At 42.1% G+C, this 576,716-nt stretch overlaps 14 protein-coding genes, 1 long non-coding RNA gene and 1 pseudogene across 23 annotated transcripts; 6 read left to right on the forward strand and 10 right to left on the reverse strand.

The window, feature by feature from the left end:
* Nucleotides 1-74,935: 74,935 nt before the first annotated feature.
* Nucleotides 74,936-88,954, reverse strand: LOC139472311 (mucin-22-like). Its single transcript, XM_071254757.1, has 7 exons — nt 88,822-88,954; nt 80,513-83,206; nt 79,454-79,493; nt 78,748-78,869; nt 77,507-77,641; nt 75,627-75,673; nt 74,936-75,268 (listed from the first exon to the last, which is right to left on the reverse strand). The coding sequence occupies exons 2-7, from the start codon at nt 83,193-83,195 to the stop codon at nt 75,224-75,226; spliced, it is 3,072 nt and encodes a 1,023-aa protein (XP_071110858.1). The 5' UTR covers nt 83,196-83,206; nt 88,822-88,954; the 3' UTR covers nt 74,936-75,223.
* Nucleotides 88,955-90,043: 1,089 nt separating this feature from the next.
* LOC139472205 (uncharacterized) lies at nt 90,044-93,255 on the reverse strand (annotated as a pseudogene).
* Nucleotides 93,256-97,974: 4,719 nt separating this feature from the next.
* LOC139472498 (NACHT and WD repeat domain-containing protein 2-like) lies at nt 97,975-129,609 on the reverse strand. The gene is made up of 23 exons (XM_071254977.1): nt 129,504-129,609; nt 128,277-128,488; nt 126,514-126,653; nt 124,940-125,045; nt 122,589-122,801; nt 121,389-121,719; nt 120,245-120,397; nt 119,481-119,630; nt 118,125-118,341; nt 116,450-116,606; nt 115,700-115,868; nt 114,920-115,282; nt 113,317-113,577; nt 112,920-113,054; nt 112,273-112,399; nt 111,609-111,729; nt 110,793-110,961; nt 110,264-110,376; nt 108,438-108,675; nt 107,720-107,884; nt 102,319-102,482; nt 100,554-100,713; nt 97,975-98,111 (listed from the first exon to the last, which is right to left on the reverse strand). Exons 1-23 carry the CDS (start codon nt 129,607-129,609, stop codon nt 97,975-97,977), a joined length of 4,107 nt encoding a protein of 1,368 aa, XP_071111078.1.
* A 26,086-nt stretch (nt 129,610-155,695) lies between these two features.
* LOC139472357 (RUS family member 1-like) lies at nt 155,696-172,679 on the reverse strand. Its single transcript, XM_071254820.1, has 14 exons — nt 172,448-172,679; nt 171,871-171,948; nt 170,475-170,589; nt 169,393-169,438; nt 167,835-167,867; nt 166,329-166,437; nt 166,127-166,228; nt 163,500-163,570; nt 162,407-162,591; nt 161,799-161,856; nt 160,368-160,441; nt 158,644-158,753; nt 157,611-157,656; nt 155,696-156,335 (listed from the first exon to the last, which is right to left on the reverse strand). The coding sequence occupies exons 1-14, from the start codon at nt 172,604-172,606 to the stop codon at nt 156,163-156,165; spliced, it is 1,359 nt and encodes a 452-aa protein (XP_071110921.1). The 5' UTR covers nt 172,607-172,679; the 3' UTR covers nt 155,696-156,162.
* Nucleotides 172,680-172,771: 92 nt separating this feature from the next.
* LOC139472383 (uncharacterized) lies at nt 172,772-177,157 on the forward strand. 2 transcript variants are annotated; one of them, XM_071254855.1, is made up of 3 exons: nt 172,789-172,850; nt 173,158-173,195; nt 174,466-177,157. In XM_071254855.1, the coding sequence occupies exon 3, from the start codon at nt 174,473-174,475 to the stop codon at nt 177,155-177,157; it is 2,685 nt and encodes an 894-aa protein (XP_071110956.1). In that variant the 5' UTR covers nt 172,789-172,850; nt 173,158-173,195; nt 174,466-174,472. The 2 variants fall into 2 exon arrangements, with proteins under 2 accessions (XP_071110955.1, XP_071110956.1); XM_071254854.1 differs by lacking the exon at nt 173,158-173,195 and having other exon boundaries at nt 172,772-172,850.
* A 2,861-nt stretch (nt 177,158-180,018) lies between these two features.
* On the reverse strand, nt 180,019-183,822 carry LOC139472388 (DNA oxidative demethylase ALKBH2-like). The gene is made up of 3 exons (XM_071254860.1): nt 183,298-183,822; nt 181,777-181,919; nt 180,019-181,157 (listed from the first exon to the last, which is right to left on the reverse strand). The coding sequence occupies exons 1-3, from the start codon at nt 183,820-183,822 to the stop codon at nt 180,836-180,838; spliced, it is 990 nt and encodes a 329-aa protein (XP_071110961.1). The 3' UTR covers nt 180,019-180,835.
* Nucleotides 183,823-199,488: 15,666 nt separating this feature from the next.
* LOC139472436 (cytochrome P450 1A1-like) lies at nt 199,489-200,973 on the forward strand. Its single transcript, XM_071254914.1, has one exon. It carries the CDS (start codon nt 199,489-199,491, stop codon nt 200,971-200,973), a length of 1,485 nt encoding a protein of 494 aa, XP_071111015.1.
* Nucleotides 200,974-204,357: 3,384 nt separating this feature from the next.
* LOC139472277 (tectonic-like complex member MKS1) lies at nt 204,358-229,110 on the reverse strand. Its single transcript, XM_071254690.1, has 20 exons — nt 229,034-229,110; nt 226,002-226,161; nt 225,417-225,499; nt 224,496-224,565; nt 222,498-222,604; nt 221,780-221,911; nt 220,196-220,326; nt 219,523-219,568; nt 218,358-218,394; nt 217,581-217,637; nt 217,156-217,198; nt 215,278-215,340; nt 213,869-213,939; nt 213,456-213,534; nt 212,484-212,591; nt 210,595-210,728; nt 209,471-209,553; nt 208,665-208,724; nt 207,963-208,000; nt 204,358-206,514 (listed from the first exon to the last, which is right to left on the reverse strand). The coding sequence occupies exons 1-20, from the start codon at nt 229,108-229,110 to the stop codon at nt 206,429-206,431; spliced, it is 1,665 nt and encodes a 554-aa protein (XP_071110791.1). The 3' UTR covers nt 204,358-206,428.
* Nucleotides 229,111-229,289: 179 nt separating this feature from the next.
* On the forward strand, nt 229,290-353,340 carry LOC139472335 (nuclear receptor corepressor 1-like). 6 transcript variants are annotated; one of them, XM_071254790.1, is made up of 28 exons: nt 229,290-229,343; nt 264,021-264,228; nt 301,266-301,387; nt 311,739-311,940; nt 313,084-313,245; nt 314,005-314,121; nt 316,085-316,141; nt 316,344-316,396; nt 322,131-322,197; nt 322,623-322,708; nt 324,036-324,122; nt 326,806-326,890; nt 328,470-328,703; nt 328,923-329,033; nt 330,109-330,191; nt 330,782-330,861; nt 331,572-331,743; nt 332,383-332,498; nt 332,988-333,107; nt 333,387-333,458; nt 333,978-334,117; nt 335,028-335,184; nt 336,265-336,564; nt 337,117-337,569; nt 338,830-341,760; nt 342,417-342,625; nt 344,160-344,403; nt 350,051-353,340. In XM_071254790.1, exons 1-28 carry the CDS (start codon nt 229,318-229,320, stop codon nt 351,706-351,708), a joined length of 8,352 nt encoding a protein of 2,783 aa, XP_071110891.1. In that variant the 5' UTR covers nt 229,290-229,317; the 3' UTR covers nt 351,709-353,340. The 6 variants fall into 6 exon arrangements, with proteins under 6 accessions (XP_071110891.1, XP_071110893.1, XP_071110892.1 ...); XM_071254792.1 differs by having other exon boundaries at nt 338,830-341,724; XM_071254791.1 differs by having other exon boundaries at nt 333,405-333,458.
* Nucleotides 353,341-354,895: 1,555 nt separating this feature from the next.
* Nucleotides 354,896-359,905, reverse strand: LOC139472419 (mitotic-spindle organizing protein 2B-like). 2 transcript variants are annotated; one of them, XM_071254895.1, is made up of 3 exons: nt 359,857-359,905; nt 358,023-358,196; nt 354,896-355,542 (listed from the first exon to the last, which is right to left on the reverse strand). In XM_071254895.1, exons 2-3 carry the CDS (start codon nt 358,145-358,147, stop codon nt 355,341-355,343), a joined length of 327 nt encoding a protein of 108 aa, XP_071110996.1. In that variant the 5' UTR covers nt 358,148-358,196; nt 359,857-359,905; the 3' UTR covers nt 354,896-355,340. The 2 variants fall into 2 exon arrangements, with proteins under 2 accessions (XP_071110996.1, XP_071110995.1); XM_071254894.1 differs by having other exon boundaries at nt 359,775-359,889.
* Nucleotides 359,906-362,235: 2,330 nt separating this feature from the next.
* LOC139472246 (oxysterol-binding protein 1-like) lies at nt 362,236-417,495 on the forward strand. 2 transcript variants are annotated; one of them, XM_071254635.1, is made up of 13 exons: nt 362,236-362,458; nt 384,077-384,282; nt 385,132-385,376; nt 386,154-386,334; nt 393,721-393,820; nt 401,752-401,872; nt 404,412-404,657; nt 407,073-407,318; nt 408,068-408,185; nt 408,823-409,022; nt 409,976-410,145; nt 411,533-411,753; nt 412,385-417,495. In XM_071254635.1, exons 1-13 carry the CDS (start codon nt 362,337-362,339, stop codon nt 412,528-412,530), a joined length of 2,322 nt encoding a protein of 773 aa, XP_071110736.1. In that variant the 5' UTR covers nt 362,236-362,336; the 3' UTR covers nt 412,531-417,495. The 2 variants fall into 2 exon arrangements, with proteins under 2 accessions (XP_071110736.1, XP_071110737.1); XM_071254636.1 differs by having other exon boundaries at nt 404,508-404,657.
* Nucleotides 417,496-422,255: 4,760 nt separating this feature from the next.
* Nucleotides 422,256-435,997, reverse strand: LOC139472382 (probable tRNA (uracil-O(2)-)-methyltransferase). The gene is made up of 11 exons (XM_071254853.1): nt 435,478-435,997; nt 434,416-434,536; nt 433,835-434,039; nt 432,883-432,951; nt 430,861-430,968; nt 429,920-429,991; nt 428,226-428,332; nt 427,241-427,424; nt 426,459-426,792; nt 423,632-423,748; nt 422,256-422,770 (listed from the first exon to the last, which is right to left on the reverse strand). The coding sequence occupies exons 1-11, from the start codon at nt 435,914-435,916 to the stop codon at nt 422,550-422,552; spliced, it is 1,977 nt and encodes a 658-aa protein (XP_071110954.1). The 5' UTR covers nt 435,917-435,997; the 3' UTR covers nt 422,256-422,549.
* Nucleotides 435,998-438,438: 2,441 nt separating this feature from the next.
* Nucleotides 438,439-448,868, forward strand: LOC139472320 (uncharacterized). Its single transcript, XM_071254764.1, has 8 exons — nt 438,439-438,635; nt 440,086-440,316; nt 441,215-441,306; nt 441,757-441,821; nt 442,342-442,456; nt 442,975-443,030; nt 444,598-444,728; nt 446,724-448,868. Exons 1-8 carry the CDS (start codon nt 438,474-438,476, stop codon nt 447,027-447,029), a joined length of 1,158 nt encoding a protein of 385 aa, XP_071110865.1. The 5' UTR covers nt 438,439-438,473; the 3' UTR covers nt 447,030-448,868.
* Nucleotides 448,869-459,177: 10,309 nt separating this feature from the next.
* On the reverse strand, nt 459,178-464,025 carry LOC139472206 (fibroin heavy chain-like). Its single transcript, XM_071254581.1, has 2 exons — nt 463,944-464,025; nt 459,178-460,772 (listed from the first exon to the last, which is right to left on the reverse strand). The coding sequence occupies exons 1-2, from the start codon at nt 464,023-464,025 to the stop codon at nt 459,178-459,180; spliced, it is 1,677 nt and encodes a 558-aa protein (XP_071110682.1).
* Nucleotides 464,026-476,558: 12,533 nt separating this feature from the next.
* On the forward strand, nt 476,559-478,190 carry LOC139472354 (nuclear apoptosis-inducing factor 1-like). The gene is made up of 3 exons (XM_071254817.1): nt 476,559-476,934; nt 477,642-477,834; nt 478,041-478,190. Exons 1-3 carry the CDS (start codon nt 476,559-476,561, stop codon nt 478,102-478,104), a joined length of 633 nt encoding a protein of 210 aa, XP_071110918.1. The 3' UTR covers nt 478,105-478,190.
* Nucleotides 476,681-479,760, reverse strand: LOC139472355 (uncharacterized). The gene is made up of 4 exons (XR_011653881.1): nt 479,513-479,760; nt 478,889-479,212; nt 478,474-478,725; nt 476,681-477,336 (listed from the first exon to the last, which is right to left on the reverse strand). It is a non-coding gene; the product is annotated as an uncharacterized lncRNA (long non-coding RNA).
* Nucleotides 479,761-576,716: the final 96,956 nt, after the last annotated feature.

Below are 576,716 nucleotides of genomic sequence, written 5' to 3' on the forward strand. Positions count from 1 at the left end.
AAGCTAAGGTGGGGTTTGGATCCAGGGTATGTGTATCATAATGGAATGGAGATATAACATTACGTGGGATATTCGGGGCTGAGGCTGTAAGTACCCACCCATTGAGCGCCATGTCCACAAGCCGGGTAATACCGGAGTGCTCAAACAAGTCCTCCTGTGAGGCATCGGGCTCGAATACAGCATTGAAGTAGAAGCTGCGCACAGTGCCGGAATTGTCAATCTGGAAAAAACATTTCATACGTGCAGAGTCTGCTTGTGATCTGATACGTATCACGATACCTTGTTCATGATCTGATATACAGGGTTCACTCTAGGAATTTTCTGACATGGGGCCTTTATGTGAAAATTTAAAATATTCCACACTTGCCCAGACTGCACAATGTTAAAATGCCTCATTGTCTTTGAAAATGTGGGCCTTTTTTCAAGGCCCCACCCTAGAATTATCCTTGGATATGTATCATGATACTTGCATGGACAGGATGGCTAAATACTTGGCACACTAACGATTTACATTTGGCAGTTCAAGTATGGACCGATGGATGAAAATATTTACGTTTTCACTGTAATTTGTGTTTAGTGTAACATTTATTGGGAAATACATTTAAGGTAAGAATCAATACTTCTTTCTTTGTGTGACTGTGATCGATACTTGTATCAAGAAGTAAAAAATCGTGATCTACCAATGCATCAGTGTATCATCCCACTACTAATGAATACAAACTGAATCCAGATGATGTCAGTTTAATAATGTCTATGAAATTAATAATGGCTTGACAATGCTTGTCCATATCAGGGAAAATAAATGTGTGCTATCAGTTGTACAATGGAAATACACCCCTTTCCATGACAATTTGCTGATCAGCAATAATGCCCCTTTCCAGGAAAACCTGCCCATCAGCAGTAATGCCCCCTTCCAGAAAAACCTGCCCATCAGCAGTAATGCCACTTTCCAGGAAAACCTGCCCATCAGCAGTAATGCCCCTTTCCAGGAAAAACCTGCCCATCAGCACTAATGCCCCTTTCCAGGAAAACTTGCTGCAAGCCCAGCATGCGTCTTACCGCAACACGCCCCTCTCCTGGAAAACTGGCCACAAACTCATCATGTCTGATCACTTCCTGGGGGTTGAGGGGTCTCACTCTGAAACAAACATTCAGAATTCAGTATGTCCATTGCTGAATGGTCCTTGCACTGAAGAATGGAGAGAATATTGATGAACTTCCTTACCTCGACTCTAGGGTCCTTGCACTGAGGAACTGGGGACAGGATGGACAAACCTTGCTCATCTGGGCCCTAGGGTCATGTTCTTAGAAATTGGGGACAAGATGGACAGACCTTGCTCATCTGTGACCTAGGGGTCTTGTTCTTAGGAACTGGGGACAGGATGGGCAGCTCATCTGAGACCTAGCGTTCTTGTTCTGAGGAATTGGGGACAGGATGGGCAGCTCATCTGAGACCTAGCATTCTTGTTCTGAGGAATTGGGGACAGGATGGACAGCTCATCTGAGACCTAGCGTTCTTGTTCTAGGAACTGGGGACAGGATGGGCAGCTCATCTGAGACCTAGCGTACTTGTTCAGAGGAATTGGGGACAGGATGGACAGCTCATCTGAGACCTAGCATTCTTGTTCTGAGGAACTGGGGACAGGATGGACAGCTCATCTGAGACCTAGCGTTCTTGTTCTGAGGAATTATGGACAGGATGGACAGCTCATCTGAGACCTCACGTTCTTGTTCAGAGGAACTGGGGACAGGATGGACAGCTCATCTGAACCCTGAGGGTCTTGTTCAGAGGAATTGAGGACAGGATGGACAGCTCATCTGAGCCCTGAGGGTCTTGTTCAGAGAAATTGGGGGAAGGATGGGGACAGGATGGACAGGTAGGACCTATAGTATTGGGTACTACTCCAGTGCTAGACAGAAGTACTAAAGCACGTGATCATATACCACAGCCTGCACAACATGATAAGAACACTATTTTGTGTGACCAACTGTGCTGAGATCTGTCCCACACTCCCACAAATCTCGCTGTCAAGATGCAGTCCGATGTGATTATAAGACCCACTTCTAGATCTCCAGATACAATCACAGGTTTGCAGCATTCTCAGGGTGTTTGTATCTGGGGCCTTTGTATGAGCAATCAGCAGATCAGGCGTGTGTTACGATGGTACATTCTTATAGTTACACTAAGGCTTAAACAAGTTCTTCTCAATGGTTATATCAGCCTGCATATATCATTACATTCCTTCATGACAATCATAACAAATGCTCGTGTTACCAATCTTCTTCCTTATCAATGTTTGCTAATACCATGGCTTTTATGCAGCACTGGAAACAATTAGCGACCCGCCATTTAACATTCTGAGGTGGACCTGAGATTTTTGTCAGAGACAGAATACTATTTCAATCACTGCTTCAATACATATCTCTCAGTGATAGAAATTAACAGTTTTAGTCCACTGGTCCTTCATCTTCCAGAGGGAAGAGAGTAAACTGACTATAAAAGTCCAGTTTCCTTCCTTCCCGAACTAGGCTGGTATTATGGAGTTACGGTTTGGCTGGACTAATGAGTCCAATCAAAATCGCGCCATGAAATTGAAATACCGTTCGTAAACTGTCATGTAGATTTCGGTCAATTGCAGGATTTCCAAAGCATGTGCACCGACAACTCGTTGTCAACAGATATTTTCCAGATGATTTCATGTTTTTAATCAAGGTGCTCGCCTGATTTGATGGACTTCGCAATGCAAGACCCTTTTATCGCAATATAGATCCTGATTATCAATCAGATTGTCTTGACTGGGTACCGCCATTTTGTATGAAACAAATGCAAGTGATACGAGAGGTGGTATCTGATTGGTCCATAGGAGAGGCTTAGAAGGGATATAACTCATAATAGCCACTGGTGGCGCTACGTTCAAGCCCAGGTATTCCAGCCTAGTTCAGCAAGGGTGGAAACTGGACTTTTAAAGTCAGTTAATTCTCTTGCCTTGGGAAGATGCTTGTCCTTATAATGATAACACATAGTAAAACTCTTTAAACAGGTAAATTTCTACTAGTCTTTAGGATACCTTAACTATTGGGCAGTTTGACAAGGACTACAGGACTGGTGCCAATTTATAATGCTGTCTCTGTAAAAGAAGCCAAACAATCTTCTTTTCACAATATGTTTCCTTAAGCCAGCAATTTTTTTAAAAACAAATCAAAATTATTTTGTCCTGTATTTGTTTTAACCAAATATATTTATTTAAAATCTCAATCCCATCCAAGAGCATCATGATGGCCAGTCCCTAAGCTCAAAGACAATCTGACAGTAGCCACTAGTCCGAGGACTGTGTCTAGTTATACTTTCTTTGTCTAGTAAGCTCAGGTATATATTGCCCTTATATTCACACTAAAATGTTGTCTTGTTTCATAGGCATTACTTAGAAGTTGACGGAGGACAAAGTAGAGCTCATTTAAGGCTAACAACTTCTTTATTTACTGTAAAGGTGACATTTCAGTATAGGTTCATACTGTTGTCAAGCAAGGATAACGGTATAAGGATCTATACCGAAACATCACCTTAACACTAAATAAAGAAGTTGTTATCCATACCCTCTACTTTGTACAATGTTATCAATAGACACATTTAGACTCTTAAAATGATTTTTATTTTTTTTACCACATACTTGATTCAATTTAATATTTTATCATTCAGGCAAGCGTTCAGTAGCTTCCCGTGATGTGGAACAGAAAGAGTGGGCCTATAACAAACAACGTAACATAGCAACTAGTTCATGACAACCATTGTCCAATACAACATTACTGTACCCTGTAGCCATGACAGGTAATGTCTACAATCTACGTTATGCTTCATTCACTGGTAGTAATTACAGCCAGATGTTGTTCCATATATATATATGTTCTAGACACGGTATTCCGTATGTCGTTCTTTGTCCTAAGGATTGTCAAAACATATTATCTAACTTTGGTTAGTGGTTTTTCTAATAATAAGCTTTGGTCCATATACCGGTATATATGGTTGGAGACGAGATCAAAGACACCGACATTCATCTAACAAACACACATATACAGTCCGTTTGGCTCCAAATTAAAACTGTCTAATTTATCAGCCCAAATTGGTTTTGACATGTTCCCCACCTACTTCGCCTGATTGCTGGAGTCCTGTCAATGGACAACATTTTTCAGCTGATTAAGATACATACCAAGAGCTTTAGAAGCTCATTTCAAGTATTTATCAATGGCATAAAATGGGTTTCCTCTTTCTGCTTCACATTGAAAGAAATAATACACGCTTAAAATCAACTGTTTCACATCAGCTGAGTAGCGCATCTGATCAGTGAACAACGAGGTATACTATAAGTCTGGAAGGTAATTTAAGGTACCGACGTTTACTACAATATCTGAAAAACTATCGGACCTACCAAAGTTGGTATGAGATTATTTAACAGTCATACATAACTGGATTTTAAATTTAAAGACAATCGGTGCATGAATAAAAAATCTGTCTATTTAGCTATCACTATATTTCATCAACAACCAGACCTGTTCATCACGGGTGGAACGAGCATTCATTGAAACAGCCATCTGCATAATGCTACCCCTGCGTCACAGGGCCATATAACACAGTTGAACCAATCAACTCAACTCGAAAGGGTGCATGGGAATCACGCACGCACGAATACGGTGTTAGCGTTGGGCATCTCAACGTGAGTGATTCCCGTGCACCCTTTCACCTGACTATATGTAGCACGTGCAGTACATGTCTGGGCTGTTCCTACTACCGTTGTGCCCCCTTCCATTCAAGATGTCAACTTGTACACATAACAACATGATAGTTTCTAAAACAACTTTTTCCAGTGATGGGAATAAAAATAACAAACAGCAGATATTGTTGGGTACAGGGTATTCACTGACATTTAATAGACTATTCCCGATTTTGAGTTATATTGCAATTCATCGTTCTCATTTGGAGCCACACGGACTGTACTGCTGTACGTTGTCGTGTGAACCACTGCCTGAGTTTGTGTGCACACTCAAACACAAAGTTATCGCATCAGTCCACAAATCACTGTATCCATTAGCTACCGTGGGGTCCAAGGGCGGATCCAAAATTTTTAAAAGAGAGGGGTCCAAAATATCAAAATCCTCTCTCAGAATTTACTGCCTACAACATACCACATTTGGTTTTTAAAAGGGTTGGGGTGTGTGTGTGTGTGTGTGTGTGTGTGTGTGTGTGTGTGTGTGTCCAAAGCACCTGGACCCCTCCTTTGGATCCGCTTATGGGGTCTGATGCATGATCAGCATCAATACTATGAATAACTTCCATCACTGGCCACAGACATCCTCATTGCACTCATTGTCACATATCTGGCTATAAATATTATGATATTTCAGCAATAAATATATCATGAATATAGGAATTACTACTGAAGACCCAAACAGCATGTGTGTAATATATTTATAGGATATGAAACTTGCTTCCCATTTCAGATCAAGTTTATGTCCCGAATAGGATAATTTGTAAAATTAATTCATTGCATATCACATTTATGCCCCTCATGAAATACTTGTACAAATTATCCCACTCCGGACATAAACTTGATATGAAATCAGAACATGTTTGTATATTGTTTATTAACAACAATGATTTTCAATAAATTATCATAAGATTGAATGCCAAATACCATATTTGACGTAATGAGCGCCCCGCTCTAATAAGCACCAATGGCGATATTTGCTAATATATTGGCTACTGAACTATCCCAATTAGCATCCCTTCCGATTGATCAATGTACACAAGACTTATTTATTCGCGTATAATACGCACTTGTGTCTTATATGCACCCTTAATTATGGGCAATTAAATTTTGGAAAAATATATCTGTCGTATATAAACATTTCAGGCTGTCAGCATAAACCACGAAATTTATCTCTTTTCACCAAAATAATATTCTAATAAGAGCCCCCTATTGCTTATTTTGAGAGCACCCTGGGCGCTTATTACGTCAAATATGGTATATAGAAATTACTCCACAAAGGTAACGCTGCTACTGACCTGAGGACAACGTTGAACTGGACATCGGAGTCATCAGACGTTTCAGTCGTGGAGGAGAGGGTAGTCGAGCTCCTGAAATTTCAAATATGATAGTAAGCATCATTATAACACATGATACAAAACGGTTAATACTGAACATTATGATTTCATATATTAGTGAGTGTCATTATGTCATCTTGATATAGGTCACTAGTTTGCCTGACCTTGAACTCTGTCAGAGACATATCGCTGACTGGAGACTACAAACATTGAGAAAGGCGACTGGTCATCACGTCATCTACAATCATTACTAATTATGTAATTCATGAACAGAACCATCTTCCAGAGGCAAGTGAGTTAACAGAAGGGCTGCAACGATTACACTATAAGGCGAATACAATTCGTATAATGAATATAGGGTAACGAATACAAATATTTATTCACGAATAATAACAAGTCAGCAGTTGATGTATCATTCATGATATTCAGTGAAACAATAACAAAATAAATTATTTGACATGGTTTGTTAATTATTAATTCATTATACATTAATATACTTCACTTATCCAGGTACTAGTGTCCGCTCAAATGCGACAATGACCAGTGACTAAAATACTGTCACTGAAGAAATCTATGCATATAATATGTTTTTATGGATATTTTAAGGGTCAGGGTATGTAAATGCACATGACTGCATATTCATGAATATTTGATTCTAGTGACAACGAATAACGAATTCAATTCATGAATGGATACGGTTCGATTCACCGAATACGCGAGTGAATCGTAACAGCCCTAGCTAGTTAACAGACTATAAAAGTCTAGTTTCCACCCTTGCCGAACTAGGCTGGAATTCCGTAGTTACATCTTGGCTGCACTAATGAGTCTATACGTATTCCAATCAAAATCGTGTAACGAACTAGACATCCAGTTCATAAACAACATGGATTCCAATGTGCAGATTTCAGTCAACTGCAGGATTTGCAAAACATGTGTTCCGTCAACTGGGCATCGACAGATATTTTCTAAATTTGTTCATGTTTTTAATCATAGTGCTCAAATGATTTGAAAGGCCCGTTTTATTACAATATAGATCTTGATTATCGAACAGATTGTCTTGACTGGCGCCGCGTTTTTGTTTGAAGCAAATGCAAGTGATATGAGACATAGAATAAGATTGGTCATTAGGAGGGACATAGAAGGGATATAACTCATAATAGCCACTGGTGCCGCTCCTATCGAGCCAAGGAATACCAACGTGGTTCGGCAGGGGTGGAAACTGGACTTTTATAGTTAACTCCCTTGCCTTGGGAAGATGGCACATAACTGATCATGATGTTATACTCAATGGTGTCATGGTGTCATACAGTGGTGTCATGGTATCATACACAGTGGTTTCATGGTATCATACACAGGGGTGTCATGGTATCATATACAGGGGTGTCATGATGTCATACACAGTGGTGTCATACTCAGTGGTGTGATGGTGTCATACAGTTGTGTCATGGTATCATACACGGTGGTGTCATGGTATCATACATAGTGGTATCATGATGTCATACACAGTGGTATCATACTCAGTGGTGTCATACTCAGTGGTGTCATGTCATACTCAGTGGTGTCATGGTGTCATACACAGTGGTGTCATGTCATACTCAGTGGTGTCATGGTGTCATACACAGTGGTGTCATGGTGTCAAACACAATGGTGTCATTCCCAGTGGTGTCATACTCAGTGGTGTCATGGGGTCATACTCAGTGGTGTCATACTCAGTGGTGTCATGGTATCATACACAGTGGTGTCATGTCATACACAGTGGGGTCATACTCAGTGGTGTCATGGTGTCATACTCAGTGGTGTCATGGTGTCATACTCAGTGGTGTCACGTCATACACAGTGGTGTCATGGTGTCATACTCAGTGGTGTCATGGTGTCATACTCAGTGGTGTCATGGTGTCATACACAGTGGTGTCATGTCATACTCAGTGGTGTCATGGTGTCATACACAGTGGTGTCATGTCATACTCAGTGGTGTCATGGGGTCATACTCAGTGGTGTCATACTCAGTGGTGTCATGGTATCATACACAGTGGTGTCATGTCATACTCAGTGGGGTCATACTCAGTGGTGTCATACTCAGTGGTGTCATGGGGTCATACTCAGTGGGGCCATGGGGTCATACTCAGTGGTGTCATGTCATACTCAGTGGTGTCATGTCATACTCAGTGGTGTCATGGTGTCATACTCAGTGGTGTCATGGTGTCATACTCAGTGGTGTCATGTCATACTCAGTGGTGTCATGGTGTCATACTCAGTGGTGACAGGTGAAAATGGTGTCATGGTGTCATACACAGTGGTGAGTGATAATTCAGTTGTAGCAGCCATAACATTTCCAAGTTCAATGATCATATATTCCATCCACGAGACCCGTGAAGATCTGTGGTAGAATAGATCTTCAGCAACCCATGCTTGTCATAAAAGGCGACTATGCTTGTCGTAAATGGTGACTAACAGGATCGGGTGATCAGGCTCACTGACTTGGTTGATACATGTCATCGATCCCAATTGCGTGGATCGATGATCATGATATCATTCACTGGATTGTCTGGTCGATTATTTACAGACCGCCGTCATATAGCTGGAACAACAAACCAACAAACAAACCAAATCCAACCATGAACCTTCTGATCCAAGGTCAGACACCTTGTCAACATGACCAAAGAAGTTAACACCATCAACAAGCTGAAAAGGTAAGGATGTCATCTGTAGGATGACTCCACTGTCATACACAATGATGACTGTCATGATGTGAGTGTTATTTCGTTATACATGATTACAGATTAAATAGGTCCCCAGTAACCTACGTTTATTGTAAGAGGTGACTTTCAATGGTTGACTTGTTTGACTGAATATCATTGTACCCAAACTGCATGGAGTGATGCTCATATTATCAATCACTGGTTTGCCTGGTCCAGACTCTGCCTGATTTATAGGCCGCTGTCATTTAGCTGGAATAATTCTGAGGGTGGTAATTAACCAACAAACAAAACAAACAAACAAAATACCTGTTGACTGATTAGTCCGGTTTAGTCAGTGCTAGTGAACTACAGAGTTAGTCAATGGGGAGTACCTGATCACGCTATAAGTTTAAGTATGTGTTAATTTGAAAATGGCTCTTTTAGTAAGCCAATACCACAAAGAGGTTGAAAGGTGACAAATAATATGGTTTATACTGTATCAATTACAACTAATCTACCCTCGGCATTCCTGACCATGTAATAGATTAGATCAGAGTGGGTGTGTCCAAGATAACAGCAGGCTATAAGGTGCAATTTGATGAAATGTAAATCCATCAATTGACTTAGATCTACCAGGAATATGTACTCCATAATACCGGTGGGCCTAATTTGCTAACATAAAACACAGGGCAGTGTTCCCGTTTACCGGTAATTGCCAGTTTTTTGGCAATAACATTCGGCTTGGACAAGTAATTCATGTGACTGCCAGTCCCTGTGGACCAGCAAATAAAGTACTTTATAGATCTGTCTTGATGAACAGACCATCTGCAATATTCATATAAGTATATTTTTCAAACGAAGTCATCTTGTCTGTTACCATCAGCGATTCCCCTTGTCTATTTTAAGTGCTTTGCTTTGATGTTAAATATATATTTTTAGCAACTTTGAGTCTTGAAATATTAAAAAAAAAAGAAGAAAAAATTGTGACTGAACTTTGTGTGAATGTGTAGATCTAACTAAGTTAGTTCAGAGATGACGTCATAGCATTGAACAAGATGTTGAAACAATTAAACCAGCTAATTTACATATGATTTTTTATTTGTTGAAAGTTGGGACTGACAAAAATTGGGGGAGGGGGGCTCATCATTTTTAGAATTTCAAAAGCCAGCGGGAACACTGACAGGGGCAAGGATATCAGTGTTATTATTGTCAGAATTTCTCACGAAGTGTTACTATTCCTGCCTCCTTTCAAATGTTCATGCTAATCGCTCCATTGATTTCATTGTTTGTGAAGTGGAACAGAGCAACATGATGTCATATCAATGCAGTGTTGCAAATAAAAAAAAAGAGGATGTCATCAAACTGTTTTATATGACAGACAGACTGAGCTGATGTCTCACTTGAGATTGGGAAAATCACTTTTTTTTCATTTTCCCCCAAAACAAATTATAGGTTATGTATATTAACCAACTCACAACGTGGAATTACAGATTTTCTACATTTTCAACGTACATTACTCTTGAAGTTTTGTTTTACATAACGGACAGAAGCATTATTAATGGTTGCTGTATGATATTCTCATGGAAATAAAAAAGGGAACACATGGCAATATATTTTGGTGTGGTCATTCCTATGTCGACCAAACCCTGGTTATCTTCACTGACTCGATAAATGTTTGTTCGTTTGTTTGTTGTTTAACGCCGCACTCAGCAATATTCCAGCTATATGACGGCGGTCTGTAAATAATCAAGTCTGGACCAGACAATCCAGTGATTGATATCATGAGCATCCATCCACGCAATTGGGATCGATGACATGCATCAACCAAGTCAGCAAGTCTGACCACCCGATCCTGTTAGTCGCCTCTTAGGACAAGCATAGACACCTTTTACGGCAAGCATGGGTTGCTGAAGACTCATTTTATGTATAGATTCTATGCCAAAGAGAAAATACCCAATATAACCATCCCTAGTGGGGGATATCGATCACATATAATCGTTACTTGACCGATGATCTGGACATTTGAAACGATTATTGATTGCCTGCCTGTCTAATCTCTAAAGCAGTTCTTAAAATTACATTTGCAGTTTGGAGCCCATCCCATAATTGTGATCAGTGAGCCAGCACACATAGCAGTCAAGTCGGCTAATCAAGCACCACACCAGTTGCCATCAATATGTCAAGTAGCATCTCATTAGAATGTTATTCTTTATTATTGCATGTAACCATGTACCATAATTGTCATAATAATTATGCTTAAAAATATATAAATGGGGGTGCTTATCAAAACTATACACAAGTTTAATTTGTAATGATAGGGTATTAGTGAACATATTTAGTTCAAATGTTGAAAATAAAACGTTTTTTGACAATAGTTATTAGGCAATTATATTTTTTACACTGCTGTTTTCTGTAAGAAATCTGTACTATTTTGTTTGCTGTTTAACACCACACTCGGCAATATGGTGGTGGTCTGTAAATAATCAAGTCTGGACCAGACCAGACAATCCAGTGATTGACATCATGAGGATCAATATATGCAATTTGGATGCGATGACAGGCATCAACAAAGTCACCGAGCCTGAACACCCGATCCAGTTTGTCGCCTCTTACGACAAGCATAATCACCTTAATCGGCAAGTATGGGTTGCTGAAGACCTACTCTACCCCGGATCTTCCTGTGTCCAAATTGTATACTTACAAGGACTATACTTACACATGGATCTAGACCCGTGAAGATTCCGGGGTAGAAAAGGTATCCGCAACCCATACATGCCCTAAAAGTCAACTATGCTTGTCGTAAAAGGCGACTAACGGGATCGGGTGGTCAGGCTCGCTGACTTGGTTGAAGCGTGTCATAGATCCCAACTGCGTGGATCAATCCTCAGGATATCAATCACTGGATTGTCTGGCCTAGACTTGATTATTTACAGACCGCCGTCATATAGCTGGAATATTGCTCAGTGTGGCATAAAACAACAAACAAACATTAAAGCTGTTGGGGTGATTGTTGGCACAGGTTTGTCATAAATATGCACAATGTACACATCGAACGTAACCTGGCCAAATGTTTGGCACAGGGGTTGGAAGTCTTTTTTCGTAATGCATGAAACCGTTTTTCATTTTGTTACGTAAACTCTGCCATGTCAGAGTTTCAGATGCCCATCACTGGTCATAGACCGTCAAAATTTCAATTTGACAGATGGTTGTTTAAGTTTAACTTTTGACCGATAGAAATGCTCAGCACGATGCCTCACATTTCATTACTTCATGATTATAAAGAAAATACCGTATTCGACTTAATAAGTGCCCAGGTCACTCTCGAAATTAGAAATAGGGGGCTCTTAATAGAATGTAATTTGTGTGAAAGAGTCGAAAGATCGTAAATTTTATGGTTTCTGCTGACAGCCTGAAATGATACAAAAGAAAAGTCTGTGCATATTATACACGACAGATATATTTTTCAAGAATTTAATTTCCCGTAATTAAGGGTGCATAAAACACACGAGTGCGTATTATACACGAATAAATGCACACGAATTGTGTGCATTGATCCGTCGGAAGGGTGCTAATTGGGATTGTTCACTAGGCAATATATTGGAAAATATCGCCGTTATTAGAGCGGGGCGCTTATTACGTCGAATATGGTAGTAAGGATTAGTCCAACGTACAGTATCAATTTAAAAAAACCAATGCACAGCCATCAAAAATTGTAATGAGTTCTGAGCTGCGCATGTCTCTGCATCATACTTTCTGTATCATAGGGAAATACCGTCAGGAGCTATAGTGACTTAGTCAAGTGCTTTTCTGATTGCGATGTTCATTGGCCAGATCGTATATTTTCATCCTATCATGAACAGTATTGGATTGATTTGTTATGGTTCAGCCACCATCTTTGTTTATTTGACTTATTGACTTTTGCCATTGACTTATTACATTTCTTCGGTCCCAGCCATTGACCTCTATACAGCTTTTTGTGTCAAAATCACTGCAACATACATCAAGTATGCATACTGGAAGTCTAGATCACACAAGTCTGCAAAGGAATCAATTTGGTGCATTGCGAAAGTAGACCAATCCTGACTTTAGCGCCATTAATATTGTCATACTAGGGTACATTTCTGTGTACCGATTGCTCTTTGGGTTCATTTGTGTTTACAGAAGGGTACATTTCTGTAGTACCTGTGCCATTACAATACCAACAAGAGTTTGCCACTAACGTGGCTATATCCCCCGCCCCTGTTGCAGAATTTATGACATAATTAAATCTAAACAAACCCTAACTTTTTTTAACCGAGGTGGAACTTGTCATGGAAATTGTAAAAAAAAGAAGTGTTTGGAACCTAAGTCCATCTTGTTGCCATGGAAACGTAAAAAATGTAAATTTCTAAAATTTCTAAATAGCAAAAGGCACCAGTTCAGCATGTACCTGACAGACATGCAAACTTTCATGAAAAAATATTTAATGTTTTCTGAGTTATGCTCCGGAAACGAACCCTACCCTCACAGAACCTAAGTCCATCTTGTTGCCATGGAAACGTAAAAAATGTAAATTTCTAAAATTTCTAAATAGCAAAAGGCACCAGTTCAGCATGTACCTGACAGACATGCAAAGCTTCATGAATAAATATTTAATGGTTTCTGAGTTATGCTCCGGAGACGAAACGTGACGGACGGGCAGACGGAGCCCGTTTCTATATCCCATGCCAACTTCGTTGGGCGGGGGATAATAATCTGTCTCCCAGACTCTAGAGAATATATTAAAAAAGCATCAAACTCAAGTCTATATGATCTGGCAAGTCTACATTGCCTCAGCTCTGAAATTAAGCATTGTTCTGGGCTCCATTTGAATTTTACGTTTTATTCTTAAGATATATTTCTTTTAAATGACATGTTTATTCCTGGCATTAAATATTAGTCTACGATGGGTAGAAACTAACATATTTAGTCCACTAGTCCTTATGATGATAACATATAGCAAACCCCTTAAAAATGGCAAATTTCTACTAGTCCTTATGATACCTTAACTATTGGCCAGTTTGGCAAGGACTACAGGACTAGTGCCAATTTCTAACGCTGCGATCCCAACAACAACATTACCAATACACAGTCAAGCATGAACAGTGTTGCTAAATGCTCCCGGAGTCCTCCCTGCTGAATGTTAAGCTGTGTGTTATCTATGAAGGGTTACATACATTAATCAACGCAAGCAATCAATCAAGGGCTTCCGTCCATGCCATGTTGTCACCTCCCTCACCAGGGGGCGCTCTAATCACGACTGATCAATGAGCACAAGCTACAAAAGATAGAGACTTATCAGTTGACAATGTAAACTTGTTTACTTCACAAGGATATCAAGACAAATTCTTGATTACCAACGGCTGAACATAATCTTCCTGAAACTGTTAATTTGTCGATGAACATTTTGTTTTGAGATTTGAGGGTGTTATTCAGTATTTGACACCCTGACTTTTAATTTTGAAATGACAATATATGACGCATATTTAATGTGGCATCCATTTCAAGAAGCAGAACAGCACTTTTCTTTCAAATGTGGCATATCAAGAAAAAAATACATATACAGTGAAAAGTCAGATTGCCAAACATTAGTTTTACCATGAATTCCTGTATACAAAAACTCCCAAGTACAAGACTTACATGAAGATCCGGGGTAGAATAGATCTTCATCAACCCATGCTTGCCATAAAGGCGACTATACTTGTCGTAAGAGGCAACTAACAGGATCTGCTTGTCAGACTTGCTGACTTGGTTGTTGCATGTCATTGTATCCCAATTGCGTGGATCGATGCTCATGATGTCAATCACTTGATTGTCTGGGCCAGACTCATTATTTCCAGACCGCCGTCATATAGCTGGAATATTGCTGAGTAAGGCGTTAAACAACAAACAAACAAACTTACAACTCCAAATTCTTTAATTTCATTTTGTTTTTCTTAGTTAACCCTACTGACCACATTTTTATGAGATTACTTAGGTAAAACCATTTGATATTTTGGGAGGCGGCGGTGGGGCTCTGTTCCCCCCAAAAGCTGAATGTTTTTTATTTGTCATTTTTACACACACCAAAATTGTTATCTAGACATGCAGTTTATTCTGATACATTCCGATGTGAATCGGTCCAAAAACTCCACCTTTACTAGAAAACAATTAAGTTTTGAAGAAGTGACTGAAAAAATATTGTCTCAAACAAAACTCCTAGGTCCTCCACAATATTAAAATGGTTGGTCACTAATAAAAACACACAAAAAATTCTTCAAATTTTAATGTAATTTTAATCTGACCACCTACACTAGGTTTTGAAACTTTATTTAAAAACCAAGCAATACTGAAAAAGTTTACCTTACAATTTTTTTTTTAAATTGAACAAATAATCCAACAGTGCTTGAGGAACAAAATATGGGTACAGTACTGATGCTACCTGATTTCCTCTATTAGACACCGGCCCTCTAATAGATGCCGGCCTCAAATAGAAGCCGGGTCAATTGTTCAGTGCAAAAAATAGAAGCGGGGCCTCTAATAGACGCCGGGTCGATCAATTGACGATTCGGGACATTCGTGGTCAAAGTGAAATGGGGGTATTAATAGAAGCCGGGCCTCGAATAGACGCCGGACCTCTTATTGACGCCGGGTCAAAGGCTTGTCCGAAATAAATAGAAGCCCGGGGGTCTTATAGAGGAAATACGGTATGTTCCTAAACACCCCTTGACATTCTGACAATTAACACTGTAATCAGTTGAAGGCAAACAGTACCTACATAAACACTAGTTGGTTGCCGTAATGGAAAAAAGCAATCACCATCAGATTATCGGACATCATACAACACTAATAGGACCACAGGCAAAGCCATGTTAAACCAGGAGAACCAGCGACCGCTGCCGTCCATCACATCTAGAAGCTAAATACACCAGACAAAGGAGTAATCAATGTTAACAGAGGTGTGTCCACAACACAAGCTGGCAATTAACAGAAACAGTCACTGCCACCAAAGTAGGGTGCATGACTTTTAGGATACATATCATCCTATAGAATGAGGTGAAGTGGGGTTTATGTCACGTTCAAGAATATTGCACTTATCTAGCGATGAGCTATGTAGGTGTGCGGGTGCCGGTTTTGTAGTGCTAGCACCTTGAGATACCAAGCTGCAGTTTAACATGGAAACTAGGGCTGGCCAAAAAGATTGATAATCGGAATTATTGTCGATGGGAAGAAATATTAACGATTATCGATATGAAAATTGTATCATCGATAATATCTAACATTAACTATTTTGACCAAATAAAGTTTAGATTTACCAAAACAGACTTGTCATTGTCAATAATATCAATTGCTGAAGAAGGAAAGTAACTGTTTTTGTTACATCTTAAAAGTCCTCAAAGTAATCCCTGCATAAATGTGCCACCACTCACCAGTGGAGTGAAATATGTTGATTTCCTCCACACAGGTCGAGATAAATTCCTGTATATATCACGATAATCATTATCATTGCAGAGTTGATGAATACTGTCCTCTACACAGGTCCAGATAAATTCCTGTATATATCACGATAATCCAGAGCTCCAGATAAGCTTTTGGTGTTGTTGGTATTTTACCCATGCATTTTAAAATCACTGGGTATCAGTTATTCTATCTGGGTATTCAAATTTCTGTTACCCACTAGTTTTTAAACATGTGGGTATTTAAGTTAAATATTTAAAAACACTTCATCTAGTCCCTGCAAACTGGTGTTGTGTGGGTTCAAGAGCTTTATAGGACTCAAAAATACCACGATACTTCCACAAGAAAGTGTGATGGCAAATGATCATAATGTAACTGTCATCGTGGAGTTTGGCAAGGTTGACGGAATGCCCGTTTATAATTTCAAAATAAGTTGCTGATTTGCCAATCGAATACGCAGGGTTACTTCACAATATTTTAAATATACGCACAAGTTTTATTTTTGTAGCGTATCTGTAATGTTCGTTGCGTATTTGATACGCTTGGATATTATTTTACTGCGTATTTCTGCATTTCTAATGCGTATTGTACGGAGATACGCAGCTTATCTGGAGCTCTGTAATCATTATCATAGCAGAGTTGATGAATACTGTCCTCTACACAGGTCCAGATAAGTTCCTGTATATATCACGATAATCATTATCATAGCAGAGTTGATGAATACTGTCCTCTACACAGGTCGAGATAAGTTCCTGTATATATCACGATAATAATGATCAAAGTCCTAATGAATACTGGCCTCTGTGATATAAGCTCCAGATAAATCTGTTGTGTATATCGCAATAATCACATCATCACAGTCCTAATGGTATCCATTATCAGCGCTAATACTCTGCTGCCTGCTGATTGGCTCAGATTGTAATTCCCTCCCGTGAGCCAACTCCTGATTGCTTAAATTCGACCCACTGTCATTAATGGCCGAGGTATGTTAGAAACGTGATATACATTGTTATACACCAAGTGACACTGACATACACAACAAAGCTTTAGGATACCATTTGATGTGTTTATTTATGGATACTGTAAACTGTAATAGCAGCTACACAATCAATAGAATACATTGGCTATGTAAATACTACCTCCAGTCTCAGATGTATAGCATTTGTGATGTTTACACTCAACATATGCTCTAGGGCTGGGAGGAGTTAAAAACTACTACCCGGGTACCCAACCCCCTATTACCCTACCTACCCAGGTACAAAATGTCTGATCTGGAATAGTTTGACCATAGCCTTGGTAAAATGTATTTAGATACATGCATAAAACGCTCTGGTCATGCATACACTTAAGTTGACTGAAGTTTACTGAAGCTTTATCTTTATTCAAACATATGAAAGTCAGAAAAAAATATGAACATTAGTGACTTGTAGTGTAACCATGGAGTTCTAGATCATTTTTGTTACTAAACATTATATCATGTGACTAACCATGGGTCCAGGCAGTCATGTGGGTACCAGGTTCCTACTCAGTACCAACCCGACCAAAATACCAGAGTTACCCGCCCCTGCTGTAACACAGTGACAGCAGCTATAGCCTTGGTGATAGCAATCATCTTCCCGAGGCAAGAGAGTTAACTGACTTTAAATCTGCAGTTTCCACCCTTGCGGAACAAGGCTGGAATTCCTTGGCTCGATAGTAGCACCACCAGTGGCTATTACGAGTTATGTCCTTTCTATGCCTCTACTATTGACCAATCATATTCAACCTCACTTGCATTTGCTTCAAACAAAACGCTGGCGCCCAGTCAAGACGATCTGATTGATAATCAAGATCTATATTGTGATAAAACGAGTCTTACATTGCGAAGTGCATCAAATCACGTGAGCACCTTGATTAAAAGCATGAAAAGATTTAGAAAATATCTGTTGATAACAAGTAAGCGGTGCACATGCTTTGCAAATCCTGTAGTCGACCGAAATCTGCATGACACTTTACGAACCGGATTTCGATTTTGGTGCGTGATTTTGATTGGACTATGCATAGACTCGTTAGTCCAGCCAAAAAGTAACTCCATAATACCAGCCTAGTTCGGCAAGGGTGGAAACTGGACTTTTATAGTCAGTTAACTCCTTTGCCTCGGGAAGATGGCATACACTTAAGTTGACTGAAGTTTACTGAAGCTTTATCTTTATTCAAACATATGAAAGTCAGAAAGAAATGCGAACATTAGTGACTTGTAGTGTAACCATGGAGTTCTAGATCATTTTTCTTACTAAACATTATATCATGTGACTAACTACGGGTCCGGGCAGTCATGTGGGTACCAGGGTCCTACTCAGTACCAACCCGACCAAAATACCGGAGTTACCCGCCCCTGCTGTAACAGTGACAGCAGCTATATCCTTGGTGATAGCAATTATATACTGCACAGGGTGTTGCAAAATTTTAAAATTCTCATGATCATCATAGATCAATGGAAATATTGTCTGATAATAAATTTAATAGAATAAGTGAATCCTCATAATGATTATTATGAATATTGTTGATATCAAAAGAATTTTAATATTTATATATGATAGAATATATATTGTGTCATCATTATAATCATTATTAATATTTTGTTGATATTTATAGAATATTAGTGTTGGGAATTTATAGAATATAAAAATGATCACTCTGCACCTTTAGCCACTAATTCAAAGCCAGATTCTAGTATTTAATCATTCTATTCGGTCTAATAAGGCCTGCTAATAATAGTCCCTATAAACACACTAAACTCCTCTACTGAAAATTTTGCTTGGTGCCATGTTCGGGCTGGTTGACTCAATAAAGTTTGACGCAGCATTAGAAATAAGAACTAGTTCTATAATCCTTGCCAAACTGCCCAATGGTTAAAGTAGCATAAGGACTACTGTATTCGACGTAATAAGCACCCCGCTCTAATAAGCGCCCACGGCGATATTTGCTGATATTTTGGCTAGTGAACAATCCCAATTAGCACCCCTTCCGATTGATCAATGAACACAAGACTTATTTATTCCTGTATAATATGCATTTGTGTCTTATATGCACCTTTAATGGGCAATTAAATTCTGGAAAATATGTCTGTCGTATATGATACGCACATCATTTTCTTTTGTATCATTTCAGGCTGTCAGCATAAACTACAAAATTTACGATCTTTCAACTCTTTGGTTTTTTCTCAGCAAAATTATATTCTAATAAGAGTCCCCTATTTATAATTTTGAGAGTGCCCCGGGCGCCTCTTACGTCAAATACGGTAGTAGAAATGTACCATTCTTAAGGATTTTGCTGAATGTCACCATTATAAGGAGTAGGGAACTAAAACTGTTAGTTTCTGACATAGACTCAGTGATTGTCGTCCTGATGACATTTTATACAATGTTTCCTTGGTATTAGAAATCATTTATACTCCTCAAAACAAATTAAAGAATACCAACATTTGGACGGCTGTGTGTTGCAACACCAGCTAAAAAAAGCCTTATGAAAAGATTGGGCGTTCTTTAACTTCTTTTGAGTAATATATATAAATTGATTTGAATTCTATTCTTGATATTAACAGAATTGTTAGGATTAGTATTTTAAGAATATATAATTAATGAATTACATGTAATCACAAATGGAATATCTGTGTTAACTCCATATTAAAGTAACCCTATATTCAAGAGCCTTGTAAATATCTATAAGTAGAGTTGTATGTTTATCAAGACGGTAACAATGTAATCCCGCTGTTAAATGCTCGATAGTGGCAAGTAGGTAAAGCTCTGTGACAATGCCAGCAAAAGAATGGTGTGAGGAGCTCGGATTGTGCGGGCAACATGTCCACAACCCTTGACCATTGTTCCTCTAGCTATGTGATCACAATGGCTCACTTGTAACCATTGACATGTTTCACAGTGTACTAAACTCTTGTGTTGCCCCTAGTAACGCCCACAACAGTTCATATTGAGGGTTAATTACTGTGTATAGGGTAACTAGAAGCTCAATGAAGCGTGACAGAGGTAATAGTTTGGAATGTCAGTCTCAGCACTGGGCAGCCTAAGAGTGAGTGAGTGAGTGAGTGAGTTGTGTTTTAGAAATATTCCAGCAATATCACAGCATGGGACATCAGTAATGGACTTCGCACATTGTATCCATTTTTGTTTGTTTGTTGTTTTACACACTGAGAGGCAGGGTTATCACATCGGTACATAAATCACTGTATCCATTAGATACCTTGAGGTCCAAGGTTTTGTTTTGTTTGTGTGTTGTTTAACGCAGCACTCAGCAATATTCCAGCTGTATGAAGGCGGTCTGTAAATAATCGAGTCTGGACCAGGCAATCCATTGACTGACATGATGAGCATTGATCTACGTGATTGGGATTCAATGATATGCATCAACCATTAGTCAGTGAGTCTGACCACCCGATCCATTTAGTCACATATTCTGACAAGAATAGCCGCCTCTTGCAGCAAGAATGGGTTGCTGAAGACCTATTCTCACCCCAGATCTTCATGGGGATTGTACCCATGTTGGCAATCGAACCCAGACTTTCGGTGTGACGGGAGAACGCTCTAACCACAAGGCAACCCCACCACCCTAACAGCTTAAGAATAAGAAAACAAACATACATACATGTGCACAGATATATGAACACACATGTGCATGGTGACAGTGGGTGTCTGAGTCAGTGTTCAAAATAAGCGCCTGCCCGTAGGCCCATGCCAGGTAGATCTTGTGTCAGGCCATAGTTTAAATTTGTATGGGTCCTTATAGCCTGCAGTAAATTTACTTGTCCATTTACATGTCATAATAAGCTTTTTAAATGAGGGCCTGAAGAATTTAATCAGGTCCTGCGGGTTCTAAAGTCTGTGGGTCCTGATGGAGCCTGGCAATTGTTACCTATTTCGAAGACTGGTGTGAGTGTATGCATGAATATGAAGATTTACATATAGATGCACTTATTATCAAGAATTCCAGACAAGGACACTGATGGGTCTAAGTGTGAGCCACATTATGTACAATGTCTAGAAAAGCTGGCAACATTTATTGGCCATCTGAAGAATCAGCCATTACCAAAAACCGAAGGGTTCTAATCGGTATAACTTCCCATGACGTTCGCCTCATCCTGAATTAATTGTGTTAGGTGTAATTATCAGGCAAATTGCCTATGTCCCCTTTACCAATTCTCCCAGGTTATTGACCGTGTGTTAAATCAGTCCCAGGTGATAACAATAATTGCATGCAGATAACAAGATATATCACACTCACTGAGGCCAATACAATACCAGTCTGCCCCTTAAGACACTAGTCCGAAGCCTGAGTCCTGTAAATATCTTGTCTGTGCCCAAAATGTATAAGACTACTACTCCAAACTTGGTTTATTATTTTCAGAAGAATTACCGTATTCAATGTAAAAAGCGCCCAGGCGCTCTCAAAATTAGAAACAGGGGGCTCTTATTAGAATATTATTTTGGTGAAAAAAACAGAGTTAAAGGATAAATTTTGTGTTTATGCTTACAGCCAGAAATGTTTATATACGACAGATATATTTGTCCAGAATTTAATTGCCCATAATTTAGGGTGCATATAACACACGAGTGCGTATTATACGCGAATAAATAAATTTTGTGTACATTGATCAATCGGAAGGGGTGCTAATTGGGATTGTCCACTAGCCAATATATTAGCAAATATCGCAGTGGGCGCTTATTAGAGCGGGGCGCTTATTACATCGAATACAGTAATTATTATTAATTGGACTATTATTAGCTGAGCTGACCAGACCAATCAGATCTTTACTAGACTGAGGCTTCGATCAGACTACTGGCCAAAGTCAGGGACTGAAAGTCTGTTTGGTCTGGTAAGCTTTAAGCTGATGATAGTGCAAATATGCTAACACTAAAATCTATTGAAAATGATGTTAAGGTCAAATAAGTTTGGGTCAGTAGACTAAAAATATTTTGGAGCACCCGATCAACCACCACAAACAACTATAGTCCCTGAACATGATCTGGCATATGATCCCACAGCCATCTGGAGTGTATTTTGTAAACAAATAAAAACAAACATCATTACCATTCTACAACCTAAACAACATTGGCATATAACCCAGAAATGATTTATCATGTTTGCAATCTCATTAAAATCAAGGGTCATATCAGAACGACCTTTCATCCAACCAATCAGAGCGTTGCTTACCAGATCATGAAAGTGACAGTCGGAATGTGTTTTCTAATCATGCAAAATATTTAACACGGGGTATTCCGAACAACAGTTACGGGTTTTATGATTTTATCCATACAGTCTAGGCCATCTATAAGCCATTCCAGAGTGTTCTTCTTATCAGTTTTAATTTTTTTAATCGAGAATACATCAAAATATGTTTCGAAAGCATAGTCGCCATTTGGAAACTAGTGTTGTAAGCTGCCTTCTGATTGGCTAATGTCGATTTCCTGTCAGTCATTTCATTGGACGGTCAAAATTCACGAAATCTCGTTCTGACGTGACCTATAATGGGATGTCCTCAGATCTTTGTTTAGCAGTAGCGGATCTGAATGAGATGTTTGATGTTTGTTATGTTCATTTGTTTGTTTGTTCTTTAATTTCAGCTATATGATGGAGACCTAATCAAATATGAATCAGACAATCCTGTGATTGATATTGTGAGCAGGGAACCATGTCGGCGAGCTACGATGACACCCTATCCACCAAGTCGCCAAACCTGACCACCCAATGCTTTTGGTCACCTCGTACAAATTACAACCAGCGTAACAGGCTTGCTGACTTGGTTGATACATGTCATCGATCCCAATTGCTGTGGATTGATGCTCATGATATCAATCACTGAATAGTCTGGTCCAGAGTCGATTATTTACAGACCGTCGTCATATAGCTGGAATATTGTTGCATGCTGCGTTAAACAACAAACCATCCAACCAACCAACAACCGGCATAGGTCTCTGGGGACCTATTCTAACCTGGACTCCCCATGTGGGATAATGCTTATATTTTTTTTCCCTCTAAGGCCAAAAAACTAGAAATGTGTGTTTGTCAACCAAGTAACCCATCATGTATCCCTGATTTTTATTTCAAATAAGTTGCTACAGTTATCAAGAAAACCCTTTTACTATTTTTATTTAAAATATGTATACATGTATAATTTGTACTTAGCTGCTATCTACCAACCTCTCTTCAGCATTAGAAACTGGCACTAGTCCTGTAGTCCTTGCCAAACTGCCCAATAGTTAAGGTATCATGAGGACTAGTAGAAATGTGCCATTTTTAGGGGTTCTGCTATATGTTAGCATTATAAGGACTAATGGACTAAAAATGTTAGTTTCCACGACTGCTCTCTGTTATAGACATTTTGTTTGAAACACAATCATTTTAAGGGACAAAGATCTCTTCCTGCTTTAAGTGCCTGTGAGTGAAGCAAGCAGGTATTTCACACTCGAGGTCAGCAGGACAAGAGGCAGTAAATTGTTTCAGTGTAATCCGACAGTTGCATAAACTGTCAAGCCCACCACACCGTGTTGATAACAGCGCCACAATCTCCGAGCCCACTAAGTCACAGGTAAACACTCTCTCTACCTGGAATGTGGATCGGGAAACCAAGCCATTTTCTTATCTTTCAACAATCAAACACAAATCATCACAGGACTGACATATCAATTTGATCAATCGTGTAGTCAATCCTTCCATCTGCTCTTTCATAAGTGTAACAGGTTTGACTTCTGTATCAGGTCAACAGTACACATGCATCAAGAAGGACATGCAACGCTGTCATGCCATACCTTCCCATTTTTATGAAGTTTACTTTAGGGCTGTAACAATTCACCGATACCTACGATATCATCGATACTGAGATCGCGATACTCTATTGATAGAACAAAAACAATAGAGTTACCTCCCATAATAGCAGAAGTAGCATAGTACCACCAGTAAGCATGGCAGATTACGAGAATGTTGTGGTTGAGGACACGACGACTAACTGTTACATTTAATGAGCATCCCTTCATTTAAACATGTTTTGTTCTTGTGGTTTTCTTTGTTATAGGTTTCCAGATAACAATAAATAAATATACAAAGAAAGAAATTTCACCATTTCTCACTATTTGATGTGGTGTATCGTCAGTCCGTATCGTGATATGAATCGTATCGCAAGATACCAGGCGATACTCTGCTCTAGTGTACAAAACATGTAATACTTACATTCAGAAATTGATCAGGACTAAAAGTTAAAGTATCAAACAATCTTACTCATTTGGTGATATATTTTCAGTTTTTGATGTAACCCGTACGGATTCCAGGTAAGAATATTTGTATCCAGCAATAATGCATGTCGAGAGAGACTGAATAGACGGAGTCGACAGGCTCAGTGATTTGGTTGAGTGAGTGAGTGAGTGAGTGAGTATGGTTTTACGCCGCTTTCAGCAATATTCCAGCAATATCACGGCGGGGGATACCAGAAATGGGCTTCACACATTGTACGCATGTCGGAAATCGAACAAGGGTCTTCGTCGTGACGAGCGAACGCTTTAACCACTAGGCTACCCGCCCGCCCGATTTGGTTGATTGCATGTCATCATATCCCAATTGCAAGGATCAATGCTCATATCAAATGGATTGTCTGGTCCAGACTTAATTATTTACAGAAAGCCGTCATATAGGTGGAATAAGAAACAAAAACAATTTTATCTGAAATTTTTCATTGAAATTGTGAAATTGGCATCATGGGGTCACAATGGCAGGTCAATATGGGTGACCACGAGCTGTGTCAGACTATTTGATTGTGTAATATCAGTACCCCAGTACTTGGCTCGTTGCTCACCCTATCGACCAGTGGTTTCAACATCTTGATCTGGTCACCGAGGAGTGAAACATACTGTGTTTTCAATGTATAGCTAGGTTACCAACAACTGAAGTAAACTATATTTTAACCTAAACATGAAGTGGTTATTGTGATTTGAAACCTCTGATTTACAAGTCAAATCAATTATTTCCAAATTCATGGTAGGATCTTTAACTGATGACTAATCCGTCCTGTCAACATTTAACAACTGGGCCCACTTGCACAAAGCGATCTTAGCGCTAAGTTGATCTTAACTCCCATACTTTAACATAGGCTTACGTGCTAAGATCGCTTTGTGCAAGTGGGCCCTGATCTGCTCATGACCCTCTAACCTTAATCACTTGATCATGCAAACACCGACATCTAAGACGCATGCAACATTGATTGTGAGTGCCAGGAAGTGGATCATTGACGCTCATAAAAAACAATTGATCCTCCCTCCATTTCTCAAAACACGACACCCTGGCCTCTATGTAACCAGATCCATTTCAAAGCATATGCGTCTCCTACCAGAGCTCCAGATTAGCTGCACATTGGCGTAAAATATGCAAAATAAATCACCATTAACCAAATAAGTTTGGGTTGCTTGTGTACAAACAAAATGTAAACCCCCACTAGTGTAACAACATTCTGAGAAGCAAATGTATCTTCTTCATGTTACGTCCATGTATTTTTTTTACAGATCTTTAATTACTGATACAATGCAGGCATCACACACACATGAAGTCTCCTGCAGTGGATATTACATAAAAGAGGCACGACATTTCACTACATGTAATAAGGCATGTCATTTTTGTGAGTTTATAACATGTTACACACATGGCAGCACAATAACAGATACAAATTAGAAGTTAGGGGTCGATTAAACTGTTAGCCTGTTGGCTCATTGCCAGTTAAAATTACAAAGGGCTTGCTGAAACGTAAAATAGATGGCCGTCTGGCTAGTCAAAATTTCACCCCTCTGTGAGTATGTTTAATTTTTTTAATTGGACACTGCTGGTGAATCATGTAATTTCGATGAGAAAATATTTTAGGGGTGATGAGGTTGTGTCAATGGTTAACTCAAAGAATGATATGTCGATCATCTCGGTAGAATGACAACCGGATGTCATTTTGTAATGTTGGGTACAACAACATCTATATTTGCTCATAAATCACCACAAAATGAGGCAAATGGACACCAAGATTTAATCTCTGAGTGCAGGAAAAGGGATTTTAGAGGTGAGGAGACCTAAACTTTTCAGAGCCCCACCAGGTGGCTACGTGACCTCAGGTTCAGCCAATTGTTAAATCTACCCCTGGAGTCACTTGAAACAGCATTTCAAGCAGAATTATTAAAAAAAAAGTTTACTCATTGGAGTAAAATAACCAACAGACTGGACTCAAAAGAGAATATTGAATACCCAAAGAAACCATCAATACCCAATGTCAATGATAACATGTGAGTAAAGATCTTAAGCTCTGACCTTCCACATAAGAATTAAAGTAAGTCTTAAGCCCCTATATCAAAAGCTAATAATTATTCTAGCACTCATCTATATACGGTAGGTCTCAAAGAAAAAAACGTCATACATGTACAACATATTCACTCACAAACAAATTAAAAAAAACCAAGTTCTACACCAGTTCACCACCATGTAAACTAACATATACACAATGAAATCTGCTATCTTTACACCATAAATTTCTCCCATCTATTTTTTAAAATGCTGATTTCATAATTAAGTTGGCTAAACTTGCCTATTTTAATAATCTAGGCTGGTTTTGATTAAATTAAATGTTGATATTCTGCATTCATAGAGCAGGTGTAACCACCATATTGAATAGCAGTGTAATCTGAGTCAGGTTTGCAGCAGTAGACAACAAACATCAGTAATTGAGGTCCACATAAACTGTGTCCACATCCTGCAGTTCTCCGACATCACCTACCCAATACGAGGTGGTTTGTTGTTAGGTAAATCCTTCCAGTCCAGCACCGAGTCGGAGTCCATCCCATTGGACATGCGGGACTCCGGAGACGTCAACGACATTCGCGACTCGTGTGTTGACAAGTTAGAGAGTTCACGCATGTCTGTGTCCGCCAACATTATCAAGGGTCTTTAACTCCAAATCATCCCCCCTCTAGATCCACATCATACCCTGCACCACTGAATGTCCTCGTTAGGAAAACATGCAGCTCATATTCCAACTGTTGGTAGCACGTCACCCCCACTAGCCAGCTAATTGCCGTAGCTCTACACTCTACTCCACTCAATTGCTTTCAACTGCAAAGATTTATTGGAAAACGGTATTGTTCAGGTCAATTTGCAATAACAAAGCTGATTCTTTGTTCCTGGTTCTGTTAGCAAAAGAAAACAAAGTTCCACCAAGTCCATATCAGAAAGCATCTATCAGAAGGTTATTAGCTGACGTCCTGACTTCAAGTTATCTGATTTGAGGCGGTTCGGTTGACTTGAGATCAAGCAACGTGAGATATGCATCATGGTGCCGGCAGCTGATCAGTGAAGGACATGAAAGAAGCTAAGGTGATGTTTTTTTTCTATTTTCACTTTTCATAACCCCTGCCGATATCAGATCTACCTTCTTTGTGTTACCTAGTTGCCTTGTTCAGTCTAAGTGGTGGAAGTGGTTCTCCCCTCCCTCCCCCTTGGCTGCAATTAGTCAGTGAGATCAATGTGGGAAAAGCTCGGTGATCAAGCTACAGCTGGATACACATCTACACTACATTGCTGTGGTTCCCTTCACATCCCACATTGAGTATGGTTTTAAGCCGCTTTTAGCAATATTGCAGCAATATCACGGCGGGGGACACCAGAAATGGGCTTCACACATTGTACCCATGTCGGACCCGGGTCTTCCGCGTGACGATCGAACGCTTTAACCACTAGGCTACCCTACCGCCCCCCATCCCACATTGGAATACATATACACCTGGTAAAACTGCATGTGTATAGGTGGGTACCAGGTAGGAGTGAACATGTGTAGGGAGGTTGGAATACATAAGCACCAGGTACATATGCATGTGTATAGGTGGGTACAGACCAAAATAGGAATAGGAGTGTATAGGTGGGTACCAGGCAGGAATATAATGCATAGGTGGGTACCTGGTAGGAATACAAAATGAAGGGGGATACCAGGTATGAACACATACCAGTTGGTTGGCACCAAATAGAATGACATGTGTACCAGGTAGGAATACACTTACGGCAGTCATATGCCTAAGATTATTTTGTACAACAGCACCCAGATGGGTACCAACTGTACAGTCAATGTGTCACCCATCATGTACGACATGTGTATGCCCTGAATTCTCAGACTACCGAGACAGTCATTGATTTCTACTTAGCAGCTTTCATAATCACAACACAATCACTTCACTCTCAGATGCCACACAGGCACATTCCGTAACACTTGCAGCTCACCAGGGAGTTTATCATCAACAGCATTGACAACAGCACTAAGATCAACAGTTAATGGCAAAGAATCAATAAAAGATATCAAGAGCCTGTGAAACAGTCATCAACATCACGTCACTTCATGACATCACAGTAACTGGGGCGGTTGGGTAGCCTAGTGGTTAAAGCGTTCGCTCGTCACGCCGAAGACCCGGGTTCGAATTCCGACATGGGTACAATGTGTGAAGCCCATTTTTGGTATCCCCCGCCGTGATATTGCTGGAATATTGCTAAAAGCGGCGTAAAACCAAACTCACTAACTCACTCACTCATAGTAACAGTGCTCCAGATAAAGGCTGTATCAGTGTATGTACGGATGAAAATATGCCCGATACGTAGGGGGATAACGTTTAATTTAGAAAACGTATCAGATACACATCACAGCATAGATGTACATCTAACATTCACATATAGACATATTTCCTCCAAATTATATTGTGATTTCAAGCAGCGTATTTTCAAGGCGCTTTTTATTAAAAAAGACATAGCTGTTGAAAGGGCGGTGTCAATTATTCATGCCATTATGAGTTTTGATGGGTTTTTTCCCCAACGTAAAGACATTACCGTGAGCACATAACACCGGAAATATCATGTCAACAAATCCATACTGAAGTACTTATCAAGTAGACCACATTTGTTATCATCTGATCATTTACCTGACTTTGCTGAAGGGATAAAATGTAAAAAACATTCTGCTCATAAAACTCAAATGTTTTCCCCAACAAACAATGAATACCCTAGAGGGGTGTGCACATTATGCAGTAGACATACATGTACAACAAAATCTAAAATGAAACACAAGATTAATCCATTAAATACCATTCAGTACTCTAAATGTGGTCAGACTCGCTGACTTTGTTGATGCATGTCATCGTATCCTAATTGCATGGATCGATGCTCCTGATGTCAATCAATGGATTGTCTGGTCCAGTATTATTAACAGATCACCGTCATAGAGCTGGAATATTGCTGTGTACGGCGTTATACAACAAACAAACACTGTCAGTATCAATAGGTATCACTGACAGTATCAACAGGTATCACTATCAGTATCAATACGTATCGATATCAGGATTTCACGTTTGGTCATATTCTAGGACACTGTCTGATTGTCACACATTATTAAATCACAAGGAAAAGTGACCAGCACATCAAACTTACTGGATGACATTTAACACTGACATAAACACTGCACATTTAAGTGGGCATTTAAGAGATGGCACACACTTCAAGCCCCACCTGAAGCAAGAGACAGGCTGACTATAGTGTCCTCCGGACTTTCCACTCTGCACATACAGCACTGATTTATGCAGTTTTAAGATATTCAGAAACCCATGTCACAGTGACTTTGTCAGAGATGACTGACACAAGATATATTCATGACTTGATCAACTTTTAAAACAACATTTTTGGTTTTCATTACTATTTCAAAAAAATAATATTTGGACATTTTGGAAAAGAGTCAGTCAATGTCCTTGAAAATAAAACAACTGAGAGTCTTTTTTCAGACACTATTCACCAAAAAGGAACATTTTACTATTCAAAATGCTTATTTATCCAAATGGTAATTTTTCACATTCTGAATATTTTACCTTAAGTTTCAGGATTTGCCAATATTTACGACTATTTCAGTAAAACAAGGAATTTTTTCAATTTTTACATTAGGGCCTACAAGAATGTAATGTTCAAAAGGAGGGTGGGGTGGGGTGTGTGTTGGGGTTGGAACTCAATGTAAAGTGATCCTGAAGTGGTAACTCACCCAAACTTTGCCAGGTATTCATCCCAATCAAGATCAGAATCAGAATCAGAATCAACCACCTTTTTCTTCTTGGTCTTTTTCTTCTTATCCTTCATGTTGGCCAGCTTAAATGTCTTTTTTCAAAATTACTAAGCCAAACAAAATATTATATCTTCCCAGCGTTAAATGTCCCTCAACTGTTAGGTTCGTCCTCAGAAGTGAAAGTCTCAGAATGAATGTCAGGTATACCTTGAATCAAGCATCTGCTGATCAATCAGGCACAAGGCATCATCCCTGTGGAGCTTCTAGTTACCAATACAACACCCATCTATATTGTGCCACAGCTCATGCAGACAAGGTGTCTAGCCCTGAGATAATTTATCCAATGAAACAAAGTTTGTTACCAAACACCCGCTTCTGAGTTTGACAAATAAAAGAAGTCGTTCTTGGCTCTGCCACGTGTTTGAATAAGTCACTCCACAAGACCAGATTTCTGTTACTAGTCGTGCCACAAAACCAGAGTTGTTATTAGTCACTTCATAAGACCTCAGTTCAATTACTAGACACTAGCTAGAGTTCTGTTACTTGTTACTTCACAAAACAACTTGTTACTAGTTATTCCATTTGTTTACTAGCCACTCCGCAAGATTAGAGTTCTGTTACTAGTCCATCCACAAGACAGGAATTCTGTTACCAGTCCATCCACAAGACCAGAGCTCTGTTACTAGTCCATCCACAAGACCAGACCTCTGTTACTAGTCATTCAAAAGACCAGATATCTAATACTAGTCAATCGACAAGACCAGAGTTCTGTTACTAGTCATTCAAAAGACCAGAGTTCTGTTACAGATGACTAGAGTTGTCACTATTCACTCCATAGTTACTAGTCGCTCCACAAAATCCGAGTCCTGTTGCTAGTCTCTCCACAAGACCAGAGTTCTCTCATCAGTACCTCTACGTGTAATCACTGTTCAAACTATACAGCTGTACTGTCCGTCCCAATATAAACTCCACACAGTGGACCTCAATGGACAATATCTAGGAAGTATGTGTTACGAAGATTAAACACCTCCAGCACAGGGCACCTCACACCGTGGTCTACTACTGGACAGTTTATCTTGGTTTACAGCCAGGTATAAAACGTGTTAAGTACGAAGAACAAACTTCAATAAAGCACCATAAAATCATAATCCTTATGTTGTGTAGTAAAGCTAAGGTTTATCATATTTAATACCTGTATATCAAACCATATCAACCGGAATTTATAGCTCAAGATTTAACTGAACAAACACATTTATGACAGATTAATTCATATACAAGTATTTTTTGGAATATCCAATGAACAAAGTAAGTGATAATCACAAAAATTCACCTGTCAAACTTAATACAAAGCAAAGCAGTAAAAAGATATCATCTTCCCTGGTAATGACAAATTGGAATGGTCAGTAAGTGAGTTGGCTTGAAGCCACTTTTAGCAATGTTCCAGCAATATTATTGTGGGGTAGGTTTGGAAATTATTCCGGTACATGTTCACAAAAATTCATCCGATGAGGATGGAAAAGAGATGAATCCATTCACTTAATCCGTTGATGTTCCTCTGTATTACATATCACCAATGATCAGGCAACAAAACGATTCTCCAAGATTCTGGCAAAAGACAATCGGAACACTACATCCAGTTGTCATGACATTACAACATTGTCTACAGTACAACCGCATGGCTTGAACCATCAGGAACAGTACTTGCTGTAGCATCAAGAGAACATCCATGTGGCTTGCACACAAAAACACTGTCAATAGTATTTCCAAATGGTTGCAAAACCATCAACAGTACTTCTAGTACAATGCAGTGACACTTATTAATGACAACATCCATTGACAAGGAACCAATCCTATGGCCTGAGCTTGAAATATGTCAGCAGGGGTCACTACATCCTTGATGGTAGTTCTTGAGGATCACCAGCGAGATTCCTCATCTAGAAGAACTAATCCAGGACATTTCGTCATGGCCATGTTGGGTACAACTGTGATACAAAATGTTTTCCCTGTGAGAGGTGGCAGGGGTGGAAATAGCCTATATACACACGGTTAAGATAAGCTGCCCATACCAGCAACATTACTGGGTTAGCAGAGTCAGATAACGACAGAATAAATGACAACCTCATTAGACCCCCACTAAAATACTGCGGCCTGTTAGGTACAGTAAATATTGTATCTACAGACCTGCCACAGGATATGAAAGTGAGGTAGTTTATTCTGTGGACAGGTTTTGTTGTGTCAACTCTGTTAGATTGTGGAGAGAGTGGTGGTTAGACAATCCAAGTCTACACAATGTCCTGTACATCACTTCTGTAAGTCACTGTCAAATGTCAGATTGTATGTTCTAAGATAGAGGAGAGAGAGGTGGCCAGCTAGTCCAAGTCAACACAATGTCCTGTACATCACTTCTGTAGGTCACTGTCAACTGTCAGATTGTATGTTCTAAGATAGAGGAGAGAGAGGTGGCTAGCTAGTCCAAGTCTACACAATGTCCTCTACATCACTTCTGTGGGTCACTGTCAACTGTCAGATTGTATGTTCTAAGATAGAGGAGAGAGAGGTGGCCAGCTAGTCCAAGTCTACACAATGTCCTCTACATCACTTCTGTAGGTCACTGTCAACTGTCAGATTGTATGTTCTAAGATAGAGGAGAGAGAGGTGGCCAGCTAGTCCGAGTCTACACAATGTCCTCTACATCACTTCTGTGGGTCACTGTCAACTGTCAGATTGTATGTTCTAAGATAGAGGAGAGAGAGGTGGCCAGCCAATCCAAGTCTACACAATGTCCTCTACATCACTTCTGTGGGTCACTGTCAACTCTGTCAGATTGTATGTTCTAAGATAGAGGAGAGAGAGGTGGCCAGCTAGTCCGAGTCTACACAATGTCCTCTACATCACTTCTGTTGGTCACTGTCAACTGTCAGATTGTATGTTCTAAGATAGAGGAGAGAGAGGTGGCCAGTTAGTCCAAGTCTACACAATGTCCTCTACATCACTTGTGGGTCACTGTCAACTCTGTCAGATTGTATGTTCTAAGATAGAGGAGAAAGAGGTGGCAATTTAGTCCAAGTCTACACAATGTCCTCTACATCACTTCTATAGGTCACTGTCAACTGTCAGATTGTATGTTCTAAGATAGAGGAGAGACAGATGGCTAGTTAATCCGAGTCTACACAATGTCCTGTACATCACTTCTATAGGTCACTGTCAACTGTCAGAGTGTATGTTCTAAGATAGAGGAGAGAGAGCTGCCAAGTTAGACTGAGTCTACACAACATCCAGAACATCACTTCTGAGGGTCACTGTCAACTGTCAGAGTGTATGTTTTTCTAAGATTGTATTTTAATAATACACAGGTTCGTAGGGTCCATATATTTTTCTTTGAAGAGAGGGAGGTACCAATTTAATTACTCCAACTCTCCATGTCATTTATTTTCAAGAAGATTGATCAAACTATTCAAACCGCATCCTCTCTACCGGTACAGATAAAAAGACTTCAACACAATATCATGTCAAGAGACTGGCCCCTAAAGATGACATGTACCAAGTTTCATCCAGCTGCAGTATTTAAATTACTGTGAAATGACCTTGACCTCTTTTGGAGGCCATGACCTTGACCCAGGATGAAAGAAATTGGAAATTACGAAAATTGTACATCATTATAACAGATTTTCCAAATATAAATGATCAAAGTGCCATCAAGATCTCCATCACATCTGTACTCAAATATTAACATTCAAGTGGTTAAATTAGGTTATGTAAATTCACAGTATGAGAAACAAGTAATGAGTGTGTGAGGGTTAAGGATTACGGTGGGTTACCGTATTCGATGTAATAAGCACCCAGGGTGCTTTCAAAATTAGAAATAGGGGCTCTTATTAGAATATAATTTTGGTGAAAAAAGATAAATTGGTTGAAAGGTTGAAAGATAAATTTTGTGGTTTATGCTGACAATCTGAAATGTTTATATATGACAGATATATTTTTCCAGAATTTAATTGCCCATAATTAAGGGTGCACATAACACACAAGTCCGTATCATATGCGAGTAAATAAGTCTTACCTACATTGATCAATCGGAAGGGGTGCTAATTGGGATTGTTCACTAGCCAATACATTAGCAAATATCGCCGTGGGTGCTTATTAGAGCGGGGCGCTACGAAACGTCAAATACCGTAGTATTAAGAATTAAGGGTGAGGCCTAAGGCCAGGATTAGGGCTAGAATACCAAGAATGATTGTACATACAGTAGAACATGGATATAACAAACACAGATGGAGCGAGCAAATGGATACATGGAACTGTTACAAAATCCCCGATTTATCTCGTCTATATTATCATATAAAATGTGCGTATATAACGAACTCTCTACAGGGAACTAACCCTGATCCCCAACAAGCCAAAATACCACTAATTAGTGACGGGTATAGTAAACTGGGAAATCTCACTCAGTGTCAAGTGTGACTGACAAAAGGCTGTACGCAATGAGCGGCTAATCAGCACAATCAGCTGTGACGATTCAAACTTTATGCTTATCTTACCTGTAACTGGACTAATCTTGTCTGTAAGACAAACATAAATTTCACAAGATTACCGTAAATGACCGCGTATAAGCCAAATTTTGAGGACCAGAAAAAAGATTCTGTAGAAAGGGGTCAGCTTATCCACGGGATACAAGTTTCACTTCACTTGCACATGGTATCATGGTGGGCAATGCTGCAACTACGTAGATCGTGTTAGGTAGGCAGAGCATGTATACTGTTTTGTTGGTCATTAACCACCTACAAGTTGACCTTCGCTAAACCGCTGATCATCTATAATACTCATCAATTATTTGGACCCCGAAGGTAGCGTTGTAGCAAGGGATCACTGTATTGCGTTTGTTTTATCCAAGATGGCGGATGTTTCCGAGCAAAAATGTATATAACGAACAATGTATATAACGAACTAATTTCTCCGGTCCCTTGTAATTTGTTATATCCATGTTCTACTGTACATTAATTGTACCCAGATGGCGAATGAAAACAAGGACTCTTTGTGACACGTAAACACCTTAACAACTAGCCACCCGAACCCCGTGAAGATTCCGGGGTAGAATAGGTCTCCAGCAACCCATGCTTGCCGTTAGAGGTGACTATGCTTATCGTAAAAGGCGACTAACGGGATCGGGTGGTCAGGCTCGCTGACTTGGTTGATGCATGTCATCGATCCAAATTGCATCCAACCGCCGTCATATAGCTGGAATATTGCTGACAAACAACAAACCAACCAACCAACCAACCAACTAGCCACCCGAGCAGACACTCCACATGATGTTCTAAGACTCTATTCCTTGTTCCTCACATTCCACTTAAAGGCAAACATTTTCTACTTTTTCTTGGTTTACGCATTTCTTACCACAAATCACCTTATCATCTTATTATAGACAAAAGAAATGACTCAAAAGTCGATTGTCAATCTCCTTGTACACACGCTTTCTTGCTGGTGGAGCTGCACCTAGGTCTAACTGAGATAACTTGGTCTTCTCAGATTTCTCAATCTTCTTGATGATCTCGATGAACCTGTAGAGATTAGGATGACGATGATTCAGTGATGCATTGAGGCGACTGTGGAAACCGTCCAGGTTGTTGTTTGTCCTTGGGCCGAAAGTCTAGTGATAGTTCCACAGCAAAAGAGGGAATCTGGCTTCATAATCCACCCAGTTTGTGACTATGTAGTCGTTGAATTCGTCAGCATTCGGTACATCGGGAGACTGGTTCATGGAGTCAATCCATGCATCCTGAACCTGTTGAAGAGGCAGCAGAGGCAAGGCAGCAGCTCGTCGGATCCACTGGAAGAAACACCCCGAAACAACGCCGACTGAGCTGAAGGAGGGAAATATAGCTGGTGGGTGGTTGTGTACAGTGAAATTTCTAACAAAATTTCCAACTGTTGTACATTTGCCAATGCAGGTCTTAACGGTACATCGCCAATGAGTACCAGTTTGTCTTACTTTGTTCTTGTAGTGGAGATATCCCTGAAAGAGGACCTGGAGAGTACCTCTTTGACTGCTAATGAACTCAACTTGCGGCAAACCTGCCATGATTGTGCATGAATTGTTCACAGACTAGGGGGAATTTATATGGGTAATAAGTAAGTTTTAACAAAACATGCATCTCAACTTTTTGAGTAAGCTCCTACAAGCTCCTTACTCATATATTTCCTGAGAATATTCAAAAACAGAATTAATTGCCTACTCTTATTAATTAATCCGCTAATCATGGGCTGTGACCATTGTTAAGTGGGTGGACTGGCTGTGTTTGTTTAATTAATCCCACCTACTCCACTGTCTTACAATGGGTGTCTCACTAATGGGATGTCTTACTAATGGGATGTAACCCCCAATACACCTTGTATGAAACAATTCCTTAATACATTTAAGCTATAGCCTGTCATAACATCATCTTTATCTGCACACCATCGCAACTTACAGACTTGTGGGGATTCCATATAAGAATATAGGTCCCCAGAAACCTATGCTTGTCATAGGAAGTGACTATGTACAGATTGGTACAGCATAAAACAAACAACACACAAACAACACACTATAAAGAGCAAGGGAAAGTGTAAGAAGTGGGTGTAAAATCTCCACTTTCTCTGTCAGCTTGTCCTTCCTTGCACAGTGCCCAACTTCTCTCAGACAGGTGGGATTTTACCTGCACTTGCTGCACCCAGCGCCAAGTAGTGCAGCTGCACTTGATGGTTGGCGCTCCATGTTGTAACTAACAAATATATGCTACTCACTGCTCTTGTCTCAAGCAGTGTATGATACCAATTCAGATAAGAAAACTGCTTGTTTGTGAAAGAGACGTATCACATCAATATTCTGAAAACTGGAATCTAAGTCTAAAAATTTTAATATTAGTATTGTCAATTGTCATGTCTTGTTAAAATTGCATTAAATCTCTTGCATCCTCCTTTTTTGGTCAAATCTATCTACATTAAAACCTGTCTATCCACAATACAACCAATCTACCCACAATACATACAGTCTACCCACAATACAACCAATCTACCCACAATACATACAGTCTACCCACAATACAACCAGTCTATCCACAATACAACCAATCTACCCACAATATAACCAATCTACCCACAATACAAACAATCTCCCCGTAATACATACAGTCTACCAATAACACAACCAATCTACCCACAATACAACCAATCTACCAAAAATTCAACCAGTCTACCCACAATACAACCAGTCTACCCATAACACAACCAATCTACCCACAATACAACAAATCTACCCACAATATAACCAATTTACCCACAATACAACCAGTCTACCCACAATACAACCAGTCTACCCATAACACAACCAATCTACCCACAATACAACCAGCCTACCCACAACACAACCAATCTACCCACAATACAACCAATCTACCCACAATACAACTAATCTACCCAGAATACAACCAGTCTACCCACAGTACAACCAGTCTACCCACAACACAACCAGTCTACCCACAATACATCCAGTCTACCCACAATACAACCAGTCTACCCACAACACAACCAATCTACCCACAATACAACCAGTCTACCCACAACACAACCAATCTACCCACAATACAACCAATCTCCCCACAATACATACAGTCTACCCACAATACAACCAGTCTATCCACAATACAACCAGTCTACCCACAACACAACCAATCTACCCACAATACATACAGTCTACCCACAACACAACCAATCTACCCACAATACAACCAATCTACCCACAATACATACAGTCTATCCACAATACAACCAATCTACCCACAATACAACCAATCTACCCACAATACAACCAGCCTACCCACAACACAACCAATCTACCCACAATACAACCAATCTACCCACAATACAACCAATCTACCCACAATACAACCAGTCTACCCACAATACAACCAATCTCCCACCAATACATACAGTCTACCCACAATACAACCAATCTCCCAACAATACATAGTCTACCCACAATACAACCAATCTACCCACAATACAACCAATATACCCATAACACAACCAATCTACCCACAATACAACCAATCTACCCACAATACAACCAATCTACCCACAATACAACCAATCTACCCACAATACAACCAGTCTACCCACAATACAACCAATCTCCCAACAATACATAGTCTACCCACAATACAACCAATCTCCCAACAATACATACAGTCTACCCACAATACAATCAATCTACCCACAATACAACCAACCTACTAACAATACAACCAGCCTACCCACAATACAACCAATCTACCCACAATACAACCAGTCTACCCACAATACAACCAATCTCCCAACAATACATAGTCTACCCACAATACAACCAGTCTATCCACAATACAACCAGTCTATCCACAATACATCCAGTCTACCCACAATACAACCAGTCTACCCACAACACAACCAATCTACCCACAATACAACCAGTCTACCCACAATTCAACCAATCTACTCATAATACAACCAATCTCCCAAAAATACATACAGTCTACCCACAATACAACCAGTCTACCCACAATACAACCAATCTACCCACAATGACATCCTGTCAACACTAATGGGTGTGGCAAGGCATCCCAGTCGGAATCCTGATTGCGGCACTGTCAACATGTCCACCGACCAGTTACCAGTAGATTAATACCATAATATACGCTGTTTGTTCTGCTCTCTAAAGCTATAGAATGTTCCCCTCACAGTAGAAAGATATGGACATTGTAGTCAATGTTTACTCCAATAATGAGGCATTATGTGCAAGACTGACCACCAAATCAATACTTCATGGTATCAGTAAACTCAAAGTGAATTTATCTAAATACTCCATTTCCTCCAAATATCACATTTCAAACACTTTGTGATCAGCAAATATTTTGTCGGTAGTCATTAATGATATGTTGGTTTTTACAATAATTGGATGCAGTATATCTACCTATACTACTCAAAAATGTTAAGGACCAACTGATTCTTTCATATAACTATAGTTATTCTGTCACGCTTGTGGTTCTTAACATTTTTGAGCGGTATATTGAAATGAATGAACTAGTATAAGAAAATTTAAGAGAGCTCCTTGATGAGAAAGTGAGTTAGTTTGTCATTAACATCTGAACCACTTTCGGCCACTTTTATTTAGGTACAGTGATGGTTTGGGGGTGGGGGATGAGGAGGAAGCAGGAGGAAGCAGGAGGGTGTGGGAGGTTTGGTCCCATCCTAAAATCTACCCAAAAATTCACAAACACTGTAAAACCATTATTAATAATCCGGGTTAGAAACTAACAGTTTTTGTCCACTAGTCCTTATAATGATAACATATAGCAAAACCCTTAAAATGGGCCAATTTCTACTAGTCCTTAGGATACCTTTAGTATTGGGCAGTTTGGTAAGGACTACAGGACTAGTGCCAATTTCTAAAGCTGATAATAATAAATGAACAAGCAAATTAACATGTTATCATGGTAGGACGTATGCATACACATTGTCATCAGATGGAAAAAAGGGGGTAAAGACATATCACAAGTAATATATGATTCCACTTTTAGTAATGACTTGGGTTTCATGCTTCTTTGAACAGTCTTCCAGTTATATCACAGCGGGTCAGGTTAATGTGGGAGGAAAGCCCGAAGTAATGCTGGTCTCACTTAGGTGAAACCCATGAGCACAGGTATGGTGCTGACAAACCTAGAAATATAACCGAGGCAAACCGGAAATCGAGCCCACAATCACAGGCTTCTGGATTGCCAAGGGAGGCGACTCTGCACAGAGAATTCCGGCACCGTAGAAAGGGCATGCACATGACCAACATTTGAACAGTCTGATCACAACCTTTTGAACATAACTCGCCCAGACATTTGTAATTTCCCTATTTTGTTGATGATAATCTTTTCTCAGGGTGGTCCTCCAACCCACCATCTTGTATTCGGGGACATATATTACCCCTTTGCAGCGAGGCTGAAAAAGTTTGCTATGTAAAACATATCTCGGGGCTAGTACAATTGGACTCTTTTTAGGGGTACCCCTATATAATTACTTTTCTGGCAAATAGATTTTCAAGGATAATTTCTATCCCTTGATAGACACTTAGTATCAATGATAGAAGTTGCTGTAGACAGGAAAGGCTGATTGTGAAATATCCTCTATGGACTAATAAAAGTCATCAATTTAAAGTCATCTTTATTGACAAGTAAAAATCCCATCATTTGAGGTCATTTTTGTGAACTAATAGTCACATCATTTTAGGTCATTTTCATGAACTAATAGTAACATCATTTCATGTCGTTTTTATGAACTAATAAAAGTCACATCACTTTAAATAATTTTTATAGACCAATAAAAGTCCCATTATTATAGGTCATATCTATTGAATAATAAAAGATCCCTAATTAAGGTCATATCTACTGACCAATAAAAGTAGAGTCCAGAATCCCCCTAAATCTTCAACTTTCAACACCAGGGTTATGACAAGGACCCTTGATCTTCATGCTTAGTTTCGAACACTATGGACCAATAAAAGTCCCATCAATTTAGGTCACATTCAGAACATTTCTTGCCTCAGCAGACAGCTGTCAGACTGCATCGTCATGTACGCTACGCCTAGGGCTGGGACGGGTAACTCGTGTACTCGGGTTGGGTGGGTACTGAGTAGGACCCGGGTACCCACAGGACTACCCAGACCTGTGGTTAGTCCCGTGATATATTGTTTCATGACAAAACTCTACGGTTACACTATAAGTGACTAATGTTTGCATTTCTTTTTGACTATGCACACATTCCTTCTGACTTTATATGTATGAATAAAGATAAAACTTCAGTCAACTTCAGTTTATGCATGACCTGTATCTAAATACACTAACCAGGGCTACGGTCAAACTATTCCCAGACATTTGGACCTATCTCTTGAGACCTACAGTAGGTACCCGGGTAGGGTCGGGCAATAGGGGGTGGGTACCCGGGTAATAAATTTGGACTCGTCCCAGTCCCAGCCCCAGCTACCCCATGACACCACGATTGCTACAATGATAAAAGTCAGGGGAAGCTCTGTAAAGTCTCCTAGTTACAACAGTGAACTGTCTGGTCCCCTGTATATATTACCCAGTCATGTCCTACCCTCAGACCCGTCTGCCCCCCACACACCTGCGTAGACAGGTTCCCGACAGTCTTGGTAAGACTCCCTGATCCCGGTGTTAGTGTGTGATCCTCTACTTCAGCTAGACACTACACCGCTCGGCGACCATCTGGTCACAACCCTATCTCCTTGTTTTCATATCTACCCTCAGATAAAGACCAGACCCCTTTTTTTGTCTTGACTGTTAGCTTTTGAAACATTGTGAATTGAGTAATGCGAGTTTATCTCCTTGAGTTGACACAAACAGTGAGGTATAGATCTGATTAGGACTGATGCATGCCGATGTTGTGTTCATGTAGTAGAGGAGGGTGTTGTCACAGTAGAGGCAGTACTGTCTACCTTGCACACACAGGGTAGACACGTCACAGTTTTTACTGTTTCGTAGACTAACACTTAGTCTCTGAAAACATATAATCTTGATAGAAACAAACAACTTCATTTAAATTGAAAAAGAGCCCCAAGGGGGATTCAGAATGTGGGGAAAATCTAGACTTGCTTCATTTAGGGCTTTGGACCGTTTTGTAATAGCCTGATATCGTCCTGGCCACTTGTGCTGTTAGGCTTACATTTCCTATCACAATCCTGGTCCCATCAACTCAGGCCCTGCAAGGATCTAGTGCTGATATATACGGGTCCCATAATAACCATGTGCTGCTATCTAGGGATGCTAAAATAACCAGGTGCTGCTATCTAGGAATGCTATAATAACCATGTGCTGCTATCTAGGAATGCTATAATAACCATGTACTGCTATCTAGGGATGCTATAATAACCATGTGTTGCTATCTAGGGATGCTATAATAACCATGTGCTGCTATCTAGGGATGCTATAATAACCATGTGCTGCTATCTAGGGATGCTATAATAACCAGGTGCTGCTATCTAGGAAGGCTATAATAACCATGTACTGCTATCTAGGAATGCTATAATAACCATGTACTGCTATCTAGGGATGCTATAATAACCATGTGCTGCTATCTAGGGATGCTATAATAACCATGTGCTGCTATCTAGGGATGCTATAATAACCATGTGCTGCTATCTAGGAAGGCTATAATAACCATTTGCTGCTATCTAGGGATGCCATAATAACCATGTGCTGCCATCTAGGGAGGCTATAATAACCATGTGCTGCTATCTAGGGATGCTATAATAACCATGTGCTGCTATCTAGGGAGGCTATAATAACCATGTACTGCTATCTAGGGATGCTATAATAACCATGTGCTGCTATCTAGGGAGGTTATAATAACCATTTGCTGCTATCTAGGGATGCTATAATAACCATGTGCTGCTATCTAGGGAGGCTATAATAACCATGTTCTGCTATCTAGGGATGCTATAATAACCATGTACTGCTATCTAGGGATGCTATAATAACCATGTGCTGCTATCTAGGGATGCTATAATAACCATGTACTGCTATCTAGGGATGCTATAATAACCATGTACTGCTATCTAGGGATGCTATAATAACCATGTGCTGCTATCTAGGGAGGCTATAATAACCATGTACTGCTATCTAGGGATGCTATAATAACCATGTACTGCTATCTAGGGATGCTATAATAACCAGGTGCTGCTATCTAGGGATGCTATAATAACCATGTACTGCTATCTGGGAATGCTATAATAACCATGTGCTGCTATCTAGGGATGCTATAATAACCATGTACTGCTATCTAGGAATGCTATAATAACCATGTGCTGCTATCTAGGGATCCTATAATAATCCTGTGCTGCTATCAAGAGATCACATATTAATCCCATTCTGCTATCAAGAGATCACATATTAATCCTGTGCTCCTATCAAGAGATCACATATTAATCCTGTGCTGCTATCAAGAGATCACATATTAATCCTTTTCTGCTATCTAGGGATTGGGTGATCAGACTCACTGAGTTGGGTTGATGCATGTCATTATATCCCAATTGCGTAGAACAATGCTCATGATGTCAATCACAGGATTGTCAGGTTCAGACTTGATTATTTACAGACAGCCATCCCATAGTTGGAATATTGCTGGATGCAGCATTAACAGCAAACCAAACAGTTGCAGGTGAATCTAACAGAGGAAGTAATTTTGCTTTACTTGGGGGACATGCTTTTACCCTTTCATGCCAACAAAACTGTTTCCATGGTGAGGTTTTCATCATGTGACTTTACAGAATTGTAGGTCCACATCTCGTAGAAGAAAAGCAGGACTTGTTTGTTTGTTGTTTAACGCTGCACTCAGTAATATTTTATCAGTATGTTAAAATAGTCCTGACCAGACAATCCAGTGATTGATATCATAAGCATCTAACTGGCATTCTAGAAATGTGAGTAAATAAGAAAACATACAACTTCATGGAAAACAACTTATGGTTCAGGAAGAGGTGAGGTAAGGTGAGGTGAAATGGGGTTTCACGTCGCGTCCAAGATTATTGCACTTATATAGCGACGTGCATGTACATGTGTGTGTTTGTGTGGCTGCTTGTACTAGTCCTGACTGATGCCGATTTATAGTGCTAGCTCACTGAGATACCATGCCGCAGTTTAACATGAATACCCCACTCAGATACAGTATACTGACTCCGAGCTGACCAGTCCTTGTTTTAGCCCCTTAATGCCGAGCGCCAGACAGGGTAACAACAAGTACCATCTTTTAACGTCTTTTGGTATGCCGCGGCCGGGATCGAACCCCGGACCTTCCGCTCTCTGGGCGGGCGCTCTACCACTAGACCACGAAGGCGGTCTGGTTCAGGAAGAGATTATATGAATGTCAACTTCCACAATATCAGGTGTTGAAAGAGTAAGAAGCATATACTACGAAACGTTGTGTTCCTCATAATAAAGAAGTAGACATCCATATATTCTCTTCCTTATGGGTATCAGTTCTAAATGCCTTCTAAACTTATGGTTCATTGTATAGACAATGTTTCGATGTAGATTCTGACACCATTCATAAAAATCAACAGTGAAACTTCGCTAATGCAATATACCAGAAGTTGTTATCCATAAAGTATGTTTTACGTTTTCTTATCAACAGCACTGATCTACACAATTACAACCACGACACGCACTCAACCAAGTCACCGAACCTGACCACCCAATCCATTTAGTCACCTCTTACAACAAGAATAGGTTGCTGGGGACCTGTAATCTTACCCAGAATTCCCTCTGGTATGTGGACAAGTTGAATATCTGTCAACCACAGTCTGGCACGCAATTCAAAACGTTTGGTCAGTTTATTTAGTCTACAAATTAGTTATTCCAGTGAGGATCAAGTACGGTTAAGCATTGTTGTATTACCTACACTATTTGCCTGCAGTGTTATGACAAGCGACCAGTATTACCTCCCTTGATCTCCTCTTCTCACGGGAAGGAGGGATTAACCCCACCACTGCTGCTTAAATACTTCTGTTTGTTTACACACTGCCCAAATCAGATTACCAGAAACCCAAGGCAAACTAATCTCCAAAAACATTCTAATCATAAACAAAGATGTTGTCCCTGAACACTATGAAGTTGAATTGAATACTTCTAACTCAGACACAGATCAGGAGAGGTCCAAGTACCCAGAAGCCAGGAGTGAGAGAAATCCTTTGCCAAATTGGTGATAAGACTAAGAGAATTGTGATGGTGACATCAATCCAAAACGTAGTCCCACACAGGAAGGAGGGATTAACCCCACCACTGTTTACACATTGGCCTAATCAGATTACCATATACCCGAGGTAGACTAATCTGTAAAAACATTCCATCAATACGTAGAGATGTTGTCCCTCGGAACTGTATGGAATTTACCTGTGTGAGACTGTGGAGCCCTCAGGTCTATCTCTGGCCTGGGTCCCGTTCCTCAAAGCGATCTTAGCGATACGACTGCCGTACGTCTATGTTACAGTATGGGAGTTAAGATCGACTTAGCACTATGATCGCTTTGAGGAACGGGGCCCTGGTCAGCATAGTGGTCTGAAGTCACAATCTTCCATCAGACACGGATCAGATGAGGTTCCAAGGACACATGACCACTGGGTCAAGAGAAATCCTGTGCTAAATTGGTGACAAGAGAGATGGAGATGGTGACGTCATTCCAAAATGTAGCTTTTGTGGTGAATAGGTCTTGGTATTTATCATTATTGAATGTAATAGATGATGCTAGTGATGCAATCGCTGGATTGTCAGGTTCAGACTCCATTATTTACAAACCACCTACACTGCTGAGTGCGGCATTAAACAACAAACACCAAAATGATATTTATATCATCTTAAGGCGTTTGTTATTTTATTACATGGTTTACTTATAAACCAACCCTTAATTTCACAAATAAGGAATTTTAAAAACAACATTGAGAACAGACGGGTGAGTCTGTCACTATATTTCACACAAACAAATAATTAATAGTGTCACAGGCAGGAGCCCATCTTTCAGGCCTGTATGTGTGTGATAATTGTCACCATTGCTTAACATGGCAGATATCTTGACTCCAGCATTTCAGCACTGTTTCACTGCCAAGCCAAAGAAAGTATACAACCATGTTTGATAATGGCTAAAAATTAAACAAACAAGAAATTCTTACTCAATGGTGATGTATTTAATGCAGTAATTATAGTAGTGTTATGGACCCTAAATTTGCAGTGTTTCGGCAAATGTTTTCAGCCTAGTAATGTTTTGATAATGTTTGTGTAGCAGGGCTTGGAGTCATCCCACAGATGACATCCTTACCTTGTCAGCTTGCTAACGGGGTTAACCTCTTTGGTCATGTGGACAAGGCGTCTGACCTCGGATCAGAAGGTCCGTGGTTCGAAATCACATCACGGGACTCGAAAATTTTATGGCCGCGACATTGGCGCCCAGCGTGGGGCTGAGCACGTTCATATTAAATTTGAGCAAAATAAGCCTCAGTACCCTACTATGCGGCCCCGGGACGTGCCTTCTGTTGACGGGGGAGTATGTAACAGGGCGTGGAGTCATCCCACAGATGACATCCTTACCTTGTCAGCTTGCTGACGGGGTTAACCTCTTTGGTCATGTGGACAAGGCGTCCGACCTCGGATCAGAAGATCCGTGGTTCGAATCCCATCACGGGAGTCGGAAATTTAATGGCCGCTACATTTGTAATTTTTGGGTCAAATCCGATATCAAATCAATTCACAGTACATATTAAAGAAGTTGTTACCCATAAAATTGTGTCTATCTTATTCAAGCATATACTTTCTTGTGCCTGTCAGTTTAGTTATAAAACTGGTCATTTATTTCTTACCCTACTTAGTATACTATTCAGAGTTGCCATGGATTTTATCGTCTATCTTCTCTTATTGTGATGTTCGGTCCAGCAGTTACGACCTCATCTGACTGTAAAAGTCCAGTTCCCACCCTTGCCGAACTAGGCTGGAATTTCAAGGCTTCATTGTAGCGCCACCAGTGGCTATGACAAGTCATGTTCCTTCTCTGCCCCTCCTATTGATTCCATCTCTCATATCACTTGCATTTGCCTCAAACAAAATGGTAGCGCTTAGTCAAGACGATCTGATCGATAATCAAGATCTATGAAGTGTATCAAATCCCTTGAACACCTTGATTAAAAACGTAAAAATTTGTAAAATATCTGTCAACACCTTGTTGACGGTACACAAGCTTTGCAGATTCTGCGGTCGACCGAAATCTACACGTTGAAATCGATGTTGTTTACAAACCCGATGTTAATTTCGTTATGCGATTTTGATTGGACTATGCATATGCTCGTGAGTCCAGCCAAAGTGTGACTCCAGAATTCCAGCCTAGTGCAGCAAGGGTGGAAACTGGACTTTTATAGTCACTTAACTCTCTTGCCTCGGGAAGATGCTAGTACCTCTATCAAGCAAGTGATCAACTATTCTGTGACCTCTTACAAACAATACTACTTCAACATATTATTATTATTTTTATTTTGACACCCTACCTACGTTTGTTTATTTCAAATATGTTAACCAAGAAATAAATATCAAAAGGCCTAAATAACATTCTATTGAAGTAATAAAATCTGTTGAAATGACACGAGAGCTACATCCGAATCTAGGCCATGGCAGCAAGTATACCTCTACAGTGTACTTTGGATATGTAAACCAAGAAATAAACATCAAAAGGCCTAAAAACATTCTATTGAAGTAACACAACCTGTCAAAATGACACCAGAACTACATCCGAATCTAGGCCATGGCAGCAAGTATACCTCCACTGTGTACTTTGGATATGTAAACCAAGAAATAAACATCAAAAGGCCTAAAAAAACCATTCTATTGAAGTAACACAACCTGTCAAAATGACACCAGAGCTTCATCCAAATTTACGCCATGGCAGCAAGTATACCTCCACAGTGTACTTTGGATATGTAAACCAAGAAATAAACATCAAAAGGCCTAAAAAAAACATTCTATTGAAGTAACACAACCTGTCAAAATGACACCAGAACTACATCCGAATCTAGGCCATGGCAGCAAGTATACCTCTACAGTGTACTTTGGATATGTAAACCAAGAAATACAGATCAAAAGGCCTAAAAAAACATTCTATTGAAGGAACACAACCTGTCAATATGACACCAGAGCTACATCAGAATCTAGACCATGGCAGCAAGTATACCTCGTCAGCTCTCCGCATCCCCATCCCCCAATTCCAATTACACCAGCTCTCCTCCTCCTCCCCCCCTCCCCCCCCCGATTCTGACAGTCTCCCTGGGTGCTGGTGATGATTATTTGATGAAGCAATCACCTCACAATAGACTGTCCAACTGCGCTGATGGGAAGGATGCAGCATTATCAGCTTGGGTGTACTCAGTTAGGAAATGGCAGTGATAGCTTTGTTTGATAAAATCATAGAATTGTATTTACTGGATGCTAATGGGTGCACACAGTCCTATTAACACGGTGGTATGATGACCACTAATCAGAGTCATGTGATGGAGTTTCAAGCGTCACATCCCCTGGTTTAACATTTTCAACCAATATGAGGAGGCATGTTTTATCCAACTTATGATCTGTCTAAATGCAAGAAATACCAGATAAAATAACACTGACATACGTTATAGCATCTTCCCGAGGCAAGGGAGTTAACTGACTGTGAAAGTCCAGTTTCCACCCTTGCCGAACTAGGCTGGTCTTATGGAGTTACAGTTTGGCTGGACTAACGAGTCTATGCATAGTCCAATCACAATCGTAAACTGTCATGCAGATTTTGGTCGATTGCAGGATTTGCAAAGCATGTGCACCGCCAACTCGTTGTCCACAGATATGTTCCAAATCTTTTCATGTTTTTAATCAAGGTGCTCACGTGATTTGATGCACCTTGCGATGTGAGGCCTGTTTTATTACAATATAAATGTTGATTATCGATCAGATAGTTTTGACTCGGCGCCACCATTTTGTTTGAAGTAAATACAAGTGACACGAGAGGTGGAATCTGATTGGTCCATAGGAGAGGTTTAGAAGGGACATAACTCGTAATAGCCTCTGGTGGCGCTATGATCGAGCCCAGGAATTCCAGCATAGTTCGGCAAGGGTGGAAACTGGACTTTTATAGTCAGTTATCTCCCTTGCCTCGGGAAGATGACCTTATAGTGAAACAATAAAGTGTATTGTGGTATAAATGGAATTTGCTCACTGCTTGAGAGAAAAACCATGTGCAGCATGGACAAGCTGGAGTCATGATATGATAAACTGTACAACTTCTCATCACCTGCCCCAGTAGCTCAGTGTGAAAACACAATATTTGAGGTTGCAGGTTCAATTCACGTCATGGAATTTTCATGTTAAAACTTTTTGGTGACTTTTAACAAATCATCAAACATAATTGTGTTAACATCAAGAGGCAAATTAATAAAACGTTAATTGTAAAACCTAGGTAGATGTATTACACTTGAAATGTATTCATCAGGTTTACCCACATTTTGAAGAACCTTCTGTTACTGTAATGTGACGTCATCAGAGGTTTATAAGATGATATTTGGTCATTACTGAGTGCATGGCAAGTGGGTGTTGGGGAGGGACTGGAGAAACATTGACTCATCCTTATTCAGTCTGCAACTTTATCTACTACTCTGAAGCCCCTGGCTAGTACAATTTCTTATGCTCTAGTAAAATCAGCTTGTCCTACACGCCTGTAGGAACAGAGGGGCTAGGAGGCTAACTTTTTCTGCAGTATCTCATATGATCTGTATTATTATGTATATTAATTTACAAATAAAAGAAATGGGTGTGCTACAGACACAACACCTCACCAGACACATCCCCTGAATTTCTACAGACAAAACCACATCAGACATATCTACTTAATTTCTAGACACAACACCTCACCGGATACATTTGATGAATGTCTACAGACACAACACCTCACCAGACACATTTGCTGAATGTCTACAGGCAAAACACCTCACCAGACACATTTGATGAATGTCTACAGGCAAAACACCTCACCAGACACATTAGCTGAATGTCTACAGACACAACACCTCACCAGACAAAGTACTTCAAGTACAAGACAACACATCTGCTGAGTTTCCACTGACACAACACCTCACCAGAAACATTTGCTGAATGTCTACAGACACAACACCTCACCAGACACATTTGCTGAATGTCTACAGACACAACACCTCACCAGACACATTTGCTGAATGTCTACAGGCACAACACCTCACCAGACACTTTTGCTGAATGTTTACAGACACAATGCCTTACCAGACACATTGATGAATGTCTACAGACACAACACTTCACCAGACACATTTGCTGAATGTCTACAGGCACAACACCTCACCAGAAACATTTGCTGAATGTCTACAGACACAACACCTCACCAGACACATTTGCTGAATGTCTACAGACACAACACCTCACCAGACACATTTGCTGAATGTCTACAGGCACAACACCTCACCAGACACTTTTGCTGAATGTTTACAGACAAAACACCTCACCAGACACATTTGATGAATGTCTACAGGCACAACACCTCACCGGATACATTTGATGAATGTCTACAGACACAACACCTCACCAGACACATTTGCTGAATGTCTACAGGCAAAACACCTCACCAGACACATTTGATGAATGTCCACAGGCACAACGCCTCACCAGACACATTAGCTGAATGTCTACAGACACAACACCTCACCAGACAAAGTACTTCAAGTACAAGACAACACATCTGCTGAGTTTCCACTGACACAACACCTCACCAGAAACATTTGCTGAATGTCTACAGACACAACACCTCACCAGACACATTTGCTGAATGTCTACAGACACAACACCTCACCAGACACATTTGCTGAATGTCTACAGGCACAACACCTCACCAGACACTTTTGCTGAATGTTTACAGACACAACGCCTTACCAGACACATTGATGAATGTCTACAGACACAACACTTCACCAGACACATTTGCTGAATGTCTACAGGCACAACACCTCACCAGACACATTTGCTGAATGTTTACAGACACAACACCTCACCAGACACATTGATGAATGTCTACAGAACACAACACCTCACCAGACACATTTGCTGAATGTCTACAGAACACAACACATCACCAGACACATTTGCTGAATGTCTACAGATACAACACCTCACCAGACACATTTGCTGAATGTCTACAGATACAACACCTCACCAGACAAAGTACTTCAAGTACAAGACAACACATCTGCTGAGTTTCCACTGACACAACACCTCACCAGAAACATTTGCTGAATGTCTACAGACAGAACACCTCACCAGACACATTTGCTGAATGTCTACAGACACAACACCTCACCAGACACATTTGCTGAATGTCTACAGGCACAACACCTCACCAGACACTTTTGCTGAATGTTTACAGACACAATGCCTTACCAGACACATTGATGAATGTCTACAGACACAACACTTCACCAGACACATTTGCTGAATGTCTACAGGCACAACACCTCACCAGAAACATTTGCTGAATGTCTACAGACACAACACCTCACCAGACACATTTGCTGAATGTCTACAGACACAACACCTCACCAGACACAGTTGCTGAATGTCTACAGGCACAACACCTCACCAGACACTTTTGCTGAATGTTTACAGACACAACGCCTTACCAGACACATTGATGAATGTCTACAGACACAACACTTCACCAGACACATTTGCTGAATGTCTACAGACACAACACCTCACCAGACACATTTGCTGAATGTCTACAGGCACAACACCTCACCAGACACTTTTGCTGAATGTTTACAGACACAACGCCTTACCAGACACATTGATGAATGTCTACAGACACAACACTTCACCAGACACATTTGCTGAATGTCTACAGGCACAACACCTCACCAGACACATTTGCTGAATGTTTACAGACACAACACCTCACCAGACACATTGATGAATGTCTACAGAACACAACACCTCACCAGACACATTTGCTGAATGTCTACAGACACAACACCTCACCAGACATATTGATGAATGTCTACAGGCACAACACCTCACCAGACACATTTGATGAATGTCTACAGACACAACACCTCACCAGACACATTGATGAATGTCTACAGGCACAACACCTCACCAGACACATTGATGAATGTCTACAGAACACAACACCTCACCAGACACATTTGCTGAATGTCTACAGAACACAACACCTCACCAGACACATTTGCCGAATTTCCACTGACACAACACCTCACCAGACACATTAGCTGAATTTCCACTGACACAACACCTCACCAGACACATTTGCTGAATGTCTACAGACACAACACCTCATCAGACAAAGTACTTCAAGTACAAGGCAACACATCTGCTGAATTTCTGCAGGTAACACCTCATCAGACACATTTGCTGAATTTCCAAAAGACACAACACCTGATCAGACACATCTGTTGAATTTCCAAAGACACAAAAGCTAATCAGACACATCTGATGAAGTTCATAAGACACAACCACAGGACATACATATACATATACATATGCAGAATTACTACAGACACATCTGCATAATCACTTCATACGCAGCAGGTACTCAGATATATCTACTGAATGGCTAGACACAACACCAATTCAGACATGTCTGCTGACTGTCTACAGACACACAGTTCACCCAGGAGGAGAGATCTCAAGAGTCACCCAGCTGGCACTAGCAGCATGCAGGCAGGACAGGTGTGACAAATGACAGGAAGTTCAAAGCAAAGTTGAATTATTCTTTTTTTAAAAAAACAGTTGTAGGATGGCAGTCTTCCAGGACTTGGACATAATGTTAAAATAAACTCACGTGCTTAAAAATATTGGTCACCTCCTTTAAGCAAGACCTCCGCCATTTAATATTTGGAGGGGAGGGCAGGGAAGATTTTTGTTGAAAACATGGTATATTTCTGGTCATTATTACAAAAGCACATTTTTCTCTCATTTTTTGTCACAAAATTTGTATATATTATATTTTTTGTGAGGACATGCAAACAGGACAACAAAAATCTGCAATAAGCACACACACACACACACACACACACACACACACACATTAATGTCGTATAATTTATAAACTACGAAATGATATCCTTGTATCTTTATTTTCCCCTATGTTGTTACCAGCACATAACTAATGGCTTCATTACTGGAAATAAATCTCTGACTGCCACTAACAACAGGCACCAGTTGAATCCAAATTGTATCTAAAAATAAGATTATTTAACAACTTGTTACTGACTTAAGCCTTGATATATCCCCCTTCTATTACTAAGCTAAGTGGTTCTAGCCGGGTCGCTACCCACCACTGCAAAGGCAGTGGGTAATTACCAATTGCACCAAGCTGTCATGAAATCCGAGACTGAAAACGATTCTTTCACGTTACAATTTAACGCGGCTGACCGTTTAAGACAGGCTGACCCTTTACGACAGCGCAGACACCTGCGTGTGACCTTCACCTACCCAAAAGTCACAGCGTCCGTTTCCCTGGTTCCAAAACATTGCAAAATAGCCGAGGTGTGATGTACTACAAAATGCAGGGCTGGGACGAGCCCAAATTTACTACGATTGGGAACATTTTTATGGCAATAGCCCTGGCAAAACGTATTTAGATACATGTGTTAAACAATCTGGTCATTCATACACTGAAGTTGAATTAAGTTATATCTTTATTCAACCATATGAAAAATCCGAAGGAATTAGTGACTTGTAGTAAAACGAGTTCCAGATAATTTTTATCATTATACAATATAACCACGGGTCCGGGTAGTCCTGTGGGTATCCGGGTCCTACTCAGTACCCACCCGACCCGGGTACCCGTCCCAGCCCCAACAAAGTGTAATCCGAATGCAACATATTAAATTTACTTTCAAGTCACGTACACGATCTAAATATTCGTACATGCTGTCAGTTCAACAGTTCACAAGTGTTATAGCTGGGCTCGCCTGTGATAAAACATTCTAAGACATGTATCTAAATTTGCCATGACCGTATCCATGTTGTTTTGTTAAATAGGTTACAGAGAGTGTTATGACTGCGTGTTATATTCCTCCTTGGGTTACTGAATGATTAATTTAAGGGTAGTTGGAGGGAAGTATTATCACCATATCGCATATAAAGAACGCTATGATAAGACATGGGTCCGTGGGCTACCCTTCATAATTCAGAATTTACGACCTTGGTATGCAGCGTTACCAGAAGGGGGACTCGCTACAGACGATGTCGAGTGTGCGATGTGCCGTGGACGCAAGAATCCCCCATGGCGGGACAAGCACTCCAAGACATGACACATAGTTAACAATGGCTCACTGGCACTTCAACTCCCAACCTACCTACCAAGTACGCACAATATATTGGTTCCCCTACTTGTATATACGTGAATATACTTGTCTGTGTGAGACCATCTAGATCAAAGAAGGCAGATTTTGAACGGATCACGGAGAGCTTAGTTCGTCATTCTGTCGATGTGAAGTTAAAACTTTGCTAAAGACTTTGTCGCTCTTCCCACCACTGTCTGATCTCCTTGCATCAAAGAAGACCCCTAAAATACCCTTTCATGTCAATTAAGATTGAAAATAAATCCAACCCAATTATATATGAATGTATAATGGTGAGTTTGCACCAATGCCATTCGTTTGTCGAGGGGAAATATATTTTTTGTTGTCAATTTGTTTCGTCCTTATCGGTACCATGGTTGTGAATAGTTTACTGACTAGCAGGATATTTTTTTAATTGACAGTGTAAATTTTCTCACATTGATAGAAAAATACGTTTCAGCTTAACGGGCAGCAAAACCGAAGCGGATCCGGGGTAGAATAGGTCTTCAGCAACCCACGCTTGCTATAAAAGGCGACTATGCATGTCGTAGCGAAGCGACTAACGGGATCGGGTGGTATATAGATGGAAAATTGCTGAGTGCGGCGTTAAACAAGAAAAAACAAAACAAAAACAGGAGCAAAGCTGGTTGAACCAGATGGAGGAGGCTTGGTCTATATAAACATACACTTTGAGTTTTTTTCCACTGGCAAGATTTCCTAACCTAAACGAACATTTTAATCTTCATGCGTCTTGGACAGTATCTCTACCATTTCACATATCGGACAAAACACAGCCGTGACGCCCTTCATCAAACACAGATACAGACACTCTGCATCAGGCACCCTCAATCAGACACTCATGAAGGATACCTTGCTTCAGACAAGCACGGCACCACTTGCCGTAAATATAGCACTGAATAATTATATAGGACACCTTTCATCTGTACACCATGTCTGTCTTGGTCACCCATGTCCTCCTTTGTAGAATACCCAAGGGCAACCATGACACCCTATGTCCAACTCCCACGACACCCGCATCGGACAGTTATAAAGATTAACTTAGATCAGACAACTATGACACCCTGTGTCGGACACCAAGACATCCCGCATCAGACAACCATGACACGTGTCGGACACCAAGACACCGTGTCACTCGCATGACGTCTGTCACATATCAGCTATACACCATGCTTATATTTTGTTAAATGGCTGTTAAATTTTTTTCACGAATAACATAACCTACCCTAAAAGTAAAACGGTAGGCGTTTTCAGATTTCACATGACTGTCTCAAAGACGTTTCCAACTTACCCAAAAGCATTCTTTGCAGGCCGGTGCGAGTATCTCCCCTTCACATGCTCGCTGGGGGGTGGGGTGTCTGGCTCACTCGGAACCGTTGAGCCATCATCGGTCTTCGGGCGACTTTCTGTCATCCCTGGCACTTGTTCTGCCCCTGGTTTGGTAGGGGACACGAGTTTGTAGTCTCCAGTGTTCATGTCGCGAGACACACCCTCTTTCCCGGCCCCCACCTTATCACGACTCTTGGTCCTGCCTGGCTCCATGCCGATACCAGCTTACTGTGGACTTGATAGCTCTTCCCTAATCCATCCCGGATAAATATTGCAGTAAAACCTGCCGCTTACGACCACAAACCGAGTCTACCCCCCTCCAATCAAGATACTCACGGCCTGAAAAATGATCAACATTTGATCTGAGAATGTTCCACACAGTTTCCAAGGGAATATAAGTATATTTCACAGCCCGAGGGCTGCACTCCAATCACTCACGGACGGTTATCGGGTAAGTTTGACAATTTCTGTCCACGCTGTAGCAAATTAATCCCGGAAGGTCTGTCCCTATTTACACGGATCGTATCTCCTTGGAGAGAAAAGCCTATTCGCAGTGGTGCTTCTCTCAACGCGTACCAAAATGATCCTAACTAAATCTTGCAGCTTGTCGTTAAACCTGGTCCCTCAATAGAGCTAAGTCAACCGTCATACACCTCTAGAATAAGGTGGGCGATAGACTTTCGTGGTTTCTGAAGGGCTCGGCGTAGCCTGACCGTTCTCCCGAGCTTCCATCAGTCTAGAGTCTATCCCAGTCAATTAATCAGGCCCGCAGTCGACAGGTGGTATCCTCGTCTCGCCGGCCCTGGACTCAGCCACAGATTACTCTACCTGTTAGTTACCTGTGTTTATTACTAATTATCCCTGGTGTCCGATAAAGGTTTACCTGGCTTTCAAAGTTCGTCAACGGTGAAGCGTAGTGCACAACACATCGTCTTCCTGTCATCGGCTCATCAAATTGATACACTGAAAACACGGCGCGATAACGACACTTAATCTTCTTACCACAACACACATGCAGTGGGGAAATCCGATAGTATTGAGATGCGTACCGCCAATGATTGCGTCCAGTTTGACAAGCGACTATCTCAGTGGCCAAATGTAACTGTATCACTCGCTACACACACGGGCCGTGCACGGACACTCAAAAGCATGTGTATCTAAGACTTGGTATACAGCACGTTCTGAACTCCAACGCGCCGAGCCGAGCCAAGACTCGTGGAAAGAAATCAGGGCTTGACACGCACCACCTTGAAACTAGAGTGCCTCCTTTTATCTAATAATAAGTATAATTTGTATGGAACGAAGTGCGGGACTGAAGGCTAGAACTAGCGCCACTGACAGAACGGAAATCTCTCACTGAAATACACGTAGAGCCATTATCAATCACGTTTTCGCACCCTAAAACAACGAAGCGGATAGAACGTTGACGCCCAAGACGACAAGAACCGTCGCTTCTCTGTGTTAGTTACAATAATCGACGATGTAGTTACACTGAGCGTCGAGTTGCTGTCATTGTTCGCACCCAGTGTTGCAGACTGTAGATCCCACTGTTTGACCGACACCTAACACCGCCCTCCTAACCCGCTGGGCTATCGTAGGATCCACGGGAACATTACTGTTCATTAATCAAATCTCCGACTTAATTACAACAACTGTATTCTTGTGCCCAGCAGTGCACGAAACACGGTCTTCTTTATGTTGTTCAAATATGCCAATTACAGTTCCGAATACATTACAGAATGAATGCCATTGCTTGTTCGGATATGGCTTGTCTCTCGGCCGTACTAAAACCTCTATATAACAGCAGGACCCCAGCACTTCGTTGTAACTAATCGTCAATTCTTCCGCTGGGGAAGACCGACCATAGCACCCAGAGAGAAGATTGATCGTTAATAATTCACAACCTGTTGATCTTATTTTAATTCGAATAGGGTTGCACCCTTAGCAGTTATGTGTCGGTGCCATAGATACAGCAGCGGAATTATTGTTAATATCAATATTCTAATATATTCTTAATATCAATATCCTAATATATTTTTAACATCAATATTCTAATATATTGTTATTATCAATATCCTAATATATTCTTAATATCAATATCCTAATATATTGTTATTATCAATAACCTAATATATTCTTAATATCAATAACCTATTATATTGTTATTATCCATATCCTAATATATTATTAATATCAATATCCTAATATATTGTTATTATCAATAACCTAATATATTCTTAATATCAATAACCTATTATATTGTTAATATCAATATCCTAATATATTGTTATTATCAATATCCTAACATGGATAAATTAAAACATTAAATTAAATAATTAACATGGAAGCCACGTATCATGTGCCAGACACACAATGATAAACGTGTATCGGTAATTATGAAGACTTGAAGTACGACTAGATAAATTAACACATAAAAGGATAGAGTTTTTTGTTTCACGGTTCATTAAGACAGTCTTGGGTCTATTTCGTTCACAATATCAGGATTAGGTCTCACACAATAACATACAAAGATATCAGTTTTTGTCCTGTCATATTTTTTCGGAAATTGATATTTCAGGTCTTGTGGAACTTACGTAATAGAGCTAACAAAAGTGGCAGTAATGTTTTGTAAGTTTTGTGACAAAGAGAATGAGTCGCTGGCCCATGTATACTTGAATGTCATTATGTCTTTCTTGCTGCTCTGAACTTAAGAATGTTTCCTAAAACACTTTTGGGTTATATTCATAGATTAATTTTAAACCAGTTAATCACACTGTAATAACCTGTATGAAAGGTAAACATCTCTATTTCCAGCTTCATAAAGAAATCTAAAAGAAATATATACAGTAGAAAAGTGTACTACCAGGAAGAATGACCGAAATGGATCTTTTTTCAATGAAAGGGCATTTCTGAGTGTTGACTTACTGTGAATGGATAGAATATAGTTCAAAGTACTTCATATGGATCTAATATGAGACAATGTGTGAGTCTTTTTATAAATTTGTATCTGATTTTTATCTGCACCAGCTGATGTGGCAGAGGCAGTTGTATTGTTTTTTCTGAAAATTTACTCTTTGTTCCAAAATATTCTGTTTGATCACTGGCTGCCTTCCGGAGAGGATGCGAACAATTGAGGGGTTAGTTATGGTTAGATCGTTTAATATAGGGACTCAATTACAAATATTGTTGATCAATATTGATATTAAGAATTCTGAAGACCACTGTTGTCGACACACGAACGTTTCGCCAACCTATACTGGCAACCAGTTATTACCGAAGACCAATTATAGCCATCACTCTGTTATAGCTCGTGACATGTTTTACTTTTCCTTGTTTTCATTGGAAAAGAGAAACATTTATCCGAAAATGATCAACAAAATTGCCTCTAGTTCGGAATTACCTAAAATAGACCAAGTAAGCACCTTTCTCAGCTAATCATTTATAAAAGACAAGCGTGGTGTCGCACGATAAGTTTACGTAAACAAAAAACCAACAAGATGACGCATATATTGCTTACTGCCAGCCATTGCTCAAATAAGTACGTTTTCATAAACAAATTTAACACTTATTTCAAACATGCATAACCTGACCATATCGCTAAATCCATAGCATATAATAATACTAATTAGTGTTATTAATAATATGTAGATCGAACGTGGGTAACATTGATTTACGTTCGTTGGCAGACGACACATTGACAAAAACATTTCAAAGTATTCTAAAGTGGTAGATCTACAAAGTTTAATTTCTGAATTTTTCAGATAGGCCTATCACAGAAAAATGGTCGTGAGGCCTTGTTTCCCAGCGTACGAGACTAGGCTAGTGTGACATATGTTCAGTCGCACAATTCTAAATTAATTAATTTTAAACAGCATGATATAAATATTGAACATCTAGCTTAATCAATGAGATGGATGGCAATCATGGCATGTGCAGCTGCTCATGGTAAATATCCAAACAACCGCCATGACGTTCGACCATCACTATCCTAGCGTCTGCCGTCACCGACTTTAGCCGTCGTGTTTACCGGCAACGATCAATTGTTTTTGGCCGCTCACCTAAGAAAAGGAAACCTAAGAGATCCTCCGACTTAATCAACACCGACTGTGAGACCTCATGAATTATAACCTCGATGAGAACACGAAACACAATCGCGCAATCTTCGATAAATTGATCATTGCGTGTCACGTAGATCCACTTCCGGTTAAAGGTGAAGGCTATGCCAATGTCAAAGGTCAAGGTGACTTAGTGTACTTTTCTCGTGCATGTGCACCAAATACAGGTTAACACGGCAAGCAAATGTTTGGAAGTGAAATCAACCTGGAACGTAAGGTTATTTGTTTCGAATGCACTCGACTATATAGCACATAATTTCACCGGCTTTGTGTACATAACAGCCTTATCCACTCCACTGTCACCATTTGCAAACCCCAATCTATTCAAGTGTATACATTCTACCTACCATATATATATATATATACTTCTCATCCATACTCAAGGCACGGGTGGCCCAGTCGACTAAGGCGCGGCGATTCGCTGTGCAGAGTTGTGTCCCTTGGGCAAGCCAGAAACCTATGACCGTGGGTTCGAATCCCGGTTCGCCCCGATTATGTTTCTAGGTTTGTCAGCGCCATACCCGTGCTCGTGGGTTTCACCGAAGTGGTAAACGTCAGAGACCTGCATCACTTCAGGCTTTCCTCTCACATTAAGCTGACACGCCGCGATATAACTGGAATACTGTTAAAAGCGGCGTTAGACCCAACTCACTCACTCATCCATACTCTACTTCACTTGCTTGATAACGGTGCGAGAGACCACACCGAATGTCGCTCCTAAAGGTAATAAAGAAGCTGCTCGTCCATATATCTCATCCTTACTTAATCACATATGTTATGATATTGAATTGGGGGTTTCAGTCATTTCAAAATAATATTATTATACAATCATGGTTTAACTCATATATATTTACATGATATTGATAGATGATATGTTGCCATACCGGAGTTATTATTGATCATTATTCATTTCGTTGTGGCAATGATATTACTTCTAAATTCAAGATTTACTAATTTATTATCTTATAATAGATCAAGCGGTCTGATATTCTGTAGAGCTATGTGTCTTAATCGCGCCGGGGCGGTCGGGTAGCCTAGTTGTTAAAGCGTTCACTCGTCACGCCGAAGACCCGGGTTCGATTCCCGACATGGGTACACTGTGTGAAGCCCATTTCTGGTGTCCCCCGCCGTGATATTGCTGGAATATTGCTAAAAGCGGTGTAAAACCATACTCACTCACTAACTCACTCACTCTGACAGTTGACAGTGACCTACAGAAGACCATACTAACTCACTCTTAATCGCGCCAGGATCCGCTGATCGTGGGCACTAATCTTAAATTTACCCAGGTTATGATCCAGCAAAATAAACGTTGATGGTTGGTTCCACAAGAATAAGTCAGTTTAGGCAGTGATCCAGTGACTGACATCATGAACATCGATCTAGGAATGAATCAACCAAGTCACCGAGTCTGTTGTTAAGCAAGGGTTGCTGAAGAATGATCAATTCTAACCCGGATCTTCACAGGTAACCAGAAGTAGTAATAATTGAGGTGAAATGGGGTTTAACGACGTGTGTACGTACGTGTGTGTGTGTGTGTGTGTGTGTGTGTGTGTGTGTGTGTGTGTGTGTGTGTGTGTGTGTGTGTGTGTGTGTGTGTGTGTGTGTGCGCGCGCGCGCGTGTGTGTGTTTACTTGTACTAGTCCTTACTATTGCCGGCTTTATATAGTGTTAGCCAACTAAGATACCACGCCGCAGTTAAACACGAATACCCCACTCAGACACAGTATACTGACTCCAAGCTGACCAGTCGTTCTTTTAGCCCCTTAATGCCGAGCGCCAGGCAAGGTAACAACAACCAACCAACAAACATCTTTTAGCATCTTTTGGTATGACGCGACCGGGGATCGAATCACCGAGTATAGTTGAAGTAGTAGTGATATGAGTAGTCGTAAAACTAGTAGTCGTAGAAGAGGACGACGAGGTAGTAGTAGTAGTAGTAGTAGTAGTAGTAGTAGTAGTAGTAGTAGTAGTAGTGGCGATGTTAATGCTACTCCCATACCTATTTCTATTATTAAATATTATTCGTTAATAACGTAACAATGCCACTCAACTTGAAGTGTATTGTAGTAGTAGTAGTAGTAGTAGTAGTAGTAGTAGTAGTAGTAGTAGTAGTAGTAGTGGCGATGTTAATGCTACTCCCATACCTATTTCTATTATTAAATCTTATTCGTTAATAACGTAACAATGCCACTCAACTTGAAGTGTATTGCCCACTTGGCACATGTCCATCTGCCTCAAGGACCAATCGCTGACCGTAGGACCGGACTACGAATAATGGCACCGGACAATGGCTCGGTGCTTAGTCGGTATATATCAGAAGTCCCTTTACGTCAACGTTAACGTAGTCTATTGTGTTCAGCATATGTGGACGACATCGACAACAGCGGCAGCAATTAGTAGGACACTAAAGTTCTCGCTATCCCACAACACAACAGATGATCCGCTAAAGCCTGCACGTAAACGTCATTATTCTGACGGATATGCACCGAGGGAGATATTAAACGTTTTCCCGCTGGAGAATATCAGCTATTATATCCTCGTTGTTGTGATTTGTATCACTATATCGTGTTAATGGTTGCATGTTTCTACACAACGACGATGCGTATTGCTTGGGGAACACCCTCAGCGACAACAAACATACTGGATGAACTATAGCCTCGACTCAGTCACGTGACGACAACGATGCCAACGTTAATGGAAACAGGCAACAAAATATAAACCTTAATATACGCCGTTATTTAGTCTGCATTACCATATTCACAATGAGTGTGACATCCTCTGGCGCCGTTCAATCACATCATCATCGATTGAAGATCCAATTCCACACACTGTGACGTTATTTGTGTGTGTAACTGTTATTAAACCGTTATACTACGACCGTTGTTTTGAAACTACAAGCTCTTGTATACCTGTTCATGTCGGAGTTGTAAATCTGGCATTTCATTTGCTTTTACAAAGATTATCAGATGTAAGATTCACAAACAGCAGAAGACACCAACGCGAACTGATGAACATACTAATTTAATCTGTAAATAATAATAATAATCATCATCATCACCCATGCTGTATTTTCATTTTAATCTGTAAATAATTATAATAATAATCATCATCACCCATGCTGTATTTTTACTTTAATCTGTAAATCATCATCATCATCGTCATCATCATCATCACCCATGCTGTATTTTTACTTTAATCTGTAAATCATCATCATCATCGTCATCATCATCATCATCATCATCACCCATGCTGTATTTTTATTTTAATCTGTAAATAATAATGATAATAATTATAAGTCACTTGCCTTAGGAGATTCTGCATAAAACCTGTGTTTTAGTGTGGGAGAGAAACTTAGCCCAGGAAACTCTCTCATCCACCTACTCTCCGACACTGCAACCACTACAACTGCCTAACCAAATCCACCTTGTGGCATGGTTTATCTAGCAGTCACAGTCTTCACTCACCACGCGTCTTTCTTTTCACCACAAAGGAGCCGTTTATCTAGTGTGATGCAATATTGCTAAAAGCAGCTCACTAACTCACTCACTCACTCATTCACTCTGCCAAAATGGAAACCTACAACACATCCAGGACTCAACCTATACAGATTGATGACCCAGTGCTGACGTCATCACCTGCCACCTCAGCATACACACACTAGAAAGATGCTTGTGCTAATTTCAGTGATATAAGATAACTAATTATACCTACCCGTGTCACGTGTTTTGTAAGGGGTATTATAAAAAACAATTAAAAATAAATAAATAAAATATACCAACAGGAACATACGATGGGGGGAGGGGACTAAGAAGTTCGGAGCCTAATTACGAAGGATGTACAGCACACCATTCGTGACTAACTCGTGTTATTCCGGGACAAGCCGAATAGCGACTCGTGCCCCTCTCATGGCAATTTTTGCGACCGGGTTCCGTCTTAGCGCAAACGGGCATACCTAAAACAATTGTCAACTCGTTGCGAAATGGTTCACGTATATCTCCCCATATATTATATATTTCAGATGCAATGTAAAGCACTTCTGGGCATGCGGAATTATACAGAATAATTGAACACATTTGACTGTTTCTTGTGTATATTTTTAGATGCAAGACATATGTAAAATAAAAAAATATTTCTGAGGGATTCTTTGATGAACAACGCATACGCGCATTCTGATTGGTTTGTCGTATTTTCGCGCATGCATCGTTAGGAGGACGGGTCTTCTTGTAGGTTACGGAAAGGGGCGAGTGGTGACGAATGACAGCACACAGTACTGAAGAGCTTGCGTGTATTAAGTACACTACTCTCCATGCTTACAGGCTGCATCTGACACAAATACACAACCAGGCAGTATATTTCTACAGGCATCAAAGTGAAGGGATATTCTCTGTTGAAATAAATGGACAATTTACGTTTTGAAGCAGACCCAGCTCATTATTTTAACGATTTGTAACCATGGATAAGTCTTGGGTTGGCCTCCACCAGCAAAAGACTAAACAACAGTCAAATCAGTGGACACATATGACGACTCCTTCTTTGAAGTAAGTAAAGGTTGTTCCATCAACTGGCAAGGAGATGGCTTCGGTTTTCTTGAAGTCCAAAGGAATCCTACTGGTAGACTACCTCCCCAATGGGAGATCATTAATGTCAACATTAAGCTAATCTGCTTTGGCAGCTGCGTGAGAATAACAATGCTATACTGCAGGTGTGTTGTTCCACCAGGACTGTCTTTTGTTGCCATGTCTGCAATGCATGACTGTGACTTATAAACTCATTGAACTTCGTCCGTATGCAACAGATTTGGCAACGTCAGATCTCACTCCACCCCACCAGCACCCCCACCAGGAGAAAACTTTATACACCAGTGGAATCCAAGCATCGTGGGCAGAAGTGGTTGTCACCCGTCATGCCAAATGAAGTCTGATTTGTCGGGTTCCGTCACTTGCAATAAATGTATTGCCGCTGTCTGATATCAGAGATCCACACACACGCCTCCTCAATTCAAACTCATAGTTCCACCCTTGTGCCAGTCAACTTTGTTTGTTGTTTAAGGCTGCACTCGGCAATATTCCAACTATATGACGGCGGAATGTAAATAATCGAGTCTGGACCAGACAGTCCAGTGATTGATATTATGAGCATTGATCCACACAATTGGGATACGATGTCATGCATCAACCAAGTCAGCGAGCCTGACGACCCGATTTCGTAAGTCGCCTCTTACGATAAGCATAGTCGCCTTTTACGGCAAGCATGGGTTGCTGAAGACCTATTCTACCCCGGATCTTCTCGGGTCTATTAGACAACTGGCTATGATACTAACGCTTCAGATCACATACAAGTGTCCTGTTGGGATTCATACACCCATGTCTCAGATCATACATGTGTGTTCCTATGTAACGGGGGCGGCCGGGTAGCCTAGTGGTTAAAGCGTTCGCTCATCACGCCGAAGACCCGGGTTCGAAGCCCATTTCTGGTGTCCCCCGCCATGATATTGCTGGAATATTGCTAAAAGCAGCGTAAAACCATACTCACTCACTCACTCCTATGTAACGACTAACATCACACAGGTGTTCTTGCTGTGCACAGACCTTAGATCACACAGGTGGTCGTTCTGTTGCGCCGCCTACAAACATTCCCAACATGAAATAGGTGTGTTTCTCCGATAGACATGCGTGCAAAGGAGGTGACAATTTTATGACTTTGATTTAATTCAATACAATTACGAAACAAGACAAAGACCAAGCCAGTAGACAGTGTCGTGTTCATGTCTTGATTACTTCTTCTCTTTGGGTTAGAGGTTAGCGCGTGCTTAATTGGCGATGTCATGTCAACGTTCACACCTTTGATGCCGTAGTGTTCTCCTAACAACTTCTTGTCACGCAGGGCGAATGAATAGGTAGGCTTGGTTGCCTCCCGACACGGAACATGGATTTAAAGAGGTAGCGTTAATTAGACATTCCGTCCTTGGAATCGGCAACACTGGAGGTACGTGTAGAATTCACGTCGACCCCACGGTAAACACAACAAACTTATAAATATGAAATGTTTCTATACATCCTTTATATTAATTTAATTCACTTGCTTCCTAAAAAAAGTTCTTATCTTATCCGGGTGGTGTGGGGGCCACTATGGTTTAAGCTCTTTAACCTTTTATAAGGATACTAATATAATTCGTACTATTTACAAATGCGTATTAAAAAAAAATATATATATATATATATATATATATATATATATATATATATATATATATATATATATATATATATATATATATCAGTTCGGTGTCCGGTGTCCTCATATACCGATGCTAGTTGTGAGGGGCGACTTAGTAGATCGGGGGGGTTGGGGGAGGGGTGGGGGGGGGGGGGGGTGTCGGTTGCTTGTGTATCTTCGTACCCAAACTGCGTGTATCGGTGCTCATAATATCAATCACTGGATTGTCTTTGTGGAATGGAGCATAATAGGTGTGGAAACAAACCCTCCATCTTTCTCCGTACAGCCATGTTATTACAGGGGACCAATAACTCACAAAATATACGTTGAGAGAGCCGTGACGGTTTCTTTGACAACGGTTATTTCACGAGGCGCCAATGCCGAGGTTGATATTGATGACCGAAATCGTTAGCCGAACCTTTGAATACTTTACTGCAGTGTATAATCGTATTGTTCAAATTAAAACAGAATCTGTACAATAAAACAATATATGGTTGAGAATTTGAGTAAGTAATGCGACGAATATTACTCTATACTACCCCAAAGAGGTTAAAGAACACCCATCTATCACATGACTATAGCGTATCTGTTTTATAGTTACTCTGTCATGGTTCGACATATTAACTATAGTCTTATGAAAAAGTCAGGTGTTCTTGAACTTCTTCAAAGTGGTATGTCTCGTATTTTTGTGCATAATTGTCATGTGGATACTCTGAAAAAAACAATGATTTAATCAGCACAGACTACAAACGTCCCCACTGGAGAATTGTTCAACCCGGTGATGTTGAAAAATCATGGCACTCCTAGATCAACGATCACATCTATCAAATCACGTGTCCCGCACACAGCGTCCCTGTACAGCAACACGCAGGGGGAAGAATACAGTAGACATCAGCACTGCGAGGGAGGAGATATTTTACGACACTTCCTTTACTTTGTTTTTAATGCTGCAGGGGGTAAAACATGAATAACGATTTTCCGTAAATTCCGAAGAAGTCCTTGTTTTTCCTTATATTTTAAGCAGAACCTATACGACGAGGCTACATGTTAATCTTTTCATCTTCATATTGTTTGGGATATATTCTTTAAATGATGATGTTGGAGACTTAACGAGCGGTTCGGTAGACCCGATTTCGCTCACCTTTTAAGCACATACGGACAGTTTTGTAATGATTTCATAACAAGGAGGCACTTTGTAACTTTGTGCATTATCAATGGTGTTTCATGGCGTATTTACATGATGTTACTTTGTGTTATTAAAAACCCACACTGTGTTGTGCCGCTCTCGATAATATTCCCGCTATAAGGACGTCGGTCTGCAAATAATAATCCTCTGAACCACCAGACAATCCAGTGATGGACATCATGAGCATCGATCCACGCAATAGGGATACGATGACATGCTACAACCAAGTCAACGATCCTGACCACCCGATCCATTTAGTCGCCTCTAACGAAAAGCAGGGGTTGCCGAAGATCTATGACGACTGATGATGGAGTGCGTCGATGGAGCTAATCATTTTCCACATTATCGCTTCCGAGGTCCATGCGCTTCTACCAACGATGCTGGAGTGCCTGGAACCCACTGGTGTGAAAGGCTTCCGCCTTGTGGTATAAAACATCCTTCACAGCAAAAACGGGTGACCCAGTCGTCAAAGGCGCCGCGATTCGCTGTGCAGAGTTGCGTCCCTTAGGTACGCCAAAAACCTATGATTGTGGGTTCGAATCCCTGTTCGCCCCGATTATGTTTCAAGGTTTGTCAGCACCATACCCGTGCTCGTGGGTTTCACCGAAGTGGTAAACGTCTGAGACCTGCATCACTTCGGGCTTTTCTCCCACATTAAGCTGGCACGCGGTGATATAAGCGCCAGGTACTGAGATCGTATCCCGCTTGTGAACGGGTTGTTATTCAGCCTTTGGACCAAAAATGTTTACAGGTCCTTACAGTGTTGTCACTACCCCTAGTGTACAGTACATTCACCCTGTGCATTCAAAAGAACCCACTCGTCCGATGATAGATGACCAGATGGTGGAAACACGAATACGAACAAACACCCGAAACACAAGTGTCAAAACGTGTGGCGTCACTGGACAAATGACTTAGTTCAAATGTGCCTCTGTTCACCCAGCAGGGAATGGGTACCCGATATGTGAAGTGGATGTGAAAAACCCTTCTATCGCCTCTGGGCAGCTTGGGTTGTATACTCCCCAGGGAGCTGAGAATGATAACTGGAATGCAAACGGATCCACTGGCCAAGGAACAAATAAAACCGCATTTGAGCAGATACTAGTACCTGGATACCTGCGGTATATAAATGTGTAGTTTAATAATTGATAACTGGGATACTGTTAAAAGCGGCGTTAAACCCAACTCACTCACTCACTCAACCTGTGATTGTCGTAAGAGACCGCTTAGTAAGGCTACTCGCTGTATCTTTGCTCACAATATCAATAACTGGGTTAATCCATACACTGAACCAGGGGAAGGATGCAGGGATGCTCAGCCCACTTTTTGAACCATGAGGTAATTATGTCAGTATCAGCAGGCGTGAGTGAGTGAGTATGAATTACGTCGCTTTTAGCAATATTCCAGCCATATCACGGTAGGGGGACATCGAAAATGGGCTGCACACGATGTACCCATGCAGGAATGGAACCCGGGTCTTCGGCGTGACGAACGAACGCTTTAACCACTAGGCTACCCGACCGCCCCATCAGGAAAAGTAACAAATAACTGACTATTTGGGGGCTAAAAACGCAATTGTTTTTGCTGAATTATGTGTTTGCACTTTGGTAATTTAAGAGCGACCCTTTTTCTAAACAACTGTGCATCCCCACCTTTTCCCCAAAAAAGCTGTTTGTCTGGTTCAGACTCGATTATTTACAGTCATTTGACGAATATTTCTGAGTGCAGGGTAATACAACAAGCAAACATAGTGCATTGTGATAATAATGCATCTGCTTACTCACGTGATATCCGGTATTGGCGACAACAGGGAGAAGTTGCTGATGCGCATGCGTGGTGTGGTGAAGGAAGGGAGCTCACTCAGTGAGGAGTCCTCGGACCGGATGGACGATATGGAACTCCGTCGACTGAGGGGAGCAAGGGTGAACCGCTCACCGGAACACTTTCCCATCATGGCGTTCATTCCTCTCTTGCTCACCAAAGAATTGAACAATCACGGTCTGTGATCACGACGCAATTTGGACGACTGTAAAGCACATTAAAGGTCACTGTCTGTTTCCTGTCACAATGTGTCGATGCCCCCAGTAGCCATAAGAGTAGACTGACCTTGACCTTAAATTGAGTCCTAGGCGGCTTTCCAGTGTTATAATTCCAGTCGATAACCACCCTGCGCCCTCGGTTATAATCCTCCAGGTGGACATAAGAATGCTAATCTGGCGTCAATCCTTCCACGCTGACTACCATCAGGTCAAGGTCCAGGATGTAAGCAAGTACAAGTACACCTTTAGGTATATTCAAACCAATATGTGTACGACGTTGTATATCATGTTTGGTGTGAAGACGTCACACAAAATCGCCAGACTCTTCATCCAAAGTGCCACAGCATGTGTCAGAACAGTTGGTACTCCAAAATAATCATACTCAGGACACAATTAATAATCATGGCGCCGAAATTGTTTTCCTTAGTTGGCAGGATCCGCTAATATTGGGCCCGGATACGGGATTCGCCCTGATTACGATCCTTGCTCTATCAATCTCAAACCAGAGCTCATGGGTTTCCCTCTAATGTAAATACCTATGGCTACGCCACCATTTCTCCCACACTAAGCTGTCAAGTCGATATTTACAATGACTGTAGCCGAAATACCCGAAATAATGTTCAATGCGATAAATCCAACATCAATGTACAAACAGCGTCAAAGCGATGACACAGACTCTCTGTTCCTGGTCCTGCCCGCATTGACTGCTATCACAGTGGGCAGGGTTTGGAGAGTATATCGTGGTTCCCAATCTGCCATGGAGGTAACTTCACTTCGTCCCTAGGAATGTGTTTTACAATCCCATGACGTCACACGTGTCACTGAGAAGACAACAGGTAACTCAACACCACTGTTTGCGACACGGGTCGCGCTATGTCACGTGATCGCATTCACGCGCAGAACAAGGGCACGTTGTTCAATCACTTCCGTCAACAAAAAAGGCTCTTCCCACAGTGCTCCATAACGTGGAGCGTGGTGATGTGTCGGTGTCGCTTGCACCGGCTACAGGTACGTCGTGGTAGAGACAGGTACACTCTCCTGTATCGCGTCCATTACGAAGCCCCCCCTGCATTGTCTCAATCATTTCTCTAGTGCCCTCCGTGGAATAGTGGTAGTGGTCCGCCCGGATAGCGAAAGGGCCGGGTTTCGATCCCCGGCCGCGTCATACCAAAAGACGTTAAAAGATATTGTTGTTACCCTCTCTGGTGCTCGGCATTAAGGGACCTGCACCATCTCGATCAGCTTCTGAGTGTCGTCATGTTTGGTCCCTTCCTTCATCTGGGATTCATCTGCAGCACACGAGCTTTTCTCCCACATCGGGCTGTCAAGCGTGCCAAAAACCTATGATCGTGGATTCGCCTTGATTATGGTTCTAGGTTTGTCAGCACCATACCCGTGCTAGTGGTTTCACCAAAGAGGTTAATGTCCGAGACCTGCTCACTTCGGGCTTTCCTCCCACATTATACTGATATGCATACTGTTCAGAGCGGCTTTAAATCTAATTCACCCACTGTCATTCCTCCCGCAATAATTGCTGTGATGTGTGTTCTTCAAAATTCACTCACACACTCGTCCAGTATTCTTAATACTTTCTTCATCCTGTGTCCAACACACTCATTCACAACAATGAAATCGTCAAAGATATAATTATACGTGTTAAGGGCTGGTGATGTAAATTACCTCAGCCCGCAACCTGGTGATCGTTGATCCCTTTAAGCAGATAACCTGTACAGCTATTTGGTCGGATTGTTCTAGTTGATTACACATTGTTACCTGAGGCAGAAACTCCTCCAAATCTACACCTATCTACCCTGGCCTCACAAGTTTGTGTGCGCAAATTATCGTATGCTATCTCAGTGAGAATTGGGGAGATTGAGTTGGTGACGCCACATCGGGTACGAAACGTTTAGTAGCGAGTGGGCCCGGAGTATGTGTCATAAGAGAATGGGAACATAATACCCTGGAACATCGAGGATGGGTATTTTGAATGATAATACTTTACACTACAAGTAAATCATTCTTTGATGTTGCTGAATGTTGAATGTTTAGGAAATATCGACTCTGCTCTCTATACACCATATCACCTAAACATATAAACTGCAGTCCAAAGGAAAGTATAAATATGTTTAAAGGCATTATTTAGACATTGACGGATGACCAAGTAGACGCAATTTTTGGATAACAACTTCCGTACTTGCGGTATAAATCCTAATACCGTTGTCAAGCTAAGGTGGGGTGAGGTGAAATTGGGTTTAACGTCGCGTTCAAGATTATTGCGCTTATGTAGCGAAGTGCATGCACGTGTGTGTGTGTGTGTGTGTGTGTGTGTGTGTGTGTGTGTGTGTGTGTGGCTGCTTGTAGTAGTCCGGACTGATGCCGATTTATAGTGCTAGCTCACTGAGATACCATGCCACAGTTTAACATGAATACCCCACTCAGACACAGTATACTGACTCCGAGCCGACCAGTCCTTGTTTTAGCCCCTTAATGCCGAGCGCCAGACAGGGTAACAACAAGTCCAATCTTTTTGTATGACGCGGCTTGGGGATCGAACCCCGGACCTTCCGCTCTCCGGGCGGACGCTCTACCACGGAGGCGGTCGTCAAGCAAAGGAAAGTACACACTTGAAAACTATATTTGACCGAAAGCTTACAGACGTTATCAAAACGTTACTAGGCTGAAAAATGTCGCCGAAAAAACACTGAAAACTCCAAAACACAACACCAAAACACAACTTTGATGCCCGTATCAAGTACATCACCACCAAACAGCCATTTCTTGCTTGTTTCGACCGCATACGTGGTCAAGTGGTAGAGCGTCTGCCAGACAATCCAGTGATTGACATCATGAGCATCGATCTATACGCAATTGGGATACGACGACATGCATCAACCAAGCCAGCGAGCCATCCCTTTAGTCGCCTCTTACAAGCAGAGTCGCCTTTTACACTGGCATATGCATAACAATTACTTATATTTAAGGCGGTGAATTCGAGATGTTATATATATATAGAAATAAGGGAACAATTAAATTGAGGGAAACATATATATATATATATATATATATATATATATATATATATATATATATATATATATATATATATATATATATTTCCCTCAATTTAACTGTTCCCTTATTTCTGTCCGCCAGTATATAGAGGCACTACAAATATGAAACTGATGACTTACCACGTCACCTTAAACTCAGTCCTCTCCATGTAGATCACGTTCACCCAGCGACTGCCATCGAGGACGAAATGAATGAGATGTATGTTTCAATCTCCACTCAACGCTCCAACAATCACTGTGTGATCAGCGCTCCGAGTCAACATAGGGAGTGACGTAACCGTTTACCCGGGCCTTCTCAGGTTCTTTATCTATTTAATAGCAATATACGTTATGGCGTGAGGAAAACTGTTTATTTGTACCGGTCATATTTACCAAGTGTTTGCAAGACGTGAGACTGAGCAATACTTGTTTCACTTCGCTACAACAGAGGAAACTATGTTGAGAGTGATTTGTGTAGTTATCACACTGGTGGGGCATGTTTGGTAAGTCTGATTCAGAAGACAGTCTCCGTGGTCTAGTGGAAAGAGCGTCTGCCCGGAGAGCGAAAGGTCGGTGGTTCGATCTCCGGCCGCGTTCTCCCAAAAGACTGCTAGTTCTAATACTACTCATATTACTACTACTACTACTACTACTTATACTACTACTACTACTACTACTACTACTACTACTATAGTCGGACAATTACCCGTTTTAAAGAGCTAGACCACTGAGATACCATGCGGCAGTTCAACATGAATACCTCACTCAGACACAGTATACTGACCCCGAGCTGACCAGTCCTTGTTACTGGGATCGGATGGTCAAACTCGCTGACTTTACACACAACAAAATGTTCAAACACCCACTCATTGTGTATAACGCGTTTTCGCAGTGTCCGGCAACGTTCTATAAGAGTGGGCCTGGGTAGAGTACAGTAAACTACGTTTATAACGAACACGCTTATAACGAACTGACGGATATAGCGAACTTATTTTGAGTCCCGACCATTTGAGGTATATATACTGTATGTATGCTTATAACGAACTACGGTTATTACGAACTAAAATTAGTGGTCCCCTCGAGTTCGTTATAACCGTAGTTAACTGTATTACAATTTTCTTTTCTTGACTTAATGAGAAATAATAAAATGGCAAGAGAATCATGTAAAGGTGTTTATATAAGCGAGCTGTACACGGAGTTGAGATATCACAGTTCATCAGTACATCATTTTGAAGAGACCAGTGTTCCTTTGGGCATGACAGGTGAATAAACAGAAGAGCATGGATTAAACAACACTTACATTATCTGAAACAACTGAAACTATGTGCATCCAAATGAAGACCTGACAGACATTCTGACTAACTGCAACGCACAGATAACCCAAGAAGACTGCCAATGGACCGTAACTAACTGCGTAAGCAGGCCATGTGTTAACGTGAGTGAACGCGTATCCATCTCGCTGCGGTTACCGTATATCTGTGCTGCTCCCTATAAACAATTTGATATTGACTTGCCGCTACACAGAGCTACGGGCTGTTTCATGGTGTTTTCCTAAAAGGTTTGTTTGTTTGTTTGTTGTTGACCACCGCACTCAGCAATATTCCATCTATATAAGGGCGGTCTGTAAATAATCGAGTCTGGATCAGACAATCCAGTGATTGACATGATGAGCATTGATCCACGCACTTGGTATGCGATGACATGCATCAACCAAGTCAGCGAGCCGGACCACCCGATCCCGTTAGTCGCCTCTTCGATTAGCATAGTCACCTCCTGAAAGGTCCCCGATCCAAATCTTCACCGCATTATGGCATCTTCAGCAAAGTGTATGCTTCGTGGTCCAGCGACAAATGCAACACGATTCATGTCCTAAGACACCTGCCTTCGAATGCGAGTACTTATATTTGAGATCGTACAAAAATGTATTTGTTTATTGAGTTCGAAACCGGTTAAAAAAAAATTAGCTGCCATTGGGCCCGAAAGTATAAGTGCACAAATTTGAAGCCAAGTGTCTTAGGAAGGGAAGTGTGTTGCAGACATCCTGGAATTAGGAGTTATGTCAATTATGGCCAGGTTGATAGTGCAGTGTGGGAATTGATAATAGGAAAACAACCGTAAAGATCCGGGGTAGAATAGGTCCTCCGCAACCCCTGTTTGCCGTAAAAGGCGACTATGCTTATCGTAAGAGGCGACTAGAGAAATCGGTGGTCAGGCTCGCTGACTTGGTTGATGCATGTCATCGCATCCCAATTGCGTAGATCGATGCCCATGATGTCAATCACTGTATTATGTGGTCCAAACTCGATCATTTACAGACCGCCGTCATAGCTGGAATATGTGCGGCGTTAAACAAACAAACAAACAAACAAACAACGGGGAAAACACTATGGAAGTCAATATCAAAATCGTTTATAGACATCCATCTTACGTATTTTCCAACAAAACACTGTACATAGTTATAGATCGGAGGGGTTTCAATTGACAGAGAGTACGCAACTTCACCAAACTCATAAATAAGTATTTCTCCAGCCTGGTTCCCTGGGTATGCTGCGCTGGCGCACTGTAATCGATAAAATAAAATATATACATTATATCACTGTAATGGCTCATAGGGAGCATCGTTATGCTATTCAAAAGATGTTAAAGAACAACCGATTTTTTTCCCTATGATTAAAGGTTATCTTTCATCGCTGGTGGGTATTGCAACACACAACCTTTAGATTGGGTGTTCTTTAATTTGTTTTGAGTAGTATATAATAAAATACAGCATAAGGGGAGATAACTTAGAGACAGGCATCCGACATGATGGTGAACGAAAGCACATTGCGAAATGTCAGGAGGGGATCGGTAGACGGAGGGAGAACTAGTATAGTGGATAGAACAGAAGCAAGTAGGAAACAGATGTTGACGTACAGACAAAGAATTAAAAAACAACATGTCGTAGCATCATGGCGGAAGTAACCGGAAGTGACTGAAGTGACCTCTAGCGGCGGTAAGTGTTGTGTTTGTCCATGTTCTGGTTCCGCACCTAGAGAAGAAAAGTGATTGAGTATTGTTTTACGCCGTTTTAGCAATATTTCATTATTATCATGGTGAAAAACGGCAGAAATGGGCTTCATTGTACCCATTTGGGGAATCGAAACCCGGCCTTCGGTCTGACGAGCGAACGCTTTAAACAATAGGCTATACCGCCGGTCCCTTGAGGAGACAAACTGGCAATACATGTGTAAACACAGTGCATGGGAAACATACTAAAAAAATGAATGATGTGTTGTTTTTGCGATAGAATAATCTCCTATGACCTATACAATTTTACATAATCAATGATACAGTCGTTTTCGACATTTGCCGCTCCAGACCTGATTATCGGTCATTCATTAACTTACCAACGCATTCATGACGATAAACTCATTTAGCTCCACCTTCCCGTTTCCTGAAACACATCAACGAAGAAATATGTTCATTTACTTCTACTACGAAGTGACAGACCACACAAAATAGGAAGTTACAGCGAGTGACGTGTGTCCGAGTGATGACTGTTCCAGTGTAGAGACAGATAATGCCCCGCAGTGTGAATGAGGAAAAATTAAGAATAATCCCCTCTCAATTTCGAAAGCATCTCTCTTCCATATGTCTTTTGAAATAAGTTTTTTGATTGCATTGTAGTTTCCAGAACAACAACAACATTCTAAACAAGACGTCGAGAAAGGAAGACAGGGTTCAAGATACACATTTTAGTTATAAAACCATGAGAAAGAAGGAAAACGAGTAAAGCGACGTCGTAGACGTTTACCATTAAGTTAAATCTCACGAGCAGTTCATGGTGCTGACAAGGACAATAACCAGGGCGAAACTGGGATTAGAACCCAACATCACTGGATCCTGATACGCCCAAGGGACTTAACTCTACACTTAGGTTGCACTAAACATACATTAACAGTAGAGGAGAACAGTCAAAGTTATTGTGAATTGATCAATATAACGAAACCACGATTATCCGGACGGTACATTTTCCTGTGAATTCGTTCAGATTAACAGATGTCCGGATGAACGAACATTGGTACAAAGTAGTTTCCTTGTGTGTATTAATACATGTATTGGCGTCCTAAACATTGCCCGTCGCTTCCGGATTAACGAGGTTACACTGTAGGGATGATGCAGAGGGATTAGTTTTTCGTAATGTTCAACATTCTTCTGAGTTCAAACCACAAGACGAAATATTGTCATACGGATCAAAGTACGGTTTACAGCAAAGACCAACAGGACCATAATCATCTAGCTAAATTGCATGCTTTAAATAAAAGTTAAAACCCATGCACTGTTAGCCCAACTCATATGGGGAACCCTTACAATACTGGCATGGCAAATAGGCTATTAACAACGGCACATCCATAGGGGCAGTGTGGTATCTTTCTGGGGCTTCGGTGTTAATTGGGAAACGTCAATAACATCTAAACATGTGCCCGCCGTAACTGATCGTCAACGGTGTCCGCGAATTGATATAGTATTTTATCAAGAACATGTGGACCAATCAGATCACAACTACTCATGATGTCATTTACCAGATTGTCTGATCCAGACTTGATTATTTACCGACCGCCGTCATATAGCTGGAATATTGCTGAGTGTGGCGTCAAACAACAAGTAAACAAACAAACAAACATTCTGAAATGGAGGTATGATAACAAGCATTATGTTCATTTCACATATCATACACAAACTTAGGATATTACCCCAGCTTCAATTATATATAAATTTACGATTATGCTTCGGAAAAAATATATTTATGTTTGTTCGAAGATTTTCGTATATTTCAGGTTTTGCTAAGAAAGATGACGAAGAACTGGAAATATACAAATGTGATGTCTACCAATCAGTACGGGAAGAAAGCCAAAGTTATGCTGGTCTTAGACTTTTACCACTCCGTTAAAGCCCACGAGCACGGGTATGGTGCTAACAAACCAATGGATGTAATCAGAGTGAGGGAGTTGGGTGTAACGCCGCTTTTAAAATTATTCCAGTTATATAGCGGCGTGTCAGCTTAATGTGGGAGGAAAGCCCCAAGTGATTCAGGCCTCGGACGTTTACCACTTCGGTGAAACCCACGAGCACGGGTATGGTGCTGACAAACCTAGAAACATAATTGGGGTGATCCGGGATTCGAACCCACGGTCATAGGTTTATATTATAATGGCCGATAGTTCCTATGCATCTAATGACTATATTGCACTGTTATCTTCCGTTACCACGTGGGATTGATGCCTACCATCCAGATCCAGTGACTTGGTGGCCTTCTCAAACTCGATGTTGGTGGCGATACCGTCCCCGTCGACGTCCATGGCGTAAAGCTCGAACCACGTCATCTTCCCGTGGATTTCATCTTGGCTCAGGACACCGTCACCTACAATGAGTGAGTATTATTTTACGGGCTTTTAGTACCATCCAGCAAAATCACAGATGATATTCACACATTGTACCCCTGTGGGGAATACGAACCCGGACTTGAGGCGTGACGAGCTAATCCTTTAACCTAACCACTCCTACCCTGCAATGGCATCTTGTTGATATTGGTTTTAATTCATGGGATAGTTGTTATTTTAGATAAGTATAATGTACATACCATCACACGGAATACATATACAATTAGGGAATGCAACTATTAACACACTAACGAATAACCATTATATTACACATCTCCTTTCTCTTCTGATTTATAACCAATGTCGATTATGTCTCTATTCTAGGATAGACCGCCTCCGTGGTCTAATGGTAGAGCGTACGCCCGGAGAGAGGAAGGTCCGGGGTTTGATCCCCGGCCGCGTCATACCAAAAGACGTTAAAAGATGGTACTTGTTGTTACCCTGTCTGGCGCTCGGCATTAAGGGGCTAAAACAAGGATTGGTCGGCTCGGAGTCAGTATACTGTGTCTGAGCGGGGTATTCATGTTAAACTGCGGCATGGTTTCTCAGTGAGCTAGCACTATAAATCGGCATCAGTCCGGACCAGTACAACCAGCCACACACACACACACACACACACACACACACACACACGTGCATGCACGTCGCTATGTAAGTGCAATAATCTTGGACGCGACGTTAAACCCCATTTCACCTCACCTCACCTCATTTATTCAGAGATAAATACTCTGGACCAGTTCAACAATAAGCCCGATTCAAATTGCATGATGCTAAAATAACCGTCCAATCAAAGTTCTCTAGCGAGCTAGAGGAATTCTGCGCTAAGTGAAAAGAGAAATGGTGACATCACTTCTGGAACGAAGGATGGATCAGACGTGCTTGCCGTAAAAGGCGACTTATGGGATAGGGTGGTCAGACTCGCTGACTTGGTTGACTTGGTTGATGCATGTCATCGTATCCCAATTGAGTGAATCGATGCTCATGATGTCAATCACTGGATTGTGTGGTCGAGACTAGATTATTTACAAACCGCCGTCGTATAGCTGGAATATTCCCGCGTGAGGCGTTAAACAACAAACACACTTACTGTCGCCATCCAGCTGTTCCCATTGGTCCGTCATCTCAGAGCTATCGATGACGTCATCTTCATTCGCGTCTACTGTGTTGAAGAAGTTGACGATAACGTCGAGGATGTCATGGCTGACGGTGCTGCGGACAGAAAAGGTGTGAAGGTTACATAAAACACCTGACCGTGGGTATAATAATGTTTTGGTGGAATATACCCTTTGTATTAACTATGAACACATAAGGGATCGCATGATTTGATTGAAAGTGGCCGTAATGTCCCCATGTAACCCCTCATGCAATCACTGCTGTTATTTCGGTGAGATTATATTCCATATCTACTCATCCTCTGTATCTCTATCCCTCGCATTTCGGTACACCGACACAATCACCAACATCAATTCCCGGGCTTCTTGCGATCTTAAATTACCCGCCCTTGAATTTCATCAGCCAATTTGATTGGTTACGCTACTCAGTCTCACGGACCAATCAGAATGTGAGTTACAAACCAGCCTCAGTCTAACGGACCAATCAGAATGTGAGTTACAAACCAGCCTCAATGTTGGGTTGGCGATATCAGTTCCATTGAATACGATAGAGTTTGCCAGAAAGTTCATTTTAGCATCACCGGATCAGGTAATATACTATACATTATGCCGTTTCTGAAACCCTATACACTGCAAGCCAGCAAACTTATCAACAGCTGAATGGTCATGAGTTTGACTCACACTGTGTAGTGACCGGCCTTGATGGTGACCTCTGTAGAATCTGCAACAGACACCGACGTCATTAGCACTTGAAAAGTTGAAGATGAAAAAAACGTATGAAATAGAAATTAATTTTGGCAAATATAAAATTATTTAAAAATAAATATATGCGAAATTATTTTTAACAAGTAGTGATGTTGTCACAGGTATTTTTTGTATATTACTATACTTAACCGACAATGGAACCAGAAAGGGAGGCAACTCTCTGTTTCACTGAAACAAACATGTCGGAAGAAGCTAAATACACACAATTCCTGAAGGAAAATGAACAGGAAGCTGTCTGGGGAAGTGCCTCGTTTCTACGGACTGAATCGCGGGGATGTTTGGTAATTAACGGCGAAATAGCCTGTGACACAGACAGAGTTGCTTCCCTTTGTCTGCCTCCGGACATAGAGAAGTAATTGTACCTGGCTGATGTTGATCTCCCTGTCTCGACCTGAATCCGCCCTTACCTTGTCACTGTCCGAAAGTGAGTCCCGACAGCCGAGGCACAATTATCTCCATGTCCCGTCGAGGCAACACTAAACCAGGACCCTTAAATGCTAATATATACTTCTACATTAAGGCTAAGATTAATTACCTGGTTATGTTAAACACAATTATTAGATGCTAATGTGTAACAACCACACAACGAAAGATTTGACATTAAAACCTTATTCATGTATTCTCCGGCATAATGTCTATTCAAAACAGTGACCTACATTTACGATATTCACAATATTCTGCTACAGGATTGATAGAGATGGTGTCCTGGTCTAAACTGGTTCCACTGTTGGTTTGCGTGCAAGCAGCGGCCAAAACATGTGGCACAAATATGACGCATATCCGGTAACATTTGCGTATGCGTAGCGTCCTTAATTACAGATTTGAATAAACATGACTTTCGACGCCAGGATTATAATTTTAACAAAGTGCTCAGCTGATGTTAATATTAAGTGTCGTCATCTTTAGTGTCGTCCAATGGAAGCCTACGAGACATCGGCCACCGCCTAGTGAAGTCCTGATCGTCCAGGTAATCACCTAGATCGGGCTTCTGTCCAGGGCTTAGTGATGTATCCTCGCTAACCGGTCCTTCGTTGGTATAAAACAAGTCTGACTTTGTCTCTGTTTTCTTCTCGTCGATAGTTTCAGTGCCGCCATGTCTTTCAGATGACCTTGAGGGGGCTTGTGTGACATCGACTTTCTCGTTCCCAGCTCTGTTGCTCCAGTATTCGCCCACGTCACCGGAAGTACGTGCACTGCTACTCTCGAGCGAAGGACGTTCTGAAGAAGGTTCCCAGTTGCTTTGTCCCGGCATGTGAGAAGATGTGGCATGTTTCTGTCTCCCTGAACGATGTGTGTGGGACTTTGGACGACCCTTTTTAACCCCTTGACCATAAACAACAGTGGAGGACGTTGTATTGGAGGGACCAGTTGTTGTATCAGGTTCCAGGGTTGTTCTACGATGTTTGGGACCTGTCCACGTTTTAGGTATGTCTTCACTGGAGGAGCCTTGAGTCACTGCTTTGGTCACGTCACTTGACGATGGAGTTGTTGAAGGTACTGCTGTCGTCCCTTTAGGTTTAGCTTTCCACTTCTTAGGCCCTCCATCATTGATGTTATGTTTGCCTTTGCCGTGTGCCTTCCACTGAGCTGTAGTCACGTCACTTCCAGTCAAAGTTGTGTTCTCGTTTTGCGGCGATCCCGATGTTGCTGTTGACGATGAAGTTGTTGAAGGTACCGCTGTCGTCCCTTTAGGTTTAGCTTTCCACTTCTTAGGTCCCCCATCTTTGATGTTCTGTTTGCCTTTGCCGTGTGCCGTCCACTTAGCTGTAGTCACGTCACTTCCAGTCAAAGTGGTGTTCTCGTTTTGTGACGATTCCGATGTTGCTGTTGACGATAAAGTTGTTGAAGGTACTGCTGTCGTCCCTTTACGAGTAGCTTTCCACTTCTTAGGCCCTCCACCTTTGATGTTCTGTTTGCCTTTGCCGTGTGCCTTCGACTGAGCTGTAGTCACGTCACTTCCAGTCAAAGTTGTGTCCTCGTTTTGTGACGATTCCGATGTTGCTGTTGACGATGAAGTTGTTGAAGGTACTGCTGTCGTCCCTTTACGAGTAGCTTTCCACTTCTTAGGCCCTCCACCTTTGATGTTCTGTTTGCCTTTGCCGTGTGCCTTCCACTGAGCTGTCGTCACGTCACTTCCAGTCAAAGTTGTGTTCTCGTTTTGTGACGATTCCGATGTTGCTGTTGACGATGGAGTTGTTGAAGGTACTGCTGTAGTCCCTTTAGGTTTATTTTTCCACTTCTTAGGCCCTCCACCTTTATTGTTCTGTTTACCTTTGCCTGCTTTCCAATGAGATTTGCCTTTCGGTTCCCCCTTTGATTTAGGTGTGGGGGTTGGTTTTCCTTTTTTCTTTTTTACCTTTGGAGGGGGAGTTCCTGACGGGGCTATAGACGATTGCGCTTTGTGAGTTGTATTGCCTATTGTCGTATCAGACTCAGTCGTTTCTGCTGTTGTTGATATTGGTTCTCCTGCCGATGTTGAGGATGCTTTGGACGTTGAAGGTTCTGATGGAGAAGTTAATGATGATGACAATGTTTGCGACTTTGGAGAAGTTGAGGATTTAGGAGATGTCGAGGACGTTGAAGATGCTTGAGTTATTGAGGATTTGGATTTGGAATCTGAAGTAGTAGACAATGTTTGTGCACTCCTGGTTATGGCTTGAGTGGATGCTACGGTTTTTTCTTTTGACGGTGCGAAAGTTGGTTTGGAGGGAGCTTCTGTTGGTGGGGCTTCAGTCTGTTTGTGAATGGATGAAGGCCCGCCTACGGGGGCAATATTGACATTTACTTGGTATGTGGCAACAAGATGGCTGCCTGCTGTTGGCGCTAACTTGACATTGTCGTTGTCGCTCGATGGAAGTGTCTGGGCACTGATAGAAACAGGAGATGGTGTTGTGTCAGGAATCGTTGCAGTTGTGTGCCCTGAAACTGTAGTTCCAACAGCGGTTGTCTCCCCTTCCACAGTTGTTCCGACAGTAGTTGTCTCCCCTTCAACTGCTGTTCCAACAGTTGTTGTCGCCCCTTCTTCTGTTGTTCCAACAGCGGTTGTCCCCCCTTCTGCTATTGTTCCAACAATGGTTGTCTCCCCTTCTACTGTTATTCCAACAGTGGTTTCCCTCCCTGCTGCTGTTGTTCCAACAGCGGTTGTCTCCCCTTCCACTGTTGTTCCGACAGTAGTTGTCTCCTCTTCTACTGTTGTTCCAACAGTAGTTGTCTCCTCTTCTACTGTTGTTCCAACAGCGGTTGTCTCCCCTTCCACTGTTGTTCCGACAGTAGTTGTCTCCCCTTCAACTGTTGTTCCAACAGTAGTTGTCTCCCCTTCAACTGTTGTACCAACGGTAGTTATCCCCTCGTCTACGGTAGTCTCAACGGTGGTTGTCTCCCCTTCTACAGTTTCAGCAGTAGTTGTCTCTCCTGAAACAGTGGTTGTTGCTTCAACAGTACTTTCTTCATCTCGTTTATGTAATGACATCATACCTTTCGTGTCAGCCTGGGACCCTTCTCCCGCGTGTTTGGGGGCGTGGGTGGTTGGTGTCGGTTCGGTTGTCTCCGACGGGGTCTGTGACTTGGTCTGTAACTGACGGGAGGGCTGTGACGGGAGAGGGGTGGAGGTCACGGCGCTCACCAGCAGAAGCAGACTGGTAGACAGGGACATCAGCATCTTGTGTGGATCTGAAGATACAGAGATATGTCTCCAATGGTCGTGTGCATCATTGTGGTATAAATGCATATCAACCGTCATCCACTTACCTGTTTTGTTTGTTGTTCAACGCCGCACTCCGCAATATTCCAACTATATGACGGCGGTCTGTAAATTATCGAGTCTTGTACAGACAACCCAGTGATTGACATCATGAGCATCGATCCACGCAATTGGGATACGATGACATGCATCAACCAAGTCAGCGAGCCTGACCACCCGATCCCGTTAGTCGCCTTTTACGACAGGCACAGTCACCTTTTACGGCAAGTATGGGTTGCTTAAGACCTATTCTACCCGGATCTTCACGGGGACCATTTACCTGTAAGTGGGTGGTGGGGTTTAAACTTGCTCTTCAGGTCAAACACCGGGTTCTTTTCCCCATTCTAGGTGTCCCTGTCGTGATACGATTAGGATATTGCTGAAAGCTAGCTACTTTCTCACTTCTTAGTATAATAGTAAACTGAGGAACAAAAGAAACCATTCCTCTCAGTTGATTTTATCATGTGTTTTATTTTGAATCGAAAATAACTGGTTGGTTCTTAGTCAGTACACAAAGAATGCGTCTACATGTTTTAAGTTTTAAAATATAAATTGATTTAAAACATATTTCGGCACTGATTGACACCATTTGGGGTCATGTGTCTACAAATTATGCCCCAGTTTCCATTGAACTATTTTATGTTTGTACACAATAACCCAGCCACAGATAACGTTTTACTAACTGTTGCGGGAATGAATGACGGTTCAAAAGACATAATCAAATTTAACAACAGCGTTAAATTTTTTTTGATTTCATAAAAAAACCTCGGTATAGTTTCTTTTGCCCCTCAGTGTCTATATAGAAAATACCGATCTGAGCCGGGCCGCCTACGTGGTCTAGTGGTAGAGTGTCCGCCAGGAGAGCGGAAGGTCCGGGGTTCGATCCCCAGCCGCGTCATACCAAAAGACGTTAAAAAACGGTACTTGTTGTTACCCTGTCTGGCACTCGGCATTAAGGGGCTAAAACAAGGACTGGTCGGCTCGGAGTCAGTATACTGTGTCTGAGTGGGGTATTCATGTTAAACTGTGGCATGGCACACTATAACACTAGCTAGCACTATAAATCGGCATCAGTCCGGACTAATACAAGCAGACACACACACACATACACGTGCATGCACGTCGCTATATAAGTGTAATAATCTTAGACGCGACGTTTAACCCCATTTCACCTCAACCTCACCACCGATCTGAGCCTCACCCATGAACGATGCATGATGATGCACATGCATTAAACACCTTCATCTCTGCGTGTCATTTGACAACGAGTCTTCAGACAATATCCGCTGTTAACAATGGCTTTTTCAACTGGCACCTCCTTTCGACTAAAGGTATATCAACCTTCAAATTAATGGTGCGAAATACGGCATATTTGGGGTGCTTCTGCGCTAAAAGTTCTTCAACGGACACATTAAAGGTGCTTTAACAAACAGACTAAATGAGCTTTTGGGGGAGAAATAATGACAGAATAACGGTGATTCATCCAAAAACTAAATGTGCTTCATCTGCAAGGTGCTCTCGGAGAGGTTTATGACACGCCACGGGGAACAGTGACCAACAGACTATAAACGATACTTCAAATGATAGATTAAATGAGCAGCACGTTTACTGGTACTGCACAAGAAAGATTTATGGTTGTTTAACAAAAGGACTACCGGTGTTCCAACTGTCAGAGTGACGGTGCTCCTGCTAGTGGTGTTTTAAAGGTTCTTGAACCGACAAATTAATGATGCTTCTACCTCAGATGATAGACTAAAGGTGATTCAAGCTACATACTAAGGTGCTTCAAGCGACAGGCTAAAGGTGCTTCAATCAAAAGACTAAAAGTGATTCAAGCGACAGACTAAAGGTGATTCAATCAACAGACTGAAGGTGCGTCAACCGACATACTAAAATTGCTTCAAACAACAGAGTAAAGGTGCATCAACCGACTGACTAAAAGTCCTTCAAACAACAGACTAATGGTGCTTCAAACAACAGACCGAAGTGCTTCAATCAACAGACTGTAAGTTCTTTAATAGACAGACGAAATGTGTTTCAACTGACAGAATAAGGTTACTTCAGCAAACATACTAAAGGTGCTTCAATCAACACACTGGAGATGCTTCAGGTGACAGAATAAGCTGGCTTCAACCAACATACTAAAGTTGCTTCAGTCGAAACACGAAGGTGCTTCAATCAACACACTGGAGATGCTTCAGGTGACAGAATAAGCTGGCTTCAACCAACATACTAAAGTTGCTTCAGTCGAAACACGAAGGTGCTTCAATCAACACACTGGAGATGCTTCAGGTAACAGAATAAGCTGGCTTCAACCAACATACTAAAGGTGCTTCAATCGACACACGTGCTTGAATTACCAACTAAAGCTGCTTCATTGACAGAATAATGTGACATCAACCAAGAAAAAGTTCCTTCAAACGACAGACTTAATTGTCTTCAATCAACATACTAAAGGTGCTTCAATCGACACACGTGCTGCTTCATTGACAGAATAATGTGACATCAACCAAGAAACTAAAGTTCCTTCAAACGACAGACTTAATTGTCTTCAATCGACACACTAAAGGTGATTCCACCAGCAGACTAAAGGTGTTTCAACTGACAGACAAACTAATGTAACTGTGTGTAATGTGTTCCCCCCCTACTCTTGTAATGCTGCCTTGACCCTTCCTTGGTGCCAAAGTAATGCACGTGAAGTCAGGCAAATCTCGTTCAATGCAACAGTCTTGACTTCACATCTCCTGACAGGAACAGTAAGCTGTTTTACACTATTTCTAAGTTCACAGTGAGTGAGTTGGGTTTAACGCCGCTTTTAACATTATTCCAGTTATATCACCGCGTGTCAGCTTAATGTGGGAAGAAAGCCTGAAGTGATGTAGGTCTCAGACGTTTATCACTTCGGTGAAACCCACGAGTACGGGTATGGTGCTGACAAACCAAGAAACATAATCGGGGCGAACCGGGATTCGAACCCACAATCATAGGTTTCTGGCGTGCCCAAGGGACGCAACTCTGCACAGCGAACCGCGGCGCCTTAGACGACTGGGCCATCCGTGCCCCCTTTTTCTAAGTAAGGAGCACAGTTCCTAATTAATAACAGAAATGCTATTGAGATGTACAGGTACCAGTATTTACCCTGATCTGTTTATTTGTTTGTCCTTGGCCTCTCCGGAAATATCTTAGTGACTGAGTGAAGAAAATCGAAAATGAATTCGATACCCCAGAATGTAAATGAAATGTTTGAGACCAGTTGGCCCCGTAGTGCATGTTATTTGTTGCATAATGAACATGTATAACCCTTTTCTTGTTTGGAGACCCTCGCCATAAACCAACCATGTCTGATACATTCAGCTTCACTGCTGGCTCCCCGTACATGACCTCAAGCTAAGTGATTACATCGTGCGTGGGTTAATTACGTGTAATGGTAATTTGTCAGATTAATAATTAATGCCACAAATTAGTCAAACAGAGATCGACATGAATGCAATACTGCAAATTGGACAAAACTACGTTCACTGTTGACAAATGGGAATATCAATGGTCAAATTGTGCATGTTCCGTGACGATTGTTGTTTATGCTATCAACCCCTGGTTTGTGTGGGATCTATTCCCGGACATCTGGATAAAGTCAGAATAGTGCAGATTCTGCTGTGAATAAAAGAGACAAACCCTTTTTGTATTCATAAGAAATCTCGAAAGTCGATTGTAAGATTCTGACTATATCATGAGCATGTGTTTATGAATTACTATCAAGTAGTGATGATACCAGGTGCGAAACCGTGAGCGTGGTGCCCGTCCAAAACACATGCAAAGGCAAGTCAACTATTCACCTGGAAAAAAACACACGGAAATATGGTACAAGTGGAAATGGGGAATTGTATCGGACATTTTACCCCCGTCACACTTACTCGGAATCATCAAGAATCAAGCAGAAACAGTCGGAATGAAGAATTTTCAAAATTCGTGCCACATTCGGGATGGAATTTAAAATTGACCAAGCTTTGTAAGAATGCCGAATTCACCTCGAATGCAATCAGAATGCTCTCGGAATGGCCACCGAATGTGATTCGGACGTCAAAGAATTCAGACTCAATGCAGCTCGAATACTTAGAATGTACTTAGAATGTTACACGAATTTTCCCGGGTGTTTCAAGAATGCCACCGAAATAAGATTCCGGCAGCAATCTAGATGCATTCGAGGTGCATCCCGACTCATTCGAGGCGCATTTGGGACATTCTGGCAGGATTTGAAGTGGCTTTGCGTTTCGATTCTCCCTCGAATGCGATCAGAATGTTTCGAATGCTGTTGAAATGCCTTAAGAATATTTAGAACGCAGTCAGAGTGCAGTTAGAATACACTTCGGATGCCGTTCGATATTTCTCCACTTCGAATTCACATTTTGAGCATGAGCAAAACATTCGGGCCGGCCACAAGAATGGGCCCAAATATTTGGAATGCAGTCAGAAGTCTTAGAATGCACTTCGAATATCCAGGAATAAACGAAAAAAATCGTTCCCACGACATTCCGCCTCTAGTGTGACTAGGGTTTTCCTTTTGTGACTGATGCGTCAAATTTGGAAATGTCATCCACATGTCTACCACGTATTGAACCAACAGGTACCATGATTAGATATTTCTTCACCTACAGCTACAAAACAGATATTTTTGTATTTAATAAATCTATAAGCCTGATCTTTTTTTAAAAAAAACACGCACCTTGGAACGATGTAATTTGTGCGGCAGGCAATTTCTGTTTTCAACAGTCTGAAGCATAATTATCTTTTTCAGCCCGTGGTTCAAGTCTGAGGTACTGGAGACCTATTGTCCTTCTAGTTCTTACATAGAGAAAAGCCTGAAGTAGTCATTCCGTAATCTCCCGTGGTATCTAAGCTGCTCCGTGGTATAGCCTGGTGTTTATCAACCCCTAGCATCATCTGCGACAACCCAGGCTTATCGTAAGAGGCGACAAACGGGACTTGGTTGATGCATGTCATCGTATCTCAATTGCGTAGATCGATCCTTATGATGTCAATCACTGGATTGACTGGTCTAGTGTCTATTATTTACAGACCACCGTTCAAGGTTCTCTTATCGAGTCGGTTGGCAGGGAGAAATAAATGACCAATCGAGACATGTCATATATACATAGTCCTATCAAACAATACCACAAATAGTTCTGAAATTTTTTTTTTATCTGCGCACATCCATAAGGCTACTGAAACGTCCACAGAGGTCATTACCGAACAGTAAACTTTAAGATTCACCAACAATACACCTCGAAGTACACACAATAGAGAGCGATATACTTTGGTCGACAATACAGTAACAGAGATGCAAGAAATACACCTCAGAAGCTCTTTACAACTCACATCCTTATCACTTCCATAAGCTGATAATACACGTCTTTTGGGGGTTAATCTTTGTCTATGTGAAATGTAAAACTGTTAATTGTAAAATTTCCAAGGCGGGATATATAAATTAGAAAGGTCAAACAAGGTATTGTTTAAATGCTTTAAAAATTAAATGAAAAATCATACTTACATTTTGAGAGCGGAGAAGGGAATACCCAACAGGTTTATAGCGTATATTACAGTAAGTATATTTCAATAATTTCCGTCACAGCTGTGTTGACGGCAAACGGAGCAACCATAGCCGTCGTCATCGACAAGTGCCAGCTACCGCTGTGACTGATTACTGTGTAATAATTAATAATAGCACATAATACTAATTACCACATCTTGCTGCTGATGCTGCCAGGCTTAAAGAGGCATACCGATCATACCACCCTAATTCTCTCTATTACAATAATACGTTTTGCCTGCGGGAGGGGCAATATGCAGCCTCGTTACGACAATGGTACAGGCAATAAATCATACATACAGTATATTGACGTAGAATACAGTCGGGGGTTGTGGTCATGTAACTGAAAGATTGATAAAAGCGCTGTTTTAGATGAATTTGAAAAATAATTCTGGAACATAACATTAATTGTTGTTTTGGTTAAATGAAACAAAAGTTAATTTGAGATTGAAATCTTGTTTCCGAGGTGTGTGTTGGCGGTAGGAACATCCAGACAATCCAGTGATTGATATTATGAGCAGCGTCGGGGGACCATAACACCTTGATATCATGCAGTAAGTTGTTGTGTGTTTGATGGCGATATTTGAATAGAGACTGAAAGATCAGAGAAAAGGTAATTAATGTAAACGATAAAGTTTAATTCTTTATGCAGTTTAGAAAGAACCCGTCTTTTTAGTCACCATCTGTTTTATTTTGCTTCACTTCATATTTTAATTATGAATACAAATACATGTAAAACATTAAAGCAACATCACCATAGGTCATTTGAAAACACACGTGATTCCAGTACTTCATGTTGTTGCTGTCTAACGGCGGCTCATAAATAATCGTGTCTGGGCAAGACATTCCAGTGATTGACATAATGAGCATCGATCCTCTCAAATGGGATACAGAGACATGAATCAACCAAGTAAGCGAGCCCGACGACCCGATCCTGTTGGTCGCCTCTTACGACAAGCATAGGAGCTGAATTCTTACCCCGATCTTGTATCTTCACGGGTACGATCTTGTATGACATAGGGGAACTGAGTAGTAACGTGGTTTTTTTTTCGGTTTTTTTATCATCTGATGCACAGAACCAAAGACTTCAATCAAGATCTGAATTTCTGTTTAATCTATATACGTTTTCAAGGTGAGCTAGTTATTGGTGCCGAAATCTAGTACAGCTTACATCAAAACACTGTCAGGACGGAGCATTAGGTGTGAATGAAACAATCAAATATTTACAATGAGATTCAAACCCCAGACTTGTCATCAATGCTTGCGACGCGGGATTGTCGTCTGCCGCTTTCGCAGCTGCTAAAGGTGACATCATCAATATGCGAATGACTAACAGCCAATCGACCTAAGCCGCGTCGCCGGAAGTAGTCTGATGTGCGCACGCATACACTCGGTAAACTGGTTTCGACCAGTCTCTGCACGAAGGAAGTAACCCCAGGATCATTGTAACCCCAGGTAGAGGATACGGATGTGACGTCATCACATTTCACGCGACGCACGACCATGTCGTCCGGGACAGACCTTCAAAGGGTACAGAGAGGAATATTATCTGATTTCCCTTTAAAGAACAACAAGACATGGCCTCTTTTACAGGTCCTCGAGCATGTGTTTTTTTAATGAAACAATCACCTCATTCCGTTCACATCCCCTTCTCAACTCAGCCCAGTCTCTTTCCCTTTTCAGCTCTAGCCTTAAGACACTTGGGGGCTCCTTAATACTGGAGGGCACCTTTATAGAATTATATTTATTAAAACTTGTACATAACTACACTTCGGGGACAAACCCCGAACTCACTTTCATTTTTCTGTGATGTATCCAGAGATATATACTTATATATATGATTTTATGCGATTTTTTCAAATATTCAGTAAATTCGGAGGAGAAGAGTTATTAAGAACAATGCAAATGGACGGACTTGGCACAAATATTTTGTCCAGAAAACTGCGCAGTGCAAAATAGATGCCATAATTTATTGGATAAAGAAGAATTGTTTGGATAATTCCACAATGAAAGGAATGTTTGAAATATCTAGGGAAACACATTGACCCGCCAAGGTGACTAACCGAAGGTCATCGCCCGTTCCCTGTCCACGACGCCCGGATGCTGGAGAAGCTTCGTAACAACTTCCGCTTCCTGTCCGTGAATGAGATGAAACCTCCCGCTGAAGGAATCCTGCGAGAAGTAATTACATCATTTGAGCTTTCTGCACATCAGTTTGTAACAAGCAACGCGTGAGTTGAAAAACATAATGCACACAACTCCATCGGGACGTTTATGAAATCTATAGTGCACCGTCGTGTATGTTTAATTAAAAAACAACTATATTTTATCATTAAACAAATATTTCCCTTGCAGTTGACTGACTATTTAATTTAGAATTGACATTAGAAAAGTTTATTGGTTGTTGAATATTGTGTGACATTGTGTCCCGTTCGTTTATCATTGAGTGAGTGAGTTGGGTTTAACGCCGCTTTTAACAGTATTCCAGTTATATCACGGCTTGTCAGCTTAATGTGGGAGGAAAGTCCGAAGTGATGCAGGTCTCAGACGTTTACCACTTCGGTGAAACCCACGAGCACGGGTATGGTGCTGACAAACCTAGAAACATAATCGGGGCGAACCGGGATTCGAACCCACAATCATAGGTTTCTGTCGTGGCCAAGGGACGCAACTCTGCACAGCGAATCGCGGCGCCTTAGACGACTGGGCCACCCGTGCCCCCCGTTTATCATTGAGTCATCCGAAGCATCCACTCGATATAGTACCTTTCAGTAACTTTATCACACGAAAAGATACGGATTAGAAATTGTCTCTAGCACCCTATGGTTGTCGTAAAAGGCGAGTAAGAGGATTGGATGATGCAAGTCCTCTTATACCAGTTGCGTAGATCGAGGCTCAAGATGTCAATCATTGGATTGTCCGGTCAAGACCGCCTTCATATAGCCGGATTATTGCGGCGGTTAAACAACAAACTAACAACGTGACCTGACCACTTCAAATATAAGTACATACAACACTAACCATCACGTTGTGTAAGGGCGTGGCTTGGTAGCTGTAACGTTCGGCCATTGGTCAACCCAGAAGGAGTAGTATGACCAATCACCGCTCAGAGAAGTCTTTAACAAGCCATATACCTACAGAAAATAAATTAGTTATAAATATTAACAGCCCAGTGCTGACAACGGATAAACATTGCACAGGCTTGGATTTTATTGGTAAAAGATAATGTATTTCAGAAAATGCTGGTAAAAATAATTTGGCCGCTTTCGCAAAGGTTTTCCAGGCGTTAAATGTTGCGTCACATGTGTGGACATTAAGAATGGACGCAAAATATTATCGCTCAAACGTGCGACGGGTTTTCATTTGTTCCGTTCTGTCGAACAATACTATCACCTGTCTAACCTTCCATGAACGTAAACGTAAGGAAAGAAATCGGTATACGTCTGATCGTCAGATTATGTTGAGATGGGCAGAGTGTGTTTAATGGCGACTATTTCACATTTGTTATAATTATTCTACCGAAATTAGCGTATATTCTATGGGATTTTTATAAGGAGAACATTTTCCGTAAGGGAATACTTTTGTTTCTAAAATATGCCGGTATGTAAGAATTCCTTGTGTTAAAAATACGATTACATAATGTACGGAACCCTTTACTTCCACTTTCCTTTTTCAAAAGTGTCGTCGATGGCACGAAGGTCTAAATTTTAACCAGTTCACGTAATGTTACATGGGCAGTTTTAAAAGATAACATTCAAAGTTACATGAGAATTTGCATACTTTATACAATCTTGCTTCCCCGGAAATCGAAAGTATATAGATCAAGGTAGATCCCTGTCTGAAACAATAATTGTTTCTTGCCGGCTTACCGAAAATACTACCCGTAGTAGATATCACAGAAACGGACGGCCATCATATAATTGATGTCCTGTCATGCAGCATTAAATCCAAATCGGCGACTTAAATCGCCCACCAAAACTATTAGTATCGCCGATGCGTAGGTCACGAGAGGATTTAACAAATAGATGTCAGTAATATATTTCTACCCCCTGCAGTGCCCCGTTTAACTCCTATGCGTTAATATGGACTTACGGTAATCGTAGCGCTAAGATAGCTTTGTGAAACGGGGCCCAGCATTCCATAGGGTCACCCTGTGACCCACTTCAAGAGATAGGGGAGGTGTAGGTGTCTGCGTTCATAACTAACTGCTACCTGCACCCGACTATTTAGACAACTAGGTACGAGGGTGGCAGTAACACCGTCTCCTCACACTGACAACCACCTCCTACATGTCACCATGTAGAACTGTATACTCACGCCGGCACTGTCTGGGAGCTGGGATTCCATGGTTGACAGCAACTCCCGCCATTTGTCACACGCCACACGAACTGCCATCTTAGAAGGGCATTATGGGAGTTTTTTATTATACCCGTGGAGCTCACGGTGCATGGGTAGGCTTGAATATTGTTTGTCAGTTAAAGGGGCATCTGCGGTAGGGACTACCGCACTCTAGTGGGCGGAGCTTATAAGAGTAAACGGGTGACGTCATGTAAACACCCACCCACGTGGGCCGTTTGACAAAAAGGACGTAAGTGTTAATGGTATTAAATATCCATCAAACGATTCCAAGACTTTTCAACAAACACGTAGGTCTTTGGTTTCAAAACTTACCTGACATGTCGTCTTCACATCTTCATAAAATGATACCGTGGAATGTCCACGATTTATCCAACAGTCCAACAGACAAGTTATAGTTCTGAGCTATTCTGGGCGAGAACGAAATACGTTTGTCGTGATGCATAAGAGCAGTGTAATTGAACAAAAAAACATAATATGTGTCCCGCACCAATCGTTATCCTGTGATGTACGGTATATCTGCAGTTTATGAATAGCATTTCTCACAGAATATACGGCAATAGGTCATTTCAACAGTGTTTTTCTTCCTTGTGTTCGTCTTGCCTTTATGTGGAATCTGGATGACAACGATCGTGTAAAAAGCCCTGGTAATGGTCAAAAAAAAATTCAAGTGATGAAAGTGGTTTTTTTTGTCTTTTCCGTGACATGTTTTCATTGCCCAGTAGAAATGTTGATCTAACTCAGTTTTTTGTGTGAAAATTCCGTGAAAGGAAAGGAAATTCATAATTAAAGTTGTCTTGGAATATGTGTAGATCTATTGGAGTTTTCGTTTATCGTAAGTACAATATTATCCAGATAGGCCTAATGTAGGTCAAAACATCAAGTATATTTCGTTACTAACGTATTACTGTATTCGACATAAGAAGCTCTATGACTGCGGTCTGAAAATAATCAAGTGTTGACCAGTGATTGCCATGAACATCGATCCACGCAATTGGAATACGATGACATGCACCAACCAAGTCAGCGAGCCTGACCACCCGATCCCGTTAGTAGCCTCTTACGACAAGCATAGTCGCCTTTTACGGCAAAAACGGGTTGCTGAAGGCCTATTCGACCCCGGATCTTCACGTATGTATGGTTTGCATTTAGTGTAGTTTAGTCGACATGACGTGGAGATACAATGTTGGATGCATGAGGTGGACGTGTGGAAATATATAGATCAATCTCAATATAATCATATCTTTTACTCCGATACCATAACTATCTGTGTGAAAATCCATCGTCACCTCCATAGGTCACGAACTTTGACCGCCCATCTAAATGATGAATGCATGGGTTATTGAGCCAATCAAATAGCAGCTTTCAAAAACATCGGCTCTATCGTTTTAACACCTAGATTAGGACATTTTGATTTTTTTAAATTAACCAAATCAAAATAAGACTATTTCTTCAGTGTTATTCCCGGATGAATGCAGATACCGTGGCGTCAGAAACGACAAAGTGTATATGATCATATCCGCAACGATTTAATGGCGCGGCCTTAATTATCTACATTCGGAACTGGTCGTTTTCAAAATACAGAAATGAGTCAGGATTCGCTCATTCGTACCTGCATTTTAGAAACATCGATGCGGATTGATTGATTAGAAGATTCACCTGAAGCTACCTCCCATGGTGAGTTATCCTGTAGGAGTAAATGGTCTGATTTTAACGAGATTGAACAACGATAGTCTTTGAGTTCATGTATGATTTCGTTTCGAAATAGTTTGTTACCTCAAATGGGGATCTAAAATAAAGTACGTATTTAAACTCTTTACTACCTAATACAATGGCAGAGAGTGAATGAGTTGAATTTAACGCCACCCTTTAACAGTGTTCCACTTATATAACGAGGTGTCAGCTTAATGTTGGAGGAAATCCCGAAGACTCAGACGTTTGCCACTTTGGTGAAACCCACGAGCACGGCACCGGTATGATGCTGACAAACCTAGAAACATAATTGGGGTGAATAAACACAGTACACATGCACCAGAGTATGCACCATGCTCATTGCCTGAATGTAAGACTGTTGTCTGGTGGTATTCCTCTACGTCACCCAAGCTCGATATTTACAATGTGAAAAGGAAAAGAAAAAACATATAGATATAAAAAAATACATTTATTAACTTAAGAAACATGAGTTGAGCTGCGAGTTTATGTTACACCTGTTGTCATGGCAACGGCTGTATCCACTGCTTGACTTCTCATTCACTGACATAAGAATACACGTAAAACAACATTCACTCACTCTAGTACACGTTGTTGCATTGTTTTCTGCTGAAATGCCGATGATACCAATGTCCCCATTGTTTTTACTACATTCGTCGAAACAGAAAGTACCAAACGTTGCTGGATGTTTGACGCACAACGTCTTAACAACGTCATGCCAGAACGATATAACGTTACAATGTGATGTCACTAAGTTGACATGGGAAGAGGCATTTACCATACCTTATTTTGGAAACTTACGAGATGAAAATATAATGTAGAATGGAGTCCTTGTAAATTGGGGCTGTATTGCTGCATAAGTGAAGTTGCTATTTGTACACAAGACGTTCAAGTATTTCTAAAACGCTGCAAGAAACATGTCGATGGATGATTGGTGCACAACATTTAAACAACGTAATTAAACAACATAATTACAGTTTCCATTAAACGGTACGTAGCTTACGTAATAAAGTTACGTATACTTATACTAGTAGACACAATCGTACAACCTCGTGACAACGTTACATCATGACGTTACCAGTCCGTTATCTTACAACATCGTTGTAACATCGCGGTGTGTTGCCGTTTGGGAAGTATTTCGATTATATCCCATCTACGCCACAGATCAGACCTGTTACACAGTTTTCATATATCCAAGCTGATGTTACAAATACTGTACATTATCACATATTATAGCAATGATGGATAGAATTATCATTAAACCACCCGCGTGTTATCAGAAATGAGCGGGCCACTGTTAGCTGGTTGGTTGGTTTGTTATTTAACGCCGCACACGCAGCAATATTCCAGCTATATGACGGCGGTCTGTAAATAATCGAGTCTGGACCAGACAATCCAGTGATTAATATCATGAGTATCGATCCCCGCAATTGGGATCGATGACATGGATCAACCAAGTCAGCGAACCTGACCACCCGATCCCGTTAGTCGCCTTTTACGACAAGCATAGTCGCCTTCTACGGCAAGCATGGGCGGACCACTGTAACTTGATAATGCCCTTATATTGCTTGACGACGGGCCATTATCACGCCCGTTGTTAGGTGACGTCATATTAGGAATAAACACTTCTTATTTAGCTCGCTAAATACAATGTTTATTCCCAATTCAGGATATTTACCATCCCCAAACACACTCGCGTGATAACCTCTATTTATTTTTATTATATAACAAATTCTATCCATTTTAGGTGTAATAACGGTAACGCTATTTTTCAGGGCATTATCATTTGCAGAAGCCCTCGGTCTTTTCACGTCCTTTGTTGGGCAGTTATGGAAGACCTCGGGCGTTACCCTTATATTGTTGTAACAACTTCGTACATGGGCCGATGGCCTACAAAACAGAAATAAACTTACTAATTTATAACAATATCTCATATTGCCCACGCCTCCGCTACAGGTACTGTACATCATTACATATTGGCAAGTAACAAGTACGAACTATGCACATATCACACATAGCAAAGTAACAAATACCCTATTGTCATGCAACGAATACCAACAATGCACATATCACACATATTGTCAAGTAACGAGTACGAGTACAACGAATAACAACTATGCCTACATAAAACATATATGCAATATCACAGATCTCAAATAAATGCATATATCACAAATATTAAAGTAACAAATGACATATAAAATGTTCTCGTCCAAAGTTCTATACAATGTCACTTATCATTCACGCATATACAAATAACAAGTATTATGCATATCTCGTATCATAACAGCAGTTTATATATTAGATATTACACAGGAACTAATAGTACTTCATGTACATATCTCAAATACTGTACAGTATCAACTATGTGATATGTACACTTTTACAGCACCAAGGGAGTAATATTTAAAACACTGCCGGCCAGGTTTGATAGTGGCTAAAATCAAAGACAAAATGGTTATTCGATTGATGTGTACTTAATACCTGTGTCATACTTGTGTTTTGGACTTTACTTAAGCAGTGTTTAGGGGCTGTTTTCAGCCTAGTAACGTTTTGATAACGTTTGCAACTTTTGGGTAAAATCCAATTTTCAAGTATTTTGCTTTCTTTTGCCCAGCAATTTACTTAACGTCGCCGATATCGGCAGTATCTCTGTCAGACATAGACGTATTAGAACAAAGATGGCGTCCGATATTTAGAGCAAGCAGTTAGTGAGATGTAGTGAGGTGAGATGAGATTTAACGTCCCGTCCAAGATTATTGCACTTTTATAGGGACGTGCATGCACGTGTGAGTGTGGGTGTGGCTGCTTGTAGTGCCATGAACATGCCACAGCGTAACATGAATACCCTACTCAGGCACAGTATTCTGACTACGACCCGACCAGTTCGTGTATTGACCCCTACGCCAGACAGGGTAACAACGAATAACAACAAATAACAACAAGTACCATCCTTTAACGTCTCTCGGTATGACGCAGCCGGGGATCGAACCCCTGGCCTTCCGCTCTACCACTAATCCATGGAGGCGTCCCCAAGCGGTTAGTGGATCAAAACCAGTCTTCATAAAAATCCGCGTCGTCCTCGTCGATCACGTCGTCCTCTGTTTCGTCCACGTCGGTGTCGGGGTCGGCTGGGTCGTCCCCATTGTCCTTGGCAGTTTCCAGGTGCGCCACAATGACAGATGCTGAAACACAGGCACAGATACGCGTCATAAGTGTAACCATATACGGCGCTGTCTTGCCCAGGACACAATGAATTACCACTCAGTTTGATTACGTAATGGAGCAATCATGAGAATCTGTTGACTAAAATGAGTAAAATCAACAAAACCCTAAGGCCAGGTTCACACAGAGCCGATTATGGCTCCGTTTGAGATCAGACAGCGCTACGACAGGAAAAGTGAAAAAGTCGGATTACTATCCTCAATGATCTGGAATTTCCTATCATTGTCTGAACGCAGTCGTATACGTTCGTAACAGAGTTTTGCGGATCGAGAAAGCTCCTGACAGCTCGGCCAAGCACTCCCGACAGTATGGTGCGTCCCGTAACATTCGGGAAACTCAGCCGATTTTGTGTAGTCGGATTACAATCGTGATTATGTCGTTACAGATTCTGCTGTATCGGATCAAAATCGTAAGAATGTCCTGTGTTGTCTGGACCGTGTCTTGTGGATCGGGACGCTGTAGTGATGAACGGGCATGAATTGTTCACTGTCGTTTCTTGTCGATTGAGTCCAGATTGCGTCCAGATCTTGCCGAATGCGAACCGTCTTTGTCGGTTCACTGTCCGGTCACTGTCGGTCGCATTGGGGAGAATCGGGACGCTGTCGGGACAGATTCGGTCGTTTTTTACCATTCAGAAGATGCAAATCAGGTCAGGAGAATCGGGACGAATTCGGCTGGAAACGGCTGAATCGGGACGCTTCCTGAACAATATCTGATTTGTGAATTTCACGCCACGAATGACAGGACCGTGATCAGACTTTTTTTTAAAATTAATCGGAAATAGTCCTATCACGGACGGCAGTAAAAATCTGTACTGAGCCCTATGGGACGAGTTAATTCTACTTCCGGAACTAACAGATTCGAGCGATTTCCCCGACCTAAACCATGTTATAGACTCACTGTTATAGACTCACTCTATAAGGTTGCATGATGACCCGTAGTTGCGTCAGCATCACTTGTTAAAAATGCACCTTCAGAAAGGTCAGTGAATTCCTGGCTCAAAATCAGCTGGTTCTGCTTGTACTAGTCTTACTTACTTACTTATATTGGAGATTTAACGTGCGCTTTCCGACTGCAAGCGTATGTCGCACACGGGCCCGGCCAGGACATTTAATGTGTTTCCGAAAAGGGGGAAAGTGAGTTTGTGCAAGTGTACTAGTCCGGACTAATGCCGGTTTTATAGTGCTAGCCCACTTAGATACCATGCCGCAGTTAAACATGGATACAGCACCCAGACACAGTATACTGACTCCGCGCCGACCAGTACTTGTATGAGACCCTAAATGCCGAGCGCCAGACAGGATAACAACAAGTACCATCCTTTAACGTTTTGGGTAGGCCAGTGAATTCCTGGCTCAGCTGACCTGACCGTAATGCTTTAATCGCTATAAAAACGTCAGCTCGAATCACAGGTTTCCAAACGAATTTGGCTGTATGTATTGTCTTACTTCAAAAGGGGACACAGATGGCCCAGTCGTCTAAGATGCTGCAATTTGGTAAGCAGAGTTGCGTCCCTTAGGCTTGTCAGAAAACTAGAATCGTGGGTTCGAATCTAAGATTCGCCCTGATTATGTTATAATAATAATTTATCATATTCGACCTTTTAGAGGGAATCGTATTCTCGAGAGGCTGCTCATGTAGATGGTTACACATCTACCAGAGACCACTCAAGATGTTATGGTCGTCGTCGTGATAGATAGCGCTGAACAAATGGGAGACACCACTTTATGTTTGTTTGTTTGTTTGTTGTTTATTGCCGCACTCAGCAATATGCCACCTATATGACAGTGGTCTGTAAATAATCGAGTCTGGACCAGACAATCCTGGGACTGGCATCATGAGCATCGATCTACGCAATTGGGATATGATGACATGCATCAACCAAATCAGCAAGCCTTGCAAGCCGATTTGTTAGTCGCCTTTTACGGCAAACATTGGTTGCTGAAGACCCATTCTGACCCGGATCTTCAAGGGCCGAGAGACGCAACTTGTTATGCCCTTACCTTCGTCGTCATAGATGAACGTGGAGAGACACAACTATATGCCCCATCTCCTTTATCACCATAGATACCGTTGAACGAGGAGAGACAACGAACTATGACCTTACTTTGTTTCCATAGATACTGCGCCCAGATACTGATGAAGAAGGCGAGAAACAAAAGAACATGCCCCTATTTTTCTCGCCATGGGTTCTGATGAACGCGGAGAGACACAACTTAAGATGCACTTACCTTTGTTGCCACAGATACCAGTGAATGCGGAGAAACATAAAGATGCCCTTAAAGGTTAAAGATGAGAGATATCTTAACCTTTGTTGCCATAGATACTGATGAATGCGGAGCAACGCGGCTAAAGATACCCTTAAAGGGTAAAGATGAGAGAAACTTTCAATATGACCTTACCTTTGTCGCCATAGATACTGACGAATGCGGAGAGAGGCTTGTATCCCTTTTGTTGTTTCTGGGCGTTAGTGTCCCGTAGCGTCCACAGCACGGGGTCGGGGTAGTTGGGGAAGTAGCCGACGCAGTGGTGTCCGTCACTGGTGAGAAACAGCTCAGCCAACTGTGGAGCATCACGTGAGAAGGGGGTCAGGGTGATTGTGTTAGAGTAACCTAGTGGGCGACAAGCAATTCGCGTGCAGAGTTTGCAAGACATCTACGATTGTGAGTTCGAATTCCCAATTTGACCTTCATTATGTTTGTTTATTTGTCACGCCAGTCGTGTTTCTACAAGTGTAAACACCTGTGACCTGCATCACTTCGGTCTTTCCACCACATTTAGCTCACATGCCGTGATATTACTGAAATACTGTTCACGGGGGCGTTTAACCAAATAACTCACCCATAACTCATTTGTCTGACAACTCATTTATCTGACAACTCATTTCTCTGACAACTCATTTGTCTGACAACTCATTTGTCTGACAACTCATTTATCTGACAACTCATTTGTCTGACAACTCATTTATCAACACCCTCAACCCAGTACCTAAACTGTCCGTGTAATTCATGTCGGTATAATGTGGGAGAGAGACGAACGTGGTTATAGACGTTGGTACAAAGCACCAACATGGAAATGGTTCTGTAAAACCAGAAATCTTAATCTGGGAAAAGTGGCATGGCACAGTTTTCACACATAATCTGGGGTTGGGTTTTGTTTTCACAACACACATTTTTTTTCAGGTTAGACTGCATGTGTGTGTGTGTCTAAAATCTGAGGACAATGGTATTTCTTCTGGAACAAGTTTCTTTATTATAAATCTTCATCTCCCATCTAAAATCGGTCCCTAAGATGGAACCAAGTTAAAATACATATTGGAATGGACCATTGACGTCCCTACACAATCAAACAAGACGTCAGCACTTTGACCATTTCAAAATAGTTTCAGCGTAACTACTTAAATACCCACAGTAAAGGTAGGGTTAGGGCCTAATATTGTGCCTTGGTTACGACCTTCAGTGAATGGGACTGCTTGTAGTGAGTGAGTGAGTTTGATTTAACGCCGCTTTTAACAGTATTCCAGTTATATCACGGCGTGTCAGCTTCATGTGGGAGGAAAGCCCGAAGTGAGACGTTTACCACTTCAGTGAAACCCACGACCACGGGTTTGGTGCTGAAAAAAACCAAGAAACATAATCGTGGCGAACCGGGATTCGTACCCACAATCATAGGTTTCTGGCGTGCCCAAGGGACGCAACTCTGCACAGCGAATCGCGGCGCCTTAGACGACTGGGCCACCCGTGCCCCCTCAGATGCAAGTAAGTGAGTTGGTATGGTTTGACAACGCGTTTGGCAATTCCAGCAATATCACAGCAGGGGCCACCAGAAATGGGCTTCTTACATTATACCCATGTTCTTAATCGAACATGGGCCTTCGGCATTATGAGTAAACGCTTTTTCTTCTCGGTCTTCCCCTCTATCAGGCTATCAGGCTATCAGGCTACCCTGCACCCTATAAACCACCCCGAGGTCAGACTCTACAGATGACAGTCGTGGCATAGAGATCTGACCCCACGGTAACAGGACGCGTATTTGGTGCGCAAGTCGTAGATGTTTACCAGTTTGCTAAAAACACAGTGCAAACATACCAATGATCACAACTGAGACTTATTCGAGATTAGAACCCACGACCAGAACACCTACCAGCTAAGTGGCGCAAAGACTCACATTGAAATCCGGCGTGAAAGTTGCCACGCTCTGGAAAGTCTTCCGGTCAAGCAGTCTGAACGTCCGGTCTTCAACCAACGTGCCGCGTGTCAACACATACGGGCCAACTTCCGGTACACACATCCGGGCACTTGCATGGCCAGGCAAGGTCATGGTCATATTACCTGAAGCGGCGACATGTTACAAGACATTATACAAAACAGCCGCAAGATAACATAAAAGGGCGTTTTGCTTACAATGTTGATTGAAAGAATTAGGATCACACCACAGGAACTCGATGATAGCGTGTAGAAACGTTTGCTGAGTTCAAGCCCGTGTAGCGCCGTAATTTCCGGCCACCTTTTTCTTGTTTACCTCAGCGCCGCAGCATAGAGCTGACATTTGATGCTTGTTTTAAAATAAATACGAGGTAAGATGGCCAAAGATGAACACGATTGTGTAGCCTATGGTTTATTTAGCAAGTTCCAATAGTTTGAGATAAGTGACATTCATATTTCATGCGATATCGAGCTGTGATTCAGAACCGAGCGCGAAATTTTGAAGAAGAACCAAGATGGCGGGTGTCACTCCTTGTCTATATAACACGTCCCATTTTAATTCTTGAAACCCAAAAGTCCAGAAACTCTACGGTCTTTGTCCAGTCTCGGTTAAAGGTATTTACAAAATTAAACATGCCGTTTTCATGGGAACATACCAAGGAAGAAAAAATGAAAAAAAAATTGTTTAAAAACTCAATATTTAGACTATGTCGCCCATAGGCCTGCCCATGTGCGAAGTCTGGCCCATGGGTAGGCCCATGGGCGAGAATATGTTCCTTTACTTAAAACTCATGTTTTTGTTTCGCAAATACATTTAATGTATTCATTCAAGTATCATGACACAAAATTTAACTCATTTTAACTTAATTCAACGATTTTATAGCGATATTGAAATATTTCGCCCATGGGCGAGAAAAAGGTTTCAAAAACTCAATATTTAGACTATGTCGCCCATGGGCCTGCCCATGGGTAGGCCCATGGGCGAGAATATGTTCCTGTACCTTAAACTCATGATTTTGTTTCGCAAATACATTAAATGTATTTATTGAAGTATCATGACACAAAATTTAACTCATTTCCACTTAATTCAACGATTTTATAGCGATATTGAAATATTTCGCCCATGGGCGAGAAAAAGGTTTGGCCCATGGGCGAGAACATGTTCCTTTACTTAAAACTCATGATTTTGTTTCGCAAATACATTAAATGTATTCATTGAAGTATCATGACACAAAATTTAATGAAAAAATGAAGAAAAAAAATGTTCAAAAACTCAATATTTAGACTATGTCGCCCATGGGCCTGCCCATGGGTAGGCCCATGGGCGAGAATATGTTCCTGTACCTTAAACTCATGATTTTGTTTCGCAAATACATTAAATGTATTTATTGAAGTATCATGACACAAAATTTAACTCATTTCCACTTAATTCAACGATTTTATAGCGATATTGAAATATTTCGCCCATGGGCGAGAAAAAGGTTTGGCCCATGGGCGAGAACATGTTCCTTTACTTAAAACTCATGATTTTGTTTCGCAAATACATTAAATGTATTCATTGAAGTATCATGACACAAAATTTAATGAAAAAATGAAAAAAACAATGTTCAAAAACTCAATATTTAGACTATGTCGCCCATGGGCGAGAATATGTTCCTTTACTCAAAACTCATGTTTTTCTTTCGCAAATACATTAAATGTATTTATTTAAGTATCATGACACAAAAGTTAACTCATTTTAACTTAATTCAACGATTTTATAGCGATATCGAAATATTTCGCCCATGGGCGAGAAAAAGGTTTGGCCCATGGGCGAGAATATTTTCCTTTACTTAAAACTTATGTTTTTGTTTCGCAAATACTTGCAGGTGTTCTTACTATTTTCATGGCACATATTGTAACTCAATTTTACTCAATTCAGCTATTTTACAGATTTATTGAAATATTTCGCCCATGGGCGAGAAAAGGTTTTGCCTTCGAAATCCTTGATTATTATATCATGCCAGAGTTCTGAAATGCAGTGACAATGTTGCTGAATAGTAGAATCTGATGGACGTTTTGTGCAGAACCTGTTTGACACTATGGGTTCCAGGACCACTAACACTCTGAGCTGAAAAAGTTTGGTCCTAACCGCACCCAACATCTACAAGTTTGTAAGCTTGTAGACATCATTAAGAAGTAATTAACAGTCCCATGCTGAGACCTTTCTCAAAATTCAGACCGGTGGCAGGCTGCCAACAAAGAGAAGAAAATATCGCAACCCCGACACGAGTGTGCTCAGTCAAACAATGAACTTACGACCGGCAGAAAACAACTCCAGTGTTGGCCTGAAAATGTAAACATGCTATTTAAATCCAAAATCGTATTATTATTTTTAATAGAAACCGTATCTTAATTTGTTCTTGCACTGCATCATATCGTGTATTTCATCTGTATATGTGTAATGTGTATATGTATCAATGACTACACTTATACCGCATATTCTGCAACAGACTATAATTAATCACCTTATTATTGTCTCTCCATTTACCATGGCTGACTGCACTAATACCCTTTTAACAGTGGACACCGATATCAGTATACATGTAGGCTTTTTGTTCAAAAAGGAATATGCAGGAAATTATATGTAACAATTAACTGTGTACTAATTACATGTTTGAATGTTATCAGTTTTACGTTCTGAGATACAGTGATGTAAGCATCTTCTAAAATCTTCTAAAAATATAATAAAATACAAAACTCTCTGCCGTAATTTTTTGTGGAAATCATTCGATCAAGTAAAAATGACTGCGTGACAAGACGAATCAACTATTTATACCCGATAAAAGAAACTGCCGTATTTTAGGAACAGTGCTATAACAAGACATTTGAAATTTCTAACAAGCAGATACATTAGATACAGTGACTTGACTACAGGTACGTAATCCGTATCAATCAAAGGTGTAAAAAATCTGAAAATCATATCTGTCGGAGACCTACCAAATTACCAAGTTTTATCATTACTATATTTATTACAATGCAAATACTTTAGTGATACATTTTTTAGAGGAGAGGGCATACACACAAGTATATTGCTTCCGTGTGTGAATGCAGGTTGTACTTGGTATCTCAGTTCTCAGTTTCATACCGGTTGTATAACTGAATTTGTATATGGAACCATGCGTACAGCATGACAATTACTTGCTATTCGTCAGTTTACAACACACATAACACGGTCAAACAATTTTAGGCACCGCTTTTGCGAGTTATTAAGTACTATAATGTTTTATTAAAATCTATTTCAATTTGTTTTCACCATTTTCCCTATTCACAGTCGTTGTTACGTGCGTCACTAGCTAATTAGTACGGATTGACCTTGTTTATTGTTTCTATACTTTGAGGATTTCTGTGGCAAGTGGCGGACGTAATTCAAACTCCTTCCGCACTGACACCGCATCAAATATATTTGTGTACCGATTACATAACTCTGATGAACAGGGTGGGGTGGTAGTTCACCGGACGACACTGTGTATATTGGGCGGCTCCTTTGATATCTCCTCCAAACATACGTTTATTGAATGACCCCATTAAACGATGATACACATCTCGATGAATATATCAAGCCACTAATTCATCTTTCATAAACATTTTTTTGTCTTTGTGCTTAATAAATCCACATATCAACGAGCATTTGTAAAACATGTATCCTAAAAAAAATAAACATTTTCAGGCTAGGTATTTGCCCACAGCAACACCTGCATAACTGTTTATTCACGCGTGGTGTGGTAGATCGTAATTGACCGAGAGCAGGTATTGTAGAATCACCTGTAAATAAGGCCGACACTGTAATTAGATACAACGTACTAATGAGAATTATCATAAGAAGGCTGTTGTTTTTTCTGAACTGTTACCATTTTCATACCAAAAGTGACAATGCAGTTAAAAGTTGCTTTAGTGTCACAATATTCACTCACGTTTTCCTCAATCGCATTGAAACATAATTCCCACTGGTCAGTTCGAAACCGCATGTAATTAAATAATTATTTCGAGATTTCGTTAGAATGTAAGAATATTCAGCCAAACGTTATGCAATAAAAGACGAATAGTTTTTTTCATTAAAATACGCGCACGCGTACCTGTATATTGCATACCTAGTGTCACGTAATTGCCCAGTGTGATGTATCAACGGGACATAAAATGGGAAATGAAATAGAAACTAACTAAAATTTAATGTTGTGGAAAATAACTCCAATGAATTGGAGTACACGCACATGAATTCGTATGATAAACTGTCAAAACGTTTTGAGAGGTAAGGCCGGGTTCATTAAAGATCGCTACAATATGTAAAACAGGTGAAATTTGTAGAACTAAAGGAAACATCCAACCAAATGCCCTTTTTAAATAGTAATGTAATGATATAATATAAAGTATATTTCACATGATACAATATACTTTGCAAACAGTTAGTTGATGCCTGAAAGGGACTGACGAAAACATGGGCGAAATATTTTAATAACGCCGTAAAATAGTTGAATTAAGTAAAAATTAGTTAAATTTTGTGTCATGATACTTGAATAAACACATTTAATGTATTTGCGACACAAAAAAATGAGTTTTGAGTAAAGGAACATGTTCTCGCCCATGGGCCTGCCCATGGGCCAAACCTTTTTCTCGCCCATGGGCGAAATATTTCAATATCACTATAAAATCCTTGAATTAAGTGGAAATGAGTTTAATTTTGTGTCATGATACTTCAATAAATACATTTAATGTATTTGCGAAACAAAATCATGAGTTTTAAGTACAGGAACATATTCTCGCCCATGGGCCAAACCTTTTTCTCGCCCATGGGCGAAATATTTCAATATCGCTATAAAATCGTTGAATTAAGTTAAAATGAGTTAAATTTTGTGTCATGATACTTGAATGAATACATTAAATGTATTTGCGAAACAAAAATATGAGTTTTAAGTAAAGGAACATATTCTCGCCCATGGGCCAGACTTCGCCCATGGGCAGGCCCATGGGCCACACTTCGCCCATGGGCAGGCCTATGGGCGACATAGTCTAAATATTGAGTTTTTAAACAATTTTTTTTTCATTTTTTCTTCCTTGGTATGTTCCCGTGAAAACGGCATGTTTAATTTTGTAAATACCTTTAACCGAGACTGGGCAAAGACCGTAGAGTTTCTGGACTTTTGGGTTTCCAGAATTAAAATGGGACGTGTTATATGTATATAGAGGGGTGTGATTTTTTTCTATACGAATATATTATCCTATACATGCTATCATCGAGTTCCTGTGGATAACACATCATTGCTGTTGTTAGAGTGTTTACTATGAGCTTGAAAACAGGACGTGACGTTCATGAGATAGAGACACACCTGATATTGTGTCAAAAAGCCGCATGCGGCCGTCGTTGAGGTTGGCGAGGATGGATGAAGGCGGCAGGAATTCGAAGCTGTCCACGCTAGTGTTGTAGTAGATGTCGCCAGTTTCCAGGAACATCTCGTATGCTCCCGCATCAGTCAGTTCGTGCTCCACCACACCTAGGGAAGAAGGTCGTGCAGGTACATCAGGACCAGGTAGGGTCAGAGAGATAGTTGGAGTGTGTTTGTTTGTTGTTTAACGCCGCACTCAACAATATTCCAGCTATATGACGAAAGTCTGTAAATAATCGAGTCTGGACCAGACAATCCAGTGTTTGACATCATGAACATCGATCCACGCAATTGGGATCGATGACATGCATCAACCAAGTCAGCGAGCCTGACCACCCGATCCCGTTAGTCGCCTTTTACGACAAGCATTGTCACCTTTTACGGCAAGCATGGGTTGCTGAAGACCTATTCTACCCCGATCTATGAACAGACGAGTAGCGATGTCTCCTGCCGGGTCTTCACGCGTATGCCGCAGAAGGGAAGCTATTTTGTAAGGACATTATTTGAAATTAGAGTTTTATGTCAACAACTAACAGACTAGAGTGAATTTTTATAAAAGACAACTTATTTTGCCAGTCAGCGCTTATAGACAAATTATGTTTCCTAGCAATTTCAGGAACAGAATATTTTGTCCAAGCTACCCCCATCCCCGATTACTCACGTTTGTTGATGTTCCAGATGTAGATTCTGCTCGGCGCCGAGTCGTCTTCGGTCATCATTTCTGCGTTAAAGATGAAGAAACGGCCATCTTCTGTGACGCACGCACCATCAGTGTACGTCTCTTTGAAGTTCAAGGTCACGGGGTCGAACTTGTACCGGAATCTCTGGGTGTTGAGGTCAAACACAAGGTAGGTCCCCTCCTCTGTTTCCGCCAATAGAGTTGTGCCGGACTTGTTCGCCTTCATGGGTAAAACAAATACTTACAATAAAGATGTCAGTTGTTAATAAGTGGAGAATATCTAGATAAACAAAGATAGGTTAAGATCAAAAGTGATAGCAAGGTGCAAGAAACAGTGCAATAGCTCCATAACAATGTTCAAAGCAACACATGCAAACATATCGCATAAAATCATCGTTGGTTACCTTTATACGGCAAGCATATGTTGCTGGAGACCTATTCTAACCGGGATCTTCACCAGTATATTTTGCAATAAGCAAGTTCAATATGTGTGCCGTCAAACAAGAGGCAAAGATTAGGTACTGCTTTCATCCTAGATTATCCAGTGTATCATATCTCTATTTTATCATGATATATACCCTGGACCCATTCGCCAGCTTAGCCTCGTCTTGAGTCCGGTTTGATTAACACGACTCTAAAAATTGATTCCAATCAAATCGCACTGTTCTTCATTATTGAAAAAGGTAGCGATGACTCTGCGTGCCGTCTGAAATACATACACAACCAGAACGTCTTTAAGCATTAGGAGTTCCAATATTCTGTCTTAGCACTTAGGAATATACCTGTATACACTGTATACAATAGACACATTCTCTGGAACACATATCAGTGTCTCTCTACGGTGCGGATACACTGTATACAAGAGACACAGGGAGACACACTCACTCGAACACATATCAGTGTCTCTCTACGGTGCGGAAACACTGTATACAAGAGACACAGGGAGACACACTCACTAGAACACATATCAGTGTCTCTCTACGGTGCGGATACACTGTATACAAGAGACACAGGGAGACACACTCACTCGAACACATATCAGTGTCTCTCTCCGGTGAGGATACACTGTATACAAGAGACACAGGGAGACACACTCACTAGAACACATATCAGTGTCTCTCTACGGTGCGGATACACTGTATACAAGAGACACAGGGAGACACACTCACTCGAACACATATCAGTGTCTCTCTACGGTGCGGATACACTGTATACAAGAGACACAGGGAGACACACTCACTAGAACACATATCAGTGTCTCTCTACGGTGCGGATACACTGTATACAAGAGACACAGGGAGACACACTCACTCGAACACATATCAGTGTCTCTCTCCGGTGAGGATACACTGTATACAAGAGACACAGGGAGACACACTCACTAGAACACATATCAGTGTCTCTCTACGGTGCGGATACACTGTATACAAGAGACACAGGGAGACACACTCACTCGAACACATATCAGTGTCTCTCTACGGTGCGGATACACTGTATACAAGAGAAACAGGGAGACACACTCACTAGAACACATATCAGTGTCTCTCTACGGTGCGGATACACTGTATACAAGAGACACAGGGAGACACACTCACTAGAACACATATCAGTGTCTCTGTACGGTGCGGATACACTGTATACAAGAGACACAGGGAGACACACTCACTCGAACACATATCAGTGTCTCTCTCCGGTGAGGATACACTGTATACAAGAGACACAGGGAGACACACTCACTCGAACACATATCAGTGTCTCTCTACGGTGCGGATACACTGTATACAAGAGACACAGGGAGACACACTCACCAGAACACATATCAGCCGATGTCCATCCTCGGACTTGATCACGTGAGACACTTTTCCCGTGGCTGTTTTATAAACTTTGATGTGACTGCGCCCCCTGGTGACTGATACGACCTCTACAAGAGAAGTACATGCGACTTTTTGAAAGGATGCAATGAAAGGAAGTAGGGAACATTCAACGTGTCTTTGATTAAACTGGTTGCATCTAATGGTGCCGTTGTACACACCCTCCCGTTCTCCTTTCCAACAATCGCCCTGCATCTGCCCAACATCCGCCCCACACCCGCCCTAGATTTCTACACCCATGCCCATCCGCACTATATTTCTACACCCGTGCACATCCGCACTATATTTCTACACCCGTGCACATCCGCACAATATTTCTATACCCATGCACATCTGCACTATATTTATACACCCATGCACACTTGCTCTATATTTATACATCCACCACACCCTTCTACATACACACCCTCCCGCTCTCCTTTCCAACAATCGCCTTGCATCTGCCCAACATCCGCCCCACACCTACCCTTCCGTTGCTTCACCACACAGAAGTCTTTGTACGACCCCAGCGGCAGCTGCCCTTGAAACGTCACAGTGACAGCCATCTTGGAAAAATCGACAATTTTCAACTTCCGGCCGACCCTCACCATTACTCTGTGGTTGTCAAGGACAACCAAGTCTTTGATATCCGCATTCTGGAAGACGAAATCAAACATGAAACTGTACATAGGCTACTTGCCGCATGCAGATTGATGTTGGTTGGTTGGTTGGTTGGTTGGTTGGTTGTTTAACGTCGCACTCAGCAATATTCCAGCTATATGACGGCGGTCTGTAAATAATCGAGTCTGGACCAGACAATCCAGTGATTGATATCATGAGCATCGATCCACGCAGTTGGGATCTATGACCTGCATCAACCAAGTCAGCGAGCCTGACCACCCGATCCCGTTAGTCGCCTTTTACGACAAGCACAGATTGATGTAATACCATGGTGCCTTACATCTGGAAGAGTGTTCTCATTGGGAGAATCGAACCCATGTCTTCGATGTGACGAGATAATGAAGCATGGCCCACTGAGCTACCAAACCTCATTACACAAGATGAAGAACACGGTCGTTTTTCGAAATGAAGTTACAGAAATCGTACAACATTGTCTGATTTTGATCATTGGTCAGGGTGCCGTTGTACAAAACAACCTTAGCGCTACGACTGTCGTTAGCCTATGTTAGGGGGAGGTATGGAGTTACGATCACCTTTGCGCTAAACTTGCTTTGTATAACGGCACCCTGATTATTAGAAATACAGCATTATGACATGACCGACCGGACGTTTCTCTACTCACCACCTGCATCTGTCGAACATATGAGCACGTCACCAGGTCGTACACGTTGAGGAAGCGGCGGGAGACGTCGTATGCCCCGAATAGAACGACGTAACGGGGGTTGTCCAGGACGGCGAAACGGCTGAAGTCAGGAAGGTTGAAAATGTAGCAGGCACACTCTATCTAAATTATGTTTTACGTGTAGGAGAAACCATGTCTCTCACATGAGGGAACGTCCCGAGGGGGCCGTAGACATGGTTTGTCCAACTTATAAACCGACTCATCGCTTAGACAACGTTTTTAATTAAATAACTGTAATAAATAAAATTCAAATGTTTAACCTGTATCGGAGATGAAATAGCGCCTGCAGTTGTGAACTCGGTTCAATGAAACCGGTGACCTCAGCACGTGGGTTTCGCAACGGTGCGAAATCTGCACGTGCGTCTCGCAATGGCACGAAATCTGCACGTGCGCCTCGTAGGCTCGAACGAGGACTGGTCGGCTCGGAGTCTGTGTGTCGGCCCAGTGGGCTAGCACTATAAAAAACAGCATTAGTCCTGACTAGTACAAGCAGCCACACACACACAAGCATGCAGGTCGCTATATAAGTGCAATAATCTTTCACGCAACGTCAAACCCCATTTCACCTGTACGTGATCGTATAAGCTCCGTTGCACAGACCTACCTGATGGTAAATCCGTCATCCCGGGCTTCTGAGGTCGCCTCCCGGCTGATATCCCACACTTTGACCACGTGGTCCTCCCCCGTCGTCACCACCAACTCCATGTCCGCCGTCGCCACGTCGTGGTAACCTGCGACACACATAGGCATCAATACCGATGTCGCGGGCTACGAACCAAACGTCTTGTTGATGTGGCTGTACTGTCCACAAACAAACCGATCGTCGTGCTATGACAGTCTCAGTGTTATGTTCAAGCTAATCTGTTTAGACAGTCGTAGCGCTCAATCGGTTAGTGCAACGGCCTCGTCACTATTGAATGGATGATGAGGTTACGTTCTTTTACGGTTAAGTCACAAACCATCATTGACCATTTATATTCGTGGGAGGGGGCGGAACATTTTTTTCAGTTCCCCAAACTTGTGTTTCTCCGGTTTTACAGATAAAAAATCACTTTCACTGCGCATGCTAGGAGTTATGAGAGACAATGTATTATGTGGGTCCAAAACAAAATCTCCAAAAATAACATTAAAGCTGATCACTGAATATGCCATCTTTGTTATTTCAAAGAGATTTATGTACAAACAAATCCTCTTAATGAAGCATGTACTCTTTGTACGAGAGTTGTCTCAGACAAAACCCTGACTTCGTACGTGTATGATGTTCCAGGATGGCGTGTCTCTCCTCGGATCGCACGTCCCAGGCCACGACGTTGTTGAAGCTGGCGAAGTAGACGTAGCGGCAATCCGGAGTCACGTGGAACTTCTCCAGGATGTCACGCTGAGATCCTGAAAAGTCACAGATGATCAGTAAATAAGAACCGTGACACGTGCTTAGTTGGAGCTGCCACAGCACATGTTGGTTCCTGTGGGGAATCCGGGGTAGGATTTTGTTTGTGAATCAGGATTCGAACCCACGATCATAGGTGAGTTGTGCGCCTAAAGGAAGTAACTCTGCCAGCTGCGACCTCTAAAAGCACCCAACATCTGAGAATCGGACCTTTAAGCGTCCATTTCTTAATGGTTTCCTTTGACCTTGACCGTGACCTACCCTTCAGGACGCGTTTTTGTTTCAAGGTGGCGCTGTCAAGCAAATGAAGGTCGTTGCTGAACATGTTGGATACAACGATGGTGCGGCCGTCGTCGATGAGTGCAAGAGCATCAACAGTCGTCATCTCTTCTCGTACCTCTCCACCGTCGTTTTCGGAAGCGGAAAACACGTCTTTGATCATGGTGAAGGTCGCAGTGTGGACGTTGAATACAAACAGGTGACGTTGTTCTGTGTCCACCGTAACCAGGTAGTTACCGCTGCCTGAATAAACAGGTAATATTATCTGAATCAAATGTTCACAGCGAATCTTGCCGTTTTCTGATACTAGTATTCTTAATAGTGCTTTTGAAATTAACATGAAAACAGTTGATATAGTTAAGTTCGTTATCATGAAAGACCAACTGTCTGTCTGACCAAGAGTGAGTGAGTGAGTCACATCGGCAATATTTCAGCCATATCGTGACGAACTGCAGAAAGAAATAGTGTATTAGTGACAACAGACCCATTAGGTTTTAATTCACACAGTTTTCTTCACATAAAGTAAAATGGATTTGGAACAAGATATAACGACCCAAATGACCTCTCCTAAAGATATTTACAATTATTCATTAAAAACAATATGTCTGACGAGTGAGTGAGGGAGTTGGGTTTAACGCCGCTTTTAACAGTATTCCAGTTACATCGCGGCGTGTCAGCTTAATGTGGGAGGAAAGCCCGAAGTGATGCAGGTCTCAGACGTTTACCATTTCGGTGAAACCCACGGGTATGGTGCTGACAAACCTAGAAACATAATCGGGGCGAACCGGGATTCGAACCCACAATCATAGGTTTCTGGCGTGCCCAAGGGAAGCAACTCTGCACAGCGAATCGCGGCGCCTTAGACGACTGGGCCACCCATGCCCCTATATGTCTGACGAGAAAGGATGGACAAGAGATTGAGACAAGAACATGACATAAGAAGATTACAATCCTATGTCCAGGGTACATAGAATGGAGATTGTAACCCTGGATCGTATCGTATCTTCTCAAAGCAAGGGAGTTAACTGACTCTAAAAGTCTAGTTTCAACCTTTGCCGAACCAGGCTGGAATTTCTGGGCTAGAACGTAGCGCCACCAGTGGATATTAAGAGTTATGTCCCTTCTATATATGCCCCTCCTATTGACCAATCAGATTCCATTTCTCATATCACTTGCATTTGCTTCAAACAAAATGGCGGCGCCCAGTGAAGAAGATCTTATCGATGATCACGATCTATATTGAAATAAAACGGGTCTTACCTCGCCAAGTGCATGAAATCACGTGAGACCATTGATTAAAAACATTAAAAAAAATTGGAAAATATCTGTCGACACACAGTTGATAACACACATCTTTTGCAAATCCAGCAGTCGACCGAAGTCTGCATGTTGAAATCCATGTTTACAAACCGAATGTCGATTTCGTAACGTGATTTTGATAGGACTTTGCATAGTCCCTTTAGTCCAGCCAATATATATCTCCAAAATTGCAGCCTAGTTCGGCAAGGGTTGACTTTTACAGTCAGTTAACTCCCTTGCCTCGGGAGGATGGGACTATCGCAGATGCAACAAGCCTGGTACCTACCTGCGCTTGGCCCCACATCACCCAAAGTGATATCATCTCCCACATACGGGCACTGGACTTCCTTGATCAGTTGACCATCATTGGCGCGGTACAGCTGCACCGTGCTTAGAGTAAATACAGCCACAGTTGTCTCCCCTGGTCCTGCGCAGCAGAACTGCACCTTCATGTCCTCAACCTTTATGACGTACTTCCTGTTTCCGGTACTGATTTCATACGCCTGTATCTCTCCATCTGGGTTGACGAGCGCCAGATGGTCGTTTAAGCAGAACCTGATGGTGTCGGGGTCCTCACCGACATTGTCGATAGAACGATACAACTTTCCACCATAAACATCCCAGATCTTCAATGTCTTGTCCCTTGAACCTGATTTGAACAGGAAACGCCAGTGTTATTTTTAATATGTTTGACATAATAAGGGGTGAAACTGGGTTTAACGTTGCGTCCATGGCGCTCAGAAACGACAGAATGTATATTTTCTCCACGATATAATACGGCAGACTTAATTATTTTGCATTCGGAACTTTATTCATCTTCGAGATACAGATGAGGTGTTATAGGGTTTAACGTCGTGTTCAAGATCATTGCATTTATATAGCGACCTGTTAGAGATATGAACTACACCTACAAACAAAACGTATTTAGATGGGGTCAATTATTTGACCAAAGTATTTAAAATCATACGTGTATTCTGACTGGTCTGCAGTACAGTACTTAACATTGCTGCGGGGCGAGCTTCCTTGCAGGTTACGGAACGGGGCGAGTGGTGACGAATCGACTTACATGTGAGAGCATATTCCCCGTTACACGTGACTGCAAGGCCAGTTATGTCTCCTTTGTGACCCGCCAGGCAATGCACGAGCTGACCTCCAGGTCGGGTAAGGATTGGCTTGTTCGCTACCAGGTACCCAGTTGGAGAATCGTCGCACTGTTGTAGGAAGGGACGCAGCTCCTGCGAAGAGAATAATAAAAAATGCAGATGAGAACATTTAAATTACATTTGTAAATCATGTTCCTGTATAAGACACACGAACTATCGTTCCTGAAGTAATATATGTTATTGGAACTGCTACATGCGAGCATTATAAAATATCGCGAATGACTCACAACTCGTCAACCCGTGAAGATCCGGGGTAGGGTGGGTCTTCAGCAACGTAAACGTTGTTTAACGCCGCACTCAGCAATATTCCAGCTATATGACGGCGGTCTGTAAATAATCGAGTCTGGACCAGACAATCCAGTGATTGACATCATGAACATCGATCCACGCAATTGGGATCGATAACATGCATCAACCAAGTCAGCGAGCCTGACCACCCGATCCCGTTTGTTGCCTCTTACGACAAGCATGGGTTGCTGAAGACCTATTGTAACCCGGATCTTCACGGGTTGCATCCATCCTATGTCTTATTGGTATTTCTATTTTGTTTTTTTATACATGGTGTTTTTTTTTTATTATGACAGATTAGAAAAAAATATTTCTGTCCCCAATAACCAATCAAAAGAATTCAATGTGACAGTTTTGCAATCCACCTTGTCCTCTTTGATCCTGCCCCGTAGCTGCGATGGAAGTTCATACGGGTACTTGATAAGCGCCCCCTGGGAGAGCTGAAGTGCATCGCCTATTGTTGAAATGGCGTTGTCCTCATCGAACAAGTTCCTGGCGTCCTGGAAATCCTCGAGAACTTGTCTGGTGGGGAGGAAATAGTTCCACAGTTGAAATAAAAACTGACAGACATTCAGTGTATATTTCCGAATGTACAATATGTTGCGACAGAGCCACGACATATGCTAAAATAGATACAATTCAACGCTCTCAAGCAAGAGTGCATCGAGGCCAACATATTTAAGCAGGGACATTGCTTGAGTGAGTTTGTTTTTACGGTTTCTTTAACCAATATTTTAGCAGTATTAAAGGGAATAAGAGAGAAATGGGCTTCACATATTGTGCCCATGTGGGAAATAGAACCTGGGTCTTCAAAGTGCAGCCACGAGTATCTAGCCCCGACCTGTTTCCCGATGTCACGAGTATCTAGCCCAACCTGAGTCCCAATGTCACTAGTATCTAGCCCCGACCTGTTTCCCGATGTCACGAGTATCTAGCCTACCTGAGTCCCAATGTCACTAGTATCTAGCCTACCTGAGTCGCGATGTCACTAGTATCTAGCCTGCCTGAGTCCCGATGTCACTAGTATCTAGCCTGCCTGAGTCGCGATGCCACTAGTATCTAGCCCCGACCTGTTTCCCGATGTCACTAGTATCTAGCCTACCTGAGCCCCAATGTCACTAGTATCTAGCCTACCTGAGTTGCGATGCCACTGGTATCTAGCCCAAACTGAGTTCGGATGTCAGTTGTATCTAGTCTACCCTAGTCCCGATGTCACTAGTATCTAGCCTGCCTGAGTCGCGATGCCACTAGTATCTAGCCTACCTGAGTCCCGATGTCACTAGTATCTAGCCTGCCTGAGTCGCGATGCCACTAGTATCTAGCCTACCTGAGTCCCGATGTCACTAGTATCTAGCCTGCCTGAGTCGCGATGCCACTAGTATCTAGCCTACCTGAGTCCCGATGTCACTAGTATCTAGCCTACCTGAGTCCCAATGTCACTAGTATCTAGCCCCGACCTGTTTCCCGATGTCACTAGTATCTAGCCTACCTGAGTCCCAATGTCACTAGTATCTAGCCTACCTGAGTTGCGATGCCACTGGTATCTAGCCCAAACTGAGTTCGGATGTCAGTTGTATCTAGTCTACCCTAGTCCCGATGTCACTAGTATCTAGCCTGCCTGAGTCGCGATGCCACTAGTATCTAGCCTACCTGAGTCCCGATGTCACTAGTATCTAGCCTGCCTGAGTCGCGATGCCACTAGTATCTAGCCTACCTGAGTCCCGATGTCACTAGTATCTAGCCTACCTGAGTCCCAATGTCACTAGTATCTAGCCCCGACCTGTTTCCCGATGTCACTAGTATCTAGCCTACCTGAGTCCCAATGTCACTAGTATCTAGCCTACCTGAGTTGCGATGCCACTGGTATCTAGCCCAAACTGAGTTCGGATGTCAGTTGTATCTAGTCTACCCTAGTCCCGATGTCACTAGTATCTAGCCTACCTGAGTCCCGATGTCACTAGTATCTAGCCTGCCTGAGTCGTGATGCCACTAGTATCTAGCCCCGACCTGTTTCCCGATGTCACTAGTATCTAGCCATACCTGAGTCCCGAGGCCACTAGTTTGGCCTGCAGGAAGCTGAAGTTACACAGACACTGCTGTTTGAGCAGCGCCACCTGTCCGGCCCGGAGTCGGTGGAAGGCCAGGTTGTTCAGGAGACGCAAGTTGTAAGATTCGCCGAATCGGAGCTGCTGCGCAGTCACGTGACGATCTGCCTTCCGGTCAGTGCCATGTTTGTCTGTGTACGGCTTCTGCGTACCTGCACGCAACATATACAAGATGTTTTGTTTGTTACCGTTGCGCTCAAATATAGCATGTCTAAATACTGAAGATCGTCATCAATTAGGCTAGACGCAACAAATTATTCATCATAATTATTAATCAGGCATAAAAGTGAATATCACTACGTAAATACTACGTCAAGTGAACGAGTGGCCTAGGTTTTGAAACAGTTCCCAGCAATTTATTCAGGGGGAAGCAAGAATTGGTTTCATTTTATCGTGAGGAGAACCCGGGTCATTGAAGTGACGAGCGAACGCTCCCACCGATTGTCAAGACACATCTTCCCGAGGCAAGAGAGTTAACTGACTTTAAAAGTCAAGTTTCCACCCTTGCCGAACTAGGCTGGAATTCCTGGGCTCGATCGTAGCGCCACCAGTGGCTATTACGAGTTATGTCCTTTCTATGCCTCTCATATTGACCAATCAGATTCAACCTCTTGTATCACTTGCATTTGCTTCAAACAAAACGGTGGGGCCCAGTCAAGACGATCTGATTGATAATCAAGATCTATATTGTGATAAAAAGAGTCTTACATCGCGAAGTGCATCAAATCACGTGAGCACCTTGATCAAAAGAATGAAAAGATATGTTGACAACGAGTTAGCGGTGCACGTGATTAACAAATCCTGCAGTCGACCGAAATCTGCATGACACTTTACGTACCGGATTTCTATTTCGGTGCGCGATTTTGATTGGACTATGCATAGACTCGTTAGTCCAGCCAAAATGTAACTCCATAATACCAGCCTAGTTCGGCAAGGGTGGAAACTGGACTTTTATAGTCAGTTAACTCTCTTGCCTCGGGAAGATGGTCAAGGTATGGCTGTGGTTCTTCCCGTACATACATCAAAACAAAAATAATTCTTCCTGAAACATGGATAAAATGTAAAAGGTCTCAAAACAGACAAAAACAAATTCATACATTATGCTTTGGTATTCAGTGTATCTTTCCGTGATGGATTAGAGGCTTAGCCTGGTGGTGAATGCGTTCGCTTGAAGGTTTGGTTCCACACATGGGTACAATGTGTGAACGTTTCTTCTCGTGTTCTCCCGCCGTGATATTGGTGTAATATTGCTGATAGCATCGTAACATTATATTCACTCACTAACACTTACCATGAGCCCAAACGCCGGAGAAGAAGTCGCCTAGAGCGCCGTGCATCTTCTTTTGGTCACTGTCGTCGCTGCAGTAGCGTTCATAGGCAGCCTCGATAAACTGCCGGTGATACCAGAAGAACACCCTCACTCCATCGGCTCCTTTGTCCACTGTACAACACACGACGAAGTTAGTAAACTCCACAACATACGACTGATGTTAGTAAACCGTACAACACACGACTGATGTTAGTAAACTGTACAACACACGACTGATGTCAGTAAACTGTACAACACATGGCTAATGTTAGTAAATTGTACAACACAGGGATGATTTTTTGTTTTGTTTGTTGTTTAACGCCGCACTCAGCAACATTTTAGCTATATGACGGCGGTCTGTAAATAATCGAGTCTGGACAATCCAGTGATTGACATCATGAGCATCGATCAACGCAATTGGGATACGATAGCATGCATCAAGCAAGTCACCGAGCCTGACCACCCGATCCCCTTTACATGATTGTTAGTAAACTTCACAACGCAAGTTAGTAAACTCCAAAACCCGTGACGAATGTTCGTAAACTGCATTATGCGTTACTCATGATAATAAACTGACATTATAATGGGATTTGCAACACACTAAACGTGACGGTAAATTAAGATGATGATTGGACGTCCAGGACGAAAGATAGAGCACATCAGTCAAACACGCAGCACATCAGTCAAACACGCAGTTTTAGATTTAAATCAAAATTGTTTCCAACGTCCCACTAGAACACTCTCACCAAGGTACTGGTTGAATTCTGTCTTGAGTCTGACCAGCAGCAGTGGTGGTAGTCGTCGTATGGGGGGCGTCCAGTACATGTATACGTCGTTCAGGACGTCGTCGTCACAAGAGAGGATGTCCTCAAGCTCACTCTCAGTCAGGCCGCGTCTACCTGGTGACAAAGGTGGTGGTATGGGTGCGTGAGTTGGAGTTCTAACAGCTCCAGAAAAGAAACAAGAAAAAGCAACTTTGCCTCTGATTTTACACACACACACACATTTTCGTTGCGCATGCATTTTTGTGAAAATAATTATCTGTTCTTCCTTTCAGAGAAATAAAAATTGAAGCTGTAAACAATATTTTAAATTCTTAGAAGGGCACGAGTCTAAGGCACCGCTATTCGCTACGCAGAGTTGCGTCCCTTGGGCACGCCAGAATCCTATGAACGTTGGTTTGAATCCCGGTTCGCCCCGATTATGTTTCTAGGTTTTTCAGCACCATACCCGCGCCTTCCTCCCACATTAGGGTGACACGCCGTGGTGTAACTGGAATACTGTTAAAAGCGGCGTTAAACTGAACTCACTCACTCACAACTATCAGTGAATCTGGAAATTTGTGGATCCAGACGATGTCCCAGGGAACGGTATTGTTCAGGGGCCAATTCCATGTAGTAAGGTGTTGGGGTTAAGAGCGCTAAGACTGCTTTGTGGGACGGGCCCCTTGTCAATAGAATTTCACTGAACTGTTTTTGCCCTTGAAGGAACCCACCAGCTCTTATAGTGAAGCCAGGGGAATCTCCCTGTTGCTGAGACCGTCTCTGTGGTCTAGTGGGGGCGGTCGGGTAGCCTAGTGGTTAAAGCGTTCGCTCAACACGCCGAAGACCCCGGTTCGATTCCCGACATGGGCACAATGTGTGAAGCCCATTTCTCGTGTCCCCCGCCGTGATATTGCTGGAATATTGCTAAAAGCGGCGTAAAACCATACTCACTCACTGTGGTCAAGCGGATAGAGCGTCTCTCCCCGGAGAACAAAAGGTCGGTTATTCGATCCCCGGTCGCGTCATTCCAAAATACGTTAAAAGATAGTACTTATTGTTAATCTGCCTTGTGCTCTTCATTAAACAGTCTTCCTGTAAGGCAGTCCAAGGTGTGACAACCACTTACTAATGGTTAGGTATCCCAATGCTCTGGACACGAACATCCTGCCATGAGCTCTCTCCAGCTTGAGGAAGAGCGTCTTGATGCATCCTCTGACCGTTGACTCCAACACGGTCTCGCACACGGGGGTGAAGGAGCGCCATCTATGTGCCTCGTCGAACGCAAGCTTCAGGAAGAGGGGCAACGGACACTGGTGGAACGCTGCGTTGATGACCCCTCTCTGACCCGTGGTCAGTTTCCTCTGGGCGGTCTCCAGCCACTTGTCCAGGATTCCTGTCGCATCGCCGTCAGGCAATTTGGGCACCTGGACGAAGAAGCCTTTGGAGGACACCTTGGCCTGCGGTGAGTGAACAAAGCTGTTGATTTAGGCAAATGAGGAAGGCCTATTTGTCACTCTAGAAGTGTCAAATTTTACACTAAATCTCTTTCATATGATCACATCTGGTAGTTTTCTTAACGGTTTCTTAACGTTTTGCTCTTTTTTAATTATGCATATCGCGTGGGCCAAAAAGGATGGTTTAGTTAAATGATACCATGCTGAGTTGAATTTGAAGAAAGTGTAAGCTTTATCATCAGATCTCCAGATAAGCTGCGTATCTTCGTGAAATACGCATCAGAAATACAGAAATACGCAGTAAAATAAAATCCAAGCGTATCAAATACGCAACGAACATTACAGATACAAAAATAAAACTTGTGCGTATCATCAAAATATTGTGAAGTAACCCTGCGTATTCGATTAGCAAATCAGCAACTTATTTTGAAATTATAAACGGGCATTCCGTCAACCATGCCAAACTCCACGATGGCAGTTACATCATGATCATTTGCCATCACACTTTCTCGTGGAAGTATCGTGGTATTTTTGAGTCCTATAAAGCTCTCGAAACCACACGATACCAGTTTGCAGGGACTAGATGCATAGAGTTTTTTAAATATTTCACTTAAATACCCACATGTATAAAAACTAGTGTGTAAAAGAAATTTGAATACCCAGATAGAATTACTGATACCCAATGATTTTAAAATGCATGGGTAAAATACCCACAACACCAAAAGCTTATCTTGAGCTCTGTTATCATGGCGTGCTTGGAAGAGATATCACTTGAACACTAACTTTAATTCCGAAGGTTGGGAACTCACAAGAGTTATCGAGCATACAACAAAGAGCTGGAATCCTTAAACCCAATCCAGACATATAGGTACCTGCATCCTCTGTAGACATTCGTGCTGACACTCCGGCAGAGTGGACACCACTAGCCTCACGTGCGGCGGCAGGTGCGTGGGCAGCCAGGTCAGCTGCCGGCCATTGTCCGAGTTGTCCAGTTGGTCCAGGGAGTCCAGCAGCACCACCAGGGGTTTACTGTCATGTGCCAGCTGCAGAGCCTGGTGGAACATCCCGCTCAGCTCTTTCACGTCCTGCATCAGAGAGTGAGTGAGGAGGATGGTTTTACGAAGCTTTTAGCATTTTATACGGCAAATCTCATTAAAATCAGATCTTAGTTCTCGCTACCGCTAAACAAAGATCTGAGGACATCCCATTACGGGTCACGTCAGACCGACCTTGCGCGAACTTTGACCGACCAATGAAATGAGCAATCAGAAGGCAGCTTTCTCGTGCTTTACGGCACTTATTTCAAATTGGCGACTACGCTTCGAAACATATTTTGACAAGTTCTCGATTACAAATTTGAAACCTGAACAAAAGAACATTCTGGAATGGCTAACAGATGGTCTAGATTGTATGGTTTCAGTCGTTAAATCCGTAACTATCGTTCGGAATACCCTTGTGTTAAAGTTTTCGAGGTTGGATGATTAGAAATCACATTCCGACTGTCACTTTCATAATCTGGTAAGCGACGCTCTGATTGGTCGGATGAAAGGTCGTTCTGATGTGACCCCTAATGGGATGTCCTCAGATCTTTGTTTAGTGGTGGCGAGAACTAAGATCTGATTTTAATCAGATTGATACTTACGGCTTACAGCTGTTACACCCAGGCCGCCATCAGCAGCAGGTACGTGGATGGCAAAGTTTGTTTGTTTGTTGTTTAACGTCGCACTCAACACTATTCTAGCTCTACGAATCTAATCTGGACCAGAAAATCCAGTGATTGACATCATGAGCATCCTATTCTACCCCGGATCTTTACGGGGCTTGATAAATATTATTAAATACCTTTATTCATTAAAATATAGCATATTACTAACCGAAAGAGAACATTAAAACTGATTGGAATAATTCTTTGTATGTAAAATGCACTTGAGGTGAGATTTAGAAATATTGATCGTATTCGACCAGACAATCCAGTGATTGATATGAAGAGCATCGATCGACGCAATTGGGATACAATGACATGCATCAACCAAGTCTGCAAGCCTGACCACCCGATCCCGTTAGTCGCCTTTTACGACAAGCATAGGCGCCTATTACGGCAAGAATGGGTTGCTGAAGACCTATTCTACCCCGGATCTTCACCGGTCAGAAGACAAAGTAATCTCGGTCGTCTCCCACCCCAAAGCTGGATTCTCTGATTCCACTATGGCCACCCATATCTGCATCTAATAAAGGCCTTTTCGGACTGCGGGCAGTAGTAGCGATAGTTGTGTCATTCATGTCATCATTCTGTGATGGACAGCTTGGCTTACAGATGGCTCTTGAAAATATGTCGTAATATGATTCAATGGTTTGAACACGTCACAATCGTGGAAGAAAACTGAGAAATGTGCCAATGACCAGAAACATTTGCAGCATTACAGACAATAGTGAGTGAGTGAGTTGTTTAGCGCCGCTTTTGACAGTATTTCAGTTATATCGCGGCGTGTCAGCTTCATGTGGGAGGAAAGCCCGAAGTGATGCAGGTCTCAGACGTTTACCACTTCGGTGAAACCGACGAGCACGAGTATGGTGCTGACAAACATAATCGGGGCGAACCAGGATTCGAACCCACAATCATAGGTTTCTGGCGTGCCCAAGGGACGCAACTCTGTACAGCGAATCGCGGCGCCTTAGACGACTGGGCCACCCGTGCCCCATACAGACAATAGCATCAGAAGCAAGATAGACTGTAAGTAATTACACTACACCCTAAACAAGGAAGTCGTGATGCCGATATAGACAAGCTATGCTGTTTGTCAGTTTCTTTCACATGGGTGCAATGTGTAAAACCCATTTCTCGTGTTCCCTGCCGTGATATTGCTGTAATATTGCTAAAAGCGGCCAAAACAATGCTCACTCACTGAATATGTAAAACATTTTTGTCGCCAAGCTACTTTTATTAATGGAAGCCAACTGGCAACCAAGCAATACATACAGGTCGCAAAATGGTAATTTAGGTAGCCAATGCGACCAAACTCGTCCCAACTTGGAGGACTGATATTGGGTAAAATGTCTGAAGCCCATTTCTGGTGACGCCCCTGGGATGACGCGGGAGTATTGATAAAAGTGGCGTAAAACCTCTCTCACTTTATTCCGCATACAATACGCATTGAATGGAACGTATATCTTATATTATTCACGTTACAATCATTAATAAGGCGCTCTTCGTTGTAACACTTACTGTCGGCAAGTCGTGCACTTCATGCCCATATATGGTCCACACTTGAGATGTAACACTCTTTAAAAGGCTGCAAACGGAGGAACTATCTGGCGTGGTGCCAATGAATCTGCAATGAAGATGTAATGTAATCTGAGGGGCAAAAGAAAGTATGCCGAGTTTGTTTGTTAAAAGTATGGAAACTGTTCCCTAAATTTGAAAAGAATCCATGAAGTAGTTTTCTAGTTATAGTTATAGTAAGTAAAAATATAAAAAAATAGGTCCATATTTTCAGAAATTCCAAATATTGAAAACAAACTTCGCACTGCACCTCTCCTATAGGTATAGAAACTGTACCCCCAATTGGAAAAGAATCCATGAAGTAGTATATTCCAAGTTCACAACATGAAAAACATCATATTTTTCAGGAAATACACATATATAAATCAAACTTTGCGCTGCACCTCTTCTCTTAGTATTAAACTGTTCCCCAAATGTGAAAGGAATCCATTCAGCAGTATTCAAGTTGTAGGTCGCACAAATGTTTAAGTTAAAACAATTCAAGTCAAAAAATGAAAAAAAGCCCGTATTTTTTTTCCAGATAATCTAAATATTGAAATCAAACTTCGCACTGCACCTCTCCGATAGATATAACAGTGTTTGAAAACCAAGTTTGAAAAGAATCTATGCTGCAATTTTCAAGTTATTGGTCATACAAAAAAAGATGATATGTGTATAATGTTGAACATTGAACGCCCAAAGTGACACCCGCGACAACGGATGTGGTGATGATGAGCCAATGGTCTTAATTAGGGCCCGTTCCACAAACCTATCTCAGCGCTACGTCTATGTGAAAGTATGGGACTAACTACTTAGCGCTCCGACTGTCGTACGTCTTTGTGAAAGTATGGGACTTACTACTTAGCGCTGCGACTGTCGTACGTCTATGTGAAAGTATGGGACTTAATACTTAGTGCTGCGACTGTCGTACGTATATGTAAAAGTATGGGATTTACTACTTAACACTGCGACTGCCGTACGTCTATGTGAAAGTATGGGACGTACTACTTAAAGCTGCGACTGTCGTACGTCTATGTGAAAGTATGGGATTTACTACTTGGCGCTACGACTGTCGTACGTCTATGTGAAAGTATGGGAGTTGCTTCTTAGCGCTACGGCTGTCGAACGTCTAAGTGAAAGTATGGGACTTACCACTTAGCGCTACGACTGTCGTACGTCTATATGAAAGAATGGGACTTACTAATTAGCGCTACGACTGTCGTACGTCTATGTGAAAGTATGGGACTTACTACTTAGCGGTACGGCTGCCGTACGTCTATGTGAAAGTATGAGACTTACTACTTAGCGGTACGACTGTCGTACGTCTATGTGAAAGCATGGGACTTTCTACTTGGCGCTACGACTGTCGTAGTATGAAAGTATGGGCGTTGCTATTTAGCGCTACGGCCGCTGTTTGGATCGGGTCCCAGTGTGGAAATTTTACCATATCACTAAAGGTTTCTTGACACATCTGAGGGAAGTACGTAGTAATTGCGAATTACGGAGGACAGTGTATCCGCACTGTTTCGGACCGTTACCTTACAACCAGGGCCCCTTCGTCTAGTGTCTCTGACGCCTGCTTTGCTGCCATGGCAACCACCGACGTCTTCCCACTTCCTGACACACCAAAGACTGTTAATGGGCTGACGGAATCACCCGTCACGTACTTGTGTATCGTCTGAAATATACAGGCGTGACGCAATGAATAACGGACATCGCAGAGAAGAAGAGCCAGCGTCTTATGGTTTCGACATTTAAAACCCTAAAGATACTTAAGAATGGCGTCTGACAGACACCCTTCAACCTACCTTCAGAATGGCGTCTACCATCATGTAAACTACCTTCAGAATGGCGTCTACTATCCTGTAAACTACCTTCAAAATGGCGTCTACCATCATGTAACCTATCTTCAGAATGGCGTCTACTATCCTGTAAGCTACCTTCAGAATGGCGTCTGACATCCTGTAACCTACCTTCAGAATGGCGTCTGACATCCTGTAACCTTAATTCAGAGTGGCGTCTGACATCCTGTAATCTACCTTCAGAATGACGTCTGACATCCTGTAACCTTAATTCAGAGTGGCGTCTGACATCCTGTAATCTACCTTCAGAATGGCGTCTGACATCCTGTAACCTTAATTCAGAGTGGCGTCTCACATCCTGTAACCTTAATTCAGAGTGGCGTCTGACATCCTGTAACCTTAATTCAGAGTGGCGTCTGACATCCTGTAACCTTAATTCAGAATGGCGTCTACTATCCTGTAACCTGCCTTCAGAATGGCGTCTGACATCCTGCAACCTACCTTCAGAATGGCGTCTGACATCCTGTAATCTACCTTCAGAATGACGTCTGACATCCTAGCTGTAACCGGCCTTCAGAATGACGTCTGACATCCTGCAACCTACCTTCAGAATGGCGTCTGACATCCTGTAATCTACCTTCAGAATGGCGTCTGACATCCTGTAACCTTGATTCAGAATGGCGTCTGACATCCTGCAACCTACCTTCAGAATGGCGTCTGACATCCTAGCTGTAACCTGCCTTCAGAATGACGTCTGACATCCTGCAACCTACCTTCAGATTGGCATCTGACATCCTGTAACCTACCTTCAGAATGGCATCTGACATCATGCAACCTACCTTCAGAATGGCATCTGACATCATGCAACCTACCTTCAGAATGACGTCTGACATCCTGCAACCTACCTTCATATTGGCATCTGACATCCTATAATCTACCTTCAGAATGACGTCTGACATCCTGCAACCTACCATCAGAATGGCGTCTGACATACTGTAACCTACCTTCAGAATGGCATCTGACATCCTGCAACCTACCTTCAGAATGACGTCTGACATCCTGTAACCTACCTTCAGAATGGCATCTGACATCCTGTAACCTACCTTCAGAATGGCGTCTGACATCCTGTAACCTACCATCAGAATGGCGTCTGACATACTGTAACCTACCTTCAGAATGGCATCTGACATCCTGCAACCTACCTTCAGAATGGCATCTGACATCCTGCAACCTACCTTCAGAATGGCGTCTGACATACTGTAACCTACCTTCAGAATGACGTCTGACATACTGTAACCTACCTTCAGAATGGCGTCTGACATCCTGTAACCTACCTTCAGAATGGCGTCTGACATCCTGTAACCTACCATCAGAATGGCGTCTGACATCCTGTAACCTACCTTCAGAATGGCGTCTGACATCCTGTAACCTACCTTCAGAATGGCGTCTGACGTCCTGTAACCTACCTTCAGAATGGCGTCTGACGTCCTGTAACCTACCTTCAGAATGGCTTCTCTACCGTGGAAGGCGCTACACTTCTGCTGACAGAAGGACACATGCTGCACCACCTCCTGAAACAGCTCTGTGTCGGTGTCTGAAGACGCCCTCGTCTTGATGCCGTGGGTGATCATCCCTGTCAGTGTCTTCTCGAAGTCTTCACACATTTGGTCAATGTATTTCTTGTGTTCCCTCACCGAGGCAGGATCAACACCTAACGTAGGGACGGAGCAAGGTCAGGAGTCAGTGTCAGACACACATACACGACAATAGGTTAAACTGTCAGCCCGATTGAAACGAAATGTTTCTCAGATTTTACACAGGGTTGTATTTATAGGTTCTTTATTTTTGCTACCAATTTACTAATGTATTTACCCTTTTGTTGAGACTACGGATAGGAAACCCCCTAAAGACTTGACATGTTAAAATGATAAACACAATAGCTATCCCTTGCCACCCATGGAATTGCCCCTTACACTCCTCACATCAAACATTTGAAATTCCATGTTAATGTTTCTAATCCAAAGGAACTTACGATAATAAATGTACATGGTCGAAAATGTCATATATTTCTTTAAAACGTTCTAAGTATAATAGGAAAGACGGTAAAATCTGTTGCAATGGATAAAACAATAATTTCTTTTCCAGTGATTTGTCAATTCGTTTATGCATACTATATTCGTAGAAAAGAAATCCTATCCAGGTATTCCTACCTTAAGGGGAATTCCCTTTAATACGCATATGGTCACAGATATGGGGAAAGAAATTTTCTTTGTCAGTCAAACTGAGAAATATAGCTTTTACTTCAAAAGCTGTCCTTGTCAATGTGAGCTGACAACTGTAATTATTATGGAAAATAAATTAAAATGCCGATTTCCATTGTCCACGACGTCTAAGGCTGTTTGTCTTGACGTCGCATGGACGTTATTCAAAGTTTGTTTGTCTGAGGTTTAACGCCGCACTCAGCAATATTACAGCTATAATAGGGCGGTCTGTAAATAATCGAGTCTTGACCAGACAATCCAGTGGTTGACATGAGCAGCAATCTCCGCAAGTTGGATACAATGACATGCATCAACCAAGTCAGCGAGCCTGACCACCCGATCCCGTTAGTCGCCTCTTGCGACAAGCATAGTCGCCTTTTACAGCAAGGATTGGTTGCTGAAGACCTTTTTTACCCCGGATCTTCACTGGTTGTTATTCAAAGACAAAACATCCCTTCAGCTCACCTTTATCCGACCATTGTATTGAGTAGGTCTTGTGACACTTTTCAGGAATAAACATGGGGAGGTTTTTGTCTCTCAGTTCCTGCAGCAGGTCACGTGCCTCCTTCATCTGTTTCTCGGGCCCGCGGACATCTTTTTTAAAGAAGTAATTAAAACAACAGTAGGTCAAAGGACATGTTAGATGTCCCGAAACATGAGTTTTAAAGAAAATAATATTGTTCGGTTACTCCTTTCAGAGTAAATGTTGTATCTTTTGATGCAGTGATCGAGTAAATATCCTGCATCCCCTCCCCCATTTTCCCGAGGCAATGGAGTTAACTGACGATTCAAGTCCAGTTTCCACCTTTGCCGAACGAGGCTGGAATTTCTTGGCTAGATCCTAGCGCCACTAGTGGCCATTACGAGTTATGTCCCTTCTATGTCCCTCCTATTGACCAATCAGATTCCACCTCTCATATCACTTGCATTTGCTTCACACAAAATGGCGGCACCCAGTCAAGACGATCTGATCGATAATCAAGATCTATATTGTGACAGAACGGGTGTTACCTCGCGAAGTGCGTCAGATCAGGTGCGCACCTCGATTAGAAACATGAAAAGATTTTGGAAATATCTGTTGACGCCGAGTTGGCGGTACACTTGCTTTACAAATCCTGCAATCGATCGATATCTGCAGGGCAGTTTACGAACCGGATGTCGATTTCGTTACGCGATTTTGATTAGAGAATGTATAGATTCGTTAGTCAAGCCAAAATATAACTCCATAATTCCAGCCTAGTTCAGCAAAAGTGGAAACTCGACTTTTTTTTTGCCAGAGTGGAAGGTCCGTTGTTAGACCCCCGGCCGCGTCAAATCAAAAGATGTTTAAACATGGTGCCCGGCATTAAGGCGATAATGTATTTGAGTCGGTATACTTTTGGGCATTGAAGTTAAATTGGAGCATGGTATCTTAGTTAGCTAGAACTAAACGACCGACATTAGTCCGGACTAGTACAAGTAGACACACACACACACACACACACACACACACACACACAAACACACACACACAAACATACACACACGTGCATGCTCGTCGCTATTTAAGTGCAATAATCTTGCATGAACACGATGTCAGCCCCAATTTCACCACACCTCACTTTTATAATGAAGGGGCGGTCGGGTAGCCTAGTGGTTAAAGCGTTCGCTCGTCACGCCGAAGACCCGGGTTCGATTCCCGACATGGGCACAATGTGTGAAGCCCATTTCTGATGTCCCCCGCCGTGATAATGCTGGAATATTGCTAAAAGCGGCGTAAAACCATACTCACTCATTCACTATAATGAAGGCCTTAACCACGTATTCCTTATTCAGTATATTTGTTAAAATGGGCAATTTCAATGAAAATGTATCATCCCGAATAACGTGTTTTTTTCTTTGTGCCATATGTTTCTATGGTTAAATACTCTTGCATATAACTCCCATGTACGATGTCATAGTGGTGACCTCACCTTTATACTTGTACAACGCTGAAGACGGACTATCCGTCGATTTGTCGATATCTCGGAGACGGCGATCAAACCACGCGCTTCTTCCCGCCACATTGTCAGATGTGAACAGCGCATGCGCGATCTCTTGTTCTGTGACTGAAAGGAAAGAGAAAAGGTTACCCCAAGAATTGTTAATTTGGAAAATGAAAGGGGAAGATGTCTTGCTCTGATAGTCACTTGATACCATCTGCTCTTACCAATGGTATGCCAACATTCCCATGAGGAGATACCGGTGCTTAATAATCGTGTTAGCTCGGACGGGGACCAGCGAGACCCCGGTAGGAGAGAAATGTTTGCTCTACGCCAATCTCATTAAAATCAGACCTTAGTTTTCGCTACCGCTAAAAGAAATCTGAGGACATCCCATTACGAGTCACGTCAGAACGACCTTTCGCAAACTTTGACCGACCAATGAAATGACTGACAAGAAATCGACATAAGCAAATCAGAAGGCAGCATTCTCGAGCTTTACCACACTCGTTACAAACTCGCGACTCCGCTTCGAAACATATTTTGACGTATTCTCGATTAAAAAATTAAAACTGATAAAAAGAACATTATGGAATGGCTTATAGATGGTCTAGATCATATGGATATAATTATAAGACCCGTAACTGTCGTTCGGAATACCCTCTTTTATATATTTCGAGGTTGCATGATTAGAAAACACATTCCGACTGTCACTTTCATGATTTAAATGAGATTGGCTCAACGCTAGCAACTAAATGACAACTGCATCCTTGTATAACCTTGAGCGTCGTGACTGCAGTAACGACATCAACGTCAACATGTTTACCAGGGTGCCGTTGTACCAAGCAACCTAAGCTACGACTGTCGTAAGTCTATGTTAAGGTATGGGAGTTACGATCACCTCAGCGCTAAGATCACTTTGTACAAAGGCCGTAATACCAGTATCAACGTCAACATGCACACCTGACCATGAGCGTCATGGCTGTATGCTGAGTACAACGTCGTCAAAATGACGTACCCGACATGACGTAACGGTGAGCAGCGCGAGGCTCCAGCGTCTCTCGAGCTGCCTCTTCCAGCGCCATCTTCATCTGGTCCGACACCTCGTACCAAGTATCCTTGGCAAGCTGATGCTCACCATCTTCAGACAGAAAGTCTGGCAAGAGGGAGCTGATTGGCTGGAGCACGTAGGTCGGGGGATCGGCGTTTTCATCTTCTAGGTACCACCTGTTGAGAACAAGTATTGCCTATTAAACGTCAGCATATTTTATATTATAGCATCATGCGTTAGTCTGTCTTACAACCCTGATACAAATATATATCAAATACAGCCCATGCAAGTCTATAATGTTTGGCAAGTCTAGATCACTGCAGTATCATCTGAAAATGAAGAGAGTCACTGGGCTCCTTTTATTATTTTTTTATTAAGATAACTGAACAACTGGGTTTTTTTTTACGATGTGTTCATTTCAGAGACTAGATGTTAGTCTACGTCATGCGTCAGTGTTGCTCAATCCCGTTAAGCACAACGTATTCACGACGCGACATTCATGCAAGAATAAATTCATTGCGAACAAGTCCGTGGCATTTGATTGGCTAGCCAAGCATTTTTCCGTTTGTTTCAATAAACCGAAAACAATTTAGGCCACGCCCACTAATAAACTACAGTTTCCTGATTGGCTGATGATAGAATCAGTATGGCTTGTGTTGTCTACAGTTTCTTGTATGCTAAACTTTAAATAAGCAGTGTCTGAGGTTATTATTGTTGACGAATTTATTTATGATATATTTCAATATGCATTTGCGTTTATGGAAGTATAAACGAAAAACCCGGTGTGAACACTTTGCGTAAATCTGCTACGCTACGCAGTTTTTATATCGCTTTTATAGGTTTATATCTCCATAAACACAAATAAATTTAAGTCCATTCTTAAATATTTGGGGAAATTCCAGGCATTTAGTCACTCGAATCACAACATGGTGGTCCTCATACAGATTCGTGCTTTATGAACCAATCTAACAAGGCTCGTGTGAAAGATTTTCAGTGGTCGTCAAGGTTAGTTTTTATGTTTGTTTGTCTGTTGTTTAACGCTGCACTCAGCAATATTCCTGCGCTATATGACGGTGTTCTGTAAAAAATCGAGTCTGGATCAGACAATCCAGTGATTGACATCATGAGCATCAATCCACGCAATTGGGATCAATGACATGCATCAACCAAGTGAGCGAGCCTGTCGTTTTTATGTATTGGTCCTAGGTCGTATATCCTGAATTTTCTCAATGGGCTATCATTCCAGCGTCTGGTGTAGTCGAGATGGTGCATGTGGATATATAACATGGTCCTTTGTGATCCATAGAAGCCGTGGCTTCAGTTTTGCCGACATGGCGACTGTCTTGACGGCTTCCTCGTTTTACCCCGGTCATGAGTCAGTGATTATAATATTATATGCTTTTAGAAATATTCTAGCAATATCACAGCGGGGAACACCAGAAATAGGCTTCAGACATATTGTATCTGTGGGGAATCGAATACACAGCGTATTGTGTGTGTTTGTTTGTTTGCTTGTTGCTTAACGCCGTGCTCATCTATATTCCAGCTATATGACGGCGTTCTGTAAATAATCGTGTCAGGACCAGATAATCCAGTGATTGACATCGAACAACATCGCAATTGGGATCCGATGACATCAACCCAGTCGGCGAGTCTGACCACCCGATCCCGTTAGTCGCCTCTCACGGCAAGCATGGTTTGCCGAAGACCTATTCTCTACACGGATCTCATGGGTGTATTGGGGTGTGAGCAGTATGCGAATATCGCTGCTAAACAAATGAAAGGTCAATGACTAAACTTTACTAACGCGCAGTGATCAAGTACTTTAACAACAACAAAAGATCACTTCAACACAAATGTCATGCTACAAAGCCATTGTCAGTAGGCGTAATAGTAATTTGTCGGGTCAATGTTTCTTAAGTAAATTCCTTTGACAGAGGTATGATCCTGAACCTGTTCCCCAGATACATTTACACTGATTGACCTTGTCCTGCCTTTTTCCACGCACACACCCAGGACCCTGTTCCACAAAGCGATCTTAGCGCTGCGATTGTCGTAAGCCCATGTTAAAGGGTGGAGTCACGATCGTCTAAGCGCAAAGATGGAACGGGACCCAGGTCTATTATGTGGTAAAGAATTCAAAAAGACAGTCAACCGCAGTGACACTAAATACACCAACGTAATTCTACACATAGATGAGCGCCAGGCATGCGACTGGCGGCGGTCCAATGTGACGATAACGCAGCGAGACGGTTCCTAGTTCTGCACTGTATATATCTATGTTCTGAAGTCATGGCATGCCTTTATCTCCGACAACAAAGAACGCAATAATCTCGATAGACTTCGGTGACCCTGAGACGGGGTTAACGGTGTGGGTCAAGCCAGTAGTTGCTGGTAAATGCAATGCCAGAAAAAAAAGAGTGGGAACAAAATGCGTTGGTATAATCCAATGTTCAACTACAGCAATTCGTAGTGGGGAATCTCCGAGTAATTCCTTAAAAATAATGGAGCAGAGGCCAAGGCCCATTTTTTTCAAGGGATGGAGAGTTACGAGGATATTCCCCTACTTAAAACACATCCTTACTTTTACACTTTGACAAAACATTCTTTAGTGGACAATATTTGAAACACAAAAACTCTTTGTTGACTGTATTCAAACTGTGCATGTGAGTCGCCCGTGCGTGATGCACGAGGAACACGTTCTCTGCCGCTGTTGCACGTGCACCAAGCGCCGTCGCGAGCTGATATTTACAATGCACGGTACACGGCTCTTCAAAATTTCGTCGGGTCCTAAATACATGCAAATATCGGGCCCTGAACAAGGGTACATTATGTTTACCTGATTTTTCTCTCTTGTCAAAGGTTTATCTGATACTATAAATAGGAACACTATTATAGGTAATCATCTGTAATAACATTACATACATATCATTTTACGGATGATTACCTACATACATATTATTTTAGACCCGTGAAGATCCGAGGTAGAATAGATCTTCAGCAACCCATGCTTGCCATAAAACGCGACTATGCTTGTCGTAAAAGGCGACTAACGGGATCGGGTGGTCAGGCTCACTGACTTGGTTGATGCATGTCATCGATCCCACATTGCGAGGACCGATGCTCATGATATTAATCACTGGATGGTCTGGTCCAGACCCGATTATTTACAGACCGCCGTCATATAGCTGGAATATTGCTGAGTGCGGCGTTAAACAGCAAACCAACCAACCGAACCTATTATTTTAAAGCTTATAGGGATTGTGCCAATATACGAAGATATTTAACAGTTAATTTCACACAATATCGTCAGGTGTCGCCGTTGCTGAGGTCGATAATTAGACGTCCTCAAATCAAACGATGCGGGTTCGACCCCCGAGATGTTTTCCGACAAAATAGGAAATTATTCACTTGTCAAAATATTTAAATATAGTTCCGTCTATTCCAAGTAAATATTAATTGAAATGATGGTTCAAGATAATGTATAATTGACAAAGACTTCTTCTTTTCTGAAAGATAATGGAGCAATGGAATGACGTCACGGATGTGTTTTATGTAGTTTTTGTTCTGCATCACATAAGGAGAGCAACCATTTGGTTTTTAAGTGTTGGTTTGAGATCAGCATTAACAGCTAAAATGTATTAAAAGCTTTGTTTGATAACCGTGTTTAAAAACTGATCCAAGAACTCTATAATCAACTGTGAGAACACTGTGAGAGTCGCTCCTGCGTGATGCACGTGAAATTTGTTCTTTGGCGACTCGAGTTATGAAATACACGTCCGGGGCAAGTATACAATTCATATTGGACCAACTCGAGCACATTTATCAATCACATAAAAAGTATTTGCCCATGTTGATGGGCCTATTATGAGTAAACACAGCCCTGATCAAGGAATGAGTAACTGACTGAATAAATCATAAATATCCCGTTCATGAAAAGTATCAACAATTCGTCTTGGTGTTAGTAAATATGACATTGTTAAAAGCACACCAATTCTCCCATGTCGCCGTGGCAGAAGACTATGTTAAAGGGGGAAGAAAAGTTCGGCCATTTCAAGTGGTATTTAAGTACTCAGTTTGTGAATGCAAGGACAAAGGAGCATGTTTGTTTGTTTGTTTGTTTGTTTGTTGTTTAATGCCACAATCAGCAATATTCCAGCTATATGTCGGCGGTCTGTAAATAATCGAGTCTGGACCAGACAATCCAGTGATTGACATCATGAGCATCGATCCACGCAGTTGGGATACGATGACATGCATCAACCAAGTTAGCGAGCCTGACCACCTGATCCCGTTATTCGCCTCTTACGCCATGCATAGTCGCCTTTTACGGCAATTATGGGTTGGTGAAGACCTATTCTACCCCGGATCTTCACGGGTCGGATGTTAAAGTGGATCAAGTACACACGATTATGTGTTTATGTAAGGATGGTAGGTTTTCATTGAGGCATACAGATCTTTACACATTCGTGCACTTTTCGTGGTTGTGGGTGTTACTTTGTTGATGACCATTTGAAATACTGAATGCATCCTTGTATTGCCCAAGGTACCATAGGATGGGAAGGGCAATGTATCATAACATGGTTCAGCTATCGTGAAGACGTATCGCACGGGGTCAGGTGTCGCTAGACGAAACGTGAAGGCGTATCGTTCGGGGTCAGATGTCGCTAGACGTATCGTGAAGGCGTATCGTACGGGGTCAGATGTCGCTAGACGTATCGTGAAGGCGTATCGTACGGGGTCAGATGTCGCTGGACGTATCGTGAAGACGTATCGTACGGGGTCAGATGTCGCTAGACCTATCGTGAACAGGTATCGTACGGGGTCAGGTGTCACTAGACGAATCGTGAAGACGTATCGTACGGGGTCAGATGTCGTGAAGACGTATCGCGAAGACTTGTCGTACGGGGTCAGGTGTCGCTAGACATATCGTGAACAATTCTCGTGATCCGTACGTCACTGAGCATTCATCGTACAGTTGGTACAATCATAGTGAGCATACACATCACACTTCATTGTGCAACTCTGAGCTCAGCACAAATCTCTGACTGCCACCGCTATGAAACTGGTTACTGCCAGGTGTTACCGGATTGTTTATCCACTGATTACATTTGTAATGCATCTGTGCGTTTTGTGTTTGTTTAACGTCGTGCTTGGCAATATTCCAATACTATGCCTGCGGTCTGTATTATAATAATCGAATGAGGACCAACCGAACCATGATTGATATGGTCAGCAACGATACATGCCGACGTATGACCGTCCCTGACCATCCGACCCTTTGGGTCGCCTCTTAAGAGCAGCATTTGCTGCCTGACATTTAGTGTAACCCCTTGTCCCCACGGGGTGGAGTATCGTTGCAATCCTACCTGTATAAGAGATCTTTGTCCTCTGTCTTCTTCACCGCCGACATGACCCGCAGGAACTCCTCGGAGCTTATCTGGGAGGGCAGCGGTCGATACCCATACTTGTGGGACAGGAATGTCTGCGGAAGGTGTCCACATGTCAGTCAGTCATAAGATGGCTTCATGATAATACTTTCTCATTATAAACATGATCATACTTTCCCATGTAGTTCAAGGACAATACGGGGGCACGGGTGGCCCAGTCGTCTAAGGCGCCGCGATTCGCTGTGCAGAGTTGCGTCCCTTGGTCACGCCAGAAACCTATGATTGTGGGTTCGAATCCCGGTTCGCCCCGATTATGTTTCTAGGTTTGTCAGCACCATACCCGTGCTCGTGGGTTTCACCGAAGTGGTAAACGTCTGAGACCTGCATCACTTCGGGCTTTCCTCCCACATTAAGCTGACACGCCGCGATATAACTGGAATACTGTTAAAAACGGCGTTAAACCCAACTCACTCACTCACTCAAGGACAATACAGGGGCACGGGTGGCCCAGTCGTCTAAGGCGCCGCGATTCGCTGTGCAGAGTTGCGTCCCTTGGGCACGCCAGAAACCTATGATTGTGGGTTCGAATCCCGGTTCGCCCCGATTATGTTTCTAGGTTTGTCAGCACCATACCCGTGCTCGTGGATTTCACCGAAGTGGTAAACGTCCGAGACCTGCATCACTTCGGGCTTTCCTCCCACAATAAGCTGACACGCCGCGATATAACTGTAATACTGTTAAAAACGGCGTTAAATCCAACTCACTCCCTCACTCAAGGACAATACAGACACAATTTACGCCAAGCACACTTATATACGCCAGACGGGTTAGAGACAATACAATCTAGGCGAAGGACACATGGGTCTGGACCAACACAATACAGGTCAAGGACACATTTTATATCCCAGGTTGGTCTGAAAAAATACACTATAGGTCAAGTACACACATATATCCCAGGTGGGTTTGGGATAATGCAATATAGGTCAAGGAAACCTGGGTCTGGGACAAAACAATATAGGTCAAGGACGCATATATATCCCAGTGGGTTTTGGACAATGCAATATCGGTCAAGGACACTTATATACACCAGCTGGATATGGGGGAATATAAACACAATCTAAGCAACGTGCAATTCAAGGAAACTAAAAAGAAACAAATATTGAAAAGGACACAAACTGTAAGGTCGTGTAGGCCGAGGATGTAAAATATACATTGTAACGTATAAGTAACATTAGCGGCTGTAAAAACTGTTGTAAACATGTTTCTGGTAACTGTCAATGGCAGCAAATGTAAATTAAGAGCTGTCGTGTCTAGATTTAATCAGCCGGAGGCGGCAACGAGAGGAAGTTTGAGTTGTCTGCCCCTGGTTGGATACATGAACATGTCAGGATGTGTCGTTGGAGACGTTTCGTGATGGGAAGGATCTAGACATCTTCCCGAGGCAAGTGAGTTAACTGACTATAAAAGTCCATTTGGCACCCTTGCCGAACTCGGCTGGTATTATGGAGTTACATTTTGGCTGGACTAACGAGTCTATGTATAGTCCAATCAAAATCGCGCACCGAAATCGAAATCCGGTTCGAAAACTGTCGTGCTGATTTCGGTCGATTGCAGAATTTGCAAAACATGTGCACCACCAACTCGTTGTCAGCAGATATTTTCCAAATCTTTTCATGTTTTTAATCAAGGTGCGCACGTGATTTGATGCATTTCGCGATGTAAGACCCGTTTTATCACAGTATAGATCTTGATTATCGATCAGATCGTCCTGACTCGGCGCCACCATTTTGTGTGAAGAAAACGCAAGTGATGCGAGAGGTGGAATCTGATTGGTCTATAGGAGAGGCTTAGAAGGGACATAACTCGTAATAGCCACTGGTGGCGCTACGATCGAGCCCAGTTATTCCAGCCTAGTTCGGCAAGGGTGGAAACTGGACTTTTAGATGGGATCTAGAAGACGGACTGTAACCATAAAGGGTGGACAAGAGGACAACATGAGGCTTTTTGTCGACCTGACGTATGCCGCATCTAGTTGCCAAATGCGATTGGATGCCTATTTGTAAACACTGAATTCCTACCAACTTCCAATACTAGTCTGAATTCAGGGACCGCCTCCGTGGTCTAGTGGTAGAGCTTCCGCCCGGAGAGCGGAAGGTCCGGGGTTCGATCCCCGGCCGCGTCATTCCAAAAGACGTTAAAAGATGGTACTTGTTGTTACCCTGTCTGGCGCTCGGCATTAAGGGACTGGTCGGCTCGGAGTCAGTATACTGTGTCTGAGTGGGGTATTCATGTTAAACTGCGGCATGGCATCTCAGTGTTCTGGCACTATAAATTGGCAACAGTCCGGACTAGTACAAGCAGCCACACACGTCGCTATATAAGTGCAATAATCTTGGACGCGACGTTAAACCTCATTTTACCTCACCTCACCTGACTTCAGGCTGTTTTAAGACATCCGACAGTGATGGAGTTCTGGATACTCATTTACATTAACTATAGGGCCTGTTACTTATTACTCCTCCAACTTTCTTGACGAATTGTATTTCTGTTTTGATTATAAATTTAAAGCTGTGTGTTTTAATGGTTTTAATATAATTTAATGATTGAATACATGACACTTTTTTATGGATAGCAACTTCGTTTATTCTTTGTAACGACGTTTCAGAACTACTTCTCTGACATCGTGACAAAGAATAAGAGTTGCTATCCTTAAACAGTGGCCTGTATTCCTGTTCTCCTAACTTCTAATTGCCTATCAAAGACTTAAATTAATGGTTATTCATTTATCTTGTGTGGTCATTTACTGATTTCATAATTAAGTTCTCAGCGAACGATATCTTGGTTAGCCACTGCGTTACATTTTTATATCACCACGAACAAGAAATACATAACATGTAGGTCAAGGTCACATAATATACATACATCTTATCGGTCAAGGACGGGGAATATAATATTCATTTATATCTTCGACCAACAGTTATTTCCAATCAGTATGTTCACTACATATGATAATATTTAGCTTACCACAAAGAATGGTCCAGTTGACAGCTTCATACAGAGGTCAATTTCCAGAAGACAGAGGTCAGAGGTCATGTGGTCATCCGTTGCTTCATCCCTGACCCCCCACCTCATGTCCACCACTTGAAACTCATACCCCAGCTGCCGGCAGCGTTCCTTCAGTCGGGGATACACGCGCTCCATCAGTGCGTTCCGCTCGTGCTCCGTGTCTGCAACGGGGAGGAGAGGTGAAATGGGGTTTAAAGTCGTGTTCATAATTGCACTTATATAGCGAAGTGCGTGCGTGCGTGCGTGCGTGCGTGCGTGCGTGTCTGCCTGCTTGTACTTTTCCGGACTAATGCCGGTTTTATACTACTAGCCAACTGAGATACCATGTTTGTTTGTTTGTTTGTTGCCGTACCGCTGAACAAATGAGAGACACGACTTTATGTGTGTTTGTTTGTTGCTTATTGCCGCATTCAGCAATATGCCGGCTTTATGACAGTGGCCTGTAAATAATCGAGTCAGGACCAGACACTCCAGTGATTGACATCATGAGCATCGACCCACGCAGTTGGGATACGATGACATGCATCAACCAAGTCAGCGAGCCTGACCACCCGATCCCGTTAGTCACCTCTTACGACAAGCATAGTCGCCTTTACGGCAAGCATGTGTCTATTCTACCCAGGATCTTGACGGGTCCTGAAATACCATGCTGCAATACCATGACACATATAGCGACTCAGAGGCGACCAGTTCTTGTTTTATCCTCTTAATGCAAAGCGTTAGGCAGGGTTACAAGTACCATCTTTTAAGTTATGAATCACCGACCTTCCGCTCTCCGGGAAGACCCACTACCTACAAGACCATGGAGATGGTCTCAGCAACAGGGAGATTCCGCTTGCTGCACTATAAGAGCTGGTGGGTTCATTCAAGGGGGAAAACAGTGAAAGAAATTCTTTTTACCAGGGACCCGTTCCACATAGCAGACATAGCGCTCATAACCCCAATACTTTACGACAGGTTTTAAACCCATAGTCGTATGGAATTGGGCCCTGAACAGATCCACAAATTTCCCGATTAACGAATCACCGATAGCAGTGAGTGAGTGAGTGTGTTTGGTTTAATGCCGCTTTTAACAATATTTCAGTTACATCACGGCGTGTCAGCTTATTGTGGGTGGAAAGCCCGAGTGATGCAGGTCACAGACGTAAATTCCACGAGCACGGGTAGGTGCTGACAAACCTAGAATCATAATCGTTGCAAACCGGGATTCGAACCCGCAATCAAGGGGTGCAGCTCTTCACAACTTGCCCAGACGAGAGGATCAATGTAAATACAACGAATGCAGTAATTCGGAAAACACTGCGTTGTAGATTCGGAACGTGTGCTTAAACCTGATCCATCCTCGATTATCCAGGGTAATATATCTCCATTGTTTTAGGATAAATACCCTGGACCCCAGTCGCCACCACAGCTTCGTTATAAATAGCCGTCCAATCACGAGCGAGGTAACACTCAAAGTGCAAAGTTAGAAGCAATGGAGGTGGTGACGTCACCTCCGAAACGAAGCTGGGGGCGAAAGGAACTATAGTATTTATCAAAATGAATGGAGATATAATACACAGGATACTCAGGGATTTAATGAAGCATGGGGCTTACCTGTGAATGTACTGCTTGTGAAGATCCTGACTATTTTGGCGGCGAACGGGCACTCTACCGACATATCGCCGTGTAGAATCCTAGAAAACAGGTCCACCTTCTGTAGTTGTCTGGTGGAGATTTGTCTGCCCCTGACTGTTGGCCTCTGGCTGTTGGATCGAGACGATTTTGGCCTGGAGGGCGCTGTGCGAGGTCTGTGTGGTCGAGTAGGAGGGTACCGGAAGTCACCACTAGTGACGGAAGGGCGTCTGGGTCCCTTGGGGGGGAGGAGGGTATGTTTAGCAGGCTTAAGAGAGTTGTTCGCTGACGTCTGTCGACAGTCCTCTCCCGGATGTAAATTTGAGCGGCCATTTTGTTTCTGTTGGTCTCCAGTCTGGGAGATTGTGGTATTTTGGCTGTTGATGTTGAGCCCAGCGTTGTCATGGCCGACAACGTTTGGACCCTCAGCTTGTTTAGTGTCTTTTTGGGGATGGCTGTTGAAGTGAGGTCAGATGAAAATGAGTTATGACATTTTGTTTGTTTATTGTTTGCTGTTTTAACGCTAAACCACTATTTAAAGCAGCGTGCTATTTGCATCGGGCTGAAAACGAAGCAATGTTTGTTTGTTTGTGTGTTTGTTGTTTAACGCCGCACTCAGCAATATACCAGCTACATGACGGCGATCTGTAAATAATCGAGTCTGGAACAGACAATCCGGTGATCGACATCCTGAGCATCGATCTGCGCAATTGGGATACCATCACATGCGTCAACCAAGTCACCTGACCAACCGATCCCGTTAGTCGCCTCTTGCGACAAGCAGGCGTTGCTGAAGACCCGGATCTTCACGGATCTATTATGACGTGATGGTTGCAAGCGATCACACGTTCGGCCAGACACAGAAAAAAAGATTAAAACAAGGCTTCCATTACGTGGTGATTAGATATCTGTGGTCATATTGGAGGTGACACAATCGTTTAAAGGGCACATAACTCATATTTCACAGTCAAAAAGGACATGTGATGGCGTTTTGTCTGTCATCAATTCTCCGGTTCTGACTTTGAAAATCTTCCCTCTCTTCTCACTATATCATTTTGTTTGTTTTGTTTTGCTTGTTGTCGCGGTCAGTAAATGATATAAGCATAGTCCCTGTAGAGGTCAGGGTGCGATGACACCGACTCTAAGCATTATTTTTGAGTCGCCTTTAACGGAAGGCCAAAAGAGTAAGTATGAGTAAGATTTTACGCCGCTTTTAGCAATATTCTAGCAATATCATAGCGGGTTTACCAGAAAAGGGCTACACGTTGTACCCATGTGGGGAATCGAACCCGGGTCTTCGACGTGACGAGCAAGAGCTTTAACCACTGGGGCCCATAGACAAACATGTTCCTTATTTTTCATGCACATGACCCCTACTCATGATTGTTAAGTGTCTGTCTGCATAAACAGATAAACATTAATTTCAACGATAAGTGCCAATTAGGAATTTAGAAATCTTTATTAACGCTTTATACGCGCACGTCATGCTTTCTTCTGAAATGGCCCAAAGAACGTGTATCAACAACGCATATGTATAAACTACCGGACAAAAGAAAGTACACACTTTAAAACTGGATTTGACCAAAACATTACAAACGTTTTCAAAAGGTTACTAGGCTGAAAACAAGCGCCGAAACACTGCAAAGGTAAGGTCCAAAACACAACTTAGTGAGTGAGTGAGTGAATATGGTTTTACGCCGCTTTAAGCAATATTCCAGCAATATCACAGCGGGGGACACCAGAAATGGGCTTCACACATTGTACCCATGTCGGGAATCGAACCCGGGTCTTCGGCGTGACGAGCGAACGCTTTAACCACTAGGCTACCCGACCGCCCCAAAAACACAACTAAGATACCCGTATCAAATATATCGCCATGGAATCACCATTTGGGGTTTGTTTCATTTTTAACCACCATCAAACATGGGTGTATACTTTCTTTTGCTCGGCAGTTTACATGACGCATAACCTGTCTATAACGGTAAACACATAGATCACCTAATCGAAGTCTACCCAGTAACCTCGTGACTTCCCATGCTTGTCAACACCGCCCTATCCGGCTTGAGTCTACCTACTTATATCACTCAACTCTTGACTTCAAGTATTTGGGGGGGGGGGGGGGGGATGTACTTCGTTATCTCGCGGACACGCGGCAGGGGTGGAGATACATCACACGCTTTGACGGACGATGACAATTCTCTGTGCGTATATACACAGTATACCTACCAGATATATTCCCACAAGACAGGTCAGAACGCTACAGTCGGAATCTTGAATTGAGTCTTATACAAGTGCGACGATAAACGTTTATGCATGATTTATTCTATCTATAACATAACATTTCAATTATTTGTTTGTTTGTTGTTTGACACCGTACGATATTCCAGCTATATGACGGCAGTCTGTAAATAATCGAGTCACGGGCAGTGATTGATATCACGAGCATCTAGCCTGAAAACCCGATCCCTTTAGTCGCCTCTTACGGTATGTATAGTCGCCTTTTACGGGAATTCGAAGCATGGGTTGCTGAAAACCTATTCTACCCGGATCTTCACGGGTCTTGATAAATATTATTAAATACCTTTATTCATTAAAATATAGCATATTGATAACCGAAAGAGAACATTAGAACTGATTGGAATAATTCTTTGTACGTAAAATGCACTTGAGGTGAGATTTAGAAATATTGATCGTATTCGACCAGACAATCCAGTGATTGATATGAAGAGCATCGATGACGCAAATGGGATACGATGACATGCATCAACCAAATCAACGAGCCTGACCACCCGATCCCGCTAGTCGCCTCTTACGACAAGCAAAGTCGCCTTTTACGGCAAGTATGAGTTGCTGAAGACCTATTCTATCCTGGATCTTCACGGGTACATTTCAACCAAAGTGGTTACAAGAAGTTACAAGAAGTTACAAGAAGTTACAAGAAGCGGAGAAAATCCGAAATATCAAATGATGATCACGAACAAAACGAAAACTCTAAAAATGTCTCGAAAAACTATTTTAACCAGAATATAGTTCGTTTTTCTGTCAATTTTCACGTTTCATTATATTGTCTGTGTTTCTCATTTGAGTTTTAAACCTTTCAGTGAACACTTTGTTGCGTTACAACTTTGGTTTTCAAGAGACTGTATCAGTATTCAGAGTTTTCCTGATTTTCCGCGATATATAACGTCCAATACCTATTGTAACACCTTCAATTCTATTTCAAGCTATTTTCGGGACTGCAGTTCTGATCCGCTTTCTGACAGTGGTGAGCCGCGCAGTACTGCTTTAGTGCGTGCGTTGGAGGCGCACACTGTTTGGCGAGTCATTCGTCAGTCGGGTAGCTTGACGTGGCCTTTCTGGTCCTATTACTTTACCATGTCGCGGATAGAGACAAGACAATGCTTTTTTTATGAGGACAATCTCACCACACTGGGGTTCGCACCGACATTTCTTCAACCATGGTGACCTGTGCCTATTGTCACAGCTCTGCCATGCGTGGACGTTACAGTGGGGGGTAAGCATTCTTCCACTAACGGAGGTGTTTGTTTTTGACGCCCCACTGAGCAATATTCCAGCCATATGACGGTTCCCCAACTATAATGAGGTGAAAGTATTCACTATAAAACATACAAGTGCGGGCGTGTCAGGACTAATGCTGGTTTTTATAGTGCTTAACCCATTGTCGCAGTTTAACATGGATACCCCACTCAGACAATGTATATTGACTCCGAGCCGACCAGACCTTGCTTTTCTCCCCTTATGCCGAACGTCAGGCAGGGTATCAACAAGTACCATTTTTAACGTCTGTGTGTATGACGCGACCAAGGATGGAAGCACCGACCTTCCGCTCTCCGGGCAGAGACTCTATCATGTTTTATCACCGCCATCATGGCGTTTACCGCTTTGGCGAAACCAACGAGAACGGGTACGGTGCTGACAAACCATAAATCATAATCAGAGTGAAAGCGGGATTCGAACCAAAGATCAGGATCACGGTACGTCCAAAGGGACGCAACTCTGCATGGCGAGTTGCAGCGCCTGTGCTGACGAGGACACCCATCACCTGTCGATCTGTACTTGACCGGAGTCGTCGGAGATGGGGCACTGTGTGGTTAACCCACCGGCACATACAGGCGTACGGATAGCCAATGGGCTTCAGTATCATATGTAGAGTTGCGCCCCTTATCTATACCTGGATACGCTGGACATGATAGATTTTACCGGTAATGATACCTGGTTCGTCAGCACCGTACCCGTGCTCGTGGGTTTCGCGCACCATTTCGCAGTTGCCTATCTATAAGCTATATTAAACACACAGATATAGTACAAACAATGTTGAAAGCAGCGTTAAGTGCCTCATTTGGTGACTCACATGTACGGTAAACATAGTTAGATAAACCGGTTAAGGATAATATGAACTGCGCGACCATTTCATTTTCAACTGGTGCCTTGATCTTTAATCAGACCACGATGTCATGTTTCTTAAAGTGGTCGGAATACAAAGACTATCTCATCTCCTGGGCAGACAAACGACAACCGTAGTCCCTTTCTGACACAGGGGATTTGAGCGACAGTAAATAGTTTGGTATCTATCAAGAATCAACTGGCCATTTGTTTACACGCTGTGGAGTAATATTCCGTTATGCCAGGACGGGATGAATTTAAATATAATTTAAACTGCCAGGACAAATAGGTATACACTCATCTTTGACGGTGGCTTATCTATAAGTGAAACACACAAAAAAATGGTTATTCGATGGTGATGTATTTGATACGCTTTCCACAGCTGGGTTTTTAACCTTATGTTTGCAGTGTTTTGGCGACTGTGTTCAGCCTAGTTGGGTTTTGATAACGTTTGTAATGTTTTGGTGAAATCCAATTTTCAAGTGTATACTTTCTTTTGCCCTTTCCTTTGGGTACGCCAGAAACCTATGATTGTGGGTTCGAATCCCGGTTCGCCCCGATTATGTTTCTAGGTTTGTCAGCACCATACCGTGCTCGTTGGTTTCACCGAAGTGGTAAACGTCTGAGACCTGCATCACTTCGGGCTTTCCTCCCACATTAAGCTGACACGCCGCGATATAACTGGAATACTGTTTAAAGCGGCGTTAAATCCAACTCACCCACTCACTCACTCTTTAGCCCTTCAGTTCATTAACATGTTGTGGATAGTCTGTATGTGGGTGATAAGGGGTCGTATTGGTGTCGTACCTGACCCCCCGGGTTGACGATGTCTGGTCCCGGGGGTGGGGCTTTGAAGTGCTGCCACTGGAGCCCATGTGGAAGATGAACTTGAGGTCCTTGGTAGGGTATTTCGGAAAAAGGTATCCCTGGGTAGGAGATTCCGGGTAGAGTATTCCTGGGGAGAATATTCCGGACAGGTATTCCTATGTAGAATATTCTGGGTAGGTGTTTTTGAGTATTCCTGGTTAGGATATCCGGGTATGTATTCCTGGGTAGGGTATTCTCAAGTCGAGTATTCCGGGTTGATATTCTTGGGTAGGTATTCCTGGGATAGTATTCCGGATAGGGATCTCTCAAAAGAATATTCTGGGTACGTATTCTTGGGTAGTGTATCCGAGTAAGTGTTCCTGGGTAGGTATTCTTGGGTAGGGTATCCGAGTAAGTGTTCCTGGGTAGGTATTCTTGGGTAGGGTATCCGAGTACGTGTTCCAGGGTAGGTATTCTTGGGTAGGGTATCCGAGTACGTGTTCCTGGGTAGGGTATTCTGGGTAGGTACTCCTTGATAAATATGTCAATTTGTCAATCAATCAAACTGCGCATGTCCCGGGCGCGTATCACAGATAAACCAACATTCCAGGACAAATGTCCTTAATATTCGAGAATAATCACAGCAATACCACTCAACATACCATAAATCCTTGCGTCCATTCGAACGATCTCAGACTCCTTGCGTAAGGTTGTGATCCTAAGTTCGTGGCAACTATGTCCGGATATATACTTGCGTTGTTCTATTTTCATGTCTGTAAATCACAGACGAGGAAAACACTTCCATGCTGACGTCCACGAGGAATGATGACTATAGGACAAACACACATACGCTATCACGCGAACCCCTGTCTGCCCACAGCACCGTATCAAGCAAACTTTAGCTTACCGTTCTGTCACTGAACACGAACACACCACTCAACTCCCTACCTGCTGCAGGCGATTTGGAACGCCCCGACCAGATCGACCATATCATTGGGGAAAGGACTATAACATGGTGTTGTGGTGATATAACTGTACCGCATAAGCTGGATAATGGTGCGTTGATTGTAATAGAATTTTTGTAAGTCCATTCTCCGCAATAATCAGATTTGAATCGCCTGAATGGAGTCTACATATGTCCAGACTTGACGAGACGGTGCGGTGTTCGGTGATGCCTGCAAGGTTACCAGTTCGAGACGTTTGATATATGACAGGCTACGCGTTCATTGCCCCACGCGAGAGCTGATTGAACACTTGCTATTACTACTAAATTGTTCTCGAGATGTATGCCACAATATCAGTCAAGCGAAGGAGATTGATAGGTCAATAAGCAATAGATTTGTCGGAAGTGGTGGGGAATACCGCTGTGATTGCTCTGTTATTAAGATAGTCGTCTGTTAGTTGGTCGGGCGAGTAGGGAGTCTTCATAAAGCCCTCCACTATTGAGAATATTGAAGTGGGTCTCACATAGCTGTCTGTATTATTACATCTTTAAGCTGAGTCTCATGTAGAGTGAATGCTGTTCTACGCCGCTTGTAGCAATATCATGTCGGGGGACACCAGAAATGGGCTGAACACATTGTACCCATGTGGGAAAGTGAACCCGGGACTTCGGTGTGTCGAGCGAAAGCTTTAACCACAAGGCTACCCCCACCACCCCTCTCTTGTAAAAGGTTGGGTGGCTCTGCATTCTGGTTTCACATGGCAGTATCAAATCTGTTTTCACGACGGTTGGACTACGTTCGCTCGGCAACATGTCAGCTGTTTTCATGACAGTTGGACTGCGTTCACTCGGCAACATGTCAGCTGTTTTCATGACGGTTGGACTACGTTCGCTCGGCAACATGTCAGCTGTTTTCATGACAGTTGGACTGCGTTCACTCGGCAACATGTCAGCTGTTTTCATGACGGCTAGACTGCGTTCACTCGGCAACATGTCAGCTGTTTTCATGATGGCTGGACTGCGTTCACTCGGCAACATGTCAGCTGTTTTTATGACGGCTAAACTGCGTTCACTCGGCAACATGTCAGCTGTTTTCATGACGGCTAAACTGCGTTCACTCGGCAACATGTCAGCTGTTTTCATGATGGATGGACTGCGTTCACTCGGCAACATATCAGCTGTTTTCATGACGGTTGGACTGCGTTCACTCGGCAACATATCAGCTGTTTTCACGACGACTGGACTGTCTTCAATCGGCAACAAGTCAGCTGTTGTTACTGCGGTTTGATCGAATAAACCAGTGGTCAATCTAGTGTAAGTATCGACTCACCCATTCAAGGAACGATGACGGGCACGCGGTAAAAGATGATGGCTTCACAGGTTGTGTCTTTGTTAATAGTTCAACGTTTTCAGTCTTCTCCAACCTGCTTTTAAATGAATATGTGATATACTTCTGGTTGTTTTACTGTCCTTTGTTGACAGGATTCTATTTCGATATAAAGTTTCCAAATGCTGAAATACTGACTTACAGTTTTAACTCCCTCCGTCTGACGACTCAGTAGCCATTGTGAATATCTGATCCCCAATTCAGTTGACTGATACCGTTATTTACTTCTTCCATGAAGAACCCCATGGGGATTCGGGTTAGAATTGCTCCGTGGCAACCTATGCTGGATGGATCAAACGGATCGATTGGTCGGACTCGGTGACTTGGTTGATTGCGTGTCATCGTACCCCGACGGCGTGGGTCGTTGCTCACAATATCAATCACTGGGTTACCTGGTTCAGAATCAAATATTTACAGGCTGCGGTCATACAACTGGAATATATCGCTGTGTAAAAACAAAACAAACAAAAAAGTTTAGGAAATATTCTGATTACAACTTGATATTAACGAGATGTGTCCTAGTAAATGTGTTAATCTCCGCACATAGGTACACATAAATGTCTTTGTTTGTTTGTTTGTTTGTTTGTTTGTTGCACCCAGCAATATGTCGACAGTCAATAAATAATCAAGTCGGGACCAGACAGTTCAGTGATTGACACCCGATCTCATTAGTCGCCTCTTACGACAATCATGGATTGTCGGGACCTATTCTAAACCCGGATCTTCGGGAGGATTGTGTCAATAGAGACAAACCGACGCCAGAGGTCATGATCGAGTCAATACCCACCGGTAGCGACACTACATGCGTAAATTGGTACCTGAATGTCCTCTATCTGTGTTATTCAGATGAGACAAACGTGTTAAGCCAACACATGGACAGATTGATCTGGATGATTGTGACAATAGCATATGACGTCACAGATGACGTAGCGATAATTGCGCTTGAACATATCAACCAAGTGACACATCTCGTGGCCAGTGGTAATGACGGCAACTGTCGTGTATCCAAGACTGGTCAATAAATACGATATCATTCTACACTAGAATTCTTGCACCAATCAAACTGAAAAGCAAATTGTCAATACTTCACAGGTTCGTACACATGGAGGAGCGTAGTGCATACATGCTCGTGAAGAATGACACCCAGTCCGGGCGGAAGAAGGGCGTGAACTGACTGTTGATCTGTTTTATTTACAGAATAAACTGCCAAGCAAAACAAGCATACATCAATGTTTGATAGTGGCTAAAAATAAAACCAACAAGAAATGGTTACTTGATGGTGATGTATTTGATACGGGTATTATAGTTTTAGACCTTACGTTTGCAATGTATCGGCGACTGGTTTCAGCCTTGTAACGGTTTGTTTGTTAGATGGTGTGTTTGTCGTTTAACGCCGCACTCAGCAATATTCCTGCTATATGACGGCGGTCTGTAAGTAATCGAGTCTGGACCAGACAATCCAGTGATTGACAACACGAGCGTCGATCCACACAGTTGGGATCGATGACATGCATCAACCAATTCTAGTGAGTAAGTGCGAGAGTATGGTTTTACGTCGCTTTTGGCAATATTCTCGCTATATCACGGCGGGGTGCACCACCAGAAATGGGCTGCACACATTGTACCCATGTGGGCAATCGAACCCGGGTCTTCGGCATGGCGAACGAACGCTTTAACCACTAGGCTACCCCATCGCTCCTGGTTTTGAGAAGAAGGTGCACATGCATGTTCTAAGGATCTTTTTAAGGCCGCGGGAAGCAATATCACAGCCACATGACGGCGGTTCGTACAAATCTGGACCAGACACACAAACCAGTGATGCATTTAGTCGCCACTTGCGACTAACATAGGGTGTTGGGGGCCAATATTAACCCAGACCCCGGAGTGCATGTTCTAAACATGTATATAGGGCCAGAATACACCACCTTAGGCTGCAAATCATACTTAAGGCTGTACAAGAAACAGATTATCGCGGACCAAGTCAACGTTATAACAATATCCGGGTCTTGACTGTTCAACGCTGCATCAAACCGAACTCACTCACTCACTCACTCACTCACTCACTCACTCACTCGACTTTCCTTTATCCCTCAGAAATATACTGAACAAAAGAGTTAGGGATCACGAATACTTTTTTGCAGTGAAGACGCAGCAAACAATTTCATATATCCCCTAAAATAATCAAGATCCCGAACATTTTTAGTCCAGTATATGCTAGCCTTCTGTGGTAAGGTAATTCTCAATTTGCACACGCCAATTCTTAACGGGTTTTTCTTTGTACTTAACTTTTGTATTCATGGATTGTGTCAATTATATTCTACAGCTGGTCTTTAAGGCGATCAGGGAGCTATCGTTTGGGTGGGGTTTAGGCTTAAACTTCGAGAGCCGAGATAAGCCAAAGCCAACTGTTTCTATTCCGTTGGAGTCATGTAGTTGTAAGACGAGAAAGAAATGGCACCAAAGACGCAAAGCACAAATGAAGAGAGTGAGTAGGGTTTTACGCCGTTTTTACCAATATTCACGCAATATCACGGCGGTAGTCACCGGAAATGGACTACATTGTACCCATGGGGATCTTTGGCCTCGGGCGTTCGGTGTGACAAGCAAACACTTTAATTGGTCACCACATCAGCCATATTTATATCCTTACTCAGACCTTTTCGTTTAAAATGTTATGAGAATTTATATGTTTTAAGTTTTAACCTTGATTCGACCTTTGCTTATGGCCTCTCTCAACCCTTTTGTTCAAAATGTAATATTTTTTTAATTTGAAGTTTACACGATATTCGGCTTTTCCATTGGACGAGAGGTCTGTCACATGACCGCGAAATTGGCGTTCATTTAAGAATTGAACGTCAGTTTGGATGGGTTCATTGAAGTGTGAACCATTTAAAAGCGCTGGTTAAACTGTGTGAACCTCCGAGCTTGCGACGTTCATAGTTTGACCCTCACTCTATGAAGGTTTATACTCCAATGAACACACACAAAGTGAAGGTCAATTCTTAAATGTATTTTTGTATGATTATGTTATATTCGACCTTTGCTTTTGTACGATACTCATTCACTTCTCAAAATGCAACTCATTGCACTGTAAAGAATCTCAACCAAGCTGAAACTAACCATCCTTGTTCCCAACATTGAAGCCAGCAAAACCTCCACACAGTGTTGAAATCCTATTTTCAATATGGCCGCCACAGCTGCCATGTTGAACAAACAATTTACGGCCATTTCTCAGCCTTTTTTGTTCAATGTGTATGATTAGTAGAGGGATTAGACCTGTGTGTTCCGTTTCTCGCAATTTCATAAATATGGACATTAGGGCTGGGACGAGTCCAAATTTACTACCGGGTACCCACCCCTCTATTACCCGACCCTACCCGGGTACCCGCTGTAGGTCTCAAGAGATAGGTACAAATGTTCGGTTGGGAAAAGTTTGACCGTAGCTCTGGCAAAATGTGTTTAGATACATGTATAAAGCGATCTTGTGTATACACTGAAGTTGACTGAAGTTTTATTTTTATTCAAACATTTAAAAGTCAGAAGGAATGGGCGTAGTAGTCAGGAAGAACTGCGAACATTAGTGACTTGTATTTTATACATAGTTTTAGATACTTTTTGTCATTGAACAATATATCACGTGGCTAACCATGGACCGGGTAGTCCTGTGGGTACCCGGGTCCAACTCAGTACCCACCCGATCCGAGTACCCGAGTTACCCGTACCAGCCCTAGTGGCCATTGCCTTTCGAGAATGCTCTTATATTCTCAAAAGGCATGTATGGTAAACTTGATGGAGCAGGACACTGACGTGAACTTTTCTTCTTGTGATTTTTGTGGCAGACAATATCCATTGTTTTCAACAGTCTGAAGCATAATCATATTTTTAAAGAATGTCCGAGAAAAATTATTTTTGTCGATATGTCTCCCGGCAGACAAGACCATGCAGTAGTGGCCAGTTACATGTGTCATCAGCGGATACGATCGGCTTGTGCGCACACCGGAGACAAGAGGTGTGTACATGAGGTGAGGTGAGGTGGGGTTTAACGTCGCGTCCAAAATTATTGCACTTATATAGCGACGTGTATGTGTGTGTGTGTGTGTGTGTGTGTGTGTTTGTGTGGCTGCTTGTACTAGTCCGGAATGATGCCGATTTATAGTGCTAGCATACTGAGATACCATGCCGCAATTTAACATGAATACCCCTCAGACACAGTATACGGACTCCGAGCAGACCAGCCCTTGTTTTATATATAGCCCCTTAATGCCGAGCGCCAGACAGGGTAACAACAAGTACCATCTTTTAACGTCTTTCGGTATGACACGGTCGGGGATCGAACCCCGGACCTTCCGCTCTCCGGGCGGACGCTCTATCACTAGACCACGGAGGCGGGTACATGAATGCCCAGCATGTAAATCCCATACATCGTGCTCCTTATCATTGCGTGTTCAACATACAAAGAATTATTGTGGGTGAAATATTTGTGTATGACCATTAAATCAAATCTATCTTGTGACCGTTTCAAAACAATTAGTGCAGTAATTCAAAGTGGGAACAGGGCAATTTTCACGTGACAACCAAATGACCCACAGCAACCATTATGACGTCATCACATCCTTACCATCAGACGGCAACTGACCAATGAAATATCTATGTTTACATATACTGCTCTTGGCCATGAAACGTTGTTTGTAACCGGAAGTACTGTAATAAAACAGCGTAATGCCTCGCGTAGTCCTGTGACGTACTTCCGGGACCTATACTAACCGAAATCCCCACCATGCTGTCACTCATCGTCACCACCTGACCTGTCCTCTGCCAGCTTCCAAATCCTCATCTAGTATGGGTTCCTTATGATTTAGGCCTGGAATCCCGACTGAGTTATGCTGTGCTAAGTAAAAGTTATTTGCACCGTGCATGTCCTGTTAAAATAACCCTTACCTTAATATAATTAGCCTGTCTCCATCTGTCTGTCAGACAACATGACTGACCAATCAGAAGTCAGAAGGCACACACAATCGGCCATTTTGTCAGACATTTCAAACCTGTCAGACCTTTAACAGGTCAACTTTCAGGCAAATACTAGCTTTTTCAAAATATAGATTTTGTACATGTAATCGCAAACCACATGTAATTAAACAAGTTTGAGCAAATAAAAAACATGACTGATGAATGTATACACAGTGCTTGGGTGGCTCATCAGATCAGATCACCGAATTTTCGATCCCAGGAGGGACTCAACCCCCCAAAAGTACTAGAATTTCTACATTTCAAAGAAAGTGTTATCCCAAATATAACATTTGTTACATGACTGATGAAATAGACAAATGCATATATTTGTTTAAAGTGTTTCTACAATTATTGGACCCGTGCAGATCCAGGTAGACAGTAGGTCTTCAGCAAACCATGCCTGCCGTAAAAGGCGACTACGCTTGTCGTGAGGAGTGACTAATGGGATCGGGTGGTCAGACTTGCAGTTGGTTGATGCATGTCATCATATCTCAATTACGTTGATCGATGCTCATGATGTCAATCACTGAATTGTCTGATCCAGACTCGATTACTTACTGACCGCCGCCATATACTAAAATATTGCTGAGTGCGGCGTTAAACCACAAACAAACAAACAAACAACAATTATTAAATTATTGATACAAATACTTCAATCATGGCCGGTCCATCATGATGTGGAAAACTTCAGCATGTCCGGAAATCATGTTTTCAGAAGTATTCAGTTAAAACAAACGTCCATGTCTATGTGGACAGGTTAAATCAGCATTAGAAATTGGCACTGGTCCTGTAGTCCTTGCCAAACTGCTCAATAGTTAAGGTATCATTAGGACCTGTAGAAATTTTCCATTTTTAAGGGTTTTGCTATATGTTATCATTTTAAGGACTAGTGGACTAAAACTGTTAGCTTCTACCAGTGGTTAATTCATAGACTCAAGAAGCCATTGTATCAGAAATCAATAAAATACACAAATGAATGACTTTATGACATTTAATATACAGACATAAAAATAAAACAGCAGCCCCATTTGACAAACACACCAGACTTAATAAAGATTGAATGTTTACATGAAAAAGTCTTTCCGATGCAATTCCCTATTTTGACCTGTATGAATGTTTCAGTGTTTTTCCAGGTGAACATTTGACCTGCCCTGTGTTTGTGATGTTTGCCACCGGTGGGGCAGGATATATTCACCTTTTCGTGAAAACGTTGTAAAATCACTATTTGATAGTGATTCAAAAAGACAGGATTAAGATTTAGTCAAAATCGTAAATTGACTCCGCTTTTAGAAGATTTCTGATGATAATGGAAATATTTTTTGTCGCTTCATATTTGAAATAATTTAAACCCAATTTTAAGTTCTAAGCCCAAACAACCTTGAGGATCATTTGGTGATGACATCCATCCCAGTTTTTCTCCATGTGAGTTAAAAAGTCACATACTGGATTCATCTCTTTAAAATCCAATCAATCGTTATAACAATGGTGTCTTGCTCAGAAGTCCTTCTTCCCTCCCAGGCCATGTGTGAAGTCCCAGTGGGCCCGCCACTCGTCTGCCCCAAGCAGCGCCCTCTGTGTGTCCCAGCCCTGTAGCTCCACCTGGTGGAGGAGTGCAGGAGCCATGGCCGCCAACTTGTAGGAGACCTGGAGGATCTTGTGTATGTTGTCTGGGGAGAAGAGTGAGTGAGTGAGTGAGTGAGTGAGTGAGTGAGTGAGTGTGGTATTATGCCGCTTTTAGCAATATTCCAGCAATATCACGGCGGGGGACACCAGAAATGGGCTTCACACATTGTACCGATGTCGGGAATCGAACCCCGGTCTTTGGTGTGACAAGCGAACGCTTTAACCACTAGGCTACCCGACCGCCCCTGGGGATAAGAGACTGAGAGTCATACTTCTGCAGCTCACAAAGTATTCAGGACTCTCGTGGGCAGTATGAAAGTTACACCATTGCAGCTCATAAAGTATTCAGGACTCTAGTGGGTATTATGACTGTTACACCATTGCAGCTCATAAAGTATTCAGGACTCTAGTGGGTATTATGACAGATACACCATTGCAGCTCATAAAGTATTCAGGACTCTAGTGGGTATTATGACAGATACACCACTGCAGCTCACAAAGTATTCAGGGCTTTAGTGGGTATTATGACAGATACACCATTGCAGCTCATAAAGTATTCAGGACTCTAGTGGGTATTATGACAGTTACACCATAGCAGCTCATAAAGTATTCAGGATTCTCGTGGGCAGTATGACTGTTACACCATTGCAGCTCATAAAGTATTCAGGACTCTAGTGGGTATTATGACTGTTACACCACTGCAGCTCATTAAGTATTCAGGACTCTAGTGGGTATTATGACAGTTACATCACTGCAGCTCATAAAGTATTCAGGACTCTAGTGGGTATTATGCCAGTTACACCATTGCAGCTCATAAAGTATTCAGGGCTCTAGTGGGTATTATGCCAGTTACACCACTGCAGCTCATAAAGTATTCAGGGCTCTAGTGGGTATTATGCCAGTTACACCATTGCAGCTCATAAAGTATTCAGGGCTCTAGTGGGTATTATGACAGTTACATCATAGCAGCTCACACAGTTTTCAGGTCTGTAGTAGGCAAACCAATGGTTGAAAGAGTGGTGTGTGTGTGTGTGTGTGTTTGTTGTTTAACGCCGCACTCAGCAGTATTCCAGCTATATAACGGCGGTCTGTAAATAATGGAGCCTGGACCACACAATCCAGTGATTTACATCATGAGCATCGATCCATGCAATTGGGATCGATGACATGCATCAACCAAGTCAGCGAGCCTGGATTGACTGGTCTAGACTCGATTATTTACGGACCGCCATCATATAGCTGGAATATTGCTGAGTGCGCTGTTAAACAACAAACCCTCCAACCATCCAAGCCTACATCTTGGCAAGTGTTACGCTCACCTTCCATCATGCCAGCAGCAATTTCCTGCATTTCTATACTGAGATTCTGAAACAAAAATGAGTATGGACAACAGCCATTAAAAACTATTGTTATCATGGTTATGGGTAAGTGTATGCAATTACCAACATTCCATTTATCAAGTATATATGAAGTTCATCATGGTCATATTCCAGTAACACCTCACATATGAGCCTTAATATCTCAAACATCGTAGGTGTGATAACATGTCTAGCAGCTTGTACATTTCGTCACCACTCGCCCCTTCACAAGAAGACTCGTCCCCCTATCGATGAATGTTATGTGCGAAAATATGACAAACCAATCAGAATGTGCATATGATTCCAAATACTCCGTCAAAGAATCCCTTAGTAATAGTTTTTGATTTTACATATGTCTAAAAATATACCCAAGACACAGTTAAATGTTTTTAATCATTCTGTATAATTCCGCACTTTCCATTGTGCTTTATATTGCATCTGAAATACCGTGTTCGACGTAATAAGCGCCCACGGCGATATTTGCTAATATATTGGCTGTTGAACAATCCCAATTAACACCCTTCGTGTGTTATATGCACCCTTAATTACGGGAAATTAAATTCTGGAAAAATATATCTGGCGTGTCTTATATGCACAAACTTTTCTTTAGTATCATTTCAGGCTGTCAGCCTAAACCACAAATTTACGATCTTTCAACTCTTTCACCAAAATTATATTCTAATAAGAGCCCCCTCTTTCTAATTTTGAGAGCGCTCTGGGCGCTTATTACGTCGAATACAGTATATATAGTATATGGGGAAATATATGTGAACCATTAACGAGTTGAAAATTGTTTTAGGTATTCCCGTTGCGCTAAGACAGAACCTGGTCACAAAAATGGTCATGAGAGGTGCATGAGTCGCTATTCAGCTTGTCCTGGAATAACACGAGTTGGTCACGAATGATAGCTTGTAGAAACCCTATTGAACATAATAGTTTAAAATAATCTTTCGCTAACATCATATTGACAAAGTGAAGTGAGATGCTACTGCACCTGTCTGTCATGGAGGTTATTAGCGACATACTCCAGAACCTCAGCCTGTACCAAACTCTGGATCTGGTCTGTGACAGTGCTGTCATCATGGAGGACGATGTACACACAATCTGGAACACATGACAAGCCTGATAGTGCAGCTGTTACATGAAACATTCTGCACTTTGTGATAAAAGCATGAAACTTGGCACAGTTATAGGTAATGATATACCAAAGATTTTCAGATACAAAGCCACCTAAAACAATCCAAAATTGCCATCAAATCCAATATGGCCACCAAAGAAGAATGAAATTCTAGTATATTGCATGTGAACATGACCCACAACCGAAATATATTATCAAAAATGAACATTTTGGAATGTACTTAGCCAACACTACATCTGTTAAGTTAATAAGTTTATCATAATAGACTATTTATGTTGATTTAGGTAATTATTATGTCAGGTTCTGAACACAGCCAGGACAGTCTGCAGCTCACCTTGCCACATACACAAAGTTTCATCTTAACAAAAACGTTATGGTTTTGGACGACAGTTGATATGGTGCTTCACCATTTTCCACCCACTCAGCAATTTTCCAACTAGCCAAACACGTTGTGTTGAACTTTAAACTTACAGTTGTCTCGAAGTAAAAGCTTGGTCTTTCTTCTTTATTAAAATTCCTTCAAATATGATTAATTCTGATTTCGTTAAATCTCACGTTAAGTCTTATATGAGCTTGTGATGCAGAAATGTAAAACATGAGCTGTTTTGTTTTATTAAGTGTATGTATTTGTACTTTTAATCATACATAAGTGGACACATACTTTGTATGTTAATTGATTCAATTAACTACTGTCACTGTTGCCAATAATGATCAATAATAAAAGTAACGTTGGACATTTATTTCATTTTCTCGTTGTTTGTTTCTCGCATATGGCCCAGTCGTCTAAGGCGCTGCGATTCGCTGTGCAGAGTTGCGTCCCTCGGGCACGCCAGAAATCTATGATTGTGGGTTCGAATCCCGGTTCGCCCCGATTATGTTTCTAGGTTTGTCAGCACCATACCTGTGCTCGCGGGTTTCACCGAAGTGGTAAACGTCTGAGACCTGTATCACTTCGGGCTTTCCTCCCACATCAAGCTGACACGCCGTGATATAACTGTGATACTGTTAAAAGCGGTGTTAAACCCAACTCACTCACTCAGTCACCTAAACAAATAACAGCATTGCATACATTGTTGAATGTGTGAAACAACCCTTGATCTTGACACTGAGAATAGTTAACATAACAATTAAAGATCAGTAATTAGAGTTAATTAACCAGCTGCCCTCTGCCCTTTTCCACACAATAAATGCCTGTCAGGGATTAATTCCCTGAGTAACCAACTGAAGGCATCTTCAGTGTTGTTAAGGTGACATAACTTGTGGATATGGTAATCAAATGGATGAGCAGACAGAAAAGAGACGTTGTGTATAAAAAAACCTGAGGCAGAAGCAGTCAGACTGGTCGTCGGCCCAATCGTCATTAGCTTTGAAATTTCACAGGGGGTCAAACACTGGATACCGTCTTAACCTCGAGGAATTTTTCATTTGGGTGTGATTTCGCCTGTTGTTTTTTTATGCTGATTTATGCTTTTTCCGTTTTTCAAATTTGGTCAAGCATTTCTGATTAAGTATGCCCTAAAGTATAAAAACTTGCAAAGTTGCTATGTTGACATTGTAGTAATGATGTATATGGTACTCACTTTTATATGTGTTGAGTGCTAACATATAGCGTCCATGTCTGTATATACTTTCTAACACATCCAGATCATGCATTCTGAAACCAACAACAATGAATATAACCTGGGCTCTTCACTGGTGCGTACCTGGGTCCTTGAATAGGAATGTACTCAGTCATACCACAGGGGCCTGTAGTCAGCAATATTACAGTTATACCACAGCGGCCTGTAGTCAGCAATATTACAGTTATTCCACAGGGGCCTGTAGTCAGCAATATTACAGTTATACCACAGGGGCCTGTAGTCAGCAATATTACAGTCATACCACAGCGGCCTGTAGTCAGTAATATTACAGTCATACCACAGCGGCCTGTAGTCAGCAATATTACAGTTATACCACAGCGGCCTGTAGTCAGCAATATTACAGTTATACCACAGGGGCCTGTAGTCAGCAATATTACAGTTATACAACAGGGGCCTGTAGTCAGCAATATTACAGTTATACCACAGGGGCCTGTAGTCAGCAATATTACAGTCATACCACAGGGGCCTGTAGTCAGCAATATTACAGTTATACCACAGGGGCCTGTAGTCACCAATATTACAGTTATACCACGGGGGCTTGTAGTGAGCAATATTACAGTTATACAACAGGGGCCTGTAGTCAGCAATATTACAGTTATACAACAGGGGCCTGTAGTCAGCAATATTACAGTTATACCACAGGGGCCTGTAGTCAGCAATATTACAGTTATACCACAGGGGCCTGTAGTCAGCAATATTACAGTCATACCACAGGGGCCTGTAGTCAGCAATATTACAGTTATACCACAGGGGCCTGTAGTCAGCAATATTACAGTTATACCACAGGGGCCTATAGTTAGCAATATTACAGTTATACCACAGGGGCCTGTAGTCAGCAATATTACAGTTATACCACAGGGGCCTGTAGTCAGCAATATTACAGTTATACCACAGCGGCCTGTAGTCAGCAATATTACAGTTATACCACAGCGGCCTGTAGTCAGCAATATTACAGTTATACCACAGGGGCCTGTAGTCAGCAATATTACAGTTATACCACAGGCACCTGTAGTCAGCAATATTACAGTTATACCACAGGGGCCTGTAGTCAGCAATATTACAGTTATACCAAAGGCGCCTGTAGTCAGTAATATTACAGTTATACCACAGGGGCCTGTAGTCAGCAATATTACAGTTATACCACGGGGGCCTGTAGTCAGCAATATTACAGTTCTTCCACAGGGGCCTGTAGTCAGCAATATTACAGTTATACCACAGGGGCCTGTAGTCAGCAATATTACAGTTATACCACAGGGGCCTGTTTATAAGAATATATATGAATAGTAGCCTTTAGCAATTTGGGCTAAATCATCAGGCCATTAAGGCCACCAAACTATTACACTATCTTGGTGTTTTTAATAACATACTTACTTTTTACAAACATCACTTAAAGATGACCCCAGTCTGATAGCAATCTTTCTTTTTATTGCTAAAAACAAAGAAAGACAGATGATGAAATAAACTATTTTAGTATGCATTTAGTGATAAAATACTGTATTTATATAAACAAAATGAAATGGACGAGTCTTTTAGGGCTTGTACAAGTCCAGACTTCTGCCTGTGTTGCTGGGCTAGCTCAGACATTATACCGACCCAAGGCAACCAGTCCTTGTTATATCTCCCAAATGCCAAGCACCAGGCAAAGTAACAACATTTACCATCTATTAACGTCTTTTGGTATGACACGGACAAGGAATCAAACTACCGACCTTTGGCTCACCAAGCATAGGCTCTATGAACTAAACCATGGAGGTAGTTTTGAAATATTTACTATGGCAACATATTAGGTCCATCTTGTGACTGCCAGCTGTCTCAGTACCTCCTGGTGTTTTGCATCTGTACAAGCGAACCAGCCGACTTGTATAGGTTTTACGAAATGGTTACTAGCCAATCAGATTGCAGGCTGTTATGACAAGTTATGACAATACGCCTATGACTCTTGTTTCCACATGGACTTTGGCTTGATGTCCGCCACTCACCAAATATGACAGGTTCCTGTTTGTTTACTCTCCGGATGGATGGAATCTCAGCTGACTTGAAATATGACTGTAGTAGAATATGGAGACGGGCTTGATTTAACGTTTCCATGACAACTGATGTAACAGCTGAGTAGTTGGCATACAGATGAACGGCAGTAAATACCAGATATAACATCCATATCACGCTGAAACACAGTATGTAACATCCATATCACGCTGAAACACAGTATATAACATCCATATCACGCTGAAACACAGTATGTAACATCTATATCACGCTGAAACATAGTATGTAACATCCATATCACGCTGAAACAAAATATATAACATCCATATCATGCTGAAACACAGAATATAACATCCATATCACGCTGAAACACAGTATGTAACATCCATATCATGCTGAAACACAGTATATAACATCCATATCACGCTGAAACACATTATATAACATCCATATCACACTGCAACACAGTTATAACATCCATATCACACTGCAACACCATATAAAACATCCACATTATGTTGCAACACAGAATATAACCAGCTGATAACGTCATATTTCACCACAAAACCATATATTAAACAGTAATACACACTGCAACAAGATATGACTCCTCTACATAACAGGACCGCCCCCGTGGTCTAGTGGTAGAGCGTCCGCCCGGAGAGCGGAAGGTCTGGGGTTTGATCCCCGACCGTGTCATACCAAAAGACGTTAAAAGATGGTACTTGTTGTTACCCTGTCTGGCGCTCGGCATTAAGGGGCTAAAACAAGGACTGGTCGGCTCGGAGTCAGTATACTGTGTCTGAGTGGGGTATTCATGTTAAAACTGCGGCATGGTATCTCAGTGAGCTAGCACTATAAATCGGCATCAGTCCGGACTAGTACAAGCAGCCACACAAACACACACACACACGTACATGCATGTCGCTATATAAGTGCAATAATCTTGGACACAACGTTAAACCCCTCCTCACCTCTACATAACAATGGAGCCCAGAAAGTACAGAGAGAATACATGATATTAATAATAACGTTTTTTTTATTTACAAACACACAACACAAGAATTTACCAAGACAAATACTTACAACTGATGACCAGTTACCATGGGAACCAGCACAAGATTACATATAAGGGCTGCTAGATTTACAAGTGTTTCCTGCAAAAATACAAAAAGACTATCTCATTACCAACAGTAATCACTGTGAGAAACAGCTTACTGTTACTGTCACACTTTGATATAAACACTGAAAACACACACACAATATTCTCCTTATCAACCAGTACCACCTTCATCTCACATCACAAGGTGTAGGATGTAGAAACCATTTTTCACAAGTGCTTCTCAATGTATGCAGATGAAACGTTGTGGCAGGCTTGTGGTCAGTGGGGTCTAAAATATGCCATACAATTTTGCAACTACTCAGACAATTATTACCCATTACAGCATTTTCACTTTGGAAATATTCTGGAATCATGTAGTAAAGGTTGAACGGTTGAATCAAGTTAAAAATTTATGATATTGCAGAAAACAAAATATGTTACACCTCACTTCCAACTAGATAAGGGGGCACGGGTGGCCCAGTCGTCTAAGGCGCCGCGATTGGAAGTGCAGAGTTGCATCCCTTTGGCAAGCCAGAAACCTATGATTGTGGGTTCGAATCCTGGTTCGCCCAGTTTGTCAGCACCATACCCATGCTTGTGGGTTTCACCGAAGTCATAAACATCTGAGACCTGCATCACTTCGGGCTTTCCTCCCACATTAAGCTGACACGCCGCGATATAACTGGAATACTGTTAAAAGCGGTGTTAAGCCAAACTCACTCACTCACTCACTCCAACTAGATAAATGCCAAATTTCAAAATATATGGCAATTAATGGGTTTTTTTTTTCATTTGGCTGCCACAGTGGCCATGTTCAAAATCAGATTGGAACATTGTGAGCAGTGTTTTAGAGACACCACAGCTAGGATCATTCACCCAGGATTTCAGTTGCACACACCTCGAGTTGCTGTTTCAGGGGAGATGGACAAGCAGTAGCACTAGAACAGGGAACACAGAAATATGTGAAGTAAGATATTTGAGCATGACTCAGCCATTTCTTCATTTATCATTATGAAATTGACCGCCTCCGTCGTCTAGTGGTACAGCGTCCGCCCGGAGAGCGGAAGGTCCGGGGTTCGATCCCCGACCGCGTCATACCAAAAGACGTTAAAAGATGGTACTTGTTGTTACCCTGTCTGGCGCTCGGCATTAAGGGGCTAAAACAAGGACTGGTCGGCTCGGAGTCAGTATACTGTGTCTGAGTGGGGTATTCATGTTAAACTGCGGCCTGGTATCTCAGTGTGCTAGCACTATAAATCGGCATCAGTCCGGACTAGTACAAGCAGCCACACAAACACACACACGTACATGCACGTCGCTATATAAGTGCAATAATCTTGGACGCGACGTTAAACCCCATTTCACCTCACCTCATTATGAAATTTGACATGAAGCAAGCATGTGGTATGCAGAATAACATGAAAGACATTTTGGGGTATATTTTGTGATCAAGCTACAACCTGTGTTTTCAATATGGCCACATCTGTGCATGGCCATGTTTCAGATCGAATCAGTATTCTGCGAGGTCAGCATAACTGGCTCCACAAGCCTTGTAGTTTCATCAGAGATGTGGAAAATGCAAAAGTGTACGACAACCGGATGACAGACCATGTGCCTCAACATGAGCTCACTTGACTTTCAGAGTTGACCTCCCTTGTTACGGCAGTTCCCAACAAAAATAAAAGACGTCCCTTCTGCCTGAGGAACACTTTATTATCTATGCAATCTTAGCCATGACAGTGATATACTTTAGATAAGGATATTTCTATCTTTCCATGAAACTTGATATTTATAATACATCAAGTGTATACATATTTAAATAAAAGGACAGTGACGTGGCGATTCACTGGTACATCAGTGCATCGTCTGCAAACTTTGCGCGATACAATACCTGATACACTTAATTGGGGATTGGCTCAAATTTAACCTCATATCAATTGTACATGTTGATCTCGCATGGATATGAATAAGCAAGTACAAACTATTTTTTTAATTCCTCATAACTTTCTTGGTCGTCTTTCGGATACCAAACCAGCTCAACAACAAGAATAACCAGCTTTTCTTTGCTACCTGTCATTGTACAGCATGTAAACTTTATTTCTTATTATTTTCTCATACTTGATGATGACTTGCCTCACGTGTCATGTTGATGGGTATTTAACTTCATAAGTGAGTCTATGGACTCTATTCTCAGTCTATTGACTGGGTTTTCTTCTTTTATCAAATATGCCGACGACCAGGGTTCAATTCCCGACATGGGTACAATGTGTGAAGCCCATTTCTGGTGTCCCCCGCCGTGATATTGCTGGAATATTGCTAAAGGAGCGTAAAACCAAACTCACTCACTCACTCACTCACTCTTTTATCACATCATGGCTCCTGATATGCATCGTACCATGTGACACCTGTACCGTGACATCCCTAATATCCCTATCAGCATCAGCAGCAGTTCCTCATCTGTTTCACGTCCTTGAAGCAAGAGCTTATTGTATACATTCTGGTCCATATCAATGACTACACAAATATCAAAACAGAACAATTCATTTCAAAAGATCTATTCATACAAAATATTTCCGAATCTGACACTATTTGATCAACAAGGTAACAATACCTGGCTGCCATCTTTAGCTGACACATCGGCCATGTTGTTTCTGCGAGCCTGATGCTGCGTGAGAGCGGCTCTGGTGGCGCCCCCTGCCACACCAACCACCGACTGCAAGCAAAGCCACCCTGGTGTTAGACACAATTACACAATAACGTGTTTCATTCATCTTCAAGTGACAGAATCTCGACATGTGTGACCTTCCACTGACCTTGCACACGCCTGCTACACACACAATGGGTGTGAAGTACTGCCGGGGGAAGTTCGGCGCCAGTATTTCCAGGAATATTGCAAAGTCATTCAGGATATCCGCAAACAACCTGTCAACACAGTATACATGGTATTACATGGTATATCCCTCTCATTTACAGCCTTCACAAAAGTCCTTAGGGAGAATCCATTTGATTTCCATGGGGGCTAGGTGGATTTTTATATGAACAGTTTCTTGGCAGTGGTGAAAAAAAATTAATACACCCCAAAAACCCAAACATCAAAATTTGTGTGTTAATAATTAAAATAAATCAATTGTTTGATGGATAAATAGTTTGGAAAAATTGATAGTTCTAAAAAAAATCCCCCCACCCCCAATAAACATTATAAAAGCATAAAAGTCAAATGAATGCTCCTTAAAAGAAATACAGGTTTACTGCCAGAACGACTGACCAATATACATCTGTTGCGCAAGAAAAATGGGCATCTTTGAGTGTTGACTTTGAACCATAATTTGAAAATTTTGAATATATTTCAATGTAATTCAAATAGATCCACTGTGACACAATGTGTGAGTCTCTGTATAAATATAAATCTGATTTGTATCTATACACTTGCTAATGTGAATAAGAAGATTTGAAAAAATAGAATATACATGGTATCCATGATAGTACAATTTATATCACAACTTTTGTATGAGTGCACACTCTTTATAGTTACACAGCATAACTAAAGGAGAAAAGTAGTGACTGTGAGTGGGTCTGAATAGTATTTCAGATATATAACAGCATGTAAGCTTGAAGTCAAGGAAAACCTGAAGTTGGAGTGAGTGAGTATGGTTTTACGCCTCCTCTAGCACAATTCCAGCAATATCACGGCGGGGGACACCAGAAATGGGCTTCACACATTGTACCCATGTCTGGAATAAAACCCAGGTCTTCGCGTGTCAAGCAAACGCTTTTACCACAAGGCTACCCCACTGTCCAGAAAAACCTAAAGTGACATTTACCACTTTGGTGAAACCCATGAAGACATGTATGGTGATGAAAAACCATAAATCAAAATGAACTCAAATCTGGGATTCAAACCCAGGATCCTGGCATGCCTAAAGGACGTAATTTCAAGCTGATGTAACAATTGGGCCACCCTTTCCTCCACCTACAGAAGTAAATGTAATACAACTATGATTTCACTATTATATCAGCACTTAACATCTAATACAGGCTCTAATAAATTGATTATTTACATTTCAGATATTCTTACCAATTGTGGAGAATGTCAACAGTTATTCCAACATGTTCTAAGATAATTCAGTATTTTCAATTTCTCATGGAATATCAACAAATGGACATTGCTGTCTTCATGGTTTTTACTTATTGTTATGGCTATCCACATTTTTTGCAAGACAATGTTAGGCAAGGTAGTTACTAAATTGAACAACCTTTTCCAAGAAAAGTATCATGAGATACCCATACAAAAAAACAAATCATAAAGTCTTAGATCATACCTCCATCTTTTTGCATCACAGTCAAGATTTGTGCTGGAAACAAACAATAACATGAAATAGACAAATCACCCAAATCCGAGCTTACATGTTGCATTTCATAAACTTATAAAGACATTTATAAAGAGATTGTCTGACAGGTGAGCATGAGTATGGTTTTATGCCACTTTTAGCAATATTCTAGACTAACATTTAGTCTCTGAATATTACACAAGATCCTTCTTGACTCTAAAAAAAAAAAATTCCCTATGCTGATTTCAGAATAGAGCTAGCTTGAGCTGGCTAGACTTGCTTTTGTATGCATTTCTAGATTTGGTTTTTTTCATAAAATAAATATATTCCATGGTGCAGGATATTCCAGCAATCAGGGATGTGAGCAGGTTTTCCCGAAAAAAGAGGAAAAGTCTAGGGGGGTCTGGGATGTGCCACACACACCCCCCCCCCCCCCCCCCAATATTTTCAAACATCTGATTACATTTTAAGCTATTTCGTGCAGTTTGGACAATATTCACACCATGAAATATAAAAAGTCAATGACAAAAGTCAATAAGTCAAATAAACAAAGATGGCGGATGTGCAGTAAAATTTCGAAGTTAAATCAGTACTTTTAAAAAGCTTCCGCACACCCGGCTACCCGCCAGGTCTGGTAGCAATACTGCCATAAACTTCACCCCCCCATCCCCCAGACACAAGGACAACTGTCACAAGCGTGCAATGTCTGACCCTTTCCCCACGTTGAAGCATATTGAAAAAAAACTAACCTTGTACTCACTTACCTTTTGTTGAAAAAAGCAAAACTCCATTGCAAACATAAGACATTAGTACAACATATATCCCCCTGTTATGGGTTTCCGGATGTTGAAGAAACATTCATAGTTTTCTCACTAATCACATGAACAACTGTAAATTCACTTATAGGCTAAAAGACAACTTTATCTTAAAAACAAGTCATCATTTGAGTATTTACAATTTGTGTGTGACGCCACACCCCACATTATAGTGCAAGTATTCGTGATAGTAGACGTATGATGTCCAAAAACCTATGATGCTGAAAGTTCTGATCGAAAACAGGACAATTCGTGACGGTTGTATGGTTTTCAATAACATTTTTCAGAGTGTTTTTTTTTTATCTTCGATTATATTTTAACGTGAAAGATGATTTTTTTCAAGGACTACTGTTTTAAAAAACTCAATTTTCCACCTTTCCGCGGATATTTCTACTTCCAGGATTGACCCCTTGACTACACCAAGACTGACCTCTTGGCTACCCCCGGTGACCCCTTGGCTATCCCAGGATTGACCACTTGGCTACCTCCAGGTTTGACCCCTTGGCTACCCCCGGATTGACCACTTGGCTACCTCCAGGATTGACCACTTGGCTACCACCAGGATTGACCACTTATCTACCTCCAGGATTGACCACTTATCAACCTCCAGGATTGACCACTTGGCTAACACCAGGATTGACCACTTATCTACCTCCAGAATTGACCACATGGCTACCCCAGGAATGACCCCTTGGCTACCCCAGGATGATAACAGAAGAATAAAGCAGCCTCACCCCTGTATCCAGGCGAACACGATGCGTCCCAGCATCCCGGTCCCATCTGCAGTAACAACAGTACCATTCACAAGGTTATAACAACAAAAGCCTTTGTTTTGGAACACCTACCCAACCCTGCTAAAGAGCTGACACTGAAATTATTTCATTGACAGCTTTAACATTATTGCCCCCACCCCCCACCCACCCCAAAAAGGACCAAAAAGTCCTTCCCAAAACCTAACCAACTTGATATAACTGGGTTATGTTTATTAAAATAAATATTCTTCATGATGGCCAAAATAACTACTGTAAATCGTGAAATTAATGCGTCTCCAAAAGAATGCGACCACTGACCCCTAGCCAAAAATGAATGCGACACCTCCCCCCCCCCCCCCCTCCCTTTTCAAGAATCAGTGGATCTATATGTAAGGAAAATGCCTTCTGTCAGGTATACAGGAGAATCCTCACCTTAATCCATTCACACACCAAATAGCACCGCTTATTAGCGCTGAGTAGAGTACTGCCACTAAAACAATACATAGTGTTTTCCTAAGAACAACATATACTTTTTGTGTATATTCTGTATTCACATACGTGAGTAGAACTCTTGTCTTAGCCCCAGCACTGACAATTCACAGGATGTAAGTAGTGCTTGAATGGCATTGTTTATATACTTGTTAAAAGTGCTGCTCAATAAACAGTGATATGGAATACATAGTTGTTTGTTTTTAGCGTATGTCTAATTTGTTTTTTTTGCTAACCAAAATGTCTTATTGTTGATATAAATGCGATGTTTATTAATGCAAGCAAAGACCACTCGCATTTTTCACATTTAATTCAGGCTCGCGTTAATTTCACGATTTACAGTATTTACTTCATATTTTAACCTTACATCTTCTGGCCAGTTGGTTCTGACATACATAACATCTGCTTATAACATAAATAACAACTGCAAAACATCAATAGCACTTCTTTCTAACAAAAGTGGGGGCTATTCTTTCGATTAGAAGTAATTGCAATTGTTTATTGAAGAGCATTTCCTTCAGGATATCCTTGCTACTTTGTGTGACACTGAATGTCAGTTGTTGTTTCTTCAATACCTTTTAGCAGCCAGGTCATTGTAGCAGCCAGCACCGTGGCAGTTTGGTCTCCTACACCAACTCCCTTCAACATCGCCTGTGCAGCCATGGTACCTGTGATACTGCTTGCGAAAGCCTGGACAGAAACAAGTCGTGGAGTCATAATTTACACAATTATTACAAGTTACTTGTGTCGAAAGTGGGGTGTACAGAGATTTGCAGGCTGAAATGGATTGTACACCAAAAGATCAAAGACTACATAGAATACATAGAATGCCCTGTACTAATTAATATTTGAAAGTAACCAGTTACTTTAACATTGTTTAATTTGGAAAGTTACCAGTAACTTTAATGAATCCCTGTGGAGAATCTGGGTAAGAATAGGTACCAAGCAACCTATGCTAAGAGGTGGCCCAATGGATCAGGTTGGTTGGTTGTTTAACGCCGCACTCAGCAATATTTCAGCTAAATGACAGTGGTCTGTAAATAATCGAGTCTGGACATGAGAATCCAGTGATAAATATCACGAGCATCGATCCGCGCAATTGGGATCAATGACATGCATCAACCAAATCAGCGAACCTGACCACCCGACCCCGTTAGTCAGCAGTACATTGGAGAAATCCTCAGACCCCTCAACACCAGATGCAAAGAACATCACACCTCTGTCAACAAACTCAACCTGAAATCCACCATTTCCGAACACATACTGAAGAACCAAAACCATAACATCAACTGGGAAGCCACCAAAGTCCTGTCTACCAACAACAACAACTGGCGACAAAGAAAACTACAAGAAGCCATTTACATCAGGTTGGTGGGTTGGTTAGTTTGTTGTTTAATGCCACACTCAGCAACTTTCCAGCTATATGATGGATGACATCAAGAGACACCAGCCAGGGCCAGGGCACCTATCTGCCTAGTGCTTGGGACTTATTGCTTTGATCTTTGTCAGTGTTAATTATCTAGCTGGCTTCCTTTCGTCCTCATTGCTATTTCCATTATTTTACCTATCAGTGTTAATTACCACTGGACTCCCGTTTTCCCATTGTCCATTACTAATCAATGATAATTTAAGGGCTTGCTTCCAGTTATCCATATGTAACCATCAGTGCTAATTACTGTAAACTGTTGGCTTCCATTGTCTTATGCTAATCACCTATCAGAGGCAATTGTTTGTTGGCCTCTCATGTTAGTTTCAACCTTTTGTTATCTTATTACTCTTTTAATATGCCCTCTGACTCATAGTATGAATTCACTTGATGAAGGAGTAAGCATATACTCCATAACGTTGTGTTTCCTCACAATAAAGAACTTGACATCCATAAATTCTATTCCTCATGTGTATCACTTCTAAATGTCATTCAAAGACTTGTCTGAGTTTGTATAACAAAACAATAGAGAGAAAAGAACTGACCTGCACTGTGTCCCAGATTTGGTAGGTGACATAATCCTCACTCACACTCTCAGGGTAGCCTTGAGGTAGAAACACGGACTGAAATCACAACAACATTGTCAGCATGGATGGTGCAGATTGTGACAGTCAGACTGATTCACATCCAGCTTCACTGTGGGCTTCAGTGCAGTTAAAGGGTTTAAGCTGGTCCACCTGTCATCTCTCTGACTCATGGTTCATGCATGGTTATTGTCTCCACACTTACTATCTGACCCATTGATACTTTTTCTATCACATCTATCATGCTGTAGGTTCTACTAAAGTTTGTTTGTTGTTTAACAACGCACTCGGCCATATTCCATCTATATGACGGCGGTCTGTAAATAATAGAGTCTGGAGCAGGCAATCCAATGATTGACATCATGATCTTTGACGAATCATGGGCGAATGAATTTCGTATTTAGTATTTGGGACAATAGTTGTGTAATAGTCCTATGACATGAATACATAATTATGTCGATTATAAAATGGCTGAACATGTTTTATTGGTATTCAACAATCAAAATGCTGCGTGATTCTAAAGAGTTCAACTACCCACTCGAAAGAACTGTGACACAGAAGTGTATTTTGGTGATCTGTCAACAACAGACAGCTGACCGTCTGACTTCCTAAAATAGTCTTTCTTCAGAGGTGTTGATCCATAAATTTCCTGAAAAACAATCGTATTCTGCTTATCCTCGTTCATTTCGACAATCATACAACTCTAAATCCAAACTGCATCAACTTCCAAACATAAACAAAAACATTAACGTAAACACTGCCGCGTGTGCAAGGGCGCAGCCATATTGTTTACCAGCGCATGCGTACCAAGTTACTGAATTTGATTGGTTCTGTTGCGAACCGGAAGCGGTTTTGCACCAAATTCAAAGTGCAGTTGCTGTGTGTTTTCTGGTGGATGTGATGTTTGGCCCAAAATGGTGTTTAATTAGCTCTTATACATGGTTTGTATTATCACCATTTTGATTTTATTAAACGCTTGATATGCACAAGTTGGAGGGCGAGTTCTATGAATTCCATATTTCCCCAACTAGGTGTACAAGACGATGATAAATCGATCAAAGTGACGTCTGCCCAAAGCTTTGTCATAATTTGTAAAAGCAGTAGTTATATCTATACGACCCAGAAGAGAGAAGAAATCGTAGATCATACTGAATGTAGAATGCACTTTGCCAGTCCTGTTTTGTTTATGTACTGTAGAGTTATATATCACAGTTTGCAACTGATGAATTATTTGTCTGATGCTTGCAGACTGGTGTAGGGGTCTAAACACATGGGCGTGGATGCAGGTCAGGTATCTTTTCTCCTTTCAATCGCCAGTTTCAGCCTCTCAGCACCCTAATCGGCTTCCAAGTTTGTTCCAAATATTACATTCCTCTGCCACATATGATTATAGATAAGGGGTATGACAATAAAGTATCCCTATTAGATAATCGCTTGTGTTTTGTGAACATAAAGAGTGTATATTGGCCCTACCAGGGCAGATTTGTGACCCTTGCAGTGTCTCAAATTGACAGGCCTTCCATTCCTTCCTGGTGAAAGAAGTGGCATTTTAAGTTCTTAAGTTACATGTCTTAGGATTGTTCGTGTAGAAATACTAGAAACTGACTTGCCAGGGATCAATGTTTATATCTGCAGTGTGATAGAAATCTCTTGTTACTGAATGTTTATATTTGTCTACATGGTCTAAGGAAAGAGAGGGCCTAAGGCACATTTACCACCTTCATGTTCACATGATCATTAGGGTTATAGCTTGCCTCAATATGTTGCATCCCTTACCCATAAGGACATTGATATTGTGATTCAAATTGTATGCAAAAGAATAGGGTTTATTGGATTAATTCAAAACTCTAAATTGAACCATGTATGATACATGTAATCAGCATGATCAGATTTGTTCAGTCAAATGTTCGGACAGTCCATGACAGACTCTTTACTCAATCACCTACAAAAAAACAAGGACACGTTTTCTATTTTATATTGGTACAGTAGTTACACAGAGAGCCCTGTTCTAATGCCTCGGATGCTTAAGGGATTCCAATTTAGAACTAGTCCACAGCAACCTATGCTGGTCGTAAGGGCCAACCAAATGGATAAGGTTGTCAGGCTTAGCGGCTTGGTTGATTGCATGTCTTCGTAACACAGGTTGTGAATGGTTGCACATGATCATGATGATATAATCCATTTGATTGTCTGGTCCAGACTAGGATTATTTACAGGCCGTCGTCATATAGCTGGAATATTACAGTGTGAGACGTTAAAAATGTTAAAAACAGAATAAAACAAACTAATGCCTTGGACTCCCAGTTTATATTGCTGAGCATGCTGAGAGTCCCATGTTTGTGTAGCCAGCCTCACACTATTTTAAATGGTGTGGATCATTGCTCTTTATATCAACCATTGGTTAAGTGTGCGGTTTGTGTTGGTCCAGCCTCAATCATTATCAATAATTTACATGTGGCTATCATAATTGATATATTATTAATTGCTGAGGGTGGTCTTAAACAACAAATGAGGTAGGTTATCATGGTAATTTATATTGTCTGTTTTTTGTTTCAGAATACTAATGATGAGTGAAAGAGAAGGAAAGCGTGCACGTCGACGGAGGTCAATCCGGCTCCATCGTCAGTCCTCTGTTCCCCTTCTCCCTCTACCTCCCACCAACTACGAGGACACAGAGTGTCCAGAGGGGGGGGGCCCAGACAGCATTGACATCACCTGTATGAATGTGTCTGTCTTCAGTGCATCACAAATAGCACATGAAGATGATGGGGGAAGCTTCTGGATAGAGGTTAATGAAGATACAAGGCGGACCAGAAAATCGAGAAGATCCAACATTGGGTTTCACGTGAACAAGGATGTGCGTGACTCTTATGATACTGCTGAATCTACTGATGCTGCAAGTGCACCAGTTTTGTTTGACAGCTCAGAAAGTAGGGCAAACATGGTGGGTCAAAGTCAGTGTGACAGCCCAGATATAGAGATACCCAGACTGCCGTGTGCTGAGGAGTCACCTAACTTCATAACACCAACCATGTATCACACGTTAACTGAAGATAGGATTCTGGGGAGATCAGAAACTAAAACTCCTGTATTGAGTTCTCATGGTTACAAGGCTTTACCATGTGTCCGGACTCCATCTCAAGAAATATTTGACGGATTTGACGACGCCTTTATGCTGGGCACACCAGTCAGTAGCCAGGAAGTTGACCAGGGTTGTCCCCCTTCCTGTGAAGATGATAGCGAGGACAGTTTGCTCATTGGTACGCCTGATCTTGCAAAGTTTAAGAAAAATATTCGCTTCAGGTGCTCTCTGGACCTCTCAGAGCTTGACCGTACACCAGTGAAAGGGGAAGATGTTTCTGCAGACGTCTCCCAAGATTCAGTTCATGAGTCGCCCCTTGTGGGTTTTGTGTATGACAAACTATCAGCCTCAGATTTAGTGAGGAGAAAAAGAGCCAAGTCACATCGCTGTAGCAACGAGAACACCAAAAGTGACTACCCTCAGGACCGAAGAGTGTCACTGAAAAATGGTACTCCAAGGCGTATTGTTGACGACATCAGCAATAACACAGATGATCAAGATGATCGAGAAGTCATCTTTAGCAGTCCTGCAGTTGACCCAGGGACTACTAAGAGAACTTTAATGTCCGTGGGACATGTAAATGTTTCGATGCGGAGCAACAGGTCGACCTCCACCACCTCCTCCTACACCAGCTGTGTTGAGGACAATCTCAGTGAGCCAAGCACTCACTCCTTTCTCCTAGACTCACCAGCGTATGCTTCCCCTTCAGACAAAGGTGTGGTAGATTCACCCAACACTCCTGCTCCTTTGTTGGAAGAGTCAAGTGAAGACACTAAGTCAACACCCAAAACGTACAGAACCCTAGAGACACAAGTTACAACACCTGTGACACACAGAGATCCAGAGACACAAGTTGCTGTTATCCCTGAATGTTCTGATACAAGAGATCCATTTTCAGCAAGCCCCATTCCAGCCAGAACTGACTGTGTGGAGAGTGAACCCATTGAAAGGGTATCGGAGACTGGGGGAGATTCAAACAGCAATTCCAACACGGCAGCTGAGGAGGCGGAAATGGAACAAATGTCGTCCTCTCACCCTGAACCTAAAGGCAAGGAGCGTAGCATTACTTCTGAAGTGTGTGACTTGTTCCGTAATCTGGCAAAGAAATTTTCAAGCACTGGAAAGAAGGGGAGGAAATCAACTAGCTTGAAGAAGCCCAAGAACCGAGGAAGGTGGAGGAAGAGAGAAGATGCTGGCTCATCAGGTTCTTCCGCTGATGTCGTGTCTGGTTCTGCTGAAGAGTCTGTATGGTTCAGTTTCAGGAAGGGGCTCTCAGAGCAGCCTACTCCGAATGTGGAAAAACACCCAGCTGAAGATGTATCAAAACAGTCTCTAGACTTCAGTCCATTCCTTGCCTCTGGCCAGAACAGCGCCAGTTCTGATGAACGAGCTGAGCCACAATCGCCAGTCTGGAAAGTCCAGAGTAGTATCTCTAGTAGGGATGTAGTTGTTTGTGAAAATTCAGCCTGTGTGAATTCACCGCTCCTTAAAGAAACAGTCCTTCTGGAAAAATGTGTTAATGTTGTGGGTTGTGAAGCAGTGGTTGATGAACCAGCTCAAAAAAGGCGGGGAAGGTCAAAGCGGAGATCAATAGAAACGACTGTTCTTCAAGAATGTGAAAACTTAAGTGTAAGCGAGCCAGAACCAAATAAAGAGGAAGTTGAAGAAACGTCTTCACTTCGAAGGAGCAGGCGATCCCGTAGGAGTTCCCTGGAGATTTTCCGCTACCAGTCACACACTCCTGATGATATTGTCGTAGAAGATCCTCCATGCACAAGCAGTCCAGAAGAAGCTGCTCCTGAAGTACAGCCCAAGAAGACAAGGAGTCGCAGAAAAGCAGCTGCAGCTTTGGAGGAAAACCTAGAAGATCTGTACAGAAACAAGAACTATAAAGCCCCAGGGGAACGCATGTGGGAGACATTGTTTGAGTCTCCAGATAAGTCCAAGAAGCCAGAGCTTATCATGAGCAGGCGCAAGTATCGGAGGTCCCTTGCTTTCGAAGTTGTCCCCCCTTCCAAGATAAAACGCCGCCTTCAGAGGGCCATGTCTCAGGGCTGGGACGTTACGGGGAGGAAAAGGAAGATCGTTCAGCTGGAGGAAGTGAAGATGAAGATTGCTGCACTTAGTGCAGAGATAGAAACAGATCACGAAATGATCACCATGTAAACAAGTAAATAACATTTTATTTTTTCATGCATTGTCAGTAATTTAGTCTTTTAATAGAGAATATGCATAAAAATACTTTGTTGGTTATTTTTTCTCATCAACTGAAGGTCATGGTGAGCTCTGGGGTTCGGAATTGCCATACTTGGCACTCAGTCCTGTCAGACAGAGCCACAACTGCAAGCACTAATAATTTTCTCCAGAACTGTAGTTACATTACCATGGTTACATAGATTTGTCTTGGACCGTAAACCAATTGCACATGGCCCCAAGATAATTCAGATTTGGAGAAAAGTGTTACTTTCTGAAAGTAAAATTTATTTCAATATTGCATATGTTTATTGAAGCTTTGAAAAAAATACTTGGCTCATACATTGGTTCAGTTATCACTGAAGTACAAGTCACCTTTGCACAGCTCAAATGTTTGCTATTATAACCTGTGTTAAGAAAAAATATATGGTAAATCCTTGGGAATTGGGGATACATGTTTGTATTAAATGTTTGTGTTGGTTATATATTCATATACAAATATGTACCTCGGGTATATTTTTGTAGCAATCTTGCCAACATCAGCCACAGTGGTAATGGTTGTCCTGAATGTCCCCACTGTAATAGGTCATCATTTTACCAAATCAGGTCCTGTTCCTATGGTTACCTATGGGGCACCTTGCCTGGTGACAATTCACCAATTTATTTCCAGGGTATAATTCTGGCCACAAGTGTGCACATTATGAACTCCTGAGATATTGCTAAAACGTTCAATTACTGAACCTGCTCAAAGACACAGAATGTGTTATTGACAATTACCTCTATCAAATATATTTTTAGGATCTTTCACAAACATCCCCCCTCAACGTAAAATTCTCAATTGTTTCACTTCACCTCCCTTTTACATGACAACTACTTCGATGACCTTTAAGGTGGTTGGAACGCAGCACTACTCCAGATTTCATATACTCCAAAACCATGGATTTTTCTGATTTCTGAAAGTGAGGATCAACCAAAAGCATGCATCAAGATTCACCCTTGGACTTCACGTGGCTGGAATATTGCCTAAATAACCTGATTTATTATACCCCTGACCTGAAGAGGCCAGGGGTATATAAGTTATACCAAGCAATTCCGTCAGTCCATCCTAAGGACATTTTTGTGTGTGACCTATAACTTGAAAACTACTGCATAGATTCTTTTCAAACTTTGTATACCAATAGGCGAGGTGCAATGCAAAGATTGATTTCAATATTTGGATTTTCTGAAACAATACCGTATACAGCTTTTTTTCATGTTTTTAATTAAATCCTTTTTTTAAAAAACATTTGTGCGATCTGTAGCTTCACAACTACTGCATGGAGTCTTCAAATTTAGGGAACAGTTTCCATTCAAATAGAAGATGTGCAATGCATTGTTTGAATTTGATATGTGTATTTTCTGAAAAAAATATTATTTTCATGTTTTGAACTTACAAATATGTTCGAGTCAAGGTCAGGGAATTAGTGATCCCTGCTCACTTTTTGCCATGTTAAAGTTAAGTTAAATATGTACTGGGAAGTCAAAAGCTCTTATTAGACTATTAACATATAGTTGATACAGGCGTTTAAGGTTCCTCTTGTAAAGCCTTGATTTTTAATATCAACCTTGAAAAGCCTTGAAAATCACCAAAATAGCTTGAAAAGCTTTAAATTTGTACAAACTGATATATCCTGATGTTCATACGAGTAAAAACGAGTTACAAGTTAAAAAAAAACTGTTGACAGCCCAAAAACAACTAAAAAGCCTTGAAAATGTTCCAGATTTGTATGAACCTCTAATAGTTCTTGTTACATACCAGGAACTGGGCCTTGCAAGAAACTTAACGGGTCATTCCAGATGTTCACCCGTCTCAGACTAGTGGCCATGTGTAACACTGGTGCGCTCATCAACACCACCATGTTCAAACATTGCTGAAATATTTTTTTTACAGATTCTCACACAACTTCAGCAGTAGGCACTACTGGCTATTCATCTTGTACAGCACAAAGCAAACCTTCAGACTGTTGTATAGGCACGACTGAATTTACCAAATTGCACGACGACCTATGTCGGTGGTGTGGTCAGTTGTTGGATCCCCAGCTACGTCATACCAACAGATGGTACTTGTTCCATTGTTGTCAACTCCCCGAGCTAGCACTGTAAAACTGCAATTGTCAGGACCAAACGTACGCACACACAAGTACAGTAATCACAGTGTTAAATGCTGTTTCACCTCACCAATAAACCCCCAAAATGTTATGGTATTTTTATTAAAAAGTATTCAAATCTACAGTTGATTTTCATGAACATATCAGATACTAATAAAAAAAATAATGTTTCAGAAAATTGACACATTCCCTCACGCCCCAAAATTTACCTGGGGGCAATTTTGAAAATGGCCTCATGGGTTATAGAGAAAATAACCATGTTGCACAAAGACCAGTGAAGAGCAGCTTCTTAACAATAGATTAACTCTTATCAAGAGAGACCGCCTCCATGGTCTAGGGGTAGAGCGTCCGCCCAGAGAGCGGAAAGTCCAGGGTTCGATCCCCGTCCGCATCATACCAATAGACGTTAAAAGATGGTACTTGTTGTTACCCTGTCTGGCCGGCTCGGAGTCAGTATACTGTGTCTGAGTGGGGTATTCATGTTAAACTGCGGCATGGTATCTCAGTGAGCTAGCACTATAAATTGGCATCAGTCCGGACTAGTACAAGCAGCCACACAAACACACACACGTACATGCACGTCGCTATATAAGTGCAATAATCTTGGATGCGACGTTAAACCCCATTTCACCTCACCTTATCAAGAAAAGACAAACAACCGTGTTGGGGAACAGGTCAATATTTTGTTGACAATAAATTCTTTATGTTAAAACAATGTAAAAGTACCTCCCTTACTAAAATGTACAACATGAAATGATAATAAAAAAAATTAACAAGCTTTGGGGCGGAGGGTGGGAGTCTTACTTTCTCGCCTGCGGGGAGAAGACTGAGCGTCATGGGTGAGGCGCAGCGCCCTCGCGGTAAAAGAAGCATGTGGGGATCGTGAGCTGAGCAGAGGATCGGCTGCGTTGTGCTTAACGAGTTAAACCTAAGTCAAACTTTACTCATTATTAACCACTTAAATCGTATGGTTTTCAGGGTTTTGTTTTTCTTAATTTCTAATTGGCTGGTGTCTTGTCATGGCATTTGTGCATTGCAACATCTATCTTTAAATAGACCGTGGAAATTCCAAGTTTCCATTTTATGAAAGTTTTTTCAGTGTCACTTTATTCTCATTTTATCTTAAACAACTAGTGGAGAAGCAGTCAGTATTTTTTAAGAAAATATATTGTAAATACTCAGTCTGAATATAGATTTCCTTAGCAAATTTATTGCGTAAGTTATGACACTTTTGCGAGTATTTCAGGAAATTATGTGTGATATAAAACCCTCAGTTTTTTGGTTATTTTTGTTTGTCTAAAATATGGGGCCAATTTCTCCAAATTGTCTGGGCCATGTTTGCAAGGGGCTATTTCCATCGAACATGAAACTTTTGAACTGCTCAATCTGAACCAGAACGAAATAAATCAGCCCTTTATCACTGATATCCTGCTTCAGGGGCCTGTGTTTTTATGTTACTCTGACAACCCTCTCTTAACACAAAGTTCTGAAACATGGCGCAGGATCACTTCTTGGACTTTGATCTGTCCTGAACCACCATCTTCCTGAAGGTCATGTTGATCCTGACCCCTGTAAGTTTTTTCCTCTGGGGAAGGGAGTGGTACCAGAAGCTGTTTGTGGGGTGGTTCATCATCAGAAGACAGCCATGCTGCAGCTCAATCTGGACTGGTTTGATCTTCCGTGATGCATTCTTGCCTCGAGCATCCTGGTGCTTGAACACAAAGTCCCGAGGTTGCCCCAGAGACAGCGATGCAATCGGGTGGCCCCTGACCAGATCCTTCTCATCATCCTTGTGTTCACCAATGTGGTCGCATCCATCCTTATATCTGGGGAGGAAAAGGGTGGCTTGTCATAGATGGTGTGAGTGGGATTTAACATGTGTTGGACAGTGTTATAGGTTCTATAAACGTTTGTCAGATTAATGTGGGAGGAAAGCCCCAAGTGAGAAAGTCATTGACATTAACCATGTGTCAGTGACCTTGTTTTGTTTGTTTGTTGTTGAAAACCGCACTCAGCAATATTCCAGCTATATGACAGCGGTCTGTAAATAATCAAGTCTAGACAAGACAATCCAGTGATTGACATGATCATCGATCCACGCAATTGAGATACGATGACTTGCAGTGACCTTGACTATGGCCTTGACGTTATATCCTGCAACAATTTTAAATCTCAGGATGGCACAAAAGCAAACAAATGATGACGACCGTGTCCTCTGACTGACATGCCACCGACACTTGCGGAAAAAGGACTTCTTGAGATGTATTCAAATTTGTTACTGCTTGCAAAATGAAGTTTTTAAAACCTTATATCTATTTTGACATTTCATAAATACCAACTCCACTGACTATAATTCTGAGTCATAGAGTATGTCATCTTGACCATCCAACCCAGAAAACACCACAACATTTGTTTAGGGTGGACAAGTGTCAACCAAATATGAACCTGTTAATGAGAACAAAGTTGAACTCCTTTCCGGTGACGCTTGAAATCTTGTCTCTGATGGAGGCAAGGAGGGGTAGCCATGGCCGGGCGTGGACAGTGTTTCCAGAGAAGGAGTATGACAGACCAGAGTCACCATGGGCAACCTAAAAACAAATCTTTCTTTTTTCCATTGCCCTATTGAGATTTCTTAAATCTATTAATGTGATAAACTTTATTTATTATCATGTTCAGTAAAATTCTAATTTCTAATATTTAGTCGTCTTTACATTTGTGCTATGTATCAATCAAGTTAGGAGTCAACTAGCCTATGACACAGTTCACCAGGAGCTGGGAGAAACACTGACATACCCATATACATTAAATATTATGCATATTTTCAGAAAAAGTGCCCAAGCTGTTTGTGAAATGTAGTTTCAAAAAAATTATAAAACAGTCCAATGGTGAGAATAAACACAAGCGGGCTACATGGAAAATAATTGCCTACTCCTTAACCAATCAGAATAGTATTTTAATGTAAGGGGAGATAATGACATGGAAGCAGCCAGCGGCCAGATCCACAAAGCCTTTGTAGCACAACGACATTCTCAAGTCTATGATCAACTATAGAGTTATGATAGGTCGTAAGATTGCGAATACTTTGCGGTCCAGGACCCAGGTCACCAAGCCATTCAGTACCCTTTATAATGGTAAATGGTGGCCTATTCTAAAACAGTATATTTTGTAATGTTGTTTGACGATATACTAATAAATGTTACCGGTCGATAGTTAAACTTGACTATGTTAATTCACTTCTTTGAGAGGCATTTAGAAGTTGGAGTACAAGGTAAGGATAAGATATATGGACCCCAATCAGACATAATCCTTTTGTTTATACAACTGGCTTCACCGGCTAAGATGTTTACCCTTTTGTGAACATAACAGTTAGGCATCTCCACTCCAGTATAACTACATCCCAATCTACTCAAGTGTATAAACACTGCCTCTAGGGCAGGGACGGGTAACTCGTGTTGGGTGGGTATTGAGTAGGACCTGGGTACCCACAGGACTACCCAAACCCGTGGTTAGTCAAATGATATATTGTTTAATGACAAAAGTTATCTAAAACTCTATGGTTACACTACAAGTCACTAATGTTCCCTTTTCTTTCTGACTATGCAACCATTCCTTCTGACTTGTATATGTTTGAATGAAGATAAAACTTGATCATTTTATATGTGCATCTAAATTCATTTTGCGAGGGCAAACTTTTCCCAATCTGACAGTTTGTACCTATCTCTTGAGGCCTACTGCAGGTACCTGGTTAGGGTCGGGTAATAGAGGGTGGGTACCCGGGTAGAAAATTTGGACTCATCCCAGCACTAACTGCCTCACACCTGTTCATATACTTGTCAATCATACACTTGCATGATAACAGTGTTAGAACCTACACCGGAACTTCGCTCCCAATTGTAACAAGAAGTTGTTCATCCATATATCTTATCCTTACATATTAATTCACACACTGTTATTTCTCTGGAATACCTGTTTTCTGGGAATGTCATGCCACTTGCCAAAGATCTGCACCCTGGCGAGATGTCCTGAGTTATATTCAATCACCCTCTCACATTCCAACATTAACTCGTCCGCCTCACGGCGAGAATACAGTCGCAGGTAGTCACAATCTAACTTTTCACCCGAGATTTTTCGCCATTTCAGATCCAATTTCGTAGTCACTGTCGTCAACAACTTCGACTGTGCATCGACGTCGTCTTGACTGTCTTCATCCACACGTGGAGTTACATCAATGCTGTGAATGGATACAGGTGTCTGTTCTAAGTCATTTGCTTTGCCATCAGATATTATAGAATCCTCAGACTCAACAGTGACATTGGACGGAGATATTTTAGAATCTTCAGACTCAACATTTTCATTGAACGGATCGTGTTTTGTTTTCTTGTTTTTACTGACTTCGACACATTCATCATCTAATGGTATTTTTCTCTTCGTCTTTTTGACGAAACTGTCAAGTGACATTTCAGAATTGTCCATGTTGTGATTGCACAACATGGTAAATTTGCTGCCAGCACTAAATACATATGCTTTTTGATCACAGTTGGTTAGAGTGACTTCCCTTGGATACCACCAGGTAATAGATGCGTTACTAAAATATTGATTCCTCCCCACACTTGATGTGAGTTGTTTAACAAAAACTAAATTTGATTGTAAATCTTTCATCTTAACATCGTGTAACTCATACTTTATACAATGCTACGGATTGCGAAATAGGGCGAGATTAGTAAAGTGTCTACCGCTCTTCTCGACCTTTTTCTGCACTGTTTGAACACCAAGCGAATGACGGCGAATTTACTGTACTGTACACATCTAGAATGTACATAGCCAACACCCATACAGCTGTTTTCAACACACGCAGATTCGGATTCAAATGCATGAAGAAACAGATCAACAATTGGTTCTGCCAACTCCTTGCCTGAATGTCATACACCGAAATTGTACATAGATGTTATCAATGAGGAAGTCCGGTATTTCATATATTGTTGAGGATAGATATGTAACTATATTAAAATGTCAATTTTAACTCTGATAATGGTGAGGACTACAAAGACAAAGAAACATTTTCACTACATGAATTGCATACTACCCATGACAGTGCCGCAGGAACCGACAACATACATTATCAGCCCCTGAAACACTTGCCCATTGTTGTTTGGGTGAGGTGAGGTGAAATTGGGTTTAACGTCGCGTCCAAGATTATTGCACTTGTATAGCGACGTGCATGTATGTGTTTGTGTGGCTGCTTGTACTAGTCCGGACTGATGCCGATTTAAAGTGCAAGCTCACTGAGATACCATGCCGCAGTTTAGCATGAATACCCCACTCAGACACAGTATACTGACTCCGAGCCGACCAGTCCTTGTTTTAGCCCTTTAATGCCGAACGCCAGACAGGGTAACAACAAGTACCATTTTTTAACGTCTTTTGGCATGACGCGGCCGGGAATCGAACCCCGTACCTTCTGCTCTCCGGGCGGACGCTCTACCACTTGACCACGGAGGCGGTCCATTAATGTTTTGAAATGCTACGTAATTTAATCGATGAAATATGGACAACCAGACATTTTCCTCCTTCGTGACATAACGTCATTATAATAATATTATAATTGTCATTACGTCATTTCAAAGCCTGGTCCGAATCATACTGATCCATCCAATTACCGTCCCCTATAAGTAACAAACTGTGTTTGTAAAATCATGGAGATCTACCGATTCATCTTGTAGTTGGAGACCAATAACACTCTGAATAACATCCAGTGTGGTTTCCGAAAAGACAGAAATACCATTGATCATTTTGTGCGTTAAGAATAATTTATTTAAAATCCCATTGTCAACAAAGAACATGCTGTATAAATCTTCGACTAAGAGAATGAGTGAGTTGGGTTTATCGCCGCTTGTAACAGTATTCCAGTTATATCATGGCGTGTCAGCTTAATGTGGGAGGAAATCTCGAAGTGATGCAGGTCTCAGACGTTAAACACTTCGGTGAAACCCACGAGCACGGGTATGGTGCTGACAAACCTAGAAACATAATCGGGTGAACCGGGATTCGAACCCACAATCATAGGTTTCAGGTGTGCCCAAGGGACGCAACTCTGCACAGCGAATTGCGGCGCCTTAGACGACTGGGACACCCGTGCCCCCTCGACTAAGAGAAGGCATATGGCTCAACGTGTAGACTTGGTATTTTAAAATATTTGTATGAATTTGGCTTGAGGGGCAGATTACTTCATGTCACATCTCAGTATTTAGACCATTCTAGACCATGACTAACTCGTGTTATTCCGGGACAAACCGAATAGCGACTCGTGCCCTTCTCATGGCCATTTTTGCGACCGGGTTCCGTCTTAGCGCAAACGGGCACACCTAAAACAATTGTCAACTCGTTGTGTAATGGTTCACATATATTTCCCCATATATTATATATATTTCAGATATAATTTAAAGCACATCAGGACATGCAGAATTATACAATATGATTGAAAACATCTAACTGTATCTTGGGTTTATTTTTAGATGCAAGACACATGTAAAACCAAAAATATTTCTGAGGGATTCTTTGACGAAGAACTTGAAATCATAAGCGCATTCTGATTGGTTTGTCGTATTTTCGCACATAACATTCATCGATAGCGGGACGAGTCTTGCAGGTTACGGAAAGGGGTGAGTGGTGACGAATGTATTTAGACAACAGACAATTCCAGTAACCTTGTTATGTCCAGACTTTGGGTGAGAGCGCTTCTGTTTTAGGCTACATGGTCCACAGCACCCTATCCTGGTCGTATGAAGGAACCAAAAGGTTCGGGTGGTCAGGCTTGGTGACTGGGCGTTAATATACCCCGACAGCATGGAGCGTTGCACATATCAATCACGAGATTGTCTGGTCCTGATTCTTTTATGTATAGACCGCCGACACACACACATGCACACGCACACACCAACGTCATTTAAACCCACCCAATCTTGACAATGTCAGAAATAGAATTCGGCGAACTCTTTGTTTGGAAAATAATTTGGTTGACTGTCATTTTAGCAGTTTTTTGTATTCGAGTCCCAGGTGTTTAGCTTGTCTTTTATTAATGAGGGTGTTACGCATTTTGACCTGGCAAAAACTGTGCCTGTTTTATGATTCAATGTGAGTTATTTGCGTTCATCCTCTTCGGTAAGATTAGGTCGCAACTGGGATAACATTAACTCTAGTATTCATGTATTAGGTAGACTTTGTCACGACGCCGAAGATCAGGGATCGATTCCGCACATGGGTACAATATGTGACAACAAACAAATAAATAAATACAATGTGTGAAGTTTATTTCTGGTGTCCCCTATTGCTGAATATTGCTAAAAGCGGCGTAAAAGCATACTCACTCACTCCCTTGCACAAACAAATCCAAAGTGAGTTTTCCCTGTAGGGGTTCCGAGGCATGAGAGGTCCCAAGATTCCCAATTTTTCAAGTTGTAGAGTTTCCTAATTACCCGAAGCAACTGGGCCTAAATGTTGTTTGCACTCATCAGTATTCCAGCTATATGATGGCGGTCTGTAAACAATCCAGCGATTGACATCATGAGCATCGATTCACGCAATTGGGATACGATGACAAGTAACGTTTGATAGCTTTGCTGACTATGCTTTCCCTGTGCCAGAAAATTCTAAAGTTTTAGCTCACCTGGATGCTTAGTGGGGTGATGTCACAAATTTGTTTGGGACAGCTTTTGAGAAAATTCTCATGCATTCTCCTGTTCTCTTAGCACCTAACTTTGGAAACTCTTTCGAATTGGCAGTAGATGCCAGTGACATTGGTGGTGGAGTTATCCTGTTGCAGGTTTTGGTCATCGTGTTTGTTATTATTCACGAAAAATCAGAAAAATTATTTCATCCCTGAAAAAGAAACTTGCTGTATTGTTAGTTTTGCAACAGACCGCCTCCGTGGTCTAGTGGTAGAGCGTCCGCCCGGAGAGCGGAAGGTACGGGGTTCGATCCCCGGCCGCGTCATACCAAAAGACGTTAGAAGATGGTACTTGTCGGACTGGTCGGCTCGGAGTCAGTATGCTGAGTCTGAGTGGGGTATTTATGTTAAACTGCGGCATGGTATCTCAGTAGGTCAGCACTATAAATCGGCATCAGTCCGGACTAGTACAAGCAGCCACACAAACACACACACGTACATGCACGTCGCTATATAAGTGCAATAATCTTGGTCGCGCGACGTTTAACCCAATCTCACCTCACCTCACCTAGTTTTGCAACAAATTGAAGTGTACTTGGGTACTGCGTTGTTTTCTCTGTACACTGATCACAATCCACTGACTATTCTTCATCAAATGAAGAACGAAAACCAACACTTGATGCACAGGAGCCTGTCTTGCAAGAATTTGATTTAGATATCAAGCATATCAAAGGCAAGACAATGTTATTGATCATGCATTGTCGTGAATGTGATCAGGTCTGACTGCAAACAGGATTTGTCATTTTTGTAATAATTTCTCATAATTATCATGTATGATGTTTACTATTATTTAGTGTAGTTTTACTGTAGTTTTTATACTTTTACCAGCAAAGAAAGTTCTCACAAAGAGGAGAGTGTTATATGGCTGTGTAATGTATTGTTAAACCATGATTGGAGCTGTATTACACGGTTTCTGCTGAGATTCAGTAGAAGTTCGTTGCATTGTATTTGGGAAAGTATTAGTTGTCAAGAATGTAGTACTATGTAATGTAATTGAGTGAGTGAGTGAGTTGGTTTAACGCCGCTTTTAACAGTATTCCAGTTATATCACGGCGTGTCAGCTTCATGTGGGAGGAAAGCCCGAAGTGATGCAGGTCTCAGACGTTTACCACTTCGGTGAAACCCACGAGCACGGGTATGGTGCTGACAAACCTAGAAACATAATCGGGGCGAACCGGGATTCGAACCCACAATCATAGGTTTCTGGCGTGTTCAAGGGACGCAACTCTGCACAGCGAATCGCGGCGCCTTAGACGACTGGGCCACCCGTGCCCCCCTATGTAATGTAAGCAGTGGTGAGGAAGTTATTATATTCAGATCCTCGAATAATCTGTAAACTTCCGAAATAGCATGGATAGATGTCAAGCATTACAGAAACGTGGAATAGTATGTGATGTTCTAGTGACAATTGACTGGTCCGGCACTGTGTGGAAAATTGGACAATTTTATGTATATAAGTGTATGTCGTAGGTCCAAAGACGGTGATATTGTGAACTCTATTCGTACAAAGTATTTTCACTCTATATGTAAGAAAGGGTTTTCAATGTATATGTAAGAAAAGGTTTTTACTGTATATGTAAGAAAGGGTTTTCACTGTATATGTAAGAAAGGGTTTTCACTGTATATGTAAGAAAGGGTTTTTACTGTATATGTAAGAAAGGGTTTTCAATGTATATGTAAGAAAGGTTTTTTACTGTATATGTAAGAAAGGGTTTTCACTTTATATGTAAGAAAGGGTTTTCACTGTATATGTAAGAAAGGGTTTTCACTGTATATGCAAGAAAGGGTTTTTACTGCATATGTAAGAAAGGATTTTTACTGTATATGTAAGAAAGGGTTTTTACTGTATATGTAAGAAAGGGTTTTTACTGTATATGTAAGAAAGGGTTTTTACTGTATATGTAAGAAAGGGTTTTCACTGTAAAAACATCCCAGTCTGTCAGCACCAAGAACGAGGGGATTACCGTGGTACAGGTGAGGAGGTAACGACTGTTACACTCCGGGTAATTAACACCAATTAACACCTATAATTTAAGGGGCTAAATTGTACCTTGGATATATGTAAGAAAGGGTTTGACTGAATATGTAAGAAAGGGTTTTTACTGTATATGTAAGAAAAGGTTTTTACTGTATATGTAAGAAAGGGTTTTTACTGTATATGTAAGAAAGGGTTTGACTGTATATGTAAGAAAGGGTTTTTACTGTATATGTAAGAAAGGGTTTTTACTGTATATGTAAGAAAGGGTTTTTACTGTATATGTTAGAAAGGTTTTTTACTGTATATGTAATAAAGGGTTTTTACTGTATATGTAAGAAAGGGTTTTTACTGTATATGTAATAAAGGGTTTTTACTGTATATGTAAGAAAGGGTTTTTACTGTATATGTAAGAAAGGGTTTTTACTGTATATGTTAGAAAAGTTTTTTACTGTATATGTAATAAAGGGTTTTTACTGTATATGTAATAAAGGGTTTTTACTGTATATGTAATAAAGGGTTTTTACTGTATATGTAAGCAAGGGTTTGACTGTAAATGTAAGAAAGGGTTTTGACTGTATATTAAAGAAATGGGTTTCACCGTATAATTAGGAACATTTGGCTATTAAAATAACAGCCCTACAGTAACTAGAATGTGGTCTTGTCTGAGGATGCCGATGGAAGGAGAACCAGAGCCATCATTATGAAATATTGATATATTTATTGATATCAAGTCCTGTATTGTGGATTTATTGAGGATAATTGCTAATGAATTGACAATTGTGTGTATGTAGGCAACTTAAAACACGGAAATAAATGTGCGTTTTCCTCCAGACATCTGTCAGAAGTTGAGATATGTGTACCACGGAACCTGGGCTCTGTAAATCAACGGTGTCAGGTTAGAGGATGGGCCTACATTTTGAACTGACCACGCGGGTATTTTATTACAGAGAAAATATATATTTGCATTATTATTTGTCCTACTTCTTTAAAACGTTAAACACAACAAATATTAAGTAAGGATAAGAATTTATGGATGAATTGCTTGATAACGGTGTTAGAACCTACACCGAAACGTCGCTCTTAATTGTAATAAAGAAGTTGTTCATCCATAAATTCTTATCCTTACTTAGTACTCCAACTTCTAAATGCCCATCAAAGAAGTTACAACAATTATTTCAGTTTTGAAGTTTTGTTCACCCAAAAAACATTTATTCAATATTCGTATTCTTTGCAAAGTATTTTTTAGACGTTTTTGAAAAAAATATTTCCTTGGTGTCGAGGATGTATGAGAACAACAAATACTCAAGAACCTGTGTACCTTCTATTTTGAACAAAGAAAGTCCCATAAAGTGCACGCTGCTATTATACGATGCGTGTTATGTAAGGCCCAATGGCATCTACCCGAAGCAATGGTGTTAACTGACACCAAAAATTCAAGTTTCTGCCCTTGCCGAACTAGACTAGATTTTCTGGGCTCGATCGTAGCGCCAGTGGCTAATACGAGTAATGTCCCTTCTACGCCCCTCCTATTGACCAATCAGATTCCACCTCTCATATCATTTGCATTTGCATCAAACAAAATGGCGGCGCCCAGTTAAGACGATCTAATCGATGATCAACATGTATATTGTAATAAAACTGGTCTTACCTCGCGAATTGCATCAAATGACGTTAGCACCTTCGTTAAAAATATAAAAAGATTTGAAAAATATCTGTCGACGCCCTGCAGACGGTATACATCTTTTGCAAATCCAGCAGTCGACAGAAATCTGTACGCCTAAATCCATATTGTTTACGAACCGGATCTCGATTTCATTACACGATTTTGATTGGACTATGCATAGACTCGTTATTCCAGCCAAACTATAGCTTGATAATTGCAGCCGAATTCGGTAAGGATGGAAAGTGGATTTTTGCAGTCAGTTAATTCACTTACCCCGGGAAGATGGGCACAATGGTTGAAAAGTAAAGTTTATTATTCACCCGTCCAAGATACCACTGTTACATAAGTATACATTTATATCATATAATGGGTAGGTTCATCGGCAGGACATATAGGATAAATAGGTTAACAGTCCATTCAGTTTAGCCAAGCATAGACCCATAAATAATTGAAATAATTTCAACTGATTTACACTCAGAATCTATCTCCATATAACGTATGAAAGTATATCAAATAAGAGTGGTAAACCACTATCAAATGTGACGCCATAGGTCAGATGGTCATGGCATCTCTGAAGCACTTCGTTTTGTTTTAATTGTGCCAAATAAAAGCTCTCTTCGTAAGCTTTTCCCGAATTAAAACAGCTGAATTTTGTTGGAACATGCCCGAATTTGTACCCAGTTTCAGTCTGTCGCTGTGTGGGATATCTGTTTGCATATCGTAGTCCCATTAGGAAACTTTACATCAGGTGTAAAACGTGTTTCTTTATTTTTTTGTTCTGTAAATAGTCGAGTCTGGACCAGACAACCTGGTGACTGACATCATAAGAATCCATCTACGCAATTGGTATACGGTGCCATGCTTCAATCATGTGAGTCTGACCACCCGATCCCGTTAGTCGCCTCATTCGACAAGCATAGTCGCCTTTTACAGCAAGCATGGGTTGCTGAAGACTGGGGCTAGTGTGTTATGTAGGGCAGGGTTTCCTGGGCAGAATAAGTCTCCGGCGTACTCCATGTGAGAACAGCAGGCTGATGAGAGAAGAAACTACATATTTAGGTGACAGAATTTAAGGCTTACACTGTAGTCTAACAATTGTGCATCATACAAAGTGGTGTAAATGTTATTGAAAATAACAACATGATATTTGGCTATTCGTCTGATCAATGCTCTATCATAACAAATTCATTGACAAAACCCATACCTGGTAACAGGAGACACCCCACCCATCTTTTAATGCGTGTCGCTCTTACAACTCACTTAACAAAGTAAACAATCTCATTAAAATCAGATCTTAGTTCTCGCTACCGCTAAACAAAGATCTGAGGACATCGCATTACGGACCCGTGAAGATTCCGGCGTAGAATAGGTCTTCAGCAACCCATGCTTGCCGTAAAAGGTGACTATGCTTGTCGTAAAAGGCGACTAACGGGATCGGGTGGTCAGGCTCGCTGACTTGGTTGATGCATGTCATCGATCCCAATTGCATGGGTCGATGCTCATGACATTAATAACTGGATTGACCGGTCCAGACTCGATTATTTACAGACCGCCGTCATATAGCTGGAATATTTCTGTGTGCGGCGTTAAACCACAAACCGACCAACCAACCAACATGGCATTACGGGTCACGTCAGACCGACCTTGCGCGAACTTTGACTGACCAAGGGAATGACCAATCAGAAGGCAGCTTTCTCGTGCTTTACGGCACTTATTTCAAATTGGCGACTACGCTTCGAAACATATTTTGAAAATTCTCGATTACAAATTTGAAACCTGAACAAAAGAACATTCTGGAATGGCTAATAGATGGTCTGGATTGTATGGATTCAGTCGTTAAACCCGTAACTATCGTTCAGAATACCCCATGTTAAAGTTTTCGAGGTTGTATGATTAGAAATCACATTCCGACTGTCACTTTCATAATCTGGTAAGCGACGCTCTGATTGGTCGGATGAAAGGTCGCTCTGACGTGAGGCCTAATGGGATGTCGTCAGATCTTTGTGTAGCTGTAGCGAGAACTAAGGTGTGATTTTAATGAGATTGCAAAGTAAATATCGGGTGTGATCATCATCTGCGCTGACACATGCGAGGCAGCGGCGCATTGAAGACATCTGATGATTGTAAACAGCTTGTAGGATTTTGTTCTGAATGTCAATCAAAGATTGGCCCAACTGAGCAAGTGTTACTGGCTGGTTCTGATCTTGTCGTTGGCGTCGCTTCATTTCACCTGAGATATGTTCCTTGGGGAAGGGGTCTGGAGAAACAGCCGACCATGGTAGTACAGCAATGTTATGCCGCTAGCACGTGGGCAGGCATTATTCTGCTGTAGCATGGCGTTACGTCCCTGCATTTGCACAAAGGGCAGAACACGATCTCGCCCCAGAAGCGTACGCCATTCAAATTACCATTAACGAGGATGAGTCGTGTTCTCCCATGAGTCGTGATGTCACCCTATACCATTGCACTCCCGCCCAAAACTGACGACGTTGAGTAACGCAAGCGTCGCTAAAACGTTCTCCGTGACGCCTAGAGTGAGTGAGTGAATTGGGTTTAACGCTGCTTTTATCAGTACTCCAGTTATATCACGGCGTGTCAGCTTAATGTGGGAGGAAAACCTAAAGTGATGCAGGTCTCAGACGTTTACCTTTTCGGTGAAACCCACGCGCACGGGTATGGTGGACAAACCTAGAAATATAATCAGGGTGAACCAGGATTCGAAGCCACAATCAAAGGTTTCTGGCGTGTCCAAGGGACGCAACTCAGCACAACGAATTGCGGCACCTTAGACGACTGGGCCACCCGTGCCCCCGACGCCTGAAGACCCTTGCACGACCATCAAAATTGTCAAGATGAAACCTGGACTCGTCTGAGAACTGTATATTGTCCGGGTCTTGTCTTCTGAACCTCCGATGCTGCCTAAACCAAGCAAGGCTTGTCTGACGATGACGTGGAAGCAAAATTGGGCGTATCGTTGGAGTCGGGACCGGATGTTGTTCTCCCTGAATCGGTTGTGTACGGTTCAAGTCATGAGTGTTAACGTCTCCAAAGAGATGACAATGTGTTTCAATGAATATTAAAATGTCTGGCAACTTCGTTTGGTGCCTTTCCTGTTTGCAGCATACCCACGGCGCGTTAACGTTGATTTATTAGCAAGCCATGGCATTGCAAGCGTTATCAACGTTTTAACAAAAGTGAGCACCTGATAGCTAAACAATCACTGTATGTTGTTCACCTTAAAAAAACACGTACCCGGGGAAAACTGGGGTAGGAAAGGTCTTCAGCAACCCATGTTTGCAGTAAAAGGCAACTATGCTTGTCGTAAGGGGCGACTTACTTGGTTGATGCATGTCATCGAACCCAACTGCATGGATGGATGCTCATGATGTCAATTACTGGATTGTCTGGTCCAGACTCGATTATTTACAGACCGTCGCCATATAGCTGGAATATTGGTGAGTTCGGCGTTAAACAACAAACAAACAATCAAAAACAACGGGTGCGTGTATCATTCTCCCAACAAACACGCAAACATCCACATGGCGCGCCGTGTATTAACATGTACGAAGAAATGTCTTCATGAAAATGTATGAAAGATGTATCTAATTTCAGAATAAATTTATTTTTATTGAAGTTTATGTAAGTCCCCTTTTCCCGTTAGTATTTGATGGTGACTATCACTGATATTTACTACCCCAAAACAGATTCTCACGAGACTATTTTAGTAAGTTGAAGAAGGCATCGGCAGCTCTGAGCATTTCGCTCGAGGGATACATTTTGACCTTACCCTTTGTGGGCTATGAGTTTTGTAAGAGATTTTTTTTATACAACAATAAACCAGAACAATACACATGTATGTTGGTGTCATACATTTGTCTTCATTTTCCTTTGTAAAATGTCCACGGGGGCTCACTAACCCACAAACTGTACCGCTCTTGGATAATAATCCGTTATTCCTGGCTATTCATTATATCTCAAGTATATTACGAGCTTAAATGACATCGACTGAACAAGGGAGATAATTCTATGGATCCACCACTTCTTTATGAAAATGAATGCGACGTTTCGGTGTAGATACTAACACCGTTATCGAGTTATGGTAACGTCCCATCTTTTACAATGAACGTGTCGATAAGGGAGTGAGGGATTGAATGAGTTGGGTTTAACGCCGTTTTTATCAGTATTCCAGTTATATCACAGCGTGTCAGATTTATGTGGGAGGAAAGCCCGAAGTGATGCGGGTCTAAGAGAGAGGGGTGTGAGAATATGTAAGGGGGTGAGTTGGGTTGGTTTGCTGTTTTCAGTTATACCACAGCTTATCAGCATGATGTGTTAGGAAACCCCGAAATGTTGCATGTTTCTGGGCGTTTTCTACTTTGGTGAAACCAAGGAGCACAGCTAAGAAGAAAAAAAGTCATTATCACGGCGTGTATGGAATTAGAACTGACAGTTCTGGTACAAGTAATGTACGCAACTCTGCAGAGCGACTTGCGGCGCTTAGGCAACATTACTGGACCCAACCTCTTAAAAAAGTTGACTTTGGGCGGTTATATTTTTGCTTTATTGTTTAACGCCGCACGGAGCAATGTTCCATCCACATGACGTACGGCGGTTTTTCAATAATTGAGACTGGACCAAACAATCCAGTGATTGGTATCATGAGCATCGATCAACGCAATTGGGATAGCAAGCATCAACCAAGTCACCCGATCCCGTTAGACGCCTTTTTAGACAAGCATGGTTCTTCACGGTGGCTATTGCCCTCTCTCAAAACGCGATTTATCTGTCTTTGGCGGCCGCTACTTCTTACCAGTGACAAATTGGCCATGATCGCGAAGATACGCCTTCAGCTCGGTAACTTTCATGACCTTTATCTCTCGGTCGCCAAGTAACGCATAATCAGACGCCATTGTTGCCAAGTACGTCCCGGAAATGGGCTGACTTTCGCGCCGGAGTAAATGGAAAGGGAGATAACTCACTTTATGAGCTAGGCAATATGTGTGGAAGAGCGAAGGGTTTCCTGGGCAGAATACGTCTCTGGTATTCTTCAAGTCCGAATAGCCGGCTTATTGGTGTTAACAGTGTGTGGCTGTGTGACATCGTACTTTGACGGGGTTGCTCAACCACTGTTTGCGTGGCCCAGACTCGATTATATACCGGCCGTCTTGATATATACGGTCAACGGTAGCGGTCAACGGACAACGGTAGCGAGTTAACACAGAAAGCACAGACGTTGCAATCGAGAAATAATACCACTAATTTGTGCCACCTTTGAGCGATCAAAAACTGGCCAGGACTCTAAATGGTCGCCTAAACCCAGAAAATTATGTTTCTATGTAACTGTTCCAGCAGTTGTTCAGTTGTAACTGCTCGAGTTGTTCAGCATCTGCAACAACAATGGAACACTGCAGGTACAAGCCCTCTATATATAGGTAGGCTGAGGAGGCACTACAGGTAGCTCAAAGGAGGCAGGAAAGAGGCAGAAGAATTGCCATGGTGTCTCTCGGGTTGCCGTGGTCGCGGTCGCCACAGCCATCGTTCAATGCACGCTGTTGGTCGCCCAAAGGAGGCACAAGGGAGGCAGAAGCATCGTCCAGATGGACGGGAAAAACTTGCAACAGAACGCACATTTTACGACCATTCGACGACCACTGTGCCTTCATTCTGCAACAACGGCAATTGCCTCCCTTCTGCCTCATTTGAGCCACCTTTGAGCAACCAGCCTCCTCGGCGACCTTTGTGCGACTGTTTTGACATGTTCAAAAATTCACGGCGACCATGGCGATGTCAGAACGTCCCGTGTACCACCTTGGAACGACCTAGGCAACCTCCTTTGATCCTCCAACGACGACCTGGCAAATTTTATGGTCGCACACTGGACGCACAAAGGTCGCCATGTTGGGCGGTTTTCCTCGCCGCCAGTCGGTTATTAGCTGTTTGACCACATGAGGTAACGGTCTGTGCCCGTGTAAGTGGTATATTTCTGATTTTTTTACTCAACACTTTTACTGAAACCTTAATGTTCATAACACACTGTATCAACTGGGCGTCCCTCGTCCTCTACACCGGTCCATGATCGTCTGAACGGGACGTCCTTGGTCCTCTACATCGGTTTAGGGTCGTCTGATCAGTAAGGGGGGCACGGGTGGCCCAGTCGTCTAAGGCGCCGCGATTCGCTGTGCAGAGTTGCGTCCCTTGGGCACGCCAGAAACCTATGATTGTGGGTTCGAATCCCGGTTCGCCCCGATTATGTTTCTAGGTTTGTCATCACCATACCCGTGCTCGTGGGTTTCACCGAAGTGGTAAACGTCTGAGACCAGCATCACTTCGGGCTTGCCTCCCACATTAAGCTGACACGCCGCGATATAACTGGAATATTGTTAAAAGCGGCGTTAAACCAAACTCACTCACTCACTGATCAGTAAGTCCCTCATCCTCTACACCGGTCCTCCTCGATTTTTTGTATGAAAAATACATGTAGATATATAACTAGGCTGGGATTTTGAACAGAGATTTTGTATAGAGATTAGATATTATTTCATCTACAGCTACAACACCACATATTTTTTTAATATTTAAAACCATGAGCCTTATTTTTTTAAGGAAATAACACCTTGCAATAATGTAAATTTTTGTGGGAGGTAAACCCCCACCCCAGCAGAATATCAAATGGTTGGCCCCTAAAGGTGCATGAGGTGTCATGGCGTTCAAGATTATTAACAAATTATGGCGATACGTCTTTTGGTATTACAGTCAGGGAATCGATCCACCGACCTTCCACTCCTCGGGCCGACAATCTATCCGCTGAGCAAAGGAGTTTTAACAATACATGACTGACGACGACTTACAAATTACACACTCATTCATAACCATAAAAAGGGAATTTGACAATTCCGCATGTTATAAATACCAAAGAGGTCCTCCAACGTTGCATACAAGCCTCAGTGTGTTTTTGGTTCAGTCCAGTAGGACAAAGAAGACGCCACTAAAGACCGTTAAACCATCAAAGTGCCACGCTGTCATCGTGCTGTCACAGATACTAACACCTATGTGAATATAATGTCAGAGAACTTTTTACGTATGTGTTCATTCTGATTTTATAGGCTGAACCTTTCACGACATGCCAAAATGTCCAAAGAGACAACACTATATTATATTATCATCTTAAGCGTATTATTTTTAATCATTTGAATGAAACGTAACAATATGACGTCACCCAGCTATATTAATAAGGTGCCGTGACGCAGGGATCCAGCCCATCAACAGCAGTCGGTCAGAGTTGGTTGCCTTAGAGCAGTAAACATCTACCTCCAGAATTTTGGTTTGAGATGCAACGTTTCAAGGTGTCTCTGGGCTGTTGATGATTTTATCAGTGCTCACTTAACTGAAGACGTGTTGGGCGGTTTACCTCGCCTGCAGTCGGCTATTAGCTGTTTGACCACGGCTTCCTGAGAAGCCTACAGGAAGAAGAAGCCGGACGAACTTACATCCTAAGAGCGAGTTTTCAGGAGGAACACTGGGCAAATATCCGCTGAGCTGGCTTCTTACAGTAAGTACTACAGTAGTCGGCCCAGAAATTGAAAAGACAAGGAGGGTGCACGTGGGTGGCTGGTGGGGTTCGGGTGGTGGTGAACAAATTCCCATGATAAGTTGGCTTGTTAAATGTGTGGCAAAAGGGGGCGCGGTATCCACTTGTGATTCATTCCATGAGTTTACAGCAAGATCCAAAAGCACTTGCCGTTATCAGCGACTATACTTGTCGTAAGAGGCGACTAACGGGATTGGGTGGTCAGGCTCGCTGACTTGGTTGATGCATGTCATCGTATCCCAGTTTCGTAGATCGATGCTCATGATGTCAATCACTGGATTGTCTGGTCCAGACTCGATTTTTTACAGGTCGCCGTCATATAGCTGGAATATTGCCAAGTGCGGCGTTAAACAACAAACAAACAAAATCATATAAATTGCATGTACTATTTGTTAACGCTGTCCATGAAAGGACAGATTTAGTCATGAAATAAATGAGTTTCAAAAATGTCGTTTCAAGCATTGAAAAGACAATGTCAAATTTGCCAAGTCTGAGAAATGCATTGTTGAACTTGAAACCACATTCCTTTTGTCAGATTTCTTCAACTGATTTTGATATCTTACTTAAAAAATAATAATTTGCAAAATAAATGAACATCTGAGAATGAATGAGTTGAAAGGCTTGCCGAATATACTGTTGTACAAAGGAATATACTGGTATTTATATCAAAGAGGTTCAATACTTTTACAACAGGAATAAGCGAGCGCTCCTGTAATGCCTACATCAACTTTACTATAAGACGCGGGTAGAGTTTTATCGTTCTTTTTTAAAGTAGTTCCCATGTTCATAGGCCAATATGGAGTCTACATCCTCCTGTCCCTGAATGGGACGAGTTAGTCACGAATGTAGTGAGTGAGTTGTATCTAACGCCGCTTTCAACAGCATTCCAGTTATATCACGGCGTGTCAACTTAATGTGGGAGGAGAGCCCAAAGTGATGCAGGTTTCAGACGTTGACCACTTCGGTGCAACCCACGAGCACGGGTATGGTGTTGACAAACCTAGAAACATAATCGGGGCGAACCGGGATTCGACCCACAATCATAGGTTTCTGTCAAGGCGCAAGGGACGCAACTCTGCACAGCGAATTGCGGCGCCTTAGACGACTGGGCCACCCGTGCCCCCGTCACGAATGTAACGTAACGTTAATAAAACCAATTAGAGTGCGCCATGTTGATTCCTAACTGTTCTCCTAGTTTTAGAGACATGGACATCTCTACCAACAATGGGTTTATTTCCACGGAAGCGCAGGTCTTCGTGGTGACGTTCCTCGTATCAGCGGCCCTCATAAAAGTCGTGAAGTCCCTCACGCCGTCTCACACACCTCCTGGGCCATGGGGCGTTCCGGTCCTTGGAACCCTTCCATTCTTTGGCAAGGAGCCAAACGTGACATTTACCAAGATGTGGCACAAATACGGGAACGTCTTCAGCATCAAGCTGGGCAGCTGGCCCGCCATTGTGGTCAATGGACGCGAGGCCATCCGAGAAGCTCTGGTCGAGAAGGGCGACATCTTTTCAAGCAGACCCAAGTTCTTCACTACCAGTTTCAGCAATGGCACTAGCGTCAGCTTCTCCGAGTTCACAGACAACTACAAGTCTCATAGACGCAACGCCCTGGGGGCGCTGAGCATGTTCGCGAATGCTAAGAAGAACCCAATCGAGAGGATTGTCAATGATGAGGTTGATTTCGTGGACAACTCCTTTAAAAAACACAACGAGCAGCCTTTCAACCCACACGACTACATATTCATAGCGGCAGGCAGCGTCATATACCAGATTTGTTATGGAGTACAAGAAGATGTACGCGAGAACAAGGACTTTGTTGAATTCATTCTCAATGTGAAGAAATTTACAAACTTCGTTTCAACGGGTAACCCATTCGACGCTCTTCCGTGGCTTAGACATATCATGCGGGACAAGTACCGTCAGTTTAAAGACCTTCTGTCTTTGTCAAAGTCTCAGAGAATGAAGAAGATCAAGGAACACGAAGAAACCTTCCAAGAAACGGACATCCGCGATGTAACAGATCGTCTGCTGCAGCTCAGCAATCAAGGCCATCTCGACAAGGAGACTCTTCAGACGACACTCGCCGACTTCTTTGGTGCTGGTTTTGTGACAATAGCTACAACGACAGAATGGACGTTACTGCTGATGGCGGCACATCCTGAAATCCAGGACAAGGTTCTGGCTGAGATTGACGAAGTGGTGGGTTCGGAACGGAAGCCAACTCTAGCAGACCGCGGGAAGATGACATACACAGAGGCCGTAATCCACGAGTCGATGAGACTGACATCCATTTCCCCGCTTGCCATCCCTCACTTGGCGATGGAGGACACCTGGCTACAAGGTTACCACATTAAGAAGGGCACAGTTGCCTTCATTAACCTGTACTCCATGAGCCAGGACAAGAATGTGTGGGGCGACCCGGAGGTGTTCAGACCAGAGAGGTTCCTGGACGAGTCTGGCCAAATCAGGCGATCGCTGTTGGAGGAGTTCCTGCCGTTCTCAATAGGGCGTCGGAGGTGTTTGGGGGAGTTCCTGGCGAGAATGGAGGTATTCCTGCTAATAACTGGAACGCTGCAAAAATATCGTCTGCAAAAGCCAGCAGATGTGGACAGATACTCTCTGCAGGCCAGTTTTGGTCTGGTCAGAATGCCCAAACCTTTTCAAATTGTTGCAATTCCTAGATAGTAAAAATATGTTGGTACCGGGGAAGGTCGAACTCAAAGTGGCATACATCACTGTCACATAAAACCATACCCAAAGGCTAATATGTATTGGTGACATTGATGTGCCCCACTCTGACACAGATATGAGACGGTGACAACTCGGGTCCTTGGAGGTATTCACACATCGAGTAAAGTGAAAAGATATTCCACATTATTGCCGATACAAATTTGCAAGGACAAAATAAACACATCGTAATAATGAAGTCGCAGGTTTCACCGACGACTAAACTGGTCCCATGTCTTCATCGTCAGTTTCAGTGTGTGAACAGTGTTAATAAATTGAATCTGAATTGTCACACTATTCCATCCTTAATGAAAGTGGCAGGGAACGTGTCCTCAGAGATGTGCCGCACTAGGGTTCGAGAGACATGCAAGACAGGGGTCAGATGTGGTACACCGGGTCTGATAGATGTACTACAGTGGGTCTGAGAGATGTGCTACACTAGGTTCAGATGTGCTAGACTGGGGTCAGAGAGATGTGCTACACTGGGGTCAGTGGGATGTGCTACACTGGGGTCAGATAGATGTGCTACACTGGGGTCAGATAGATGTGCTACACTGGGGTCAGAGAGATGTGCTACACTGGGGTCAGAGGGATGTGCTACACTGGGGTCAGATAGATGTCCTACACTGGGGTCAGATAGATGTGCTACACTGGGGTCAGAGAGATGTGCTACACTGGGGTGAGAGGGATGTTCTACACTGGGGTCAGAGGGATGTGCTACACTGGGGTCAGAGGGATGTGCTACACTGGGGTCAGAGAGATGTTCTACACTGGGGTCCGATAGATGTGCTACACTGGGGTCAGATAGATGTGCTACACTGGGGTCAGATAGATGTGCTACACTGGGGTGAGAGAGATGTGCTACACATGGGTCAGAGGGATGTGCTACACTGGGGTCAGATAGATGTTCTACATTGGGGTCAGAGAGATGTGCTACACTGGTGTCAGAGAGATGTTCTACACTGGGGTCAGAAATATGTGCTACACTGGGGTCAGACAGATGTGCTACATTGGGGTCAGATAGATGTTCTACACTGGGGTCAGATAAATGTGCTACACTGGGGTCAGAGAGATGTGCTACACATGGGTCAGAGGGATGTGCTACACTGGGGTCAGATAGATGTGCTACACTGGGGTGAGAGAGATGTTCTACATTGGGATCAGAGAGATGTGCTACACTGGGGTCAGAGGGATGTGCTACACTGGGGTCAGAGGGATGTGCTACACTGGGGTCAGATAGATGTGCTACACAGGGGTGAGAGATATATGTTTCACTGGGGTCAGATAGATGTGCTACACTGGGGTCAGAGAGATGTGCTACACTGGGGTCAGAGGGATGTGCTACACTGGGGTCAGATAGATGTGCTACACTGGGGTCAGATAGATGTGATACACTGGGGTCAGATAGATGTGCTACACTGGGGTCAGATAGATGTGCTACACTGGGGTCAGAGAGATGTGCTACACTGGGGTCAGAGAGATATTCTACACTGGGGTCAGAGGGATGTGCTACACTGGGGTCAGATAGATGTGCTAAACGGGGATGAGAGAGATGTGCTACACATGGGTCAGAGGGATGTGCTACACTGGGGTCAGATAGATGTGCTACACGGGGTCAGAGAGATGTTCTACACTGGGGTCAGAGAGATGTTCTACAATGGGGTCAGAGAGATGTGCTACTTTGGGGTCAGATAGATATGCTACACTGGGGTCAGAGAGATGTGCTACACTGGGGTCAGAGAGATGTGCTGCACTGGGGTCAGAGGATGTGCTACACTGGGGTCAGAGGGATGTGCTACACTGGGGTCAGAGAGATATATTTTTCACTGGGGTCAGATAGATGTGCTACACTGGGGTCAGATAGATATGCTTCACTGGGGTCAGAGGGATGTGCTACACTGGGGTCAGATAGATGTGCTACATTGAGGTCAGAAAGATTTTCTCCACAGGAGTTACAAGTTATATGTCATATGTTTATATTTGCCAGTGAAGAAGAATTCTCGGGTCATTACACAACCAAGGCATTTAAAAAAAATACATTTTATTCAATAGCAACAATACACATCTGTACATAATAGTTATATACAAAACATAGTAGATGGACGGACTTCTACATAGAGGAAGGTACAGGATTCTACATTCACAGATGATGCATTCAGTTTCTCACCATCAAACAAACACAGAGAGCTCGTCTGTCACGCTACAATCACTGGAAACCTCAGCCAGCGAAAAAAGTGGATCTGCTAAGTTTTATGAAAACTCATCACCAGGCCTTATTTCTATATTATAGTTTGTTTACAAGACCGACAAACCAAACAAATGTGAAATTAGAAGAAAAAATAGAAGACTTCTGAGAAAACAAAACTGTCCAACTTACAACTAGGTGAAAGGGAATGAATGAATGAATATTGTTTTACGCCGTAGGTGAAAGGGAAAAACCACCAGATTGTATCACCACTGAAATGGTGAATAATGCATATACAAATCTATATTCTAACAAAAAAGGCAATCAGTTATCTTAAAGTACCATTTTGCAATCATTTATGTGACGGTGTGACCCACAGGTTTGTTTTTCATTCATTAGCAGAAGTACTAACCTGGAAGTTGAAAATTATGTTTATTATTTTTTAGACCGCCTACTAGGGCTTGGGACGAGTCCAAATTTACTACCTGGGTACCCATCACCCGACCCTACCCGGGTACCCGCTGTAGATATATAGAGATAGGTACAAACTGTCCCATTTGGAAAAGTTTGACCGTAGCCCTTGCAAAATGTATTTAGATACACGTGTGAAGCGATCTGGTAATGCATACACTGAAGTTTACTGCATGAAGTTATCTTTATTCAAATATATAAAAGTCAGAAGGAATGGGTGCATAGTCAGAAAGAAAGGGAACATTAGTGACTTGTAGTGTAACCATAGAGTTTTAGATAATTTTTCATTAAACAATATATCACGTGACTAACTACTCGACTCGAGTACCCAAGTTGCCATTTTTTTTGTAAACCAAAAAGTGAAAGGCTCAATCATGCCTGCTTGTTTCTCACAATTTATTTTATATAAGTAACAATCTACTACATGCAGACATGAACACATCTGACACTACATGCATATGGCTGGAAAGAGTTAAGCACCATACTTTTACTTTAATGTGTTCCAATCTTTTGGAAATATCTACATGACATTGACCTTCTATTGAAAACTGTCTCAGATACCATTGATGAGTGAGTGAGTGAGTGAGTGAGTGAGTGAGTGAGTGAGTGAGTGAGTGAGTGAGTGAGTGAGTGAGTGAGTGAGTGAGTGAGTGAGTGAGTGAGTGAGTGAGTGAGTGAGTGAGTGAGTGAGTTGGGTTTAGGCCGCTTTTAACAGTATTCCAGTTATATCATGGTGCGTCAGCTTAATGTGGGAGGAAAGCCCGAATAGATGCAAGTCTCCGACGTTCACTGATACCTGATGAAAAGTTGGTACAAGAATGCTGTATGTTCCTTCAGATCAGCGTTAGAAATTGGCACTAGTCCTACAGTCCCTGCTAAACTGCCAAATAGTTAAGGAAGAGCATTTATGGATGTCAACTTCTATATTATGAGGAGCATGTTTCGGAGTATATACTTACTCAGGTGAATGAATATATATATATATGTTCTCTGCTTCATAAAATTTATTCACCTGAGTAAGTATATACTCCGAAACATGTCCGTCTGTCTGTCTGTCTGTCTGTCTGTCTGTCTTACTTTGGAGATTTAACGTGCGCTTTCCGACTGATGCGTATTTCGCACACGGGCCCGGCCAGGCCATTTAATGTGTTTCCGAAAGGGGCGAGGGTGGTCTGTGCAACCCAAGAGGGGGCTTTAGGGGTTGTCTGTCTGTCTGTCTGTCTGTCTGTCTGTCTGTCTGTTTGTACCTGTAAGAACAACAAAAGTAATAAGATAACAAAGGTGGAAACTTAACTTAACAAGGGAAGCCAACAGATGATTAGCGCTGATAGGTGATTAGCAATGGACAATGGAAGCCCACACTTTACAGTGATTAGCGCTGATAGGTGATAGTGATGGACAACTGGAAGCCAGGACTTACATCATCACTGATTGGTAATAGACAATAGACAATGGGCAAATGGGAGGCAGGCATAATTAGCACTGATAGGTAATAGCAATGGAAATGGCCATGGACAAATGGAAGCCAGCTGGATAATTAGTACAGAAAATTATCAGAGCATGCTATTCACCTGATGAAGGAGTAATTATATACTCCTAAATGTCATAATAAAAAGTTGACATCCATTAATTCGCTTCCTTGTTTGTTTCACTTCTAAATGCCATACAAACACATTTTAACATAGTTCTGTAGTAGAATGCTGCTCATTGTAAGACTGACAAAGCCTATTGTTTCTTAACTGTTTCTTGATTGTTTCTTAATTGTTTCCTCTGCATCATCTTCACATCCAACTCAAAAAGTAATAACCATTTCATTGTATCATTGTCTCCTTATAAATATACATACACATAAAACATGAAAATATTCATGGAGGCTCTTCAAAGTGACACTGCTGAATAATGCAATATTTTCGACCTTAAACCAAATCTTCAAGACAATAAATGGCCATTAATCTGTAAACGTTATGAATTTGAGTCAATTACAGCAGATGTCACACTGAACCAGGGTTCTACCTTGCCCTACAAAAGTAGGATATATTCTGCATGGTGTAAATGCCTGCTCTACCTTATCTTTATACTTGTATGGCTTGCATTGAGAACAACGTCACTTGCAGGACTGTCTTTACAATTTGAGAGAACACACGTCACTAATGTCCAAATGGTCTACTGTTCTGATCGATCTTTATACTTATATGGCTTGCATTGAGAACAAGGTCACTTGCAGGACTGTCTTTACAATTTGAGAGAACACACGTCACTAATGTCCAAATGGTCTACTGTTCTGATCGATCTTTATACTTATATGGCTTGCATTGAGAACAAGGTCACTTGCAGGACTGTCTTTACAATTTGAGAGAACACACGTCACTAATGTCCAAATGGTCTACTGTTCTGATCGATCTTTATACTTATATGGCTTGCATTGAGAACAAGGTCACTTGCAGGACTGTCTTTACAATTTGAGAGAACACACGTCACTAATGTCAAAATGGTCTACTGTTCTGATCGATGTTTATACTTATATGGCTTGCATTGAGAACAAGGTCACTTGCAGGACTGTCTTTACAATTTGAGAGAACACACGTCACTAATGTCAAAATGGTCTACTGTTCTGATCGATCTTTATACTTAAATGGCTTGTGTTGAGAACAAAGTCACTTGCAGGACTGTCTTTACGATGTGACAGAATGTTGAAATGGTCCACTGTTCTGATGAGGCTGCAGAATGTAGTCTGGATGCTGTTTTCCTGACACCTCATCACAACTCCTTGGTATCTCGCAGCAGTTCCCTCTCGGCATTGTGTCGTGCATTCATCATCTTCATGCGGGCTTCCTTGAAGGCCTCTGATGGAGACAAGGAAGGTATCAGTAATGGTCGAAACTTACAAAACACAAAATCATGTTCTAACAGCAATACTTTGACAGCCTGGAATACAACTGGTCCATCGCAAGTGCCAGGTATTACAGCCACATAATAACTGATGCTGGTACCTGTCAAGCTCCAGGGTCAAATAGGTCTTAAGGAACCCATGCTTGCCGTAACAGGCGTATGTTTGTCGTAAGAGGTGACTAATGGGATCAGGTGGTCAGACTTGCTGACTTGGTTGATGCATGTCATCGTATTCCAATAGTGTAGATCAATGCTCATGATGTCAGTTACTGGATTGTCTGGCATAGACTTGATTATTTACAGACCGCAATCATATAGCTGAAATACTGTTGAGTGTGGCGTTAAACAAACAAACAAACAAACAAACTGATTCTGGCAAACTACTTGTCATGGGAACCTATATTGTTTCCTCTACACGCTGAGCTCAATGGAAACCGTTCAAAACAATGGCCCCTGGGAAACTGTTCCCAACAGAAGACCAATAACAATGACCCCTGGGAAACTGTTCCCAACAGAAGACCAATAACAATGACCCCTGGGAAACTGTTCCAAACAGAAGACCAATAACAATGACCCCTGGGAAACTGTTCCCAACAGAAGACCAATAACAATGACCCTAGGGAAACTGTTCCCAACAGAAGACCTATAACAATGACACCTGGGAAACTGTTCCCAATAGTAGACCTATGACAATGACCCCTGGGAAACTGTTCCCAACAGAAGACCAATAACAATGACCCTAGGGAAACTGTTCCCAACAGAAGACCTATAACAATGACCCTAGGGAAACTGTTCCCAACAGAAGACCTACAACAATGACACTAGGGAAACTGTTCCCAACAGAAGACCAATAACAATGACCCTAGGGAAACTGTTCCCAACAGAAGACCTATAACAATGACCCTAGGGAAACTGTTCCCAACAGAAGACCAATAACAATGACCCCTGGGAAACTGTTCCCAACAGAAGACCTGTAACAATGACCCCTGGGAAACTGTTCCCAACAGAAGACCTATGACAATGACCCCTGGGAAACTGTTCCCAACAGAAGACCTATAACAATGACCCCTGGGAAACTGTTAGATAGGGTAGATATCGAATGAGAACTTGTGAAACTGTTCCCAAAGGGGAGATATAGAATGATAACTTGTGAAACTGTTCCCAAAGGGTAGATATAGAATGAGAACTTGTGAAACTGTTCCCAAAGGGGAGATAGACCATGATAACACGTAAAACTGTTTCCAATGGGGACCTATAGCATGAGCTCCTGGGAAACATTTCAGCTCCACTTGTTCACAGGGGACTTTGAGAACCTAATTCTGCCTCATCACCATTCACCATCACATACAGCCTTGTCGGTATCCCAGTTTACTGTTTTGCTTGAAATTACAGTGAAACTCACCAATGACGTTTGAAATGTTGGCTTGCATGGCGGTGATTCTGCAAAATGAAACACAACAGTTAACTCGTTGTACATGTAAGGTGTACATCAGCAGCCAATTTGATATGGACAAATGTCAAGCTACTGCAGGTTCTACTACACCAAATCAGTACCAGTTTGGAGAGTGCGGTTTTCGTAGGGAGCCTTCAGTGCAGATCGAGAGATATCTGCAGGCTGTGATTGGAGGATATTCTGTAAGATTTTTATGTCTTTCAAATGTACATCCATCCAGTTATTAAAACTGACCATGTTTTTCTATATTTAGTACTGTCTTTTTCAACATGATGACTTATGCTGAATGTGACCACAGCTATTTTCAAGTAGGTGACATTTGGTGCGAAACTGGGGGTGGTGTGTTTAGCTTCCGGTACTCGGAAAAGGAGCTGGCTAAGCTAGTCATTTTTATTTTTTTTATTGCTGCTCTAAGGCCAAACTGTGCACACACGTACAGGTAATAGCTGTTGAATGCTTAGTTATTTTTAAAAAAATCATAACGTTACTATAGAAGTCTATGGGAAAACATTTGGTTGTGTGTAACCTGCACCTCCAAGGATGAGATATTAATTGTAAATAAAGGACAGTTTGTGTGAAGCCAGTGCTTGATGCATCCAATATGGAATTATGGCCGATTTGTGGCGGCTGGGAGGACGCAGTGACACCTACCCCAGGTTGTCCAGGAGGGAGCCCACAGATCTCTTGTTGGCCTTCTTCTCCATAAATGCTCTGAAACATATCACAAATACACTTGTCTGAGGAAATATTATCTCATGGAGTGAGTGAGTGGGTGGGTGGGTGGGTGGGTGAGTGAGTGAGTGAGTGAGTGAGTGAGTGAGTGAGTGAGTGAGTGAGTGAGTGAGTGAGTGAGTGAGTGAGTGAGTGAGAGTGAGTGAGTGAGTGAGTGAGTGAGTGAGTGAGTGAGTGAGTGAGTGAGTGAGTGAGTGAGTGAGTGAGTGAGTGAGTGAGTGAGTGAGTGAGTGAGTGAGTGAGTGAGTGAGTGAGTGAGTGAGTGAGCTGGACCACCAATCCTTATTCTAGTTTGTCCTAATGCCCGATTCTGACCTAAAGTGCGCGTTAAGTGTATTCTACACCAAATGAACCGTCTGCGACAAGCTTCCTTTAATACATACCACTCAACTTGTGATACAGATATGTCACTTCATTTAATTACACACTTGACATATTATGACAATCCCTTTTGTGTATCATGGAAAGATAAAAATATCCCTACCAAAAGAAGAGTAAATATATGATATATTCAAGCCATCTTAAGTGCATGTTGTACCCAATGAACCATCTGCTTTCTGCTTTTTAATAGTGGATGATTTGTGCAGCACATGTTTAATGTGGGAAATATTCACAAGAGACTGACATGCAGGTGAAGACTGACATGCAGGCGGACAAGCTGCAGGAGATGTGACGCCTACTACATATGACAGACAAGGGGTCCCAGTGAGTACAGGGGCTCCTACCTGGACTGCATGAGGACATTCAAGCGGTATGTCAGACTGCCTGATGTCTCCGTGTGAAATCCAAACTTGCTTAGGTGGCTGCCCTGGAACACGCAACAGGTGGAGGGTTAATATAACCAACAGGTGGAGGGTTAATGATGTAACCAACAAATGGGGTGATTTTACAAACATTTCAACTGATTCAACACAGAGTGAGTGACTTGGATTGAACATTGCATTGATCAGTCCTTCAGGTATATTGCAGCGTGTCATCTTGATGTGGAATGAAGTAGGCCCGAAACCCACGAACACATGTATGGTGCTGACAAGCCTTGAAACGCGATCTTGGGAACAGGTTTGTTTGTTTGTTTGGTTGTTGTTTAAAACCACACTCAGAAATATTTCAGCTATTTGATGGTGGTTTGTAAATAATCCAGTATGGACTAGACAATCCAGTGATTGACAACATGAGCATTGATCCACGTGATTGTGATATGATGACATGCATCAACCAAGTCAGCTTAAGACCCGATCCCATTAGTCGCCTCTTACAACAAGCAAACTCCCATTTTACAACAAGCATAGTCACCTTTTACGACAATCATAGTTGCCTTTTACGACAAGCATAGTCACCTTTTACGACAATCATAGTCGCCTTTTACAACAAGCATAGTCACCTTTTTACGACAATCATAGTCGCCTTTTACGACAAACATAGTAACCTTTTACGACAATCATAGTCGCCTTTTACAACAAGCATAGTCACCTTTTACGACAATCATAGTCGCCTTTTACGACAAGCAGTCACCTTTTACGACAAGCATAGTCACCTTTTACGACAAGCATAGTCACCTTTTACGACAATCATAGTCGCCTTTTCCGACAAGCATAGTCGCCTTTTACGACAAGCATAGTCGCCTTTTACGACAAGCATCGGTTGCTGAAGACCAACTCTGACCTGGATTTTCACAGATCAGGTTTACTGCTATTATCAGATAAATGTTCTACAAGGACAAAACTGACCTCAACATTTCATACCTGTATTATTCACTATTCAGACTGCATTACATGAAGATCTAAATCGTGCACAACACAGGAAATAATACAACATGACACCTATGTTCATGCTGCCTGCATCAACTCACATCAAACGTGCTGGGAACCGCCGCATAGGTAGGATCCTCCAGTTCAGGAGACCCCCCAATGAAGAACCTGCGTAGCTGGGATGAGATGGACTGTCCGACCGGCCGCCAGCAGTGACTGGTTTCATGGTACACACCTATAACAAGGAGGGGACAGTGGTACTGACCCAGTCACGTGAGATCAGATTTGGAGCACACAGACCAATGGGTGACGTTGTGAGCATCAACCCTATCAGTCAGGCCATTGCTGAGAGACAGGTACATGCATATAGTATATGGAATAATGTGAGAAAAAACATAATTTTGGGTAGAATCTTGACAACAAGGTTTAAAACACATCACTGGTTAACAAAATGATGTTGCCAGGTTTGTGGTGGCCATCTTGGATTTAAAAATGGCCACCAGTGCTCATCCGCTGTCCGTCACATTTCAAAATGTAATTATCTTTGATACTGTCACTGATAGCCATGGTACACAAGGGTGGATCTGCCATTTTTAAAAGAGAGGGGTCCAAAATTACAAAATCCTCTCTCAGTGGGGGTGGGGGGAGAGAGTTTCAAGGGTTGGGGATGGGGAGGGGGTTGGTCAGGACCCCCTGGACCACCCTCTGCATCTGCCTGTGGTAGAACAGATGAAAACTCCTGTACTGCCCTTTCTAGTGTTGTACAATATTATAGCTAAAATGGATAGAATAATCATAAAAACGCCCGCATGTTATCAGAAATGAGCGGGCCACTGTAACTTGATAATGCCCTCATATTACTTGACGACGGGCCATTATCACGCCCGTTGTTAGGTGACGTCAAAGGATAGGGATACGTAACGTCACGTTCAATAGTGACGTCATCTGGTTTGTTCTATGACGTTTCCATATTTGTAAAAGTGGGTCAGTGACATTCGTGTTGATTGCAGTAAATGTTTCAAAATCGACATTGTTGTTTCTTTTTATTTGATAACAAATTCCATCCATTTTAGCTATGATAATGGTAACGCTATATTTCAGGGCATTATCATTTGCAGAAGACGACGGGGATCTGCAAATGATAATGCCCTGAAAAATAGGGTTACCCTTATAGTACTGAATTGCACATATCATAAAAATTACATCAGCTGACAATGATGATTAAATTATCACATTACATCAGATTGTTGCATTCAGTGAACGCCATAGAGTGCCTAGTGTGGACTTGTATGCTGTTACTAAGATTTGTGTAGAACATGTGAGACAAGCGTGGAGAACCTGGAACATGCTCAACTCCCAGACCCCCAATCCAAGACAAGTTTGGGGTAACAAAGACCTTATGAGTCCCAAAATAGCCATGGATATATAATTTATAAATGAGACTTATTCAGGCTCAGAATTATGTAAGCCTAATGATGCCACTTTGGTACCATAATTTTATTTATTACAGATCGAAATGTCTCATTATTTCAATTATTTTCTCGTTACTTTGAGGTTTTTTTTGTTATTTCGAAAACTCGAAATTTCGATTATTTACTTGTTACTTTGATTATTTTCTCGTTATTTCAATTATTTTCTCGTTATTTAAAGTTTTTTTCAAAAACTCAAAATTTTGATTACTTTCTTGTTACTTCAATTTGAGAAAATAATTTAGATAATGAGAAATTTCAATTAAAAAAAATTAAAAATTATGGTATAAAAGTGGCACCATAAGGCTTTCGTACAGAATAGCGATGGATGTACAATGGAGACCTATTCAGCTCTAGAATAGCCATTTTTGTACAATAGGGACCTATTCAGCTCCAGAATAGCCATGGATGTACAATGGATGTACAATGGAACCTATGCCTACTGAGAGACAATATGGGGACCTATTTAGCCAACATATCCTTGGGTATAGATCCCGAGGGATTAAACATGAGGTACATACCTGGTTTGGAGGGTACCTGTAGATAGGTGTAGCCCTCAGTGCGGAACCGGTGCCAGGAATCCAAGGACAGGACCTCCACCAGCACGATGGGGAAGCTGGGCAGCTCATCTGTAAAAGCATCAGTGAGTCAGTGACTTAGAACACTATTTTGATAGTATCTGGGCCCTAAACCACTTAGTGTGTTCATGCTAAGACCATAATTAATGCAGGGTTAGAAATTAACGCTAGACTGGGACTAGTACAAATTTCTGTGGGCTAGTACAAATGTCCCCATTGTTTTAACATTACAGAAGCATTTCATCTTTACCCGGGCGACCAAAGAATTTGAGTTTAGTTCTAACACTGATACTACCGATGGTTAATAGTACAGCAGCCATGTCTAATAAACAACATGATTTGAAGTGAATGTGGTCATAACTCACAGTCTGCAATATTCCAGCTTCAGCGGCCTGTATGTAATCAAGAGTGGGATGAGTATGTCATAAGACTGGGTAAAATAAAACATGGGCAACGATCCATGATACCAGAGTCTGATGCCATGAGATCAACCAAGTCACTGCCACCCAATCCCCCGTCTTGCTAGTTCCCATGACAACCACAAGGTACTGGGGACCTATTCTGACCACGTCCCTGTTCCAAAAAGCAATTTTATGCGGGTAAATTTTCTTTGTTTGGTTGGTTGTTGTACTCACCAATATTCCAGCTATATGATGGCAGTCTGTAAATAATCAAGTCTAGACCAGACAATCCAGTGATTGAACATCGACCCACGCAATTGGTATACGATGACATGCATCAACCAAGTCAGCGAGCCAGATCACCTGATCATGTTAGTCGCCTCTTCCAACAAGCACAGTCGCCTCCTAAGGCAAGCATGGATTAATGAAGACCTATCCTACCCCGGTTCTTCACGGGTCCATCGAAGTAAAAAAATCTGACTTAAATGTGATTGACATGCTCCCCCCTCCTCACCTTTCTCCTCCTGTTTGATGGAATCGTTCTTGTAGAACAACTCAAAGCTGAAGGGGAAGCTGAAATGTGCCACATTGTCCTGAAATAAAATAATCGAAGTTGTCACCCACACAAACAACAGACTGTCAAGGCAGCCATGGCCTCGTTAGTGGCATCATACCTGTGCTACCCAATGGGAATTCCAGGTGAGAATTGGTCCCCAGCATCCTATGCTGGTGACTTAATAGATCAGTCAGGGACCAGTTCTAACCCAGAATCCCCACATGGTAGGCTAGTATTCAACTGTGAGACTATCGGGTAAAGAAGAATGGTGAAACGTTTCGTCAGACACTGGCGTTAACTGAAACTGTTATGGAATGCTAACAATTAGTGGAAGTACTTTCATTGCCACAGAGTATAGGAAATATACGTACGATGCCTTCCACCTTTGAACTGCAGGTTTGTGTGACCCAAGACAGAGGCTGGAACCTGTCAGCAGTCCAGTCTGTCAACACACAACCCATGATGGCTAGAGGTGTTCTCATGTGTGCATGCTTTGTCAAATAGGCTCAGGTGTGGCCAAATGTGTTCATGGATGGTTTTATATATTCAGGTGTGTCTAAATATCTTTATGTATGGTCAGATATGTTCAGGTGTGTCTAAATGTGTTCAGGTGTGTTCATGTTTAGTCAAATAGGCTCAGGTGTGTCTAAATGTGTTCATGTATGATCAAATATGTTCAGGTGTGTCCAAGCATGTTCAGGTGTGTCTAAATGTGTTCATGTATGGACAAATATGTTCACATGTGTCCAAATATGTTCAGGCGTGTCTAAATGTGTTCAGGTGTGTCTAAATGTGTTCATTTGTGTCTAAATGTGTTCATGTATGGACAAATATGTTCACATGTGTCCAAATGTGTTCAGGTGTGTCTAAATGTGTTCATGTGTGTCTAAATGTGTTCATGTATGGACAAATATGTTCACATGTGTCCAAATGTGTTCAGGTGTGTCTAAATGTGTTCAGGTGTGTCTAAATATGTTCATGTGTGTCTAAATATGTTCATGTATGGACAAATATGTTCACATGTGTCCAAATGTGTTCAGGTGTGTCTAAATGTGTTCGGGTGTGTCTAAATGTGTTCGGGTGTGTCTAAATGTGTTCAGGTGTGTCTAAATGTGTTCAGATGTGTCTAAATGTGTTCAGGTGTGTCTAAATGTGTTCATGTATGAACAAATATGTTCACATGTGTCCAAATATGTTCAGGTGTGTCTAAATGTGTTCAGGTGTGTTCAAACATGTTCAGATGTATCTGAAATACTGACTATCTCATGTTATGTTACACAGTGTGAAATACTTTTCACAAAAGGAGAATTCTTCTTAATCACTGATACTGAAGTTGAAGATCTCAATGTCACTTCACTGTACTTTCCTTAACATTTGAAGTATACCGTATTTGACGTAATAAGCCCCCTGCTCTAATAAGCGCCCACAGCGATATTTGTTAATATATTGGCTAGTGAACAATCTCAATTAGCACCCCTTCCAATTGATTAATGCACACAAGACTTATTTATTTGTGTATAATACGTACTCGTATGTTATATGCACCCTTAATTATGGGCAATTAAATTCTGGAAAAATATATCTGTCGTATATAAACATTTCAGGCTGTCAGCATAAACCACGAAATTTACGATCTTTCAACTCAAAATAATATTCTAATAAGAGCCCCCTATTTCTAATTTTGAGAGCGCCCTTGGTGCTTATTACGTCGAATACAGTAGTCTATTTTTGAATAAAACGATATACTGCCTGATGGGAATAAGAGATGATAGCAACTCACATTTTGGCAAGTCCACAAAGAAATGCAAGTAGATATCGTCAAAGTTGAAGTCCCTGGCTGACTCTGAAAAACAGAATCTCACTTCCAGATATTGGGGAGGGACTCAGCAAATCCAGGTTAGAATGGATCTTCAGCAAACCATGCTTGCTGTAACAGGCGACTAACGGGACTGGGTGGTCAGGCTCACTAACTTGGTTTATGCATGTCATCGTATCCCAATTGGGTAGATTGACGCTCACGAAGTCAATCACTGGATTGGCTGGTCCAGACTCAATTATTTACAGACCGCTGTCATATAGGTGGAAAATTGCTGAGTGCGGCGTTAAACAACAAACAAACAAAACAAAAATCGTAAGACAATCATCGGTTGCGGGGACCTATTCTAACCCAGAAAGGGGCACAATACACACTAGGTATGGTAATAGGTACACTCTGTTTGACTCCAAATGAGAATGATGAAACATCAACTGCTGAGTAGCGCATCTTGTCATTGAATGAACACAGTCACTGTGTAGCACGTGCAGACCGTGCTTGCGCTGTTCCTTCCACGGGTTGTCCCCCTACGTGTCATGTACACATTTCTATACAAAATTACATGATAGTTTCTTGAAGAACTTCATCCGTCATGGGTCTTAAATTAAACAAAATTCAGATTTTGTTGGGCACAGGGTATTCATGGTCAAGTACCGTATTGATGTTTCATACACTTTTCTGTATTTCGCGTTATTTTGCAATTCATCGTTCTCATTTGGAGTCAAACAGACTGTAATTACAACAAAACTGACAGCAAGAGAGGAGGATACAGTTTCATGCTGCTTTTTAATGTGTTCCAGAAGGATCACAACAGATACCATATATCGCTGTGTATAAGGCGAGTTTTTCGTACCTAAAATGAGGGGGCTAAGAAGGGGGGTCGTCTTATACACGGAGTCGAAGATCTCACATTTTTTCCACTGGCGATGTCAACCGGCGTCCGATAGCCAGCCCAGCATTTGACAATAAAACTTCGCATTTCGTCCTAAATAACTGTTCCAATAACTATTTCCATACATAAACATGATTTGTATCTCTTTTCCTTGAATAAAGTTTAATCATTTCTGCAAATAAAGTTGAAATGACCCTCGCCTCGATGCAGATTGTCAAACCACCTGACACGGTAAAACAATCAACATCCATGAGCAGAGAGCCGGAAGTACCGGTAATTTGGTGTCGTACCGTGTAAACACAAAATGGCGACGAGTTACACACGCGACCTATCATTGTAGAAAAAAAACAACGCAAGATAAACATATTTTTATTGCATATATAAGGTTTGTGTGCGCACTTGTGATGTGTGCAAAATACGCATTGGTCGGAAAGCGCACGTTAAATCTCTAAAGTACCGGTAACTAACTAACTTGTGATGTCCGTGTGCGAAATACGCTACAGTCGGAAAGCGCACATTAAATCTTCTATATCAGTCTGACTTGTGATGTGTTTCATTCCCGGTCGCCTTATACACGGAGTATAGGATTTTGGGTTGATTTTTAAGGCGTGTACAGGGGGGGTCATCTTATACGTGGGGTCGCCTTATACACAGCGATATACGGTAGCACCAAGATGAGGGCAAATTAAATATTGTTGATTAAAACCAGTATTCTGAATACCGTTATAGGATTATTTCATTTCTAATTTCGAGAATATATATTTTTCATGAAATCTATCTCTCTCACTGCCCAAATATGGTAATCTGGAAAAATTAACAAAAATGTTAATATATTTAATAATAATCCTTCTACAAATATCAATCTTTGTACAGTTATAACATGATGCTACAGAGAAATGTACAAAATGCCAACACATTATATTTAACAGACAGATTAAAGTGGGACATCTTACCAATCTCTCCAAACACTGCAAGTCTCAGAGCATCCTTGGGAGGCTGCAAAACACACAAACATCAAGCTGCTCACATCATAAACGATAACGTACAAAACAAAAATATTTGTGTGCAATGACAAGCTAAAATTGCTTGAATTCCCATACTTTTGATCATCAGTATATGATAAAAGCATGAAAACCCTTTCCATATTCTTGAGAAATTTCGGCCAAAAGCGGAGTTGATTGTACATTTCTGACTATATCATGAATATTTGTTTATGAATAACTATTAAGTCGTATGATATGGTCAAGTCAAAATAGGGAATTGCATCGGACATTCGGGCTTTCCTCCCACATAAAGCTGACACGCCGTGATATAACTGGAATACTGTTAAAAGCGGCTTAAAACCCAACTCACTCACTCACTCTACCCGGTTACCTACCGCCTCAAATTCCAGACCCACACAGGCCTCTAAGAAATCCTTGTGACGACTGTAAACCTGTAACACACAAACATGAGATTTATCTTACCTGCATGCCAGAACGTTGAGATTTGATTGGTTCACGTGATCTTGCATAACCCGCCTCAGACGGAAATAAGTTTCGGAATGGGACAATAAAACCTCATATCCCGCCATGAAGAAAACAGGCTGGACGTGGATTTATTAGTGGGAGAATACATCTCTTACACCCCTCTCCGAAGCAAAGAGCTGCTTATTGTTTACGAATCAACGAAAGTCACATGAAATAGCACAAGTAAACATAAGCTCAATCTGGTTTCTATCTGTTTTCAATTTTTTTTTTTAAATAGATAAAATAATTAATTTTAATCTTGCCAATTGAAAGTTGTCGGCAAGATAAATTTGTTTGTATCAGGACCACGAGGGTACATTTGGTTTTATGTGACCCTCTGGCTCATGGCATGAAACCTAACACAGGACGCATAAAACCACATCTACCTCTCATGATACGACTACAACTCATACTAGAGTCTCAATGACATGTAAACTTGTGAGGCTAAAAAACATAACACTCTTGGTTCTCAGGCACCGCCCAATCATCATAAAGTTTGCCGAACATTTCGTTTTAATTTCTATGTTAAAAGACAAAAACTAAAAATCCTTGGTAAAAGTCCAATGGTACTCAAAATCCTGTATTCCAGTATTTTACTCATCAAGGAATACATTTATTTATTTCTGATCTTTTAGAGAACCACTCACCTCCCTGTACATCTTTCTCTCCCTTTCCTGCTCCTGTCTGAAAAGATATATGTCTCAATGATATAGAGTTCTCGGTGACATGTCTCAATGATATACTGTGTCTCAGTGACATGTCTCAATGATATACTCTATCTCGGTGATATGTCTCAATCATATACTGTGTCTCGGTGACATGTCTTCATCATATACTGTGTCTCGGTGACATGTCTCGATGATATACTGTGTCTCGGTGACATGTCTCGATGATATACTGTGTCTCGGTGACATGTCTCAGTGATATACTGTGTCTCAGTGACATGTCTCAATGATATACTGTGTCTTGGTGACATGTCTCAATGATATACTGTGTCTCGGTAACATGTCTCAATGATATACTGCGTCTTGGTGACATGTCTCAATGATATACTGTCTCGGTGACATGTCTCAATGATATATAGTGTCTCAATGATATACTGTGTCTTGGTGACATGTCTCAATCATATATAGTGTCTCAATGACACATCTCAATGATATTTAATGTCTCAATGACATGTCTCAATGATATACTGTGTCTCGGTGACATGTCTCAATGATATTTAGTGTCTCAATTACATGTCTCAAGGATATTTAGTGTCTCAATGACATGTCTCAATGATATTTAGTGTCCCAGGGACATATAGTGTCTCAGTGACATGTCTCAAAAGCTATATGGTATTTCAGTGATGTTTCAATTATACATAGTGTCTCAGTGACAGCTATCAAAGAAAAATAGTGTCTCAATGATATAGAGTGTCTCAATGATATAGAGTGACTCAATGATACAGAGTTCTCAATGATATAGTGTCTCAATGATATAGAGTGACTCAATGCTACAGAGTTCTCACTGATATAGTGTGACTCAATGATACAGAGTTCTCAATGATATAGAGTGACTCAATGATACAGAGTTCTCAATGATATAGTGTGACTCAATGATACAGAGTTCTCAATGATATAGAGTGACTCAATGATACAGAATTCTCAATGATATAGAGTGACTCAATGATACAGAGTTCTCAATGATATAGAGTGACTCAATGATATAGAGTTCTCAATGACATAGAGTACCAAGATGATAGATAGCGACTCCATGATACCAAGTGTCTCCATGATGTATAGTGTATATTGTTACATGTATTCAACTTACCTATTCATGGGTTTGGAGGAGTGTTCTATTGTATACTCAAACACCTCTGGAAAGACAGAACGTCAATATTTCAGGAATATTTCCAAACAAAACATGTACTGATGCCGTCTGCAGTCAAACTACATCTGGAGCATCATGTAAGGCTAATCAAATAAATTCAGTTTGAGTTATTGAGTGTCAGCTTCATGAGGGAGGAAAGCCTGAAGTGATGCAGGTCTCAGACATTTGCCACTTTGGTGAAACCCACAAGCATGGGTATGGTGCTGACAAACCAAGAAACATAATCGGCATGAATCAGGATCTGAACCCACAATCATAGGTGTCTGGCTTTCCCAAGGGAAGCAAATCTGCACAGTGAATTGCAGTGCCTTAGACGACTAGGCCACCCGTGCCCCATATTTTAGAGTGATTGAGTGAGTTGGGTTGGACACCATTTTCAAAAGTATTCCAGTTTTATCACGGTGTGTCATCTTAGTGTGGGAGGAAAGCCCGAAGTGATGCAGGTTTCAGACGTTTACCACTTTGGTGAAACCCACGAGCATGGGTATGGTGAATATGAATCGAAACACACAATCACAGGTTTCTGGCCGATTATCGACGCTTTGGAAGCCGGGCTACTCGTGACCCTGAATCTAAGAGCGAGAGTATAGAAGAAGCAGTAGTAGACTCATACCTCTACCGACGGAGGTTGTTTCTATTAGATACGGTTTGCGTCCTCTGTTGAAGTCAGGTCGGATGCTCAGAACACCATTAGCATCAATTTGTAGCATGCACATGATATACTCGTCAGACTCATGGGCGGCCCTGAAACAAAGCATGTTTGGTTGTTGTTTAACGCTGCACTCGGCAATATTCCACCTATATGAGCGAGTGAGTGAGTGATTGGGTTTAACGCTGCTTTTAACAGTATTCCAGTCATATCACGGCGTGTCAGCTTAATCTGGGAGGAAAGCCCGAGGTGATGCAGGTCTCAGACGTTTACCACTTCGGTGAAACCCACAAACACGGGTATGGTGCTGACAAACCTAGAAACATAATCGGGGCAAACTGGGATTCGAACCCACAATCATAGGTTTCTGGCGTGACCAAAGGACACAACTCTGCACAGCGAATCACGGCGCCTTAGACCACTGGGCCACCCGTGACCCCCAGAAGGCAGTCTGTAAATTTAAGCAATGAGGATACGATGGCATGTATCAACCAAATGAGCAAGTTTGACCACCCAATTCCGTTAGTTGACTGAAATGACAAGCATGGGTTGCAGAAGACAAATTCTAATCTGGATCTTCCCCCAAGAAAACAAGGTACAGTAACCTACGGTTATAATGAACTCAAAGGGACCACTAATTTATAAGCATGAATGTAGTTTACTGTATGGGTCAAACAGATCAGGTAACAAAAAGGAACTGCATATTAAACATACACAATGTCGTACTGCCCTGGGTGACAAGAGTTACTAACGTAATGAACTAGAAACTGACCAAGAGCATCCTTGCACCTGAGTGCTCTGTTGTGAGCTCTTTTGAAGGGGATGGGCTTGGGGATAGATTTTTGTTTGTTTGTTCATTGTTTAACGCTGCACTCAGCAATATTCCAGCTATGTGACGGCGGCCTGTAAATAATCGGACTGGACAATCCATTAATTGACGATCCACACAATTGGGATACAATGACATACTTCAACCAAGTCAGCGAGCCTGACCACCTGATCCCCTTCGTCGCCTCGTACGACAAGCATAGTTGCCTTTTTTGGCAAGCATGGGTTGCTGAAGACCTGTTCTACCCCGGATCTTCACGGAGCATGAGGATAGACAAGTGAGAGTGGGACATGGGCAAGCAAGACTGGATAAACCCAGACATCGTTACTTACATAACTAAACTGTCAAATCGGTGAATGACTACACAAGATCAAGGAATAATCAACAAATTATATTGAAACACACAGTTTTAACTGTAGTCATAAATGTCCAGAATTTTTAAAGCTGTCAGGGATTTGGTGTTTTATGACAGGTATCAAGTCCACACAAGTCAGATCACTCTTGACAGAACATCCTTCTAGAAACTGTCACGTACTCGAACAATCAATCTTGCCATGTTTGTCAACAACAAAGGGAGGTAACTCTAATAACATTTCCTGTTACAATTTGGCCACCTCAGGAGCCAAGATTTTACCAGTGTTTCAATCATTTCCTGCCACTGACCATCACTACGAAAACTTACAGCAATCTCTGCTGCCACACAACAGTATCCTACCCACCTCTCCCTGGGACTGAGGTCTCCCATGACGTACATCACCTCCATCGGGGGAGCCTCGATGTGGTTCTTCCTCCTCAAATCCTGTGATGGTGATGCTTCTACCACGTTGATTTTCGGGACCAAGCCGACCCCTCTGCAAACAAAATCAGTCAATGAATGACATTGAACAAAGCTCATGGATTTTCATGAAATCCAGCATTATCCAAGTACTTAAATGAAAGGAAAAGAAAAAGATTCAGCATTACCAGTGGTAGAAACTAACAGTTTCAGTCCACTGGTCCTTATAATGATAACATATAGCAAAACCTTTAAAAATGACAAATTTTTACTAGTCCCTAGGATACCTTTACTATTGGGAAGTTTGGCAAGGACTATAGGTTTGTTGGTTTGTTGTTCAACGTCGCACTCAGCAATATTCCAGCTATATGACGGCGGTCTGTAAATAATCGAGTCTGGACCAGACAATCCAGTGATTAATATCATGAGCATCGATCCACGCAATTGGGATCGATGACATGCATCAACCAAGTCAGCGAGCCTGACCACTCGATCCCGTTAGTCGCCTTTTACGACAAGCATAGTCACCTTTTACGGCAAGCATGGGTTGCTGAAGACCTCTTCTACCCCGGAATCTTCACGGGTCAGGACTATAGGACTAGTGCCAATTTCTAACCCTGATTACCAGGGTAATCAACATTTTATACTGTAATCATGATCACCTCTCTTTGAGTTGTCGACCCCCGACCCTGCGCTGGCGGACATGGGACATCTTTTCAGCAAGAATCGTGGATCTCTCCGACTTGGATGTGGTCATGAACTGCACGGCCTAAAGACAAGGGAAGTTATGCAGAAATTTTGCAAAAACTGTAAAAAGCAGGTGTTTTTCAAAATTTCTGGCAGAAAAATGTCTATTGAATTGTCAGGTCGTACGTTCTCAGATAATATCTTACTGATTACAAAGTCATCAAATATTGTTCGTTTGTTGTTTAAAGCCACACTCAGCAATATTCCAGCTTCATGACAATTACTTGTAAATAACTGAATCTGGACCAAACAACCCAGTGATTGATATTATGAGTAACGAACCACATACTCATATACTCACCACTAACTTTCATATGCTTTTGTTTGTTTGTTTGTTTGTTTGTTCTTAAACGCCACATTAAGCAATATTCCAGCAATATGATGGCAGTCTGTAAATAATTGAGTATGGACCACACAATCCAGTGATTAATATAATGAACATCGATCCATGCAATTAGGATACGATGACATTCATCAACCAAGTCAGCGAGCCTGACTACCCGATACCATTAGTTGCCTCTTACGGCAAGCATGGGTTGCGGAAGACCTATACACAATAGGACAATATTTATATCCCTGACACAATTGGACAATATCTATATCCTGGACACAATAGGACAATATCAATATCCCAGACACAATAGGACAGTATCTATATCCTGGACACAATAGGACAATATCTATATCCTGGACACAATAGGACAATATCCATATCCTGGACACAATAGGACAATATCCATATCCTGGACACAATAGGACAATATCTATATCCTGGACACAATAGGACAATATCTATATCCTGGACACAATAGGACGATATCAATATCCTGGACACAATTGGACAATATCTATATCCTGGACACAATAGGACAATATCTGTATTCTGGGCACAATAGAACAATATCCATATCCTGGACACAATAGGAAAATATCTATATCCTGGACACAATAGGACGATATCAATATCCTGGACACAATTGGACAATATCTATATCCTGGACACAATAGGACAATATCAATATCCCAGACACAATAGGACAATATCAATATCCCAGACACAATAGGACAATATCTATATCCTGGACACAATAGGACAATATCCATATCCTGGACACAATAGGACAATATCTATATCCCAGACACAATAGGACAATATCTATATCCTGGACACAATAGGACAATATCCATATCCTGGACACAATAGGACAATATCTGTATTCTGGGCACAATAGAACAATATCTATATCCCAGACACAATAGGACAAGATCCATATCCTGGACACAATAGGACAATATCTGTATTCTGGGCACAATAGGACAATATCTATATCCTGGACACAATAGGACAATATCCATATCCTGGACACAATAGGACAATATCCATATCCTGGACACAATGGGACAATATCTGTATTCTGGGCACAATAGGACAATATCTATATCCTGGACACAATAGGACAATATCCATATCCTGGACACAATAGGACAATATCTGTATTCTGGGCACAATAGGACAATATCTATATCCAAGATACAATAGGACAATATCTATATCCCAGACACAATAGGACAATATCTATATCCAAGATACAATAGGACAATTTCTGTATTCTGGGCACAATAGGACAATATCTAAATCCAAGACACAATCAGACAATAGGACAATATCCATATCCAATACACAATAGGGCAATATCTATATCCCAGACACAATAGGACAATATCTATATCCAAGACACAATAGGGCAATATCTATATCCCCAACACAATAGGGCAATATCTATATCCAAGACACAATAGGACAATATCTATTTCCAAGACACAATAGGACAATATCTATATCCCAGACACAATAGGACACAATAGGACAAAATCCATATCCTGGAAAGTAAGTTTACAAAATGACCATCTACCTCCTCTTCGTGTGAGAACTTGTCATCATCAGTGTAGGTGAATATCCGGTTGGTGGGCTTCCCTCTCTCTCTGCAACACAAACAGTGCAGTTCTCAAACACCTCGAGAATAATCCACAAGCAAGGAATGAGTGAGGTTTCATGCCATTTTTGGCAACATCACGGTAGTTGACGCCAGAATTGAGCAAATGGGCGTCTGATATTTTGTACCCTTATTGGGATCTGAACTCGGGCCTTCAGCATGATGAGCAAACGCTGTAACCAGCAGGCTTACCTAATTCCCCTTGTAACTAAATTTTTAAATTTTAAAAAATTATAAAGGTATTAATTCAAAGTAGAGTGTGAAAAAAAAATCTAAAATGGAGACATGATACAGGGCTACGTATTTATTCAAGCTCACATGACCCTTTGAATTCAGCACAAATATTCACAAAAATACATCCAAGTACAGTATCATCGGATTACAGGTTTTTGGACATCATACATTTTCGGACGGCCATGTTTTTCACAATTACAGCTGCTTTAACAAGGGGTGTGACATCACACAGACATTGTAAATTCTGAGATGATGGCTTGTTTTGAAGATAATATTGTCTTTTACAAGTGAGTGAGATGTTTTACAGTTCTTGTAATTAGCAAGAAAACTATGAACGTTTCTTTAGCGTCCAAAAACGCGTAACACAGGGATACTAATATATCTCACTATAGAGCTGAAAAATCAACACAAGACACTTTCTGGCGATGAGTTTTCCCTTTGTGTTTTCTGGATGGTTTGATACATATAAACAAGTAAAATGACAATGAATCATTTTCTTGATGGTCTTTGGACATACATGAAATGATGTCAAACAAAGACATTTTACTGGCAAAGCTTCAGAACCGTCGGATAGTTTCTTCATCTAGAAAGGGGAGAGTGACTTACATGATTTTAACAACTTGGTCGTGATAGGTCTTTTCTCGTATGTTGAAGCAGTTGGCCTCTTGGTTGTACAACTCAACCTCCCTCTGAAATATAAAACTCCTACTGAAAACAAATACACACAAAGTCAAATGAAAATTCAGTGAAATTGGTGTTTACAGCTCTGACCAATCCACACCACTGTCAAAACCAGATCAGGAAACTGCCACTTGAATAACTTGTCATTAATCTTGTGTGCAAATATCATGACAGAAGGGAAGCAACTCCAGCTAAAATATCAATAATCCAGACCACTGTCTAAAAATGACCAAATTTTCAGCACCACACAAGTTCAGTTAAGACAAATTCCACAGCATACAACAAATATATGGTGTTAATTCACGTTCCCAGGTGGCCCAGTCGTCAAAGGCGCCAAAATTTCATAATGCCCAAAAGGGACCCGATTCTCCTTGTCCTTTCTGTTTGTGAAATGTACCGTATATGACCATAGATAAACTGAGGTATTAACTTGGTCCTTATATCTGTATCAAATTTGGCTTATCTACGTTCATATACGGTACAACTCACCAGTGCATAATTAACATTCACCTGACTGAAAATCTTTTCCTGCCACTTTATGATAATTTCTTCCTCGTCCACCAGCTTGGGCTGTTTCCCCATCTCTCCCATCTCCACATTGCCCTCCTTCTGTTCTTTGGCTGCTGCGGATGGGACGATACTTGAGGACGTCACTCGCTTCAGCCGAACTCTGCAACATCAACATCTAGTTTCATTTGTCCTCAAATAATAATAAGTCAACAAGACAGTAACCAAACATGTGCAACACTTATTGGTTAATTGAAGGTAAATCATCTCCTGGGCTCAATAAAAGGAACTTGATTTAACTGGCTGCAGGCGCAAGTTGACAGTAGATCTTGTTGCACCAGGTGCAATTGACATGAAGATCTAGTTGCACCTGGTGCAAATTGACATGAGGATCTAGTTGCACCAGGAGCAAGATGACATGAGGATCTAGTTGCACCAGGAGCAAGATGACATGAGGATCTATTTGCAACAGGTGCAAGTTGACATGAAGATCTAGTTGCAACAGGTGCAAGTTGAAATGAAGATGCAGTTGCGACAGGTGCAAGTTGAAATGAAGATGCAGTTGCGACAGGTGCAAGATGACATGAGGATCTAGTTGCAACAGGTGCAAGTTGACATGAAGATCTAGTTGCATCAGGAGCAAGATGACATGAGGATCTAGTTGCACCAGGAGCAAGATGACATGAGGATCTAGTTGCAACAGGTGCAAGTTGACATGAAGATCTAGTTGCAACAGGTGCAAGTTGACATGTGGATCTAGTTGCACCAGATGCAATTTGACATGAAAAGCTAGTTTCACTAGGTGCAAGTTGAAATGAAGATCCAGTTGCAACAGGTGCAAGTTGAAATGAAGATGCAGTTGCGACAGGTGCAAGATGACATGAGGATCTAGTTGCAACAGGTGCAAGTTGACATGAAGATCTAGTTGCACCAGGTGCAAATTGACATGAGGATCTAGTTGCACCAGGAGCAAGATGACATGAGGATCTATCTGCACCAGGTGCAAGTTGACATGAGGATCTAGTTGCACCAGGAGCAAGATGACATGAGGATCTATCTGCACCAGGTGCAAGTTGACATGAGGATCTAGTTGCACCTGGTGCAAGTTGACATGTGGATCTAGTTGCACCAGATGCAATTTGACATGAAAAGCTAGTTTCACTAGGTGCAAGTTGAAATGAAGATCCAGTTGCAACAGGTGCAAGTTGAAATGAAGATGCAGTTGCGACAGGTGCAAGATGACATGAGGATCTAGTTGCAACAGGTGCAAGTTGACATGAAGATCTAGTTGCACCAGGAGCAAGATGACATGAGGATCTAGTTGCACCAGGTGCAAATTGACATGGGGATCTAGTTGCACCAGGCGCAATTTGACATGAAAAGCTAATTGCACCAGTTGCAAGCTGAAATGGAGATCTAGTTGCGACAGATGCAAGATGACATGAAAAGCTAGTTGCACCAGGTGCAAGTTGACATGAGGATCTAGTTGCAACAGGGGCAAGTTGATATGGGGATCTAGTTGCACCAGATGCAAGCTGACATGAGGATATAGTTGCACCAGATGCAAGTTGACATGAGGATCTAGTTGCACCAGGTGCAAGTTGACATGAGGATCTCTTGCACCAGGTGCAAATTGACATGAAGATCTAGTTGTGACAGGCGCGAGTTGATATGAAGATCTAGTTGCACCAGGTGCAAGTTGACATGAGGATCTAGTTGCACCAGATGCAAGTTGACATGGGGATCTAGTTGCATCAGGTGCAAGTTGACATGAGGATCTAGTTGCACCAGGTGCATGTTGACATGAAGATCTATTTGCACCAGGTGCAAGTTGACATGAGGATCTAGTTGCACCAGGTGCAAGTTGACATGAAGATCTAGTTGCACCTGGTGCAAGTTGGCATGAGGATCTATTTGCACCAGGTGCAAGTTAACATGAGGATCTAGTTGCACAAGGTGCATGTTGACATGAAGATCTCTTGCACCAGGTTGCTCCCTGGTCCAATATAGTAATAAAATTTGAAACATACACATGATACATGCATAAACTAATCTAGCCAAGTAATATCTCAGATCTCTGATCATCTGATGACTGTGTCATGAGTCATGAAATACACATAACCATAGGAATTAGTGATACTGTATGATTAATAAAGTTTAGAGATACTGAGTGTGTTCAAAGATTGAAGTTATGTTGAGAAGTAAGGATTAGTCTGACACAAATGGATTTTTTTTACATAAACTTGGTGCATGTGGACCTCGGGAAGTTCATGTTTTGATGTACTTCACAGGTTCGAGTGATAGTTAACTTGAAGACAGATTTAAATTCAATTAGAAATTGACTCATGGTGAAAATGTGTGTACTCCTGAACAACTGGACATTACAACTGGAAAAAATATTCTGATGCCAGGGAATAATTCAGCAAAGCAATCTTAGTGCTACAATTGTAGTATGTATGTGGTAGAGTATGGGAGTTGCTGTAATGAGTTGCTGTCATAAAACAGAGCATTGTAAAACAACTGTATCCTTCCTATAACATTTAGTGTTGTGAAACCTGGTTTGACTCAAATATCAAGCATGGATATACACAAAATCTGAGAATACTCTCTATTATACAAGCTACAAGCAATAACAGATTACATGTCCTGCATGAATTAATTTTGTTAGTTCCTTATATAGATCAGACAGAGAGGCATATATTCAGCCATCAATGATATATTTTAAATTAAAATCTAATATAAACACTGAAAGAAACAAGCAGCATCAACAACTGACATGACATATGGAAGGTATGGGCAGACTCCATTGATAGGGTTGTGACTTGGGTTATGGTCTGGCGCAACCTAAAGACAAGAGATGGTTATGGTAAATGATTGATTATTGATCTCTAGGCCCTAGACCTTGTTGATGATCAAGTTTCGACAAGTTTGATTTGTCTTAATTTTATTATCGAAACTACGCCATTGACATTTCATGACAGAAACACAGTACATAGTTCCTATGGTCGTATACTAAGAGAGCAAAATCGACGCACTTGATTTGTAGGTTTTTGATGGAGTCATTCGATCTGTAATAGGCAGTTCCCACATCGGGCTCATAAATATCCGCCATTTTCTCGGAATGTAAACATAACAGTACCGCAGATACGTTGGACCAGATGACACGATAAAATGATATCACTATTGCAGATTTATCCTATTTACATGAAGTGTGGAATCAATCAAATGTGTGTCTCATTAGGCAGTGTTTAAATTTATCGTATTCATTTCTGCACTGCAAAATGACGTCATAAATAATGGCGGACAGGGCAACTTGAAAATGTCAGGGCGACAACCAAATGATAGGTAAGGGTTTATCAAAGTTGTGTTTGACTTATAAAGTCCTGTGTTTGATGCAACGTTGTAAGGAGACTCAATGGGCCCAATATCAGCTCCAGATGACATTTGCAGTGCTTATTATAAGTGTTGTTATTGCTACAAAATTATTGACCCAGATTATAGCCATCTATATTTAGAAACAAGTGCCCCCTACGTTTGTTTGGGAAAAGTGATATTTCGCATTAGTATGGGCATTTCTGCTTGTGTGCACCACTACGTTTCGTGCTAAGGGAATTAAAGGACATATGAATGAAACGTTCTGTCGTCTATCTTTGCTCATGCTCCAAATGCAACATTGATTTGGTTGAACACATTCATGTCAGTTGGAGAGTCCCAGGAATGTGTTTTCTGTTTACATTTGTTCTGGAATACGGTTTTTCACAAATTATTTTCACAAGAGATACTTCCTCTGGTTGACAATTCAGATTTGTGTTTTTATATCTCCTCTGAATCATTGTTGAGTACTGAAAGATTCAGAAGTCTCATTTACTACTTCATTTGTGATGATGATATTTGACCTAATGTATGCAAGCAGAGAACTGAAAGTCACATGATGGGTAAAGGTAAATTGATGCATCTTGAAAGTACAGAGAACAAAAAGTACACATTCCCCCCCTTTTTCTGTAACTGCATCATCATCAGGATTTTCACACATGATCATGTTCATTGTATATAGATTCTCACTTAGATAATTCTCTGAGGGTAACTCAATAACGGATCAGGTTTACTCAGACTTGAGTCCGTTTTCAAGAACTTGTGTACCTGAAAAAAGGGGATACACTAGTATCATGAGTGTCCTGATGGGTGGTAATGACTTGCTTAAAATCACATTATAGTGAACATAAAATAACCCCTGTATTTACCATAATGATATAACATAAGATAACCTTTGTCTATTTTATGCTGTATTATTGCATATCAAATGTGAAAATTAGGGATTACACTCATTACAGTGAGCGTAAATTGACCAAATAATTAACTGACGAGTCTCTCCCTCAACCCACCCTCTCATCATTCTCATCAGGACCCTTAGGCATGGACGACAAATGGTCTAGTATTGGCAAATGCCAGGCTCTTGAGTCTGAATTGCTATTGGTGATGACTACTCGTGGCACGTTTTTTTGTATGTACGGAGTCCTTCACTTAGACGAAAAGCACACAAGGCAATAATCCTTCTTGATCTAATGATTGATTAAAATAACAGGAAGTTTTCTGAGTAAAGTCTGGGACTTATTTAGGCTTTCTCAGACGTTGATATTTGGCATCAAATATTGGTAAAATTCCCTAATTGGAATAAAAGAGGTCACAAATCCGGCTATGATTTGTTTCATGATATGTTGTTGCTTTGCAGAATTAACCGAGTTTGACTTTATTGCATGGAATGCAATGTTCATGACGTTAGCATCGTATGAATACCTCTATATATATGAACAGAGGAACATTACAAAAATAAAAATCAATTTGGGACATGAACAAATGTTTTTGTTCTGCCATCATGGCCATGGGTATTCCATTAAACTTTTAAATTCAAGATTGATCTCTGGGAGTTTTGTCTGCTGCTGGCACTATGCCAGGTTTAAGAAAAGAAATGTCTTTGGGACAGGGAAAGTCTTCATAAGAACAGAACCTCCCAAAATTCACATGCCAAGCCTATCCCCTATTTTTTGTTCTCAGGTATTGGTGCATATTTGCAATATTATCAAGATTGCGTGTCCCCAGAGAGGTAAAAAAGATGATAATTGATAAGGAAACTCCTTATTGCTGTATGTCTGTTTATATTTCCATTCAATATTGTCCTGCTTTTACCATAAATGTACAAAGGACCTCCTCCCATTTATTGTTACTTTTTGATGTTGTGATCTAGAAATGAGAACCACATCCAGTTTTTGGAAATCCTTGCAAATTGTCCAGCAAACATAGTTGGTGCAAAAATGTTTGCCTCAAATGATACAAAAAAACCACAGTATTTGCATATACATTTAAAGATAGCAAAACCAAACAAGGCCTGTGTTTAAAAAAATGTACCATATTCAACGTAATAAGCACCAGGGCGCTCTCAAAATTAGAAAAAGGGGGCTCTTATTAGCATATTATTTTGGTGAAAGATTGTAAATGTTGTGGTTTATGCTGACAGCCTGAAATGTTAACATACGACAGATATATTTTTCCAGAATTTAATTGCCCATAATTAAGGGTACATATAACACATGAGTGCGTTTTATATTGGAATAAATATGTCTTGTGTACATTGATCAATCGGTAGGGGTACTAATTGGGATTGTTGACTAGCTAATATATTAGCAAATATTGCCGTGGGCGCTTATTAGAGCGGAGCGCTTATTACGTCGAATACGGTAATCATCGCCATAGACAGCAATTTGAAAAATATGTTGCTGGTTTTAACATGCTTAGAAATAGTTTAGACTTGACCCTTGGGAAGGAAGGGAGTACAATTTCATTGAATGTGTTGAATACACTAAGAAAAACTGAAAAGCTCTACGAGAATGATTGCGTGAGTGTAAAATACTCAATGACTTAAACACGTATCTGCAGCACTGGTAGCACTTTTCATGGGCTGAACTACCATCTATCAGAACAGTTTGACTTTCCTTGGAGGGGGTGTTGATGAGCTACAATTTGTTTTTTGTGTCTTATTTTTTTACACAAGTTTGACTTTAGTTTTAGAATTAGTTATTTTTCTGTTCATATCAATTCTGAACATTGATACTGTGATACAATACAAACATGTCTTTATTTTGAGAAAATACCAATGTTAAAAAAAATTAAATTCAGATCTTTCTGATACAGGTAATCTCAGATCGTTGCTCACACTATCAACCACTGTATTATCTAGTCCAGACTCCATTATTGACAGGCTGCCCAACACATGAGATTGGAATATTGCTGAGTACGTCATATTGTCTGAATCATAATCATACATGATTTAACTAATATACACAGGCAGGCGAAAGCAAAACTGTGTTTGATCATATGATGAAGATCAAATTCCAAATAAACTGTTTTTCGTGTCTTTAGTGCTGTTTGTTTATTTGTTAAATGATAGACAATGTATCAACAAGATACAGCTACGTTCGACTTAACTAGAAGTTAAAATGATTTTGGAATTTATCTCGACCTGCTCCGAGGCAAATGTCATTAAAAATTTCCAACTTGAAATTTAGATTTTCCCAGGGCTCTAGTTTTAAAGGGAGGTTATTATATTTATTATTTTTGTTGTAAGTTACTCGTTAATGACGCTCAAATAACAAAGCAAAAATTAATGATTTTATGAGGGAAATGGCTGATATGGAGAAAGTTTTTATTTAGGGATGGTAGGATTGATGAGAAAAAACAAACATGATTTGATTACCAAATAGACCGAAAATAGGAACTTTTGTCAAAAACAATGTGAATGTAAAAAACGAACAAAGTCTGCAAGAGGCATGGTTGAGCAACTTTGAGTGGGTGAAGATGAACGTTCATGGCAGTGATTGTCTGTCATAAATATCACCATCTCAATTGTTAATTACAGAAAATGGTAATCACTGAAAACATAAAAGTTTAGAAAAAATTAGAGGGCATGTGAAAATGTTGCAGGACAAGTACAAAATAATAGTTGCTTCCCCTGCAGGACAAGTTGGTTTGCACTTTAAGACTTTTTCCAGCCTTGTTTTCCCTATTCATGTTAATATAGTTATGTCTATTATTTTTACTTTGTAGATTACAGCGGTAGAAACTAACAGTTTCAGTCCACTGGTCCTTATAATGATAGCATATAGCAAAACCTTTAAAAATGTCAAAATTCTACTAGTCCTTATGATACCTTTACTATTGGGCAGTTTGGCAAGGACTATAGGCATGATAGGACTAGTGCCAATTTCTAACCCTGTAGAAGTGACTTGTATTATATCTCTGAATTAAAGAAATAAGGACTTTTAAAAATTCCCAATTTTGTACAATATAAATATTTTTTCCCTATTTGCATGCCAAGGGCATATAGAGTCCCTGTTTTGAAATTTGCCATGTTTGTCATTAAGTAACCCAGGGGCTGTACCTGTTGACCACAGGATCAGCTCTGGGTCCTTGTGCAAATCCTGCTCTGTACAAGATGTGTATATACAGTTAGGAGTTTCTGTACTCGGTAGGGCTGCAACGAATACACTATGAGACGAATACGATTCATATCACCAATGTAGGGTAACGAATACGAATATAAAATCAAGAATACAATTACATGCCAGCAGTTGATTTATTATTTGTTATATTCAGTGAATAAATAACATAAATTATTTTACATGGTTTGTTAATTATTAAAATATTATACATTTATATACTGCACTTATCCAGGTACTTGTATCAGCTCAAATGCGACAATGACCAGTGACCACATTACTGTCAAATTAAATATTAAAAGAGTGTTGTCTTTATTAAATTATTAAAATATTATACATTTATATACTGCATTTATCCAGGTACTTGTACCTGCTCAAATGAGACAATGACCAGTGACCACATTACTGTCAAATTAAATATCATAAGAGTGTTGTCTTTGAAGAAATCTATATATTATGTTGTTATGGATATTTTTAGGTATGTATTGTAAATGCACATGATTGCATATTATTGAATATTCGATTCTAGTGGCCACGAATAACAAATTCAATTCATGAATGGATACAGTACGATTCCCCATATATGCGAGTGAATCATAACAGCCCTGGTAGTAGTACTGAGCACAAGGCACCAGGATACTTTTTTTGCACTAGTCTCAAGGACTAGTGATCACTCATAATTAACTAGTCCTTAAGACAATTCACTGTCTTAAAAAGTTCATATTTAAAGGTTTTTAATGTAAAATATTTTCAATTGAATGGTCAAGACTGTTGCTCACAAGTAAAGGCTAAGAATTTATGAAAACCCCATTCTGAATTCCCAGTGTTAACTGTTTATGATTGTAGTCACAGAAACGTGAAAGTTCAATCAAGATTTTAATGCACAATTATCATGTTCAGTGACAGCTTCAAGCACTGTGTGTTATATACAATTTATCCTACCAGGGTTAGAAACTGGCACTGGTCCTGTAGTCCTTGTCAAACTGCCCAATAGTTAAGGTATCATAAGGGCAAGTAGAAATTTGCTCTTTTTAATGCTTTTGCTATATGTTGTTATAAGGACTAGTGGACGAAAACTATTAGTTTCTACCGCTGCCTACATGTTCCAAAAACCCTTTATATCTATTTTGTTGTGTCACTCAATCCTATATATAGCATGGCAAAATACACCAGCTGGGCTACCATTTCAGTTGCCTTTACTGATCCTTACATAAGTCTTCCCGCCTCAGGCTGAGGGGATAGTGTATCTTTCAGACCAATGTACTTATGAATATTTAACCAGTCTGTCTCTGTATGTCCCTGTGTCAATGGTAATGTGTTTTTGATCTGGTTAACTGGAGTTTAATTCAGTCAAATCCCCCAGTTCCACCGACTCAAGACCAGGTGGAAGCAATGATTAAGATAAAGCAACCCAGTGAAGGTCACACGGAGAGACAGTAGTAAACCATTGCCTATCCACTAAGATTTGAAGTAGCAGACAAGTGTTTAGACTAAAATCTAGTCTCTGAAATGAACATATCGTACATAAAAAAACAGTTGTTCAGTTATCTTAATAAAAATATAATAAAAAGGAGCCCAGTGACTCTGCAGTGATCTAGACTTGCCAAACATTATAGACTTACATGGGCTGTATTTGATATATATTTGTATCAGGGTCTTTAAGACAGACTAACAAGTGTTGAAAGATGAAATGTTTGTGTTTGTGGGTGTGTGGGCATGGTGGGTGGGTGTGTGGGCATGGTGGGTGGGTGGGCATGCTGGGTGAGTGGGTGTGTGGGCATGTTGGGTGTGTGTGTGGGTGTGTGGGCATGTTGGGTGTGTGGGCATGTTGGGTCTATGTGTGGGCATGGTGTGGGCATGGTGGGTGTGTGGGCATGTTGGGTCTATGTGTGGGCATGGTGTGGGCATGTTGGGTGTATGTGTGGGCATGGTGGGTGTGGGTGGGTGGAGGGGATGGGGTTTCGTAATTCAATGCACATGGTATTATGGTAAAATGATAGACATTTCCTGGGTTTGACATGTTTTCAGTCTCTGCCAAAGACTTTTGAAACTACTAGCTCAAACATGGCTCAGTGCATCGTTTTAAGTAGAATTTAGTGTTATTATGTGGATTATTATTAACTGAGCTTACTAGACTGAACAGAATGTTACCAGACTTTTTCGGACGCATGGCTCAAGTCGCAGACTGTGTTTAAGCTTGTAAGAGGAAGCATTAAGAGGCACACGCTAGGGGTGTAGAAGCAAGCTTACCTGAGTCCAAATACATCTGATCATCATTCTCAATTTGTTTGTGTTTCAGTTTAACTTGCATGATGGGTTTGTCCTGACAGTACATGTTTTATGTAGTCAGATTTAGCCTTTTGTTTCATGATACATAGTAAAGTAGCACTAGCCCAAGCAGTCATTGGACCAAGTTGTTAGAAGTCAGAAATAACACATGAATTGTTTGATGACAACCCTAGCATTGACACTGTTATAAATTTGACCTCTACTTTGACCTTAAAATTGAAGCAAGCAGTGTAAGTTCAGAAACAGTTACTATGGTAAGTCCAACATTTATTTTCCGAAGGGCAGTTCCATTTGCCGACCTGGGCAGAAACATGACAAAACTAGTAATGAATCCGAAACAGCTCTTTGGTATTCATAGTCAAGATTAGTCTGTCATGGATAATTTAGAATGGTCCAGGAAAAGAAAGGCTGTGGGCATGTGTCATACTGGATGTGAAGTGAATAAAACTTTGAATAAAAGGTGCTTGCCCTGGTTATGTGTTTGTGTAAGCTGAATCTGAGGCATTTGTCCCAAGGCTGACAAATGTAGGAAGTGCTCATTTTGAAATTTTGAGAAAATATTACATGGTAAGGATTCTATAGTCTTCACCACTTCACAGTAGAATCACGATTAATTAATTAATGAAAATATCTCAATAAAGTAAAAACAAACGGCTAAAATTTCAAAGTACTCTTTTCAAGAAATATCCATTTTTCTTGCGATAAACATGATATTTGATTTTTGATCACATGGTCACAATCAGGGTAACGATTGGCAGTCAGGTGACTGCGAGCGGTTATTTTTAGCAGTGTTCAATATTAGTAGGATTTGTTCATGTATTCTACATTGTTTCTTATGGTTGACATCATGTTAATTATTTATATTATGCAGAGTGGGCCAATTGTTCTGACATATATGATTGTCATGATTATGATGGTAAAGCCCTAATTAATAAATGAGGCTTGGGTCTGTATATTAGGTTTTGAAAAACAAAGGCCTATGCATTTCTGTCTGAAACTATCACAATTAACACAACATTGAAACAGTAGATGTTTCATTGCTTGGTCTTCATGAAGTTCATGTTGACAAGGGAAGTAACTAATGCAGGGTTGGTACATTGTGTTGATGCAGAATACAAATTGGTCTGATCATGGGCAGTTACCATGGTTACAATATGGCATATGTATGTGGTATACACGTTAAGCCTATGAATTCATCAGCCAGCCCAAAGCTTAATTGAGTAAAGTTAATTCAGTCAAGGGGGTGGTCGGGTAGCCTAGTGGTTAAAGCGGTCGCTCGTCACGCTGAAGACCCGGGTTGGATTACTGACATGGGTACAATGTGTGAAGCCCATTTCTGGTGTCCCCTGTCGTGATATTGCTGGAATATTGCTAAAAGCGGCGTAAAACCATACTCACTCACTAATTCAGTCAAGTAAGATGAACTTATGTAGATAGATGCAAGATCGAAAACTGGTGGCTAGCTGAAAATGAACAGAAATTGTGTTGGCTAATTGACGCAATGTTGCTGCCAAAACAGAGGTTTTGCCGTTTTGGACTAAACACAGTAGATGCAGAAGTGATGTGAATATTTTCAAATTTTAGAAGTGTACAACGTAGTCCAGGGGTGGTCAGGTAGCCTTGTGGTTATAGCATTTGCTCGTCATGCCGAAGACATGGGTCGATTCCCGACATGGGTACAATGTGTGTAGCTAATTTCTGAGGGTCCCCTGCTGTGATATTGCTGGAATATTGCTAAAAGCGGCATAACATCAAACTCACTCAGTCACTCACATAGTAGTCCACGTGGGTTATACAAGACATGAACAGGTGATGAAAATATGGTAAAACAAAAGCCAAAACCTTTCTAAGATCTTGAAATTTATACTATGGATTCATTGAATACTACTTCGGGAGCATCCATTTTATTTCTATGGGGTGGTTAGGAAGATTTTTTAAATGAATAGTTTGAAATGAAATGTTTTGTGGAAAATACCCAAACATAATTTTTGTGTGTTAGTAGTGAAAATGAATAGATTGTTTGATGGTGCTCAGTAAATAAATAGTTTGTTGGATGCATGTGGGACAAAATGATTTCCTTCCCACCACCTCTCACCCCCTTCCAAATCAAATGGTTGTGTCAGGGTTAGACCTGATGAGTTAACAACCGACTTGTCCTCAGTTCCCATCAGATTAATCTATCCCGGTAGGAAATGCACAATCAAGGTTCAGAATGTCAGAGGTCGATTTTCTTCAATCTGACATTGAAATCCTCATCTATAGTAGGGGCGGTCGGGTAGCCTAGTGGTTAAAGTGTTCGCTCGTCACGCCGAAGACCCGGGTTGGATTCCCGACATGGGTACAATGTGTGAAGCCCATTTCTGGTGTTCCCCGCCGTGATATTGCTGGAATATTGCTAAAAAAGCGGCGTAAAACCATACTCACTCACTCACTCATCTATGGTAAATGTTTGAGACCTGCATCATTGTCCACCGACACACTGATATGACTGAAATACTGTTCAAAGTTGTGTAAACAATACTCACTCACTCACTTATCTATAGTAAATGTCTGAGACCTGCATAATTGTCCACCGACACACTGTGATATGACTGAAATACTGTTCAAAGTGGTGTAAAACATACTTATTCACTCACTCACTACCCATCTGTGACAGGCTTAAGACATCTGAGCATATGTAATTATGATGGGCTGTAGGTTGGGTTGGGTATGGATGTTGGGGGTAGGGCACTAGCTCTATGTATGAGTGAGTCACTGTTAGTATGTGCCGTGAGAAATACTGGTCTTTGTGCGTATTGTTTTTGGGCTATGCCCTATTAAATAACCTGAGGCAGTGGGGTAGCCTAGTGGTTAAAGCGGTCACTCAGCACACCGAAGCCCCGAGTTCGATTCCCCACATGCGTACAATGTGTGGAGCTCATTTCTGGTGTCCCCTATTGTGATATTGCTAAAAGCGGCGTAATACCATACTCACTATGAAATAAGTACCTTGTCAAATGTCTTGTCTTGTCTGTGACCTCAATAAAATTGTTGGAAGTCAAGTTGTGTGCCACATGTTGAAAGCCTTGAATCCCATGTACATGCCTTAGACCCTAACATTTTTATGAAATGAGTGTCTCCCTGACTCAAAATAGGTAGACCCAGTTAAATCCTGCTACTGACTGTCTAACACTGTAGTCTACAACTTGCTATGAAGTGTTGATTGCTGTGAAGGCACACAGGTGATGCTGCTGCCCAGATTTGTGAAGCTCCTATAAAATCTCCCTGGAGACCAGGAGTAGGACCAGAGACTGGGAGAAACACTGGGACTCATTGTGAGATATTTCGTCTAGCATTCAGATTTAGGTCTTAACCGTTTGATATTCTGGGGATCCAAGGGTAAAACGATACTTTTGTGTCAGATGACTTATCACTTGTGAAAATTTTATGCAGGGATTTATAACGGATTCCAAACTTGGAAGGCACTTTTTTTTAAAATTGGAACTTTTGAACATGTTCAAGTTTTTATTTTCTTAAATTTTGTTCAAAAGTTTTTATTTTCTTTCATTCGACATTGCATTCAATGCATTAATGCAAAACTAATCATTAAACATGTTGAAGCAGCTGCATGCGTACACATGTTATTGGTCCTGCTGTCAATGAAGTAAGACTCTCCTCTTTAAGAAATGACATTAGTTTTAACTATAACATTAATAATGACTTGAATTGGGAAATGTTTTTCGAATTTTGGAAATTTTAGGGACTGTTACCATGGTTACTGCAGGCTTGGGGCCCAATGTCGTTCTTTTTGCAGTTTTATATAGGTTCCTGGCAAGGTGACAGAATTGTGGCCCTTCCTTTATCATGTCTGTCTCTGAGAAAGTAAAGTGCTTTGTGTTTTTCTGATAAGTCAGAAATGATTTACAATACACAAAGCCTTTGTGTCAGGAATGTCTTTGCATGTCATGATGAAATCATAGCGCCTTGTCTTAACCCTAATGTTGAATGTAGACATAAGCACTACAAGAACATGGACCCCAGTATCTGCTTTCAATAATGTTCAAAAAGAATAATGAAAGGTTCACCGACTTCCCCCAAAAGTCCAGTGATGACCACTTCAACAAATTACCCTCTCTCTCCCCTCCCTCTCCTGCATCTTGGCATAAAAAAATTCCCATAAAAACAAGTAATTAATTTGGTCTAGCATTGTGAGTAAATGCCAAATTGCCATGAAGTAAAGAATCATTTGAGCAGGTTTCTGAAGAACCGTAGCACGTTTCCTGCGGTCCTGACCTTGATAACCTTAAAGGGGTTTTAATAGTCCCCAATTCAGAGTCTACAGTGCAGCAAGTGTGTAGACATCGTGTTAAAGATGCAGGATGGTCCCCGATGACAGCCTCATCAGTCTCAGCTGCGGTGTCATGTCCAAATGGATTCTGGGAGTCCATGGTTACTCATCTGTCTGTGCAAGTAAATACCACGTTTCCATGTGCGAGTTAAGCTGCAGAGCTACAGACATGACATTTAACAGGAAGACTCAACTCACAATGACAGAATTAGCTTAGATCTCTGATTGTTCAAAATAAAAGACTGTGAGACAACTTGACTTTTGTTTCTGTTGGTTATATACGGGCAGGTTTAATGTGTAGGAATTTGGTACTAAACCCTGGAAATTTTTAATTTATAATATGTCTGCATTTATATATAAACTATGGAACATGTTATATGGACAATTAATACCAAGGACCTGTTATTTCAAGGAACTATATGGTACCAGATCTTATGACATAATGTATCTATAATCTAGACCTGCCCAGAGGCTTAAATTCAGACCAGAATGACTAAAAATATTCCGATTTGAATTGAAATTTACCCAATTCATCACTATTTATAAAATTAAGAGCATTGCAAAAATTTGAACAGTTTTGACTTTTTCCAAATTTGCCTGCTAGCACTCGGTTTGGAATCTGAGATAAATCCCCGACATTTGTCACAGACTGCCATGTTTACCCCCTCTGAAGCACCATTGACACTGGAGATGTTGCAAGCTCTCTATCATAGAGTATTATGGCTCCATGTGGTGTTGTAACTCATAACATCCACTGATTGAAGGGCAGGGACATAGTCCTCCACCAGCTTCCTGGATGAATGTGTAGGAGGAAGATCTTGGTTTGCTGGAAAACAGATCAACTTTGTTTCCTGGAGCTGTGTGGCTCCAGCGTGCTACTTGAAAATGTTCGGGAGCCATTGGGGATATTTCGGGAACTATTGAAATGCCTGAGTATTCTTAAGCATATATCTTGTCTATACTAACAGAAAATGCTTCTTTGTTTTGATAATGGGTGCTGTCAGGTAGCCCAGTGGTTAAAGCATTTGCTGGTCACGCTGAAGACCCGGGTTCAATTCCCGACATAGGTACAATATGTGAAGCCCATTTCTGGTGTTCCCCACCGTGATATTGCTGGAATATTGCTAAAAGCGGAGTAAAACCATACTCACTCACTCACCTTGTGTCGATAATGAACAATTCACTAGACTGACAGGACAATGGGGTAGCCTAGTGGTTTAAGCGTTCGCTCATCACATCGAAAACCCGGGTTCAATTCCCCACATGGGTGCAATGTGTGAAGCCCATTTCTGGTATCCCCGCCAAGATATTGCTGGAATATTGCTAAAAGTGGTGTAAAACCATATTCACTCACTCACTCCAACTTGTCCAAAACTTGAAACAAGCCATTAGTTCGTCAGCCAAACAATAGAAAAGTGTCAGATTATAACTATTAATCCTTATTATTTATGTCATTTGGTATCATATACAATATATTTTAATCGGAACATGAGGAGTATTTTTGGCCAAGCCCCATTAAGCGAATATACATTGTTCTTGGGCTTACGACTAGTGGCTTAATGACAGATTGGGTGTGTGGGATGTTAAATTTAAATGCAAAACAGAAGGAAGCAAATTGTATGTGTGGAAATAGCTGACCGATATTGTGGATAGGATCAATGGTTATTCAACATGAGCACAATTACGGATAACAAGAGATTGTCCCTGTTGCTTGCCTCTTGCAACATGTGCTGAGAAAAGAAAGCTCTCCTTGATTGGAGTCGGCAAAAATACCCACATATTGATTTTGTAGCGGATCAGGAGACTTGCCGCAAGAGATGTAATCACAAGGTCACCAAGAGGTGAGCCCTGCCAGACAAAACGCAGTTCGGAACGTTGAAATTAACTGTATGTTTCTGGCTTGTATTCACATTTCATAAGCAGCTGTGCTTATTGACCACGTGTGTAATACGCTGAGCGGTGTCCGATTTGGGAAGATGAATAGCGTAGGATAAATAACATGGGGGCAAACAGGCCTGAGACAATAAACTAATGTCAATGTTGTGTATCCTGATGCTTTGTATGCGATACAGAACATGTTACTCTTTATCAGAGTAAAAGTCTCCAGTTTATTACCCAGATGCAGGATTAACCGAGTTAATAAAAAGTCGTATGTGCACTTGGGCAAATATCATTTCACGCGCACATGTCTATTGTTTACGTCATCTGGACAGCATTCTTGACGTTAGTTGATTCTTATTCTGACAGGTCGGAATGACGTCACACTTGAAACGACGTCATAGCAGCAGATTGTTGACGTCATTCGACAATTCTGGTTTTCTAAGACAGCGGTGGTGATCGGTGCATTTTTCAATAGGGGAGCTCCAGAGGATAAAGAAATAGTGGTTAAAGAAATTATTACACTTGTGTTGGTCATACTGATTTCATGAAACGTGTAAGAATCATGCATTGGTAATACTATTCACCTTGTTCTCGTTCGGGAAGGGGACACGGGTGGCCCAGTCGTCTAAGGGGCCGCAGTTCGCTGTACAGAGTTGTGTCCCTTGGGCACGCCAGAAACTTATGATTGTGGGTTCGAATCCCGGAGTTATGTCTCTAGGTTTGTCAGCACCATACCCGTGCTCGTGGGTTTCACCGAAGTGGAAAACGTCTAAGACCTACATCACTTCGGGCTTTTCTCCCACATTAAGCTGACACACCGCGATATAACTGGAATACTGTAAAAAGCGGCGTTAACCCCAACTCACTCACTCATTCGGGAAATGCAACAATTGTGATACTGCTTTCTTAAGATCAGTAGGACACACATGAGAGGTTGATAATCTATGTTGTTTATTTGTTTGTTGTTTAACGCCGTGCTCAGCAATATTCCAGCTATATGATGGCGGTCTGTAAATAATCGAGTCTGGACCAGACACTCCAGTGATTGACATCATAAGCATCGATACGCAATTGGGATACAATGATATGCATCAACCAAGTCAGCAAGCCTGACCACCCGATCCTGTTAGTCGCCTCTTACGCCAAGCACAGTAGCCTTTTGCGACAACTATGGGTTGCAAAAGACCTATTCTACCCCAGATCTTTTCGGTCGATATTCTATGTACTGTATGATGTATAGCAGTTGTGAAAAACTTATTTTAAGCTGACCTGCACCTACTGTGGCAAATATTCCAGACAAAAATCAGATAAGCTGTAGTCAGGTGACTCAGTATTCTCCTATTATTATTTATTTGATTATGTATTGCCATGATTAAGACGCCCTAAAATAAATGATCGGAGAGATTAATGCACTTTGTGTGATAGTGCTGAAATAATATGAGTGCTAATTAGTATGTTATCTGATAATCAGGTAATTATGACATTAATAAACATAGCAATAATGAAAGGGCTGTTGGCCGCTTAGATTCAGACAGCCGTAAGGGCTAGTTGTCCCTTTGACACAACCAGCCATAAGGGACATTGACACTTTAGAACATCAAGCCGCTTGTCGTAAGAGGCGACTAACGGGATCAGGTGGTCAGGCTCGCTGACTTGGTTGATGCATGTCATCGATCCCAATTGCGTGGATCGATGCTCATGATAATAATCACTGGATTGGCTAGTCCAGACTGGATTATTTACAGACCGCCGTCATATAGCTGCAATATTGCTGAATTCGGTGTTAAACAACAAACAAACAAACCAAGCTGTTAAAGCTTCTAACCAGTGACCTGATCAAAAATCGTCTTAAGGGATTGTAGCTACTTAGAACTAGCTAGCAGGAAATGACACAAGATTCTATAACATAAGACTGCATTCTACAAATAGTGTATCACTAGGATATGTATCAATTGCAGTTGTTTTTTTGTGTGTGTGCAGGTAAGATATTCGAAGACTGAACTCTCACATGGTGATTCCGTAGTGAATAGACTTGACAGGTATCCAAGGAAAAGATTATTAGTTTAAATCATTATTCTAGATCATATGAATAAGAACAAGGTCTCCTTATTATATTACAGACTGGCGTACTGTCGACTTATCTAGACTTGCCTATTGTAAGGATAGAATTACTATACTTCCATGGACTTAATTCAGTACAGACTTGGAGCAAGGCTACGTTATGTGCAAGCAATGTTAGTGGCTGCGAAACTGGAGGATTTGACACTCATGTCCAGCAACATTTTTACATTACGAGCCCTAAAGAATTTTCAGGGGCAAAGAGCCATCAATAAAACACCAGTAAAACACACCAATTTTCTTATATCCAGTTTTGCATCAAAAGACCAGCTATGCCACTATGATTTAAGTCTTGTATAAAAAATTCAGAGATGTGTGCATTGTTTAACAACAATGTCAATATGTTTGTAAGGCAAGTTTCAAGTAGGTACCGTAATTTTATATCAATAGAAATACCATAAAAGATCTCAGAAATAACATTTTTAATAATATTGATCTCTGATTATATCTAAAAATTAATTGTATCACCTTTTATTATGTAAGTGTATTCTTTACCATTGATGTCAGTATCTGTGTAGTGTGTACCGTATATATTTGTCTGCAAACAATGGCTCATTCAAGAATATTTATGCAGCACTTCCGCTGTCTGCCCTTATCGTTTGACGGTTTGTATATATGAGACATTCAGATATGACAATCATGTAGACATAATCTGAGACTGCTGCACTAGACTCCATCAGACAGGCAAATCTCAAATTATTTTTGACTGTCAAGCTGCTAGATCTTTATTAGAGGTCGTAAGATGAGTTTTTATGGCACCGACTGAGGAAGTATGTCAAGCCAGCGGTGAATGTATTGATTTAACTCAGAATCATTCATATCCATGGTAACCATTAAAAGCAATCTTCCAGTTTTTCCTTCAAATTCTGCTTCTTGTCGCACATGACGTCAAGGCACAGATCGTGGTAAATTTGGATAACGCGTGACAATAACATTTGTCATTAGCCTAGGGAAGGCATATTTGGGGCGTCGTATGCGTGAGAAGGGTAATAATAGATTGTTATTTAACATAGTTAGAAAGGAGGACAGGAAAATGTTCCTTGAAAATGATAGATTAGAAGATAGTGTTACAAGCACGTTGCAATTCCTGTGAGGTTAGAGCCCTGTGAAAAGCGAGCTTTATACAAACAAGCCGAGGCAGTAGTCGTCTCATCGTATTACCTGACACAAATCAAAGTGACAGATCTCTAGTTATTTGTTGGAACTTTTATTTAAACACAGTGGTCATTTATTGTTTTCGCAAACAGCTGTACAAATAAAGATGATGTGATATGTTAAGTGTTAAACGTTGACGGTCGTCTTTTGTTTAGATTTTTTATGCCGTTAATCATGTTTAATGGTGCCATTTCTTTTCATTGAAGTTAATTTCAGCAGGATCATTTTATCGTGGGGCAGCCTTCTGATTAAGGCAATCGCTTGTCGTTTGTTCGATTCCCCACATGGGTATGATGGGTGTGGCCTGTTTCTGGTTTATCCTGCCCTGATATTTCTGGAATATTGCTAAGAGCGGGGAAAACACTCTCACTCATTTTTCAATTGTAAGTGTATTTTAGTTGTGTTCATATTTTGTGGAGACAGGACATTAATAAGGTCACTGGTTAAAACTTCTTTTTTTCTGTGAAAGGAAGAGCCAAGCACTTATTTTTTTATATTCCTTTTTTTTTCACAGGACACCCTGCATGTCTAGCGAAGAAGATATTTGTTATTTTTTTTGGGGGGGGGGGGTAAACATGAGGACAAATTATTTTTCCGGGTTTCGTTTCTGGTGTGTCCTTTGTGAGGATCCATATAGTATACTACTCAAAGAACATCCAATGTTTTTATTTGACTATTAATAATCTGTCATGGCTTTATTGTTTAGTTTAACTTGTTTAATTCTAAAGTTAATAAAACAAGATTATCTGTGTTTCCATTCTAATAGTGAAGTACTTGGTTAATTTACCATGTTTACTGTTTTGACAAAGTAAGTAGAGATAGTAGAGTAGAGTAGAGTAAGTCATTCAAGGAGATTTGAATAATAATCTGGATCATAGCGAAGGTGACCATGATTACTTGGGCCCGTGAAGATCCAGGGTAGAATAGGTCTTCACCAACCCATGCTTGCCATTAAAGGCGACTATGCTTGTCGTAGGAGGCGACTAACAAGATCGGGTGGTCAGGCTCGCTGACTTGGTTGATGCATGTCATCATATCCCAATTGTGTGGATCGATGCTCATCATTTTAATCACTGGATTGTCTGGTCCAGACTCGATTATTTACAGACCGCTGTCATATAGCTGGAATATTGCTGAGTGCGGCGTTAAACAACAAACCAACCATGATGACTTGACTGTTTTACATTCTAACGGACTCCCAGTATCCTTTGTTTGACGGTCCAGGGACTTGTAGTACTGTATTCAAAAGGGTTTGGAACAGTGTATGAAATTCCCCAAAATTTCAGACAGCCGGATTGGCAACATTACAAAGTTACCAGACCAGATAAAATTTGCCAGTCCAGTATTTTCTAGACTTACGAACAAAAGTAACGAAAGGAAAACATAAAACTCATACTGCTTAATGTGAGTTCTCAGAAAACAGCAGTAAACTGGTGGATTGTCAACTTGGTAACTTTAACCCCTCACTATTTGGCATGCAGCTGTTCAAAACTGACCGTCCTTCAGCAAAATATACCGTCTCCGACTGTCGGGCAGGCGAGTATTTTAAACGCTGGTTTGGAACACAGGCTGCATTCAGTGTTTTATCGAGATATTCGTCCCTGAATCAGCAGCAAATGACAGTAATAATTCCCTATTTCTCAGAATATATAAAGATAAGAACATCAAAACAAATCACATTTTCAACAGTATTATGATTATTTGCCCCTACTTGCCTGCTAAAGGTGCTTGGTGTGGAATACCAGATCGAACACTTTGTGGCCTCAACACAATTCAAATATGGAAAATATTTATTCATTTTTGAAATGATATGCGATATGTCAGCAATATAAAGTGAGCTTTACATTTAAACCAATAAAAATAGTTTTATTACCCTTATGATGAGATGTCTTTTTATGGACTTCAGAACACATTAATGATGTCAATATTGATTTTGGACCCGTTAATGAATACAATGTTTCTGAATTATTCTAAATCAATTTTAAACAACCATTGATAAAGATCTCTATGCTTTTGACTGACTTCAGCTCTTTAACAATTAATGGGGTGATATGTTGAAGGAGTGTCGATATTTTAATGCTACTGAATGTTTGATGGGAAGGATCTTTTGTTTCCATGTTGACCTCCCACCGTGGTCTAGTGGATAGGACCGCCTCCGTGGTCTTTTGGTTGAGCGTCCGCCCAGAGAGCGGAAGGTCCGGGGTTCGATCCCCGGCCGCGTCATACCAAAAGCCGTTAAAAGATGGTACTTGTTGTTACCCTGTCTGGCGCTCGGCATTAAGGGGCTAAAACAAGGACTGGTCAGCTCGGAGTCAGTATACTGTGTCTGAGTGGGGTATTCATGTTAAACTGCGGCATGGTATCTCAGTGAGCTAGCACTATAAATCGGCATCAGTCCGGACTAGTAACAAGCAGCCACACACACACGTACATGCACGTCGCTATATAAGTGCAATAATCTTGGACGCGACGTTAAACCCAATTTCACCTCACCTCTAGTGGATAGAGCATCTGTCTGTCCAGAGAGCAGAAGGTCAGGGGTTTCAATCCAAAACATTAAAAGATGGTACTTGTTGTTACCTTGCCCGGTGTAAGTGGATAAAACAAGGACTGGTCGTCTCAGTCAGTATACTGTGTCTGAATGGGGTTGTCATGTTAAAAAGTATGGTATCTCAGTGGGCTAGCACTAAAAAACCATCATTAGTCCACACTAGTAAAAGCAGATGCGCCTGCATGCATGCACATTGCAATAATCTTAAACGCGACATTGAATCCCACTTCACCTTGTTTCTATGAGAATACCAAGTGATATTATTTATCGGTTTTGGAAAATGAAAAAATTGTTTCCTGTTAGTAATGCCATCTGTGAACAAAATAGAGTATAGCCTGGGTTTGTGCCGTAGGGTAGGTTGGTTGGATTTTCAGAGCTACAGATAAGCAGCGTATTTGCTTAAAATACCACACACACCCAAAATATATTCAAAACCTAATTACTTTCAATTAACTTGCTACAGAAACATGCCTTAAATAAAAAACTCAAATGTATTAAAACAGCATGCGTAAATACCCAATGAAGCTTTTTCAGCATTCGTACAAAGGAGCTAATTTCCGAAACACAATTACAAGCTAATTTTCTTCAGCCCAGCTTATGACTGCACTACAATGGGATGTGACCTGTGAAGATCTGGGTACAGAATAGGTCTTCAGCAACCCTTAAGAGCCGACTATGCTTGTCAAAAGAAGTGTCTAACAGGATCGGGTGGTCAGGATCGCTGACTTTGTTGATGCATGTCATTGTATCCCAATTGCCTGGATCGATGCTCATGATGTTAATCACTGGATTGTCTGGTCCAGACTTGATTATTTACAGACCGTCGTCATATAGCTTGAATATTGCTGAGTGCAGCGTTAAACAACAAATAAACAAACGTATTGCTGGAATATTGCTGAGTGCAGTGGTAAGCAACAAACAAACAAACTATGGAATGTACAGGTAAATTACTCTGTCTCGATACCAGTGCTCAGTATTGCTCACATATTTCACTGAATGGTCAAGTGGTCATTATGTCCGTGGAAATACCCACAAAAAATCTACATACCATATATACCAGGTGGGGCTAGATGGGATTGCCTGGTATTCCACGCCTCTGTACAGAGCTGAATTCCTTAGGCAGCTAGAATCCCATGATTGTGGGTTCCTCATTCACCCTGATTATGTTTGTGGGCATGGCAGCACCATAGCCCTGCTCGTGGGACATCAAAGACCAGCATCACTTTGGCAAAGTGCGGCATTAAACAACAAAAAACTACATACCAACACAATTATTCATATGGCTGTTGTTAATCTGTCATAACATGCCAGCTAAGCTGCAGTCATATGAAAAATATTCAATGTTCTTTAACTTCTTTTGAGTAGTATATATATCAACAGATTAATTAGTCATATAAAAAAATCAAGTGTTCTCTAACTTATTTTGAGTAGTATATATCCCACTAATTTCAGCACTAGTATCTACAGTTTTTGTCCATATTTATGATAAAATCCTCGTTTGCCATAGATATTGTCTTCCGCATGTGTTGGTATATTAAGCGTGGTATAAATAAACTTGTTCCTTGTATGGTCAATACGAGCTCAAACTTAATGTCTTGGAGTCAGTCCTCGCTCCTGGGCTTGTAAACAACCGTCTGCGATGTACTGATCTATTATTTTGATGGTATAGATCCTTCATAGAGCCTGAGTCATAGAAACTGCCTGATATTCGATCTTGATTCTCACTCACATCTATGATCAGGAACATGTCTGTGACAGCTGAGGCTCTCTTTCCCCACCTTATTTCACCCCCCCCCCCCCCCTTATTCCTCCCCTCCCCCTTATTCCTCCCCTCCCTCATGAGTAGGTGGTTATCAAGGCTTGACTCTCATCACATAGCCAATCTGTTGACCATATAAGTGCAGGTGCATTTCAGTGGCTATTTTCAGTGAGAAATGTCCGAGCTGATTGATTTTGTAAACTAACAAAGCTATCACAAAATGTGAGACGAGGATATATTTCTGCCCCTGCTTGAATTATGTGAGAAGGGTATTTGTGGAATCAGTACAGCAATAATGAGAGAAGGGTATTTGTGGAGTCAGCACAGCAATAATGGGAGAAGGGTATTTGAGGAATCAGCACAGCAATAATGAGAGGAGGGTATTTGAGGGAGTCAGTACAGCAATAATGAGAGGAGGGTATTTGAGGGGGTCAGTACAGCAATAATGAGAGAAGGGTATTTGAGGGAGTCAGTACAGCAATAATGAGAGAAGGGTATTTGAGGAATCAGTACAGCAATAATGAGAGAAGAGTATTTGAGGGAGTCAGCACAGCAATAATGAGAGAAGGGTATTTGAGGGAGTCAGTACAGGAATAATGAGAGAAGAGTATTTGAGGGAGTCAGTACAGGAATAATGAGAGAAGAGTATTTGAGGGAGTCAGTACAGGAATAATGAGCGAAGGGTATTTGAGGGAGTCGTTACAGCAATAATGAGAGAAGGGTATTTGAGGGAGTCAGTACAGGTATAATGAGAGAAGGGTATTTGTGGAGTCGTTACAGCAATAATGAGAGAAGGGTATTTGAGGGAGTCGTTACAGCAATAATGAGAGAAGGGTATTTGAGGGAGTCAGCACAGCAATAATGAGAGAATGGTATTTGAGGGAGTCAGTACAGGAATAATGAGCGAAGGGTATTTGAGGGAGTTGTTACAGCAATAATGAGAGAAGGGTATTTGAGGGAGTCAGCACAGCAATAATGAGAGAATGGTATTTGAGGGAGTCGTTACAGCAATAATGAGAGGAGGGTATTTGAGGGAGTCAGCACAGCAATAATGAGAGGAGGGTATTTGAGGGAGTCGTTACAGCAATAATGAGCGAAGGGTATTTGAGGGAGTCAGCACAGCAATAATGAGAGAATGGTATTTGAGGGAGTCGTTACAGCAATAATGAGCGAATGGTATTTGAGGGAGTCGTTACAGCAATAATGAGCGAAGGGTATTTGAGGGAGTCGTTACAGCAATAATGAGAGGAGGGTATTTGAGGGAGTCGTTACAGCAGTAATGAGAGGAGGGTATTTGAGGGAGTCGTTACAGCAATAATGAGAGGAGGGTATTTGAGGGAGTCGTTACAGCAATAATGAGAGAAGGGTATTTGAGGGAGTCAGCACAGCAATAATGAGAGGAGGGTATTTGAGGAATCAGTACAGCAATAATGAGAGAAGAGTATTTGAGGGAGTCAGCACAGCAATAATGAGAGAAGGGTATTTGAGGAATCAGTACAGCAATAATGAGAGAAGGGTATTTGAGGGAGTCAGCACAGCAATAATGAGAGAAGGGTATTTGAGGGAGTCGTTACAGCAATTTTGGGAGAAGGTATCTGTAAGAGCAATATGGCAGTTATACCATGTGTATATGCATGTTATTGCAGTGAAGTGCAATATATGATGTACATACATGGGTATTGTAAGATCTAATTGTTTCTTAGAAAGTAACATCTGCAGGAAAATGAGTGGGTTTGACATGTATTTCCTTACAACTGTCTGTGGCATTAGTGTTTCTGTTTTGTCTTGAACCAGCCTGTGTAAGAAGTGTGTTCTTATAATAATAATTTACCATCCTTACCATCAGAAACAGTAATTTGTGTAGTTTTGCCTGGAACAAACCTTTGCCATTCTTTTGAAGATGTTTATTTATCTCTCTCAGTGGCTGAATTTCTGCAGGTAGGAATTGTACCAGTAACCATGGAAACCATTCTAAAATAAATCATTTTTATATTTTAGTAAATATTTCCATTAAAGGAATACACAAGGTCAAGCCAGTGTTGAATTTGAAAGTCAGTTTTATATTTTTATCAGATTAAAATTTAGGATGTCCCCTTACCATGCTTAGAACTGGGACAACAAATGCAGAGCTGTTATCTGCGTGAAAACACATCATGAAAGAAAATAAGTGAAAATATATTTCTTGCTCAATAATAACTGTCTCTTTGGAAAAAAATATTCTCATATACACCTTTGAGAAATAAAGGTATAAATCATGTTAATAAGTTATCTTAAAAACCCGATTCTACAGCTTGATCACTTTTTGATAACATGTTTATGCTGCTGTTTATCATGTGCAGGAGAGACTGTGTGAGAGCTAGTGTTACTAGGGAGTGGAGTGTTCACCAGTTATTTGTGAGATATTCCAGAATTGTCACCTTGATGGTTACCATGGCAATTGCAGGAGATGCTCTCGAGTTCATTGCTGGTGATTTTTAATTTCCATTCAGATGATAAAAGGGCTTGTGGCAATAAGTTTTTTATGACCTTACCCCTTTTTTTCATTCTGTCATTTTGTAAAAAAAGAGTCTTGTGTGCATCTGTGAAAGTGGACCTGGTTTGAAGGCCCTCACAGTTCTTTGCATTTAATTTGAGTCTGTGTGGAGAATATTCTGTAAGTGAAACACAACCAGTTGAATGTGAAGTATCGGGTGATGTATTCGCCGCCAATATGATGACTTAGTTGTGTGAGGCAGCCAGGTTTAATGAGTTCCCAGGTGACAGCGATGTTATGGATATTCCCGAGTCTAATTGAGGTGCAATTTGCCGTGTGTGACACAGGGTCTCACTGTTGGTGTTAACCAGCCATCACGTCGGCTGACAACAGTCCTACGATCAATTCCTCACCACTCGTCGCCACGACTTTCTTGGCTGCCTTGCCTTTGTCATTGCTGCAGCCTTAGGAATCGGGTTCGTCATCTGCGTGTTGGTAGAAACTAGATCTGTGATGCGCTCCACGGATCAAAGCGAGCTGGGTGTGACGGCAGTGGTAGCACAGATGGAGGAGCAGCATTAATGGTGTTGGCAGCGACGACGGCATCAGCGGGCAAGTCTGGCCTCCTCTACCCCCTCCCCCATCCCTCGCGCCCCTAGGATGTACCCCACAGGGCTGTGTTTCGGGCAGCAGGGATGGGACGCTAGGATGGTATACGCTTCACACCAGTTCTGGAAGAGGTACATGTCAAGTGTTGTCAAATCGGTTCCTCTGACGATTGTCAGTTACATGCTTATAATGTTCAGCTGTCAGGGATTTATCTAGACCTGCTCAAAGGTTGATATTCGTCTCTATGTCTGCGACAAATGTCAGTGATAATTCCCAAAGTGAAATGAAAAATGTCCCGATTCGTGTTAATATGGTTATAATTAGTGGGATGGCTTCATCGGGTGACTTCATCGGGTGACTTCATCAGGTGTTTCACTGATAACAAGACCAATAAGGAGGAAGAAGCTGTCACTATAATTTTACATTATTGATTACAGTAGTAAAACTAAAAGACAATTTTAAAATATCTCTGAAATTAAGAAAGTAACTTGAAACACAAAAGCGCCAATTTTGAATAAGATCATGTTTTTTTCCCAATTTGCCTTTTTATCACAATTTTCCTGACAAGGGCACTTAGTTTTATATTCTAGTTATGTCCTGGGGGTAGTCACTGACATTGTCTAATGTTCTAGGTACATTGTATGTAAATTAAATTAATGATCAATTTAATAACGTGTTTGTAGTTCCATCCAAGTTTAATGTGCAGGGTTCGAAATTCCTTATATTTTAGTGCTGATGGTGCGGTTAACTTGATAATGGCACAGTATGTTCCTGGTATACAGGGTATACTTATAGACATATTTCAAATTGAAAATGATGAAATTAAAAACTCGCTTTATGCACACTTTGAATAGTAAAATAGATTTGGGTATTCACAAATAAAAAAGAGTTATCAATCTCAATGAAAAGGGGACAAAGTTAACTTCAACAAAATTACAACTGCTAATTTTGATTATTTTCATTTTGAATATATATTTTGTAAAAGCATTAACTGTATTAACAACATGATAGAAAATACTGTTCTTGGCTCAATAATTGTTTCAGATCGAGTTTCTGTCCGATCATTGCTTTACACTTGAGTTTCTATAGGGGTTGTTTTGACTGCATAGCCATGATATTTGGTTGATTATGGGATAAAATGTGTGTACAGCTGATAAATAATTCCGGCTTATTTTATGAGACAATTACACATGATAATCTTAATCCCTGATTATATACAAATAATGGCTAGTGTAACTGGATGTAATTGAAATTATAAATCATAATGTCTAGTCATGTTTTATCAAAGGTAGATACAGAAGTGTGATTGTAGTCAGTCAGTCAGTCCTAATGACCCATGTATTGTACAGTCAGTGATCATTAGAAATAATCATCGGCCAATGGCCTATGAAGGTGGTGATCTGAATCCTTGAAAGGCCTTATCTAGGCTTCTGTCTCTAGCCTCTGGATGCTGGTATGTCATTTATTGGATGCTGAATCTAGCATTGTTGAAACATCAGGATACACCAATCTATTCATGATAAACAAGGTGTAACCATGGGATGTGATTAGAAGACTTGAGATGAAGTTTTCCCCGATAGTTTTCCTTTGACCCAGCTGGAGTTCCTAACGGTGCCATTAATCAAGGTTCAGTGGGGACATTATCAGATGCTGTCTGTGCTTCATGTTCCACCTTGTTTATCAGCTGTTTTCCATGTGTTAACTCTTGACGTGGAGACACTATGAAGCAGGTCCATAGATTGATGTCAGTATACATCTATAATTCTTAACCCCTAAGATTCAGGATAACGTGTAACATATGTCAACTTTTCAAGTTTTTATTTATTTATTTTTATGAGAATTATGCAGTGGATATATTATTCAGCGGTTTTGATTCAAAAATATATTTTTACTTCAACATGTTCAAAATGAAACTTGAAATCCATTTCTCACCTAGGTTTATTGTGGTGTGGCCATTCTGGGTGTTCTGGCTGTGATCAGGGTGGTGTAGTTTTAACGTGAAACCACACACACTCACTCACTCACTCACTCACTCACTCACTCACTCACTCACTCACTCACTCACTCACTCACTCACTCACTCACTCACTCACTCTCACTCACTCACTCACTCACTCACTCACTCACTCGCTGATTCACTTGTGTTTCGACTTGTTGTAGATCATGTGTACAAATTGAGATGTCTTTGTATTATGATTGATGCTAAGGCTGTGGTATTCATACACCAAATAGACCTGTGAAGATCCGGGTTAGAATAGGTCTTCAGCAACCCATGCTTGCCGTAAAAGGCGACTATGCTTGTCGTAGGAGGTGACTAACGGGATCGGGTGGTCAGGCTCGCTGACTTGGTTGATGCATGTCATTGTATCCCAATTGCGTGTATCGATGCTTATGATGTCAATCACTGGATTGTCTGGTCCAGACTCGATTATTTACAGCCGCCGTCATATAGCTGGAATATTGCTGAGTGCAGAGTTAAACAACAAACAAACAGAAACATACACCAAATATGCATGATACCTGCCAAATTCCTACATCAGGAAAATCACCACGTAGTTTCATATTGGTTCATTTTCTTGGACACTGACTAATTGTTATCCGAAATGTCCAAAAAATGTTTCGAAGTTTGGTAACGATTGTGAAAGAATGTGTTATCCAAAGCTGATTAAATTATAAAGATGTCCTACTACCATTTGTGTCCAGCAAAATCATGTCTTCATCTTGAATGTCTAGTACTACGGTCAATCTGACGTCTAGATGGGCACAGTTTTCCAGACCAGTTGACATGAAACAATCGACCTTTCACCTGAGAAATTCTGAAGGTGATTGTTAAACATGAGTATCCACAAACATGAAATGTTAAACTTGACTCATGAATGAGGCAAATGACATGGAATATTATGTGCTGGTTATTCTGTGGCCAACTTTTGAAGAGAAGTATACTCCAACACTGCAGTTTCGTTTCCATCCTATTGGGCAACTGTGACAACAGGCATGTGATGTCACAGTGTCAGTGGTCATATATATACTATTATACAACTCAGGGGTAATTTATACTTGTCGTATCATCATGATCAAGGAGGGTAATGATACCATCTGATGTTACAACGTGTATCATAATACACATTTTGTGTTTCGAAATATGCTTTTTTCTTTCCAGATCACTCAATTTACAGTTTAATTCAAAAATGGATGGTTACCCAAAAATTGTTTTTTGTCAACCTTGGACAGAGGTCATTTACCATGTTTAAAACAGTAAAGTACTTATTCCGTTATTGGAATACAGAAATATTTTACAGTATTTAACATGTTATACATATATTGTTGGTTTATATTGCAATGATTATTAATATCCCCATCAAACTTATTTAATATGAGGTTATGTTTAACAGAATCATGTAACTGAAACTCTTCTATTTTCTTGTCGGGGGGGTCGGGTTGCCTAGTGGTTAAAGAGAAGACCCGGGTTCGATTCGCGACATGGGAACAATGTGTGAAACCCATTTCTGGTGTCCCCCGCTGTGATATTGTCGGAATATTGCTAAAAGCGGTGTACAACCATACTCACTCACTGTTTTTTTATCATTTGTATTGCATCAACTTCCTCATACATCTAGACTGCGTGATCATGGGATTAAGGCAGTATCATTCTTGCAAAATTTTACATTTCAGATGGGATTGTTCGCACACAAATATGATTTGTCGCACATTTTTAGTTATGTTATGCAAGTCAAATGGTCATTGAATGCGATACTTTTGACGTGTTAACTTGAACCATTAGAATAAATGACAAGAAAGTTCAAAGCAGTAAGGAGAGAAGTTCTTTAGATCATATTTATAATGATAATGTCATCGACCAATCACTATTCTTGTTTCATAGTGGAATATTCTATGGTCAGTCCAACTTCTCTTTATTCATATCCTTGAATGGCGATAAGTAATTTGAGCAATTGGTTGTCCGTAAAAATCTATAAATACCTGATGATTTCAGGTTGCAATTGGTCTTCAGCAACCCATGTTTGTCGTAAGAGGCGACTAACAGGACACTGACTTGGTTGATGGATGTCAGCGTATCCCATTTGTATAAGTCGATACTCATGATGTCAATCTCTGGATTGTCTGGTTCAGACTTGAATATTTCCAGACTTCAATCGAGGCTGTGTGGTAGCCGAGTGGTTAAAGTGTTCGCTCGTCACACTGAAGACCAGGGTTCGATTCCATTCCTGGGTACAATGCGTGAAGCCCATTTCTGGGGCCCCCCGCTGTGATATTGCTGGAATATTGCTAAAAGTGGCGTAAAACCAAACTCACTCACTCACCCAGACTGCCATCACACTGGAATACTGCCGAGTGCTGTGTTACGCAACAAAAACCAACAAATCTTTTGATGCCCACATGTTCCAGTGTAACAGTCTCTTCTTTGTTATCACCCCAGATTGATCTCAGCATGACCCAACAACTCTTGATTCACACTGACTGGATTAATAGGAGTTCTATGACTTCTAATTTCGGAAACTACTTGTGGCACAATATTAGTTCTATAACTTCTAATTTCGCCAACTGGTTGAAAGCATTACTTTGTGTGTGCATCCTACAAGAAGGCAATAAGCCAAGATGCATGTGTCCCTTGTGGCCTTATTACAGACCTTATTTCAGTCTCGTCAGCCTGAAGAGGACAATTGAAATGGGAAACAAAGTGGAGATTTACACAACTCTTTTTTAACTTTTTGTTCTGTTTCAAAATGTCTTCCAAAATTGTTGGGGTTGTTATGTTGTGTTCAGTAAGATTGGCGAGGGGCATGGGTTGTTGCTAAACATTGTTATTACATATCAACCTGGCTGTGATATAACATATATAACTCACTGCAGCAGCATGCCTTTGGGATGTAGCTGTGATTCACTGTATAGCTTACTGCAGCATCGTGCCTTTAGGATGTAGGTGTGATTCACTGTATAGCTTACTGCAGCAGCGTGCCTTTGGGATGTAGGTGTGATTCACTTTATAGCTTACTGCAGCAGCGTGCCTTTTGGATGTAGCTGTGATTCACTGTATAGCTTACTGCAGCATCATACCTTTGGGATGTAGCTGTGATTCACTGTATAGCTTACTGCAGCATCATGCCTTTTGGATGTAGCTGTGATTCACTTTATAGCTTACTGCAGCAGCGTGCCTTTGGGATGTAGCTGTGATTCACTGTATAGCTTACTGCAGCAGCGTGCCTTTGGGATGTAGCTGTGATTCACTGTATAGCTTACTGCAGCATCATGCCTTTTGGATGTAGCTGTGATTCACTTTATAGCTTACTGCAGCAGCGTGCCTTTGGGATGTAGCTGTGATTCACTGTATAGCTTACTGCAGCAGCGTGCCTTTGGGATGTAGCTGTGATTCACTGTATAGCTTACTGCAGCATCGTGCCTTTAGGATGTAGCTGTGATTCACTGTATAGCTTACTGCAGCATCATACCTTTGGGATGTAGCTGTGATTCACTTTATAGCTTACTGCAGCATCGTGCCTTTGGGATGTAGCTGTGATTCACTGTATAGCTTACTGCAGCATCATACCTTTGGGATGTAGCTGTGATTCACTGTATAGCTTACTGCAGCATCGTGCCTTTGTGTTCACTGTGAAGTGGTTTGTTTTTTCCGTGTGTATATTTAGCTGTGTATTTAGGATAATGTTTTGCCAAGTCCAACTGTTTCTATTTCTATCCTATCTACTGGTTCCAATCAATACCTACAGTCTGATGCTCCTCAGCAGGGGACCAGGCATGATAGTTCAGAACACCACATTGATCAGTGCTTATGTAGATTCATCATGTTAATATTGGAGGACAATACCACAGGCATAAAAACCAGTAACTTGATTAACATGTACATAATGAAATAAAGCAAGGATGTGAGAAATGTTGCAAGTCCTGATCATGTCTCTGGTTTTTGATTGTAAGAGGAACGCTTCGTTACAGGGAAACACACTTCAACAAGACTTGCACTTGCAGTTATTGTTATTGTAGGTGAATGTTTTAATGGAATATTATAACTATATTACAAGGGGCGGTCATGTAGCCTTGTGGTTAAAGCGTTTGCTCGTCACGCCGAAGACCTGGGTTTGATTCCCGACATGGGTACTATGTGTGAACTGTGATATTGCTGGAATAATGCTAAAAGCAGCGTAAAACCACACTCACTCACTCACTCACTCACTCACTCACTCACTCACTCACTCACTCACTCACTGTAACTATATTACAACTCCATTACAAGAAATCTGTGGTCAAGGTTGGGGTACAATGAATGCAAAATCTTTGTGAATGATTTCCCATCTGCATACTCATATCATGTTGCATAAATGAATGCCTTTTCTGTTGAATAATGAAGTCTAACTTAAAATTCATTTTTTGAATTTATGCATGAAGTCGAAGTGTCTTTTATTAGCCCTAGTGTTAAAGTGAAAAATTCTGGGGCACTACATTCAAATAACATAGAAGAAAACTAAAGGATCTGAGGACCTCTTCTCCCCCACCTACCCCATTCCCCACCTACCCATCCCCTTCCCACCCATACCATCCCATCCTCTACCTGATCCCCACCATCTATTATTTCAAACACTGATGATTCCAATATTACCATGTGATTAAATGAAACATACAATTTGTCTCAACAGAATTAGCTCATGATGTAGCAGAACATTACATTAGAAAAGTACCCAATTAGAAGTCATATAATGATTGTGCTCCGTCAGCAGATAATTAGTAATATGAAGCTTACAAGATTAACATGTTTGTCAGTTTACAACTGGAAATGACTTCTATACATAGGATGCAAATCAATAGATTAGGTTTGTATGTATCTGAAGGCTGTGCAGCCTTGTATAGATTTCCCATGTAATTGGTCAGTGTAAATTTGCTTGTCGCAAGTCATTGACTGCTTGGTGACAGTGTAGCAACTCATGGACTGCTTGGTGACAGTGTAGCAACTCATGGACTGCTTGCTGACAGTGTAGCAACTCATGGACTGCTTGGTGACACTGTAGCAACTCATGGACTGCTTGGTGACAGTGTAGCAACTCATGGACTGCTTGGTGACAGTGTAGCAACTCATGGATTGCTTGGTGACAGTGTACCACTCATAGACTGCTAGGTGACTGTGTAGCGACTCACGGACGGCTTGGTGACAGCATAGGCACTCATAGACTGCTTGGTGACAGTGTACCACTCATAGACTGCTTGGTGACAGTGTGGCAACTCATAGACTGCTTGGTGACAGTGTAGCCACTCATAGACTGCTTGGTGACAGTGTAGCCACTCATAGACTGCTTGGTGACAGTGTAGCAACTCATGGACTGCTTGGTGACAGCGTACCACTCATAGACTGCTTGGTGACAGTGTAGCAACTCATAGACTGCTTGGTGACAGTGTAGCAACTCATGGACTGCTTGGTGACAGTGTAGCAACTCATGGACTGCTTGGTGACAGCGTACCACTCATGGACTGCTTGGTGACAGTGTAGCAACTCATGGATTGCTTGGTGACAGTGTAGCAACTCATGGACTGCTTGGTGACAGTGTAGCAACTCATAGACTGCTTGGTGACAGCGTACCACTCATGGACTGCTTGGTGACAGTGTAGCAACTCATGGACTGCTTGGTGACAGTGTAGCAACTCATGGACTGCTTGGTGACAGTGTAGCAACTCATGGATTGCTTGGTGACAGTGTAGCAACTCATGGACTGCTTGGTGACAGTGTACCACTCATAGACTGCTTGGTGACAGTGTACCACTCATAGACTGCTTGGTGACAGTGTAGCAACTCATGGACTGCTTGGTGACAGTGTAGCAACTCATGGATTGCTTGATGACAGTGTAGCAACTCATGGACGGCTTGGTGACAGTGTAGCAACTCACTCAAATATTTACATGCCGGTATATCATATCATTTACAATATATATAATAGATATCCTTGTTTTTATTTACCAACATCTTTTTTCTTTTGCCAACATTTTCAGCATTCACAGCTATCAATGTTTACATTAACCTATAATCTGTGTAACCACACAATTTATATGCTAATTTGGAACCCCGGGAACCAAGTTTGAGACCAGACGCCAGCTGTTCATGTGTCTATAGGTCTGAATAATGCAGAAGTTGTGACTCCCATCCATGTTGTGGAGTTTAAGATTGGGCTGACCCGGCCACTGGTGAAAGTCAGCTAAGACCACAAAGACAGATCTCTGTGGCGGCAGAGGAGGCATGTTTAGATTGATGCTATTATACTGCCATTGATCCGTCCCCACTGAGGAGGGGAGACGAGGTCCTGCGGTCACTCTAACCTCTGTGGACATCCTCACAGAAATATGAAGCCATGTCTCCTTGGGGGTTGACCCCATGTGGATTCCGGGTTAGAATAGGTCCCCAGCAGCTGTATGCTTGTTTGTTTGTTTGTTTTTTAACGCCACACTCAGCAATATTCCAGCTATATGATGGTGATCTGTAAATAATCAAATCTGGACCAGACAAACCAGTGATTAACATCATCCGCATCGATCCACAAAATTGGGATACGATGACATGCATCAACCAAGTCAGCGAGCCTGACCATCTGATCCCGTTAGTTGTCTCTTATGACAAACATAGTTGCCTTTTTTCTGGCAAGAATGGGTTGCGGATGACCTATTCTGTCCTGAAATCACGGGTCTGTGCTTGTTGTATGAAGTGACGTCACTTCATGGATCAGGTGGTCAGGCTAGGTGACTCTGACCTGACGGTGTCAGTTGTTGCTAATACCGTATTCAACGTAATAAGCGCCCCTCTCTAATAAGTGCCCACGGCGATATTTGCTAATATATTGGCTAGTGAACAATCCCAATTATCACCCCTTCCGATTGATCAATGTACAAAAGACTTATTTATTCACGTATAATACACACTCGTGTGTTATTTGCACCCTTAATTATGGGCAATTAAATTCTGGAAAAATATATCAGTCGTATATGAACATTTCAGGCTGTCAGCATAAACCACGAAACTTATCTTTCAAATCTGTTATTTTTTCACTAAAATAATATTCTAATAAGAGCCCCATATTTCTAATTTTGAGAGCGCCCTAGGCGCTTATTATGTCGAATACGGTACTTTCAGTCACTGGTTTTTCCGGTGACTTGAATATTTACAGTGGGTTTCTGGCTAAAATGGTTCTCCAGCAAATTATGCCTGTTGTATGAGCAAACTGAATGGATACGGTGGTCAGGCTTGAGAATAGATCTTAAGAAACCCATACTTGCCATCAAAGGTGACTGTGCTTGTTGCAAGAGGCAACTTTCAGGATTGGGTGGTAAGGCTCACTGACTTGATACATGCGTGTCATCATATCCCTATTGCGTGGATCGATGCTCATGATGTCAATCACTGGATTGTCTGATCCAGACTCAATGATTTACAGACTCCTGTCATATAGCTTGAATATTGCTGAGTGTGGCTTAAAACAACAAACAAACAAATCCCTTGTTTATTGCAATAAAGTCTGAGCTGTATTATTGATGAATCAGTGTTGTATGAGTCTTTGATATACCTAGGTTTTGCACCCAGATTATTTAACCACTGTGTCTCTGTTCCAACTTCTTATCTCTTCTGCATCTTGAGTGAAAAAGATCGGAGTGTTGTTGTAAAAGGTATTGATTAGATTAAGTCTAGCTGCGGATGTTGACAATATAAGGAGACAAGCAGTTTTAAATGATTATGAAAGAGCAAAGGCAGCCTATTTTCCTTTTTTATCATTTATTTGCTCCAACCCAACATGGATGGTTAGGACAAAAACATCACTGAAGGTTCTATAAATGGAACAATGAAAAGTCATTTTGGAATTTCGATCCTAATTTTTATTTCATTTTTAAAGTGAGCTTGGGGGCATTTCTTTAAGAAATTGCATGACATTGATTTATCTGAGCTTGGTACATGTTGAGAACTAGACAACATTGCCCTTGTTTATGCTGTCTACAGCTAGAAGCCTCAAGGACACATAGGAAGCACTTGCAGTGAAGACTCTAATTTAAGACATTTACAAGGTGCTCTCCGAGTCCCATATTTAGCCCATGTCTTCAGCATTGTTGGTTAAACTCCACAGATGGAATAACCAATCACAATCCAGGGTTATTATTGTACCCTAAGATGTTAAGAACCACCCAACTCCTTCATTTGGCTATAGTGAATCTGTCCTGGCATGATTACCTAAGGTAATGTGAAAGAATCAAGAAGTCCTTAACTTCTTTCGAGTGGTATCTTATTATGACTAATGTTTTAGCTTTGCTTGGCTTACCTGTGTTTTATTTATTCATTGATAACAGGAGAAAGAGGCATTCATTTTGATTCTGATGTCATTGTGTTGAATGCAATTTCTGTAAAAAGATTAAAATATAAAGTCTTACACTTTTCCCAATTTTGTACAAATTCTTTTTCTCCAAATTTTCTTGCCACAGGCTTTTAATTAAAATCCCAGATAATGCCATAATAGATCTGAAAACTGTACTTTTCATACTTAAGTTTATTATAAAAGCGGGAATTTTTCTTTTATAAAAACTTTTCCTCAGCCACGGAAATAGGCTGTTGTAAGACCTTGATTTGGATAATGTTACCATGACAAGGGTGTTACCATGGTTACAGATGTAATACAAAAATGACTTTCCATGTCTGAGTGATATTGAGGTCTCAGTTGGATTGACTGCTTCTTAACAATGGTTGCTGTCAAACATGATGAATTTCACTGTAATAAATGTTATATATATCGAGACCTGCTCAGAGGCCGATATTTAGCTCCAAGTCTGCAACAAATGATATATATTCTAAACTTGGAATAAAACATTTCTCAACCCGTGGTATTCAACTAATGTTATCACTTTTCACCAAGTTCACTGCTAACAGGACCAGTTATGGTATAGGGTTAGAATAGGTCTTCAGCAACCCATGCTTGCCGTAAAAGGCGACTATGCTTGTCGTAAGATGTGACTAACGGGTTCAGGTGGTCAGGCTCACTGACTTGGATGATGCATGCTATCGATCCCAATAGCGTGGACATATGCTCATGATGTCAGTCACTGGATTGCCTGGTCCAGACTCGATTATTTACAGACCGCCGTCATATAGCTTGAATAGTGCTGAATGCGGCGTTAAACAACATACAAACAAACAAAACTTAGTTTTGAGTCATTGCATTGAATGCAGTCTTACGACCCTCTTAGTTTCAGATACAAAGAATTTTTTAAAAACCAAGACTAATGACTTGTTTTCCCACTTTGCCTTCCAAAGGCATTAAATTCAAATCCTAGATTAATCCCTGGTTAATAAGTTCCTACTAGACACAATATTTGTTTTCGTTGCAGGGGGTTAAGTGGGCCTCCTCCCCACGATGCCTCGTCCCCGTACAAGCGTGTCCGCCCCTCGTCCCCCCACCACATACAGCGTGGGGGGCCCAGCAGCACCCAGGGAGCATATGCCTATCCCCAGGAACAGTCAGCACCCCGATACGCTGGGATGGGATCAGGTACACACCCTTACCCAGGGATCTACAGAACAGACCCTTATGCCCAGGTATGTAATGTTTCGTATAATAATGGGGGGCACGGATGGCCCAGTTGTCTAAGGCGCCAAAAAATTCGCTGTGCAGAGTTGGGTGTCTTGGGCACGCCAGAAACCTATGATTGTGGGTTTGAATCCCAGTTCTCCCAAATTATGTTTCTAGGTTTGTCAGCACCATACCCATGCTCGTGAGTTTCACCGAAGTGGTAAACGTCTGAGACCTGCATCACTTCGGGCTTTCCTCCAACATTAAGCTGACACGCCGGGATATAACTGGAATACTGTTAAATGCGGCGTTAAACCCAACTCCCTTGCGTATAATAATTTTTTATATTACACAAACAGGCAAGGATATTGGTGCAATTAAGTTCCGTAATTTTCACTATTACAAGTTCTTCTACATGCTGGGGGCACAGGTGGCCTAGTCGTCTGAGGCACCTCAATTAGTTGTGCAGAGTTGCCTCCCATGGGTTTGACCGAGACTTATGATTATGGGTTCGGCCTAGTTCGCTCTGATTATGTTTCTTAGGTTTATCCTGGGTTTCATCAAAGTGGTAAACGTCGGAGACCTGCATCACTTTGGGCTTTCCTCCCACATAAAGCTGACATGCAGTGATATAACTGAATACTTTTAAAAGTGGCATTAAAACCCAACTCAATCACTCAATCATCTCACTCTTCTTCATGCGGATTGCAGTGTTCCCATTTACCGGTATTTACCAGTTTTCTACCCATAAAATTAGGCTAATACCGGTAATTCATGTGACTGCCAGTCCCTGTGGAGGCAAATAAATTTTTAGAGTTATCAGTCCAACAGGACTGGCAGTTTCAAGAGCCAGTGGGAACACTGGCGGATTGGCTAATTCACACACTTTCATGCAATTGTTCATGCTGTTCCGTTGTTTACATTGTTTGCAAAGCGGACAGTAGCGACATGAAATAATTAAAGACAATGACATCCACTGCTCATACATTCCAACAATTGATTAAACATAAACAACTAGGCATAAACAACACTGGAGAACTAGCCATAAACAACACTGTATAACTAGCCATAAACAACCATGGAGAACTAGCCATAAACAACACTGTATAACTAGCCATAAACAACACTGGAGAACTAGCCATAAACAACACTGGAGAACTAGCCATAAACAACACTGGAGAACTAGACATAAACAACACTGGAGAACTAGACATAAACAACACTGTAGAACTAGACATAAACAACACTGGAGAACAAGCCATAAACAACACTGGAGAACTAGCAATAAACAACACGGAGAACTAGCCATAAACAACACTGGAGAACTAGACATAAACAACACTGGAGAACTAGACATAAACAACACTGTAGAACTAGCCATAAACAACACTGGAGAACTAGGCATAAACAACACTGGAGAACTAGCCATAAACAACACTGGAGAACTAGCCATAAACAACACAGAGAACTAGCCATAAACAACACGGAGAACTAGCCACAAACAACACGGAGAACTAGCAATACACAACACTGGAGAACTAGACATAAACAACACTGGAGAACTAGCCATAAACAACGCTGGAGAACTAGACATAAACAACACTGGAGAACTAGTCAGATACAACACTGGAGAACAAGCCATAAACAACTCTGGAGAACTAGCCATAAATAACACTGGACAACTATACATAAACAACACTGGAGAACTAGCCATAAACAACACTGGAGAACTAGCCATAAACAACACTGGAGAACTAGCCATAAACAACACAGAGAACTAGCCATTAACAACACGGAGAACTAGCCATAAACAACACAGAGAACTAGTCATAAACAACACTGGAGAACTAGCCATAAACAACACTGGAGAACTAGTCATAAACAACACGGAGAACTAGCAATACACAACACAGAGAACTAGCCATAAACAACACGGAGAACTAGCCACAAACAACACGGAGAACTAGCAATACACAACACTGGAGAACTAGTCATAAACAACACTGGAGAACTAGACATAAACAACACTGGAGAACTAGACATAAACAACACTGGAGAACTAGACATAAACAACACTGGAGAACTAGTCAGATACAACACTGGAGAACAAGCCATAAACAACTCTGGAGAACTAGCCATAAACAACACTGGACAACTATACATAAACAACACTGGAGAACTAGCCATAAACAACACTGGAGAACTAGACATAAACAACACTGGAAAACTAGCCATAAACAACACTGGAGAACTAGCAATAAACAACACTGGAGAACTAGCCAAAAAACAACACTGGAGAACTAGCCATAAACAACACTAGAGAACTAGCCATAAACAACACTGGAGAACTAGCCATAAACAACACTGGAGAACTAGCCATAAACAACACTGGAGAACTAGTCATATACAACATTGGAGAACTTATAAGCTATAAACAACACTGGAGAATTAGTCAGATACAACACTGGAGAAATGTTCATAAACAGCGATGGCAAACTAGTCATTAACAACAGTGGATGGAGCTGATTGAGATCCTTATGGCTGAGTTGTGGCAACATGGTCAGCACCAGCTCGGTTTTATTCATGTGGAAGGAGCCTAACTCAATTATGCTTCCTCCACAGACTTGCAGAAACATAACGGAATAGTTATTTGATTATGGTTTAAAATTGTATCACTAGGTTTTAACTGGAATCCTATTTGTAGCCATGTGGTAAAACGTTATCTCCTGCAACGTGAGTGATATGACATTTAACATGCCAGTGCTGCGTGTGTTGTGCCCTATTAATTTGGAGCTGTGATGCCATGTCACCTGACCAGACAAATCTCTCATCACACCCCATGTCACTGAAATAAAATAGCCTGCCTCAATATGTAGATGTATTTAAGGTAAATGAGAGGAGTGTTGAGTTGCAGGTATAGCTTTAAAGGTCAGAGGTGTACAAGCCAGCTTTAAGTCAATATATATCCATGTATGGCGCCATGTATGATGCTATTTTGCCCATTTCCATGTATGGCTTTATATCATACCTGTTTCCTTGTATTGCATTGTATCACACCTGTTTCAATAAATAGCATTATATTGCCTATTTCCATGTATGGTGTTATATCACCTATTTCCATGTATGGTGCTACATCTCCCCTTTCCATGTATTTTGTTATATCGCCCGTTTCAATGTATGTGTTATATCGCCCGTTTCCATGTATGGTGTTACATCTTCCCTTTCCATGTATTTTGTTATATCGCCCGTTTCCATGTATGTGTTATATCGCCCGTTTCCATGTATGGTGTTACATCTCCCCTTTCCATGTATTTTGTTATATCGCCCGTTTCCATGTATGTGTTATATCGCCCGTTTCCATGTATGGTGTTACATCTCTCCTTTCCATGTATTTTGTTATATCGCCCGTTTCCATGTATGGTGTTACATCTCCCCTTTCCATGTATATGTTATATCGTCCCTGTTTTCATCTATGGTATTATATCGCTTTTGTTTCCATGAAGCAGAATCTGGACAAGACAATCCAGTAATTAATATCAGCAATAGAAACTTACAGATAGTCCACTAGTCCTTGTAATGATAACATGTAGCAAAACCTTAAAAATGGTGACCTGTGAAGATGCGGGGTAGAATGGGTCTTCACCAATCCATGCGTGCCTAAAAAGGCGACTATGCTTGTCGTAAGCGGCAACTATCAGGATTGGGTGGTCAGGCTTGCTGACTTGTTTTATGCATGTCATTGAATTCCAAATGCATAGATCGATGCTCATGATGTCAATCACTGGATTGTCTGGTGCAGACGATATTATTTACAGACCGCCGTCATATAGCTGGAATATTGCCGAGGGCGGCGTTAAACAACAGAAAAGGAAACTTTAAAATGTCTAATTTCTACTCCTTCTATGATAACTTAAATATTGGGCACTTTTGCAAGATCTATAGGACTAGTGCCAATTTCTAATGCTGAATATAGTAAGCAACGATCCACACCATCGGGGTATGAGGACACCCACTCAACCAAATCACCAAGACTTACCACCCTATCCATTTGGTCAAATCTTATGACCAGAGTGGGTTGCTGGGGACCAATTCTTACCCAGAATCTCCACCGATTTAAGCCATATACAGGTTTCTATGAACCCAGCCTATCCCAGATCCCAGCAGGGGCATTGGTCAGATGATCAAGTCAAGGGAGTGAAAATTTTGTAGCCCGAGTCTAATGACATAAATTTTGGTCAAGTTAGCTAAGCTTGTGACAGCCAATATTTTAGGAGTAAATATGTTCACATAGCTGGAATATTGCTGAGTGTGGCGTTAAACAACAAACAAACTCCATACTACACCCCATCAGTTGTCAAGAAAATACATTGTACCAAAAAACAGTTTCTGGCAATATTAATGCCTCAAGAACGTCTTCCTGTGTCATGTGAGATCAAGACCACCTCCGTGGTCTAGTGGTAGAGCGTCCGCCTAGAGAGCGGAAGGTCCGGGGTTCAATCCCCGGCCGCGTCATACCAAAGACGTTAAAAGATAGTACTTGTTGTTACCCTGTCTGGCGCTCGGCATTAAGGGGCTAAAACAAGGACTGGTCGGCTCGGAGTCAGTATACTGTGTCTGAGTGGGGTATTCATGTTAAACTGCGGCATGGTATCTCAGTGAGCTAGCACTATAAATCGGCATCAGTCCGGACTAGTACAAGCAGCCACACACACACGTACATGCACGTCGCTATATAAGTGCAATAATCTTGGACGCGACGTTAAACCCCATTTCACCTCACCTCATGTGAGATCAAGTGATGTTTGAAAGACATACTTCCCTGAAAGAGATTAAGCCATAGGAAGTAGTTTACCATTCTCATTACTTGACTCTGTCGAGTCTAAAGTGACCAGGGCCGTGTCATTACCATATGACCGACGGCTCTTATTATTGGACAACCTCATGGACAGATGCCGATTAATTTCTTGACAAGCGGCTGAAAGGCCAAGGTCACTACTTGCGTCATTGCATCGACAGCACGCTTTCTCAATTATTGTACGAGAATTTGTATGTCTTCTTTAGATTACTCAGACCAATTTTTTGTTCCCAAGGGAGGGGCTATGTCTTGTTGGGGGTAACAAATGCACAAGAAGTGATACTGTCCCTTCCGTGATTGTTAAAAGGTTATCCTGATGTACTGATTAGGTGTATGTCTAATGCGTGTGTCTACTTTAAACGTTTCCCACTCCCCATCTCTACCATGGATGAGTTTTCTGCTCTGGAGATGGCAATTTCCAGTGAGAAACTCGCCAATATTTTTACGAGACACATTTAGTTTACGATAAGCTGATTAGCACTGTCTGAGCAGTGGACCGGGGACCTCCAAAGTAAATTATTTTCGTAAAATGTCAAAGCCATCCTGTGCAATGCTTTGATGAACTTAGTTTGTTCTGGAGAAATGACTTTTTTAGGAAAAAGTCCTTCGGTTTTGGTTGGGTATTGTCTACTGAGTTTGGTCAGATGGATTTAACAAATGCAGTTTTCTCCTGTCTGACAGGCCTCTCAAGTGCGTCTCCCTAGATAAATCAAAATTATTGGATATTTCACAACAGTAATTGCTGTTTGTTCGCTAAGTCCTAAAAGTGCTGTGCTCTCAAACTGTTATCATGTGATTTCAAAGAGAGCCTCATTTGCAGGGACTTCAAGGCCCAGGTACATGAGTTCCGAGTTGTTAGGTGCTGCTGTCCGCAACTAGAAAGTGGGAAAGAGAATTTATGGATGTCAATTTCCTTTTTATGAGGAACGTTTCGGTGAATGAAGGAGTAAGTATATACTCCGAAACGTATTCCTCTTAATAAAGAAGTTGACATCCATAATTTCTCTTCCTTATTTGTATCACTTCTAAATGCCTTTCAAAGACTAGAACTATTTTTTTTAAAAATGCAGCAATATTGACCTTGAATCATTCAATTTAGACAATGTTAAATAGGAACTTAAGAAAGAAAAAAAATGCTTTTCTGTATTTTAAGAGGAAATAATGGTTTATCTTACAGTCCCCAGAGCATAAATCTATGAAACAGCTTCCATGATCATATTCAATCCCTCATCCCCTACTTAGACATTACAGCCTACACTCATCTCATTCAGAATCAGGTGTAACAAGGAGTGTGGATAACCTTGTGGTGAAAGCTGTGCTTGTCACGCCAAATTCCCAGGTTCGAATCCCCAGAAGTTAAAATGTGAGGCCGATTTTTGGTGTCCTTGCTCTGATATTCTTTTATCTCCTCTTTGTTTTGTCAAATAAGGTCGTGGATTTTGTTTCCAGAGGACAACTAAGAAAACGTTCAATATTTTTCACCAAAAATTGGCAGATATATCAAACAAGCTGATGTATTAAGTGGTACTTTTTGCTATTTGCAGATGTTTTTTGTTTGTTGTTGTTTTGTCTTGGTATCCTTGGAATCAATTTGGACTTAAAAGGTGTGGATTTGTTTCCGGAGCAAAACTTCAAAACCGTTTAATATTTCTTTTTGAAACTTGTAATATAGATCAGTCTAGTGGTGAACTGGTGTCCTTTGATGATAAGGGATATTTAATTTTTTTAAATATTTTTTGGGTCATGACAACTGGACTTACATTGAAAATATGTTTCCAGATGTTTTCTCTGAAAAATATCACATATTTCATGATGTAACTTGCTATACAGATCACTCTAGTGGTAAACTGGTGCCTTTTGATGATTTGTGATTTATTTTTTATATTTTATTTATGTTTTAATGATGACAAGTTTGGAGTGGGGTGGGTGGTTCAGTTGACTCTTGTTTTGAGGGGGCAGTCCAGTAGCCTAGTGGTTAAAGCATTGGCTCGTTACGCCAAAGACCTGGGTTTGATGCCCAACATGGGTACAATGTGTAAAGCCCAATTCTGGTGTCCCCAGAAGTGATATTGCTGGAATATTGCTAAAAGCAGAGTAAAACCATACTCACTCACTCTTGTTTTGAGGTGAGACAATCCTTGTGATGCTACCTTGGAGCAAGGACCTACTGTCATGTGACATCTCGAGAGATGCTGAAGGTGTGTTGTAATCATGGGAATCTCTTCACTCATCTAGACATATGAAAAAGAATCAATTTGTACTACATCTTAGCTGACATTTGCCATTTCCTGCTGTGTCCCTGCAAGACATCCCTAGCCATCACTGTTGCTGGGCTGGGAACTTGTCTCTGCTGTGTGGAGCTCAAGATAACCTGCATATCTGGTAAAATACGCAAATCAAATCACAGTTACTCAAATCTTTTTGAGTTGCTTGCATACAAAAATGCAGGAAACTGGTTGTTAAATATAATAACTGCACTGTGCAGTAATACCCAATGTAACCATTTCAGCTTGCATTTAAGTATTTCTTCACAGATGTTTATTTGCTGACCGATTTGAGGCATCACGTATACATGGACTCTGCTGTAGTGAGTAATACACAAATTGTCACAGGAAAGAGCATTTCAAGCATAGTTCAAGCTGTATTCCCAGCATGCTCACTGGCTCCAGAATGTACCTGGAACTTGCCTTTAGGGTGATTCTTGCAGGTCCACAAGCTCCAACATTTTTCAACACGTGAAGATCCGGGGTAGAATAGGGCTTCAGCAACCCATGCTTGTTGTAAGAGGCGACTAACGGGATCGGGTGGTCGGGCTTGCTGACTTGGTTGATGCATGTCATCGATCCCAATTTCGTGGATCGAGGCTCATGATATCAATCACTGGATTGTCGGGTCCAGACTTGATTATTTACAGGCAGCCATCATATAGCTGGAATATTGCTGTGTGCGGCATTAAACAAGAAAACAAAACAAAAAACAAATAAATCCAACATTATTCTTCCCCTTTTTTTGTATTCAATAGTAAATTAGTGAAACAGCACAGTCATCAATATTCAAACAATATTGATGATTTTTTACCCTGGACATTATCTTTTTTCACTGTTCATTTGTCAGTAACAAGCTCCTGCTTCATCAGTGATGTCCCCATAAGATTACATGAAACTCCATCGTCTTCACTCTTCATGTAACACAGTGATAGAAACTAACATGTTGAGTCCACTAGTCCTTAAAATGATAACATTATTCAATATATTCAATAAAGCTGACTAGTGCTGATTTCTCTCGCTTGTGACAGTAACAAGCATCTACTTCATCAAAGATAAGATGACCCACCCTTTGTATGATGACCCACCCTTTGTATGATGACCCAGAATCCCATCTTTCTTCACTATTCATGCGACAGTAACAAGCACCTGCTTCATCAAAGATGACCCACCCTTTGTATGATGACCCAAAATCCCATCTTTCTTCACTATTCATGTGACAGTAACAAGCACCTGCTTCATCAAAGATGACCCACCCTTTGCATGATGACCCAAAATCCCATCTTTCTTCACTATTCATGTGACAGTAACAAGCACCTGCTTGATCAAAGATGACCCACCCTTTGTATGATGACCCAAAATCCCATCTTTCTTCACTATTCATGTGACAGTAACAAGCACCTGCTTGATCAAAGATGACCCACCCTTTGTATGATGACCCAAAATCCCATCTTTCTTCACTATTCATGTGACAGTAACAAGCACCTTCTTCATCAAAGATGACCCACCCTTTGTATGATGACCCAAAATCACATCTTTCTTCACTATTCATGTTACAGTAACAAGCACCTTCTTCATCAAAGATGACCCACCCTTTGTATGATGACCCAAGATGCCCGCTTTCTTTACGGTACATGTGACAATTATATGAACAAGCCCCTACTTCATCAATGGTATTCCCACTTTCTATGATAACCCTTACATTACAAGGTCAGTGACATGCAATCAACCTAACAACTGTTTACATCTCACGATGTATTTCCACTGGATTAATTGGCTTTGCTACAGGTTCATGAAATCAATACAGCAAGAGAAAGGCTCTATCATTTCTGTATCAAAGCTTGTCTGGCTTGGTAATACTGCATCTTGCCGATTAACTCCATCTGCTCTGACCTACCAGGAACATGTTTTGTAAAAAATACCATCTTGTGATCAGTCGTTGGGTGATTACAATTATGAGACTGGCATGAAGGCAGTCGAGGGAACTATCCAGCAGAGGGCTCCTTAGGCTTACCCTGTGACAATAGACAGCAGGTTACCCAAGGATCGGAGAAGCCTTTTGCCTTCACATGTCTGTGGCTGAAGTAATAAAGTGTTGTACTCTGATTGTATCTTGAAATAACACAGGCTTCCCGGATAAAAACGAGAGTAACACTTGATAAGACTTGAAAGAAATTAACAGGCACTGAAAGGGCAGTGCAACTGCAGTGTTACTGGGGTTTTTATTCATCAGGCCACACCGTTTTAATTTTATGTTTCACGGATTTATTCCAGCTTTTCCACACAACGTAGGTCGAAATAACAATTAAAATAAAAAATGAATAGCTGTATCAATTATTTATATATTTATTTGAAAGTCATTCTGCCATGGAGTTCAACTGCAGCTGTCTTCTTGAAATACTGATAGTGATACTGATTGATATCATGAGCATCGATCCACGCAGGACACATAATAAAAATAAATATATTTATGTTTCAATTATTTCTTTTCCTGCTGCTTTTTGGTATGGGCAGCAGGCCCGTGAAACGAAAAATAAAAATGTGGACTTACGTTGCTGCAGCCTTGAAACTGAATGAGTTTTGAAGTGGAATAAAAATGTGTAACAAATGATATTTAGTTGCCCTAGATGATCTGGAATTGAAATTTGATACTTGTCTTGGTTGGTGTGTAAGAAAACGATTGCAGCAGCGATGTCTGTGTTGTGATCTGCCGAAGCTAAATGCTAATTATAAATAATCTTCTTCAACATTCCATTTTTATTGAAAATATCAATGAAACTATATTAATGCTGATAATAATCCGCTTGTAAAGTTGGTTGGTTGGTTTGTTGTTTAACGCCGCACTCAGCAATATTCCAGCTATATGACGCCGGTCTGTAAATAATCGAGTCTGGACCAGACAATCCAGTGATTGATATCATGAGCATCGATCCACGCAATTGGGATCGATGACATGCATCAACCAAGTCAGCAAGCCAGACCACCTGATCCCGTTAGTCGCCTTTTACGACAAGCATAGTCGCCTTTTACGGCAAGCATGGGTTGCTGAAGACCTATTCTACCCCTAAATCTTCACGGGTCCGCTTGTGAAGTGCACAACATCCTACACAATGTATGCTCAAGGCGCTGCATTATTACCCCGGTCAGTGGATCAGTTGGCAGTCCATGATCAATTCTCAGCTTCCTAGGGAGTATACAACCCAATCTGCCTGTCAGCTAGAACCATTCACATAACATCTCATCCTACTGGGTACCCATTCACGGCTGGGTGAATAGAAGCATATTTTTTAAAAAGTCACTTGCCTAAGGGACACCAGATGTACAACATGCTGCTTCAGTATCGGTCAGGACCAAGGCCCTTGAAACTCTCAGGAGCCAAGTTGCCAAACACGGTCACCCATCCTAGGACTCCAGGTTTTGTTTTGTGAGAATCAGATTATGCTTCAGCTTTGGACAAAAGCCTAAGCAGGCCCCTGGATATAAATTTTGAAACTTTCCATATTCCATCAGTGTTTTACCTTGACTTTCGTGTCATATGACCTCAATGCCATGAATTGTTGCTCACAATATCATTTACTGGACTGAGTGATTCAGATAATTTCATTTACAGGCTGACGTCTGCAGCTTGAATGTTGCGGATTACTGAGTTAACAACAAACTTCTTTGAGATTTCAGAGATGATATAAAGACCGACAATAATATTTGTCAAATGTACATTGTGAAAAAGCTGCTACACTGAATGGTATTTTCAGTGGTAGAAATTGGCACTTGTTCTACCATGTCTACAGTCCTTGTCAAACTGCCCAATAGTTAAGGTGTCACAAGTACCAGTAGAAATTTGCCATTTATACGGGTTTTTCTATATGTTATCATTATAAGGACTAGTGGACCAAACATGATAGTTTCTATCTCTAGGACAAAAGCCTAAGCAGGCCTCTGGATATAAATTTTGAAACTTTCCATATTCCATCAGTGTTTTACCTAGACTTCTTAGTCTTAGTCATTATAAGGACTGGTGGACCAAACATGATAGTTTCTATCTCTGCTTTTGAGATCACTGATAATGGTGTGCTGGTCCAGTAGGTCTGTGTCTGCCCGGGCCACACATCGGCCAACTGACAACCCATTGTCTCCTCAAGGACTTATGTGTATCAGAGATATTTATGAATTAATTGCTTCCTCCATTTGCTGTTCAGCCTGGAGTTATTTGGTATCTGTGTCCACGAGGCCTGAAAATGGTATATTTCCAGCGACCTGTCATCGTTAGTGACGCTATGTAGAAGAAAGTAGCGCTAATTGACACCCAACCACATTACACAAAGTTCAAGGGTGCTGTTTGTCTCCATTACCAATTACAGAGGACATGGGAATAGATGACTTGGCAAGCAAGGGCTGATCTGAGCACCTTGCCACTGGCGGCCACAGAGAACCTGGGCCTGGGGGAAACGGTCATACTCAATCCTGGATGATCTGTGTTATTGTGAATGGAGAAAACACAAAAACAAATTGGGGTTGTGTTTTATGGAGGGGCAGCTGTTTTCCTCAGCGTCTGTGTTGTGATTCATCCTTGTTATTGATAGATAGAAGCATTTTGGTTTACTGGTGCTGCACATGATGGATATCAAGAGTGATGGGTATTGGCCTGTGTTCCGTACTGCAATTTATTTCCATAATGATTTTTGTATTGCGATACTAACCGCAACATATTGCATGCGTTTTTCATCAGTAATAGACCCATACATCAGACATTCCCCCCACATTTTTTTACAACTTCGGAGTCGTCCACTATTTTCTTGTTGGTTTTACGCCCCTTTTCGCAATATCCCAGCAATATCACGAGGGGTGACACCAGAAATGAGCATCACACATTGTACCCATGTCGGGAATAGAACCTGGGTTTTCAGCTTGACGAACGAAGGCTTAAGCCACGAGGCTACCTGACCGCCCCTTTGTTGGAGGTTTCTATGGTCACAATGAATGTGTAATACACACATTATATACAGGAAGCTGGTTGCGAATAGTTTCGCTTTTTCGATCACAGGAATCGGGTGCTAATTTCTGAATGTCAAAATTTCAGATCGATGTGGTGTGTGTGTTAATACAAGTCCAGGGAACTGGTGTAAACCTTATTTCACTTGTCCTCAGAGTTTGTAGCTGGTCCTCCTTGACTGAGACAAACATGTTTACTATGTTTACATTTGACAGTTTTATTCAGTTCCTATTTGTAGTAGAATGAGAACTGGTTCAGAATTATAGCCCTCAAATGCTACAACTCGATGAAGACTACCATCATTAGGTTTTCACTTGTTTTAATCCATGGTGTGGTGAGAATAGGCATGATAAATTGGGATTTATTTATTTTTAAAAAAGAAAGTAAATTTTCGAAATGGCATTTGCAGTATGTCAGTGAAAGCATGCTTTCAAATTAAAATAATGACTGATATATAGTGAAGCACAACAAATGACTCTAAAAGCGTAAAAGGCGACTATGCTTGTCGTAAGAGGCTTTCAATGGGATCGGGTGGTCAGATTCGCTGACTTGGATGAGGCATGTCATCGATCCCAATGGTGTAGATCGATGCTCATGATATCTATCACTGGATTGTTTGGTCCAGACTCAATTATTTACAGACCGCCGTCATATAGCTGGAATATTGCAGAGTGCGGCTTGAAACAACAAACCAACCCACCAACTGACAAAGTACAGGCATTATCGGGATGCTGATAAAAGCTATGATGCAGCTCGAGAAAAAAATCAAAATGGTTCTGGGTCACATCATGGGGTAGATGCTTGGCCCTTGTGTGACAGTAGGTTGTGGTCTGTATCCTGAACAAGGTAGTTCATGCAAGGGGGACAACTCTATTGAGTATACTCACCTCTGATTCCACTGCTGCTTGCGTCAACTTGTTGTGTATATACTGTAAACAGCTTTATTTCTGCGCCGTTAAAATATTGCGAATACCACGCCAAAGACAATACTGCGACGAGATATTTTTGCGAGCTGCCGTGTTGAGATGACCCCTCGCACACCAACAAATAGACAGCTTCTCTCCGAAGCTAGATTTACTGAGTTGGCCGGAAAGTTGACCGGAAGAGATTGCGACCAATTATCAAATACGATAATTGACTCAACTCAGTGTCATGTCATGTGTGGACAAAATTGCAAAGGACACTGACGCAAGCGTGGTTGGAAGAAGGCAGGATTACTGTGAGGTAACAGTGACACTAACTGGTCTGTTTACACTGTCATTTGTGATGTATTGTGTGACCATTCTGCATTCATTTGTGTTTTTAACTTATTGAGTAACTTGTAGTTCTGGTTGATGATTTCAACATTTGATGACGTGTTGCAATGAATAAAGTATGTATGTATTATTTATACTTATTTTTGCGTTTTTAATTTTTGCGATTGAGTCTCGTTCGCAAAACTCGCAATAATAAAACGGTCGCAAAAAATTCCCTGTTTACAGTATATACTAATGGGTGTGAGGTGAGGATGTCACCACATCACTGTCTGCATTCAACATTACAGGCTTGCCCAGTCTTGTCTTACAGAAAACAGCAACTGTTTGAAGTGGCAGTATAATCTCTCTGCAATGCCAGTTGGCACGTCATATCTGTGCTGCACTCTTAAGACTATATTGCAGAAAGGTTAGGTGTTTTCAGTGCTGTTTTGATCACACATTTGCAGGGCCTTTGAACATTTGATGTTTTACGTTTGGTGTAGAAGGGTACAATGGCAACTAAAATAATTAACTTGCGATTGAATTTTATGAAAAATGATGTGGGTCTTTGAATCAGACCTTTACATCATTTTTTCAACAAGGTGTAGTCAAGATTTGTCACTGATGATCTATTGATGGTAATCTGTGACATTTCCTCTGGGAGTCTTGTAGCCCAAGACAAGGCTGTTGTGATCTGAGCTGAGTGCGCCCCCATGCAGCGCCATACAGGTTCTGTCTGCATGTCGACGGTGCAACCATCACGACCAACTTTACCAGCCTGGCTTGCATCCGCCCAGCATGCGTCGGTTGAATGTCACAGCGATTGTGCACCTCCTGCTGGCTGACATTTGGCTAGGTGTAGAGGCAGGTTGTTCCCTTTGTTTACTTTCCCTGGTATTTACCAAAGGGCACGGCACTTACGTTGCTATGTCATTGTGAACCTGCTGAACAGCCCCTGTGTACATACCAATTCCTTGATAATTACCTATGCTTAGCACTTAGCCATTGTGATAGGTTTGTGTAACCCAGGCGCAAGGTGTTTAACAAGTTTTTCAAACTGAGCCATACGGTATGTGAAAACTGTGACCAGCGTGAAGCAATGCTGTCACTTAGCACAGCAAGGCCATTGTTGGGCTTCAGAGAACATTGCACCTGCAGTGCCTGGTCCAAAGGATCAGCGACCGCCTCCGTGGTCTAGTGGTAGAGCGTCTGCCCGGTGAGCGGAAGGTCCGGGGTTCGATCCTCGGCCGCGTCATACCAAAAGACGTTAATAGATGGCACTTGTTGTTACCCTGTCTGGCTCTCGACATTAAGGGGATAAAATAAGGACTGGTCGGCTCGGAGTCAGTATACTGTGTCTGAGTGGGGTATTCATGTTAAACTGCGGCATGGTATCTCAGTGGGCTAGCACTATAAATCGGCATCAATCGGCATCGGCGAGGTTAAACCCAATTTCACCTCACCTCACCAAAGGATCAGCACCCAAAAAAATCTACTGGCCCTTTGGGATATCTACCATCTGCAATGGTGCTTCGAGTTTAGACTGCCTCGATCTATCGATGATTACAAAAGTTGTCCAAACTTGAACTACTTTGTTCATTCCCAAAATATCAATACTGGACCACCATTTATTTAAGTTTTCTGGTCGTTAAGAAAAAAAACTTGACCCAGACCAGTGACAAGTGTTTGTGTCGAGCACTGACCTACACTATGTGCTAATAGGGATTTATCTCGGCCTCAATTCGGCCATGAGTCTGCAGCAAATGTAATAAAATCCCACAATTGGAATTAAAGTCCTCCCCAACTCCTGTTAAACTACTCATCACTAATGTATTGGCTTTTTAGAGACTTACTTCACTGAAAACGTGGCAACCCCTGAAGATCCGGGTCTTCAGCATCCCATGCTTGCCGTAAAAGTCAATTATGCTTGTTGTAAGAGGTGACAAACAGAATCGGGAGGTCAGGCTCCCTGACTATGTCATCGTATCCCAATTGCGTGGATCCATGCTCATGATGTCAAACACTGGATTGTCTGGTCCAGACTCGATTATTTACAGACCACCATCATATAGCTGGAATATTGCTGAGTGCAGCTTTAAACAACATCTAACAACCATAACCTGGCCAATAAACATGATAGTGGGTTAGAGGCTTTGTAGTTGTAGGTGTAGAGAATTGCATTGACAGCAATGCTGAGAATACATTGATAAAAACCTTTCAATTCAATATTTGTTTTAGATAATCCCAATTTCGTGTAATAATGAATTTTTTCTCAACCTGTCTGCCAAGGGCACTTAGTTTCGAATCCTAGATCCATCCCGACTCTACCCACTTCAACAAAAGTACCCCGGGGTAGATAGTGTTCTTGGCCTTAATGTAATACGATAAGTCCAGATCCAATCAGCCAATCAGTATCAAGGCTTCTAAATCTTTGGTATGATTGAGCAAAGCATTCATACCAGTATTCATACCAGTATTCATACCAATATTCATACAAGCATTTCTGAAAACAAACTAAAAAATGACAAATTCTGAGTGAGTATGGTTTTACGCCGCTTCAAGCAATATCATAGCCGGGGACACCAGAAATGGGCTTCACACATTTTACCCATGTCGGGAATGGAACCCAGGTCTTCGGCGTGACGAGCGAACGCTTTAACCGCTAGGCTACCCGACCACCCCGACAAATTCTGAATGTAGATATATGAGGCTGCTGTATTTTATTGCAGTGATATTTTATACACCTTGTTGTTCCTGAGGGCTAAGGCATGGACACCTAGTTGGTAGTACCATTAGGAATGTTGGTGTTCTTAGGGGTTTTTCATTTGTACAAATTGAAATTTCTGAATTGAGGTGGCGAAGCGCTGAATGGTTTGGAAAGCTTTCATCTGATTGGCCCAAGAATCCACACATTTATATTGGGTTGTCATACTTCGCTGAGGGTTATCTTGACACACCCTCCTATCGAGACATCTTAAATCTCATATCATATCAGATTAAAAGATCTGATTTTAGGTGTTGTAGAAAAGTAGTCTTGTTTTGATGAGGGGTAAAGATCGCATTTTCAACAGTTCTCCTTTGGACCTTTCTGAATTTAGTTTTACATAAGAAGACACCGAGAATGACAAGAGCGATGACAGCCTCTGAATGATAATTAGCAGTGCGGCAGCCAAGTTGTTTAAGAGTTTGATCGTCACACGAGATGGAATAGTTCCATTCAAAGACAGGAATACTTTCATTTACTGGGCGGTCGGGTAGCCTAGTGGTTAAAGCATTCGCTCGTCATGCCGAAGACCCGGGTTCGATTCCCCACATGGGTACAATGTGTGAAGCCCATTTCTGGTGTCCCCTGCTGTGATATTGCTGGAATATTGCTAAAAGCGGCGTAAAACCGTACTCACTCACTCACTTTCATTTACTTCAACTTTTGTATATAAAGAGCAAACTTAGCATGGTTTAAATATTTGGACTTTTATTAAAAATGGAATCCAAATTCCTTCTTGTTCGAAGTAAAGAATATCAAAATTGAGAACATCTATGAAATATTTCCACATTATGTATATTTCCTGTTTTGGATGCAACCCTTTCGCTGATACAATTGAGCAGACAGGATTGGAAACATTTCTATCGCTGCTCCTTGAGGAAGTCGTCATGTCAACAAGTAATTACCTATGAGGCCAACCAAATGTAGCTGTTACATTAGGTGCTTGCTGTCGAGTTCAACCACAAAAACCATCACGATTTAGGAGTGAAAAGAAAAGATTAAACCAACGTTGTTTTTTCGTGATATAGTTTTGAACAGTTTACATTTAGCATTGCCTGCAGTGGAGTTTGTGCTGGAAACGGACCTCGCCCATTTAGCATCTGGTGGCGTTTGTCTGTTGAGTTATGAGCACGTGGCCTATAAGGCAGCTCTTTGATTGCCTGTATGATAACAAACACGTGCAGCATTTTACTTATTTAACCCAAGAACCCTGCATAGGTGTTATCGCTGCCAGATCAGCCGAACTGAGGGAGCCTGGTGGGGCGGTAGAGGGCATGTCTTGATCAGATTCTAGTGCAGCTAGGGATGGGTTGTACTGTTCTGTACACTGCGTTGCTCTGGGACCATACAGAAAGTCACGATATGATGCGTGTCATCATGGTCAGGTCGTGATATGGTACTTGTCATGATGGTGAGTTCATGGTACATATGATGGTGAGTTCATGGTACATATGATGGTGAGTTCATGGTACATATGATGATGAGTTCATGGTACATTTGATGGTGAGTTCATGGTACATACGATGGTGAGTTCATGGTACATTTGATGGTGAGTTCATGGTACATATGATGGTGAGTTCATGGTACATTTGATGGTGAGTTCATGGTACATATGATGGTGAGTTCATGGTACATATGATGGTGAGTTCATGGTACATATGATGGTGAGTTCATGGTACATTTGATGGTGAGTTCATGGTACATACGATGGTGAGTTCATGGTACATATGATGGTGAGTTCATGGTACATATGATGGTGAGTTCATGGTACATGGGATGGTGAGTTCATGGTACATATGATGGTGAGTTCATGGTACATATGAAGGACGCATTTACATCTAGGGTAGAATTGGTCTTCAGCAACTCATGCTTGTTGTAATGGCGCCTAATGGGATCAGGTGGTCAGGCTCACTGACTTGTTTGATGCATGTTATCGTATTCCAATTGCATGGATCGATGCTCATGATGGCAATCACTGGATTGTTTGGTCCAGACTTGAATGTTAACAGACCGCAATCATATAGCTGTAATATTGTTGAGTGCGGCATTAAACAACAAACATATTAGCAAACAAATAATATGATGGGGTGTAGGATATGCTGTCTTGTGATGAGGTGTAGGATGTGCTGGTCTTGTGATGGGATGTAGGATATGCTAGTCTTGTGATGAGATGTAGGATATGCTGTCTTGTGGTGGGGTGTAGGATATGCTGTCTTGTGATGGGATGTGGGATATGCTGGTCCTGTGATGGGATGTAGGATATGCTGGTCCTGTGATGGGATGTAGGATATGCTGGTCCTGTGATGGGGTGTAGGATATGCTGGTTTTGTGATGGGGTTGAGGATATGCTGGTTTTGTGATAACATGCAATATTCCAGCAATAGCACGGCGGGGGACACCAGAAATGGGCTTCACACATTGTACATGTCAGGAATCGAACCGGGGTCTTCGGCTTGACGAGCGAACGCTTTAACCTCTAGGCTACCCGACCGCCCCGCTGATATTGTAATAACATGTAGGATATGTTTGTCTTGTGATGGGGTGTAGGACATGCTTGTCTTGTGATGGGATGTAGGATATGCTGGTCTTGTGATGGGATGTAGGATATGTTGGTCTTTAATGCAACTAACCATCATGACATAATCTTTCGGACAAAAATAGCAGCTCTCCTGAAGCTGTGCAGAACAGTTTGCATCGTAGTCAGCCCAGCCATAAAAGGAACTGACTTACCTCGTAGGAAAAGACTTCCCATCCTCTTTGCTGACCTTTGTAGTCTGTGACCTGAAGTCTTCGATAGGCATTTAGAAGTTGGAAGAACATGAATACCTGATCCTTTTTATGGAAAGCAACTTTTTTTATTTGTCACTAAGAAAAAAAGAAGTTGCTATCGAGTGTCATGTATTCATAATCTGTGACCAACGACAACCTGGCTTATAAGGTGAAGGTCAGCAGGGCTAGATGTGTTTGAGGTGGTTCAGGTGCAGTGGCTCAGGTTTAACAGCAGGTGACTGAATTAGACTGCTTGCCTTATTACATGCATCACTGCTGCTCTCTCCCCGGGTCTGTGGAAATCACATCAATATTAGGTCGAATTCCCTGGATGAGGCAGGGGTGGGGCCTTGCTTTTGGTGTGTAATAGGTGCTTGATGACATGAAGGGTAGATTCCCTGGGGTGCTTGATGACATGAAGGGTAGATTCCCTGGGGTGCTTGATGACATGAAGGGTAGATTCCCTGGGGTGCTTGATGACATGAAGGGTAGATTCCCTGGGGTGCTTGATGACATGAAGGGTAGATTCCCTGGGGTGCTTGATGACATGAAGGGTAGATTCCCTGGGGTGCTTGATGACATGAAGGGTAGATTCCCTGGGGTGCTTGATGACATGAAGGGTAGATTCCCTGGGGTGCTTGATGACATGAAGGGTAGATTCCCTGGGGTGCTTGATGACATGAAGGGTAGATTCCCTGGGGTGCTTGATGACATGAAGGGTAGATTCCCTGGGGTGCTTGATGACATGAAGGGTAGATTCCCTGGGGTGCTTGATGACATGAAGGGTAGATTCCCTGGGGTGCTTGATGACATGAAGGGTAGATTCCCTGGGGTGCTTGATGACATGAAGGGTAGATTCCCTGGGGTGCTTGATGACATGAAGGGTAGATTCCCTGGGGTGCTTGATGACATGAAGGGTAGATTCCCTGGGGTGCTTGATGACATGAAGGGTAGATTCCCTGGGGTGCTTGATGACATGAAGGTTAGATTCCCTGGGGATGCTAGATCACATGGAAGGTAGATACCCGTGGTTGCTTGATGACATGAAGGTTAGATTCCCTGGGGATGCTAGATCACATGGAAGGTAGATACCCGTGGTTGCTTGATGACATGAAGGGTAGATTCCCTGGGGTTCTTGATGACATGAAGGGTAGATTCCCTGGGGTGCTTGATGACATGAAGGGTAGATTCCCTGGGGTGCTTGATGACATGAAGGGTAGATTCCCTGGGGTGCTTGATGACAGGAAGGGTAGATTCCCTGGGGTTCTTGATGACAGGAAGGGTAGATTCCCTGGGGTTCTTGATGACATGAAGGGTAGATTCCCTGGGGTGCTTGATGACAGGAAGGGTAGATTCCCTGGGGTGCTTGATGACATGAAGGGTAGATTCCCTGGGGTGCTTGATGACAGGAAGGGTAAATTCCCTGGGGTGCTTGATGACATGAAGGGTAGATTCCCTGGGGTGCTTGATGACATGAAGGGTAGATTCCCTGGGGTGCTTGATGACATGAAGGGTAGATTCCCTGGGGTTCTTGATGACATGAAGGGTAGATTCCCTGGGGTGCTTGATGACAGGAAGGGTAGATTCCCTGGGGTGCTTGATGACATGAAGGGTAGATTCCCTGGGGTGCTTGATGACATGAAGGGTAGATTCCCTGGGGTGCTTGATGACATGAAGGGTAGATTCCCTGGGGTGCTTGATGACATGAAGGGTAGATTCCCTGGGGTGCTTGATGACATGAAGGGTAGATTCCCTGGGGTGCTTGATGACATGAAGGGTAGATTCCCTGGGGTGCTTGATGACATGAAGGGTAGATTCCCTGGGGTGCTTGATGACATGAAGGGTAGATTCCCTGGGGTGCTTGATGACATGAAGGGTAGATTCCCTGGGGTGCTTGATGACATGAAGGGTAGATTCCCTGGGGTGCTTGATGACATGAAGGGTAGATTGCCTGGGGTGCTTGATGACATGAAGGGTAGATTCCCTGGGGTGCTTGATGACATGAAGGGTAGATTGCCTGGGGTGCTTGATGACATGAAGGGTAGATTCCCTGGGGTGCTTGATGACATGAAGGGTAGATTCCCTGGGGTGCTTGATGACATGAAGGGTAGATTCCCTGGGGTGCTTGATGACATGAAGGGTAGATTGCCTGGGGTGCTTGATGACATGAAGGGTAGATTCCCTGGGGTGCTTGATGACATGAAGGGTAGATTCCCTGGGGTGCTTGATGACATGAAGGGTAGATTCCCTGGGGTGCTTGATGACATGAAGGGTAGATTCCCTGGGGTGCTTGATGACATGAAGGGTAGATTCCCTGGGGTGCTTGATGACATGAAGGGTAGATTCCCTGGGGTGCTTGATGACATGAAGGGTAGATTCCCTGGGGTGCTTGATGACATGAAGGGTAGATTCCCTGGGGTGCTTGATGACATGAAGGGTAGATTCCCTGGGGTGCTTGATGACATGAAGGGTAGATTCCCTGGGGTGCTTGATGACATGAAGGGTAGATTCCCTGGGGTGCTTGATGACATGAAGGGTAGATTCCCTGGGGTGCTTGATGACATGAAGGGTAGATTCCCTGGGGTGCTTGATGACATGAAGGGTAGATTCCCTGGGTATGCTAGATCACATGGAGGGTAGATACCCTGGGGTGCTTGATGACATGAAGGGTAGATTCCCTGGGGTGCTTGATGACATGAAGGGTAGATTCCCTGGGGTGCTTGATGACATGAAGGGTAGATTCCCTGGGGTGCTTGATGACATGAAGGGTAGATTCCCTGGGGTGCTTGATGACATGAAGGGTAGATTCCCTGGGGTGCTTGATGACATGAAGGGTAGATTCCCTGGGGTGCTTGATGACATGAAGGGTAGATTCCCTGGGGTGCTTGATGACATGAAGGGTAGATTCCCTGGGGTGCTTGATGACATGAAGGGTAGATTCCCTGGGGTGCTTGATGACATGAAGGGTAGATTCCCTGGGGTGCTTGATGACATGAAGGGTAGATTCCCTGGGGTGCTTGATGACATGAAGGGTAGATACCCTGGGGGTGCTAGATCACATGAAGGGTAGATACCCTGGGGGTGCTAGATCACATAAAGGCTAGATACCCTGGGTATGCTAGATCACATGAAGGGTAGATGCCCTGGGGCTGCTAGATCACATAAAGGCTAGATACCCTGGGTATGCTAGATCACAAAAAGGGTACATACCCTGGGTATGCGAGATCACATGGAGGGTAGATACCCTGGGGGTGCTAGATCACATGGAGGGTAGATTCACTGGGTATGCTAGATCACACAAAGGGTAGATACCCTGGGTATGCTAGATCACATGAAGGGTAGATTCTCTTGGTATGCTAGATCACACGGAAGGTAGATACCCCGGGTATGCTAGATCACATTGAGGGTAGATACCCTGGGTATGTCAGGTCACATGAGTGTTGTGTTTGATGGGTGCAAGAGTTGTGCAAGGTGGCGTGTTGTGGTATTAAGGAGTGGGTTTGGATATTCTGGTGATGGTGTGGATTGGTGAGGTGAATTCACCAGCAGGAGTGAAATGTGTAATGGATGCAAGATCACAAGGGCAGATAGTGGCCCCCCCTGCCAACAGGGCTCTATATTAATCCCTCCAATGCAAGTAGTGTAGACCGCAGGCCCACACACAACTCAAATGAGGCGCTTGATGGCGGGTCGCTCAGTGTGGTGGCTGGTGGCCCATGACAAAGGATGGGGATGGTAATTAGCTGTGTAATGGAAGATGGAACCTTACAACTGATGTAACAATTAAATATGGACCATGTTCTGATGTACGAGTTTCTGACGTTCGAGTTTCTGACAGATTAGATTACTCTGTGAAATAGATTACCCTCTCTTTGCCATTTTTCATAATTCTCTTCAGTTACATCATGTTCATGGCGATGGCGTGTATATCATGATTTATATCACAGCATATATATATATGTATATGCTTTTTGCATCATTTTCAGAAGATTTTTGTGTTACATTATGGACTATTATTAACCGAAAATACGAGATTGAACAGTATTTTACGAGACTCCTGATAGTGGCCAACGATGCAGGCTGCATAAACATATCATTTGTACATGTATCACGGAGATTATATGACTGATGTCATAATAATTTATGTACACACTCTGTTCATATATAGGCATTGATACCAAGGCATATACAGGGATGAGAATATTTCGCAGGTTCGCTTCTCAGATTTTGTTCTGCTAAGGGTCACTTTTATGAAACATTCCATTGTGGTATACACATTAATCATTTTGTCCCCCCGGGCGGTTGGGTAGCCTGGTGGTTAAAGCGTTCGCTCGTCATGCCGAAGACCCGGGTTCGATTCCCGACATGGGTACAATGTGTGAAGCCCATTTCTGGTGTCCCTTGCCGTAATATTGCTGGAATATTGCTAAAAGCGGCGTAAAACCATACTGACTCACTCACTCACCCCCAGTCCCCCAAGCTAACTTTCAGTGGGTTTTTTTGTGGTTTTTTTTAGAAAAAAAGACAAGACTTGTCCTTGCATATATGGCATTGGATGATGATCATGGCATGTATAATAAGAACTTGGGGAGTTTACCAGTCCCTGGTGAAGTGGAGATCGTGTTGTGGAGGGTCATGTTGAGGATAACCTTTAAAATATCCTACTGAGACTCAACACTAATGAAGGCTTGGTGTCAGATTTACGGGATCTGCTGTAGTAGGGAGTGGGATTAGGGTGTGGTCGGGGGAGGGTGGGGGAGGTATGTCGAGAGAGGGGACTAATCCGACGGTACACCCTGGTGCTTACTGCAGGATCAGTCCTGAGGAGGGAAATGTGACTCTCTCCTTCAGCTAGGTCTGGCTGACTGGGGGACACCTGCGGTATATGCTTGAGGAGAGCCCCATGTGGCAATAGAGTTTAATCAGGTTGAGAAGCGTGCACCAAGTTGTCCTCAGGATTTTGTGTAAGCTATGGGTTTTTTGCAAGTGACATACTACCCTTTGGTGAAATATTATGACATCACGCTATGCCATTTAGTTTTTTGTCGTCCAGCTCTTGTCATACAAATCACAAATGCACTCACTCATGAATGCCCTCACCCATCTCATCCATCCACCACTCACTCACTCACCCATCTCATCCCTCCACCACCCACTCACTCACCCATCTCATCCATCCATCCACCACCCACTCACCCATCTCATCCATCCACCACCCACTCACTCACCCATCTCATCCATCTACCACTCACTCACTCACCCATCTCATCCCTCCACCACCCACTCACTCACCCATCTCATCCCTCCACCACCCACTCACTCACCCATCTCATCCATCCACCACTCACTCACTCACCCATCTCATCAATCCACCATTCACTCACTCACCCACTCACCCATCTCATCCATCCATCCACCACCCACTCACCCATCTTATCCATCCACCACTCACTCACCCATCTTATCCATCCACCACTCACTCACTCACCCACTCACCCATCTCATCCATCCACCACTCACTCACTCAACCGCTCACCCATCTCATCCATCCACCAACCACTCACTCACCCATCTCATCCATCCACCACTCACTCACCCATCTTATCCATCCATCCACCACCCACTCACCCATCTCATCCATCCACCACTCACTCACTCACCCATCTCATCCATCCACCACTCACTCACTCACCCATCTCATCCATCCACCACCCACTCACTCACCCATCTCATCCCTCCACCACTCACCCACTCACCCATCTCATCCATCCACCACACACTCGCTCACCCATCTCATCCATCCACCAACCACTCACTCACCCATCTCATCCACCACCCACTCACTCACCCATCTCATCCCTCCACCACTCACCCACTCACCCATCTCATCCATCCACCACACACTCGCTCACCCATCTCATCCATCCACCAACCACTCACTCACCCATCTCATCCATCCACCACTCACTCACCCATCTTATCCATCCACCACTCACTCACTCACCCATCTCATCAATCCACCACCCACTCACTCACCCATCTCATCCCTCCACCACTCACCCACTCACCCATCTCATCCATCCACCACACACTCGCTCACCCATCTCATCCATCCACCAACCACTCACTCACCCATCTCATCCATCCACCACTCACTCACCCATCTTATCCATCCACCACTCACTCACTCACCCATCCATCCACCACTCACTCACTCACCCATCTCATCAATCCACCACCCACTCACTCACCCATCTCATCCATCCACCACTCACTCACCCATCTTATCCATCCATCCACCACCCACTCACCAATCTCATCCATCCACCACTCACTCACTCACCCATCTCATCCATCCACCACTCACTCACTCACCCATCTCATCAATCCACCACCCACTCACTCACCCATCTCATCAATCCACCACTCACTCACCCATCTCATCCATCCATCCACCACCCACTCACCAATCTCATCCATCCACCACTCACTCACTCACCCATCTCATCCATCCACCACTCACTCACTCACCCATCTCATCCCTCCACCACCCACTCACTCACCCATCTCATCAATCCACCACTCACTCACCCATCTCATCCATCCATCCACCACCCACTCACCAATCTCATCCATCCACCACTCACTCACTCACCCATCTCATCCATCCACCACTCACTCACTCACCCATCTCATCAATCCACCACTCACTCACCCATCTCATCCATCCATCCACCACCCACTCACCCATCTCATCCATCCACCACTCACTCACTCACCCGCTCACCCATCTCATCCATCCACCAACCACTCACTCACCCATCTCATCCATCCACCACTCACTCACCCATCTTATCCATCCATCCACCACCCACTCACCCATCTCATCCATCCACCACTCACTCACTCACCCATCTCATCCATCCACCACTCACTCACTCACCCACCCATCTCATCCATCCACCACTCACTCACTCACCCGCTCACCCATCTCATCCATCCACCACTCACTCACTCACCCATCTCATCCATCCACCACTCACTCACTCACCCATCTCATCCATCCACCACTCACTCACCCATCTTATCCATCCATCCACCACCCACTCACCCATCTCATCCATCCACCACTCACTCACTCACCCATCTCATCCATCCACCACTCACTCACTCACCCACCCATCTCATCCATCTACCACTCACTCACTCACCCATCTCATCCATCCACCACTCACTCACTCACCCATCTCATCCATCCACCACTCACCCGCTCACCCATCTTATCCATCCACCACCCGCTCACTCACCCATCTCATCCATCCACCACTCACTCGCTCACCCATCTCATCCATCCACCACTCACTCACTCACCCATCTCATCCATCCACCACTCACTCACTCACCCATCTCATCCATCCACCACTCACTCACTCACCCATCTCATCCATCCACCACCCACTCACTCACCCATCTCATCCATCCACCAACCACTCACTCACTCACTCACCCATCTCATCCATCCACCACTCACTCACTCACTCACTCACCCATCTCATCCATCCACCAACCACTCACTCACCCATCTCATCCATCCATCCACCACTCGCTCACCCATCTCATCCGTCCACCACCCACTCACTCACCCATCTCATCCATCCACCACCCACTCACTCACCCATCTCATCCATCCACCACCCACTCGCTCACCCATCTCATCCCTCCACAACTCACTCACTCACCCATCTCATCCATCCACCACTCACTCACTCACCCATCTCATCCATCCACCACCCACTCACTCACCCATCTCATCCATCCACCACTCACTCACTCACTCACCCATCTCATCCATCCACCACTCACTCACTCACTCACCCATCTCATCCATCTCATCCATCCACCACTCACTCACCCGCTCACCCATCTCATCCATCCACCACTCACTCACTCACTCACCCATCTCATCCATCTCATCCATCCACCACTTACTCACTCACTCACTCACCCATCTCATCCATCCACCACTCACTCACTCACTCACCCATCTCATCCATCCACCACCCACTCACTCACCCATCTCATCCATCCACCACTCACTCACTCACCCATCCACCACTCACTCACTCACTCACCCATCTCATCCATCCACCACTCACTCACTCACCCATCTCATCCATCCACCACTCACTCACTCACCCATCTCATCCATCCACCACCCACTCACTCACCCATCCACCACTCACTCACTCACTCACCCATCTCATCCATCCACCACTCACTCACTCACCCATCCACCACTCACTCACTCACTCACCCATCTCATCCATCCACCACCCACTCACCCATCTCATCCATCCACCACCCACCCACCCATCTCATCCATCTACCACTCACTCACTCACCCATCTCATCCATCCACCACCCACTCACCCATCTCATCCATCCTCCCCCCATCCACCACCCACCTACTCATTTGGTAGAATAGGTCCTCAGCAACCAATGCTTCTGTAAAAGGCAACTATGCTTGTCGGAAGAGGCTACTAACGGGATCGGATAGTAAGGCTCGCTGACTTGGTTGATGCATGTCATTGATCCCAAATGCATGGATCGATGTACATGATTTCAGTCACTGGATTGTCTGGTCCAGACACAATTATTTACAGATCGCCGTCATATAGCTGGAATATTGCTGAGTGTGGCGTTATACAAACAAACACTACCCATTTACTCATCCATCCACCATCCACCATCCACCACCCACCACCCACTCACATACTCACATATTCATCCACCCACTCACCCACCTGTTCACTCACAAATGCATCAGTGAGTCAGAATGCATGACGTGTCTCGTCCTGAATCTTCTATTCCATGATGTTTTACATTAGTAGCTGTTTTGAATGTAATTACCATGTGTGTCTGTAGCATATCATATTCATGTACAGTTTGCATTGAACACCCTGCCATTAATTACTGGAGTGCAATATTGAATATGGATGTTAGTGTCAACAGCAGCTGGTGACTGCACAGCCTTGTGTTGGTGCGCTGTGTCGGGGAGTGCACATGATGCTGGCATGACTAGGTGCAGAAATGGAAACGTTAAACCCTGTTTCAAAGCGTTGTTAAACCTAACTCACTCTCTCACAAGTTATATGCGGGGAGATTTAAATGAAGATAAGATGGTAAAATGTGTGACCTAATTGATAGTGGGTCATTATACTCCGACAATGTGGATCAATGCTCATACCATCAACCACTGGTTTGCCTGGCCAAGAATGAAATATTTACAGGCCAACATGGTGTTATTTTACTTACACCATTTACTCACTCGAATAACAACCCTTTTCAGAACAGAGAGTATTCTGGGTAGAATAGGTCTTCAGCAACCCATGCTTGCCGTAAAAGGCGACTATGCTTGTCGAAAGAGGCTACTAACGGGATAGGGTGGTCAGGCTAGCTGACTTGGTTGATGCATGTCACATCGCAATTGCGTGGATCGATGCTCATGATATCAATCACTGGATTGGCTGGTCCAGACTCGATTATTTACAGACTGACGTCATTTAACTGTAATATTGCTGAGTGCGGCTTTAAACAACAAACAAACAAACAGAACTAAGTTCATACAACTGATGGAGGAAAAGTTCCATCGAGTTCTTGAATGATTAAAATATCCAGCCTCCCCGATGGGACTAAATAAGTTGACTTATGCACTGGAGTTGTTCAGGAGCCTGCTTGTGTCGCGACAACCTCTCATGCTTGGCCATGCACAGCCATCAACAATGAACTTGCCATGTCTACGAACAAAATGTCATCAAATATTAAGGGATGCAATTGTTTATCAATATGGCTGATGTTTATATCCATGTGGAGTTGATCCTGTGGATGTTGTTTACGCATGCTGACTTTCCTCCATGCACAGACAAGGACACAGTGAACTTTCTCTGTTTAGAAATTTAACAGTGCAGCTATAGATTGCAGTATCAGTGAGGCCATGTTTGAAAATATGTTGGTTAGCTGACTGGTTTGAATTAGTCTTCAACAATCCATGCTTATCTTATCGTAAGAGGCAACAAGCAGGATCAGGTGGTCAGGCTTGCTGACTTGGTTGATGCATGCATCCAAATTGTGTAGATCAATGCTCATGAAGTCAATCACAGGATTTTCTTGTTCAAAAGATGGCATTTTTGAGTGGGTAGGTAATTGGGTTATTTTCTCAAGAACCACAAGACTTGGAAAGCAGAACCTTTGTAAGTCAAGATGAATGTTTGTCTGTGTGATATGTTTCATAATATCAAGATATAAATAAGTTACAATAAGCAAAAACAAACATATTTATTAACTTAGTAGTTATTTGTTTCATGCTTGTCAATGAGCTGTCTGACAATTCTTTGATATACATCCAGGTGAGCTTCAGTGTATTTTTAGCCTTTTGTTGGCCTTTTTTTTTTACCTGAAACCCACTGCTGTAGTATTTGCAAGGATCAGATTTGTGGATCTGCGGATTTTGTTGCATCAAGGGTCACTTTGGTGATATACAGTTAAATAGTCACATCCCAAGTGAGCTTCTGTTAAAGACAGTTAAGTGTCAACTATTTAAGTTCTCTAAGGTCAATAATTTTTTTTGTACCATCAGCATTAGAAATTGCACTAGTCCTATAGTCCTAACCAAACTGCCCAATAGGAAAGGTACCCTAAGGACAAGTAGAAATTGGCCCATATTAAGGGTTTTGCTATATGTTATCAGTATAAGGACTAGTGGACAAAAACTGTTAGTTTCTAACCCTGACCATGATGAAATTAATCCATGAGTTGATGAAAGCAATGTACTGTACAAAATGAAATGATGGAGTTAATCGAAGATGAGTATCAAAACGGGTATAGATTATCCAGAACCGTCTCAGGAAAAGGACACATTTTCATCCCGCTAATTACATTGATAATGAATGATTGAATAGAGCAGGTCATTAATAGGAGTAGAGGGCAAGAAATTGGGTGGGGGCGCACTGGCTGACTGCTACTTGCACTTCGCCTCAGGGCACACGGCTACAAGGAAACTTACTCATCAATAATTAATAGAGGTAACATGCTAGCACTCGGCCAGGGGAACCAGTACATGCCCCACCTCCAAATCGCCTGGCCGCCTATTGTCACGTGACTTATGAGGCAGAAACAGTGCCTGCTACTTTGACAGATGTGTGTTTAGGGCTAATGCTGAATAAATATTTTTAAGGGAATTCCATTTTAAGATATGAAAATAATGTCTTAAATATCCTGAGCTGTTGTGTACTTTTTCAGATGTGTTTGGTTTCCAGGTCTGTTTTAGGATTGATTAGTGTCATGGTTTAATGTTAGGCCTGAATCTGTTATGCCCTAATGTCATGTCTTAATGTCATGCTGACATGGTATGTCTTGTGATTTATTATTTCGCATGATCGTTATGTTGGTGTCCCTAATCAGATGCTACTAAAAAAAAACATGCATTCAAATTTCATTATTCATTTATGAAGAATGGCTAAAGATGTCAATATTTGCCAACGCTAAGAGCTGAACTTTCAATGTTGAAAATTGAAGAAAAAAATATGTAACTCCATGTGTTGGATGTTAGGCAGTCACTGTGGCCATGTCTCCTGGTTTAATGAAGATGGACTACCCCCTCATACACACATGGACGACATGCAGCCAATCAGGAGCAGATAATTGTGCAGGGGGCGGTACAGTGCACTTGCTCGTACGTGCAGCTAGCTGCTGCACATCCGTGCCTGTTACCGTCTATCCTTGGCTGAAACAAGCACCTGCCCCCCGTCCCCAGGGAGGGCCAGTGTTGGTAATGCAATAACCACACTCACATTAATCTAAAGGTGCGGTATCAGAACGAGAAAGATAAATAACTGCAAAGTTAAAAATTGATATTATATAGAAATTACTTGTGAAGATGTGTGGGCTGAAATGGTATTTGATATTAATGAGATGCAAGTGCTATGAATGTTAACACTATAAGCTGCACTGGAGTGGTGTGTTTGAATCCTGGATGAAGGAAAATGTCATCTTTGAGGGGAAGTATCTGTTATAGATTAGTCCTTTGATGTGCTTTAAATCTAACCCAACAAACGGGGGCACGGGTGGCCCAGTCTTAGACTTCGCTGTGCAGAGTTGCGTCGCTTGGGCACGACAGAAACCTATGATTGTGGGTTCGAATCCTGGTTCGCCCCAATTATGTTTCTAGGTTTGTCAGCACCATACCCGTGCTCGTGGGTTTCACCGAAGTGGTAAACATCCGAGACCTGCATCACTTCGAGCTTTCCTCCCACATTAAGCTGACACGCCACGATATAATTGGAATACTGTTAAAAGCAGCGTTAAACCAAACTCACTCACTCACTATCCCAACAAACACTGAATGAATAAAACTAATTGTTAACAGTAAGCTGTGAGCGACTGGAGTTTGAATGATTGATGAGGGAATGTGACATCTTTGATAGGGATGCAGTAGTGTACATAACAGGCTCCCGGTCTGTAGTAATGAATACAATACATGTGTCAACAAAGTCCTGATGTTTGTAGATGCCAATTCTACCCAAATCCCTTGCGTGATCTGGTCCATGTACACTCACAATGCAGACTCAATTAACCGTTTAAGTTGTATTTTCAGTCAGGTCACATTTTGATTTGGGCTTGCCCTGAGGTAGGAATAGCTCTAGTGTCTTTGAAAGGCTGTGTCATGTGTGTAGACCTAATGTTTCGTAAAAGGCAACTATGCTTGTCGTTACAGGCGACTTATGGGATCGGGTGGTCAGACTCACTGACTTGGTTGATGCATGGCATTGTATCCCAATTGTGTGGACCGATGCTCATGATGTCAATCACTGGATTGTCTGGTCCAGACTCGATTATTTACAGACCACCGTCATACAGCTGGAATATTGCTGAGTGCGGCGTTAATCAATAAACAGACAATTTTTAACCTTGGTTGCTGGGAACCCAGAACCTTCATGTGGTTGAAGTTAGTGCTGCCTGATTGATAGACAACTAACCTATGTCTTGTAGCCAGGTCCCGGTTCCAGATAGCGCTACGATTGTCGTATGCCTGTGTTTAGCACTACCTGAACAATTGCTCATGCTCATCCTTTTCACCAAAGTAAACTTAGGAGACCTGCACACTTGAAACTTTCTTCCCACATTAAACTGACATGTTGGGAAAATATTGTTCAATGCGTCCCTAAACCAAACTCACTAACTCACTAACACACTAACACACTCACTCACTCACTCACTCACTCACTCACTCACATTAAAATGACATGTTGGGTTATAACGGAAATACTGTTCAATGGGGTATTCATGTAAACTGCGGCATGGTATCTCAGTGAGCTAGCACTATAAATTGGCATCAGTCCGGACTAGTACAAGCAGCCATACAAATGCACACACATACATGCACGTCACTATATAAGTGCAATAATCTTGGACGTGACGTTAAACCCCATTTTACCTCTCACTCACTCACTCACATTAAACTGACATGTTGGGTTTTAATGGAAATACCTTTCAATGCATTCCTAAACCAAACTCGCTTGTTCACCCTCTCTCACTCACATGCCATGACAAAGAAACTATAGTAATATGAACGAATCGGTTGTTCTTTAACTTCTTTTGAGTAGTATATATACAGGTGTTGATCATGGTTGTTAACACTACATGGTGTTGTGAACTGTAGTGCACTGTCAGCAGCGTGGGGTATACGCAGGTTATTGACCTGGCCTGCCTTCCACCACAATAGACAGCCAACTTATTCTGTTCATTATACTGGTGATAATCTGGGAAATGTAATAACAGGGATATGAACTACATGGCCGTGGAAGGCTATTGAAATGCTGCACACCCCATCCCACGATACAGGAGAGCCTCAACTGTGTCTCAATGGAAACCAGATGGAAAATATTGCCCCTATTATTGAAACCTTTCCTTGATATAAAGTCCATAGAATATGCAAGGTGGTACAGACATTGGATAGAGTTGCAGGTCTTGGTTGAATTGTTGACTTTGTAGTACTGATTGATAGCGAGGAAAGAAGGTGTGTGTTTAATATGCTAGGCCTGTGATCTCTGCCTTGTGCTACAGGATGTACACGCATCTACTTGGAGGTGGAGTTGAGTTGGTGCACTGAAGCCTCTCATGCGTAAAGTCTGTTATAGGAGTCACAACAGGCGTCTGTTATAATAAGACATGACAGTCAGCACATAGGCAGGGAGAAGCCAGCTTGATGACCCTGCACCCACACTTCTCCAGCATCCACATGTGCCATCGACATGACAACACTTGAATGCTGCCTGCCTCTGAAGCCTGTGTAGGTGCATTGCACGTCTCCTGCTGCTCGTGGTACTTGAACCAATCCTACAGCCTGTGTTGGCCTTGCCCCGGAGTGTTGTGGGAGGAGTGGGTGATAGTAGTGTAGTGTGATACCGTATTCCCCACCCAGAGTGTACAGGACACTGTATTCCCAATGTGGAGTATTATATGTGACATTGTATTACTACCTGGAGTTAATGCTGTATAGCATTGAATACCCACCTGGTGTATAACACAGTGTCATGTACTGGATGACACAGTGTTCCAAGACTGGCGTATAGCACTGGGAGATAATACTGTAGGACACAGAATTCCAAGAGTGGAATATATGGGAAATATTTACTGAATGAAGGTGTGGCTGCTGGGAGAATTTTATTGGTGTCTATGAAAAGATAAGATCTGTTGGTCTCCATATTCACTGCTGGAGTATAAGTGGAAAATACACCGAATGACAGTGTCCCATGTGGGAGTATTTTACTGGAGTATATTCTGTTTGACACTGTCTGATGTTGAATTCCCAGCTGGAATATAACACTGGAATACAAGTGGAATATATGCTGATTGACAGTGTCACCTCAGCATTACATTCAAGTATATGCTGTCTGACACTGTCTGACACTGCACTATCTGCTGGAGTATAACACTAAAGTATATGCTGTCTGACACTGTTTGACACTGCATTCCCTGTGGAGTATAACACTGGAGTATATGCTGTCTGATCCTACATTCCCTGCTTGAGTATAACACTGGAGTATATACTGTCTTAACACTGCCTGACACTGTATTGCTGCATCCCCTGGAGTATATACTGTCTTAACATTGCCTGACACCGTATGACTGCATTCCCTGCAGGAGTATAACACTGGAGTATATACTGTCTTAACACTGCCTGACACTATATGACTGCATCCCCTGGAGTATATACTGTCTTAACACTGCCTGACACTGTATGGCTTCATTCCCTGCAGGAGTATAACACTGGAGAATATACTGTCTTAACACTGCCTGACACTATATGACTGCATCCCCTACAGGAGTATAACACTGGAGAATATACTGTCTTAACACTGCCTGACACTATATGCCTGCATTCCCTGCTTGAGTATAACACTGGAGTATATACTGTCTTAACACTGCCTGACACTGCCTGACACTGCCTGACACTGTATGGCTTCATTCCCTGCTGGAGTATAACACTAGAGAATATACTGTCTTAACACTGCCTGACACTGCCTGACACTGCCTGACTGCATTCCGTGCTGGAGTACCTACCATATATAGCCATGGATTACCTGTGTGGCAGACCTGCCTGATTGGACATACCATGTGATGACAACATCCGCAGCACTGTATTGTACATTGACTGGGACGCCTGGTAGATGGGAAATTTCATGCGCAAGATTTATGAAGCTAATGATGCCCTCGTATGCAAAATTTCTTTTTGTATTTTCTAGTATTTTTTCTCCAGTACTTTTCACTCTTGCATGTGTAACATTGAGTCAGTTGTCATAATCTAAAGATCTATGTCAGGTGGACAAAGCTCCTATTTCATTGTTTGTGGGCGGGACACTGGAGTAAAAGGGCAAGGCGGTTCAAGGGCCCAGTTTGCCCCACTTGAAATGTCAAACTTTAAACTTGTGAAAAACTGATATACTGGTAAGACAATGATCACACTTTTTCAGATGGCTGACAAATAGGCTTCCTTGTTACACTACCAAATTTTGGACTTCCGATATGATTGAATACACAATTATGGCTTAAATGCCTGAAAAAAGCAGATTTTCCAAACTTCAAGAGAAGATCTGAGTATGAGAAAGTTTGTGAATTTCTTGCCTTGTGTTTCTGCTGTTGTCTATACCTTTTCAGTCGTTTGACCTCAATTTTATTATGTTATTTCACCCACGTCTGGAACCATGTAGTTTTGTGAGGGGGATAATGTAAAAGCATTACTGAATGAATGTGGATATTTCTGTCTTTTGTGGCCCGTGAAGATCCGGGATAGAAAAGATCTTCAGCAACCCATGCTTGCCGTAAAAGGCGACTATGCTTGTCATAAGAGGCGACTAACGGGATCAGATGGTCAGACTCGCTGACTTGGTTGATGCATGGCATCGATCCCAATTGTGTGGATCGATGCTCATCATATTAATCACTGGATTGTCTGGTCCAGACTCGATTATTTACAGACGGCCGTCATATAGCTGGAATATTGCTGAGTGCGGCGTTAAACAACAAACCAACCAACCTATCTGTCTTTTGTGTAACATTGTAATAGACAGGAGGATATTAACCTAATATACAACAGCCTCTCTTCCCCTACCTGGAGCGGGTCTAAGTGCATCCTTAAAAAACAGTGGAAGGGGAAGTAGTCTTATGTCATTGCCCCATATTTACCTTTGAATCATTTCCTCTTATAACATTTGCTGATCAATAGCCCGTCAAAGGTGGGTGATTAATTGACGTGATCGTGCTGGCTGAATGATTTCATAATGCATTCCATAGACCCCCAGTGTCCATTTTGTTTTCAGTTTCTCTTTCTTCTGTTATGTTGTGTGCACCTTATGATGTGCCAAATACTTGGAAATCACATCATTCCCGTGAATATCCTAAATCTTTTCTATCACTGCCATAAATTCTGTATCTTGGCTATCATCACACTATAAAAAAATTCAAATTTGCAACAGAAGTTCTCTTTGCTGTCTGTGTCAAATAATCCATAATCAGTTGTGCAGGAAGTAGTATAGTTCATATCAGAAGATGCACATGAAGTTGAAGTGAATAATTGGATCAGTATCATAAGATAATAGAAATATGTTTTCTGTTTCATTCTGACTATACATCATAGATCAGATGTATCAGTGAATGAGTTGGGTTTTGTGTCACTTCAATATCAATATCATGTTCTGGAGACTACTATTCTTAATAGGAGACACCAGAAATGGGCTTCACACATTGTACTCCTGTGGGGGTACAAACTGGGCCTTCTTCATGACGCGGTTAAAGTGTTCGCTTGTCACGTCAATGGCCCGGTTTCGATTCTCCACATGGGTACAATGTGTGAAGCCCATTTCTGGTGTCCCCTATGACTACCCAAACCCAACTGGTTGGTATAGCTGGAATCTTGCTAAAAGCAGTGTAAAACATTACTCACTCTTCCTGGCACGCACACTTTAACCATGAGGCTGCCAAGCCCCGTAGGATAGATATATCAGGTGCCAAAATGTAGCCACTTTTGCCGTGACTGTACCGTTATAATGGACATGACAACATAGATACTTCAGTTTCAGTAATATAGCCACTTTTGTCATGTCTGTACCGCCATATTGGATATGACAATATCTTTTAAGGCTGGGACGGGTAACTCTGGTACTCGGGTCTGGTTGGTCATGAGTAGGGCTCGGGTACCAACAGGACTACCCGGACCTGTGGTTAGTCACATGATATATTGTTTAATGACAAAATTTATCTTTGTTACATTATAAGTCACTAATGTTCCCATTTCTTTCTGACAATGCACCCATTCCTTCTGACTTTTATATGTTTGAATAAAGATAAAACTTCATGCAGTAAACTTCAGTGTATGCATGACCAGATCGTGTATCTAAATACATTTTGCCAGGGCTAAGGTCAACTTTTTCCAAATCGGACAGTTTGTACCCATCTCTATATATCTACAGCGGGTACCCGGTTTGGGTCGGGTAATAGGGTGGTGGGTACCCAGGTAGTAAATTTGGACTCGTCCCAGCCCTAATATCTATACTTCAGAGTTTATGTGTTTGTTCATCTTTTGGCCTTGAGTGGAGCAAAATGTTCAGGAATATTTTTGTTTGTTTTCAGGCTGAACAACATCGTGAGTTTCGTGACCGGATGCGAGAAGCAGAGTACCTTGGTAAACGCCGCCCCACCTTACTGCCGGAGTACCATGCGCAACCTGCTGTTTCGGCCGCCGAGAGGGACAGGTAGGACCCCCCTCATCTTGAGTCTTCTGGGTTGGTGCCTCATATACACCCTGAAACAAGAAATCTGTGACACCCCAAATAGGTCTTCAGCAACCCATGCTTGCCGTTTAAGGCGACTATGTTTATCATAAGAGGCAACTAATGGGATCGGGTGGTCGGGGTTGCTGATTTGGTTGATGCATGTCATCGTATTCCAATTGCGTGGATTGATCTCATGAATGTTAGCTATAAAGGTAGCATAGACACCAAGGCTCATTTTGGACATGAAATTTATGTATCATGACTAGATTTAGTGAGATGGTATTTTTGTGTCAACATCCTCAGAGAAGAGTTCCTTTTTGGAATCAAATTTGTGGCATACATCTTTCTTCTCTTTCCCTCGAGAACCATCTCTACTATTTTACGATTTTTTGCACGGTCGGGTCTTCTGGGTGAGAACAAACCTGCCTACAAACGGAACTAGAAATCTACCTCTGATTCTGAACAGAAAGGGCAGGCACTGCACCCTGCTAAAAATGTCTAGGCAAACACGACAGTTGTGTCGATCGATGTTCATGATATCAATCACTTGATTGTCTGGTTCGGACTTGATTATTTAGAGACCACTGTCATACGGTTGGAATATTGCTGAGTGAGGCGTTAAGCAACAATCCTAATATTTTGACACTATTTGTTCATAAGCATGTTTTGTCAAAACAAGGTAGTTCCACAAGACGTTTGCTAGTTTTGGTACCAGCGGCCTAGTGGTTTTATCCATGGCTGATCTACTGTAGCATGATTTGCTCCTGGAAAAGTGGAGTCCCAGGAGCCTGTTGTGGATATGTTGGAGATACTTTCAGCACCTTTGATCTTAGATTGCACTGGAACACTTCACTGTGGTTTAGATTGGAGATTTCCTGTTTCTCAGACTGACTGTAGACTCTTCTCACATGCACTGAGGGGACCTTGTCATGGCATATGTTCCTCTGGTCCCATGTCAAGTGGTAGATCAATGGGTCGCTGTGTTGCCAGGGGGGATGGGGGGTAGACATGATGTTTCTTCTCTTAGCCCACACTATCAGTCACACTGACAGAGATGCACACTGACAAAACGGATGAACATTCCTAAAAAGTCTTACGTTATAGTTGTTTGATTGTATTTATGTCTGAAATTGTTACTATAAGCGTCGCCTTACAGGGAATAACTATGAAGTGGACAATTATTTATTGGAATGTATGAAGTCCAGTGTTTAATTATGTAATGTCATTGCCCCATATCACCCCTTCACTATGTAATATTCCTTGCCATGTCACCCCTTCACTATGTAATATTCCTTGCCATATCACCCCTTCACTATGTAATATTCCTTGCCATATCACCCCTTCACGATGTAATATTCCTTGCCATATCACACCTTCACTATGTAATATTCCTTGCCATATCACCCCTTCACTATGTAATATTCCTTGCCATATCACTCCTTCACGATGTAATATTCCTTGCCATGTCACCCCTTCACGATGTAATATTCCTTGCCATGTCACCCCTTCACTATGTAATATTCCTTGCCATATCACCCCGGCACTATGTAATATTCCCTGCTATGTCACCCCGGCACTATGTAATATTCCCTGCTATGTAACCCCTTCACTATGTAATATTCCTTTCCATGTCACCACGTCACTATGTAATATTGCTTGCCATGTCACACCGGCACTATGTAATATTACTTGCTATGTCACCCCGGCACTATGTAATATTGCTTGCCATGTCACCCCGGCACTATGCAGTGCATGAAAACATTCTATCAATATATATATGGAAATGTCAAAAGTTATGTCTTAAATGTGAACCTAGCATAAAAGAAGAATGTATTTTCCTGCGGCAGAAATATGAAGAGTTCCGTGTCTGATCTAAAGGTTACACCAGCTATTGATGGTTCCCTGTACTTGGCATTTCTAAAAAACTTACCTTTTTTCATTGATATTCTGACAATGACGATTTCATGATGACTTGCGGCTAGACAAGTTTCATTCAGTGCAGTGTGCATTTTAAGCTTGTCAAGTATACCTGACACAATGAAGACAACAACGGCCATCCCCAAACTAACTTTATTTGATTATCTGCGGATTATTATCATGTTTTCATGAAAAATCCCATTGGGAAGAAACATAAACAATGTTTCAGATTTCATTTTTTCTTCAAGAATTTATTCGGGGGCACGGGTCAGGTCCTACATCTAAGGCGAGAGTTGGCTTTGCAGAGTTGTATCCCTTGGACGTGCCAAAAACCTACAGTTTGGGTTTGAATCCGGGTTTGATTATGTTTCTAGGTTTGTCTGCTCCATACCCGTGCTCGTGAATTTCACCAAAGTGGTAAACGTCTGAGACCTGCATCACCTTGGTCTCTCCTCCCACATTACGCTGGCACGCCATGATATGACTGGAATATTTTGTTCAAAGCGGCATTAAACCTAAGTCACGCACTCAGTTTTTTATTTCAATATGTTGCCAGATGTGCAGTATTTTTAAAGTTGGTATGGTCAGTAGAGGTGCTTAGTGTTGTGAATGAATCTGTGATGAATGTGTATGACATGTTTAGAAAATACCAATATATTGCGTTTTCTAAATCTTGCATATTATTAACTTGTTGGCAAAGTTTACGTAATTGCCAAGTCTATTCAAAATAATTACCAACAGAGTTCTGTGATTGAAAAAGCAACACCGTACGCGACGATACAGTAATGTGTGTATTGAACAAGTGTTGTGACATCCAACAAAAATGGTGGTAGACAACAAAGTTTTCAAAATTGTGGCTAAATTTGATTCAGGCTCGTAACATATTACAGATGAAAAAAACATGCAGTATATTGTGATACTTATTGCAATGCATGAAACATTATTGCCATTTATTGCAGTACGAAAGTCTGGCCAATACCCATCACTAAAGTACTCACGGAAATGAAAAAAAACTGTTATTCTCAATTTAAAAATGGACACAAAGTGTTACGTAGCTGTAAATACGAAATAACAAAACAACTCGAAAAGTACTAGTCTGGATTTGCTAGTTTGATCTCAGTGAACAATACAAAATGTACTTTACAGGAGGTAATTTGTCGGCACTTTCCAACATTCAAAAATAAAACTAAGTCCAAATTGACATAGCAGAAACAGACTATAGGCATTACGCACCTGTTCTCACCTGTCGTCAAGGTGTCATAGGTCACCTTGATCTACTTACACCTGGTTATGCCCTGTTTCACAATAGTCTGTTTTTTTCACATTTTTACACACTTTTACGTGTAAAAAGGCATAAAAACATTTGATACACTGTATTTGTGCCACGGCCCAATAAGTACTAATTTAGTTGTTTGAATATTTACATATTTTGTATATTAACTGCAATAATTTAAGATCTGAAGTCGAAAAAAGTTTTTTTTCATTTCCGTGAGTACTTTAATAGTGAGTTGAAATTTAACGTCGCATCAGCATTGTTTCTGCCATGTAGTGACCATCACTGATAGCTAGGCCTGTAGTGTAAGTATTGCAGGCACAGTTTGGTGGATAGGGTGGATATGTAGGAATACAGGCGGCAAACACATAAAGCTCCAAGTGGGTTCATGTTCAGTTGGGTTTTTTCACTTTTCGTATGTGTAGGGTCCATGGATCTGTGAGGTTGTGTAGGGTCCATGGATCCCTTAGGTTGTGTAGGGTCCATGGATCCGTGAGGTTGTGTAGGGTCCATGGATCTCTGAGGTTGTGTAGGGTCCATGGAACCCTGAGGTTGTGTAGGGTCCATGGAACTGTGAGGTCGTGTAGGGTCCATGGATCCCTGAGGTTGTGTAGGGTCCATGGATCCCTGAGGTTGTGTAGGGTCCATGGAACTGTGAGGTTGTGTAGGGTCCATGGATCCCTGAGGTTGTGTAGGGTCCATGGATCCCTGAGGTTCTGTAGGGTCCATGGAACTGTGAGGTTGTGTAGGGTCCATGGATCCGTGAGGTTGTGTAGGATCCATGGATCCGTGAGGTTGTGTAGGGTCCATGGAACCCTGAGGTTGTGTAGGGTCCATGGATCCGTGAGGTTGTGTAGGGTCCATGGATCCGTGAGGTTGTGTAGGGTCCATGGTTCCGTGAGGTTGTGTAGGGTCCATGGATCTGTGAAGTTGTGTAGGGTCCATGGATCTGTGAAGTTGTGTAGGGTCCATGGATACGTGAGGTTGTGTAGGGTCCATGGAACCCTGAGGTTGTGTAGGATCCATGGATCCGTGAGGTTGTGTAGGATCCATGGATCCGTGAGGTTGTGTAGGGTCCATGGAACCCTGAGGTTGTGTAGGGTCCATGGATCGGTGAGGTTGTGTAGGGTCCATGGATCGGTGAGGTTGTGTAGGGTCCATGGATCCGTGAGGTTGTGTAGGGTCCATGGAACCCTGAGGTTGTGTAGGGTCCATGGAACTGTGAGGTTGTGTAGGGTCCATGGAACTGTGAGGTTGTGTAGGGTCCATGGATCGGTGAGGTTGTGTAGGGTCCATGGATCGGTGAGGTTGTGTAGGGTCCATGGATCCGTGAGGTTGTGTAGGGTCCATGGATCCGTGAGGTTGTGTAGGGTCCATGGAACTGTGAGGTTGTGTAGGGTCCATGGATCCGTGTGGTTGTGAAGGGTCCACGGAACCGTGAGGTTGTGTAGGGTCCATGGATCCGTGAGGTTTTGTAGGGTCCATGGATCCGTGAGGTTGTGCCTTCTGTTGTGCATTTGTACTGCTGTCAGCAGAGTCTGAGTGTTTATAATAATTGCAGGGCTTCTCTAGTGAATTCAAGCCAGAACATCAGGATTCTGTCCACATCATCTGAAACGTAGGCCAAGTAATTGTGTATTCAACGTAACCTCAATAGCAAAACAAAACACTCTTTTAACTAATATTGAGGTCATTTAGGAAAAATATATCGGGTAGTTAAATCAAGTCATTTGAGCAATGTTTTTTCTATTTACTTTTGAAAATGTGCCAGTCAGCGAAAATGGGTAATGGATTTACTGAAGTTGGGGTGAAGAGGTTATGTTTGATTATATTACATGCGGTGGTCTCGTCATGACTCACACACACAATGCCAATAAGGAACAGATTTAATTTTGCTTCTATTTGTTGGAAGTTTGGTTAAATGGCTATAAGCAATGTGGTACATTTGCCGAGCATGTGGCAGTCAATCGCACACAGGGGAGGCAAATAGTGGCAACCCAGCGAACCTCTTAGCTTACGTTTCTGCCTCTTTGTTGTCTCACTAAATTGGTTCGAGATTGCACAGGCCACATGCATGGCCGTTCTTGCACGAACATAGACCAGTTCTTTATGTCAGTATGCAAGGTTCCTCTGGGCAGATATTGATCAATATGGTTTGATGCATTCATCTGTATTGGTGTGCCAAGTGGAGTGTGTCTTTATTTGATGTACAGAGTTGCCTCCCTTAGCTAGGTTTGATACCATTTGTGGTTTGTCAGCACCTGGGCTTGTGGGTTTCATTAAAATGGTAAATGTTGAAGACCTGCATCTTTTTGGGTTCTCCTCCAACAATCTGCAGACATGTAAGAAATAAGTGAAGTATTGTTCAAAATAGCATTACACCAAACTCACTCACTCATTCATTACCCTCAGACCAACTCTATCTGATGATTGCCTACCCCGCCTGTTGATTGTCTACCCCACCTGGTGAATATCTACCCCGCCTGTTGAATGTCTACCCCACCTGTTGATTGTCTACACCACCTGATGAATGTTTACACCACCTGGTTAATGTCTACCCCGCCTGTTGAATGTCTACCCCACCTGTTGATTGTCTACCCCACCTGATGAATGTTTACCCCACCTGATGAATGTTTACCCCACCTGATGAATGTTTACCCCACCTGATGAATGTCTACAACACCTGTTGATTGTCTACCCCACCTGATGTATGTCTACCCCACCTGATGTATGTCTACCCCACCTGATGTATGTCTACCCCACCTGATGTATGTCTACCCCACCTGATGAATGTCTACCACAACTGATGTATGTCTACCCCACCTGATGTATGTCTACCTCACCTGATGTATGTCTACCCCATCTGATCTATGTCTACCCCACCTGATGAATGTCTACCCCAACTGATGTATGTCTACCCCAAGTGATGTATGTCTACCCCACCTGATGAATGTCTACCCCACCTGATGTATGTCTACCCCACCTGATGAATGTCTACCCCACCTGATGAATGTCTACCCCACCTGATGAATGTTTACCCCACCTGATGAATGTCTACCCCACCTGATGAATGTTTACCCCACCTGATGAATGTTTACCCCACCTGTTGAATGTTTACCCCACCTGTTGAATGTCTACCCCACCTGATGAATGTTTACCCCAACTGATGTATGTCTACCCCACCTGATGAATGTCTACCCCAACTGATGTATGTCTACCCCACCTGTTGAATGTTTACCCCACCTGATGAATGTTTACCCCAGACCCTGGTTACTCCACCTGTTGAATGTCCATCTTTCTGCCATCTCATTGTTGATCTTAACCATGGTAATCTTAATAAACATCAATGTGTCTGTGGCAGTGAAACATCAGTTTAGTATTGAAATTTGTAAATTTGTATCAACATAATATGTACGTAAAACGTTCATAAACATCCCTAGCCACATGTACACTCCATCAGGAAAACATATTCAGACATATTCAATTCATTATCGTTTTGTTACTTTCAATTATTTCGATCTTATTTCTTTGACTTATTTGACAAACCCAACACTTTGCCCGACTTGGCAAAAGAGGAAGTACATGTTTCCTTGGTTCACTACCAGGATGTTATGTGAGTACGGAGCCAGGTCAGGGATACTGTGCCAGTCTGCTCTATCAAGGAGAACAATCAGTGCAGTGCTGTGCTGTGCTGTGCTGTGCTGTGCTGTGCTGTGCAGTCAGTGTCTTCACGTGCACCGTGCTGCCACAGCGGATGTGGCGTTCAACTCCATCAGCTGATCTCAGCGGAAGATGTACTCTTAGCTGTAAAGTGCAAGTTGTAGGCTCCTAGCTCTTGTTACGTAGGATGCACGATATGCTCATGTGACAAATGTTGTGGGCACAAATCTATTCTTAAACAATCTTTATTTTATTATCCTTACAGATTTTGAAAGTGATACATTTGACTGGTTGGTCAAAAAATGTAAAATGCATTGTTCAAGAGTTTTTAATGATTTTTATAGGTTTTATTTGGATCTGTAGGTGATAAAAAAATGTGGAAAAAAAACTACCCTTGTTTGGGTCCTTATAAATATTATAAATATAAAATCTCACAGCATTATTTTATCGTTACCTTCGGTGGTTTAGAAAATACCTTCATTGTCATTCTGATTTCGTTTCCCCCCCCCCCCCCCCCGAATTTTGTGTTTTTAAGGTTTGCGGAATTTTAAACCAAGCAAAGAATGTGTAAGACTTTTAGCTGAAGGTAGACTTGTGTGATGACAGACAACATGATTGTGAGGCAGGGCACCAGGGCTGAATCACTAGCACCTGTACTGAATCATTGCATTGGAGTTGAAACCCATACGTCAACAATATCTTCATTGGCACCACAGCTCCTAAATTAAAGTGCCACTTCAAGTTCAGTTCCTTTGCACTTATGGTGAGGATGCATGTGTAGACATTGTGCCCCAAAGCAGGCATATTCGTGGATGATTGTGGAATTCAAGCAATCTCATTAAAATCAGATCTTGTCCTCGCTACCGCTAAACAAAGATCTGTGGACATCCCATTACGGGTCACGTGAGAACGACCTTTCGCGAATTTTGACCGACCAATGAAATGACTGACAAGAAATCGTCATTGGTCAATCAGAAGGCAGCTTTCTCGAGCTTTACGACACTAATTTCCAACTGGTGACTATGCTTTGAAACATATTTTGACGTATTCTCGATTAAAAAATTTAAAACTGATAAGAACATTCTTGAATGGCTCATAGATGGCTTAGATTGTATGGATATAATCATAAAACCTGTAACTGTCGTTCGGAATACCCCATGTTAAATGTATTATGGTTGCATGATCAGAAAACAGATCTCTATGATGTCCTCAGATCTTTGTTTAGCGATAGCGAAAACTAAAATCTGATTTTGATGAGATTGGAATTCAAGTGACAGGGGTGCAAACAGTTTCGAGACCCGCAAATCACTTCATACACTCTCTGACCTGGAAGCTTTCTCAGGCAGGGAGTTAGATGGGTAGATAAGGCAGCTATAATGGATGAACTGAAAAATGACAAATCTATTTGGGGATTACAGGGATTGTTTCTGATAAAGTTTGAGTGCTGTTAGCTTTGATGGATTCGTGCAAGCTAGGTCGACTATGAGACTTTCTTTGATAAGGTACAGGAAGTATTTTCTGAAGAGAAGCCTCCAGGTTGATTAGCACTGAGCACTGGAACACACAATTGAACTAATCAAGTTTCAGTCGCTGGCTATGAGAGAAGGAAGGGAAAATGACTTGAAGTCTTCAGGAGCTTTCATAATGAACTCATGTCATCATTGTAATTGCTACCCAGAAATCAGATCACAAAACATGCAATTCAAACCTCATTCGAGAATATTGCACTAATTCTTGAAATGTTAGAAAGGACATTGCTTGCCATGATCTATACTAATAGTATTTTAAGTTCTTGATAGTTTGTATATTTTTTGACAATTTTTGAAAATGTGTCCTCCTTTTGTTAATTGAGTAATAATATTCACTAATGTTTTTTGGGGGAAGAAAATTATTGCAGAGTTTGTATACAAATGTATTTATGGATTATATTTTTTAAGGTTTCATGAGGTTTAATGAGGGTTCCTGTGAAGAATGATCATTTCATGTTATGAGATAAATTTAAAGGAGGAAATTCAGAGCCCTAATTTCAAGTGGGGAAAAGGGGCGGTCGGGTAGCCTAGTGGTTAAAGCGTTCGCTCGTCACGCCGAAGACCCAGGTTCGAGTCCCAACATGGGTACAATGTGTGAAGCCCATTACTGGTGTCCCCCTCCATGATATTGCTGGAATATTGCTAAAAGCGGCGTAAAACCATACTCGCTCACTCACTCAAGTGAGGGAAAGTCTTGGAATTCCCTCCATCATTATGTTCACCTAAATCACATTTCTGATCAGTCAGTTTACAAGTATGGCCATGGAGAAGGGAGATGAGAACCATCTTGTTGTCACCTCACGGGTGTTGACATCAGCCAGGCCAGAAAGGTGGAACTAGATACTGACTTGGTTAACGCTGCTTTGAACAGTGTTTCAGTTATGTTACGATGTGTCAGATTGATGTGGGAGGAAAGCCCAAAGTAATGCAGGTCTAACACAAGTCACCATTTTAGTGAAACCCGTGATGGATATGGTGGTGGTATACATATATACAAATTCCTGGCAAATTTGGAAGTTTGAACCCAGAGTCACAGGTTTCTGGTACACCTATGGGAGGCAACTCTGCACTGGGAATTGCGGTGCCTTAGATGAATATATGTTACTAAGCACGGATTAGATGACTTGGGCCCACTTTCACAAAGCGATATTAGCGCTAAGACTATTGTAAGCCTATGTTAAAATATGGGAGTTATGATCATCTTAGCGCTAAGATCGCTTTGTGCAAGTGGGCCAAGGATTACACTGATTTGACTTCCCTTTTTCACTTGTGCTTAGTATGATTAAATCATTCCACATGTGCAGATGATTCGATGTCTTCCTTCTGAGTTAATGGAAATGCGTCTAATGGTGACAGTTATCAATATCATTCATAAATATTAATTGAATCAGTACAAGTAAAATTGAAATGAAAATATAGAATCTGACTACAAATGTACACTGAACACTGCTTTTAAACCTAAAACATTCTCCCACTCAAATTCCATAAGGGGCTGTGGGAAAGGCAAGTGGTTAAAGCGTTTGCCCGTCATGTCAAAGACCTGAGTTTGATTCCCCTCATGGGTACAATATGTGGAGCACATTCTTTGTATCTATATGGTATGAATATTGCAGTATGTTTTCTTATAAGGAATAAATAGGCATGTGACAAAAATATTGTTCAGGGCTCCATTCAACAAAGCCATCGTAACTCCCTTCTCACTCACCCACCCAAATCCATCCACTCACTCACTCACTCACTCACTCACTCACTCACTCACTCACTCACTCACTCACCCACTCACCCACTCACACTCTCACTCACACTCTCACTCACTCACTCACTCACTCACTCACTCACTCACACTCTCACTCTCTCACTCTCACTCAGGCTGATTTGAGTTTTTGCCTTTGTCTGAATATGAGTATTCATGTTGCAAGTGTCCACTTATACACTCATTATTATATTGCAGGGGCTCGGATCACTACTCCCACTACAACCAGGAGGGTGTGACCGTGATTCCATCAGCAGCAGCCGCGGCGGCAGCTCTTAGTGGCCACCAGCCCGTCGATGTCAGCACACCACCGGGTCCCAAGCGGCCCCGACTGACTGACCGCCATGATCTCACGCACCCCCTGCACATCGACATCCGGGGGGAGACAGAAGTCAAAAGGGTAGGTCGTCACTCAGTTTGTATGTTTGTTGTTCGGAAGTATTCCAGCAATGTCACAGTGGCCTATATATAATCAAGTCTGGACCAAGTAAACCCGTGGTTGATAATATAATAAACATCCCTGCTGTCATGACACGATTACACACAACCAAGTTTGTTTGTTTGTGTGTTTGTTTGTTGTGTTTGTTGTGTAACGCCGCACTCAACCACATTCCAGGTATATGACGGCAGCCTCAAAATAAAGTCTGGGCAAGACAATCCAGTGATTGACATCATAAACATAGATCCACACAACTGGGATAGGATGATATACAGTCAACCAAATCACTAAGCCTTACCACCTCCTCTACTTAGTTGCCACTCCGTGAAGATGCGGGTTAGAATAGGTCTTCAGCAACCCATGCTTGCCTTAAAAGACGCCTTAAAAGACGACTATGCTTGTAAGAGGCGACTAACGGGATCGGGTGGTCAGGCTAGCTGACTTGGTTGATGCATGTCATTGTATCACAATTGCGTGGATCGATGTTAATGTCAATCACTGGATTGTCTGGTCCAGACTTGATTATTTACATTACGCCGTCATATAGCTGGAATATTGCTGAGTGCGGCGTTAAACAACAAATAAACATAAACAACTTAGTTGCCTCTTATGACAAGCTGGGGACTTATATTCCTCACATGTCCTTGTTTCCTGATGGTGTGGATTGTTGTTATCAATACTGATTACTGGATTGTCTAGTCCTGCGCGATTATTTACAGGTGACAGTCACATAGCTTGAGCTATGGCGAGTGCGACATTGAACAACAACCAAACAAACAATCTAAAGTATCATCAGTTACCTATGTATTGAAATCTTGAGATATTTTCAAGTCAATATATCCATTTTGTAATATTTTTCAGTTCACACATTGTTCTGCCTATGGGGAAGCAGTTAAGGCCTTTTGGTTAAACCATTTGTCAGTAACGCCAAAAGCCCAGGTTTGATTCCCTACATGGATACAATGTGTGAAGCCATCGCTATGTCCCCTTGCTGTGATATTGCTGGAATGTCCAATCAATATTTTGTGTTTATTTGTGCTATGAGACAGTGATGTCTGGCCATGTTGACCCTAGTAGTGACTGGTTATTGCTGCTTCTCCCCAGGAGCCGACATACAACCCCCAAGTGGAGGCCATCTCTCCAACGCTTCCCCCCGAAGATTCGGCCAGCAAGACCTTCAAGGAAGAACTACTGCAAGGAATATCCAGAGTGGACCGGGAAATCACAAAGGTGGAACAGAATATCATGAAACTCAAGAAGAAAAAGGTAACTTTGGTTTAAGTTGTGTTAAACTTTCGGGAAGTAATTTTGATTTGATAATTTCATGATTCTGTCGGGTAGATCAAGTTTGTATGTAAATACTTTTAGATTTGTAGACATACTTGTCCCAAGTACTTCATGAATTTTGCGAAAGACCAGTAAGATTGGGTTGACAGATGATTATGGCCGCCATGAAGCAGCAGCAGTAGCAGCAACAACAGCAGTGTTTAGTAGAAGTAATAGCAGAAGAAGACCTTTACATAGCAGTGGTAGTTATAGGTTTATAATACCTGGCGCTCGTCATTAATGGGATAAAACACAGACTGGTAGGCTCAGAGTCAGTATACTGTGTCTGTGGGGAATTCAGGTTAAATTGTGGCATGGTATCTCAGTGGGCTATCACAATAAAATCAGTATTAGTTTGGACTAGTACAAACACGCCATGCCACGCCACGCCATGCCTCATACACACTCACAAAACCCCATCTCCACAAAATTGGGAGCAGGAACATCTGCAGCAACAACCGTTCTCCTTAGCTAACAGCTTCCCCAAATTGTTAACTCAGCGGATACAATGTCTCATATCTTGACAACCAAAAGTATCAGCACTCATATCAACCACTAGTTTGTGTCTCCCAGCAGACATTACTGTTCAGGTAACAGAGCATAACTGTCAATTTGGACTGAGACAAACCAACTGAGCACAATCTCTATTTATAAGCATGTCTTCCAACATGGTGCTGATCACCCAACTTACCTCCACAGCAAGCCCTAGAGGAAGAAACGTCAAAACCCAAGAAGGAGAAGCCTGTCACACCAGAGTTGGCCATGCCAGAGACAAAACACCAGAGCATAGCTCAAATCATCTATGCTGAAAACAGGGTAACTATGTGATATAGCTCAAATCATCTATGCTGAAAACAGGGTAACTATGTGATATAGCTCAAATCATCTATGCTGAAAACAGGGTAACTATGTGATATAGCTCAAATCATCTATGCTGAAAACAGGGTAACTATGTGCTATAGCTCAAATCATCTATGCTGAAAACAGGGTAACTATGTGATATAGCTCAAATCATCTATGCTGAAAACAGGGTAACTATGTGATATAGCTCAAATCATCTATGCTGAAAACAGGGTAACTATGTGATATAGCTCAAATCATCTATGCTGAAAACAGGGTAACTATGTGATATAGCTCAAATCATCTATGCTGAAAACAGAGTAACTATGTGCTATAGCTCAAATCATCTATGCTGAAAACAGGGTAACTATGTGATATAGCTCAAATCATCTATGCTGAAAACAGGGTAACTATGTGCTATAGCTCAAATCATCTATGCTGAAAACAGGGTAACTATGTGCTATAGCTCAAATCATCTATGCTGAAAACAGGGTAACTATGTGATATAGCTCAAATTATTTATGCTGAAAACAGGGTAACAATGTGATATAGCTCAAATCATCTATGCTCAAAACAGGGTAACTATGTGATATAGCTCAAATCATCTATGCTGAAAACAGAGTAACTATGTGCTATAGCTCAAATCATCTATGCTGAAAACAGGGTAATTATGTGATATAGCTCAAATCATCTATGCTGAAAACAGGGTAACTATGTGATATAGCTCAAATCATCTATGCTGAAAACAGGGTAACTATGTGATATAGCTCAAATCATCTATGCTGAAAACAGGGTAACTATGTGCTATAGCTCAAATCATCTATGCTGAAAACAGGGTAACTATGTGATATAGCTCAAATCATCTATGCTGAAAACAGGGTAACTATGTGATATAGCTCAAATCATCTATGCTGAAAACAGGGTAACTATGTGATATAGCTCAAATCATCTATGCTGAAAACAGGGTAACTATGTGATATAGCTCAAATCATCTATGCTGAAAACAGAGTAACTATGTGCTATAGCTCAAATCATCTATGCTGAAAACAGGGTAACTATGTGATATAGCTCAAATCATCTATGCTGAAAACAGGGTAACTATGTGCTATAGCTCAAATCATCTATGCTGAAAACAGGGTAACTATGTGCTATAGCTCAAATCATCTATGCTGAAAACAGGGTAACTATGTGATATAGCTCAAATTATTTATGCTGAAAACAGGGTAACAATGTGATATAGCTCAAATCATCTATGCTCAAAACAGGGTAACTATGTGATATAGCTCAAATCATCTATGCTGAAAACAGAGTAACTATGTGCTATAGCTCAAATCATCTATGCTGAAAACAGGGTAATTATGTGATATAGCTCAAATCATCTATGCTGAAAACAGGGTAACTATGTGCTATAGCTCAAATCATCTATGCTGAAAACAGGTTAACTATGTGCTATAGCTCAAATCATCTATGCTGAAAACAGGGTAACTATGTGCTATAGCTCAAATCATCTATGCTGAAAACAGGGTAACTATGTGATATAGCTCAAATTATTTATGCTGAAAACAGGGTAACAATGTGATATAGTTCAAATCATATATGCTGAAAACAGGGTAACAATGTGCTATAGCTCAAATCATATGTGGAAAACGGTAACAATGTGATATAGCTCAAATCATCTATGCTGAAAACAGGGTAACAATGTGATATAGCTCAAATCATATATGCTGAAAACAGGGTAACAATGTGCTATAGCTCAAATCATCTATGCTGAAAACAGTGTAACTATATGATATTGCACAAAACATATATGCCAAATATATATACAGTTCTGACTATGATAACTTGACTTTGGACATTTTTTTTGTTTCCATTTGTTGTAGATTTTGAACAGGTCGATATAAGTCCCTGGTTGACTGCAAAAACTTGTGTTTTCTTTCAGAAAAAGGCAGAGGAGGCACACAAGACGTTAGAGAAACTGGGGCCCAAAGTTGAGCTGGTAAGTCATTTGCGAAAAATAACTAGAGCTAAAGAAACAACTTGATTTGGATTTATTCATATTCAGATATTTTATTTAATATTCTCCTCAAAGGACGTTAAAGAACACCCATTTTTTGTTCATGACTACAGTTTATCTGTCATGGCCATGAGACATGTGGCTGTATGTTTCTATCTGAAGATGCCTGTCTTGTGTTCCACAGCCACTGTACCACCAGCCCTCGGACACGACCATCTACCACGAGAACAAGAAGAAGTAAGTCCATGTAGCTTTTAGCCAGGTGACCCGTGAAGATCCGGGGTAGAAAAGGCCTTCAGCAACCCATGCTTGCCTTAAAAGGTGACTCTGCTTGTCGTAAGAAGCAACAGACGGGGTCGGGTGGTCAGGCTCGCTGACTTGGTTGATGTATGTCATTGATCCCAATTGTGTGGATTGATGCTCATGATGTCAATCACTGGATTGTCTGGTCCAGACTCAGTTATTTACAGACCACGGTCATATAGCTGGAATATTGCTGAGTGCGGCGTTAAACAACAAACAAACAAACAAATCTTAGCTAGGTCAATCCCTGCAATGACACTATGTTGTCAAGGGCCCCATTTCTCAAAATGGTCTTATATTTTAGTTAGGGTTATGATTGTCGTAAGTCTGTGTTAAAGTATCGGAATTATGATGATCTTAGTGCTAATATTGCTTTCTGCAAGTGGGCCCAGGGCCTCGTTCAACAAAGTTATCTTTACACTAGTGTTATCATAAGTGTATTTTTAAGTATAGGAGTTACAATCGTCTTTTTGCAAAGATCTTTTTGTGAAATGGAGCCCTGGCCTACAACATTAGAACTTGTTATTATAAGTGTCCAACCAGTGTCCAGGAACAATGAGAGATTATCTCTAAAGAGTTGCTTCCCTTAGCCGCTCCAGGATCATAGGTCTGTCAGCACCATATCCGTACTTACGGGCATGGGTATGAAAAGACTTCATCTCTTGCCTTTTTGTAACATTTCTGCTTGTGATATTGTCTACATGATGGAGCTTTCATGATTTGCCTCTTCATGCCATTCTCCTTCGGGGATTCTGAGTCAGAACTGGTCCTCGGTGCCTCATGCTTGATGTTAATTATTAAAGAGCCAACAAAAAGGAGTTTTGGTGTGAGTCTGTGGCATGGCGCCCAGTGGCATGGATCATTGCTCATGCTTTCTTTTACTTTATTGCCTGGTTCAGACTTAATTATTTACAGGCCTCTGTGATATAGCTGGAATATTGCTGACAGCAACGTTAGACCACACTCACTTACTTGATGTAGCTCAAATATTGCTGTTTTCAGCGTTATACAACATTCATTTACTCCCTCCTACCATTCATATGAATCCCGGTTCGCCCCAGTTATGTTTCTAGGTTTATCAGCACCATACCCATGCTCGTGGGTTTCACCGAAGTGGTAAATGTCTGAGATCTAGACCTGCATCACATTGGGCTTTCCTCCCACATTAAGCTGACACGCTGTGAAATAAGTGGAATACTGTTGAAAGCGGCGTTAAACCCAACTCACTCACTCACTCACTCACTCCTACTATTCATAACAGTGATGCTTACTATGTGGAGTTCTATCATAATGGGTTTGGAACAATTAATTGCTTCATCAAAATTTGAGCTGTATACATGATTACCCATATTCAATGCATCGTTTCTTCAAATTAAACATTTCAAATTAGTTCAAGGCAAAAGACATGTATGTTAATTGGGATGAGTTATGGCAGACTTGATGTTCCTGTTAAAGACCAGAACACACTTAAGATGCACATCTTTCTCATCTCGTGTATGACTTGACAGAATTACAAGGGGTGATTTAATCGGATGTTGTGAAAGTTGGAGGCAAACATGCCATAACTCAATGCAGCTATCAGACAGCACTGCCTTGCTCCATCAGTATCTCAGTAACGGATCACCCGACCACTTGTAATTAATCCCCTGCCCTATTAGCTACATCAAGGAAATTGCTTTGAGAGGTGCACTCTCTGTACTTGGTATCATCATAGTGCTCGATATCTCCCCCTCATATCTTTACCCCTTGCAACATTAACCAGAAGGCCAAAGGAAAATATACAGTAGTGATTCGTGAAGCATGCTGACGTTGTTGGGCCAGATTGGTTTGATTTGTTTGTTTGTTGTTTAACGACGCACTCAGCAATATTCACGCTACATGACGGGGGTCTGTTAATAATCGAGTCTGGACCAGACAATCCAATGATTGATATCATGCACATCGATCCATGCGATTGGGATCAATGACATGCATCAACCAAGTCAGCAAGCCTGACCACTCGATCCCGTAATCCGCCTCTTACGACAAGCATAGTAGCATTTTACGGTAAGCATGGGTTGCTGAAGACCTATTCTACCCTAGATCTTCACGGGTCGTATCATCATAGTACTCTACCCCTCATATTTTTACCTCTTGCAAGGACCACCTCCATGGTCTTGTGGTAGAGCGGAACATCCAGGGTTCGATCCCCGGCCGTGTCATACCAAAAGAAGTTAAAAGATGGTACTTGTTGTTACCCTGTCTGGTGCTCTGCTTTAAAGGGGCACTGATCTAATGCCATTCCTCGGACTGGTTGTTGCCTTTGTTATTGTTTTTTCCCCCGTGAGTACCCGGATGATACGCAAGGCAACTGAGCGTGACCTGAGACTGGGCAACCGTCTGCAAGGACAGCTAAATAAACTTGGAGGCTGGAGGCAATATTTGTTTTACGCATTTTTGCATAAACACTGATTGGTTAACTGTGATCTATAAAGATTCGACAAAGGGCGCATGTTAAATAATTTCTTCAGCCTAAACAAACAGACAAAAAGAACGGCGGAGCTCATCGGAAGTCGTCATTTGGAAATACCCCAGATGGTTATAGTTTAATACTAAAAAAGGATCCATGCAGTGAAAGCATTTTCGGATTTCGGATTGTGTAATATGATTACTACTCCCTTGTTGTCATACACGTTTTCTCGTATAACCCTACACTTGTGTATTTGTCGTCATTCACTTGATGCTCAGTTAATGAATTTATTACAGGTACAATTAGTGGTAGCACCACTTAGATTACCTGACAAAGGTTCTCATTTGGCATTTATTGTGCCTGGGGTAATTATTCAATCTAAATCCAGGTTTGAAGTGAGGTTATGTAATATGCACGTGGCAGACCAGCAAGAGATGAATGATCAGTTGATTTACTTTTTTTTGTAAATCAACGGATCGTTCCTAGTCATCAAAGGATTAACAGAAAATACGTTCATTGATTAATCACTGTTATCTTGCACAGTGGATATGTCAAAAGTGAGTGTTTACATGTCTAGGTTTACTAAAACAAAGGGAATACACTCATATCATGGCGTGAAGTGCCGATGTAAAAACAACATACAATTTGTTCAAAGGGTTAACTGATAATACGTTGATTGGTTGCTCATTGTTATCAAACTCAATGGATTTTTTAAGAACCGTCGACGTAATGAAAATAGTTGTCACGTGGCCTTTCTCAGCCGACCCTTGAGACTTGACACCCGAAACGATATATATCTTTTAGAATATTTGATAGTTACAGAGACACGTGACATCGAATAAGTTATTTTGTATAGCTGCAGAAGAGTGGGATAGTATTTCTTTGTGTGGATATTCACAAGCTGCCTATTTATACACATAAATTTGGTAAGTTGTAATTATGGTATTTGCATTTTGTTTTCCTTCATTTGAACCTATTCGTTCTTGTTTTTCTACGTCTTGGTTGGGAAATTCTTCAATGCGTGATAGACGTTGTTTTCACAGGTCATTTCCTTTGTAAGCGTGTATAGATTACCGTCAATTTGTAAAATGTGATTCTCTCAGGCAATTTTTAAAATGTGTAAATATTTCAGTCATTTTGACTAAAAAATCTGTCAAGATTGATTAAGACGATCAAAAGGGCCTACAAACATCACAACAGATTATTATGTAGGATTAGAAGCCAAACAACATAGAAATGTACTTTTCAACGTAACATTTTCAGTCTCTTGGTGATGACATTAAACATCAAAATGTTTGGAATTCGTTATCATAATAATACAGATGGAAATGTTTTTCAGTCACTTTGTAAAATAACTGAATATTTAGACGTTTAATAAATATGTTACACATTTTGACAGTAAAAAAATATACACACTATAAAAAAGGCAATGCTCAGGTGAAATATTTACTTTGTGTTGCAAGTCAAAATAGTGTAAACGAAAATCGCAAAATTACCAAGCAAGTGACTTATCAAAACTTCGTCACCATTACCGATGCTACCCACAAAGATGCCTACATTTCCTTATTATCTCGAAAACTGTATTTCATTTTGTTGATCAATGTGACCATACGCTCTTATTACTACCGGTATCCATAAAAGTGACTAATGCGCTTACGAATGGCGCAACAGAGGTCGCGAGCTAGTCTAGATTTCTGCTCTACATCCGGTTACTCACTGGGAAAAAACAATAACAAAGGCAACAACCAGTCCCGGGGAATTGCGTTAGATCAGTGCCCCTTTAAGGGGCTAAAACAAGGACTGTTCGGCTAGGAGTCAGTATATTGTGTCTGAGTGGGGTATTCATGCTAAACTGCTGCATGGTTTCTCAGTGTGCTAGCACTATAAATCGACATCAGTCCGGACTAATACACACACACACACACACACACACACACACACACACACACACACACACACACACACACACACACACACACACACACACACACACACACACACACACACTTCATAAGTGCAATAATCTTGGATGCGACGTTAAACCCCATTTCACCTCACCTCTCCTCTGGCAACATTAGCAGCAGGCCAAGGAACATATACAATAGTGATACGTGAAGCGACCAGACATTGTTGGGCCAGAGATTGGAACAGTGGGGTGGCCTAGTGGTTAAAGCGTTTGCTTGCCACGCCAAAGACCCGAGTTCGATTCCCCACATGGGAACAATGTCTGAAGCCCATTTCTGGTGTCCTCCCCACTGTGATATTGCTGTTCTTTTCGTATTGATTGTGTTGAGTACAGGGTTAGAATAGGTCCCCAGTGACCCATGCTGATCTCCCCGTGCGGTTCCGGGTTAGAATAGGTCCCCAGTGACCCATGCTGATCTCCCCGTGCGGTTCCGGGTTAGAATAGGTCCCCAGTGACCCATGCTGATCTCCCCGTGCGGTTCCGGGTTAGAATAGGTCCCCAGTGACCCATGCTGATCTCCCCGTGCGGTTCCGGGTTAGAATAGGTCCCCAGTGACCCATGCTGATCTCCCCGTGCGGTTCCGGGTTAGAATAGGTCCCCAGTGACCCATGCTGATCTCCCCGTGCGGTTCCGGGTTAGAATAGGTCCCCAGTGACCCATGCTGATCTCCCCGTGCGGTTCTGGGTTAGGATAGGTCCCCAGTGACCCATGCTGATCTCCCCGTGCGGTTCCGGGTTAGGATAGGTCCCCAGTGACCCATGCTGATCTCCCTGTGCTGTTCCGGGTTAGGATAGGTCCCCAGTGACCCATGCTGATCTCCCTGTGCGGTTCCGGGTTAGGATAGGTCCCCAGTGACCCATGCTGATCTCCCTGTGCGGTTCCGGGTTAGAATAGGTCCCCAGTGACCCATGCTGATCTCCCTGTGCGGTTCCGGGTTAGAATAGGTCCCCAGTGACCCATGCTGATCTCCCTGTGCGGTTCGGGGTTAGAATAGGTCCCCAGTAGCCTAAGCTGGTCGTAAGTGGTGACCTAATTGATAGTTCGGTAGGGCTCAGTGACGTGGTTGATAGATGTGGGCGGTTACTCCCAATATCGATCACTGGATTGTCTGGTCCTGACTGGATCATTTACAGGCCGTTGCATGTAGCTGGAATATCGCTGAGTGTAACGTTAGACAACAAACAATGTAATATCCAGTATGATGTGTGAGATAGATGGACAATGCACTAATGAGGGGTTTCTGTCTGTGACAGGTTCCAGGTGTTCAAGAAGCGGTTGATCCTTCACTTGAAGAAGAGGAACCAGGCCAGGAAGATACGGGTAAGATGCCACCCAGGGATTTATACCAGATATACACTGCATTTCCCCGTCTGTCTGTGAGCATACAACCACAGCTGATGTAACAAATAAGAATCTTGAGATCCAAGGAATCGAAAAAGTTATCATCTATATTTATTTCAGGAATTGTTCTGTAATACATTTCAAGATGCTCTTATCATAAATGGATCATGGTTTTGATACTATTAAACCAAACTGATAAACTTGGTATTACGATCCGATAAATATGCAACTCAGGTTGCCTATAACCCTCCCATCACCCTGCTATAACCCTGTTATGACCCTGCTATAACCCGCTATAACCCGCGTATCACCTTCTTGTAACCCTCCCACCTCCCTGCGGCTATCGTGATATATGCCTGCTGTTACCCTGTGATAACTGCTATAACTGCTGTTTGTGTGTCCAGGAGCGATACCTGACAGAGAGATATGACCAGCTGATGCAGAGATGGCTGAAGAAGATGGAGAGACTGGAGAATAATGCCAAGAGAAAGTAAGAAAACCTCCAAGGGAGGTTACTCTAGATAACCTTTCTGGGTATGTTGTGAGGTTGAACAGCCTCATTCAATACGTAACTGACACATGACTAGAGTCCCTTGTGTCTTAGCCATGCCAGTAGCCTGCTGGTCTAGAGGTTTGAACAGCCGCATTCAATACGTAACTGACACATGACTAGAGTCCCCTGTGTCTTAGCCATGCCAGTAGCCTGCTGGTCTAGAGGTTTGAACAGCCTCATTCAATACGTAACTGACACATGACTAGAGTCCCCTGTGTCTTAGCCATGCCAGTAGCCTGCTGGTCTAGAGGTTTGAACAGCCTCATTCAATACGTAACTGACACATGACTAGAGTCCCCTGTGTCTTAGCCATGCCAGTAGCCTGCTGGTCTAGAGGTTTGAACAGCCTCATTCAATACGTAACTGACACATGACTAGTGTCCCCTGTGTCTTAGACATGCCAGTAGCCCTCTGGTCAGTCTCCGGGGCATTCCAGGCAGAAGTCTTCAAATTCACTACAGGGATTTTTCCAAAAGATTTTGGGGCACAGGTGGCCCAGTCATCTAAGGCACCACGATTCGCTGTGCAGAGTTGCGTCCCTTATGCATGCCAGAAACCTATGATTGTGGGTTCAAAATACCGGTTGGCCCCAATTTTGTGTCTTCGTTTGTCACCCCGTGCTCATGGGTTTCACCGATGTGGTAAATGTCTGAGACCTGCATCACTTCAGGCTTTCATCCCACATTAAGCTGAAACGCTGTGATATAACTGGAGTACTGTTAAAAGCAGCGTTAAACCCAGCGTTAAACCCAACTCACTCACTCACTCACTCCAAAAGATTTGTGTCTCCTACTTAATAGATATTGTAGCAAGTTTCTGTTCCCTATTCTACATTGTTCAAAAACTGGACACAACTATAGAAATTGGCAAGTTCAACCTTACATTCAAATGAATTGAATTAAATCAGTGTATGGTAACATTTTGCCTATAAAGCACTATTAAAGCACATTTAGCACAATCCAACAATATGAGAAACAAGGTACAAGATTATTTGATTCTATTCTGTAACACTGTTCTCAAAGATTTCGCCATTGGGATTTCATTAAAATTTATCAACTTTTAACCAGTGATTGACAAATGAGTATAAGATTGTACGCACAGATTTGAAAAAGTAAATTGGTTTTCCGAAACTCTCATTCTACAATGTTTAATGGCTCTGTTTTTATGGGATCCTGCAGCAATCGTCATATACATGTCAGTCAACAGTGGAATTTCCTCTTCTGTTAATTAGGCATTAATATTTGTGTGTTAACATTTCTTTCAGAGCAAAAGATGCCAAAATGAGAGAATTTTATGAGAAGATATTTCCCGAAATCAAGAAGTCTCGGGAGGACAAAGAAAGGTTTGCCAGGTAATAAGTCTACTTGTACAGGTGATCAGAGATCATTATAACTATGCTGATTATGACCCTTCTAAAAACAAAGCTGTCAAGCGATTGGGTCCAGTATATTTATCATAATAGAATTGAGATATATTACACTATCGAAGATGATGAAATAGTTACCATGTAATAAAATGTTCACATATTTTCAGTAAGATCTGGCAGGAGTTTTGTTAATCATTAGTTAGAACATTTTGCTCATCATTGATAATTAAATGATTTGATTAGTTTGAGTAGGAATTAGGGGTGAAACGATACAGCAACGTCACGATATGATACGTCAACTCATGGGGAAACTTCTTGACAATAAATATTTCAGAGCAGGTTCAAAAGGAAAAGCTGGCTGTAGACACATGTTCGTAGCGGCTATGTTTAGTTGTGAACTTGAAAAGCTATTACAACACATTTTACCACATTTGACTGACAAAAATTCTGAGGTGGGTGTGGAGGTCATTAAAGGAGTAGTAAGTAATTTATTTAGCAACGGTACATCTTGTACCGATACAGAAAGGAACGTATCGTGTATTGTATCGTCACATGAAAACTTGTATCGTTTCACTCCTTGTAGAAATTTCTCAACCTTGTAAGTCCTCTGGATATAAACACCTTACCCATTACTGAAACTCCATTGAGGTGGGATGGCCGAGTTGTTGCAGTGATTGCTTATAACAGAGACATAAGTTTGATTCTCTGACACTATCTTTCCAGCCAAATCTTGGTGTTCCACACTGAGAATTGACTGGTGCTGCAGTAGTGTTCAAAGTTGCATGAGATCAGCCTCTAACACATGGGTTAATTAAGGGGGATAATTCACTGGCTCTATTTCCTCACAATGTACTGAAGCCTGCTCGCTAGTTCCTCCTCCCTCATTCATATCACTCATCATAGAATTGTCAGCAGTTCCTCATAAGTTCATTACAGGGTGCTGTTCCACAAAGCCGTCGTAGCGCTTAGATGATCGTAACTGCCATATTTGAACATAGACTTCCGACAGTCGTAGCACAAGGACAATCGTAGCTCCCATACTGGAACATCGACTTCCGACAGTCGTAGCACTAGGATGATCGTAGCTCCCATACTTGAACATAGACTTCCGACAGTCGTAGCACTAGGACAATCGTAGCTCCCATACTTGAACATGGACTTCCGACAGTCGTAGCACTAGGATGATCGTAGCTCCCATACTTGAACATCGACTTCCGACAGTCGTAGCACTAGGACAATCGTAGCTCCCATACTTGAACATGGACTTCCAACAGTCGTAGCACTAGGACAATCGTAGCTCCCATACTTGAACATAGACTTCCGACAGCCGTAGCACTAGGATTGCTTTTTGGAATGCGGCCTTTGCTATTGTGCTAAGGCAGTGTGTGAAATTTTAGATTTGAATAGCTGGGTTTGATTTACTGTACCAAATACAAGGAGAAACTTCGATCTGAGTCAGGAGCGGTGCGTCAGCCTAGTGGTTAAAGAACGGGTTCGGATCCCCACATGGGTACAATGTGTGAAGCCGATTTCTGGTGTCCCCCGCCATGATATTGCTGGAATATTGCTAAAAGTGATGCAATCTGAAATCAGACCTCCTGAAAAACTGTCTTCTGGTATTATATCCGATGATCCCGTTTCGAACATTCATATTCAGCTGTATTATAAAATGTTTTAGCTCACTTGAAATTCAAGTTGGCCTGTCGGGGCAATTTGATTTTATTTTCTATAGCCAAAGAGCCAAAAATGAATTAGACACAGCTTATTTCGCACACTGCACTGAGGTCATTTTTGTCTTTGATTTGTTCATTCATTGATTCCATCTCATATCATTTGCTGCTGAGTGGCCGGCCCAGTTGTGAAAGGCGAAGCAGTTCATTGCATTCCATAGCTGTGATTAGATCACAGATCCACTCAACTAGGAGGCCTGGTCTGTCAGCGCCATTCCCATGCCCATCAATCAGTGTTCCCGTTTACCGGTAATTACCAGTATTTTACCGGTAAAATTAAGCTTGGCCAATAACTCAGGTGACTGCCAGTCCCTGTGGACCAGAAAATAGAGTACTTTAAGAATCTTTGTTTTTTAACAAAACATTGGCAATATTCATATGAGTATATTTTTCAAACAAAGTCAGCTTGTGTGTTACCATCTGGGTTCCCCCTTGTCTGTTTTTAGTGCAAAGAAATAATATAATGCTTTGCTTCGAGGTTAAATAGAAATTTTTTTAAAAAGGAGAAAATTCTGACTGCAGTTTGTGTAAAAAGTCATGTAGATCTAACTAAGTTACTTCAGAGATGACGTCATTGCACTGAACATGATGTTGAAAGAATTTCAACAAGGTAATTTTCATGTTTTTTATTTGTTCAAAGTTAAGACCGAAAAATTAGGGGGGACTGGTAATTTTTAGAGTTTCCACTCCAGTAGCACTGGCAGTTTCAAAAGCCAGCGGGAACACTGCATCAATGACCTATGACCTGCCTTTCCTCCAACACAAAGCTGACATGCCGTGATATAAGTGAAATACTGATGAAAGCGGCGTTTAACTCACTCAGTCACTCACTCACTCACCGCTTTTCCAACCCCTGGCTTCTAACCGTGAGTTTAGTCCAGTGCTCAGGTTGCTGCCAGCCATCTTGCAACATTTATTGTTTCATTTTGCTTCATCAGTAGGGTGGGTGCCAGAAGCAGTATCGCATATGCACGGAGCGAGGCTGAGCTCGAACAGATCATGGACGGATTACATGAACAGGAGGTTTGTTGTATAGCTAGCGTTCCTGTTGCATGATGGGAGGGCTGTGAGGCAGTCGTAACCGTGAGCTGTTTGTCCATGTCAACAACCTAGGATATAAATTGCATGTTATTGTTATTATTCACGCCTTGCTTTTATATACATGTTTTTTCTGTAGTACGATTAATTATCAAGAGGAATACATTTGCAGGGTTTTACTGGACTTGCAAAAGTAGGGGTCTAAGGGACCCCAAGAATTTATTATCCCCAACCACAAAGTGGAAGGGGGATTAATTAAGGAATGGTGCTGTCCATCTGTCAAGTTTCAGTTCCGGAGCAGAACTACATATGTCTTAACCAAACTTAGCACATAGATAGGTCTCGTGATGAACTGGTACCTTTTGATAGTTTGGATTTTTTTTTAAGATTTTCCATGGCAACGACTTTGACTTAGTCAGAAAATGGCGATAGGAGGGGGAAATGAGTATGTCATGCTTGTTTCAAGGGCAGTATGAGAGTCCTGTAATGGAATGAAATGGTGCAGTACACTGTATGTTTTTATGATTACTTAAGAGCCTGGAATGAATCAGTGATCATGTGGACAGTGGTCATGATTGATGGATGAAATGGCAGACACCAATAACTGCTCTTGGTGTGCAGTAGCTCCAATGAATATTATTGTGCGTCCCAAGGGACGCAGTTTATTCTCCACATTTGTGCACACTGGACACTAGGGCTGCAACAAATACACTATGAGGCGGATACGATTAGTATCATAGATATAGGGTAATGAATACGAATATTAATTCACGAATACAGTAACAAGTCAGCAGTTGATGTATTATTTGTTATATTCAGTGAGGCAATAACAACATAAATTGTTTGACAGGGTTTGTTAATTTATTAATATATTATTAATTTATATACTGCACTTATCCAGGTACTAGTATCTGCTCAAATGCGACAATGACCAGTGACCAAATTAAATAGTATAAGAGTGTTGTCTTTTGAAGAAATCTATGCATAAAATATGTTCTTATAGGTATTTTTTTATGTAAATGCACATGCTTGCATATTCATAAATATTTGATTCTTGTGGACACGAATAGCTAATTCAATTCATGAATGGATACGGTTCGATTCACCGAATACGCGAGTGAAACGTAACAGCCCTACTGGACTCACACTTGTGAGTCACGTAAAACCCTGCCTTTGTTATATATTTCTCAAATTGATAGGAGTACTGAAGTACTATTTGGTTTGGTTGAGCCTATGCTATGTACATCATATAATGCTATTGGTTGATTATTATTATGATTGTTATTATTATGAAGTCATTAGTTTGATATGCCATGGAATAATTATTATATCCTTATTAGAAGTTGAGTACTGTACATGTTCAGTTTAAAGATTTTTTTTTTTGTAGGTTGTTTTTGCATTTGCAAGACAGTTTAAGTTTGCTTGCAGCATTGTGTGTGTTGTCCTTGTGGCGTCGTAGTTGTGGTGTCGTAGTTGTAGTGGGAGTTAGCCCTGCTAGGCACTGGTGTATGTATGTGTGCTGGTACCACCACAAGCCTCCATTGTCTTGTGTGCGTGTTTACAGGAGGAGGATAAGAAGATGCGCAGCTACGCCGTCGTGCCGCCAATGATGCTAGACGCTCGACAGCGGAAGTTCCGATTCATCAACAACAATGGGCTGATCGAGGACCCTATGGGAGACTATAAGGAGAAACAAATTGTCAACAAGTGGACGGAACATGAGAAACAAGTTTTCAAAGAAAAATACCTCCAGCATCCAAAGAACTTTGGCCTTATCGCACAGTATCTTCCAAGAAAGGTGAGAACCATGTTTCTAAACTCCACTTAATGTTCTTGCCATTTAATGTATTTTCTGTCTCATTGGGCAAAAGCATCAAATGTTGAAAACAATACACTGTTTTAAATGCTTGAAAATGACATTAGATACCACTTGCTAAATGGAATTTAATTGTTGCAACCTTTTACAGAGATGATGTCGATGATGATGATGATGATTTCGATGATGATGATGTTTCAGACTGTGGCAGAATGTGTTCATTTTTACTATCTCACAAAGAAAAGTGATAACTATAAGCAGTTGCTACGGAAACAGAACATGAAAAGAAAACGTTCATTACAGAAGTCACAGGTAGGTTGGTGTTGAAGATCCAACGACTGTCTCTTCTTATCAATACAATTCAATGTCACCTGTGGGGTTTACATAAAAAGTCCCAAGCATCCAGTTCTTGCTTCATCGGGATCCGTCCCTTGGGCACGACAGAAACCTATGATTGTGGGTTCGAATCCCGGTTCGCCCCGATTATGTTTCTAGGTTTGTCAGCACCATACCCGTGCTCGTGGGTTTCACCGAAGTGGTAAACGTCTTAGACCTGCATCACTTCGGGCTTTCCTCCCACATTAAGCTGACACGCCTTGATATAACTGGAATACTGTTAAAAGCGGCGTAAAACCCAACTCACTCACTCATCGGGATCAGGTCACAATGGGTAGACTATAACTATAATGACGTCTCATCAACTTTGCTGTCACTCAATGATATAACTGAAATACTGCTCAGAGTGGTTTATAAGCCAATCCAAAAGTAACTATAGGTACAGCCAGCCTTCTAGAAACTGTCCTATTTCAAACTGACCATTCTATCCCGCCATGTTCATGTATACAGGGGAGGTAACTCTAAATTCCACTTGCTGCGCCAACAGTATTCAACATTTTACTAACCCTTCAATCAGTTGCTGCAACTAACAATTACCAGCAATAATTATTACACATAGGGTTAGGATTAACTGGCACTAGTGCAAATATCATTTCCCACGCACCAGTGTATTGTTTACGTCATCCGGACGGCATTGTAGACGTCATTCGATTCTTATTGTGACATCAGGTCAAACAAGAAACGTCATGATAGCTGAAAATTGTTAATGTTATTCGACAATTGTGATTTTTAAGACCGCAGTCATGATCAATGCAGGAGCTCAAAAGGATTCAGAAATAATGCGTAATAAAGAAATTATTACACTCACATGTGTGTCATACTGATTTTACGAAACTTGTGAAAGAATTCATCAATGTAATACTCAGGACATTATGACACATGTTTCGTAAAATCAGTATGACACACATACTTATATAATAACATCTCTATACTTACAAGAGTCTCTACTGCCACGGAACACGTGGGCTGACTGTTGTGTTGTGTCTTTCAGCAACAACAGTCACTGCAGCCAAAGGAAGAGTCCCAGCAACGCCAAGATGATGGTGATGAAAACAACAAATATGTCACGCTCAGGTTCGTTACTCAGTATTCAGGGACGTGTTTCTTTACACAGGGGTTCAATATGCCACATCGGCACAATGTGTGAAGCCCATTTCTGGTGTCCTCTGCCGTGATATTGCTGGAATATTGCTAAAAATGGCGTAAAACAATACTCACTCACACGCTCCACTCCGCTCCGCTCCACCCCACCCCACCCCACCCCACCCCACCCCACCCCACCCCACCCCACCCCACTCCACTCCACTCCACTCCACTCCACTCCACTCCACTCCACTCCACTCCACTCCACTCCACGTCGAAGGCTGGGTTCGATTCCCTAAATGGGTACAGAGACTCTTTCAGGTATCCTCTGTCATGCAGGAATATTGTGAAAAGCGGTGTGAAACCTCACTCACTCTCTTGCTCCCTTGTGTAGACTGATGCTCATGATTTCAATCACTGGATTGTCTAGTCTAGACTTGATTCTTTTCGAATGTTGCTGAGTGAGGCGCAAACAACAAACAAACATACAAACCACATGAATGTGCAGATGCATGAATGATTGATTCATGATTGAGTCATTATGATTTGTCAATCCCTTTCTAATGAGTTTTCTCCAACAGTGCTAAGAAGGAAGAAGAAAAGGAGGCAGAGGAAGAATCATCTGATGATGAGGTTACCGTGGCAACTACAGAGGGTGAAGGTATACCTTTGTCTCCATTTATGGCAATGCAATGATTGTTGTTGATTTTCATGACGAAAGCTTGAGTTCGATTCCCGACAAGGGTACAGTGTGTGAAGCCCCTTTTTTTTGTTATGGCTGAAAAATTACTCCATTGTAACTCTGTGGGAATTCCAGGTGAGAATATCTCATTCGCGGCTGTCAGTGACGGAAGTAAACAAAAATCTCCGTGCTCAATGGCGTCAAACACCCTGATTTGTCTGAGCTCCAACAATAACAAACGCTCATGGTGATATGTACCAATCAGAGCGCTTGGCGCCATTGAGCATGGATATTTTTGTTATGTTCCATTCTGACAGCTTCGATTGAACTAATATATCAATATGATCACCCAATGTAGGGAATAAATTACAAAATATTAAGTTTTGTGGCATGCAGGGTGTATGTGGAGGGAAGGTATTGTGAACATGACATGCGTACATTCCCATGTAATTTATTCATTTAAACTATACAGCCAATTTCAACTTTGACCAAGATGTGAGTGACATATCTTGTCTTGGCCCCTGCTTCAGGGGCCTGTGACTGTGTGATGATACTGTTCAAAGCTGTCTTAAGCCAAGCTCAGTCAGTCAGTCAGTCAGTCAGTCAGTCAGTCAGTCAGTCAGTCAGTCAGTCAGTCAGTCAGTCAGTCAGTCAGTCAGTCAGTACATGTTGGAGGACTCGGTTTGCAGGAGGGGTTCATCAGTGTGCAGTATGCAAGGTCCAGTTGGAACACTTTGGGATGAGTCGACCCCTTACCCGCAGCAACTGTGAGAATTATGGGATGTTAGAAAGCGAGGTGAAGCCCGAGATGCGAGTGTGCAGCAGCTGCCGATGTCGCTCTGTCCGTCGCAGATACACACAGTGAGTCCATACATCCTCCTGCTCATCCCTAGTGCCACTCTTGGCGTAAATAGCAGGGACATGTAAACAGTCCGGGTTTGAACCCCCATCCTTTTCCTGCTCTGAAGCGGATCACTTTTTTAGTGGTGGTAGTAGAATAAAAATGGATGTTTGAACCCTTTATTTAAAATAAAATTGACCTAAAATAATGCTGAAGTTTCGAGCTTTAAGTAGTAGAAATGTATTAGATGTTGAACCCTTTGTTGAAAGTAAAATTGACCTAAAATAATGCTGAAATTTTAAGCTTTGAGTAGTGGAACTGAAATAGATGTTGAACCCTTTATTTAAAGTAAAATTGACCTAAAATAATGCTGAAGTTTCGAGCTTTAAGTAGTAGAAATGTATTAGATGTTGAACCCTTTCTTGAAAGTAAAATTGACCTAAAATAATGCTGAAGTTTCAAGCTTTGAGTAGTAGAAATGTATAAGATGTTGAACCCTTTAATTAAAGTAAAATGTACCTTAAATACTGCTGAAATTTCAAGCTTTTAGACTGAGTTGTATTTCTGTCTACCGTAACTGGGTGATTATCAGGCCATGGCGTGAGCCTTGGTGCATTATTGCTAGATGAATCCCATCATCCGGAATGTTTTTTGTCCAGATGCCCTGTGCCTACATGCAAGACGCCTAAACGTAAAGTGAAGCGCCTGCGCCCCCTGCCGGCTAAATGGAGCGAACTAACAGCTGAAGTGAAGGAGCCCATTATTAAGGAAATGCGTAAGTTGCCACTAGTCTGATATACGCACTGTACTGGGTATGTACACCTGTCAAGTCATATTCATGGATATATTGTCACAATTACATATGTGTTGTCACAGGTACATGTGTATTTTTACAGCTCTATATCGTTACAGGTATATTTGTGTACTGTGTTGGGTATTATAATAATACAGTCTTTATTGTGGCATTATTGCGGTAGTCCTATACAGTACGTAAAAGACAAGCATGAAAAACAACTGTTTTAAGACATTTTTTTGTATTTATATTTTTATTTCAACTGCGATACTTTTCTTTTTTTCTGATCTACAAAGTACCTACCAACAAGCTAGTTTTGCAGGGTATTTATAAGTAATTTTAAGAAGTAACTCCTGTGGCAGTTTTCATTAGAAACGATTTCAGATTTTATTATGGTCAAATAGAAATCACTTGACATGATGAAACAAGTTGACTTGAAGACTGAAATGACTCAATGGGAATATGTTCCAGAACTGACAGATGAGATAAGCAAGTGTTGTTCTGCCTGCTTCAATCGGATAGCTCGTAAACTCGGTACCAACCCACACACAAATGAGCCTATAGTAGCACTGGTCCCAGAAAACTTGGACGGTGAGGATTTAACACTCCACAGTCATAGCTTTAGCTGTTTTAACACCTTGAACATTTCACATAGAACTTGTTAATCAACTGTAAAAATTATCCTGTTGGTGTTCTTTTGAATTTCTGAGAACTGCTTTTAATATGATTTCGGAGAGTATGAAGAAGATGTAGCTGTACTGGTAGTGTGGTTTCTTTTATTATTTGGACTTGCAAGAACTTGAGAGTCAAATATCTGTCGCTGGTGACTGCTGTGTAATTAAACAGATGAATTTTTTATTCTTCTTAAAGTGAATATCTCCGTTGTAGAAGTTGTAGAGACCTCGCGGTGGACGGAGGAGGAGATGGAGGTGGCCAAGAACGGTGAGTCGTTGTCCTCGTTTTGCCGCCATCAACACTGTCCATGCACACAGCAAGTGTAGGTTCTGTATAACACTGCATCTTGAAGCAATCTGGTATGAAATCTTAAGATTGACCTGGCTAAATTATGTTTAGAAATTCAGTGTATGGTATGGGATCCAAAAATTTATTGATTTCTTGGTTACATGATTCCCATCTCCCAAGCCTGTTTAAAGAAACAATAAAAACGGGATCAAGCTTCCCTAAGAGACAGTTTAAACAGGCTCTTAGCTTGTTTAAGGGTCGATTAAGAAGGGCATCAACCTTGTGGCAGAGACGACTAAAAGAGGCATCAACCTTGTCTAAGAGATGATGACAATGGGTGTCAGTTTGTTCCAACATGTGACCCAGCTGATTGTGTTTTATCATTCACTTATGGCATACATCTTGCTCAGCTGTTTGTCTGGAACAGAATGAATAAAAAAACCAAATTTTTTTGATAAGCCCAATTCCCTGGTTGTGATGATCTGCTTGTGTGTTCAGGTCTGAGGGAACATGGCCGAGACTGGTCTGCGATAGCTGGCATGGTCGGGACCAAGACAGAGGCTCAGTGCAAGAACTTTTACTTCAACTACAAGAAGAAATTCAACCTGGAGGCCATTCTCCAAGAACATAAGGACAAGGTGAGTCCTTATCCAGTTGTACCCATGGAGAGGCCAGAGCCTCCACCACGTGATTGGCTTTCTCAACCACGCAATTGGCTTTCTCAACCACACGATTGGCTTTCTCAACCACGCGATTGGCTTTCTCAACCACACGATTGGCTTTCTCAACCATGTGATTACGACATGTGAGAGACTTCATACCTGATATAACTCCTATGTGACCCTGAGGAAGGTTTCTGACATATGATTGGATGACTGGGAAGGTCAAGTTCATTCAGTATGAACTAGGCATCAAAAATACCTTGAGTATTTATGAATGAGTTTTGACCAATATTATCTCAAATTCAGGGTCTTAAATCATAATAACCTTTGGTTTACCTCAAGATAAAGTCAAGGTCACTGGAGGTCGAATAATGAAACATGGTTCAAATCTCTTAAAATTTCAGATTAATTCATGAAAAATCGCGCATGATTGTGTCAAATGTCAAAGTCGCTTGATGAAGTCAAGGTCACTCAGTGGAACATGGAAATCCCCAAAAGTTTGTGTACACACAATATCATGAACATTTATGATTAGAGTTTGACAAAGCTTTTATGAACATGATCTCTAGGCAGTTCGTGGCTTAGATTAAAGGTCAAGTTTATTAAACCGTAAGTGCTCATAACTTTGTTATTGTAGAAGCTAGAAGCATAGGACTTTTGATACAAAGTTGTTCTGCATTGGCCATGTGTTTTCCAAAACCAGAAATAATGTTATTAAAACGGAAAGTGCTAATAACTTGGTTATTAAGGAAGCAAGAAGCATTGGACTTCCTGTTTCAAAGTTGAACTGCATTGGCCTCATATGGTTCATGATATGTAGTAGTATTGGAAATATAAATGAAGTACTAAAGGCTCAGAATAATGATTATTACTGTACTGTGAACAGGCTGACAAGCGAACAACGTCTATCTCTGAGAGTGTGGCATCGACAGTAACAGCAGCCTCGGATGCGGAGATGATGTCCAGCGATGAAGACAATGGTGCAGATGATGACTCCGACACTGCCAGCGCCCCCAGTCCCACAACATTGCCCATCGACGAAGGTGAGTCAGAAAGAGCATCATATTAGCAGAGAGCACAGAGACAATCGGGGGCACGGATTGCCCAGTCGTCTAAGTCGCCGCGATTCGCTGTGCAGAGTTGCGTCCCTTGGGCACGCCAGAAACCTATGATTGTGGGTTCGAATCCCAGTTCGCCCCGATTATGTTTCTAGGTTTGACAGCACCATACCCGTGCTCGTGGGTTTCACCGAAGTGGTAAATGTCTGAGACCTGCATCACTTCGGGCTTTCCTCCCACATTAAGCTGACGCGCCGCGATATAACTGGAATACTGTTCAAAGCGGCGTTAAACCAAACTCACTCACTCACTCACTCACTCACTCACTCACTCACTCACTCACTCACAGAGACAATCTTTCTCAAAAGAGGGGTGTGTTTCACACAATCAGTATGTCTCTGAGACAATGATTGTAGCACTACTACTACTGTGACTCCTATAACTTGAACTAAGTGTTAGCCGTGAGGGGTTCCAGGTTCCATGGTTCATTGTGTCATCATATCCCAACAGCATGGATTTTTGCTTATGATATACCGTATTCGACGTAATAAGCGCCCAGGGCGCTCTCAAAATTAGAAATAGGTGGCTCTTATAAGAATATTATTTTGGTGGGAAAAAAACAGAGTTGAAAGATAAATTTCGTGGTTTATGGTGACAGCCTGATATATTTTTCCAGAATTTAATTGCCCATAATTAAGGGTGCATATGACACACGAGTGTGCATATACGCAATAAATAAGTCTTATGTACATTGATCAATCCGAAGGGGTGCTAATTAAGATTGTCTACTAGGCAATATATCAGCAAATATCGCCATTTATTAGAGCAGGGTGCTTATTATGTCGAATACGGTAAGTATATAACATCAATTACTGGATTTACTGGTCCAGACTATTATTTACAGGCAGCGGTCATTGGCTTTAATATTGGAGTGTGGTGTTGTTGAAGTCCCCCAAAAATAATAAAGAGTAATTACAGACTTAAAATTGTCCAAGGTGATATGGCTTTGTGCAGATTGGCCTTGGTCTTCTGTGTTGGTGTTGACTTGTACATATTTGTTCATAGGTGAGGATTCTATTCCGAAGAATGATCCCATCCAGCCCCCGAGGGAGACTGAAATGGACCCCCCAGGACCCAGTCTGGGCCTGACCCAGGAGAATCTGTCCCGCAACAAGACGCTGAGTGCCAGCCAGGGCAGCCTACGAAGCATCCCCGACAACGACAGCAGTGCCACAATGAGTGCTGATGAGGGCCCAGGGCCTGGACCTGGGGCAGGGGCAGGGGCTATCTCACACCACTCCCACTCAGAACCACCCCCACATGTGGCCCCACCTCCACCCCCGAGGCCAGTCAGCCAGCCAACTGGTGAGTCAACATTAAAATTTAAAAAAAAAAAAATTTGAATTCAGTTTTAGATTTGAAAAAGAATTTCGTATTACGGTTTTAGAGGACCTTGAGTAATTTTTTGGTAAGGGACAGAAATTACAACTAGCCTTCTAGCCACTAACACAGACACTTGGCCTAAAATTAAATTTATCCTTTCAGCTAGTAGAACTTGTGACTAGTTTGATGGTGTCCTTCTTGTAGAACTTGAAGATTTTCCAGGGTTAATCTGGGGCGGTCGGGTAGCCTAGTGGTTCAAGCGTTCGCTTGTCACGCCGAAGACGAAGACCTTAAAGCGGAATAAAACCATACTCACTCACTCTCTCCAGGGTTAATCTGACCATTGTTCATATACTGCTCAACTTTTGAAACTGATGTTTTGTATTCTGTGGTACACCAACTGACTACTTATGACATGTATGTGTGAAAAGTTTGAATTATTTCATTATCCTCATCATAAGAGGAGAAGTGGATATTAAACTTAATCAATGAGACTTGATCACTCATTGTCTGTAACCAATCTGTTTGTTACAGCGGAAACTAACGACCTGAAGTCTCAGAGTCCACGACCACGCTCAAACACAGGCACCCCCATCAGTCAGCCTCCTCCCATCTCGCTGAGTGCCAGCCCAATCCCTGCCCCTAGAGAACAACCACAACACTCGACACCCACGCCGGGGGCAAACCTCCGCCCAGAGGGACATCCTGGTCAGAGAGATCCGAACGTTATTGATTTCTCCAATATCAACAAATCAGTTTCTCCATTCCCGAGTCATCTGATGGCTCCGGACATCCGTCTCTCTCCCCGTCCCCCCAGCACACACTCTGAAGGGAGCCGCAGCGCCATCTCACCTCACCCTCAGCAGTTTATCATGGATAAGAAACCAATGAAGCCAGCGTGTGTCCGAGACTTGATCCACTCCGCCATCGAGAGGAACCTTGGGCAGCCCAGTGAGAGATACTCCGACCAAATGCAGGACAGAAGCAGTGAGTGTATTGCTGATTATCTTGCTGATTAACTTGCTGATTATCTTGCTGATTATCTTGCTGATTGATTATCTTGCTGATTAACTTGCTGATTATCTTGCGGATAATCTTGCGGATTAACTTGCTGATTATCTTGCTGATTATCTTGCTGATTAACTTGCTGATTAACTTGCTGATTAACTTGCTGATTATCTGGCTGATTATCTTGCTGATTAACTTGCTGATTATCTTGCTGATTAACTTGCTGATTTACTTGCTGATTGTCTTGCTGATTATCTTGCTGATTATCTTGCTGATTAACTTGCTGATTATCTTGCTGATTATCCTGCTGATTAACTTGCTGATTATCTTGCTGATTATCTTGCTGATTAACTTGCTGATTATCTTGCTGATTATCTTGCTGATTAACTGGCTGATTATCTTGCTGATTAACTTGCTGATTAACTTGCTGATTATCTTGCTGATTAACTGGCTGATTATCTTGCTGATTAACTTGCTGATTATCTTGCTGGTCAGGGGCATTGGGCTAGCATTGTGGTTGAAGTGTTTGCTCGTCATTCCAAAGGCCCTGGTTAAATTCCCAACAAAGCTGGTTTTGTTGATCCCATTTTTGGTGTGCCTCACTGTGATATTGCTGTGATATTTCTAAAAGCAACATAAAACCACACCCGCTCTCACTTACTCAACTATATTCTACCCTGGGCTTCGTCTGTTACAAATTATTGTCAATATGAAGAAACCAAAGCTCCACTTGTTACTTTCATCAATCCTGTTATCTTCGGTAGCCATTGAGGAATCCCACTCACTCACTCACTCACTCACTCACTCACTCAATAAATGTATCCTCATATGGCAGGGGGGTGGTCGGGTAGCCTAGTGGTTAAAGCTTTCGCTCATCACGCTGAAGACCCGGGTTCGATTCCCGACATGGGTACAATGTGTGAAGCCCATTTCTGGTGTCACTCACTCACTCACTCACTCACTCACTCACTCACTCACTCACTCACTCACTCACTCATATGGCAGGCTACCACAGTGATTAAAATGCTGACTTAACATAAAGAAACAATGGTGGTATTTTCTCTCTGTAATGAAATAAGATGTTACCTGGAGCAACCAGTTTGGTTTAGAAGTTTGTCTTATCGCAGACCACTATCTACTGTGACTTAACATTCAAAAACAATTTTCTCACAGTAATAATAGTAGACGTTACTTGTAGCAACCAAATGTGGTTAATAAGTCTCGGTCTTCTTATTTCAGGACCACCATCTTCAGACCCAAACCAAAGACCTCCTGGTGGGCCTATGGCAAACTCTGGGATGCCCCAGGACCTGCGCAAAGAGAAGCGCGATCCAATCATGCCCCCAATGCAGGGTGAATCACGCCCCATGCCCCCATACGGCATGGCCAGACACATGGAGAGGGAAGGGCCTCATGACCATAGGGACTCCAAGGATGCTACAGACTTGTCAAGGAGGCCTCTCGACTTCACGGACAAAGGACCTCATGGCTATAAAGGAGACCCTCGTGACTTCGATCCCCACAGACAACGCACATACGACTCCTACACACGAGCAATTGAAAGGGTCCCCAGTCAGATGGTGGTGCCTCCACCTGCCCATTCGCACCACGGCACTCCTTCTGTGCACCAATCGGATGCAAGTCGAGGAAGACAGGCAGAAATGAGAGACAAATCCCCATCCTTGTATCCTCCTGAACATGGCCGGTCGTTGTCCCCGGCAGTAAGAGGTGGCATTCCCCCACAGTGCAGTTCCCCTTATGGACCTGAATCTGTGAGATCACCAGCTTCCAGAATCCCGCCTCCTCCACCGCTGATTAACAACTCTGCCAAGACCTCCCCCAAACTGACCCGCTCTCCCCCAGGGGGGCCTCATATGATGATACCCCCTGGCTCCATCACCCACGGCACGCCGGTCAGTCACCACTCCACCCCGTCCCCTGTGGGTCACCCTATGACCACTAGCCCTATCGGAAGGAGGATGGAAGGAGTAGCACGGCAGCCCACTCCACCCTCTGCTACACAACGAATGGAAGGGTCGATCACTAAAGGTACCCCTATGAACCGTGAAGGGGGTGTCGGGAGGGGGATGCCACCCGAGGGGATGCCGAGGATGCCAGGGATGATTGACCCGGCCGCTATGGGCAGGGGCCATCCCATGTATGAGGGGCCCTACAGACCCCCAGTGCCTGGAGGCTATGAAAGAGGGGAGGTACCCAAGGCTCAGTACTACCCATATCAATACGCTGAGCAGCCCAACTACAGTAGTTCCAAGCAAACAATCATGAGTGACTTTTTGACAGCTAAGCAGATGCCTCGAAGGTCACCCGCCGCTCAGGAAAAAGATGGACGTTTGTCTCCAAGAGGAAGAGAAAATGCACCAAGAAACTTCCCCGGCAATGTTGATCCGCGAAGCATGGATCCAAGATCCATGCAGGCTATGGTTCCTGTCCACACACAACAAGGAGTTGTTTATGTTAATCCAGCTCAGATTCCGGTTTCTACTGCTGACAGAGTTCAAGGCAAGACTTCACCCTTACCTCCTCGAGCAACACCATCCCCGAGGGATGAGAAAGGAATGTGGGGCCGCCCCCACGGACACCACAACCCCACCTCCACAGCATCCACACTTCCTCTGGATCAGCACCACCCACAGAGACCTAGTATTGTCATGGGCACAGGCAAGCCACCCCACATGGCCGAGATGATGTCATCCCGAATGGAGCAGCAGAGTAGCGGACCCGACAGCACTAGTGTCCAGCGACAGGCCATGTCCCCCAGACAAGCAGAGCAGCGGCATGCCGAGGCACAGATGTCGCACACGATGTTGATGGTTAGAGACCCAAACAGCCGACCTCGTCTTTCCCCAAGTCAACAGATGCAGTATCGGTACCCAGACCAGCAGAAGGACGAGAGGATGGGCATGTCGAGCCCGTGGAACCAGCTCCAGCAGCGGGAAGATCATGGCCAGAAACCCCGGCCATATGACGCCCGACAGATGCCAGAGCATGCACGGAGAGAGCATGAGAGGATGCCTGAGGCACAGATGTATCCAAGAGATGGACGCATGGTTCATGAACCTGGTATGATGTATGCTAAACCAGACGTCCGCGACGTGCGGGAGGTACGCGACGTCCGGGACGTACGTGACATCAGGGATGTCAGGGACAGAGATGAACCAATGTATGTAGACCGAGAGCCCAGACAGCCTGAAGTACAGTCATCGTCAGATTCCACTCCTCAAAGACAAATGACAGATCCAAACTACATCCGTCAAATGACGGGGGACCTGCCAGGATCTGCTATGATCCTGTCGGCCTTCCAGAAAGACTCAGCGGTGGCCCACACGGTCACCCAGCCGACATCTACCAGCACTGCTGCAAGAAGTCTAACGGCAGCTACACTGATTGATGCTATCATCACCCATGAGATCCATCATGCAAATCCGGAAGAGAAAAAGAACGAGCGGAGACCAGCTGCTGGTACAACACCGCCGATGAGCCGACAGTCCGAGATGAACAAACCACCTCAGAGTATGGACACATCAGACCCTAGTCTTCAAGGACCGTACAAGCCACCTCGCAAGTACCACAGTGATCCCCAAGCACAGTCCCGATCTGAGATGGAAGCAGAAAGACAAGGGTTGGCTCATTCAGGGCAACAGATTATTTCAGCCATGGCTGGGAGACAGATGGAACGGGAGGGGAATGGTCCTCACATTGGCCACATCCCTGGCCCCAATGCATTACGTCAGTTCCATGCAGCACAGCAGGCAAATCAGCAGTACGCTCAAGCACAAGCCCAAGCCCAGGCCCAAGCCCAAGCCCAGGCCCAGGCTCAGGCCCAAGCGCAGGCCCAGGCTCAGGCCCAGGCTCAGGCTCAGGCTCAGGCTCTTCAGTTCAGTCAAAGTCAGAGTCAGATGCAGCATCAACAGCATCAAGGTCAAGGTCATCCTGGACCTCCCCACACTCAGGGTCATGGACTTGCTTCTTCACAGTCTCAAGGTCATGGTCAAACCAGTCATTCTGGAGGTCAGGGTTCAGGATCTTCTTCATCCAAGGCCATTACACTCGGGGAACACATCGATGCAATCATTATCAATGACTACCACAGCAAAAGGTCAGGCCAGAACAAAGGTGCGAGTCTTCTCAGCCAAATCAACAGTAGTGGAAGTAAGTCGTCTTTGTAAATACCGTGCATGTTGTACAGCAACCTCTGCTGGTCGTACGACTGGTTGGATTGATGGGTCAGGCAGTCAGGATCAATGACCGATTGCCAGTATTCCATTAGAAACTCAGGTGTGGCTTGTTACTCATAATGTCACTCACTGGGGTGTCTGGATACAGGCCATCATCATTTAGCTGGAATATTGCTGAGTGTGATTTTTAGCACACAAAAAAACCAAGCAAACGACAAGCTGGGATGGAATATGGTTGTAATATTGCTTGTGACGACAAAGGATAGAACTTTAGCATTCCTGATTACACTACTATGAGGTCTCGGGGATATAGCTGTAATATTGCTGACAACTGTTTACTATGAGGTCTCAGGGATATAGCTGTTATATTGCTGACAACTGTTTACTATGAGGTCTCGGGGATATAGCTGTAATATTGCTGACAACTTACTGATAACTATGAGGTCTCAGGGATATAGCTGTAATATTGCTGACAACTGTTACTATGAGGTCTCATGGATATCATAATATTGCTGACAACTGTTTACTATGAGGTCTCAGGGATGTAACTATAATATTGCCGACATCGTCTTGTTCACTAACTATACAGATGTTGCTGTAATATTGCTGATGCAATTACCTAACTTCCAGCAAAAGGACAACCAGTGACCTCCACCCCATCTTTGATCGCCGAGCCACACCCGTCTTTAATGACCAGCCTGACGCCCCCAGTTTCTCGGACATCCCCATCCGAGGTGGGGTCCTCGTCGGACCCCCAGCGGCCCCGAAGTTACTCTGCAAGCACCCCCAACTATGAACAGGTCTACCACGCCAAGTGGAAGAAGAGGGTACAGCAACAGGTGGGCACAGTAACCATGGCAACATCATGGAGATTAGGGCTGGGACGAGTCCAAATTTACTACCGGGTACCCACCCCACCTATTACCCAACCCTACCCGGGTACCCACTGTAGGTCTCAAGAGATAGGTACAAAATGTCTGATTGGGAATTTTTTTAACCATAGCCCTGGAAAACATATTGAGATACATGTATTAAACAATCTCGTCATTCATACACTGAAGTTGACTTAAGTTACTAGTATGTCTTTATTCAACCACATGAAAAGTCAGAAGGAATGGGTGCATTGTCAGAAAGAAATGCGAACTTTAGTGACTTGTAGTGTAACCATAGAGTTCTGGATACATTTTGTCATTAAACAATATATCACATGACTAACCAAGGGTCCTGGTAGTCCTGTGGGTACCCGGGTCCTACTCATACCCACCCGACCTGGGTACCTGAGTTACCCGTCCCAGCCCTAAGGGAGATGACATTTCAGAGTTTAAAACATTCCTGTTGCCATGCTTACTACAACCGTGTTAGTTTACAATACTGACTTGTATAGAGGATGTCATCCTGTACACCCATGGATCCATTCCCCTGGTTCTCATACCATTGGGATGTGAACGTTTACCGTGTCGTTAATTGTAAAACCTAGGTATTACCATTGAAATTTAAAACCTCATAGCAGGTTTAGAAGTGATCTATTTCAAAGCCGAGCTTTGGAAGAGAACCGCTTCAAAACCTGGAATTGGAAGATGAGCTGGTTACCAAGTTGGTTACCCGAGGTTGTCAGAACTTATTGCAATATAGGGTGATACGGTGATAGGTTTATAATTGCTGTTTTCATACTGATAAAATTTCGGAAGAATGATTTTTGATGATAAATAGAATCTCACCCTTGTGTCTTTTGTCGATGAAAGTTAGAAATCCTCAGCAAGGTTTGGAGTTTTAAGCTTTTATAGACTCGTGTTGATACGTCTGATATCACAAGGGTGAGACTCAAACATCCTACAGTTTGATCTAGCAGTAACACAAATTTGACTTGACTTGTATCAAGTTTGCAAGGACTGCCTATTTTCCCGAGTCTGGTGCCCTTTAACTCACAAATGGCTCCAGCATGGTGATTTATGTAGAGAATATTTCTTCGTGTTCATGTCATACTATGTTTACAACACAAGTGTCAAAACACCGGGATTTAGCCGCTGGTGTTGTAAACATAGTATGACATGAACACAAATATTAGGTTCTATCTATTACCAAAGAAGATGTCTACATACAGAGACGAATTTTAGTGTTTACCTGTAAGGACCCCACGTCGCAACAGCAGCAGAACCTCAATTTGTCAAATGACGTAAATAATCTTGAGCTATGACATCATTTCTAGTGTGACCTCACGACACAATAAGATTCGAATGACGTCAACATTGCCGTCCGGATGACGGAAACAATACACTGTTGTCTGGTCACGTGATATGACCCTAGGACACATGTGATTTTTATGAACCCCGATGTGTTGGCCCTTGTAGGTAATTTATTGTGTTATGTTTGCAGCAGGAAATCGAAGCCTCTAGCCACCAGGAGTCTCTGTCCTCGTCTTCAATGCCGTGTCCCTCCCCTCACTCGGGGGTAGAGAGTGAGGGCCTGAGGGTGCCCAGCAAACACAACAGTCCCCAGGGCATGGAGCGGGGTGGGCTCCACGCCGACCAGTCCCGCTCCCCCCAGCCTCCACCCTCCTCACTGCCCGGCCAGCCTCACCTGGACAGCGTCGTCATAGAGCCTGTCTCTCCCACCCCAGGTAGCCCTATGCCACATATTCGCAGGTGTTCTAACTTTCTACCCTATTCTAGTTTATGTTTCACTGCTGCCACTGCTTGTGTCCCTGTCATCAGCTGCTCACGCTCCTCACAGACGCCATCCCTGCCCAATCAGCTCCTGCACATCCATCTTTGATTGCCTTACATCCATCTGCTACGTAGGCTACGTAGAACTGCTGTTTAGTAGCCATAGTAACATGAATGCCTAAACACACACATTCCGAGCTCCAGACGCGAGGTTCGGAGACTTCAGCCCAGCACCGTGTATATGCTTGTACTAACTGTGTAACATGAGGATAGGGTAGTGTTTGTCACCTGGCTGCAAGTGTGTCACCTTGCCTGAACGGCATGGATCAGTGTTCCTGCTCGAAACCAGTGGTTTGCCAGATTCGTTAATTACAGACACGAGTGATAAAGCTGTATACAGCCTACTGTGGTGTATCACTCACTCTCTCTCACTCACTCACTCACTCACTCACAGAACAATACCAACTCACTCACTCACAGAACAATACCAACTCATTCACTCACTCACTCACTCACTCACTCACTCACTCACTCACTCACTCACTCACAGAACAATACCAAGCAGGCACTTGAACACCTAAACCTTTATGTCATCTTCGGCAAAGCTGTTTCAGACAGTGAGCATTGTGAAGATACTTCCCGAACTACCAGGATGTTGCTGTGCAATACCATGATGTACTGATTCATGGCTGCGCCTCTCATTGACTGATCATAGTACCACTCAGGTGTAGATTTGTCAACCCGTAGACAAAGTTCTCAGTACTTTGACTCCCTGATTCTGTACATTGTTTTGCCCCTGGAGCAGAATAGGTTCTGTTCATTGACTGATCATAGTACCACTCACTCTGGTACTCCATTCTTAGTGTAGATTTGACAACCCGTAGACAAAGTTCTCAGTACTTTGACTCCCTGATTCTGTACATTGTTTTGCCCCTGGAGCAGAATAGGTTCTGTTCATTGACTGATCATAGTACCACTCACTCTGGTACTCCATTCTTAGTGTAGATTTGACAACCCGTAGACAAAGTTCTCGGTACTTTGACTCCCTGATTCCCTGCTAACTGCAATATTGCTTTTGACGGTCCTGTATTGTATAGCTGTTATGTTGCTGACTACAGACTTGGGTGATATGACTGTGTAATACCCCAGTGGCTGCTAACTGTAATATTGCTGTCGACGGTCCTGGATTGTATAGCTGTTATGTTGCTGACTACAGACTTGGGTGATATGACTGTGTAATACCCCAGTGGCTGCTAACTGTAATATTGCTGTCGACGGTCCTGGATTGTATAGCTGTTATGTTGCTGACTACAGACTTGGGTGATATGACTGTGTAATACCCCAGTGGCTGCTAACTGTAATATTGCTGTCGACGGTCCTGGATTGTATAGCTGTTATGTTGCTGACTACAGACTTGGGTGATATGACTGTATAATACCCCAGTGGCTTCTAACTGTAATATTGCTGTCGACGGTCCTGGATTGTATAGCTGTTATGTTGCTGACTACAGACTTGGGTGATATGACTGTGTAATACCCCAGTGGCTGCTAACTGTAATATTGCTGTCGACGGTCCTGGATTGTATAGCTGTTATGTTGCTGACTACAGACTTGGGTGATATGACTGTATAATACCCCAGTGGCTTCTAACTGTAATATTGCTGTCGACGGTCCTGGATTGTATAGCTGTTATATTGCTGACTACAGGACATGGCTGTATAGCTGTTATGTTGCTTAGTACAGGTAAGGGAGATGTGCTGTAGCATCGCCGGCTATGACAAAAAACCACACACACACACTCACTCACTCACTCACTCAACATTGAATCCTACCTCTACCATGTATGTCATACAGAAACAGTAGCACTCTCACATGTAGGCCCTCAGATTGATCCAGACACCACCATTGCACTTGCTACAAGAGCTTGCACCTGACTACAGCACAGACAAGGCCTCCTCAGTGTTTAGGGAATGTTTGCATGGCTTCCATCTTGGCCCCTCCTCCCCATCATCTCATCGCGTACTCCAGTGTGCGGACGTAAGTACTGGGGGATGCCAACTCTGGATACTGTTCAAATATATAGCTCGAGGATAACAGTAAGAAATACCAAATTGGAGTGTTTTAAGTAACTGCCATCAACTTGATTCCTTGTCAGTATACTTCACACCTCAAACAGTTGAAATTTGAAGGCTTTCAGTTAATGTGCAGTTTTGAAGAGATGGGATCTCAATATGATGCCATTTATTCCATAAATTGTTAAGAATCAGGGATGATCTCTGACAAAATATAAGTTATCAAAGTTATTACAATTTCCATTTTACTCATGGTTTTTTTTTCGGGTTTTTTTGTCGCATTGTTCAATGAGATTTTACAAGAAATATGCTTTGATTCCAAGTCGAGCACTTTCCTCACGTTTACACATGTATGACAACATGTAAGTTAATGTGGGTGAAGGCTGAGGGGTCATGTGAAGGGTCGGTCAGGGTCAGACAAGGTCAGCCCTATCCCTGACCCCAGTAGGGAGTTCTGGCACTTGTGGGGAGGAGAAAAAAGTATTTTTATGTTCAGTTATCGCTTAAACTCTCATTTGATAAGCTGAGACCGGGCTGACTTATGAAGTTTAACTTCTTTTACTCTTTCAATATGATGCATCAGTACAGACACTTGTACCTTTGCCGCATCATCTTCATTGATACTATGGCTTCTACGCCACTTAATGATGTTGAAATGACAGCTTCGGATTGGTTTTCAAAGATTTTTTTTTTTATATTAAGGGTCTTCAGGACTTTGACCTCTAGTAGGTCATGGTTTAATTTATAGACTCAATTAAATTCTCTTCTCACAAGAAAAGAAGTACTATCTTGTGGAATGTAAGCTTCAAGAAGGGAGATAAGTCAGTAGTTATACGAAAGGCAGACCACTAGAAAATAACTTTACATTAAGTATTTAGACGACACTGAAATTATCCAACTAATCCTCGGAAACTTTAACGTTATTTTAAGTTATTGTCTATGGTGGCAGAGAAGAAATACAATGTTGTATAGTACAAGGTGACAACATAGAACAGTGTGTCTCATTCTTATCATGTTCCTATTACTGAGGGGTGGTGGGGTAGCCTAGTGGTTAAAGTGTTCATCTCATCACCCTGAAGACCTGGGTTTGTTTCCAAACATGGGTACAATGAATGAAGCCTATTGCTGGAATATTGCAATCATCGGCATAAAACCATACTCACTCACTCCCTCCTATCACTGATGCCTCCTGGGATTGGGTGGTCAGGCTTGCTGACTTGGTCGATTCATGTCATCATATCCCAATTGCGTGGATCGATGCTCATGATGTCAAACACTGAATTGTCTAGTCCAGACTCGATTATTTAAACTGACGTCATATAGCTGGAATATTGCTGAGTGTGGCGTTAAACAACAAACAAACCAAACCAAACCACTGATGCCTCCGGCAGAATATCGTGCACTGGAGGGTATAAACAATGTTAATAACTCGCCCAGAACAACTACTGTATCTGTTTGGGATTTTGTTCCTCTGCATCCTGTTGAAATTCTATGCGACCAACGGGGGCACGGGTGGCCCAGTCGTGGCAACGCAGAGTTGCGTCCCTTGGGCACGCCAGAAACCTATGATTGTGGGTTCGAATCCCGGTTCGCCCCGATTATGTTTCTAGGTTTGTCAGCACCATACCCGTGCTCGTGGGTTTCACCGAAGTGGTAAACGTCTGAGACCTGCATCACTTCGGGCTTTCCTCCCACATTAAGCTGACACGCCGTGATATAACTGGAATAATGTTAAAAGCGGCGTTAAACCCAACTCACTCACTCACTATGCGACGAGCTCCATGGTGCTGCTATTATCTATTCTATTCATGTGTACATAATGCCACATAGCTCGTGAGAGATGTCCCTTGACCAGAATGAGCTTGCCAGCTTTGCATTAGGCCTTTTGTGTGCCATTATATATCTGCAGTATGAAACAGGTGCTCTGAATGCTGGCTTTGGATGTTTTATGTTTCCTTATTTAGTAATGTCATAGTATGAACATGTATTGATATCCTGACACATAGATACATCTGCAGTTACACATCAGATGGCCCCCGCCAAATAGGACTCTTTTTATCATGGTATGCCCGTTCAATATCAGGATATCATTGTGATGGTATGCCCACACCAAATAGGATTTTTATATCATGGTATGCCCATTCAATAACAGAATATTTAGTGTGATGGTATGACCACTCAGTATTTGAAATGGCCTCTCGAATTGGGATCTTTTATATCATGGTATGCCCATTCATTATCAAGCTCCTTACCAAGTACTGTCGGACTGCCTAGTCAAGTGATCCCTCATGTCAATGGCCTTCACTTAATGTCCACTGGTTAAGACAAATATGAGTATCGGGATGTCACATTGACTATTGATAGTGGATTGATATTAGTCCTGCACCGTGACTGTGGAATTTGTATTGTTTAGGTATTTATTTTTTCTAAAAGCCTAGGCAAGTCTAGATCAAACTAACCAGGTCTAGTTTGTTTGATTCCACATATGAAAACAGCAAAAGAGGAAAGGTTCTTTCGAAAAAATATTTTTATTATTTTAAAGACATGTTTTCATTGACTAAGTGTAAGTCTAGATTGATATATGCTGTGGGGAATAAACAAGGTGTCATTTGTACCGTTTGTTTGTACCTTGAGAAATATCAAAGATAACAAGTTACTTACCAGACACTTGCATTTCACCCTTATTTTGTTGAGAACGGCTTTGGCTTTGTGTTCCCTTGTAATTTTGCATCAGTATGTCAAAATACAGGACCTCTGTTAAAATGTTCGCCTCTAAACAGCCCTCTGTTGCCGACCATTTAGAACACCATATGTCTAAAAAGCCCTCTGTTGCTGACCATTTAGAACACTGTATGTCTAAACAGCCCTCTGTTGTTGACCGTTTAGAACACCATATGTCTAAACAGCCCTCTGTTGCTGACCATTTAGAACACCATATGTCTAAACAGCCCTCTGTTGCTGACCATTTAGAACATCTTATGTCTAAACAACCCTCTGTTGCTGACCATTTAGAACACTGTATGTCTAAACAGCCCTCTGTTGCTGACCATTTAGAACACCGTATGTCTAAACAGCCCTCTGTTGCTGACCATTTAGAACATCTTATGTCTAAACAGCCCTTTGTTGCTGACCATTTAGAACACCATATGTCTAAACAGCCCTCTGTTGCTGACCATTTAGAACATCTTATGTCTAAACAGCCCTCTGTTGCTGACCATTTAGAACATCTTATGTCTAAACAGCCCTCTGTTGCTAACCACCTCCTTTGAAACATCTTATGTCTAAACAGACCTCTGTTGCTGACCTTTTTGAACATCTTATGTCTGAACAGATCCTTTGGCTGATCCCCTCCTTTGAACATGTTATGGCTAAACAGCCCCCTGTTGCCGACACACAGTAGGTATATTGTTGACCAATGCAGACCCCACACATTCTGCTGCTAGATGTCCCCTATATTAGCCTTGTATGTATCATGTCCTTTGTGTTTGTGTTTCAAGTTGACTGATCTAGCTTTATGGTTATATTGGCAGGCCACCACCCCCACCACCAGCCAGCCGACAGCAGTGGCCAGGGCCCCACTACGTCCGAGACTACACCCGCTACTAAAGCTAAGCCAGAGTTCAACATCAACACCTTGGACTTTATTATGAGGAGGAGAATAGAGAAAGCGTTAATGGAGGAACCTAGCCCCAGTCAGTCGGAGCAGCAGATAGAGTCCTCCGTGCCATCACTCTCTCAGTCTCGCCTAGGTCAGCAGCAGCAGCAGCAGCATGCTGCCGAGTCTTCAGTGTCACCCTCGCTTGCCGCTTCTCGGCTTGTGACACAGCAACAGCAGCAGATGCCACCCAGCCAGCCTCTGCCTTCAAACCGCCAACTGCTTCAGCTTCCAGACACTCGACAAGATGCACGCCAGCAACCAGGAGATAGTCGACTAGGTCATCAGGACAGTAGGTCTTCCGACTCCCAACCCGGTCCACCTGATGGAAGGACGTCTCAACAGCAGCAGGAAGCTTTCCCCAGCAGCTCATCTCAAGTTGATCCATCATCTGCCCAAGCTCAGGAATCAGATGATCGTCACATGCCTGGGATCCGACCAATGGTGGCTGTTTCAGCAGCAGCAGAATCCTCGGAGGCTAGCCATGTAAGTGCGGCTACCCCACACTATCAACAGCCCAAGAAGCGTGGCATGACAAGGCCTCCGGGCAAATTTGCTGCTCCAACCAGAGATCTGCCTCGCCCTTCATCTGCTGCAGATATGCAAAAAGCGTCATCTTCAGGGAAGAAAAACAAGTCCTCAGAATACGATTTTCCCGATAGTCCTGAAGAGGAGGGAATCAGGAAAACCCCAAGTAGCTATATGGCTTTATCAAGTTCTCTGTCACGGAGTCCGAGGCGGGGGCACGTGGACAGCTCCGAGAGCCGCTCAGATGGCAGCAGCAAAGGTGAGGGAAACATTGGCAGTTCCGTTGATGAGGGGGCGAGCGGAGATGGAGATAAGGTGACATCGCAAAGCAAGGACCCAAATGAGGCTCAAGGTTACGCAAGCTTCCTTGTTGGGCAGCAGGTTTCGGATAGCTCCCATTTGGGGATGGAACCTGAGTCGCGGAACTTTCCACGCAGCAGATTCGGAGGGCGAGCTGAGAGTGGAGAAGCTGATGAAAGTTCCAACATCTCTCACCCGAGTATCGACAGCACACACTCTGACCACATGGTCATTGATGAATCCGACATCGGCAGCTCCACGGGTGCAGACGTCTCCTCAGGTGGTCCGATGGTGGACAGACCTCGGTCTGCCAAGAGCTCCCCTCGTGTTCATGACAACAGTCCTCAGTGTAGCACAGATGTTTCTTACGAGGCAGCAGACAATACAAGCCAGGGCCGAGGGGGGTCGGACAATCTCCCTTCCATGTCCTATGTTCAGCGATCTCGCAGTCCACGAGCAGTGGAGTCCAGCTTCATGGGAGTGGACGTCAACAACCGACCGCACTCGAGCTCCGACCTGCCAACAAGCATGGCGTCCGTTATCCCTGGGTCAGGGGACGTCAGTAGCTATTCCTACTCCAACCCTGCTCAACCTGTTGTGTCCAGCATGATCGTGGAGGCCGAGCACGCTGTTATCTCCCGTGACCAGGAACCCATGCCCTTATACTCAGCTCAGTACGAAATGCTCTCAGATGATGATGACTAGTCCAGACACGCTAGTTTTAACACAAAAGTCACTTCATTTGTGTATGTACGCATTACAAGCTTCTCAAACTGGGTGATGTAAAAAGGGATTTTTCTTCATCGTTTTTTTAAATGTTTCATAAGAGATGAAATTTTGCATAAGGACAATATGTGTGTTGACATATCACTCCACAAACTGCCATATGACTCGACTCGTTGTCGCAGTCTGATGTACATGTCAGTGGAAACTTGTTTTGTATTTCAGTATGTACTAGAGCATGTGTCAAGGGATGAAGGGGAACAAAACAGTTCCCCATGGCCATCTACATGCCTCTATCTTGTCTCATTCATCTGCTTGTATTCTTTCAAACACTGTGTTCGAGATTTTGTTGAATGTGCGATGTTAAGCTTAGTTCCATTCTTCTTGATAGTGTCATCATGGTACATCAGCAGATCAAGGTCTGTTGAGTTCAGAAGGACACCCAGTTTATATTTGATCATTGTAATCTATTCAGTATGGTTTTCCGTATGGTATCTCGGATTTGTCATCCGTTCGTAGATTCAGTTTTATATTGGATAATTCACTGCTGAATGGCAGAAGTACTTAATTTGGGGAAGACATTTAATCAATGATGAGTAGTGGTTCACCAAAACTACTGGAGGGTGTGAATTACATTTCGTTAATTTTACAAAATACTAAAAAACTTTTGTGACTAGAATATTTAGAAATACAGTAGGATGAACGTAGACTAAGCTATGGGTAAAAGTCTGATAATGTAACACCATCACTTAAGTACTCATAGTATTATATTTTAGAGACGATGATGACAGTTTGATGTGTCTATTGATTGTTGAAGGAAACAGTTGACTTTCTTTTTACTGACCGTCATATAGCTGGAATATTGCTGAGTGCGGCGTTAAGCAACTGACAAATCTTGGGTACAGACAACTTGTGTTAATGATTTTATGTGTCTCAAGTGCTTCACAGAGTTTGTAGGGATGAACTATTAACATGAATGGATGGTGGCCTGTGTGAGAGATGAGTGTTATGTTGATGTAATGGGTGGAGAGCTTGTGTGTGCCGGTGTTGGAGAGATTGTGTGTTATTTGGTGTCATGTCAATGTCGTGTTCCATGTTGGTGTGGTGTGTCCGTGTGTCAGCGAAAGAAAAAGAGGATGTGTGTGTTGGGAGGGGGAAGGGGGAGGCGACTGATAAATATAATACTCAACTTTTTAAAGGGATATTTTGAGTGTCAAAGAGGAAGGTAAATCTGACCGGTTATTTGGAGATCTCATACGAACAGGATGCAATTTGGACAAGAAACTGACATGTTGCTTCATTTCAAGCAATATTAAATAAAACATTAATTAAACATTTAAATATGTTGTCTCCCAACCTTTAAAAGTATGAGTATCCTTATCAAGAGTTGAGTGGTATATGTGTGCACATGCCTGGGCTTTGGGTGGGTGGGTGGATGGATGTTTGTGCGGTGTACATGTTTGCATACAATGTCGGGATGTTGTGTCAGCTCCCTGTGGCTCGGTGTCTGGTGAATGGTTCATACATCCCTGCAGATCTTGTACTGAGGATGAGCTGCAGATTGGCTCACGTGGATGTACCTCACTGTTAACATTATCTTGTTATTCATATAAAAAAACCAAATCAATGTGAACTGTGTTTGTTGTCTTTGTAAGTTTGTTTGTTGTTTAACGCCACACTCGGCAATATTCCAGCTTTATGACAGCCCCAATTGCGTGGCTCGATGCTCATGATATTAATCACTGGATTGTCTGGTCCAGACTCGATTATTTACAGACCGCCGTCATATAGCTGGAATATTGCTGAGTGCAGTGTTAAACAACAAACCAACCAATCAAATTTATGACAGCAGTCTGTAAATAATCGAGTCTGGACCAGACAATCCAGCGAGTGATATCATGAGCATCGATCTATGCAATTGGGATACGATGACATGCATCAACTAAATCAGTGCGCAGACCACCCGATCCCGTTAGCCGCATCTTACGACAAGCATAGTTGCCTTTTATGGCAAGAATGGGTTGCTGAAGACCTGTTCTGATCCTTCACAGGTCTGTCTTTGCGAGACGTGTCATAGTACCAATATGGGGCACATGAGGCCCAGTTGTCTAAATCACTGCAAATTGGTCTAGAGAGGGGCAACCTTTAGAATCATGCCAGAATTCTTGGATCGTGGGTTTGAAACCCATACTTGCCCTGATGGTTTCTAGGTTTGTCAGCACCCTACCTATCCTCACGGGTTTCACCAATGTTGTAAACGTGACCTGCATCACTTCAGGCTTTCCTCCCACACAAGGTAACATGCTGTACCATGTAACTGAGATTCTGTTTAAAGTGGGGTTTAACCCAATATACTTGCTCCGAGTGTTAAAAGGAAAACGGAGGAAAATGGCTCAAGATTAAGGAATGTAAGACTGAAAATCGAGAATGTTTTTGATCCTAGACCTGTTGACGTTTGTTTATATGTTGTTTAACGCTGCACACAACTCTATGACAGCGGTCTGTAAATAATCGAGTCTGGACCAGACAATCCAGTGATTGACATCATGAGCATTGATCCACACAACCGGGATACGATGACATGCATCAACCAAGTCAGGGAGCCTGACCACCTGATCCTGTCAGTGGCCTTACAACAAGCATAGTTGCCTCTTACGGCAAGCATGGGTTGCTGAAGACCTATTCTACCCCAGATCTTCATGAATCTGGTGCTTAGTGACACAGGTTTCTCCTAAAATTGTTTAAGATCACCAGGTTCCAATATGAAACCAGGGTCACCACACTGTACATCACCTGTTCATATTTATTACATAAAACATTCACAACAGCTTTGGGCCAGATGATTTACGATTTTTTGCCCCCTGAAAAGCTGTTTAATTCTTTATGCACACCTGTGGTTTTATTTGTTGATTGACGCAGCAGGTACATGTAGGACACAACAGCTGATACACACCAGGCAGGTACATGTAGGACACAACAGCTGATACACACCAGGCTGGTACATGTAGGACAACGGCTGGTACACGTAGGACACAACGGCTGATACACACCAGGCTGGTGCACGTAGGACTCAACAGGCTGGTACACGTAGGACACAACAGCTGATACACAACAAATACTTGGAGATGTATGCAAAGCATTTTTTTATTCAATCAAAAATAAGGTGAAGTTAGGGATATCATTGTATATCTCAAAAAAGATCCATAATTATTTTATCATGTTTATATTGATACTGTATTGACAAAAAGTAAGATTAATAATACCAAAAAAATTATTCTCTGACACAGAAACATTTACCTAGATAACATGGACAATGGTAGAAAATTCAGTTTTATGCATTTAATGGATCAGCCTTGTTCAGATAGATTTTTTTATAACTATACACAGACAGAAAGACTAATTTCGTTATTTATCGATATATTATGATACTTTTGAGTTGATATATCGTCACAAAATTTTCAAATAAATGACACCCTTACTTGAAGGCAGTATACAACAAAATAATGTCAGGTGAGGTGGCCTCACGTATCACAGTCTTAAAACAGCTGCACTATCTCAGGGCTTCCACTCAAAACAGCGGCACTATCTCTGGGCTTCCACTCAAAACAGCTGCACTATCTCCGGGCTTCAACTCTCCGGGAACCAGACCCCTGACGGGGCCGACTCCCAGAACTTGTCACTGACCTTGATCCTCGCTGACCTATGACCTCTTCATCCACGACTGTGTGTTTCTTTTTACGTTGACCACACATTGATTTCAGCATATGCAAAATGGCTGTTGGTGCGACATTCATTTTCAGAAGGTCCATGATAATCCTGGAGTGTCAACGACAAAATGTTAAGGCAACAAACAAACTTTGTACAGATTCATGTGTGACACTAATACAATTTCATTGCTTCTGTGAATTTGACATTAAGTAAAATCTGTAATGACTATTATCACTATTTGAGGGACAAACAGGATATTTGTATCTTTCCAAGACACACAAAACAGATTCTAATAATATGTGAAGTGTATATTTAACTAGAATGACAAATCTGACCAACAGATTAGAGACTGTCTATCCCTGGCAACCCCTAAATACTCAGCCGTTAAATAAGTTGAAATTAGTTTTAAACCACATTCAGTCCTATTACCCAGTAAACCTGTGGAGAGATTGTTTGCTTGTTTGTTTGTTGTTAAACGCCGCACTCAGCAACATTCCAGCTATACGACAGCTGTCTTTAAATAATCAAGTCTGGACCAGACAATCCAGTGATTGACATCATGAGTATCGATCCACGCAATTAGGATACAATGACATGTATCAACCAAGTGAGCGAGTCTGACCATCAGATCCCATGTGTCGCTTCTTAAGACAAACAGTCGCCTTTTAAGGCGAGCATGGGTTGCTGAAGACCTTTTCTACCCCAGATCTTGACAGGTAAAGAAACAGGATGTGGAACAATGAACATTATGAAGCTGTTTAGGGAATGTTTTCTTGTGAAATCACACAACAATACAGCTTGCGCTCTCAACAAAAGAAAACTATTTTCTTTCAATTCAAATTCAAATGTTTATTGTATGAAAGGCTACAGATCCAAACACACGAAATGCACACAATATAGTGCATGATCACAGGACAGATAGGTTCACTTGTTTCATTTAAGTACATTTCTGCTCCTGAAGGCATGCTTGACATAGACAGATTCTAAGACTTCAAATATTGTGGTTGCCATGAGCATGATGAGGTGCAAAAATTGTTGGACTAAAGTCAAACAATCTCATTAAAATCAGACCTTAGTTCTCGCTACCGCTGAACAAAGATCTGAAGACATCCCATAAGGGGTCGCGTCAGAACGACCTTTCATCCGACTTATCAGAGCGTCGCTTACCAGATCATGAAAGTGACAGTCGGAATGTGATTTCTACCTTGAAATGCATAACACAGGGTATTCCGAACGATAGTTATGGGTTTAATGACTGAATCCATACAATCTAGATCATCTATTAGCCATTCCAGAATGTTCTTTTGTTCTGGTTTCAAATTTGTAATCGAGAATTTGTCAAAATATATTTCGAAGCATAGCCGCCAATTTGAAATTGGTGCCGTAAAGCATGAGAAAGCTCCCTTCTGATTGGTCAATCCATTGGTGGGTCAAAGTTCGCTCAAGGTCGGTCTGACGTGACCCGTAATGGGATGTCCTCAGATCTTGGTTTAGCGGTAGCAAGAACTATGATCTGATTTCAATGAGATTGAAAGTCAAATTACATATTATTTGGTATGTATTTCTTTCGAATGTCTATTAAGGATGGACATATGAAGGTGAAATGATACAGAGCTCCAGATAACTTTTTGAGCAATTGAGTTTTTACTCTAGGGTTTATATATCAATTGGGCTTTTTTTTCATTGGGTAACCAATATTTTTTCACTCATCTATTCATCACTCTATTGGGTTTTTCCCAAAATTAGTGAACATTTTAAGATTTAAAAAAAACGAAATAATGTTTTTGATTTTAATAACTGTTCTAAATATATAGGCTCGTAATTGTGTTTCAGAAATCAGCTCCTTTGTACACATGCTTCATTGGGTATATTGCTTGTGCTGTTTTTATACATTTGTTTTTTTTCATTAATGCATGCATTTCTGTACGCAAGTTAATTGAAAGTAATTGGGTTTTGAAAATTTTGGGGGGTTATTTTACGCAAATACGCTGCTTATCTGTAGCTCTGTACAGATCTTCGATATTGTTTAGATTACAACATGTACAGAATCTTTTAGATTGTGAAATTTTGTTGTGTCTCCCATTATCAATATCAAGCATGTAGGCATGCCCAATGTACACAAGGTAGAATCTGTTAAATTTTTCTCTGCTTTTTGGCTTATCTTAAAAAGTGTATAACATACACATCTAGTACTAGACCCCAGACAATCTGATTCTACCACTGTCACTAGGCTCTAAATAAAAAAATATTGCAAAAACATCTGTGCCAAGTTCCAGCTTGGTCCATGATAGTCATGCTGATAGTGAGTTAGTGAGTTAGGTTAAATGCCGCTTTGAACAGTATTCCAGTTATATCAAGGCTTGTCAGCTTAATGTGAGAGGAAACACTGAAGTGGTGAAACCTACGAGCACGGGTACAGTGCTGACAAACCTCGAAACGTAATCAGGGCCAACTGGAATTTGAATTCACAATTACAGGTTCCTGGCATGCGCAGGGGGTGCAACTCTGCACAGCGAATTACTGCCCCTTCATGTTAGTAAGTCTAGTTGCTGCACAATAGATCATGTTCACAACATCTGGCTACTCACTTAAACACGCTGGGGTCAAGGGTCACGCCTCCTAGTTGACCCAGCTCGTACAGCTCGGCCTCCTCTGGGGTCAGGATGTTTTTACTGAGGAGGGAGAACTGGAGAACCTGGCTGGAGGAGGTCATCTCGTCCAGCAGCCAACACAGGTGGTCAGTCAGAGGTCAAATTCACGGGCTGTAACATTAAAAGTTATGATATCACGTCATAGGTGGTCAGTCAGAGGTCAAATACACGAGCTGTAACATTAAAAGTCATGATATCCCATCAAGGATGGTCAATCAGTGGTTTCAAATATGCTGGAAAAGTGAAACATTCTGATGATAAGATTGTTCTTATACAGTCACATGCCTTTGACTTTGTCAGCGGTATGTGTTAGTCAACACTGTTTTTTATGGGAATGTTTGGCATACTGTTCGACTTTGAAACTGCAGAATTTCAGAATTGCATAAATTCCCGAGGACATTATTTACATATTTTGTTTACAAGCAGTCGACACAAGCAAAATGTGGTCGATATTAAAGGTGAACATAGTGAATGTTGCATCAATTTACATGACGTCAGCAAAAACACCTCTTTAGAAAACGTCCAACTTTATGAGTAGTGAGGTGGGGTCCTGGTTATTTTTATGGATGACAAAGGTGTTGTGTACGTTCCTGTACCAGCAGATGGGTTGGATAGGGGATGTGGAGAGGGCTTGTTCTTCAAAATGGGCCATGTAGATTTCTGTAAGGATTGGGGAGTGAGGGGATCCGATGGGGAGACCGTGGATCTGCTTGTAGGTGGTGTCTGCATATATACCTCTTATCACTTGGTTGTTGCTCCAGCTTGATAACATTGCCATATGCAATAAACCAGAAGTTGTTATCCATAAAGTTGTATGTTTCCTTACTTACCAGCCTTATCACCAACTTCTAGAATGCCAATCAAATAGTCAAACACCCCTTCACGATTCTTAGGGTCAGTTGTGAGGTCGGTTATGGGCATGGTGGGTTAGCAATCTCTTTTAACATATAATTCCAAAGTAATCTGAGGAACCTCTGTACAATTTTTCTCAAGTTTCGACTTTCATGGTAAATATGACTACCACACATGCGCATAACAGGAAACAATAGGGTGCTGCTGACTTAGTAAACAAGCACAATTTTTTGGTGATAGTGCCTGTGGCCCCCAGGTAGGGTGTTGGCTAATTAGATTAACAAATTAGTCTAGCTTAGCTTCAAGCTGGCAATGTGAGTTTGATCCTCCAAGCGGCCCTAAATAAAATGAAAAACAATGCACTACTCCCAAGTCAGGTAATGACAAATGGGTACTCAAGTCTATTTTTTGGTACCCATCACAGCCCTAAACAGTTTCCAAGCAGCAAAAATATGAAAAGGGGATAAACTGAGATGTAAGCAGATGACCACAGAGCGTGGTGTTAATCTCCATCCTTCAAACATCACAGATCTGAAAAAAACAATGGCTTTATAAAAACATGTGAAACGAATGGCCCTCGCACTTTCGAAAATATTGCAAATTAGTACTTACATTTTTATACTATCAACTGTCATATATTCGACACACAACACGGGAAATGCACCGTATGATAGGGTACTGGGCCCTTTACTTTCACCTATTAGTATTTCATATTATAGATAATATCAACAATTCTTCAAGACAATCTGGCCGAGCCCACCTTTTGCCTAACTTTTCCTAACCATGCTGACTGCATCAATATTAGAAAATAAAGCCACATCAGAGATAATAACTTACATCGAAGTTATAATCGGTTTAGCACACTGTTGCAAACATCTTCATCTTATCTCAGATAAACTCCATCAGTGAGTCAACTTACAATTTAAGTTTTCCGCATTTATCATAACCGGAAGTTGTAATGTATTTACCGGATGTAGCGCAGCGATTCGTATTATGTACTACTTACTCAACAACTTATGTTATAACAAGTTCATTTTTGAGGGACAACATACCTCTGATGCTCATGTATTGTTTCTCCATTTGACACGTGTTTGTCATTCAGTGATAGAACTGGGCAATTCTAGTGTCTAGAATCGATTATCTTATGCTATTGGAACCACCATGGTAAAGGGACGGCTTAGAGCTTCACCGTTGTAAAGTAATAAGAGAAGCCTATCCCATATCACCCACCCCCACCCACCCATATATATATACACACGCACAAACCCAACCCACACCCCGCCCCAACCCACCCTCACAGGTAGCACATTAATCCAGGAGGTCCCAGAATGAAGTTATCTTATTTCAGAATATATCTACAAAATATTCAATCATGTCTAATGTGGCCAGGAACAATGCTTAATTTCCTGATTTCCTTGAGCTGAGGTAATCTGCACTTGCCAGATCATTCTAGACTTGAATTGGATTCATATTTTAATTTATTCTCTAGCGTCTGGGAGACAACAAAAATAACAAAAACGTTTATTTCGCTTCAAGGTCATAGCTTACATATTGAAGGTCCCAATTGTGTGGATCGATGATCATGATGTCAATCACTGGATTGTCTGGTCCAGACTCGATTATTTACAGGCCGCCGTCATATAGCTGGAATATTGCTGAATGCGGAGTTAAACAACAAATAAACAAACCAACAAACATATTGAAGGTAAAGCAAGGTTATGTCACGTGACACACGGGCACCAGACACACGTGCATCACGTGTAATCGGTCCGTGCTGCAACACACTCATACATTTAATAAAAGATTTTAAGATTTTCTTTTACAGATTGTGCAAGTTTTCTTTGTTCTAATAAGCTTCAGTATTCAATAACACATCGAGTCATATGGCACAAGGTCTTGTAAAATAATTCTTGAGAATATATGATTTACGCAATTTACGGAAAAAGGACACATGTGATAGATAGTAATTTTCGTCCGCTAGGTTATTTTTGATTACAGTGACAACAAATTCTGTCTCCCGTGGATTTTCTTTCCCATGGTCTCTTTTCTATTGGTAGTCTATGATTAGTGAATCTTATTTTAACATTCGAGATTCTAAATCTTAACGGTAGTGACACCCGATAGCATCCTAGCTGTATTTTATGTTTAAATAATCAGTATGTACCGTCTCAAGGGAACTGTCTATTAAACTTGTCCATGTCTGGCCAAACTGATCAAAGATACGTTGTTTATAAACACATTTCAATACATTTTTATTTGGTCTAAATTTGCTGGGTACATATTTAACTTAAGCCTAATCCATCAAATAAACTTTTAACATATTCGAGCCATATATTTATGGTTGCAAGAGTCTGCAGATAATAAATTATACATAACAGTACACGCGACAGACTACAGTGAGTGAGTGCGTGGGGTTTTACGCCGCTTTTAGCAATATTCCAGCAATATCACGGCGGGGGACACCAGAAATGGGCTTCACACATTGTACCAATGTCGTGAATCGAACCCGGGTCTTCGGCGTGACGAGCGAACGCTTTAACCACTAGGCTACCCGACCGCCCCAGACTACAGTGATGGCAGGGTAGGAGCCCTGTTCGTTTGAAGTCGCTTGTCTAAATATCAACATGTAAACAAAGAACTGTTGGTTTACATTAAAAACTATTCTACATCACACAGAGGAGTGCCTGTGATGTCGCTTTCTGTGACCTTGTGACATCGTTTGAGTGTATTAAAAAAATATGTCTGGAAATCTATTGAACACTACCTGTTCTGCTGCATTATAAATTATATTACTCAAGCATACTTTCGGTGAAATAAATGCAGTTTGTGTGTTTATGCGAATGTCGCACATTCTTTTTAATGTGGAATATATTATTTGATAATAAATGGATAAAATATTTATCCAAAAGACATTCGTCTAAACGAAGCTGTATAAGACTAACGCGAGGCTCCTTATACAAAATGCTAAAATGAACTTCACCTCAGAAATATTAGTAATTGCGTACTGTAAGTGTACGACATTACTTATGAATTTAGTCAGAAATACTTGGTACCATTTGATCTATTTGATCGTCTCTGTTGGTTCTATGTACCCTCATCACATAAAGAAATATGGTCCTTTAAATGTTGTTTTTTTTAAATGCAGTAGGGAGCTCGTCTGTGCGTTATTAAATTGGAATGTGAGCATTAACATATTACACATGTACAAAGAAAACGTCAGCAGAATACTATCTCATTTCTACACCAATATAATAAGTTGTGCATCAAATATTCTCTATTCCAAATCCGGCCATTTTGGGCCACGGTATCTTGCGTGACATGGACTGATATTATTTGTCAAAGACTTCAATTGTCAAAATTGTCAACAACACACCAAATACTAAACAGAGTTCTGACAGAATGTCGGACTCGAAGCCACACCAGTCTCAGTACCGAGGCTGGCTCTACAAGTGGACGAATTACCTGAAAGGTTACCAGAAGAGATGGTTCGTTTTGCAGAATGGACTTTTGTCATATTACAGGTGTGGTAATTAATTTATTTGAATGTATTATTTTTGTTTTAACATTGTAACAAACTAGTATATTATGCTGCGTGACAGTTTTGCATAAGGGGCGTCTAGTCTTCAAGATAGACTACTCGAAATAGTCATGGAATCATTAATTTTGAGAAAAAAATCTGGTTCCAGACATTTCATATGCTCAGTTGTTGATATCGTAGTTTTGGGTTATGGAGACTTTGATAGACTGAGGGGATAGTATATACTATGCCAGTACTTACCTTATGTACTGTAGGAAATTTTGCATTATTTTGCAATTGATCAATTTTGTGTGTTGTGATAGTATGACTGGCTTGTCTACATACATGGTCAAATAACTGTATAACTGACTATTGCACCTTTCATTATGGTTTTTGACTATAATACAAGGGATGGTTGGTGGAGTAAGTACTATCAAAGCTCAGCAATTCAAACATGTTTTGTATACTATCTGTGACAGCTGTCAAGTTATAACTGCCATGGTCTTGGTACCACAAAATGGCTCATCAAAACATGTGTCGGAGCTTGAAGAGGTATGAGACAGACAGGGAATGAAACTGTATAATATTGATGAACCAACATTTATAACTCTATCATGTTGACAGAGCACATTTAGCACAGTCATGGCATATATCATGTATATCCCAGAACATGGACATCAGTGTTAGAAACTAACAGTTTCAGTCCACTAGTAAGGGGCGGTCGGGTAGCCTAGCGGTTAAAGCGTTCGCTCGTCACGCCGAAGACCCGGGCTCGATTCCCGACATGGGTACAATGTGTGAAGCCCATTTCTGGTGTCCCCCGTCGTGATATTGCTGGAATATTGCTAAAAGCGGCGTAAAACCATACTCACTCACTCACTCACAGTCCACTAGTCCTTATAATGATAACATATAGCAAAACCTTTTAAAAAGGCAAATTTCTACTAGTCCTTAAGATACCTTAGGCATTGGGCAGTTTGGCAAGGACTATGGGACTAGTGCCAATTTCTAATGCTGCATATAGTGCAGGAGAGGAAATATGATGAATGTGAACATGATCAGTGATGATAAACACAGTGATAAATGGGCATGGATGCACATGATATCCACTAAAGGGATTCACTGCATGTTTTATATCAGATACATGTGCAATGATCTTGTGATTGTGCTTTGACTGTTCCGTGCTAGTAGTGTCACACTTTCATAATGATAACAATGTGCATATATATAATAAACCCCATATGTTATGCCCCTAACTATTGATTAATTATTACCCAGTCAATGTATCGGTTATTTTCATACTTAGTTGCCTGGGATGTATGAGGTGTTTGAAATTGGCACTAGTCCTGTGGTCCTTGCCAAACTGCCCAATAGTTTAGGAATCATATGGACCAGAAGAAATTTGCTATTTTTAAGGGTTTTGCTATTTGTTATCATAAGAACCAGTAAAGTAAAATGTTAGTTTCTACCACTGTCTATACAACACAAGCTGTCTGAAGACAGAATTATTTTTGACCAATTCTTAAAAAACATAATTTGTTGTCCTTTTTTTTGGTTGTGAGTAAATGATGACCAAGCTCAAGGGACATTTCCCTGGATCTGCTGTTAGCGTTATATAAGCAGGAATAAGCATGTGTACAATGCCAATCACTGCTGCTTGACCATGGTTAATTGACCACTGGATGGGATGTTTAGTTAATCAGTGGGACTGTTGAATATGCTGATTGTCCTGACTGATAGTCAGACTGCTGGTGTATGATGCAATCAGCTAGATAGTAGTCATTAGTGGACAGTGTCAGCCTCTTCACATGGCTTCAGGCACAGTGTTCCAAATTAACAGAGGTCCTGAGGGTCCACGACTCCGGGACCCCATAAACATGATAATCAATCTGTAATAAATTGGTTATGCTGTGGGTGAAGATTTGTGGATGCTTCAGTCACGTTAGGAACAGTATCTTTTGAATTTAGATAGCTTCTTCAGCAGTTTTAGTGTTAGAAATTAAGCATGAAAGAAAAGCAGTCATTGTCATAACCCTAATGTTAAAACAGGGAATTAAGAACATCAAAAAGGGGGACAGAGGACACTGAGGTTTGTTGCAATAGTATTTGCATCTAAATTAATTGTTTGATATGTATACTTACAGACCTCAAAGTTGCGACTAAAACGGTAGCCAATGTGACCTAAATTTCAGTTTGTCTACTGTCTAAAATTCAGAGGTAGCCAAATGACTACATGGCATGCCTAAAAATATCTTGTGGTGACTAAATTCTATTGCTACACATCTGTAGACACAAAAATAAATAACACCTGATATTGGAAAACATGTCTCCTAATAATTGTACTCGCAAATAATTCCTTCTAAAGTCGACAGTGAACTAAAATATGTAAATATTAATGTAATTAGCACTTTATTTTAGATGGCAATGCTCATTGGATAAGCGAGGATATACTTATATAATCTAGTAACATATACTGCTTCATTGTTCAAGTCACAAATAACAAAATTCAAGCACAGTTTCCATTACTAGTGCTGTAACTTGTCCATATTATAATAGTTATTTGAGAGAGACTGAGGTTTGTTGCAATAGTATTTGCATCTAAATTAATTGTTTGATAGGCATTACTTATAAGTTGACAGGTGACAAAGTAGACACAATTTATGGATGACAACTTCTTTAATTACTGTAAAGGTGACATTTTCGTATAGATCCTTATTCCTTTGTTTTCTTTCATTGCTTGACATTGGTATAAGGATCTATACCGAAACGTCTCCTTTACAGTAAAAAAAGAAGTTGTTATTCATAAAGTGTGTCCACTTTGTTATTTGCATCTTGTGACCCATATCTTCAGTGTTTCATGTTTTGGTTAGGGTAACGATCCCTTGATTTTGATGGTTTAATTTCAAATACACAGTGTCAGTGTTAGTGGTGGGATGATACACCGATGCATCGCGATATTTCATATGCTTGTCGTTAGAGGCGACTAACGGGATCGGGTGGGCAGACTCGCTGACTTGGTTGAAGCATGTCATCAATCCCAATTGCGTAGATCGATGCTCATGATGACAATCACTGGATTGTCTGGTCCAGACTCAATTATTCACAGACTGCCGTCATATAGCTGGAATATTGCTGAGTGCGGCGTTAAACAACAAACCAAACCAATTCACTTCCCGATACAAGTATCGATCACAGTTGCACACTAAGTAAAAAGTAACGATCCTTACCTTTAATGTATTCTTAAATAAATGTTACACCAAACACTAATTAGTAGTGAAAATGAGTAGTGAAAAAGTGAATATTTTCATCCATTGATCCATACTTGACACTGCCAACTGTAAATCATAAGTGTGCCAGGTATTTGAATATCCTATCTATGAAAAAATATGGGTTACACACTACAGATACAAGCATATCACAGATATCTTGATATGTATCAGATCGTGAGCAAGGTATTGTGATACGTATCAGATCGCACAGCTGGTGTATCATGTGTATTGTCCCAACCCTCGTCAGTGTACTACAATAACTAAGAGTTATACCATTTGGTGGCTTTGTGATGGTAACAAAGCTGCTGTTAGTGACTGTTGTTTCTCATCATGCTCATCTTGTCATCTGCCTGATCTGCTCCATCATCACCAGCAACTTGTCACAGTTAATAGAATCACATGACCCACAGTACACCTAGTCGTCCGTGCCAGTACATGTTGGTCCATTTAACATGTTTAACATAGCATAAGAATTCACAACATGTTGCAAAAATAGGATTTATCTTTGATTCTAGTCCAAGTGCCCCTGGCAGGCTAACATTGTTTTGTTCAAAATTGGGATTTTATTAAGTTTGTATTTTCTAAAATTCAGAGGTGTTTTAACAATGTATTTAATAGTTTGTTCAGTGCAGTAATAGAAAATTTAGTATTAACTAATAATAAATCTTTAAATATTCTGCGTCTCAAACACAGTTAAATGCTAAATTACTGAAGAATAACATGATTTCCCTGAAATTATTGTAAACAAAATTTGGTTACATACTAGCTTGAACAACAACAACAAAAAAACACCACCCATGCAATAATTTCAATAGCCATTGCCTGAGAACCAATTCTATTATTTTTTAAGCCTTAAAGTGTCACAACGAATTCAGCCCCAATCGAACATGCTCCATGGCTCGTCTGCCTTAGGTTATGAAATACTTGGTGCCAAATGTGTGTCAAAGCAGTACATGTTAATGTGATGGGGAAGTCTGCCAGGCAAAGAGAAGCATGTCTGATGGAATGGCAGGTTGGGTTTCAGCAAACTGTCTGATTGCCAGCATGTGATTCTGAAACAGTGTCAGTAGTCGTAACTCAGAGCTCCAAGTAAGCTGTGTATTAACGCAAATTATAGCTAAAATGGATAGAATTATCATTAAACCGCCCGCACGTTATCAGTAATGAGTGGACCACTGTAACTTGATAATGCCCTCATATTGCTTGACGACGGGCCGTTATCACGGCCGTTGTTAGGCGACGTCATAGAGTAGAGAAAATGACGTCACATATTATAGTGACGTCATCTGGTTTGTTCTATGACGTTTCCATATTTGTAAAATGAGGTCAGTGACATTCGTGTTAATTGCAGTAACTGTTTCGGTCTTTTCTCCTTCGTCGGGCAGTTAATGGAAGACCTCGGGCTTCTGCAAATGATAATGCCCTGAAAAATAGCGTTACCCTTATAATATATATACAAATGCACAAACAAAAGCACCATAACCCAAATATTTTTGTGTGTTTGCTTACCCAAAAACCCAATAGTATAACAACAGTCTGCGCAATTACCTGATGTATTCCTTTCATCTTGTGTGAAAATACCCAATAGATTGGAGTCCCAAGGGAGTTAAAATGATTTATCATCCAAAACTGGCTCCAACACTACACTGTAGATATCGCAGCAATGAAATTGCATCACAATGCTTTGCAGGCCATTATGACAACATTTGTTACCATGACGTCACAATCAAATGACATCACTAATGGCTCTGCTACTGAAGCTGTTAGCAGTACATTTTACATTTAAGACACTACTTATTACTGTCTACAAACTGACAAAGTTGGAAGAATGATGTTGGATGATAAATAAAATCTCACCCTCGTGTCTTTTGATATCAAATATATCAACGTTGATATATTTGATATCAAAAGACACTCGGGTGAGATTCTCTATGTAATACCCAGATAGCATCGATATTCATTACCCAATGGGGAGGGGTGGGGTCACGGGTAGCGTCACAGGTGGCCCAGTCATCTTGGGAGCCGCAATTTGATGTGCAGAGTTATGTCCCTTGAACATGCCAGAAGCCTATGACTGGTTTGAATCCCGGTTCGCCACAATTATGTTTCTAGGTTTTTCAGCACTCTACCCATGTGCATAGGTTTCACCGAGGTGGTAAACATCTGAGACCTGCATCACTTTGGGCTTTCCTCACACTGAGCTGACGATCGAACATATAACTGGAATACTGTTCAAAGGGGCGTTAAAACCCAACACACTCACTTGCTTTTTAACCAATGGGAATGATTACATGTGAGTAAATACATGTATTAAATATAAAATAGAATAAAAGGCTAAAATAGATATCTGGAGCTCTGGTAACTTGTACTGATTTGAAATATTTGGAATTTGTCGACAAATGATTCCTTATTTGGGTGATCAAGGGTGCTACTGCTGTGTGCAGCATGCTAATTTACACCATAAATTTGGCTCCATTTAGATTATATTTTATATATTTATATGTATGGTATGTGTGTATGTATGTATGTGTGTGTGTGTATGTGTGTGTGTGTGTGTGTGTGTGTGTGTGTGTGTGTGTGTGTGTGTGTGTGTGTGTGTGTGTGTGTGTGTGTGTGTGTGTGTGTGTGTGTGTGTGTGTATGTATGTATGTATGTATGTATGTATGTATGTATGTATGTATGTATGTAAGATAACTTTATTTTTGGGAATGCATGTTAGTCTATAGCTGCAATACTACTAGACTCACTATTTTGTATGCAGCTGATATTATCGTATACCTTGATCTGAGCTGTCAAACATTGTACCAGGCATTTTTGCTAATCTGTTTTGGAATTTACATGTCTGTTGAGGTCCTTTTTTTAGAAAACTCTAATCATTTGGACATGATGATGATGCACCAGAAATGCATTGAGACATGGAATATACTTTCACCCAAAAAACCTTTGAAGTTCAATTTATGGACAATAGGGTCTGGTCGTTTGTTCTTAGGGCATTGATTATGTTGACAGTAAGGGCTGAGACATTCCACTTTTAGGGACAAGTTTCCAATCATGGTTCCCAACTGAACAGCAAACATAGTGCATTTTACACAAAGGACAGAATATTGAAAACACATGCTTTCTGGTAGCTTGGTTGGTTGGTTCGTTGGTTGGTGGGTTGGTGGGTTGGTGGGTTGGTTTGTTGTTTCATGCCACACTCAGCAATATTGCAGCTATATTATGGCAGTCTGGACTAGACAGTCCAGTGATTAATATCATGAGCATTGATCCACACAATTGGGATCGATGACATGCATCAACCAAGTCAGCAAGCTTCTGGTATCTAATCTACAGGACTAGGAGAAATGATGTTCATACTGTGATGCCTATGTTGGATAGGTTACAGGGGGCATGGGTGGCCCAGTTGTCTAAGACGCAGCGATTCGCCATGCAGAGTTCCGTCCCTTTGGCACGCCAGAAACTCTGATCTGATGCTCGCTCACTCACTCACTCACTCACTCACTCACTTCTTTGTGAAGTAAACTACTGATTATCAACATTTTTAGTGATATATCTTGTGATAATTCACTCATGTCAAATATCAGATGTAGTATACATATGCAAATCTGTATCATATTATCACATGATTATTAACAAAGATATAGTTAAAATTGACTGTAACCTTAATCATACTTGTGTACTATATGTTATTTTAACTGTACATCTGGCTTCATCCAATTACCTGTGTGCTACTTATTATCCATCACCTGTTGTTATTATAAATCTGCCGCTTGTCACAACATATCATGATATATACCTCTCATTACTTGGTCACTCCATGATGAAGTTGTATGTTTTCTGCCCTTAAACTGTTTAAGAATCTACCTTGAATACCCACCCACTCAACCACCTACCCACTCAACCACCTACCCACTCAACCACCTACCCACTCAACCAGCCACTCAGACAACCCACCCATTCAACCACTCACCCACCCACCCACACACCACACCCACACACCGCACCCACCCACACACCGCACCCACCCACACACCACACCCACTACACCACACCCACTACACCCACCCACAGACCACACCCACTCACCCACCACACACACCCACACACACCCGCACACCGCACCCACCCACCCACACACCGCACCCACCCCCACACCGCACACACCGCACCCACCCACACACCACACCCACTACACCACACCCACTACACCCACCATACCCACCCACAGACCACACCCACCCACAGACCACACCCACTCACCCACCACACACCACACCCACACACCACACCCACACACCACACCCACTCACCCACCATACCCACCCACAGACAACACCCACTCACCCACCACACCCACCCACACACCACACCCACCCGCACACCACACCCACCCGCACACCACACCCACCCGCACACCACACCCACCCACACACCACACACACACCACACACACACACACACCACACCCACACACACACCACACCCACCCGCACACCACACCCACCCGCACACCACACCCACCCGCACACCACACCCACCCACACACCACACACACACCACACACACACACACACCACACCCACACACACACTCATTTTGTTTCTCTAAGCAAGCTTGACCACCTGGTAACATTGCAAGCCTGAAGCTGTACAGCTCTATCATGGTACGACACGGAGAATGAGATACTATTATTTGCATGTTATGTTAACAGGGTAGAGCGCAGCTGTTGTTACACAATTAAAAAATACCACCAGAATAATTAATCAGTTGAGGGAGTTATTCATTATGCTAGTGCTCTGAAGTTATTAATTCTGTGAACACCTAGTAATGAACAACAGACTGCATCAGTAGTGGAGGAGACACGTTTTGTCAATACATTGCCGAGGCACATTTACCAGGGCTTGTAACAGCTGGTTGAGCTAGGTCACAGTAGATGTCACGGTCTGGATCGCTGTCAATATTCCGTTACAGTCACAATGTTAGCTACCAGTCAGTGCTACTCAGCCATGGTTAACTGATGATTCACGAAACTGGCTCCACACAATACACACACAATGACTGTGTACATTGGGAATTTGATATCGCCATGATGTGTTGTTTTTTCTTATTTGATTGTAAATTGATATACATGATAAATGGTTTTTTTGTGGTAGTCTTGTTTTCACCTGTTTATGAAATACAGGGTAGTGTGTTTGTGAGTGAGTGAGTGAGTTGGGTTCAACACCACTTTGAACAGTATTCCAGTTATATCATGGCATGTCAGCTTAATGTGGGAGGAAAGCCCAAAGTGATGCAGGTCTCAGACATTCACTTTGGTGAAACCCAAGAGCACGGCACGGCTGACAAACCTAGAAACATAATCGGGGTGAACTGGTAGTGTGTTTGTGGATCTGTGGAGACTGGTAGGGTAGAATGTACGCCTGATTTGTTTGTTCAACTCAAGACTTGACATGTTTATAGTTGATAGTGTCTTAATCTGTTATTGGGGGCGGTCGGTAGCCTAGTGGTTAAAGCGTTCGCTCGTCTCGCCGAAGACCCGGGTTCGATTCCCGACATGGGTACAATGTGTGAAGCTCATTTCTGGTGTCCCCCGACGTGATATTGCTGGAATATTGCTAAAAGCGGCGTAAAACCATACTCACTCACTTACTCACTTACTAATCCGTTATTGATGCATTAGATGATGCATTAGCCCATCAATGAGAAAAAAAGTCTACACTCGTTATTTTGTTTGATGTTTGACAATATTCCTACTATATGACGGGGGATCAGTTAATCCAGTGATTGGGGGGCACGGGTGGCCCAGTCGTCGCGATTCGCTGTGCAGAGTTGCGTCTCTTGGGCACTCCAGAAACCTATGATTGTGGGTTCGAATCCCGGTTCGCCCCGATTAAGTTTCTAGGTTTGTCAGCACCATACCCGTGCTCGTGGGTTTCACCTAAGTGGTAAACGTCTGAGACCTGCATCACTTCAGGCTTTCTTACCACATTAAGCTGACACGCCGTGATATAACAATGACATCCCGGATTTTCACAGTGGGCTTGGTGTAGCTAAGTTTTGAAGTGTAATTGTGAGCTTTATCATGTTTATGTGGGAGGGAAATATCGTGCAGGAAATGACTGGCTATGATTTCAGTAGACGTTAGTTATTACATCTGTAATATGAACAATTTAATTAACCAGTGTGGTTTGGTTATGTGTTACAAATGAGCTTGCTGTTTAGTTTTCAAAAGTAATAATGTCGTAAATTGGAATGCTGTGTTTATCGAACACAGTTTTTACCACAATGAGCACCGTGGACACGTAGAAGATTAACAAAGGGCGTTGCTTGTTAAGACCATGCACAGCAAGATCAGTTTGTTGTCAGAGATCAAGTGGTAGCAAACTTACTTAGTTCAAATGCTATGCGAGGGAGATAAGAAAAAAGCAGGTTGTTTGACATGATTAAAATCACGATTCTTTATTTTTTTCGTTATTCAAATGTGAATTCTGGGTAAGAATAGTTTAAGGGACATGTGTAATTGGGTAAATTGGCATAATAATCTCGCAAATCTACACTCTCAATAAATTTTTTTCACCCATTCACTCATCCATTCACCCATCCATTCACCCACTCTCCTATTTAATTGTCCATCCTCTCAGGACTTTTGACCTAGCCACTGGCCTTTCGCACTCTCAACAGGGTTAGAATAGTCAACTTGTGCTGGACGTAAAATGTGATTATCAGATTGATGGTCAGACTGGGTGACTTTGTTGATAGAGAAGATTGTTGCTGATCAGTGGATTGTCTGGTCCAGACACCTTTATCTACAGGTCGCCTGCATGTGGCTGGAATATTCCTGAGTACGGCTTTAAATGATGGACAAAAAAAAAAGAACAGTATAAAATGTCAGGACAACCTCTTATTACTACTTAAATCGCACACTTCAGTTTGAGTAGGGATGAAATGACAGCCAGACAGTAGTTAACATTTAAGCTGTTGTCATGGTTATTGTTTCCTGGTCGAACCATCTTCAGACTAAGTAGTCACATCCTTTTCTTATCCAGCCTTAACAGGGCCTGATGTTCAAGGTATTGGGGCAAGCTGAAGTTTAAACAACTGGAGGTCAGTTCTCATATTAGTACTCTTCAGGCTCGACAAATTGTAAAGGTTCCTATCTATCCTTGTGCGCGTGTTGGTACTGTTGTCGTGAGTGATACACTGATCTTATACTGTTGTCACGAGCGATACACTGATCTTATACTGTTGTTGTGAGTGATACACTGAGCTTATACTGTTGTCATGAGTGATACACTGATCTTATACTGTTGTCATGAGCGATACACTGATCTTATACTGTTGTCATGAGCGATACACTGATCTTATACTGTTGTCATGAGTGATACACTGATCTTATACTGTTGTCATGAGCGATACACTGATCTTATACTGTTGTCACGAGCGATACACTGATCTTATACTGTTGTTGTGAGTGATACACTGAGCTTATACTGTTGTCATGAGTGATACACTGATCTTATACTGTTGTCATGAGCGATACACTGATCTTATACTGTTGTCACGAGCAGTAAACTGATCTTATACTGTTGTCATGAGTGATACACTTATCTTATACTGTTGTCATGAGCGATACACTGATCTTATACTGTTGTCACGAGCAGTAAACTGATCTTATACTGTTGTTGTGAGTGATACACTGATCTTATACTGTTGTCATGAGTGATACACTGATCTTATACTGTTGTCATGAGCGATACACTGATCTTATACTGTTGTCATGAGCGATACACTGATCTTATACTGTTGTTGTGAGTGATACACTGAGCTTATACTGTTGTCATGAGTGATACACTGATCTTATACTGTTGTCATGAGCGATACACTGATCTTATACTGTTGTCACGAGCAGTAAACTGATCTTATACTGTTGTCATGAGTGATACACTGATCTTATACTGTTGTCATGAGCGATACACTGATCTTATACTGTTGTCACGAGCAGTAAACTGATCTTATACTGTTGTTGTGAGTGATACACTGATCTTATACTGTTGTCATGAGTGATACACTGATCTTATACTGTTGTCATGAGCGATACACTGATCTTATACTGTTGTCATGAGCGATACACTGATCTTATACTGTTGTTGTGAGTGATACACTGAGCTTATACTGTTGTCATGAGTGATACACTGATCTTATACTGTTGTCATGAGCGATACACTGATCTTATACTGTTGTCACGAGCAGTAAACTGATCTTATACTGTTGTCGTGAGTGATACACTGATCTTATACTGTTGTTGTGAGTGATACACTGATCTTATACTGTTGTCATGAGTGATACACTGATCTTATACTGTTGTCATGAGCGATACACTGATCTTATACTGTTGTCACGAGCAGTACACTGATCTTATGCTGTTGTCATGAGTGATACACTGATCTTATACTGTTGTCATGAGCGATACACTGATCTTATGCTGTTGTCACGAGCAGTACACTGATCTTATACTGTTGTCATGAGCGATACACTGATCTTATACTGTTGTCAAGAGCAGTACACTGATCTTATACTGTTGTCACGAGCGATACACTGATCTTATACTGTTGTTGTGAGTGATACACTGAGCTTATACTGTTGTCATGAGTGATACACTGATCTTATACTGTTGTCATGAGCGATACACTGATCTTATACTGTTGTCATGAGTGATACACTGATCTTATACTGTTGTCAAGAGCAGTACACTGATCTTATGCTGTTGTCATGAGCAATACACTGATCTTATACTGTTGTCAAGAGCAGTACACTGATCTTATACTGTTGTCATGAGCGATACACTGATCTTATGCTGTTGTCAAGAGCAGTACACTGATCTTATGCTGTTGTCAAGAGCAGTACACTGATCTTATGCTGTTGTCAAGAGCAGTACACTGATCTTATGCTGTTGTCAAGAGCAGTACACTGATCTTATACTGTTGTCATGAGCGATACACTGATCTTATGCTGTTGTCAAGAGCAGTACACTGATCTTATGCTGTTGTCAAGAGCAGTACACTGATCTTATGCTGTTGTCATTAGCTATAAACTCATATTATACTCCTTGAAAGGATGACACTTGGCTCAAGAAGGAAATCTTGAAACATCAACAGTCTCCAGAAACCAAAGGAAATAGTTATTCGGGAAACAAACATCATGTTGGTGTTTTTCCATAATGAGAGACCCCAGAAAAAATGAAGATGTCATATTGGGCCGTCATATTCAGTGGTGCATGCACACAATTGTCCTCACTTGCTTGATAAAGGTGTTAGGATCTACACCGAAACGTCGCACTAATTGTAATAAAGAAGTTGTTCATCCATAGAACACGTCTTACTTCATCACACCAACTTCTAAATGCCACTCAAAGAAGTCACAATTGTCCTGTCGGCCAGCCCGTACCAAAAGCTTTTGAAATTGGCTCTTAGCATTATTTTTGGTCCTTTTTGGTCTTTTTGTATGGCATTTTATTAGCTGAGCTTACTAGACCAAAATGGATTTTGCTAGACTCGGGCTTAGGACTAGTGACTAAAGACTCTGACTGCATCAGGGCAGTTTATGAAGCATGCTGTTGTCTGACATTTGATGTAAGCCCATTGCCATGGCTACCTCTCAGAGCCTCCTTGCTGAGAGCAGCTGCTGGTGTTTTGTTTCCTGTTCATGATATGATGCCAAAACTTGACAAATTACCCCTTTGCCAATCATGTCAATAGTCAGGATGATTCAATGTCATAAGAAGCTACAGGACATTGTGGTGGTGTTCTGATGATCCGCTGTGATCAGCATTGATTGGTGTTGCTAGAACGTTGTGTGTGTTGACAATGCAGTGGTGAATCTGGCATTCTTAATCAGCTGTTATTCAATATGCTGTTTTCATATCTGATATCTAGCCTTCATGAGGACAGGTGGCGTGGGTGGCCCATTCTTTCATGGTGCCCCATTCACTGCGCAAATTGTGTTGTATAAGAGTGCTAGAAACTAGTGATGGTGGTCTTAAATTCCAGATTCGCCCTGGTTATTTTGCTAGGTTTACCAGCACCGTAGTCATGTGAGTTTCACCAGCTTCTAAGATCTGCATCACTTGCAGCTAATGAATCCCTCCCACATCAAGCTGTCCCCTGTTTAGATCTGGGTTAGGATTGGTCTTCAGAAACCCATTCTTGTGAATGGCGATTGACAGGATTGGGTGGTCATACAAGCAGACTTAGTTGCTGCATGTCATTGTATCACAACTGCTTAGATTGATGCTCATGATATCAATCACTGGATTTACAGCCTGCCGTCATACTGCCGGAATATTGTGGCCTAAAAGAACAGACAAATAACAAGCAGACACTAGGGTTAAGACAAGGACCCCTTCACGTTCAGGCTTAGTTAACCACCAGTGATTGTGGGTTTCACAGCAGTGAATGTCTTTGGGTGCATCACTTTGGACTATCTGGTGCAGGGTAAACTGTAATATTACTTACCGCCTCCTTAGTCTACTGGCAGAGCGTCCGCCTGGAGAGCAGGTCTGGGGTTCAATCCCCAGCCGTGTCAAAACTGAAGACTTTAATAGATGGAACTTGTTACCCTGTCTGGCGCTTGTGAATTTGGTATACTGTGTCTGAGTGGGGTATTCATGTTAAACTGTGACATGGTAACTCAGTGGGCTAGCACTATAATATCGACATTAGTCTGTACTAGTACAAGCACACACACACACACTCACACACACACACACACACACACACGTATGCATGCACGCTCGCACGCAGGCAGGCACGCACGCACGTACGCACACAAGCTCGCTCGCTCGTACGCACGCAGACACTCACATTCACTCACGCACTCACACACGCATGCACGCACGCACTCACGCACGCACGCACGCATGCACTCACACACACACACACACACACACACACTCATACACATGTATGTGCATGTTGCATATGAGTAAAATAATTTTGGACGCGATGTTAACCCACCCATTTCACCTCACCTCCACAAAGCCATTTTACTGCCATGGTGAATATCTTTGGGGTGCATCACTTTGGATTATCTGTGCAAAGTAAACTGTAATATTACTGAGATAATAAACATGCTAAGGGTAGTGTTGAACCCAACTCACTCACTCATACATGGCCTAGCTTGTTTGTTTGTTGTTAACGCTGCACAGATGCAATATTCTAGTTATGCAACAGCTGGCCCATGAAGATCCGGGGTAGAATAGGTCTTCAGCAACCCATGCTTGCCATAAAAGGCGACTATGCTTGTCGTAAGGCGACTAACGTGATCGGGTGGTCAGGCTTGCTGACATGGTTGATGCATGTCATCGATCCCAATTACGTGGATTGATGCTCATGTTATCAATCACTGGACTGTCTGGTCCAGACTCGATTACTCTCAGACAGCGGTCATATAGCTGGAATTTTGCTGAGTGCGGCGTTAAACAACAAACAAACAATATACAACAGCTGCTGTAATTAATTGATTCTGGACTAGACAATCCAGTGATTGATACTGCGAGCAACCATCCATGCTGCTGGGTTGATGACACTCTATCAACCAAGTTGCCGAGCCTTACTTCCCAGTCCATTCGGACTTATGACTTACATACTTAGCTGAGGATTTATTCTAACCTGGAGTCTCCACGGGTGCTGTGACCTAGCATGCCTAGATAATTGTGCATCTGCGCTCTCGGGTCGTCGTGACACAGCTTTGATAATATTGCTGACTCGGTTTTAATCCCCTTTCCCACTCAAGCACTTGCCATAGGCTTCAGATGTTTGACTGCAGTGTATCAAGTTAAGGGGGCTCCTGGGTTCCTTGACAATTTATGCTGTCGTATTTATTAATAATAGTACCCCCAAAATCATATTTTTCAAGATTAGGACTATCATGGTTATTACATAGATATTCAGTCAATATAGTGTTATCCCAAAGCTCCAGGTAAGCTGCGTATTTGCATAAGATATAGACTAACATTAAGTCTCTGAAATCTTATATTACACAATATCCTTCTTGACTCTAAAATTATAAAAAATTCCCTATGCTGAATAGAGCGAGCTTGAGCTGGCTAGACTTGCTTTTGTATGCGTTTCTACACGATCTATATATTATTTTTTTTCATAAAATATATTCCACGGTCATGGTGGAATAGAGCTAGCTTGAGCTGGCTAGACTTGCTTTTGTATGCATTTCTAGATTATTATTACCCCCCGCCATGAGGTGGAAGGGGGATATAGGAATGGGTGCCGTCCTTCCATCCGGCCGTCACATTTCGTTTCCGGAGCAGATCTTGAAAACCGTACCATATTTCTTCACCAAACTTGACTTTGTTTTGGACTTAAAATGGCGGTAGTCCTCGTTTCCTGAACAGATCTTGAAAACATTTCTATATTTCTTTACCAAACTTGGCACATAATGTTATCTCACAGTATTGAATACATTTCCTTTCTTGTCAGTAAGTTCTGCATTGCTTGAGTGCAGGGGTCCGGAAAATTTAAAATCCCAATCGGACATTTTCATTTATGCCACGCCCCCTTCAAACAGCGTGTTTTAGTACGACTTTTTACACACAAATTACAAGTTGTTACGTATTCATAATATGATGAATTATGAATTGTTTCAATTTAAATTGTTTAATTCACCGGACAATTAATAACAAATAATATCATTTTAGATATACATGGAAAACATACGTTTGTTTCTGTTATAATAACGATCTGTCAACGTTGTGAACGGTCTAATTAATATTCATGAGTCTGCTCAAGTGTACGCGTCGTAACATTTGGATCGAGATTATTATCCCATATTTGGTTATCACGTGACCTCACGGGAAAAGTTTTTTTTATAAAACTAAAGATTATTTAAAAACAAGACAGATAATATAATCCAAAAGCCTAAACTATCGTTGATAGCAATAGTTATTTGAATACTTTTTCATCTGTACGTAATTATTGACCATAAAAAATTTGATATCGATCGTCACAGAAAGCAAAATGGCAGTCAATCAAGATTCAATATACAACTAGCTACTGAAAACAATAAAATCTGCAAATCCTCATTGTATGTCAACCAAGTGAAAGTCGTTAGCCACGACTTACAAAATGATCATTCAGACTTTGAGGGTTTGGCAGATCCGCTCGACTGATCTGCATCGGTCGACTGGCTGTCGTCACGCTTTCGCTTCTTGTCTGAGGTTACGTATCGTAGCATTGTGAGGATAATGAGGTACATCGATGATGCAAGGTATTTATGTACAGTTGTAAACATATTTTACTCAAATTAACAAGATGTTCTCAGTAATAAATCCTTGATTAATAAGTGTCAACTCAGTTTATTGCCTATTACAGTGATTGACTGATTGGACTATCATTCTACATGTTCTAGGTACGATGTATTTACAGCAATCAAAACAAACAAAGCTTGTCAGTGTAGATAATCTTCATTGTGTTACAACTGCAGACAGAAATTGCTCAGTCCTAACTGTTGATCATGTCCGGTCAAAATTTAAGAATGTCTGGACAATACTTTTTAAAATGTCCAGACAGAAAAAATTTAAATGTCCGGGTAAGCAATATTTTAAACCGGACATTTGAGATTCCCAATCGGACATGTCCGGCGCATATGACGGTTTCCGGACCCCTGCTTGAGTGTATGTTCCTCCAAAAGTTTCATTGACACAGTTGTTGCATTCACTGACTAACTTCATACAGAAACACAACTCATTACAAATACAACAGTGTAACTGATCTTAAACCTACTCAACTGAATAAACAATATATATTTTTGTCAACCATACTCTGTACTTCACTTGCTTGATAATGGTGTTAGAACCTACACCGAAACCATCGCTCCTAATTGTAATAAAGAAGTTGTTCGTCCATATGTCTCATCCTTACTCATTACAAATTCAGTAACATATTAAACTGCACATGGAAAAACAACACCAGTAATAACTTTTTTTTAGTGCTGCAATTAGGCCATTTACAAAAAGGCCCAGTGAACATAGTTCACAGGAGCTAATGCATTGCACACAACCGACATGTCATACTGGCGGGGGATGTGAGTATTTCATGCTTGTTTTTTCATAAAATAAGTATATTCCACGGTCATGGTGCAGGACTGCATAAGATACAGCGGTAGAAACTAACATTTTTAGTCCACTAGTCCTTATCATGATGGCATATAGCAAAACCCTTAAAAATGGCAAAATTCTACTAGTCCTCATGATACCTTAACTATTGGGGGTTTGGCAAGGACTTCAGGACTAGTGCCAATTTCTTACACTGAGATATACAACATATTCACCATTTTCAAATAAATTTTGATATGTATGAAAATTTTGGGAAAAAATAGCAGTAAAACAACACTGTGTGTAATTTATTACCCAATGTAGTCTTTTCAACATATGTACCTGTGTTTCTCAACAGATGTTTGCTTTGTGATTGAATGCAGGTATCACATATGAACTCACTGCAGTGAATGTTGCAAAGAATGCCACATTGCGCATTGTAATGTAACTATGACAGAAAATGTTTAAAAAAGCTTTTGTTTTGCATGTTTATTTGTTTGTACTGTTTTTTTAATGCCACACTCAGCAATATTCCGGCTATATGATGATGGTCTCTAAATAATTGAGTCTGGACAGACACACAGACACAGACACACACGTAGACTAACATCTAGTCTCTGTAGTGAACATATCGTACAGAAAAAAAGAGTTGTTCAGTTATCTTAATAAAAATATAATAAAAGGGAGCCCAGTGACTCTCTTCATTTCCTGATACTGCAGTAATCTAGACTTGCCAAACATTATAGACTTGCATCGGCTGTATTTGATATATATTTGTATCAGGGTCTGTAAGACTAACTAACACAGACACAGAGACAGACACAGGGGCAGAGAAAGAAAGAGAGTAACCACATGTCACGTGTTGTTCATAGTCACTGTTGTCAGTGTGTGTAAGTTCCATGGACCGCCTCCTTGGTCTTGTGGTAGAGTATCCGCCCGGAGAGCGGAAGGTCCGGGGGTCGATCCCCGGCCGGTCATACCAAAAGACGTTAAAAAATGGTACTTGTTGTTACCCTGTTGGCGCTCGACATTAAGGGGCTAAAACAAGGACTGGCTGGACGATCCCCGGACGGTCATACCAAAAGACGTTAAAAGAAGGTACTTGTTGTTACCCTGTCTGGCGCTCGGCATTAAGGGGCTAAAACAAGGACTGGTTGGCTCTGAGTCAGTATACTGTGTCTGAGTGGGGTAGTCATGTTAAACTGTGGCATGGTATCTCAGTGAGCTAGCACTATAAATCGGCATCAGTCAGGACTAGTACACACACACACACACACACACACACACACACACACACACACACACACACACACACACACACACACACACACACACACACACACACACACACTGCACGCCGCTATATAAGTGCAATAATCTTGGACGTGACGTTAAGCCCCATTTCACCTCACCTCAAGTTCCACGAAGGTGACTTGAGTGACGATGAGACCATACAGTGTTAGTGTTGCCACGGGCTGCAGGCAGTAATGAAATAATGGGTATTGGTGAGCAGCTGGTCCTCATGATAAATCTCACACATCACTCTGTGTCTGTCACACATGGCCAGGCTGTTTGCTGGTGGTGTCCTAAATTCACCTGTTTCAGTGTCAAGAAAGGAATCAATCGTGCAATACTTTAAGTTTGATATTTCTATTCTTCTCTTTGATCATAAATCATGTTAATAGATTTTAAATCACTTTTTCAAACAAATGACACCTTCAAATTTTAACACATTTCTCACACTAGTGAATGCTTAGAACATGTAGAACTATAATCTTGTAAGAATGTATAAACAGTTAGCCCCTGATAGTCTCTATGTTGTAACATAGTAAACATGTTTTGAGACAGAAAATGAATAGTATTATGCTTTGTCATGTCAAATAAATCCTGTTGTCCTGCAAAATGTACAATGCTATTTGACTTTTAACATTTTCTGAGGAAACCTCTTTATGCTCATTACCCTCAGATGTGAGGGTTTAGGGAAACAATGGACAGGATTGTCATCTATTGATTAACTAATCACACAAAGGTGCCAGGAAGGCCTCATATCCGTTATCATGGTTATGTGTCAATGTGTCACAATGCTGTAGTCAGTCAGTAAGTCGTGATTATGTTACCATGGTTACTCCTTTTATATATGTCCAGTCGGTAATTACTGTTGAGCCTTAATCATAAGACCTATAGGTGGCCAGTGGCATTGGTCCATGTTGAATTGTTGATGCTATTGACCTTTGGTTTGTATTGTTGTCATGGTGCTTAGTTTCTAGTTTTCGTTATATTTTGGGGCTTCCATGAAATGATACAACGGACAACAATGATGATATAGTGTGTAGTGTTGGTATACTGATGCTACATTTGAAAAAATTGGCAGCAAAATTGTTTCTTGCTAATTATTTACAAATCTGATTGTACACGTTCAGAGCTACATATAAGCTGTGTATTAGCGTAAAATACCCCCCCCCCCCCCCAAAAAAAAAATTTTTTTTAAAAATATTCAAAACCCAATTTATTTCACTTAACTTTAATACAGAAATGCATGCATTAAATGAAAAACTCAAATGTATAAAAACAGCTTGCGTAAATTACCGAATGAAGCTTTCTCAGCATGCATACAATGGAGCTTTTTCCCGAAACACAATTACGAGATAATTTACTTTCCGAGTCAAGCCTATATATTTAGAACACTTATCATGGTTATATACATCTAAAACATTATTTCATTTTTTTCAAAATCTTAATAGAGTGATGACTACATGAGTGGAAAAGTATTGGTTACAATGAAATATGTAATAACCCAATACAATAGAAACCCTGGAGTAAAAACTCAATTGCTCCAAAAGTTATCTGGACCTCTGCATGTTTTATAAAGTGAAAAAGGTTCATGTGGACCTCTGCATGTTTTATAAAGTGAAAAGGGGTTCATGTGGACCTCTGCATGTTTTATAAATTGAAAAGGGTTCATGTGGACCTCTGCATGTTTTATAAATTGAAAAGGGTTCATGTGGACCTCTGCATGTTTTATAAAGTGAAAAGGGTTCATGTGGACCTCTGCATGTTTTATAAATTGAAAAGGGTTCATGTGGACCTCTGCATGTTTTATAAAGTGAAAAGGGTTCATGTGGACCTCTGCATGTTTTATAAAGTGAAAAGGGTTCATGTGGACCTCTGCATGTTTTATAAAGTGAAAAGGGTTCATGTGGACCTCTGCATGTTTTATAAAGTGAAAAGGGTTCATGTTTAGGCTTCTGATTGTACAGCTATTGCCACTTTTGCCTAAAGTTTTGTACATATCTTGCTATGTCACCGTAACCTTGTGAGAGGTACTACTTTCAAGTGAGACCTGCTGAGAGGTTTGAATTTACGTTTGAACTGTAAGACCTGCTTGGAAGTTTTACATTTGAATTGTATTAACAGTCTTGTAACATGCATCTGATGTTGATATTGGACTTAAAAGTCGTAAAATCTATGATTTATTTAACATGAAAATTCCATGACGTGAATCGAACCTGCAGCCTCACATTTCATGTTTAGTATTGTAACCATGGTAACCTACTGTTTTCCCACTGTGACTACTGTATTGTTTCACAAGGTATCCTGAAATTTACTTATTCCTTGTCATATTTCTTGCATGTTTAGATGGTTAAGTCCCACTCATGTATGCAATTGTGGTTACCATTTATCCTCCACGTACTATATATATTCTGTACCATGTTCATCATTCAGTCCAGACCCGTGAAGATTCCGGGGTAGAATAGGTCTTCAGCAACCCATGCTTGTCGTAAAAGGCGACTAACAGGATCGGGTGGTCAGGCTCGCTGACTTGGTTGATGCATGTCATCGATCCCAATTGTTTGGATCGATGCTCATGATATCAATCACTGGATTGTCTGGTCCAGACTCGATTATTTACAGACCGCCGCCATATAGCTGGAATATTGCTGAGTGCGGCGTTAAACAACAAACCAACCAACCAACCAACCAACCTGCTTGACAACGGTATTAGGATCTGTACCAAAATGTTGTCTTAAAGAAGTTGTTATCCATATATTGTGTCTACTTTGGTTCATAAGTAAGTTAAAACACTCCTCCAAGGTTTCGGTTTTGGCTTTTCCATTTTCAACCAAAGCCACAGAGTTGTGTTTTAACTATAAGAAACAACTTGTAAGTGTTTACTCTGACCGTGATGTGGGTGTTTACTCTGACCGTGATGTGGGTGTTTACTCTGACCGTGATGTCATTGATGTTGCAGGAACCAGGCTGAGATGGCACACACCTGCCGTGGCACCATCAACCTGGCCAATGCCTTCATACACACGGAGGACTCGTGCACCTTCGTCATCTCCAACGGGGGAGCCCAGAGCTTCTACTTGAAGGCGACGTCGGAGGTAGAGAGACAGAAGTGGGTGACGGCGCTTGAGTTGGCAAAGGCCGAAGCCATCAGGATGCTGGAAGCAGGTGATTACGCTAACATTCTCAATATTTATGTTGATAAATGATTTACGCATCGACCATTAATCTGTTTATTTTGTTGTTATTCTGATCATGAAATTTTAATATTACATAACACTATTGACGTAACTGAGGCAAGACATGTGATTATGTTTCATCAACCTCAGGCTGATACAAGGACATGATCTTCAACAACCCATGCTTGCCGTACAAGGCAACTATCCTTGTTGTGAGAGGTGGCTAACGGGATTGGATTGTCAGGCTTGCTGACTTGGTTGATGCATGTAATCATATCACAATTGCGTGGATCGATGCTCGTGATGTCAGTCACTGGATTTTCTGGTCTAGACTTGATTACTTACAGACCTCCATCATATAGCTGGAAAATTGCTGAGTGCGGCTTTAAACAACAAACAAACAAACAAACAATATACAACAGCTGCCTGAAATTAATTGAGTCTGGACCAGACAATCCAGTGATTGATACTGTGAGCAACCATCCACGCAATTGTGATATGATTACATGGGTTGATGACACTTTAGAGACCGCTGTGATGTTGCTGGAATATTGCTGAGTTCAGGACACATTGCTGAGGGCAGAACACATTTTACTTAGATGATATATGCAGCTAATACTCTTACCATCAACTTCTTGCTAAAAGAAAGTGGGTTAAAACTGTTGCAGTTGTCCTGTTTACTCAGCCTACGTTCAATTACCTTAGCAGTTTTTTCTATATGGATTAACTATGATAGATCATACATTGTTGTGTTTGTCCAGATCCAATTATACATCACTCAGGAACGTGAAAGTCTCATAACTCTTGTTATGTGTTTGTCTTGAATCTCCTTCCCTAGAGAGTGACGAAGAGGAAGCGCATCAGCCTGACAAGTTCGAGCTGCAGAACACGTTGCGGACGCTGAATGCCAAACTAGAGGACCTCAACACGTGCAATGACCTCATTGCCAAACATGGGGCTGCCCTGCAGAAGACGCTTTCAGAACTGGAGCAGATGGACAGCATGACAGACGTGGCCAGCAAGCTGAAGGCCGTGAATGAAAGAGCAACTCTCTTCAGGATTACATCGAATGCCATGATAAATGTAAGCTGGACTGAAGGGCGTGAGCAGAAAAGTTTAGTAATCGGACCATCCACGATTCTTTCATAGTACTATCGTTAATCTGGTGAAGACTAGATAAACTAGATGTATTATAGAATCTGGTGGTCCTTAACATTTTTTGAGTAGTGTATGTATAGGAGAACGAGCATGGAACACTGAAGTAGTGGAGATGAGAGAGTGAGTGAGTTGGGTTTAGTGCTGCTTTTAACAGTATTCCAGTCATATCACGGCGTGTCAGCTTAATGTTGGAGGAAACGCTGAAGTGATGCAGGTCTTAGACGTTTACCACTTCGGTGAAACCAACGAGCACGGGTATGGTGCTGACAAACCTAGAAACATAATTGGGGTGAACCAGGATTTGAACCCACAATCATAGGTTTCTGGCGTGCCCAAGGGACGCAACTCTGCACAGCGAATCGCGGCGCCTTAGACGACTGGGCCACCGGTGCCCCCGAGTGAATGATGAACATGGTACAGAATATATAGTAGGTGGAGGATATATTGCTTACAACGGCATAATACCAAACTCACACACTCATTAAAAACAGGTCCAGGACCATTTGACCTTGAATTGAAAATCTTTTAAATGTTTATCATATTTTTCTTTTCGTCCACAAGTTCATGATAGAATTTGCAAACCGACATCTAATATTTAATATAAAAACTTTCCTGGCGTAAATTATGATATGCCGATACTTTTGTAACAAATAATGTGATTATCCCATCTGAAGGAATATATTGTCTATGTTCCGCTTTCAGGCTTGTTCCGAGTACTACGAGTTCGCCCAGGTGCACGGCAAGAGGTGGCAGCGTGTGCTGCAGTTCGAGCACGACCAGCGCCTGAAGCTGGAGGAGATGGTGGAGCAGCTGGCCAAGGACCAGGTGTCCCTGGAAAACAAGGCACGCAAGTCACTGCAGAACGTCAAGAAGGACAACCCAGGTAATACACTGCCGGAAGCCCCATGGGGATTCCTGGTTAGAATGCTCAGGCTCGGTGACTGTCGGTGGCGTGTCATTGTAGCCCATTGTTCATTATATCAATCTGTGGTTTGTCTGCTCCAGATTTGAAAATTTACGGGTGTCATCTTTTAGCTGGAATTTTGTTGAGTGTGGCATTAAACATGGATCAATGTAAGTTGTCAGCCGGTCTCACAATCATCCTATCTTATGTATCTTATAGAAACCCTTCTTTGTAAGTTTATAAATACTGTTTTCGTGAAACGGAATTATTTAGTTGATCGGATACATAAGATATGTGTCCTTCTCAAAGTTGCCACTTTCACCAGACCATATGCCCAGAGGGATTGGTTGATAACAAATTTATCTTACTGATATTCATTCATATTTGAATGTCCGCATTTTTACAAATCTAGCAAAACTCGAAGCAGATAATGCAAACGAACGGAGTTACTTCCCTTTACCAAATGCATTCGGATAAAGATCGGTTCATTTCCGGTCTGGAATAAATGTCCGCGGTTTTACAAATGTAGCAAAACTCTAGCAGACGATGCAAACGAACTGAGTTACTTCCCTTTACCAAATGCATTCGGATAAACATCGGTTCATTTCAGAAACTCAACGACACATATGCGAGATTAGCAAGTTACCTAAGATGAAATTTGTAAACTACCTGTGAGCAGTTTACATCGAAAATAATTGATGCTCCTTCCTTAACCAATCAGAAGCTAATATTTTAAGGTTTCAAAAAATAATTGCCTGCTCCTTAACCAATCAGAAGTTAATATTTTAATTTTTGCTCATAGAAATTGAGGGGCCATGGGTGAAGTAAACTTAGTTGTCTAAAGCACTGCATTTCACTGTGCAGAGGTGCATCCCTTAGGCATGCCAGAAACCTATGATCAATGGTGCGATTTGTACTATTACCCTCTTTCTTGTGAGCACCAGTTTGCAGTTTGTGATTTGATCCACTCGTCCAAATCCCCTGTCTTGTAAAATATCCTATGGTCAAGTAAGATCAGGTTGTACTTGTCTCTATTCTGAGGCTAATATCTACTGAAAATAATGCCAAACTACACATTCGGGAAAGTAGACTCAAACGTTTTTGGCACAGACTGGCTTGGTGGTTTTATACCAAAGTGGGGGCGGTCAGGTAGCCTAGTGGTTAAAGCCTTCTCTCGTCACGCCAAAGACCCGGGTTTGATTCTCGACATGGGTACAATGTGTGAAGCCCATTTCTGGTGTCCCCCGCTGTGATATTGCTGGAATATTGCTAAAAGCGGCGTAAAACCATGCTCACTCACTCACTCATTCCAAAGTGGTAAACGATTAACACCTGTATCTTTTTTGGCTTCCCTCCCATCACTTCCCTGAAACTGTGATATAACTGAAATATTGTTCAAAGTGGCATTGAACTTCACTCACTCATAGAAATTGAGATTGGATGCAAATAATGCTGTCCCACTTATCTTTCTCATCCTCGGTTGTTTGATGAGGGAGTCAGGTTTAATGGTCACAAAGTATTGTCTCCTTATACTCAAATTATTTGCATGGTGAGTCCTTGGCTGGGAAAAAAGACTTCGAACATCCACCCCATGTAGAATCCAGTTAGAATTGATCGTCAGCATCCCATGAGTGTCGTATGAGATTGTGTGATCAGACTTGTTGACTAGATAGATGCTCGTGATTGCTCATCACTTGATTGTCTGGTCCAGACTCAATTATTTACAGACCGCCATCATGTAACTGGAATATTGCTTTAAACAAAACTGTAACAAATGTTATTGTCCAGTGGGGTAAATCTGACTTGTTGTTTGGAGATGTTGATTGAATAGAATGCAGTTTTGGCATGGAACTTACTTGAGTTGTATATATATGGGCAGGGTTAGAAATTAACACTAGCCCGCGAGCCCGAGGCTAGTACAAATTCGTTTGGGCTAGTACAAATTTCCCCATTGTTTTAACATTACAAACTCATTTTATCTCTACCGGGGCTAAAAAAGCTTTTGAGTTTAGTTCTAACCCTGATATTGGGTATTTAGAAATGAAAAATGTATTTCGAATCTCAAAGAAAAGAAAGAAGGCAAAGTTTCAATATTACAACCTTAGGTTCTATTAGCCTTGGTTAGTTCAATTGCCTCTGTGGATAGAGCCTAGTGGAAAGAGCCCTTGCCTGGGGATTGAAGGTCAGGGATTCGATCCCCAGCTGCATCATGCCAAAAGACGTTAAAAGATGGTACTTGTTGTTTGTTGTTACACTGTCTGGCACTCGGCATTAAGGGGCTAAAACAAGGACTGGTTGGCTCGGAGTCAGTATACTGTGTCTGAGTGGGGTAATCATGTTAAAAACTGCGGTGTGGTATCTCAGGGGGCTAACACTATCAAACCGTCATTCGTCCAGACTTGTACCAGCAGCCACACGCATGTACACATGCACGCATGAACAAGTGTGCAAACATACATGCGTGTTTGAATGTCGCTATATGAGTGCAATAATCTTAATAATAATTAATCAATACACCCCATTTCACCTCATTTCTCCTAAAAATCACACTTGAAAACACCATATCTAGCCCTGGAAATTTCACCTGTAAAACAAAATGTCAATAATGATATATTTTTCATTGTATGTCAATAATTGTGCTGTGTGCAAGCTTTCCCCTGTACCTGGCTTTCTTACATGGTATCCAATCTTGAACTGACCTGAAATAATCTTCATTATTATCTGAGTGACACGCTCTCTGACCTTGACATTCAGATAAGAAGAATCAGCCGATTGACTTCCACTATAGACCGTTTCACACAAGCCTGTAGGAACAAAGTCAGAGACACTTTGTTTTACCTGCTACAATTTATATGGATTTTCTTGGAGATTTGCATTTATATTGAAGGCATGTTAGCTTATTTTGGAATGTCACTGAACATACTATATACTTTATCATAGGAAAAATTGAATGTTGATGTCTTTCGTAATCTTATTTCTGGGTTTCCCCCAGCTCAAGATATGGGACAGAAACAAACATGTTTTTATTTAAAGGAAATATATATTAGAGGATGTTACCATGGTTACTCTGTCTTCTTATTGTCCAAAGATCCGGGTTAGAATTGGTCTTCAACAACCCATGCTCGTCATAAGAGGTGACTAATGGTATTGGGTGGTCAGGCTTGTTGACTTGGTTGATCATTGTCAATAAAAAGTTACTGTGTCTCAATTGCAATGCTCATGATGTCAATCACTGGATTGTCTGGTCCAGACTTGATTATTTACATACTGGCATCATACAGCTTCAATATTGCTGAGTGTGGCATTAAACAACAAACAAATAAACAAACAAACAAACAAACAAATAAATAAATCTTGTCCAATATTTGAATGAAAGGAGATAATGTTATTCCACTGCTGCTGATTATAGGAAATGTTTGACAGTAATCCTCATGAAGAGTAACTTTGTTTAGCAGAACAAACATTGTAAGCCTGATGTACGACCCGTGAAGATCCGGGGTAGAATAGGTCTTCAGCAACCCATGCTTCCCGTAAGAGGCGACTATGCTTGTCGTAAGAGGCGACAAACGGGATTGGGTGGTCAGGCTCGCTGACCTGGTTGGTGCATGTCATCCATCTCAATTGCGTGGATCAATGCTCATGATGTCAATCACTGGATTGTCTGGTCCAAACTCGATTATTTACATACCGCTGTCATATAGCTGGAATATTGCTTAGTGCAGTGTTAAACAACAAACCAACCTGATGTTAACAGACATCACACATGTAAGGACTATTGTAGAGATGTATCTTGATCTGATCAGGTCGATACTGTGGACACTGCAACTTGGGCGCAGTGATGACTTTACACCACTGTCACAAACTAGATTACGTGTCATGCAACTGGATTTTTATCTTGTTTGTAAACAAGTACGCTTTTAGTGAAATCAGAGAAGTCTGTGTTCATGGTAATCTAAGTCTAGTTTGATGTTTAAAGATGGTACTAACACTTTAAAACACGCATTAGTCTGGACAAGTACAAGCAGTCACATGCACGCGTCCATGCATGTTGTTATATAAGTATATAATCTTGAACGTGTTGTTAATCTCCTTTTCATCTCACCCATCTCACCTTTTGTCTAAAACCGGGGCGGTCGGGTAGCCTAGTGGTTAAAGCTTTCGCTCGTCACGCGGAAGACGCGGATTCGAATCCCGACATGGGTACAATGTGTGAAGCCCATTTCTGGTGTCCCCCGCCGTGATATTTGTGGAATATTGCTTAAAGCGGCGTAAAACCATACTCACTCACTCACTTTGTCTACAACTGTGGCAATGAGGAGTATATGCATATGCAGTGATCCCTAGGTATTGCGCCCTTCAATATAGCACTCACTCAGTTATTGCACACCGTAACGCATGGCTCCCCAAACTTACATTTTTAATAAACTGACACAATGTTTTTCCCCCATCTCAAAAAACATTACCAGCTGATCACTGCAAGCATGTAACACTCGAAATACCAGTCAACAAATCCGAACTGAAGTATGCAATCTAATCCCATTATTATACTAACTGGTTATAAAAACATGTTTATTGTATATCTGGATTAATATTCGTAATATTTATGTAGAGTTTCATTCAATATTGTTAACATTAATTTTGACTGAATTGTGTATGAAGTGTTAAACCCCTGATTGTCTTATTTAAACCCCAAAGGTAGCATTGTAGCGAGGTATTGTCAAAGTGACCATATGGCTACCCTTCAATGGAGCCATGCCATTAAAGGAGGAATCTGCAAGTGGAAATAGTTTTTCATGTTATAGCATATTTTCTAAATGAAAGTTACCAAATTAATGACATTATGTTTAGGTTAATGTATAGATGAAATAGAAGGTACAAATATATAATTTGTTGACTGGACTGTGAGAGGGGATGAATTGTCACGTCTCTGAGTTTTACCAAAGGTACTAGGTAGAACCCCTGAAGATTCCGGGTTAGAATAGGTCTTCAGCAACCCATGCTTGCCGTAAAAGGTGACTATGCTTGTCGTAAAAGGCAACTAACGGGATCGGGTGGTCAGGCTCGCTGACTTGGTTGATACATGTCATCGATCCCAATTGCGTGGATTGATGCTCATGATATTAATCCCTGTATTGTCTGATCCAGACTCGATTGTTTACAGACCGCCGTCATATAGCTGGAATACTGCTGAGTGCGGCGTTAAACAACAAACCAACCAACCAACTAGGTAGACTACAAGGAGAGTTTGAAACAGGCCATAGCTGATAAATAATTGTTCCGTCATTTAAGACACATCTATCACTTGTACGATGGTCCAAAGTACCAGCTGAAGTTTGGTCGGCACTGACGCAGGGGAGGTAACTAGGGTTTCCCCACAGAGCGCATGTGTTTCAATCTTATTGTGGATGACAGTCTATAACACATGTCAGCTACGTTGATGCGAGGTCAGTATGCCCTGAGGATTTCCACCACAGGTGGTCACACTGGCACTGTGCTGCAGGCTTGTTATAGCCTATATTGTTGACATGTGGTATAAATAAACATACATGTTGTTTATTTCCGATGTGAATAGTAAACAGCTCTACATTGGAGTCGTTGTGGTGCATATTACCAGGATTTAACTTGTGATGTCTTCATGATGTCTGGTAAAGGAACCAATACGGACCCCTGTTTTGTCATACAAACCAGTGAGAACTGTGAATAGTAGTGATTTTCACAATGTCTACAGCCCAAAAGAAGTTAAAGAATGCCTGATTCATTCATATTATTATAGTTAGTCTGTCATGGCATCACAGATTAACTGTAGTAATAGGGGTGGTCGGGTAGCCTAGTGGTTAAAGCGTTCACTCGTCACGCCGAAGACCTGGGTCCGATTCCCGACATGGGTACAATGTGTGAAGCCCATTTCTGGTGTCCCCCACCGTGATATTGCTGGAATATTGCTAAAAGCGTCGTAAAACCATTCTCATCACTCAATAACTAGTAATAATCTAATATGATAGAAATGGGTGTTCTTTAACTTCTTTTGAGTAGTATATTTAATTCATATTGTTCAAAGGTACTGGTTTTGATGTTTTGTTACAAAAAATTAAACATGTTTTCATCAAACAGTTTTTGTAAATAAGAAATTTGGTTTCAGACTATATGGAATAAGTAGGTCGCTGTGCTGATTGTTTGCTTGTTGTTTAATACCACACTCAGCAATATTCCAGCTCCATGAAGGGGGCCTGTAAATAATTGAGTCTAGACCAATTATCCACGGTTGAGGGTGTCGGGGACCACTGATAGGCTATCAACCAAGTCGCCGAGCCTGACCACTAAGTCTCCTCTCCTGATAAGCAAGGTTGCTCAGCCCTAGAAACTATCAGTTTCAGTCCACTAGTCCTTATTATAATGATCCGTGAAGATCTGGGGTAGAATAGGTCTTCAGCAACCCATACTTGCCGTAAAAGGCGACTATGCTTGTAAAAGGCGACTAATGGGCTTGGTTTGTCAGGCTCACTGACTTGGTTGATGCATGTCATTGATCCCTATTGCGTGGATCGATGCTCATGATATCAATCACTGGATTGTCTGGGCCAGATTTGATTATTTACAGACTGGCGTCATATAGCTGGGATATTGCTGAGGGTGGCGTAAAATAACAAACCAACCAACCAACCTTATGACATATAGTAAAATCCTTAAAAATGGCAAATTTCTACTAGTTCTTATGAAACCTTAGCTATATGTTCCCTTACTCATAAGCAGCAGAATCTCTGCATTTTGTTGTTATCTGGTTAATAGTTTACAGGCCACCATCCTATAAACTATCTAAAACAGTCGTAACACTAAGATCATCTTAGCGCTGAGGTGATCAATCTGTGAAGATCCGGGTTAGAATTGCTCTTTAGCAAACCCATGCTTGTCGAAAGAGGCGACTAACGAGAACGGATGAACAGGCTTGCTGACTTAGTTGATGCATGTCATTGTATCCAAGTTGTGGAGATCAATGCTCATGATGTCACTGGATTGTCTGGTCCAGACTGTTTACAAACTGCTGTCATATAGCTGGAAAATTGCTGAGTCGTAACTTTATGGGGGTTGTTTAGTAGCCTAGTGGTTAAAGCGTTAGCTCGTCACGCCAAAGTTCCAGGTTCGATTCCTGACATGGGTACAATGTGTGAAGCCCTTTTCTTGTGATTTTGCTGGAATATTGCTAAAAGCAGCGTAAAACCATACTCACTCATTCCATACTTTATGTCTGGCTTATGATAGTGGTAACACTAAGATCGCTTGGTGGAATCAGTCCCTGGAACTTATTTTAACAGTGCAATTGACACACTTAAACCAGGAATGGTAATTGTATCCCCTTGTTCCACACAGGCTCCAACCCATCTGATGATGAAGATTTCTTTGATGCCCTCGACCACCAGGTGGAGGAGTTCGAAGTGGCGCTGCCGCATAAACCCGAGAAAAGACACAGGTACGTGCTGGCTCTGCTGCTTTTGCCATCGTCAGGAATGTTTGACATCTCTGCATCTTGCTGTACAGCATGTTGCTCTATGAACCTCTGCAGAGCCTGTTCTTCCAGGTGATCCGTGTGCTGCAACGTTGTATCTCCAGGATTTACAGGTTAATGAAAGGCGTAGTAGTTTGGCCACTGCGTTTTATGGTATCGGATGATTGTTTAGCTGTAGGAAGCTTTATTAACAGATCTTTAGTGTTAAATTTTTACTTATTTTGGCATCCAGATCATCTTTGCCCTGCAGTATTTATTTTTATAGTTAGCTTCATTTAATTATTTGTAGGCAGTAATATGAATTATCAGGGATTTATCTAGGATTCCAAACCAAGTGCCTGAAAATGTGAAAGAGACTCTTTATTGGGCTCAATTTTTGGATTTTTTAAATTATAATATTTAAATTAAGTTTGAAAGCCTCTTCCTCTTTATCATGTTAATTGGCCACATTATCAGTGAAGTACAAGCCCCTACAAAGTCAATACATTAGTTAGAACTCTTGTAACATCAATTGAAAAGTCTTTTTCTTATAACATGAGAGCCCATTTTTGGTGTCCCCTGTTGTGATATTGCAGGAATATTGCTCTAATTGAGAATTTGTACCGATGTTTGCTGCTGATTTGGGGCCGAATATCGGCCTCTGGACAGACCTAGATATATCCCTGCAATTATGTTTGCATCTGTAAAGATAGTCATCCATTGTTCTCAATAATGAGTAGGTCAATGCCACATGAACCTGCAGTGTCTCTACCATGATGATGCTATGAACTACACGAGGCTAACATTTATCACATCACCATAGTGTTACCTCACCTTGGCGTTAATTGTGTTGCTTAGCAACGATACATATCATGTCATCTCCATATTCTTCCTCTTCCTTGGACATGCAGAGCAAAGTTTCTGTAAGTGGAGTTTGTAGCTTCTCTCGTTGTCCTGTTGTCTCTCTCTCTCGTCTCTGTCTCTATCACTGCTCTCTTGTCTCTCTCTTGTCTCTCTCTTGTCTCTCTCTATGCTCTTCCTTCTCTATGCTCTTCCTTCTCTCCCTGTACCTTGGTATGTTAGCTGTAGTTTCATGCTTGCTCTCAGAGCAGTGCTGTGTGCCATCTATGTTGGTTTACAGTCTGGTCAAATAATATCACCCAGTTTAGGACACAGCTGTTGTTGAAACTATTGGTCGTTCACCAGTTTTGTTGTTTGTTTTCTGTTTCTCTAATTTGGGTTTTAGACTTTGCCATCTCATCATCATAGGCAGGTGTATGAATCAGTCCATGCAACCATTAACAGTTGTGATTAATCCAATAGTAACCACCCGTGGTCTAGTGGATAGAGCACCTGCCTCGAGAGCGGAAGGTCGTTGGTTTCATCCACGGCCATGTCATACAAAAAGACGTTAAAATATGGTGAACCTGCTTGGCGGAACCTGTGGTAAAGCACTATAAAACCGGCAGTAATCCAAACTAGTACAAGCAGCTACGCACACATACGCACCTGTGCATGCACGTCATAATATATGTGTGAAAATCTTGGAACACATAAAACCCCATTTCACCTCCACCTCCAAATTGAATTGAATAGCCATTATATTCATGGTACTCTATCACACTTTCATTGAATACTGTAACACCCATCCCATCCTGTACACAAGTCACTAATCCCAGGACTACTGTACACGTCACTCATCCCAGGACTACTGTACACACGTCACTCATCCCAGGACTACTGTACACGTCACTCATCCCAGGACTACTGTACACACGTCACTCATCCCAGGACTACTGTACACGTCACTCATCCCAGGACTACTGTACACACGTCACTCGTCCCAGGACTACTGTTCACACGTCACCCCGTCCCAGGACTACTGTACACACGTCACTCATCCCAGGACTACTGTACACGTCACTCATCCCAGGACTACCGTACACACGTCACTCATCCCAGGACTACTGAACACGTCACTCATCCCAGGACTACTGTACACACGTCACTCGTCCCAGGACTACTGTACACACGTCACTCATCCCAGGACTACTGTACACTTCACTCATCCCAGGACTACCGTACACACGTCAGTCATCCCAGGACTACTGTACACATCACTCATTCCAGGACTTCTGTACACACGTCACTCGTCCCAGGACTACTGTACACACGTCACTCATCCCAGGACTACTGTACACACGTCACTCATCCCAGGACTACTGTACACACGTCACTCGTCCCAGGACTACTGTACACACGTCACTCGTCCCAGGACTACTGTACACACGTCACTCGTCCCAGGACTACTGTTCACACGTCACTCGTCCCAGGACTACTGTACACACGTCACTCATCCCAGGACTACTGTACACTTCACTCATCCCAGGACTACCGTACACACGTCACTCATCCCAGGACTACTGTACACGTCACTCATCCCAGGACTACTGTACACACGTCACTCATCCCAGGACTACTGTACACGTCACTCATCCCAGGACTACTGTACACACGTCACTCGTCCCAGGACTACTGTACACGTCACTCATCCCAGGACTACTGTACACGTCACTCATCCCAGGACTACTGTTCACAGGTCACTCGTCCAAGGACTACTGTACACACGTCACTCATCCCAGGACTACTGTACACATGTCACTCATCCCAGGACTACTGTACACACGTCACTCGTCCCAGGACTACTGTACACATGTCACTCGTCCCAGGACTACTGTACACACGTCACTCGTCCCAGGACTACAGTACACTCATCGCAGGACTACTGTTCACACGTCACTCGTCCCCGGACTACTGTAAAACGTCACTCTTCCCAGGACTACTGTAAAACGTCACTCTTCCCAGGACTACTGTACACACGTCACTTGTCCCAGGACTACTGTACACACGTCACTTGTACCAGGACTACTGTACACACGTCACTTGTCCCAGGACTACTGTACACAAGGAATACAGTACATACAGTACATATGTGTCATATATCCCAGATACTGTACATATGTGTCACATATCCAAGGAATACAGTACATATGTGTCATATATCCCAGATACTGTACATATGTGTCATATATCCCAGATACTGTACATATGTGTCATATATCCCAGATACTGTACATATGTGTCACATATCCAAGGAATACAGTACATACATAACATATATCCCAGATACTGTACATATGTGTCACATATCCAAGGAATACAGTACATACATAACATATATCCCAGATACTGTACATATGTGTCATATATCCCAGATACTGTACATATGTGTCATATATCCAAGAAATTCACTACATTTCTGTCATATATCCCAGATACTGTACATATGTGTCATATATCCAAGGAATACACTACATTTCTGTCATATATCCCAGATACTGTACATATGTGTCATATATCCCACTTACTGTACATATGTGTCATATATCCCAGATAATGTACATATGTATCATATATCTCAGAATACAGTATTCATAACAACTGTCATCAGTATACAGTATATTTCAACCATTCTATCAATCAAATGCAATATACATGTATCATCCAACATATCCATGGAACACAATATTCAAGATGCCTTAACCTACATATGTCTTGAATATTGTATCACTCATCCATGTTATCCAACAATATGGTGGTCCTATGTCCAGCTTGGGGTGAGTGAGTGACAGACTGACCCGGAGCAGGTATGACTCACCCCTGCTGGCCTCGGACTGTACACTGTGGAGTATCAAGTGAGTGAGTGAGTGACCCACAGCAGGTGTGACTCACCTCTGCTGGCCTCGGACTGTACACTGTGGAGTATCAAGTGAGTGAGTGAGTGACCCACAGCAGGTGTGACTCACCCCTGCTGGCCTCGGACTGTACACTGTGGAGTATCAAGTGAGTGAGTGAGTGACCCACAGCAGGTGTGACTCACCTCTGCTGGCCTCGGACTGTACACTGTGGAGTATCAAGTGAGTGAGTGAGTGAGTGACCCACAGCAGGTGTGACTCACCTCTGCTGGCCTCGGACTGTACACTGTGGAGTATCAAGTGAGTGAGTGAGTGACCCACAGCAGGTGTGACTCACCTCTGCTGGCCTCGGACTGTACACTGTGGAGTATCAAGTGAGTGAGTGAGTGAGTGACCCACAGCAGGTGTGACTCACCCCTGCTGGCCTCGGACTGTACACTGTGGAGTATCAAGTGAGTGAGTGAGTGAGTGACCCATAGCAGGTGTGACTCACCTCTGCTGGCCTCGGACTGTACACTGTGGAGTATCAAGTGAGTGAGTGAGTGACCCACAGCAGGTGTGACTCACCCCTGCTGGCCTCGGACTGTACACTGTGGAGTATCAAGTGAGTGAGTGAGTGAGTGACCCACAGCAGGTGTGACTCACCCCTGCTGACCTCGGACTGTACACTGTGGAGTATCAAGTGAGTGAGTGAGTGAGTGACCCACAGCAGGTGTGACTCACCCCTGCTGGCCTCGGACTGTACACTGTGGAGTATCAAGTGAGTGAGTGAGTGAGTGACCCACAGCAGGTATGACTCACCCCTGCTGACCTCGGACTGTACACTGTGGAGTATCAAGTGAGTGAGTGAGTGAGTGACCCACAGCAGGTGTGACTCACCTCTGCTGGCCTCGGACTGTACACTGTGGAGTATCAAGTGAGTGAGTGAGTGAGTGACCCACAGCAGGTGTGACTCACCTCTGCTGGCCTCGGACTGTACACTGTGGAGTATCAAGTGAGTGAGTGAGTGAGTGACCCACAGCAGGTGTGACTCACCCCTGCTGGCCTCGGACTGTACACTGTGGAGTATCAAGTGAGTGAGTGAGTGACCCACAGCAGGTGTGACTCACCTCTGCTGGCCTCGGACTGTACACTGTGGAGTATCAAGTGAGTGAGTGAGTGACCCACAGCAGGTGTGACTCACCTCTGCTGGCCTCGGACTGTACACTGTGGAGTATCATGCAAGTGAGTGAGTGAGTGACCCACAGCAGGTGTGACTCACCTCTGCTGGCCTCGGACTGTACACTGTGGAGTATCAAGTGAGTGAGTGAGTGACCCACAGCAGGTGTGACTCACCCCTGCTGGCCTCGGACTGTACACTGTGGAGTATCAAGTGAGTGAGTGAGTGACCCACAGCAGGTGTGACTCACCTCTGCTGGCCTCGGACTGTACACTGTGGAGTATCAAGTGAGTGAGTGAGTGACCCACAGCAGGTGTGACTCACCTCTGCTGGCCTCGGACTGTACACTGTGGAGTATCAAGTGAGTGAGTGAGTGACCCACAGCAGGTGTGACTCACCCCTGCTGGCCTCGGACTGTACACTGTGGAGTATCATGCAAGTGAGTGAGTGAGTGACCCACAGCAGGTGTGACTCACCTCTGCCGTGCCACATTCTTAACCTTCCTGACTTCGGACTGTACCCGACATGCAGGAAACCACCGACTCTGCCAGTCCCCGTGGCTCTCTCCCCGCTTGAGAGATGCCTTCTGTACGGCTCTGTACAGCTCTGTATTGTTGTCAGTGTGGAGTTTGCTCCTACTCAACCGCAGGGTCGTGAAAGTGCATGATGTCACGGAATTATTTCCTCTCAGGTCATGTGTTTCTGTGTTTGTGCTTTGACTGACATGAACTCTACATACGCTGAAGGCTGTCATTGATAACAGTGTTCTTGAATGGTGAGTTTAGGTACTTCACAACACAGAACATGTCAATATTAATCTTTTCATTTGTTCAATGTTGCTTTGACCTGTCACTGAAGGCTGTCATTGATAACAGTGTTCTTGAATGGTGAGGTTAGGTACTTCACAACACAGAACATGTCAATATTAATCTTTTCCTGGTTCAATGTTGCTATGACCTCTCACTGTTTATGGCTCTTTGTGGTTGTTATGTTGAGAGTAGAACTGTTCATTTTCAAAGGCTGGTTAGAGTAAATCTCTTTGCTTATGACAAGGGGAGTAGGGAGGGTTTTTAGCACTCCCGAAGCATAGGATAATATGTCTCATTTTTAAGGATTCTGTGTGATACCAGAACTGTTTGGTATTTTAATAAACCTGAAGAATGTGGAGCATTGACATCACTTTGCTTCAAGGTTCATACATGCTTGAAAGGCCTTGAATTTTAAGGTCCCTCTTCAAAAGCCTTTACTTTTAGTGTCAACCTTGAAAAGCCTTGAAAATCACCACAATAGCTTGAAAAGCCTTGAATTTGTGCAAAATGACACATACTTGTTTTTGAAGTATCAAAAATTTATGGCTTAACTTAATCTGATTTTTTTGATGTTTGTGAAACAAAATCTTGTTGGAAAATTAGTGATGTTTATACTGCTTGGTATGCTGGAAATGTCTTTTGAAAGCCTTGAATTTTAGGGTCTCATATCTGTATGAACCTTGTACTAGGAACCACAATTTTTCAAGCATGCATATTTATAGATGTTTTAAATGGATAACTTATATGGATTGTTGCATTAATTGGTAATTGTTTTTAATGATAACTGTCTGTTACTGTGTATGAAATGAATGTATTGAATTGAAAGCACTTATTTGGGATAGAATGTCCTGAGAGAAAAGATATGTACTTTAATTTGGCCTGATTGTTGTCCTGAATATGTTGTGTATTGCTTGGGCTAGTGGATGATGAATGCCACGTTTTCCTTGTGTTGCTTGGCTTTCATTGCCGAATGACAGGTAGTAACAATGGGTTTTGTTTTCAGGAAATGTTAATAATATAAAGTTATGGTAATAGAAGGTATTTTCCTGTTACTTAATCCTAGGATTATAAGAGAAAAGGATACAAATTATTTGTTAGACCAGTTCCTGTTTTTGAAATCATATCTCGACATGCATGTGTATAGTGGTGTAGGAGGACACTGCTTTGCTAACATGGCTAATGATATTTTAGAACAAAATTTACTATTCTTCTTCTCTCGGCTCTCCTCATAATAGGCCTTCAGCAACCCATGTGTCGGACTATGGCGACTATGCCTTTCGTAAGAGGTGACTAATGGGATCGGGTGGTCAGGCTCACTGTCTTGGTTGATGCATGCCATTGTATTGATCGATGGTCATGATGTCAATCACAGATTGATTGTCTGGTCCAGGCTCAATTATTTGCAGACCGTCGTCATATAGCTGGAATATTGCTGAATGCGACGTTAAACAACAAAATAACAAACAAACATCTCTCCACAGGTTTTCTTGGTAATAGGACTGAATGTGGTTTAAAACTAATTTCAACTTATTCAACGGCTGAGTATTTATGGGTTGTGAGCCTACGTTTGCCAGAGATAGACACAGCCTCTAATCTGTTGGGACCGCCTCCGTGGTCTAGTGGTAGAGCGTCCGCCCGGAGAGCGGAAGGTTCGGGGTTCGATCCCCGGCTGCGTCATACCAAAAGACGTTAAAAGATGGTACTTGTTGTGACCCTGTCTGGCGCTCGGCATTAAGGGGCTAAAACAAGGACTGGTCAGTATACTGTGTCTGAGTGGGATATTCATGTTAAACTGCGGCATGGTATCTCAGTGAGCTAGCACTAAAAATCGGCATCAGTCCGGACTAGTACAAGCTGCCACGCAAACACATGCATGCACTGCGTTAAACCCAAATTCACCTCACCTAACCGTAAAAGGTAACAAAAGGGATCGGATGGTCAGGCTCTGTAACTTGGTTGCGAGTCATCACACTCCGATTGCCTGGAGCATTACTCACAATAGCAATCACTGTATTGTCTGGCCCAGACTCAATTTTTTGTGCAGGCTGGGATCACATTGCTGGAATACTGCTGAGTGCGATGTACGTAACAAACAATCAAATATTAATGCAATATTCTTGAACGGACATTAAGCCCCATTTCACCTCAGCACCACCTTGACAAAAAGTACATTTGTGTCGCTGCTTGTTTCAGACGCACCGACAGTGACTTCAGCATGGAGAGCTACAACAACGACATGTCCAGCGAGTCCGAGTCCGAGACCTTGTCCCAGGAGGCCAGGGTCTACACAACCAAAACAGACTCGCCCAAAAAGGTCGGCTTCAAATAAGTTGAGAGAAACACAACAGCATCCTCTATATCTCCAGGGTCTGCATTTTGGTAAAGCTACACTAACCCCTGGACATTTCTGGTGTCCCCCGCTGTGATATTGCTGGAATATTGCTAAAAGCGGCGTAAAACCATACTCACTCACTCACTCACTTACCCCTGGATCCATTTACATGGTTTTCGGGATCTCAAATTATCCGCCCTTGATTTTCATTAGCCATTTTGATTGGCTATGCTACGGACTGATCAGAATGCAGTTTCAAGCCAGCCTCAATGTAGGATTTGCAATATCAACAACATGGCGGCCAGTCCCATTGATAAGGATAGCGTTTGCGATAATGTCAACATTGAAAAACTGACTGACACGCAAATTAAAGCCCCCAAAATTCTTTTTGACGTGAAGGATGTCTGAAGTGGTGCCTTTTGCTGTTGTGGGGGCAAAAGTCTTCTGATGACTCTTGTTCCTTTTCTCGACGTTCGATTCATCTGTCAAAATGTTCAGGGGCGGTCGGGTAACCTAGTGGTTAAAGTGTTTGCTCGTCACGCCGAAGATCCGTGTTCGAATCCCGACATGGGTACAATGTGTGAAGCCCATTTCTGGTGTCCCCCGCAGTGTTATTGCTGGAATATTGCTAAAAGCGGCGTAAAACCAAACTCACTCAAAATGTACATGAAAGTCAAGGCCAGGTAATTTAAGATCACAAAAACCATGGGACTGAATCCAGGGGTTACTGTAGGTTTACCGAAATACGAGCCCTGGAGATATAGATAATGCAGGAACGATTGATTTGGGCGACTATTGTATTATGAAATCCTGTCGGGATTCTAGGTCAAAATTGGTCCCAATCACCTTGCTTTAAAAAAGTGACCTGGATGATTGTCTTTTTTACCTGATGACATTGCTCATGCTGTCATCCACTGGTTTATCAGCCTATTATGTCAAGGCTAATGAGATACAGCTGGAATATTGTTGACATCGGCATAAAAAGACATCACTTCCTCGCATTTTTTAAGATGATAGGTCTGCTTACTACGTGTACTATAAGATATACACTACTCGAAAGAAGTTTAATATTCATTATGTTACTATAGTTAATCTGTCATGTCATGTAATCTGAAAACATCGATTTTCTTTAACTTCTTTTGAGTGGTATGTATTAATGAAATTATTTTATTGTTTATTTTGTTTTCTCCTGATTATGAAACAATAGGAAAAATATTTGAAAACATAACACAGTATTTTAAGCCTGGATTTCGTTGAACGAGATAATTATGATATTAAAAACTTTAAGAATTTGATTGAGATTGATTGTATATGACAGAAAAGATTTGCATTTTGTATATATTTCTGCATTCTGCTAACTAGATGGTTCAGTTGTCAGGAACCATGAATCATTGGCATTCAATGCTCAATAGTACAAAGAAATCTGAAACACACTACTCATTGACAAAGTAAATGCAAAGATTAAACAAGGGGAAGTAACTCTCAATGATTATGTTGATCCCCAACGAACACCTGGGAGCACATTCAAACGTGTTTGTGAGCAGTTTTCATATACTGATGAGAAATTGGCCACCGCCTGTCTACTCTCAACACTTTGGCCCAAGATTAAGAGTAGATAAGCCAAGTTTTGTTTTATCAGTTTAATTCAACCAATTCTTTGTGTACTAGAAGCATCATAAAGGTCTATATGTACAGAGTTCCATCCCTTTGGAGTGCCAGAAACTTTTGATCATTAGTTTGAATCCCAGATTTCCCCTGCTTGTTGACTTGGTTTGTCAGCACCATTCCCATGCACGATATGGTAAAACAGTTTTTAGGTTGAGGTACGTTAAGTAGGTTGTGCATACAGTTTGATGCCCATTTGTGGAGTAGGTCTCCATGTTGTCATAACTGTCGTCAGGGAAACTGAGACTTTGTCTATATGTGAGTGAGTGAGTGAGTATGGTTTTACGCCGCTTTTAGCAATATTCCAGCAATATCACGGCGGGGGACACCAGAAATGGGCTTCACACATTGTACCCAAGTCGTGTCTTTATGTGATTAGGGTAGGAAATTATCATTTCCTTTCTGATTGATTTTGCTGATAATACTTGAGTTGGTACAAATGCAGTTTGTGACCAAAATAATTGTGTCTACTGGCCAAACATGGCCAGAAGCATAATTTTCTGTAGATATTGATATTTTTTCCCCTAGTACTAGCTGAGCTTACTAGAACTAACAAAAGTTTCCGAGGCTTTCGACTAATGGGTAACGTAACAGACTGAAAATGTACAGTGCTGTTTCATGGACTTTCGTCCAACTTGCTTGGATTGCCTATAGATATTGATTAGATTATTAGACTATTACTAGCTGAGCTTACTAGAACTACCCAAATTTTACGAGACTCATGCTTTGGACTAGTGGCTAACGTAACAGACTGAAAGTGTACAGTGCTGTTTCATGGACTTTCGTCCAACTTGCTTGGATTGCCTTTTGTCCCAATTATGACGTGTAATTGAGTCGTGTTTGTCCATCGTTGTAGATGGACTCAGTTTCTTTCGTGAAGGGGGAACACAGGCGAACTGCAAGCCACGACAAATCCCGAACACGAACATCATCCGTATCTTATGATTCCCAGAATCCTTCATCTGCTTCCGAGTCGTCAGGCGATGTGGTGTCAAAACGTGTTCGGCGACACAGGATCCCGGACAAACCCAACTTCAGCCTGAACTTATGGAGCATAATGAAGAACTGCATTGGTCGAGAGCTGTCCAAGATCCCCATGCCTGTAAGTACTAGTTTACCCTCCCGGAGCTGCAGATAAGCTGCATATTTACGTAAAATACCCCCAAAAATATTCAAAAGCCAGTTACTTTCAATTAACTTGCATACAGAAACACATGTATTAAATGAAAAACTCAATTGTATAAAAACAGCATACGTAAATACCCAATGAACCTTTTTAGCATGCGTACAACAGCTAATTTCTGAAACAAAATTATGAGCTTTTTTACTTTCCGAGTCAAGCCTATATCTAGAACCATTATATAATCTAAAACATTATTTCATTTTTTTTTCAAGACTCAAAATGTTTACTCATTTGGGGAAAAACTCCAAAGAGTGATGAATAGATGAGTGAAAAAATATTGGTTACCCAATGAAAAATGTAATAGCCTGATTAAAATAGAAACTGTCGAGTAAAAACTCAATTGCTCAGAAAGTTATCTGGAGCTCTGCCATCCGTCATCTTGAGGATATATGTCTGCCCAGACTCGGAAGGTCAGTGGCTTAACCCCCTGGCAGCATTATACAGAGAGTTACAAGATGGTATCCTGCTTGTCGCTCACCATTAAGGAGATGAAGGGTTGCGTCCCTTGGCCACGCCACAAACCTATGATTGAGGGTTCGAATCCCGGTTCGCCTCGATTATGTTTCTAGGTTTGTCGGCACCATACCTGTGCTCGTGGGTCTCACCGAAGTGGTAAACGTCTAGGACCTGCATCACTTCGGGGTTTCCTCCCACATTAAGCTGACATGTCGTGATATACTTGGAATACTGTTAAAAGCAGCATTAAACACAACTCACTCACTCACTCACTCACTCATTAAGGAGATGAAACAAGGACTGGTCAGCTCAGAGTCAGTATATTGTGTCTGAGTAGGGTATCCTTGTTAAACGGCAGCATGGTATCTCAGTGGGCTACTCTGAGGAAATTGTCACTAGTCCTGTAGTCCTTGCCAAACTGCCCAATAGTTGTGGTATCAGAAGGACTAGTAGAAATTTGCAATTTTTAAGGGTGTTGCTATATGTTATCATTATGAGGACTAGTGTTAGTTTCTACCGCTGGGGCTAGCACTATAAAACAAGCATTAGTCCGGACTAGTACAAGCAGCCACACACACACACACACGTGTGCATGCACATCGCTATAGCGTGCAATAGTCTTGAAGGTAACAACGTGAAACCCCATTTCACCACCTCCTTGTGTTAGCTGTGTATTGTCAGTACAGGTTTGTGTCTCCACCAGACCTGTCAACCCCTCATCATGACAATGGGGTAGATTTCACTTCAAAATGGGGTAGTTTTGCCTCCAAAGGGGGAGATTTATAAAATAGTGAAGATAAGATAATTTCCACCTTTTATTTTTATTAATGTTACTATGAAAACCAAATATTTTAAAACAATAGATAATTAATAACTTCTTGTATGTACAGCTTGCTAAATTTCCGTTTGCATTTTCCTCCTCCAAGAATAAACCCAGCACAATCTACCCATATCACTTTCGTTCAAAGATCATCTCAGATAAACGCTAACAGATATTGAAATTTAACGATTGGTAGCTTGACCAGTTGACAACGTTTTCAATCCGACCAGTTGTCAGGCTTCATTATGATGCAGGTTTTCTGAGTATTCGGCACGAGTTTGAAAACAGTTCATTTCAGTAAGTGATGAATACTCAGCTGATTATTCATTTAAAGTTCAACCCTTCAGGTACCTATCCGAGTTTTCTTTACAGTTTAAATTGTTAAATCATTCACCATATGAGTTCAATTACCAGTTGATTACTAGACAAAGGCCGATCTTGGTCCCCCTGTTGGTGGCCGTGATAGCAGTCGCTAATCCGGGAGCCTACCGGACAAATCGGGGCGTAAACATCCCGTTCTTTGTTTTTACTCGTGGGACAATGGAGGCGAATTTTTAAAATAATGAAGAATTTTGTTTTGCGGGAGAAATAGTCCATCATGTGGGAGACTGGGAGATTTCATCAAATTGCGGGGGTCTCCCGCAAAATGCGGGAGGGTTGACATGTCTGGTCTCTGCCTCCTGTGAATAAGTATGCTGTGTAGCAGTGAAACTTTTGGCCAGGTTATGGAATGAGGTCGTTTATAACTAATGGAAGCCAAACGCCCTGTACTCCATGCTCGAACCATGTGACCATCTTCCCATTGCCTGACAATGAAGCAGTGTGTGGAGCCGAAAGCTGCAAGGCAGGAGCATATACTATTGACAATACTATTGGCATCTTTTATTACCTGTCGAGGGCAAATAATTGCAATAATCGATAGTTTGACATATCGTTACACTCCTAGTGATCATGTTCCTGTGTGTGATTCCTGGCACTGTGGTACAATGGACTTGTGATTGTATTGAAATTACTGGAACATGATACTAAAATAACACCTAAATTGCTCACTTCTTCAGGTCAACTTCAGTGAACCCCTGTCCATGTTGCAAAGACTAACGGAGGAGTTTGAGTACACGCACTGTCTGGATATGGCTGCGCGGTGCGATGACTCTGCTGAACAGCTGGCCTGGGTGGCCGCGTTCACGATATCGGCGTACGCCACCACTCTCAGTCGGACAGGCAAGCCCTTCAACCCTCTCTTAGGGGAGACCTATGAGTGTGACAGGATGGACGACCTGGGATGGAGGTCCATTGCAGAGCAGGTAACTGATAGGATGCATTGTCCTCCTCCATATTCTGAATAACAACTCGTATGCAAATTTCTGGCCAGAATGGTTCCCAGTATCTCATGCTTGTTGTAAGATGCAACTAATATCATGATGGTAAGGCCAGTGTCTGTGACTTGGGGGGCGGTCGGGTAGCCTAGTGGTTAAAGCGTTCGCTCGTCACGCCGAAGACCCGGGTTCGATTCCCGACATGGATACAATGTGTGAAGCCCATTTGTGGTGTCCCCCGCCGTGATATTGCTGGAATATTGCTAAAACGGCGTAAAACCATACTCACTCACTCTGTGACTGGGCTGCTTGAGTGTCATTGTGATTTTTTGGAGTCAGACTATGATAGTAACCGCTGTTCTGTGTACTATTCAAGCCACACTGGCTGTGATTCCAACACCCTACAAAGTTAGAATTGGTCTTCAGCAGCCCATGGTTGCTGAAAGAGGCAATTGACGGGTCGGGAGGTCAGGCTCACTGACTAGGTTGAAACACATCGTATCCCAAATGCGTGGATTGATGCTCATGATGTCAATCATTTGATTGTCCTGTCCGATCTTGATTATTTACAGACCACTGTCATATAGTTCGGATATTGCAGAGTGCTGCGATAGACAAACAAGCAAAAACTTTGATTAAAACAGTGAGGCTCTGTTTCCAGGTGGCAGGTTTCGTTCTATTTGTATCGGTTTCCAGACAAGCAGGTTTCAGCATGTTGATGTGTTTGTGTGCTGCAGGTGTCCCACCACCCGCCCACACTGGCTGTGTATGGTGAGGGGAAGGAATGGAACTTGTGGCAGGAGTTCACCATGACCAGCAAGTTCCGTGGCAAATACCTGCAGATTATACCCATGGGTGAGTGCAAAAGCCTCTTAGCATATAAACTATGCAAGTAGAATGCTTTTCTAACCATTAAAATATGGGATTAGTTGAATTACAGGTTCGCAAGTAGATCTCATTTGTGATTATGTGGAATTGGCCTGTTAAATTGGCGTTTGAAATTGGCACTAGTCCTATAGTCCTTGCCAAACTGCACAATGGTAAAGGTATCCTAATGACTACTAGAAATTTGCACTTTTTAAGGGTTTTGCTATATGTTATGATTATAAGGACTAGTGGACGAAAACTGTTAGTTTCTAACCCTGTTAAAGCTTCTAGGCTTTGTGAGAGGCAGTGTGGTAGGCTAGTGGTTAAAGCGTTTGATCGTCACGCTGAAGATGCGGGTTTGATTCCCCACGTGGGTACAGTGTGTGAAGCCCATTTCTGGTGTTCCACTCACTCACTCACTCACTCACTCACTCACTCACTCACTCACTCACTCAGCTTTGTGAAAGTATTGATAAGAACATTTGTTATATAGTGCAAAGATTTCGGCCATACTCATTGGCTGGAAGGAGCCTTTTCCATACCCTCAATTGTCTGGTCCAGACTGAATTATTTCCAGGCCAGTGTCATGGGTGATAGTACTGACAATACCGTCATTCGTGTTCAGGCATTGCCCACCTGGTGTTTCCCAAGAGCGGCAACCACTACACGTGGCGCAAGGTGACGACAACGGTGCACAACATCATCGTTGGGAAGCTGTGGGTGGACAGCCATGGGGAGATGGACATCACCAACCATCAGAATGGGGACAAGTGTCATCTCAAGTACTCTGCTTACAGCTACTTCTCCAGGGATATACCACGGAAGGTGAGTAGTGGGATGAGAGGGTCGCTGTTATTCCCTGCAAGTTGGGTTGTGGGATGAGTGGTTCGCTGTTATTCCTGCAAGTTGGGTTGTGGGATGAGTGGGTCGCTGTTATTCCCTGCATGTTGGGTTGTGGGATGAGTGGGTCGCTGTTATTCCCTGCAAGTTGGGTTGTGGGATGAGAGGGTCGCTGTTATTCCCTGCAAGTTGGGTTGTGGGATGAGTGGGTCGCTGTTATTGCCTGCATGTTGGGTAGTGGGATGAGTGGTTCGCTGTTATTCCTGCAAGTTGGGTAGTGGGATGAGTGGGTCGCTGTTATTCCCTGCATGTTGGGTTGTGGGATGAGTGGGTCGCTGTTATTCCCTGCATGTTGGGTAGTGGGATGAGTGGGTCGCTGTTATTCCCTGCAAGTTGGGTAGTGGGATGATTTGGTCGCTGTTATTCCCTATAAGGGGATAAATGGGATGGTGGTGGGTCCTTGTGTTATTCCCCTTAAGGGGATAAACGAGATGGTGGTGGGTCCCTGTGTTATTCCCATAAGGGGATAAACGAGATGGTTGTGGGTCCCTGTGTTATTCCCCATAAGGGGATAAACGAGATGGTGGTGGGTCCCTGTGTTATTTCCCATAAGGGGATAAACGAGATGGTGGTGGGTCCCCGTGTTATTCCCCATAAGCGGATAAACGAGATGGTGGTGGGTCCCTGTGTTATTCCCCATAAGCGGATAAACGAGATGGTTGGTAGATCAAGACAGATGGGTGATTGTCTGTGTTATTAGTGCACTTGCATGTTACAAATGAGATGTCTGTTCATAGGACAGTAAGGTAGCCTCATGGTTAAAGTGTTCTCTTATCATGAGAAAGACACAGGTTTAATTCCCCACATGAGTACAGTGTGCCTGCTATCTGTAAAAGAGTCATCTATCTCCCACTCTCATACATGCTCACTGTTTCCAGGTTTCGGGTGTGGTGACAGATGCGTCTGGCAAGCCGAAGTGGGTGATGACAGGGACGTGGGATGTCCAGATGGAGGGAGCCAAGGTGCTGCATGTAGAGGAGTCCAACAAGGGCAAGCCGGTGTTCGAAACAGGCCCACATAAAGTCATGTGGAAGGTTAACAAACCAATGTACGTATAGTTTATGATATTTATGATGCGCCAAATCCACACCCTAAATCAGACAGTGCTACAGTATTTCCCAGGTCATGTCAAGCAAAGGTTGTTGCTTTCACAAAGCTGAGTTTCTTTTTAAGAGTGTCATGTCACAATATATAGTGGGGGCACAGGTGGCCCAGTCGTCTGAGGCACCGTGATTCGATGTGCAGAGTTGCATCCCTTGGGTAGCCACAAACCTATGATTGTGGGTTCGAATCCCGGTTCGCCCCGATTTTGTTTTTAGGTTTGTCAGCACCATACCTGTGCTCGTGGGTTTCACCGAAGTGGTAAACATCTGAGACCTGCATCACTTTGGGCTTTCCTCCCACATTAAGCTGACACGCCGTGATATACCTGGAACAATGTTAAAAAGCGGCGTTAAACCCAACTCACTCACACTCAAAATATATAGTGACTGTTTATACTGTATTACAGTGCCTCTATCATGGAACACAGTTAAAAAAGATGTGTACCATGGGAATTTCTGGTTAGAATTGGTCACCAGCAACCTTTGCGTGTCGTAAGAGGCTACTAAATGGATTGGGTGGCCAGTTGTTGACCTGACTGATTGCATGTCATTGTACCCTTACAGCCTCAGGGGTTGCTCATAACATCAGTCACTGGAATGTCTGGTCCAGCCTTTGTTTATTTACAGACCACAATGATATAGCTGGAATGTGGCATTAAACAAAAAACAGTACTGAAGATTTTCAAAGCCAACTCCTTTGAAAAGGAATCCTATCTGGGGAGAATGCATTTGTTAAACTTCAATATTTTGGTATATATAGTTTATCACAGTGCTTGGCATAAACACAATGTTAAACTGTAGAGATTTAAGGGTTCTCTAGACTAAAAATGCAGTATTTTATTTGTGTCCAGATGACTAGGGTATCCCAGTCCAGATATTGAAACAACTATGATATTGTTCCACCTCAAGACATCCCTCTATTCTTTGCTGGGACTGCCTTAGTGGTCCAGTGGTAGAGGACCTGCCTCGAGAGCAACAGGTCGGGGTTGATTCCCAGTCATGCCATACCAATAGACATTAAAAGATGGTACTTGTTGTTAACCTGCCTGGCTCTTGGCGTTAAGGGCTAAAACAAGGACTGGTCGGCTTGGTGTCAGTATGCTGTGTCTGAGTGGGGTATTCATGTTGAAATGTGGCATCTATCTCAGTTGGCAACACTATAAAATTGGCATTAGTCTGGACTAGTACAAGCAGCCACACACACACACATGCATGCACGTCGCTATGTAAGTTCAATAATCTTGAACGTGAGGTTAAACCCCATTTCACCTCACCTCACCTCACCTCACCTCACCTCACCTCACCTCACCTCACCTCTTCTTTGCTGCTCAGAGTGGGATGTGAGAGGATCTACCACTTCACACAGCTTGCTATTGAGCTGAATGAACCGGAGGAAGACGTTGCTCCGACAGACTCGCGGAACCGACCGGACCAGCGGCTCATGGAGAATGGCAAGTGGGACGAGGCAAACCGAGTGAAGATCCTGTTGGAAGAGAAACAGAGGGCGTCCCGGAAAAAGAGGGACAGTGAAGCAGAGACGGCCAAGGTTGAGGGTGTGTACATGGGGCTGGAGTAGGCCATGAGTGGCCTAACGAAACTGCAAAAGAAACATCACTTCATGAAAATAATTTATGAAATTTTCCAATTGAAATTATCAATACTTTTTTGAGAGGTATCTCATTTTTGACATGAGTCTGTTTCCAAACTAAATGTTAACGGCCAAAACGTGATACGGTTAAGGGTATATGGGTCTCCAAAACATGAGTAGGCCGTGACTGAGTAGGGGTGTTGGGGGTAGAGTAGGCCATGACTGAGAAGGAATGTTTGGCTTGAGTAGGCCGTGACTGAGTTGGGCCTACTCAGTGTTGGGCTTGCGTAGGCCATGACTGATTAGGAGTGTTGGGCTTTAGTAGGCCATGACTGATTAGGGGTGTTGGGCTTGCGTAGGCCATGACTGATTAGGGGTGTTGGGCTTTAGTAGGCCATGACAGATTAGGGGTGTTGGAGGTTGAGCAGGCCATGACTAAGGGTGTCAGGCTTGAGTAGACCTTGCCTGAGTAAGGTTGTCTGGGCTAGAGTAGGCTCTGACGGACAGGAGCGTTTGTAAATCAGTAAATGTTTAGCCTCAGGCATGATCTCTGATTGTATTTATTTGTGAATGATGTACCTGAACGTGTGTTGCAGGTATGGAATCTAAGGTGTACGAGCCCAAGTGGTTCCGGAAGGAGCTGGACAGCACGACCGGGAGTCTGATCCACACATACACAGGGGAGTACTGGAAGTGCAAGGCAGAGCAAACCTGGGACAGGTGCCCTGATATATTCTTGTGATAGTCACCCACCCGGGGGACGTAACTCTGACTTGCGAATTTGAGCAACTGGGAGATAGTGATTGTTCTTCCAATAATGAGGATATCAGCCATTGAATCATGTAGCAAAGGGTCACGTAAGGGGTGATGTAGACGTCGACGTCGACACAGTCTGCAGCCACTCCACAGACGACGGCGTGATCACAGTCTGCTGCAACAGGGAGCTCTGTGATAGGTTGGCCCCTGTGATGTCACTGCCTTCATAACAAGCCATTGTGGATGTTGATACCTTGTGAAGTGTCTAGCTCCAGCGTTCTTCATACAAGTTCCATAACTTATATGGAGACAAGAGAATGAAACAAGAATTGTATTCTGATAATGTTTGAGCAGGTTCAACCGTAGTTATCTCAGAGTTTAGCTGACTGATTATCTTGTATTGCGTGGATATACCACTATAGATTGGTAAGAAGTTTACTCCATGTAAAAGTAATGAATTGATAAAATTCAGAAAGTGTTAAACAGGTGAAAAGAGTTGACATAGCCAATAAAAAAGAGACTATTTCATGAGACAGGAGAAATAAGTTAGTTACCGTATTTGACGTAATAAGCGCCCGCTCTAATAAGCGCCCAAGGCGATATTTGCTTATATATTGGCTAGTGAACAATCCCAATTATCACCCCTTCCGATTAATCAGTGTACACAGGACATATTTATTTGTGTAAAATATGTGTGTTATTTGCATCCTTAATTATGGGCAATTAAATTCTGGAAAAACATATCTGTTGTATATAAACATTTCAGGCTGTCCGCATAAATTTACGATCTTTCAACTCTGTTGCTTTTCACCAAAATGATATTCTAATTTGAGCCCCCTATTTCTAATTTTGAGAGCGCCCTGGGTGCTTGTTATGTTGAATACGGTAATTACAGACCTTCCCTTACTGCCTAGGGTAGCCTAGTGGTTAAGGCATTCACTTGTCATACTGAAGACTAGGTTTGATTCTCCACATGGTTACACTATAAAGGGTATGCCTCTGTCATGATATGGATGGAATATTGCTAAGAGCTTTATAAGACCATATTTTATTCACAAGCAGTATATTAAAAGGGTTGACTTGAATTTATACAGTATATACATCAGATTCATGCCAAACTGAACTGACATTGTATGAGAGAGAAAATGTAATGAAGTTTGTACCCCTCTTCCTGAAATTGGGAGAATTAAGAGGAAATGTCAGTTCCTTGAATGCGTCAGTTGTTATGCACCATGTCCGTGGAATGCCCTAGTGGGCACAAAGACAGTCTCAATGGGTAGACAGGCTTGACGTATGGAGCAAAACTACTTTATTGTTTCTGTGTGATGTTTTGGTACCAATGCCCACATGGGTACAATGTGTGATGCCCATTTCTAGTGTCCCCCGCCATGAAATTGCTGGAATATTGCTAAGAGTGGGGTAAAACCATACCCATTCAGTACCAATGCTAATACCTTCAAATTGCTTGATAAAGATATTAGCATATATACTGAAATGGTACTGAAGCATTTAAAATGACACTTTTGAGAGCTTTCTAAAAACATTTTCACAGATCCGTAAAACCTGGGGTTTCTAGTTGATTTAGGTGGGTACTGGTACCCTTCAAAAACTTTTTTTAAAGTTTTTAGATTTACTTACTTTGCCATCTATACACTAATGCAATACCAACAGAAGTACAGTATTCAAAAGCTGTAATATAAGTACTGCATAAGTATATATACTATTACTATCTTCTTTTGACAGGGTTAATCAGATATGTCATTCTGTTTAAATACACACTTGACATGAGAATCGGTTGTGTGTCATGAAAAGATAAAAAATATCCCTATGAAAAATAGAATAGTTATCTAAGTAAAGACAGTAAGTACAACAGGATTTCAATATAAGAACAGATTTGGTACATACGAGTATGTATGTGAGCTCCAGTTAAGGATTTTAATGGATGACATTTTATGTTCAAGTTTTGTCTGGTACTATTTATATATGGCTTCAGTACAGACAACAAGGTGGAAATATTCAGCACAGGTGTGAAAACAGACAAACCTTTAGGCTTAAAAAAATAAAAGAATTGGTTCTCAGGTAATGACTTTTGAAAATATAGTGCAGGCGGGTGGTGGATTTTTTTGGCTTGCTTGTTCAAAGTAGTATGTAACCAAATAAACAGTTGTGTACCATCACCCTGAAAAAGTGCCTCCCTACGTAAACAAGCATACAAACTCTGATTGCCGCCATGACCAGAACACCAGATGCACAGTAAAGCAGTGCGTATGTAAAGGGAAGTAACTGCGTGCTGTATTTGGATTGCATTGTTTTTAAGTATAAGGATTTAAAAAAAAAATTAAATGAAAATAAAAACGAAACATGCTGCAGACTTTATGATAATACGGGAAATGTCTGAGAAGCAAGACTATTATTTTTTTTAAGCCTTAGATATCAGTTGTAAGATATGTGAAATAACTGTATAAATAGTAATATGTTGATTACAGTAAACCATGGTTATAACGAACTAGAAGGGACCACGAATTTTACTTCGTAATAACCGTAGTTCATTATATGCATATATACGACATTTATACAACAAATGGTCGGGACTGAAAAATAAGTTCGTTGTATCAGTCAGTTCGTTATATGCGTGTTCGTTATAACTGTAGTTTACTGTAGTAAGCCTAATTATTGACCCAAGAATCCTGTTTTATTGTGTGAGTGAGGTCAAGGCTATGACTTGTTTTTACGACTTGGAAATGTGAAAACCCTGTGTAGAAACGCCCATCTTACGATGACCGGGTTACGTGTTCACCCCCTCCAGATAAAGCGGTACTCTTCGATCCGACATTGGTTTGTACTGTTTGTCATGCACTGTGTGTGTGTAAAGAGCTTGTAGATACAGGGGTATGTTACCTGGCCTCCAGGCCTGGAAGTGTGTATGTATGAGACTTCTGTAGCACTGTGGTAGTCACGGTGTATTTGTTATGTACATAGAATTCAGAGTGACACTTTGTTGTAGTCATCTTAGTGTACAGATGTCCGCCCAGCCCCGCCTCTTCCCTCCTGGACCCGCCTCTTCCCTCCTGGACCCGCCTCGTCCCTCCTGGATCCGCCTCTTCCCTCCTGGACCCTCTCTTCCCTCCTGGACCCGCCTCTTTCCTCCTGGATCTGCCTCTTCCTTCCTGGATCCGCCTCTTCCCTCCTGGACCCGCCTCTTCCCTCCTGGACCCGCCTCTTCCCTCCTGGACCCACCATTTTCCTCTTGGACCTCTTCCCTTTTAGACCCGCCTCTTCCCTCCTAGTCCTTCCTGGACCTGCCCCTTCCCTGTTTGACCTTACCTTTTCCAACTGGACCGCGCTCTTCCCTCACCCCAGGACAAACATATGTCCTGGTCACACCCTTAGACAAACCTCCTGCCCTGGCCATAGCCCTCGACAAACCTGCCCTGACCCCACCCACTATGCCCCGCTGTCCTGACCCCTACCACTATGCCCTGACTCCACCCACTATGCTACACTATCCTGACCCCACCCACTATGCCCCGCTGTCCTGAACCCACCCACTATGCCCCGCTGTCCTGACCCCACCCACTATGCCCCACTGTCCTGACTCCACCCACTATGCTACACTATCTTGACCCCACCCACTATTCCCCGCTGTCCTGAACCCACCCACTGTGCCCCGTTGTCCTGACTCCACCCACTATGCCTCCACTGTCCTGACCCCACCCACTATCCTGACCCCACAGACTATGCCCCGCTGTCCTGACTCCACCCACTATGCCTCCACTGTCCTGACCCCACCCACTATGCCCCGCTGTCATGACTCCACCCACTATGCTACGCTGTCCTGACCCCACCCACTATGCTACGCTGTACTGACCCCACCCACTATGCCCCGCTGTACTGACCCCACCCACTATGCCCCGCTGTCCTGACCCCACCCACTATGCTACGCTGTCCTGACCCCACCCACTATGCTACGCTGTACTGACCCCACCCACTATGCTACGCTGTACTGACCCCACCCACTATGCCCCGCTGTACTGACCCCACCCACTATGCTACGCTATCCTGACTCCACCCACTATGCCCCCACTGTCCTGCCCCCTTGTGGTAGTTGTTGCTATTTATCATGTGTGTAGAATGTGGTTCGTGCAAACAGCTGCTGTGATAATGTTGTGACCATAATCCTGGATGAAGTCTCACGACTAGTGCTGGAGTTCAACATTCAAGTCATTCTGACAGTCTGTATAACTGTCACAGTATCAGATAATCAATGCTACTCTGCTGTATAGCACTGTTTGAGAGACTTTTTTCACTGTTCCCAGACTCGTCCAGAAAGGGATATTGGTCCTGCTTTCTGTCCGCATGCATTACTTCCCCACTAGATGTCACTGTTGTAGCAAGAGGCTATGTTATGCAGTCTACACACATGCAACCTTAAGTGTTAGATGGTGTAATTTAGTAGACATAATATATGTATGTATGAGGCTAGTGTGTAAGATATATCTCCTGCTAAGGGAGGTAACTTGCTTTTTCTCCTAAAAAGGGAGATAACTTCTTTCCCAAGGTCACTGTGTGATACTGCTCTTAGCCCTGTGGGCCCTGATCTGCTTTAATACCTGTATCCATGTTCTCACACACCAATGTGGCAATTTATTCACACAGATTCTGTGAATGGTCATTTTCTCACACACCATGTATGATGGTTTATTCGCACAGATTCTGGTCAAAAGTTTACAGCTTGTTCTCAGAATCCGTGACAGTCAATTCTGGTCTCCGAATCTGTCACTGTAAATGAATACAGGTTGTATGTAATGTTACTGATTGGGTGACCACTTGGTATCAGTGATGAATGTACATCAAGGATACTCTTGATTATGTAACGATCATGTAGGATATGATTATATGATCATTAGGGACTGGTCACTTATTATAGGAGGTTTCGGGGCGGTGGATGAGATGGGAGGGGTGGGGTGTTTGCCAAAATTTATCAAGGGGGTTTGGGGAGGGGCATTAAAAAAATTTCTTGGGTGTGTGTGATAAATATTACATAAAAAGTTTTATTGTCAAATGCTGGGCTGGCTATCGGACGCCGGTTGACATCGCCAGTGGAAAAAAATGTGAGATCTTCGACTCCGTGTATAAGACGACCCCCCTTCTTAGCCCCCTCATTTTAGGTACGAAAAACTCGCCTTATACACAGCGATATACGGTAAATATATTGTTTCCAAAGACCAATCCCCACCCTCCATTAATAAAATGACCAGTCTGTTGTGATTTCTGCCATTATAAAGAAATGGACTATATAATGTAAGTCTTAAATCCATTACTAGACCGCTGTAAGCAGCTGTATCATGACACTATTGACATTGAACAGTTCATGAGTAGTTGATATATTGTCGTATCAACTGCCACATTTCTACGCTAGTCGATTCGTGTGGGATCCAATGACAAGCTTCGATATTATTCTACGTCAGTGTAGCCCTATATGGTGGTAATGTTGTGTTTTATGTTAACCAATATTTGCCAAATTTATACCATTCATGTTTGCTGAAGAAATACTTATGGCATCTCTCTATGGGAGATAACTCCAGTCATCAAAAATATCATTGTGTGACGTTATGCAAGTTCCTGTGTGATATCACACATATCATACTGGTTTGCTGCCTTTTTTAGCATCAGAAAATATTACAATCCGTATGAATTGTAATAACAGGAGATTTGCAAAGTGATTTTTTATAGGCTCCTGACTGAGTGGAATTGAACTGCCCTTGATTTTACAGGTATTATATGATTTGGCATTATGGAATGAACTTCCTAGATACTGAGAGACTTGCGGGTCATTTGTATACTCTTCAACATCTGTAAGGAAGCAGTCTGACCATGAACATGCTGATCCCTAGCATATGTTGAGTAGTATAGTCACTATTTGGTTGCCTTATATTTCCTGGACACACTCTCTGTGCATACGGGACAAAGCTCCTTGAATGTGGAGCTATCACTCAGCACATCTGTATATAGCTGCATGTTGTGTCATTTCCATTGCCTGTTCATAGTCCAACTGTATCAATCACACAAACTGAGTGGTGGAAGCTGGAATCACCTTGCGGGTTATGCTGAAGACATCTGCTTGCTGTGTATGAAAATCCAAGAGCTGTCTATGCAAGGACTTGTACACACCTACTCCAAGGTTCCTGATAGCCAGGTTATGGGAATTCAGACCTTTGAGCTTCAATTCTGACATTGAGAAATTTGTTTGCCCTATTGATGAGATGATGTTGACGTCATCAGAAAAGTCAGGATATATATTTTGACAAAAATGGTGTTCACCGAATGAGCAGAACTCAGAATGTGAAGCTGGTCTCCCACACTCAGCACTGATATTCCGGATATGCTTGGGATGTTCAGTCCTACTGGAGGGTACGAAGAGACTCATGGTATGCACCACACACAGCTACTAATGTGCATGTTGATTCCCGATGTGTTCCAGCCACTGCTACAGTTATGGAGAGGTTCTTGGTATGCTCCAAGCACTGTTATGGGTATTCAAGGAGGTTCTTGGTATATTCCAAGCACTGCTACAGGTACACAAGGAGGTTCTTGGTATGTTCCAAGCACTGCTATGGGTATTCAAGAAGGTTCTTGATATGCTCCAAGCACTGCTACAGTTATGGAGAGGTTCTTGGTATGCCCCAAGCACTGAGACAGGTATAAAGGATCATGGTATGCCCTAAGCACTGCTATGGGTATACAAGGAGATTCTTGATATACTCCAAGCACTGCTACAGTTATGGAGAGGTTCTTGGTATGCACCAAGCACTGCTAGGGGTATATTAGGTTCCTGGTATGATCCAAGCGTGGGTCTACAAGGTTCCTGGTATGCTACATGCTACATTGATATTTCTGATATGCTTTAAGCACTGCTATGGATGTATACAAGGAGAGTCCTTGTGTATCCCAATCACAGTTATTGGAGTATTGGAGGACATTCCTTTATGTATCCTATAATGAGCTTGGATTAATGATTTGACCCTGGCACAAGTGTTCGTGTAAATGAATTGATTCCAGATAAACCCCATACACAGCTACTGGTGAATATGAGGAGATTCAAACTACATGTATATCCAATACACAGTTACTGGTGTGTATGAAAAGATTCTCGATTATTCCACACAGCTACTGGTGAATATGAGGAGATTCACACTATATCCAATACAGTTACTGGTGTGTATGAAAAGATTCTCGATTATTCCAAGCAGCTACTGGTGTATACGAAGAATTTCTCACTATATCCAATACACAGTTTCTGGTGTATATGAGATGATTATCGATATGTCCCACACAACTACTGGTATATGCGAGGACGTCCTTGCTATATCCCTCATATCCACCAAAACCTGAGTTACCAGTGTATGTGATGTACGAATGTCTGTAAGCTTCTGGTTTGACCTGTACCACGTGGTGGCCCATGCAAGTCCAGCCTGTTTATGTAGTGTGTGCTGCCTGATCGTCAAGGTGTCAAGCAATATATGGTCCCTGAGGGAGAACTTGTTAATGAGTAAATTCATCACATGTACTGATTGTTTGTTTTTATTTCTTAAAATATGGATCATGTTCCCGATACTACAGGATGTGGAGCCCAGAGAAATTCACAATGTGAGAGAGGGACATGAATTAAATGGACAGACCTGATGTGGTTAAATTATTACTTGTGTGATTTTCATAAGGTCACAATAAATTGATCAATTATTTTTCCAAATCACTGCCTCCTTTTTTCACAATGCACAAAGATAATCTAAGATGAGGATTTATGTATTATGGACCATGTTTAGATACAAACTAAAACTACTAGTAAAACAGCTTGGTTTGATTCACAGGCAACTTGAAAGTAAAACAAACATTAAAGGATAACATATTTATGTACATTGAATTACATGTGAAGGTATTGTCCTCCAAATTACCTTTTCAACAGTGGTCTTGGTAGTTATGATTGGTGTTCCATGTATACATTTCAGGGTCCACATTTTCTGGGATAACATTTCAGCTTCAAAGATCAGTTTGTTGTCACCTGATAAACTACTTGCCAAGTTTCCATCCTTGAATAATATGATTAAGACACACAGGACAAGCAATTTGGAATGGTTGCCCAGAAATAGTGAAACCAGTTTGGGGAGGGACAATGTTTTTGTGCATTAACATTTCCGTGAGATTCACATGTTCATCACACATCAAGGACACTGTTGGAAATCTTGCATATCTATTACAAAAATATTTTATCCCTTTCCACATTTCTGCAAAGACAGTTTGTTTATTTGTTGTTTAACCCCACACTCAGCAATATTCCAGCTATATGACGGCGGTCTGTAAATAATCGAGTCTGGACCAGTGGATCGACGACCAGTGATTGCCGTCATGAGCATCGATCCATGCAATTGGGATACGATGACATGCATAAACCAAGTCAGTGCGTCTGACCACCTGATTCCGTTAGTCACCTCTTACGACAAGCATAATCACCTTTTACGGCAAGCATGGGTTGCTGAAGACCTATTCTACCCCGGATCTTCACGGGTCCTCTGTTAAGACAATTAATAATAAACTTTCAACCAGACAGTTCCAACATACAGCTCAAAAGGGTTAAAATAATTTTTGGCCAGGGAATCTCATCTCTCATTGAAACATTTGGATTGACAGATACAGTATGTACAAATGGATGATAACTCTTCAACACATCTGATGCATAACCTGTGAGGATTCTGGGTTCTAATTGGTCGAAGGCCCCGTTCCACAAAGCCGTTGTAGTGCTACGACTGTTGTCAGTCTATGTTAAAAGTATGAGAGCTACGATCATCTTAGAGCTACGATTGCTTTGTGGAACAGGGTCCTGGTTGGTTATAAGCAGCTACTAATGGATCGGGTTCTCAGACTCGGTTCACGGTGTTTGAACATGCCCTGACCTCATTGCTCGCATCAATCACTGGATTGTCTGGTCGAGATTCCATTATTTACAGGCAGATGTTGTGCAGCTGGAATATTGCTAAGTGCAGCTTTAAACAAATAACCCGCACACGCAGTGACAGATTGCTTGTTTTATGATCAATATTCATGCAAACTTTAAATAGAAAGAACTGAGTAAGTCAAAACATAACATATCCAGTAACATGTCATATGCTTAAAATGTATAATCATGATCCTACACTTTAATTCTATAATTAAGTTCTTCAAGAATCTCTGAGAGTGAGTGAGTTCGGTTAAATGCTGCTTTTAACAGTACTCCAGTTATTTGTCCGCTTAATGTAGGAGGACAGCCTGAAGTGATGCAGGTCTCAGACGTTTACCACTTTGGTGAAACCCACGAGCACGGGTATGGTGGTGACAAACCTAGATACATAATCGATCATAGGTTTCTGGTTCGCCCAAGGAATGCAACTCTGGACAGGAAATAACGGCGCCTTAGACTACTTGGTCACCCGTGCCCCCTGGAAGTTTCAGAGTATTAACACTGCTGTTAAATATACTGCTTTGTGAGACTTAAGGCACTGGTGGTCATGAATGTTGGACCCGTGAAGATCCGGGGTAGAATAGGTCTTCAGCAACCCATGCTTGCCATAAAAGGCGACTAACAGGATCGGGTGGTCAGGCTCGCTGACTTGGTTGATGCATGTCATTGTATCCCAATTGCATGGATCGATGCTCATGATGTCAATCACTGTATAACGCTCTTTTCTTGTTTAGTGACTCGAGTATTTACAGACCGCCGTCATATAGCTGTAATATTGCTGAGAGCAGCGTTAAACAACAAACAAACCAAATCATGAATGTTGCCACTCAGGTGAAAAACAGAATGGGTATGGTGCTGGAAGACCAAGGACAATTAGACATTCAGTGTTATAACCCATGAATCCTGGTCTCTGAGGACAACTCGGCATGGAATTCTTGCATCTCAGTACCAGGGTCGACAATTCCCCCTTCATGAAAGACATTGGTTGGCACACATGTTAACAACGAACTGCATCATTTTTCAAGTGGTGTCTTTCCTCGTAGCTCCTGTTGTCCGTGAGCAAAGTCACATTTGTCCGCTGAGCGAGGGCAGCCGTCGGGGTGTTTGTCATGGAACCAGCACAGCGACGTCTTGTGATGGTCTGCTGCTGCCAGTTTCTTGGTCTTTGCTTTGCGGGACTGACTCCAGGGGTTGGCTTGGGAGAAGTCGCGGAGACGAACCCGGCCTCCAGATACTGCAGTGGATTGAGATTTTGAAAACAGGTCTGGACGCACCCAGAAGTCCGACACATTTGTCAGATGTGATAAAACTGTCACAATGGCTACAAGAACATCCACCCAAAAGGTGCATACAGGCTTGAATAGGCTTTGAAATAGGATGTGTATATTATCTTGAAAACCAATCATTTAGTTTAAAGTCTATCACATAAATGTCAGAACTCCAGATAAGCTGTGTGTCAGCGTAAAATACGCATCAGAAATGCAGAAATACGCAATAAAATAAAATCCAAGCGTATCCAATATGCAACGAACATTAGAGATACGCTACAAAAATAAAACTTGTGCGTAGCATCAAAATATTGTGAAGTAACCCTGCGTATTCGTTTAGCAAATCAGCAACTTATATTGAAATTATAAACGGGCATTCCGTCAACCTTGCCAAACTCCACGATGACAGTTACATCATGATCATTTGCCATCACACTTTCGAGGAAGTATCGTGGTATGTTTGAGTCCTATAAAGCTCTCGAACCTACTAGCCACCAGTTTGCAGGGACTAGATGAATGGTGTTTTTAAATATTTAACTTAAATACCAACATGTGTAAGAACTAGTGGGTAACAGAAATTTGAATACCCAGATAGAATTACTGATACCCAATGATTTTATAATGCATGGATAAAATACCCACAGCAACAAAAGCTTATCTGGAACTCTGAATGTTAAAGCATAGATATTTCATATCAAGAAAAGTAAACTGGCTCTGCTACAGCTGCTGAAGGAGACGTGATACAGATAACTTGGATAGCCAAGCTAGGGTACATAACCTGGGATTACCCAGTCCAATTAAAACTACATGCATAAACACTAGCTTACCTTGAAAAACACTGTTATGGTTCCTGAGCAGCGTTTGTAGGCCTCCGCTCTCTGCCTTCAACTGTTGTAGAATGTCCTTGTCAAACAGCTGTGCCACCTCGCACAACGGCAGGCTCCCTGGGTGGGAGAGAGTGAGGTGGGGAGATATGAGGTGTCATTTTACTATTTATTCCCTAATTTATATCACTTAAACATGTATTAATATCTTAAATTTGATTTTTAAATATCAATAAATACATTTACTGGTATTTTCAGATGTTAGCGAGTTGGCTTTAACACCACTTGGATCAGTATTCCAGTAATATCACATGTGTCAGTTTAATGTGGGAAGAAAGCCTGAAGTGATGCAGGTGAAACCCACAAGCATGGGTATGGTGCTGACAAACTTAGAAACATAATCAGGGCAAACCGGGATTCAAATCCAAGATAACAGGTTTCTGATGTGCCCAAGGGATGCAACTCTTCACCATGCCCAATCGACACAACTCTGCAGCATGCCCAAGGGGCATAACTCTGCACAATGAATTGCAGAATCTGAGATGACTGGGCCACCCGTTCCCCCTTATCTGTAGTATCTACCACACTCCAAATTAATGGATACATTTCTTTGCGCTTCTCTGTGAATTATAAATAATAGATTTCAAGACATTTAGCCATTTGATAATCTAAACAAGACATTGTGCTGACAGGACACCCCTATTCTGAACAGTCAATTGATCCGTTTATGTGAAACAATGAAAACAATCTATTGCTATCTAACATTCAACATTATGTGAAGGATAAAGCACGGCTCAGAGGTAATGGTCTCAGGTATCGACAATTGCCAAGCCAGGGTACATAACCTGGGATTACCCAGTCCAATTAATACTACGAGGCAATGGGATATAATATCAGCAATGTAAGACCTCAGAGCTTGGATTGAATACTGAACATTGGATGTTTGAAACATCAAGTACAAATTTCATCTACTTCTCAACTCATCAGGTCTAATGGGGAAAAGGTAAAACCTCCCAAGAGGTTATTACGAGATAGGAGTGAGTGAGTGAGTGAGTGGGTTGGGTTTAACGCCGCTTTTAACAGTATTCCAGTTAAATCGTGGCGTGTCAGCTTAATGTGGGAGGAAAGCCCAAAGTGATGCAGGTCTCAGAAGTTTACCACTTCGTTGAAACCAACGAGCAAGGCTTATGGTGCTGACAAACCTAGAAACATAATCGGGGCAAACCGGGATTCGAACCCACAATCATAGGTTTCTGGCGTGCCCATGGGACGCAACTCTGCACAGCGAATCGCGGCGCCTAAGCCGACTGGGCCACTCGTGCCCCCTTACGAGATAGGAAGACACCTACAATACAATAGGCTAAAGTGGCAGTAGGTTTATGATTTGAGATATAATGGATTATTGATATCACAAATTTGATGATAACATATCACTAAACAAGAAAACAGCATTATCACTTACCCTGCCATGAGGCACTCTAGAATTTGAGTTATTAACCTCAATGCTGATTTTCTAAAATCATGCACTGCAAACAGGATGCACAAAATCAACAGCATGGAGAAAGGGAGGGCAACTCCGTAAAAGACAAGGAAACACAAAAAATATGTTTTTAGAAATACCAAAACATAACAAGGTACCTGTACGTCATGTGTTTAATAGATAGATATACAAAGTTTCGTTATAAAATATTAAACAGTTTCCGAGCTATGCTCCAGAAACGAATGTTGCACATATTTTAGTCTACCGGGTAAGTCTGGTTTATTGCCATGGAAAAAATTAAAATATTTTATTTAGAAATGCCAAAACACCAAATGCACTAGTTCAGCATGTGTTCGATACATATGCAAAGTTTCGTATTAATACATAAAATGTTTTCTGAGATATTATTCAAATCAGTAAATCAAATTTGTGATATCAAAAAACACTTCTGATTTTTAGATTTCACAAACTACATCTTTTAATATATATTCAAATGTGTGATATCAATAATTCATTCTGAGATTCATTTTGGTGATATATTGATATAAAATGGAACAAATAGTGAAACAGACCTCATACTGAGGTTAGCGAGTGAGTTGGGTTTAACGCCGCTTTTAACAGTATTCCAGTTACCGGTATATCGCGGCGTGTCAGCTTAATGTGGGAGGAAAGCCCGAAGTGATACAGGCCTCAGACATTTACCACTTTGGTGAAACCCATGAGCACGTGTATGGTGCTAACAAACCTAGAAACATAATCGGGGCGAACCAGGATTCGAACCCACAATCATAGGTTTCTGGCGTGTCCAAGGGACGCAACTCTGCAAAGCGAATCGCGGCGCCTTAGACGACTGGGCCACCTGTGCCCCCCATACAGAGGTGGATAGTGAATGAGTCAATGATAAGCACCATCAGTAAAGTAAATAATTGTGTCTGGACCAGACAAACCAGTGACTGAAAGTACTAGCAATGATCTACACCATCTGGGAACAAAGACATTCAATTAGCCAAGTCACCAAGTCTCACCCCCTGATCCATTTTATTTGAGTCTTGACAAGCATGAGTTACCATGGTTACAAGGGACAAGTTCTTCCCTGGAATCCCCATGGAGCTGAAGTTATAGATGTGAAGGATCAAGATTAACTGAACCATATGACAAGTATATAATCTGTCACAACCAAGTCTTATCAGGCATCGAGGTTAGGTCTTGTACATGTCTGAACCCGACTCGATACCCTGTGACAGCGTAGCATTACGATTGTTGTAACTATGACAGTTTAACAATGACTTTCGACAATCATAGGACTATTGTTAATTTATGAAATGATGTGCGGATAATTAATAATCCTACCTCCTTTTCTCCACAATTTTCCCTCGTCAAGGGAGACAACCTCTCCATCTGGTGCCACAAGTATCTTCTCAAATACAGTCTTCACAATGGCCTGTTTGGTTGCTGTGGCAACTTTCTGACAATTCCGAACTGGCTCCTCACTCTGCCTAGGTTCAAAGTTGGCAGACCATCCCTTCCCAGACTCGGACACATCCAACCGTGGCCTTTTACACCCTGGAGAGTTGGGTTCAGGGTTGTCTTGTACACATCGTTTCTGAACGTAGAGTGTTCGTGTGGTGTCCTGGAGGCTGTCCTCTTTCTCAGCGTATGTTCTCCCTCGACCGATAAAACACACCTGAAACATGCCATCAGATCATCACTGGATGGTTCAGTGGCTGACAGTCCACCACATCATCGTGGACCCCAATCAGGCTACACACAAACCTCCATTATACTCGCCTCTTATATTGGCGGGGGTACGGGTGGCCCAGTCGTCTAAGGCGCCGCGATTTGCTGTGCAGAGTTGCGTCCCTTGGGCACGCAAGAAACCTATGACTGTGGGTTCGAATCCCAGTTCGCTCGTGGGTTTCACCGAAGTGGTAAACGTCTTAGACCTGCAGTACTTCGGGCTTTCCTCCCACATTAGGCTGACACGCCGTGATAATACTGGAATAATTTTAAAGGCGGTGTTAAACCCAACTCACTCACTCACTTATATTGGCATTAGCCTGGCATTAAAACATTACCATTTGACATGTCTGTATTTTTATAGTTGGATCAATCGTTCCACCCCTAACACTTACCCTCTTCGTTGAGGGTATCCTGAGCGTGTCCTCCTCCACCTGGAAGCCACAAACCTCCCCCACCTCCTTCACAAAGTTCAGGTATGTCCGGTATGGGGAAGTACCCTTTTCTCTCTCACTAAACTTCTTGTCAAAGTCATGAAGACAGCAGGGGAGGACAAAGTAACAGCAGTTGTAGGAAGATCTGTTAAATACAGGGAGGACAAAGTAACAGCAGTTGTAGGAAGATCTGTTGAATACAGGGAGGACAAAGTAACAGCAGTTGTAGGTAGATCTGTTGAATACAGGGAGGACAAAGTAACAGCATGTAAAGGAATATATTTTAATTACAGGAGGGCAAAGTAAAAGCAGCTGTAGTTGGATCGGCTGACTACAGGGAGGACAAAGTAACAGCAGGTATAGCACATAATCTTGAATACAGGGAGGGCAATGTAACAGCAGCTGCAGGAAGATCTGTGGAATACATGGAGGAAAGAACAACAGTAGCTGTTGTGAGGATCTGTGAAATACAGTAAAGTATTGGTCATACTGCTGCTTGTTTCACTCCAGTGTCTGAAATGCCTGCAAGCCTGCCCGTGGCTGATAACTTTTCTGTCGGGCTGTATGAAATTTTCAGCTACCTGCCCAACTGTCTGGCATTTAATTTTAAGCCAAGTTACATATCAAGTTTTATAATAACTCCTTATTATTTATTATTAGCATTATTTCAACTGAATCAAGACAAGATTTGTTTCTTATATTTAGCAAATCTTTCAATATATATAATATCCGAATGCGGGCAGGTGACTATGAAGAAGGGCATGCAACATTTATGAATCACCTGCCCGACTGTCTTGTTGCGTCTTATAATAATTTCAAACACTGTTGCATTCATGACAGAACAGGGTGATTTGATCAGATAGCTATTATTAGCATTGTGTCATGTGAATTTCCGGTAAGCACAGAACAAAGACATGGCAGAGATATACACAGTCCATGGATATACCTTGCAGCCATTAGAGGTATCCATGGCGTCAGCTCATCACTATGGTTACCAATCAACCAATCGTATGTTGGAAACAAGCTGTCTGCTGATGGAATAACAGTCTGTTCCTGGAACAAGGAAATGGGAGAAATCATTAAAAGGTGCGTTTCATAATGAAAATATTTCAAGAGATGTTAACTCACGGTTTATTGTTTAAACTTATTGTTTGTTGTTTAAAGCTGCACTCAGCAATATTCTAGCTAGTCAAGTCTCTTTAATCTCTTTAGTCCAACACTCTTTAATCCGACAATCAGCTTTTTCCGACACTAATGATGGGACCAATTAAACCGGTGCTATTTAAATCAGTCCCGTTAATCCAACTCAGTGATCATTGTACCCCTTGGTCATCTGCCCGCAAGTACACAGCCCATGTTTTGATGCGAGACGAGTCGGCTGGTAGCTGCATATTACAACAGCTGCAGAGATAAACTTGCTTAACAATAAACAATTAATGCTTTAAATAAAAGAAAACATGATTAATCCCATGCTTGGATAACCTCAATCTCATTAAAATCAGATACAAGTCGCCGAGGACATCCCATTACAGGTTATGTCAGAACAACCTTTCACGCACTATGACCGAACAATAAAATGACTAACAGGAAGTCAACGTTAGCCACTAAGAAAGCAGCTTTCTTAAGCTTTGCAGTACCAGTTTCAAACTGGCAACTTCCATTCCAGACTATGCTTTTTAAAGTATTTTGAATAAGTCATACAGTCCATAATGGTTGTTTTATGTTAAGCTTCAGAGGTTGCATGATTAGAAAACATGTTCCGCTAACAATGTAACATAACAATATGAATATTTCTTATTACGTGTTTGTATCATTATCTATCGTGTAGATTCTGATTTTCAATCACCAACGTTGATACTACTTAATTTCGTTTATCCGACATACTCGTTAATCCGACATAATCATATAACTTCACACATAACTCACTCACTCCACACATAACTCACTCACTTCACATATAACTCACTCACTCCACACATAACTCACTCACTTCACACATAACTCACTCACTCCACACATAACTCACTCACTCCCCACTTAACTCACTCACTTCACACATAACTCGGTCACTCCACACATAACTCACTCACTTCACACATAGGGGCGGTCGGGTAGCCTAGTGGTTAAAGCCTTCGCTCGTCACGCCGAAGACCCGGGTTTGATTCCCGACATGGGTACAATGTGTGAAGCCCATTTCTGGTGTCCCCCGCCGTGATATTGCTGGAATATTGCTAAAAGCGGCATAAAACCGTACTCACTCACTCACTCACTTCACACATAACTCGGTCACTCCACACATAACTCACTCAATCCCCACATAACTCGGTCACTTCACACATAACTCACTCACTCCACACATAACTCACTCACTTCACACATAACTCACTCACTCCACACATAACTCACTCCACACATAACTCACTCACTCCACACATAACTCACTCACTCCACACATAACTCACTCCACACATAACTCACTCACTCCACACATAACTCACTCATTTCACACATAACTCACTCACTCCACACCTAACTCACTCATTTCACACATAACTCACTCACTCCACACCTAACTCACTCATTTCACACATAACTCACTCACTCCACACATCACTACATAACAGTTTACGCAGTGATTACCTTGAGCATTGTTTCAGATCCATACATGTCCCAGATACCTCTCCTCCGGATGTCCAGCCCCAGGCCATGGTGCTGCAACACAGTCGCTCCAGTTACTATCACATCATCAACTACCCTACAGGCACAATTTCTCATATATCTATTTACAGAAAAGGTCATGTACATACTTAAATCACAGAGCAGTATTCCCATGTCTAAGAATCACTGTGAAAATCCAAACTGTCCTGAGACTGTATAGTGTAGCAAATGTAGGGTAAAGCTGCCACCTATACATTATCACAGTAATTAGATGGGAACGAGCTTTCAGTAAAATTACATAGTAATTGAGGTAAATATAACAGGTAATTAATTAGCATTTAAAACTAAGAGCTCTTATCTGACAAATGGGGAAAAAACCCATTTTTTTGTTTAAAATTCTTATTTGTGACCAACCATGAGATAAGGGACCTTGTGGGTGAAAAAAACCATTTTGACTTTTCATAATATTTTAAAACTACAGCATATTCAGAACACAAAAATACAATTCACAAGCTTCAATTCATATTTATTACAGAGATACATGACATCACACATCTATCTTCACTGAAGTAAGCTGACGTCAGACATCTTCATGATGTCACGGCACAATTGTATCCTAGCACCCAGAAGGTCCCTTTTCTCCTGGTGGGTCACATTTACTAAAAATTCAGAGGTATTAATATTGTATTCTACACAATAACTATAAAACTAAGTATCAAATCCACATCCTCTGTACTTCACCTGCTCTCTGTGAAATACAAGTCACTTCTATAAAGCCTTAGCATTTGTCATAACTACAACATGAAATGGAACCTATAATTCCAATTTGGGAATTTTTCATGACATTTGCTTGAGACATAGGGTGCTTATCAGCTTCAGGTGTAGATAAATCCTGGTACAACTCCTAGTGATGTTAGCCTCACCCCTTCAGCCGCCAGTATGTGCACCAGGAGGCCATTGCCACATCCAAGGTCCACAAATGACTGCCGCTGTGTCACGCCCCTCCTCTCCCGGTCCTCCTTCCATATCAGCTGATGCAACAACACATTATTCACACCATTAGGTTTTTGAAATTATTCTCATTTAATTGTATGCAAGCAACTCAAAACTAATTGGATAAAGGTGATATATTTGATGCAAATGTGCAGCATATCTGAAGCTTTCTCTAAGCCACTCCCATACCCCTTATATCGTACCGTGTTTTCTTAATAGGGCTGGCTATCGATTAGATCATAGATCGACAATTGTTAACGAAATATCAATCAATTATCGACAAATGTCAGAGAAGTAACTTTGAGCAAATATGCAAAAAGCTGAGTGAGAAAACAACATATTTCACATTACTGGTGAGTGGTGACAGATTTATGTATGCATAGATAATTTGTGGACATTTAAGAAATGACAAATCAGTCGCTTTCCATCTTCGGCAATAGACAAAAACAAGTCTGCTCTAGCAAACTGAAACTTTATTTCATCACAATAGTTTATGTAAGATATACATGATATAGATGACACAGTTTTCATATCGACAATCGTTAATATTTCTTCTCATTGACAATAATTCTGATTATTGAACGTTTTAGCCAGCCCTATTGCTTAAAGGGCAAGTTCACACGGAAATGAACCATTTTTTCTTGTACTTTTTCCACATTAAAAGTGTTAAGATAGAAGTGTCATAGACAAAAATATAAAAACATCATATTTAATTAACATATTTTTTGCACTAAAACGATTTATATTTTTCACATTTACCAAGTGTTCTATTTCCATAACAAAAACACCATGGCTTATGCCCCTTGCAATATGACGTCATTGGTGCCAATTGATAAACATTATGACGTCATCATGCTTTGTTAGAGCCGCTTCACGTGGTGTAGGTACAGTTTTGTGATTCTAGCATCTCAGATGCCAGCCAGAATTGTGTTATGCTGAGTCACCCTGCGCCCGAGTGTGTCGTAGACCATGTTGTTTTACTGCAAACTGGTCCTTGATATCTTTTGCGTTGAGAATAGACAGGGACCCAGTTGAATTGGCACCAATTACGTCATCATCTAAGGGGGATAACTCAGGCCTATTTCGCTCGTAAAACGAAGGCCTCATAACGGCATATCACTTTCACACTATTGTGAGCTTCCTACTTTCACTGTGAAAAAAATGAGTGTATATTTTCAAATACAGATACTAACTAATTCTAAAATTGCGTTTTGTTTAGAAAAAGAAAGAAAGTGATTTTTGCGTGTACACTTCCCCTTTGACCTTTCCAGTCCCACTACATCAACTAATATTTTCTAGCCTTTGTTTGTTTGTTGTTTAGGATTTGTTTAACTTAAATTAAATCAAACTTGTTAGGTCTTGCACCAGCCTAGTCAAGCTTCAAATGTTTGTGTTGTAACTGCCACACTTAGCACTACTAGCAATATTGCAGCTACATGGTAAGGATCAGTAAATAATCAAGTGTGGACCAGGCAAACCAGTGATTAACATCAAGAGCATCGATCTACACTACCAGATGACAATGACATGTAAACAACCAAGTCCACAAGCCTAACCACCCAATCCATGTAGTCGCCTCTTAGGACAGACACAGGCAGCTAGGGACCAATTTTAACCCAGAATCCCAATGGGTTTCCAATTTAGTTACCTCTTGCTAGGGACACTTCTACCCCGGGTCCCCACAGCAGATATTGTTGGGTACAGAGTATTCATTGCCGTGTAACATATTGACATTTAATGGACTTCCCGATTTTGGGTTATTTTGCAATTCATCGTTCTTATTTGGTGCCAAACAGACAACCTTTATTTTATCCATCCCTGCTTTCAACTAAAAAAACCCCTAAACATTACTGGTGAAATAGCATCTTCAAAAAGATAATGTGACACACTCGTACAGCATAAAAAGACAATACCTTCAACAAACAAAAAATTAATTCATAAGTGTATATTACCAGAAGGTAGGTTGCTATGGCGACGTCCTCGTACACAAATTTCTTTGGGTCTGTCTTCTCTGGCCACTTCTGTGAAAAGAAAAAAGAAAAACATATTTATTGAATGCCCTTTTTTAATGAAGGAAAAGAATTTATGGATATCAACTGCTTTATAATGTGGAACACAACGTTTCAGAGTATATGCTTACTCCTTCATCAGGTGAATTGATGCCAATTACCAATCAGTGATAATTTAGTTCTGGTGAGGTGAGGTGAAATGGGGTTTAACGTCGCGTCCAAGATTATTGCACTTATATAGCGACGTGCATGTACGTGTGTGTGTTTGTGTGGCTGCTTGTACTAGTCAGGACTGATGCCGATTTATAGTGCTAGCTCACTGAGATACCATGCCGCAGTTTAACATGAATACCCCACTCAGACACAGTATACTGACTCCGAGCCGACCAGTCCTTGTTGTAGCCCCTTAATGCTGAGCGCCAGACAGGGTTACAACAAGTACCATCTTTTAACGTCTTTTGGTATGACGCAGCCAGGGATCAAACCCCGGACCTTCCGCTCTCCGGGCGGGCACTCTACCACTAGACCACGGAGGCGGTCAATTTATTTCTGGCTTCTAGTTGTCCATTACTATCAGCACTGATTACTGTAAAGTATTGGCTTCTATTGTCTATTGCTAATCACCCATCAGCTCCAATTATCTGTCGGCTTCCTTTGTTAAGTTTCCACCTTTTGTTATCTTATTACTTTTGTTGTTCTTACATGGACATATATATGCTCTCTGCCTCATAGCATTCATTCACTAAATTCCATAAATACTCTTCCTTATGTGTATCACTTCTAAATGCCTTTCAAAAACTTATTTTAATAAAGTCAGAATGGAATCATGCAAAACTAGCACAATATGAACTGAAACTATTAGCATGACAAGTCTTCCCCATTCCAACCGACTCACTTCAACAAATGGATGACCATATTTGACCTTGAGATCATTGTACAGTCTGTTGTACTCGTCAACAGGCACCAGTCTAAGAGATGAGGTCGCTGTCCGTAGCGTCTCCTCCTGACCCCATCTCACAATCTTCTGCAGCAGAACATCGCTCAGCCATCTCCAGGTCACATGACCTGCATCTTTGTTAGATCTCACAGAAAGCTGCACCCTGAAGATAGAACACTCTTGCTTTGACCATAAACCTGTATCCTGCTATGAATGTATAAATATCATACACTTATCCCTTATAATGCTGTACAGTATATGCTTGTGGTGTCCCTATCTTGTTGTGTTTCTGTGGAGTGAGTGAGTGAGTGAGAGCAAGCGAGTGACCACCCGATCCCGTTAGTCGCCTCTTATGACAAGCATAGTCGCCTGTTACGTCAAGTATGGGTTGCTGAAGAGCTATTCTACACCGGATCTTCATGGGTCGGGAATCGAATGTACGATCATAGGTTACAGGCACGCCTACATGGCAGCACTGCACAGCAAATTGTGATGCTTTTGTCAACTGTGTCACTCCATGTTCCAATCTAAACTCCCACCTGGTTGTGTCGTCGGTCTTGTACGTGAACTTGTAGGCATCTTCATTCAAATCCTGCTTGTGTGGTGGGGGTGACTGCACATGACAAACAGGAATGAACGAAATTGAATCAGTTGAGCAATCTGAAAGTATCAAACAATTACATATCAACAATTATCAATTGAAAGCCCATAATAACAAAACTTATTTTCCAAACAGGTTCTTACAAGTTAGGGACAGGTCATATGTAAGGTGCATGTGCGTGTGTGTTTTTAAATTAGAGGTTTTCCAAGCACTAATGTACTGAAAATAATGACCTTCCCTGAATAGACAAAAGGCAAAAGCACTTGATACTTTATTATATAAGACAGGTACGTGATAAATGACAATGACAAATGAGGCGTGGTTTATTTCACGATAAAACATTGTTCAATCAAGATGTCATTTCTGGAGATTTTAACTCGTAAATTGGAAGATGAAATTTTTGAGAGGGTAGTGAGTTGTTCCCCACAAATGTAGCTGGGTAACGCAGATAAACACAATGTCTGAAAGTCATACACAAAAGTAGGCGAGATGTGGTAATCTGTATTGGGAAAAAAGTAAAGATAATCGCCATGTGAATTGGGGGAATATTTAAGAAATACCAAACTTAACACCCCTGTTCATAGAATGGACTTGTCCGACATTGCTGCGATCGGATTGTATTCAAGGAGTCATCATTATTTAAATATGGGTATATGTTTTTTGTAAGGTTGTCAATTTTATTAATATCCAAAGGGAGGTTGTAAATAATGTTGAAATCTCACATAAGAAATAAGAGATTTGTGGTTGCCTGCACCAGATCATGTTTTATTCTCACTGGAGTGTTTTAATGGACAATAAACAACCCCCTCATCATTTATTTCTTAAATAAAATGTACTCTTTTTGGTGACCCTCCACTGATCCAATCTGACTCATACCCCTCTATAATAAATGACCTGTATCCCCCCATCCCCCAAAGTTTGTCAACAAAAAGCTTCATAAAGTAATTGTGTACATTAAACATGTTTTCACTTATCATGCTTATTCAATAATCATTATTACCATAATGAACAAGTTCCCGCAGTGTCGGGTATTTATCAATCTGTCTGGGGATGAGGTCCCTCACAATAATCACTACTCCTTCCTCATAGGAATCCAGATCCACATCTTCGTCTGCTTGAGTAATAACATGGGTTTCCTCCCCTTCATCACGCATGTCGTCTGCTTTGGTGAAATGTTCCGACAAAGAACTGACTTCATTTTCCTCACAAACTGGATACCATCGTTGATATAAAATCTTTGCACCACATAATCTCCTGTTGACTACGTGTGGTTTGTTTATGTACACTGACAGAGCGTTTTTGAAACCACTTTTAGTTCCGGAAAAATCTTTTTCTACTTTTGTTTCGGACTCTGTTTTCAATTTTGACTCTGATAAATCACTGTTGCTCATGGCAGTCTCACTTGACCTTCCAACGTCAACGTTCCCAACGTCACACATGTTCGCTGGTCAAGGCAATTGGCGTACACTAAGCAGTGGAATTGTTAAAACGAAACTTTTAGTGATGTTGATGTCTGCAATCTGTGCATATGGGCGCTGACATCTTGAATATTGCATTATGGATAAGCACTCGAACATATATCTTTTAACATGCAAATGACAGAATATATATTCATTATATACAACTATTTTTTTATGAAGCTACATTTTAAAAACGGCAAATGTGCTGAAACATTAATAGACATTACTAGGATCTGTCTGTGGTAATCTCCGTATTCCAAAACAGCGCAGCACCAAAATGGTCTAGCAACCTTTGGTCAAAACGGGCACAAAATGAAAAGAAAACAATCCAACTTTGGCTTCGGAGAACAACCTACCCTATTTAAATTTATAAAGAAATTATGAAAGGAATTAATTTAATTGTCTCCTAAAAAAATCAAGTTCCATAACGTTGAGCCTCACCCTTAATTGGTAAATGTACAGCCGCACAGTCTTAAAACATGATAATACACGGACAGGGAGCACGGGTGGTCCAGTCGTGTAAGGCGCCGCGATTCGCTGTGCAGAGCTGCTTCCCTAGGGCACGCCAGAAACCTATGATTGTGGGTTCGAATCCCGGTTCGCCCCGATTATGTTTCTAGGTTCGTCAGCACCATACCCGTGCTCGTGGGTTTCACCAAAGTGGTAAACGTCTGAGATCTGCATCACTTCGGGCTTTCCTCCCTCATTAAGCGGACACGCCATGATAACAACAAGTACCATCTTTTAACGTCTTTTGGTATGATGCGGCCGGAGATGTTTCCTTATAGTAAATACCTTATACAAGCATATATACACAGTATATACCTTTAGAAACCGAGTATGAATATACAAGTATGGTACCCTAGTAGTTGATGTGTCGGCTCGTCACGCCGAAGATCCGGCATCGTTTCCCCACACGTGTACCGTGATATGGCTTGAAAGGTATTACAAGCGGTCAAAATGAAAAACAATAATTTAAGACCTTGGTTTTGAACTCTGGGGGTGGGTTGTAGGTTAATATAGAGAAGTAGGTAGGGGGATGGTGTCCCACCTCATGGCTAATAGACTTCATTGTCAACAACCGTCATTATATATCATATGGCCAAGAAAACTATAGATACTTAATTATTGTTATAGAAAGTGAATAGGTTTTAAACAAAACTCACTGCTACCTTTTGAGGTAAAAATCCCTTGAAATACGAAAGAAACATTGAGAATAATGACATATATCATTGTCAATGAGACGCCAGGGTCAGAATAGAGTCTCGCAGTAGACAAGGTTCCGTCTTTCCGCTGATCGACAGCGGGGTTTGGGCACGGAGACATTTGGCACCGAGAATCTTGTCCTTCCATCGCGTTTTCTTTCTGGTAGGTGACTCAAAGACCGTTAAATATCCTTGATCAAATTTTGCACAGATATCAGTCCAGCCATAAACTGATACCTTGTGTTAGTTACTTGGGAATGTTTTATAATGAGTGAGGCTCCTGGTACCTTATGATTGCCGTAGAAACAGAAACAGACATTGTACTTAACACTATTATTGAAACTTTGACACTGTAGCTGTGTGGGCCTATTTAGGGTAACTTGTAATGTTAAAATGATATACATCCTAAAATTTGAACCAGCTGACTAGCAGACATACATAAATGTAATGCATGTATACGTTTGTTTGTTGTTTAACGCCGCACATAGAAATATTCGGGGCGTTCTGATAGCCTAGTGGTTAAAGCGTTCACTCGTCACGCCGAAGACCCGGGTTCGATTCCCGTACATCGTGTAAATCTATTTCCGCTGTCCCCCGACGTGATATTGTTGGAATATTGCTAAAAGCTGCGTAAAACCATATTCACTCACTCACTCATTCACTCACTCTCAGCAATATTCCATCTATAAGACGGCAGTCTGTCAATAATCGAGTCTGGACCAGACATTCCAGTGATAGATGTCACGAGCATCGACCCACGCAATCTGGATAATGATGACATGCCTCAACCAAGTCAGCGAGCCTGACCACCCGATCCTGTAAGTCGCCTCTTACGGCAAGCATGGGATGCTGAATACCTTTTCTACCCCGGCTCTTCACGGGTAGTCTACTGGAAAGAGACAGAAACTTTGAGACTGTTCCTTTGTGGGCCTGATTGGGGTTATCAGTTATGTGAAATTGATATACTTCCTAAAATTTGAACAAGCAGACTAACAGACCAAAGACGCACAAATATATGTACTGTAGATACGTCCGGGAGCAGACCAAGAATCTGTTATTGGAGGGACGTGATTCAAATTTGCTAAAACTGCCGAGGGTCCCTTTAATATAACCCAAACCACTGTTTAACGGTACCCTGGTGGGGGAACCGTCTTCAAATCCAAAAAAGATAGTCCGTTTTGATTAATTAATGCCGTTAGCAATTTTGGTCTTGTACTGTTTTGACTGTTACACAGCGCACTGACAAGCGCCTACAACGTAGAGAACCAGTTTATAGAAAACCCGGAAATAAACCAGAGCGCCATATTTAACTTGAATGTAAACAAACCAGCATGTGTTTATGGCCCTGCCTGTGTATCATAGAATTCCTGCCTTACGTGTGCCTTGTGACAGTGCCAGTGTATGGAGCGTTCGTTGGTGTCGATGTCATTCTTCGATTTTCCCTGCTTCTGTACATCCACAGTGTCATTGTTGAGTACATTCCAAGATCATTGGTGAGACACTTTGTGAATGTAGTGATCGATGGGTCATAATGAGAGTGGATCTGTTCTGTCACATTTCTATTTGTTTTTATATTCCATATACTACTTACATACGCATTTGTTTTTAAATTGTCTTTCTTAGGTATGACAATAATTAACAATGGACATTTGTATTCAGTTTTATTTCAGTTTTCTTTTTCAGTGTTATCAGTGTCACAAGTCTTTAACTCTCGACAAAATGGTTTCTCTGTCTATGTCGCCCTCCGCAATAAACATTCCCACGTTGGAAGTATTTACGAGTTTGGCCTGATTGCGGTTTGGGAAGTTGTGGTGCAGGGTCTGGGAGTTTTTTGTTTCCATGGACCGCCTCTGTGGTCTAGTGGTAGAGCGTCCGCCCGGAGAGTGGAAGGTCTGGGATTTGATCCCCGGCTGCGTCATATCAAAAGACGTTAAAATATGGTACTTGTTGTTACCCTGTCTGGCGCTCGGCATTGAGGGGCTAAAACAAGGACTGGTCGGCTCGGAGTCAGTATACTGTGTCTGAGTGGGGTATTCATGTAAACTGCGGCATGGTATCTCAGTGGGCTAGCACTCTAAATCGGCATCAGTCCGGACTAGTACAAGCAGCCACACACACACACACACACACGTGCATGCACGTCGCTATATAAGTGCAATAATCTTGGACGCGACGTTAAACCCAACTTCACCTCAACTTTTGTTTCCATGACCTGTTGTGAGCCCTGTGGTAGCTCTATGTTACTCCACCAAAGTTGACCATGCAGCTGAATACCATGCTATGATTGCCACAGATTGAGCAAGCATGAGCAAGACCACATCCGTCTTCCAGCCAACAGGAACCATAAATAAATCGTTGTCAAATTTTGGCACCGGACGCTGTGAAAGGTCCAGGCTGTTGATGTTTGAACCGGTTGTATCCTGTTGGTTTGACATTTGTGAGAATGTGGATTTTAGCGCAGGTTGGACCTCATGCACTTCCTGCACTTCCTGCACTTCCAGCACTTCTCAACCTGAATCCCTCTTGATATAACATGATTGGTCCTGTACTCTCTGTAGACCACCTCCGTGGTCTAGTGGTAGAGCGTCCGCCCGGAGAGCGGAAGGTCCGGGGTAGAATAGGTCTTCAGCAACCCATGCTTGCGGTAAAAGGCGACTATGCTTGTCGTAAGAGGCGATGGTCAGACTCGCTGACTTGGTTGATGCGTGTCATCGATCCCAATTGAGGGGATCGATGTTCATGATGTCAATCACTGGATTGTCTGGTCCAGACTCGATTATTTACAGACTGCCGTCTCATATAGCTGGAATATTGCTGAGTGCGGTGTTAAACAAACAAACAAACAAAACTCATTCACCTGATGAAGGAACAAGAAGTGACAAAGAAAACTTCTAAATGCCCATCAAAGACTTCATGTCATGCTGTTTGCCTGGTTTGTTACAGTTTTCCTTCGTCCCGTATCTCCAGTTTGGCCTCCTGGTGCTTCTAGTGTTCCTTCCCATCAATCTCACTCCATGGCCAATCGTGTGGCTGTATGACAAGTTGCTATGGGCAACAGAACCACTCTTGCTTCTAGCTGAAGTGGTGCTGGTACAGAACTTTGTGATGCGATGCAGCCAGAAGGTGGTGGATAAGATCGAAGATGAGAGAGCGGAAGAGGGGTTTAAGTGGAAGGTAATTCAAGATCTATGGGAAGTTGACGAGGATATTGTGACCTAAACCTGTTTGGTGTAGCAGTGATTATAATGCGATTGTATTCTCTTGTTCTGGTAACAGTCTCATATGACCTGTGAAGATCAAGGGTAGAATTGGTCTTCAGCACCCATGCTTGTCATAAGATGCGACTTATGGAATCGGGTGGTCAGACTCGCTGACTTGGTTGATGCATGTCATCGTATCCCAATTACGTTGATCGATGCACATGATGTCAATCACTGGATTTTCCGGTCAATACTTGATTATTTCCAGACCGATGTCATATTGCTGTGTTATACATAAAACAAACAACTCAAATACTGCTGGAAAACTGGATACCATAATAACTTCCACTCCTATGATTATCATGATTATACTTAGGGTTTTATTCCGATAAATAAACTATCGTCTATGACAGACTACAGTCGAGGATGAGCTTAGGTACGTATGAAACACTTCTATTTAACAAAACTGTTTTCCATGTCTTGAATTGGATGTTTGCAAACACTAGTGAAAGACTTTATGGGAATGTAAAGATGTTTTAACGTGTAAAATATTAGAAAAACAAGCCAACAGTCTTTTGTGAATGTCCTGTAGGCTGAGAAGGAGACAGCTAGTGGATGAAACTCATTGTATTTTTCATTTTTATGAAACAAACATGAGAGTGTGTTTCATAGAAAGTCAGTTTAATGGGCAATAATTCAATTAAAAACTGTGTTATGAAATGCAATAGGGTTCTTGACAGTTTCAGTAGGTAATCATAGGCGTCTCCGTGCTGTTACGCTGTTGCTGTGAGGCTGTTTGTGGTTTCAGTGTGTGATCATTGGCGTCTCCGTGCTGTGTTACGCTGTTGCTGTGAGGCTGTTTGTGGTTTCAGTGTGTGATCATTGGCATCTCCGTGCTGTGTTACGCTGTTGCTGTGAGGCTGCTGTGGGACATGTACAGTGAAGGATCCTCGGTACAGTTGTGGTACGTGACACTAATTCCACACCATTGCAGTGTTGATTTCAGTTATGAGTTATCTCAATACCCTGTTCAAAATATAACAAATTCACTTTATATATGAATATGGGTCATCCAGACGTCTAGGGTGCTGCAATTCTCTTTGCAGAGTTGTGTCCCTTAGACATTCCTATAACCTCTAGTCGTAGGTTTAAATCCTGCTAGGTTTGAATCCTGCTTCACTTTGATTATGTTTCTGGGTTTGTCAGCACCATACCTGTGCTCGTTGGTTTCACCAAGTGGTAAATGTCTGAGACCAGCATCACTTCGGGCTTTCCTCCCACAGTAAGCTGGCATGCAGTGATAACAACAACTCAATCACTCATGCTGGTATTCCACAATCTGCATGATGTCTGTATTTCTGCCTGATGTCTGCATCAAGCCCTGTACAACCTGCGTGTTGTGTCCATGTTTCAGGCTGGTGTTTGTCGTACTTCTGCTGCTGGTGGCTGTACACAACATGATGTGGATGGCCCAGGAAGGTGGGTGTGGTGTGGTGTGGTGGGTTGGGGTGGGGTGGGGAGGGGTGGTTTGTGGTGGGGCAGGGTGGGGTGGGGTGGGCGGGCTGTACACAACATGATGTGGATGCCCCAGGAAGGTGGGTGTGGTGTGGTGGGTGTAGTGTGGTGTGTGTGGTGGGGTGGAGAGGGGTGGTTTGTGGTGTGGTGTGGTGGGGCGGGGTGGGGTGGCTGTACACAACATGATGTGGATGGCCCAGGAAGGTGGGTTTGGTGGGGTGGATGGGGTGTGGTGTGGTGGGGTGTGGTGGGGTGGGTGTGATGGGGTTGGGAGGGGCGGGGTTGCTGTACACAACATGATGTGGATGGCCCAGGAAATGTGTTACACTAGTGGGTGGGTGTTTTCCGTTGCCTGATAGTGATGTTCCAGCAACGAAGGTAGGTGGATGTATTTAAATACTGAATAACAATAATATCTCACTTCTGTCAGCTGATCCAAATATACACAATAAGGTCTTTTCTAACTGTCGCCATTATTACCCAGGTATCATAAGCGACGCTGCCTTCTGTACCCTGTGCACTGTCGTGGTGTTGTATGCCATGCTGGAGGAGACGTCACACATCCGAGCGCCACTGCAGCCCCCACCTTCATGGAAGAGGTCAGATCTAGTTTCAGATTCAACAGAAGTAATATTTTTGTAGTGACATTGGGTACCAGGTAATAATTTCGTTTCCATGGTGATGATGGTAGCAAAAGGAAAATTACACAAGGCTCTGATCAACATGTTGCAAGATATTCTGTTTCATCACATGGTTCAGTCCAAGTTATTTTTTCATTTATTATTTGATTATTTATGAAAACTGAGTAAGTTCTACCTCCTGCTTGTCTCCCTGTGGGGATTCAGGGGTCAGAATAGGCCCCCAGTACCTTATGTTTGTCTCCCTGTGGGGATTCAGGGTCAGAATAGGCCCCCAGTACCTCATGCTTGTCTCTCTAGAGATTCATTATTAATTTAATGGTTTCATTGCATCATTAGTGAGTTCAAGGTATTGATGGTGACTTCAGCATATTGATAGTGACTTCAGTGCAGCAATAGTGGCTTGTGTGTATCAGTAGTTACTGCAGTGTATTGATAGTGAGTATTATAATGTGATTTGCTCACGTCGAATGTTCCAGATCCTACAGCAAGTCTCTGGTCGACATCTTGATCTCCATCGTCAACATGAGGGCAGGTACGAGATCTATTTGGCAGACTGAAGTATTTTGTTGTTGTATGTTTCTCTTGTGTTTGTATGTATATCAAACATAGATGATGTGAAACAACCTGTATTGATAAAGTTAGGCAACCCAATATCCCTTTATTTAAAGGCTTGTCGTAAGAGGCGACTAACAGGATCGGCTGGTAAGGCTCGCTGACTTGGTTGTTACATGTAATCGTATCCAAATTCCGTGGATAGATGCTCAGGATGTCAATCACTGGATTGTCTGGTCCAGACTCGATTATTTACATATTTACAAACTGCCGTCATATTGATGGAATATTGCTGAGTGCTGCATTAAACAACAAACAACCAAACAAATCATTTAGAGGAGGGACATCCGTGGTGATTTTGGGTTAGAATAGTCCCCAAGCAACGTATGCTGGTCATCATAGCCAATAGTGATTTTATAGCCTCTGATTGACCAATAAGAGACGAGTAGATTCCAAATTCATGCTAGAATAGCCAATCTAAAGGATGAGTGGTCCGACTTGGTGACATGGTTGTGTATCATCATACCCCAACAGCACCCAACATACCCCAATCACTGGATTGACTTCATTATTTACAAGCTGCTCTCAAGAAGCTGAAATATTTCTGTGTGCAGGGTTAAACAAGAAACAAAAACATTTGAAGGAGGACTATGCCGGCACAACCTAGCAAGTCTGATTTAAGTTAAAATTAAAAAAAGCTTTTATTAGTTTCAAACTGTATTATAGTGGTGACTGGCAGGTTATGTTAACCCAAATTACACCTACGAGCATACTTTCTTAGTTCACACATACCACTACTTACGTCTACAGCATAGACTTCAAAGGATAGATGTCTCAATTAAAAGGATTTTGATGCAAAAAACTGTACCAAAACAACATTAAAAATCTGTTTAATCTGTACACAAGTTGAAGAGATGATTGTCCATTTGTTGTGGGAATGCTCAGAAGCGAACGGGGACATAAATAGATATATACGTCTTTGAGCAAACTTATAATGACAAGGAGTAGAAATATGGATTGAAGAAAAATTGGCATATGTGTTACATTTTTGTTCAGATTTACAGAGAAGGTAACAATGTACTGAAGTTCATCTTGGGTTTGGTCATTTGATTCCTGAACATAACTAGTATCATTATTGGAAAATGTGTATGTTTGTAACATAATAAATTCTAATTTGTTGCCATATCTATAAATCTTCATATAATCATTTCGGTAAAAATGGTCCTGTCGCCTAAGAGCTCAGCCAGCTGTCCTCCCACCTCAAATCAACAGTTGTCGAAGGCATTGCAATTCCTCATGCAGAGTTACCTCCCTTAGGTTTGTCAGAATCCTGTGATTGTTGGTTCAAATCCCAGACTCACCCTGATCATATTACATGACTTGTCAGCACCATGCTTGTGCCCGTGGGTTTCACCAAGTGGTAAATGAGTAAGACCGGCATCACTTCAGACTTCCCTCCTACATGGAGCTGACATGATGGGATGTAAATGGAATACAGTTAAATGCAGAGTTACACCCAACTCACTCAATCGTTTATATTATCTCAGATGCTGCAATGAAGGCTGTGTTGTTCTTCAAGAAGTTCCTGTCACCGTTCTTCCTCCTGTCTGTCATTGTCCGCCTGTACTGCATCCTCTTCATCGTAGACAAGGTCACCAAGAACTTCACTCAGGGGGATGTACGTCATCTTTGTCAACACGCTGAAGTTACTATTGATACACTGAAGTTACTATTGATACACTGAAGTTACTATTGATACACTGAAGTTACTATTGATACACTAAAGTTACCACGGATACATTGAAGTTACTATTGATACACTGAAGTTACTACTGATACACTGAAGTTACTACTGATACACTGAAGTTACCATTGATACACTGAAGTTACTATTGATACACTGAAGTTACTATTGATAAACTGAAGTTACTATTGATACACTGAAGTTACTATTGATACACTGAAGTTACCACGGATACATTGAAGTTACTATTGATACACTGAAGTTACTATTGATACACTGAAGTTACTATTGATACATTGAAGTTACTATTGATACATTGAAGTTACTATTGATACACTGAAGTTACTATTGATACACTGAAGTTACTATTGATACATTGAAGTTACTATTGATACACTGAAGTTACTATTGATACACTGAAGTTACTATTGATACACTGAAGTTACTATTGATACACTGAAGTTACTATTGAAACACTTGTACTAAAGTTACTGTCCAGAAAGTCTCTTTTCACCAACTTGAAAATTAGCAAGATGAAAATGGAATTAACTTGACTTTTCTGATATTTCTTTTATTACCGACAGCTATTATCATATAAAAAATATAGAATAAATAAAATAACAAGAAATAATACTCAGATTAGTTTGTCTTGAAAAGAGGATTAATTGCCAAATACGATATACGTACATGAAGTGACCAATAAGAGTTACAGCCCTTTGATATGACATCCGGTTGTGCAGTCATTAAGGCAGGAAAATGGCAACTTGCATGTGCCTCGTGAGTGCAGTCGAAGGGCATGAATTCAGGAATTTCAGACATGTTCATTTGAAGACAATCAAAAAAATTCAACCACCAGTTTTAAGAACAAAACAAAATTCCGTAAACTAAAATTTAATTGCCTTACTTGACATTATCACATTTTATGGATGACACTGTGTATCATTCTCAAGCTATCCTAAAGTACTCACTGAAATGGAAAAAACCTGTTTTTCTCATTTTAAAAATCGACACAAAGTGTTACGTCGCTGTAAATACGAAATAACAATACAACTCGAAAAGTACTAGTCTGGATTTGCTAGTTTGATCTCGGTGAACAATACAAAATGTACTTTACAGGAGGTAATTTGTCGGCACTTTCAACATTCAAAAATAAAACTAAGTCCAAATTGACATAGCAGAAACAGGCTATAGGCATTATGCACCTGTTCTCACCTGTCGTCAAGGTGTCATAGGTCATGGACATTCACCTTGATCTACTTACACCTGGTTATGCCCTGTTTCACATTAGTCTGTCTTATTCACAATTTTACACACTTTTACTTGTAAAAAGGCATAAAAACCTTTGATACGCTGTATTTGTGCCAAGGCCCAATTAGTACTAATTGAGTTGTTTGAATATTTACATATATCTTGTATATTAACTGCATTTATTTAAGATCTGAGGTCGAAAAAACAGTTTTTTTTCAATTCCGTGAGTACTTTAGTGTACATTGTATAATGATAACTGTCCTCATAGCCCATATGGCAGATCAAGAAAACAGTATCTGTTGGTTTGTTGGTTTGTTTGTTGTTTAACGCCACACTCAGCAATATTTCAGTTACATGACGGTGGTCTGTATATAATCAAGACTGGACCAGACAATCCAGTGATTGACATCGATCTACGCATTTGGGACATGATGACATCAACCAAGTCAGCTAGCCTGACCACCAGATCTTGTTAGTTGCCTCTTCCAGTAAGCATAACCGCCTTTTACAGGAAGCATGGGTTGCTGAAGACCTATTCTACCCCGGATCTTGACGGGTATAGAAAACAGTATATTAAGATATAAAGAATAAGATAAGATAGACTGATATAATTCTAAAATATGCCCAGTTGTACGCAATGTTGAAGCACATTAACATGTGTCATGTGACTCATTGTTTCAGAACAACGTCACCCTGCTTGACGACGCTGATGCTGACGAGTCCATGCTGACCATGTCGCCATGGAAATCCCCTCTCATCCTCCGTCTGTCTGTCATCTACATGTTCACACAGCTGACGACCATCTTCCTGTCGGAGTGCAGCGGTGGCTTCCTGTCCGGCTTCTCCTGGCTTCTTGGGCCGCACAGCGTCTGGCCCACACAGATCCTCCTGGGCCGTGTGTTCCAGGTGGCCACGGTCAGCGGCTTCTACATGTGGAGGCTCTACTGTGCGGACGACTGGACGTGGTCAGAGTGGCTGACCCCTTGAGTGCTGATCCCTGAGTGCTGATCCCTGAGTGCTGATCCTCTGAGTCCTGTTGTAATTAACTGTAGAATGAGTGAAGGAGTAAGTATCTTCCAGAAGCAAGAGAGTAAACTGATTTAAAAGTCCAGTTTCCATCCTTGCTGAACTAGGCTAGAATTACTGGGCTGGATCGTAGGGCCACCAGTGGCTATTACCAGTTATGTCCCCTCTAAGCCTTTCCTATGGACCAATGAGATTCCACCTCTCGTATCACTTGTGTTTGTTTCACCCAAAATGGTGGCGCCAGGTCAGGACGATCTGATCGATAATCTATATCTATATTGTGATAAAACGGGTCATCAAATCACGTGAGCACCTTGATTAAAAACATGAAAAGATTTGGAAAATATCTGCTGACAACGAGTTGGCGGTGCACATGTTTTGCAAATCCGGCAATCGACCGAAATCTACACGATAGTTAACAAACCGGATTTCGATTTTGGTGCGCGATTTTGATTGGACTATGCATAGACTCGTTAGTCCAGCCAAAATGTAACTCCATAATACCAGCCTAGTTCGGCAAGGGTGGAAACTGGACTTTTATAGTCAGTTAACTCTCTTGCCTCGGGAAGATGAGGAGTAAGTGACTGACCCCTTGGGTGTTGATTAATTAACTGTAGAATGAGTGAGTTTGAAAGTTGTTGACATGATGACCTATGTGTGATTCCTTGAGTTGAGGCTAATGAAAAATGTATTGTCTCACCCAGTATTGACAGCAATAGAAGCTAACTGTTTTAGTCCACTTGTCCTTATAATGACAACATATAGCCAAACCCTTGAAAGTGGCAAATTTCTACTGGTACTTGTGATACCTTAACTCTTAGGCAGTTTGGCAAGGACTGTAGGACAAGTGCCAATTTATAACTCTGATTAATATGGTGGGATTAAAACACTGATGTTGGTAGAAATTGCATGGCATAATGATTTCTACTAAACTTAGAGTGAGTGAGTGAGTGAGTGAGTGAGTGAGTATGGTTCTACGCTGCTTTTAGCAATATTCCAGCAATATCATGGCGGGGGACACCAGAAATGGGCTTCACACGTTGTACCCATGTCGCGAATCGAACCTGGGTCTTCGGCGTGACGAGCGAACGCTTTAACCACTAGGCTACCCGACCGCCCCTAAACTTTGACAAGCCTAAACGTTCAATTCATGTGAATATTTTCTATTTTGTAATTTGGCCGTCACACATTTAACCCATGCTGAAATGAACCCTTTAACTAAATTACCGAGCGCCCGCAGAAAAAGTAACTAAGTTTGTTTGTTTGTTTGTTGTTTAACACCGCACTCAGCAATATTCCAGCTATAATAATCGAGTCTGGACCAGACAATCCAGTTATTGACATCATGGGCATCGATCCGTGCAATTGGGATCGATGACATGTATCAACCAAGTCAGCGAGTCTGACCACCCGATCCCGCACTAAGTTCAAGGCGTAGATAGTACTCTCATACAGCATTGTTTGTCAGTTACCTGTATTTAGCCTACCTTTAGAATTATTCACCACCACGTCACAATACACTGTGACATAATTTGTGAAATTTTGTTGCAAGATACATCACTGAAACAATGCCCTGTGACGTCAGCCTTGCAACAGGGTGTACATTGCTCCTCGCAGACAAGTCCGTGGCGATCAAGCAGACATTATGTTAGTTTTGTTACAGGAAGATGTATTTTCATGATCTGCTTGGTACACGATATTATTGGATGACATGACGGAATAATAAAACAGTTTTTTTCCACAAGATCTTTGACTACTTTTCCTGAGTGGTCATATGGAGTGTTTAGGGCAATATGATCCCACTAGGAGTCAAGGATTCAAGGGAATTAACGCCACACCCTGCAATATTCCAGGTGTGTGACAGCAGTCTGTAAACAATCGACTCTGGAATAGACAATCCAGTGATTGACATCTTGAGCATCGACCTAAGCAATTGGGATACGATAACAAGCATCAACCAAGTCATGACCACCCGATCATGTTAGTCTTCTCTTGACAAGCATGAGTTGCTGAAGACCCATTCTAACCATGGAATCTTAACGGGACGTTTCCTTCGGCAAATGACTTGGTTCAAAATATGACTGTTCACCCGGATGTGGTACCCACTAGGATGAGATGGTAATGTAAATATAGCTCATAAACACAAGAGACATAATGTGCACGTATATGTGCAAGTATATTCAGCCAAACAATGTTTTTTCTCCTCAAGACTCTATGACAAGAGGGATGACTTCAACTTTCCAATAGTTAACTTTCAGTTCATGTCCAGCAATATTCCTGCAGCTCCAGCCTTTGGTGTCTACATTTCGCAACTTTTGATTACAATCGCGCATGCTCTATATGCTAAGATGTCAAAGAGCATCATACGACTCTTGCTCAGAAGTTGATTGGTCAAGGTTACAACATTCAAGGCCCTAGTCAAGCTTTCGAAAAGTTTTATGGTAGACATTGGAGGACATTTCTGAATTTGACTCATCAGTGACAAAAAGATGTCCGATGCAATTCTCTATTTTGACTTGTACCATATATTCCCATGTTTTTTTAAGGTGAAGAATTGAATTGCCTTTGCATGTATTTGTAATGGGTGCCACCGGTGGGGCAGGATGTGCTCAGCTTTTCACGAACCCACATGGTATCATCACTATTTGATAATGATTCATAAACAGCTGCTCATGAATATTGGGCCGCCTCCGTGGTCTAATGGTAGAGCGTCCTCCCGGAGAGCTGATGATCCGGCTTCAGATATTAAGGGGCAAAATCAAGCACTGGTCGGAGTCGGTATACTGTGTTTGAGTCGGCTATTGGTGTTAATTGCGGCAGGGTATCTCAGCGGGCTATCAATATCCGGAATAAATCTGTGTCCAGACTAGTACAAGCATCGACGCGCACGCACGCACACCTTATGAATATGGAAAGGGTTTTCTCGCTTTTATCAATTAACTTATGAACCGTCCAAATGCAAGAAATACCAGGACAACAAAACATCGAGATACCTTATAATGAAACAATACAGTTGTCGCGGTATGAAACGAATTCGATGACAACGAGCGCAAGACCATATGCAGCATGGAGACCACTGAGGTCATGACATGTGAGGTCATGACATGAACACCCTTTCATCAACTGCCCTATCGTGACATTAACTATGGTAATATGAAAGAATCCGGTGATCCCCTTTAGTAGTAAATGCCATTTATATTCTACCTTTGCATCGTCAAAGTTTTTTTTGTGCTTTGGTCAATCCATCCGTCCGTATGCCCATTAGTCCCTCCAGTAGTCCTTTAGCACTGAGCTTGAACAATATCCATTTTGAAGCTGTCGAACTCGGTGTTTTACATGTCCCTGTCTACAAATCAAAGAATGTCAACAACAAAAAGAAAAACACAAAAAAACAAATCTTTACGGCCATTTGTCATGCCACGCCTTTCAAATGTGCAACGTGAACGTGCGATCGGCATGTTGCAGACGGAAAGGTCCGTAGCTGAAGTCGCAAGGACGATGGGTTGTAGTCGACGGACTGTTCATGATTTACAGACGCGTCTACAGCAAACGGGTACCACATGCAGAGGATCGTTAGATTGTCTTACGTCACCTCCGTAACCGATTTTTGACGGCTACATCAACCAGAAATGAACTGTTTAGGGGTAGACTGAGTGCGCAAACTGTTCGAAACCGTCTGAGAACTGCTCACCTTCAAGCACGACGGTCATACTGCGGGCCGATTCTGACTCAATTACACAGACGTCAACGTCAATTGTGGGCACAGCCACACTTACGATGGACTCAGAGGAATTGGAATCAAGTCGTCTTCAGTGATGAATCCCGATTTTATCTTCGATTTGCTGATGGTAGGGCGAGGATGTTGAGGCACCGTCATGAACGTTATGCCCAGTGTTGTGTACAGGAAGTTGACAGATTTCGAGGCGGAAGTGTCATGGTGTGGGGTGCTTTCTGTGGCAATGCACGTTCCAGGCTTCTTGTCATCCGTGGCAACCTCAACGATGCTGCTTACCGCGACCAGGTACTGGAACCAGAACTTCTGCCTTTTATGGCAGCACATGGACCCGGTTTGATCTTCCAACACGACAATGCCAGACCCCACACAGCAATTTTGAAAAGGAATTTCCCTCAGAATGCGGGAGTCAACGTCATGGACTGGCCGTCAAGGTCTCCCGACCTCAATCCCATCGAACACGTCTGGAATGCTCTTGGCAGAAGTCTGCGCACTCTCCAGAACCAACATCAGAATTTGCAAGATCTTGGCAATATTTTGCAGCAACAATGGCGTCGTCTTCCCAATCATGTGTTCACAAGCATCACAAGGTCCATGCGGAGGCGTTGTGTGGCGGTTGTCAACGCACATGGTGGCCATACACGCTACTGAACTTGTGTGCCATCAGATTCTCGTGCTTTGGGCTTATGATATAAACTGTTGATGTTATTACCGAATACCGTAGGTGCTTGGAACAAATCATGGTTACCACCGTTAATTAAAATCCTTCTTTGGACATTAATGATTAAAAATTACCTTCTCTGATACATTTGTCCGTTGGTGCTTGGAACAAATTATGGTTACCACCGTTAATTAAAATCCTTCTTTGGACATTAATGATTAAAAATTACCTTCTCTGATACATTTGTCCGTTGTATATAATATATGGGATTACTTTTAAAAAGTGAAGTTTTTAATTTGACTCAGCATATTTTAGTGAAGGTTCGATCTTCGCTCCAACCACTTCTCCACTATTAGATGTACCTTTAAATGATACCAATGAGATTCTTTTTAACACTGAAGCAAAGTTTTATTTTTAAAAAAATAAAAATGGTCGCCATGGCACTCGTCTGGGTGTGTAAACTCCTCGAATATCCAATTGTATCTACCAGATGCTCACCAGTCTCATTAAAATCAGATCTTAGTTCTCGCTATCGGTATACAAAGCTTTAGCGGCAGCGAGAACTAAGATCTGATTTTAGTGAGATTGGTTGCTCACAGATCAAGCACGGTTTTGATTCTTGAAACAGACAATATAAATGTCAAGTTGGACTTGATGGTATTTTGTGATCGGTGGATTTGATCGATGGTCAAGGTTGCTATTTATGAAATTAGCTATAACTGTCTATTTTGCTCTATGAATTTCAGCTCATATACCAAACATAACTTCTTGGACAAGGACAGACTGCACAGACTTTGATTGACCTTTGTGAAAGGTCAAGGTATTCGAAATTAAAAATGACAGTCATAAATATCTATTTTTTCTAAATGAGTAAAGCGTCCAATGATTCCAACCTAATGTAAATATACTGAGGAGCAAAAGAAACTGTTCCTCCAACTTGATGTTACCATGTTTGATTTTCAGTTAAAAAGGGTAGCCATATCGTACCCAAAACATAACCTGTACAGGCACTTAGTCTGCGCTCATAGAAGATTTCTACATCGTTTTATTTAAAAAAAAATATAATTTGATTTAAAACATGATTTCAAGAACAAAATAAAAGACAAACTTCGTATACTTTCTGGGGCAGTCGGGTAGCCTAGTGGTTAAAGCGTTCGCTCATCACGCCGAAGACCCGGGTTCGATTCCCGACATGGGTAAAATGTGTGAAGCCCGTTTCTGTTGTCCCCCGCCGCGATATTGCTGGAATATTGCTGAAAACGGCGTAAAACCATACTCACTCACTCGTATACTTTCTTTTGCCCCCCAGTTTATATAAGAACATTTTCGTACTATGCTTCATTTTTTAAACCTTTCATATATAGAAAACACAAATACCAATTACCAATCAGTGATACTTTATGCTTCCAGTTGTCCATAACAATCAGCGCTATTACTGTAAAGTGTTGGCTTCTATTGTCTTTTGCTAATCACCCAACTGTTGGCCTCCCTCGTTAGTTTCCACCATTTGTTATCTTATTACTTTTGTTGTACTTACATGTACCTATATATGCTCTCTGCCTCATAGCATTCATTGACCTGATGAAGAAGTAAGCATATACTCCGAAACGTTGTGTTCCTCCTAATAAAGAAGTTGACATCCATAAATTCTCTTCCTCGAATAGTATACATCTATCGTAATTAAGAAAAGAAATTCAACACTATATTATAATGTTTGAAGAAAAAAAGTCTTGTTGAGGACATTATCCATCGAATATAAAATAAAACAAAAGAGCTTCTTTCCACGCTCTTGTTTGTTTCAACAATGTGGTAGAGTGAGGGACGGTGGTTTTTTAAGGGCCCAGATATAACAAATCTACCAAACTATCTCCTTATGGTTATTGCCGATAATATTATCTCCCCCCAAACGGAATTTCTACGACCAATGTTTGCACCAACTCTGCCCTGTTGCGTTGCGGCGATACGGTAATATTTCTATTTTAATAAATCCTTCACCCGGTTGTATTTTAATATTTCTATTGGTCTTAGTTTATATTTAAAATGGTGGGAATTAATTGCCAGTATTCCTAGCGCGCTCGTATTTATTTCATTCCAACTTGTTCATGACGCCGCATGACAAAAGAGAGTTTTATTTCAACAGCGTCAGAATGATTTGATTGCTGTGTTTGCACATCAAACATTGAACATAAAGCGATCAGCGTATCGAACGCTCTAACCGCTCCGGCTCAGCTTCAGTTTATATTAATTATGATATGGAATTCCTCCTTGCGCGGCACTAATAACAGGGACTTCTAAGAACATCATTTGTCGTAATATCTTAATCAATGAATCTATTTCGTTGATGCTTTTGAAGTAGCCATAACTTCCCATGCTATTTCATAACTAGGCTTCAAGCACGCAAAATTTCTTATAATTTGATAAGTCCGCGTGGCTAATCTAATAGCGCTGTTTCTTCATGAATGTCTTTTTCTGCTCCGAAGGAGCCGTTAGTTTGGTATCGGGGCCAACGAATGACCCTCTTTGTTGTCGGTGTTAGTTTAGATCCACGTTAATGACTTCTCCCTAGCGTAAGTAATTAACCAATTGTTATCGATCTCGTAGGTCACGAGTTCAGGGAGCAGTCAGTGCATTTTGTGGTTTTATCAGATTTGCGTGGTACTTTGAGAATGGCCTTTAGGTCGTATTTAGCAATGTACTCGGTATAAATGGTCCAGAGATATGCATACGCGCGATACGCGCGGAATACATGACACTGGAGTGTATCACAAACTGCATCATTCATTATTCAGAATACAAATACGATGTACGTTCAATTACTGAAGACATTCCCAATGACGGGGTTCTCTTTCGAACTGATTTCGCATCCACCAAGATGGGGGGCACATTAAGAACATAAACGCATCGTTTTAAAGTCTGAAGGTAGAAAAGCGTAAATTCACTTTGCATATTTACATGGTGAAATGAGTTTACAGATGTATTAAATTATATTAAAATTGTTTTAATATAGGGATGTTCAGTTTCATAGTTTTGCTCTTGGTCGGACTGCGACTTAGAGCATCAGGTCAAGTAGCAATTGTGGCCATTTTAGCCGCATTACGTCATTAAAGGGAACACAATTACTGTATTAGACTAGCAATTATTGTACATACTGCCAGAAAAAAATTCTTTTCATACCAAATGTTGAATTCCCTCTCCATAGAGACGAATTATTATACCCAAGTGTTTCCTAGTGTTTCCAAGTGTAAATATCATATACAAGCATATACATAGTATAATATTCCTAATAAGTGATATTTACGATACCGGCACACTCTAGGGTATTAACCTCTTAATTACTCTTTGCCATTATTAAAATAATCGGTATCAAAAGTTCAAGACGTATTTGCAATCACAGATGTATTTGTAGAAGCCGCGTATGAATATATACGAGTGTGGTAGCCTAGTGGTTAATGTGTGGGCTCGTCACGCCGAAGTTCCGGGTTCGTTTCCCCCCATGTGTACCGTTATATGGCTTGAATAGTACTAAAACGGTCAAAATGAAAAACAATAATTTAATTCCTTGGTTTTGAACTCGGGGCCTTGAAATGAAGTCTTGTAAACCTAGATACTTGGAATGCCCAAGAGTTACCTCCCTTTAGCCGTTTCTCTTACCCGTTCCGAGAACGATCACCGTTTTCCAATTCAGTTTTATTGGCGCAAGTGTATAATCCGAAAGTTCTACGTGTGCCGTATTTTCATGACACGTAATTACATATAGCCACACGTGTTCTTTTATAAACATGTCATTGTAGTAGAAGAAAGTTTACATCAAGACATCGCGGTCGTGCCCTGCTTCTTCAATATTTCAATACACCAAAAGTAATTGCTTTGATACGCTGCCAGATAGAATTGAACGAAATTCGCCAATTTGTCAGCATCCCTGGTAAGATATAAGATGGCAATTGAATAAGGTTCTGCCAAGTTTAGATTACTTTCTGCCATATTCATTCTGCACTATACAGCAAAACCTCGTTAATCCGAATTGCTCGGTTTAGTGTGAACTCTTTCGGATTAACAAATGTCCGGATTAAACACTTCTATGAATAATGCCCCTTTGAATGAACAGTAAACTACGAATATAACGATCACTCTTATAACGAACTGACCGACACAACGAACTTATTTTTTTAGTCATTTGTTGTATATATGCTGTATATATGCTTATAACGAATTACGGTTATTACGAACTAAAATTAGTGGTCCCTTTGAATTCGTTATAACCGTAGTTTACTATATATACATCAAGCTCCTTCCCAGCGCGTGACACCTAAGTTACCCTCTCCCTCACCAGCGTGCAAGCGGCCATTACACGGATATTGAAATTTACCCTCTAACCCCAAATGTAGTGACATTTATTTTTGTGTATGTCTTTGGGAATGCCATTTTAGTGAATTGGGATAAGGTTTACGACTGAATTACTATGAATTAAGCTCCATTTACGTTTGATTGTTAATCAGATTGGTTCGAGATTGCAGACAAAAGCACACAGCTTCCCACTTACATTCTCACTGTATCAATTACCTAACGGTTGAAATGAAGGGCGTTCTCATTAAAATCAGACCTTAGTTCTCGCTACCTCTAAACAAGAGGTAGAGGAACTAAGATATGGTTTTAATGAGATTGAATGAAGGATAAATTCAAACTGATAAAGAAAGTAATTTAGCTGGACGAAGAGAATTCACTTAAGGAATGACTGTGTATCGGTTCATTGAGGTATGAATCGAAAATCCGATTTGCAATCTTTATGAATGCGCGTAGGGACATGAATGCTATCACATGTGCTAATCAGAATACAGAAATTACAAAGAACACAACGAAAATTTAATTATTTGTTTGTTAACATAACGGGCTGTCGGTTGCGAGTTCATTTCCATGGTTGTTGCCGTCTAGCACAGTGGGGAGCTGTGACTGGTTGCAGCGATGGTGTGGCCTATCGCTGTGAGGAGCTTGAAATCTCTATGTTGCTATATAATAATTTTTCTCTCTGATGTTTGGATTAAAGGGGTTAAACGGACTTCACTGTTCTGATTCAAGTTACGTATACGACGGAAAACATAAAAATCAGAATGTACATTATGTCGTGCAATAGTCCAGCAATATCACGGGAGTCTGTAAATAATCGAGTCTGGAGCAGGTACACCAGTTGCTGATATAGCACGAGCCCCGATCCATGCGCCGTGGTATGCGCAATAAACCACAAGTCGCATATTTTGAAAACCTGGTCATTTTCACGGCTCTAGCGGTATTTGTTGTTCAACGCCACACTCAGCAATAGTCCAACTATCTGGCGGCGGCCTATATATATTCGAGTTCGGGCCAGTCAAACTCAGTAATTGATATCATGAGCAACGATTTTAGTCCACAAAGATGGAGAACTGGGGGTTATTTAAATGCTATTAAGCTATTGCTAGACGATTGATGAGCGCGGCATAGCACAACATGCACTCACTCCAAGGTTAGCTTCCACTGTTTTAAAATCGGTTATTACATGTGAACTAAAATTTAATGTTTTCCATTATTCGAAATTGCAATATCGAGATATCGACTTAAACAAATCACAATATATCGATACATCGACGGAGAAATGTTACGATTATGATTGAGTTGTGAAATATTTATATCATTGTAATATATCATCATTAATGTTTTCCAAGTGTTTAACATTACATATATGTTTTGATTATATATACTACTCAAAAAAAAGTAAGGATAAGATACTAGTATATGGAAACGGGAGGAAAGCCCGAAGTGATGCAGGTCTCAGATGTTTACCACTTCGGTGAAACCCACGAGCACGGGTATGGTGCTGACAAACCTAGAAACATAATCGGGACGAACCGGGATTCGAACCCACAATCATAGGTTTCTGGCGTGCCTAAGGGACGCATCTCTGCACAGCGAATCGCGGCGCCTTAGACAACTGGGCCACAACCGATCATGAAATGATAGAATAGTGAAAGTGATATGAAAAATTGGGTGTTCTTTACTTCTTTTGACAAGAGTTAAATGCCTTATCGACATATAGATATTCCAGTTTTGTGCACCGATACCGTTCTGGGAGTAACGTCTCGATATATCGATTAAAATATCAATGACAGTCCTACAAAGAATATTTAAATGATCAAATGCGAAATGAAAAAGACCTATTTTCCTCTGGAGTTTCACCCCAGCCTCCGCGAGTGAAGGCTGACTCGAATTGTGTTATCAGAACCAAGTGCCATTATCATAACGTTAAACGTTTTATCACTTTTACCCCTTTGCACGGACTGGACAAAGCGTCGATTTTACAAGCACTGAATTGCATGTTTGAAGTTAAGTGCATGTGGAATTAATGGTTAATTCTTCAAAGAATCACCCATAACATGAACTAATCACCCGGACATTACCCGTGCATAGAAACACTGAGAAGAAACGTTCACGTTCAGGTTACAGCAATATAACGTCCAGATGTAATCAGAGCGCATATTTCAATCAATACAGATGAAGACCCACTTAGATTCCGGACTTATTAATATCGGGGAATAGGGGCACGGGTGGCCCAGTCGTCTAAGGCGCCGCGATTCGCTGTGCAGTGTTGCTTCCCTTGGGCACGCCACAAACCTATGATTGTGGGTTCGAATCTCGGTTCGCCCCGATTATGTTTCTAGGTTTGTCAGCACCATACCCGTGCTCGTGGGTTTCACCGAAGTGATAAACGTCTGGGACCTGCATCACTTCTGGCTTTCCTCCCACATCAAGCTGACACGCCTCGATATAACTGGAATACTGTTAAAAGCGGCGTTAAACCCAAGTCACTCACTCACTAATGTCGGGAAACAATGATGTTGTGTTGCACAGTCCATGGAAGGCGATGAGAAACACGCAGGTTCTGGTCTTGACTCAGTACATTCAAGACTTTGGTATTTGTTTACTCTCGCTCCATCTAGATCGACTCCGTGGTCTGGTGGTAGAGCGTCCGCCCGGAGAGCGGAAGGTCCGGGGCGCGATCCCCGGCCGCGTCATACCAAAAGTCGTTAAAAGATGGTTCTTGTTGTTACCCTATCTGGCGCTAGGAATTAAGGGGCTAAAACAAAGACTGGTCGGCTCGGAGTCAGTATGCTGTGTCTGAGTGGGGTATTCATGTTAAACTGCGGCATGGTATCTCAGTGGGCTAGCACCATAAATCGGCATCAGTCCGGACGAGTACAAGCATACACAGACACGTGCAAGCCCGTCGCGATATAAGTGCAATAATCTTAGACGCGACATTAAACCTCATTTCACCTCACCTCGCTCCATCTCTGTTGTACTCTGCCACATTCTGTTGTACTCTGGCCCGCTTTCATGTACTCTGCCAAACTATGGTGTACTCTGCCCCACTCCGTTGTACTTTGCCCCTCTCTGTTGTACTCTGCCCCACTGTTGTACTCTGTCCCACTGCTCTACTCTGCCCCGCTCTGTTGTACTTTGCACCTCTCTTTTGTACTCTGCCCCGCTCTGTTGTAGTCTGTCCCGCTCTGTTGTACTCGGCCCCACTGTTGTACTCTGCCCCACTGTTGTTCTCTGCCCCACTGTTGTACTCTGCCCCACCGTTGTATTCTGCCCCACTGTTGTACTCTGCCCCACCGTTGTATTCTGCCCCAATGTTGTACTCTGCCCCACTGTTGTACTCTGTCCCACTGTTGTACTCTGTCCCACTATTGTACTTTACCCGCTCTGTTGTACTCTGCCCCACTGTTGTATTCTGCCCCACCGTTGTACTCTGCCCCACTGCTGTACTGTCGCATTGTTGTTCTCTGCCCCACTGTTGTACACTGCCCCACTGTTGTACTCTGCCCCATTGTTGTACTCTGTCCCACTGTTGTACTCCGCCCCACTGCTGTACTCCGCCCCACTGTTGTACTCCGCCCCACTGTTGTACTCTGACCCCACTGCTGTACTCCGCCCCACTGTTGTACTTTGCCCCACTCTGTCCCACTGTTGTACTCTGCCCAACTGTTGTACTCTGCCCCACTGTTGTACTCTGCCCCACTGTTGTACTCTGTCCCATTATTGTACTCTGCCCCACTGATGTACTCTGCCCCACTGTTGTTCTCTGCCCCACTGCTGTACTCTGTCCCACTGTTGTATTCTGTCCCACTGTTGTACTCTGCCCCACTGTTGTTCTCTGCCCCACTGTTGTACTCTGTCCCACTGCTGTACTCCACCCCACTGTTGTACTCTGCCCCACTGTTGTACTCTGCCAACTCTGTTGTACTCTGTTGTACTCTGTTGTACTCTGCCCCACTGCTGTACTCCGCCCCACTGTTGTACTCTGCCCCATTGTTGTACTCTGCCCCACTGCTGTACTCCGCCCCACTGTTGTATTCTGTCCCACTGCTGTACTCTGCCCCATTGTTGTACTCTGCCCCATTGTTGTACTCTGCCCCATTGTTGTTCTCTGCCCCACTGTTGTACTCTGCCCTACTGTTGTACTCTGCCCCACTGTTGTACTCTGCCCCATTGTTGTACTCTGCCCCACTGTTGTACTCTGCCCCACTGCTGTACTCCGCCCCACTGTTGTACTCCGCCCCACTGTTGTACTCTGTCCCATTGTTGTTCTCTGCCCCACTGTTGTACTCTGTCCCACTGTTGTACTCTGCCCCACTGTTGTACTCTGTCCCACTGTTGTACTCTGCCCCATTGTTGTACTCTGCCCCACTGTTGTACTCTGCCCCACTGTTGTACTCTGCCCCACTGTTGTACTCTGTCCCACTATTGTACTCTGCCCCACTGATGTACTCTGCCCCACTGTTGTTCTCTGCCCCACTGCTGTACTCTGTCCCACTGTTGTATTCTGTCCCACTGTTGTACTCTGCCAACTCTGTTGTACTCTGGCCTACTCTGTTGTACTCTGCCCCACTGCTGTACTCCGCCCCACTGTTGTACTCTGCCCCATTGTTGTACTCTGCCCCACTGCTGTACTCCGCCCCACTGTTGTATTCTGTCCCACTGCTGTACTCTGCCCCATTGTTGTACTCTGCCCCACTGTTGTACTCTGCCCCACTGTTGTACTCTGCCCTACTGTTGTACTCTGCCCCACTGTTGTACTCTGCCCCATTGTTGTACTCTGCCCCAGTGTTGTACTCTGCCCCAGTGTTGTACTCTGCCCCACTGCTGTACTCTGCCCCAGTGTTGTACTCTGCCCCACTGTTGTACTCTACCCGCTCTGTTGTACTCTGCCCCACTGTTGTACTCTGCCCCACTGTTGTACTCTGTCCCACTGCTGAACTCTGCCCCACTCTGTTGTACTCTGTCCCGCAAAAGCTGTGTTGTATGCTCTGTTATCTGTTCTTCTATGCTTTACTGTTAACTGTGCTCTGTCCTGCTTCGCTCTGTTCTCCTCTTGTCCGTGTTCTGATGTGTCCCTTTTATGTTCTGTTCTCTCTGTTCTGCCCCCTCTACTCTGTTCTCTAGTGTAGTCATTGTCAAGGTTATCCACACAATACACTATAAATAATTGTTCATAGTTTGGCTTAATAATCACGTCCCTCATTCCAAGAGTCCCTTGGATCCGGCATTCCGAATCTTCATAGAAACAACAAGACACGTAAGTTAAATATTACATCAGATAACATTTGACTAAATATTAAGAAAAGGAATTTAAATACGGGATGCCAAATGTAAACGATTGAAACTATTATTTCTTTGGGCCAAACGTGTTTATTAATTTAACCGAGAGTTATTTAGTGGCGATCACTAGATACAAAAAATAAATTCCTCCTTTGGAGGGAAATTTATTCTCAACTCATTCCAGGTAAACTATTTTGAGATGCCAAGTTTTCTTTGTATTTACATTTTGATGTCGTTCTTACTTTTTATTTGTTCTTATAACATATGAATTCTTTGACTGGAAGACTGTACCATAGAAAATAAACGAGTTCTATTTGGATACCAAACATGCGGCTACTCAACATCTGAAGGGCCAAGCCTCCAGTGATTCTTTCATGTCGTTTCCATTCGTTGTCCAATCATCAAAATGCCTTAATGCTGCATCCAAGGGCTGTTAACAAAATTGTAATGATAAAATTCCAACGATATCAAATTTCATAAAAGCCACTTGATGTAGAGCTTGATTTTTACAACGATAAAAGCAAATCATGGTAATTTCGCGTCGAAATTTATTTTTCTGGTGTCTTTTTTACCCGCACAGATGCATAGATAGCGCGAGTTGGCAGGCTTCCCGCTCACGCGCCAAGGGACGTAATTCAGTTAGTGCCGGACAAGAAGCCTGAATATGCCAACTGTACAGCGACCTCGCCACTTATTTATCAATTCACATTTATTTTGGGACAACAATTCCCGCAAAAATCTCTTAAAGAGAAGAAAAACATGCCCCTTGCGCTGCAGTGGTTTGTAATAAGATGGGGCCCCGTGTGTGGGGTGATGAAGCTTTAATTTGCGTCCGATATTAAGGCGGGAGTCGGTCTGGGGGCCATGGTAATTCCATAGGGCTACCACTTCGTTACCGCACAAACTGACACTTCGGTAATTAACAAAACCGTGATGTCCATCACCAAAGGTTTTCATTGGCTCGGTCAACATTCACGGAATGTAACGAAGCTAATTCGGCGTTCTCGACACCACGGCGAGCGTGATGGGGCATAATCCTTTCGCCGTGGCGGTAATTAGTCCTTAAAAGATTTAATCGGAGGAATTTGTGGGATTCATATTCGTCTGGCCTTAACATTTCCACCGAAATACTCTGTTATTGCATCACTACCCCCCTCTACCCCCCCACTCTGTATCCCTTCCCCAATCTATGCCCCCCCCCCCCCCCCAAGCACTTCCGGTTAACAGGAGCCCTCAAAGCCTGTCCTTTATCTCGAGGGCGGTCGGGTAGTCTAGTGGTTAAAGCGTTCGCTCGTCACGCCGAGGACCCGGGTTCGATTCCCGACATGGGTACAATGTGTGAAGCCCATTTCTGGTGTCCCCCGCTGTGATATTGCTGGAATATTGCTAAAAGCGGCGTAAAATCATGCTCACTCACTCCTTTATCTCGACCCAAGCGAAGCGTTTTGGAAAAGGTGTGATGGATCTTCTGATTTCACAAAACACGTTGATTTATTGAGCAGTAGCGAGAACTAAGATGATTTTAATGAGACTGATTATTGTGTTATTTCATTGAAAATGTATAATTAATACCAAGTGAGTTGGTCATAGTGTTATGCCTGATCAACTATTACAGTTCACCCGTGAAGATCCGGGATAGAATAGGTCTTCAGCAACCTATGCTTGCCGTAAATGGCGACTATGCTAGTCGTAAGAGGCGACGAAAGGGATCAGGTGGTCAGGCTCGCTGACTTGGTTGATGCATGTCATCGTTCCCAATTGCGTGGATCGATGCTCATGATATTAATGACTGGATTGTCTGGTCCAGACTCGATTATTTACAGATCGTCGTTATATAGCTGGAATATTGCTCATATTTATGAACATATGAATATTTAATGTGCTTCAAAACGGAGGTAACGTCATGGGCAGCGTATGTATAGATTAGCGTCTCAGTGGATCAAGTGGTCAGCTGGTTGTCTTGGTTGACTGCATGTCATCTTACCCCGGCGGCGTGAACGGTGCTCATAATATCCATCTTCCCGAGCCAAGGGAGGTAACTGACTACAAAAGTCCAGTTTCCATCCTTGCCGAACTACGCTGGAATTTCGAGGCTCAGTCGTAGCGCCACCAGTGGCTGTTACGAGTTATGTCCCTTCTATGTCCCTCCTACTGACCAATCAACTTCCACCTCTCATATCATTTGCTTTAATCAAAATGGCGGCGCCCAGTCAAGACGTTCTAATCGATAATCAAGATCTATATTGTAATAAAACGAGCCTTATCTCTTGAAGTGCATCAAATCATTTGAGCACCTTGATTTAAAACATGAAAAGATTAGGAAAATATCCGACGACGCCCAGTTGACGGTACACGTCTTTTGCAAATCCGGCAGTCGATCGAAATCTGCACGTTGAAATTCATGTACTTTTACGAACAGGATGTCTAGTTCTTTGCGCGATTTTTATTGGACTATGTGAGTGAGTGAGTGAGTTAGTATGGTTTTACGCCGCTTTTAGCAATATTCCAGCAATATCACGGCGGGCTTGGACTATGTATAGACTCGTTAGTCCAGCGAAAATGTTACTCCAGAATTCCAGCCTAGTTCGTCAAGGGTTGAAACTGGACCTTTACAGTCAGTTAATCCCTTGCCTCGGGAAGAGGATAATATCAATCACTGGTCTATCCAGTGCGGCGTTAAACAACAATCAAACAAAAAAACACTGCGATGTGTGATCCTCACGCTGCACCACTAGGTCTGACCAGGGTTTAATTGCACGCTGATCCCGTAACCCGAGACGACCATTGATTAACAAACGCCTGCCCTCTGTCACACAGAAACGTATTAGATATTTGTATAAATGTTGTGTACCCTTCTGACTTGTGTAGGGGAGGACAGGGTCTCGGTTCTCTCCCCTTGATGTACACGTGTCCGAGACCCTGCGGTCATCCATCACTGACCGAGCTACGACCAGGACAGGGTAATTCTACACAATGTATAACACTGTGAACCAGATCCAGTTGACAACCTGTCTCTCGGGGGAAGATAAATAGGGACTACGTTGTCACATTACAACAATCTCCGGCGGAAGGATTCCAGTGCTCATGGCGGAGGAGTCTTGTATCAATGTTTGTTTGTTGTTTAACGCCGCACTCAGCAATATAGTCCAGCTATATGACGACGGTCTGTAAATAATCGAGTCTGGACAGACAATCCAGTGATTGACATCATGAGCATCAATCCACGCAATTAGGATACGATGTATCAAGCAAGTCAGCGAGCCTAACCACCCGATCCCGTTAGTCGCCACTTACGACAAGCATAGTCGCCCTTTACGGCAAGCATGGGTTGATGAAGACTTATTCTGCCCGGGTCTGCGCGGGTTTTTGTTTGATTGAACATAACTGTATTAGATACACGATATTTACAAGATAGTTTAACGGCACATGCGTCAAACGTTTGCTCGTATCATGAAAATAGATACGATTTAGAAAATAACCTACAAGCTACGAAGAATGACGGATAATCCAGATAATCGGCAAGTTGCGATAGGTTAGTCTTCATATTACCCGTAGTCTCTTTCCTGAGAAGTGTAGAAAAATGTGAAATTCCTGACGTCAGCTCAATAACTCTATTGTTGAAAACAATAAATCGTTTGTGACGTCATGAACAATGACGTCATTTTCAATTACTTGCAAACAATGGAACAATTAGAAAATAATGTCAACTATATCAGCCACGTGCCTCTCCCACAGACAAGCGAGATGGCGATTTGTCACGCCAAAAGCCCGGGTTCGATTCTCCGAATGGGTACAATGTGTGAAGCGAATGACTGGTATCCCCCGTCGGGATATTGCTGAAATATTGCTTTAAAAAGCGGCGTAAAACCATACTCACTCACTCACTCTTCGCATCATATGTCATACTGATATGATCAGTCCTTGTGTTTTTATACCAACATATATCATCAGGCATCGACGGCCATATAAAATATTCCCAAAATGATTCACAGAAGTTTTGAATATATGGAAGTATAGAATGGTGCTTAACCTTTTTCCCGTTGTATACGTGACTACTGCGGGTATGACTGTTGTCTGTGTAACTATTACCGTCTGTTTGTATGTATCCGTTCCCGCCATCCCAAACCACCGATTTATTCTCTACATTTTGTCGGTACGTGTTTCCAAACAGGCTCTGAAAGAGATGATCCTTCATCTTTGGGATCATTCTGTACGAGGTCACGCGTCGGCAGCGCAGTTATATACATCTGTCAACGCCATGGCTAAACTCTCGTCAAGCCACGTGTATCAACACGGTGTTCCTTTCCGATTCGCAGTCGCCATCCATCCTTCCCAATCAACACCCTCTCCCGTCATCATTTGTACCTTTCTTTCCCTCCTCAAGGAAGCCCTCCCGACTATCCCGTGATGCATGTTTCGTGCGTGTTTGTTTGTGTAATGCACGTGCAGCTTGCACTGGATATAGGTCAAGAGCAATTGACTAGCCGTCAATTTGGAATGACGTGTATATCGACAGTTGAATAAATATTTCCTTGGATATGTCAAAAGACAATCGTATCAGTAAAAACACAGATTGAGTGAATTGCTCAACACTTGAGGCTATTTTTCTCTCTTTAAACACATAATTTCTATTCCTAAACACAAATACGAGCCACATTCTAAAGTTTGTGTTTGTGGTAACGTTCTATAGGCGGTTATTATAACCAGTACTGTTAGTTCTGCCGAACAGATTCCTGGAATTAGCGTGCTACGCTAAACTTGAACAGGATAATGAAAACGGTCTTTTTTAACCGTAGCTTTAAAGAAAATATGGAACAAAAACTTTCTGTTTGATAGTCTGTCAGTATGGTACACAAAAAGTAAATTAAACACCACTTGTGATTAAACGCGTAGCCATGTCGAGGGTAGTGGTGGAGGCATATTTTTTAAATAATTATAAAACGGATTGAGATTTGATGACTACAGGCGCATATCGCAGAATGTGGCGATACGTTGACCAGAGACCAGGGCCCACTTTCACAAAGCGATCTTAGCACTAAGATGATCTTAACTCCCATACTTTAACATAGGCTTGCAATAGTCTTAGCGCTAAGATCGTTTTGTGCAAGTGGGCCTGTAGGGCCCCGTTCCACAAAGCTATCTTAGCGCTAAGGTGATCGTAACTCCCATACTTTAGCACTGGCTTACGATAGTTTGTAGCGCTAAGATCGCTTTGTGGAACGGTGCTCTGATCAGTATCTGGTCTCTGCGTTGACACAATGAAATATGTGATATTTATTAATGTGTGATATATGATATGCCATGTGTGATATGTAATATGTGATATCTGAAACTGTTAAGTTGAAATTATACAGCATAGCAGAGGACAGATGGGATATAATTTCAGATTGTTGCACAGATATGGGGAGATAATTGTGGTCATTTTAGTCCGATAGATGGCGTACTGTTGGGAACCGGAAGTCGTTGGGCATTAAAGAGGGGCATTATAGGTGATTATCTGTCGATTCCTGAAGACTTGTAGCACACAGAGCCGTAGCTGTGGCTTTGTGCCGTATGCATGCTTCGTTTGTTGTAATAGCACCGTTCAGAAATATCCCGCTCTGCTCACTTTAAACTGAGGTAATGAAGTGGACCAAATTATCGGGAAAAACGAAACTATGTCAAAACCTTTCGATATCTTGTAGAAACAACCCGAGAAAATGACAGATTGTTTAGGCGGTGTAAGCCCATCATGTGCATGGAATCATCAATATAATTGGCCTGTCAAGGCGCGCCAATAACCGTCACAATACCTGACATTTCTTAGTCTTGTCCGTCTTGCGGAATAGAAATTGTTCCACTTAAAACTTGTTCATGCGGACACGGAAGTCGGGTCGTAATTATCTCCCTTGATTGCACAGACTTGACCGCTAGGAGTTCGTCTATTTACTGGTTCTCGCCACTGAAGGGATGATGGATTAAGGCCTATTTGCGAATAGGCACTCGGAAAACGCATTGAAACTGAGAAATAAAGAAAATGACGTTCTGCCAATAAATTAGAATTTTCCCCTGAAATATGAGATAGTAAGGAAACCGTTTGACATGAAGTTGGCGTTTTCACGTCATCGGTTTGTGCATTGGGTAACCAAGCGACAGAAAGGAGTTCTTTTATTAATTAGTGTTCCGTAGTGGTTCCGTGGTATTAACGCGAGTTTCTAAACACACACTAGTGAAACACAAAAATAGCGAGTTTACGGAAATTTCAATTCATAGATTGAAAGCTTTTCTATAATCTTTCAAATGTGCTGATTAAACATGTCATACTGGAACAGAATTCCATTGCGATATTAAATGAGGTTTAACCCTTTCACCGTAAACACAGACTTAAGTTGTTAGGTGTGTTGTTTAACGCCCCATTCGGCAATATCCTCGCGACATGAAGCGGCCTTGAAGTAATCGAATCTGGACCAGACAAACCTGTGATTGGCATCATGAGCATCGATCCAAGCAATTAGGACATGCTGACATGCGTCAACCAAGTCAGCGCACCTGACCACCCGATCCCGTTTGTCACCTATCAAGACAACCATACGTTGTTGGGAACCGACATTCTTAACCGGTATTACCATGGGAAGATGGCCTCGGGTGGGCCTTCTTGTCTCTTCATAATACGATTATTTAATATGAACATAAACATTATGAAAGGTACATGACGAACTATTCATTGCCGACCGCCTCTGTGGCCTAGTGGAAAGCCCGTCTGCCCGAAGAGCGGAAGGTCAAAATACGATAAAATATGGTACTAGTTGTTACCCAACCTGGCATTAAGGGGTTAAACAAGGACTGGTCGACTCGGAGTTCCTATACCGTGTGTGAGTGGGGTATCCATGTTCAAGCTTGGGCACGCCAGAAACCTATGATTGTGGGTTCGAATCCCGGTTCGCCCCGATTTTGTTTCTAGGTTTGTCAGCACCATACCCGTGCTCGTGGGTTTCACCGAAGTGGTAAACGTCTGAGACCTGCATCACTTCGGGCTTTCCTCCCACATTAAGCTGACACGCCGTGATATAACTGGAATACTGTTAAAAGTTAAAAACTCACTCACTCACTCACTCACTAAGCTAATGTCGTCAATGTTAATTCAGCATCAACATGCACCCCCCCCCCTCTTCACACACACACATACACACACACACACACACACACACACACACACACACACACACACACACACCTTCTTTTAAGGTCTCAATAAAATTATATCTACGGGATATGCCTGATTTAAGAAAAAAACGAGGAAAACCTTTACAAATCATAATGAAGTTACAGATATGTTCATGTGTGTATGTGAAGGAGAATAGGCCTTTTTGACTTCAATACACTTTGAATTTCGAAACTTATAACACGTCATGAATAGGCAAGGCAAAAAGGCTGATTTTAGAGTTTGCCGGAAGCGTATTCCTATGTTTGAATACGGGACGGTCAACGACCCAAACTGATTTTTCTAGATGTAGATAAAAATATGGTTAAAAAATCATCCTAGGTCACAGACTTACTCCTAGTTAGATTTTCTCTTCACGTTTTACTCGGTTTAGTCATACGTGTGTATCTGATACGTATCTAAAACCTGCGTTTGAAGCAATATAAACGGGTCGTTGTCCGCTAGTTGAACATGTCCGACAATTTTCATACCAATACTTCAGTGTTTTATTTAACAACTTGACATTCTAGGGGGATAAAAATGGCACATATCCTACTTTGTCCTATCTATTTGGCGTTTGTATATAAAACAATGCGTGATATTTTGCACACAATGTTTCATCATACATAAATTGACAATATATTTTTGTCATCCTCCTAGACCTGTGAAGAATATTAAGATTCTGATCGATATGGTGGAGAATCAAACGGACAAGATAAGCTGGAGTCCCTAGACGCGGCTGTAATGAGCCGTCTTAACATTTTGATTGCCTCAGACTTAATTTGGCATTATAAATCAAAAGCCGCGTCTTGAACGGCCTGGAATATTTAAAAACGGCGAACGTTCAACAAATTTAAAGTGTGTTATGTTCCACTCCACAAATTTGCATCCGGGACTATTTCTTTCTCAGAGGTCACTACGCGAATAGGATGACTGGGTTCCGGTCTATCAAGTGCAAACAAATAGTTACCGTTGAACCAGTTAAGTATGGTGATGATAATGGATTCCATTCAGAAAATGGTTGTTGGTCGAGGAAGCCGAACATCTAATCGCCCTTAACATTTGACTGGTCCCACTGTTGATACGCGCAGCTGCATTTTACAGTGTTGCTATGCGCTACAGATATATGATAGACAGGCGCCCAGTTAACCACGACCTGTTCTGTTGATGTGATCTATAACTCCAGTCGATGTGGTTGTCCGCAAACACGGAACCCGCTGAACAGACAGCTAGCACTGGGCAGCAGTCGACGTCGGCCATTAAGGCCTATTTATGACTTTACACAGGAAGACGACACGCTGAGAGGGGACAGTTTTGCGTCAGATATATTAAGTTAATTGTTTGATAATGCCATGACGTTCGATATCATCAGGTGAGTGAGTGAGTGAGTTGAGTTTAACGCCGCTTTTAACAGTATTCCAGTTACATCGCGGCGTGTCAGCTTAATGTGGGAGGAAAGCTCGAAGTGATGCAGGTCTCAGACGTTTACCACTTCGGTGAAACCCAGGAGCACGGGTATGGTGCAGACAAACCTAGAAACATAATCGGGGCAGATAGATATCATCAGGAATTTATTTTATAATACAATGTGTTCAGGCTTGAAATAAACAGTTTCGTTGCCGTGACGACGGTGAAGCTTATCGGGTAGTGAGGAGTGAACTGTGTGAGTGAGTGAGGGAGGGAGAGAGGGAGGGATGATGTTCCGGAGGACCCGATTTCGCACACATTATTGCCCGGATCACCAATAAGTGCGCTAAATATATCCATATAAGGGATGTCTCTTCGTTGCACTTCGGACCGGGGTAGAATAGGTCTTCGGCAACCAATACTTTTCGTAAAAGGGCGACTATGCTTGTCGTAAGAGGCGACTGACAGGATCGGGTGGTCAGGCTCGCCGATGCATATCATCGTATCCCAATTGTATGAAACGATGCACACGATGTAATTCACTGGATTGTGTGGCCCAGACACGATTATTTACAGACTGCCATCATAAAGCTGGAATATTGCTGAGTGTGGCGTTAAACAATAAACAAACAAACAAACAAACATGCAGGTAGCCAACTTCAAATTGCCTTGTTATCCTTCACAATTCTCTCATCATACTGACTATTACTGACTGATTGTAAATGGCATCCAGTTGACTATTTCATTCGCTATGTCCGTTTCCGAAGACGGAACCAAGTTGCTAAAATGGCCACACGCACGAGTCGCCATCGGCTTGTCCCGGAAAGACACGAGTGTTCACGAATGGAGGTGACCGATAGCTTTGATGTCAACTGGATGTAGAAGCAGTTTACATTACCATCATCCGCTCACCAGATACTTTACAACATTAGATGGAACCAGCGTCTCCGTACCCCCTCCCCCCTCCAGCCTTGCAGGGTGAGTGTGTGTGCATAAACTGATCCAATAGAAAAAGATTGTATAAACATACCACCGCCACTCCGTGACGCAGCCTCTCCACGCCTGTGTCTAAGGTCAGGTTAACGGTCAGGCGAAGGCTGTTAAGATGCGACCTGACACGCGCGTCTATTTTGTCACTTTGTAATCATTCAGATTTGTGATTCTCGCGAGAGTCCCCACTGCCGAGATGTCGCAGCGCGAGACGTTGAGGGTGACACGCGAGGGTCGTGCTACGCTGTGCCCAGGATCATGGGTCTTCAAGAAATTGTATAACATCGCACCAACAGGGGCCCAGCATCTCTGCTTCTACTGATGGGGCTGCATCATTTCTGCTGCAACTGATGGGATCGGTACCGCGCGTTTCCCATACATCCCAGATCGCAATTTCTGTTTTATTCGTGGTTAACACGCACGGATCGCATAGGGGAGAGCTTTTACATTACCTTATAATCCTGAATCGGAAATAAAATTGTGATTGGTATTTGTAATGGAAACGAATCTTGTCAGGTGTGTAGCGCTGAAAAAATCCCTCTCACGTCAGAAACACTCCATCTTTGGCCTTTTTACCCGTCGGCCATTGTTGCATGATGAGGTTTTAATGTTAATACACAAGGCGTTTATGTGTCATGAATCGGTGCTCCTTTGTTGCTTCTAGCACAGAGGGGGTGGATGTGTGTTTGTACGACTGGAGGGGTGTGGAATCGCCTTGTCATGTGATGGCATTCCGGAAATGAACAAAATGAAAACATAATTTCGGATTATCTTCGTTCATGATGAATGTAAATTTACAAACGTGCTTCCTTTCAGGGCTTTCTTTTGTTTGTAAAATAATAATTGATTATTAGAGCACGTGGCAATGTAATATTTCATTACGTAGTTGATGATTGTATTGTAAATTAATTGCACGCTTCTACATGTTACTGCGAGGCATGGCTATTAATGTTTTCGCTGGCATCGTCTCAGATCATGTACCACACAAATAGCTGCACAACCGATGATCTAGCGTCAAGCCATGCAGACCCACTCACTCGAATGTCCTATTTCCGTTAATCCCGAAACCCGTTGAACCGGACGATTTTATGGAATCGGAATTTCTCGATCTTCCCCGAACTAAATTCGGCGTAACTCGGCACTACCAATCAGAAATACTCGAACTAATCACCGATTGTTCAGCGGATTGTCACCTGTTTTGTAAAAGAGGCTTCTTGTGGAACGATAATGTGTATTCTCAAGTGGTAGTTCAAATAAATTAAAACCGACAGTACTGAGCAGAAGAATCCCAAAGACAGATGTTCAGCGGTGAATCGCCATTTCTTGTAGGTGTTATTTAGATTTAAACACGCGTGATGATATTGCCTTTGGGAACTTTCCATACCTATTTAAAGTTGTCTTTATAGAAGGAGGTCTATTTTTTAAAGAAACTGCGTTTTGACTAATGGCCTTTCAGGCTTTGACTTTACGCTTACAGGTTGGGATAGCTGAACCTGTCGTTTTGAGCCATTTTCACATTTTTGGAGCACGAAGACAGCTGAAAATACAACCGAACGTTGTTCGTTGAAGCGACTGAAATAACAGGGCAAAGATTTTTCACTTGGAATAAAAATGCTTCTTGAATCGTCTTTTTGTTTTTGTTTGTCAAGTGATCTTGGCATCGCGTGAAGTTCCCGTCAGTGAAGTGGTGATGGATCGCCATGGTGTTGTTGTGGAGTTCCTGTCGCTGCATCTGTTGCTGGGGATGTGTTTCATTGTTATAGTTAGTATTGACATCGTTTATCTTTTCTGTATCGCCCTATAATGAATGTTTCGTTCTATCAATGTTGTGAGGTTTGTTGCATTTAATACGTTGTTATTGATTTACAGTAAACTACGGTTATAACGAACTCAAAGGGACCACTAACTTTAGTTCGTTATAACCGTAGTTCGTTATAAGCATATATACAGTATAACAATAGCAAATAGTCGGGACAAAAAATCAGTTCGTTATATCCGTCAGTTCTTTATAAGCGTGTTCGTTTTAAACGTACTTTACTGTATTTCTTTTGGTTTTGAGCTGTGTGTGTATCCTAGTAGTAGGGATAGAAAGTGGGTGTGGATGTCAGGGGTAGAGATATGTGTACCAGGTTGTCTTCCCGAGGCAAGGGAGTTAACTGACTGTAAAAGTCCAGTTGTCACCCTTGCCGAACTAGGCTGGTATTATGGAGATACATTTTGGCTGGACTAACGAGTCTATGCATAGTCCAATCAAAGTCGCGCACCGAAATCGAAATCCGGTTCGTAAACTGTCGTGGAGATTTCGGTCGACTGCAGGATTTGCAAAGCATGTGCACCGCCAAATCGTTGTCAGCAGATATTTTCTAAACCTTTTCATGTGTGTAATCAAGGTTCTCGCGTGATTTCATGCACTTTGCGATGTAAGACACGTTTTATCACAATATAGATCTTGATTATCTATCAGACCGTCTAGACTGGGCGCCGCCATTTTGTTTGAAACAAATGCAAGTGATGGAATCTGATTGGGGCATAGGAGAGGCTTAGAAGGGACATAACCCGCAATAATCACAGGTGGCGCTACGATCGAGCCCAGGAATTCCAGCCTAGTTCGGCAAGGGTGGCAACTGGACTTTTAAAGTCAGTTAACTCTATTGCCTCGGGAAGATGGTTGTCTTCATATTCTTCTACATGCTTGCGAAGCAGAAAAGTGACAACAAATTCAAGTATTTGTGAAAAGGGTGTTTTGTGAAGATGATGTAGACGCTGAAATACCTGTGTTCTTTAGAACTTTCCTCCCACATTGATCTGATACATCATCATTATAATGGAATACTATTCAAGGCGGCGTTTCACCAAATTCACACACAATAAAATACCGTTGGATATCAAAGACGTCTGAGGCATCGCAATTCACTGTCCAGAGTTGCGTCCCTTTAGCGTGCCAGAAATCTATGAGCGTGGATTTGATTCTGTTTATGTTTCTGGGTTTCTCAGCACCATCTCCGTCCTCGTGGGTTTAACTAAAGTGGAGACCTGCATCATTTCGGAGATACCTTCCACATCAATCTGAAACGCCGTGATAAAACTTTCCATAACCTTTTCATGAACTAAACGTTTGTAATATTTTTTTTCGTAGCACATCGGATGTTGGTTCTCAAGATGTCTAAATTATTGATACTGATATTTTATACATTTATTTCTTCCTTAAGTTCGTAGAATAGGGTACAAACGCCTGACGCCAATAGGATAGATGAGTTTAACGCGAATAGTATAGATGAGACTGGCGCGAAATGGGCACAAACGACTGACGCGAATAGGATAGATGAGTTTAACGCGAATAGTGTAAATGAGACTAGCGCGAAATGGGCACAAACGACTGACGCGAATAGGGTAGATGAGACCGAAGCGAATAGGGTACATCGCATGGGGCGAAATAAGTACATGCCTTTAACCTGCGGATGACTGTCAGGTGCACCTTACACAAGTAACATTAAAAAAACAACCCACCAAGCTAGCTTTCTTTCTTTACGTTCTGAAATCGTTAATGCATGACTTCCAATTTTCTAATCCGCCCAGACTATAAATACAGTGTACTTCATCAACCGAGGCCCAGAACTGCAGCCGTTATGAAGAGTGTTTTATACGGGAACAAGAAAATCACGTTGTGAGATAAAACCACACTTACACATGCCACAGTCATTACAACCGTACACAAAAACGATGTGGTTTGAAGAAACAAGTATAAAAAAAATGCCTCCTACATTGCAAACCTGGCGGGTAAGAGCTACCACGCCGGCATGGCGATGTATGCTGTTTGCTTGTGCAGCTGACCATAGTTGGTTTTTATCGGTCTCTAGACCAGCCCATTAACCAAATGTCCCCATTGTCCAATACAGCGTTAAAATTACCTGGGCAATTTATTGGCAAATGCTGACAAAATGCTTTAGAAATTCCCCTGTAAAATTTACGGTCAATCGTAAACATTACCTCTGGAAATTTTAACGACAAGATCGCGAAGGGAGGACGTAAATGATTGCTGCTACTAGATTATGGCCGTAAATTGCCGGGACAATCGATACCTTTAATAAACATAATTTCATGAAATGGTCTTTTATCAAACCCTGTTCTGTCAAAACAAATAGAGATGGTAGTTTTCCCCACCGACTTTCGCTTATCAGCTGAAATAGAAGCGCCAAATGACCATTGAAGCTGATAATATTAATATGCCTCAAATATAAGTCTGGGCGACTTAGCGTTAAGCTCGTGCCGATTAATTCAGGGAACTGGGGACTTCTTTTTGGCTGATTTGTCATTCAATAACCTAAATCAGAATTATTTAGAAATCCGTTAAGTTATCTTTGAAATTGTTCACATTTTCAATTGCGATTTGCGCTTAGAACCCGCTTCACCACATTTACATGGAAACGCCTGTGACGTCATTGTCACGTGGTAATGGTTGTGGAAGACGCTGGGCTGTCGATAAGCGCCCACACTACAAAATCACACTACGGTTTCAAAGTCATGATACTGTCTCTTACACCCTGGATCCGTAAACTTTTAAAGGTTTTTCACAGTTTAATGAATTTATTCATACGTGTTTCAAGTATTTTAAGAGACAGCTCCGCAGTTGGTCGGACACGCGAGATAATAAAAGGTGATTCAATTACAGTAGAAACCTATTCGCTCTCAAGTCAAGTCAACATCACGTCTATCATGACATTGTACGTTGTTTAATCGCATTTGTTCCCTGGCAGGGATTGCTTTGTCCCAACAACAACGTAAAGGTGGCGTCGGTGATGGCGGCGACGTCATGGCGGACGTCATGATTCAAGATGGAGGGCTTGACTTTTAAATTTTTAATGTGACGTCTGTGGACACAAGGTGGTGGTGAGATGAAATAGGGTGGGGTTTATCGCCGTGTTCAAGATAATTGCAATTTTATAGCGACGTGCAAGTGTGTTTGTGTTTGCATTTGTGTGTGCGTGTGTGTGCGTGCGTGTGTGTGCGTTTGTGTGTGTGTGTGTGTGTGTGTGTGTGTGTGTGTGCTAATCCGGAGTAATGCCGGTTTAAGATTACAGCCTACTGACATACCATGCCGCAGTTTAACATAATTACCCCATTCAGTCACAGAAAACTGACTCCGAGCCGACCAGACCCTGTTGTATCCACTTAATGCCGAGCACCAGGCAGGGTAACAATAAGTACCACTTTTAACGTATTTTGGTATGACACGACCGGAAATCGAACCACCGACCTTCGGCTCTCCGGGCAGACGCTCCTGGCGGCTTCTTGTCCCTGCATCCGGGTGTGTATCCAGTGTTAACACAGAGGCAACAACGTCGAGTTTTAACAGGGTTAGGCCAGTATAAATAGTTTTATTTCGATGATTTGACTATGTTATCAACCCAACGTACCAAAGGATGGTTGAGCCAAGCCAACGGTCAACTAACATAGGACCTACAGTAAACTACGGATATAACGAACTCAAAGGGACCACTACTTTGAGTTCGTTATAACTGTAGTTCGTTAAAAGCATATATACATCTTAACTGCAGCAAATATTTGGGACAAAAAAGTAAGTTCGTTATATCCGTCAGTTCGTTATAAGCGTGTTCGTTATAATCGTAGTTTACAGGACCCGGTTGTATCAAAGCCTCATTAACTAATGGCTACATTAAACCCTAATGATACATTAAATGCTTAATGCACCATTAGTTAATGGCATCATTAAAATCGGTTGTATCAAACGTTTATTAGCATATCATTATCTAATGATGCCTTAATGTAAGTGTCTTCATTAACCTGTCATTAAATTCGGTGTTTCCCCTAAATATTTCCCACAATTCCTTGATGTAAACACGTACGCGTTACTTCCGGTCGTCTGTCAAAATGGCATCGTATCAACCTAAACCTAGGAATAGAAACAAGAATTTCGACAGCTCCGAAATTCAGCTTATTGCCGAGTTGTGTAGCACCGTCACCCACGAAAGAAAGAAGGCTATTTGGGCAGACATTACTTCCAAAGTTAACGCTCTCGGTGTTTGTCAGCGTACAACAAAAGAAATAAAAACAAAATGGACGAACATGCACCAGACGGCCAAAAGGGAATTCAGTAACAGACAGCTGGACATGAGGAAGACCGGGGGAGGGCCCTGTATTGCCCCACTTTCCACGACGAGTGAAAAGATAGTCGACATTTACAAGGAATGTCCCAGTTTCACTGGACTCACGGGCATCGAATCGGACGATCTAGTGATGCAAATGGGTATGTCGCGTGCATTCAATAAAATATCGATACACAAACTGTTGTAAGTGTTAAAAAAGTACTTTACATGATACAACGAACTAGTAGCCTAATCAGCTGTTCATACACGTTGAACAAGGTTATGGGGAATCGGGTATTGCACATGATTTGATGATCATTAATCAAAAGGAAATGAAAAAAGAACATTTAACCAACCTTTTTGACAACACTTTCAATTAAATTGGAGCGTGTGATAAAATACACAGTGCATATTTACATTTGTAATGGTATTTCTCATCCGTTCTCCGACAGGCAGCCATTGTGGAAAGAGAAGGGGGGGCAACTCTCATTACCCCTATTCCAAACCAAGAAGTTCATGTTGTGTCTTTCGATGTTAAGTTCAAATCTTGACATTCTTCGTCTCTAAATGCAAATTTTATGTGAAGCATTTATACTTTTCATGAGAGAATTTTCTTATGACAACGAAAATTGGTTGAAAAAATATTTCACATTATAGCAGTCATTTTTCTGAAGGTGGCTGCAGACATAAAATAGGCCGTGTCATCACACAAATATATCATACAATTCTAATATATCATTTCCTTTGGTAATAAAACAAATGATAATAACCCTGGTGCCGTACCTCTCCCGTTTTAACAGTGTAAAAATATTAATTATATTATTAACTGATGTTCAATAAGTGCGCAAAAAACTGTATGTGTGTGCAGGTACGGAAGTCGCCGATGTAATTGGCTCTCCTTCGACATTACACCTGTTAGCACGGGCTTTAGAAGAAAATGTTTGCGATGTCCCTACTCAGGAAGCGTCTGTGCCCAGTTGTTCCAGCACACAGATCTACCCAGAAGGAGAAGTGTCTGTCGACGCATCTGCATTACATGACGACATTAGTACCATCGAAGAGTATGTCCTGTTAATTAATACTGGAATCTTACTTCTTGCAGCAATGCTAACAAACATGTAGTGCCAAGTCCTTTTCTCTACTCGCCCATCCCTTAGATTGAAACACTCATACTAATTTTGGCCTTTAACACACGCGTATATAGCGTAACATTCACTGTATATACACACGGAGACTCGCATGATCCAAAAACAATGTATTTTTTCAGGCCTTTGGTCCAGACTGGGGGGAAATCAAATCGTGTCCATCGAAGAGTATGTCGTATTAATTAATACTGGAATCTTACTTCTTGCAGCAATGCTAACAAACATGTAGTGCCAAGTCCTTTCTCTACTCGCCCATCCCTTAGATTGAAACCTCTTCGGTCAGGTCAGAAGAACCTTACATGCTCACCGTGAAGTCTTGGCGTTGTGCAACAAATTCAAACTCATTGTATCCGTGTAGCGTTTAGGTGTATTTTTTCTGAAGGGAAATGTGCACTGTGTACACTGGACAATATTTACGCAGGAATCTAAATTTTAGTTAAACAAAGCTCGGAAACTATATCCCTTTGATTCAACACGAAAAGACAAAAGTGCACGCAAAAGATTTTGGTTAAATATTTGTAAAAATTATATTTGCACGCATTGGCAAATACATACTGCGAACACTGTCAACTATTTTCTTCAGTGACAACAGATGGTATCTCTGCATTCTTCTGTATAGTTGTATTAAAGCAGAGACAGTTTGATCATTTCAGTTAGTGAAATAGTGCCTTGTGATATAATCACGGATGCCCCGTCCATCTTCGGGACCTGTATATTGCCCTTCAATGTTACTGTCGTCCTCTCCATCAACATCCAGCATGGGTTCACGAAGAATTATCGCCAGATTATGCAACACAGCACAAGCACCTGTGAAATATAGTATGATTGTTTAAAGGGTCTACAGAATTGTTATCATTCGATTTTTATGTTATATGAATGAGTGTTTCCCACTGGTGTTAGCACTTATAAATCGGTTATCTTCAAATGTATTTCATAGTTACAGTGTATATTATTATCTTAGTAAACTAACCAATGATGGTGCAAACTCTCTCTGGGCTCATCCTGATTTCACCGTGCAGAACATGGAAACGCCGTTTGAGCCACCCAAATGCTCTTTCTATGGTTGACCTTGTTCTTTTATGGGAAGAGTTGAATCGCTCTTGCTCGGGGCTAGATGGCTTTAGATACGGAGTCATCAAATACGGACGACATGCGTATCCACTGTCACCGAGAATAACGCCGTCTTGTAGAGTCGTATGGTGTGTTACCAGGTGTTGCCGCACGTTACTCATCTTGAACACGTGGCTGTCATGCGTACTGCCTGGCCATCTCGCCACTAAGTTAGTAAATTTACCTACAGAACGAGACAAATGTGGTCAATGTTAATATAAGTCAATATTACCATCGAACTTGGTTCATAATGCAGCCACTGCAATATAGCTGAAACATTGCTGATCGCGGCGTTAAACAACAAATGCTGAAATCATATCATTCTATAAAGATTTGTCTGATAGCTATTTCGTTTAACAACGTGAATGGTGTCAGGGTCGTAAACATATTGTCCTTGTGACTTTGAAGGGAGGACGTTTATGCTCCATGCACAGGTTTAACAGTGACATTTGATTTGTTATTATAAAAAAATTATTTAACACACCTTGGCTGTCACACACTGCTTGAACGTTGATCGAATGGTAGCCTTTCCTATTGACAAAGGCAGGTTCGCTGTCTGATGGTCCCTGTATCCGTACATGTGTCCCATCGATACATCCGATCACTCCAGGAAATCGAGATATATTGTAGAATTCCTTTCTAATGTCGCCTATATCCCTCTCGGACGGCCAGGTAATAAACTTGGGCACAAGAGACGCAATGGCAAGGGAAACTTTCCTCACAACTCGTGAGGCTGTTGATTTGTCTATCCCTATTGTGTGGCCAGTGATTTGTAGGAAACTTCCACTTGCAAAGAAACGTAGGGCTACCAGAACCTGATAAAATGATTATACAGAGGCTAATGATAGGTTTGACAAATTTTCAAATATTTCCATTATACTTATATCCACTTTGTTATTTATTTGGCTGCGTTTTCATTATGTCTCACTAAGTAAAGTGTTAATTATTGATATAAGATGTGCATGCTTTAATTAATCAAAAGGTTCTTTTGGCCGGAATCGAACACGCAAAACTGTTCTCTTCAGTGTGCACGACACATTTAGTTTAAGTCATTAGAGTAACTCCCCCTTATGAAATTGATCATGGCTGACAACGCCAAGTTGAAAACGTATCTTTCTGGAGTGAAGTGAAAGGGATCCATGAATTTACATTACTTTCTATTGTGAAATATATTTACAAGGTTGGTATCATTAGGCTGCACATAAGACTTTACCAACACAGACCAGTGAGCTGACCCACATAGAAGTGCTTTTCATTCATTGTAAAGATTGCCGCTATAAATTTGGCGCTATAATAATATGTTTTTTTCAAACTAGCTGAGTTTCTATTGACGACATTTACCTGTAGTTCAACACTTAGTGCGTGCGATCTTGCAGATTTGGGCTGTAATTCATCTCTCACAAGATCGCAGACATATCTGATGCTTGCCTTCCCAAAACGGTAGCGTGCCCTTACTTCTTCATCGCTCATGGATTCGAGGTGTTGAGTTCGTTTTCTGAAAACACGGTCTTTCCTTGTGCGTCCTAAGCGTTCAAACAATATGTTCGCGGCCATGTTTGTTGTTAATGACACACTAATGATGCCCCAGAACCTTCATTAAGTTAATGACGCGCTAATGACACCACGACGTCATTAAAACGTTAGTACAACTGGATTTAATGATACATTAGTTAATGAAGGTTTAATGACACGTTAATGCATCATTAAAGTTTGATACAACCGGGTCCAGTATGTTATAAGTTGTAGCAGTATTACTCCGGGTATATTTGGTTTTACGCGTCCTGCATAACGACGGACGGATAAAACCACATATACCCCGAGTGATACTTCTACAAGGAATTTATCTTGACATGTTTCAATCTGCATTGTAAAAAAGTTACAACAAAGTCAAATTGGTAGAAAGTAACTGTTCGTTTGAGCTAGGGTCAACTTGGGCTGTGTCATGTGACTTTTATTCACTCGTAAACAACGTGCAGCTTTTTGCTTCGTAGTGGGGTGCAACATATGTGTTGTCCCGCTTAGAAATCCACGGGGTATTCCCCCGCTCAGAAGTTTATTTCCCTCCCAGGCGGGATACAAAGTATTTTATTAAGATCACGTGAACCAATCAGATGTCAACATTGTGACATGGAGGTGAGATAACTACAGTTATTACACTGCCAATATCAACACGGTCAAAAGTTGGGGATACAGACAATATCAACATGGTCAGTTGCTGGGGATACAGACAATATCAACACGGTCAAAAGTTGGGGATACAGACAATATCAACACGGTCAGATGTTGGGAATACAGACAATATCAACGCGGTCAGATGCTGGTATACAGATAATATCAACACGGTCACAAGTTGGGGATACAGACAATATCAACACTGTAACAATTTGGGATACAGACAATATCTCCACGGTCACATGTTTGGGATACAGACAATATCAACACGGTCAAAAGTTGGGGATACAGACAATATCAACACGGTCAGATGTTGGGAATACAGACAATATCAACGCGGTCAGATGCTGGTATACAGCTAATATCAACACGGTCACAAGTTGGGGATACAGACAATATCAACACGGTAACAATTTGGGATACAGACAATATCTCCACGGTCACATATTTGGGATACAGACAATATCAACATGGTCAAAAGTTGGGGATACAGACAATATCAACACGGTCAGATGTTGGGAATACAGACAATATCAACACGGTCAGATGTTGGGAATACAGACAATATCAATACGGTCAGATGTTGGGAATACAGACAATATCAACACGGTCAAAAGTTGGGGATACAGACAATATCAACACGGTCAGATGTTGGGAATACAGACAATATCAACACGGTCAGATGTTGGGAATACAGACAATATCAACACGGTCAAAAGTTGGGGATACAGACAATATCAACACGGTCAGATGTTGGGAATACAGACAATATCAACACGGTCAGATGTTGGGAATACAGACAATATCAACACGGTCAGATGTTGGGGATACAGACAATATCAACACGGTCAAAAGTTGGGGATACAGACAATATAAACACGGTCAGATGTTGAGAATACAGACAATATAAACACGGTCAGATGCTGATATACAGACAATACATGGAGGTAAGAAAACTACAGTTATTACACTGCCAATATCAACACGGTCAGATGTTGGGGATACAGACAATATCAACACGGTCAGATGTTGGGAATACAGACAATATCAACGCGGTCAGATGCTGGTATACAGATAATATCAACACGGTCACAAGTTGGGGATACAGACAATATCAACACGGTAACAATTTGGGATACAGACAATATCTCCACGGTCAGATGTTTTGGATACAGACAATATCAACACGGTCAGATGTTGGGAATACAGACAATATCAACGCGGTCAGATGCTGGTATACAGATAATATCAACACGGTCACAAGTTGGGGATACAGACAATATCAACACGGTAACAATTTGGGATACAGACAATATCTCCACGGTCACATGTTTGGGATACAGACAATATCAACACGGTCAAAAGTTGGGGATACAGACAATATCAACACGGTCAGATGTTGGGAATACAGACAATATCAACATGGTCAGATGTTGGGAATACAGACAATATCAACGCGGTCAGATGCTGGTATACAGACAATATCAATACGGTCACAAGTTGGGGATACAGACAATATCAACACGGTAACAAGTTTGGGATACAGACACTATCTCCACGGTCACATGTTTGGGATACAGACAATATCAACACGGTCAGATGTTGGGGATACAGACAATATCAACACGGTCAGATGTTGGGAATACAGACAATACCAACACGGTCAGATGTTGGGAATACAGACAATATCAACATGGTCAGATGTTGGGAATACAGACAATATCAACACGGTCAAAAGTTGGGGATACAGACAATATCAACACGGTCAGATGTTGGGAATACAGACAATATCAACACGGTCAGATGTTGGGAATACAGACAATATCAACACGGTCAAAAGTTGGGGATACAGACAATATCAACACGGTCAGATGTTGGGAATACAGACAATATCAACACGGTCAGATGTTGGGAATACAGACAATATCAACACGGTCAGATGTTGGGGATACAGACAATATCAACACGGTCAAAAGTTGGGGATACAGACAATATAAACACGGTCAGATGTTGGGAATACAGACAATATAAACACGGTCAGATGCTGATATACAGACAATACATGGAGGTAAGAAAACTACAGTTATTACACTGCCAATATCAACACGGTCAGATGTTGGGAATACAGACAATACCAACACGGTCAGATGCTGGGGATACAGACAATATCAACACGGTCAGATGTTGGGAATACAGACAATATCAACACGGCCACAAGTTGGGGATACAGACAATATCAACACGGTAACAAGTTTGGGATACAGACAATATCTCCACGGTCAGATGTTTGGGATACAGACAATATCAACACGGTCAGATGTTGAGGATACAGACAATATCAACACGGTCAGATGTTGGGAATACAGACAATATCAACACGGTCAGATGTTGGGAATACAGACAATATCAACACGGTCAAAAGTTGGGGATACAGACAATATAAACACGGTCAGATGTTGGGAATACAGACAATATCAATACAGTCAGATGTTGGGAATACAGACAATATCAATACGGTCAGATGTTGGGAATACAGACAATATCAACACGGTCAGATGTTGGGAATACAGACAATATAAACACGGTCAGATGTTGGGAATACAGACAATATAAACACGGTCAGATGCTGATATACAGACAATACATGGAGGTATGATAACTACAGTTATTACACTGCCAATATCAACACGGTCAGATGTTGGGGATACAGACAATACCAACACGGTCAAAAGTTGATGGTTACAAGACATTGATCTATAACAGAAAGGAATTGGTGAAAACGCTCAGATTTACGAGTTGAGAAGCGTATATATGGAATTGTTAACGGGGTTTAATAGGGATCTTCACACGCCCGAGTGGAACAATGAGATCCCCAACTTCAATCAATCCATGAAGAATTCCTTTCCCTTTCCCCAGATTTTGACCAGTGATCAAGACCAGTTGAGAACGCCATCTTGGATCCTGTCATTGAATCAATATTTGTTCTAACTCAGGATCAACGCCCATCACAGGTTTCGTCAATTTCCTATTGTTTGGTAAAATCAATCAGTTGATTATTAGATCGATCTGCTAAAGGCAGCGCTGTGTCCACGGCAAGGTGTATTATAGAAGATGATGGCGGCTGCGGACCAGCCCCGTACGCTGAGAAGACCTTCAGGCGTTACATTCCAAATGAATCTGATTTATCACTAAATTGGAAAATACTGTGGTTAAATTGAAGGAGATTTTCACTGCGCTACTCAACATTCCAATCAGTTTTCATAAGCGGAGTAACAATACGCCACCAATGAACGTCTGCCATGGACGCGAGTTTGATGAAGTCAAAAATACTTTGTGCAAATAGCTTAACAATAATGCCATTTTATTCGTTTCAAGTAATTACATCTTTTTACGGACATTTAGATTATAACAATAAATGTAGAATTCTCAGGAAATAAACCGATAAAAACGCAAATTGAATTTTGCACTTACCGAATGTTCCAATATGTTGTGTATCGTGTTATTCAACACTGTTCCGTGGTTGACAATAGAACAGTCTCAGACAAATTGCCACAATCTCCACCAAGGCGGGGTCCTCTTGTGTAAAAGCCCTTTCGTGTAGGAACAATTTGAATTACTTGGAAACAGAATGAATTGAATGGGTACAATAAATCAAAATCAGTTTCCACCTCGATATTAACGAGAAAAATACAAAAGTTTGACAAGGTATTGCTGTAACAGAAAGAACATTTCAAAGTGGATGAAGCCTTGATTGATGAAGATGAAAGTAATACCAATACAGACTAGGCCGGGTATCCGCATACAAAACATTAAACAGTTTCTGTTGACTAAATTTATAGATTCTGTGTGGGTATTGTGTTTCTTCAGCTCCTGGGGGCACGGGTGGCCCAGTCGTCTAAGGGCCGCGATTCGCTGTGCAGAGTTGCGTCCCTTGGGCACGCCAGAAACCAAGCTCCTTCCCAGCGCGTGACACCTTCGTTACACTCTCGGTAACATCGCTGCCACCAGTGTGGGCGCGGCCATTACAAGAATCTTGAAATTTGCCCTCTAACCCCATATGTAATAACGTTTATACTTTTGTTTATGTCTTTGGGAATGCCATCATATTTCATTTTGAAAAGGTTTACGACTGACCATGTTTTCCAGATGAATTTACTTTGTTGTTTTAATAATCAGATTGGTTCGAGATTGTAGACTAACAGAAAATCAACCAGCTTCTCCCCTACATTCTTACTGTCACGACAGTATTCCCTTGTTTGTAAACATAACGGTTTTTCGGTTGCGAGTTCAACTCCAAGCATGGTTGGGGCCACCTATCACCGTGGGGAGTTTTGACTGGTGGCAGCGATACTACACATTCGTCACCACTCGCCCCTTTCCGTAACCTGCAAGAAGACTCGTCCCCCTATCGATGAATGTTATGTGCGAAAATACGACAAACCAATAAGAATGCGCGCATGATTTCAAGTCCTTCGTGAAAGAATCCCTCGGAATATTTTTTGGATTTTATATACGTCTTGCATCTAAAAATATACCCAAGACACAGTTTCATGTGTTCAATCATACTGTATAATTCCGCATGTCTCGATGTGCTTTAAATTGCATCTGAAATATATATAATATATGGGGATATATATGTTAACCATTAGGCAACGAGTTGACAATTGTTTTAGGTATGCCCGTTTGCGTTAAGACGGAACCCGGTCGCAAAAATGGTCACGAGAGGGGCACGAGTCGCTATTCGGTTTGTCCCGGAATAACACGAGATGGTCACGAATGCGATACTACAGAGAGCTCCGTGAATGGACTATCGCTGTGAGGAGCTCGCGCCAGAAACCTATGATTGTGGGTTCGAATCCCGGTTCGCCCTGATTATGTTTCTTGGTTTGTCAGCACCATACCCATGCTCGTGGGTTTCACCGAAGTGGTAAACGTCTGAGACCTGCATCATTTCGGGCTTTCCTCCCACATTAAGCTGACACGCCGTGATAAAACTGGAATACTGTTAAAAGCGGCGTTAAACCCAATTCACTCACTCACTCTTCAGCTCCTAGTGATCTGGGGAGGGTTAAGTCATGTCGTGCTTGGATTCGAACCCAGTCGTCGAGAATAAACAGAGGTGGAAGGTGTTGGGAGACGTATGTAGCTTGAATATTGCTGATTGTGGTGTAAAACAACATTCATTCGTAGTTATCTAGTGAATGGGCGAATATGCTAGTAAGCACTCTCTGATAACACTGACCCTGGTGGCATATATTGTAGACTAGCCCCGGAATACCCTCCACCGACCACAGCCAGCCTCATGCTTATCCCGACCCGTGAAGATCCGGGGTAGAATAGGTCTTCAGCAACCCATGCTTGCCGTAAAAGGCGACTATGCTTGTCGTATGAGGCGATTAAAGGGATCGGGTGGTCAGACTCGCTGACTTGGTTGATGCATGTCATCGTATCCCAATTCCATAGATCGATGCTCATGAGATCACTCATTGGATTGTCTGATCCAGACTCGATTATTTACAGACCCTAGACAACAACAAAAAAACAACTTACCCCAGAGCTCGACTAAATGGGTATCGCCCGTGTTACAATGCGTGACCTGTTTCATCGTGACTTGACGATGAAGATGCTCAAGCTATCAATCACTTGTTTGTGTCTCCAGATTAATTACTATCCTACAAAACAATACTGAAACGGGAGGTTAGAACAATCATTTACTATCATTTTTTGTTCGACTTGGAGTGAGTGAGTGAATATCGCTTTACGACGCTTTTTGCAATATTCCAGCAATATCTCGACAGGGGACACCAGAAGTCTGCTTCATACATTGTACCAATGTGGGGAATAGAACCCGGGTTTTCGGCGTGACGAGCGAACGCTTAACTACGAGACTAACCCACAACCAATCTACTTGGAAATATCCATCAAATTGGACCCGTGAAGATCCGGGATAGAATAGGGCTTCAGCAACCGAGGCCACCACGGGATCGGGTGGTCAGGCTCACTGACTTTGTTGATGCCTGTCATCGTATCCCTATTGCGTGTATCGTTGCTGGTGATATCAACAGATTCGATTATTTACAGACCGCAATCATAAAGATGGAATATTGCTGAATGCAGCCTTAAACAACAAACAAACAAAAACAACAAGCATCTTACTACACAAACAGGAAACCCAGTGCGGCATCTTAGAAAACATCCGGGGCGGTCGGGTAGCCTAGTGATTAAAGCGGTCGCTCGTCACGCCGGAGACCCGGTTTCGATTCCCGACATGGGTACAATGTGTGAAGCCCATTTCTGGTGACCCCCGCCGTGATATTGCTGGAATATTGCTAAAAGCGGCGTAAAATACAACTCACTCGCTATACAACATCCTGCTGCTGTACATCGGTTATACAGGATGCGGTAGTCGCACAACAAAGGACGGTGAGGTGAGGTGAGGTGAAATGGGGTTTAACGTCGCGTCCAAGATTATTACACTTATATAGCGACGTGCATGTACGAATGTGTGTGTGTGTGTGTGTCTGTTTGTACTAGTCCGGACTGATGCCGATTTATAGTGCTAGCTCACTGAGATACCATGCCGCAGTTTAACATGAATACCCCACTCAGACACAGTATACTGACTCCGAGCCGACCAGTCCTTGTTTTAGCCCCTTAATGCCGAGCGCCAGACAGGGTAACAACAAGTACCATCTTTTAACGTCTTTTGGTATGACGCGGTCGGGGATCGAACCCCGGACCTTCGGCTCTCCGGGCAGACGCTCCTGGCGGCTTCTTGTCCCTGCATCCGGGCTTGCATCCAGCGTTAACACACCGGCAACAACGTCGAGTTTTATCAGGGTTAGGCCAGTATAAATAGTTTTATGTCGATGATTTGACTATGTTATCAACCCAACGTACCTAAGGATGGTAGAGCCCAGCCAACGGTCAACTAACAACTAACAACGGTCTCCGGGCGGACGCTCTACCACTAGACCACGGAGGCGGTCACAAAGGACAGGCAACCACTGGGAGATGTACCCTTTCTGTAGCACCGATATCGTTTAGAAGATAAACTATTCTAACAATATCTCTGACGTGGGTGATGTGGATGCTCTCGCGATGACAGCTTGTCAGAGTATATTTACCATCTGGATGTCTATATACTTACCTGTCAGTCTTGCACCTGAAACAATCTGTTCACACCATAATGATGTCGGCGAGATCAAAGGCGGTGTTGATTTACAAGGACAGGTATTGACCAAGGTGTGAAAGTGAAGCGTGGTACACGAAGGGAGACGACTGGCAAACACAGATACACATCTAACGCACCAGGTAAATGTTTGTCCAAGACATTGTAGCGTGTATGATTTGCAAAAATAGATAATATATCAACACGTCATTGATCAATCTGCTTAGCGTATTGAACACCGATAAAGATGTTGGATATGCAAATATGCGCATGACACATCGACACAGATTCTACAGTATGATAATATATACTGAGGGGCAAAAGAAAGTACACGGATTTTTTAATTTTTTTATGTAATTGAAAATTGAAAGAACAGTTGTTTTTAAATTTGATGAAGTCTATTTAACTATCACTCCTCCCTGTGTAATTGATCAATTTTGTGTAAAAATAAATTGGTTCCTTGAAGCCTGGGATAAGAAACGAATTGGCAACCACGTGCTCTCAAGCATATTTGAAATGTAAATTTGTGCCAAAAAAGCAAATTTATTGATTTTCCATGATGAGATATCGAAGATACGGATAAGCAGTTATGCATAATACGAATGGGATTTTTTTAATTTAAAAGTTTTAAATCAAATTATATGTAAAAGAGAAGTATTCTTTCAGTTCTGACTAAGCGCCAGTACAGTTCATTTTTAATCGCTGGCTTAAAATATTTTCAATTGAAAATGAAACGCGATAAAATAAACTGAGAGGTATAGTTTCTTTTGCTCCTCAGTATATGTTTGGTAATTGTAATACAGAAGCAGAAGTGACATGTCGGCTCAGTAGGCGAGTATGGATGATTCTCACGATGCTTCATCCAGCCTGGAAACCTGATCGATGATCGATGAGCACGTTCAGCATCGCGGTTGGTCACCCCTGGAGTGAGTGAGTGAGTGAGTGAGTGAGGGAGGGAGTGATTCAGGGTATCATTAACATAATTTCAGAAAGCGAGCCTGGGATTAATAAAAAAATATATCACAAAAATATTTGCTGGACATGTCCTTAAAATTGCATTGAACAGAAATTGTATAGCTTGATTTATGATAGCATATTAGTGCCACAGTTAAAAAAAATAGCATCATCTTGAGCAGTTACTAGTAATATGCTGTCTTTAACAAAATTGCCAGTAACCGTGGGCGTTGTTAGCTGACACATTGATATTTGAGCCAGCTTTTATTGCCAAATTTATTTTCAATGTTCCTGATTCCTCCTTTTTCTGTCCCACGTTCTTTCCGGTGATTTAGCTCCGGCTGCTCTCTGCTGCAGGCGACGCCTGGCGCCAGACAAAATGGCCGGTAGGAATACTCACTCACCTTCTGTGGCCGTATGATGTGGATACTGTGGATACTTGGTAGTATTAAGTACGGCGTGTTTGTTATCAGCAGACTTATTACAATTTTCATTATGTAAGTGCCTTGCAGGTATGATCTCTGGGCCTCGTTCTGTATGTCGACAAGCGAAGGTGTATGAAGGTGTATACTATATGAGTATAGGATTAATTTACCTGCCATCGTTGCTCTGCCCTCGTCTTGTTGAAAAAGGCCATGTCTTTACACCCGCGACAACCCCCCTCCCCCATAGGGTCCCAGAGAGGGCAGACGCCCACCTCCCTTTGGGATCAAGGAAAGGTAGGTGCCTCCTCTCTAAACGGTTCCTGGAAGGGTAGGTACCCGCCTGTCTATTGGGGTCTTGGAAGGGTAGGTGCACACCTGTCTATTGGAGTCTTGGAAGGGTAGGTGCCGACCTCTCTATTGGGTTCCTGAAAGGGTAGGTGCCCACCTCTCTATTGGATTCCTGGAAGTGTAGGTAGCCACCTCTCTGTAGAGTTCTGGAGGGTGGGTACCCACCTCTCTCTTAGGGGTTCCTGGAAGGGCAGGTGCCCACCTGTCTATAGGTTTCTGGAAGGATAGGTACCCACCTCTCTATTGGTTTCTGGAAGGGCAGGTGCCCACCTCTCTATTGGTTTCTGGAAGGGTAGGTGCCCACCTCTCTATTGGTTTCTGGAAGGGCAGGTGCCCACCTCTCTATTGGTTTCTGGAAGGATAGGTACCCACCTCTCTATTGGTTTCTGGAAGGGCAGGTGCCCACCTCTCTATTGGTTTCTGGAAGGGTAGGTGCCCACCTCTCTATTGGTTTCTTGAAGGATTGGTACCCACCTCTCTATAGAGTTCCTGGAAGGGTAGGTACCCACCACTCTATAGGTTTCTGGAAGGGTAGGTACCCATCTATCTATAGGGTTCCTGGAAGGGTAGGTGCCCACCTCTCAAAAGAGTTCCTGGAAGGGTAGGTACCCACCACTCTATAGGTTTCTGGAAGGGTAGGTACCCATCTCTCCATAGGGTTCCTGGAAGGGTAGGTGTCCACCTCTCTCCTTGAGGGGTAGTACCCACCTATCTACAGGGTCCCAGGGAAGAGATTGATGTCAAAACGTTTGATCGGGTGGGTCGTTATTATATTGCTATACATTAGAGTATTTGTATGAGGTATGTATCTTCTAGAACTCGTTCCCAGTTTCAAATGCGCCTCAAATCGTGCTTGTTAACCTGTATTGATAGCGACGTAATCAGACAGCAATTTGAGGGGGTTATCTTTAGACTAACGGCGAGTTTGAGGGCATACTTTAGTCTACCCGAGGACAACCATCTCGACTCGTCCAGCATGCACAATGGAGCTATTTCTCGCTGTTTGCTTCTCCTCTGCGCTGTTGACATTGCAAGTGTCAATTCACAACGATTACTAACAGGGAAGGTTGGAATCTAGATACCGAATAACGCTCCACAGAAATAAACACACCTCTGCTCTCCGCGGAAGGTGTTCGGCAGCACCTCCTTGTGTTGACACACACTCCTCAACCTTGGCAGTAATCACCGTTATATCATATCATATATTTACATTTCAGTAATTTTGTAATTTTTCTGATTTCATAACCTTTAGGTATATTTGTTATGGGTGCAGTTCAAACAGTCCCTGACTAACTAACGATTCATCCATGGTAAGCGCTGGCAGCCAGATATAAAGACGCGCACGGTTGGAGAGGCTTGCTGAAGTGCAGTCAAACTGACAGCTTGCAGCATAGAAAACAAACGTGTTTACCTTTGCTACAAAGCAAACAAGCAAACGTCAGAAACGACCATTTGGGTGCTTAATTTGTAGCTGGAACCTTGAACGAATCCTCCTTTGATTTGCGCTCAATTAAGTCGTGACAACAAGTGTCTCTTAAGTGACGATAAAAACAGCCAAAAACAATATGCATAACACCTCGCAGGAGGTGTTCTCCTCCATTATTTACAGAAATTGTTGGGAATTGGCAGACTGGGTTGCTCTGCTTGCACACACGCGTCAAGGATGATGTTTTGAGGTTCTGGCCTCAACGTTGCTGCCCTAATTGTTCAACACCACGGGTCAAAATGTTATAAAACTGTATCATCAAGCCCTGCTATGCTGCAATCCGAAATCGTCACGTTTTTATGTATATTCACATCTGATTTAATAAACAAACCAAATAATAACCGGGTCATCTGCAGACGAAAACTGCCCTTCTTGCCTGCTGTCATATTTGATCATGTTTTAAAGTCGATGTTTTTTCAAGCGCGATATCTACCCTATTTCATTCTGAAAAAAATATTCCCTCCTTTATATTTTATGGGGTGCAAATACCACCTTCTTAAAACTACTAATTTTAGATGTTAAATACATATCTTTTAAGAAGAATGTAGGTTTTTGATAATATTTGCTGTTTTCAAACTCAACCAATAGAATAACATGTAACTCGTATCAGCTGTGAAAAATCATGTATACAGATTTGCACGTGCATGTTCGTTTGATCCATGCAAGGATAGTTACCCCGCTCGTTACCAGGTACGTTACCCTGATAGTTACCAGATGTTTTGTCATGTTAAATTGCCAGGAGTGTTACCAGACTTGTTGCGAACCCCACCACGTGTTGGTGCACGTGACGCATAGTGTCAGCGTATTTAGTGTTGCAAATATCCCATATCTGCACCACATTTGATTTATTTTCGCCAAAGGGATGTAAAATAATTTATCCCATGCTTTCCTTGGTAAATATAACCAATGAGTAAATAACGTAAAGAACTTTTTTTTTACAAACATCGTGAACAGAAGTTTTGTACAAGAAATTACGTGAATTAGATGCTTGGAGTAAAAAGTAACTTCATTAAACATTTTCAAAAATACGCCATTTTCTTCTCCCGCCTGGGGACAAAGATGTGTATGATAGCAAGAAGAATATATGCTCTTTGTGCTGCGCGGCCTACACAAGATGTATTTCTTACAACAAGGTTAGTTAAATAGATTTAAAGTTCATCGGGTTATAAAAAAGAATGGCAAAAAATCTGACCCAATTGACAAAATGGTGGCTTTACTTGGCAATTATTTGACAAGAATGTTTTCTAACCTCCCCTGAGCGTTAATATGATGTATCTTTTTGCCGTAACGATAATGTCTTTATACAATAAATAAGCAACTCTAGGCCATCTTCCCCGCTGCCGACATACACACGCCTTCTAAGGCAAGCATTATCGCTGAATTCTACAGTCACCGTGTCTAATCATGTTAATATTTTGTTTTATAAACAATTCATTCCGAGCCGTCATGTCATTATTCCAGAAAAAAAGAAAATACACCCTTTCCTCCTTCATATCGGGAAACTCCATCCGTATTTTTGTCTTCTCGTTAACTTTGCGCTCTCTCGAGACATTCTTGTATTTCTTGAACAGAGGTCGCTTTACGCTACGCCACCTAGTGGCAGAGAAGAGCATCAAGGGCAATTAATTTACTTGACGTTTAATGTCAGTGCGCCATGTCTCTCGGGGAATGGATGTTCGGAGACTATCAGAGTATATTAGCCGAGTCGGAAGAAAGATAGATGCGTGCTGGAAAGTATAGACAGGGAGAAAATTAAGCTTATTACATCCCACAACTGTCTGTGACCTATTACAACGAGCTGTTGTCGATTCACCTCGCCTTATTATGCCGTCACAATGCTGGGTGAAAAATGATTTGTTGATAACCTCCAATAATTGCCCCGAACAAAAGGAAGCACAATATTGAGTACGGATAATACTGAAATATATTGATTTGCGAATATAAGGAGATGGTTCGTGCTGCCTGTAAACATAAACTAACACAACAGGAGTCTGCAGCCGAGGATGGCAATTGGGTAAAGCATTTGCTGCACGGCTTCATTGTCTTGGTTTGAACTGCCTCAACTTCATCCTCTAGCATCCAGTTGGTTTCTATATTCCCTTACCCTTTTCGCGAACACCTGGTGTCATCACTGATTTTCAGTGATCCCTTCATACACTAGTCATCTCTATTTCCCCTTAAAGCCTTATGAAATATGTTTCGTCGAATAATCGAGATTAGTTAACGCCCTCTGGCGATGACCTTTTCATATAAAATATCCATTCTATTCGGATAAATACCCTTGATTTATTCTCCACCATATCTTCGTTTCAGCCCGATTCGTATCGCACGATACAAAAAATAGCCGTCCAATCAAATGGCTCTACGGAGCGAGAGAAATTTCGTGCTCAGTTAAGAGTTAGGAGCGATGAAGGTGGTGGCGTCACAAACTCTTTTTTATTGCAAATTGCGTGAGGGGCGGTTGGAACCAGTTATCAGGATATGCTCACCCTTTTTGCGAACATCTGGTGTTATCACTGATTGTCAGTGATCCATCCATAAAATTGCCACTGTTATTTTGCCTTACATCCAATGGAATCTGTTTTAGCGGGTGATCCGAGACTGATTATTCTCTGGCGTTGACGTTCTATATTTCCGAAACGAGTCTATGGAGGCAAATGGGTCCAGGGTATTTATCATACAAAAATGAAGAAAGAATACATGGTTAATCAAAGATGCGAGAACTTGAGAAACCTTTTCTTAGCCGCCCCCGTAGTCTGTCTTACAGACCCTGATACAAATATATATCAAATACAGCCCTTGCAAGTCTATAAAGTTTGGCAAGTCTAGATCACTGCAGTCTGGAAATGAAAGAGTCACTGGGCTCCTTTTTATTATATTTTTATTAAGATAACTGAACAACTGTTTTTTTCTTTACGATTTGTTCATTTCAGAGATCGGGTATCCTAGTGGTTAGAGCGTTCGCTCGTCACGCAGAAGACCCAGGTTCGATTCCCGACATGGGTACAATGTGTGAAGCCCATTTCTGGTGTCCCCCGCCGTGATATTACTGGAATATTGCAAAAAGCGGCGTAAAACCATACTCACTCACTCATTTCAGAGACTAGATGTTAGTCTACCGCCCCCGCCGTGTTAAAGCTGTGATATTGAAAAGAGAAGTAAGTAATATTAGGTAACCTTCACTCCAATGTGACCTTGTCCGCATCTAACCAGGTTTTGGCCGCGGGTGCCATGCTGGAGACCTCTCAAAGTTACCGTGCTATTTTGGACCTTCGGAAGTCAACCTCGACCAATTGGCTGGTTTCGTTATCGGAATCATTCAAGCGTAACCACAGCAACCGAGGCGGCATACCATTCCTTAATGTCTTTGAGAATTCGTCAGACTTTGCTAACAGGGTTAATCGCATGAACGTAACGCTGGCACTTTTATAACCTCCCCAAGAAGTATATACTCTGTGTGTCAGTATTAAGTACGTAGGGATGACCACGCATACGCCAAACAAGGTTGTCATTAACAAAGTGTTCAACTCAGGCCATTTGAAGAAGGCCATCCTGCCATCGCCCCCGGGTCGAGAAAACATGTAATAATTACGGTTCCGATTTAACGCTTTCTAGTAGGATGCCGATCTTTCCACGGTTTGTATACGACTCTGTGATCGAGGTACCGTCAATATTGCAAGACACGCTTAAGTTTTGATCGTATCAGGGCAATCATTGGAGAGTCATTGCTCGCTGGTCACAATGGCGCCTCTCTCTTGATTAACTTGCGGTGAAAAGGTTTTCTTGACAACTGATGACATTTTCAAATCTCCGCGCCTAAACACTGTTCTGTCCGTCCGGACCGGCAATGTACTGTGTCAAATCAGAGTGATTCAAACCAATTGGTTTGGGTAAAAAACAACTCTATTACACCCCACAATCGCAGTTCATTAGCTTTTGTGCTTCTCTGTCATGGCTGCACGAAAATTGCCGATATAAATTTGGTTCCTTGGCTCTCTTGAACTCCACTCATTGAAGCAGTTGTCTGGAGATTCCTCTCTTGAATTGAACTTGTCTGGCTGGTGGAGTTAAATAATAAGATGTTGATTCTATAAGATTGGGGTCACTTGCTGCTGAGGGATCTCGAGAGGCAATTCCACTCAGTTTAACATCGCAGTAATTGTCTTTTAAATCAATCGCGAATCTGTTGTGTTGGGCATCAAATGATTCAAAGTACAATTTGCGGATACCCATGCCGGATGCCGAGAAATGGCGGAGGAGGGAGGATTTGGGAGGATCATAACGAGATATCAAATGTATTTTTTGGATTTTTATGTAGATTGGTTTACTTGATCGTCATAACCTCAGCGATGAACTGGGGACTGGTCCATTACAAATTATACCAACATCAAAGAAATAACACTTTGAGTTTCATTTACAATCATTCCGACCTCGACCACATCCAGACGGCTGACTGCTGTACCTCATATTGCAACCAGCGTGTGTTATGGCAACCTGTATTTGGGACCTAAACACAACTTAGTCATTTCATCCGAATGTCATTTGACTATGATTTTGTGCAGAGAAATAGTTCGTTGTTTGCTGCCGCACTCAGCAATATTACAGCTGTATGGCGACGGTGTAATAATCTGTCTGGACAGACAACCCAGTGATTAACATCATGAGCATCTAGCCACGCAATTGGTTGGTTGGTTGGTTTGTTGTTTAACGCCGCACTCAGCAATATTCCAGCTATATGACGGCGGTCTGTAAATAATCGAGTCTGGACCAGACAATCTAGTGATTAATATCATGAGCATCGATCCACGCAATTGGGATCGATGACATGCATCAACCAAGTCAGCGAGCTTGACCACCCGATCCTGCTAGTCGCCTTTTACGACAAGTATAGTCGCCATTTACGGCAAGCATGGGTTGCTGAAGATCTATTCTACACTAGCCACGCAATTGAGATACGCTGACATGCATCAACCAAGTCAGCCACCTTAACCATCCGATCTTTATAGTCGGGCTTTAGGATGAGCATCGGTTGCTGGGACTTATAGTCCTTACAGGAATCCCTCGGGTACCAAGTAGCATTTTCACGAGAAGAACTTCAAGAATTAGGTATCTTTATGAAAAAGGTATTTTAAAGTTTGACGTTTGTGATAGAGGAGCCTCATTTCGTCCCTTGGGGGTCCTCCAGAGCAAACCGGGGCGGTCGGGTAGCCTAGTGGTTGAAACGTTTTCTCGTCACGCCGAAGATCTGGGTTCGATTCCCTGGGTGCAATGTGTGAAGCCCATTTCTGGTGTCGCCCTATAGTGACGAAGCTGGAATATTACTTAAAGCGGTGTGAAAGAATAGTCACCAACTCAATTGCAAACCGGGTCTTATTTTCTTAAAAGACTATTTCTTAAATTATCCAGTTTCTAATTGTTGTTTATACTGACACCCCCACCCCCACCCCTACCCCACACACATTTGCACACAAGGGCATGCGAACTTCTTTTCCCTAATATCGATTGTATAAGGGATCCAATTTCGGAATAATTGTTTTGAAAATTTGCCAGAATTTAGTTAAAGCGGGTATCAGACATTTTAATAACTAAGTTAACCACTAAACGTAATATAATGTTTCAAAAATAAACTTTGAAATTGTTTGGTTAAAAGGCGCTTGGAAAAACATTATCACAGAAGTTGAATAGAGTACACGCAATTGCGCATTAGTTATTACCACAAAGCGTCATAAAGTGACATCGATGTCATAAACAATGAACGAATGTCGTAAAATGGTTGGAGGAAATCCCGTGAAAGTCCTTCACACTTAACTGCCCACCTCCTCCCGGCGTTAAATGCGATTATAGCGGATAGAATGGAAATTGTCATCATATTTTGAATAATGGTATTTTTGTCAATAACACGTGTCACGGATTATTTGCATGGAGATAAAACTGTCACGCAAACAAAAGATAAAACCCGCTGAATGTGATGAAATATTACAATACTTATGCACAAGTCGCTATTCCGATAACGACCTGCCATAGATAGGAGAAAATACTGCCCACTGAAACACCGTTAGAGGGCGCTTGGCATCCGATTTCACACTCGCTATGCCATGCATGCACGTGCTTATAAATCTTGTACCTGTTTCATCAACCGACGGCCAAAAAATTCCCATATGCGCGTGATTTAGTGAAAATATTTCCATTTTGTACAACTCGCTTTTGACAATAGATTTCTTTCAACTACAACACGCGTAATTGCCTGCCAAGTTCTGTGTCAGGGGGTGACCGATGTGGGCGCTATAACGAGGGAAGACGTCAGTAGGAGGCAATAAGTGATCGTAATAACGAATGTGTTGACTGTCAGTGTATACACACGGTTCGGTTAGGGACTGGTCATGTATTATCGGAGAGGGGGCCGATGACATTAACAACATGAACAAATGACACAGTTCTATTTTATCACATAAAAAGGTGTATATATTATCATGAAAAATGTTACATGTACATTTTTATAATTGTTGATTATCTGTGAATTAATCGCCAGGGACAAAGTTAAATCATGTTGGACAGAAAAGTTGTAATTCTGTTCTTCTATAATCCAGTAGCGTTCTTGTGTGGTCGTTTCTTTCTTAAACTTAGTAAAACTTGAGGTTTAACGTCGCGTTCAAAATTATTGCATTTATAACGGGACGTCCATGCGTGCAGGCGTGTGTCTGCTCGTACAAGAGCTGACTATAGTGCTAGCACACTGAGATACCATGCCGCAGTTTTATTTGAATATCCCACTCAGACACAGTATACCGACTCTGTGCCGACCAGTCCTTGTTTTAGCCCCTTAATGCCAAGCGTCAGGCAGGGTAACGTCTAGTCTGTCTTACAGACCCTGATACAAATATATATCAAATACAACCCATGCAAGTCTTAATGTTTAGCAAGTCACTGCAGTATCTGAAAATGAAGAGAGTCACTGGGCTCCTTTTTATTATATTTTTATTAAGATAACTGAACAACTGTTTTTTTCTGTAAGATATGTTCATTTCAGAGACTAGATGTTAGTCTAGGTAACGTCATATTTTAACGTTTTTTTGTATGACGAACCTCCGACCTTCCCCTTCCAGGCAGACGCTCTACCACTAGGCCACGTAGGCGGTCAAAAACTTCGTGAAACTTTCTAAAATACGTGTAGTTAGTATTGTAGCAAACAGTATAACAGCTCGTCTCGCACGTCAAAAGGAATGTTATTGAGTACGCTCGTCTGGTCCCGTTCCTACAAAACGAGATATTTTGTATGTCCTGGACTTGAATTGTAGACTCGAGTGTTGTCAATTAATGACCGTGGTTTTTGTTGATTCTTCTCGGAACTGTTTTAAACTTGACAACCGCCCAAAACAAACAATCGTCACGTCTCGCTCCTTTGACACACCAAAGTTTGCTTGTGTCAACAGGAACACACTAACCTGATTATCCATGCCACGCAACGTTCTTGGTCGGCTGATTACGTAACCGTCCGGCGCTTTAGCAATGAAACGTCGGTTTCGGCGACGGGCGACTATCAAAGCCTGAACAGAACGTCAATCACGATCTCCGCACTCATTTCACGCATGTGCACTGTGTGGAGTTTTTGCTGTATTAGATGACACGATTGTCTCATATCAATACAACTGTTTCAGAAGACCAGATAAAAACTCCGATGTCTTTTATGTCTAAGATCAGTCCTCGCCCAAGCATTGTTCTCAGGCAGACAGTGAAGAGAATGTACAGATTGATAGGCCAGGACGACGTGACGCGGTTATCTCCCTTGATTGGATAGAATTGTGATATGATAAGAAATCACATCAAACGATGGGGGACGGCGGAAGAAAGGGGTATTAGAATTACAGAATTGTGAAGGGTCTGCTGACAAATGAAGACGGCTCGTCATTAAGAAACAGAAAAACACAGCTATTCAACCTACAGAGGAAACCGTCAGAAAAATCTGTTGAAATCTCAGTGATGGAGGCTGGACAGAACGATAAGGATCTTGGCCAGTGAAAGCAGAAAATAACGTCGCTTGTTAAAATGCGAGAAATTGAAAGGCCCAGTGGACTCGAGAGGCTATTGAAGGCTCTTTTGGCGGGCAGGCTGAGACGGAGTTGGTCGAGGGGAAAACTGATAGCCCGGAGCTATATACGATTTCGTCCTCGACGGACGTTGCTGTCACATACACCAGTTATCTCCCTTGGGTGAATCGTCCTTCCGAGCCATGTATGGTGCCGCGTTTTCGGATGCTTCCATCTGACACAATAGATCAAAGGCTCGCATTCATAGTTTACTTTTGAAGTTTAATTTCAGTCGTCATTTTATCTCGTGCCAACGTGTCAAGCATCGTTTGAAATTGTTTTTGTTTCTGTTTTTTTTTGTTATTAGTCAATGTTGTTTTGTTTTTATTTTGTAAATTTGCAAAGAGATAAAAGGGAGGTTTTATTGGCTAAAAACGCTCGATAACTACGAGTGCGTGGGTTAAAGACGAGTGGCTGAGTCATGACTTTCCAAGTTCAAGCGGGATAGATTAATGTATCCTTGTAACGGGAACGGGTATTTATACGGGTATGGGTACGGGTACAGGAAGGGATAGATTAATGTATCCTTGTAACGGGAACGGGTATTTATACGGGTATGGGTACGGGTATGGGAAGGCATAGATTAATGGATCCTTGTAACGGGAACGGGTATTTATACGGGTATTTGTACGGGTATGGGAAGGGCTAGATTAATGGATCCTTGTAACGGGAACGGGTATTTATACGGGTATTTGTACGGGTATGGGAAGGGATAGATTAATGGATCCTTGTAACGGGAACGGGTATTTATACGGGTATGGGTACGGGTACAGGAAGGGAAAGATTATGGTTATGGTAAAGGTTCAGGGCCCTGCTCCACAAAGCGATCTTAGCACTAAGACGATCCTAACTCTCATACTTTAACATATATTTACGACAAACGTAGAGCTAAGATCAACGAACAGGCACCAGACCAGCTCCACGCCATCACAAAATAATTAGTCATTTTAAAATTTCATTTGGCAATAATGATTTGGTTGTCCAGGTTTAATTGTAGTACGTTATACAAATTGCGTTCAAAACATAAACGTTTTCTTGTGTTCCCTTGACATATATTTACAATTGCTTTTCGTCTTTTAAAAAAAATAAATTAAAGTCTATGGCGTTTGCAGTTCCCCAGTATAATTGTCATAAAATGTTTTTAAGGATATTTTAATGTTTAAATCTCAAGATGCATCCACTTTTGAGAAAAGCGAACCTTTAATGTACCGTTCCTTGACGATGATATAAACTTGGGTCGGCAGGTGCCCTCCCTTGTGACCGGAAGTCATCATATATTTTATAATCCGGACAAAAAAACAAACAATGTTCAGCAGGAGAGCTGTGTCTTTATTGCTTACAAACTGCATGTAGGTCCCAAGAGTCAAGGAGCTGCCATTAAACGAAAGAAACAAAAACAATGTTAAACACAGCCAGGATTTCTTTCTGATTGAAAGAACTATAATTTTGTCCTCGGCCGCCATCAGTTCTATACCAGCTTCACCAGGAAGAAATTGAGGAAGAAAAGCCGTTTCGTGTGGATATATGCTGGTGATGAGTTGTGACAGAGTGAATTTCGATATTCAACATTCATGACACTAGTGCACTAGTATAAAAATGAAGTCTTGTGATTAGTTGTCAGGAATGCATTCTGATGTAGCCGGATGTCACGTGATTTCGAAGCGCGTATTACAAAATGGCGGTCTACAATGACCGTAATCCCAGATGGTTTATAACAACCGAATTAGTTAGAAAAAAGCATGTTTGAAATGCAAACGGTTGTAATTGTGGTATGTATGATACATTAGAATAAATGGACACGGGAAATCGGATATATCGGACGGTCGATCATGACGATATAAATTTGAATACCCAGCTAATTACCGTGGCTATTTATTTGGAACTTATGACAGATGGACAAACATAATCGGGGCAAACCGGGATTTGAACCCACAGTCGCAAGTTTCTGACACTCCCAACATTTTGTTGGGTTTAATGCCGCTTTGAACATTATTCCACGGCGTGTCACCTAATTATGGGAAGAAGTCCCATGATGCTGGTCTCAGATGTTTACCACTTTGAGGAAACCCACGGGTGAGGTGCTGACAAGCCAGGGAATATAATCGGCACGGATCGGGATCAGAACTCACTATCATAGGTTTCTGGTATGTCAAGGGACGTAACTCTGCACATGCGGCGCCTTAGCCGACTAGGTCCCCCGTGTCCCCGAGACTTCTAAGGGGCGCGGATTTCTGTGGTTTAGACAAATGGGTGACCCGTCACAACACCACCCCCTATCCACCAAAATAAACTAACTTGAGTTCTTTCCGAGTTACCTGTATTGAGTTTCGTACCCAGACATGTTTGTATCCTGTTTCGCCGACCAGGCCTCGTATTTAATAGGAGTATTTTAAATCATATTGACATGAATATTTCATGGCGGTTTAATGTTTACACATGAAGTTGTTCAAAGAAGCGAAACACCAATTGAATGAATATGCATGCAAGCATTAATATAGTTTAGATTGATTCAATTAATTATACATATTGAATGCTTCGTGCGCTGACATTTATACGTTTTGTGTGAACAAATGTACCCTGATAGCCGCCAACTGCAGATTGAATTGTTTCAATATAAACAGGTTTGACGGTTTAAGTGTCACCTGCTGATGAGCTACGCGGGGTTATAATGATGATGTAACACTCAAAGTATAATTCACTCAGCCAATATCTCTGTCAGCCAATTTAAACAGTTTATACTGGACGTTTCAATCCTGACATTTTGATATTTTATCGATCTCAATATTTGAGATGCAGTAAAGCTGTGCAATATGCCATGCAGTGGCGCATGGTGGTAGTTAACGATATTCATCAAGGCTATTCACTGGCATTTTCCTGGAATTAAATCGGGAGGTAATTTTCATTGACAAGCTTTGGAGTTAACATGGTGATAAACGAAACATCCTTGGTAATCAGGACTTGAATTAATTGGTTTTCTTCCACGCTGTTCGGGGACGGTTTCCTGTAGTTTTAGGGCACGTCTGTTAGGACAAATTAGTTGGTGGGTTGGTGTTTTGTAGGGTGGGTATAAGGGTGTGTTTCAGACGCTTGAGGGGGTGGGGGTTTTGGGTTTGGGTTGGGTAGAAAGGGATTTAGATAGGTGCATGGTGAGATTAGGGGTGGGGTGGAGAACGGTTCGGGGTGGGGGTAGGTGTGGCAATGATGCCATATTGTAGCTTCTGAACTGAAATGCATGTCAACATTTTTTAACCTTCATCATTCCAGTTCTAGCACCGTAAATTCGCTGCATTTGACACGTTCATCGAATAATCCTATTGCATCAGATGCACAGGTGGTCTTTTTTCACCGTCAAAGTACATCATTTGTTACCGACATGGCATCATAAGTGCATGCAGATATATTGTGCCGATTTCAAAAATCAAGTTTTTCAAGGTTTTAAATCAAATTGAAATAAATTTGGGTGAACAGAATAAAACTAAAGCTGTCATGAATTTAATAATTTAAATTCAAAGCGGAAAACTCAACATATCTGCATTTAAAACGTTGTGTCACACAAGTATCGATTTGACATTCAAACATGGGAAGGCAATGGTGTGGATAGATACCATTCACTTTTGTATAGAAGTGATCTTCTAAGCTGTGATGCGTGTGTATGTGTCTCCAGCTGCTGAGACCCCAATCCCCATCCTCTGTTGGGGTGCAGCCGCAAGTGAGTTATTCAGGCCAGTGTTCGATATCAAGTCGCTCAATCGCTTGGGCTGGTGTCACTCGCTTGGTACTTAGAGTGGACACTAGCCCTCGTTTTAATTACCAGGAGACGGCTTGCAATCTCCCATTCCGAGAAACAGATTTAGTCAGTACCGCCTGGGGCGAACTAGATCGACGACAGCACAAGGGAACCAGTGAACTGCATGTCGATGCATCTCTGCTGTGGGATGTCTTATAGTATATTTTAACAAACACTTACTGTCACCACTATGAAGCATAGGCATACATGGGAAGCTTTGCTCGGGAATATATGTGTTATGATATGCCTTTGGTCGTGAATGTATGTGTTATGTCATGCCTTTGTCGTGAATATATGTTATAATAATACCCAGGCTTGTGAATAAAATGTCATAATAATTATGCCTTTGTTCATAAATATATGTGTTAAATATGTCTTTGCTCATAGATATATTTTATCATCTGCCTATGTTATTGAATACGTGTAATGGTATGCCCACATGAAATGCCTTTGTTCGTGAATATACGCGTTATGATATATCATACACCGCGAGACCGCCTCCGTGGTCTAGTGGTAGAGCGTCCGCCCGGAGAGCGGAAGGTCCGGGGTTCGATCCCCGACCGCGTCATACCAAAAGACGTTAATAGATGGTACTTGTTGTTACCCTGTCTGTCGCTCGGCATTAAGGGGCTAAAACAAGGACTGGTCGGCTCGGAGTCAGTATACTATGTCTGAGTGGGGTATTCATGTTAAACTGCGGCATGGTATCTCAGTGGGATAGCACTATAAATCGGCATCAGTCCGGTCTAGTACAAGCAGACACATACACACGTGCATGCACGTCGCTATATAAGTGTAATAATCTTGGACGCGACGTTAAACCCCATTTCACCTCACCTTATACGCCGCGATATAACTGGAATACTGTTAAAAGCGGCGTTAAACCCAACTCACTCACTCACTATGATATATTATATGTTCATATTATATGTATAATATGCCTCTGCCTATGAAAAGAGTTGTGATTTGTACATGAATAGCTACGGTATAGTGTGTACATAAGAAACGTTTACAGTAATGTCTGGCAGACTTTATGGCATATAGAAAAAAACACATTTCAACAGAAAATGTTTAGGTAGCACTGCCAAAGAAACTCTGGAATGTCGAATCACAGAGGATATTGGGCAGGTTATCTGGAATAGATGACCTTGAACGTGTTAATTCAAGGTCTTTTTACCACGTTATCAAGCATTACAAGTATCTCGGGACCGGGTTAACTAAACCTAACATGTGAAGGTGACAACCATATTTGGCAGCAGTAGACAGAGGGCCTAATTCTATAAAGATCTCTGTCTCCACACAGATACTCCGCAAGTATATTTATGGCTAAAACACCTTATCCAAAAAACAGCGTTCAACTTAATTCAATAGTGATGTTCTTGGCTTATGAACAATAAAAATGTCTTTAACGTAAGAAACAAGTAATCCGAGCTTTTGGGTTTTCATCTAATTCACCAAGTCCCAAAAAGAATGGCGATAAGAAAGGATATGATGTTTTCAAGACAACTGGCTTTACTGTAACACAATGTACCTAGGCGCGGCCATTAAACTCACTGTAATATATTTGTATACCATCAGACATAAGGAGTTGGTGGTGGTGGGGGGGGGGGGGGGGGGGGGGGGGCATGAACAGAATCCTTCCTTCTGAATGCACGAAGAGAGACCTCATTTGCAGGCCTAATGCCGGCGTCTGCCGGGAAATAGAGAAAGTGGTTTTCTGTAGATGGAAAGAATTGGGTTTCGAGCTTCCTGGATTAGGTGTATTCACTGGGCCGGAAGTGGACAGCATGTGAGGTTAGACAGAGAAGGTTATATCAGAGATGGGCGCATGCGTGCGTGAGGTGTGTACCCATGTGAACTGGGTGCATGTGTCAGTAGTTTTAGCGCATACCTACACGAACAGGGACTATGCATGTGATAGTTCGGGGCATACTACGTGTTATGGCGTTACGAGGTTTATGTTAGTGACAGGGAGCGTGTGAATCTTTAATTCGCACTCGAAGATAGTGGTGGAATTAACTCTGCTACACTGCTTGGGTTGTAGGCATGTGTTCTTAGGGGGAAAACGAGTCTGTTCTGGCCTTGTTCAAACAGCGTGCAAGATGTTTGTGTGAGTGAGTGAGTATGGTTTTACGCCGCTTATAGCAATATTCCAGCAATATAACGGGGACACAGCGTTTAGATTGTGTTCTGGCATTGTTCAAACAGCGTTCAAGATGTTTGAGTGAGTGAGTGAGTATGGTTTTACGCCGCTTTTAGCAATATTCCATCAATATAACGGGGACACAGCGTTTAGATTGTGTTCTGGCCTTATGCAAACAGCATTCAAGATGTTTGAGTGAGTGAGTGAGTATGGTTTTACGCCGCTTTTAGCAATATTCCAGCAATATCACCGGGACACAACGTTTAGAGTGTGTTCTGGCCTTGTTCAAACAGCGTTCAGATTGTGTTCTGGCCTTGTTCAAACAGCGTTCAAGCTGTTTGAAGACCGTGTTCAGAAAGTTTTCAGACCGTTTTCATATTGTTCTGGTACCGTGTCCGTGAATCGGGTTGCGTCAAGACCGTTCGTAAACAGCGAATGTACTATCCTGCCTAGTAGATTGAACGTGAGAGAGAGAGAGAGAGAGAGAGAGAGAGAGAGAGAGAGAGAGAGAGAGAGAGAGGGAGAGAGAGAGAGAGAGGTGGTACCCCATGTACAGGGGAATTAAATGTCCGACTAACTCTCCATTCCTTAAACATGATGGGGACAAGTCCCCCACCCCCTCGTATAATTCTTAAAAGCGTAAAAAATAACATGTATATAATGTTGTATTACAGCTGGTTACTGCAACTGTGTTCTTATTTAAAGGGATGACATTAACCTTTGACGAGAAAAAAACCCAGGTAAACATAATTATATATCCTTGTTCAGGTTTCTAAATTTCCTATAATCCCCGTCAGCATGTATTTACACCGTACGTGCAAGCGATGAATAAAATGCTACTGTGGGACCCCACGAAGCTATGAAGAGCCGTGTACCTTGCATTGTAAATATCAGCTCGCGACGAAGCTTGGTGCACGTGCAACAGCGGCAGAGAACGTGTTTCTCGTGCATCACGCAAGGGCGCCTCACAGAATAAATACAGGCTTAAAATAATTCTGGTTTATTTCCAAATATTTTCCACAAGACAATCTTTCGTTAAAGTGTAAAAGTAGGGATGTGTTTTAAGTGGGGGAATATCCTCGTAACTCGATTATTTTAAAGGAACGGAGACAATGTCGTCACCGCTTTGTATTAAATCAGTTTCGGAGTCCAGACCAAGTGACAGTCCCCTGTTTCGCCTTGGTCCGTGTCAGGCTCGTCATTTTGAGAGAACAAGTAGATGATATAAGTCGGAGTATATATATTGGCCTTGTAACGTTGTTTATGTAATTTTTTCACGATTGACCAAATTTAGAACTATATATCATGTACCCAATGAAGAAGGGTAAGTGTGCCTGTGTAAAACAATATTTTATTTATTTTTCAATTACTTTTTCGTAGTATTGTGTAAAAGAAATTAAAATGCCAGCACAGATTTCTTGTGGCAATGGAAAGGGTTTTGTCGCTTTATTTTTATTACAATGTCTCAACCTAAATGTTCTCACCATGAGCTGTGATTCGAGGACTCTCAACAAGTATCTTATAATATACACGTTTACGCCATCGGAAGTTCTTTAAACTTTCTTAACTTTCACTAGACTTTTATGAGGAGAGCGATGAAAATAAACTATCCTTCAACAGTATTCTTGAATCACATGCAGATAATGTTCCGAAACTGCTAATACGACATTAAATTTACAATCTAGAAAACTCTAGTGAGCATCGTATGCCATAAACTGAGTAATTTATATCTTCATGGGTTGCGAATAATGGCGTCGCCGGTTCAAGATCGCTGTTCATTTCGCCGAGATAGCTCTGTGTGCCAAATCGTAATATTTACTCTCATGAATTAAACCGGCACAGATGAGATACAGTAGACTAGCAGCCACCTCGCGGATATTTACCGCCATCATTGCAGATATACGTGTTTGATCGCTGACTAATAGCTTCCGGTGCAAGAACGGTCAGCATTCAGATAATGGCGGTCGACCAAGCATGAAGCTATCTCGGTGTTGTCATGCCCCCCTTTAAAGTGTCAACAATTTAAATCAAGCATGAAAAAATATTGTCGCCGGTTAGGAAATTCATGGTTGATTCAATTTTCATTTTGAATCAGTGTATGAATTAATAGCATCCCCCGACCGCAAGCATTTTCAGGAACAGAAATCTGGACATGTTCCAGTCTGGGTAATAAACGCTGGATATTCACTCATAACTGCTGAATAACGACAACCATAGACTCATTTATACACGTTGAGCTTGTTGGTGCACGTCTTTCGGTTAAGGGGAGTATAGAACCAATTCTTTAACCGGTAACAGCATTTTAGGAAGCACTTTTAGAGTTCAAAAGCGTGACGACACCGATGAAGAAGCCCAGTGTTTGTGTTCTGAGTTTTCATTACTGCGATCCTGGTCGCTATATGGTTGGAATAACGCCGATGCGACGTTAAGATTTAACTCACTTAAAACCGTGAAAAATAGACCATAAGGAACAATAATCAACGAATGCTTCGTCTACACGCCAAAGCAACGTCCTTATTGAACCAACATTACGTCCCCCATTGAACCATCATTACGCAACATTACGACATTACGTCAACGTTGAACCCGACATTACGTCCATATTGAAGCCGACATTATGTCTATATTGAAGCCGACATTACGTCTATATTGAAGCCGATATTACGTCTACATTGAAGGCAACATTACGTCAACATTGAAGCCGACATTACGTCTACGTTGAAGCCGACATTACGTCTATATTGAAGCCGATATTACGTCTACATTGAAGCCGACATTACGTCTACGTTGAAGCCGATAATACGTCTATATTGAAGCCGACATTACTTCTATATTGAAGCCGATATTACGTCTACATTGAAGCCGACATTACGTCTATATTGAAGCCAACATTACGTTAACATTGAAGCCGACAATACGTCAACAATGAAGCCAGCATTATGCCTGCATCGTAGCCGAAAACATCTATACTAAGTCGTTTGTGTCATTATACAATAAGTACATGGTACCGAATATTGTGGTAATTAAGAGTATTAGATTATAACGTTGACATAGAGTATAAGAAAATATGTGTACCATTCGTATCTCGGGCATCAGGCGATAATATGCTAAACACAGGAATTGTTGTGGTCTCCATATTTGGTTCTTGTGGTCTCGTGACCTTGGGAAAAGCAACAAAGACATTACCCAGACATTGCTACAAAAGGTATGTTTTAAGTGGCGTCTTTTTGTATCCCGCCATAAGACATTAAATGCCTGCCCTTTGTCTATGACCTTGATAAAACGAACCCTTGATTAATCAACACCTCGATATAGCGTGCGTATAGGTGTCGCCAATCATTCAAAAATAACAGTTTTACATTTTAATTTTGAACGACACAAGATTGCTGTTGATGATCAACTTTTCTTTCCAGATGATATTAAAGAAAGTGATTTCCTTGGCAGGCGCTGTAAGCCGGTGTTTCCCTCAGTACTGGCGGCGAGCAATAAATGAATTGAATTTGTCCCCCAACAATAGATTGCAGGCAGTTCCAGGAAACACGGACAATCAACTCAGGCTCTCTGCAGCATCACAGACCGACACAGAGAAATTTGATATCTTCGAGTTTTTATTAGAAAATTGGAAAATGCTTATTCTTGAACCCAAGGGCTATGTTAAAATTTGTATTTAGCTCCAATATTCCATTTGGTCGGAGTGCTGTTATCGCTTTCCTTCAATCGATGAGTTGTTTTTCCACGTAGATGGCATTATGCCTTTCCATCTGGGACAGAAGCTAATCACACACACTCAGACCTGGCTTACAAAAATCACATTCTCCTCTGTTTCTCCAGAAGAACCTGAAAGTCGCAGAGAGAAGTCATTTTTCCAAGAGGCAGTCCCCTGCTTTAATTAACTACTTCTCTGTCGGCAAAACTTTCATCCAATTTCGTTAAGACCAAGCCTTTGCTTGGTGGAGAGACCCTCATTTCCTTGAAGTGGCGGTACACATAGGGTCTTGGAGCCCTAAAGAGGATTTCCTTTAAACCCTTGGCCCTTCCATGTGCTTCATCATTCAATTTCTACCCAACCCGGTCAATGAAGCCTTTAAATTAATATTGATTGAACGGTGTAGGTGAACGGCGATCCATCGGCCGCCATTGTGAAGAAACAAAATGGCGACTGGTCGCTGATGGTGTATGTAAAATAAGACGTGGTCAGTATGGCTGAACATGCAGGACGAATTCATCTAAAATATTTTCCATTAAAGCGTGTTTGTCTCCCCTGAAATCACGTCCAAGGTTTGTGTACTAATCCCTATGGTTTAGCCTAATTCAATTCTCGGTTAGTTCAAATGTAGGATCGGAATTATCGTTTCCCGGAAACGAATCGAGTCAAGACAAAGCCAACTGGTTACTTAGCAAGTAAACTGGGTCTGACTTTCCGTAGCTCATAGGGTGAACGTTAAAACCGAGTAGAGACCATGATTTCAGACGGTCGATTCCAAATTGATCCGAAAAACACTCGCTAATGGAACAGAAACACTGAATCAATCAGCTAATGTTTAGTTTATTGATAGTTTCGAAGTTCCCAAGGCAAGCCCTGATGTTAGGGAGCAAAGGTCACCCCTAAAATATTCTCAGCAACTCCGGGTTAATGCAAGGATTCTATACGAGCTCCTTTTCTTTCAAGACATTATTCAGAGGTAATAATTTAGTAATTTTCGAAATTTATTTACGATTTCGACGTACTGTTTACTAATTATTCATTTTGATGGTTTACAGGCATAACGTGAATTAGCCATTAGACTGAGCGATGTCATGGTTTTCCATAGTTTAACGCGAGGCCTGGATCAACATGTATGCAGATTTATTGTAAAGATGGTAGGGAGCGAGTATGCAAACATCCATAAAGGAATTAAATAGTTGCTGATGGAAAACCTGGGTCGTACCGCACAAAATATAAACCATAATTCTGCCAAACATGTCGTGGTTTGAATTGACGTCATCTATGAGAGCATTTGCCTGGTCACAGAAGAAACTACATTTCAAACGATCAATAACCTATATAATAACGATATCCCTATTTTATGGCAAAAACAAGAGTGGCATGGCGTATTTTGGGAGTTTTAGAATTGATCATAAATCCTTTCCGGCAAGATTGGTTGTTTGCATACAATTTACCTAAACTTAATCACCGTACAGCGACAGGGCTGTCTGGCTCTTGTGTACAGTCGAAACAGCGCTGTTGGGAGTTTTATCTAGAACTGATTTCTCCATTGTCATAAAGCAAAGCCGCTGTATAGGGATTGAAATTCCCCTGAATTCCCGATATATGGTTTCAAAATATATTTTCATTTGGTGTATAACACGTGTCAGCTTATAAACGAAACTCTGAAAGCCGACTTCCGCCGGAACCGGAAACACTTTGTCAGAGAAGACTGCGTTGCATTTTTCATCTCGTCCACAAATCAGGATAAGGACAAGTGTTATTGATTTTCATGACAATTCACATTCGTTCGTATTAACCCGATGTCTCTACGTAGATATACAGACCGTCTCCGTAGTGGAGTGGATAGAGCGTCTGCCCGGAGAACGAAAGGTCAGAGGTTCTATCTCCGGTCGCGTCGTACCAAAACGACGTTAAAAGATGGTACCTCTTGTTGTCTGCCTGGCGCTCGACATTAAGGGGCTAAAACAAGGACAGCTCGGCTCGGAGTAGGGGCACACGCACGCACTCATTCGTTGTTGAACGCCGAACTCAGCAATATTCCAGATATATGTCGGCGGTCTGTAAATTATCGAGTCTGGGCCAGACAATCCAGTGATTGATATCATGAGCATCGATCCACGCAATTGGGATACGATGACATGCATCAACCTAGTCATCGAACTTGACCACCCGATCCCGTTAGTCGCCTCTTACCACAAGCATCGTCGCCTTTTACGGCATGCATAGGTTGCTGAAGACCCATTCTACACAAGATCTTCACGGGTCACGCCCAATTTTGCTTCCACGTCACCGTCAGGCACGCCTAGCTTGGTGTAGACAGCATCTGAGGTTCAGAAGACAAGGGCAGTATACTGTTCAAGGATGAGTCCAAGTTTCATCTAGATAGTTCTAATAGTCGTGCAAGGGTGTAGTGAGTGAGTATTGTTTTACGCCGCTTTTAGCACCAGAAATGGGCGTCACACATTGTATCCATGTTGGGAATCGAACCCGGGTCTTCGGCGTGACGAATGAACGCTTTAACCACTAGGCTACCCGACCTTCCCATGCAAGGGTTGAAAGGCGTCCAAGACAACGTGTTAGCGTTGCTTGCGTGACACAACGTTGTCAGTTTTTTGGTGGAAGTGTAATGGTATGGGGTGGCATCACAACTCGTCAATGTTCCGCAACATTGGCAACGCGTTTGGCTTCGTGATGAATCATTATGTTGTTCTCCTTCAAGGGACACTACTCGGGATACGTTCTAGCCCGGGTTCCCCACGGTGTACATTGCTAGATATTCAGGACAATCACTGAAGTTTGCTCAGGTGTATGTGGTCCCTAGTCTGTGTATACTGTTTCTGAACATTTCCTGAATACATGAACTCCAGGAGAGTGAGTGAGTAGTTTTACGCCGCTTATTTTAATATTCCAGCAATATCACGGCGGGGGACACCAGAAATGGTCTTCAAATATTGTACCCATGTGGAGAATCGAACCCGGGGCATCGGCGTGACGAGCGAACGCTTTAACCACTAGGCTACCCCATCGCCCCCGAACTACAGGAGAAAATGGGTCATGTGCATATGTTTATGTTCAAGGGAGGCCACGATTAATATTTTAGCAATATTCCACCAATATCGTGGCGGAAGGACACCATGAAGGAGTTTCACATGGGAATCGAACCCGAGCCTTCGGCGAACGCTTTTACCATTAAGCTACCCACCGCTCCTTGTATTTAAGTGTTGTACATTGCATTGAGGCACACTCGTGATTCTGTGACCCTAACTGACGCCATTGGTGCCAGTCTATAGAGTTAACGCGACAGTTAATTGATATTGTCATCATCTCTCCCCGGGAAATATCTCAACAGTCTCAGAAAAAACAAAGAAATCACGGACCTCCCTGGCGGTGCGAGTTTACCGACCCCCGGGGAACACCAATCAAGCTGCCCTCTCTTCAGGCGCCGGGTCAGTGCGATCCTCAGCCAATTGATGTAAGTGACATTCCCGCCAATTATCACTTCTCGTGAGAGAATGGCCGGGAGACCTTTAACCTTTATTGTACCTCATTTATAAGTCGCCTCGGACATTGTTGCAATGACCACCAGTGTACCGCCTGCTCTCGTCTACCTGTCTGCTTTTCACACTGACTTGTCTGTCGGTTCGTTCATATGTGGGGCACGAGGGCCCAGTCGTCAAATACGCAGCCTGGTTCCCTGGGTATGCTGCGCTGGCGCTTTCAAACGCAGCATACCCAGGGAACCAGGCTGTCAAATATGCGGCAATTCGCTGCGCAGAGTTGCGTTCCTTGGGCACGTCAGAAACCTACTATCATGGGTTCGAATCCCGGTTCGCCCTGATTATGTTTCTAGGTGTGTCAGCGCCATACCCTACTCGTAGGTTTCACTGGGGTGGTAAACGTCTAAGACTGCATCACTTCGGGATTTCCTCCCACATCAAACAGACAAGCCGGGATGTAACTTAAATATTTTTCAAAGCAGCGTTAAACCCAACGCACATTTGTCGCTGCAAGGAATACGGAAACACGATCAGGCCACAAAGGGCAACGCGTGCGTCGTCTTATCAAAGTAAGGAACCACACCTAAGGGGTATAACCGGTAATAAGGGTCAAGTAAACGGAGTGAGTGAGTTAAAAGTTAAAGTCGCATCGGCATTCAAGTCAACGGAAGGAAGATAAGGTAACCCGCGTGCTATTTGGCCAAGATAAACTATTTTCTTGTCCCTTGTCATTCCGAACATCGCGACCAGGAGGATGTAAATGGTGTCCTTCCAGGTGGGGCAAGTTTTAAGATGATTGCCAGAAGGTCGAGTCAAACGCATCAGTTAACTGTTCGATGTGTTAAACAGTTAACTGTTTGTTGGTGTTCGGTGTTCAACAGACAAACAAACACATCGAACGGTTAACAGTACATTTGTCTTGTGGACAAAAAATAATAATTTCCGAACGTGATCCGAACAAGGTGATAATGCAACAACCAGGTTCAATGCTATGTTTAACAACACGTGTCATTGGTCACAGTGTTGCACACATGACACGTTTCAGTGTTTCTTGATTTAAAGGCACCGCTTGGCATTACCCATGATGCAAGAGTAATTGTTTAATTGACAGTGGCACAACAGGCTGTGTACCGATGGCGATGTCGCGGCACCTATGTGTGACTGTCAGACAGTCAACGTCAACAACCACGACATCATCACTTGCTAGACTTCACCTCCAGCAGGTTGAACAAAGTCTCTGGAAGGATGGTTGTATGGAAAACCGTGAGGGACATTTGTTGTGCTGTCACGATTTGGCGTTCTCACAATGAATTTTCATGTTTTTCGAAGGCTGGACCCAAGAATGTGAGAATGTGACTGTTGCATTTCAAGTAAATCCAATCTTTTTTTAAAAATTTAACATTTTCTACTTTTGAAGTATAGACAATAATTTTATTAATTCGGAGAATGGGACGTCATGGCATTTGAGTCCAATATTCCGTTCTCGCATATTCTACTTTTGACAAATATAATATTATTCCGGAAAATGGCATCATGGCATTTAGGTCCAATGTCCCATTCTCCCATTTCCTACTTTTGAAAAAATATTATTTTATTTTTGCCATATACCCCGTTCTGAAACGTCGCTATCACTAAGTCTATCACTAAGTCAATGGTTCCACGTTTGACGTTGGGAAACAGCTGTGGTGCTGCGTCAGAACCGAACTTCATCACCAGTGCTTCGTTGTTACAGCTGCTTCCTTGTGACAGTCAAACCAGGGCCTGAACCAGCGACCCGTGAAGATCCGGGATAGAATGGGTCTTCAGCAACACATGCTTGCCATAAAGGGTGACAATGCTTGTCGTATGAGGCGACTAACGGGATCGGGTGGTCAGGCTCGCTGACTTGGTTGATGCATGTCATCGATCCCAATTGTGTGGATCGATGCTTATGATATTAATCACTGGATTGTCTGGTCTAGAAACGATTATTTACAGATCGCCGTCATACAGATGGAATAACGAGTGCGGCGTTAAACACCAAACCAACCGACCGACCAACCAACCTAAACCAGCGTTATCAACACGTATACCAAGCAGTGACAGGCCATATATATATATATATATATATATATATATATATATATATATGTGTGTGTGTGTGTGTGTGTGTGTGTGTGTGTGTGTGTGTGTGTGTGTGAACTGAGTTAATCAAGGTCCACCGACAATTAAGGTCCCCGGGAAGATCGACAACCAAACTTGCCCAATACCAAGTTCAGTTGATCAAACAAGGCCAACTCGCCTAAGCTGCACGTGCGATCTCGCGCCGAGGGTTGAGACTGGCTTGTTTCACACAGACATAGAATATCCAAGTTAACACACGACCAGGGACTTATAGACTTTAGGAAGAAGGAAACTGATTCATTTTATTTACCAAGTGGAGTAGTTGTTTGCGTGTGCGTCACGCTATCGCTAGAGGCGATGTCCAAATTGACTTGCCTAGATCGCCTCTTGTCACAAGTGTTCCTATGGGGAGCGAGTTAGACTCGGTTGTAAACCCTGGCATCGATCTGCGGATGTCAAAATCTCTTAGGTACACATATACACGGGCACGAAAGCGTATAATCAAATTATTACTACTTTGTAGGAATGTAATATAGTACAAAGGCGACTCACACTGGTTCGAACAGAGCCAAACCTGGAGGGGAATTACAGGGCTTTGATTAACTGTCACTTTCTTTCCAGTTACAGGAAATAGGCCTGACGCTCGGCTTTCTGATGTTATAATATTCACACGAGATCACATCGCTAAAGATTTAAACATCTCTCTTTTTTGACTGAAAGTCTATGTTTAGAAGATAATTAGATGGATGTGGTCGCGGGAGGCGATTCTGAACGCCTTTCTTTATGTATCGTCAGATCATATCAATCATGTTTATATCACGTGACCTTTTGCTCAACGAAGTAAGAGAAACAAGACCACTTTTGTTGAATTACGAGTTAATTAAACACAACCAGACGTGCAATATTTGGATTGTTTACGATACACGAAATCCCACGATGCGATCGTAGGAGTTTTTGTGTGGAAAAGCGACCAGCCATTTAATAAGGTGTGATTTCAATGTGTCAAGCGGGTGAGTGAGTGAGTGAGTGGATGAGTGAGTGGGTGGACTGGGTCCTACGCAGTTGCCCAACAGCATCACAGAGGTTAACGATCTCTGATGTTGATGAGGAACAAGATGTTCTAAAAATATCCCCGTAATTTCATCGGAACAGATCGGGAGACTTGTTTCCTCGGAGAGCAGATGGAACAATATCGTCATTTGCTGATCTCCAGACAGGGCTTGATAAACATTCCGATCACAAACAGATACCACGTAGGGGTGGGGGGGACCACGTGGCTACTACACGTCATTAGTAACGCTAAGCTGCTTCAGAAAAAATCACAACTTCCCACCAGTGTGTCCCGGAGTTAAAAAAGTAAATAAATTAAACCCAAAATAGCAAGGAGTCTGTCGGACGTGTCATTCAAAGGGGCTCCGAAATTTAATTTGATAGTGAAATAGACTCGTTTATGGGGCGAGACTCACAGCATCAAATCCCTCCGCGGGATGCGCTTATTTGGAATTGTTGCGCGACGTCATGACGTCGGTTTAAGTGTACGCAGGAGTGCCCCCTACGACTCCCCTCGCAACGGATCCCCCCACCCACAGACTAACCAACACATCTCAAAGGATTTGGCCCGAGGGGACCCCGTATGGCGTAATGTACTTATGTCTCTGTGACGTAACGGGTTGTTGTTCTGTAATGGCCAGTGCAAGATAGAGGTAATTTTTATTGTAGTATTTCCACTAGCACCATCGTCTCACAGCAAGCTTGCAAAGTCATTTAGCACATGATTGTCACGACCGAGGGAGATGTTTGTAAAAGGTGTCTCGCTTTATTGTTCAGCGCTCTCGGTTGAGCACGCGCGGAACAAACTGATCGCAAGTACTCCAAGGCAGCTCTGAGATGTCTAGTACCACTTTGAACTGATCCGCGTTCTGTTGGGTGGGGGTGAAGTTGGGGTCGGGTGGGGTTGGTGTTTATACGGGTAGGGGTTGCTCTTACAGCAACACCTATCACACTACTACTACAACTACTCATACTACTACTATTACTACTACTACTACTACTATTACTACTCCCAATGTTCAACTCGCTTGCTCAAACTTTCATACCTATAGTCTGTCATACAGACCCTGATGGATTTCAAAATGAAAAGAGTCTCTCGGCTCCTTTTTATCATTTTCTATTAAGATAATACAACAATATATTTAAAAAAAAACAAACAAAACAAAACGGAGACTAGCTGTTAGTCTATGTCATAACCAGTATAGGGTGATTGGGTAGCCTCGCGGTGAAAGCGTTCGCTCGTCACACCGAAAGCCCGGGTCGATTCCCCACAAAGATAAAATATTTTAAGCCGAGGAAACAACGGAATAAAGTGGCATAAAACAATAATCACTCACTCATAACAAGCTTCCAGTCAACTTATTCAGTTATTCGACATATGACATTAAAACGTCACCGACGGCAACCCGTTTTCGTCCCTTCAAGCTGCTGTGAGTGAGTATGAGTGAGTATGAGTGAGTATGGTTTTACCCCGCTTTTAGCAATATTCCAGCAATATCACGGCGTACCCATGTCGGGAATCGAACCCGGGTCTTCGGCTTGATGAGCGAACGCTTTAACCACTGGGCTACCCGACCACCCCGTGAGTGAGTATGGTTTCACGCCACTTTTAGCAGCAATATCACGGCGGGGGACACCAGAAAGGGTCTACACACATTTACCCATGTAGGGAATCGAACTCGGGCTTTAAGCGTGATGAGCGACAGCTTTAACCACTCAGCTACCCCACCACCCCCAAAGCTGCAATACCTTTTATCTGTAGCATGTCTATCTGGGTTTAGCTCTAATTTTATAAACTGTTCACACTGTGAGACACAGTGCGATCGTTCATGTGTGAGAGTGTGTGAGTTGGGTTTAGCGCCGCTTCGAACACTATTCCAGTTATATAGCGGTGTGCCAGGATCCAGGGGATGAAAGCCCGAAGTGATGCAGGCCTTAGACGTTTGGTGAAACCCACGAGCACGGGTATGGTGCTGACAAACCTGGAAACATAATCAAGGCGAACCGGGATTCGAACCCACATTCATACTTAGGTTTCTGTCGTGACAAGGGACGCAACTCTGCGCAGCGAATCAGACGACTGGGCCAAACCTAGAAAGATACATAAAAGGGTCGGACCGAGATTCGAACCCATGGTAATATGTTTCTGGCATGCAGAGGGAATTGAGGCGCCTTAGACAACAGGGCTATCCGAGCTCCCTGCTTGTGTAAGACCACATCGCTTCGTGACCTTGACGCACCAGACTTCATCATAATTGCATGACCCGGAAGTAATGGACAGTGTGACCAATGAACCTAAAGCAGTGCAGATAATCTCGCTGTGTATGTTAACTGGGCAGACTGGTAGAATGCGCGACCACCAAATTTATGTATTACAGTAGATACACCTGAGACAGAACCCAGTCTTGTATGAAACGGCCATTGTTCATCTTCAATGTGAGCCTCTCTCTCGAGTATTCTATGATGACGCTGTGGGGACAGACATCACCGAGTTGCGCTGGAGGGGTTCTATCTGAGGGTCTGACGGTAGGTTCTGATTGAACATTCTTTAAGATGTTCTCATTCTACTCTGCTCAGGTGGAGAGAACACCAGCCCTAGTAATGGGGATTATATTGACCGCGCTATTTATGTATGTTTAACCTCTGCGAGTGAGTATCTCGCCAAGCTCAAAGTCTTCCTTGTGTTTTATCTCGTGTTTTTCTCCAACACCCCATCGCACAGGGGACGTCGGGGACGTCGCTAGCGGCATGTGCAGCTGCGCCCTCATACAACATCTCTCCTCCAGCCCCGCGTCGTTTTTCTTTCAGCCCAAATTTGGATTGATAATTACGGGGGATATGTATCCACGCCAGTTTTAATCCCAAGCGATCCAACTGGTCTCAGACGGGGAAATTATAAGGCAGTGCAGACCCTGAGGCAAGGATTCGAACCCAGATCTCTTTCCCTGCTCCTCTGTAATCTGCTCACAAAGAACGCTGCTGAAATGTCACACACCCTCACCTCGAACACAACGCTGCTTTGTCGAATCGGAATGGCTAGCTCTGCTTGCAGACAAAACAGCTTCAGACATTTAACGATATCGAGAAATAGCCTCAGCAATTGGAAATATAAAGGCGGTTTAGAGATAGTGTATAGGTTGTGTTGAGTCGCCCAGTAGGTTCTGAGCTGTTGATCGTGTAACAGAAGGTCGGTGGGTCGATCCCTTGTCGCATCATTACAAAATACAGTAAACTACGGTTATGACGAACACGCTTATAACTGACGGATATAACGAACTTACTTTTTGGCCCCGACTACTTGCTGTAGTCATGCTGTATATGTACTTATAACGAAATACGGTTATAACGAACTAAAATGAGTAGTCCCTTTGAGTTCGTTATAACTGTAGTTTACTGTACGTTCAAAGATGGAGGGAGAGAGACATTCATACATACCCGCATGCATACATGCATATGCGTAGCTAAATAAAGTGCGGGGCCTTGTTTGATGGTAGCTAAAACTGAAACAAACAACAAATTGTAATTCTATAGTGTTTTGTTTGTTTGTTGTTGAACGCGCACTGAGAAATATTCCAGCTATATGACGGCGGTCATTAAATAATCGAGTCTGGACCAGACAATCCAGTGATGTAATTCGATAGTGACGTATTTGATACGGTATGAAATTGCACTTTACCTTACTTTACCTTTGTAGTGTTTTCCGCCTGGTAACGTTTTGATAATGTTTGTACATTTTTTTCAATCCAATTTTCAAGTTTACTTTTTTTTGCCTGGCCTTTAAATTGCAATAATCTTAAACGAGACGCTAAACTCCGTTTTACCTCACCACCCACCTGTGCAACAGACAGACTGTGACAATCGCGGCGTTAGCGGAATAAAAGAGTCAACGCGTGTGGCTTCATCAGACTGCCTTATTAGCCTCGCATCAACCAATTCAACACACTTAACTTACACTCAAACAAAGCACAAAAAATCCAAGCGAGCTAACGGGTCGGTATTGGTAATCTACATAAAGTCGACGTACAATTTAAATCTTTATTTTCAGGCATATATGTAATGAAGGCCGGAAGCTGCTCTCGCCGTGTCTACAGACGAATCTATGTTAAATAGGTCCGAATTGGAATCCGCATGCAAAATCCATCTGGAAATTAAGTGTGTCGAAAGCAATTTTGTGCAGATCAGATGTTTAAAAATCCCAATAATAGTGACTACGGGCTTGTATCGGGATGTCATCGCTCCAACATATTTTCCGTTCTCTGACAAACACTGCAAAACCACTGCTAATATTGCCTAGAGCCATGAGGTAACGAGCTACCGTTAAATTGACCCCCAATTTACCAAGGAAATGCTCGCCTATCTGCCGGTAATTATTTTGATATTTATTCAGCATATTCGATAACTAGTATAGGGGATTCTAATGCGAAAAGCGACGGAACTTGACGTACATGGTAGTGCAGTCCGGCGATCCTGCAGTGTTGTCGTTATGAAGCCTTTGCTACCGCCGGCGGGGTTGCTGGATGAAAACGAATAATGTCACTGGTCGATCCGATGTTTTTGCAAGCTAACTGTGATGAGATTTGTCAATTTCTAAGTCGTAGTCGCAGTCGCGGACCATGCTGCCTAGCCCGTGGATATGAACTGTAGTAAAAGATGGCGTAAAATCGAACTCCTCCCGATGTTGCTGCGTCAAATAGTTACATCAATTTGTAGTCGGGACTGAAGGCCCTAGGCAATATGTTCAAACAAAGTTGCTGTAAAAAGCAACGCGATTACACAGGCAAACATGGAAAAAGGATTAGATTCATTTCGTGATTAGAAGATGATGACATATTAAAGTGCTCCATTAATGTGAGTATTGCAGCGCTCAGAAACTGTAAGCGACACAATTCCTGACCATTAAGCGCAACATGGCGGCCATTTTGACTATTGTCATCTATGTTGACCCGTGCACCTGTTCCTCGCGGTTTTCTCACAGGCCAACATCAACATTGACCCGCTACTGTCGACTGCGCTTTGAAGTCTTACACCGATTGTTCTCAATGTGTTAGTCGGTCGACATCTTGTGAACTGCGAGGTCAACTTACGTGTGTAGTCATTATAATCACCCACCACTTCTACTGCCATTGATTCTTATCACTGCGCAGGCCGGAAGTTGTCAAAAATTCAGATTCGCGGTGAATTTCAGAGATATAAAAGTCGTTTTGCATCAAAAACGGAAATTGTAATTTCAGAGCATTCATGTGGCCTGGTGTCGTTTCAAATATAAAGTATGCTTACACCATTACGACGGAAACGGATTAATTCGGTCGATCACTGTTGAGGATATATGTTACTGATACGGAACTCTCTGTCCCCGCCATTTAGTGCAGTCGAAAATGTCGGTATAATTTAACAGTACGGACACACGGGGTTTCACTGTAGATGAGTTCTTGTTGTTCACCTGCTCGCTCTCACACTTCCACTCATTCGCACAACACACTCACTCACTCACCCACTCACTCATTCGCACAACACACTCACTCACTCATTCGCACAACACACTCACTCACTCATTCACACAACACATTCACTCACCCACTCTCGCTCTCACTCACTCACCCACTCAATCGCCCACTCGACCACTCTCCCTCTCACTCACTCACCCACTCACTCATTCGCACAACACACTCACCCACTTTCGCTCTCACTCACCCACTCGCTCAACACACACACTCACCCACTCTCGCTCTTACTCTCTCTCCCACTCACTCGATCACACACTCACTCATTCACACAACACATTCAGTCACTCACCCACTCGCGCTCTCACTCACCCACTATCGCTCTCACTCACCCACTATCGCTCTCACTCACCCACTCACAACACACTCCCTCACCCACACTCTCTCTCCCACTCACTCACCCACTCACTCACTCACCCACTCACTCACCCACTCACTCATTCGCACACTCATTCACTCTCGCCCTCACTCTCTCTCCGACTCACCCACTCACTCATTCACACAACACACTCACTCACCCACTCGCCCACTCTCGCTCTCACAACCCACTCAACAATGACCCCACTATAACGCATGATCTGGGGCACAAAGTCTACAAGATGGGGCAAAGAAGGACTTAACATCGTGTTCAAGATCATAGTAATTTTATAGCAGCATTCATGTGTGTCTCCTTCTACTAGCCCGGACTAATGCCGGTTTCATTGTGCTAGCCAACTGAGATACAGTTTCGCAGTTTAACATGAATAAGTCCACGACCGAATTATTACCTTTATGCTGGGCTCAGGCAGGGTAACAACAAGTACCGTCTTTGAACGTTTTTGGTATGACGCGCCGGGGATCGAACCCCGACCTTCCGCTGTCCGGACAGACGCTCTATCCACTAGACCACAGAGGTAGTCAATTGTTCTATACGACCCAGTGTTGTACTGCTTGGAGTATCGTACATGATATTGGCCACAACACATAATAGGTCTTCAGCAACCTATGCTTGCCGTAAAAGGCGACTATGCTTGTTGTAAAAGGCGACTAACGGGATCGGGTTGTCAGGCTCGTTGACTTGGTTGATGCATGTCATCGATCCCAATTGCGTGGATCGATGCTCATGATATTAATCACTGGGTTGTCTGGTTCAGACTCGATTATTTACAGACCGCCGTCATATAGCTGGAATATTGCTGAGTGCGGCGTAAAACAACCAAACAACCAACCAACATGTTGTATTGGTGCCTACGATGCATGGCCTACTAGGATACATGTTCATTTTCCCAACTTGATACAGGAACCGCGACGTTAATAAACAGCTGTCACATTTCTTCGTCACTGCTTTTTCTGAACCGAGTAGAAAATTGCCATGTCACCGGATTATGGGTGTTGCGGTGTTTAACTTGGGAGCATGATTTCCGGTAAAGAATAAAATGAAACGAAACTATGGTATTAATTAGATATAAGATCTTGACATTTTTACGTTCATCAGTTTCCGTGTTCCGTTCGACACCGTGCGTTCAGATAAAACAATGAGATGAAAGCAGTGGTGAAAGTTGGAGTAACGGATACTCGGATCTAATGGAGGACACGCCATTGCCCCCACCGGTCCGTCCGTAATCCAATATGGCCGTCTCACCCCGGGCAGTTTTAATCTGTTACAATTTGCACTTTTTAACGTCCTGCTAGAAAATCAGCCGTATCGCTTCAAAACACTTGAATCCCCCTCCATTTTATTTTCCATTTCATATGTGACACACAGCGGTCTCTGTGGCTGTTTAGAACGATAATAAGCGGTTAGAGCGTGGTTTTTTTAGGTTTTACTCGTATTATAATCACAAAGTGGGAATGCATGGCCACCTGGCTAACGATATCAAATTCAATTTCATTTTATTCGCCGCTTTTGACATTACTTAAGCGTGCGCCTTCCCGCGGAGCGATTTCAGCAGAAAATCAAATTATTTTGGTATTGGAGCCTCGTCGCGTAAGCCATTGTAAACGCTTTAGAGGGATTAGTTTTCGGTGAAATCGGTAACCGAATTTCCTTGAGCTGTGATTCTGAAAAAGGGTTAGAACGCATTTTATGACGCTCAATTACAACGGAGGGAGTTGACCTTGACCTTCCACATTATGTTCAGGTCGCACGTGGCGCGTGCATCTGAGGTAGCGTTGGAGCAGCTAAACGACATGAGTTCTCCATCAAAAGAGGCATGAAAGCGGTGTTGGGTATCACAGCTTGCTTGTCCAGCACTCTCGGGGGGATTCGGACAGAGAAAAAAAAATGCTCATCAAAGTTAGCGAGACGACCCCAGCGCATACTGCGGCCATTGACGTCAGTGGGAAGAGAGAAACGCGGGCAATGGCGGACAATTAGAGCATCCTCCGTGAGCAGTGAGACATCCACCTCTCAGTAGGCCAGGTGGGGATTGGCTGGGGGAACGTCCTTAGTGAGGGTGACGGGGGGGGGGGGGGGGGTCGTATTGGAGTAAATGTGTGAGTATGTGTATTGGGAGCAGAATTTGGGATATGGAAATGTGACGTGACGAGGTAGGGGTACGCTAATTGATGGGTGCGGGTTCTGGGATGAGGAATGTGGGTGTGGAGTGTGGGGTGTGGAGCGTGGAGTGTGGGGTGTGGGGTTTGGGGTGTGGGGTGTGGGGTGTGGGGTGAGGAATGTGGGTTGCGGAGCGTGGAGTGTGGAGCGTGGGGTGAGGAATGTGAGGTGTGGGTTGTGGAGTGTGGGGTGAGGAATGTGGGATGTGGAGCGAGGGGTGCGGAGTGTGGAGTGTGGGGTGAGGAATGTGGGTGTGGGGTGTGGGGTGAGGAATGTGGGTGTGGGGTGTGGGGTGAAGAATGTGGGTGTGGGGTGTGGGGTGATGGAGTGTGGGGTGTGAGGTGAGGAATGTTGGTGTGGGGTGTGGGGTGAGGAATGTGGGTGTGGGGTGTGGGGTGACGAATGTGGGTGTGGGGTGTGGGGTGAAGAATGTGGGGTGATGGAGTGTGGGGTGTGAGGTGAGGAATGTGGGGTGATGGAGTGTGGGGTGTGAGGTGAGGAATGTGGGTGTTGGGTGTGGAGTGTAGAGAGTGGAGCGTTGTATGTGGGGTGTCGAGGTAGGGGTACGCTAATGGGCCGTTGGGTGTTGGGCGTAGGGTGAGAAATGTGGGGTGTGGGGTGAGCGATATGGGGTTTGGAGGTAAGGGTACGCTATTGGGCAGTGGGTCGTGGGGTGTTGGGTGCGGGGTGCGGGGTGCGGGGTGTAGGGTGTAGGGTGTAGGGTGTAGGGTGCGGGGTGTAGGGTGTAGGGTGTAGGGTGTAGGGTGTTTAGATGTTGAGTGCAGGTGTGTGGTGTGCAGGGTTGGAAGTGGTACACAGCTAATTGCATGTGGGATCTCGGATACTCTGGATGGTACGGGCATTAGTGTAAAAAAAGGGATAAGTCGTTATTCACACAGATCTTACGTTACAGTTGGACTGATAAGGTCACCAAGGACCCAGTCCACATCATCACGTGACACCCATTTTCCGGCGCTACACACACCGACCCTCACTAACGCCCAAATCTACAATACCACGTGACACCCAACTTCCGGCGCTACACACAACGACCCACACTAACGCCCAAATCTACAATACCACGTGACACCCAACTTCCGGCGCTACACACAACGACCCACACTAACGCCCAAATCTACAATACCACATGACACCCAACTTCCGGCGCTACACACATCGACCCTCACTAACGCCCAAATCTTCAATACCACGTGACACCCAAATTCCGGCGCAACACACACCGACTCTCATCAACGCCCAAATCTTCAATACCACGTGACACCCAACTTCCGGCGCAACCCACTACGACCCTCATCAACGCCCAAATCTACAATACCACGTGACATCCAATGTCGGACGTAATCCTTCTAGGACCTCACAGAAGCCTTCAAACACCGCCTCTTGGCTGTACGTCTTGGAAATCAATATGTTTTTGAAACAGGGAATTAAAACAACAATTCAATCGTCGGCTGACCCAGATTGTTGGTTTAGTTCATCCAGCCGGTCTCCTTAATTAAAGAGCCACAACATCTCAGTGTTTCTCAAGGTCATCGAATACAGCGTCTAGACATCGACTGAAAACCTGCGCAGATGCGCATTTCGCATCTGTTGTTCAAGATAGAGCTGTTGTTGGTATGACGAATGCCCCTGACTGAATTTGGTTTGCCGTCGCTTTAGGTGAGTGAGGTTTGAACAGTATTTTAGCTATACCAGCGTGTCAGTTTAATGTGGGAGGAAAGCCCCAAGTGATGCAAGTCTCAGACGTTTACCGCTTTGGTCAAACCCACGAGCATGGGGAAAGTCATAACGAACTTGAAACGTAATCGGGATGAACCGGGATTCGAACACACGATCACAGGTTTCTGGTCTGCCCAAGGGACGCAACTCTGCACAGCTAATTGCGGCGCCTTGACGACTGAGCCAGAAAAGCCAACTCGCCGCTTTGATGAATATTCATCCAAGATCACGAATGGGAACCCAAATAATGGCCTTCACACGCTGGGAATCGAACTCGGATCGTCGGTGTGTCGAGCGAACGCCTTATCCACTAGACTACACCTTCGTCCTCTGCATGATAGACATGTCGTAACAATGATAACCATAACTAGATTGAGTGAGGTATATAAATAGAGAGTGAGTATGGTTTTACGCCGCTATTAGCAATATTCCAGCAATATCACGGTAGGAAGACATTCAGACAATTCAACCCCCCACCCTCCCACTTATATACATTTGACAAAACTATACTTAAAATATACATACAATTTTAGAATGACAGCTGATTTAACATATGTACAGAGAATCATATATGCGCTTCATATTGTTGTCAACGTGAACTGTGTGGAAAAACTAACTGGGATGTCTTTCCTGTGGAGTTTACCCATGTACATATATCAACTATGATAACGCCATTGTCACAGAGATGGGGGAGGTGAGGTAACCTGGGGGGTAAAGCGTTCGCCCGTCACGCCGAAGACCCAGGTTCTTTTCCCTACATGGGTACAATCTGAGAAACCCATTCTGGTGTTCCCCGCCGTGGATATTCCTGGAATATTGGCAAAAGCGGCATAAAACCAGACTCACTCACTCACAGCAGTGTTTATCAAATTGCGATATGTAAGTACATTTACATGGCCATGTAGATTTGTACAAGACAAGAGTGAGTGAGTGAGTGAGGTTTTACTCCGCTTTTAGCAATATTCCAGCAATGTCACGGCGGGGGACACCAGAAATATAAATGGGCTTCACACATTGTACCCATGTCGGGAATCGAACCCTGGTCTTCGGCGTGACGAGCGAACGCTTTAACCACTAGGCTACCCGACCGCCCTACAAGACAAGAGACACAATACAAGTTGACCATAAATCAAATGTCAAAGAGGACATTTACGGACAATTGTATTATGACATTCACTCTGTAAAATCATGTACTACTCAAAAAAAGAAAAAGAACACCCGCAATTATAAGAATGTGTTTTGCAATACAATCAGCCATGACTGATAAGCCATAGTCATGTGAAAGAATCGAGTGTTCTGAACATTTTTTTAAGAGTATATATTTTGAATTTAACCTGATTTATTTAGAGAGTATTGCCATGACTCGCCATGCGCTGACGGCGTTTGTACAGTTATTATGTGTAAGTGACCAGTGAGAAAATGGAAACATTCCCTCCATAAGTATAATTTGAAATATGACTGGACAAAATCTCAGCTCACTGTTATGAAAAAAGGCCCACAGCTCCCCCAAAACATACGACAACTCAATCATGTCGCTTAAGATATTGTGTTTGTGCCAAACCTGGGCATCCACTGAAAATGGACAGTCTTATTTAATTCATTGCATAATCTATACTTCATATTTACATTTCGATACAATATCACACATAGACGGTTCGAGTGGGAAGTTACTGTTCACTGTTAAGGCCAGCCGACTTCATCTAAGCGAAGGACTCTGCAGGGTTGCTGATCTTCTCAACACACTGCACCTAGACTTGATGCAGTGGTCGTACACTCAATTCTGTACCCTCCAGCAGTACAGAACCACTAACAAAATCAACACCGACATTGATTATGTCCCACATCCTTGGCTTCCTGTGAGTTTGTCAATAGTTTCTTGTTTCGTCCAATCAACAACACCTCAAGAATACGAAAGGACGGGTACAGGATAAGTATTTGTGGCTTTGACTTGATTGTGAGCGTTCAGCCCTGAACTCCAGATTTTCTTAAGTCTACATTTCTATTTTGCCCGAAATTTGTCCTTGATATGGGCATTCTGGAGTTTGTCGCTAATCTGCATCCCTAAGTACGTATAGGCCTGGATGACCTTCCACGAGATGGTCAATAACTCCTTCCCCCAGTAAACTGACTGATTCTCCCTCTTCTACCTTGCCACGTTTCAGATGAAGAATGTAGCATGTGTCGAGTGCAAAGGATATACTGATATCATTAGAAAAGGACTCGACAATGAGAATCTGTTTGTTTAGAATGAAGTCTTTGCAATAGGTTCAAAGTCATCCATGTAAATGAGGTGAGTTAGGGGTGTTGGGGATCTGTGATGAGGAGGTCCAGGATGATAACCTCGTTGCTTAGCAAAAACAGAACAGCAAATAACTAAAAGAATCGCCCTGAAATATTCCACTTTAAATAGAAACAGGTTCCGAAGCCACCACCTGCCCCTGCGAATATATCTCAAGTAGAGTTGAGCTGCAATTCATTAAAGACTTGAGTAAAACAAGTAGTCGCTCGGGGAGGGGGGGATATACATTCCAGTGACTTCAAAATCCATTCGTGAGGAACAGAATCTTGAGCTTGTCTATAGTTTATTCAGCACATTGAGAGGTTACGGTGGTAAGTTTTGGCCTCTTCAAGGATATTTTTTTAACCAGCAATTGATCCTTACAAGCACAGCAACTCTTTCTGCTCCATGTAAATAATATCATTGGAAGCACATTATGATGACACAAGATATGTTAGACATGCTGTAAATTGTTGGTATTGTGTGTTCAGACAAGTATAAGGGCGGAAGTTTTTTGGATCAGACAAATCACCTTCCTTTGGGAGAAGTATTGTTCGACCTTTGCACAACCAAGGCGGAACATCCCCAGTGTCCACAAGAGAATTACAACATTGAAGTAACGGTGTTTGGATACATGGAAACAGTTTCAAATACCGATTTCGAGTCCCACCAGGTCCTGTCGCCATATTAGATTTGGACTTTTTTAATTACATATTTCAGGCAATCATGTGTAATGAAAAACAACAATGGTCACCTTATTTTTCATGTACCTTATCATTGCAATCCATTAACCAGGGTGACCGCCTCAGTGGTCTAATGGTAGAGCGTCCGCCCGGAGAACGGGATTCGATCCCCAGCCGCGTCATACCAAAGACGTTAAAAGATGGTACTGGTTGTTACCCTGTCTGGCGCTCGGCATTAAGGGGCTAAAACAAGGACCGGTCGGCTCGGAGTCAGTATACTGTGTCTGAGTGGGGTTTTCATGTTAAACTGCGGCATGGTATCTCAGTGTGCTAGCACTATAAATCGGCATCAGTCCTGACTTAGTACAAGCAGCCACACACACACACACACACACGTACATGCACGTCGCTATATAAGTGCAATAATCTTGGACGCGACGTTAAACCCCATTTCACCTTCACCTCACCTAGCCAGGGTTCCTCGGCGTTACAGTTGCCGGGTATAGACCTCACCTAGCCAGGGTTCCTCGGCGTTACAGTTGCCGGGTATAGACCTCACCTAAACAGGTTTCCTCGATGTTACAGTTGCCGGGTATAGACCTCACCTAAACAGGTTTCCTCGACGTTACAGTTGCCGGGTATAGACCTCACCTAGCCAGGGTTCCTCGATGTTACAGTTGCCGGGTATAGACCTCACCTAAACAGGTTTCCTCGACGTTACAGTTGCCGGGTATAGACCCCACCTAGCCAGGGTTCCTCGACGTTACAGTTGCCGGGTATAAACCTCACCTAGCCAGGGTTCCTCGGCGTTACAGTTGCCGGGTATAGACCTCACCTAAACAGGTTTCCTCGATGTTACAGTTGCCGGGTATAGACCTCACCTAAACAGGTTTCCTCGACGTTACAGTTGCCGGGTATAGACCCCACCTAGCCAGGGTTCCTCGACGTTACAGTTGCCGGGTATAAACCTCACCTAAACAGGGTTCTTCGACGTTACAGTTGCCGGGTATAGACCTCACCTAGCCAGGGTTCCTCGACGTTACAGTTGCCGGGTATAGACCTCACCTAGCCAGGGTTCCTCGACGTTACAGTTGCCGGGTAAAGACCTCACCTAAACCGAGTTCCTCGATGTTACAGTTGCCCGGTATAGACCTCAACTAGCCAGGGTTCCTCGACGTTACAGTTGCCGGGTATAGACCTCACCTAGACAGGGTTCCTCAACTATTTCCAAAACCTTTAACTGGAATCCATGGTGGGTCTTTTCTCATCACTACCATTGGCTGTACTTAATTGCCTGAAAAACAGTTTTTCATCAAATTTGAACAATTTGTTTTGTTTCATGAAATTATTTTTCCTGTCCCACTTTCTTCTTATTTTTGTCCAAACCTTTAACTATGCCTCCAGAGATTTAGAATTTTTCTCTCTTTTGTTGTCTTGCATTTTGTTTTTAATTTTTTCCAAATTGATTTTTGGCGTCCAGGATATATCTTTTCTAGTTTCAGTTTTATTTGGAACCGGTTTTTCCTTTGATGATTTTGTTTTATTACCATTTTGTGGTTCAATGTCATTGGAAACTGTATGGCGCCCCTCCAGTGCTCGAGCAGCAGCACACACGCAACAGCTAATGTCATGCAAAGAACAGATCCCATTTAGAGTAACAGAAACAATGTCATTTAATCTGTGAAGTTGACTCTGTGGAAACGACCGGCTAAGTTGCTTTATTGGCCTCCGTTTCTCAATCGGTAAATCACAGATTTGATAATAACATGACAGGAACAAATTAAAAATTAATATACATGGTATTACTAGAAAGACTATCGACAGAGGCGAGATCGGAAGAGGGAGAAAACTCAAAATCTTGGAAAAAAAACTAAAAAACATCAGGGATTTCATCCCGTGAGTCCATGAGTGAGTCATCAGTGACAACTACATCAGGTAATTTGGGGAGAATAGTGAGAATATCCATTTCGAGTCTGCTACTGTTGGAACTGAGGATTCATGCAAGGGCGCCAGACGAGTGTTGACAGCTCGCTCATCGGACCCACGGCACATCTCCAACTTCAGTCGCTGCAGCTGGTCGCGAATGTTCTGCTCTGTCAGGTATGCATACATCGGCATGGCCTTTGCCCCTATGCTGCTTTAGTAATCTGCCATTTATTCGTGGTATGGTTGGCCACCCTGGTGCTTTCGCACACTCAAGAAGCGTGGACTTGAGTTGGTATGTCCCAGATATTCTTGGATGGGTTCTGTGCCTCCCCCTGGGGCAAGACCCTTTGGTTGGTTTGTATACCGGAGGGAGGAAGGGTGGGCTGCGGAGGCACAAGATGGAGGTTCTTCTGGGCATTCTGTAACCAGTTTTGAAACAGTTTCAGGGGGTTAGCCCTAATTGTGTGGGTGGTCGGGTCCCCCTTGAACACAAACATATGCACATGACACATTTTCTCCTGTGGGGGTAGCCTAGTGGTTAAAGCGTTCGCTCGTCACGCCGGAGATCCGGGTTTGAATCCCGACATGGGTACAATGCGTGAAGCCTATTTCTGGTGTCCCCCGCCGTGATATTGCTGGAATATTGTTAGCAGCGGCGTAAAACCATACTCACTCACTTTTTGTATTATTATTAATTGTAATTTTTATAGTATGCATTTATATACCGCAGGTATCCGGGTACTAGTATCTGCTCAAATCCGATTTTATTTGTTCCCCGACCAGTGGATCCGTTTTCATTCCAGTTATCATTCTCGACTCCCTGGGGAGTATACAACGGAAGCTGCCTACGGGCGCTAGGGGGTTTTCACATCCACCTCACACCTCGGGTACCCAGTCCCTGCTGGATGAAAAGGGGCACATTTGAACTAAGTCACTTGCCCAAGGTGACACCACACGTGTTTACACTTGTGTTTCGGGTGTATGTAGGTATTCGTGTTTCCACCATCTGGCCATCTTCCTTCTACAGGACACAGACAATGCATCATTGTCACACTACAATCTTAATGTTTGACGAATACAGCATGCGTTGTGTTGTGTTGTGTTGTGTTGTGTTGTTCTGTTGTGCCTGACATAAACAGTCAGATTGTGAAGGCCATGATACAGAAGTGTTTCTGTTCCCATCACATACACAACTGATAACGGTCGGCATTAGACTGTATCATAACATCTCCATCAACAGCTAATGGGATTGATAACACTGGCGGAGCGATTTCAACACAAAGAGTGTGTGTACCACAGCGCGTGGCTCTTTGGGCAGTATCTCAGCCCAGACCTCCGTGTCGCTCGCAACCCTCAGAGAACAGACTGTATGAGGCGCCGTAAAATCACTTTGAGGATAGATAGCAATGTTTCGCTTGTCTGTAATAATTGTCAGCTCAAAATGACGTCCGAATAGCTGTTTTGTTTGGTTTCGTTGGTGCTGTTGGATGTGACGTCGTCATGGTCGCTGCCTATACCGGTTGATGTGAGACACTGCGAGACGTAACAACAACACGTCAGTTTGCCCAAACATCCAATACCACCAATCGTTATATCCGTTATTTCGTTATAAGCGTGTTCGTTATGAACGTAGTTTATTGTAATACCATTCCGCCAACATCGTAATTCAGTAATGTGTATTGTAGTACTCAGGACTTAAAACATTTTAGGTTGAGAAAAAAACATAATATTTTATCAGCATGTACTTCAAAGAATTTAAGAAATTTTAAATTATCATAAATCGAATTAAATGTGTTGAAGAGCTTATGAATTTTAATATTTTCGCAGGATTGGGGTGTTTATGAAGACTATTTTTTGACGTAAAATTATTAATATATGCTTCCTCCGTGAAGATCCAGGTTAGAATTGTTTTTCAGCAACCCATGCTTGTCGTAAGAGGCTGCTAAATGGATCGGTGGTCAGGTGGTCGATGTATGTCATCGTATCCATTATCATAGATCGATGCTCATGATGTCAATCACTGGGTTGTCTGATCCAGACTTGATTATTTATACACCGCCGTCATATAGATGGACTATTACTGAGTGTGGCTTTAAACAACGAACAAACAATATACTCTTAAAGATGATGAACATTTGTGCCTTTAATTATGAAGGTGAATTATGAAAAATGAATTAACTGAATAAAGGAACATGTCTTGGTCAGCCCGAGCCTGTTTTATCCATCATTTGGTATACAACTGAACTAACTGCTCGGTCGGCTTATATGTGTCACCTGTAATGGATTTCTGGCTGTCACGAGGTCCGAGTCGTATTTAGGTCGAGAACGTTTGATCTCGCGAGATCTGATCTGTGATGCCACGTGACTTGTCTCAGGTGCGAATAGCTCAGACATCGTACTGGCCGGTTCCATCACGACCTATTAATGATCACGTGATAATGTTATTTATAGCACATATATCTTTGAGGATGTCAATCACTTGTGTCTCAAGAAATGTCAATTATCGACTAAAAAAACTTTGCTTCGGTGATCAATCATAGCAGATACATATCGATGATTACCTGATCAGGTATATGACATTACTATGCCTACTGTTATGAGTAAGTAACATTAGTGGAAGGAGACCCTGCTGAAATGTGTTTGTAGTAATTGTCAGCGGTATCAAATGATTGAACTACTGTGACAATGATAGAAAGCCTTGTCGTGGCCACATTTAAACAGCCAGCCGTCGGAGGCAGAGATTAGAGCCTTCCAGAATATTTTGTACTGGAACCAACAGTTACCGCCCTTGTGGTGTTCATAAACATGACTGACTTTATCGTTCAAGAAGTTTCTGAAAGGGCCAGTTTTTAGAAGGCTGACTGTACCTGTAAAAGAGCAAAAAGATTCGATGTCTTTTAGACCTGAATAGTTTCTAATCTACTTGCCAAATACGGTGTGGATATCTATTTGTCAACACCGAATTTCTGTCAGCTTCCAAAACTATTCTGGATTCAAGAAGGAGGCTGGCTTCGTGAAGATTCCGTGGAAGAATAGGTCTTCAGCAACCCATACTTGCCGTTAGAGGCGACTATGCTTGTCGTAAGAGGCGACTAACGCTGACTTGGTTGATGCATGTCTTTGTAACGCAATTGCGTTAATCGATGCTCACTGGATTGTCTGGTCCTGACTCGATTATTTACATACCGCCTTCATATAGTTAGAATATTGCCGAGTGCGACGTTAAACAACAACAAACAATACTCTCAAGTCATTCAACACTAACTCACTAAATCAAACGTCACTTACGCACTAAGTGATCCGCACTAACTCACTCCATGATACGTCATTCACTGAATGATACATCACTTCTTTGCTAAATGACACGTCACTAACACTCTAAATGATACGTCACTAACTCACTAAATCATACGTCACTAACTCACTTAATCATACGTCACACATACTCTAAATGATACGTCACTAATTCACTAAATCATACGTCACTAACTCACTAAATCATACGTCACGAACTCACTAAATCATACTTTAACGAACTATTTGGAATCGTGGCATGTGCTTGTACAATAACCCAACTAATATGTCAAACCATCGCCCTCAGCTTCAAGCATACCGGGATACGATAGTCTATCCCGATTCAGCACACTAAGCGACGTGTATCTCATGTAACGATCATGTGACCACCACGATATATGGGGCTGTGCATCACTTCGGGCTTTCCTCCCACATTAATCTGACACGCCGTGATATAACTGCAATACAGTTCAAAGCGGCGGTAAAACCAACTCACTCACTCACTCGTACGATATATAAAGATGTAGGGTCTTGCAAAGATGGGCGATAGTAACACCAGACTCGCCTCGTATGGTCGGAGATCACGCTCCCCGTGTCTCTCTTCATCTTCCAGGTGTGCCCCTTTCGCTGTTCCCCTTCCCCGGAGCCCGATACAACGACAGCCTCATCACAAGGTGTACGTATTTCCCCAGGAAGGAGTCGAGTCATGTCTTGGAGATCGAAGTCTGGAATTGTCCTCCAAAGTCGACTACCTGAAGGAACCTTGCCTGAAATATGCCATCAAACCTTCCTCATCAACAGGCAAATGCGCTCCGTGATTTATGGGAAAAATTACAATCATTTTCATCAGCAGCGGAAAGCCTTGTGCGGCTACAATGAGATATTTAGAATGAGGCCGCTTTTAAGAGATTGATTAATATCATTCACGTTCATTTGATAATCTATCGCTATCTTTGATGTCACTAATCACGCTCTAAAGGGACACAGGCAGGGCGTCCGCCTCCGTCACAATAGTGAGTGAGTATGGTTTTACGCCGCTTTTAGCACTATTCCAGCAACATCACGGCGGGGGACACCAGAAATGGGCTTCACACATTGTACCCATGTCGGGATTCGAACCCGGGTCTTCGGCGTGACGAGCGAACGCTTTAACGACTAGGCTACCCGTCCGCCCCCCCGTCACAATAGTCTTGGTCAGTTTAGGTTTAACGCCACTTTGAATGGTAATGCAGTTAAATTACGGCGCTCCAGCTCCATGTGGGAGGAAAGCTTGAAGTAATGCAGGTCTTATACGGTTACCACTTTGGTGAAACCCACGGGTATGGTGCCGACAAACCAAAAAATATAATCAGGGCGAACCTGGATTCGAACCCACTATCATAGGTTTCTGGCACACCTTGGTGACCATTTGATATTGTTTTTTTTGTATTGAGACCAGATATATTTTTAATTATTACTATGAGCCAAAAAATTGTTTTCTAAAAGTCAATTTGAAGCATTATTAATATTTTCAAGGTTTTTGGGAAGAATATGTATATTTTTGTTCGATAAAATCCCAGGAATGATAGACTGTGTATTTTATGTGCGAAAGCATATGAGATGTTTTTTAGTATTTGTGATTTCTATGATGTATTGAGATGTTTGTATATTCCAGCCAATTCTTACGTATTCCCAACAAGACACAGATTCAGTCTTGTCATCATTTGAGACTGAAATGTTATAAAGCAATTATCATTAATTGGGCACGCCAGTAGCCTATGATTGTGGTTTTCGAATCCCGGTTCACCCCGATTATGTTTCGAGGTTTGTCAGCACCATACCCATGCTCGTGGGTTTCACCGAAGTGGTAAACGTCTGAGATCTGCATCACTTCGGGCTTTCCTCCCACATTAAGCTGACACGCTGCGATATAACTGGAATACCGTTAAAAGCGGCCTTAAAACCAACTCATTCACTCACTCATTTCAGATGAGGGCTTTTGTAACCTAAGCCTAAGGCCTATATTAGCCATTTTACAAGTAGTATAAATATTTATAATGCATATGTGTATGTGTTTATTTTAAGTCAAATTGGTGTTTTGACTAGTTCCTCAGACATGTTATTTGAAACATCCAGACATGGAAACGTTGACCTACATACGGCGCATGTATCCGCGTTGCTGCAACATCTGCCTCGTGCACATGGCCAGCATTCGACCACAAATATGATTTATCACGCGCAAACCCGCAGCTAATTTTACGACATGCAGTTGAGCATCTAAACTGCGACAAGCCGTGATCATCATGAATTGGCAGATCAATGACCGCTTGTGCTTTCCTTCGCGGCCATTTTGGCTGATGTATGATGGGTAGCCGGAAGTGGCCTACCTAGCATCTTTAAGGACACCGGGAAGGAAGGTAGACTGCCATTCCTGTAATTAGAAAGGTTCTTGGGTCATGGTATTAGTCCCCGTCAGAAAGAGTAGACGTGTTTTGCTGGAAATTGTAGGTCAGGGTCCTTTGTCAGACGATCCTTATCATTAAGACTCACGTGAGGATTCTGGGTCAGAACCTATCCCAGGTTGGTTTTGTTGTTTAACGCCGCACTCAGCAATATTCCAGCTATATGACGGCGGTCTGTTAATAATCAAGTCTGGACCAGTCAATCCAGTGATTAATATCATGAGCATCAATCCATGCAATTGGGATCGATGACATGTATCAACCAAGTCAGCGAGCCTGACCACCCGATCCCGTTAGTCGCCTCTTACGACAAGCACATATAATGCTTGTCGAAGAGCCGACTAGACTGGGGATCGGGTGGTCAGACTTTGTGAGTGGGGTATGGCATCGTTCCTCGACGGCTTGTGAAGACGATGAACCAAAATCGTGATTTATCATCCTGGCTTCTACAGGAGATATCGCTTGAACAAAATTGCAGAACAATACACACCATTGTAACGTCATCGGTTACCATCACGGCACACTCAAATGACGTCACTAATTTCTGATGCTGATGCTGGTTAGCTGTATCATTTACACTCAAGACACTGGTTATCACCTTTTGCAAACTAAACAAAGTTCAAGAATCATGCCAGATGATAAATAGACTCTCTCCTTTGTGTTTTTTAAATATCAAATAAAATATCAACGCTCGTCGATAAACGTTTAAAACTCCTCGGCAAGTCTCGACGTTTTATACTTTTATCGACTTGTGTTGATATATTTAATGTCAAAAGAAACTTGGGTGAGATTCTTTATGTAATCAACTGGTTTGGCTTGATCAGACTCTATCATGCACAAGCTGTTCTTATCAAGCTTGACTATTACTGATTGTCGCGGGGGCAAGGGTGCCCAGTCGCCTAAGGCACCGCGATTCGCTGTGCAGAGGTTTGTCCCTTGGGCACACCAGAAACCTATGATTGTGGATTCGAATCCCGGTTCGCCCTGATTATGTTCCTAGGTTTGTCAGCACCATACCCGTGCTCGTGGGTTTCACTGACGTGGTAAACGTCTGAGACCTGCATCACTTCGGGCTTTCCTCCCGCGCCGTGATATAACTGGAATACTGTTAAAAGCGACATTAAAACCCAACTCACTCACTCACTCATTTCAGATGATGGCTTTTGTAACCTGATTGTCGCGCTAACGCAAAGAAAATATTATCATTATCAATGACACCAATATCAAAAGTTTATGTACAAGAAATATTCATAATATAAACCAGCAGGACCACCACCACCACCACCAACAACAATAATAATATAACACCCCCCCCCCCCCCCCCCCCCCAATAATAATAAGAAATATATAGAGATTACTACACTACTCTGTCGGAAACCATTTATCTTACAACGAGTTGTTTCAAAAAGGAATCTAACGAGTTGTAAAATAAATGATGTCTGACAGGCACGAGTGCAGTCATCTGTTTCTTACACTCCCTGAACTCGCTCCATTTTAACATGAATCGATGCATCTTTTGTCTATTCCCATGATCACTGTGGCGCATTTATACATAACACGACGGTCATTTGTGACGTCATCCGGCTTACTGCTTACTTCCCAAACTGAAAGCGACCCCCCACAAGGAATGTTTCCGCCATATCCGCGGACTATCAAGGCGATGATAATAATGCAAATTAGTCAAGACCAAATGACATTTATGTACACTCTAAAACTGTAGCGTTTCGACACAAACGTAGGTGAATTCGACCGAAGCACGAGTAAACTTATCAATGAATTACAATAAGGAAAGTAGTCCGTCATAATTTGACTTGGGACATCACCTAGTCTGTCTCCCAGAACCAAGAGAAAAAAAATTCAAAAGGAGTCCAACTCAAGTCTAGAATGATCTGGCAAGTCTATAGTGCCACAGCTCTGAAATTAAGGATTGTTTGGGCTCTATTTGGATATTTGTTTAATATTTTTGTCGATATGTATATTTTCTAATAAGATAACTTTCTGGGACTAAATGCTAGTCTAGTCCTCACCATGGAGTAGCCAATCACGGACCTGGAATTTATATATTTATCTCAAATGGGTTTCTCACCGATAGGTGTGTTAGAAAAGAAATATAACAGCATGATATTTATGAATTACAGTCACGTTTCTTTAGCATACCACAATGGAACACGAAGAATGGGTTATGAATTGTTGGAGAAGGTCTTCTGTGTACAATATACGTGTGTATAGTCTACTATGGTCAGAGTGAGTGAGTATGGTTTTACGCCGCTTTAAGCAATATTCTAGCAATATCACGGCGGGGGACACCATGTGGGCTTCACACATTGTACCCATGTCGGGAATCGAAGCCGGGTCTTCGGCGGGCCGAGCGAACACTTTAACCACTAGGCTAACCGACCGCCCCTATTATGGTCAGAGGATTGATGTGTGGCTTGACAGGATGAACTTTATTGAGAGTTCACTGTCAATAATCTGTAGAGAACTCGTCACCAAACATTTGTCAGATTGGGATCTCTGGAACTTGTCACAGGACATTTGGGCTGACTCGGTTCTCCAGAACTCGTCACCGAACATTTGTCAGATCGGAATCTCTGGAACTTGTCACAGGACATTTGGGCTGACTCGGTTCTCCAGAACTCGTCACCGAACATTTGTCAGATTGGGATCTCTGGAACTCGTCACTGGACATTTGGGCTGACTCGGTTCTCCTGAACTCGTCACCGAACATTTGTCAGATTTGGGTCTCTGGAACTCGTCACTGGACATTTGGGCTGACTCAGTTCTCCAGAACTCGTCACTGAACATTTACAGACTGAGATCGCTAAAACCCACCATCTTCATATTTTCTCACACTAAGTACAAAGAAAAAGACGAGGGGGCGTAATTGCTAGAAGAATATAAAACTTGCTTTAATTCGTCTCACATGCGTGAAGAAAGAGCAACCTTCATTCATATCCATTAAACAGACCTAGTTGCCTAGCAACCTCGCCCACGGAAGGAGATCCTTGCAGATCAAAGTCTACCCTGTTTAGTTCATTCGTGTATGTTATACTACATGGACGTGAATGCCCTGTTTCGGAAAACAAAATAAAAATGGCGTTATTCGAATGCACCGCTGCATTCGCGTTTCGCGTGCAACTTCCTTCTAATCACTCGTCAAGAGGGAAATGAATTGCAGGCGAGGAACAAGTAACCGTGAGCTTTTCCTATGTTTAACTGTACATGATAAGTGTACGGCGCAATTAATCATGTCGTGTGTACTCAGTAAACCCAGTCTCACCATCTCCATGCTGTGGCTGAAGCTAAATCTGCAGGGAAAGATACGACTGGGTATCGTGACGCTCACATGATATATGAGGAACATAACCGGCAGAGAGTGTCTCCACCGACCAGTTCTGTCACCGGTCTATGGATATCAAAATCGCAACGCATCTCAACAGTCTGCCTCCCCTGCCCGGCCAGTGAAAACAGCTGCAGCATCATCCACGACGGTGAAAGCGTGTATGTATCGCGACGTCCCGGATGAGGAAATCAGCGAAAGCGGCTAGTGTCTCAGATCAATAGGAGTGATACAGTAATCCATCACTCGCAGAGTAGGCGATAGGGGAGTTAATATATAACCCTCATCAACAGCTATAGGATGGAAAACAAACTTTAGATTTATTGGATATTTTGCTTTAATTTGACCGAGACTCTCTGACTCCCTCAAGACATTTGGAAAGATGGCCGAAAGCTGGCCTCTGTGAAATGGACAAGCGAGTGTGATTTATCAACAACTGCCGATGTGCATTGATCGTCTCGGCTTCTCCGGGGGTAATTTTCCTCATCAGATCATTCGAGATAATTTGCCTGACCTTCTAAAATGAATCATCCGTTTGCCTATACCGTTTAGCCAGAGGAGCCATACGGCAATGGAGGCACTTCAGATTATCGTCTGTTCGGTTCTGGAGAAGATGGCGGCCATGGCTATTGACGTCCGGGCCCCTGGTCATTGATATTTGGCGCGCCGCTGACGATAGAGGGCGCTTGGGCGCGAGGGCGTGTTTTGTAGATGCACGGCATCGCTTTGTGAAGGTTTCCACCCTGAGGGAAGGATCGGCTTAAGATGGAATCTTGTATTAGCGTCCATACAAGATCTAAGGAGTTTATCCCAATTCCTTGCATATAATCGGCGACATTGGCGTCCGTCCCGTGGAGAAGGTCATGTATGTAGCCGACACATTACAAAGTGACCCAAGGGACTCCAAAACAAATACATTCCCACTTTTTTGAAACCTGTAATTATCTCCCCTGCTTTGCCACTAGTGCTATACCGAGTCTTGGGAGGGGATGAGGCCCTTTGATAAATAGTCCTGTTTCAATCCATCTCGGAACACGTACAAATTAGAAATTGGCTAAATGTCACAACTTTGACTTATGAGTTTAGTGAGAAGAATTCATGTTGTATTAATGTGATGGGGAGAGTTACAATGTAATAAAAAGAAAAAAAATGACTCTCTCATGTTTTTCCGACTTCTGTGTACCTGCCACGACATACCTTGGGGGGACAGGTTTCTTCAGAGTGACTTTAAATCATTTGCTCCTTTTTAGACGTAAAGTCATCTCGATCAATTGCTTTCTGCGGCCGTCTAAACCTAATTGTCACTGGTAAGTGAGTGGGAAACAATTGTGGGCCGGAGCTGCCTGGAAACTCCGGTAGTGGCTGTACTGATTCATCCACTGGGAACATAGGCCCACTGTGCAAAGTCGTCACGGGAATAATAGCTTAATTGAATTATACATATATGAATGAATGAATGAATGAATGGTGATGGTTCGATGGATGGATGAATGAAAGGACGAATAAATGAATGAATAAATGAATGAATAAATGAATGAATGAATGGTGATGGGTGGATGAATGAATTAAAGAACGAATTAATGAATGAAATAATGAATGAATGAATGAATGATGATGGGTGGATGGATGGATGAATGAATGAAAGAACGAATAAATGAATGAATGAATGAACGAATGAATGGTGATGGTGGATGAATGAATTAAAGAACGAATTAATGAAAGAAATAATGAATGAATGAATGTTGATGGGTGGATGGATGAATGAATGAAAGAACGAATAAATGAATGAATGAACGAATGAATAAATGAACAATGATGCGTGGACGATGGATGGATGGTTAATGAATAAATGGGTGGATTGATATATGAGTGAGTGAATGAATGGATGAATAAAACGCTGGCTAGATGAATGAAAAAATGGTCGCATGAAGAATTGAATGAATGAATTCCAGCGTTTCGTTTTATTAACTCGTGAGATTGGGGAGTCAACACGCTAAGCAGAGGTATTACTGTACACGACCATGCGCACGTTAACACAAGGCCTGAGTGAATAAACCGGAGTTTAGTAGTCAGCCACAGAGTCATGTACTTTTCTGATCAAATTGGCGATAAAATTGTTACTCTGAACTTTATACACTTATTTCGACAAAATTGTATAGTTTGATTTGACCGAGGCATTTGTGATAAAGGTGTTTTTTCAGTAAAATTCAGTTGTTGTTTTTGTGTGTTATTTAAAGCCGCTCCCAGATATATTCCAGCTGTATGACGGCGTTCTGTAAATAATCCAATCTGGACCAGACAATCCAGTGATTGACATCATGATCTTTCCCGGAATCCCCACAGGAAGAACAGCAGACCAGTAACTGTGTATCGCGGATGGATACGTGGCACGTGTGTTTAGATAGTGAACCTGCGTCTCCTTCCGGTATAGATTCGGCCCAAGAACCCCATGTTTGTCGTAAGAAACCTGCGTGTCCTTCCGGTATAGATTCGACCCAAGAACCCCATGTTTGCCGTAAGGAACCTGCGTCTCCTTCCGGTATATATTCGACCCAAGAACCCCATGTTTGCCGTAAGGAACCTGCGTGTCCTTCCGGTATAGATTCGGCCCAAGAACCCCATGTTTGCCGTAAGGAACCTGCGTGTCCTTCCGGTACAGATTCGGCTCAAGGACCCCATGTTTGTCGTAAGGAACCTGCGTCTCCTTCCGGTATAGATTCGGCCCAAACCGTAAGGAACCAGCGGATGGCTGCCGATGTAGACTGGTCCCTAGGAATCCAGGGCACTGTTGGACAAAACATCCTTAGCGCTACGACTGTCGCAAGTCTATGTTAAGGCATGGGGGTTACAATCACCTTAGCGCTAAGATCGCTTTGTACAACGGCACCCAGGAATGTAAGCAATCCACTCGTAGTTTCCGACGAAGATCCCTGCATAAAGCACACTGGTCCAAGTGCACCCAGGAAGCCCCCAACATGGGTAACTGGGGGCTTTCTGACCTGCCATTGCCATCACAAACATACATGACCTAATGAAGACAAGGCTGTACTTGTACATTCCAATAATATAAAAACCACAGAAGACGACATATCCCCAAGAGGGGCACGCGAGGATGCCGTGGCTGTACAAACATTAGGCCAGGGAGATTGAGCTTTATGTGACGCAAAATAACGGTAATACTTCGCCCAGCTGGGATTGCTAATGGAGCGCAGATCATACAGATATTAATAAAATGGGTTTCTATTATTCCCCACCATCCAGAAATGCATTAAAGAGTTAAATATTTTGGATGGACGAGCTTAACAATAACGCTTTAGAAACATGTGATTGACAGTTTGTGGGCAATGTACTTAACCCTTTAACCTTAATGGTGCTGAAGGCAGGTTTGGTCGCCAGTGCTCGCTGCAGTGTTCGGAGCGTGGTCGGTACATGATCCGAGCTTAGTAAATTACAATTTCAATCAGGAACACATCAACTGAAATCTCTAGCTTTAGCTGAAATCCTCAATATCCATTCACCGTTCTGTGTGTCTTGAAGGGAGGCTGTGCTGTCATCAGTACCGCACCAACCCAATACTCACCGACTCGGCTGCGCGGACAAAGCTTGGAGTCCTCGCCATCACTGCTAATTAAACACACTGGACATTCAACTTATGAAGGTCAGTGCCTCGGGCCGAATGCTAATTATTCTGTGGTCAACCGTATGATTACGAATTTTGTACTCGTGGTCGTCAATATTTTGGTAGAAAATGGTGATTCCAATATGTGACTTAAATGGAATTCTTGTATTAATAAACTGCCGAGGAAGAGGAAGAGGAAGTATGCGTTCATATTTGATGTGCCTAAAATGAAAAAGAAGAAGAAATGGTTCTATGGTAATGTATTTGATACGGGTATCATAGTTTTGTGTGGGAATTGGAGAATAAACAGTATTTATTTTGAAATGTTTTACCCTAAGAAATAACTTTAATATACAAATGTGAATGAACAACATATATATAATAAACGGCCAGGCAAACTAGCTTCAAATGGAGCAGTCACGTTACACATTACCTGGTGTGAAAGTAAGACTTAAATTTATATGTAAAGTGTTTTTTTTATGAATCAACACATATAACTGCTAGAGTATATCCGTTGACGTCATCACAGTGTTCTTGCGAACAGAACTGCTAAATTTAGGGTTTGATATCGGACGTAACGCGTGATGATTCCAGGGCCGTATAAGTACCCTGCGCCCATGTCTGTAAGTGAGAGTGAGTGAGTGAGTGAGTATGGTTTTACGTCGCTTTTAGCAATATTCCAGCAATGTCACGGCGGGGGACACCAGAAGATGGCTTCACACATTGTTCCCATGTCGGGAATCGATCCTGGTCTTCGGCGTGACGAGCGAACGCTTTAACCACTAGGCTACCCGACCGCCCCCTGTTAGTGAGAACAGATTAAATGGGGATCGGTGGTTATAGCAGGTTGACCTAGATGATTGTTTAACATAAACCGTCGGGCAAAAGAAAGTATACACTTGAAAATTTAATTTGACCAAAAAATTACAAACTTTTCCAAAACGTTACTAGGCGCAAAACAGTCACCTAAACACAAATTTAAGGTCCAAAACACAACTATGATATCCTCATCAAATACCTCACCATTGAATAGCCATGGTACACGTTAGTATAGGCTTTCTTTTGGATGGCAGTTCAGTCCCCGGCGGCGGCAGATCGTCAGTAATCCTATCAACCTCTCCTATACCCGGCCCTCAATAACTAGATCGCATTTATACAGCTGGAACATTCGCCGTAAAATAGCATTCACTCATTCTCTATGTGCACCAGCATTAACCCGTGACTCTACCACGCGGTAATAATCATGTTTATAAAGTCTTTCACATTGAGATGCATAAACTCAAATACCCTCTTCCTTCTCCAAGAGGCAGTTTTATCGAAATGAAAAGGATTAAAAACGATAATTGCAGCTGTCTTGTTTCATGGCAGCTATTAAATAGCGGTCGTCATCATTACCTACCGCAGTAATCTCCCCTGTTTACCTCGTTTGCCAATTGGATGGCGACGCTCAATCGCTATCCGTCATTCTCGTCACAGCGAATGATGGATCTCGTCCTCACGAGAATTTTACGTGAAATTAGGATAGTCAGTGCCCCATAGAGGTGAACGTATGAGAGGAAAATACAGAACCGGTCTCTTTGCGGCCAGATTGCATAGGCAAAGTGTATAACGAGATGGTTTGAAGACGTTAGCGAAGAACAGCCATAAACCTTAGCAGTATTGAGTAAGAATGGCGCGAACTCATACAACGCCCATTCCCGCCATAAACGAGGGGGTAATTATCTTTTGTTTTGTTATTGCGCTGTTGAAGTAAATAGACTGACGTTGCGATCTCATATAAACAACAGACGATGAGGCATCAGACGACGTCGATGGGAGTGAGGGGATTTACCTAACAGCTATTAATGGTCTTTCATAAAGTCAACTTCGGGAACATTGATCTGGGAAGATCTGCACAAAGCCCTCGTTGTAATATTACTCTTTGATCATTTAAGATATTTTGAAGTCGGAGTGCAGTTTCACGTATGGTGGCACTAGACACCAAGACGATCCCATAGAATCGTATCTACGCTGTATGAAATTTAAAAGAGGTTAAAGATCTTTTTTATGAAGAAAAGATTACTTCTCCCAGACGGCACGAACATACAGTCGAAGACGCCAGTGGGTGCTATGGTTACAAAAAATGCATAATTCTGAGTAAAATAAATCTGAATGAACACTTGCTCGTCCTAAAAACTGACATTTCCCTGCAAGTAAATATCTGGATGTGGGGATTCACTGTTGGTGCACCGCCCTCGTCTCGCCTGGAGCGTCGTATTGTGAGTGAGTGACACTGGTTTGAACAGTATTCCTGTTATATCATAGCGTGTGAGGTGAATTGAAATGGGGTTTAACATCGCGTAATAAGATTATAGCACTTATATAGCGACGTGCATGCACGTGTATGTGTGTGGCTGCTTGTACTAGTCCGGACTGATGCCGCTTTATAGTGCTAGCACACTGAGATACCATGCCGCAGTTTAACATGTATACCCCACTCAGACACAGTATACTGACTCCGAGCCGACCAGTCCTTGTTTTAGCCCCTTAATGCCGTGCGCCAGACAGGGGAACAACAAGTACCATCTTTTAACGTAAGACGCGGCTGGGGATCGAACCCCGGACCTTCCGCTCTCCGGGCGGACGCTCTACCACTAGACCACGGAGGCGGTCCATAGCGTGTAAGCTTGATGTGGGAGGAACGCCCGTAGTGATGCAGGTCTTAGACATTTGCAACCTTGGTGCCACCCATGGGTCATTCTCCCGAGGCAAGAGTGTCCACTAGCCGATATCAAAGCCTAGTATCCACTGGGTCTGGGTTAACGTGCTTGAGAATAACTTATGTCACAGCGTGTCGGCTTAATGTAAGAGCAAAGCAATCAGAAGATCATAAATCTGCGAGGATCGCGTGATCATCGGATCCGAGCATACATAAGGGACGTAACTCTGCTCAGCGAATTGGTACGCCTGTTCAACTAGCAACTTCGAAATCCGTATGCTACAAATTTCTGATTCACATAATCAATTGGGGATTTGTTGTTGCTACGACACAGTCAATAAAAGAACAGCTAATATAAAATTATTTGACATCCATTCATTGTTTTTATTCGTCAAGGTTTTAGATTCAACGTTTGACCACGCAAATGTCCATACAATTTACCCCCTCCGTTCACCCCCGCCATGTTTAATATACGATTTCCCCATTCTCATTGTGCTAACATTGATTATTTACTGCTGTAGACTAAAACAATACAAGCTATTCCTTCATCGACACGGGCGTGACTCCGAGACTTGACGTCACAGATGACGTCAGAGCTCAACGTGCATTTCAGTTTTTAAGAAGCATTTTTATCATTTGATTGCCTCTTATGGCATCTGAGGGGGTCGATGATGAGAATATATCTTCTTACGTTAACCCAGTGTGGAGGGAAACAAAGGTTACTGCCTCATTATAGCATTGATCAAGACATAACGACGTCTTGTTACGTGGAGTGGTTACCCGCAACGTGAGCGACGGGGAGCTCCTCAGCACTGAATGGTATATACTACAACATTTATTCTCTCGTTACCAAAATGTCGATACACAATCGTATTAGCTGCATATTTTTCCAGGATAACCATTATGATCTGGTTGATTGATCGAATGTGTATTTCTTAGTTCATTTCACATACAATATTTCTCCATTTTCCCGTATGTCATTCGTCAGATCAATGCAAGATACACTTGCACCAGCAGGTGGAAATAATCAACAGATATTTAATCATTTGAAAACATCCGTCATTCCAAGCGCTTTATCTTCCGCCGAGTAATCCCGAACGTGCTTGTTTTTCGTCGGTTTCATTGTTGAAGAGAGATGTTTGGTACGGAGTTGTTTATCGGTTGTCTGTATCATAAACACAACACCCAGACTGTGTCTATGAGAGCTATTTTTGGTTCAAGGTCATGGAGGTCACGGGGTCTCTACACCGCATAAACTCAGACTCCTTGGCAAAATAGGCATGAGTGAGTTTGGTTTTTCGCCGCTTTTAGCAATATTCCAGCAATATCACGGCGGGGGACACCGGAAAATAGGCTTCACACATTGTACCCATGTGGGGAATCGAATCCGGTCTTCGGGCGTGACGAGACAACACTTTAACCACTTGGCTAGCCCACCACACCGGGGAAATAGGAGACAAATTCGAAATCAAACCATATCTGAAAGTAACCACCGCATTAGAACACCGCAAAGCAGTCACAAGGCTAAAGCTCAGTGCTCACGACCTCCAGATTGAGAGATAAAGATACTCAAACACTCCATCAGCAGAAAGAATATGCATGTTGGTTGGTTGGTTTGTTGTTTAACGCCGCACTCAGCAATATTCCAGCTATATGATGGCGGTCTGTAAATAATCGAGTCTGGACCAGACAATCCAGTGATTGATATCATGAGCATCGATCCACGCAATTGGGATCGATGACATGCATCAACCAAGTCAGCGAACCTGACCACCTGATCCCGTTAGTCGCCAAGCGACAAGCATAGTCGCCTTTTACGGCAAGCATAGGTTGCTGAAGACCTATTCTACCCCGGAATCTTCACGGGTCGAATATGCATGTACCAATAGAAGATGAGGTCCCGTTTCATCTACAAAGATCTGAAACTGGAACTAGCTTTTCATTATAACCAGTCATGTTCGTGCTTTGTACCCCGCCCCTGTGGGTGTTTATGTACACAAATATTCTTTTTCTATATCTCGATTTGTGTCTTCTCAGAGAAAAATCACAAAAAACTTTAGCAAGTTGGTTCTTAGGTCGCGTTCAACAGTTGATCTATTTCAGTTATGTCACGGGGAGTCACGTCACCTAATTGACTTCAATATTTTTGCGTTTATGGAGGTAAAAACGTAAAACCCGTGCACGCTGTGTAATAAATAAATACGTCAACAATAATAACTTCACCGACAGCTTATTTAATTCTTAACACACAAGACACAGTAGACAAGACTACTAGATCAGTGGCATCCTGCCGCGCAGTTATGCAAGACGAGCTCCGCCCATTCTATTATGAGGAAACAGTAGTCGACTGAATGGCGTGGCTTTGTCTTGTTTCGGTGTGTGGAAACATACGCAGAATAACTCCATGGGTAGCTAATCCAATGCCTCGAAAATCACTTGTAATTTATTTATTGTGAGGGCGATGACACATTACTCGGGTCGAGACGTTTACCAACTGAAGAGTTCGGGTATGATCAACAACAAACAACGGTTGCTCATCGGGGCGAATCTGGGATTCGAACCCAGCGTCAGTGCAACTAGCACTACTAAGGGATGTACATCGATATGATTCTGACGTAAATTGATAACATACCTACGTATATCACTGACATACTGATTTGATTCTGACGTATATTGATCACATACCTACGTATATCACTGACATACTGATATGATTCTGACGTATATTGATAACATACCTACGTATATCACTGACATACTGATTTGATTCTGACGTATATTGATAACATACCTACGTATATCACTGACATACTGATTTGATTCTGACGTATATTGATAACATACCTACGTATATCACTGACATACTGATTTGATTCTGACGTATATTGATAACACACCTACGTATATCACTGACATACTGATTTGATTCTGACGTATATTGATAACATACCTACGTATATCACTGACATACTGATTTGATTCTGACGTATATTCATATGGTTGTGACGTATATATTGATAACATACCTACGTATATTGACATCACTGATATACTGATTTGATTCTGACGTATATTTATATGGTCGTGACGTATATTGATATGATATTGACGTAGTTTGATATGGTTGTGACGTATATTGACATATTGACGTAGTTTGACGTGACATTGTGTAAATTGATACAATTTTGATGTATATTGATATGGCATTTACGTATATCAATATGGTTGTGACGTATATTGATAACATACCAACGTATATTAACATCACTGACATAATGATTTGATTCTGATGCATATTGATGTGGTTGTGACGTATATTGATATGGTTGTGACGTGTATTGATATGGTTGTGATGTATATTGACATATTGACGTAGTTTGATGAGATATTGACGTAAATTGATACGATTTTGACGTATATTGGTATGGTTGTAACGTATATTGATAACAATGTGCAGAATCGATATGTTCCCTATGTGTTCGGGTAAATATGACGCATATTGAATTTCACATTTAAAAAATGGGTTTACTTGTTACGTAGGAGTCCCGAGTTCGAATCCTCACATGAGTACAAAGTGTGAAGACTATCCTTGGTGCCCCCACAGTACTGGCAAAAGCGACGAATAAACACTCACTCACTCACTCAAGCACAAATATATGCAAAAATCAATATAATTTCGATTAATCCAGCAGTGGTACATTTGATTTCGATGCTTTGACCTTAACAAGTCTGACCTGCATGTATTTTAAAAAAAACTTCAGCAAAAAAAAGATGAGGCATCTTTTTTGTGTGAGTAAACACTTAAAAACAAAAATATAATTTTGACATTTTGTTTAAACTGACCCACCACATAAAGAATAAGTATAAAATCCCCCCAAAAGTCGTTTTGGGTGGGCGAGACTTAGAGTTATTTTCCTATTAATGTCATCCCCAACTTGTGAAGAAGACTATTCCCAATATTATACGTTAGTGAATGCATGGTCGTCGGACCTGTAAACTAAGCATTAAAATAACCGCCTGAGATATACAAGAAGCACGCACTGTTGAGGAATAGAGTAGATTCAACGCTGGTCTGCGTTCTGTGTAATCTGAGGCGATGGAAATGTGTTTTAGTAACAGAGTAGCGCACAGTAAACGTTTCCCTGGCTATAGGTCGGTAATGGATGACCACCTAGCCTTGAGGGGCCTCGCCGATAACCCAATACATAGGTATTACTGCCATGGGTGTTGGTGTCTTAATAGTGTCTGTAGACGATGAAGAAATCGCATATTTCTCTTTGACGGGTTCAGCTGTTACGCTATGGCAATCAAAGACAGAATAATGTTCCAATGGCCGTATCTTGTGTTTGATAACGGAGGCTGGTGAAGCGAGACTCAAGATGAGGATGTTCGTGTCCAGGACCAGTTAAACAACTCGTTCCCTCCGACGATCAAAACAAGATCCCGCTTTTATTCTTCTAGAAATATTAACATCATAGTGCAGGGGTGCTATTAAGCAGACGCCGTATAACGGTAAGCAGTTTACAGAGAAGTGAGATATTTGGGGGCGAGAGCTATCTGCGTGAGTTAATGAGATGGCTTTATAATGTATATCTCTTGGAAAAGATAGTCCCTGGAGAATGACTTTCACTGGGGGCGTATACTCCGCCATTTGACTTTTAATTTGATACACTAAATGTCTATAAATCTTAACTCTAGAAACACTCCGCCAACGTTTACATCTTAAAAATGTCTACCGGGACTTGAGTGTGTTTTTTACGCCAGTTTTAACAGTTTTTCAGTTGTTTCAAGGAATTTAAGCTTTATGTGAGAGGAAAGTCCGCAGTGATGCAGGTCTACGTAAGACAGTAAGACCCAAGACCCTATTTACTTGAAGAGAGAATGTGTCAAACTGTTTTGTTTTTTGACCACCGGACTACATACTCTATCTATTTGACGGCGGTCTGTTAATAGTCGAGACTTGACCAGACAATCCAGTTATTGACATCATGAGCATCGATCTTTGACGATATACGCAGATGGGATACGATGAACATGCGTCAACCAAGTCAGCGAGTCTGACCACACGATCCCGTTAGTCGACTCTGACGACAATCACAGTCGCCTGTTACGATCTAACCGGATCTTCGCGGAGGAATGTGTTGCTGATTTGATCTCTAGTAGGGAACATTACACAGCGGCAGTGCAAGAGCGAGTGATTGGACCTGGAGATAAGCGGTGGTTAATAATGTGAGCATCGAGGTACAATGACGTCATAGTGTTAGCTATGCAATCTGTTGAGGCCTCCCCAAACCCTTTCAGTAGAATTTACTGTTGAAACCCACCGTTCATGCTTTTCAGCCTTTTTTCACTTTCGCCACAAATGGTTTTCAGGGCGGTATAACGGTATTATCTACAGTCGACTAAAGGGGGCACATTGAAAGGATACACTTCAAATGTGTGTAATAGACGGCGTAGGTAATGTGTGCGACATGTGCTCGATCTAATGCATGAGATATATGATCGCATACCATATGTCAGAGACATAGCCGATGTATGAGATAAATGGCATATCTTGTGTAAGAGACTATAATATATGTCAACAATGAATGGCATAGCCAGTGTGTGAAATATACAAAGTTTGACATGGTCAATGTGTCAAATATACATTGTCAAGGTTTGACATAGCCAATGTCTCAAATGTACAAGGTTTGACATAGCCAATGTCTCAAATATACAAGGTTTGACATAGCCAATGACTCAAATATACAGTGTATGACATAGCCAATGTGTGAAATATACAATGTATGACATAGCCAATATGTGAAATATACAGTGTATGACATAGCCAATGTGTGAAATATACAATCATTATGTATGACATAGCCAATGTGTGACCTCAGCTGCCAAGAAACGTTAGAACCTGCAACAAGCATAACATAAAAAGATCCCGGACGCCATCGCATCAGTAGCGGGTACTCCGAGTCTTCATCCCCCAGTAACCAGAACTCGTGTCTCTCGGGGACGTCTGTAACAGCGGCATGTTCCTCCCCGAGCACATCTCTAAGACAACCACATGATTAGCCCTGTCAGTGATGAGCTTTCAGTTCCCGGATGTGCTTTTGTGGGGCACTTTCAGTTCCACGTTGTCAGGCTGACAGTGAGAAATACAACACACGCGTAGTGTTTTAAAAACTTCAACAATAAAATTTGAAATCTGTGCGACACAGCCACGAAATGGCATTGTTACAAGCCGTGTTGCCTAGCCGTGATAGGGAGAAGTGGATGGTATTGATGAGGGAACTAGGCCTGACGGGAGGCGAGTAATGTCGCCGACCGACCGGTAATTGTTGTTTAGCTCAACCCGCGTGCAAATCGCGCGAGATGGGAGGATAAATCACAGATTTGTGTCGAGTTCTCTCAGTATTTTGTGGAACATTTGCTCCATGAGCGCGTTGGGGAAAACTTTATCTGTTTAATTGTCTAAGCTTGCACCGGCCACTTTCATAGCGGCAATTTGCTTCGTGTCCCTATCGTCGCCGATGTCACAAATGATCGGGCATTAAAACGCTCAAGGAAATGACGCGACAGCCTCCCATGCTGGTTTTGCTGTGTTAATATTCCAGATGCATTCAAGCCAGCACACGCGCTCGCAGATATCAATCACTGAATTAAAAACTCGACTTGGAACAAGAGTAGGCAGCCATGTATGCTACTATAACGTTTTAGGGTAAAAAAACAACAACATGAAGGTCACGTACATGGTGATTCTGAGAGGGTCACGTGATCGGATTCGTATGGAAAGTGTCGACCTTTAACATCACAACAATTACAGTACCCTTGAATATAACGGGAGCCTCTATCGCTACTACTATGTTCCGTTAGAAACACTTAAACTATAACCGTTACTACAACGTATTGTTGGTATTACTCCTTAACGTTGTTGCTACGTCTTTCATGGCTGCAACAGCTGCTACTACTAATTCTATTACTGCTTCTACTTCAGCCATCACTGTAGCGGCAAACACTACTATATCTTCTGCTTCTGCTACGGCTATAGTCCTGCACCATGGCCGTGGAATATATTTATTTTATGAAAAAATAATAATCTAGATATGCATACAAAAGCAAGTCTAGCCAGCTCAAGCTAGCTCTATTCCACAACAGCTGTCGTCACTGTTTGATAACGACAATTTTTCGAACAGTGAAATACGTCTGTGGTTAAACTTTATCAGCATGCATAGGGATTTTTTTATTTTTAGAGTCAAGAAGGATATTGTGTAATATAAGATTTCAGAGACTAAATGTTAGTCTACTACGGCTACAACGTCGACTTCTACTACAGCTACCCTATTACTACTACTGTAGTTTCTATCTCTGCTACTACTTCTATTCTACTGCGGCTACTAATAATGCTACAAATGACGCTACATCTGCTACTTCTACAACTACTCTTTCTACCACAGTTGATACTACTACTACTACTACTACTACTACTACTACTACTACTACTACTACTACTACGGGGGGCACGGGTGGCCCAGTCGTCTAAGGCGCTGCGATTCGCTGTGCAGAGTTGGGTCCCTTGGGCACGCCAGAAACCTATGATTGTGGGTTCGAATCCCGGTTCGCCCCGATTATGTTTCTAGGTTTGTCAGCATCATACTCGTGCTCTTTGGTTTCACCGAAGTGGTAAACGTCTGAGACATGCATTACTTCGGGCTTTCCTCACATTAAGCTGACACGCCGTGATATAACTGGAATACTATTAAAAGCGGCGTTAAACCCAACTCACTCACTCACTACAACTACGTGGTGAAGATCCGGGTTAGAATTGGTCGTCAGCAACCCATGCTTGTCGTAAGAGGCGATTGACGGGATCAGATGGTCAGGCTCACTGACTTTGTTGATGCATGTCGTCGTATCCCAATTGCGTACATCGATGCTCATGATGTTAATCACGGGATTGTCTGATCTAGACTCGATCATTTGTCGATCCCTGGATTGTCTGGTCTAGACCCTTTTATTTAGAGACCGCCGAGTGCGGCTTAAACAACAAACACACTACTTCAAGTACTACTACTACTACTACTACTTCGGTCACTACATCTACGACTTCTACCACCCCTCCTTCCCTTCCCCATTTACTCCTACTCCTACTACTACAACCTCTAAACCAACGACCTCGGCAACGACACGTTAATATGGCCAACAGTTTAAGACGACCTCAAGATCTAATCACCACAAACCCAACGACCTGCACAATAAACGCTACCACTGATGCAACCATCGCAGCAACGCCATTAACGTCACCACTACTACACTACGCCACCTACGACATCTTCCTTCTCCTCGCTAACCACTTCTATCTGCCTCGTTGTCCAACACATCAGCCCTTCACAGAGGGGCAATCCCTTGCAACAAAAACGAAGAACGTAATTTAAATCGTTCCACGAAGAGATGTAAAAATTAGAGATGGAACTAATATGGAAAAAAATTCGAACAATTTCCACATTATGACGTCATGAGAATGATAGCTATTGGAGAGAACATGGAACACAGCTAAGTGAACAGCGCGTCCGAAATCACAACTGGGGCTGACGTTTATGGGTAAACTCCTCCACAACAGAGCTCTCCAGCAAGTGATTGAGAGTGCTGAACGGTCTCCACGTGCTTGCACAGCGCCCCCTATAGGCTGTCCTAAGAACGCAGTGGCCGTGCTTGTTGGCATCTGCGAGTACCTTAATGGCAGTTTCCAGCATTATGTCATGTTCCAATGAGACTGGCATGCCAGTCACCGCTGCACAGGTCTACTGCAGAGCTCGGTTCAACGCCGACTTCTCTCGCCTCTATGAACACCATTTGGCTATTGTAAATCCAGCGCTGTTATCGAACTTACACATTGGCTACAACCCTTTTTCCAGAATTTACTGCTTGATTAATGTCTAAAGTGACACATGGCCCACAAAAGGGCCAATACCGACCCCAATCGATGAATCTGGCGAGATTTACTTGCTAATGATGACACCACTAATGATATAGTAATTGACCGCGCACCTTGCTAAGAGCAGCGAGTTTTCATTTTTGTCACATTTCTTCCAGCGCGTCTTTAGCCCGTGAGCAGGCGTCACGTTTTCTGTTACAAAATGCGCGTCGTTTATCGTGACGCTAAGGAGCCCGGTCCCGCTGGCCAATAAAATCAATTCTGTTTTTTAAAATCTAAAAACTAAACTTTCCCCATAATTACCGCTCGTTTGGCCAGCAGTGTTGTTAGATGCGCCGGGCCTGGTGAATAGGCCCCCGTAACGAAGAGGCGACCCCGAGACCATGCGTCAGAATACCAATTCGGTTTAATATACTACCAGGTAAAATGCTAATCTACTAGCATTCAATTTACTTTTTATTGATTACAGTTTGAATTAATTTTGAACATTTACTTTTGATGAGGAAATAGATTTGAAATACGATTTAGGATGTGTTTTTGTAAACATCTTAATACGGTACGTCATTTTCCTGAACTCAGAGGATCCAATATTTATTTTTGAAAAAAATGTCTAATACGCTGTTAGACAATGTTTGTATTTAATATTTAAAAAAAAAATAGGTCATAATGGCTTCTATAATAGCGTTAAGAGCAGTTATCCTTGTTAGAGTCCATATTGGACCGGCCCGTGGGACCGACGCCAGGTGAAGGAGATGCTTTTTGCTTTCACATTGGTTTTTTTAGTAAATATAATCTCCACGGTCCAAATTGCAGAAAATGTGATAGCGTGATTGGCCAGAACTAGAAGAGATGAGAACAGTTTGTGTTTTGATAAATGTATTTCACCAACCATGGGGTTAGCTGACCATGGCCCGGTTTTACAAAGCGAGTTTAACGTTTCGACTGTCATATTTCCCATAGTTTCACATAGACTTACAATATTGCTAGAAGGATAAGAAATGACCATGTTCTATTCTATACCAAAGAGAAAAAATAGGGATAATGAATATTTTTCGGGGAATATTTTTTGGAAGGGAAGATTGAACAAACAATTTCATAAAATATTCACCAAAATATTAATAATGAGTCCCTTTTTCTGTTTAGCAACATGGGTCATATGCGTGAAGCCCATTTGTGGTGTCCCTGTGATATTGCTAAAATATTGTTAACTCACTCACTCCTCCCATGGCTATCCTATACTAACAACTGCGGATTAATTCACACACACACACACACCGATGACGTCACGATGTCATGTCATAAATTAAGACGCACAGGTTGACGGGGCAAAACTCCGATCACCTTTTCGATTTTCCAGATTCTAAAGATGCTGTGTTCCCAGAAGACGAGAATATCACCAGAAGGCTGGTGATAGTTGTCCTTTAAAATTGCATCAAGAAATCTGAATTGAGCCTAATTTAGTTTTAGAGTGAGTAAATACTCTGAGGTCATCGCTTTTCTAATCTGTAAAAATCCCAAACCTAAGGAATCAAGTCAGTTACTTTAGAAATCTGTTTAAACCTTTTGCACCATTGAAAAAAAATAAATTGCCTCGAGAATTTTGGTGGTCTCTGTGTAAAGGTGCTGTACATAAAACATGACCGCGGTCCAATTACGCACATCGCTCACAAAACCAGTTTATTTGTAGACGAGGGGTGTTAATCAGCCTTAATATTTAAAGGGCAATAGATAAGCATGTAATGGAATCGATTATCTATCCGCGCTGGAGATTTAAGGGTGATGTTCATCCCTATCAACGCAACTAAAAACAAAAATGTGTCAGACGAAAAGAAGCTATAAAGTAAACGCTGTTTTTTCTGACAAAACACACTAAAACATGTTCCTCCATTGCTGTTATATATAACTAAGAGCGTAGAAGAAGTATGAAAAAGATGAAAGGAAGATCTACTGATGAAGGTTGTAAACAGTCTGTTTAAAAGTCGTTCTCACATCCCAAACGATCGCTATAGCGTTCCTTATAGAACGGTTTCGTGTATTTCAACTGTGGCGGGAAACCTGATGCTGTAGAATAGCGTTATTTTCGTCTTGCTTTACGTCATCAAGACTTATAGAGAGGATGCTACCGAGGCACATGCCAGAACAGGAGGCTTTACTCATGCCGTCTTCTATACGGGATAGGAACCTGTGTGCGTCCGTTAAATACTTACGTCAGAGAATATCAAACAGAATAATTAATTATATTTGTGTACGATCAGTGTTATGCGTTTGGCAACGTTCCAGGCCCGACAGTAACCACTGTGTCGATGGTAGGGAATGGTACAAGCGGAAGTCTTGGGTTGTGGGAACTTTGTAGAAAATAAACAAAAGTGGATTTACGGCTTCAATGCGTATTTTCTTTTCATTATTACAAGCTGTTTTTGTTGTGTTGCTGGTTCTGTCTGATTACGTTAAGCGATTGTATGTTCATTGACTAGGTTCCGTCTTTCAGGCTGCTTCGGGTCAACGTTTCTCCGCTCTTTGTTTCATATTGTGGGTATTTTATGTCAGAATACGTCTCATGTCCTGGCGAAGAATGTGATGAATAGATGATGATATGTGATTACAAAAAAAACCAAAACAAAACAAAGAAATATTGTGAAACGTGTTTTCTGCTTCTCGACGTCTCTTAACTGATATGAGTGAGAGAGTGAGTATGGTTTTACGCCGCTTTTAGCAATATTCCAGCAATATCACGGCGGGGGACACCAGAAATGGGCTTCACAATCGAACCCGGGTCTTCGGCGAGACGAGAGAATGCTTTAACCACTAGACTACCCGACCACCCCTCAACTGATATCAAGAAGACCAAATGTGTGACCAAATACTACTACTACCTCCACCACCGCCACCAATACCACTACCACTACCACTACCACTACTACTACTACTACTACTACTACTACAGTTCCAATTGTGTGGATCTATGCTCGTGATATCAATCACTGGATTGTGTGGTCCAGACTCGATTAGATACAGATTGCCGTCAAATAGCTGAAATATTGCCGAGGCGTTAAACAACAACCATCCAACCAACAAAACTACAACTACTACTACTACTACTACTACTACTGCTACTACTACTTTCGTAGTAGTAATTTCGTTGCGTCCCTTTGGCACGCCAGAAACCTATGATTGTGGGTTCGAATCCCGGTTCGCCCCGATTATGTTTCTAGGTTTGTCAGCACCATACCCATGCTCGTGGGTTTCACCGCAGTGGTATATGTCTAAGATCTGCATCACTTCGGGCTTTCCTCTCATTTTAAGTTGACACGCGTTGATATAACTGGAATACTGTTAAAAGCGGCGTTAAACTCACTCACTCACTCATTCGTTATACGCCGAATTCACCTTGTGATGCATGCTCACAGCGCTACATTATCATTTCCCCGGTCAGTGGATCAGGTTGCACTCGACTTTCATCCTCAGCTCCCCGGGGAGGATACAACCCAAGCTGCGCTGAAAGGTTTACAGTCACATTATCAATCATTAGAATCCCCTTCAGAACTGTCTCCTAACACCAGAGCATGTTTAATTTGCTCTGTCTGTCAACATGTACGTACAACTTTACAATTGTTATAACATCATCTGTTAGTGTTATAATATGTCCCAAGAACTGCCCCTGTCTCTCAATACAATATAGATTGCTCACAAGAACACAGAAGCTTCTCATCGCGAGAATACATTATTCTGTAGAATGATCATGTCTCTCAACAGGAAAATACATCTAACGAACATCGGTATCTCTCAACATGGGAATAAATCTCAAGAGCATCCCGTCTCTCAACATGAGAACATCCAAAAGAACGAAAACATGACAAAACATATGTATCAAGCATGAACCGGCAAACCCGCGCCTCGCAAGGGAGATAAATTGTAAAATAAACAGCGCACATGGTCACGTGACAGGGCGTGGTCCCACGTGATGACATGTAGAGTCGTCCGTCAATGTCTGACCTCGGCGTCGGCTGCAACACAAACGGCTTCACGTACGGTTACAAGGAACGCGTCTCTCACCGTCGTCATGAGCTGTCGGCCCTCTGGCTTGGGTTTTCTCCGTAACTACATGTGGAAGCAGTGCCAACTCACCGGCGCGGACAGATTGGAGAATATGCCAGCGAAAGTTGGAAACCCATCCCGAAGAAAACTTGAGAGTAATTGGGTGTAAATTTGAGACAAATTGTTATTTTCTCTCGCGTCTTATCTTTCTCTTGGCTTTAGAAGCAAATATACTTCAAATGAACCGTACTGCCAAATAAACTACAAGCTGGAAGCACGTTTCTGTGTTCGCGTTTTCGTCTTTCAATACTTATGCCTGTGCCGGCAGCGGCTCTGTACTCAACTAACCATCAGATTTTAAATTTAAATTTGATTCACAAAAATATAATTGAATCTATCTATACTGTTAAAGCTATGTGTAGGCGATCAAAAATGTCTTCAGCGCCAACAGCATCCTTACCTTGACATTGGGTAATGGTGGTACTGGCGATATCTGGCAGTCTTATCTTGAACACCTGGTGTCGTCAACTTAACAGTTATTTGTTAATGTAGGATCTTCAGTTCGTTCTTTCAAATATATCTGGATGCTGGTTCATATCCTGTGAAAAGGATATGAAGGAGTAAGCTTGTTTAACGCCGCGTTGAACAGTATTTCAGTTGTATCAAGGCGCGCCAGCTTGGTGTGGGAGGTAAGCTCAAAGTGATGCAGGCCTTGGCTGGTTACCACTTTGGTGAAAGCCACGAGCACGGGAATGACGTTGACAAACCTAGAAACATGTCCAGGGCGAATTTGAGATTCGAACTCACGACTAAGGGAGGCAACGCTGCACAGCGCATTGCGGTGCCTTAAACAACTGGCCTATCCATGTCACAGACAGAGAAACCAATATGAATACCCTTAATGTATATACGTTTTATATTACGGATATCGTAACCCTTTTTAACGAAATGGTCTTTTTTAAGACTGTCCATATTATGCCATCTTCCCGAGGCATAAGAGTTAACTGACTTTATAAGTCCATTTTCCACCCTTGCCGAACTAGGCTGGAATTCCTGGGCTCGATCGTAGCGCCACCAGTGGCCATTACGAGTTATGTCCCTTCTATACCTCTCCTGTGGACCAATCAGAATTCACCTCTCGTATCACTTGCATTTGCTTAAAAAATAAAGGCGGCGCCCAGTCAAGGCGATATGATCGATAATCAAGAATCTGTATTGTGATAAAACTAGTCTTACATCGCGAATTGCATCAAATCACGTGAGCACCTTGATTAAAAACATGAAAAGATTTGGAAAATATCTGTTGACAACACGTTAGCGGTGAACAGGCTTTGCAAATCCTGAAGTCGACCGAAATCTGCACGACAGTCTACGAACCGGATTTCGATTTCGGTGCGCGATTTTGATTGGACTATTCATAAACTCGTTCGTCCACCCAAAATGTAACTCGAAAATTCCAGCCTAGTTTGGCAAGGGTGGAAACTGGACTTTTATAGTCAGTTAACTCACTAGCCTCGGGAAGATGATATTATGCACAATCACATGTTTCCTTAGGCTGTGTTAGCTCGTGTATTTCACTAATTATACAATCAAGTGCAACAGTTTATGCATGTATGCATTAAATTACTCTCTAACCGAATAAAATAAAAAGAAATAGTCTTGCCATTTCCTTGCCAGGTGGGGCTGTGAACGCTGGCCCCAGAGCTCCGCACGAAATGACAAGCTCGCTCTATTCCATATCGGAAATCAGCATAGGGAATGTTTTTTTTTATTTTTAGAGCCAAGAAGGATATTGTGTAATATAAGATTTCAGAGACTAAATGTTAGTCTATTATATACACGACGTATGTTCTTGTAGCAGGTGAGCCCATAGCGGCGCAGGTCTTACACATTTATCCATTTTTGTAAGTCGCTTTTAGCAATTTTCCAGCAATATGACGGCGGGGGACACCAGAAATGGGCTTCACACATTGTACCCATGTCGGGAATCGAACCCGGGTCTTCGGCGTGACGAGTGAACGCTTTAACAACTAGACTACCCGACCGCCCCCAACTTTTGTGAGACCCATGACCACGTGTATGGTAGAAATGTAATCGGGATTTGAACCCACGATCTTGGGTTCCAGTACGCGTGAGGGACAGAGAATTGCAGCGTCTTTAGACGATAGTGTTATTCGATAATACCGCGTCACGTGTGGTATCGTGAGTTAAATAACGTGAAGTGTGGTATCGTTAGTTAAATATAGTCACGTGTGGTATCGTGAGTTAAATACCATGACGTGTGTTATCGTGAGTTGAAAAACGTGACGTGTGTTATCGTGAGTTAAATATCATGACGCGTGTTATCGTACGTTAAATATCATGACGTGTGGTATCGTGAGTTAAATATCATGACGTGTGTTATCGTGAGTTGAATATCGTGACGTGTGGTATCGTTAGTTAAATACCATCACGTGTGTTATCGTGAATTAAATATCATGACGTGTGGTATCGTGAGTTAAATATCATGACGCGGGTTATTGTGAGTTAAATATCATGACCTGTGTTATCGTGAGTTAAATACCATGACGTGTGTTATCGTGAGTTAAATACCATGACGTGTGGTATCGTGAGTTAAATATCGTGACGTGTGGTATCATAAGTTAAATACCATGACGCGGGTTATTGTGAGTTAAATATCATGACCTGTGTTATCGTGAGTTAAATACCATGACGTGTGTTATCGTGAGTTAAATACCATGACGTGTGGTATCGTGAGTTAAATATCGTGACGTGTGGTATCATAAGTTAAATACCATGACGTGTGATATCATGATTTAGATAACGTGACGTGTGTTATCGTGAGTTGAATACCATCATGCCATGTCTGTTATCGTGAGTTAAATACCATGACGTGTGTTATCGTGAGTTAAATACCATGACGTGTGGTATCGTGAGAATAAATACCACGACGTGTGGTATCATGAGTTAAATACCACGACGTGTGTTATCGTGAATTAAATACCATGAAGTGTGTTATCGTGAGTTAAATACCATCACGTGTGTTATCGTGAATTAAATACCATGACGTGTGGTATCGTGAGTTAAATATAGTCACGTGTGATATCGTGAGTTAGATATCGCGTCACGTGTGGTATCGTGAGTTAAATATCATGCCACGTTTGGTCTCGTAAGTTAAATATCGTATCAAGTTGCGAGTTAAACTACTTGGAACATTAACCACTAACTGAATTAAACATGTAATGGCAGAGTTATATCTGTAAACACTTATCTTAATCTGACAACAAATCCAATTATTTTACAGAAATAACTCTGCCATTACATGTTTTGAGATGATGAGCTAAGTGAATTTAAAGAGTTCTTATGGAATGACATTTGCGTTTGATAAACCATATAGGAAGGTCAAACTGTACAAGCATGCGCAGTGGTCGAGTATCGGCGTGGAAGCCATGCTATCAGTAGAGGAATGTCCTCCTGATAGAAACAGAAATACTCTAATCTTAACACTGATCTCCAGGGAAGCCTAACAAATGAAATTATGATTAGTTATGGATTATTACCTAAAAGCCGTTCCTGACGTCTGTTGATGGCTAACCTAGCGCTTCTAGTGTTTCATGCTGTTCGTGCGGACCAGTCTTAACCAGATGTGTGGCTTCCGTTCGCTGTGTATTATGGGAAATAACGTTATTTCCCGAGGGCTGGGCGAGAACGAGCGGTCGTCCTACAGGGTGTATTGGGAGGTCTCGTTCGTTGACCCCTCCCCGCTCCCCGCGAATAGTTAACATGTTTACACGAGATTCGATCCCCGACAACTGGCGTATGTATAGTTACTGAAATAATAAAAGCACAAACCAATGTCTTACATAATTCTATATTTTCAACTTCAATATTTGTTTGAAAAACCTGAGGTACATATTAAGTACAAATCCTGCATGACTTGACATGATTTGTCCTGCACGTGCATCCTGCTTGTTCTACACGTGTTTCCTGCGTGTCCTGTGCGTGTTTCCTGAGTGTTGGTTGGTTGGTTGGTTGTTTAACGCCGCACTCAGCAATATTCCAGCTATATGACAGCGGTCTGTAAATAATCGAGTCTGGACCAGACAATCCAGTGATTAATATCCTGAGGATCGATCCACGCAATTGGGATCGATGACATGTTTCAACCAAGTCAGCGAGCCTGACCACCCGATCCCGTTAGCCGCCTTTTACGGCAAGCATTCCTGAGTGTCCTGCACGTGCATCCTGCGTATCCTGCTCGGCCTGCACGTGTATCTTGCAGGTGTTGCATGTGCGTTCTTTATGCTTTTCTTCCACGTGTGCCCTGCGTGTGTTACAAACAGCCAACTGACTGAATTGGAGTGTATACTTTTTGGACTTATATGGAATGTATAACTATCATCATAATGTTAGTTTAAGATGCTCGACGCGATGATGATGACGATGATGACGCGACGTCTTAATGCCCAATCGTTTGACTGTAAAAGTAATTCAACTGATTCGCGTGTCGTATGCATATTTATCGGTATGCCATTGTGATATGTTTAGAGTTATCCACCCCTGATTGTACAGAAACCGAACACTCCAAAGACGTCTTATCCTTAAGCTTTATGCATCGGTCACGCAGGAGTATTGTGACATTTATATATAGAACAATCAACAAAGTCGTGTTTTCTGATCACAATCCGGAGATTTGTTCCTCGCGGCACGTCCCCTGAACTAGCTCACGTGGCAACACGATTCTCTGACGTCATCAGTAAACACATCACATGGCTGATTCCGAATGATATGTTACGCCAAATGAACCATGCCAAGTGTTCTTGGTTTAAAAGATGCAGCACATATACACATCTCATGCAGACAATCTGAACTCCTGCTAAGGGGATGCACGTGCCTGGACAATTCAAACTGATATCTTTAGCGTGGCTGATTTGACTCAGTAAAATGGCGTCGCAAATTACACGTGCAGTGCACGCACGTTCACATTGGCGTGTGATATATGCATTCTGACAGTGGGGAGGCCGATTTGAGCGGATGGGGTAGAAAAGGTCGTAGCGCTTTCTTTAGAAAATGGCCATGCTTAATTGATTAATGATTTATTGGCTTGTAAAGATTTACCACCTTACCCCATACACTTGAATGAACCTTCCCTCTGTAAATCAGCGTTTCATTCATCCCAGCTAACATGTGGAAATCGCTTTAGCTCACCTTAATATTCTCGTCGGAACATCAATAAACCGTCTTTGAAAAAGATCGTTATATTACAAGGAAATTGTATATTTGTGCCAAAAGAACCTCTGTTGAACCGTTCACGCCAGAAACACGTTTTTGGCAGTTTTTCAAATACCACCAATCGTCCCAAGACTTCGATTAAATCTGTGTACACATCTAGTCGACGGATTTATTAGTTTCAGTTTCGTTTAAAAACTAAATCAAATTAATTAGATACAAAAACCCAGCAATATTGGAATTTCAATGGATGCTATTTTTATTCGCCAATAATAGTGCCCAACTCGGACTCCTCTGTTGAAACAGAGAGAGTTTCTGTTTTCGCTCTATGATGGCCAGGCTTTCTCTAGGAGCTGGAGGAAATTGCTGTGTTAGCAGCGGTATAGTGTTACTCTTTCAGGGAGGCAGAGGATATTACCAAGGAAATTTGTTTTGTATCTGAGAATGCCAACATGAACGTCTGTAAACACTACTTCCACACCACATAAGCAACGACAATGTCAACTGGAACTCGAGACATCTATTGACTTGCACTTCCACAGTTGTCCCCCTTGTCACCATAATCGAACAGGTGTTTTTTACGCATGCGCCAGCTTTGCGCGTGCTTTGTGGTGAAATCTGATATATCAGCACCGCGGCATATTACGGAAAAGACATTGAGAGGGTTGAGAATTTATTTTCATTTTGGTGGATTAAAGATTTTTTTTTAGTTTCGAGCGTCGCATAACAGTACTAACAACTCCCGTGCTCTGAGTTTATCACTTAATTGACAACTGCACTAGGAAATGTACCAAGAAGTGGCTACAAGTGTAATAAAGACGTTTTATCCATAAAATCCTGTCAGTAGTTAATAGCGTCTCGTGTTTGACATCAGATCTTACTGGGGATGTTTTAAAAACAGAAGAGTTTGCCGAGAGCCACATGGTTTATTTCATATACGCCATAAAAATCCCGACCGTCGGTTATCCATTAGCCTCTGTTTGTAAGGAATGACATTTTTATTGTAGTGTTTATGCAAAACTGGAATGTAAATTTGTTATTTTCACCCACATTTCAAGAAGTGTCGCTAAATGGCTGTTAGGAATAGCGTCTGATGCAAATCATCGGAAATTCAATTTGAGCTTGAATTTCAAATTTTACAGCACTTGACATCGACAGACTTAAAAGCCGACTTTCATTACCGATTCTCGCAGAAACTCGCGAGATCTCGCTATTGTGATTGTTGGGATATGAAGACAACAAGCGGAAACTGTAATCCAACCGTATAATCCCATCCCCAGAGCATCAGTTTAGCCAGGTATTAAGGCAACATGTAATGTGCTCCCCGCGTGCTGGGCCTCATTATCTCCGTCTTTGTATGGTGACAGACTGCTTTTCAACGGCCACGTCGTCATCAACACTACCGTCACCGCACTATCACTTGTCATACCACTACTATAGGCCAGCCAGGCCAAATGGTCAATTATATTTTCTCTTGGTCAAATCATTGTTGATCACGACGGTTATAGAATCCCGTAAAAGCATTAACCCCTGCGGTAATCAATGCTTACCGGGGTCTATAGATCCAGGGGATGTGTAAGGCCAAGCTCTGGAGCTCTTTGTTAAATTCTTTGCTGGGTTGGTGAAATAATTGCTAAATCATCCTCCTATATTTTAAATTTTAACTCACCCCTTGTCGAATAGAGGCTTAAACGGATACGCTTGTCTTGAACACGGCCGAAATACTGTGCTATGAAGCTGAAATCATGGTCCTGATTAGTTTAGAAAAAATGCTTTGCAAAACCTGTTTTGTAAATTGGGAATGAATGTATCCCATTTAAACTATCGGTCAGATCGAGTAATGGCTTTGAAACTTGAGGCGCTGAACAAACCGTTTAAACATAGACACGCTATTTAAATTCTCCGATCATGTCTCTATTAATAACATCATTGGCTTCATGGGGGGTGTATGTGCTGAAGAGAAAGTCTTAAACTGTAATATTCATTGAACGCAAGAAAAATATTGTTTTCCGATTCTTGAATATTTGTCTTCATTTCGGTGCGGGAAATTTGTGCCCGTATCTTGAATAATCCATAATGATTTGAAAAGCCTCCTCAATCACGCATTAGGCATGCGATGACATTTTATTCACTTTAGGAAAATAGCATCTGTAATCTTTGTTGAAAACTAAATTCGGGGATAAAATAGTATGGAAGCGTATAATGGACTTCATCACATGAGTTTTACGCATGGGTGACGCTCGTGAAAGAATTTTGACATAAACTTGGCATGGAATCATTTCCCAAGAAGTCTCCCTTCGATCATCGGCCGGTATCCAGATATTAATCAACAGCAAAAAGGAAGGGACCGTAATTTCCTTTATCTGTTTTGCCGATCAACATACAATCACCGACTCCAATGTCAGCTAAGTCTGAAATGACAGCAAGTCTCGTTAAAACGAGATTCCGCGAGGATCTGCGTGATGGCCTTCTGGCTCGTGCCCCATCATTCATATTTGAGATTCCTCTGAGCTAGCAAGTTAGCCACTTTGAGGCATAAAGTCTAGAAAACTTCATTAACTGGCGCGAAAAACGTGCCATAAACATGAGTGTATTAACACAATAGCTATTCCTCCTAATAACTGATTATAGATTAAGATTCTCGATCACCTATCATACGCCGAAACATTATTGAACAATTTTGATCACCTCGCAGTGTACTATTAAGCGAGCCATCTTTTGGCACCGATCAATCAATCTGCAGCCTGGTTTAGATTTCAACTTTGATTTACATCGATATCGACGTCATAGCACGTGCAGTGACGTCACGGATCGATTTCATGCGTCCTCATTCCATGACATTAAGCTATATTGCTGGATGGTTCTGGTTGGGCCCTGTGATTGACTTTAAATCATTGATAAGCTATTTAGTGCAGATAAAGCGCGTGATAATGAAACAGATGTGCTGTCTGATTCTTGTGGTGTTGGTAGCAGTCGGCAGAGAGTACCCAGTCCACTTTCCTGTACACCCTATAAAACGCTAATCATCTGGGACACACTAGACTGGTGTAAAACTCCCTTTTAGCAATAAACATTTAACAATTCTGAGATGAGTGAGTGAGTTGGTTTTAGTGCCGTTTTGAACAGAGTCAGCTTACTGTGGGAATAAAGACCGAAGTGATGTAGGCTTCTGGCGTTTGCCATTTTGGTGAAATCCACAAGAACGGGTAAGTGAGTGAGTTGTGTTTAACGCTGCTTTTAACAGTATTACAGTTATATCGCGGCTTGTCAGCTTAATGTGGGAGTAAAGCCCGAAGTGATGTAGGTCTTAGACGTTTACCACTTCGGTGAAACCCACGAGCATGGGTATGGTGCTGACAAACCTAGAAACATATTCGGGGCGAACCGGGATTCGAACCCACAATCATAGGTTTCTGGCTCGCCCAAGGGACGCAACTCTGCACAGCGAATCGCGGCGCCTTAGACGACTGGGCACCCGTCCCCAAGAACGGGTAAGGTGCTGGCAACTGAGAAACATAATCGGGGGGCACTAGGATTCGAACCCACGATCATAGGTTTCTGGCGTGGTCAAGGGACACAACTCTGCATAGCAAATTACGGCGCCATAGACAGTTCTCGGATATAGTCTATGTGGCTATAGTGTGTGCATAATGAATCATGTGCCTTAGTGTTTTATGGAGGTTTTTTTGTCGTTTGGCTAGTTTTCATATATAATGTTTATGACAGGATTGTAATAAAATAGAACGTATATACATAATGCGCCAGATGATCAAAGCGTTAAACCGCGAAACCAGTCAATGGAAACCCGTAAGGCACTGAAAGGTAAAACAGTCACTTTCTACCGGGTACCCATTGACTCCTGGGTGAAGAGAGACTGTAGTCCCAAGGACATCGGGAGGGGGAGATATACCTCTGTTTGTTTTTTGTTTAACGCCGCATTCAGCAATATTCTAGCTATATGACGGCGGTCTGTAAATAAGTCTTGACCAGACAATCCAGTGATTGACACCATAAGAATCGATCCACGCAATTCGGATGCGATGACATGCATCAACCAAGTCAGCGAGCTTGACCACCCGATCCTGTTAGTCGATTCTTACGACATGCATAGTCGCCTTTTACGGCAAGTATGGGTTGCTGAAGACCTCTTCTACCCCGGATCTTCACGGGTCAGGTATACCTGGAACAGTATTGTCTGTTATATCTCAGCGCATCAGCTTCACGTGGGAGGAAAGCCCGATGTGATGTAAGTCTCAGTGAGTGAGTGAGTTTGGTTTAACGCCATTTTGAGCAAAATTTCACTTATATCAGGGCGTGTCAGCTTACTTTGGGAGGAAAGTGATGTAGAGTGAGTGAGTGATTTAGTTGGGTTTAACGCCGATTTTAACAGTATTCCAGTTATATCACGGCTTGTCAGATTAATGTGGGAGGAAAGCCCCAAGTGATGCAGGTCTCGGTGAAACCCACGAGAACAGATGTGGCGCAGGTTTCAGACAAAACCACCTTTGTAAAACCCGCACGACTGATTCAGAGATTCGAACCCGAGAAGAAACCAACTTGAATAGTGGTTTGTGGGCCACCTTTCCAAGTGTTATTCTGGACGAACCGTTCCAACGCGGAACCCTTAATTCATTTTAGCAACATTTGACACACATAGCTCCACCATTTTCCCATTGGTTACGCCTATAAACACAGGTTACAAACTTCAAGGCATGTTTCAAGTTATTACGGAAGATAAAGCCAATGTGTAATACCCTACTGCACTCAGGGGTATGTAACGGGTTCCGTGAACAACGTATGTGCTTCGTCGAACCTTTATTACGCGTGAAATGACGTCTTATCTAAATGCATACACGTGCTTTGTAGATGCGCAGCCATCATGGCGTGCAGCGACTTTAAACACCGCCGGGAAACACACGCACATCAAGAGACTCTCAATCGCAATCAAGCGTCCAGCTGGACTTGCGAACCCCACACGTAAGTCAATACCCAGGAGTATATAGAACTTGCATCCCTGCGGATCAGTATTACCTTTCCATATATATACCTTTAACATTTCCGCAAGCTAAGTCTAGCTCGGGTCACGCTAATGGGATGAGTCTTTCTTTATGTGATGCAAACCTCAGAATGTTTACCACGAGTGCAGATGCTTGTTGGTGGTTCAATCCACTTATCTCACCTGGTTTTTGGTGTTGACAACCAACGCGCTCGCCTCTAAATACACAGGTAGATTGAAGAACTTGGGACCACGTCAGTGGTGTGATTAGGAGACACGCGCAGTCCTCACGCGACCATATAGACTGACATCTAGTCTCTGAAATGAACATATCTTACAGAAAAAAACAGCTGTTAAATTATCTTAATAAAAATATAATTAAAAGGAGCCCAGAGACTCTCTTCATTTTCAGATACTTGATACTGAAGTAATCTAGATTGCCAAACATTATAGACTTGCATGAGCTGTATTGGATATATTTGTATCAGGGTCTGTATGACAGACAAGCGACCCTAGTTCTTGTAGACTTGGAAATAACTCTGTACTACTATATGTTATATTTATATAAAATTCTCATTTCTTAAATTGTATCCTGTAGCTATTTCCCACGAAACACAACTGATTTTGTTATTGATAATGTGTTTGTTGGTTAACGCTGCACTCAGCAATATTCCAACTATATGACAGCGGCCTGTAAATAAACATAACCTTATCGATGATTATTACTGTACATAGGTCACTCTATCAACGAAATAAAACCCTTGAAGCGCCGGGTTAGAATTGATCTTCATCAAACCACGCTTGTCATAAGAGGTAACTAACAGGATCGGGTGGTCAGGCTCGCAGTCTTGGTTCACGCATGTCATTGTGTACCAGTTGCGTAGATCGATGCTCATGATATCAATCACTGGATTGTCTCGTCCAGACTCGATTATTTACAGAGCACCATCATATAGCAGGAATGATGCTGAGTGCGGCGTTAAACAACAAACAAACAAACAAAATGGCCTTCGATAACCATCGTCTGTTTGTTTCAGCTTTAGCCACTGTCGAAAATGGGTGTATACTTTCTTTTCCCCGTCATTTTATATGTTTATATGATTTATCGGCTGTGCAGATGTTAAAAATGTTAAAATCGTGGATTTGGTAGTTTCAATCACGTTCAGTACTTTGCCAGACATGGAGTTTTCATGTGCTCGTCATTCATGCGTTCAATATCTAGAGGCTACGATGAATATACATTTTCTGATGATGCGTTGCAGCCACATTATGACGTAATCTACACGCGGGATCGATTTACTAATTAAAATTCCTGAGGGAATAGCAAAAAATACCCCTATCCACACGTGCTCAACAGTCGTTCCATTATCCACGTCTTCCCTGAAACCTTGTTCATAGTAGAAGAGAGAATATCTCGTAATTTAAACGCCCGACAGATGGCGTGCGACCCTCACATTGGCGGTGTGTTCGCAGAATGGGCTATTTTCTTCAACAATACGTTGAGGGGTCTTATGACCGGAAGTAGTTTTTTTAGCGCGTGATTGCGTCAATGGCGGCACACTCGCAACGCCTTTTGTGAAATATGAGGAAGCACGTGCAACACGTGCGGCACGAGAAACAGCATGACGTTACCAGCGGCAGCTGTGGTATACAATGCGCGTGTCTGCCAGGTATAAATCACCGGTAGATATGATGGCACAGCGGTTAAAAACACTTTACCATGCCTACGAGTGATTAAACCAAATTATTATGTTAACGAGTATTGCCAGGGGAAACGTAAGTTTCACAAACATGACAAGTGGGTACAAATATCGCCTGTTTGACACTCCATTATATCTTTGCTCCCACAAGTACTTCATCAATAAGAATGGTTGATTAATTAAAAAACACAACAAATGGCCGTCTTTAGCTAAAATGTTCCCAATATCTTGTTTCCGAGCTTTCATGGTATCATTTTTGCTCTATAAAGCAACATGACAAATTATATTACTCTGTCAGTAGGGAAAAATCAGTAATGATTATTTTGGATAGGAAATGCTATTTAAATAATTCTAAATTGAAATTAATGGTTGCAAGAAAGACACGATTTCGAGTCCAATTAACAATGTTATTGAGAAGCTATTACGTCAATCATCATATGAAGGATGTACTTTTATTGAGCGTAGTTACTCCACCGTTCTTTTTCCAGCCCTATGACGATGGATCAGTGGCTGTACAGAAAGTAAGTTCGGAAAGATTGGGATCCGAGGTAGAATAGAACGCCTTCGTGGTCTAGTGGTAAAGCGTCCGGAGCGCGGAAGGTCCGGGGTTCGATCCCCGGCCGCGTCATACCAAAAGACGTTAAAAGGTAGTACTTGTTGTTACCCTGCCTGATTCTCGGCATACAGGGAGGGGATAAAACAAGGACTGGTCGCCTCGAAGCCACTATGCTGAGTGTCTGAGTGGGTGCCCATGTTAGACTTCAGCATGGCATCTCAGAGGGCTAGTACTATAACACTGGCATTAGTCTAGTACAAGAGCGCACACACACGCTCACGCACGCGCGCACGCCACTACAGTAAACTACGGTTATAACGAACTCAAAGGGACTACCAATTTTAGTTCGTTATAACCGTAGTTCGTTATAAGTACATATACAGCATGACTACAGCAAGTAGTCGGGACCAAAAAGGAAGTTCGTTATATCCGTCAGTTCGTTATAAGCGTGTTTGTTCTAACCGTAGTTTACTGTATATTAATGCAATATTAATCTTCAACGCGACGTTTAGCCCCGTTTCACTTCACCTCACCCTAACACTAACATGGTGAATATGGATAACCGACAATGTAAATGGTGGCGTTGGACCCCAACTCCCTCACTCACTCAGCACATGACGACTACATTTAACTACGGTTATAACGAACTCAAAGGGACTACTAATTTTAGTTCGTTATAACCGTAGTTCGTTATAAGTACATATACAGCATGACTACAGCAAGTAGTCGGGACCAAAAAGGAAATTCGTTATATCCGTCAGTTCGTTAAAACCGTAGTTTACTGTATATTGGTACAGAGGCTCTACATTGGACAAGCACACCATTACCTTGATTTGTCTTGTTTAAAGTTCGGCGTATTTAATCTTATGTAAGATACAAGTGTTTCCAACAAACACAAGCCTCGTTCCTCAAGCCAAGAACCAGATCGGTTCACCCTCAGTCAAATGCCGACAACCTAATGCGGTACCCAATCTCATTCCATCCCAGTCTAAGTGATAAATCCTGCAATCTTGTAGTCTCAATTGCAGTCTGCTCTAACTAACACCTCAATTGTAATTCTTTTGTAAAACATTTTCTTCGCACTTCTTGGATTCGCCGGCCATGTGCCAAGTACATCAGCAATGGGTAGGTGAGTTTAAGCTGTTGGTAGCCATTATACAGTAAACTACGGTTATAACGAACACGCTTCTAACGAACTGACGGATATAACGAACTTACTTTTTGGCCCCGACTACTTGCTGTAGTCATGCTGTATATGTACTTATAACGAACTACGGTTACAACGAACTAAAATTAGTAGTCCCTTTGAGTTCGTTATAACCGTAGTTTACTGTATATCAAAAGGCATTAAGATGCTCTATTTTCAACTATATTCGGAGTCGAACCATGGTATAAAACCATTTGGACTCGCATTTTTCCCGAAGTCAGTGACGTGTATATAAACAGTAATCTTGACTATTTGGTAAGCCCATTTTTCCAGAGTCTACATTAAGGGGTTGTAGTAAGGACTGGTCGACTCGGAGTTAGTATGATATACAGTAAACTACGGTTATAACGAACTCAAAGGGACTACTAATTTTAGTTCGTTATAACCGTAGTTCGTTATAAGTACATATACAGCATAAATTCGTTATATCTGTCAGTTCGTTATAAGCGTGTTTGTTATAACCGTAGTTTACTGTATCTGTGCTGGATATCTATGTTAAACCGGGGCTTGTTAACTCAGTGGGCTATAAAAGGGACATTAGTCCGGAATAGTACAAGCAGCCACACAAAATATGTGCAATAGTCTGAAAAGCGACGTCAAACACCATTTCATCTCACCTCACCTCACCTTAACTCTTCCTGACCGCCAACGTGGTCTAGTGGGTAGAGCGTCTGCCCGGAGAGCTGAAGGTCGGGGGTTCGATCCCCTGGCCGCGTCATACCAAAAGACGTTAGAAGATGGTTCTTGTTGTTGATCATGCATGGCTCTTGACGTTAATGGATTTAACAAAAGACTAGTCGTCTCGGAGTTAGTATAATTTGTCTGAGTGGGACATTCATGTTAAAATGCGGCATGGTTTCTCAATAGGCTAGCTCTATAAAATCAGCATAGGTCTGGACTATTACACGCAGCCACATATTAAGAGTGCAATGATCTTAAAAATTACCTCACTTTAATTCTTCCATCATGTCGTGTTTACCGTTGTTTTTACTCGTTCTTTGTGTACGCATTCATTCGGAGGTTATATTTCGATTCAGTATCTGGGTCAACTAGCAACAATCTACACTTTCATATGAAGAACGATCCTCCTTCAGTCTAAAAACACGTAAATTAGTTGTCGTTTGGCCGCCTTGGCGAGTATCTTGACACGCGAATGTCGCGTGACGACCGACGTGATCACTGAAATTGAGATTCCCCGAGTAGTTGAGTAGCAAATTCACTGGGCGTAGCCACTGCTTCAGTTGAGACTAGACGGAATCAGGTCAGGTGCAACAAGATGGAAGCAGAACGTGTCCAACAAGACGGAATCAGGTCAGGTGCGACAAGACGGCAACAGAACAGGTGCGATTAGACGTCAACAGAACAGATGTGACAAGACGGTAGCAGAAGTTTGACAAGACGGCAACAGAACAGGTGCGACAAGACGGAAGCAGAAGTTTGACAAGACGGCAACAGAACAGGTGTGACAAGACGGAAGCAGAAGTTTGACAAGACGGCAACAGAACAGGTGTGACAAGACGGAAGCAGAAGTTTGACAAGACGGCAACAGAACAGGTGCGACTAGACGGAAGTAGAAAATGTGCGACAAGACGGCATCAGAACAGGTGCGATTAGACGGAAGCAGAAGTTTGACAAGACGGCAACAGAACAGGTGTGACAAGACGGAAGCAGAAGTTTGACAAGACGGCAACAGAACAGGTGCGACTAGACGGAAGCAGAAAATGTGCGACAAGACGGCAAAAGAACAGGTGCGAGTAGACGTTAGCAGAAAATGTGCGACAGGACGGCAAAAGAACAGGTGCGACGAGGCGGAAGTAGACAATGTGCGACACGACGGCATCAGAACAGGTGTGACTAGACGGAAGCAGAAGCAGTTCGACAAGACGGCAACAGAACAGTCGCGACTAGACGGAAGCAGACAATGTGCGACAAGACGACAGCAAAACAGGTGCGAGTAGACGTAAGCCAAAAAAGCGACAAGACGACAAACGAACAGGTGCGACTAGACGCCAACAGAGCATGTTTGACAAGACACAGCAGAACATGTGCTACTGGATGGCATCGGGTGAGAACGGATATTATCAGAACAGAATGCACCAGTGACAGTTTCACCGAAATGAACTTTCGAGTTTCCCTCCGAACCTAGCAGGCCGTTGCTATAGAGATAAAACACTTGTTGAACAATCGCAGCAGCTGACATTAATATCTAACGCCCAGATTGTGGGATTTAAAAATCGGTTACAACAATCAACGGTTTTATTAGTTACATCGTCATGCGTCAACACTCAACACGTCAGAATAAAATATTTCACTTAAATGCGAAAATTTCGTGCATTGAAAACTAAATCGACTCTTTGAAAACACCTAATTACGTGGGCGCCTGTCATACAATGGAAGATTCTTTTCACAGCTTCGGTGTTTGCACCGACCCATGCTGGGTAATGTCGGACCCTTCTGCGCAGCCGCAGCGCCACCTAGTCCGTCCTGATGGATGACGTAATTACCGCTAGGTGGCCACACTGGTTTTTTCGATGGAAAACCGAGTAAATGTTGGGTAGAGTTATCGGAAAAATCATAGTGTTGGAAAACAAATTACCATCTTCAAATATAAATGCCCTTTCTAAAGCCGCGCAAACGCCGGGCAAGGATAATTAATAGACTGCCTCACGAGAGAAGAATTGCTTGATACATACGCGCAAATTAAAGAGCAACTCGCGGACATGAATTACGCCCGACACACAAAAGGAGAAACAGCTGCGCATGCGCGGTAAAGTCATTCATCTTTTTCGTCCTGCCTCGGTTAGCGTCACTTGGAGCTTGAGAAAAATGGGCGATAAGATGATGAATATAAACAAAAGTAAGTATTTCACAAATCATTTAGGGGCGGTAGGTTTGGTTATAGAACCTATGTGAGTCGATTTTCTGTCAAAATGAAGCAGCTTACGAAGTAGGCATGGAGGCTGCCCCTGCAAAGCAGGCAATTTGTCTTCTGAGCTAAGGCTCGTTTGGCAGCCATATCTGGAAGCCGCGTGTAGATGGGTTCGGAATGGATTTAAACACAAATGTTTTGCACCATTATATGACCCTTCAGTTTATGTTCGTTATCGTCACTTATCTGTATACACGGACTTCTCCCGACAGGCTCAGACGCCGCCTTACTGGGACTAGCGTTCCCGGCTTATGAGGAGCGGGACGAGGAGGAGGTTGGAGGAGTAGACACCACGCAGCGTTAACTTGTCTTTTGTTTTTTGTTTAACGCCACACTCGGAAATATTCCAGGTATATGAAATAAATGTTGAGTCTGGCCCAGACAATCCGGTTATTTCAATTGTGAGCAGCTACGACGTCGGGTGTTCATCAACGCCGTCGGGTGGACATCAACGCCGTCGGGTGGACATCAACGCCGTCGGGTGTTCATCAACGCCGTCGGGTTTACATCACTGCCGTCGGGTGTTCATCAACGCTGTCGGGTGGACATCAACGCCGTCGGGTGTTCATCAACGCCGTCGGGTGTTCATCAACGCCGTCGGGTGTACATCAACGACGTCGGGTGTTCATCAACGCCGTCGGGTGTTCATCACCGCCATCGGGTGTTCCTCAACGCCGTCGGATGAACGTCAACGCCGTCGGGTATACATCAACGCCGTCGGGTTTACATCAACGCCGTCGGGTGTTCATCAACGCCGTCGGGTGTACATCAACGCCGTCGGGTGTACATCAACGCCGTCGGGTGTACATCACCGCCATCGGGTGTTCATCAACGCCGTCGGGTGTACATCAACGCCATCGGATGTTCATCACCGCCGTCGGGTGTTCCTCAACGCCGTCGGGTGAACGTCAACGCCGTCGGGTGTACATCAACGCCGTCGGGTTTACATCAACGCCGTCGGGTGTTCCTCAACGTCGTCAGGTGTACATCAACGTCGTCGGGTGTACATCAACGCCGTCGGGTGTACATCAACGACGTCGGGTGTTCATCAACGCCGTCGGGTGTTCATCACCGCCATCGGGTGTTCCTCAACGCCGTCGGATGAACGTCAACGCCGTCGGGTATACATCA

Source organism: Haliotis cracherodii, unplaced genomic scaffold, assembly GCF_022045235.1.
Source record: "Haliotis cracherodii isolate W230 unplaced genomic scaffold, xgHalCrac1.p SCAF_24, whole genome shotgun sequence".
NCBI lineage: Eukaryota > Metazoa > Mollusca > Gastropoda > Lepetellida > Haliotidae > Haliotis > Haliotis cracherodii.

What these genes read in the sequence shown, in the direction of transcription:
- LOC139472311 (XM_071254757.1), bottom strand. Translation starts at nt 83,195, where the DNA reads ATGCTGATGTCCCTGTCTACCAGTCTGCTTCTGCTGGTGAGCGCCGTG. An exon ending in TGGACAGAAGCCCGATCTAG is followed by an intron (nt 79,494 to 80,512) that starts GTGATTACCTGG and finishes TGTCTGTTGCAG; the next exon opens with ATTCTACAGAGGTCACCATC. An exon ending in GGAACAGCTGGATGGCGACA is followed by an intron (nt 77,642 to 78,747) that starts GTAAGTGTGTTT and finishes CACTCATTGTAG; the next exon opens with GTGACGGTGTCCTGAGCCAA.
- LOC139472498 (XM_071254977.1), bottom strand. Translation starts at nt 129,609, where the DNA reads ATGAAGGAGGCACGTGACCTGCTGCAGGAACTGAGAGACAAAAACCTC. An exon ending in ATCGGCTGATATGTGTTCTG is followed by an intron (nt 108,676 to 110,263) that starts GTGAGTGTGTCT and finishes TTACCCATGAAG; the next exon opens with GCGAACAAGTCCGGCACAAC. An exon ending in GCTTTTTGACACAATATCAG is followed by an intron (nt 102,483 to 107,719) that starts GTGTGTCTCTAT and finishes TCGCCGCTTCAG; the next exon opens with GTAATATGACCATGACCTTG.
- LOC139472357 (XM_071254820.1), bottom strand. Translation starts at nt 172,606, where the DNA reads ATGATTGTCGAAATGAACGAGGATAAGCAGAATACGATTGTTTTTCAG. An exon ending in CTGTGTCACAGTTCTTTCGA is followed by an intron (nt 171,949 to 172,447) that starts GTGGGTAGTTGA and finishes TTGTGATTTCAG; the next exon opens with TCCGTGTTTCTACCTCAAGG. An exon ending in AAATCTGGGACACAGTGCAG is followed by an intron (nt 170,590 to 171,870) that starts GTCAGTTCTTTT and finishes GTTTCTGTCCAG; the next exon opens with GCTTTCGCAAGCAGTATCAC.
- LOC139472383 (XM_071254854.1), top strand. Translation starts at nt 174,473, where the DNA reads ATGATGAGTGAAAGAGAAGGAAAGCGTGCACGTCGACGGAGGTCAATC.
- LOC139472388 (XM_071254860.1), bottom strand. Translation starts at nt 183,822, where the DNA reads ATGTTGTGCAATCACAACATGGACAATTCTGAAATGTCACTTGACAGT. An exon ending in ATGACATTCCCAGAAAACAG is followed by an intron (nt 181,920 to 183,297) that starts GTATTCCAGAGA and finishes ATTTGTTTTTAG; the next exon opens with GTTGCCCATGGTGACTCTGG. An exon ending in AACTTTGTTCTCATTAACAG is followed by an intron (nt 181,158 to 181,776) that starts GTTCATATTTGG and finishes TTTCCTCCCCAG; the next exon opens with ATATAAGGATGGATGCGACC.
- LOC139472436 (XM_071254914.1), top strand. Translation starts at nt 199,489, where the DNA reads ATGGACATCTCTACCAACAATGGGTTTATTTCCACGGAAGCGCAGGTC.
- LOC139472277 (XM_071254690.1), bottom strand. Translation starts at nt 229,110, where the DNA reads ATGGCGGATATTTATGAGCCCGATGTGGGAACTGCCTATTACAGATCG. An exon ending in CATCAAACAGGAGGAGAAAG is followed by an intron (nt 212,592 to 213,455) that starts GTGAGGAGGGGG and finishes ATGCTTTTACAG; the next exon opens with ATGAGCTGCCCAGCTTCCCC. An exon ending in TCCCTCCTGGACAACCTGGG is followed by an intron (nt 208,001 to 208,664) that starts GTAGGTGTCACT and finishes TTCATTTTGCAG; the next exon opens with AATCACCGCCATGCAAGCCA.
- LOC139472335 (XM_071254790.1), top strand. Translation starts at nt 229,318, where the DNA reads ATGTCAGGGCGACAACCAAATGATAG. An exon ending in GACAAAGAAAGGTTTGCCAG is followed by an intron (nt 324,123 to 326,805) that starts GTAATAAGTCTA and finishes TTGCTTCATCAG; the next exon opens with TAGGGTGGGTGCCAGAAGCA. An exon ending in TCCAAGAACATAAGGACAAG is followed by an intron (nt 334,118 to 335,027) that starts GTGAGTCCTTAT and finishes TACTGTGAACAG; the next exon opens with GCTGACAAGCGAACAACGTC.
- LOC139472419 (XM_071254895.1), bottom strand. Translation starts at nt 358,147, where the DNA reads ATGACCTCCTCCAGCCAGGTTCTCCAGTTCTCCCTCCTCAGTAAAAAC. An exon ending in CTTGACCCCAGCGTGTTTAA is followed by an intron (nt 355,543 to 358,022) that starts GTGAGTAGCCAG and finishes TTGACACTCCAG; the next exon opens with GATTATCATGGACCTTCTGA.
- LOC139472246 (XM_071254635.1), top strand. Translation starts at nt 362,337, where the DNA reads ATGTCGGACTCGAAGCCACACCAGTCTCAGTACCGAGGCTGGCTCTAC. An exon ending in GGAGGTCCATTGCAGAGCAG is followed by an intron (nt 407,319 to 408,067) that starts GTAACTGATAGG and finishes TGTGTGCTGCAG; the next exon opens with GTGTCCCACCACCCGCCCAC. An exon ending in AGAGACGGCCAAGGTTGAGG is followed by an intron (nt 411,754 to 412,384) that starts GTGTGTACATGG and finishes CGTGTGTTGCAG; the next exon opens with GTATGGAATCTAAGGTGTAC.
- LOC139472382 (XM_071254853.1), bottom strand. Translation starts at nt 435,916, where the DNA reads ATGTGTGACGTTGGGAACGTTGACGTTGGAAGGTCAAGTGAGACTGCC. An exon ending in GGATACCCTCAACGAAGAGG is followed by an intron (nt 426,793 to 427,240) that starts GTAAGTGTTAGG and finishes GGCATGTTTCAG; the next exon opens with GTGTGTTTTATCGGTCGAGG. An exon ending in CCATAACAGTGTTTTTCAAG is followed by an intron (nt 422,771 to 423,631) that starts GTAAGCTAGTGT and finishes AATCCACTGCAG; the next exon opens with TATCTGGAGGCCGGGTTCGT.
- LOC139472320 (XM_071254764.1), top strand. Translation starts at nt 438,474, where the DNA reads ATGTGTTTATGGCCCTGCCTGTGTATCATAGAATTCCTGCCTTACGTG. An exon ending in AGTACATTCCAAGATCATTG is followed by an intron (nt 438,636 to 440,085) that starts GTGAGACACTTT and finishes GGTTTGTTACAG; the next exon opens with TTTTCCTTCGTCCCGTATCT. An exon ending in CATCGTCAACATGAGGGCAG is followed by an intron (nt 443,031 to 444,597) that starts GTACGAGATCTA and finishes ATATTATCTCAG; the next exon opens with ATGCTGCAATGAAGGCTGTG.
- LOC139472206 (XM_071254581.1), bottom strand. Translation starts at nt 464,025, where the DNA reads ATGGATGACCGCAGGGTCTCGGACACGTGTACATCAAGGGGAGAGAAC. An exon ending in CCCCTACACAAGTCAGAAGG is followed by an intron (nt 460,773 to 463,943) that starts GTACACAACATT and finishes TTTGCGGGACAG; the next exon opens with AGTACAACAGAGTGGGGCAG.
- LOC139472354 (XM_071254817.1), top strand. Translation starts at nt 476,559, where the DNA reads ATGGCATCGTATCAACCTAAACCTAGGAATAGAAACAAGAATTTCGAC. An exon ending in CGATCTAGTGATGCAAATGG is followed by an intron (nt 476,935 to 477,641) that starts GTATGTCGCGTG and finishes ATGTGTGTGCAG; the next exon opens with GTACGGAAGTCGCCGATGTA. An exon ending in GACATTAGTACCATCGAAGA is followed by an intron (nt 477,835 to 478,040) that starts GTATGTCCTGTT and finishes GTATTTTTTCAG; the next exon opens with GCCTTTGGTCCAGACTGGGG.